The 576,716-nt window shown below is 39.0% G+C and overlaps 1 protein-coding gene, 1 non-coding gene and 1 pseudogene across 7 annotated transcripts; 2 read left to right on the top strand and 1 right to left on the bottom strand.

The window, feature by feature from the left end:
- The first annotated feature begins 156,109 nt into the window (after positions 1 to 156,109).
- LOC117312182 (putative monooxygenase p33MONOX pseudogene) lies at positions 156,110 to 157,083 on the top strand (annotated as a pseudogene).
- A 41,303-nt stretch (positions 157,084 to 198,386) lies between these two features.
- APP (amyloid beta precursor protein) lies at positions 198,387 to 474,996 on the top strand. Of its 6 annotated transcripts, XM_019922563.3 has the most exons (18): positions 198,387 to 198,519; positions 253,972 to 254,139; positions 275,628 to 275,757; positions 309,961 to 310,073; positions 312,146 to 312,339; positions 351,534 to 351,727; positions 369,489 to 369,656; positions 372,206 to 372,262; positions 383,933 to 384,066; positions 389,138 to 389,212; positions 389,919 to 390,077; positions 406,548 to 406,676; positions 407,563 to 407,662; positions 446,806 to 447,027; positions 455,446 to 455,499; positions 462,351 to 462,451; positions 465,209 to 465,355; positions 473,764 to 474,996. In XM_019922563.3, exons 1-18 carry the CDS (start codon positions 198,463 to 198,465, stop codon positions 473,863 to 473,865), a joined length of 2,304 nt encoding a protein of 767 aa, XP_019778122.1. In that variant the 5' UTR covers positions 198,387 to 198,462; the 3' UTR covers positions 473,866 to 474,996. The 6 variants fall into 6 exon arrangements, with proteins under 6 accessions (XP_019778122.1, XP_033711880.1, XP_019778123.1 ...); XM_033855989.2 differs by lacking the exon at positions 372,206 to 372,262; XM_019922564.3 differs by lacking the exon at positions 455,446 to 455,499.
- On the bottom strand, positions 381,484 to 381,625 carry LOC117312253 (small nucleolar RNA SNORA67). Its single transcript, XR_004526512.1, has one exon. It is a non-coding gene; the product is annotated as a small nucleolar RNA SNORA67 (small nucleolar RNA).
- Positions 474,997 to 576,716: the final 101,720 nt, after the last annotated feature.

The following is a 576,716-nucleotide window of genomic DNA, read 5'->3' as shown; positions in this document are numbered from 1 at the left end:
GTTTTCTGATTCTTGTATTAAAACACCTGAAATATGACACTGTTTAATCTTTCAATCAAAGGGAACTAAAACTGGAATTGAGGATTCGGCCTGCTTCTAAGGGAAGGATCAAGACTTAGGGAAAGAGAAAGTCAGGTTGACATTGTTGAGAACTCAGGATACAGCACTGTGTCAAATAAGCATCCTATTCCAGCTCAAAATCTTCCCCTGGCAGCATGGCAGTGGGGATTGTTCATATGAATTCACTGAAAAAAAAAAAATGCACTGGTGGTGAATTAAAATAAGAACTTCTATTTTCTAAGCTCCTGTGCTTCCGTAGGTAGAGAGAAAGAGGTAAAGAGGGAATAAAGAGAGAAAAAAATATTTGATACTTAAAGAGTTAATAGTATTCGTGCAGGTTGCAAGTCTGAATAAAGCTAGGAGATATATAAATAGCATCTCCCCTCATACGCACATTTGAAAGAAGTCAAAAATCTATTTCTTAGGGCTCTCAAATTAATTGCTGCTCAAGAAAAATGATTCCAACATTTCCTTGGAGTCAGTCCCCTCCCCCAAATCCTTCCCATCCTGCTCTAACCACCATCCCACACCTCCCTCAGCCTATACCCTGGCTGCTCCAATCCCTCACTTCCATCTAATCCTCTATCGGCTACATGGGTCCAGCTTCCTCAATAACAAGTTGATTTTACTTTTGATAAGTTGCACAATGACCCTGACATCATCAAATAAAATGGACATATTTCTGTTCTTCTCTTACTTGTCCTTGTTGTGATACTTTCCATCATTGGCCGTCTCAGCATCCCTCCTCCTCAGCATCTGGGATATCTCTCTATTCCAGCTTTAACCCCATTTCTCCTTCTGATCCCTTTCAAACACCTTTTGCACATTTCCTTCTCCTTTGTAATCTATGAAATGTTTAGGTTCCCACAGCTCTATTCTAAGCCCCCTGCTCTAATCGGTCTACGAACCAGCCATTGGTCAGCTGATCCATGTTTATCTGCCGACAGTTGTCTTCTAGCTCGTAACACTCTGCTGGACTTCAATCCTGTATAACTGACTGTCCAAGTTTTGCATCACATGGGCATCTGAACCCTCTCAAGCCTTCTAAGAATGGCCCTACCTTCCACCCAGTGGCCACAGCCATAAACCTCATCGACATCTAAACATTCTCCCTTTACTTGCTCTTCCACATCCAGTTAGTCACCGTCCTACAAATTCTATCTCCTTCATTTGTCTCAAAATCATCTTTTCCCTCAATCTCCACTGCCATTGTTTAAGTCCACACTCTCAGCATTTCACTCCAGGTTTAGTTAAATAGCATACTAATACATCTGCCCACATCAATGGTGCCACTATCTCCCTTCCACCTCTATTCTAGTTACAACTATGAGAATGGTGATTAAAAATGTCAAGTTTTTAAACTTCAGAGTATAATACAAATCTACAGTAATCAAAACAGTTTTGTACTGGCACAAAAACAGACACATAGATCAATGGAACAGAATAGAGAGCCCAGAATTGAACCCACACTTATATGGGTAATTAATCTACAACAAAGGAGTCAAGAATGTACAATGGAGAAAAGTCAGCCTATTCAATAAATGGTGTTAGGAAAACTGGAAGACTACACACAAAAGAATCAAACTGGACTACTTTCTCACACCAAATATGAAAATAAACTCAAAATGGATTAAGGTCTTAAATGTAAGACCTGAAACAATAAAGCTTCTGGAAGAAAATATTATACTCTTTGATATCTGTCTTAGCAATTTTTTTTGGATATGTCTCCTCAGGTAAGGGAAATAAAAGCAAAACTAAACAAATGGGACTACATCAAACTAAGAAGCTTTTACACAGTGAAGGAAACTGTCAACAGAATGAAAGAGCCACCTACTAAATGGGAGAAGATAGTTGCAAAAGATATATCTGATAAGATGTTACTGTCTAAAATATACAAAGAACTCAACATCACAAAAACAAACAACCCGATTAAAAAATGGGCAGAGTAGTGAATATACATTTTTCTAAAGAAGACATACAGATGGCCAATAGGCACATGAAAAAATGCTCAACATCACTAACCATCATGGAAATGCAAATCAAAACCATCCTGCTTTGTGACCACCTAGAGGGGTGGGATGACACAAGAGGGAGGGTATATGGGGATATATGTATACGTATAGCTGATGCACTTTGTTATACAGCAGCAACTAACACAACAATGTAAACCAATTATACTCCAATAAAGATGTTAAAAAAAAAACACAATGAAATATCACCTCATATCTGTCAGAATGGCTAATATCAGAAGATAAGAAACAGCAAATGTTGACAAGGATGTGGAGAAAAGAGAACCACTGGGCACTGTTGGTGGGAATGTAAACTGGTGCAGCTAATATGGAAAACAGTATGGAAATTTCTCAAAAAACTTTAAAAAAACTACCATATGATCCAGCAACTCCACTCCTAGGTATTTATGCCCCCCAAAATGAAAAATCTAATTAGAAAAGATACATGCACCCCTAAGTTCCTTGACGCATCATTTACAATACCAAGATACAGAAGCAATCTAAGTGCCCATCAATAGATGAACGGATAAAGAAGATGTGGTACGTATATATATAAATAATGGAATATTACCCAACCATAGAAAAGAAGGAAATCTTTCCATTTGCAGCAACATGGATGGAACTAGAAGGTATTATGCTAAGTGAAATAAGTCAGACAGAGAAAGATAAATATTATAGGATTTCACTTATATGTGGAATCTAAAATAAAAGAATAAACAAACAAAAACAAAAAACAAAAAAGAAACAAACAAAAAAGAAAACAAAATAAAAGAATAAACAGAAACAGAGTCATCGATACAGAGAACAAACAGATGGTTGCCAGAGGGGTTGCCAGGGACTGGGATTAAGAGAGAAGTAAGTGAGAGAGATTAAAAGGTACAAACTTTCAGTTACAAAATAAATGGGTCACAGGTATGAAATGTATAGTGTGGGGAATATAGTCAGTAATTATGTAATATCTTTGTATGGTGACAGACGGTAACTAGACCTATCAGGGTGATCATTTTGAAATGTATGGAAATATCACATCACAATGTTGTATACCAGGAACCAATATAGTGTTGTAGTTCAATTATGCTTCAAGAACAAACAAACTTGTAGAAAAGGAGATCAGCCCATCAGAGGTGGGGGAGTAGGGGTAGGGGTAGGGGGAATTGGATGAAGGTGGTCAAAAAGTACAAACCTCCAGCTCTAAGATAAATAAGTACTAGGGATGTAATGTACAACATGATAAATATAATTAACACTGCTGTATGTTAAAATATATAAAAGCTGTTACGACAGTAAATCCTAAGAACTCTCATCACAATGAAAGAATTTTCTACTCCCTTAATGTTGTATCTATATGAGATGATGGGTGTTCACTGAAGTTATTGTGATAGTTATTTCATGACATATGTAAGTCAAGTCATTATGCTGTACACTTCAAACTTATACAGTGTTGTATGTCAGTTATATCTCAATAAAACTGGAAGAAAATAAATATTTGAAAAATTAAAAGGGAAAAAATTAAAAAATAAATTAATTAAAAAATAAAAGGGAAAAATGAATTTCAGGATTTTCAGTTAGAGGTTTGAGAATTCTGATCACACACTAACGAGATCTCTACGGGAAACTTCTCTAAATTTCCATTTCCTTACCTCTATAATGAGCCTAATTATACTTTTTTGGAGGTTTGCTAGGAGAATTGAATGAGATACTATGTAAGTAGCTCTTAAACATTGCCTGGCACATAAAAAGTCCCCAATAAGTAAAGAAACTCTATCTTTGTTAATGTTACCTTATCATAACAAAATTCTGATTGTTTTATTTTCTTGGTTATAATCCTAAAATTACATTTCCAGTGCACCCAGAATAAGTTCAGACTCTTCATTTTAGTTTCTATGAACTTCATAATCTGGCTTCTGCCTTCCTTTCGCTTCATCTCCTTAACCGACCTCACATGCCATGTCTTCCCTAGACACATGGGACAACTATAGTTTCCAAAACATACCCTGCTATGTCCTCAGCATATCCACATTACTGTCACTGCTCTTGAATGTGTTTATTCTTTTTATCAGCCAAAAGATTCCTATTCATTCTTTAAAACTCAGATCAAATCTCAAAATCTGCTAGGAAATGTTCTTTTTCCACACAATCTCATTTATCCACATCTACGGGAATCGCATCTTGGGTGTACCTACATCTTTGTGTAACTACATCAAAGCTTTTATCGTCTTCTTCTCTTTGTGCTTCTTAGCTTGACTCTCTCTCCCTGTCCCCCGAATCCAGTACCATAAACTCTGCTGGTACATGGGTCTTGTCTGTGTGTTCACCTCCTCCTATGCCTATCACATAGAAAATGCTCAAAGCAAGTAGAGGAAGGAAGGAAGGGAGGGAGGGAGGAAGGAAGGAAAAGAAGGAAAGAAAGAAGGAAAGAAGGAATGGAGCAAATAGGAAGATAAGAGTAAATAGATGAAAAAAGGAAAACCAGCCATTTCTTACTATGCTAATGTCCCATGGTATTAGCTCTTCAGCCTCTCAAGTCTCATAGGCCCTCATTTTGCCGCAGAGAGAGACGTTATAATCTCTCATATAGAGAGTTCGTGTCTTCATCTCCCTGCAAACAACTGCCCAGGTAGCTTTGCTTTTGTGCTCCCTATTCAATGGAGTCCCTGCCTCCAGCCTTTTTTTTTTTTTCTTTGCGGTACGCGGGCCTCTCACTGTTGTGGCCTCTCCCGTTGCGGAGCATAGGCTCCGGACGCGCAGGCTCAGCAGCCATGGCTCACGGGCCCAGCCGCTCTGCAGCATGTGGGATCTTCCTGGACCGGGGCACGAACCCGTGTCCCCTGAATCGGCAGGCGGACTCTCAACCACTGTGCCACCAGGGAAGCCCCAGCCTTTTTTTTAATCCACTCTGATCCACAGATCTTCATCCTAACAAATGATCCTTTATTAATCTGTAGAGATTTATCCCTTTGACTTTTTACAGTGCACTTTCAATGACAGGAACAAAAGGACAACCTGTGAACAGAGCTAGAGAGAGGAATTTGTGCTTTACTTGTATGACTCCCCAGTAACTCAGTGATTCATTGAACAAATATATTTTGAACACTTGCCCTTTGCCTAATAGCGCATGATGCACAAGAAATACAAAAGCTGATACGCAAAGGTCCTGGTTTGGCAAGCTCACAGATTAGTAGATTCTTTCAACTGACATTGTTTTGAGTGCCTACTATGTGCCAGGCGCTGTACTTGGTGCTGGGGAAGTAGCAGTGAACAAAACATAAAAAGTTCCTGTTCTCACGGCAGTGACACCCTAGAAAGAAAAGCAGACAATAAACATTTGGGCTGCTCTGAGGAGAAAAGAATAAAGAGGAACAAAAACAAGCACTGGGAGATCAATTATCTACTTAAGGTGGACCAATCAAGAAGTGATTGTACATTTCTTAGAGTAGGGTGGTAATGGTGGTAAAAGAAAACAAAACAAAACCAAAAAACTATTGAATTCTGTGGCGTCGACTGAATCTCCTGACAGATTGAACATGAGTTCTTAAAGAGAAACATGAGTCACGCTGACATCAAGTATTTTTGAATAGTACCTGAGAGAAAAGAGCCACCTTTCCTTGATTTGGAAAAGTCAGCAAGAGTATATTTTTTTAGTGAAATAAGAAGCAAGATGATGATCTGAGAGTAAAGAATGAAGAGGAAGTGTAGAGAAGAGAGAACTAGTTGTCTGGGAAAGTATTTAATTGTCTATTCCCTCTGTGGTTTGAAGGTGAGAGGAAGATGAAAGATAAAAATGTTTAACTTTATGTGGTATGTTTGAGATGCCTAGAAAGAATAACGGCATTTATATATAATCACTGGAAGATGTAATCACTAGAAGACATAACGGTGTAAATTTAAATCAGGATATGTTGTGTTGGTGGAACTGTAACAGTGATATAACTTATCACAGTAGGGGTTCAGGACATCATTCTCCTGCATTAGAGTTACAACAGGGGAACATTTTGTATTTTAGAAAAGAATTGCTTTATTCTTTGTGGATTAGGATAAAGGACCACCAATCCTTTAGGAGTATAATCTTTCTTTATGGCAGCAAAAGTTATACATCATGAGTAATGGGGCTTATGTCGCAGAAATAAATGAATATTCACCAATAGCCAAGAAAAGCATGGTTAACTCCTCTCTGCAGGAGCATTGGCTTATTGCATGCCCAGCTTTATTAAACATTTAGCCTCAGTTGTAAAAACTGTGGAAAGAAAAACCTTCAGTTCATATATCAGAAGAATCAGAACGCATCTCAAAGTTTATCATCTGTATTTCAACCAAAGAACATTTGGTGGATTTTGGTAGTGCTTTATGTAGAATGTGTTGAGTTCTTATATTTCAATAAATAGAATTTACCCCCTGCTTACATGGTAAAAAAAAAAGTGTTTTAAGAAGGAAGAAATGATGAACTGCAACAAATGTTACTGGTGATTAAAATAAAATGAAGGCTGAGATTTACCTTTGAGCTTGACAATTTTAAAGTCGTTAATGACAATGACAAAAACAGTTTTTGAGAAGTAAGGGGTAAGAGGGCCTGACAAGAGGAGCTTCCAGAGAGAACAAAAGGAGAGTAACTAGAAATACAGAATATAAATAACTCTTCTAAGGGGTTTTTTCCCAAGAGGAGCAGAGATATGGAGTCATAGCTGCAGGAACATATGGGTTAAGGGAGGGTTGTTAAAATGGAAGATCTTATGGGTCCTTTGAAAGCTAATAGAAATGACACAGTGTGAGTAGAAATGATGACGCAGGAGGAGAGAAGTCGTAGGGAAGTAGAGAGAAAATGGAAACTAATGATGAAATAGAGGAATTGGCTTTAGATAAAATGAGGGAGGACAGATCAACCATGGTTACTGGAGATTAAGGCAAAGAAAAGATGTAAGTATTAGATTTATTAAGGGAACATGGCAAATTCTCTTTTTTTAAGGTTTTTGTTTTTTTGATGTGGATCATTTTTTAAAAGTCTTTATTGAATTTGTTACAATATTGCTTCTGTTTTTTTTTTTTCATGCTTTGGTTTTTTGGCCACGAGGCATGTGGGATGTTAGCTCCCCAACCAGGAAACGAACCCACACCCCCTGCATTGGAAGGCGAAGTCTTAAACACTGGACCAACAGGGAAGTCCCTCAAATTCTCTTTTGATTGTTTTTATTTTTTGTCAAAATACAAAGCAAGGTTGAGACTAAGAAATGGGGAGATGGTGGAGGCTTGAGAGAGAGCAAAAGGGATGAACGAGTTAGTTACCTGGGACAGTTTTTAATTGTCTGTCCTCTCTGTGGAATATTTCCTGCAGAAGTCCCCCATCAAAACCACATGAGTCTATGTCATGGCCACAAATGATGATGGAGAGGTGAGCCCTTGTTCTAAATCTGGTTAATTCCATCTTCTCTTAAGACCTCAACCTCCTGGATAAGCCTAGGAGTTAGGACCTCACACAAGATGGCGAATACTAATTCCTTCCATGGGAATTTCAGACCTGGAAATGAGAGTGTCATTTCCCTCTGGAAAGGCTTGATGTGTGGAAACGCAAATCCTTATTTCATGCCAGGGGAAAGTGAAAAGCACATCTGCAGGGACAGGGGTTGGGGAGAATAAAGTGATGTGAATAAACAGCAAAGTGAGAGGGTCCTGAGAGTGTTGTTAACCCTAACTCCAGGCATTCCTGAATCCTAGACCTTGGATTGCAAGAGAATCCTTAATACTGTCCCATACCCTTTTTTGCTCGACATAGCTTGACTTTGTTTTCTATCACATGCAGCTATAAGGTTCCAAAATAAGCTATAAGGTTCCAAAATAAGCCACGCTCCACCATGGCTGGCCTGGTGAATAAGCAGAACAGGCACTAAGGGTATATAATATGAGGGATTCAGGAAAGTGAACTATCTTCCCCAATTCACCAGCTGTAGTTTATGAAATTCCACGAGGGTGGAAGGGACTCACCATTTACAGAGTAACTTCTAGAAGTCTAACCCTAAGCTAGGTGTCTTAAAAACATTATCTCACTGAGATAGTCAGTCCTTTGGCACTGGAGAAAAGCTTAATTTTCCAGAGCCCATGGAAGAAATATCCCTTCCTAAAATATACACATAGATGTCCAAAATATCAGTGTATATGCCTTTGTCCAGCTTTAGGTGGGAGTAACATTAATTATGATATTTAGAAATGATAAAATTATGATTTAATGAGAAGAAAGCAGTGAGGTAAGAAAATGTGAATTCTTGAGCTGGAGACAAAGACACTGAAAATAAGATTACAGTAGACAGAGGGCTAGGAGTGAAGTGGCAGTCACGAAAAATACAACAGCAGACAGAGGTAAATCAGGCATAAAAGGAAAAGCTATAGGCAGCTGCTGAAAGCAACACATTCAGACAGATAAAAAAAGTGTCTGGGAAGGAGAGAGACTGGTATGTGGAAATGCCTATTAAGGGAATCAATTATTGCTCAGTATGTCAGGTGAGCGTTCTCAACTGGATTATAAGGTTGGAAGGGATTACATAAAAAGTAATGTCCTTAGTTATCAGAAGTTCAAAAAAGGAATGTCTGCCTGGATTCAGATTAAAAGCCAGTGGAGAAAAAGAATGTGATACAGAAAATAAATGTCCATAAAAGCCAACTCTCTATCCCATGGAAAGCTTTTTATTTTCAGCTAGAATAAATAACAGGGTGTTGTACTTACTGAAATCTAGCTACCAAAACAGAGAGATATCTAATGCATATATATTTATATAATACATATACTGGATACATATTGTATATCTCTTTGATTTGGTGGCTAAATTTAAAATATACAAATATAAAAACATAAAGAAATATGTATATATATATATAATGCTATACAAAAATATTATTAAGAAAGGATTATGGGGAGGATTCAAAGTTAAAGGGGCAAGGCTGTCATTTGGGGTGGAGAAAGCCTTAGCAATGAGCTCCCTGCGGTGGAAAAGATCAACAGTAGAATCCTTACACTTACCCCCCTTTTGGAACCGGAAAATCTACCCAATACTTAATTTAAATCTTTATTCTAGAAATTTTCTTCTCCCAGCATTCAGAGCCTGCTGAAGGAGAGTTCTTTACAATCTGGGAAATATTCATACAATTATTTAGGCTCAATTCTCCCTTCTCCCTTTTCTTTTTCCATCTGAGTCTCATTTGAGAGACTTTTCCTCAAGCAATTCTCCAAACGAGGTGTGGGAAAAATATTTCTGAACAACAGGAATTGCAATGGTTTTCAAAATGGCATATCCAAATGTGATTTGAAATGAATAACCCAAAACTTTAAAATTTTTCCCATCATCACAGACACATAGAATGAAAATGAAATGAATCTGGAAAGGAATTTAGGAACCATATGGTACAAAATGCTTATTTTGTTCATAAATAAACTAAGGCCCAGATAGCCAAAAAGAAAGGACCACGGCCATACTGATCAGATCACACAACTGGAAGGAAATCAGAGGTGTTCCACCCTCAGCCCCAATTTCTTCTGAAATATACCTTCTGGGACTTTTGAAGAACTTTCATAAACTCCTGACAGCATTTGAATGTACACATTAATAGCTAATATAAAGGAGATCTCTAAAAAGATGATTAACTAATTCAAAAATCTAAACAGCACATACCCTTTGTGAATGAAATGAAGCAATTCATTAAAAATTGGAAGGGGAGAAAAAAAATCTTAAATAGTAAAAATAATGCTCTATAGTTAAAGTTATCCATGTACCACATAGATGAGCACCATAAAGTTACACCTAAAATCCCATTCATTATACAGTCACCAAAAAAAATAGCAGAACCCTAGAAGGAGTGGTTACTGAGAGAGAATATCCAATTGATGGTCTTTTTCCATCAAAAGCATTGACAGCAGAGCACAGCAGGTCTGCATCCAAGAAGACAGCTGAGAAAATACTAGAGTAGCTGGACAGGTACAGCAGAACTGTGAATTTTCTCTATTAAATTCAGGAACTGTTCTACATAGAAAAGGTTTGTTAAAATATAAGAATGAAAGCATTGATTAAATAGTAAAATGAGGGAGATTTCACTGAAGTCACTAAAGGGGGGCACTCACCCCAGCCTAGATCTAATGCTCCCTAACCCGATATGGGGCAGGACTCAGAGACGGAAGATGTCAGCTGACTGGACTGAGGTCCAGAAACTCAGATGAGGTCTTTTCTAGGGCAGCTAAGGAAGGGTGGAAATATAGGAAACTTGGTATAGGAAGAAAGGTAAGAGACGAACCCTGCAGAAATGTGAGGAATATGGGAATAAGGTTGAGTCAGGCACCAACAGAGAGTCCATCAAGAACACAAATTGGGTGAGTAGCTTAACGGGTCATCAGCAGCACCACCCAGTGGACAAGAGACCCAGTCAGGCTCAGCTGGCCAGCTTGGTTCTGTCTTAACGGACCCTTTGATGAGGCAACCTGAGGTCTTAGCTCAACCCAGTGACCATGAATCATGTGTTTCAACACTAAGCCATTTTAACATAACGCCAAATGAAAGTAAAGAAAATAGGGTGCCTGACCAGAGGGGCAGAACTAATGGGCCTGCGAGAGCCCATTATTTCTTTGGTGTATTAACCTTCAAGGGAGAAAAGAGCTTTAAGGCCAGAGGAAGCAGCAGCTTCTCAGGCATTAAGAAGATTAAGGGAAATAGTACTGGACTGGAACAGAGAGGAAATTATTTGCCTGTCTTGGAGAGGACATTTCTGTTGTTATTGGCCCTATAAACTATCTTCACCCTCAGTTCCAAATCAGGCAGGGCTGATGGGGTTTGTTGAGGCAATATATCAAATTAGTCTGGAGGGAGGCCTGGAGCCAAGGAGTGTCCTAAATTTATCTAAGTGACAGGACACTTATAAGAGCAAATGGAGCTCCTAGCTGCCACTGTGGACATCAAAGCCAAAATGATGCTTATTAGAAGGCCTGTGCCTTTAGTTCCAGGGAAGAAAGGAAGATTCGGAGAGCAGACCAATGTCCACCTAAAGTCTTTATTAGCAGGCTTCAACTTGCGTGAAAATGAAAGAAAATGTCATGAACACAATCAGAAGTTCAGAGATTTCCAGCACCATTAGAACACATGAGGGCTATAATGATGCACACCTACCCCATTCATTGGATTGAGAATGATCAAGATCACATGAATATTATAAAAGCAAGTAAACTGTCTACTAAGCTTTAAGGCAAGAGGCTGTGGAAAGATATTCACCGGCTGAGTGAACACTGAGAGGCCCTGAGGGGCCCTGAGGAGCCCCCTCCAGCCTGGAGAGCTGCCCTTTCGTCACCCTCAGGGGGTAGGAGGCATACATTGTGCTTAGCAAAGCCATAAGAGTCATCTGAGCTTCTCAGTGTAATGCAGTCAGCTTCAATAGACCACAGCCAAACACATCCTACAATTTATGTTCTTGAGGGTTCACAGCAAGTTCATCGTCTTCACACGGACCAGCTAAGCCCTCCCTGTCCCTCACCAATCTCCTCTGCCTCAAGCTGGGTTCCTCAAGAAGCAGACCCTAAGAGTTTAATGTGCAGAACGTTTACATGGGAGAGCCCTAAGTTTCAACACCCGAGCAAAGAAGGAAAAGGAAGCAAGATTCGGCAGAAGTTGAGTCATGATGCTGACCATGACAGCCTCAATCAATGTCATGGGCAGCTCTGAGGCCAGATGCCCCTTCAGAGTTGTCCTGAGATGGGTCAAGATGGCCAGGACTTTAAACCCTCCCTGATCAGTCACTAGATGTGGACCACTCGGGGAAGTGTGCGACCATTGGGCAGGGCAGCTCACTGTAGTTCAGGCAGTCTCTGAAGGGGCTGACAGCTGAAGGCTGGTGCCAACAGCATCCCAACAGGTGGAGCAACAAATCCTTCCTTAAAGGAGGATCTGGACAGCACATCACTGTATCTACCACATGCTCTCCATGTGTTTTCTAAATTTCCACGCAACTCCAGGAAGTGAACGTGCAATTGAAGTTTGAACCTCCCAACAATTTTCAATGCAGAAACCATGGCAGGAAAAGAAAAAATGCCGAGTTTGAAAAATGTTTTGATGCCAAGCACCCTGAAGAATTAAAGTAACAGCCTCTGGTATTGCAATTATGAGACCAAGACTAAAAAGTGGCTTTGCTTTAAAACAATGTCTTCCCTTTGTCCCCTTCTGAGAAATGTTCACAAATTTCATTCAGTCAGTGACTTCCTATAGAGAGTCTGCTATGTGCTCGGCATTGCACTAGATCCAGCTGTAGGAGATGCCAGAGAAATACAGAACATGATCTCTAACTTTGAGGACGTTTTGGTCTAGATGGGAAGGAAAATAAACACACAAGAGCATAGGAAAGCACCTTTTTGCTCAACTACAAGCTCTTGGGAGGTCAAGGTAGCATAGTATAGCATCGTATAGCAAATTTTTACTTAATTACCATATGAACTTGGTCACATTACTGATATGAGGTTGATCGGGACAGCTACATCTATAAGGACCACTTGCTTCTTTTTTTTTTTTAAGTATGGTTGATGTATAATATATAAATTGCAGGTGTACAATAGAGTTTTTCACAAATTTTAAAGGTTATACTCCATTTATAGTTATTGTAAAATATTGGCTATATTCCCCCTGTTGTACAATATATCCTTGTAGCTTATTTTATATCTAATAGTTTGTACCTCTTTCCCTCCTATCCCTATATTGCCCCCTCCCCGCTGGATCTAAATCTACTGTACCTAGCTTACAAGTGTGTTGTGAAAATTAAGTAAGGCAAGGGTTATAAGCATGCTTTGTAAGTTATAAGAAATAATGCGAATATTTGCTGCTCCTTCCATACCTGACTCTTAGTGTGTCAAAGAAGGGAGAGAAAAACTGATGAGCTGGACAAGTTAGCGATTTCAAAGAAGGAGACCTGAACATTGGAGCAAAGGCTGCGAGCGGTTAGTGCTCTGCTGGCCCAAAGTGCCCAGAGCCTCTGTGATCTGTCCCACGTGATGTTACATTTTGTTTATTCTGAATACCTTTAGAAGGGGTGCATCATTCTAAACACGTTCTAGGTTCGAGCCAGGCACATCATTCCCACTGTCTGTAAAGCCCACTGAACAAGCACTGGGAACAGAGCTGTGTCAAAGAGTTTGTTATTGAACTTGCTGCAGCATGGAGTGAAAACCCGAGGAACTGAGGGCTGTTGCGGGGAGAGGTGGGAGGAGCTTCTTACGGGGTGTAGGCCTGTGTGAAAGGAGCCCCAGGAGGACTGAAGGAAGCCAGAACCAGCTGTGGACTGGAGGCTCTTGGGAGGTGGGGTTTTTTCATGACTGATTAGCTTATTAAGTTTTATCTAGGAGGTGGGAGGGTTAAATTGAGGTTTAGAGTTGTCATGGGTATGTAGTAGACAGAAGAGGGGGAGCCTTAGTCATTTTTGTGTTTATAGCATGGTCCTGTCTCGTCCCCAGCATGGTGGCAGTGCAGCCCTGTCTGAACAGTGTATACACTCTGTGAACACGTTTATGATCCTCTGGGAAGGTCACGGCCTTGCTGGCAATGAAGCCACTGTCCGTTTCTCTCGTATCTTCCATCCCACCACATGCACACATTTGCATAAGTCTCTGGGTTTCTTTAGACATCTGGATTTGCTACTCTTATGGGCTAAATTGTGTCCACCTAAAATTTGGATGTTAAAGCCCTGACTCAGTATCTTAGAATGTGACTGTATTTGGAGATGGGGCCTTTAGAGAGGTGATTAAGTTAAATGAGGCCATTAGGGTGGGCCCTAATCCAATCTGACTGCATCCTTATAAGAAGAGGAGAGTAGGACACACAGAGGGACATCAGGGATGTACCTCACAGAGGAAGGACCATGTGAGGACACAGGAAAAAGATAGTTATCTGCAGGCCAAGCAGAGAGGCCTCAGAAGAAACCAAACCTGGCAACACTTTGATCTTGGACTTCCAGCCTCCAGAACTGTGAGAAAATAAATAACGTCTGTGGCTTAAGCCCCCCCAGTCTGTGGTACTTCATTATGGCAGTGCTAGAAAACGAATACAGCTACCCTCCCTTAATTGAGGTAGGACAACTTGTGAGTGAGAGTCCAGGCTGAAAGAAACCTAACTCTGCCAGGGGGGCAGCTTTCAAGGAGATGATATGAAGAGCAGTCTTGAGGATGAGTTAGAATGCGGCGAGCAGAGAAGCAGGCAAGGGTACGCCCTACAGCAGAGAATCTGGAAGTGTGGTCCCTGGACCAGCAGAATCAGCCTCACCTCGGAACTTGTCAGAAATGCAAATTCTCACCGCCCTTCTCACATGTACTAAATCAGAAACTTGGGGGTAGGGCTCGGCCATATTTAACAAGCCCTCCAAGTGATGCGGATGCCGGCTAGGGTGTGAGAACCACAGCCCTACAGTAGGCGAGAAGGCGCCCAAGTGCAATGCTGAGTGGTTCAGGGTAGCTAATAAATACTAGCGTGACTCGGGAAGGTTTAAAGAGAGAAGTGGGAGTTGAGTGGAGCCTTGAAAGAGGTAGAAAGGTGGGTCAGTGTGAGGAGGAGAGGCAGTGGGGATACAGAAATAACGAGCCGAAACTCCTGCCTCTGGCTTAATCCTTAGCTTAGGACTTGAGGTCTAAACATTGCAGTGCTCGAAGGTCAAAATAACCCTAAAATTAAGAAGCTTAGGACCAAGGGCACATTATCCTGGATTTTCTACCAAAACAAAGACTTAATGAAGAACTTGTTCAACATTAATCTGAAGTGGTGAAAAACACTTAAAACAGTCCATCCGGAAAAGTTAAAAGTTCTCAAGCAGAGAAATGAAAGAGATATTGAAAGAGATATTTTAGAGCCAAATTGAAGAGGATGTAAAAGTTGCATTAATCGTCCAGAAGGCATCCTTTGTGTGGAACGCAACCTCAGCTACAGGCGTTTAGTGAAATTAAACCTTTTCACACCTCGCCAAACTTGGGACTTTCCTGTATGAGGGACTGGAGCCCACCTTCTGGAAAAGGGTTGCCGCAATGCTCACCTGCCAATGTTTCACTGGTGGGGGGGTTGGGGGAGGGTAGTGATGCAGAGGCTGAAGAGGAACAAAAACCATGAGCCCAGTGAAGAAAAGACAATCTGCATCATGATACTTTGGACTTAACAAAATTTGCTGTTAGCAAATTGAGTCATTCAAATCTAAGATTGGAAAGTTTTAATTAGTCTTTCATTCATGCTGGGTTGTTTTTGTTCTTTGTTTTTACAGAATTGATTGCATTGCTTTTGCTTTCCCATGCCACGTGAATGCACCTGACCAATTATTTATCGTTTCTACCCCCTTGACAGGGATGAGTCTGTGTCCTGTAAATCATCTTCCCATTCAGTTTATTTCCTTGGAACTTGGACTTCTGTGTTGACAATGTGTGACTAATTTGCATGTTTCTCTCGGCTCCCTTTCTCCATACCTTGCACAGATGTTATCATTTATGCTTTAGCTTTTTCAGATCCCTTTATAGCATAAACTAGTTTCTTCATGTTCATTTAATTGCACCCTGAGAAATTATCTATCCACATACTCAGTGGCAAAAGATAAGAACAGATGGCTCTAAAACTGAAATAGGAATTCTTCTGGAAACTTAAAGGGAAAGATTGTGTTCAGGGACTGGATTGTGTATATTTCACGTTTTTAGTTCCCATAAACAAGTTGACTTCCTCAAATCAGATATAGATTTGACAAAACCACTTATATAGCAATGGCTTCCTTGCCCTTCTTCAACAGTGACATAAAATACCTGAGCATTTTCTTTCCTCGCTGATAAGAAAACTATTCAAAGGCACTGCCATAATATTTATTTAATTAGTTTGCTGAAATCTTTCTATGGAGAAATAAATGCGACTCTACTCTTTCCCTTTTAGACTTGTAAAATGAAGCTGACTTCCAGCGCTACAAAATTTTAGTGTCATTTGAGTCTTCCAAAGATGAAACCTAGAAAATACAAATTTAAAAGGAGCCTCATATAAACTGTACTGTTATTTTAATCAGCACTTCTATTCACTTTCTTTTTTTTATTTGCCAGCTTTTCTTCTGATTGTATCATAATAACTGTCTAGACACTGTTCTCAACTGTGATGGATTTTAAGAGACTGTACAAACGGGACCAGAAAAAAATAAATTAGCAGTACTGTGCATTAAAGTGCCACAGTTTAAAACGTTATGAATAGAAAAATCATTGACTACTTACATGTCAGCTAAGATAGCCTGCTATCTATTCATTTTCTTCAAGGTTATAGCTTTTGATTAGGAAGTTCTTATCCACCTTGCTGTCAAAAGCTATAATACATAATGACTTACAGCAGTATGTTTCTATGTTCCCCATTTAACTTTTTGTTTTACACTAGATGTAAAAGCTTCATGGGAATCTTGATTTGGGGTTAAGTTACAGCTGTGATTATAATGGTCTTGGGGACTGGTCTTAAGAGTTTCTGACTTCTTTGGGGATTTGTAGGACTGCCATAGGTTCAAAGCCACAGTTATTAATGTTTTACTTAAAGCAATACAACAATAACAATGACAACAAACAATATCAGAAACAATTCTCCCAGTCTGATATTTAATCAGTAGGAACTGGTATAACCATAATGAATGACTTCCTAACAGGCTGAAAATCAGCTTATGCCCTAAGCATCCCCTAACCCAAAGCCCTACCACTCCACCTCTGCTGCCTCAGCCCCTTCTCCAGTATCTCCATCTCTTAATGACCTGACACCTAAAGTTTAACATCTGGCCCAGTAGGGAAACTCCGTTCATGGTATGTTCTGACTGGCTACTACTCACTGATAAGCAAATATGCTATAAGTATTTTTAATGTTATTCCTGATTAAACCTTATCACTTATCATCTCAGCGAGCATGTTAGTATCCAGGAAAGCCAGATAAAAATGGGTCTCAGAACAACTCCTAGATGTGTGAAATGAAAAAGAAGGAGGTAGAGGAAATCACGAAATGGGGAATAAAAAAAGATGTATGGGGAGAGGGTTTCTGCTGCGAAGCTTCAAAAGACTGTTATAGTTGCAAATAAATCTCTATTTCAGCATTTTCTTTCAGGTCAACTTATCTTTGACAATTACCTAATTGCTCTATAGGATTTTCTCAGAGGCAGGATGACTTACCGTGTTCTGCAATGTGACAAAAGATATATTCAGCCCCTAAGGTTAGAATTTGGGAATATTTGTAGGTGGGCAGGATTCTGCCTGCAAGCTTACATGTATCCAGTTGATGGTACCCCACCCACACCTCCTTTACTGAGCCAATGCACCTGTCCCCCAGCAGCTGGTGTTCGTTTCTAGTGGTTCACAGGTGCACCCTCTTACAGGTAATTTGTGTCAGCCAAGGAGATCACCCTTGCCTGCAAATGCCTGGGAGGTATGCTTCCACCACCAGCAGAATAGCTTGCTCCTAAGGACTGATTCTATCCTTGCAGGATAATTTCCTGGTGCTATTCATGCTCCAGAGCCCCTCATCAGGTTGAGCTAGATAACCACACCTTTGTTTAGCTTCTTCTCCTGCACCAGCCTGCTTTCCTTGTGTCCTTGAAGACTTCTCCTGAAAGCACTCCCTTAAAGAATCCGTGTGTCAGTTTCCACTTTTAGATAACCCAATGCTTTTTTTTTTTCTTGAAGACAGAATTGAAGACTTTTTTTCCTAAATATAAATGACAAAACATTATCTTTTTACACTTTCATCAAGTCTAATTTTTAGACTTTTGTCAAACAAATTTGAGGGACATTAATAATGTTTAACGTTGATTTTCTACAAATTATACCATTACAAATCTAAAATAGAATGTAGTCCTAGTTTTCTTTTCTGTTGCAATACTTTTTTTCTTTTTGTTGGACTTCCGTATTTGAAACTCATGTTTTCTATTATGTTTTCCCCATTTCTGATTATCCTGCACATACAGAGATATAAAGGAACGTGTCAATACATTGTAGACTACAATTAGCCACCTCAGCTAATAGAGAAGGCATCTGGGTATTTTTGATTTGCCCCCCACCCCATCCACTCTCCACCCTTCTCCATCCTGCTCTGAGCCCCAAGACTTTAACTTCTGGGGACTGTACCAACAGGCTTCCTTGCCCTCCAACTTTCAGTTCAGCCAATGGGAGACATTTGCAAAGAAATTGAAGGATTAGTGAAGAATGAAGCAAGCATTTTTATTCCAGCAGCAACCTCCCTGCCAGGTCATCACAGGCTGGCTCTGACCCTCTATCCAAGGCCCCAGTTCCTTCTGGGCAGCCCTTTCCATCTAGCTATTTTCTCTGTATTCCAGTAACTAATTGCTTCCCACCCCAGACCCCTCAGAACCCCTGCTTTTGCTGGCTCTAGGGTACTGCCCTATCCTTTGTTACTTAACTCTGCCCACATCATTAAGCTCCCTTCAGTGGTCCCTTTGAGAGTGTGATCTTCTGTCTGGACACTGGGTGAAACAATAGGATGTCCTAAGTTGGTTAACATTGGAATAGAAAATATTTCTTGGGAAAAAATGAACCTGATAAAAATACTTAAGTTATTCCTAGGGTATCTGTTTACTTAGGAACTCCTAGACTCATTATTACCCATTGATTTTTTTTTTCTGGTTATAGTCATTCAATCATTCCTTTTTTTCATTTATTCCATAAGCAGTTATTGATCACCAACTAAGACTGATGCTCTGTGAGCTATGGTAATCATGCAAGGCACAGAACTACAGTGTCATGCACTACATCATAAATTTCTCCCTGTGAATGATTTCCAGGTTACCTTTGAACAGTGACTGTAGGCGAATGAAAATGCTAAAGAATGGAAGTAAACATGCTGACCTCTATTTGGTACTAAAATGAGAAAGCCCAGGGATTAAAGGAATGAAAGTGACTTATAAGACAATTGCTCTTACAGTAAGAGATTGAAGTACCACTCTGGAGAGGTCTCAATGGATGAAGAGGTGATCAACCCTTTGTATGGAAAAGCCTGTGCCCTAGAAGAGGCCTGGTAGCTAAGTGGATGGTCTTAAAGCTGTGCTGAAAATTGGGGTGAAAAAATCTGTGAATCCCAAACGCTTTGGAAACAATTTCCCAGGATGTCTTACCTAAGGGGCACATCATTCAACAGTGACTGAAGAGTCAATTTAGTGAAAGTCAGTCAAACAAACTGTTTGATATTCTCAAGACTAAAAAAACCAGTTGTGTGACTAAGTTTTTCATTTTTCAAGGCAGTCACTGTTGAAAGAATCTAAATTTTTCAGATGATTGCATTTAGAATAACACTGAGGTTTAATCTCTGAGTTGTTCTTTCTGCTACAGACATCTTGAAACAGAGGAAATGAGTGCTACAGAGTAAAAAAAAGTCTTCAGGACAAAAGCGTGGTTTAGGGTACCACTTACAAAATATTTCTACATTTTGCTGCATGTTCTATATTGCTGAATCATCACTAAATATGTTTTCCCCCAAAAAATGTATTTCTTTAAATTAAAGGAGCTAGGGAAATGCTGATATAATCAAGAAAAGGTATTGAACTTAACAAAAGTATAGAGTGTTGCCTTCATTCTTAACCCCTACCACTTGGTCCAGTTCCCTGGCACTTCTGATTATGGCATGCAGATTGTTGAATGACTAAAAAAGAGCAGAAGTTATTTGTAGATGGCAATAATTCCATCTGTGTCTAAGAAGACGAAGAGACATTTGACAAAGATATTGACCAGTATAATAAATATTTGAGAGCTGGCCAATCCATGTCAGGTAAATTTACCTGAAATAATATTATGCATAGATTTGTAAGCTCCTATTGAAATATAAAGATTTGCTGATATTTTTGTGAAATACAGTGCTGTTTCTAGCCTATGCTCGTATTCATCACAGCTGCTATATGCAATCTGAAGATATTCAGATGGGGAATGGGGAAGCATTAAATACTCCAGTTGCAAATTTATCTTCAAGAAGAGTAGGACTAACTAATGAACACTTCTTTGGCTAAACAATCAAATGTGGCACACTGTTGGTTGGCTGGTCTCCGTCAAATACAAGGGTTTCCTGGGCTTCCCTGGTGGCGCAGTGGTTGAGAGTCCGCCTGCCGATGCAGGGGACGCGGGTTAGTGCCCCGGTTCAGGAGGATCCCACATGCCGTGGAGTGGCTGGGCCCGTGAGCCATGGCCGCTGAGCCTATGCGTCCGGAGCCTGTGCTCCGCAACGGGAGAGGCCACAACAGTGAGAGGCCCGCGTACCGCAAAGAAAAAAAATACAAGGGTTCCCTCATATGATAAGAAATTTGGGAGTGAAACAAATTGTCAGCACAGGGCTTCTGAGTGCCTTGGGAGACAGACGGTATGCCATTTTTATCTTGATATTCCAAAACCTAGGTCAGTGCTTGGTGTACACTACACACAGTGTATGCAAACACTGGTCATAAATATCTGTGGAGTGAACCAGTGTGCTTTGAGTTTTAGCAAAGGGTAACATTCAGTGCCCCTCTTTAGGGCATGAAAGTGTCAAAACAATAAATGACCTCATTTGGCCAGGTAGGAAACAGGTATGTCCACAATTTGACATGAAGTAATGCTGTGAGAGAGAAACATAATAAGCACAATGTATTTATTTTCCTGGAAAACCAATGTCTTCCATTTATATTCAAGCCAAAACGTTCAGTTCTTTATACATAGTCCTCAATGGTCAGCTCTGATAGGGATGAATTTTGTCCACACTAAGTGGGAGAAATATCACAACTTTGTTTCTTTAAATCAGCTTAGTTCAACTGTGATCCATCCCATTGGAATTCCTACTCATGCTTAGCCCCAGCCTCCAATGCCCACCTCCATGTGTGCATGAACGTGTGCGTGCATGCGCGTGCGCACACACACACACACACACACACACACACACACAGATGAGGCTCTGATGAGGCAAAGATAAGAATAAAACAAAGTTCTAGTCTTTGGAAAGGTCCTTCTAAGATCCTTCAATTTTCACTCTACTTCTGAGTATGTTTAGTATGGTTCTTTTGTGTCTTGTAACCTGCCCCTGGGTCACACTGGGGGTATAGGGATTTGGGTGAGTCTGAGCAAACAGAGCCACTCCTTCCTGAGGACTCCTTACTCTCCCTGGTGCTGTCAGACTGAAGAGCTTGAGTCCACAACACCAGCAGCCTGTGGTCCTTTCTCCCCCTTTCATTCTGACTTAGCTCTTTCCCTGCTTCCAAATCCTCTCCCTTGTTCCTCACCAACTCTGGCACTCCATCACTTCTAAAGGGCTGAGATTTTTATATAAAAGAAAAAAAGAAGCTTTGGGTTTGACTGCTTGTGTTTTCTGCCAGGCTAACATTATCCATGAAGCAAGAAATTTCAAAGCCTGGATTCTGCCTTGAAATAGAGCAAGGAAAAAGCAGAAGTAGAACAAATACGACTGAATGTCTTAAATTGTCTGCTGCAAAACAAAGCCAAAGTGTTTTTGGTGAAATTCAAGAGGGTGGTAGATGGATATTTGTAATACTAACGTTGGCTAAAGGTGAATTTTAAAACTGTATTTTAGGAATTGTTTATTAGTTACTCATTATGATTTTGAAAGAATCACTTTAATTGTACATTTTTACTTATGTCACCTGAAATTCTAGTAGATGATCTAGTGGTAGATTTGTGGTGGGACCACACTCAGTGTGATTTGTGAGGGTGTATCTGTGTGTTTCCTTATAAACTCTTACCTTGCAGTATAATTTTCTCCTAAGAGCTTAGCTGCTTTGAGAAATAAATTTAGAACTCAGGTGAGGTGTCTGTTAAATAAAACCACAGAAAGCCTGGAAAACAATTTTTCTAATATTCTAATTTACCTCCAATTGGCAGGATTTACCATAATTCTATTTCAAACTTGACCCAACCTCTCCATACATATTTTTCATATGTGGCATGTTTTATCAAATATTTTGCCTTAAATACAAAGGAAGTTCCTTTGTGAAAAAAACGTATATTAAATCTTTTTCCTAACTGAGATGTTGGTCTAAAGCAATGTTCAAAATTAATGTAGAATATTTTATTCTTTTTATAAGATCACTAAGACTACTTTTTGTCTAACAAAAAAAGGACCATTTATCGTAGGTAGGAAAGTGGATGGATAGATATATTTTACAGTAGGAAAGAGTAATAAATATTTAAGATTCATAGGCGTATCACTGTGCTATATAGTTCGTGTAGAGTACATTTTCCTAAAATTTTGACCACCTATTTTTTGAGGAAAAAAATGCCCAGGTAATGCAGTCACTAAGCAACCAATTGGATGCCTGTTTTCAAGGACAGTTACACATACACACATACACATATAATATGCTTGCATGTATTCACCAAGTGTTTCCAAAAGGCTTTGAAATGCAAACACGCTCTAGGAATTAGCACTACTCTCAAATACGTCAAGAGTTCTGCAGTTCCCAGTAATAATCTGGATCAAAGGCCATTATGCATCCCCAGCTGGGCTCAACATCTGCTCTGAATATGTATTTACTAGTGAACACTTTAAGAATTTAGAGGCTAATCTGGAAGGACCAGATCAATTCGACCCGTGTTTTAATGTTCCTGTGTTTAATGCAATCTGTATTTGAATTCTTTGCTGACTCTCTGCACTTTTTCTTGAAGTTCCCGTCTAGTATTGAAGAGAAAAGGTGTGGGAGGATCCCTTTTTTATTATTTGTCTCATTTGGTTAACAGATGCAGTCTGATAAAGAGTAAGAAGTCTTCGCAGGTGAGAAGAGTCTCAGATGTGGGCTCTTTCCTTGGCTCTATAAACTTTATTACTGTTTCTGAAATAGACTCCCAACCTGTTATAGACAAATAGATTTCACTGCATGACTTATAGAAATGTTGGTTGTCTCTGGGGCTTGTATTTGGCTGGTATGACTGGTTATTAAAATAGAAATCCTTGGGTACCCTTAGAATTATCCTAAAACTCCCTCCCCCACCACCCTTCCACCACCCTTGGGTCCCACTGACCTCCCCTGTACTCTAGCTCTATGACTGTGTCTGCTCTGATTGATTTGTGGCCATCCATCAAATTGTTAAATATTTTTCACATTATCTAAGGTCTTTTAATTATACTTGTCCTTCTGTGCTTAGCGATAGTAAGCCAAATTGATGGTAGGGTTACCAGAATATTCTTTGTCAAGTGAGCTGTTCTCCATTATGAAATGAATCTTTTAATTCAGGAAGTGCATTACTTTGGAGACCCTACTAATGTTATCATCAGGGCAGACAGGAACTAGAAATTAGATCATGTACCTAGTACTCCCCCACCCCCCAGATTCTCATGATGACCCATGGAGCTGGCACTCTCTGCTCCGTTGTGTAATGTGTATGCCTCCTTCCCATCCCACTCTCATACACCTCACATTCAAATTGGTTTTCTTCATTCAACTTGCCCTACCTAGGACATCCCATGTTCACCTTCACAAATTCCTCCCATCCTTTTTTTTTAATTGTGGTAAAAGTCACATAATATAAAACATACTATTTTAACCATATTTAACTGTACAGGTCAGTGGCATGAAGTACATTCACATTATTGTGCAACTCTCACCACTATCCATCTCCCGAATTTTTCACCTTTCTAAACTGAAACTCTGTCCCCATTAAACACTAACTCCCCTTTCCCCCTCTCCACGGCCCCCTGCCAAGCCCCAGCCCCTGGCATTAACCAATGTACTTTCTGACTTTATGAATTTGACTATTCTAGATACCTCATATAAGTGGAATCTAACAGTATTTGTCTGCACCTACCGTATACTGGAATGCATTTTTAAGGTTAATTTAATATATGTTCTACAAACAGATTGTACCTTTTTTAGTACCCTGTGCTACACAGTAGGTTCTCATTAGTTATCTATTTTATACATAGTAGTGTATATATGTCAATCCCAATCTCCCGATTTATCCCACCCCCTCCCCTTTCCCCCTTTGGTGTCCATACGTTTGTTCTCTATGTCCATGTCTCTCCTCCCCTCCTTTTTATACAGTCCCTTCATCCATATGGCTCTGTGCTCATCCTTAGGACTCTGCTTTTGTCATTCAAAGAAATTGATTAATTAAACACATCTCTGCTGATGTGATGTTTACTGCTATCATGAGAAGAAAAGACTTGTACCTAGTGAACTGGGTTTGGTCAGTGACATTCTGGAGTCAGGGTCCTCACACGTCCTTTATTAGCCAACCCAAAAGACACTCTTAACCAGTGAGTCCTACAGGCCTGGGAGGGATGCTGACTCACAAGAAGCTGGCTGAACCTTTTGGAGGCACCGTTACTCATGCCTCCTTCCCATCTGTGCACTCCTTTCCAGAAGAAGGAGCATTTTCCAAAAATTGTACTGATATAGTCCGAATGAAGCAGAGGTTTTTTTATACCATTACTTAGTGAGTTTAAGAGACTGTTCACATTGCCTGCTTGCATGGGGCAAGCAAGGAAGAATAAATCAGTCTGCTTTAATTTTTCAGAACGGCTGGATTGGGTCCCAGATCATCAAGTTGTTATGGTACCTTCGTTTTGCTTTGGCCCCGGAGACACTGCTGAGTAATATTCTTTAACCCAATTATATTCACACTTCTCTCAAGTCCTGTTGTGTTCAATAAGGATAAACATTATTCAATGGCATATTACTTCTTTAAAAGGTTTCAAACAGCATGACCTTTAGATTCCATTTCTTCTAGCACAATCTATCAGCCACATCTCACTGCCTGATACTTCACACCTCAAGTATCTAAAATCTACTCACTATTTGCTCATTCAAATTCATGTAAGAATCCATCACGCCAAATAAAATTTATCTCAGCTTATGGGTTTTCTCTGAGGGACCCCTAATATTCTGCCTCTGTCCATATTCTAGAAGGGTGGCTGTATAGCATAGTGTTCCTGTTCTGATATTCAAGAAAAATCATCAGAATATACAGGTTTGCTAAAAAGGACCCAAACCACTTGAAGGAGAAACAGTAGCCAAGAGTTTGGGGGTGGAAATGGCAAAGATGTTGCTGGTTTTCAGAAATATCAGGACCATCTGCTATGTCAACATTTCTGCCACAGTCAGAACCAGCTGGTGAGAGTAAAGGCTCCACAGGATCGCAGCCCCTGAGATGAGAGAAGTCGGTCTTCCTGACAGGGGAAAGCTTGTTTTGGAAGGGGTTTGACCGTTAGGGGAGACAGCGAGTGGGGAGCTGCAGGCCCCAACAAGGTCTGTGTTTGCAAACACAACGTAGATCATACGACTGATGAGGGCTGTTTGTCCTGGCCTCGTCGCAAGAATGCCTTAGTCACACACATGGCGTTTATAGAAGTAAGGTGCCATATTACTCACTGGAACACCTTGTCCACACCTTGACTGGAGATGTTATGGGGCATCGATAAATTGGATTCTCTACTCTTCTTGGAGTTGTCCTGGGAGAGCATGAGAAAACAGTAAATGAAGGCTGGCCATTGTGGTGTGGAGGATTATCCTGAGACTATTGTGAGCCGTGGTGTGTTTGTCTACATGAAGAAACAGTGGGTCAGATGACTCACTGGGGGAAGTGAAGAACGCTCTCCCAAGAAAACATTCCCTAAGCTATGTCTGCGCAGGAAACATTCCTGTCACCATTTACTTCCTCCTGGCCCCAAATATCCATCCACTTGTCACCAAAAATTCATGATTTGGGTTTAATCTAAGGGCCTCATGAAGAATGCCATCATCATTTCAAGGTAGACAGAATGTCATGGGATAAAAGGTAAAACAAAGACCTGTATTAGATCAGGTGTATCATTAAGGTCTGATAAACTGGAAAAGATGTGATTCAATTTTACTTTGGTTTCAATTCTGTAGAATGCTAGAATTGGTATGATCTTACTATTTTTAGGTCTAATCTATTACGGTATAACAGTAGTTACCTTTAACTTCTTTCAAACCTGCATAAATATAATAATTAGGAATATGTTGCAGACATTTTGTGTGTGTGTGTGTGTGTGTGTGTGTGTGTGTGTGTGTGTAACTGTTCCTCTGGCTTTCAGTCCAACTATTGACAAGTGCTGTTTTGTTGTACTGTCCTATGGCAATGGTTTTTCAAGAAAATTAAGCAAGTGATAGTCTCCATTTTAGTACGTCTTAGGTAATCTCCTAAAAACTAAAATGACTTTTCCTATATAATGACAGAATGGGCCATCCTCCCAATTTGACTTTATTTATACAGGTAATTCTCAGAATCCTCACAGTAGCCAGTTCCCAAGACAGCTCCCTTCAATAATCCATAAGATCACTTTTATTGCACTGTAGTCCAAATGTGAATCTTGCAGAGATTTTTTTTCATGGCAGTTCATAAACATTCTAGTTCCTTTTTAGCTAGACTTGTCACTAACAAAGCATTTACAGTCAACATTGCAAGGTGGCTATCAAAACTGAATTCCGTTCCTCCATACTAAAGATATTTATGTACTTAGAAAAACAACTACTCAGATTCATTAAGTACAGCTATAAATCTTCCTCCTGAAATGGTGATTCTGCTCTCTTCAAGTCTCTGCAGAAGCACAGTGCTAACTGTGCTGCAGGTTGACTTTAGCCTAGAGGCAGACTGCTACAGAGACCGTATGGTAGTGTAGATAGAGTGTGAAAAGAATCCACCCCCCCAGTCTGCCCTGAGGTGCCAGGCAACCTTGAGCAAGTCATTTGGGCTTTTCTTTGCATTTCAGAGTTTCTTTCTACAACAATGGAAAAATCCTTGCATCTTCTCTCTTTGCAAGAATCATTCTAATATTGCCTTAATTTCTTCCTATTATATACATTTTATTGTTTTCCTATTTAATTTCCCTTATGATATGACCATCCAACATTCCTGGGTAACTGTGTGATTATGTCAGAGAATCAGAGGACATTTATGCTTTGGGCAGGAAGTTGGATTAGAATACTTAGGCAACTGTTAAAGCCTATGAACTTCCTTCATTTCTCATGCTTCATTGAAATGTTACAATATTTTCTTCATGGCCTTCTTTTTTTCAGATCTGCTCCATGGCCCTTCCCCAGTCTTCTTTTATATAATCCACATTTGTTTTTAATACTTCAAACTTCCTAAACAAAAGAAAGGGCTACATATTACTGAGTTCTAGCATATGGGAGATGATTTATTCATTCAGCAAGCATGTAATCAATAACAGAGTTGAAGGACTGTCAGACAAAAATAGGACAAAGTTAGGAGAGTTTCAAAGAGAAAAATTTTTGACTCAGCATAAATTTTTTTCTTCCCATGTCAACTTGCTTAAATGTGAGACATGTAGGATAGAGAGCATTGCTTTGCTAGAAGAAGGCCATGTGCTGAAAAAGAAGGAAATTCTGGGTACTACCACAACCTGCATACAACTATCCTAGCTGCACAGGCTGGGCCAGCAGAATCACTGGCTTGTCCAGTAGGGCTGTCAGAACAGGCCTGATGGAATCAGGCAGCTATACCAGTGGACCCTGTTCAGCTATTGGGAAGGAGGTTCCCTGGCTATGATGTGAAGTCGGATTTCAAGATTTTGGAACATTATCCCATCCTCAACAGCACCCTAACCAGTGGCTAGAGAACCACCACCACCACCATTGCCCTCATTCTCAGTGAAAAAGGACTGTCTAGAAATGGGGATAGTATCTGCCCCAACATACCTGGGTTCTGGCCCTGTCCTAGTTTTAGAAAGAAACTGAGATTCTGGGTAGTATAACCATGCAGACTACTGAGAAAAGAAAAGGGAAAAAAGCAGCCCCTGACATCCAAAAGGTGGCCTTGCACACACAGCTAGGTCATGTTATTTTCCTATTGGACACCAACAATCTCACAGAATACCAACATCAGACAAGGTTACTCTGAGACTAAGATAAAGTAAGACAAAACAAGCCTACTTCATAACCTTGTCTAAGTGCAGATAAAACCGAGGTCACTGCGCCACCCATAAAATACCAAACACCCCTTCTCTTGGCCACCATGAGTGGCTGCTCCTTCTTTACTAGTTTGCTCTGTCTATAGGTAAGATTTCTTTTTTCTTTTTCTTCTTTTGCGGTACGCAGGCTTCTCACTGTTGTGGCCTCTCCCGTTGCGGAGCACAGCCTCCGGACGCGCAGGCTCAGCGGCCGTGGTTCACGGGCCCAGCCGCTACGTGGCATGTGGGATCTTCTTGGACGGGGGCACGAATACGTGTCCCCCGCATCGGCAGTTGGACTCTCAACCACTGCACCACCAGGGAAGCCCTATAGGTAAGATTTCTTGATACCCGATTGTAGAACTGGCCCTGCTCTCTGACAGCATCCAATCTAGAGTGACCCCCCTGCTTTTTTAGACCTTCCCTCATATCACTCAACCATAGCCCAGATCCTCTAAGACAGTGGTCCCCAACCTTTTTGGCACCAGGAACTGGTTTCCTGGAAGACAATTTTTCCACAGACAGGGGACAGGGATGGTTTCGGGATGATTCAAGCTCATTACATTTATTGTGCACTTTATTTCTATTATTATTACACTGTGATATGCAATGAAATAATTATACAACTTACCATAATGTAGAATCAGTGGGAGCCCTGAGTTTGTTTTCCTGCAACTGGATGGTCCCATCTGGAGGTGATGGGAGACAGTGACACCTGAAGTGTGTGACTTATGTCCAGTCTACTCCGTAATCTCATTTTTGTTGCTGTCACTGCAGAAAACCCTGCTTCACAAAGACAGGACATTGGAAATGCAAGCAGGCTTTTCAGTGTTTTTGTGGCAATATCAGAATATTCCACCTTGACTTTAATCCAGAACGTATGGAGATTTGAAGTTGTCTCAAACATATGTTTAAGGCCACCGTCATTCGCGATCTCAAGCAGTTGATCCTCTTCTAGCACGGACAAAGTCGATTCACCTGGCTTATTCACAAATGGGTCACGGATCCATTCCTTCCCAGTTTGGGGGTCTTTTGTGGTTGGGAAGTCATGTTCAGACTCTTTTGAAAGCTGAGATAGGTGATCATGCACCAGCTGGGAGAAAGAAGGCCCTGGCTCAGTCTCTTGCAAAATCTCTGCTAATGTTTGAAACATGTCAAAAATCCCAATGTTCACTCGTCGCCCCCATAATTCCAGTTTGGCTTTGAATGCAGCCACTTTATCTGCCAACTTGAACACAGTTGTCATTCCCCCCTGAAGTGACAGACTGAGTTCGTTGAGCAGGTTGAATATGTCACACAAGTAAGCAAGTTTTGCAACCCATTCTGTGTCACTGAAATGTGCTGCCAGTGGTGACTGTTTTTCTAAAATAAATCTCTGGAGCGGCTCCCATAACTCAGAAACTCTGGCCAGTGACCTACCTTTAGAAGCCATCTCACTTCTGTGTATAAGAGAAGATGTGTGTGCTCTGCATCCATCTCTGCACAGAGCTACACGAACAGACATGAATTACGAGCATGTACTTTAATGATGTTGATAATTTTGATCATATCCTGCAAAACGTTGTTAAGTTCAGGTGACATTTTTTGGCTAGCCAGCATTTCTCTATGGATGACACAGTGCGTAGACTCACATTCAGAAGCGACCTCTTTGACCTGAGTAGTGAAACCAGAAAGCCGTCCAGTCATGGCAGCCACTCCACCCGTGCATATACTGTCACAAAATGACCAATTCAGTTTTCTTGATATGTAATCATTCAAGGACTTGAACACTTCTGCAGCTGTGGTGTTGGTTGGCAACAAAAGTGCCACATAACATATCCTCATGCACATCCTCCTGAAAAATATATCGCACAAAAACAAGCACTGTTGCCTTGTTGCCAACATCAGTAGACTAGTCAACCTGGATTATGTACCGTGGTGACTCATTAATCCTCTCTAACAGTTGTGCCTCAGTATCCTCTGCTATTTCGTCAATTCATCTAGTTATGGTGCTATCCTAAAGAGGAACACGTGCCACCTTTTGAACTGCAGCCTCTGCTAAAAGTTCACGACAAATGTCCTTAGCAGCAGGCAGGATCAACTCTTCACCAATAGTAAAGGGCTTCTTAGCTTCAGCAGGGTGGTTAGCCACTAAGAATGATGCTCTCTGTGCAGATACATTTGATGAAGTGGTGGCCTTCAATAATTGCTTCTGTTCTTCCTGTTCATGTTTTTTTGTTTTTTTTTTTTCTTTTGAAAAACTCCGAAGTCTTGTCTTTTAATGCAGGGTGCTTGGTCTCCATGTGGCAAAGCAGTTTTGAAGCTTCCATGGCTTCCATGGCCTCACCACATATTATACAAAGCAGGCTTGGAGAATGTGAATCACCTGTTGTAATGAACCCATAATTTAAGTAGGACTCTTGGTATTTTCTTTTAAATGCAGCTTTTTTTTTTGTTGGCAGTCTTAGAGTCTTCTGCTGTCTCATCACTGGGTCTTTCCCCCTTTTCAAAGAAGCTCTCCAGCAACGTTCGTTTTTTACTCATTTTGTCTAGGGTTAGCTTGTGGGCTTACCAAAACTGTGACTGAGACAAGTGCATAGTTTGGGAAAGAGGCACGGATGGAAGTGGTAAATAAGATAATGGGTGGCCACGAGTGGACTAAAATAAGTGTCAGATTCTGACTTAAAGCCTGCCACCTGATGCAGCTTAATTATCACGTGCCATTCACTGATAGGGCTTTGATATGAATCTGCAAGCAGTTGATTTATTGTGGTCTCTGTGCAGTCAAACCTCTCTGCTCATGATGATCTGTATTTGCAGCCACTCCCCAGCGCTAGCATCACCGCCCCAGCTCTACCTCAGATCATCAGGCATTAAGTTCTCATAAGGAGCGTGCAACCTAGATCCCTCGCGTGTGCAATTCACAGTAGGGTTCAAGCTCCCATGAGAACCCAATGCCGCCGCTGATCTGACAGGAGGCAGAGCTCAGGTGGTCATGCAATCGATGGGGAGCAGCTGTAAATACAGATGAAGCTTCACTCACTCACCCGCCACTCACCTCCTGCTGTGCAGCTTGGTTCCTAACAGGCCACGGACCGGTACCCGGGGGTTGGGGACCCCTGCTGTAAGAGGGTCTTTCTCATTTCTTACAGAGACACCCCATAGTTTCCTATGCTGTGTGTTCTCCCTCGCTGAAGCAAGTGATAAACCCAATTTGTCCAATTGCAGGTGAGCTCCTCATGGTCTTTGGCTGGAGGGATTGACACTGTAAAGTTGAATTCAAGACAGAAGCCCAGTTCTAAGGAATGGGTCAACATTTAGAGGATGAACATTTATTACAACTGTAACACGTTTGGAGTTACACAGGCAGCTGAGGTTTGCCTCAGGCCTGGACCTTGGAACAGGAAACACTACTTGGGCCTGCCATGGGGAGTTAGGGAAAGAAGAACCAAAGAGGGAAGGAAGCAGCAATTAGTGAGCTGAGCTGTTTTTATAATACTCAAAATGCCATGTAATGTCATAGGCAAGTAACTTTATAATCAGAACTATCAAATCTGTCAACCACCCAGAGATACATTAAAGAAAACCAAAAATAATGATATTACTGTTGCTAGAATCTAGGAAAACCTTAAGAAAGTCTATCTATGAGGCCATTTACACAGTATCCTTTTTATTTAGTTTATGCTCTCTTGCTTTCACTCTCTCTCTTTCATACACACAATACCTTGTTATCAGTGTATCTTTATTTTTTTCTATTTTCAAGCCTTTTATACTTATTCTCAAGACTAGGTGTTCTAACTTGTTTTATTTTCTGCTTGAAGCAGTAGTTCTTGACTTTGGTGGCTATGCATTAAAATCCCCTGGGGAACATCAAAAAGAAAAGTTGTGTCTAGGACATAGCCCAGACCAATTCAGTTAGAATCTCTGGAGTAAAACTCTGATATCAGTTCGATGTTTTGTTTTGTTTTATTGTCTTTCTCTTATGCACAGGTGACTCCAATGTACAGCCAAGATTGAGACCCACTGGCTTAGAGTTTCTGCCTTAGCTTTGCTAAGAGTCTCCTTATTTAACTGGTGAGTTCTTTTCCAAAGAACAGACCATACCCTTCAGCCATATTCCTCTAACACAATTCCTTTTTTTTTTTTTTTTGTGGTACGCGGGCCTCTCACTGCTGTGGCCTCTCCCGTTGCGGAGCACAGGCTCCGGACGCGCAGGCTCAGCGGCCATGGCTCACAGGCCCAGCCGCTCTGTGGCATGTGGGATCTTCCCGGACCGGGGCACAAACCCACGTCCCCTGCATCAGCAGGCGGACTCTCAACCACTGCGCCACCAGGGAAGCCCCTCTAACACAATTCTTGACTTGCCCACCTAGGGGCTTAATTTGAGAGTGCTGGGGTTGGCTCAGTCACCTGTATTGAGCACTGAACTTCCACCAGGTACACAGGGGGAATATTTAAAATAAGAACAGTTCATATCAACCAGTTAGAATAGGTGATGGCAGCTGTGCTGGGGGATTTGTGGGAAGAGTGTCAGAGAGACCTCCAAATGTGTCAAATACCAAATCTTAATTGCTGGATGAAGGTGAGGCACAAGGGATCCTAAGAAGTGGTCTGGGAAGCCAGGGCAGTCAAGTGTCATTTGGAGGACCTGCAACAGTGACCTTCAACCAGCAAAGAAGCATTTTCATGCTTTAACATCTGGTGCAGGCTTTCCTGTGAGTATGACCAGAATATCAGCACTCCACAAGCCTGCAGCTAGAGTAGCACCTGTCACTCTTGTGTAGCAGCTATATATTTGCTATTTGAGAATGCATATCATGTGCTCAATAGATGCTTGACAAATGAATGAATGCATGAACTTTAATGCAGAGAGCCCTTTTATCCTTTCTCACAATCTTTAAAAATATGTTCTCTTTTAGACCATAGCCACCATCTTAGTATCTTTATAACTGTAAAGACCATGAAGAATATCATAATGGCTTCTTTTGAATATTGAGCATACTGTGTGCTTAACATGGTATTTGGTATTATAAGGAAGAGCAGAAAGTATAAGATAAGATTTCTGAGTTCCAGGTGCTTATGGATACCAGGTTAGACCCTTGGTGCCATTTCACCTCATGGTCTTACCAGGCCCTATGGAATCAGCACCCAGAGGGAGCATCTACAATGAGAGCATCTCAGGTCCCATGGCTGGCTACTGGGGAAGGACAATTGGGGGCATGAAGACTTTTCTTTTACCCTATTCCTTATGAATAACTTCTTATTCATAGGCACAAGAGATGAAATTTCCTGATCTATATCAAGCTATATGTTGCTTGATATACATTATCTTAAGAGGCACCTCTTGATCCAATTACTTAATATAGCAGTGGAAGCCAACGTCAGAACATTCAACCATCCTAACTCCAGTCATTAGATAACATTATTTTTCATGCCTCCCTCTTGAAGAAAATTAAACCAAAGCCACCAGTAGGTAAAAAGCAGAAAGAAGAACTGCATTTTATTCCATAGACAGAGCCCATAGTGAGCATACATTTTAGCATTTCAGAAGTCTTAAAGTGATTTATTGATTCAAAAAATGTCCTAATTTTAAAGAACCTAGACAAACAATTTTTCATTATATTTAAAATATATGGTTAATATATTTGATTTGGTTTAAATATTTGATATCCCCACAATGATTCATATGATACACACATTTTAATCAGTCTTGAGAATTAATAATGATTATATTTGTTACTGTAAAATATCCACCCAAAGGTGCTCTCATGGGCATACAGTGCCCAAAACAAGAGTGGTCCTTGGCCAGGACCCTAACTTGAAGGATTACTTTCCTGGTCTTTCTCCAAACGGTGCCTCCATAGATAGAATGACTATCTTGATTTTTGGTCCAATGCACCTTCTCTTTATATTAGAGTGTTTCTTTGCTATAGTGGCATTAAAATTTTTTACAATTAGTTAATATCCAACACAGATCCATGAAGATAAATACTGGTCTATCCTATCAATGACCAAAATAAATTACTCAGTTTTCCATTGCACAGGAAAAGCCCATTTTCATGTTGGTATCAGGAAACACATTGAATGACCATAATTTAATCATATAACTACAGGGTATTATTGTATGAAGCTCTTATCATTCAGGGACTTAATTTGATGGTTGGTATTCTTTATGATAAATGTCTGCATAATATTAGGTTTTGCTCCAGTTATTTGAATACCCAATGGAAGCCTAACATTCTATTAAGGTCAATCTTTTGAAAATAAGCTGTGAGTTTAAGTTTTTTTTAATGTATTCTTTCTTTGGTATCTCTCTATGTTTGATTTCTGTGAACACCTGTGTCTACAGGACACAGCTGGATGAATTTGCAGCTGGAATAATACATAAGCAGAAAAATATGCTGGGAATTCATATGAGGAGATAAAGCTTTCAATGAAAGGCCCAGCTAGCACAGAATAGTTAAGTTGAGAAATCTAACTCACAGAAGAAGAACTGGCTCCATGCAGAAGGAGTAAAGCATTTAAGTAAAAAAGATGGAAAGTAAACTCAAGCCCGTTCCTGGCCAGCCCCACTGTTGAAGGGATCTGAATGGAGGAATCAGGATGGAATGAGGCACTGGGACTTGTCTGCAGTGCTAGCTGTCAACTAGTCATGTGAGACAAGGGGATTTGCAATTGGAGGCAAGGCACAGCAGGCTGAGAGCAAACACCCAGAAACCTAGAGCATGGATTAGAATGAAATGGCAACAATAGGCTCCCCAGCTCAGCAACTGAGCTCTCAGAGTAAGTACTACAGCCCACACCCAACCTGAACCCCAGTTGGGTCACACAAAGAAGGCAGTCACTGATGGAACTGTAAAAAGATGCTCTTGCCTAACATGTAAGGTTCCATTTACCTCCGGGCACTGAAACATCAAAAACGGCAGCCTGAAGATTATTTCCAGAACCTCTTGGCTACTTACTGAGGGAACAGCCAAGAGATCCATATGACAAATAAGTTAGAAAGGAGAATGGAAAAGATGGTAACAGAAAAAATGCAAGGTCTCAGGACTTACCGATTGTTGTGTCCTGTTAGTAAATCAGATCAGTTCTAGGGCATATTTGTACTCCGTCAAGACCAGATTCTCAAATGCAAATTAGCTTTCAATAAAATTGAACCAGACTCAAAATAAATCAGACTTAAGAAGACAAAATTTGTAGTTTAAAAAACTGAATGAAAATAAAAAACTGAATAAAACCAGATGCAATGCCATTGCAGCTTCGATGCATCAACTCATTAATTTATTCATGGAGCAAACATTAGTTGAGCAAATAACATGTGGTAGGCATTGTTCTAAACACCAGCGGACAAGACACAGAGATTTGTAATGGTGTGGGGGGCAAAAGAAATTAACAATAAAAATACAGAGTAATTCCAGATATTGTTTGTCACAGGAGGATAACAAAGTGGTTCATGTGTTAGAGACTGACTGTGGAGGGGAAGTGAGAGGACTTCTTTAAATAGAGTGGTCAGAATAGGCTTTTCCCAGAAGGGGTAGTTTTTGACTGAGACCTGAATGGTGGAAAGGAGCTGGCAGAAGAAAGAGTTCCAAGCATAGAGTGAAGCAGTATCTGCTGCTTAGGGTTCAAGCACGTTTGGACGTGTTTGACGAACTCATTTTCAGGTCCAAGAGATCCCAGTGTCTATGATTTCATCTGCTCATAGACCTTGGTGTTTGGCTAAGAGAGACAGGAACAAGGACCTGGTAAAAAGCAAAGGAAGCACTGAGGAGGACTGAACAGTTTCTGTTACCCAGCGTGGGTCCAGAGACCACCATCTGAGACGAATGAAAACACCTGCTGCAGGTCAAAGATGGAGGAAGGCACTGTTTCCCAAGGGGCTCATGAGACACAAAGGAACACCATCTAGGGGACAAAGCATATTCCAAGTGTAGAGGAGGGGCATACTCTCTATTTTTTGGGGGGGGAAGCACGGTCTATTTCAGGATCATTGTACACAAAAGGGAAAACACCACCACTTTGACACCATGAGGGATGCGGAAAGTGTAGACATCAGCATATTCATTAAGTACCCCCCTATTGAGATGGTAAGAACTGCAACTCTCAAGAACTCTGGAGGAAGGATACTCCCCAAATGAGCTAGAGTGGAGGAGCAGAAGTATACTGTTTACAAACGTGTATATGACACCTGACTCCTAGAAGTATCTGTGGTCCACAAGAGAAACAGGGATTTAAGTTAGTAAAGCATGTATGTTACCACATTCCCAGACATAAAATCCCCTAGAAATTCACCCTCTTCTCTGAATCTTCCCTTCACATTTTTGTACCCCTGAGGATACAGTTTTTCCTGCTGCTCCAAGGGTTGGCCTTGATAACATTGGGTCTGCAGGTAGGGTAGGTGTCCTCATTGTTCTTTGTTGCCTCTTTCAGACAACTCTACTCTCTTTTTCCTAACCCCCGTCTCCAGCATCAATAACATGTAATTATCAGTGTTATGGACTCAAATGTGTCCCTCCAAATTCATATGCTGAATTCCTAACCCCCAGTATCTCAAAATGCAACTGTATTTGGAGACTGGGTCTTTAAAGAGGTAATGAGGGTTAAATGAGGACTTTAGGGTGAGCCCTAATTCAATATGACTGGTGTCCTTATAAGAGGAAATTTGGACACAGACACTCACAGAGTAAAGACCACGTGAAGACAAAGGGAAAAGATAGTCATCTACAAGCCAAGTAAAGAGGTTTCAGTAGAAACCAACTCTGCTGACGGACACCTTGATCTCAGATATCTAGTTTCCAGAACTGTGAGAAGATATGTCAGTTGTTTAAGCCACCCAGCCTATGGTATTTGTTCTGGTGTCCCTAGATGACTAGTACAATCAGATACTCATCTTCCTTGCTTCTGTTTATCTGTAGCCATCTTTGAAATTTTTCATTCTTAATTTCGTCTTGTTCCTCTCTCCTATACAACCTCTGTCTCAGTCTTTGGTGATTTTAGAACTATATGCATGATCCTTCCAACACCTCAGCTTCCCAGTTCCTTGTTCCTCTCTCTGACCCAGTCACCCACTCCCAAGGTCATCATAGATCAGAACTCCTGAGCAGAGAGCTACTCTGCCCTCAAAGAGGCTGAGAATTGTGTGAGCCTGCAAAGCCCTCAGCCAATCACTACTGGCTTCAGGCCAGATTACTGTACAGATATGCTATAAACTGTTACTACTTTCTATGTGACCACGACAGGAAAAAGTGCTAGAAGGCACTGCACTAGATCTTATCACTACTAATAAGAGCACCCCATTCACAGCCTCACCTCAGCAATGACTTTTTTACAAATCACCATCTCCCATTGTTCCGGCCTCCTTTCTCTAGTTATCTAAATCCAGAAATTTTTTACCCCATTAGCGCCTATATGCTATTGAAACTTCCAAAATTAGTATTGGTTGAATAAATGAATAAATAGATGAATTTTTAGTGTCATCCCACCTTCTCTTTAACCTTTCTTTTTCCCGAAAGTCATGAGATTAGGATGGGGCTATTTGTGTTTCACTGAGGAAAGTGTGACTTTCCTAATACACATAGGGCAAAGGAATTAATCTCAAATTAGAATTATAATCTGTGGGACACAGCCTGAGAGCTAGGAAGCCCTCAGAGCAGCCCCACTCCACCTCTTCTCATGCTGCTCATCATGATTATCAAAACGGCATCAGGACTTTGTTTTTAGGGCTCTGAATATTTTTTTAGATGTTGTTCATCACAGCTGTTAACAAAAGCAAGTATTTTGCACTTGTCTTCAAGGACAGTGTGAAGTAACTGCTGTTATTCTGCAGAGGGTTGTCCATGTTTTATTTACAGATTAGATGTGACAGTAAATTTGGAAAAAAATCCACTCAACGTGGATAGGGAAAAGTTCAATAGTCTACAGAAAATGTTGCAATCTGCACAGATGTCTTATTATTACCTATCTACTATCTTCAAAAATGTATAACTTCTTTCTTCTAAAGGTTTATATATGTATCTTCAAACTCTCCTGCTCAAATAATCTCAGTGAGCTATGAAATTATAACTCTTGGCAAGACCATCAGAATTCACAATGACTGCAGCTTCACTGCCAAGATCAATGTTCTGTCTTTCACCAGCCATTGACCAGAAGGCTGTCACCCACATGGTTGCTTAAAGCTCTGTCTCTTTAGTTACCCTCATCTTGCCCCCTCCTCCTCCAAATTACAGAGACTTCTCTGTTCTTGTTTTCCTCATTCTTCCATTCTCATAACTATTTCACTTTTAATTCTCTAGAGTCTAGAAAATATATGCCTTGTGGAGAGAATATGTTCCAAAAATATTAAAAAGCATTACTGTATATCATCATGCAGCCTACTAGGATTCTTAAAAAAAGAATTTAATGTGTATTCATATCTCAGAGAGATATTTATATATAGCTAAAACTACATATGGTTTTATGGCTGTTACTAGCACTTTGTTCTTACTTTATAACACTTATTATGGTATATTACGGTCAACCATTTAGGTGTCTGTTTCCCAACTAAACAATAAGTTCTTCAAGGGCAAGTATAAGGTCTTATTCTTATTCATATCCAAAAGAATCTTGCCAAGGGTCAAGCACTTAGAATAAGTTGAATATTTTTTTCAGTGGAAAAGGCTACATGAAGTTATTTTATTTTGTGTGTGTGTTAATGTAAAAAAAATACTGGCTGTTGAGTTCTACCTTCAGGAAAGTAAATAAATACGTAGACTAAAATTCTATTTTAGGAATTTTTTAAAAAGACCTACAACCAAAAATATTTCATTGCATAAATAGAGAGGCAATCAGAAACATGTGAAACAGTCACTGGCTTTGGGGGGCTTCCCTGGTGGCGAAGTGGTTGAGAGTCTGCCTGCCAATGCAGGGGACACGGGTTCGTGCCCCGGTCCGGGAAGATCCCACATGCCGCGGAGCGGCTGGTCCCGTGAGCCATGGCCGCTGAGCCTGCGTGTCCGGAGCCTGTGCTCCGCAATGGCAGAGGCCACAACAGTGAGAGGCCCCCATACAGCAAAAAAAAAAAAAGTGGATTTGGAAGCTGGGCTTTGACATCATTGGTAAAACTGCATTGTCACCAAGAATAGAACAAGAGATCAAAAGTTGCTAAAAAAGCACAATGTGTAATGCATATTTGAATCACTATGCTTAAGGTCAACACATTTCTAGTTTACTATACATATATATGTGTGCTATGTATATATATACTTCACACACACACACACACACACACACACACACACTTTCCTAATTTCAACTATAGCCTTCAGGTTAGTTCCAAAAATTTATACCCAACTATCCCAAGTCACTTTGAGAAGAAAAATAATTGATTGCACTAGTGAAAAAAACTTACCATTTTTTTGTTGTTGTTGCTGTTTTTAATTGGAGTATAGTTGTTTTACAATGTTGTGTTAGTTTCTACTGTATACTGAAGTAAAATTCCCTGTGCTATACAACATGTTCTCATTAGTTATCCATTTTATATATATTAGTGTATATATGTCAATCCCAATCTTCCAATTCATCCTACCCCTTCTTTCCCCCCTTGGTGTCCATATGTTTGTTCTCTACATCTGTGTCTCTGTTTCTGCCTTGCAAACTGGTTCATCTGTACCATCTTTCTAGATTCCACATATATGCATTAATATATGATATTTTTCTCTTTCTGACTTTCTTCACTCTGTATGACAGTCTCTAGGTCCATCCACATCTCTACTAATGACCCAGTTTTGTTCCTTTTTATGGCTGAGTAATATTCCATAGTATACATGTACCACATCTTTTTTATCCATTCATCTGTAAATGGGCATTTAGGTTGCTTCCATGACCTGGCTATTGTAAATAGTGCTGCAATGAATATTGGGATGCATGTATCTTTCTGAATTATGATTTTCTCTGGGTATATGCCCAGTAGTGGATTGCTAGGTCATCTGGTAATTCTATTTTTAGTATTTTAAGGAACTCCATACTGTTCTCCATAGTGGCTGTATCAATTTACATTCCCACCGACAGTGCAGGAGGGTTCCCTTTTCTCCACAGCCTCTCCAGCATTTATTGTTTGTAGATTTTCTGATGATGCCCATTCTGACCAATGTGAGGTGATACCTCATTGTAGTTTTGATTTGCACTTCTCTAATAATTAATGATGTTGAGCAGCTTTTCATGTGCCTCTTGGCCATCTGTATGTCTTCTTTGGAGAAATGTCTATTTAGGTCTTCTGCCCATTTTTTGATTGTTTTTTTTTTTTTTTTTTTTTGATATTAAGCTGCATGAGCTGTTTGTATATTTTAGAGATTAATCCTTTGTCTGTTGATTCATTTGCAAATATTTTCTCCCATTCTGAGGGTTGTCTTTTCGTCTTGTTTATGGTTTCCTTTGCTGTGCAAAAGCTTTTAAGTTTCATTAGGTCCCATTTGTTTATTTTTGTTTTTATTTCCATTACTCTAGGAGGTGGGTCAAAAAAGATCTTGCTGTGATTTATGTCCAAGAGTGTTCTTCCTATGTTTTCCTCTAAGAGTTTTATAGTGTCCAGTCTTACATTTCGGTCTCTAATCCATTTTGAGTTTAGTTTTGTGTATTGTGTTAGGGAGTGTTCTAATTTCATTCTTTTACATGTAGCTGTCCAGTTTTCCCAGCACCAAAAGAGACTGTCTTTTCTCCATTGTATATCCTTGCTTCCTTTGTCATAGATTAGTTGACCATAGGTGTGTAGGTTTATCTCTGGGCTTTCTATCCTGTTCCATTGATCTATGTTTCTCTTTTTGTGCCAGTACCATACTGTTTTGATGACTGTAGCTTTGTAGTATAGTCTGGAGTCAGGGAGCCTGATTCCTCCAGCTCCATTTTTTTTTCCCCCTCAAGATTGCTTTGGCTATTTGGGGTCTTTTGTGTCTCCATACAAATTTAAAACTTATTTTGTTCTAGTTCTGTGAAAACTGCCATTGGTGATTTGATAGGAAAACTGACCATTTGAATAGCCAACTGAATCTAGTCAATTTGTTAAGAACCAGCTATCAATTATAGGCATACCCTAGAAATACTGCGGGTTCTATTCCAGACCACCTCAATAAAGCGAATATAGCAATAAACCAAGTCGAATGGACTTCTTTGGTTTCCCAGTGCATATAAAAGTTATGCTTACACTATACTGTAGTCTATTAAGTATGCAATAGCATTATGTCTAAAAAAACAATGTACATACCTTAATTTAAAAATATTTTATTGCTATAAAATATTAACCTTTTTCTGAGCTCTAGCGAGTTATCAACTTTTTGCTGGTAAAGAGTCTTGCCTTGATGATGATGGCTGCTGACTGACCAGAGTGGTAGCTGATGAAGGTTGGAGTGGCTGTGGCCATTTCTTAAAATAAGACACCAATGAAATTTGCTGCATCAGTGACTCTTCCTTTCAGGAACAATTTCTCTGTAACATGCAATGCTGTTTGATAACATTTTACCCACAGTAGAACTTCTTTCATAACTGGAATTAATCACTTCAAACTCTGCCACTGCCTATCAACCATGTTTATATAATATTCTAAATCCTCTGTTGTCATTTCAAAAATCTTTACAGGATCTTCACCAGGAATAGATTCCATCTCAAGAAACCACTTTTCTTGTTCAACCATTAGAAGCAACTCCTCATCCATAAAGTTTTACCATGAGATTGCAGCAATTCAATCAAATCTTCAAGCTCCACTTCTAATTCCAGTTCTCTTGCTATTCCACCACATCTGTGGTTAATTCCTCCACTGAAGTCTTGAACCTCTCAAAGTCATCCATGAGGGTGAATCAACTTCAAAACTCCTCAAAATATTGGTATTTTGACCTCTTCCCATGAATCATTAAATGTTCTTAACGGCATCTAGAATGGTAAATCCTTTTCAGAAGGTTTCAAATTGATTTTATCCAGATCCATCAGAAGAATCATTATCTATGGTAGCTATAGCCTTATGAAATGTATTTCCATTTTTTGTATTATTGACATATAATTGAGGTTCAATATTATGTTACTTTCAGAGGTACTACATAGTGATTTGACATATGCATACATTATGAAATGATCATCACAATAATCCTAGTAACCAACAGTCCCCATACATAGTTACTACAATATTATTGACCATATTCCTTATGTTGTATATTACATCCCTGTGGCTTATCTATATTATAACTGAAGATCTGTACCCTTCACTTATTGTACTTCTGCAACTCCCTCCCTCTGGCATTCATCTGTTTGTTTTCTGTATCTATGAATCTGTTTTTATTTTATTTTGTTTGGGTTATTTTGTTTGTTTTTTAGATTCTACATATAAGTGATATCATACAGTATTTGTCTTTCTCTGTCTGACTCATTTCATGTAGCATAATGACCTCAAGAACCATCCCTGTGGTCGCAAATGGTAAGATTTCATTTTTTTGGCTGAATAATACACACACACACATAGAGAGAGAAAAAAATACACACACATATATGTGTGTGTGTGTGTGTGTGTGTGTGTGTGTGTGTGTCACATCTTTATCTATTCATACCATGAGCATGGTACATCTTTCTATTTGTTGGTGTAATTTGAGAAGAATGGGTATTAGCTCTTCTCTAAATGTTTGATAGAATTCACCTGTGAAGCCATCTGGTCCTGGACTTTTGTTTGTTGGAAGATTTTTAAACACAGTTTCAATTTCATTACTTGTGATTGGTCTGTTCATATTTTATATTTCTTCCTGGTTCAGTCTTGAAAGGTTATACCTTTCTAAGAATTTATCCATTTCTTCCAGGTTGTCCATTTTATTGGCATAGAGTTGCTTGTAGTAGTCTCTTATGATGCTTTGTATTTCTGCAGTGTCCATTGTAAGTTCTCCGTTTTCATTTCTAATTTTATTTTGAGTCCTCTCCCTCTTTTTCTTGATGAGTCTGGTTAAAGGTTTATCAATGTTGTTTATCTTCTCAAAGAACCAGCTTTTAGTTTTATTGATCTTTGCTATTGTTTTCTTTGTTTCTAATTCTTTTATTTCTGCTCTGATCTTTATGATTTCTTTCCTTCTAGTAACTTTGGATTTTGTTTGTTCTTCTTTCTCTAGTTCCTTTAGGTGTAATGTTAAATTGTTTATTTGAGATTTTTCTTGTTTCTTGAGGTAGGATTGTATTGCTATAAACTTCCCTCTTAGAACTGCTTTTGCTGCATCCCATTGGTTTTGGATCGTCGTGTTTTCGTTGTGATTTGTCTCTAGGTATTTTTTGATTTCCTCTTTGATTTCTTCAGTGATTTTTTGGTCATTTAGTAACGTATTGTTTAGCCTCCATATGTTTGTGTTTTTTATGCTTTTTTCCCTGTAACTGATTTCTAATCTCATGGCATTTTGGTTGGAAAAGATGCTTGATACGATTTCAATTTTCTTAAATTTACCGAGGCTCGATTTGTGACCCAAGATGTGATCTATCCTGGAGAACGTTCCCTGCACACTTGAGAAGAAAGTGTAATCTGCTGTTTTCAGATGGAATGTCCTATAAATATCAATTAAATCTATCTGGTATATTGTGCCATTTAAAGCTTGTGTTTCCTTATTAATTTTCAGTCTGGATGACCTGTCCATTGGTGTAAGTGACATATTAAAGTCCCCCACTATTATAATGTTACTGTTGATTTCCTCTTTTATAGCTGTTAGCATTCGCCTTATGTATTGAGGTGCTTCTATGTTGGGTGCATATATATTTATAATTGTTATATCTTATTCTTGGATTGACCCCTTGATCATTATGTAGTGTCCTTCCTTGTCTCTTGTAACATTCTTTATTTTAAAGTCTACTTTATCTGATATGAGTATTGCTACTCCAGCTTTTTCTTGATTTCCATTTGCATGGAATGTCTTCTTCCGTCCCCTCACTTTCAGTCTGTATGTGTCCCTAGGTCTGAAGTGGGTTTCTTGTAGGCAGCATATATATCAGTCTGTTTTTTGTATCCATTCAGCAAGCCTGTTTCTTTTGGTTAGAGCATTTAATCCATTCACATTTAGGGTAATTATTGATATGTATGTTCCTATTACCATTTTCTTAATTGATTTGGGTTTGTTTTTGTAGGTCCTTTTCTTCTCTTGTGTTTCCCACTTAGAGAAGTTCCTTTAGCATTTGTTGTGAAGCTGGTTTGGTGGTGCTGAACTCTCTTAGCTTTTGCTTGTCTGTAAAGCTTTTGATTTCTCCATCGTTTCTGAATGAGATCCTTGCCAGGTAGAGTTATCTTGGTTGTAGGTTCTTCCCTTTCATCTCTTTAAATATATCATCCCACTTCCTTCTGGCTTGTAGAGATTCTGCTGAGAAATCAGCTTTTAATCTTATGGGAGTTCCATTTTATGTTATTTGTTGTTTTTCCCTTGTTGTTTTTAATAATTTTTCTTTGTCTTTAATTTCTGTCAATTTGATTACTATGTGTCTGGGCATGTTTTCCTTGGGTTTACCCTGCCTGGGACTCTCTGCACTTCCTGGACTTGGGTGGCTATTTCCTTTCCCATGTTAGGGAAAATTTCAACTATAATCTCTTCAAATATTTTCTCAGGTCGTTTTTCTCTCCCTTCTCCTTCTGCGAGCCCTATAATGTTAATGTTGGTATGTTTAATGTTATCCCAAAGGTCTCTTAGGCTGTCTTCATTTCCTTTCATTCTTTTTTCTTTATTCTGTTCTGCAGCAGTGAATCCCACCATTCTGTCTCCAAGATCACTTATCCGTTCTTCTGTCTCAGTTATTTTGCTAATTGATTCCTTCTAGTGTATTTTTCATTCCAGTTATTGTATTGTTCATCTGTTTGTTTGTTCTTTAATTCTTCAAGGTGTTTGTTCTTTAATTCTTCTAGGACTTTGTTAAACATTCCTTGCATCATCTCGATCTTTGCCTCCATTCTTTTTCCAAGGTCCTGGATCATCCTCACTATCATTATTCTGAATTATTTTTCTGCCAGGTTGCCTATCTCCACTTCATTTAATTGTTTTTCTGGGGTTTTATCTTGTTCCTTCATCTGGTGTATAGTCCTCTGCCTTTTCATTTTATCTGTATTTCTGTGAATGTGGTTTTTGTTCCATAGGCTGCAGGATTGTAGTTCTTGCTTCTTCTGTCTGCCCTCTGGTGGATGAGGCTACCTAAGAGGTTTGTACAAGCTTCCTGATGCGAGGGACTGGTGGTGGGTAGAGCTGGGTGTTGCTCTGGTGGGCAGAGCTCAGTAAAATTTTAATCAGACAGTCTGCTGATGGGAGGGGCTGAGTTCCCTCCCTGTTGGTTGTTTGGCCTGAGTCAACCCAGCACTGGAGGCTACAGGCTCTTTGGTGGGGCTAATGGTATACTCCAGGAGGGCTCATGCCAAGGAGTACTTCCCAGAACTTCTGCTGCCAGTGTCCTTGTCCTCACAGTGAGACAGAGCCACCCCCTGCCTCTGAAGGAGACCCTCCAATACTAGCAGGTACGTCTGGTTCGGTCTCCTATGGGGTCACTGCTCCTTACCCTGCATCCCGATGCACACACTAATTTGTGTGTGCCCTCCAAGAGTGGAGTCTCTGTTTCCCCAAGGCCTGTTGAAGTTTTGCAATCAAATCCCGCTAGCCTTCAAAGTCTGATTCTCTGGGAACTCCTCCTCCCGTTGCCGGACCACCTGGTTGGGAAGCCTGACATGGAGCTCAGAACCTTCACTCCAGTGGGTGGACTTCTGTGATATAATTGTTCTCCAGTTTGTGAGTCACCCACCCAGCAGTTATGGAATTTGATTTTATTGTGATTGCGCAACACTTACCATCTCATTGTGGCTTCTCCTTTGTCTTTGGATGTGGGGTATCTTTTTTGGTGAGTTCCAGTGTCTTCCTGTTGATGATTGTTCAGCAGTTAGTTGTGATTCCAGTGCTCTTGCAAGAGGGAGTGAGTGCACATCCTTCTATTCTGCCATCTTGAACCAGTCTCTCAGTTGCATCATCTTGTAGAATAAATATGAATAAAGCCAGCACTGTAGCCCCCTGAGGTACCCTGGATGTCAACAAGGTTTATTATTGGTGTAAGTTCCTCACTCCATTTTCCACTCAACCACACACTGTTTGCACACCTTATTATATAGCACTTATAACTTTGCATTGTGAGTGATTATGCTCTTTCCTGTTTTACCTGCTTTTCCTTAAATTCATCCAAGTAACTAACTACATCTTATTCATTTTGAATCACTACTGTACCTAGCAGAGTTCACAGTTAAAGAGAAGCAAATGTTCTTAAACTTAATTACTCAATTGATCAATTCTACCCAAAGATCAGTACAGTTGCTTAACAAAAGCCAGCTCTTTCATTTAAAACCAGCTTTCTAAAATATGAAGGCAAAAGTCAAAATTAAGGTAAATAGAAGTGCTAAATAGAAAACAGCCTGAGTGAGTAGTCCCTTGAATGTGTTAAAGGGAGCCTGAAACCCACTGGTGGGTCACAGGCTCCCTCTCACTATTACTTCTATGTCAGCACGGTCCATGTTCCATCAAATATGTTCATTTGTGTGGCACTATATTAAAAGTTTCTCATGCCTTATTCATCTTTGCAACCCCAGTGCCTAGCACAGTGTGTGACATTAGGTAAGTGTCCAACAATATTAAACTATTAAAATGTCAAGTCCTGAATCTTAACTTTCTGAGAAAAATAAAGCTCTTAATGTTAACATGGATGAGATTTACATATTTTGACTCATCTTTAAAGAAATAACTTTCCTTCTCTTCTCCTCTTCTCTTGAGCATTATAAACTCATTCAAGTTTCTATCCAATTCTCATCTGTCCAAAAAGGGCTTCCCTTGACTACTTTTTCTAAAGTAGCTCTTCCTCGGTACCTCTCTTCTACCTTTCCCTCTATTTCTACCTTTTTTGTTGAATTGAGCACTCTGTGAATTCATCTTAGTCACCTGTTTTTGGTCCTCCTTTTTCACTCTGGAACATAAGTTTCCTTATCAATTTCCTGGTTTGCCACTGTATACAGTATCTAGAACAACTTTGCCCAAACTTCTATATTGGAAACACAGGGAGCTTTTAAACAGATAGGTGCCCCAGCTCAATCCAGGACAATTAAACCATACTCTCTGGAGCAAGAGATTCAAGCATCACTCTTTCATCTTGCTTTAAGATTAACAAGAAATTGTAAAAGGCAGCCAAGTCAGAGAACCACTGACCTAGAACATAATGGATGATTACTAAGTACAAATGAATGAATTGACTAGAACTCAGTGCTCATTGTTCAGTATCTGATTTTTACATAGGACACACCCCTTTGCTTTGTTTCAAAGCCACAGCTGGAATCCTAAATAGCTCTCATGGATATAATGGCTTTTAATTTAAGCATCATCTCTTTACCGCAACTGGAAAAGATACTTGTGATGAGTCAGTAGCAAATTCTCTGTTTGTTAAAGCCAGTGCATTATGGAAACAGAATAAGTAAAGGAAATCCTCAAAAATTCTAAGGATAAACAATCCTGTACATGACAAATGGATCAGTGTGATAAAGGAATTGACTAGCACAAACCAAGCCATACGCAGATTTTGAAAAATGGGAGATGTCAGCTATACAGACAAAGCAAATATACAATATCCAAAATCACCATAACATGAAATTATTTTAAAATATTCTTGAAAAGATTTGTCTTATTCTGCCTTCTCTCAATCATTAAACTCTTCATGCAGTTCTCAGAGGAGGAAATAGTCACGATTATATCTTGTACTTAAGTCAGCTTCTTGGACTAGACGGATTTATTTCTGCATTTTGTAAGTGATTCCATCACACTCTGCTTCAGTCAACAGTAGAGAAAACATCAAAAATCCTATCAACTTTGACACTCTAAAAGGCAGTAATAATTCTCTTTTTGGGTATTCCATATTTTTCTTTAGTCCTTCCCATCAGCCATGGAATGACAAGGATCATTTTATCCGATTTCTAATTTAAAATGCTGCAAGTAACAACTAGGAACACTAGTTATTTAATAGAATCAACAATTCTTCAGGGTGGATACAAGCACAGAATTTACCTTTGGGTAAAAATTACTGGCTAAACTATTTCTTTCCAAAGTGAGAGTAATTTATTTGACTCTAGGTAATACTCAAGAAAATAAAAGAGATAGGAAGGAATTCTATATTTTAAAAGAGATACCAACCAGTTGCATTGTATGGATCTTATTTAGAACCCAGTTCAAATAAACTGAAAAATAATTTTTAAATTCTATAAGACAATTGAGGAAATGTGAACACCGACAAGGTATTTGGTGATATTAAAGAAATATCGAGTTTTTTTCAATAATGGTATTATGGATGTAATATATTTAAGAGTCCTTTCCTTATAGAGATACATACTGAAATATTTACAATGAGATGACATGCCTGGGAATTGCTTTCAAACAAATCTAGAAGTGGGAATGTATGGGGGTATTGATGAAACAAAAATGGCCATATATTAATAAATTCTGAAGCTACATAATTAGATATAGGTTTTTTTTTTACTCCTCTCTCTCTCTGTATAGATAGATAGATATGTATAGATATGTACATCTATCTATACTTTATTATAGGAATTTTCAAATATATGTATGTATACCAAATATGTATATATATTTGAAAATTCCCATAATAAAAAAGTTATTTTTATGGGATTTTATGGGAATTTTTATGGAAATTTTAATGGAAATTCATGGGAATTTTCAAATATATATACACATATATTTGAAAATATATGTATATATTTGAATATATATATATTTATCTGAAAATATTTATGTGTATATATGTACATATATGTATATTTGAAAACTCCCATAACGAAAAGGTAAACAACCAAAAACACATTAGACAATAGTAAGGTCAATGATTACAATGATCAGATATTTCTTGGTGTGGTAATGCCAAAACAAATAATAAATAGAAAAATGTGTACAACAAACTTTGATATATTGTACTTCGACCCCACCTTCATATCATTGAATGAAAAATAGATTTCAGTCCAAAACAATTCTATCTAGAACTCTATCCAAACACACTTAATTCTGAAAAGTAAAAAAAAGTGTTACTATATTAGATAGTCTCCCACATGGGCTATAGAGTAAGGCAAGTAGTATAAGGTACTCTATTTAAATTTTATGCTGTTCTGTTTAAATGGATTGCCCTTTACCATTTATTCCTTCAATAAATTTTCTCCATCATATACTGTGTCTCAGGGACTATTCCAAGTGCTCGGAAGGCGATGATGAATTGTATGGTCTCTGTCCTGGAAGAGCTTACTGGCTATGGGATAAATGCTGTTGAACAGATCATCAAACAAATACACAATGAGCTGTGTGATAAAAAATAAAGTAAATAAAATAAAAGATTTTATTTTAAAGCACTATAAAATAAAAATTACAAGCTATTTATTTTATAGAGATTTGTTATATGGAAACATATAACAAGGCCACCTGATCTCCTCTGCGGGGTGGTGATAAGTAGCAAGAGCTCATAAAGGAAGACTTTCTTGAGTCTTGCTCCTGATAGAAATGGGAAGCCTTTGTAGGGTTTTAAGTAGTTATGACATGATCAGATTTTCATTTTTATAAACAACTAAAGTACATCAGTAGAACATAGAAGATAAGTATAGAAGTCCCAGTTTTGCCACTTACTAGCAGTCACCTTCAGTGTCCACATCTTTAAAGTCATAAAACTATAATTCCTCCTCTGAGGATTGCATTGATATTAAAGATCAAATGAGCTAGTCCATAGCAAGTTCTCAGAAATATTACCAATTTTTAACACAAGAGAAAGAAGATGGGAACTTGGGCCAGACTATCAAATGCCAAGGGTTTGATTTGATGATTGAAGAAAAAACACATTTTCTTTCTATTAAGTATGGCTTTTTTGATATCAATACTTGGCTTTTAGAAGTCTTTAAAATTATAGCCAATTCTTCAAAATAAAAATAGTCAATTTTCAAACTGATAATTAATGTAGAACACTCCCTTGTTAAAAGGTTAATAACACTTCTAAAAAATCTATTTTATGTTCCTATGCTGTGCTCATTTCTCATTTATTAGAATATCAGTTCATCTAAAGTGCATTAATAACATCGAAGTATTCAACCACAGCAATATTTTCCTAACTTTATCATTAGGTTCTGTCATATCCATAGTCATGAAAACTATAGCTTGGCCAAGTAAGGAATTAGTCTGCATTTTGACTCCTACTTAAACATCTCATCATGTAACATTCAAACAATTACAGATTTTTGTAAATCCCCAGATTTTTTATTGTATCCTCATTACCATTGTAAAAAAAAAACCCACAAGCCTACTATTCTCTGTTCACCAATTTTGGCTACTGTGAACTTCATGACAAGATAAAGAATTATGTTATTCCTTTGTTTCTTAAAAATTTTTGACAAAGGTTAAAATTTCTCTTCTAATAGCTAGCTATGTTTAGAATTGTTTCCTGAATTTTGTTTTTTCTTGTGTAATAAATTTCAGTGTTGTTCTATTCACAAACATCTAGAAATGAAGAGCAAAGATGAACTGGCTGGTCACTACTGTCTGCTACTTTCACTGATACAGCATCAGGCCCATAGCACAGGTTACTTAGAGAGGAAACAGCACTGCCCAGAAGTAAAGGCAGTTTGCTTCCAGGGCCTGACTTTGTAATTGATAGCTGTGTGTCTTTGGTAAATCTTTCACTGATGATGGCACTCTGATCCTATTATCAGCAAAATGAAAGAGGTTGACTAGATTAGGGGTAACAAATTTGACATCTATGGACCAGGTTTCTTTGCAAGCCAAATCCATTGTCTTTTGTCAGCCTGCAGAATGCAGATAGGCAGGACATTCACTTTCTGGTACATCATAGCCCCACTCCTTCATTTTAATCTTTTTAAAATTAACAGACATCATTTTTGAATAGTCTTATATTTACAGAAAAATTGAGCAGATAGTACAGAGTTATATATCCCCTGCACAGTTTCCCCTATTATTACCATCTTATATTAGTATGATACATTTGTTACAAGGAATGAACCAATGTTGTACTGATACATTATTATTAATAAATCCTTAGTTATTTGAATTTCCTTACTTGTTGCCTCAAGTCTTTTGTAACAGAGAACAAACCTGACTCTATATTGGATCTGTTCCTTTAGCTTTAACCCTTGTGCTCTGTTGCCTGTGTTTAGTCATGCTGCCTCTGCACCTTTTGCAAAAGGATATTGCCTACAGCCTGAAATATACATGATAGCCCATACACAAGGCTCTGACCTTTAAAACCTAAAACTTTTCCATTCATATAGAGATAGAAAGTTGCAGAACAGAGAATAACATTTGTCTTGTTGGAGGTTTATGGAACATTGTGACCTACATGGACAGCTGCAAGAACAAGGATTCCTGCCCCAAGAAGTTTGCAACAGGCAGCCATATCCCCTCCCCTTTTAGTACAAAAAAACCCTGAATTCTAACTCTGGTAAGATGGTTCTTTGGGACACTAGTCCACCATCTTCTCGGTCTTCAGGCTTTCCAAATAAAGTCACTATCTCTTGCCCCAACAACTCATCTCTCAATTTATTGGCCTGTTGTGCTGTAAGCAGTATAAGTTTAGACTCAGTAACACTTTTTCTGTTCTGGGATCCCCTCCATGATACTATATTTCATTTAGTCACCATGTGTCTTGGGGTTAATCTGGATTGTGACATTTTCTCACACTTTTCCTTGTTTTTGATGACCATGACAGTTTTGAGGAGTACTGGTCAGGTATTTTGTAGGATGCTAATCTATTGAAATTTGTCTGATGTTTTTCTCATAAATAGGCTGGAGTTGTAGGTTTTGGGAAGGAAGATCACAGAAGGAAAGCACCATTCTCATCACATCATATCAACAGTACATACTATCAACATGATTTATGACTGCTGATATTGATCTGATCACCTGGCTGAAGTAGTATTTGTTAGGCTTTTCCACTGGAAAGTTACTCCTTTTCTTCCTGTCCACACTGTATACTTTAGAAGGAAGTAACTATGTGCAGCCCACACTTAAGGAGTTGGTAGTTAGACTCCTGCTCCTTGAGGTGGAATATCTCAACAAATTATTTGCCATTTTTTCTGTATGGGAGATTTGTGTCTTTTCCCCTTTTAAAATGCATTCAATCACTTATTTATATCAATATGAACTCATGGATATTTATTTTATACTTTGGGGATTGTCCTAGCATTTGTTATCTGAAGCTTTTTCAGTTGGATCCTTTTCTTTGACACACTCCATCAACGTGGGTTTGGACGTTTTTGTTTTTTTTTTTTAGCTCTTTCTTACTTTTCAATACTATAAGATGCTCAAGATTTATGTTTTACATTTCCTGCCCCAGTCCTAGAATCAACCATTTCTCCAGGAATCCTCGTTCCTTTTATTGGAGAATGGTATTAGAAACCAAGATCTGGGTGGTAGGTATGCTCATTGCTCCCAGGGTGTTGTTTCTTTTGGGTCCTCTCAGCTCACAGAGCCTCCTTTTAGTTTTATACCTGACCTAAGCCACATATTTGGTTACTAGTCTGGGCATTGAAGACATTTGAGTTTTCTTGCCCCAAGATCTAAATTACCTCTAAGTTTCCTTCCAACTGTTATAGCATTGTTAGTATTCCCTCAGTCAATGAAAAGGTTGCCAATTATGGGCCCAAATTGAAATGTAAGAAATGAAAATAGATAAATTTCAGGACAAATTTATTATGGGCTCTACCCAATCAGACACATCCTCCCATGAGTTCATTCTTTGCAATGACTCTGATATATATTGCTTCTTTTATTTACATTTCACCCTAGTCCAGATCTACCTCATCACCATGGACCTTTCCAATGCAAGATTTCTCAAACTTAACACTATCGACATTTTAAGCTGGAACATTCTTTGTTGTGAGGGGCTGTCCTGTGCAATGTAGGATGTGTATGCATGATGTCTACCTCCTAGATACCAGTAGTACCACCTCCCACTTTGGTGTGACAACCAAAATTATTTCCAGACATTACCAAATCTTCCCGAGAAGGCCAAATCGCCCTGGTTTGAGAACCATTGCCTTAAAATGTAAAGTTAAATTTTCAGAACCTGCTGCTAAATCCTTCTGACACCACAGTTCACCTGCCTGCCTGGATAGACATGTTCCTTTGGGAATGGAGCCTGTACTACAATGAGTACTATATTAAATTATTCCCAATTTTCTGCCTTGCCCCTGTGCTCTCAGGGCTCTCATTTTCTTATACTACCTTAGCCAACTACTGAAAGAGCCCTGGCTATGAACAACTCATTTTCTCTACCCTCTTGGTATTTGCTATTTGCTATTATCTCTTCACATGAATGTGTCTATCTCTACTCTTAATCTGCAAACATTTCAAAGTCAATGACTATAATTTGAGTTTCTCTTTATCTCAGACATGTCTAGAAATGGCTACAATGTATAATTGTTGGTTCACTGATCATTTTCCAACTCACTACATTAAGGAATCTCAGTGTATCAAAAGAGTTTTTGAAAAAAATCAATAATAATTGAGAACAAGGGTAAAGCAAGTTTAAGTTATCTTCTTTGCCAAGTTAGCAATATTATTGTAATGGAGCAATAAGCTTTTATTGTTCTGGATCCCTATTCAAAGATTTATAAGGAGCATTTGGGGAATTATTTTTCCCCCAGATTGATTTTTGAGCTCTCTGCAATCCCTTGACTGTGGCAAAGATTTTTGTGTAACTATGGGACTAGGGAAGTGAAAATTTAAATGAAGATTGAAAAGTTCACCTTTTTCTATTGTTTCTTTATATTATGGCCTACTACCTTTCAGTAATGCCCACACAGTTGGCATCTCTTCTGGACTTCCCAGCACTTGCACCTACTTCTAGCAACAGCGTCTCCTGCCTTCCTTGAGGGAAACATTTTTCCCCCACTCAAGACATGATTATGGACAAGCTGAAATCTCAGTGCTCTACTTTTAACCACATAGAGTGGATTCTTGGGTGTGGCCAATCAGTCGTGGTTTTGTAAAGTAAAATCTCTTTCTAACAAATCAGCCCATCAGGGATGTTCAGAACTAATTCCTGGAGAGAAGTCCTTCTCCTTTTTGTTCCTAACAAGGAGAATGTAAATTTAGGACTGCTGTTCACTTCATCTTCCTTTCCATAGTTGGAAGAAGCAGAGATGGTTATAATTGTGCCCCCAGTTCTAGGTCTGTCTCCATCTTCAATGATTCATCTTAACATCTGTGGTAGATTCTATTATTGCTCAAAATGATCTGTGGCCCTCTCTGTAAGAGGACTCTACATCCCTTCCTTGGTCATGTCACTTGCAATATCTCCCTGTGGGAGGTGATACTTCCCTCACCTTTTCCATCAGTCTTGGCCACGTGGCTTGCTTTAACTGACAGAATACAACCAGAAGTAATTTATGATACATCCAGGCAAAAATTTTATGAGCTACCACCAGGTTCTACAATTATTTGTTTTCTTTTCCACAAGACTGAAATCAGGGGTGCTCCTTCAGCCCAGTTCCCAGAATGAGAATGTATGTGGAACAGAGACACAACTAGAATGAACAAGAAACAAACAACTGTTATTGTACAACAAAAACTCCTTCTAATAAATCAGTCTCTCTCTCTCTCTCTCTCTCTCTCTCTCTCTGTCTGTCTCTTCCAGAAGATGGTTCCACCAGGTTTCTATGCTTGTAACTGGAAGCATTCTGACTAATTATCCTATGACTAATATATATTTTTTATTCCATGATTAATACATACAGTTTAGCAACATATTTACAAAGCAGATTATGAAGATTCCCAAAATGTGTGAACAAGTATACATTTAACTAGTCTATCCTAGAAATGGTTATTTTAATGCCAAAGAAGAAATTATCTTAACATTAAATATATGCTCAGAGATGTTAAACAAGTTTTCACAGTAACACTAATTTGTTCTCTCTAACACTCATATTTACATTATAGCTAATGTTTGTTTTAAGTCTCTTATCAAATACAAAAAAATATAATTTCAACTTATTTTACTAATTCTTTCAATGTATTTTCACTGCTTTTTATAGTTTAATAAAATTTAATTAGTTCTTAAAATTGTTAAATTTACTTTGAACATGCAATATTATTTGTTTCATGTTGAAACTGAAACATATTAACATTTTCATATATGTTTAGATATATAGTAAAATTTTGAAATTTCTCTATTTCCATTAGCTAATGTGTTATAGACTACTAGTGCATATTCATATATGGTTCTCCTTTCCTTCTTACAAACACAAGAAGACCATTTTTCTCAACAATCTTGCAGTTAGAGCTGAATGACTAGTTCTAGTTCAATGGGTTTCAACTGAGAGCAATTTTCTCCCTCACTCCCCACCACTCCACCAGGGGACATTTAGTAATGTCTGGAGACATCTATGGTTATCACAGCTGTAGAAGGTGTTACTGGCAACTAGTATAAAGAGCCCAGGATGCTGCAACTATATTACCAAGTACAAAACAGCCTGCCAATAACAAAGGATTATTCAGCCCCAAATGCCAATAGGGCCAAGGTTGAGAAACCCTGTTCTAGACAATGAAACTTAAGTGGAAGTAATTTAGTTCACTTCCAAACTGTGGCCTTCACGAGCCTCTCTTTGCTTTAGGAAGCAACCTTGCAAGCCATGTGTTGAAATGGAAGAAACACAAGAAGCAAATGGACTGGGTTCCTGAGTCATCACATAGAAAGGAGCGACCCTGGAGAGTTGCTTGAGCCTTAACAGTCTTTGTGTAATCATTATATAAATCTCTTTTTGTCTCTAACCTTTATTGTGTGTCTTAGACCAGATTTCAGAGCTAATTTGTTACTGCAGCATAATTCATCCTATCCTTGCTAATACCACTAGTTTCACAAATTTTTACTTATGTGAATATAAATATACTACATTTTAAAAATGCCAGCTCATATCATATGCATAGCATCAAGTAGCTTTCAAATATAACCTATTTTTAGGTAAATATCTTTTATTATTCAGTCATTCATACATGCTGAAGATAGAGATGACATTATTCAAGCACAAACAGGATTTGAAGAATGTATTTTAAAGACCAGTTGACAGTACACTCAATAATCTTCCAAATGTAGAACATAATTGTGGGAGTGTGAGAAGAGGAGATCACTCAGGTTTGAAAATGAAACTGAGAAATTCTGACTTCCAGGGAGTGTAGAATGTTTTTATCCACAGTCATAAGAATATAAAATAAAGTTTGAAAATGAATTTTTTCCTCAGCAGAGTAGATACTGTGCTGCATTTCACAGCTGCCTAGCTACAGCGAGTGATGTATGCTCATAACACAGTGGATGGTGGCTTAGGAAGGTAATCCAATAAAATATACGCTGGAGCCAAGAATTCAATTCAAGGAAAATGCCTCTATTTAATCACCATAATCACTCCCCCTGTGTGCCAGAGAAGGGCTCACTTTCTAATTCAGTCTTACTGTAGATTATTTAAATTAGCCAAGAGCAGTGCTACAAGGCTAAGGCTCCCAAAATTTTAACTTAAAGGCAAGAGTTACCTGTTTTTTCATACTTTCCACATTTTTCCCTTTTCAGTTAAAGGCATAATAATAATTTGTGAATCTTTCAATTCACACTTTAAAGTCCTTAACAACCATCTTATTATGAGACATAAAGTTGTTTGAAAAGGAAGAAACAATGAATAAGAAATGTGAGGCCTACTGTGATGATGCCAGCGTGCAAAATATTGACAAGCTCCAAAATGGCAATACTTGCAGCAACTGTGTATTTAACTTCAGACTTTCCCAACGGAAACATTTTATTCACAAGGAAGCAATGAAAACCAGAACTCATATCTATCTTTTTTAATCAAAAATTAATTCTATATGAGCATATCTCATGGCTACCTGGAGACCATTTTGATGTAAGCAAGGAAAACAATAGCTTTATCTAATAATTATGTTTTTCCTTGATCAATAATTTTGACCTTGTGATGGTGTTTATTATTCTAAGACAGTCTCATGGAAGTGACACTGTATGATGTTCTGGAAGGTGAAACTGGCTGTAGTTCCGGGATTCAAATTCTGATACTAAAGAACTTCTAAAACTCTAGACTGTTATGCAAATATTGCTGAGTCTCAGACAGTCTCCACCACAAAACACTAGGACCTCACTTTCACCTGGAGAGTGGAAGAGGGAAAGTCCACATTTGAGACCACTCGATACTCAACTCTGCTGTAGGAGTAACCAACAAATTAATATATTTTGTTCAGGGTCACGTAGAGAAGTCAGCCTGGTTCACACAGGTATGACTGTTCAAGAAGGTCCAATCCAAAGGGTGGGATGGGCCAATAGGAGCATAAGTGACAAGAATAATTCCTGTTGATGCTCAGAGAGGGAGGGCGATCAAGTAGCTGATAGTACTGGAAGGATGATACAGCATCACCTGGGAAATTCCAGGGCCTCATAGATTGGAATTCCCAGTTGGGGAGGGTCCAAGCACTACAGGAAACTGGAGTGCTAGAGACACAGAGGTGCCAAACCCAACCCCATGACCTGGGCTACCTCAACAGAGGAATGCACAGGCTGTCTAAGGAAAAAGATTACCAGGACTATGTCTGTAAAATTATATCACCTTCTACTTCCGGGTGGAACTAAAACTCCAAATTTACTCTCCATCTTAGTCAGAACTGGTGTCAAGAAAGGATGTTTGTTGGTACTCACTTTGGAGTTAGGGAAAGGCCATAACTGAGAAAATACAAAGAATGAAATTTTTTTCATCTTAACATTTTAAAAAGCTTCTAGGGCTTCCCTGGTGGCGCAGTGGTTGAGAGTCCGCCTGCCGATGCAGGGGACATGGGTTCGTGCCCCGGTCCGGGAAGATCCCACATGCCGCGGAGCAGCTGGGCCCGTGAGCCATGGCCGCTAAGCCTGTACATCTGGAGCCTGTGCTCCGCAACAGGAGAGGCCACAACAGTGAGAGGCCCACGTACCACAAAAAAAAAAAAAAAAAAAAAATGCTTCTATACTTTCTTTGGAAGTACAAATGTAATCTCCTAATCCAAATGCTATTCAGTATATAAGCACTCCAGCACTAAGCATAAATGGAGTCAGTATTCTAATTTCACATTGACAGTATATAAGAAATTAGAAATTCAAGAGTTAAAATTAAGAGAAAATACTCAGCTATTTAGAATTGTCATGTAGTTAGAAACCAAAATAAATGCTGAAATCAGTTTATTCAAAGTATAACATAAACATTGTAAGAAACATTAAATTACATGACCTTTATTTTCTGACTGCATTTAAATTGTATCCACTGGTGCTAGACTGTGAAGATGGGTTATTCACCTTTCTAACTCTTCCAGTTTCATGACTCATAGTAGGTACTAATGTTCTCAAAAGGAATGTGTTCAAACCATGGCTGTGACATCTGCTTTATGATCTCAACTTTGACAGTAGGTTTACTGTACTGAAATTATGGCTATTTTACCCACATGGTCAATCAATAAAGTAACAACATTTTTAACAAGTACAAAACCCCCTGGGGTTTCATGAATTCAGTGCTAACTTGGTCTATAGGGAAAGTCATGGTGATTATAGCTCTAAAATACAATTATCACACTGCAACAATAGACCTTCATACAATTGATTAGAGTTAGGTAATAGCTGCCTCTTTAACCAAGCATAAGCACTCTGGTTTCTCATAGTTACAACCACTTCTTGACTCTGAGGTCTGTGTTGCTATTTGTCACTCAATTTGAGTTGTTAAACTCAGCCTGCCCAATCCCTGTGGGCATCTGAGTTTGTCCCTGCTATTTAGCCTTGACAAAAAAACATCCTGTGTTATCTTGCAAGTGTCCTCTCCTAGCTCTTGATTTCTCTCATATTTCTTGCAAAGCTATGGAAATATGACGAAGTCAGAGGACACTCACATAGCCAGCCAGACCAATGGCCTCAACCCATGCTATCAATGGAAACAACTATTACACTTAAGAGCATTCTTTTCTCATGTCTGACATGCAAACATCATGAGGTCAATACATTACTTTTAAATGCCTCATTAGAGTGATTTCCACTGACCACGTATTTTCTAAATGCCAAATATATGAAGAACCTTAATTTTTAAAGGCAAAAATTAAGGAAGTTTTCTTGGTATCTTGATGTTATAATCATTTATCATAACTTCACAGTCTGGGTAGGTATACAGTTGCCCAAAACAACTCAAAGATGAGGTCCTTATAAAATAAAGAGAGATAACAGGCTATACAGAATATATTATTTTGCTGAAAGTCTTTAGTCAGCCACTAGGTCCATTTTTCTGAATGTCCAGCTTTCTCCTTCGGTGGTTTTGATTAAAATTCTGGGAACAGATGCAACTCTCTGGTAATACAGCAGGCAAAATTTAAAGCAGACCATATTAACCTGTCACTAGCTTTAAATATTCCTTCTCTTGTCTCGTACAAAACGAGCCTCATCTACCATGTATTTTCATGCCTCCGGCTCCTTTCAGGTTATTGATCTTTGTATTATTTCTACAAGCACATGGAAATGTTTTATTATGTGTCTGAATTAAATCTATGATGCATAGAGGCTGCTTTACTCAGCCGAATGTGTCTTTAATACACTTCAAAGTGAATCTTTTTAAAAAAATCGTAATTAAGAACTGTTTCCCATTATAACTTCTAAAATTACTTGATAGCCTTATGTAGTTTTACAACATGCACTAAATATAAATGAAGAGCAAATAAAAATAAATATTACACATCAGGAGTGATCATAAAACCACTGTGTAATTGTTCTGTCCTCTAACTAAGCCCGAGAAAGTAGCACCTAAAATCCTATTTTTAATGTTCTACACTTTCTATTAAAACGTTATGACTGCTCCCAAGATAATGCCATATGCTTAAACCAACATTAGGCAATTTCTCTTTTTCTCCCATTAAAGCAACAAAACAACACAAAAAAATCCAGAAGCTAAGGAAATTTAGCTTTGGCTTTTTAGTATCAACCTTTTTAATTAGGAAGATAAAGCATTTTAATCTTAAAAGCCAATTATTTATTCCTCAGCAGTTTATTTTTCCATAATATGTAATACTAAATGTTCTGAGCACATTATTTAAAATAGTAGATGGGTCTCTTGGCCCCAGGGCATAAATACACACCATGATACTCTAACAATGAAGAAACAGTTTATTCTCTTAATTACTTACAATGGTTTTGTTCTCTAATAACATTTATGGTGTGTTAAGAAAATAAATCAAGAACAATTTAAAAGTAGAAATATATGGAACAATCGCTACAGAGGTCACAAAATACAGCTGAAAGGAAAATGCAAATCTGAGTAGTTGGGGACTCTAACACTAATCTTGTGTGTCCACTTTCATGTAAATCATTTATTCTATTCCCCCTCATTAATTATTATTATTAATAATATTATTGCTATAATACTAATTCTTAAATAATGTAATCATATTAATGTGAGTTAATATTTAATTAATAATCAATCTGTAGGAATATGTAATTTATATACCCATCCAAAATGCTATTGTGCATTCTGATAACAGACAGTATAACAATAGCATCTGGGGGACTAAAATTAAGATAGGAAAACTATCTTAAGAACCAGAGTCAAAATCCACTGTGTATACAAAGATGAACACAAAGTGCAGCAAGGTTTAAAGTTCTCTGGGAATAAATCAGTATACAAAAAAAATGAAATTCTGCCCATGAAGGAGTGACTATTTCTTCCCCTAATTTGCCCAAGTACAAATAGAATGGAATTTTCAATTTTAAAAAAAGGAGGATTTTCAATTTAAAAACAGTCAAAAACCTTGAAAAGGCATTGTATGAAAGAGTCTATCAAAATAGCCAATAAGCATATGAAAAGATGCTAAACATTACTCAATAGGGAAGTTCAAATTAAAGCCCCAAATAAGATACCACTAAACACCTACCTGAATGGCAAAAACTAAAAAGACTAACAATTCTTTTTTTGTTTGTCTTTTCTGTTTGTTTTTTTTTGTTTTTATTGAAGTATAGTTGATTTACAATGTTGTGTTAGTTTCAGGTGTACAGCAAAGTGATTCAGTTATACATATATATCTTTTTTTTTTCAGATGCTTTTCCCTTATAGGTTATTACAAAATATTGAGTATAGTTCCCTGTGCTATATAGTAGGTCATTTTTGGTTATGTATTTTATATATATAGTAGTGTGTATATGTTATTCCCAAACTCCTAATTTATCCCCCCTTTCCCCTTCAGTAACTATAAGTTTTCTATGTTTGTGGGTCTATTTCTTTTTCGTATATAAGTTCATTTGTATCATTTTTCTTTAGATTCCACATATAAGCAATATCATATGATATTTGCCTTTCTTTGTCTGGCTTACTTCACTTAGTATGACAAGCTCTAGGTCCATCCATGTTGTTGCAAATGGCATTACTTCATTCTTTTTTATGGCTGAGTAATAGTCCATTGTATAAATAGACCACATTTTCTTTATCCATTTATCTGTCGATGGACACTTAGGTTGCTTCCATATCTTGGCTATTGTAAATAGTGCTGCTGTGAACATTGAGGTGCATGTATCTTTTCGAATTACAATTTTCTCCAGATATATGCCCAGGAGGGATTACTGGATCATATGGTAGCTCTATTTTTAGTTTTTTAAGGAACCTCCATACTGTTCTCCATAGCGGTTGTACTAATTATATTTCCACCAACAGTGTAGGAGGGTTTCTTTTTCTCCACACCCTCTCCAGCATTTATTGTTTGTAGACTTTTTGATGGTGGCCATTCTGACTGGTATGAGGCAATACCTCATTGTAGTTCTGATTTGTATTTTTCTAATAATTAGCAATGCGAGCATCTTTTCATATGCCGAAAAGGCTAACAATTCTAAGTGTTGGCAAGGACATGGAGCAAGTAAAACTCTCATACATTTTTGGTAAGAGTGTGAATTGCTACAATAAATTTGCTTTGGAATAGTACTTGATAGTATCTATTAAAACTACATATATACCTAACATATACTATCACCAAATAATTCCACTCTTACATATATATCCAAGAGAAATGAATGTATATGTCCACCAAAAAAAACACAAGAATTCTTAGCAACCTTCTTCATAATCACCAAAACCTAACAACCCAAATGTCTACTAACAGTAGAATAATTCCCTAGCAGTTAAAGAGAAAAAGAACATTGCTTAATGCAATGAACATGAATGATTTTCAAGGACATAAACAGTAACACCTATGTAATATGATAGCATGTGATAGAGGATAAAATTCTTCATGTAAAACTTCCTAATAAACAAGAAATTTCCTAAGAAACAAGCTGAACAAATGTAGAAATATTTGACTAAAAATATAAAATTTGTCCTTAACTGAAGCTAAGAAACTATGTTTTCTGTTTTCTCTTTTATGATGGCTAACTTCAGCCCACCTTAAGCAATAATAATATATATTTTTTATAATTCAATACATTTACTTTTCAAATATCAAACATTATGTCTACAAATTTAGAAATAGCAGTGTCTTTTACAAACATGCATTTTTTCTATTCTTTCCAAAATTATGTTATAAACATGTGTACTTTATATGTACTTTATATATATACTATATATGTTCCAAATGAATTCCCTATTGTAATTAAGTATCTGAATTTATATTAGTGAATATTGAGCAATTATTTATATAAAAGAGATATTCTACTAACAGAAAAAAAACCTATAAGTAATTTATGGGTATTATATATTTAAAATGTAATTCCATTTACAAAAATTTGATTTTCATACAAGTATTTATCTTTGCATAGAATGAGACTCATCTCTGTCATTTATTTAAAATGCAGTGGTTATTGTATAAGAAATAACTTTGGTTTTCACCAGCTGGGTAAGTGATCATCACAAACCAAATACGCTTAACTGCTTTTTTGTTCTCTCAAACGTAAAATGAGAAATTCTATTTGTTAAATAGCTGCACAAAAATGGAGAATTGTCTTTTATTGTTGTGCAAAACACAAGATTCTATGAAAACCACTAAGAAGCATTTTCCTGCAATAGCATATTATGAGGTGTGGACTTAAAAAGGCTTTTCTATTACCAATATTGTAACTGGGCAGAAGTCTGCTGCAAATATCCATGTCTGCGGGAATAAAGATTCAGACCTACTAGAGAATGGGCTTGAGGATACAGGGAGGGGGAATGGTAGGCTGGGACAAAGTGAGAGAGTGGTAGTGTATATATAGACATATATACACTACCGAATGTAAAATAGATAGCTAGTGGGAAGCATCCACATAGCACAGGGAGATCAGCTCGGTGCTTTGTGACCAGCTAGAAGGGTGGGATAGGGAGGGTGGGAGGGAGGGAGATGCAAGAGGGAAGAAATACGGGGATATATGTACATGTATAACTGATTCACTTTGTTATAAAGCAGAAACTAACACACCATTGTAAAGCAATTATACGCCAATAAAAATGTTTAAAAAAAAATCCATGTCTGCATTAAGAACCAGATTTTCCTAAGAGTCGACTATTGGAAGAACTTTGGATTATAGCACAAAATACTCATTATTTTGTAAATGAAAATTTTAGTTCCCTTGAATATTTTATCGGTGTTTTAGAAGATGGCCTTTAAAATGGAAAACATAGGCAGTGGGACAAGATGTAGCAAACCAGATACAAGAACATAAAGGAGAACAGCAGAGGCTGAGGGCTAGACCTTTACAGAAGCCAGTAGCCATGTCCTATCATGGAGGCATCTTCCTCAAGATATGTTGGGATTCCAAATGGTCTGGCAAAATGGGGAAGGGTGCCAGAAAGTAGTCTACCTGGATTAGGAGATACTACTTGGTTATGGATGCAAGTTAGGGGAGAATAGCTAACAGTATAACAAACTGTGCTTAAGTTTAAGTCATAACCAAGTTCAAATACTATGTCAACTATTTATTAGCTGTGTGACTAGTAAATAATCTACTCTGACATCCTAAGACTTAGTTTACTTATCCAAAAAGCATGGACAGAAGTGGTATCTACATTGTAGAGTTATGACTGGCATTTAGTGAATAGTCAGTAAATGGTATTATCATTATTATTATTTTATTATTGCTTAGAGAGGTGATGAGGTAAGGTTCAACTAGTGTTTTCTGTTTGTTTTACTAGAAATTATACCTTTTCCTTTTCCTCTTTATGGAAGAAGCTCTAGAAGAGAAGGTGAAGTGATTCTGATGCTCAACCCCAGGTGAGAGCCTCCATCAAAAGGAGAGAAGTTTGTCAAGAGCTAAGCAGAATATCCAGTCACCACCCATGCAGACTAAGATACAGAGCAACTGGAATATGCATTCAGGGGCCAATGGAAAGGACCAGATATGCAGATTTGGGAAACTCAGCAGGGTTTTGAGAAGATGCCATTTCTCTGGACAGGTAGGAGTTAGAGTCTCAGCCCAGATCCACTTGCTTAGACAAACTCCTCTTGCTGATGGGGCCATGGACCTTGTGCTATGTGGAACTGGTTGTACAATATCAAGAGGGACAGACTTTGCTGGAGACCAGTATTCATAGGCTGAATTGTGTTCCCCCCAAAATCCATACATTGAAGTTCTAACCCCAGAACCTCAGGATGTGATTGTATATGGAAATACAGCCTTTATTTAAAGATATAATTAAGTTGAGGGGCTTCCCTGGTGGCGCAGTGGTTAAGAATCCCTCTGCCAATGCAGGGGACACAGGTTCAAGCCCTGGTCTGGGAAGATTCCACATGCCATGGAGCAACCAAGCCCGTGTGCCACAACTACTGAGCCTGCGAGCCACAACTACTGAGCCCATGCACCACAATTACTGAAGCCTGTGTACCTAGAGCCTGTGTTCCACAACAAGAGAAGCCACTACAATGAGAAGCCTGCACACTGCAATGAAGAGTAGACCCCGCTCGCCGCAACTAGAAAAAGCCCGCATGCAGTAATGAAGACACAATGCTGCCAAACATAAATTCATTAATTAATTAAATTAATTAATTGAATTTTTTTAAAGAGATAATTAAGTTGAAAAGAGGTCATTAGGGTGGGCCTTAATCCAATATGACTAATGTTCTTATAAGAGGAATTTGGACACTGACACATACAGAGGGAAGGACATGTAAAGACACAGGCAGAAGACCATCTATAACTCAAGGAGAGAAGCCTGGGGCAGGTTCTTCCCTCATGGCTCTCAGAAGAAATCAAATATGCAGATACCTTGATCAAACATCTAGCCTCTGGAAATGTAAGAAAATAATTTCTATGTTTAAGCCACCCAGCTTGTGACCTTTTCATCTATCTTCATGTAATGTTAACCATGCAAATACACCCACACGAACACGTCCCCACAAGTCAGCCTGTATGATGGAGCGACATTTTATTGAGTAGATTCCAAGTTACAGATTTTCCTCAAAATCAGGAAGGTTTATTGTGCCTGTCCACCAATGTCCATGAGTCCTAGACAGCTGTTCCACTGTGAATGTTTGAGAGTCATCGGTACTTCTGATTCTGACCCTATAACCACCATTGCTACCAAACAGTTGGTGTTACTTCTAACTAATCAGGTGTATATTGAAGGTACTGTTGGATGGGGCCTCGCAACTACTTTTAGCAAGAGAACACCAGTGTTGTTTGTTTCTTTTATTTTACAACTGTAAGATAAAAAAAAATTATGAGTTGGGTAATTAACACATATGGTTCTTAAATGTAAATGTTTAAATTATGATGGCTCTTCCTTCATATAATACACATGTCATTCCAGGCACTGTGCTTGGCATTAGGAGTGCCACTATGTACAGGACAGGTATGATCCCTGCTGTTAAGGAGCTTACATTCAGGTGAAGGAGGTGGGAAAACAAACAAAGTGTCAAATAATTAAATAACTATTAGTGGTGGTAGCTGTGTGAAATAAACTAACAAGAATGAACTAGGGAATAATAGCAGAGAATAGATATTTTACAGGATAGTCTGGAAAGACCTCTCTGAGGAGGTGGCCTTTCTTTCAGACTTGATAATTGAACCACAGTCATGGTAAATTATGTTCCATGATCAGAATCTGAACATTTCAGCTATAAGGTACAGTGTAAAGACAACGAACTACTTCAATTAAACCTAAGTTACACGCCTCATGTCCCTCTAAAAGCATGACAATCATTTGGACATGAAAATGTTGATGTAAAAAGAAGATAAATGAGTAGGTTCTCATGCTTTGTCTTCTAGTTTTATGAAATTCCAAACTCACTGTAAATAGCTTACAGAAATAAGCAGTTCATTGGGTTCAGTCCCTAGCAAGACAGCACACAGCACTTAATCCTCACCAGAGTATTACTGGTACATTCAAGTCTATAAGAGAAATAAATTTCAGCATTACCAGCTCTAGTCACAGTGAATAGAAACAGGGAAAGATGTATTTACCCAATGTGAGAATAACATGAGTACTCAAGCAGTTTAGTTGCTTTGGTAAGCTGTAATAAATTACTATGTACTTTAGCCAATGGAATAGCCAAAGGTACATAATATATACAGTTCTTTAGAAGTTTTCAACAAATTTCAATCTGCTCTAGTTTGGAAATTTTCCTTTATTAAAAAAAAACTGTAGGCTTTATTGTAGAAAGATCATAAAATGCAGGAAAGCAAGGGAAAAAAAAGAAATAAAGTGTACCCCTGTGGTAGATCAAAGGTAATAATGGCCCGAGCTTGTCATTCATCCCTATAGCTATACCCTTTGTCTGTAACTCTACAGCAATCTCCCATCCTGCTCAGACATTTGACTCGCTTTAGGCCAATAAGATTATGATGAGTGTGACACAAACAAAGGCATGGAAGGCACCTGCATGATTGAGCTTACTTCTGCCACTGCCATAAAAAGGACATGCCCCAGCAAGCCCTCTTGTACCAGGAGGAGAATGAGGGATGCAAGGACCAGAGCTGAGTTGTCCCAGTCATCCTAGCAGGACCATCTTAGAAGCCACACAGATGTGGAAGAGAGCTTAGCCAAGCTCAGCAGAGCCCCTACCCAACCTATAGCTGACTGTAAACATGCAATGAGCCCAGTCCAGGGCTGATCGGCTGAACCTGCAGACCTAGAAGCTAAATAAACACTTATTGTTGTATCCCACTGAGATTGTTGTTGTTTATTAAAGAGAATTATTGTGACAATCAATTTCTGATACACACACTACCCTGAAACAGAACAATTTAACATTGCTCTAATTTTACTTTAGCTTTTTGTCCAATTTATGGACTTTCTAAAGGTTAAAGATAGCAAACAACATCAGCATAAAGCATTATGAGTTCTAGTTTTCTAGATTTAATCATCACACTGGGCTAACAGAAATACTAGGAGAGAAAAATCCAACTGTAGTTCTGATATTGAAAGTTCACTACAGTAAATTAGAGTAATTTCTGATTTGCCATCCAGGCAATCAGCGAGGAAAAATTCTAGGGGGAAATAGTAGGCTATCCCATCAGGTCAAGAAAGTAAAATGGGACAGATGTAGGGCATGAAGCTGGAAGTAGGGCTGGGTTGGGGGAAGACGTTCCAAATGGAAAGAATAGTGTGACACTTAGGACTCTTTCCTTGCCAGCAACTCTGGCCAACTTAGGTAAACAAAAGAACTTGTTAGAAAGTTTCTGGGTAGCTCACAAAATCAGAAAGAAAGCCAACCCAGCAAGCTTAAGTAAGGATAGGTAAGGGTAGCCCAAGAGAGCTCAGTAGCAGTAACATGTCTCTTCTGGATGCTTCCTCTAGAACAAGTCAGTTTTAACCCCCTTTAGCCTAAGTTGTTACTCTGTTCAAAGTTAAAGACCTGGCAAAGATTATCCAGATGTGCCAGGGTTACATACACTCCCTTCCCGCACTTACCGAGCAGGGGAAGAAGAGTAGGCCACTGTGGTTGACAGCTCTCCTGGACCCAAGGAGTGAGCGGGACGGATATGTATAAAGTAAGGGGGAAGTGTTTCAGGACAGGCAAAAACAATACATGTCTACTAGAAACATGAACAGCAAGTGAGCAAGAGCTCTAGTTTATATGAGACAGTAAAGGGGAATAAACCACCTACCTTAGACTGCATTCCAGCTGAGATGGGAAATGGTCCACATGCACCAAGGGATAGATGTCTCCAGAAAGGTCTCTCCATCTTAGCGAGGGCTGCTCCTCTCTTACCCTAAAGGAGCTTAGCAGCTGGGAGGTCTGTCTTGCCATGAAAATGTGATTGCTTCCCAGCATGGCTCTCACTGGCCCACAGGATACTGGAAAATAAGCCAGTAAAAATAGCAAAGCATATGCATCAGAGCAAAGGCAATGGGGACCATGTGACTGACTCCAATGGGTGAAATGAATATGACCATAATTCCTAAAGAGAAATTCCCTATGCCCCATTATATTTTTCTACACCAAGTAAACTGAATTATTATACGAAAAATTAAATTTAAGGATTTCAATTGGGAAAATTTTTACATCACAAGGTATGCCAAAGTGAATCTTGTGCCACGCAAAGTTCTGCTGAATTTATCCAGAAATGATCCAACAGGGACAAGTAGTCAGCTAAAGCCCCCACATTTGCAGGGCTCAGGGCAAGAGTACAAACAGAGGCCCCTAGTCCATCTATCTTTAAAAGATTTTTAAAGAGTTAAATCAAGTTAATACACTGTTAAATAAGTCCTACACTTCTGCCTTGACAAATCCTCCTGCTTGACAACCTGGGAGCCCAGGTTCAAATTTAGAATTCTCCAACATTTTGGGGTAATTTCCCAGAACATGAAGTGAGGGAAGAGCCATCCCCCAGCCTCTGGCCTGAGGCCTGCTCCATTCCTTCCTACCCCAGCTCCATGTCACACCTCAAAGGCCTTCATAAACTCACATGTAGAAATCCCAGCTCAACAACTGAAGCTCAACCCCAAGGCCCCATACCCCACAATCAGCCTCCCCTTGGCCACACTTGGGAGCAGGGTATGTGTGCCAGTGCAATTATCTCCTCTTTTGATAACAGACTAGATATAAATTACAGGAAAAAATCTGTAAAAAATAAAAACACATGGAGGCTAAACAGTACACTACTTAATAACCAAGACATCACTAAAGAAATCAAAGAAGAAAAAAAAATACCTAAAAACAAATGACAATGAAAACACGATGACCCAAAACCTTTGGGATGAAGCAAAAGCAGTTCTAAGAGGGAAGTTTATAGCAATACAATCCTACCTTAAGAAACAAGAAACATCTCAAATAAACAACCTAACCTTACATCTAAAGCAAATAGAGAAAGAAGAAAAAAAAAACCCCAAAGTTAGCAGAAGGAAAGAGATCATAAAGATCAGATCAGAAAAAAATGAAAAAGAAATGAAGGAAATGATAGCAAAGATCAATAAAATTAAAAGCTGGTTCTTGGAGAAGATAAACAAAATTGATAAACCATTACCCAGACTCATCAAGAAAAAAAGGGAGAAGACTCAAATCAATAGAATTAGAAATGAAAAAGGAGAAGCAACAACTGACACTTCAGAAATACAAAGGATCATGAGAGATTGCTACAAGCAACTTTATACCAATAAAATGGACAACCTGGAAGAAATGGACAAATTCTTAGAAATGCACAACCTTCCGAGACTGAACCAGGAAGAAATAGAAAATATGAACAGACCAATCACAAGCACTGAAATTGAAACTGTGATTAAAAATCTTCCAACAAACAAAAGCCCAGGACCAGATGGCTTCACAGGCGAATTCTATCAAACATTTAGAAGAGCGAACACCTATCTTTCTCAAAATCTTCCAAAATATAGCAGAGGGGGGAACATTCCAAACTCATTCTATGAGGCCACCATCACCCTGATACCAAAACCAGACAAAGATGTTACAAAGAAAGAAAACTACAGGCCAATATCTCTGATGAACATAGATGCAAAAATCCTCAACCAAGTACTAGCAAACAGAATGCAACAGCACATTAAAAGCATCATACACCATGATCAAGTGGGGTTTATCCTAGGAATGCAAGGATTCTTCAATATATGCAAATCAATCAATGTGATACATCATATTAACAAACTGAAGGATAAAAGCCATATGATCATCTCAATAGATGCAGAAAAAGCTTTCAACAAAATTCAACACCCATTTACAATAAAAACCCTCCAGAAAGTAGGCATAGAGGGAACTTTCCTCAACATAATAAAGGCCATATATGACAAACCCACAGCCAACATTGTTCTCAATGGTGAAAAACTGAAACCATTTCCACTAAGATCAGGAACAAGACAAGGTTGCCCACCCTCACCAGTATTATTCAACATAGTTTTAGAAGTTTTAGCCACAGCAATCAGAGAAGAAAAAGAAATAAGAGGAATCTAAATCGGAAAAGAAGAAGTAAAGCTGTCACTGTTTGCAGATGATATGATATTATACATAGAGAATCCTAAAGATGCTACCAGAAAACTACTAGAGCTAATCAATGAACTTGGTAAAGTAGCAGGATACAAAATTAATGCACAGAAATCTGCATTCCTATACATTAATGATGAAAAATCTGAAAGTGAAATTAAGGAAACACTCCCATTTACCATTGCAACAAAAAGAATAAAATACCTAGGAATAAACTTATGTAAGGAGACAAAAGACCTGTATGCAGAAAATTATAAGACACTAATGAAAGAAATTAAAGATGACACAAATAGATGGAGAGATATACCATGTTCTTGGATTGGAAGAAACAACATTGTGAAGATGACTCTACTACCCAAAGCAATCTACAGATTCAATGTAATCCCTATGAAACTACCACTGGCATTTTTCACAGAACTAGAACAAAAAATTTCACAATTTGTATGGAAACACAAAAGACCCCAAATAGCCAAAGCAATCTTTTTCTTTTTTCTTTTCTTTTCTTTTTTTTTTTTTTTTTTTTTTTTTGCAGTACGCGGGTCTCTCACTGCCGTGGCCTCTCCCGTTGTGGAGCACAGTCTCCGGAAGCACAGGCTCAGTGGCCATGGCTCACGAGCCAAGCCGCTCCATGGCATGTGGGATCTTCCCGGACCAGGACACGAACCTGAGTCCCCTGCATTGACAGGTGGACTCTCAACCACTGCGCCACCAGGGAAGCCCCAAAGCAAATCTTGAGAAAGAAAAACAGAGCTTCAGGAATCAGGCTCCCTGACTTCAGACTATACTACAAAGCTACAGTAATCAAGACAGTATGGTACTGGCACAAAAACAGAAATATAGATCAATGGAACAGGATAGAAAGCACAGAGATAAACCCACGCACATATGGTCACCTTATTTTTGATAAAGGAGGCAAGAATATACAGTGGAGAAAAGACAGCCTCTTCAATAAGCGGTGCTGGGAAAACTGGACAGGTACATGTAAAAGTATGAACTTAGAACAGTCCCTAACACCATACACAAAAATAAACTCAAAATTGATTAAAGACCTAAATGTAAGGCCAGACACTATCAAACTCTTACAGGAAAACATAGGCAGAACACTCTGTGGCATAAATCACAGCAAGATCGTGTTTGACCCACCTCCTAGAGAAATGGAAATTAAAACAAAAATAAACAAATGGGACCTAATGAAACTTAAAAGCTTTTGCACAGCAAAGGAAACCATAAAAAAGACGAAAAGACAACCCTCAGAATGGCAGAAATTATTTGCAAATGAAGCAACTGACAAAGGATTAATCTCTAGAATTTACAAGCAGCTCGTGCAGCTCAATATCAAAAAAACAAACAACCTAATCCAAAAATGGGCAGAAGACCTAAATAGACAGTTCTCCAAAGAAGATATATAGATTGCCAACAAACAGATGAAAGGATGCTCAACATCATTAATCATTAGAGAAATGCAAATCAAAACTACAATGAGATATCATCTCACACTGATCAGAATGGCCATTATCAAAAAATCTACAAACAGTAAATGCTGGAGACGGTGTGGAGAAAAGGGAACCCTCTTGCACTGTTGGTGGGAATGTAAATTGATACAGCCACTATGGAGAATAGTATGGAGGTTCCTTAAAAACTACAAATAGAACTACCATACAACCCAGCAATCCCACTACTGGGCATATACTCTGAGAAAACCATAATTCAAAAGGAGTCATGTCCCACAATGTTCATTGCAGCTCTATATACAATAGCCAGGACATGGAAGCAACCTAAGTGTCCATCGACAGATGAATGGATAAAGAAGATGTGGCACATATATACAATGGAATATTACTCAGCCATAAAAAGAAACGAAATTGAGTTATTTGTAGTGAGGTGGATGGACCTAGAGTCTGTCATACAGAATGAAGTAAGTCAGAAAGAGAAAAAACAAATACCGTATGCTAACACATATATATGTAATCTAAGAGGAAAAAAAAAAGTTCATGAAGAACCTGGGGGCAAGATGGGAATAAAGACACAGACCTACTAGAGAAGGGACCTGAGGATATGGGGAGGGGGAAGGGTAAGCTGGGACAAAGTGAGAGAGTGGCATGGACATATATACACTACCAAATGTAAAATAGATAGCTAGTGGGAAGCAGCCGCATAGCACAGGGAGATCAGCTTGGTGCTTTGTGACCACCTAGAGGGGTGCGATAGGGAGGGTGGGAGGGAGGGATATGCAAGAGGGAAGAGATATGGGAACATTTTTATATGTATAACTGATTCTCTTTGTTATAAAGCAGAAACTAACACACCATTGTAAAGCAATTATACTCCAATAAAGATGTTAAAAAAAAAAAAACTGAATGACTTAAGACAACACAAATTTTATTATCTTACAGTTACAGAGGTCAGAATTTCAAAATTGGGTCTTATGGTGCTAAATCAATTTGTCGGCAGGGCCGCACTCCTTCTGGAAGCTCTAGAGGAGCATCTCTTTCTTGCCTTTTCTGGCTTCTATAGGTGTTGCCTTCCTTGGCTCGTGGTCCTTCCCTCCAACTTCAAAACCAGCAGTGTAGGATCTTCAAATTGCTCCTGCCTCTCTCTTAAAAGGACATTTGTGATTACTTTTAGGGCCCTCCCAAATAATCCAGGATAATCTTTCTATTTCAAGATCCTTAATTTTTTTTTTCTTTAAAAAAATTCTTTTTTTATATTGGACATAGTTGATTTATAATGTTATGTTAGTTTGAGGTGTACAGCAAAGTGATTCAGTCATACATATACATATATCTATTCTTTCCCATTTAGGTTATTACAGAATATGGAGCAGAGTTCCCTGTGCTATACAGTAGGTCTTTGTTGGTTATCTACTTTAAGTATAGTAGTGTGTATATGTTAATCCCGAACTCCCAATTTATCCCTCCCCCTTAACCTTTCCGGTTTGGTAACCATAAGTTTGTTTTCTATGTCTGTGAGTCTTTTTCTGCTTTGTAAATAAGTTTATTTGTCTCATTTTTTTTTAGATTCTGCCTATAAGTGACATCATATGGTAACTGTCTTTCTCTGCCTGACTTACTTCACTTGGTATGATAATCTCCAGGTCCATCCATGTTGCTGCAAAAGGCATCAAGATCCTTGATCACAACTGCAAACTCCCTTTGGCCATGGAATATAACATAGTCAGAGGGTTGGGGGATAAAAATATGGACATTTTGGGAAGGATATTATTCTGCCTACCATACCATCTTAGAGTGGGAAGTCTACATTTTAGCTAAGTTTGTGAAGTTTACTCCTCCTTCAACTTGCTTCAGCCCCACTGGGCTTCCTAATATTCCTACATGCTCCAGGCATGCTCCCATCTTAGGGTCCATGTATGTGCTGTTTCCTCAGATGGAATATTTTTACTACAGATATTGACATGGTTCACTTCCTCACTTTCTTCCAATCTTTATTCAAAGGAGACCTTCTCAATAAGGTCTTCCCTAGAAATACTATCTAAAGTGACAACTCACCCCTTCCCCCAGACATTTCCTATCTCCCTTACTTTTTTCTCCTTGGAATTTATGAAGTCTCATGAAGACAACTTATTTGTTGTGTCACTTTCGGCCTGCCCCACTAGAATGTCGCTCCATGACGGCAGCATCTGAGTCTGCATCCACATCCCTCACGACAGTACTGTCTGGCACATGGTCAGTACTCAGTATGTAATGGCTGAGTTAGTTAACTGAATGTTCTACAGGGGAAGAGGGGAAAGTCCAGCATTGCTGGGGAAGAAGGCAAAAGGATGATGCTTTAGTTAGAGATCCCCTAAGAGAAGAGCCTAGAATAAGGACTTGGTTACAGTTATTTTGGAAGCTGATCTTAGGAAGCAGAAGTGAGGAAAGAAAGAGAGTCAGGCAGTGAAGGAGGAAAACCACTAGAGAGATGGTGCTTTAATGAAGTCTCTGTTATAGGCGTCAAGAGTGGGATTCTGCTACAACTGCTGAGAAAGCACTCATGAAATGCCTCCCAGAACTGATCATCTGCATGATGAGAGAGTGGAACATTTTCCCACTGGCTCTCATCTCCCATTGGACACGAATCCCTCCGCCATCCCTGCACCTCTGGGTTTCCCAATGTGAGCCAGCTGGGGGGCCCGTGCATTGAAGAAGGGTCTGGGGAAGACTACAGAGAGACAGATGCAAGTGCTTGCAGCAAGATCCTGTCAGGAAGAGAAGAGTCTGAGCTTCCACAGTCTGTCCACCACAGCTGTGGTTAAAATCAGAAGACAGCTGAGTAAATGCAACATGGGCACCAAGGGCCTCTGTTTCAGATGAGGACAACAAAGCATGAAGCATGTTCTTTACAACTCACTCTCACTTAATGAAGATTTCTCATTCTTTCCATGTGGCTTAAAAACAATAGTAATTCCTAATATTTATATAACATGTTCATACATATTTAGATGTCCCAATTTCCCCACAAGGCAACTATTACCATTGTTTTTCAAGGTTAAAATAAAAGAAAGGAAAATTAATATGTCTTATGGAGCTACCAATGTGGCAATCAGAGATAAAAAAGATAAAAATAATTAAAACAATTAGAGACCATTTTGCCCAGCAAATTGGCAAAGTTCTTCTTAGCATTATACTGCCCAGTGTCAGTGAGAATACAATGAGATCGCACCCTTGTACACAATGAAGGGAGAAACTGATATATCCCTTCCAGAGGGAAACCTGAAAATATGCACCAAACATTATTTTAAAATAGTCATTCATATGGAATACTACTCAGCCATAAAAAGGAAGGAAATTTTGCCATTTGCAGCAACATGGATGGACTTGGAAGGCATTATGCCAAACGAAATAAGTCAGACAGAGAAAGACAAATACTGCATGATATCACTTATATGTAGAATCTAAAAAAATACAACAAACCAGTGAATATAACAAAAAAGAAGCAGACTTACAGATATAGAGAAGAAACTAGTGGTCACCTGTAGGAAGAGTGAAGTGGGGAGGGGCAATATAGGGTGGGTGATTAAGAAGCACAAACTATTAGGTATAAAATAAGCTATGGGAAAAATAAAATAAGCTGCGGGGATATATTGTACAACACAAGGAATATAGCCAATATTTTTACAATAACTGTAAGTGAAGTACAATCTTTAAAAATTGTGCACCACTATATTGTACACATGTAACATATAATATTGTATATCAACTATACTTCAATTTAAAAAATAAAGTAAAAATAGTCATTCATGACACTTGATCCAGTAATTCCCTCAAAAGTGAGTAGAAAATTTATGAACAAAAATATTCATTGTAGGGCTTCCCTGGTGGTGCAGTGGTTGAGAGTCTGCCTGCAGATGCAGGGGACACGGGTTTGTGCCCTGGTCCAGGAAGATCCCACATGCCACGGAGCGGCTGGGCCCATGAGCCACGGCCGCTGAGCCTGAGTGTCCGGAGCCTGTGCTCCGCAACGGAAGAGGCCACAACAGTGAGAGGCCCGCGTACCGCAAAAAACAAAAATAAAAACAAAAAATATTCATTGTAGTCTCATTTCTAATAACAAATAATTGGAAACAACTGAAATGCTCCAAAACATAGGGTAGTAAAATAAAATGTGGTGTATCCGTATGTTCTTACCCTCTGCATGCCTCAAAATTCATGTTTTTGAAGAACACTCAATGACATATTGTTAGGTGACAAAGTATCATTTAAAACTATCCAGCATATGACAAATTTGGTTTAGGTATAAACATATACACATATACCATATATAAGTACAGCAGTGTATAACCGTATATGCATTAATATGCCTGAAGAGAAAAACACTAGAAGGAAGTAGAACAATATATTAATAATTGATAATTCTGAGTAGTTACCAGTGTAGTTACCTGAGTAGTGGTAGATAATTCAAGGCACTTTTTATTTTGTTTTTATACTGTTCAGTATGTTTTAAATTTTTAGATGTAAATTCAGAAATGATTGTTTCTCTTTAAATAAATAAAAGAATCAGTACTAGCTTTCCCCAAATTTATGACTTAATGGGAAAATCAAAACAGAATTACCATAACTATAAAAATATTAAAATCAGGGGCTTCCCTGGTGGCGCCGTGGTTGAGAGTCCGCCTGCCGATACAGGGGACGAGGGTTCGTTCCCCGGTCCGGGAAGATCCCACATGCCGCAGAGCGGCTGGACCCGTGAGCCATGGTCGCTGAGCCTGCGTGTCTGGAGCCTGAGTTCCGCAACGCGAGAGGCCACAACAGTGAGAGGCCTGCGTATCGCAAAAAAAGAAAAAAAAAATCCTAAAATCAGTATCAGAGATTTATACATAAGTTACTTCTTAATCTCAACGATTCTTTGTTTAAAGGAAGAGAATTGCTAAATGTTCTAAAGATAAATAAGATACCAAATAATCTGTATTCTTTTAATTTGGATCCCTTACATTTTTCACTAATGGCTTTTGCTGTATTTGGGAAAACTAAGAACTAACCTCCCTCTTTTAAAACTAGAATTTTAAGTAAATCAATATCAAAGAGGTAAAGTGATCTACTGAGTCCTTTTGGAGGGAAAAACTATAGATTATATTGATTGTGAAAATTTTTAAGGGCAAATGAAAAGCAAGGCAGCAAACTTTATATTTAGATTCTTGCCCCTAGCTATAATAGAGTTAACCAAGCTACCTCACTTCATCAAGATCACAGGGGAGCCTGTCTGCAAAATACCTCTAAGGTCAGGCAGGGCCACTGATTCAGTCTGAGTTATAGAATAAGAGCCAGCCTTGAATAAAATTGGAAAGCCAACAGATTTTGTCTTCTGCACTATATGTGCCACACACATGAGTGGAAATCTATCCTTCTATGGAATTCCTCCTTCTACTCTATGCCTGCAAAGCTCCTGTCCTGTACCTGAACACACCCTCACTCTTGCCCCAGCTATCAAGGTTGACTCATAATAGATCATGCTGCCTTCCTAGAAGTAGCTTGACTATGCGACTCTCCCACTCCTCTACTTATCTGTCCCCAGTCTCCAACCAATACGGAGAACTACTTTGCACTTAAAAAAAAAAAAAAAATTAACGGCTGATGAGGCAGGAAAATCGGTTATGAGGTTTCCTTCTTTCAGGAGACAGACTCAGATGAAAAAGGCCCTTCCAGCGGTCAGGAATAAGACAAAAGAATGGCTGTGATTGTGAGGACTGCAGATACTCTTGTCTGACAGATGATAGAAATACCCTGGGGTAGGCAAGCCTTCTGAGTCACAGCATCCCAATAGCCACCCATCCTGGTAATGCCAAGCCCTGACTGACAGCAATGTTAGCAAACATTTTTACATCATTTTGTTGGAGTTGGGCAGTAAAAAGGGAAGAAGAGAAGAGAGACAAGAAACGGGGTAAAACCTTAGAATCTGAGTTGATGGAAATGCCCAAGAGACTCCACAGAAACAGAAAGTTGGATATTCAACTCAACAGATCTATAGCTGAGGTGTAACATGCCTTTCCATTACCTGTGGCTTCAGTAAAGTTGGTGACACACAAATGCCTGTGTGCTTAATGGTCCTCACTGGAACAACTAGATGAGGAAAAGGATGAGAATTCTCAAAATGACTAAATGAGCCATTTCCTGAATTTCTTCAGCAAAATAAGTCTCTGAGACAAAAAAAGTTTAGGAAAAGTGTTTAGCCACATTTCTCCCTGGAAGCCTGCTGTGCTGCTTAGTCTCCTGGTCTTCAGCCACCACTGGGAGGGGGCATCTAGCCAATTTCATCTGACTCTCAGAGGTCAAGCTGTCTCAAATGACATGTGAGCTACAGAAGCTAAACTGAAACATAAATAACATCAGTGCTAACATGGCCAAAATAATGAGTCCTCACTGCACCAGGCATTTCCTATGAAAGTTACTGAACAAAAGCTATCAGGTCATGAGTTTCTTTTCTGTCATTTCACTTAAGTTTTCCTGGACTAGAAATTCTACCAAGAGGTATCTGAGCGACAGTCTCTCAGGAAAGATGAACCCAGGGCAAGCCAATTAGTACTTGTTGCCATGGATACCTGTAGATAATCTGAATGTATGACTGGTCATTATGTTGCTTCTTCAGGGTCTTAATGAAGATAACAGAAGACAGTTACTCAACCTGCCTGCTAGCTGGCTGGTTCAAACAAACAGAATCAGCTGGTAGCACACCAATATTTTTAACTCTTTCCTAGCTAGCTGCCTTTCCTCTTTCTCCCTTCTCCCCTCAACCCAAATAAAATGTAGCATTTTCCTGAATCTCTCAATCCAAACGTTACCCCCTTAACTCACCAGTGACTCACTTGCTTACATATGTGTCTCCCTACTTCTCTAAAATACCTTGTTAGATCAAGGACATGAACTTTACATTTGACATTGAGCTTGGCATTTAGGAAATGTTTATAATACCTGTTGAATAAATGAAAAGCCCTTTTGCCCTTCGGGGGTATTGCTCTTCCCTTGGAATTCTTCTTCCATGGCTTTTTAGATGTCTAGCACAATCTCATCCTTAGGTCTTTGATTCAACTGGAACTTTTTATTGACTCTTCTTATTTCTTTCTCTAAAGCAGCCTCTCCCTGATTACTTTCTTAGGCATCACTTTATTGATTTCTTCACAGCAATTGTCACAATCTGTAATTACCTTATTTCTTTCTGTACTTTTTCATTAATGTTTCTTTTATAAATTATCTGAGAGAAGGATCCTTGTTTGTGCTGTTTACAGCTTTCTCCTCAACACCCAAAACACAGAAGCCCTCAAATTGTTGTTGAAAGAACGATTACCATGTCTGAGTTGACAGGGGAGTTCTGTAATGGAGCTTTCTGCCCAGGACACAAACTAAGAAATACCAGCTACCCAAGAAGTAGGTTCTGAGTGTGATTGTTGTCTCTTATGTGCTAGGTTTGCACTTACTTGCTAGGTCTGTGAGGTGTGACACTGGATGTAACAGTATGAATCTTACCTATCTGTGTAGATGTCTAGACACAGAGCACCCTTGCCAATGGCAAGGCCATTGGCAGATGTCCAAATTCATGTTAGAGCTCTTTAGGGCTGCAGAAGGATTCTGAAGGTTTTCCTTTTACACACATATAAATCTTTGTGATCTTTGACTTTATTTTGTTCTGACAAATCCAACTTTTTTCTCCCCACACCCCTTTTCTTTAAGGGAGAGAGGATTTGGTTGTTCAGTCAAAAATGTTTCTAAGTCTTAAGTTAAATTATTTAATCTTGTTCCAAACTTCCCCCAAAACAGTGATATTTTTGGAATGAAATATACTTACATGTGAGCATTACTTACCATCTTAAGTACTTGAATAAATTTCCCTTTAAAGCTCTGTATGTATACACAAAGGCCTTCAAATATCTACTGAAGCATATTAATATTTTTCTTTGCGGAAACTTCAATTTATCTTGTTCTAAATGCTTTGATTATTTGATTTGTTTCCTAATTATGGCAAATCTTCCTTTAATGAGGGAATTAAAATTCTGGATAACGTCATTATGGGAAAACTAGCATTCTTAAAATTTTCTTTAGGACAAAGTTATGGTTTTGGAACATATGTTCATTTCCCTTAAGAGTTTAATGTTTCTTGATAAAGAGAATTTTTTTTCCTTGAAATTATGTTGCTGTCTCAACTTTGTATATAGTGGTTGAATAATCCATGTCAATTTCCTGTCAAAAGCTAATGTGGAAAAAATATTTTGTTATGGCCAAATATTTTATTTCATTTCATGTGCAAATGTCACAAAACTGGTCAGTCAAGAAAAGTAAACTTGTAATTTTTAAATAAACCTTTATCTGCTTGAAAGTAGAAAGTGAATTATTGTGTGTGTGCAGGGGGTGGTAATGAAAAGCTATGTAGTCCAAAATAAAATAAAATTTGATGTAAACTTTTGTCAGTAAACATTCCACATCATGTAGGTATTTTTGATATATTTTTGTTACTCAAGTTCAGTATTTTTAACAAAACCAATTTTTACATCTCAGCCACCCTTCTTTCTCAGCCACCTCATCCTTTCCAATAAAGCAAGGTCCCTTCAGCCTGGCAACCAGGGTCTTCACAATCCATTGCTTGGGTTTTCTTTCACCTCTCTTTCCCAGACTCTATTTTTCAGGCACACTGAGGATGATTCTCCAACCTCAGATCATTGACATAAACATTCAGACTTCTGTGCTTTTCTTTATGATGTTTCCTCTTTATCCTTCCCAGCTATCCAGCCTGCATAACCAATTAATTCCTCTGTGCTTCCATTCAACTTGATATATCTACAGTTATCAAATTAATTGTTCATACATCTGTCTCCCCATCGCCACATCTTCTCAACCTCTCCAGAACAGAAATCACTCCTAATTCATTTTTGTGTTCCTAGTACAGAGCATCATGTGGGCATACTCTGGCCTACGTAAACACATAACAGTTGTCTCAGCTTTGTCAATTTTAAAAATCTGCATGTATATTTTTCTGCTTTGTTCTGATTTTTCCAACTATTGCCAGCAAAGAAGTTATTATATATATATATATATACACATATATATGCATAAAACATATCTATAATTAAAATGCTGTCAGTTAATATTTGCTGATTTAAATAATGGTCAAAGGAAATGATAGAATTTGTACTCCTTCGTATTTTTTGAAGGTCCTTATTGACTGACTGTCATGTAGTATTATCCGGGTGAGTTGTTCAAGTGAATATCCACATCTTCCATATTTTCTTTAAAACAGAGGGGAAATAACGTGCATTATTCTGAGGACTAGGGGGGAAATATCAAGATTGCTTACTCATTAATAATTCTTACTAATTTAAATAACTCATATTATGTAAGTCACTGAACCAGGAGTATACTGGGAAATCAAGTGAAGAAGAGCATATTTGCTGAAAGCCCTGATGAAAACATTAGAAAGAGAATAAATCTACACCAAGAAATGATGTGTCCATTATTAGCAATCTATAATTTATATTAAAACAAAATCACAGATCAGATTAGCTGTCTCTCTCAATCTCCTAACATAAATTACTTTTCCACCTTTGTCTCTCCGGTACAATAGAAAATTGCACGAAATCCAGCTCTTTTTGTTGAAGTCAGATCTATTAATATACATAGGTGTGATTTTTTTAATGGCCATAACTTCATCTTTGATTTCACTGGATTGTAATAACACCATTGAAAACACTGGAGTTCAGGGTTTAGCAGTGGTGTGGTAAGTGAGGTTCTTCGAGGCCATGTAAACAGACTGTCTTTGCAGCCAGTGTAGCTGTCTTTGCAGCCAGTGTAGCTATAATGGAAGGTCAGTCTAACTGGGACTACCATTGCTATGCATTTTCCAGCATTATCATATTTTTAGAGCACATAAAATATGAGAACTCTTATTTGTGTACATAAGAATCTGTACCAAGATTTCATTTTCTAAATGCCTATTAAAATAATAAGTTGCATAACTCTACCAACCTCTGGAAACTCTCCTTCCATGGCATTGGGTACACCCTTAAATTAAAGCCAATTTTTAAAATTCCAACAAAGAATACACTAAAATAATTAAGGGAGAGTTAGAGGAATAATAGGTAGAAAATAAAAAATGAAATGTTAATAAATCATTATTTAAATGCTACAAAGAGACTAGCTATCATTTTTTGTTTTGTCGATATCTAGAAAGAGACAAGAATTCTATAAGGAATGGTTGAAGAAAATCTACCTTCTGTTGTCACAAAGCACACAAAACATTTTCCCATGCAAAGTTTGCACTCCTCATTAAGACATTCCACATCATGTATGAAGTTTTAAATTATTTAAAGATTAGCTAACATATTTCATTTTTTTTCTACTGCAGAATAAGAAAAGCATACTTCTATAATGAGAAATACCTTTTGCACATTCTATAATCAGCAAAGCTGATTTTGATTTTCAGAACATCGCAACATTCGATAATTTGATTTTTCGAACCTTGTTTTCAGACCAGTTTTACAGAAAACAACATTTGAAGAGTGGGAAAGAAATAAGGCATAAAAGAATAAAATAACAATTTTGATTACTGGTGTACAGTAGTTCTTAAGCTCAAAAAAATAGAATATTGCACAAGGAAATATCCACTTTACAAAGGGATCATAATGATATGCAAAATGTTGCCAGTTTAGACTGTGCTCATTAAAGTTGTAAGACTGTAATCTTGTGACCTTTCTCAGAGGTGGCATTCAGCACTTGACGGTTGTCTCATGCTATTTGTATATGCATCTATGTGTAAAGAGATCAAAGTGAAGCCTGAAAGTAAACATCAAAGTGTTAGAATGTACTAATGCCTAATAGGATGTTTTTCCCATTATGGAACCAATAAAAAAATCCTTAACCTAATTTGGGAGTTACTGTGAGCAAAAATTATACACATATGTGCATACATATATACACACACACACACCCCACATAATATATTGGCCTTCTTTTTTACAATAGTTTTATATTCTAAAAATTCTCAAGATAATACTATGATACTACTGCCCTCTCCTCTAGAGACCAGATGATATGGCAGTTCAGACTGTGGTTCTGAAGTCAAAATACTCAGGTTTAAATCTGCCTCTTCCATTCAAAGTGTACGAACTTGAAACAAATGGGACCTAATGAAACTTAAAAGCTTTTGCACAGCAAGGGAAACCATAAACAAGACGAAAAGACAACCCTCAGAATGGGAGAAAATATTTGCAAACGAATCAACGGACAAAGGATTAATCTCCAAAATTTACAAGCAACTCATGCAGCTCAACATTAAAAAAACAAACAACCCAATCCAAAAATGGGCAGAAGACCTAAATAGACATTTCTCCAAAGAAGGCATACAGATGGCCAAGAAGCACATGAAAAGCTGCTCAACATCACTAATTATTAGAGAAATGCAAATCAAAACTACAATGAGGTATCACCTCACACCAGTTAGAATGGGCTTCATCAGAAAATCTACAAACAACAAATGCTGGAGAGGGTGTGGAGAAAAGGGAACCCTCTTGCACTGTTGGTGGGAATGTAAACTGATACCGCCACTATGGAGAACAGTATGGAGGTTCCTTAAAATACTAAAAATAGAATTACCATACGACCCAGCAATCCCACTACTGGGCATATACCCTGAGAAAACCATAAATCAAAAAGAGTCATTAAAATTAAAAAAAAAAAGAGTCATGTACCAAAATGTTCATTGCAGCTCTATTTACAATAGCCCAGACATGGAAGCAACCAAAGTGTCCATCAACAGATGAATAAAGAAGATATGGCACATATATACAATGGAATATTACTCAGCCATAAAACGGAACAAAACTGAGTTATCTGTGGTGAGGTGGATGGACCTAGAGACTGTTATACAGAGTGAAGTAAGTCGGAAAGAGAAAAGCAAATACCGTATGCTAACACATATATATGGAATCTAAAGAAAAAAGAAAAAATGGTCATGAAGAACGTAGAGGCAAGATGGGAATAAAGATGCAGACCTACTAGAGAATGGACTTGAGGATACGGGGAGGGGGAAAGGTAAGCTGGGACAAAGTGAGAGAATGGCATGGACATATATACACTATCAGACATAAAATAGATAGCTAGTGGGAAGCAGCCGTATAGCACAGGGAGATCAGCTCGGTGCTTTGTGACCACCTAGAGTGGTGGGATAGGGAGGGTGGGAGGGAGGGAGATGCAAGAGCGAAGAGATATGGTGACATATGTATATGTATAACTGATTCACTTTGTTATAAAGCAGAAACTAACACACTTTTGTAAAGAAATTATACTCCAATAAAGATGCTAAAAAAACTGTATGAATTGAAAAACTTACTTAACTTCATATTTTGGTTTTCTCATGTTTAAAATGAAAATCTACTTCATACAGTTGTCGAGAAGTAGCACTTAAAATATGAAAAAAGTAGAATATGAATATTACCTGGTACTGTTGTAATAAAAGTAACCCTTTCATTCCTGCTCTAAAATACTGTTAGAAATTAAGAGGTAGACAACATTTTTGTTCATTAATTATGTAGAAAAAACAATGATTGGGTGATTTTCTTTTTCCAGAAACTAATTATAAGTAGCATCACAAGTAATAGGTTTTCTGTGAACAAGTTTTGATTTGTCACTTATTTTCTATGTTCAGTGTTTGCTAATTCACTCATTTATTTAGTCATTTGGAGGGGAAAAAGAAACCTGAAAATAAAAATTTAATTTAATTTTATCCACATAAATATGTTCAATATTAATAAATCTCTACTCTTCACACATCAAATTATTTAAAATATAATTCATCACTTCTAAAATAGCTACATTATAATTATTTTAGACTTTAGAATAAAATATGTTATCATTACTTTATAACTTATTAGATATTTATATATTGGGTAATGTCTTTCTAAGAAATAAGAAGAGTTATAAGGATGGGTCTGCAATACATAGTTAATCAATGATCCACCTTTTTTTTAAGGAATTTTTTCAGACCTATATGGTAGTAAGTTGTCTCAATTCCGTTTGAGGTAGAAAATATTAGTTCTAAATAGACTATGAAAAGTTAAGTATGTGTGTTGTAATCCCTAGAGCACTAAACAAACTATAAACCATATAAAGAAACATAGTAAAAAATACAATAGACAAACTAAAACAAAATATTAAAAACATTAAAAAAAACAAAAGGAGGCAGGAAAAGAAAAACAGAGGAATAAAAAGGAAGAAATAAAATAAATAATAAATAGTAGAGTTAAACCCAAATATATAAACAATCATATTAAATATAAATGATTAAGCAGACCAATGAAGAGACAAAAATTGTCAGAATGGATTTGTTTTAATGACCTAACTATATTGTTTATAAGACACTCATTCAAATGTAATGAACTATGCACTTTAAAAAGTAAAAATATAAACACTAATCACATGTAACACTAGTGTCACATGTAAACATGTAAACACTAATCACAATAAAGCAGGAGTGGTAGACTTAATACCAAAGTAGACTTCAGAGCAAAGAAAATAACCAAGGATAGAGAGGAAACCACATAATAATAAAAGAGTCAGTTTGCCAAAAAGCCAAAACAACCCTAAATCTGTATGTACATAAGAACAGAGCTTCAAAATACAGAAAAACTGACAAAACTAAAAGAAGAAATAGAGAAATCTATAGGTATATTTAGAAACTTCAAAACTCCTCTCATAAGTAGAATGTGGTTGCCAGGGGCTGCGGGGTGGGAGAAATGGGGAGGTATTGGTCAAAGGGTACAAACTTCCAGTTATAAGATGAATAAGTTCTAGAGATCTAAGGTATAGCATGGTAACTACAGTTAACAATACTGTATTATATACTTGAAAACTGCTAAGAGAATAAGTCTTAAATATTCTTATCACCAAAAGGAAAAAATAATAACAGGTAATTATGTGAGGTGATGGAGATGTTAACTAACCCTACTGTGGTAATCATTTCACAATATAAGTGTATCAAATTATCACTTTACACATCTTAAAGTTACACAGTGCTATATGTCAGATATACCTCAATAAAGGTAGGAAAAACAAAAACTCCTCTCCCATCAAGCAATAGAAATAGCAGAAAGTCAAAAAGTCAAAGTAGAAAGTCAAAAGTAGAAAGGTTACAAAAGGACTGTCCAACATCAACCAACTGTAATTAAGTGACATTTGTAAAACATTCCACCCAACAAAATCAGAATACACATTCTTTCAAGTGCACCTGGAACTGATACAAAAATAGACTATATCCTGGGTTAGAAAACAAGCCTGAACAAATTTAAAGCAGTTAAATCATACAAAATATGTTCTCTGAAAATAATGGAATTAAACTAGAAATCAATAACATAACTATAACACGAAAAACTCCACACACTTAGAAATTAAATAACAAACTCCTACATAATCCATAGGCCAAAGAGGAAATCTCAAGGAAAATTATAAAGCAATTTAAAGTGAACAAAAATAAAAATAAAACGTACCAAAATTTGTGGAATGCAGCTAAAACAGTGCTCAGAGGGAAACTTATAGCAATAAATGCTTATATAGGCAGCCCTCGCTTTGGACAGTTTCAGTGTATATGAATTTCTGTTACCACAGTTTAACTAAATAATATCAGCCTCCCAACAACACTGTTCAAATTTTAGTTACTAAAAATTACATTTTTAGTATATATTTACTGTGAATAATTGGATAAAGTACAAGCTTTGTTTCTAGCTCTTTAGTCCACAAATCACTGTGTAAGTAACAGAAAAGCATCATGATCAGTGACCGATTACTTCTTTCAACGTCTATCAATAATTGGCCACTATAAGCTTATTACTTAGTTCATGCACAGACAGCAAAAAGTGTAGTTGTGTTGAATCCTTTATTCCCAGTGATAAACCCATCTGACATTTTCTAAAATGTATAATCAAAAGAGGAAACTGGCCAACAAAGAAGAATGTGCAGCTAAGAAGTGAAATGAAATTTGAATCCAACATAAATGGAGTTATAGAAGAAACAGCTGGCTGCGGAAATGTTGACAGTGTAGCCGTTCAGGAGGTTCTGGAGGAGCCTGAGGAACTCTGTGCAGATGAACTTTTTGACAAACAAGGAAAGTGGTAGCAACCAAAAGGACAAAGAAGTCTCAAAGGAAATGACATTGACAAAACATCACATTAAAGAAACTATGGAAATAGTTCACAACATTAGGAACCCAAAGGATAAACTATTGGAAAATAATCCAAACTTAGAAAGCAATAAGACAAATTGTCAAAGCATAGACAAGATGTTTGCTCCACACAAAGAGAAGTTCAAAATACTTTGATTAAGTTTTGATAAAACATTTCATTTCTCAAAATTTATAACATTTTAAATTGCAGTATATTAAATAAGTATTAGTTTCATTGGTTATTTTCTTTAATTTGCCAAACACTTGTAACCAAGAGGAAGAAAGTAATGTATTTACGAAAATTGTTAACAGTCATGGAAAAAAATTAAAACTTTTCTATGATTATTAAGACTATTTTGTACCATTTCAGCTTACATGGTCATTTTTGCAGCCCAGCACTAGCAGGCAAAGCAAGGACTGCTTGTATTAGAAAATAAGAAAGGTCGCAACTCAGTAATATAAACTTCCAACTTAAAAAATTAGAAAAAGAGGGCTTCCATGGTGGCACGGTGGTTGAGAGTCCGCCTGCCGATGCAGGGGACACGGGTTTGTACACCGGTCCAGGAAGATCCCACATGCCACAGAGTGGCTGGGCCCGTGAGCCATGGCCACTGAGCCTGCGTGTCCGGAGCCTGTGCTCCACAACGGGAGAGGCCACAACAGTAAGAGGCCCGTGTACCGCAAAAAAAAAAAAAAAAAAATTAGAAAAAGAAAAGTGAAACAAATTCAAAACAAGCAGAGGAAGAAAAATAATAAAGTAATTAAGGTGAGAGCAGAAATTGATGAAACACAAAAAAAGAAAAAAATCCAATGAAACCAAAAGTTGATATTTTAAAAAGACCTCTAGCAAGACTGACAAAGAAAGAGAGAGAAATTACTGATACAAGGAATGGGAGAGAACATATCATTACTGACCCTGCAGATATTAAAATTATCCTAAGACTATACTACAAACAACTATGCACATAAATGCAACAACTAAAATGAAATAAACCAATTCCTCAGAAAATAATCCAAGATGAAATAGACAACCTGAATAATCCTGTTATCTGTATCTCATAAAGAACTGAATTTCTAGGTAAAACCCTTTTGAAAATAAAATCTACAAGCCCAGATGGCTTCACTAGTAAATTATGTCAAATACTTCAAGAAGAAATAATACCAACTTAACACGGTCTCTTCCAGAAAACTGGAGAGGATGGGACACCTCTCATTTTAGAGGCCAGTATTACCCTGATAACAAAATCAAACAAAGACAGGGAGAAAAGAAAACCTCAGACCAATACCCCTCATGAAACAGACACAAAGAGATCCTCAATAAAATTTTAGCAAATCAAATCCAGTAATATATAAAACGAAGAATATACCCTGACCAAATGGAGTTTATCCCAGGAAAGAAAGACTGGTTCAAGATTTGAAAATCGATTAATGTAATCTATCATATTAACAGCTTAAAGAAAAAAAATCACATGATTATATCAACTGATGCAAAATAAAGCACTTGACAAAATTCAAAATTCATTCATTATAAAATCCTTCAGCAAACTAGGAATAGAGTGAAATTTCCTCTATCTGATAAAGGGCATTAATTAATGAAAAACCTACCTCCACATTACATTTAATGATGAAAGACTGACTGCTTTCATCCTAATAGGAAGAAGGCAAGGTTGCCCACTCTCACCACTCCTATTCAATATTATACTGGAAGTCCTAACCATAACAATAAGGGGGAAAAATCATATAGATTATAAGGAAAAAAATAAAACTGTCTCTACTAACAGACAACATGATTTTCTACATAGACAATCTCAAGGAATCAACAAAAAACACAAAAAACAACCCCCCCACACAAAAAAACAAAACACTTCCTAGAACTAATAAGTGAATTTAGCAAGGTCACATGGTACAAGGTCAACATACAAAACTCAATCATATATTCCCATCTACTAACAATAAACAATAAGCAATCCAAAACAATATTTAAATACACACATTTACAATAACTGCAAAAAAAATTAAAATCTATGTTCATGGAACTCAAGGCCCAACAAATAAGAGAACCCAACTCTCCCCAAGTGGATCTACAGATAAAACACAACAGCAATCAAAATCCCAGCAAGATTTTTTGGTAGATATAGACAACCTGATTCTAAAATTCATGTGGGCAAAGTCAAAGCAATTTTGAGAAAGAATAAAACTGGAAGTATGAATTTTAGGCCTACTGTAAAGCTATAGTATGGTAATGGTAGAGGGATAGACACATAAACCAATAAAACAGAATTGAATCCAGAAATAGACCTCCACAGAAATGGCCAATTGATTTTTTCTTTTTTTTTTCCCCTAAAAATCCTGTGCTCCACATATTCATTGCTCCCTCTTCATAACCCCTGGTAACCACTGATATTTTTACTGTCTCTATAGTTTTGCCTTTTTCTAGAATGTCATATAATTAGGCTCATAAGGTAGATACATCTTCAGATCACCTCTTTCACTTAGTAATATGCATTTGAGATTCTTTCATGTCTTTTCATGGTTTGATAGCTCATTCCATTTTATCACTGAATAACTTTCCATTTTCTGGATGTACCATAGTTTATGTATCCATTCACCTACTGAAGGACATCTTAGTTGCTTCCAAGTTTTTGGCGATTATGAATAAAGCTGCTATAAACATCTGCATACATGTTTTTGTGTGGACATAAGTTTTCAACTCATCTGGTAAACATCAAAAAGCACAACTGCTAGATCGTACGGTAAGAGTATATTTAGTTTCGTAAGAAACTACCAACTGTCTTTCAAAGTGGGTATATCATTTTGCATTCCCATCAGCAATGAATGAGAGTTCCTATTGCTCTACATCCTTGCCAACATTTAGCGTTTCCAGTGTTTTGGATTTTGGTGTGTAATGGCATCTCACTATTGGTTGAATTTGCAATTTCCTAATGACATATGATGTTGAGTATCTTTTCATAGGCCTATTTGCCATCTGTACATCTTCTTTTTTTATCTTTTTGGGGTACGTGGGCCTCTCACTGTTGTGGCCTCTCCTGCTGTGGAGCACAGGCTCCAGACATGCAGGCTCAGCAGCCATGGCTCACGGGCCCAGCTGCTTCATGGCATGTGGGATCTTCCCGAACTGGGGCACGAACCCGTGTCCCCTGTATCAGCAGGTGGACTCTCAACCACCGCGCCACCAGGGAAGCCCTGTACATCTTCTTTGACAAGTTGTCTGTCCAGGCCTTTTGCCATTTTTAAACCAGATTCTTCACTTTCTTACTGTTGACTTTCAAGAGTTCTTTGTATAGTTTGGATAACAGTCCTTTATCAGATATATCTTTTGCAAATATTCTCTCCCACTCTGTGGGTTTTCTTCTTATTCTCTTGAACAAATTGATTTTTTTTTACACAAGTGTAAAGGTAATTAAATGGGGAAAAGACAGTCTTTTCCAAAACGTTAAGACAATTGAACATACATAAGCAAAAACAGTGAACCACTACTTAAACCTCATACCTCACACAAAAATTAACTCAAAATGAATCACAGATATATATATAAATGTAATACTATAAAACTTTTTAAATAGTTTTTCTTCATTACCTCAATTAAGTGAAGAAATTTTAGATATTACACCAAAAGCATGAATGCAACAAAAATAATCATAAATCAGACTTCATCAAAATTAAAATTTTTCACTCTGTGAAAGACACTATTAAGAGAATGAAAAGATAAGCTATAGACCAGAAGAAGATATTTGCAAATCATGTACCTGACAAAGCTTTGTATCTAAATAGAATATGTAAAGTACTCTCTAAACTCACCAGTAAGCAAACAAATAATCTGATTTTAGAAAAAGTCAAAAGACTTAAATAAATATTTCACTAAGGAGGATATACAGATGGCTAGTAAGCACATGAAAAGATGTTCAATAGTGATCATTAGCCATTAGGGAAATGTAAATTAAAACCACTAGAAGATATTGCCATATACTTGTTAGAATGGCTAAAATAAGCAATACTGACAATACCAAGTGCTGACGAGGACACAGAGCATCAGTAACGCTTGTACATTGTTGATGGGAATGCAAAATGGTAAAGCCACCCTGAAAAACTGCTTGGCAGTTTCTTATAAAGTTATATATACTTACCATATGATCAAGCAATCTCATTCCTGGGAGTTTGCACCAGAGAAATAAAAACTTACATTAACACAAAAATCTGTACATGAGTATTTATAGCAGTTCTATTGGTAATCACCAAAAAACTGGAAACAATCTAAATGTCCTTCAACATGTAAATGAATAAACAAACTGTGATAGATCCTTAGAATGGAATATGACTCAGCAATAAAAAGTATCAATGCACATATATCAAACAACTTTAATGAATCTCAAGTACAGTACGCCTCGTGAAAGAAGTCAGTTCCAAAAGTTTATATACTGTATAATTCTATTTATATGACATTCTTTAAAAATACATAAACTATAGTGCCATAAAACTGATCAATATTTGCTAAGGACTGGGTGGAGGAGGGTAGTGGAACTGTTCTTATTCTGCTTATGGTGTGATAATACAAACCTATCATGTGTTAAAATTTATATACCTGTACTCCAAAAATTGTTTTATTGTATGTTAATGTTACTTTATTTTTTTTTTTTGGCGGTACGCGGGCCTCTCACCATTGTGGCCTCTTCCGTCGTGGAGCACAGGCTCCGGACGCACAGGCTCAGCGGCCATGGCTCATGGGCCTAGCCGCTCCGCGGCATGTGGGATCTTCCCAGACTGGGGCATGAACCCCTGTCCCCTGCATCGGCAGGCGGACTCTCAACCACTGCGCCACCAGGGAAGCCCCTAATGTTACATTTTAAATTTAAAAATTATATTTTAGAAATAGCAATATATCTAGGTGACTCATTCTAAGATGATTTTATCTTGAGATGCTTCTTTGAAAATATTTTTTTGTATTCTTATATATTTCTTTTATCCTGTACTATCCCTTTTGCCTTATTGCTTTTTCATGTTATTAGTACTTGTGGTGTCATTCATTCTTGTGTTCTTTAGAACTCTTTATGCTTTTATTTAAAGGAAAGTAGATATATGGCACCAGAGTAGCATTCTTCAACTTTTTTTTTTTTTTTTTTTTTTTTTTTGTATGCGGGCCTCTCACTGTTGTGGCCTCTCCCGTTGGGGAGCACAGGCTCCGGACGCGCAGGCTCAGCAGCCATGGCTCACGGGCCCAGCCTCTCCGCGGCATGTGGGATCTTCCCAGACCGGGGCACGAACCCGTGTCCCCTGCATCGGCAGGCGGACTCTCAACCACTGCACCACCAGGGAAGCCCGCATTCTTCAACTTTTACGCACTTGGGAATCTGATGAGATGTGTGTCAAAAAGCAGATTTCTTACGCTTCTCCCTCAGAAATCATTTAGAGGGCTAGATTAGTCCCTTGAAAATCACCATGTGATATCAATGTGGGGTGTTCCACTGACCACCCTTTGAAAAGCACTGTTAGGGCACATGAGGCAAAAAAAATGAGAACTTCCTTAGTTTGTTAAGCATCTCTTCATGAAAACACTCAATCATCTTGGAAACTGGTAGAACATAAGATCAATTTGAAGAACTTCAGTCATTGTTACCCAGAAGATACTCTTAGCTTTGCCTATGGGGGTATAAACACCATGACCAGTATTTTAGTAATGCACCCAGCTATTTGCTGGAGGTTTGATGTCTGACATAAACACCTCCCACAACTTTCACAAAAAATGGATCAAGTTTTTTCATAAGAAAAATATAATCACAGGTTGTATTTTCTCCAAGGATGTAAACTCAGATAAATTACAGAAGTGCTTAGCAATATGTCAAAAAACAGAGCTACAACTATTAACAATGTATTTGTTTAAATATTTAAATAATACCCTGAGCCCTATAAAATGGATATAGTTCTTTGTTTATGTACATATTGGCATATATATACATACATACACATGGCATATATACATGCAATATATATGTATATATATACATATATGTATATCTATATCTAAGTGATATTGATAATAATACTAGATTCCAGGTATTAAGTACCTGCTATGTACTAGACAATGAGCTAACAGCTTTGTACTCTTTTTTTTTTTTGCTGCACCTCTCGGCTTGTGGGATCTTAGTTCCCTGACCAGGGATTGAACCCAGCAGTGAAAGCGTCGAGTCCTAACCACTGGACCACCAGGGAATTCCCTGTACCCATTTTACTGTTTCATCTTGAAAGGAACATATTATTGTATTACCACTTTACAGATGATAAAATCCAGGAGCCAAGAGAAGCTAATTGTCCTGTCCAAGGTCACACAGCTAGAAAGTTCTATGATAAACATGTAGAAACCAAATAAATATAACCATATTACGTCATGCATTTAACCTACTAAAATGAATATGCCAGCTATAATAACAATTAATAAACCATTTAGTTACCAATAATTCAGCTTTCTTTTAAACTTGTAAGAATTTTCTTATAATGATTTGGATGGTGCATCTCAACAAAGTTATCCAGTAAAATTTCAGACAATATGTTATTTGAGTTTTCCAGAAAAATTCTCTGAGGCAAGAGAACTTCAAAGCTTATTCCAAAGAAAACAAATAAATAAACACTGCTCAGTGTCATATTAAATTATGTCAATTTTCTTGTTTTGATATTGAACTATAGTTATATAAGTTATCACTCACTGTAGGAAGCTGGGTGAAAGATTCAAGGGATTCTATGTGCTGTTTTTGCAACTTCTTATAAGTCCATAATCATTTCAAAATAAAAAGTTAAAATAACTCTGCAGTAGGGGCTTCCCTGGTGGCGCAGTGGTTGAGAGTCCGCCTGCCGATGCAGGGGACACGGGTTCGTGCCCCGGTCCAGGAAGATCCCACATGCCACAGAGCGGCTAGGCCCGTGAGCCATGGCCACTGAGCCTGCGTGTCCGGAGCCTGTGCTCTGCAATGGGAGAGGCCACAACAGTGAGAGGCCCGCGTAATGCAAAAAATAAAAAATAAAAATAAATAAAATAAAATAACTCTGCAGCATCCAAATATTTGAAGGCTTTCCAAAGCTAATAAGGTATGTAAGTATGGAGAACTTACCCTTACATTAAGCCTGTCTAAATCCCGAACCACAACTTAGAAACAGCTTTGGAAGAGAAAAGGAGTCTCTTATGGGTGTTTGTGTGTGGGGAAGAGTAGAACCAAGACTAATAAGAGTCCTTGGCCTTGGTGCTATTGCATTGTTGGATCTCTTGGGATAACTGCATTTGCAAGTAACAGAGAAGCCAACATAAACTGGCTTAAACTGAAATTCACTGGCTCATGCAGTCCAGAGGACCTTTAGGCTTCTGGTAGCTTTGATAAGGACATACCTCGCTTTATGGCACTTTGCAGATACTGTGTTTTTTTGCAAATTGAGGGTTTATGGCAACCGTGCATTGAACAAGTCTATCAGCACCATTTTGCGAACAGCATTTTCTCACCTCGTGTCTCTGTCACATTTTGGTAATCCTCACTATAATTCCAACTTTTTCATTGTTGTATTTGTTATGGTAATCTGTGGTCAGTAATCTTTGATCACTATTGCAAAAAGATTACAACTCACTGAAGGCTTTATTTTTTAGCAATAAAATATTTTCTTAATTGAGGCATGTTCATTGTTTTTTAGACATAATGTTATTACTCATTTAATAGACTACAGTATAGTGTAAACATAACTTTTATATGCACTGGGGAACCAAAAACTTGTGTGCCTTGCTTTATCATGATATTCGCCTCATTGTGGTGGTCTGAAACTGAACTCACAATATCTCCAAGGTATGCCTGTAGTTCTCTGTCATTCACTGAGATTTACCACCTTGGTGTGCCAGCTTTATCCTGAGAGTGGCTTTCCTCATAGTAGCAAAGTATGTATAGCAGTTCCAGCCCTCACACCAAGACACTACACCATCCAGAAGGAGAGAGAACTTCTGTTCTCCCAAGCTTTGAATAAATGCCAATCAGGGCTTCACTCTGATAGGAACAACTCATATCATGTGAACCAATCTGAACCTATCACCGTGAGCAGGGAGATGGGATTGAACTATGGGCTAAGACAATTAGAGTCTAGTTCTAAAGCTAGAGCTCATGCCAATTATCTGGATTAGTGGCTCCTCTATTGTAAAGGAGGGATGGAATTGATTCTGGAGAAGCAACAATAATGTCCACTACAGACAAAGTCACCTTTAAACAGAGGCTGTACCTGCCTAACAATCATTTAGATAGTATTAACCAGAAAAGTCTGTTCCTTCATTCAAACAACAGATCTTTGTAATCAAGTATGCAGGACGAAAGATATTTTTTGCTTATATGGTCAACCAATCATTTTTAAAAAGTGATTAAAACATTGAATCATTATTTCACTATTTTAACAAGACACCTTGAGAGAGTGGGCATCCAAATATCAGTTAAATTTTATAAGTGTGTATTCAGACTGTGTTTATATAGGTCTATCATTTTTCAAGAATTTTACTGGCAGTTTTAAAAATCAATGAATTAAAGCAACAAGTAACTTACTCTTTTTAACAGGATTAATCAATAATCAAGTACTAATACCATCACGTTTTCTCTGCACAATGTAAATTCAACCAACTGCAAAGTTGAGGAGCGCTGAGGAGTAGGCAAATAGTTTCTTTCTTCTGCAAGTTGACATATAACAGATTTATTACTACTTTCTCCTCCACCCAGAAATCTACTTATAATTTTATCAGATCAACTGGTTGTTTTGGCACTGTAAAGCCACAATATATATTCAAGCTGTTCGACCAGTAAATGAACTACAATATTATGGAAGCATTTTTCATATGCAAATGAAGTGCACCAAACAGAAAACCAACAGCAGTTTCCTCTAAAATCTGAAAATCAACTCTTAAAATTGATCTCTTTAACCATCTAGTCATAGTGCTAAATGACTTAGTAGAAAAACAGTCTCACATTTTTATTGGCTTGAGAGAGGGTAAATGTTTGTTTTTAATACGTTCTATTAACTTTGCATTCAAAGCAACCAATAGAGAGCCACTGATATTAGTATACGTACTACAGAAAGCTCAGATAACTACTATGTATATAGACTATTTTTGATCTAGAATTGTTCTTTTCCACATACTCCCACTTAAATGTTTCACTGTTATTCTCTTCCAGTCACATGGTTATTTTTTAAAAAGGGTTTTATACGTACAAAAAGATCTTTTCATTTCTTTATTCTTTTGATTTATCTTCTTATCCTGACTGACTCATGGTTATTCCCCTCCTATATTTTAATTATACTGTGTCATTCTCTACCTGATTTTCCTTAGCTAATTTAGAGCAAAGGACCATGCAAATCCACTAAGTCACTTTTATTTTTAAAATACAATATAAACCTTATTTCTTTTGTGATTTCTAGATCAGTATATTTTTAAATAATTGAATATTCTTTACAAATTCACAAATAGAAATTTTGCTCCTCTATTTCTCTCAAGATTTAGTCCTCAGGGATAGCTTGAGACTTCCTGGAACAGAAAAAACATTGCAAGCCATTTTATTTATAGAAAAAGGAAGTATGTTAACTGAGCAACTATAAGAAGAACTATTCAAATGTAAGATTTTAGAAATTTCAAAACCCCATATTTATCTTTCTCTCTGATCTAAATGTAGTTCTATTCCAAATTATAGTTTTTTAAATGCAAAGTTAATTTCCTAAATCAACATAACATTCTATAGTAGAAAAGATTAGAAACAGGCCCTCAAGAAGACAATTTTCACAATCAAAGCTATTTCCTTTAGCTATTTGCTCTTCTTTCTCCAAATATCCATGATGCAACTGCAATACAAGTTGTCTTGAAACAAAAATATATTGATTCCCAGTGACCTCTGGCAAACATTAATACCTTTTCTTACTTGTATAACTTAATTTTTAACCAGCAAGAGAAGGAAGGAAGGAAGAAAGGAAGGAAGGAAGGAAGGAAAGAAGGGAGAGAGAGGGAGGAGAGAAGGGGAGGGGAGGGGAGGGGAAGGGAGAGGAGAAGAGAGGAGAGAAGAGAAGAGAAAAGAAAAGAAAAGAAAAGAAAAGAAAAAAGAAAAGAAAAGAAAAAAGAGAAGAAAAGAAAAGCCACTGTTTTGCAAGGATACCTTTGTCTTATACTCCTGGGGAGACATGCCAAGTAATTTAGTAATTATATGACCAAAGGGGTTTTCATGCTTTTTGCTCTACTAAAATAACTAAGTAACCCAAAGGCAAATGGTTTCAGAGAAGGCAAAGCTAATGGTTCTGCTATTATGAGCTCACTTTTGCAGCTGGTCACAGTGAGGAAAGGACGCTGGCCATCCATATTCTGCACAAATGCCATCCAACCTCAATTGCACCTCAGGGGGACACCACCCCCACTCCAGCACTGCAATGACGTCACACTGACTTGTTTTCAGATCCCAAACTCTACTCCAGTCTCTTCTCATAACCTCTTGTGTTGTTTTCCTCCATATGTAGAAAGGAGAAATTTACAGCACCAGTCTCAGGATTGGTATGAAGATTCAGTGAGATAATATACCAAAAATGTAAGACACATAGATTTTTCTTAAAAATAAATTTTCAATCTAACCCTCTTTAAAAGATCTAGAATAAGATTTTTTAAATACATCTTTATTGGAGTAAAATTGCTTCACTTGCTGTATTAGTTTCTGTTGTACAACAAAGTGAGTCAGCCATATGCATACATATATCCTCATATCCCCTCCCTCTTGAGCCTCCCTCCCACCCTCCCTATCCCACCCCTCTTCACATGTCAATCACAAGGTCATTCAAAGATTCTGACTCATTACAACCAACATTATTTGGCTTTTTCCAACAGCAAAGGTACACCACCAGCATCAAAAAAATGGTGCAATAATTTAATATAGAGAAAGCTGGTTCCCTCATATTTTTCCTCAAAAAAACCACAACTGAATATTATAATAACAAACATCCATAAAGTGCTTACTATTTGCCGTACACACATATTAGTCATTCAATCTTTAAAACCCTAGTACTGTATTATTTATTATACCCACTTTAGAGATGAGAAAATTGAGTAACCGAGAACTTAATTTTCCCAAGAGCACCAAGCAAAAGAGTGGTAGAGCTGTGCTCTGAACCAAGTAGCATCTATACTTTTTAACTTTAACTACTATATACTGTCTCCCTATGGATGATATTCTATAATTGGGCCATTCTGTCATTAATGCCTAGCATTTGGTTCCTACTGGATGTGAACCAGTTCTTTCCTAGGAGACGTCTGCGATGCCCCTCTTGATATGGCAAGTTGCAATTTTCTATCCGGAGGGAGAATAGTACATTTACAACACAGTTGTTTAGCTCTAGCCTCTAGCAATTTGGCCTTGAGAAGCAGGACGAAGGGCCTTGAAAACAAACATGTTTGACGATTTAAACTATCTTTATGATTATTAATAAAAATCATCCAGAATGCATTCATTCTCCTCTTGTATTCACAATTAAGTATGAGAATTATTGCAAATTTGCAGAAACTTGAAGCACCTTACACAGAAACTTCTGGAAATGATACACATCTAACATTTCACTGCCATGTAATTAATCAGTATCACCAGGTGATGAGAACTAGTATGATGGATCTTGGGCTCGATTATGATGGGTTTTGAATGGCAATTTATTCCCTGAAATAAAGCTTCCTTCATCACCTACATTTGATAATCTAGGTTTTATGGTGCTTATGGTGTATCCTTCAGTAGCTCAAAAAAAACCCTTTTATGATAGATGCTGTGATGCACCTGCTCCAGAACTGAGACACGTTCTAGCTGCTGCAATTACTGATTGCTCAGAGTTTTCAGCTGAGCCTCTCTCCAGGCATTGCTTGTGTATAAAAAGAGTCACTTCACCCAAATTTCTGCCCCCTCTTCTGGGTCAGCCCACGTCCAATGATGGTTGGTATTGGGATCTAAGGCCCTGGCCCCTTTGCCTCTATTCAGAACACTCTAGAACCTTCTCAGCTCCTCCACATCCCATGGGATCAACTGAGGCCTTTGTTGGAACCACATTCAAGTTCAACTTCACTGTCTGCCCAATCCTACTTCCTTCATTCTCCCAGAGCTACTGATCCCAAGAGCACTCCCCAATAAACCTCCTGCCACAAACCTCTGCTTCAGAATCTGTTTTCTGGGAACGTGACCTGCAAGAGTTACTTAACAAAATTAGTCTGCATATCGTCTGGGGCACATATTTCCTGCCTTCTGCAGACCACACTGGCCTCATCCTTTGCTTTCCCACGATGAACAATATTTGTATTCTGTGATAAACTGGCGGTGTCTCTGGCAAGCACATTTTCTCAGGTCAATATAATTATGAAAATTTCTTCAGTCAAGCACTGTCATTGAAGGACTTTATTATAAACTCAACACAAGAGTCAATCCCATAACATCATCTAAGAAATCCCCAAAATTTCATGTTGAAGAAGATAGTACAGTCTGCAAAATAAACAGCAATAACTTTACTGGACTATTGGCTCACCCTGTGAAATTCAAATCTCTTAAGAGTGGCCAATAATTCAATGGAAAATTATTATTTCAATGATCATAAAAACTCATAAACCACTGATCTCAGGTAAAATAGGGAGAATATTCTGCTAGAATATGTTGATTTCCCTCCAGTCCTTCAGGAGTATACATGCATCTCTTCAGAGCTCTCCATTTTGTTTGCTCAAGATTAAGACATTTTCATTCTAATAAATGGAGAGAGATGACATCAAAGCAAGGTGTGCTCCACAGCCCAGAGCTTTGTTCAATTACCAACCAATACCAGAGTGTCTTCTTTATATACACTGAACTTGTGCAGATTTTTTTCTCAACAGAAACAGACTTTTATAACCAGAAAAAAAAAAAAGTTCTGTTGGACAACAGCTTCAAAACAGGCAGACACACACACACGCACACACACACACACACACACACACACAGACAGACAAGAAATATCATCTCTCTAACAACAAAACCTTTTGTTTTACCAAAACTACTCTAGTCTTAGAGCACCCTAATGGCAACTATGAGACCTTAGATGCACCTATACGTTTGGGGCCTACGTGAACCTAAACAATCTTCCAAAGAATCTAAAATCCGAACCTAAGACTAAGATTAATAAATTATTATTGTATTCACCAGCCAAGCTTCCTAGAATCTGTAACTTTTCACTTGCTGATTATTTTTTTATTGATTTAACATTATATTTAGAGATATCTTTATGTGATCTCTGTATTTCTTTAGAGTTTTATCTCTGGTTCAAAAAAGAGAAGATATTTAAACCCAAATTTGTACTGACTTGCTCTTGTTTTACTTACAGCCAACTGTATTTTCCAAAGATGGCTGTAGCAATATCTCCCATCTTTCTTGCTTTTCTTACAATATGATCATGGCACCTCTCACATGAAGCTGTAGTGTCTTTCTTTGAAACAGTTGTATCCTTGTGACTGCCTTATCCAAGAGTATGAAAGAAGTGACACAATGTGAATTTCAAGGCTAGATCATAAATTGCATGTACTTCAGCCTTGGTCTCTTGGGGTTTGCTCTTGAAACCCAGCTGCCATGCTATAAGGAAGCCCAAGCAACCTGAGCAAGGGCATCCCTTCATCAGGGAAAATTCTTTCTGAAGGCCAAAACTGGGTTAGGATCTCCCTTATATACTTTCATAGTACTGTGTATTTTTCCCATAGATCCATTAAAACAATAGTAATTAATTATTTGAATATTTATTCATTTCAGTCAACTTCTTCCACTAGAATTTAATTTCAGGAAGACTGCAACTGAGTCTGTCTTATTTTAATCTCCCTTATGTCTAGAATGCCTGCAGTGTAACAGACAGTCAACACATGTTGACTGAATTTAAAAAGGAATAAAACTGCCAAGCAATTGGCAATACCTCACACATCTGGTACTTGTGACCTTAAGCATAAGGTACAGTTCTTTCAAAGGATCTGAAAGCTTACAAAGGCACCATGACTATGGAGATATTTATATGTATTGCATCTTTTCCCAGATCACAGTTATCTGGCTTCACACCCCTCGTTTTCGGCAGAAGCGCCTTCCCTTTGCAGCCCTCTCACAAGGCTTGGAGTCCCCACCAGGATGTTTGAGACGTGCCTGTGGAACAGATCCTCTCATTTACCCAGAGATGCCTCCATATTTGTCCTTTCTTGCTCAAAACCACTACAGTAATACAGTCATAGGTGCAAGTTAGTCATAGGCATTGGTGCTACTGACATTTTGAACTGGATAATTATTTGTTTTGGAGGGGAGGTGGGGACTGTCCTGAGTATTGTGGGATGTATAGCAATATCCCTGGCCTCCACTCACCAGACAGCAGTAGCAACACGCCTTCACCCTCCCACCACATCCCCCCAAGTTGTGTTAACTAAAAAATGTCTCTGGACATTGCCAGATGTCCCCGGCAGGAAAAACTTGCCACTAGTTGAGAATCTCTGGTCACAGATAAAACACAGAACAGCTGCCAGGCAGCCATCAAGCCTCTGTCTAAGGAGCACAGTGCTGTCCATGTGGACACCAAGGGTGTCAGTGCCCACACAGTATGGCTCGTGGCCTTCCCAGCTTCCCCTTACAGCCAAGTCCAGGCAGGTCTGGCCTGATGCTACATGGCCTCGTTTTCTTCTATGCTGGGTCCATGTGCCTACTGATCCTCCACCTTCCTCTAAGGCTATACTCTGCAATAAAAGCCTCAAAGCAATGCTTTTGTGCATTCAATATCTTTTGGAGGTTTTAGACAGTTCTTTTATACATATTCTTTTTTATTGTAATCCCTCTTCATAGGGTCTGGGATGAGGCCAATTGGCCCATCCAGAGTACAAGTGACAGACTCATGCTACTCTTAGGATCCCCACTACCCACCAAAGCCTCCTTCAGGACTCAAGATATACCCAAATATATAGGAATCCGAGGGTGAGCATGGCTTTGATTCCTACAGTAAAAGTCCTGAGACCTTTACTGTAATCATGTATGAAACAAGTAGTGCTCATAGCAGGACAGAGCAATAAATAACTATATTGAGCTTCTGTTCACATTTCTATTCCCAAATCTTGCTGGAAACATTGGTTAAAAACCATTAGCTAACATTTCTCATAGGGATACCAGGCAAGTAAGTGTCATGAAATGAGTGTCTCTCCACATTCCTTAAAGTAGCCCAGGCTTCTCCAACAGTCATAATCCAAATGGCATTCCCTCAGAGTCAGTTCCACATTTCAACGCAGTAAAATTGATGTTTCCCAAGCCCCAGGTAGTAGAGATTCAATAGTTCACACGCCTTTCTGCTTTCCTGCTGGTCTGTTTATAGAGTAGGCAGCCTGCTTACAAATTATTGAAACAGAAAAGCCAGATAATGATGTGTTTTGAGAACAGCCTCAGAAACATTGCCTATGCTCACTCCCTCTTTGTGTTTGAGGGATGCCTATATCATCTGGTTGTGAGAGTTCTGGTTTAATGGGGGTGAGGCAGTTAAGGCCCAGCCCTCACATAGCTCTATTTAAAAAATAGGGATTCCTGTGCAGAAGACAGATACTCCCAGGAAACATGTGGTGGCCACTGTCTGATTTTAAAGCTCATGATTGCAAATAGCCTCACCTAGGATTCAAAAGTTAGAATGAGGAGAATCTGTCTTCCTTCTCAGTATTGCTCTGGAGATGAATTTAAGGATGTCTTCCAAAGACTAATTGAATCACCATCCTTTGCTTCAGTTGCTCTGTGGAATGTTTTAAAATTATTTTATGTTGTTTAAAAGTTCAGATAACTCTTTACCTTCTGTGCAGTGATCTGACATTGGAAATCAGTTTTCGGCAACAAGAACATTGAGAGTGAGATTTGAGGTTATTTTCCACCACAGCAAGATAGGTGTATGTGTCGCTCTTATTGCATACATGAAGAGGAAGGCTCTAGAATCTCAAATAGGACATGAATATTCAGGTTATTTATGAGGAAACAGAACTCATCATTTACACAGATGCCAGTGACTCTGACCTGCCTGCCCTGTATAATAGGGAACCTGTTGGTGACACATTTGGGATGCAGAGCATGTGCTCTGGAGGATGATACAGCTGAGCAGAGCAAAGCCCCAAGTAAGGAGAGCACCCTATTCCTTCCCAAAGGGGACAAGTGAATGAGGAGTCACAGGTCACCAGCCAATAGTGTTTAACAATTACCTGTATCATAAACAGTATTGGGCTCATCTACCGCAAGCAAGAAAAAAATGTTCTTTCACCTTAAGCAATTACTTCTATCAGCCAGTTAAAGTCCCAATCCAATGGAAAACGATTTCAGGCAATTGTGTTCTTTGACTCGTAAGAAGAAAAAAAATAGATTATTAAAAATAAAACTTCATGAGAGACCATGACCTTAGCATGATTTTGAAGGGAAAACAAAACAATGAAATATCAAAATTGCATAGCCAATCTGCAAAGCAGATTCCAAGTCAGCTCAACTAAAGCTTTCATTTGGGGTGAAGCTGAGCAGCTTCTCTGTCTTTATTAGACTTTCCACGTGCTTGACAGTAGATATCAGTTTTTGTTTCAAGACTCTCTAGGACAAGAATTGCTGAAATTTTTCCACGTAGACTCTTTCCTGAGAACCAAAGCAGGTAAGCATCATTAGGAATAAAAGGGAAAGAAAATGTAATGCAGAAGCCATGGTATTTGAAATTACTAACCATGCTTGGGGTAGCATTTGGGGTAGATTTCTGAGCTCTTCTGCTTCTATTTATACTGTCAGCTAACTGCAGGAAAGTCAATGTGGTGGAACAAATGAAGTAAAAATGGCAGAGAAAGGAAATTAAATAAGCATATTCTGAGATACTCTCAGGAACAACAGAAGCTGTGCCAAGTAACAAGCATAAACACAATGTTAAGCTAGATGTAGCTAAAACTGTCAAAACTTTTTAATATTTATTTACGTGTCCAATTTTACCATTGCTGTGACCGCTGTCGGAATGTCTTTGTTGTTACATTGGAAATATCTAGCCTGTCAACAGAAAATTGATATGCAAGAGAATAAAATGTGTTCAAATTCTAGTGTTCAGATGTGTCCATTCTAGTTCATATTGTGCAGTCTCAGGAGGACGTTAGTATCTGGACTGTGATTTGGCTACAGCGTAGTAGTGCTCTGTCCAGAGCCTCTTTTGCGAGTGGCCCACCCAACTCCCAGTGGCTGAGGGCTCACAGCTGCATCCCACACTGGGAATTGCCTCTGTCACAGGAACTGCTTTGCCCGAGGTCACATCTCCTGGAGAAGGTGGTCCCACAGCTAATGACGAGCTGCTATGGGGATTGAAGGCCAAGCTCCCTTTCCTCTATTTAGGAGAACCTGAAGGACCATCCCAGCTCTAAAATTCCCCTTGGTATTAGCTGAAGCCTCCCTTGAAAGTGTATTGGAGGTCAGCTTCTTGGTCTTCTCAATCCTATCACCCTGACTTCCTTACCAGTGTATTTCCCAAGAACACTCCCCAACAAACCTTCTAGTGCTGTCTGTAGCTCCTTATCTCAGAATCTTTGCAAGGAACCTAGTTTAAGTGGGTTGATGCCAGGAGTGGTTCCAGGAAGAAGACACTAAATTGGGATTTGGGAGCTGGATCACCTGCCAGCTGGCTGGCAATGAGGTCAGTAGGTAGCGGAAGGTAGTAAATAGGATCTGGCATGCTATAGCGGTGCAATTGTTCAAACTTTCACTTGTACAGTGGATGTGATAGCACTGGAAGGCAAAGCACTAGCCAATGCAGTGTATCTAGTGCTTGAGAGAGAGGAGGAAAAAGGCAACTATAAGAATAGAATTGGGTGGCTGTTGAGGTCCATTGATTCATAAAAAGAAGCAATGACTAACTAAGGGTGATTTGAGCACCGATTCAAAGCAGAAGTGGATGTACCTATGGCTCTGCAGGAGCTGGTTAAAACATACGACCAGAAACTTGGAAAGTACAGCTGTGAATATGGATTCTAAAAGAATGTTGGATCAAGGGATAAAGGAGAGGGATGTGAAGTTGGATTAGGAAAAGTTTATTAATCCTCTTTCAGAATACAGATTTAATGATCTGGCAAGGACCCTGGAAAACAATGCTTCTACACAGCTAGGCTGGCTCCTGGAAACTTAGACAAAGCAATAGCCCACACTCAGTGAAGTAGAAATGCCAGAATCGATATAGCAGTGGGTAGGATAAGGAATCAAAGTACTCAGAAAGGTGGGCACGGTAAAGTAGATATACTACATAAAGCCTATTATTTTCTGCAAGTAGGCACACAGAAGACTCCCTTTGCTGATGCAGTAAGAATGCACTGGTGAGAAAGTTTTCAGCATTACCAGGAAGCTCAGTAGCGGCCATATTCTGAAGAGTAGGGCCAGGATTGGCAACCTAATTTGCAGGACCTGGTGCAAAATGAAAATGTGGAGTCCCTTGCTTAAAAAGAATTTCAAGCCTGCAACAGCTGAGCGTTAAACGAAGTGTGGGACCTTTCCAAGTGTAGGGCTATGTGCAACTGCACAGGACGTTCATGAAGCCGGTCATGAATAGGGTTAATGGGAAAACTTGTTCTTAACAGAACCAGGCTCCCTCATGGCAATGGAGATGACAGAATCCTGAAATAACAGAGACCAAGTGGCAGCACCTAATCCTGGGAAGCAAGTGAGCACAATTATCACAATAAGAAGCAAGGTTGGAATAACAGCCAGGAAGCCTGACTCTCAGAGCACAATGGAAATGTTCCTAAAGGCAAAATGGGTAGCAGATGAGAGTCCTTCTGAACTTACATAATCAAGATGATCAGGAAGCTGAGAGCAGCCATCTCAATAAAAACTGGGTATCTCTTGCTCAATTTCCAGACATGAGCCTGTTCTCAGACCCTACAACCCACTGACTGTAGAAAGACCAGTTACCCTTTGAACAAAGAGTCTGAAACACCATAGTAAGTATATTCAGTAGTAAGTTCCCAAGTCCTTCTTAAGGGGCTAATGCCATTTACTTAAGTAACCGTGAATTGAGGACAAAGGAATGCCCAGACTTTTCAAGAGTTGAAAGATTCTAAATTGGACTGATACCCAGGGATCCAAAGCATCACCACGGTCCCCTTGTTGGGGCACATAAAGACCAGTAATGAATGAAGTCCTAGCCTAGGTCCCTCTCATAGTTTATTCACTCGGTCCGTGAACCCATCCAGTGGTCATTTCTACCAGACTCCAAATATATCACATCAGTGCCTTAATATGTGGTGTAAGCTATCATAGTGAAAGGTCTGAAACTGCTCCCTCCTTGCCCAAGATAGTAAATCAAAACAAAAGCACAGTGGTGGGGAGGCACTGCCACCTTCACAGTTTAAAGAAGGCAGGGATAGGGGCTTCCCTGGTGGCGCAGTGGTTGACAGTCCGCCTGCCGATGCAGGGGACACGGGTTTGTGCCCCAGTCCGGGAAGATCCCACATGCCGCGGAGCGGCTGGGCCCGTGAGCCATGGCCGCTGAGCCTGCGCGTCCGGAGCCTGCGCGTCCGGAGCCTGTGCTCCGCAACGGCAGAGGCCACAACAGTGAGAGGCCTGCGTACTGCAAAAAAAAAAAAAAAAAAAAGAAGACAGGGATGGTGGTCTTCGTGAGTTCTTAATTTAATCCTAGTCAGGTTCCTCAAACACCAAATTAATTATGGTGGAGGATAACAAGCTGCTACTGAATTAAACAAGCATGAGCCCAACGGCAGCTGCTGTGCTAGATTGGATACCTTTGCTATCACAGATTAACACACAGGGTATGCTACGTTTCAGCTGACAATTTTGCATTCTTTTCTCTCCCTAACATGAAGAGGATCAGAAGCATTTTGTATTCATATAGAACAGAAAATGGTATACATCTATGGTAGACATCTAATAATAATATACATCCTCTCACTCTTGTTATAATGTGGTCCGAAGAGGCCTGGACAGTCTTTTTGCACAACATCACATTGGTCCACTATATAAATGACATGATATTAATCAAACCAGATGAACAGGAAGTGGCACATACAGTGGAGCCCTTGGTTAAGACACATGTGACAGAGTATAGAACATAAATCCTATGGCAGTCGCAGGAGGCCACCACATCAATGATGTGTCCAGGAGTCCAGGAGCCGGGGGTTTACCAGAACATCACTTCTGAAGTTAAGGGCAAATTATTGCTCATTGAACCCCTAAGGCAGAGGCATATTGCCTTATAAACGTTTTCAGGTTCTAGAGGCAGCACATTTCCTCAATTGGGAGTACTATTTTGATCTATTTGGAAGCTGACAAGGAAGGCTGGTAGCTTTCAGAGAAGCCAAGAGCACGTCCAGTCTGTGATCATTCAGCCCTGTCTCTTGGGTCATATAACCTGGCAGACCCTATGGTCCCAGAGGCCTGTGTGATGGAAAAGGAACCATGTGGAGTTTATGACTGTTTCAAATAGCAGAATCACAATGCAGGCCCACAGCATTCTAGAGCAAGCCATACAGTCTCCAGTAAAAACTATACACCATTCCGAAAGCAGCTTCTAGCACTGCCCTTTTATTATCTGACTGTGGGACCCCAAGTGATCATGTGACTGGAGCATCAAGACCTGGGTTCTGTCACATCCACTAAGGTAAAAGGTTGGGCAGGGGGAATTCCCTGGTGGTCCAGTGGTTAGGAATCCACGCTTTCACTGCCGAGGGTGTGGGTTCTATCCCTGGTCGGGGAACTAAGATCCTGCAAGTCAAGCAACGCAGCCAAAAAAAAAATTTTTTTTAATAAAAAAAATATTGTTTGAATTATAAAAAAAATAAAGGTTGAGCAGGTCCAGCAGTCCACTGTAAAATGGAATAGATGCACACTCAGCCAGCAAACACAAGTAAGCTGCCTAATCAGGTGACCTAGACTATTATGTAATCCACAATTGTCACTTCATCACCTCTCCCTCAGTTCACACCTTTGGCCACATGGAAGGGTCCTTTATGACCAGCTGACAGAGGAGGAAAAAGGCCAAGCTTGTTTCTCGGATGGGTTAACTCAGTAAGCAGGTGCCAGGCTTAACACTATTTCATGTGATCTCACTCAATCCTCATGAGTTGAAAAAACGCTTCATTAGGTCAGAAAGTTTGTCTGTCTGGTTCACCATTTAATCACCAGGACCCAGTATAGTGTCTATATGATAAGTATTCTTTCAACAAATATTTATTGATCCCATAGTATATGCCTAGGGCTACTGCAATAAACACAACAGAATTTACTGAGTTATCATAGACTCAATAAATATTTGTTGAAGAATGAAAGAATAATAACCTTTTATCATCTGGGGTCCCATCAGGAATCAGAATCCAATTCAAATGGCTAAAAAGTCTTTCTCATGATATGGTCAGAGACCGGAAATAGTGAGAAGACGTTACCACCCCTAGGCCTCAAGACACGAGAGGTGAGCATGGTATGAGAGGGCTAGATTTGGAAATATGAAGCCAGGACCATTGGCAGAACAGTAGCCAAGGGACTCAGCTATTGCATAAAATATGGCCCAGAGCAGGATGAGAGCCAGGAAGAGAAAGCCCACCTCTCTCTTTCTTCACCCTCTGATCTCCACTGGTGCCTCTCTTTGGCAACAAATGGAAGCCAACCAACTGGTATGGAAACCTTGATAATATGGTCTGCAGGCATCTCCTTCCCAAAGAATTGACCGGAGCAGAGAAGATGAAACAATGGATGTGGGAGTCGGGGAAGAGGACAGATGGAGAAAAGAGAATAAGCACTTTGGGAAAGGTATCCTTTTCTCCATTTTAACAGATGAGAAAATTGAAGCTATCCCTGATCACACAGGTAAAATTGCAGAGACACTATTCAAACCCAGGGCAAATGATTCCAGAGTCATCACTTTTAACCAGTACCTTATTTTGACTATAGACATTCTGATTTCTGGAGAACCAGAAATTGCATAGATTGCATAAATTATATTTTATATTCCCACAAGCACCTGCAAATTAGTCTCAGTAAATGTTAGCTGATAAGGTGACAATATCCTGATAACACACCTGGAAATTTGATCATAGAAAGTCTTGTAATGGACAACTCATTTCAAAGGGGAGTATGCACCAGGTCTGAGGATTGCTGACCCTCACAAAGGACAGTATTTGCAATATTGGCCCGACTGATAAGCTGGTGTGAAATAACAATGGAAAGTGTCATACTTCCTATCCCTCCTCTGTGCATCTGGGCTTTATGCTCCTTGGCAGGGGGACATGAAGACTTCCCAGCAGATATGCATCATGGTGGTTTTACGTGAATCCATTTCCAGATCCTCAACTTCCACATGTATCCTTTCTACAATAAATTTGCCCAATAATGTGCCTGCCGGCTGCTAGTTTTCCTTTTCTGCCTCTCATCTCAAAATCACTGTTCTCTGACTTTACAAAAGAAAGGCATACCTCTCACTCATCCTGAGACCTACCATGATATCTTGCCCCGAAGCTTACTAGACAACCTGACACCAAGCAAAAGAACACTGGGAGACCATATTGCTCTTGAAGGTCCGTCTTTAAAGTACAAATTACGAAATACTCATGGCAAGGCTTCCTGCATTAGCTAGCTAGCTAACTAGTTTTTTGAGTATCGAATTATTTATTTAATAATCCTAGAATTTGTATTCTAAAATGAGATGGCTGTCACCAGGTTGCATGTTAACAAATGTATTTGAATGAAAAAAATAAACTCAGACTTTTCTAATGAAAACTAAGTCTGACTTGGCTGAATGATTTGACAATAAGAACTGGCTTTACTAATTAGATGATGTGGCAGCATGTACCATACATAAGCCGGATAAGCTCAATCTACAGGTCTGCAGTTTTGATTAAAATACATTAAAAACCCTTATGCAACATACAGTATGTTAGAAACTACATCCTTTGTAACTAAACTTATGACATGTGGACTTAAAAATATGGGGGGGTACACACCTTTTAAAAATTATTTTAGGAAGTACAAGAGCCAAACAGTTGGAGGATACTATCCTAGATCTTATAGTAGAACAAAATTTAAATCTAGAAGGGATATGGCTATTTGGTACGACTTTATTTATAGAGAAGCAAACAAACACAGAGATATTAAACAACCTGCAACCAATCTGTGACAGAGCTGAGATTAGATCCTGAGTTTCCTGGTCCCTAAAGAATAATTCCACTGGATACCCTTCTCTCCTAGGATTCTGCCCTCTATTCCCACTCACACCGAGCCATGAAGGAGTCCCCCTCGTGCAGAAAGCAGACATTAGTTAAATAAATGAACAATTCTCTTCAGAATAGAAGTGCCAAAGTAGGCAGAATCTGCTTAATTGCTTATCCTTAATGGCCTTTAACTGTGACACCAGTGGGAAGAAGTGGGATGTGCAATCCTTGGAGTCTGAAGTATTAGCATGAGTCACAAAAATATCTTGATGGGCCACAGGTTATTTCACAGTCCCGGGCCAGCCACTGAACTGGAAGATCAATTTCCCCCAGCCTCACACAGTGATCACATCTGTCTTCTGAAATGTGTTCCTTGAGCTCACCCAGCTTCTCTTACTCCACTGCCAGACTTCAGGCTGACACCTGGTTGCTTCTCGGAGTGTCTCTCTTTCAGATTTAATTAGCATGATGCTCTAGGGGAGCCCCTCACAGAGGTACAACAGCCTGTGTCCCTAAGCACGTTTGGTCATGATTTTGCCTCACAGGCGATGAAATTATATCCCCCGTTGATTCAGTCATAACTTCCCTATGACATAGTTCATGTTCTCTGCTTTATTTTCCTGGTTTGGGTTTTCTGTTCTGTTTTCTTGCTATTCCAGAGAATTTCTATTTTTCTGTTCAGCTTAACTGAAGATGTTTACCTGCTTTAAGCTCAGAGGAATGAGGGCATAAAAATTATCTCTGAAGGCAGGCAAGGGAAGGCATTTGGGTTTGTAAGAGTCCACTGGCTTTCATTTGCAATGACTAACAATGCTAACTAGACTAAAATCCGAAAGCTGTATATTAATAGTGAAGGAATCGTCCATATTAATTGGGCATACGATTACAGTGGAACATTTAATAAGCAAAGTATAAGGGCCAAGAGGGCTCACAATAAAAATCATTGGAAGAAGTTCAGAGACCATTGATTTTGAATGGATGGCATGAATTTATGAGCAATCGATACTCTTTTAATTGGAATTCTGCTGTCTTTGGGTACATACAGAGCAAAGTCTATTAAAGCAAATGATAAGCCCTCTTTGTTTTAGAGCTTATGGCAGGGAACTGGAGATGAGATCTTGGATTAGGACATTTATAACACTCATTAGTATCATGGATCTATGAAATAAAATCAAAGAAGCAGCTCTATTTACACCAGAGACCCTGAATCTAAAGAAGTATTCTCTCTCCTTCTGTGTATACAAATACTGTCACCAATCACCCCCATCCTGCTTCCTTACTATCCACTATTTCAGAGAAAGCAAGGCCATGTACTTTAGAGAAGGATTTTTTTTTCTTGCTAGGGAGATTCCATACTAGAAAAACCTATAGACAACAGTGAGAGCTCCAGATTTCCTTCAGACGCCATTACTTATCACTTATCACGTGTGACTTCTCTGAGCTTTGGTTGAATCACCTAAGAAATAAAGATAATACTATTTACTTCCTCGGGTGGTAAGGATTAAATGTTAGAAGCACTGTACAATGTAAGTCAGTATGATGGCCTCTGCTAATGGACCCTTCTGGGTGAAGATTTCACTTGCTAGCCTTGAATGCTCACCCACTTTTCAAAACAAAACGTCCCCAAAATTCTAGGAGACCAGGTAGTTCCATGGACAGTACATCACGATCACATCCACATCACATTTTTCCTTGCCTTTCTACACCTTCAAACTTCATGTGATTCCACAGGCCATTTCCAGAAAAAGCCAAGTGCCCTCTGAGCTTGACCCAAGCCTGCTGAACAACGCCAAACCCTCTTCCAACTTCAGACAATCTGAACAACAGGAGGGATGCGGCCCTCAGAATGAAGGAGGGGAGTGAGGGAAGATGCTACAGGGGCTGGCTATCCTGACTGGCCTGATTCTAAGAAAATCAGTCCTGAGTGGACATTTTAAACATAATCTCTCCCCTTTCAGGACTAACATTCAATGGAGAAATGTGTGAGAGGAAAAGCCTCTTAAAAGGATAAGTTGCAGCAAAATTCCGAAAGCCTTGAGATGTGGGAGAAAAGTGCCAGAAGAAGATACTTGGAGCTTGTTATACCCAAATGCATCATCTGTTCTGCTGGGCAAATTTCATGAGACAAACCATGACGATTCTCCTCCCCTGTTTTTCAAAAACTGCTTCCCTAGCAACCCCTCACTAAGCGGTGCAGTCTGCAGGTGTGCAGATGTGCTCTTTGCTGGCCCCTCCCTCTCCATGAGGCTAATTTATTCAGATGGGTGGTGCAGGTGGAGAGTGAGGAAGTGAGAAAAGTTGGGGGCAGCGCATCTCAGCTGTCCCCCACGATGAGTCCCTGGCACATTTTTCCCTTATGCTCAGCTCTTGTCATGAATACATTTTCCATCTTGTAAATGTTATTGAGGGGGTTAGATTATTTGCTTGGGGGGACATTTGCTTCATTTCTTTGATAATAAGTAGGATAGCAAAACAATGCCAATTCACTATAGAGTATTGACATATTCTACAAATATCGTAGAAGAGCTGGCAACATAATGGGCATATCTTGCACAGTAAGAGTTTTGTATATTTTAATTGTGATAGTGGAAGGGAATTAAAGAGGAAGGTAAAACATAAACAAAAACTACATTAAAAGTGTTATTGAGGGAATTGCCTGGCGGTCCAGTGATCAGGACTCCGCGCTTTGACTGCCAAGGGCCCGGGTTCGATCCCAGGTCAGGGAATTAAGATCCCACAAGCCGCAAGGCGAAGCCAGAAAAAAGAAAGAGTTGTTGAGATGACTCTATGGGATGTGGAGTGCGCATGCGCACACACACAGACACACACAAAACTAAGTTTAGCGAATATTAGATCCCAATATAAATGGGAAAGAATTTGTAAAAGAATAGATACATGTATATGTATAACTGAGTCACTCTGCTGTACACCTGATTAACATTGTTAATCAACTATACTCCAATATCAAATAAAAAGTTAAAAAAAGGGACCCTATCCTGAAAATCTACCATATTAACAGATGAAAAGGTAGTGCTCTGAGCTATTTTAATAAATATTTATGTAATATGGCTATCCCAGGTCAAAAGAGGTTAAGACAACAGAAAGTTTACCTTTAGGCATGGGGGGCGTGAAATACTACAGGCAGATGCTAATTCCATTTTCCTGTACATTTTGCCACAATACAAGAAGATCTACCTCTCCACTGACCTATGTGTTTCTATTTTAAGCTCTAAACTATCTCCACTGCCTTGACCCAGAGGTGATTTGAAAGTCAAACCAGAATATCCCACAGAAATGTATCAGCCGTTGAATTTTTTAAAGAGCTTGCTATTTGTCTCAAATGGTAACTCCTTTCTTAAAAGGACAAATGCTAGATTGATGCTGCTTTCCTGAGAAATTAAAATAAGTTATATCTTTGGTCCAAATCCCATTTCCTCTCCCCATTATGGCTCACTTAGTCAACAGACGTTTATTTACTACTCCAGACCCAGATGGTGACATAGGAGGCTCCTGAATTTCCCTCCTCCCACGGACACACCAAATGTACAGCTACACACACAAAGCAAATCCCTCTGAGAGATTCAGGCACTAGCCAAGTGACTGCTACACATCAGACAACTAAGAAAAGACATCGAGGGACTTCCCTGGTGGCACAGTGGTTAAGAATCCACCTGCCAGTGCAGGGGACACGGGTTCGAGTCCTGGTCCGGGAAGACCCCACATGCTGCGGAGCAACTAAGCCCATGCACCACAACTACTGAGCCTGCGCTCTAGAGCCCGCACGCCACAACTACTGAGCCCACGTGCCGCAGCTACTGAAGCCTGCGTGCCTAGAGCCTGTGATCCGCAATAAGAGAAGCCACCGCAATGAGAAACCCGCGCACCGCAACGAAGGGTAGCCCCCGCTCGCCGCAACTAGAGAAAGCCTGCGCGCAGGAACAAAGACCCAACACAGCCAAAAATAAATGAATAAATAAATTTAAAAAAGAAAAAAGAAAATATATCGAAATAGGTAGGAAAGGCTGAGACACACTCTTGCCATAAATTCACCTGGCACAGCAACATACAATTGGGAGGGAATCCCAAACTCTCAGCTTCTCCTGAGGAGACAAGGGTTTGGACCCCATATCTGGCTCCCTAACTTTTAAGCCTCCCACTGAGGGATGACACCCAAGTCCCCTACTTCTGATAGCCAGTGAGGTTTTGTTCAACCAAGTCCCACAGGACTGTAGCAAACCAAGAAAGAGTTGTTAACAGGACACAGGAGAACTCACCGCAGCGCAGAGAGAACAGACAAAAAGGCCCGCCCCCCGCCCGACCTTTCCCGAGAAGGGTTTGACTGCGTATTTTACAAGCCACTGCCTGAGAGTCTAGCTTCTAATGAGTAGGCATCTGGGTGATGACTGTGATCCTCCCCAGAGACTGAGCGGGCTGGTGGGCACTTCCCCTCTCCCCGTTCCGGTTTGCCCCAACAATAAAACCAAGTGTCCAGTATCTCCCTGGAAGATGCTTGTCCACATACCTAGTGCTCCTAGTTTTATAGCAGCCACCTGAGGGCCTGGCCTCCAAACATCCCAGGTGATAGCCAACAGGACTCGCATGCACAAGTCCCACAGGACTACAGCAAACAAGGAAGCAGTTCTTAAACAGGTGCCGGAGTAACCAAGTACACACACACACACACACACACACACACACACACACACTGCAGCTCGACACCTGGACTCAGTGCACAGGGAGCAGGCAAAAGTGCCCATAGCCCAGTTTCTCCCCGGAAGGAGACTGACTGCTTACTTTCCCAGTTACTGCCTGAGGGTCCAGCCTCTAATCAGCCTGCACCATCAGGGAAACACAAAACACAACCACAATAAGGTATCACCTCACATCTGTTAGGATCTCTGTTATCAAAAAGACAAGAATTAACAAGTATTGGTAAGGACTTGGAGAAAGTGGAACCCTTGAGCACTGTTGGTGGGAATGTAAATTGGTGCAGGCACTGTAGAAAACAGCATGGAGGTTTCTCAACAAATTAAAAAAAGAACTACCATATGATCCAGGAATCCCACTCCTGGGTATACAGGCAGATCTCGTTTCACTGCCCTTCTCTTTATTATGCTTCACAGATACTGTGTTTTTCACAAATTGAAGGTGTGTGGCAACCCTGCATCCAGCAAGTCTATTGGCGCTATTTTTCCAACAGCACTTGCTCATCTCATGTCTCTGTGTCACATTTTGGTAATTCTTTGGATATTTCAAACTTTTTTGTTATTATTTTATTTGTTATACTGATCTGTGATCAGTGATCTTTGCCATTACTCCTATGACTTGCTGAAGGCTCAGATGATGGTTAGCATTTTTTAGTAATAAAGTATTTTTTAATTAAAGTATATACATTTTTTTAGACACAATGCTATTGTACACTTAACAGACTACAGTACAATGTAAACATAACTTTTAAATACACTGGGAAATGAAAAAATTCATATGACTCTCTTTATTGTGATATTCACTTTACTTTGGAGGTCTAGAACCAAACCCACAATATTTTCAAGAAATTTCTGTACATGCAAAGGAAACAAATTCACTATCTCAAAGAGCTGGCTGTTTTCCCATGTTCATTGTGGCATTATTCACAAGAGCTAAGGTATGGAAACAACCTAAGCATCCTTCAACAGATGAATAGATAGAGAAAATGTGACAGATATAGACACAATGGAATACTATTTGGCCTAAAAATGAAGGAAATCCTGCCATTTGTGACAACATGAATGAACCTAGAGGGCATTGTGCTAAGTGAAATAAGCCAGACAGGGAAAGATAAATAATACATGTTGTCATTTGTATTTGTAATCTAAAAAAAAAAAAAAAAAGTTTAACTCATAGAAACAGAGAGTAGAATGGTCGTTGCCAGGGGCTGGGATGTGAGGGAATAAGGAGAGGCTGGTAAAAGGCTATCAAACAGTTATATGGTAAGGTCTGAGTATATACAACATGGTGACTATCATTGATAATTCTGTACTGTATAATTGAAATGAGCTAAGAGAGTAAAACCTAGGTATTTAAGTGTTCTAACACAACAAAAAAGGTAAGAATGAAAGGTGATGGACGTGTTAATTAACTCATTGGTGGGAATCCTTTCACACTCTATATGTGTATGTTGCTTCCCAAATTTAGGAGCTTCCCCCTCCTCCCCACCAGTACACAGAGGGCAAGGAGAGACCAAAGAAAGAGGTAGACCACTCGAAGATTAGTATGCGGCAGTTTTAATAAGCAAGGGATTGAGGACACAGGGAGGGGGAAGGGTAAGCTGGGACGAAGTGAGAGAGTAGCATGGACATATATACACTACCAAATGTAAAACAGATAGCTAGTGGGAAGCAGCCGTATAGCACAGGGAGATCAGCTCAGTGCTTTGTGACCACCTAGAGGAGTGGGATAGGGAGGGTGGGTGGGAGACACAAGAGGGAGGGGATATGGGGCTATATGTATACATATAGTTGATTCACTTTGTTATACAGCAGAAACACACAACATTGTAAAGCAATTCTACTCCAATAAAGATGTTTAAAAAAAATAAGCAACGAGCCTTAACCAAGATGGCGGAGTAGAAGGACATGCTCTCACTCCCTCTTGTGAGAACACCAGAATCACAACTAGCTGCTGGACAGTCATCGACAGGAAGACACTGGAACTCACCAAAAAAGATACCCCACATCCAAAGACAAAGGAGAAGCCACAGTGAGACGGTAAGGGGGGTACAATCACAGCAAAATCAAATCCCATAACTGCTGCGTTCATGACTCATAGACTGGAGAACACTTATACCACAGAAGTCCACCCACTGGAGTGAAGGTTCTGAGACCCATGTCAGGCTTCCCAACCTGGGAAGGAAGAATTCCTAGAGAATCAGACTTTGAAGGAGAGTGGAATTTGATTGCACGACTTTGACAGGACTGGGGGAAACAGAGACTCCACTCTTGGAGGGCACACACAAAGTAGTATGCACATCAGAACCCAGGGGGAAGGAGCAGTGACACCGGGGAGACTGAACCACACCTACCTGATAGTGTTGGAGGGTCTCCTGCAGAGGCTGGGGGTGGCTGTGGCTCACCGTGGGGACAAGAACACAGGCAGCAGAAGTTCTGGGAAGTACTCCTTGGTGTGAGCCCTCCCAGAGTCTGCCATTAGCCCTACCAAAGAGCCCAGGTAGGATCCAGTGTTGGGTTGCCTCAGGCCAAACAACCAACAGGGAGGGAACCCAGCCCCACCCATCAGCAGTCAAGCGGATTAAAGTTTTACTGAGAAAAAAAAAAAAAAAAAGTTTTACTGAGCTCTGCCCACCAGAGCAACACCCAGCTCTACCCAACATCAGTCCCTCCTATTAGGAAACCTGCACAAGCCTCTTAGATACCCTCATCCACCAGAGGGCAGACAGCAGAAACAAGAGAAACTACAATTCTGCAGCCTGTGGAACAAAAACCACACACAGAAAGATAGACAAGATGAAAAGGCAGAGGGCTATGTACCAGATAAATGAACAAGATAAAACCCCAGAAAAACAACTAAATGAGGTAGAGATAGGCAAACTTCCAGAAAAAGAATTCAGAATAATGATAGTGAAGATGATCCAGGACCTCGGAATAACAATGGAGTCAAAGATCGAGAGGATGAAAGAAATGTGTAACATAGACCTAGAAAAATTAAAGAACAAACAAACAGACATGACCAATACAATAACTGAAATGAAAACTACACTAGAAGGAATCAATAGCAGAATAACTGAGGCAGAAGAAGGGATAAGTGACCTGGAAGACAGAATGGTGGAATTCACTGCTGCAAAAAAGAATAAAGAAAAAAGAATGAAAAGAAATGAAGACAGCCTAAGAGACCTCTGGGACAACATTAAACGCAACAACATTCGCATTATAGGGGTCCCAGAAGGAGAAGAGAGAGAGAAAGGACCCAAGAAAATATTTGAAGAGATTATAGTCAAAACTTCCCTAACACAGGAAAGGAAATAGCCACTCAAGTACAGGAAGTGCAGCAAGTCCCAACAGTATAAACCCAAGGAGAAACATGCTGAGACACATAGTAATCAAATTGGCAAAAATTAAAGACAAAGAAAAATTATTGAAAGCAGCAAGGCAAAAATGACAAATAATATACAAGGGAGCTCTCATAAGATTAACAGCTGATTTCTCAGCAGAATCTCTACAAGCCAGAAGGGAGTGGCATGATATACTTAAAGTGATGAAAGGGAAGAACCCACAACCAAGATTACTCTACCCGGCAAGGATCTCATTCAGATTCGATGGAGAATTCGAAGGATGTTTACAGACAAGCAAAAGCTAAGAGAATTCAGCACCACCAAACCAGCTCTACAACAAATGCTAAAGAAACTTCTCTAAGTGGAAAACACAAGAGAAGAAAAGGACCTACAAAAACAAGCCCAAAACAATTAAGAAAATGGTAATAGGGACATACATATCGATAATTACCTTAAACGTGAATGGATTAAATGCTCCAACCAAAAGACACAGGCTTGCTGAATGGATAAAAAAACAAGACCCATCTATATACTGTCTACAATAGACCCACTTCAGACCTAGGGACACATACAGACTGAAAGTGAGGAGATGGAAAAAGATATTCCACGCAAACAGAAATCAAAAGAAAGCTGGGGTAGCAATACTCATATCAGATAAAATAGACTTTAAAATAAAAAATGTTACAAGAGACAAGGAAGGACACTACATAACGATCAAGGGATCAATCCAAGAAGAAGATATAACAATTATAAATATCTATGCACCCAACATAGGAGCACCTCAATACAAAAGGCAACTGCTAACAGCTATAAAAGAGGAAATCGACAGTAACACAATAATAGTGAGGGACTTTAACACCTCACTTACAGTAATGGACAGATCATCCAAAATGAAAATAAATAAGGAAACAGAAGCTTTAAATGACACAATAGACCAGATAGATCCAATAGCTATTTATAGGACATTCCACCCAAAAACAGCAGATTACACTTTCTTCTCAAGTGCACATGGAACATTCTTCAGGATAGGTCACATCTTGGGTCACAAATCAAGCCTCAGTAAATTTAAGAAAATTGAAATCATATCAAGCATCTCTTCTGACCACAACGCTATGAGATTAGAAATGATTTACAGGGAAAAGAACGTAAAAAACACAAACACATGGAGGCTAAACAATACGTTACTAAATAACCAAGAGATCACTGAAGTAATCAAAGAGGAAATCAAAAAATACCTAGAGACAAATGAAAACATGACAATCCAAAACCTATGGGATGCGGCAAAAGCAGTTCTAAGAGGGAAGTTTATAGCTATACAAGCCTACCTCAAGAAACAAGAAAAATCTCAAATAAACAATCTAACCTTACACCTAAAGGAACTAGAGGAAGAAGAACAAACAAAACCTAAAGTTAGCAGAAGGAAAGAAATCATAAAGATCAGAGCAGAAATAAATGAAATAGAAACAAAGAAAACAATAGCAAATATCAGTAAAACTAAAAGCTGGTTCTTTGAGAAGATACACAACATGGATAAACCATTAGTCAGACTCATCAAGAAAAAGAGGGAGAGGACTCAAATCAATAAAATTAGAAATGAAAAAGGAGAAGTTACAACAGACACCACAGAAATACAAAGCATCCTAAGAGACTACTACAAGCAACTCTATGCCAATAAAATGGACAACCTGGAAGAAATGGACAAATTCTTAGAAAGGTATAACCTTCCAAGGCTGAACCAGGAAGAAATAGAAAATATGAACAGACCAATCACAAGTAATGAAATTGAAATTGTGATTAAAAATCTTCCAACAAACAAAAGTCCAGGACCAGATGGCTTCACAGGTGAATTCTATTAAACATTTATAGAATAGCTAACACCCATACTTCTCAGACTCTTCCAGAAAATTGCAGAGGAAGTAACACTCCCAAACTCATTCTATGAGGCCAGCATCACCCTGATACCAAAACCAGACAAAGATACTATAAAAAAAGAAAATTACAGACCAATATCACTGATGACTGGAGATGCAAAATCCTCAAGAAAATACTAGCAAACAGAAGCCAACAACACATTAAAAGGATCATACACCATGATCAAGTGGGGTTTATCCCAGGGATGCAAGGATTCTTCAATATATGCAAATCAATCAATGTGATACACCATATTAACAAATTGAAGAATAAAAACCATATGATCATTTCAATAGATGCAGAAAAAGCTTTTGACAAAATTCAACACCCATTTATGATAAAAACTCTCCAGAAAGTGGGCATAGAGGGAACCTACCTCAACATAATAAAGGCCATATATGACAAGCCCACAGCAAACATCATTCTCAATGGTGAAAAACTGAAAGCATTTCCTTTAAGATCAGGAACAAGACAAGGATGTCCACTCTCACCGCTATTATTCAACAAAGTTTTGGAAGTCCTAGCCTCAGCAATCAGAGAGGAAAAAGAAATAAAAGGGATACAATTTGGAAAAGAAGAAGTAAAACTGTCACTGTTTGCAGATGACATGATACTATACATAGAGAATCCTAAAAATGCCACCAGAAGACTACTAGAGCTAATCAATGAATTTGTAAAGTTGCAGGATACAAAATTAATGCATAGGGAAACTCTAGCATTCCTATACACTAATGATGAAAAATCTGAAAGAGAAATTAAGGAAACACTCCGATTTACCATTGCAACAAAAAGAATAGAACACCTAGGAAAAAATCTACCTAGGGACACAAAAGACCTGTATGCAGAAAACTATAAGACACTGATGAAAGAAATTAAAGATGATACCAAGAGATGGAGAGATATACCATATTCTTAGATTGGAAGAATCAATATTGTAAAAATGACTATACTCCCCAAAGCAATCTACAGATTCAATGCAATCCCTATCAAATTGCCAATGGCATTTTTTATGGAACTAGAACAAAAAATCTTAAAATTTGTATGGAGACACAAAAGACCCCGAATAGCCAAAGCAGTCTTGAGGGAAAACAACGGAGCTGCAGGAATCAGACTCCCTGACTTCAGACTATACTACAAAGCTACAGTAATCAAGACAATATGGCACTGGCACAAAAACAGAAACACAGATCAATGGAACAGGATAGAAAGCCCAGAGGTAAACCCATGCTCCTATGGTCAACTAATCTATGAAAAAGGAGGCAAGGATATACAATGGAGAAAAGACACTCTCTTGAATAAGTGGTGCTGGGAAAACTGGACAGCTACATGTAAAAGAATGAAATTAGAACACTCCCTAACACCATGCACAAAAATAAACTCAAAATGGATTAGAGACCGAAATGTAAGACTGGACACTATAAAACTCTTAGAGGAAAACATAGGAAGAACACTCTTTGACATAAATCACAGAAAGATCTTTTTTGATCCACCTCCTAGAGTAACGGAAATAAAAACAAAAATAAAAAAATGGGACCTAATGAAACTTAAAAGCTTTTGCACAGCAAAGGAAACCATAAACAAGATGAAAAGACAACCCTCGGAATGGGAGAAAATATGTGCAAACGAATCAATGGACAAAGGATTAAACTCCAAAATATATAAACAGCTCATGCAGCTCCATATTAAAGAAAGAAACAACCCAATCCAAAAATGGGCAGAAGACCTAAATAGACATTTCTGCAAAGAAGATATACAAATGGCCAAGAAGCACATGAAAAGCTGCTCAACATCACTAATTATTAGAGAAATGCAAATCAAAACTATAATGAGGTATCACCTCACACCAGTTAGAAGGGGCATCATCAGAAAATCTACAAACAACAAATGCTGGAGAGGGTGTGGAGAAAAGGAAACCCTCTTGCACTGTTGGTGGGAATGTAAATTGATACAGCCACCATGGATAACAGTATGGAGGTTCCTTAAAACACTAAAAATAGAATTACCATATGATTCAGCAATCCCACTACTGGGCATATACCCAGAGAAAACCATAATTCAAAAAGACACATGCACCCCAATGTTCACTGCAGCACTATTTACAATAGCCAGGTCATGGAAGCAACCTAAATGCCCATCGACAGACGAATGGATTAAAAGATGTGGCACATATATACAACGGAATATTACTCAGCCACGAAAAGGAACAAAATTGGGTCATTTGTTGAGACGTGGATGGATCTAGAGACTGTCATACAGAGTGAAGTAAGTCAGAAAGAGAAAAACAAATATCGTATATTAACACACGTATGTGGAACCTAGAAAAATGGTACAGATGAACCGGTTTGCAGGGCAGAAGTTGAGACACAGATGTAGAGAACAAACATATGGACACCAAGGGGGGAAAGCCGCGGGGGGTGGGAATGGTGGTGTGATTAATTGGGCGATTGGGTTTGACATGTATACACTGATGTGTATAAAATTGATGACTAATAAGAACCTGCGGTATAAAAAAATTAAATTTAATTAAATTTAAAAAGAACTGCCCTACTCCCATCATAACCAATTTTCAGATGAAGAATCTGAGATTGAGGACATGTAAACTGCTTAAAGTCAGAGTGCTAATATAATCTGGAGCAAGGATTTAGATGCAAGTCTGTGTGACTTTCAACCACTGAACTCAAGAATACAATTCAGGTGGTGATTATAATTCATGCTTCATTTTCATTTACTATTCAAACATTCCTTAATGCAGCCAGTATGTTGTGTACAGCACTGTGTTGGGGACAGAGTTGTGGAAAAATATGTAACATAAACGTAAATTATTATCTGATAGAAAATTTAGATTTCTGGTTCTAAATAGGGAGATATCTTCCATGAGGTGGCATCTGGGAAGGTTTTAGGGAGAGATTTTGGTGATCATGATGATGACATGATTTAATAGGGAAGCCTGTTTAAATTTAGGGAGTGGGGAAGACCCTGGGGAAGGTTTTAAATATTGCAATGTGTGGGATAATGATGCAAGATGAAGATGTGTCCCTTGCCCTGAAAGATTGTCGTGGAAACAAGAAAGCTGTTTGTAATTATCTAAGGCTAGAATCCATGTTTCATGTATTAAATGTTTTTTTGTGTGTGATTAAAATATACAATGAACTTTAAAAAATAATAATAATAAGCAAGAGAATTTACATACAAGACTTGCCTTAGCCGGATACAAGATGAGTAGATCTTCACACCCACTCGCCAGAACGTTAAAAGTTTATATAGAGGCCTTAATGGGGTTCAGTCACACACACAGTCCAGATGGTCTCAACAACACCTTGCTTTCTCAAGGCTGTGTCCTTGAAAATGATTTCTACTGTGGAAAGAGTGGGTGAATGTACATTCCAAGGACACGGGGAGGAGGTGAGGAACCTCTGATTGTCCTGGTCCGGCTCACAGCTAAATCAGCTGTAATACCCTCTTGATGACCTCTTCCAACAGCATATCAAATTATCACATTGTATACCTTAAATATATTACAATTTTATTTGTCCATTATACCACAACAAAGCTGGAAAAGAAAACATTTATTTACTGAGCTTCTGCTATTGTGCACTGAAAACATACATGAACATTTTAAAACCTGGAACTTGCCCTTAAGGAAGTTTCTGTCTAAACAAAAAAGTTAAGACAGTCAATGAATTGTTATAATTCCAGACTGAAAATAATACACAAAACAAAAATGTAATAATAATGTACTACGATGAGAAAGGAGAGAGACTATTTTGCTGGGGTTAACAGGGGAGATTTTGTGAAAGAAGTGACATTTAAACTGGATTTTGAAGGAAAGATAAAATTTGGACATTTAAATCATGGAGGAACAAAAAGCACTCCAGAAAAGGCACGTACTTGAATAAAGCAGAGAACAATCAAAAATTGTGTTAAATATGAGGATAACAAGCAGTTTGGCTGGAATACAGATTTCATGAAAAAGATAGAAGTTGGGCTTCCCTGGTGGTGCAGTGGCTGACAGTCCGCCAGCCGATGCAGGGGACACGGGTTCGTGCCCCGGTCCGGGAAGATCCCACATGCCGCCGAGCGGCTGGGCCCGTGAGCCATGGCCGCTGAGCCTGCGCGTCCGTAGCCTGTGCTCCGCAACGGGAGAGGCCACAACAGTGAGAGGCCCGCGTACCGCAAAAAAAAAAAAAAAAAAAAGATAGAAGTCAAGTTGGAAGACTGTGGAAGACCTGAAATGCCAGGATACGGACTTTGAGTGGAGACTCTTGAAGATATTTTGAGCAGCAGTGTGGCATAATCAAACGCTTTGGGATGGTTGATCTGGCAGCCATGACCCAGACAGATTTGTCAGGGAGAAAGGAATCAACTGAAATTGTTTAAGCAAGTGGTCCTGAAAGGCTAAAATAAGGCATTGAGAATGGAAATGGAAAGAGGGGAAGAGCTAGGAAAGCAAAATGGACAGGAGTTGGCATCAACTGGAGCAAGAGAAGTTAACCAGGGCTCATGAGTTTAGAGCCCATGCAATTAGAAACACAGTGTCTGTTCGAAAGAAGACAGAGAAGATCTGAGACATGATTCCATCAGGAAGACACTGGCACAAATAAGTGGTACCACTGATAACCACTGCCAGGCTGCAGAGATGGTTGCCTGTGCGGAGAGTGTTATAAGCCCACTGGAAGCAGAAATAGCAATTTTTTATACATGAATATGCACACATAGCCATGGTCGGATGGAAGTGGGTATTGTCATGACAGAGTCACAATGTGTTTTCAGGAAGAAAAGGTGGAGCTCTCCTGCTGGGGACTAGTCAAAACGTGTCAAGGGGGTCACAGAGAAAGGGCTGAATAATGCTGGCACTCTCCACTGCCTGGTGGGAATGGGCATGGACCCACCCTTTGGAAGCATTTGGGTAAAATATCCATCAAAAATTTCATAAAATGAGCCCACATCATTTTGCTTCTAGGAGCATAGCCTAATAATCTAAATATACGGAAGCTTCTTATAGGTATTCATCACTGCATTATTAAAATGAGTCAAGTAAATATTCTGTATCTGGTTGGGGTTATGGTTACTTGAATGTAAACGTTTATCAAAACTCGTCAAATTATTCATTTAGGATTGGTACATTTCACTATAAATTTTATCTCAAAAATTAAATAATATATATAAATCAAATTTATTTCTTAAAAATAAAGAGTCAAATACCAAATTAACCCAAATGGCCCAACACAGGGAAGTATCACCCTTGGAGGATCCATTTGATTATATCCCATGATATTATTAAAGTAAGGATTTAATCATGAATGTTTCTAATAATATAGAAGACATGTGCTAAGACATAAGTTGAAAATAAATACAAAATGCTATAGAGAATATAATCACAAGAATGTTAAAATATGCATAAGGCACAGACTGAAGGTTAACATGTCTAAATATTAACAGTAATTGTCATGATAGGACTATGCATTATTCTTTCTTCCTTTTATTTTTCTGCATTTCTATATGCTATACACTGAAACTTATTACAGCAAAAAAAAAAAAGCTGTTTAATTATTTTAAATATTGAATAAGATGCCGTTCCCAGTCACTCCCCAACACATCTCCACTAAGTTCTTGAGCAAATTAGCAGGCCTGGACAGCGCTATTCCTAATCAAGGATAAGAATTAACCCAAAGGATCTAACATAAATACAATTCAAAAAGGAAATTCCCTCCAAAAAAGAAGATAGCAAATTCATGACAACATTGGAAATAAGGTTGCCAGCAGACTAGAAAAATGAGGGATCTCCAGCAGTGATAGAGCAACAGCAAAAAGCTTGGCAACATAACCCAAAAGAGCTGAGGAACCCCTCTCAGAAGACAAACAACACATCCCCAAATAGTGTCCTTTCCCTGGAAAACTCTAGAATAACACCACTGTCAGAGGCAGTGGAGGCAGGAAGGAGAGTATGATAGTGTTTTAGGTAATTAACTAATGAGTGACACAGATAAGACAGCAACTCCCCACTCACCCATTTACTGTATTTGTCCCCAGGTTAGAGCTATGAGTAGCCCCTCCTAAGAAATCTGAGGTGTGAGACAACCAGGGTGGCTATTGAGCAAAAGAAAGGGAGAGAGTTTCTGTCTACCAGGAGGTATGAGCAGTCTCATTCCCAAAGGTCAAGCCTCCTTCACACTTTCCTCTCCTCCCTTTGGTCTTCTTCTCCTGTAGACTCACCAGAGGTCATCAGAGTTGCGTCAACTGCCAGACAAACAAGGATTCTCATTTGGGCTGAGAAAATACACCCCAAAAGCAATGAAATGTTCAATCTAGAACCTTAACCACAAATAAGAGAAAACAAGAAACACTAAATAGTTAAGGAATTTAACACTGTAAAAGAGATACTCTGGACTCAATAAATACCTATTACAGGAAAAATGTTTTTTACTGAAAAAACGTTATTATAATAAAAAAGTTAAGTGTAAATATTGGAAAGAATAAGAACTATTATTACTATCAAACAATGTGAGTGTCCATCTAGAATACCCAAAAGACTCTGCTAATAAACTTTTAGAACAGAGGGTTTAGTTAGGTGGATACAAGGTCAACATATGAGAATTAATAGTAGCTTTTATACCTCTGAAATAACCAGTTAGAATGCATTTAAAGATTCCATCATAATAGCAAAGAAAAATATTACATATTATAATTGAGTCCAACAAGAGATGTACAACATATTTATGAAGACCGCTGTAAATTTTTACTGAAGAAAGAAAAAGAAGCTCTAAATTAATAGAAGGGCAAACTGGTTCTGGATGGGAAGACTCAATAATGTATAAGATCTCTCCAAATTTATAGATAAATTTGATACAATTCCCAGTCAAAATTCTAAAGGGATGTCTTATGAAATAAATGAAATGAAGTGAAATAGCCAGTAAAGCTTGGATAAAAGGAATAATGAGGAGGGACTTTCACGATCATTCTAAATATGAAAAATAGTGTGGCACTGGTCCAAAATTAGATAAAGAGATCAATATGAAAAGATAAAAGCACATGATATTTCAAATCGGGGAGAAAATAATTCATAAGTGATGTTGGAATAACAGGCTAGCTATGTACAGACATTAAAAACTAAGCTCAATAAAACATTAAAAGCATTAAAAATGATATAAGTATTAGTAAAAATATATAAGAGTTTTATGTCTTAATCTTAAAATGGGGAATGTTTTCATAACCAAAAACAACAAAAGTCAAAGTTAAAAGATTTGGCTATATAAAAATTCAAATAGTTTGAATAATATAAAAATTATAAATAAAGTTCAAAGATGAGATACTGACTGTGGGACAATATCAACATTTGTAATAGGTAAGTATTAATAACCAATGTGAAGGGCCCCTAGGAATCAGTAAAGAAGTGAAAAAAGGCCTTCGAAAAATAGGCAAAGGAATTCACAAAGAAAAATGTGTCTAATGAGTATTTTTTTAAAATATGCTAAGGGATTCCCTGGTGGTGCAATGGTTGGGAGTCCGCCTGCCGATGTGGGGGACGCGGGTTCGTGCCCCGGTCCGGGAGGATCCTGCGTGCCGTGGAGTGGCTGGGCCCGTGGGCCATGGCCGCTGGGCCTGTGCGTCCAGAGCCTGTGCTCTGCGGCAGGAGAGGCCGCAGCGGTGAGAGGCCCGCGTACTGTTAAAAAAAAAAAAAATCTGAAATTCCACTGTAATTTGTAATATGCATTTTTTAGAACAATGAGTTAATATTTTTAACTTATTGGACAAAAGTGAAAAAGCAGAATAATACTGCATTTTGACAAGGGTGTGTGCAGGGAAACAGACTCTCATTAAGAAGACATCGGAATGGACTTGTTGAAAATTTTACTTGTGCCTTTTCTTACACCTACAAAGTCCACTTCTAGGATTATATGTGATAAGCGCACTTGCAGTATCCATGTAGAAGACTGTTCATTGCAGCATTTTAGGGTAAATACGTGGCCAAGAACAGTAGATGGTTAAATAAACAATATTACAACCACAGCATGCAATAAGTCATTTGGTAGTAGAAAAATAGGTACTGGCATGAAAAGGTCACCAAGATACACTAGTAAAGCAGAAAATTCTTAAGTATAAGCATGCACAGGAAAAAGTCAAGAAGTAGACATAGAAAACCATTAAACAGTAGTTACTTTTTAGATAGGGATGGGGTGAAGGATTGGGACTAACTGTCACTTACTATCTATACTTTTTATGTTTGACCTTTTTTTTTTTTTTTTTGCGGTACGCTGGCCTCTCACTGTTGTGGCCTCTCCCGTTGCGGAGCACAGGCTCCGGACGCGCAGGCTCAGCGGCCATGGCTCACAGGCCCAGCCGCTCCACGGCATGTGGGATCTTCCCGGACCGGGACACGAACCCGTGTCCCCTGCACCGGCAGGCGGACTCTCAACCACTGAGCCAGTGTCTTATAAAGACACTGTTAAGAAAATAAAAAGACAAACTGTAGACCGGGATAAAATATTTACAAAGCATATAGCTGATAAAGGATTTGCTTCAAGAATATATAAATAACTCTTACAACTCAATAAGACAAACAATCTAAATTTAAAATTGGGGAATTTTTTTGAAAAGACACTTCATCAAATAAGATAGATAAATGGTAAGTGAACATATACAAAGATGCTCAACATTATTAGTCATTAGGAAAATGCAAGTTAAAACCACACTGATATACCACAAAACACTCACTAGAATTAAAAACAAAAAACCCCGACTTAACTTAAAATATCAAATGCTGGTGAGAATGTAGACCTCCTGGATCACTCATACATTGCTGATGGAAATACAGAATGGTACATCCACACGAAAAAAACAGTTTAGTGGTTTCTTATTAAGTGAAATATACTCTTACCATACAACTCAGCAATCTCACTCCTAAGTATTTACCCAGGAGAAATAACATATGCCCAAACAAAAATATGTATTTGAATGTTCATAGTCACGGTGTTCAATAACCAAAAATTTGCAAACAACCCAAATGTCCATCAACTATTGAGTATAAATAAATTGCTGTATATCCATGCAATGGAATACAAAGTGAAAAAATCCAGACACACAAAAAAACTGCATGTTGTGTGACTCCATTCACACAAAATTCTAGGAAGGGCAAAACTACAATGACAATAAGCCATTTAGTGGTTGCCAGCAGGCAGGCAGAGGGAGAGGCCATTGACTAGAAAGGACCAGGAGGGAACTTTCAGGAGTGAAAGATATGCTCCAGATCATGATTGTGGTTGTTATTGCGCAACTGTCGTAAACTTTATTTTTGTGTAACTACACAAAATACAACTGTATACATTTGTCAAAACTCAGAATTGCAAACTTAAAATTGGCAAATTTTGTTGTATGTATATTTACTTCATTAAAGGTGATTTTTTTAAATGCAAGATAATATATAATTAAGGGAAAGTCATTAGCATACCAAGACAATAACTGCAATGACACTTTAATGTTCTGAGTACTGTCAATGAATTATGTTACATACTAGATGTTAAATGTCAGTAAGGCATTGTCCCCTCTGGGAAATCGTAGTTTATTTCTAGAATGTTAGCTTCATGGGGAGCAGGGATCAGATCCTTGTTTCCTACTATATCTGTTGGACCTAGTATGGTACCTGATACCTAATAGATGCTTAATACGCTTTTTTTTTTTTGATTGGCTGACTGAGTCCCTATACCCACATTTTTGAAATGTGGATATAGGGACTTCCCTGGTGGTCCAGTGGGCAAAACTCCGTGCTCTCAATGCAGGGGGCCCGGGCTCCATCGCTGCGGGGGAACCAGATCCTGCACACATGCCACAACTAAGTGTTCGCACGTCACAACCAAGAAGTTCATCCGCATGCCGCAACTAAAAGAAAGATCCGCCACGCCGCAGCCAAGATCCCTCGTGCTGCAACCAAGACCCAATGCAGCCAAAACAAACAAACAAACGCTGGGAATTATCATTTAAAAAACTAAAACGTGAATATAAAAAATGAAAGGAAGGAAACAATTTAAAGTTGAGGGAGAGCACTAGGAACTAGAACGCTCTAAACCATACCTTTGGATTAGGTTTTCAAGCTGAACCTTGATGGATGAGTATGATGTAGAGGGATTTAGTCACGGAAAGGAGCATGGACATGACCTTTTGCTTTACAGTGGATCTGCTGGAGCAGAGGTTTCATCCTGCGGAGAAGGATACCAGGTTACACCCAGATGGAGGAGGGCTTTTAAAGCTGAATAAAGATGTTCAAATCTTTCAGAAGGTTAACATAAAGCCCACAAAAATGTTTGAACAGGAAAGTAAAAGATGAAAGTAATTTATGAAGTATAATTTCTTGGCAGAATAAAGGCAATTGTAAGGCTATCACAGATTTGCTGTAACAAGCATCCTTAACATCTCAGTGGCTTAATACAAGCAATGTTTCACTTAGATATAATATGATTATATGCTTGCTAAGTGGCCTTCCACGTAGTGATTTAAGATGTGGTTCCTTCCCTGTTTTGGTGCCAACATCCACAACTTCCTTGGGGGTCCCTGATGGACACTTTGCCTTCAGCTCCCCAAGGAGTGAAGCAAGTAAGGAAAATGAGGTGGGACATCTGATGATCAGACATGGAAATGGTACATATCACTCTGACCATGTTCTGTTGGATGGAACCAGTCACATGGCCCCAACCTTAATAATAAAGCATCAGGAAAATGTGGCAATCCTATGTGTCTAGGTATAGAAAAGAGAAGTGGACAACAATTAGCCAGTCTCTGCTGCGGAACTCTAAAAGCTCAGAGAAATCTTGCAATAAAAAGTCTGTTTAACTACGTTTGGCTTCATGCTTTCTAAACTTACTTGATTATGATTTTTAGTTTTTAGAATAATAAAAGGTGATTTTTTAAAAGCAGGAAATTAGAAAGGTCATATTCTCCTTTAAAACACACTTTATAATAAAAGTCTAATCTCATAGATAGGATACTTTATATTATTTGTAAATGATTATTGCCACCTTGAAGAGCCCATAGGAATCCTTCAAACACTAACATATGAGAATTCAATAAGATGGCTGGCTATGAAATTAATACACAAAGATATTGATTGTGCTTTCCTACATGCAAATAATTAGTAAAATCTATAATGGGGGAAACATCACATTTAGGAATTCACAAATATATTAAAAAAATATGCAACACCTATATAAAGAAAGTTTTAAATCACTCCTGAGGAAAAAAGAAAAAAATGAGTAACTATAAAAGTGTACTCTGTTCTTGGTTAAGAAAACTTTGTATTAAAATTAAAAGTCTTTCTTTTCCCTAAATTGAACTATAAATTAATTTCAATCTCAATAGAACAGGCTCTAGAAATAATCCCAAATATACTTTCTGATTTTGAATATGATTAATAAGCTACTTCAAATCATTGGAGACAAGACAAATTATTTAATAAATGAAATTGGGATAACTTTTAAGCTTTAGGAAAATATGTTTACGTGTATACTTCAATCCTTAAGTAATAATAAATCTGTTCACATCAAAGACTTATGTGCTAAAAATAAAACCATATAGTTTACAGGAAAATATGAGTATTTTTTAAATTATCCTAGGGTTGGGAAGACCTATCTAAGCTTACATAAAATTCAGAAAGATAAAAACTATTAAATTTGACTTCACGAAAAATTTAACTATCTGTGATGCAAAAATTTACTATAACTAAATTCAAATGATAAATGACAAACTGGGTTAAAAATAATTGGCAACACAAATGTCAAAGAGCTAATTTCTTTAAACTTAAAATTGTTCTCACAAGGAATAAGGAAGAGACAACCAACCAATAGAAAATACGGCAAAGAACATAAAGAGGTAATAGTAAAGGGGGAAAAAAGTGCAAATGGCCTATAAAATGAGATGATGCTTATTTCACTTCACTTACAATTAAAGAAATTAATATTAAATAGGGATGAGGTGCCATTTTTCACATAGATGAGGAGCCAAAATTTTGTTAATATTTGGCCATGTCCCCTGCATGCCTCCTATTGCAGTAAGAAATAGGACATAGAACTTTATGGCTAAGGGCAGCAGGAATTGCCATTTATGGGAGTAATTACTCCATTGAGTGGCACCGTGGCCCCTGACTCACCCAAATGGTATGCGATGAAGAGAATATGCAGTCCTGGACACCTTCAATCTGAACCAGAGGTTCCCAGCTTCACCTCCAAGAGGCATAAAGAAAGCTTTGGGCAAGCTCTACTGCAGTCATTCTCAAACTTTGGTGAGCATCAGAATCGCATGGGGGGGCTTGTTAAAACTCAGATTGCTGGGTCCTGGTGTGGGAATGCATGATTCAGGAGGTCTAGGGTGGCACCTGAGAACTTGCATTTATAACAAGTTCCTAGGAGGTATTGATGCTCCCCGTCCAGGGACCACACTTTCAGAGGCTCTGGTCTAGTGAATACCTTTTGCCCTGCTTGCTTGCCATTTCAGTGGTAAACCGAAATAAAGGCAACATTAATCAGAGTCCCATTCTTCCTTGCCAGTCTTCAAAGCCAGACCAGCCCTCTGTGGTTTGGCTCAGTTTACCAGTTGGTAAAGACTCAGATAATAAAATATTTTCCCTCAGTATTAGTGAAAAAATAAACTCATGCAGCCCTTTCCAATTTAGCAATATTTCTCAAAATTCATATGCATATATTCTTGGCCCAGAAATTCCATTTCTAGATATTTATCCTGCACATATGCTCCCCCCAAAATGCAAAGATTATATGTATGAATATGTTTATTGCAGCATATTGACAATAGTTAAAAACTGGAAACAACTTAAATGTTATTCAGTTGGGAATTGTTTAAATAAATTAGGGTACATCTCAAGGGAATACTTTGCAGCCATTAGGATGAATGTGGTAGATTGATCATACTGAAATGGAAATATGCCCACAATGTATAATTAAGCGCAAGAGAGAAACCACAGAATGGTACATGGAATGAGATCCATTTTTTGTCAAAATTAAAAAGATATATCTTACATAGAATATATGACATATATATGATATATATGATACATATAATGTAATATAATTACATATAATGTAATATAATTATATTATATGTAATATAATTACATATAATGTAATTATAAATTACAAAAAAATATATGTAATATAATTACATATAATGTAATTATAAATTACAAAAAAATATATGTAATATAATTACATATAATGTAATATATATAAAGATATGATTGATACATATGCACAGAGTATGCACTCATGTGTGTGTATGCAAAGCTTTCTGAAAAGCTTCTAACAGACTTAGCCCAGGGAAAGGGGGCTGGAGCCTCAAAGGCAGTGATACTGCATGGCTAGGGGGAGAGCAGGTATGACACTGAAGGACAATTACTTCAAAAATTTCCTGTTTGAATTATTTTACAACAAGCACATATACCACGTCCTATCTCATTTATTTTTAAAGTACTTTTTAAAAGTCAAATCAAGAGCAACAACTTAATACCACTAGTGTCTTGGCCTTAAGCAAGTTTTATCTATTGATTATAGATGGTTCTCCAGGGCCTCTAATTGGGAACAATTTCTTTGCCTAGTTTTTAATCACCGGGTATAAATGAGATTAATAAAACAATGACATAAGAAAGATAAAAATAAGATAGGAAATAAATAAGGGAGCCACCACAAATAGAGAGGGACCCAGTGGGCCTGTGCTCCTGCCACACTCTGTCCTCTGTTCCATTTTAATTCTCTCTCCAACATCTTGAAGAAAATTTAGCATCATATAATTGAAAATGTAAATGTTTATCTTGTGACCGCAGTTTCTCTGTTGACTCAATGGTTGCTTCGATAACTGTAAACTGAGTTGGTATGACACCTGCCTACTTCACGTGGCTACCATTTCTATGGGTTCTGGAAAAGCAAGGACAGTATATGATGATAATACACATGCCAGGTGATGCTAAAAATACTGGGGATCTAGAATCCCCTCATGGCAAAGGTGTACCTGAAATTAGCAACATTTAGGAGAATAACAGGAAATTACCAACTTGTGAAGAGAAATTAATGAATTCTGCTGCAAGTCTGACATTAAGGACTTTCAGGCAGCTAGGTCAAGCTGGCATTTCGATATGCAAACCTACTGCTCCAAGGTATAAGGCCATCTCTCAGGGGAGAGAGAGCAGGGCTAAAGGTACAATCCAATTTTAAACTTCTCTTTAGAGTCATGAAAGCTTAAGCCACGAGATAAATATTTATATGCTCTGGATTTTTTTAAATAAAAAAAAAATTCCAAAAAGCCATAATGAAACAAAAGCCTATATCACTCCTCAACCTGAAAGAATAAAATAAGACTGAAAATTTCAAAGAATCACGCATTTTCTCATTCTCCCAAAAGCATATGGAAGAGGCCCTGGTACAATCTCTTAGTTACTCCATAAAGAGACACTGATATTATCCGTAATGTTTGTATCCTTTGGTGGAAAATTCTGTAAAACTGGATCACCAACATCCAAACAGACTCAAAAGTTTATGTGTCAAACAATATAAACTAAGAAGTTTCTTTCATCCTGGAACCAGTTGTTCTTTTGCCTTACAGGCCCAAAACATCATGTGTTATATGTCATATGTCATTTGCCATGGACTTAACACTTCAATTATGTAACTGATTGATTTTGGCCACTCATGGATAATCTTTCTTCACTCAAACCACCTTAAGTGTTTTCCTTAGTCACCTTAAGACAGGCTAAAAATCCTCAAACTTTTCTAATTTTTTTTTACATCTACCCAACAGGTTAATTTGATTATAGCACCATCATTTGGGATACAGGACAGGACATCATTGCACACTTGCAATTGTATAAAGGGAAATTGACTGGAATTGGGAAAGCCACAGAAAAGCAGTTGAACTACAAAGGAATCAGAGACTCGACTAATGCCAAAAGACTTTCCAATTAATAATACCAGATAAATCTTGTGATCCTGGCTTTCTCTAAGGGACTCAAAGTGCTTTACAACAATTATTGAATGAGTAACCCAAACATCCTTGCACATCGGCAGGGAGAATATACTATAATAGTCACTTAATGGACTGGAAAAACTGGCACTGCAGAAAGATTAAGTGATATACCAAATATTACAAAATAAGTCAGGATGAGAACAGAAAATAGTCCTCAATGACCCCGATCTGGTCACTGGCTCTAGCTGCATAAGCACCTTTGCTGTCTCTTTTAACTTTCTCCAGGTAATAGTGACTAACAAAGGATTTAATCTTCTCCCCATGGACTGCTCTTTGTTGGTTCTCTTTTGTTCCTCCTTATTTTTACTCCATAATAATGAAAATGATGCTAGTAATATTTGAATAGCATCATATGTCACAAAGTGCCTTCTATAGTCACTATCTCCTCTAATTAAGCAAACCCAATATCTGCATTCTGCATTTCTCTACTCCCTGACTCAAGCTGATTTGAAATAGTCAAAAGACACCATATATGAAACGTAGTGGCAAGAGTGGGATTTCCTTTCAGCCACTATTTTCACAAAGACACCCAGTATGGGAGTGCCCGCCATCTTTTACTCCTTTACTCAGCAAACATTCATTGGGCACCACTCTGTAAGACAAAGCTAAATACGAAGGATATGAAGATAATTAAGATAGAGACTTTAGCTTCAAGATGGCGGAGGAGTGAGGCATGATCACCTTCCTCCCAACAAATACATCAGAAATACATCTACATGTGGAACACCTCCTACAGAACACCTACTGAACGCTGGCAGAAGACCTCAGACTTCCCAAAAGGCAAAAAAGCACACGAACCTGGGTAGGGCAAAAGAGAAAAGAAAAAAACAGAGACAAAAGAATAGGGACGGGACCTGCACCTCGGGGAGGGAGGAAACGTTTCCACACACTAGGAAGCCCCTTCACTGGCGGAGACGGGGGTGGCAGGGGCGAAGCATCGGAGCCATGGAGGAGGGTGCAGCAACAGGAGGGTGCAGAGGGCAAAGCGGAGAGATTCCTGCACAGAGAAGCAGTACCGACCAGCACTCACCAGCCCTCAAGGCTTGTCTGCTCACCCAATGGGACGGGTGGGGGCTGGGAGGAGGCTTGGCATTCGGACGTCAGATACAAGGGAGAGGACTGGGGTTGGCTGCATGAACACAGCCTGAAGGGGGCGAGTGAGCCACAGCTAGCCGGGAGGGAGCCCAGGAAAAAGTCTGGAACTGCCTAAGAGACAAGAGTCCATTGTTTTGGGGTGCGCAAGGAGAGGATATTCAGAGCACTGACTAAACGAGCTCCAGAGACGGGCGCGAGCCGCAGCTATCAGCGCAGACACCAGAGACCAACATGAAAGGCTAAGGCTGCTGCTTCCACCACCAAGAAGCCTGTGTGCAAGCACAGGTCACTATCCACACCTCCCCTCCCAGGAACCTATGCAGCCCACCACTGCCAGGGTCCCGTGATCCAGGGACAACTTCCCCAGGAGAACACACGGCGCACCTCAGGCTGCTGCAATATCACGCCGGCCATCTACCACCACAGGCTCGCCCCACATCCGTACCCCTCCCTCCCCCTGGCCTGAGTGACCCAGAGCCCCCTAATCAGCTGCTCCTTTAACCCTCCTGTCTGGGTGGGAAACAGACACCCTCAGGCGAACTACATGCAGAGGCGGGGCCAAATCCAAAGCTGAGCCCCTGTGAGCTGTGAGAACAAAGAAGAGAAGGGGAAATTTCTCCCAGCAGCCTCAGGAGCAGCGGATTAAATCTCCACAGTCAACCTGATGTACCCTGCATCTGTGGAATACCTGAATAGACAACGAATCATCCCAAATTGAGGAGGTGGACTTTGGGAGCAGCTGTAGACTTGGGGTTTGCTTTCTGCATCTAATTTTTTTCTGTTTTTACTTTTATTTTAATTTACTACTTAGAGTTTATTATCATTGGTAGATTTGTTTATTGATTTGGTTGCTCTCTTCCTTTTTTTTTCTATATATATATATACTTTTTTCCTTTTTCTCATTTTGTGAGTGTGTATGTGTATGCTTCTTTGTGTGATTTTGTCTGTATAGCTTTACTTTTACAATTTACCCTAGGGCTCTGTCAGTCTGTATTTTTGTTTGTTTGTTTTTTACTATAGTTTTTAGCGCTTGTTTTGGTTGCTCTCTTTGTTCTTTTTTTCATTACTTTTTAAGCTTTTTATTTTTAATAACTCTTTTTTTTTTTTTTTTTTTTTTTTTTTTTGCAGTACATGGGCCTCTCACTGTTGTGGCCTCTCCTGTTGCGGAGCATAGGCTCCAGATGCGCACACTCAGCGGCCATGGCTCACGGGCCTAGCCACTCTGTGGCATGTGGGATCTTCCTGGACCGGGGCATGAACCCGTGTCCCCTGCATCGGCAGGAGGACTCTCAACCACTGCGCCACCAGAGAAGCCCCTATTTTTTATTTTAATAACTTTATTTTATATTATTTTCTTTTATTCCTTCTTTCTTTTTTCCCCCTTTTCTTCTGAGCTGTGTGGCTGACAGGGTCTTGGTGCTCTGGCTGGGTGTGAGGCCTGTGCCTCTGAGGTGGGACAGCTGAGATTGGGGCATTAGTCCACCAGAGACGTCCCAGCTCCACATAATAACAAACAGCGAAAGCTCTCCCACTGATCTCCATCTCAAAGCTAAGACCCAGCTCCACTCAACGACCAGCAAGCTATAGTGCTGGACACCTTATGGCACACAACTAGCAAGACAGGAACACAACCCCACCCATTAGCAAAGAGGCTGCCTAAAATTATAATAAGGTCACAAGCACCCCAAAACACACCACAGCATGCAGTTCTGCCCACCAGAAAGATAAGATGCAGCCTCAGCCACCAGAACACAAGCACCAGTCCCGTCCACCAGGAAGCCTACACTACCCACTGAACCAACCTTACCCACAGGGGGCAGACACCAAAAACATCGGGAACAACGAACCTGCAGCCTGTAAAAAGGAGACCCCAAACATAGTAAGTTAAGCAAAATGAGAAGACAGAGAAACACACAGCAGATGAAGGAGCAAGGTAAAAACCCACCAGACCAAACAAATGCAGAGGAAACAGGCAGTCTACCAGAAAAATAATTCAGAGTAATGACGGTAAAGATGACCCAAAATCCTGGAAATAGAATGGAGAAAATACAAGAAACGTTTAACAAGGACCTAGAAGAACTAAAGAGTAAACAAATAATGATGAACAACACAATAAATGAAATTTAAAATTCTCTATAAGGAAGCAATAGCAGAATAACTGATACAGAAAAATGGATAAGTGACTTCAAAGATAAAATGATGGAAATAACTACCACAGAGCAGAATAAAGAAAAAATAATGAAAAGAGTTGAGGATAGTCTCAGAGAACTCTGGGACAACATTAAACACACCAACATTCAAATTATAGGGGTTCCAGAAGAAAAAGAGAAAAAGAAAGGGACTGAGAAAATATTTGAAGATATTATAGTTGAAAACTTCCCTAATATGGGAAAGGAAATAGTCAAGTCCAGGAAGCACAGAGAGTACCATATAGGATAAATCCAAGGAGAAACATGCCAAGACACATATTAATCAAACTATCAAAAAATAAACACAAAGAAAAAATATTAAAAGCATCAAGGGACAAACAACAAATAACATACAAGGGGATTCCCATGAAGTTAACAGCTGATCTTTCAGCACAAACTCTGCAAGCCAGAAAGGACTGGCAGGACATATTGAAAGTGATGGAAGGGAAAAACCTACAACCAAGATTACACTACCCAGCAAGGATCTCATTCAGATTTCACAGAGAAAATAAAACCTTTACCGACAAGCAAAAGCTAAGAGAATTCAGTACCACTAAACCAGCTTTACAACAAACGCTAAAGGAACTTCTCTAGGCAGGAAACACAAGAGAAGGAAAACACCTATAATAACAAACCCAAAACAATTAAGAAAATGGTCATAGGAACATACATATCGATAATTACCTTAAATTACCTTAAATGCTCCTACCAAAAGACATAGACTGGCTGAATGGATACAAAAACAAGACCCGTATATATGCTGTCTACAAGAGACCCACTTCAGACCTAGAGACACATACAGACTGAAAGTGAGGGGATGGAAAAAGATATTCCATACAAATGGAAATCAAAAGAAAGCTGGAGTAGCAATTCTCATATTAGACAAAATAGACGTTAAAAAAAGACTATTACGAGAGACAAAGAAGGACATGACATAACGATCAAGGGATCAATCCAAGAAGATATAACAATTGTAAATATTTATGCACCCAACATAGGAGCACCTCAATACATACAGTAAATACTAACAGCCATAAAACGGGAAATCGACAGTCACACAATCATAGTAGGGGACTTTTAACACCCCACTTTTACCAATGGACAGATCATCCAAATTGAAAATAAATATGGGAACACAAGCTTTAAATGATGCATTAAACAAGATGGACTTAATTGATATTTATAGGACATTCCATCCAAAAACAATTCCATCCAAAAACAGAATATACTTTCTTCTCAAGTGTTCATGGAACACTCTCCAGGATAGATCATATCTTGGGTCACAAATCAAGCCTTGGTAAATTTAAGAAAATTGAAATCGTATCTGGTATGTTTTCCGACCACAACGCTATGAGACTAGATATCAATTACATGAAAAAATCTGTAAAAAATACAAACACGTGGAGACTAAACAATACACTACTTAATAACTAAGAGATCACAGGGGAAATCAAAGAGGAAATAAGAAAATACCTAAAAACCAATGACAATGAAAACACGACGGCCCAAAACCTTTGGGATGCAGCAAAAGAAGTTCTAAGAGGGAAGTTTATAGCAATACAATCCTACCATAAGAAGCAAGAAACATCTCAAATAAACAACTTAACCTTACATCTAAAGCAATTAGAGAAAGAAGAACAAAAAAAAATCCCAAAGTTAGCAGAAGGAAAGAAATCATAAAGATCAGATCACAAATAAATGAAAAAGAAATGAAGGAAACTATAACAAAGATCAATAAAACTAAAAGCTGTTTCTTTGAGAAGATAAATAAAATTAATAAACCATTAGCCAGACTCATCAAGAAAAAAAGGGAGAACACTCAAATCAATAGAATTAGAAATGAAAAAGGAGAAGTAACAACTCACACTGCAGAAATACAAAGGGTCATGAGAGATTACTACAAGCAACTGTATGCCAATAAAATGGACAATCTGGAAGAAATGGAAAAATTCCTAGAAAAGCACAACCTTCCAAGACTGAACCAGGAAGAAATAGAAAATATGAACAGACCAATCACAAGCAGTGAAATTGAAACTGTGATTAAAAATCTTCCAACAAACAAAAGCCCAGGACCAGAGGGCTTTAGAGGAGAATTCTATCAAACATTTAGAGAAGCGCTAACACCCATCCTTCTCAAACTCTTCCAAAATAGAGCAGAGGGAGGAACACTCCCAAACTCATTCTCTGAGGTCACCATCACCCTGATACCAAAAGCAGACAAAGAGGTCACAATGAAAGAAAACTACTGGCCAATATCACTGATGAACATAGATGCAAAAATCCTCAACAAAATACTAGCAAACAGAATCCAACAACACATAAAAAGGATCAGACACCATGATCAAGTGGGGTTTATCCCAGGAATGCAAGGATTCTTCAAGATATGCAAATCAATCAATGTGATACACCACGTTAACAAATTGAAGAATAAAAACCATATGATCATCTCAATAGAGGCACAGAAAGCTTTTGAGAAAATTCAATGCCCATTTATGATAAAAACCCTCCAGAAAGTAGGCATAGAGGGAACGTTCCTCAACATAATAAAGGCCATATATGACAAACCCACAGCCAACATCGTCCTGGTGAAAACTGAAACCATTTCCAGTAAGATCAGGAACAAGACAAGGTTGCCCACCCTCACTACTCTTATTCAACATAGTTTTGGAAGTTTTAGCCACAGCAGTCAGAGAAGAAGAAGAAATAAAAGGAAAACAAATTGGAAAAGAGGAAATAAAGCTCTCAATGTTTGCAGAAGACATGATACTATACATAGAGAATCCTAAAGATCCTACCAGGAAACTACTAGAGCTGATCAATGAATCTGGTAAAGTAGCAGGATGTACAAGTAATGCACAGAAATCTCTTGCATTCCTATACACTAATGATGAAAAATCTGAAAGTGCAATTAAGAAAACACTCCCATTTACCATTGCAACAAAAAGAATAAAATATCTAGGAATAAACCTACCTAAGGCGATAAAAGACCTGTATGCAGAAAATTATAAGACACTGGTGAAAGAAATTAAAGATGATATGAATAGATGGAGAGATATACCATGTTCTTGGATTGGAAGAATCAACATTGTGAAAATGACTCTACTACCTAAAGCAGTCTACAGTTTCATGCAATCCCTATCAAACTACCAGTGGCATTTTTCACAGAACTAGAACAAAAAATTTCACAATTTGTATGGAAACACAAAAGACCCTGAATAGCCAAAACAATCTTGAGAAAGAAAAATGGAGCTGGAGGAATCAGGCTCCCTGACTTCAGACTAAACTACAAAGCTATAGTAATCAAGACAGTATGGTACTGGCACGAAAACAGAAGTATAGAGCAATTGAACAGGACAGAAAGCCCAGAAATAAACCCACACACATATGGTCACCTTATCTTTGATAAAGGAGGCAAGAATATACAATGGAGAATAGACAGCCTCTTCATAAGTGGTGCTGGGAACACTGGACAGCTACATGTAAAAGAATGAAATGAGAACACTCCCTAACACCATACACACAAAAAAACCTCAAAATGGATTAAAGACCTCAATGTTAAAGGCCAAACACTTAAACCTATTAGAGGAAAACATAGACAGAACACTCTATGACATAAATCACAGCAAGATCATTTGAACACACCTCCTAGAGAAATGGAAATGAAAACAAAAATAAACAAATGGGACCTAATGAAACTTAAAAGCTTTTGCACAGCAAAAGAAAACATAAACAAATGAAAAGACAACCCTCAGAATGGGAGAAAATATTTGCAAATGAAGCAACTGACAAAGCATTTATCTCCAAAATTTACAAGAAGCTCCTGCAGCTCAATATCAAAAAAGCAAACAACGCAATCCAAAAATGGGCAGAAGACCTAAGTAGACATTTCTCCAAGGAAGATATACAGATTGCCAACAACACATAAAAGGATGGTCAACGTCACTAATCATTAGAGAAATGCAAATTGAAACTACAATGAGGTATCACTTCACACCAGTCAGAATGGCCATCATCAAAAAATCTACAAACAATAAATGCTGAAGAGGGTGTGGAGGAAAGGAAACCCTCTCGCACTGTTGGTGGGAATGTACATTGATACAGCCTCTATGGAGAACAGTATGGAGGCTCCTTGAAAAACTAAAAATAGAACTACCATAAGACACAGCAATCCCACTACTGGGCATATACCCTGAGAAAACCATAATTCAAAATGAGTCATGCATATACACACACTACCAAATGTAAAATAGATAGCTAGTGGGAAGCAGTCACATAGCACAGGGAGATCAGCTCGGTGCTTTGTGACCACCTAAAGGGATTGGATAGGGAGGGTAGGAGGGAGACACTAGGGGGAGATGATATGGAGATATACGTATATGTATGGCTGATTAACTTTGTTATAAAGCAGAAACTAACACACCATTGTAGAGCAATTATACTCCAAAAGAGATGTTTAAAAAAAAAAAAAGTCATGTACCACAATGTTCATTGCAGCTCTATTTATAATAGCTAGGACATGGAAGCAACCTAAGTGTCCATCAACAGATGAATGGATAAAGAAGATGTGGCGCATATATACAGTGTAATATTACTCAGCCATAAAAGAAACGAAATTATTTGTAGTGAGGTGGATGGACCTAGAGTCTGTCTTACAGAGTGAAGTAAGTCAGAAAGAGAAAAACAAATACCGTATGCTAACATATATATATGGAATCTAAAAAAAAAAAAAAAAAAAAGTGGTTCTGAGTAACATAGGGGCAGGACAGGAAAAAAGATGTAGACGTAGAGAATGGACTTGAGGACACGGGGAGTGGGAAGTATAATCTGGGACAATGTGAGAGAGTGGCATGGACATATATACAATACCAAATGTAAAATAGATAGCTAGTGGGAAGCCGCCACATAGCACAGGGAGATCAACTCGGTGCTTTGCCACTACCTAGAGGTGTGGGATAGGGAGTGTGAGAGGGAGACGCAAAAGGGAGGAGATATGGGGATATATGTGTATGTATAGCTGATTCACTTTGTTACAGAGCAGAAACTAGCACACCATTGTGAAGCAATTATACTCCAATAAAGATGTCAAAAAAAAAAACAGATAGAGCCTTTAAATGAAGGAGTTTATCATCTAAACACGGAAATAATTTACAAATATAATATCACAGGTGCCTGAGTGAAGGAATGAATAAAATGTCCTTGGAAATTCAATGAGGGAGAAATGAGTTCAGCTTGGGGGAATCAGAAAAAGCTGCTCTGCTGAATTGCCTTCAGCAATTTGCCCTTTCCCCCCCACATTCTATCTCCACCTGATCTGTACCCCAGGGAGCTAATATTTGTGGACAGCATCACCATGCTCCCTTGCTTGCCTTCTAGCTTTTGGCAGGGTTGGGCAATGGCTAGTTCCAGCAGGAGATCATAGAGCGTGCAGAGATAGGTGGGGTGTTTATTCCCCAGTTCCCTCTCTGCCCAGTTACAGTTTGGCAGTGACCATATTCTTCTATCAAAAGGCAGCATGCCTGCCCTAAAGTCACAAGTTCACTCAGGGTCACTGTTTCCTTACTTACTTCCTCTGGTCCAGGGGTGGTAGGCTGCCATCCTTACTAGCCCCAGAGAACCTCACCATCTTTGTACTATCTTAACCCTTTGTAAATAATATATCCATGAAGATTTTCAAGTAGGAGAATGACTGAATGAGTTTACAGTGGGGAGTTATTAAATAAGGACGACCCTGGAAGCAGGGGTCCTAATTAGAAGCTGCTGGGATCTTGAATTCATAGTAGAACATAAATTAAGGCAATGGTAGCATAAGATGGAAAAAAAAATAACTGACTTGCAAGATATTTTTGGAAGTTGAATTCCTATGCTCAACTGGACATTGAGGAGGGTGAGGAAATATGAGTGAAGCTGAAGGTAACTTCCAGGCTCTTTAAAAATATATATGTATATGTATGGCTGAGTCACTTTGCTGTGTACCTGAAACTATCACAACATTGTTAATGGGCTACACTCCAATATAAAATAAAAAGTTTTTAAAAAATGAAATAAACATTTGAAAAGTAATATATATATATATATGTTTCTGAAAAAAATTTAAAGCTATATTGGTATGAGTGATATATTTTTAATTAAAGATAATTCAGCAAAAAATGCTGCTGTTTATTAAGTGTTCTGCCCTTACATTTGGCAGGAAATCAATAGTCACCTTCAAGAAGGTTTGCATTACAAACTGTGCCACCTGAGCACAGGTACCCTCAGGTGTACCTCCCACCACGGCCACGTATCCAACTGTCAGGGCCTCTCGTGGAGGAGGTTCAGCCATCCAAAGCCATGTAGAACAGTAGAAAAAGATCACACACCTTTGGAGTCAATCTTGTGCATTGAAGTCAATATATTTTGAAATTATCTACCTGAATTTATATATCATTCAGTCTAAATATACTGGAACATGGTTGAAAACATACCACATTCTAGCATTTATATGAATGGTGGTAAACCTGGTGTTTTTATGCTAAGTGAAATAAGTCAGAGAGAGAAACACAAATACTGTATGATTGTTACTGAGTCCAAGCTCATACTGCTCACTGCAGGACAGGCCAATGAATCGAGAGACAAGGTGGTAGGGCAAGGAATGGCAACGTTATTCACAAAGCCAGTAGACCGAGGAAATGGTGAACTAGTGTCCCAAAGAATCATCTTTTCCATGTTTGGATGGTAATTTCTTTTATAAAGCAAAGAGGGGAAAGTGAGGAGGTAAAGTAAAAGAAAGGGGATAAATTGTTGCAAATATTTCCTGGTTCCCTCCAGACTCTGGAGGGGATTTGTTAATTTCTTCCTTCCTGCAGCCATTCATAGGTGGGCCTGGTCAGGATGTTTCCTATGAGCTTAAACAAAGGTATTTTAGCTTAATGCTCAGACATGGGAGGCAGGGTTCCCAGAGATGGGCCATTATGTATACTTTAAGCTATAGGCAACATCCCTTTAGTGGTTAACTTGTAGCAAAAACAATAGAATATAAAGGTTAAAGTAAAAGAAACAGATCCAGTATGGAGTCAGATTTGTTCTTCCATGAGAGATTCCATGCTCTCACTTATATGTGGAATCTAAAAAGACCAAACTCATAGAAACAGAGATCAGATTTGTGGTTGCAGGTTGGGGTTAGGTGAAGGTGGTCAAAAGGTTCAAACTCCTAGTTATAAGATAAATAAGGTCTGGGGATGTAATGCACAGCATGGTGACTACAGCTAACAGGTAATACCGTATTGTGTATTAGAAAGTCACTAAGAGAGTAAATCTTATGAGTTCTTATGACAAGGAAACAAACTGTACCTTCGTGAGGTGATGGAACTAAACTTACGTGGTGATCATTTCACCATACATACATATAGCACATCATTATGTTTGTATATCTTAAACGTACACAATGTCAATTACATCTCAGTAAAACTGGGGTGGGCGAGAACTGCTATTTTTGCTTTCTCTCTAGGGCTCTGCTGCTTTGGGGGGAAGTCATCAAGAGGACGTGGCTGCCACTTGACCCAAGAGCTGGACTTGGGCAATCAGAGGCTCCTCACTCGCTCCCCTGTCCTTGGAATATACATTCTGCCCACCATTGCTATAGCTGGAACCATTTCAAGGATTACCCTTGAGAGAGTAATGTGTTACTGAGACCATCTGGACTGAATACCTGACTGAACCCCATTAAGGCCTCTATATAAACTCTTAAGATTCTGGCAGGTGGGTGCAGTGATCTTCTTATCTTGCTGGCCACCCAAGCCTCAAATGTAAAACTGCCACCTGCCAATCTCAATTGGTCTGCCTCTTTCTTCGGCCTCTCCTTCTCCTCTGGGTATGGGGGCCAATTTCGGATTTCACCCAGGAAGCTCCCGAGGGTGCAGACCAACAGCTGCCCACTTTAAATTTCCATTAACCTCAAAAGCACAAAGTGCAAACAAAAGTTTCTTTCATTCTATCATCAGACTACTTCCACATGGCTGAAATTTCCAGAGAAATGCTTGTAAAATATATACTTATAAATAGATGTAGACCTGGGTGAGAATGAAATCTCAGAGGCCATAAAAAATACATCCTTCTTTCTGGAATATGAATAATTAGGTATTATAACCATATTACAAATGCATTCCACTTCCACCAAAAGTGGAAGCTGAACCTTAACAAATATTCATACTCAAATAAAAACAGAGGCTCAAATAACCTTAATGTTTCTTCTATTTATGAAATAAGGGGGGAAAACATTTTTAGGTCTTTATAAAGAAATCCTTTCCTTTAAATAAAATCTCACTAAGTCCAAGGAGGCAGTAACTTTTCTGGAGGCACTCTGACACAAAGCAACACATAAAGTGTGAGGGTAAAAAAGAAAAACGTGCAAAAATGTATGTACAAGGATATTGATGACACTATTCGTAATAACTGAAAACCACACGTATTAGTGTTCAACAATAGAGAACTGGTTTGCTACATCTTCTTGGATGACAAGGAGATGTTTTTTTGTTCAGCCTCATGTAGCCAACCCTTATTCCAGCAGCATAAGTAGCACACTGGGTCACCGGTACAGTCTACTCTTTTCTCAAGGCGAACTTCTCCCTGGATTTCTTGGTGCTCTTTCTTGCCTGCAGCCCTTAATCACTGCAAAGGTTTTCCTTAACACTGAATTTTGAAAAGAGAGATTAGTATTTCTTCCAGAAGGCATGGGGCTTCTTATGCAAATTATTCCCCACCACTAGCATCTAATTCTGCATACCAAGAGAAAGGGCAAACTTGCTAAGTGACACAGCCCTTGAAATGTGGCTCAGATTGAAAACGTGTTTACATCTTCTGTTCTCTTTGCGGTACACGGGCCTCTCACTGTTGTGGCCTCTCCCGTTGCGGAGCACAGGCTCCGGACGCGCAGGCTCAGCGGCCATGGCTCACGGGCCCAGCCGCTCCGTGGCATGTGGGATCTTCCGGGACCGGGGCACGAACCCACGTCCCCTGCATCGGCAGGCGGACTCTCAACCACTGCGCCACCAGGGAAGCCCTAAAATGATGATTTAAAAAAAAAAAAAAAAATTCACCTGCAACAATAAGGAGATGAGGAGAGGAGCTTACAGCAATCAAGCTTGGATACCAAAAAGTAGACAGCAAAGCTGTGACTGAGAGACAAAAAAATAGGTCATACACACAGGTTAGGAATTAGAAGGGCATCTTCCTTCTTAACAGAAGCACTGGACACGAGAAGAAAATAAAGCAATACCTTCAAAACCCTGAAGGAAAATGACTTCCAACTGGGAACTCCATATTGAGCCACACTCTTACTAGAGTATGAGAGTAAAATAAAGATTTTTTTCAAGACATGCAAAATTCCCAGAAACATTTACCTCCTATTCAGCTTTACTCAGGAAGCTACCAGAATAGGTGCTCTTCCACATCAGAGAGTTTACTAAGAAAGCAAAAACAGAAACTCAGGGTCCATTTCAGAACCAGCAACATAATTTGCAGGATGAGACCCAGTATAAAATGAAAACACAAGAACCCTTGTTCAAAATTTATTAAGAATTTCAAGATGATGACAACTGAGCACTAAGCCAAATGCAGACCCTTCTAAGTGTAATGGCACAGGACCCAGACCCCATGAAACCAGCCCTGGGTCCAATCCAGGAGAGGGAAGAGAGAATTCCCAGGATGATAGTGAAGGGAGATCCCAGGACAACAGCTATGAAGCTAGTCTAGACAATCACCAGTCCACACTGGAGCTAGAAAATGGAGTGCTTCAAGAAGGGTATCTTCAAGGAAAACAATGAATTACTCAATGTAATTGTAAGGGGTTGAGAGGACATTTCCACTTCTTGGGGGAAGCACATGGAAGAAGCACGTGGAAGAATTAAAAATGGACACAATTAAAGCAACTTTCCAGACAAATCCATGACTGGCAAGTGTCAATATTTTATGACAAGCCTGCTGTGAGAGCAAAGGCACTGTGCTCTGGAGCTGTGAAGACAGATAAACAAGAAACTGACCTCCAATCACTTACATATTCTTGGAAGACACAGGTGTTAAACAAAGCCTGTCTTGGTAGAACAGTGGGACGTTTTTAGGAATCTGAGATGGAGAGAGGCCTTCTGGTAGAATATAGAACAACATATACAAAGGCATGACAGAGCACAAACAATGCTGAACAAGCCTGGATGAACTGAACTCTTGGCTAATGATGGGTGCCAGAATGGGGAAATGTTCTAGATTTTTCCCTCATCATCCCTCACAAATTTCCATTCAAAGGCTGATGTGCTAGAAATATATGTGAGTGAATGGCTCCTACTTGGGATCCTATTAGGACCTGTAAAACAAGCACATTTTGTTTTGTGCATATTGATTCCAGTGTATTGATTTTAATTTATTTGCTGTAATTAAACTTGTGTAATTATTGCAAGGAAATTCAATGAAAACAGGCACAGGCATTTCTGTTCCACCAGCTCTCTACGTTGCTATAGTTCATTGAGATTCTCTTGCGGTTTGAAGGTAGGCATTCGAGGTCAAAGCAGAACGCTCCCCAATAGTAAGGGAGAGAGTAAGAGGCACAATTCACAGCAGAATTATTTTTCCTTTGAAAGTAGCTTTATTACTATTCTTATGATACCAGAACTTTTTGCAAGTTCTAACAGTAAAGAAAATCTCAAAGGAGAAATAAAAATGTAATCCCAATTCCCACTACTTAGAGGTAAGCACTATTCACTTTTACCAGGTATCCTGCTGGATGTCTCCCTATGTACATAAATACAAAGAGAAGAAGACGAGCACTAACATGAATGGTAAAATTGCATGTTACTCTGTGATCCACTTTGTTCATTCCATAATATATCTTAGGTATTTTATATGTCAAAATACTTATTTCTGTATCATCACCTTAATAGCTGCATGGTATACCATCTTATGTATGAAATAATTTATTTTAAAAACTTCTTTTGCTGAGTGTATTTCCAATTTTTCTTTATTATAAAAATAATTGCAGTGACTTAAGTGTACATTATGCTTGTCTAGTTATCTCCTTCAGGTAAATTCCCGTAAGTGGGTTTGTTGGCTCAAAAAGAACAAAATTGCCACCTGTCGTCCAAAGTTGTTTTTTTTCAATCAATTTACACTTGTACTAGCAGCATAAGAATATACAAATGCCAATAAGTATATGAAAAGACATTAGCCATCAGGGAAATGCAAGTCAAATCCACAATGAGATATTATTTCATATTCACTAGCATGGTTATCATCAAAAAGACAGATAATAACAAGTATTGCTGAAGCTATGGAGAACTTGGAGCCCTCAGGCACTACTGGTGGGAATGTAAATTGGTGCAGCCACTTTGGAAAACAGTCTGGCAGTTTCTCAAAAAGAGTTACCTGACGACCCAGCAATTGCGCTCCTAAGTATATGCTCCAAAAAATTGAAACGGGCTTCCCTGGTGGTGCAGTGGTTGAGAATCTGCCTGCTAATGCAGGGGACACGGACTCGAGCCTGGTCTGGGAGGAACCCACATGCCGCGGAGCAAACAGGCCCGTGAGCCACAACTACTGAGCCTGCGCGTCTGGAGCTTGTGCTCCGCCACAAGAGAGGACGCAATAGTGAGAGTCCCGCGCACCGCGATGAAGAGTGGCCCCCGCTTGCCACAACTAGAGAAAGCCCTCACACAGAAAAGAAGACCCAACACAGCAAAAATAAATTAATTAATTAATAAATCCTACCCCCAACATCTTCTTTAAAAAAAAAAAAATTGAAATCAGGGACTCAAATAGATATTTGCACACAAATGTTCATTGCAGCAGTATTCGCAATAGCCAAAAAGTAGAAACGACCCAAGTCTTCATCAACAGTGAATGGATAAACAAAATGTGGTATATCCATACAGTTGAGTATTATTCATCCATAAAAGGAAAGGAAGTTCTAATATATGCTGCAACACAGATGAACCCTGAAAACATCATGCTAAGTGAAATAAGTCAGACACAGAAGGATAAATATTGCATGATTTCACTTACATGTAATATCTAGAATAGGCAAATTCATAGTGACAGAAAGGAGATTAGAGGTTATCAGGGGCTGGAGGCAGAGGGGGAAATAGGGAGTTACTGCTTAATGGTTACATTTCTATTTAGGGTAAAGAACAGTTTGGAAATAGGTACTGATGTTTGTTGCATGGCATTGTGAGTGTAATTAATGCCACTGAATTATGCATTTAAAAGTGGTTAAAATGGCAAATTTTATGTTATACATATTTTACCACAACAAAAAAATGAAAAAAATATAAGTTCTAAAATTTTTTTAAAGGAATTCAGTACGGATACATGCTACAATATGGATAAACTTTGAAAACATTTTACAAGATGAAATAAGTTGGTCACAAAAGACAACATATTGTATGTTTCCAGTCTATATAAAATGTTCAGAATTGGCAAATCTACAGAGACAGAAAAGTAGATCAGTGGTTGCCTAGGGCTGGAGGCCCAGGGTAAGGTGGAGTGAAAGGAGGAGGGACGGGATGGGGGTATGAAAATGTTCTGAAATTAATTGTAGTGATATTCACATACAACTATGTGAATATACTAAAAACCACTGAAATTGGGCTACCTTGGTGGCACAGTGGTTGAGAGTCCACCTGCCGATGCAGGGGACACGGGTTCGTACCCCGGTCCGGGAGGATCCCACATGCCGTGGAGAGGCTGGGCCCATGAGCCATGGCCGCTGGGCCTGCCCGTCCGGAGCCTGTGCTCCGCAACGGGAGAGGCCACAGCAGTGAGAGGCCCGCGTACCGCAAAAAAAAACAAAAAACAAACAACACTGAAATTTACACTATAAATAGGTGAACTGTATGCTATATGAAATATATCTCAAAAAATCTGTTGTGTTTTTTAATTGTGGCTTTCTCTGTGATGGATGAGTTGGACTCTTTTTTCCATATTTATTGGCCATCTGTATTTATTCTATTGTAAATGGCGTGTTCATGTTCTTTGTTCTGGTTGTTTTGTTTTTGTTTTTATAAATGCAAAGATATATTCAGAGTCTACATTGACAAGTATTTTTTTAAGTACCCTATTTTCTGGTGGAAAATACTGCAGGTGGCATGCCTCAAGCCAGAAGAGAAGTCCAGTTCTGAAGCTGCTGACAGTCTAACAGGTTGAATTGATTTTATTTGTAGCAGAGTAAACACAGCATGGAAGGGCAGCACAAAGAGAACACTCCTTGAATTCTTCAGTACCATACTAGGTGCTTTACAAATATGACCTCATGTAATCCATCACACCCATTTATGAAGGAAAGAGGTCAAGTTCCCCAAGGTTACACAGCCAGCTGCTGCAACTGGGATTTGAACCTAGTTCTCTGTCTTCAAAGTGCTAGTCCATTCTAAGTGCCCTCTGTAGAGTACTGATCACATGAGCATGACCAGTAATAGGAAGCTATGATGACGTCCTTTGTACTTTCTGAGTTCCAGACACCTATGACTGCAGTAATGCTGAGAAGCCACTGGCCATAGGAAATTGCAGCTGTCAGAATGTACATTTCCTTCACTGCTCCCAGAGATGCCATGTGGAGAAATTTACCAACACAAACATAAATTCTTCAAGGTCCCTGAATGTCCCTGTGGGGAATTATGAGACTCCCTGGGTTATAAGGATTATACCTGGACATCTCTGCTCAGCCAAAGCTCTGATTCAGGATGTAGCAGTAATAGGTCAGATGTCACACATAGACCAAGAAATGTCAAAGTCACACGAAGAATGACATACAGCCATCAAAAGAGCTAATAAACACCTCACTTGGGAAATTAATTTGTAAATTCCATAGGATTATACATCTTTGTAATTACGGATAGTGTCATACAAAGATAAAATTTCTTCATTGAAAGGGATCTTAGAGTTTCTCTCTTCAGACCTTTTATTTTACAGATGTAGAAACTGAGATCCTGAGATTTTAATTAACTATTTTACTTAGAAAAATCTCTGAGGGGAAGGCAGCATGATTTCTGATGACTCCAAATCCCTAGCTTGGCTGCCCTTCCTCCTAACTCAGGAAAACCTCCAAAGTCATTTTTCTATGGCAAAACCGTATTCTGTGAATTTAATATTTTCTAGCTCTCTCTGCTGCACTGGGAATTGTTCAACTCTAACTCCCTTTAGCTATGAAGACTGGAAGAGAATACAGTTCTCAACACTGCTCATGCTTTCAAGTCACATGTCCTCAGGTTGCTAAAAATCTCCAGTCTGTGAAACACGAAATGAAATGCCAGGATGCTATTTTTGATTGACATAGAGAGCAAGGAAGCAGATTTCTATCCACTGGCAAAATTGTATGCTGATAGTTAGAAACTGCTAGTGATGATATGAATGTTACCACATTGCATGGATGAAGATTCCACTTTTCCTGTTTATTGTGATGAGAGTGCTTTCCTTTGGCCTCTACTTTCTAAGATTCTAAAATTAGACATTTAACTTTATTTTTAAATTAATTGTAAATGTAATTGTATCATAAGTGTGATTCAGCAAAGAGTGAAAAGAACAACAAATGGAGGTCAGGAACCACTTGCTTTATCATCTTCGATTTCATCTATGTTTTCCTTCCCTTGGAATTCATATAACTTATTTTTTTTTAAATACTTCTACAAATAGATATGCTTAGAAAATTTACATGAATTAATTTTTCAAGCAGATATGACAAGGGACAAAACCGAGTTCAATAACCTTAAATATATTTTTAATCCTTATGTATAGTCTAGCACAATAGAATGGATTGCTTTAAAAGATAGAAAGTGTTCATTTAATTTTTTAAAATATATTTCATGTGTATTCTGGTATCAGCCAACCCTGTGCCCCAGTAGCAGGTAATTCAAGATAAGCACACTTAAAATATAAGGAAAATACTTAAAATGTCAAAGTCTGTGGCACATTTACATAGTAATATAGAATTCTGCTTCACTCCTTGGTTAATGAACATAATGGTCAGGCTTAAAAATAAATATTTAATATATATGCATATCTGACATATTCATATAATATATAACATTAAATAATATATGCTTATATTTGATATATATTAAATAATTATTTTAGAATACAGTTGGAATCAATTGGAAAGTCAAAATATAATTTTATATATAAAGAGGTAGATATATACTGAACTAAATATATGTTAAATACCCAAATATATATCAATGTAATATATATATATATATATATATATATATATATATATATAAATAAAAAAACTGACATCTTCTTTCTCTCCATTCAGTTAACCGACTGGTGATTTTTCACAATCATGTAGATAAAAATACAAACAAGAATATGCACTTATATAGCCAAGAAAAATCTATAGTATTGTCTTTTTATCTTAACTCCACTTCTATTGTCTTTTATTTTCTAAGGGATTAGACTACTTCTAGACTTCCGTGTTTCTATGTTAGTTTTTTTCCAAGTAGATTTTGTTTTACTCTTTCAGCTCATGCCATTGTTTGCTGACGTAGTGAAATGTTACTTACTGCACAATAACTGGCCAACTGGAGAACATATTATCTGGAAACTGGGAATGCAAACAGTAAAGAACGTCAGGATCCACTAAAAATAGAAGGTTTTATACTTTCAGTTTAGTCATCTTTGTTTGGGAATTAAAATCTCTTACTTCAGCTCATCGTGAGTTTTTTGGGTTTTTTTTTAAAGCATAGTGGGGGGAACAATTCAATGTGAAAGTTATTTTTTTTTTAACTTTTTTTTTAGCCCATCAAATTTCAGTATACATAGTTAATAACCACTTCAAATTGCTATGCCAGGAGAACCCACTCTTACCTAATTGGCTGCCAAGGCTCATAAAGCACCTCTGTGCCACTGGTAATTCATTGCTCTATTGATATGGTAACTCACAGTGATATTTTCTGGCTGTCATCTTTTACACTCACTGATGCTCACTTCCTTCAATTTTTACATCCAGTAGTTCCAAAATTAAAGGCTATGTCTTGGCCATACGATTTTTAGTAGGTTCTTTACAAGTTCTCCTAAGTGGATTTTCTCTTTGTCTATACCACACACATACGCACACATATGCATGCATGCATGTACACACACACAGACTTTAAATGGTTGAATATATTCTTCTCCGAGTAGAATTTTTTCATTAGATGTAAAACATTTCATTTTCATATGGATCTACAGTGCCTTTTAAAGCTACTCCAAAGCCTCATTATGTGACACATTGGTGATCAAACCACTTTATCTCACAATGCCAGAATCTTTACAAGATCGCAGCTAATGACTTCGTTTCCAGCATGGTGTCATGTGGCTCAGTTCCCAGAACCAAATCATATCTGTCAGTTCTTTTCACAGGAGCACACATCTTCTCTGTTGGTATAGAGTGTCATGCAGTGGCCGGCACTGTGCAACGGCAAACAGCTCATATCAGGACCCTCCGTCTCCTTCCCCCAGATGACTCTGCACGAGGTGAAGAAGAATGTTCACACCTGCCAATTCTGCCAAATTTCAGCCTCTCAGGCCACACACTAGTTCATTTCACATTCTCAAGAGTGTGAAGAGCTGTCTTTTGGCAGCAACCTGACTGTCTTCTACTACTTCGGAGGAAAGTAGAATTCATCTTTCCTAGTAGAATGGAGAAAAGTTTGAGACATGATGGGAAATGGTTCCTGCAGGGAGAAAAGTTTCCTTGGATGTGTCAAATCACTGTTAGCTTCAGTAAACATGGCGACTCAGCTCCAAGTGGGTCAAACTCCTCATTCCTCTCAACACCACTTCCTGGGACATTACAGGACACGAGCAAAGTGTGGAAACTTGATCAATGAGGTTTGTGGAACCCAAGGATGGCCAGGTTAAACGCCACAAAGAAATTAGTTATACAGAAATCAGTCCACTTCAGCTATAGGGCTGCCACATCAACCACAGCTTACAATTGTGTTTGAAAAAATGTACATTTGGATTGTTTTCCAGAAAATGGCTATGACATTATACCCTGACTGCATTTGCCTTTGAAAAAAATTAATACAATATGCTGTAAAACGGTCCAGCTTATAATGACAAGCTATTGAACTTACTGCCTGCATCTACCTCACAGATCTTAAAGCAACTCAAAAGAGCCACCTGAATGATTAAACAGTAATCTGTTTGCAAAATCATTTTGTCCACCAAAAATCACCTCCTAACATCCTGAGACCAATCAGTTCCTCCCTGGGTTTTTAAGCCGGAATTCTACAACTAACATGGAAAAAGGCCACATTTTTTTCTGACAGTGGTGTGAACTTTTTAACTTTTCTAGTTGTTGCTTCATTAAGGATCATATTCTTGAAATTTTCAAAAGAAATGTTATTGCTGTCAAGTCAGCACTCAGCATTCATGTAAATGATGTGATGCTGTGATTCATAATAAGAAATATATTTTTGGGTCCCTCCCTGGTTGGTGCTCGGGGCCTTCTGTGTCGCCACGGGCACAGCGCCGCTCACACCATGGCTTGGGTCACGAATGCGCCACAGCCTCTCGAGAGACGTGGGTCCTTGGAGCCTCTTTAGTGCTGGAGCTTGGGCCGCAGGCGACTCCGCGGAGGTGGAAAAACAGAACCTCTGGAATGGATGGACTCTTCCCGAGCAGCTTTGCTAATTTGCAGCAGCTGGACAATGCTCCTCTTTAACACCTGTCGGCATAATCTTCACATCATTTCACTCTGGTGGCAGGGACTCAGCTCTGAATTCTGTATAGAAAAAGCACCTGGATCCCAGTCTTTCAATGGCTTCGAGACAACCAGAAATGCCTGCCCTTGAGCCTAGGGGGCCTCTAGGCAAGATGTCCCTGCCCATCGGGACGTACCACCGGGCATTCAGCTATGATGATGCCCTGGAGGACCCTACGCCCATGATTCCTCCTCCATCAGACATGGACAGCATCCCCTGGAAGCCAGTGATTCCAGAGTGCAAGTATCAGCACCTTGCCAAGGTGGAGGAAGGAGAGGCCAGTGTCTCGTCCCGTGCCCTGCCATCGGCCACTGACGGTGTGGACAAGGTCCCCGTGGTGAAGGCTAAAGCTACCCATGTCATCATGAGGTCTCTGATCACAAAACAGACCCAGGAGAGTATTCAGCGCTTTGAGCACCAGGCAGGGCTGAGAGATGCTGGCTACACACCCCACAAGGGCCTCACCACCGAGGAGACCAAGTACCCTCGAGTGGCAGAAGCACTCCACAAACGAAAGCTCCAGAGTGGAGAGATAACAAGAGAGGAGAAGCAGCCGGCCTCCAACCAGTCCACCCCAAGCAGTAACTCCCACTCTTCCCCTAAGCAGAAGCCCAGAGGCTGGTTCACTTCTGGTTCTTCCACAGCCTTACCTGGCCCCAATCTTAGCACCATGGATTCTGGAAGCGGGGAAAAAGACAGAAGCTCAGCAGATAAATGGAGCCTCTTTGGACCAAGATCCCTCCAGAAGTCTGATTCCGGAGGCTTTGCCATCCAGGCCTACAAAGGAGCCCAGAAGCCTTCTCCAGTGGAACTGATCTGCATGCAGGCCACCCGAATGGCCGAGGATCCAGCAGTGTTCAAGCCACCCAAAATGGACATCCCAGTGACAGAAGGGAAGAAACAGCTGCCGCGGGCCCACAATCTCAAACCGTAGGACTTGAATGTTCTCACACCCACTGGTTTCTAGAGCTCTTTCTGTTCCAGGGACTCTGGATAGAGGCTGTCTTGAGCCCAGCTCCCCTTTACCTTGGCTCTGACATAGGAAAAGTTTTGTTTTGTCTTTTAAAATTTCTCTCAAACTGAGGCTAGAGCTGGAGACATAATTGAGTTTTGAGAAACATTAGTGCAAAGTTTGTCCTTGTGCAGAAGAAGCCATTTTGTACTGCTTTAGTTTAAAGTTAGACTAAACCTCAGCAGTGATGTATGGAGACCTCATTACCTATTTTTGTATCTTTACTCTACCCAAGAACTTTGGTCATTACTTACTAGGTAAATAATGTTTGTGTTGTTCCAAAACCAAGGCTTCTTGATTCCTTTACCACTCTCCATGTGTGCATGGACAAATCATGGCGTAGTGGCGTTCACTGACTAGTTTAGACAACTTTAGCCCTCTTGGCTATGCTGGCACTGTGTGCTCCAGCCTCGTCAGTTATGGGGACCCAAGATCTGTTTGAGATATGGGTATAGTTAAGAGCCAGCCTTGGCAGGGATCCCCTCTGTTTTCTGCTGAAACCGGAATCTCCTTGCTTTTTGGTAGACCTCATGGATCACTTTGTCCTGCAGCCAGTTCTTACTGTAGTACCTCTTGGGCCAGTGCTGTTGGAGGGATGCTTCTCTTTTGTGTGTCACAGAACAAACACTAGCCTTACATATCCTTTGTTGCACTTTAAAGTGAGATTAATTTAACTCCCTTTTGGTTGAAAACTTCCTAAGGGAGAAAATTCAGTCTACTGGTTTGGTACAGATAAATGGATGTTAAACTTTCTTAAAGGAGGCAGCAACTGCAGTTTGAGTATAGTCTTGCAGTTCATATGAAACTAGTGTCACCTTATTTTGAGTTTCTTGTTCAAGCCAGGGCCTGAAATTTTTTTTTTCCTGGGAGGTGGAAGAATTAAAAAATTTTCTGTATGCAATCATTTTCCCCCCAAATGAGCCTCATACCTTTATAAACACGTACCTCACTGAGGAAAGGAACTAGAGAAACCACCTTTTCATTTCTCCTCACTGTGTACATGTTCAATCATTGTCTTGAACACTGTCTCAAATTCCTGCTGTCCTTTGCTTTGGACAGTATGGTGTCTACACAAGGAGCTGAGCTGATCTTCCCACAGAGATGCCCTGGAGTCTAAAATGATCAGAGCAATTAATTGATTTGTGTCTTCTGTTATGCTTGTTTCTCTTAACTTGTTTTGGCAACAAAAATCCTTACTACTTTCTCAAAAAAATAAATAAATAAATAAATAAATATATTTTTGGTCTTAGTCCCTGTTTCTACCACAGAGCTCCTAAAACTCTCAGAATTTCCTAAGTGTGTTTTGTTATGTTAATGAGGTGACTTGTGCAAAGCACCTAAAGATGGGGCCTGGTTGCCAGGGGAACCAACCATATGATTAGAGCCTAGGAACTTTCAGCCTCACCACCCCAGGAGGGGAGAAGGGCTGGAGATTAAGTTCAGTCATCAATGGCCAATGATTTAATCAACCATGCCTAGGTAATGAAGCCTCCATAAAACCCCGAAAGGACAGGGTTGGGAGAGCTACTGGGTTGGTGAACATGTACAGATTTGGGGAGAGTGGCCCTCAGTGAGGGCATGGAAGCTTCTCACCCTTTCCCCTTTCCTTGCCCTATTCATCTCTTCCATCAGGCTCTTCTTGAGTTATATCCTTATAAAATAAACAGGTAATCTAGTAAGTAAAATGTTTCCCTGAGTTCTGTGCTGCTCTAGTACATTAATCAAACTCAAGGAGGAGGTCACTGGAACCTATATAAGGCAACTGCTAACAGCTGTAAAACAGGAAATCAACAGTAACACAATAATAGAGGGGACTTTAACACCTCACTTACATCAATGGACAGATCAACCAAAATGAAAATAAATGAGGAAACAGAAGCTTTAAATGACACAATAGATCAGCTAGATTTAATTGATATTTATAGGACATTCCATCCAAAAACATCAGATTACACTTTCTTCCCACGTGCGCATGGAACATTCTCCAGGATAGATCACATTTTGGGTCACAAATTGAGCCACAGTAAATTTAAGAAAATTGAAATCATATCAACCACCTTTTCTGACCACAATGCTATAAGATTAGAAATGAATTACAAGGGAAAAAAATGTAAAAAACACAAACACATGGAGGCTAAACACTACGCTACTAAGTAGCCAAGAGATCACTGAAGAAATCAAAGAGGAAATCAAAAAATACCTAGAGACAAATGAAAATGAAAACAAAACAATCCAAAACTTATGGGATGCAGCAAAAGCAGTTCTAAGAGGGAAGTTTATAGCTATACAAGCCTACCTCAAGAAACAAGAAAAATCTCAAATAAACAAGCTAACCTTACACCTAAAGGAAATAGAGAAAGAAGAACAAACAAAACCCAAATTTAGCAGAAGGAAAGAAATCATAAAGATCAGAGCACAAATAAATGAAATAGAAACAAAGAAAACAATAGCAAAGATCAATAAAACTAAAAGCTGGTTCTTTGGGAAGATAAACAAAATTGATAAACCATTAGCCAGACCCATCAAGAAAAACAGGGAGAGGACTCAAATCAATAAAATTAGAAATGAAAAAGGAGAAGTTACAACAGACACTGCAGAAATACAAAGCATCCTAAGAGACTACTACAAGTAACTCTATGCCAATAAAATGGACAACCTCGATGAAATGGACAAATTCTTAGAAAGGTATAACCTTCCAAGACTGAACCAGGAAGAAATAGAAAATATGAACAGACCAATCACAAGTAATGAAATTGAAACTGTGATTAAAAATCTTCCAACAAACAAAAGTCCAGGACCAGATGGCTTCACAGGTGAATTCTATTAAACATTTAGGGAAGAGCTAACACCCATCCTTCTCAAACTCTTCCAAAAAACTGCAGAGGAAGTAACACTCCCAAACTCATTCTATGAGGCCAGCATCATCCTGATACCAAAATCAGACAAAGATACTACAAGAAAAGAAAATTACAGACCAATATCACTGATGAATATAGATTCAAAAATCCTCAACAAAATACTAGCAAACAGAATCCAACAGCACATTAAAAGGATCATACACCATGATCAAGTGGGATTTATCCCAGGGTTCTTCAATATATGCAAATGAATCAATGTGATAAACCATATTAACAAATTAAAGAATAAAAACCATATGATCATCTCAATAGATGCAGAAAAAGCTTTTGACAAAATTCAACACCGATTTATGATAAAAAACTCTCCAGAAAGTGGGCATAGAGGGAACCTACCTCAACATAATAAAGGCCATATATGATGATCCCACAGCAAACATCATTCTCAATGGTGAAAAACTGAAAGCATTTCCTCTAAGATCAAGAACAAGACAAGGATGTCCACTCTCACCGCTATTATTCAACACAGTTTTGGAAGTCCTAGCCTCAGCAATCAGAGAGGAAAAAGAAATAAAAGGGATACAATTTGGAAAAGAAGGAGTAAAACTGTCACTGTTTGCAGATGACATGATACTTTACATAGAGAATCCTAAAGATGCCACCAGAATACTAGAGCTAATCAATGAATTTGGTAAAGTTGCAGGATACAAAATTAATGCACAGAAATCTCGTGCATTCCTATACACTAATGATGAAAAATCTGAAAGAGAAATTAAGGAAATACTCCCATTTACCATTGCAACAAAAAGAATAAAATACCTAGGAATAAACCTACCTAGGGAGACAAAAGACCTGTCTGCAGAAAACTATAAGACACTGATGAAATAAATTAAAGATGATACCAACAGATGGAGAGATAAACCATGTTCTCGGATTGGAAGAATCAATATTATGAAAATGACTATACTCCCCAAAGCAATCTACAGATTCAATGCAATCCCTGTCAAATTACCAATGGCATTCTTTATGGAACTAAAACAAAAAATCTTAAAATTTGTATGGAGACACAAATGACCCCGAATAGCCAAAGCAGTCTTGAGGGAAAAAAACGGAGCTGGAGGAATCAGACTCCCTGACTTCAGACTATACTACAAAGCTACAGTAATCAAGACAATATGGTACTGGCACAAAAACAGAAACACAGATTAATGGAACAAGATAGAAATCCCAGAGATAAACCCACACACCTATGGTCAACTAATCTATGACAAAGGAGGAAAGGATATACAATGGAGAAAAGACAGTCTTCAATAAGTGGTGCTGGGAAAACTGGACAGCTACATGTAAAAGAATGAAATTAGAACACTCCCTAACACCATGCACAAAAATAAACTCAAAATGGAGTAGAGACCTAAATGTAAGTCTGGACACTATAAAACTCTTAGAGGAAAACATAGGAAGAACACTTTTTTTTTTTTTTAATTTATTTTTTGCTGTACGCAGGCCTCTCACTGCTGTGGCCTCTCCTGTTGCGGAGCACAGGCTCCAGACACGCAGCCTCAGCGGCCATGGCTCACGGGTCCAGCCGCTCCGTGGCACGCAGGATCCTCCCGGACCGGAGCACGAACCTGCGGCCCCTGCATCGGCAGGCGGACTCCCAACCACTGCGCCACCAGGGAAGCCCCCAGGAAGAACACTTTTTGACATAAATCACATCAAGATATTTTTTTGATTCACCACCTAGAGTAATGGAAATAAAAACATAAACAAACAAATGGGACCTAATGAAACTGAAAAGCTTTTGCACAGCAAAGGAAACCATAAACAGGACGAAAAGACAACCCTCAGAATGGGAGAAAATATGTGCAAAACGAATCAACGGACAAAGGATGAATCTCCAAAATATATAAACAGCTCATGCAGCTCAATATTAAAAAAAACCAAACAACCCAATCCAAAAATGGGCAGAAGACCTAAATAGACATTTCTCCAAAGAAGATATACAAATGGCCAAGAAGCACATGAAAAGCTGCTCAACATCACTAATTATTAGAGAAATGCAAATCAAAACTACAATGAGGTATCACCTCACACCAGTTAGAATGGGCATCATCAGGAAATCTACAAACAACAAATGCTGGAGAGGGTGTGGAGAAAATGGAACCCCCTTGCACTGTTGGTGGGAATGTAAATTGATACAGCCACTATGGAGAACAGCATGGAGGTTCCTTAAAAATCTAAAAATGGAATTACCATATGATCCAGCAATCCCACTACTGGGCACATACCCAGAGAAAACCATAATTCAAAAAGACACATGCACCCCAATGTTCACTGCAGCACTATTTACAATAGCCAGGTCATGGAAGCAACCTAAATGCCCAATGACAGATGAATGGATAAAGAAGATGTGGTACATATATACAATGGAATATTACTCAGCCATAAAATGGAATGAAATTGGGTCATTTGTTGAGACGTGGATGGATCTAGAGACTGTCATACAGAGTGAAGTAAGTCAGAAAGAGAAAAACAAATATCGTATATTAACGCATATATGTGGAACCTAGAAAAATGGTACAGATGAACGGGTTTGCAGGGCAGAAATTGAGACACAGATGTAGAGAACAAACGTATGGCCACCAAGGGGGGAAAGCTGCGGGGGGCTGGGGGGTATTGTGATGAATTGGGCAATTGGGATTGACATGTATACACTAATATGTATAAAATTGATGACTAATAAGAACCTGCTGTATAAAAAAAAAGTAAATAGTATTCAAATGATATTATATGAAATTACTATAATTTAATACTATAATTATAACATCACATTAGATTATAATTAAAGCACTGGGACAGTGCCTAGCCCATGTTTGTTAAATAATAAAACATATAAATATGCAAAATGTGAACTTCTGTAAATGCACAGACATGAATCTATTTGTTGTACTATGTTATCCAAACAGCTCTATGAAATTTTATTCAGTTAGATTACATTCCAATGCAAGAACTACAAGTACACTCAGAGCCTCAGCACATTTATTAGCTGTGAGACTTGATGAAAAAAATGAAATTTCTCTAGAACATATCAGGATTTGAGAACAACAGGGAACTATGCCATCCATGGACATTGGAACATTTTTGAAGCCCTTTGCTACTGATGTGACTATTGTTTTATCTATAGTAGAAGCTCTACCAAAAATATCCCAGCCCATTTGAGCTGCAGGCTCAAAGTTCTGCCTTCATTCCCACATGGTGGGTTTGACATATCCCCAGGGATATCTGCCGTAAGTAAGGATAAGAAGGTTCTAGCATGTTTGTGAACATGCAAATTCTTAGACCTCCCGTCATGGAAATTTCGTTCCAGTCGGCCGGAGGTTGAGCCGAGGAATCTGCATTTTAACATACATCAATTTCCGACATAGGTGGTCTAATGCCTACTGATTAAGAGTCACTGGACTAGAGGATCCTCCACTCAGTTTGGGATGAGCCCTCAGGTTCATGCGTGTACTCACAGTGTGGCTGTCACAGGCTTTCCAGCTGAGTCTAAAGTGTTTGAGGTTTTCCTGGATTCTCGAATTGCTGGAGCATTGCTTAAATGGAACCAAATCTACGTATGATAAATCCCAAGGATAGGGGCTTCCCTGGTGGCGCAGTGGTTGAGAGTCCGCCTGCCGATGCAGGGGACACGGGTTTGTGCCCCGGTCCGGGAGTACCCCACATGCCGCGGAGCGGCTAGGCCCGTGAGCCATGGCCGCTGAGCCTGCGCGTCCGGAGCCTGTGCTCCGCAACAGGAGAGGCCGCAACAGTGAGAGGCCCGCGTACCGCAAAAAAATAAAAAACCAAGAAAATCCCAAGGATATATCTGCATGAGTCTGGCCTTTACAACAGGAGTGCTGAAGTTCTATTCCAATAAGAATTTGCTTCCTTTTATTTGCTCTGGGCTGTTCTCAAAATGAAGCTGTGAACTGGAAGAATTTGGTCTTTGTATCCTACCTCCTATGCCTTCATCACTTCTAGCTTCAATATCCAAACAACATGTGGGAAACTGGAGCTTCTTGGCTCCTGAGGATCACCAACTGAGGCACCCAACCAAAGCAGCCTAACCCTTCTTCCCCTGCTCTGTATCTTTCCCTGTCTCCTCCATCAAAATGCACTTCATCCATTTCCCATCTGGTCAGGATCCTAGCTAGCATCAGCACCATGACAAAACTTTGATGTGATACAGCAAAATGAACTAACAGACTAATATTTTATTTGGAAGCCCAACTAGGGCTAAGAGAAGGAGATTTTCTCTTGGGTCTCACACATTGCAAAATAAAGTTAATGAATAAAGTTAAAATGATGGTGCCAGGTGATGTGGGCATGCAAAGATGTTCCTTCCTCCACTTTTTTGTTAGAGAGAATAAGAACGTACTCAGTTTATCAGAAATCTACTACCTTTTGTTGACAATTCAACCAGGTCATAGAAAGTCTTAGCCAACTAATAGGGTTTGGAATTCAACATGGCAAAACCTAGACCTTAAGAGGTTTCAATTTTTGGAAGGAAAATTCAGAATAATTTATTAGAATACAAAATATAATAAAAATTAAAAATAGGGGTCATATACCCAAAATCTTGTTTGGTTAAAATGAGGTTCCACCGCACTGTTCAAACCTAAGACCAACTATTGTAGCATTAGAACAGACACAATAGCCAAGCAAAATTCTCAGAGGAAAACAGAGGAAACCAGTTCTCCCATAAAAGCTTTAAAAAGGCAGTAGAGACTTACTGTATTTTAGACCATTTTTTATGATCTCACAGTATCCAACATGATTAACACTTAAATATATAATGAAATAGTAGTACTTTAGGGTAAGATAAAGGGGAGGAGAGGAATATCCCATAATTTACTGATATTTTTGCATTGTTAGAATCATTCAAACTTTGGCTCTGTCCTTGGATTCAGACATATCTAGAGGCCTTTGGCTTCTTAGTAGTAAGCCATTTACCCATAACTTTCAAACTTCATGGTTACACTTAACATTTAAGCCTTAATGGATGCTAATGGGTTACTTTTTTTAAGGTAGTGTGTTATTTTACAGGGGATTTTTATATACAAGGCCTTACAAATTTCAGGGAATGACTCAAAGTTAGAAACAGCATGCACTATAATAAGATAGGAAGAAAGATATCAGGAGGGAGGTAAGTAGTCTTGCAACCTCTAAAATAAACAATCCTATGTTGTCACCTACAGTCTCCAATGTATAGGAAAAAACCTTGCTGATTATAGGGCTTCCCACATGGTCCAATTCCAGCAACAATCTCTAAGGGGAAGAGTAGAAATATGGTTCATATTAAAAAAGATCTATCAGGCAATAAAGCAAAATTCCAGCTCATATGGGCAGAACTCTTAATAACATCTATAACTTTAGGACAATTCATTTTGCTTCGCCTTGGACTGAGCTGCAGGTTTCTGAGGAGATCTTGTTAGCTTTGGAGAGTAGGAGAAGAAACACAGGCAGTCCTCTACAGAAACTCACTTTCAGGATGAAGAAAGGTCCTGGGAAGTCGATGTGTCTGAACTGTATATTTTCGATACATGAGCATATACCTGGGGCTCAAAACTGACACAATGGTAGTAATAAGTGGTCCTAGCTGCCACTGACTTATAGCCAACCACTGCACTCAGTTCTTCACTGTGTGACTGCAGTAGGGTTCTGCATCTCTCTCAGCTTTTGCTTCCACATCTGTACAGTGGATATGGTAATAATCCATATCTCTCAGGCTATGGTGAAGAAGAAATGACACCACAAGTAAAAACACTTGATAAATGCTCAAGCACTACACAGTTCTTCCGTAATCATGATACAAAATCAGATGCTTTTCTCTTCTATGCATATGTTTTCGTAAATGAATAATTGGTCCCACCCAAATAGAGAGAGCTTTAAGAACCACATTCTAACACTCTTTAAGAGAGGCCTATTTACAACCTCATTGTTTGAGCTTCTGATAAACATAATTGGCTGAATCATAAAACATGTTTTAGAGATTTGTGAGAAATTTCAGTGCAGTTGAGTAAGAGGATGGCTGGAGAGCCAGAGCCCCTGGCTGTCTGTCTGCAGAAGAGCAGCTGCTGAGTGGCTAATTCCACAACCTCGGCCCTCTCTCCTGGTGTTCTGAACCATACTGACCTTGTGTGCCCTGGTGGCAGACATCCTGTCGTCACTTCACAGATAACATCTCAGTCGAAGGTCATTTTCTCAGGGAAAAGTGAACCATTGACCCCATTCAGACTAAGTTAGACCCTTCTGTTACATTCTCATAGTATTCTGTATTTTCTTTCTAGCACCTAGCAGAGTGGATGAATAACATTGATAAATAGGATTCTTTGATTAATGCCTGCCTCTTCTGGAGTATAAGCTCATTAGGGTGCAAAGTATGAATGCTGACCTCCTCATTATAGCAACCCAGAACATAGCTCATGGTCTGGTACACAGTGGGAGCTAAATAAATGTTTCATTCTTTAATGAAGAGTGAGGACTTGAAGCCAAATCCTCTGATGCCAAAGCCAGGGTTCACTTTACTAACAAAGAAATGGCTCTAAGTATTACCTGGGGAGCCCAGTAAAATACAGATTCCCAATTATTCCAACCCCATAGAATTAGAAACTCCCAGGGCCAGAGGACTCTTTATTTTCTGGTTGCAGCCAGTCATAGACCAGCTATACGAACCACTGCACTACACCCACATGTGCATCAGCTTAACAAACAGTATACTTACAGAGGATCCAGAATCCTGGTATTTTCAGTTCCTACCCTCTGCTCAATGTTCGAAAGGAACACCGTCCAATCTGCCTCATATTGTGTCAGGGAAGTGGATGAAACTCAAAAGCAGTTCCCATGTCTCCACATAGAACACACACTGTGTAATCCTTCCCATAACTAAATCAAATGCATTTTAAAAAGCAAAACTTTAAAGCATATTGCTAAGTCAAAGAAGCCAGCCTGCAAAGGATACATACCATATAATTCCAACTATGCGACATTTTGGAAAAGGAAAAACTATAAATAGTAAGATGACCTGTGGCTGCCCAAGGCTTGGGGGGAGGGACGGAGTGATGAACAGGTAAAGCACAGGGAATTTTTAGGATGGTGAAATTGTTCTGTTTGAAACTGTAATGGTGGATACATGATATCACACATTTGTCAAAACCGAGAGAACCGTGCAACACAAAAAGGGAGCCCTAATAGAAACTACAGACTTCGGTTAATAATAACATATCAATATTGATTCATTGATTGTAACCAAGGAACCACCTGGAAGCAAGATATTAATAATAGGGGAAATAATGGGGAAAATGGGAAGCTGGGTGAGTGTATGGAACTCTAAGTACTATCTGCTCAGTTACACTATAAATCTAAAACTGTATTTTTTCAAAAGCGTAAAAAATAAAACATACCCCCAAAATGACGGTGGGAGTAGAGTACCACAGCTTCATCACACTCTCATTTACTCAGTGCTTACTGCATGGGGAGCACCAAGCTGAGAATTTTCAAACATCACCTCATTTAACCCCAACAATACTGCTCTGTGGCAGCTAATACCAATATCCTCACACTCCCTTGAGGGTTAGGGAACCGAAAGCAGGTGCTGTTAAGTCCTTGCCCAAAAGAACATAGCCAGCCAGTGTCACTAGGTTTCAAACTCAGGGCCAGGTTGCCCCAAACCGCACACGTTTACCCACTGTGGGAACCTGCTTCGATTTATTTACTTGTAGTTGCTTTGGCCTATGCACAAACAAGTGGTTTACTATGAAGTTTAATCCATAACTGTAAGTCAAAATGATTAGGGTATTATAACACAGGGTCAGATGAAAAGATTCTCACCATGAAGCAATGCCTGCAGATAAGCCTGGGACACACACACACAGAGGAAAACAAACACTGCCCTCCAGGAGTATATGGGATGGTGGAAAAGCACGGCTTATGAGCAACAGCATAATGAAATCAGGTTTCAAATGTTGAAATAATTTTCTAGGTCCAAGATGGAGACACTCCTGCCCAGGGTCCCCTATCAGGGAACTTTAACTTAGATAACCTTTGCATCCCTATAAATGCTCCCGTTGACCAGAAATACAGAATATCTGGTCAGCCAATCCCCAAACGAGGTTGACTATGTGGCCCCAGTCAATCGGATAATTTCTATTTTTCTCTGCCTTGTTCTTTATTCTTTATCCTCGAAAAGCTTCCTGCCTTCAGTCCCATTCTGCAGTTCTCTGAAAGGAGTAGTAAATAAAGTTTATGTCACCTAAATTGTCTTCTTTAATCATTTTTTACCACGAATAAACCAATCACGGTAACATTGATGTATGAACTGAAATGACAACGTTTTGCTTTAAAACCAAACTATTTTTTTAATAACAATGACAATAAAAAGGCCATAAAAAAGAGAGACTAGGAACCACCACATTGAAAGAGACTTAAGGGCCATATCAGCCTCGTGCAATGTGTGAGTCTCATGGATCTTTATTCAGACAAACCGACTATGGAGAAATTAGTAAATTTTGAACACAGATTGAACATTATATGATGCTAAGGAATTAAGTTTTAGGTGTAGTAATTTTATTAGAATTAGGTCTTTTTAAAAAAAATATATCAAAACTATTAAAGATAAACCTCATGGAGATGAAGTATTATATCTGGGATTTGCTTCTAAACAATTTGAGAATGGGTGGAGAGTGGGTACAGGTCAAATGAAATTAGCTGTTGAGTGATAATTGTATAATTGTTGGAGGGAACAGTGGGTACATGGAGTTCATTATACTCCTCTCTCTTTGAAAATGTTTGAAATTTTCCATTATGAACATATTTTTTTAAAGTTTATTATCCAGCATTAGTTCCAGCACTTATCTAACCATGTACATTGCTCTCATTCAATAAATATGAACATTAATTATAAAAATAATAATTGTAACACATGAGGTCCATATACAAGCATTTTCACTCTGATTGTTTTAATAAATCATGCTCTACAGTTTCTGTTAACGTTTTCAGGAAACAGCTCCACATCAATCTTTTTTTTTTTTTTTTTGGCTGCGTTGGGTGTTGGTTGCTGCACGCGGGCTTTCTTTAGTTGCAGCCAGCGGGGGCTACTCTTCATTGCAGTGTGCGGGCTTCTCATTGCGGTGGCTTCTCTTGTTGCAGAGCACGGGCTCTAGGTGCGCAGGCTTCAGTAGCTGTGGAATGCGGGCTCAGTAGTCGTGGCTCACGGGCTCTAGAGAGCAGGCTCAGTAGTTGTGGCACGCAAGCTCAGTAGTTGTGGAACACAGGCTTAGTTGCTCTGCAGCATGTGGCGTCTTCCCAGACCAGGGATCAAAACCACGTTCCCTGCATTGGCAGGCGGATTCTTAACCACTGTGCCACCAGGGAAGCCCACCCACATCAATCTTCACTGTTTCTGTTGTCTCTCTGTCCTGGGTCTCTCACTGTTCATTTCCCTCAGTAGCCTGTGGCCAGAAAAGGGCATCCCTGGCAGAAGGAAGAAGTTGAAGGAGCACTGTTACCTACTGATGTCTTCCCCTCAAGTGGAGGCCAGGATGCACTCTCGGGCTGCTTGTGGCTGCTCTGAATACAGTAACAGGTCTCCTTCATCCCTGGGCATCACACACTGCCACAGACACCCACATCTGGATCCAGGTGACCCAGAGCATCTTAGAATCTGCATCATTCCCCCCCACACCCGGGGTTTGGATTAGTTCTTCACTTAAGATACTTCGGAAGGACCATTCCAAGGACTCTGAGTGAATCATAGAAGATGTATAAAGGAAAATGAAGTTCTACCTCCTTCCCAAATGGGACAGGACAAGCCCTTGGCTAGCCACAGGGAGACATTAGCTGGAAGGCTGATGCCAAACAGGAGGAAATAGTAGTGAAACAGGAGGGAAGGGGGCAGGGCACAACCTTTAAAAGAATGACATAGCCATAGTACATGACGAAAACTAGTGAGAACCAACTAGGTCCAAGATGGCAGAAGACTCAACTTCCAGTAGACCTTGAGCCTCATTATATGCTCATTGTAATACATTAGCATGCTAAATGACACACCCAACAGTGCCATGACAGTTCTGAAGCCAACCATAAAAGGTCAAAAAGTGGGCGGTGGCCCAATTCCTGGAAATCCGCACCCCTTCCCCAAATAGTTGGACTAATCGTCCCACTCATTCGCACATAAAAATTAACCATGCCACATTTCGAAGCCTCTTGCCTCTTGCTTCTTGCCTTTCAAGATGGCCCACACTCTGTGGAATGTGTTTCCCTCTAAATAAATCTGATTCTTACCTATCACTTTGTCTCCAAATTCTTTCGTGACAAAGAAAGGACCTTAAATTCACTGGCAACAGTAGGGATTCCATTTCCCCAGCAACAAAAGTATAAGCCTAAGTCATGAAGTACCTTCATGAAATCTAACTTCAGAGGCTGGCACATTATTTTGCTGCAGAAGTTTCTTTGACAGTACGTGGGATGATCACGGCAGTCTGAATCCCACACCATGGGCGTCCTAGGATTATAAAGCTAGTTTTGTGTTGTGTTACATATAGAGCATACGAATAACTATGCAGCACATTCTGATTGCAGAGGAAGCAAGAGGTGAAAATATTTACCTGCTACCCTCTTCCCCCCAAGGAGTCCCTCACTCCGAGGAAGAAAAATTTCACAGACAAGTTAAGTGAACGTTTCAACTTTGGTTGACTTATTCAGCCAGCTGTTAAGGCATTCTTTTTAAACTCTTGTCATTTACTTGTGCAGTTTTGGCTTTTGGTATTCAAAACATTCCAAAAGGCTGCATTCATTTTCCTTTCCAGAAGTTCTTAAAGGTGTCTGGGGAATTTCACTAAGCCCAGTGAATTAAAATTCTAAAGGTCAGGAAGTGTATCACTGTGTACTTAAACAGTGACCCTGTGTGGTACAAAAGTGAAAGATTGATTATGCAAATTGGCAAGTGCATATTATCTGAGATGCTGTTGCAGAATATTGAACTGAATTCCAGGAGGGACAGAGGAGCTCATCCCAGCCTGTCCATTCACAAACTGATGTTAGGTAAATTATGAAATTCCTTTGAGCCTCTGTTAAGAGAATGGATGCAGATTAGATGAGGGTCACTCAAAATCTCAGATTCAGTGAAATGCTTATTAACCTAACAACCCTTCAATTTACAATGATTTGGGTTTCTCTGGTATGATGAGTTTGAAACATGATAATAACCCCCCAAGAGGCTGCCTCAAACCAAAACTCCAATATGGTATTCCATGCAACAGGAACTTTCTCTGAAAAATGGCCATTTGCACAGAAGACTCCCTTTCTGAGGGTAGGTTCATCCAGGATAGCAAGTTGTAATAAGGAAGAACAAATCTGACACCATATTAGATCTGTTTCTTTTACTTTAATCTTTGTATTTTATCGCTTTTGCTTCAAGTTAAGAATGTTGCCTATAGCCTGAAATACATAGGATCACCGATTCTCAAGGCTCTGACCTTTAAGGGTATAACACTTTTCCATTCATATAGAGATAAAAAGTTGCAGAACAGAGACTAACATTTGTCTTGTTGGAGGTTTACAGGAACATCATGACCTGACCTACCTGGACAGCTGCAAGAACAAAGGATTCTGATACCAAGAAGTTTGCACCAACCAACCAGGCCCCTCCCTCACCTAGCCTTTAAAAATGCTTTGCTGAAACCCTTCAAAGCATTCAGGGGTTTGGGGGCATGAGCCACCCGTTCTCCTTGCATGGGCTGCAATAAACCTTTCTCTGCTCCAAACTCCGACATTTTGGTTTGTTTGATCTCACTGTGTGTCAGGCACATGAACTTCTGTTTGGTAACAAAATCACAGATCAGATGTTGCTTAATGAACTTAGGATCAGAACATATGACATTGTGCTTCTGAAAACCTGTTTCCTGCAAACAAAAATAGCTTGTAAGATTTCAGCCATTACAGGAATATATCCATTTAGATACTCAGCATTAACCATGACAATCACAGCATTCTCTCTTCTGATGAATTCTAGAGAAATGCTTTTAATGCTCATTTTCCACTCCATAGAGCCAGTGATCCTACAATTACAACTTTATCTCACCTCTCTAATAAATGATTACATAACGACTTCTCTTACACTCTCTGCTTTCTCTTCCTTGTAGCAGACACTTGGCCACATCGCCTGGCCCACCAGATTTCAGCACAGCAGTGCAGGACAATACCGTGCAAGTGACCAGCATCCATTTCAAGCCACACTGTGGCATCTCTCAGATTTGGGGCTTTCTCTGATGTCACACAAGGCAGCACAGCCCACAACTCCCCCCCACTAAGCACAGCTTGGAAGTGCATAGAGCAAATGAGCCTCTAGGGGCAGCCCTCAACCAACAGGAGACAGGAATTAATGGAGGCAGCCTCCCTGTCCTTCGCTGGAACATCTCTAAGGTGAATTCTTAAAGGGCTCCGACAGAATTGATCACCAACTGTCCACAGAGGTGGCCAGTCCAATAACTCACCATTTCCCCACTTCACGTCTCACTCTCCCACTCCCTCACCTCCGCCTCCTGGGATTAACTCCCAAGTAAACTATGTGTACCCACATATTTGTCTCATGCTCTGCTTTCAGGGAGACTTTCAGGGAGACTCTAAGTCTGTTTTCATGGTCCCCTTATTTAGGATGATGACCATCAAAATATACTTCTTCCTTTTGTCTAATACACCAGGTTTGTTGAGGGAGATAAATGTCTGCCAGGCTGCTGAGGCCAATACAGTTCTCCCATGACAGAGAATTTTAACACATATTGGCTGAAAGAGTTACAGTGGTTGGTCCACTTTATGGAGTCTCTAAATCATTGTTCCTCATTTTCGTTGTCTTAGAATATATGCTAGCTGACTTGGAATCAGCTGTGCGTTCTGAATAAAGACTTAACACCTCCCCTTATATTAATACTCTTAGACTTATTGCTTAGAGCTGATTTGGGGAAAGAGTAGGTATATTGTCCTTGAAATTAAACTTTCTTTCAAAGCAAGGCAATGACTTTTTGAAGTGAACATTTTTGAAACTTTTTAGAGCTTACAGTAACTAAACATTAAGAGTAAATATATTTGCATTTATTAAATATGAAAACAAATTTACAGTTGCAACCAAAATTCTCTCAACAGTTCTTAAGATAATTTTATTTATTACTTTGCTTTCATTTGGACTTTTCCTTATAATGAATTGTTTTACCTTTAAAGAAATGACTTTTTACAAAATACTAATAATGCCTTGCATTTGCCTGGCACTTTCTTGAATTATTTTATTTGAGGCTCAGAAAAAACTTTGTAAGATAATGATAATACTCAGTTTTACAAATAAGGAAACAGACCACATTGCTAATAAGAAGCAGTGTCAGCATTCAAATCCAGGTCTTCCAGCTCCAAGTTCAATAATAAGCCATTTGTCTCATAAGTATTAACGCTTCCATGAAGAATGCCTAAAAATCACTTCCTAGGGCTTCCCTGGTGGCGCAGTGGCTGACAGTCCGCCTGCCGATGCAGGGGACACGGGTTCGTGCCCCGGTTCGGGAAGATCCCACATGCCGCGGAGCAGCTGGGCCCGTGAGCCATGGCCGCTGAGCCTGTGCATCCGGAGCCTGTGCTCTGCAGCGGGAGAGGCCACAACAGTGAGAGGTCCGCGAACAGCAAAAAAAAAAAAAAAAAAAAAAAAATCACTTCCTAGCATTCCACAGAGTGAAACAGAAGCACATTTCTCAGCAACGGTATTCCAAAAGTAAGACAAAAAGTGAAGTCTCTCCTTCACAGAATGAAGGACAGAAACAAGTAACTACATCAGGTCATCAAGAAGAGACACTGGTCACCTCCTAGGTGTTCAGACTCCAGGAAAGATAGTTTCATTGAGCATGCAACCCTGATAAATCCAGCCACCTGACAAAACACAAGAGTTGTAAAGGGCTCATTCTGGTTTATCAAATCAATGATCCATAAAGTCAAAACTCTCTCCAAAGGAGAACTTGACATGATGGACAGAAACAATTCTGTAGGGGCCGTTAGGGTTTATCACATTAAAGGCATTCTGTTCTGATTGACTAGAACAAATCTTAGAGATAGGCTGATACTCAGGAAAGAAGTGACCACTGATCAAGGACATGAAATGGTAGGGTGTTAACACTGGGACCCTGGACAAATGACCCCTGTGGTTCCACCTGGACACCCCATGACCTGCTTCTGTGTGACGACGCTAACTTTGTTATGTTCTTGTCTTACTAGCAGTTATATTTTGAGGAATTGGGTCCCCATCCCTCACATAAAATGTGTTTGGTACTCTGTGACCTAGAAAATTTAAAAATAAAGACTTAAATGACTTAACACGTCCAAAAAAATATTATTTAAGAGCATTAACATTGATGGTACAGAAAAGTAGGTCCTTTGCAATCACAAAATCCAGAACCATTTCTCAGCAACAAAGAAATGAAAAAGTAACCATTGCAAAGGGTAAAAAAGTATGATTAAGTGAATCTTGACTGAAGGAAGGGAACTAGGTCCTAAAGCTTTGTCTGTGGCAGAAATTGTATTGGTCACTCACCTCCATCAACTTTAAGCTATCAATCAAGGCTTTCTTCTCCAAGGTGCTGCAATTAACTTTGTGAGCAAAGCTTAGTCTTCTTAATCTTTGTCCAGCACTCTTTTTATAAACTAATACCAAAAAAACTCACCAAACTTTCCAGAAATATACTCCATCCTTCTCCTTTAATAATATACTGAGTCACTTAAATATTTTAGAAGTTTAACATTTAATTTTAAAATCTAATGAGTTGTTTTCCCTTTCTCTTCCTTTCCTTCTTGAACAATTTAATCATAAATCCAGTAAGTAGGGCATAGGGTTCAGCAAAGTAGGCAAACAGGCCAGCAGGGATTGGGGTGTGGAGAGCTGAATGGCCCAGCTCAGGATGCCAGAAACTGAAGTGAGTGAGAAGGACATTTGTGTAGAAACACTACCCAGAGTAGAGTGTCATAGCCTAGAAGAGTGAAGAAGCATCTTCATGGAAGGGTGATCTGGCATGGGGTGTCAGAGGCCAAGGAGAGAGAGGAGAGCTTCCATGCAGAGCAGGGAATAGCAGGGTCAATAGAAGCCTGGTTATGTAGTGATCAAATAAGTATACATATTCAGTGTAATTGGAGCCGTTCACTGTCAGAGAAGGAAGATACAAATACTGAAATGGAAAAAATTAGAAAGCACTCAATGAACAAATTTAATTAGACCCAGCTATTATCTGTCCCTCTACCCACTGCTAAGGAGAAGTTGAGGAAAATCATTCAGTAGAATATAGGTCTATTTAGATTCATAGTATTGCAAAATGAGATGTTAGACTTGTTTTGCCCCCTCTGGATTATTTCCATACAGATTTGACTGACTTACATCAAATCAAAAGGAAGAAGGAGAGAATTTTATGGTTGAAGAAAATACAACCTCTTTCCTTTGTACAAGATTTAAACGTATATATATTTTTAAATAATTTGATTCGGTAATTAAATTTCTCTGGTAGCATTTGCCTCATTATACCAGTGATTGATAAGTGGTGAAAATAAAGTTGCAGATTGTCATTCCAGCTTGCCAAGTCTGAGATGGATGTTCCAGAATGGTGTTTCCTCTCCTAAATACTGTTGTTTCGGCCCATGTGTGATTACAGTTCACTATTTTTCCAACTGGTTTTGCTTAAGCAATTACGATTATCCGGCACATGTTCTTCTGTCATAGGAAGCAGTGGCAGGCATGAAAGTGAACTGGAAGAGAGTCGGGAGCAGACTCTGGAACAATCTAACCATGACTTTGGATAAATCACTTAAGCTCAGCATGTCTCAGTTTCCACTCCTATAAAATTAGAATATCAAGCAAAACAATTTCTAATGTTCCTTTCAACTTGTCTTCTTCATTTTCATTCAAGATATTGTCTTAATTAAATTGCAAACAACCACTTAAATTTTTAAAAATTTTCTCACAGTTTTTTGTTGTGGTTTTTCGTGGATTTTTGTTTATCATAGGGCCTCAGACATGTTAACAAATTATCAGTATCTTGTCTTAAATTTGTAGAAACTTTTTACAATATTGCAGAAATTATCCACAATATGCAAACTTGTTATTTCGGTGTTGTCTCAATTTATAGTTTGAATTTTGCACCTGCTAAGAAAATGTATTCTTTTTTTTTTTTTTTTTTTTTTTTTTTTTGCCCGCGCCGTGTGGCATGTGGGATGTGGGATCTTAGTTCCCTGACCAGGGATCAAACCCGTGTCCCCTGCATTGGGAGCGTGGAGTCTTATCCGCTGGACCACCAGGGAAGTCCCAGAAAATGTATTCTTATTAGGAGTGATAAAAGCCTGCCCAATTTCAGCCATCTCTCTGTGTTTGCTTTCTGATATACACACCTGAGGACCAACCCCAGTAATATGAGGCATGTTAAAAATTTAAGCTATTTATAGGATACCAATCAATCAGTAAACATAGTAGAAATATATGTATTGTAGAAGCAGTGAATGAAATCTATAAAATATAGAATTTCTCTAAAACATACCTTTGCTACTTCAAGATACCCCTAAATAAAACCTTATAAAGTTTTTTTTATAAATTAACAATTTACTTAGAAATTCATTTTCTTAGAAATTTACTTAGAAATTCATTTTCTTAGAAATTAACAATCTACGTACTGATTTAGAAAAATGACCTTCGAATCAGGTTATAACTATTTGAATTTTTAATCTTTCTTTATGTATATAATTTATGTCCATTGTTTCATTATGTGAATTATTTACATAATATAAGCTTTTAACATTGTGGTGAAATGAATAGAAGGTTGCTAAGTAATGTAATTTATTCCTCATAAGTTAACTTTCTCAGAGATTGAATGTTAAAAATGAAGAGCTCTTTGTAACATCAGATAAAATATTGCTTTTCTTTTAACTAGGTACTACTCTTATATTGAGAATCCACTTGCTTCCAATGGATTTTTAAAAATCCAACAACCCATAAATCCCAAGAGGCTCTATGAGAATTAAGTTGACACAGGCACAAACACACTAGTAAGATTCCATCAATAAAGGTAACTTATATTAAGAATCTGTTTACACACTAAATTAAGGCACAATAGTGTGCGAGTTCTCATGCAGTATGGTTTTATGAAAAGAAAGTCATTTATGGAAATTCAAAGTACTTGGTTCCCAAAGTCCAAGTTTTATTTACATATTTCTATTCTAAAAATAAGATACAAAATCCTTATAATCATTAAGAGAAAGATAACACTCTTCCATTAACAGATGAAAGAGCCACCATAAATAATTTTCTTTAAAGTACTTGGGAAATTTAGCCCCATCAATCCATCTCCAGAGTTAGTCAAAATATTCATCAAACTATAACAAGTTATTTAGCAAAATAGAACAAACTCCTGTTCTTTAGAAGGTTACATTCTAGCTACATATTCAGAATCCTAACTGCATACTAACTGTTAAGACATTTAATTTACTTAAATAAAATCCTCAAAGTTGTGACAAACCAGATATAATGAAAAGATATCTACAAATACTAGTTGCTGTGATTACTGAAATACTGATGGATTAGGGATAGAATAGGATAAATAAATTAACACACTAAATTCTAATGCATGACACAAGATGGCCCGATCTCTCACAAGTGGGGATTCTTGGGTCCAAAAATCTTGAAGAATTTTACAACTTGGATGCCAATACTCAGCATAAGACTCCCAGAGATATAAGTAGCATTTTCATTTTCTCTGGGAAATACAGTTAAGACACAGAATATTTAATGAGCACTATTCACCATTAAATTATCATAATTGTAGGGTTGGGGCTTTTTAGGGGCACAGGGAGAGAGATCCATTTTTCCCTATGAGAATTTTGGAATGTGAATTAACTGAAGAGTTTAAGGCAATTGGGAAAAGCTTAGACATGGTTAAATATTTGAAAGCCCTAGGAAACCACACAAATGTAGAACGAGGTTATAAACTCCAGAAATCATTTGCAAAAAGCATGGAAGTCAGACCAGGAATGAGTACAATACAGCAAACTTGGCTTGGGAGGTCATTTCTGCCTTTTCATGTCTGTAACCACAGCAACGAGCACAGAACCACAGCAACGAGCACAGAACCCCAGCATAGAAGAGGTGCTCTCTAAATACTGGTTCAATCAATCAATGAATGATCCTCAATCTCAAATCTATCATCTTTTTCTTTTGAAAAATAAGAACAGACCTTCTTGTCCAGTGCCTGGCTCAGCATTCAGCATTTCCCTTTCTGCTCATTTCCCAGTATCATGCTTTTCTGGACTTACATAAACTCCTCTGGCCATACTGGCCACCCAAGCACAACACCATAGGGGAGATGTGTATTCCATCCCTGATCATTTAGGGTCAAAAGGATTGCTTCAATTTCCTTGCCCTTTGGGAAACCAATTTAAAACACTTGTAATCTTCCTCCTCTCCAAACCAACAGTTTTTAGTCAATCTTTAATAAAATGTGTTAAAAGATTCTGTTTTTGAGTGATTCATAATACTAATGAATTAATCAATCCCATTATCACATATCTTTCTGTACATGTCAAACCGGATGTAGCTGACAAGGTTATGGCCATTAAATACAGGTTCATGGACATACACATTTGTTCTCGACAGGAGTCATCTATGGCTAACCTTTGACTTTCTATGCTTCTATTAATTGAATGTCAATAATTGCATACAATTTTCACATTACTCTGTCATTGCATGTCAAAATTTCCAAACATCAATGCATATTTTTATATATTTAAATGGATATCCTTTATTACTTTGTAATTGTCCTTTTTCTGAAAATGGTTTGTATCACTTTATTTTAACATTTTTCAATAGTTATCCTACTTTGGGACTAGTGAGCGTTTTCACATAGTCTTCATTTGAGTTTCCAAGAAGCTGAGCCTGAGATAAGGATCCTTATGTTACTGATTCTTTGAGGGAGTGTTTCAGAAGAAACTTGTAAGGAAGTGAAGGAAGCAGGATAGGACACAGGGGGAAAGCAAAGCAAAGATGTGGTTTCAGCTGAAGTCTAGTCTCAGCCTGATCCCATAGTTTTGGAACAAAAGTGACACCACAAACATTGTCCCACCTTGAGGCAAAGGAGCTGGACGTTCATATTTCCTTATCGGTCAAGTGGGTGTGTGCTGCTCCTGGTTGGGGGTGAAGGCTGTTTCCCTCCAGGCAACGTCCGGGAAGGTGGGTCCCATCTATGGAGGTCAATTCTTTATCAAATGGAGCAGCTGTGGCTTTTAGCAGCTAACACACATAGTAGCTGGGTGTGGCATGCAAACCTCCCAGAGGGTTTTTTCCTGATATTTAATTTGACCCAAAAAAAAAGAACTTCCTATGGCTTGGTGGTTGTTTTATTGTCTTAGTAATACATACATGAACTATGTTTTCAATATGTAGACATTTTACTGAATAAAATTGCAGTGATTTGGTAGCCCACCACTGGACAACTAAAAAATTACAAAGCGGATGAAAACAGAAAGCTTAAATGGTGCTTGTAATAAAACTTTAAATTCCAAATGCAGCCTATCCTAGGAATTCAGTGCTGGAAATTGCATTCCATGAATAATAGCTACTGTGCAAATTTCATTAGATTATGCAAATTTTTATTTCATAAAAGAAAAAAATTTAAATGACTCAAATTTTTATGTCACAAATGGTAGTAATTCCAGAAGCTTCTGTGCCACGTAAGTCAACAGCAGATTTACCAGCACAGGTGGGAGTTTTCCTTTCACCAGGGTAAGGTCTCCCTTCATTAATGGCAATGGACCCACTTTAGCAATGGCCCTTCCCAAGGAGCAATATATGATCTTAGAGCAACTTGGGAACCATAGACTTTAGTTACTTAATTGACACCTGTTCTCTAATAGCACAGTGTGTCTCCATTTCTTCTTTCTATGCCCCTTACATATAATGTCTTGCAGGTTTCATCATGCCTTCTTCCCTGTTCATTTTCCATGTCATAGATTGCTTGTTCCTCTTTCACAGGATTGACTATTAAAGAAGCAAGACTAGACTACCTCTCAGGTGGACCAACTGGATGGAAGAATTGGCAACAGCCCTTCTCCTTCCTTCTTGTGCTTCTGTGCATTTACAGCCTGTGTTTGGGGACAGTTACATATGGGCACCAAGGTTACCCCCTGGTCTCCCTTGCTGCTTTACCAATATGGAGTAAAGTATGAGGGCAAAGGCTCTGGAGGCTGGCACAAACCCAACCTAAAGTGTTGCTGTGGCACTTGGAGTGTCAGGCTCTTTCTCTTCTATTTGCTTGTTGTATGGCTGCCTTGAGCTAGAAGCAGCAAATGAAGGTCAAAGATAACAATGTATAGCTTTCTAAAAGGAAAAGGGGAACCAGTGACCACTGCTAGCAATACATATAAGAATAAAATGTGATGCAGGCCCTGATAGAGCCCCATATATCATCTTGAAGACCTAGGAATAGCCAAATTTCACAGGAGAACACAGCAACCACTTTGTGAAGAAATGAGTACTGTGAATACGATGGGATAGCTACATAGGCTCACAATCCACAATCTGCAGAGGTGCATCAAAAATTTCAAAACAAGTATTAGGAGAGGATTTGAGGTCAGATAATAGTTGTGCCCTTTTCATGAATCATGGAGGGTGGAGTTTGGGAAGGATAAGTGCAGACTTGAATTTGGGGCTTGGGAATTTTCTTCTGTAGGCAGTCAGCACAACCGGGGCACCAAGCCAGGTCTGAAATTCATCTGTTTCCTTTTTGCAGAGTTCTTCAATCTGTTTAATCTGGAATCTTATCTATGACATATCTCCTTTATCTCGTATAGGTCTATCTTTCCAGGACTTGGCTGTATTTGGGACAACATTAGAATGTTCTTTAAGACTTTCTTTTTAGCAATTTATGTGTCACTTTAGAAAGGAGATATTCATGAAATCTGTTTCCCACTCAACATTTCATAACAAATGAGGCACAGAGATGTTAATGGCTGATCTTATGTCACACAGCTATTTATCGGGCAGTTGTAAATTATTGCATAATCATTCATTCCCACTGGCAGGCTACATATTAAGTAATTATATTTTCCCTGTGAAGATTCTTTATCTCAGATGCACTTTATGATCCAGCAATTCTAAACTACTTGTACCATGATATTTCTTATTTCTGTATCTCCTTTCACTGTTCCCTCTTCCTAGAAAGTTCCCCACCTTACCCTGGCCTGTCTCTATATCCATGCTGTACATTTCCACCTTTCAGGAAGCCTTCCCCAGGGACCCCAAAATGGGTTAGGAACATCTCATCAATACCACAGTGTATTATAACAACCTATTTTTGTATATTTCTCTCCAAAGAGCAGTGCGTGTCTTATCTTTGTATCAACTAAGTATAGTATAATGATTGAGTGTAGGTGCTTACTAAATTTGTATGGAATGAATGGATGAGGAGATTAATGAACACAAATATCAATGTATAAATAAGCAGTGTGAACACACGCTTCTATAAGAGGTTATGGACAGTTTTTATAAGAGGAGCTAAGAAATGATGATATTGGGCTTCCCTGGGGGGTGCAGTGGTTGAGAGCCCGCCTGCCGATGCAGGGGACACGGGTTCGTGCCCCGGTCCGGGAAGATCCCACATGCCGCGGAGCGGCTGGGCCCGTGAGCCATGGCCGCTGAGCCTGCGCGTCCGGAGCCTGTGCTCCGCAACGAGAGAGGCCACAACGGTGAGAGGCCCGCGTACCACAAAAAAAAAAAAAGAAAAAAAAAAGAAAAATGATGATGTTTATTTAGGTAATCAAGGAAGATGCAGGTTAAGTGCTATTTTTGCTTTCCTGCATAAGGTAGTCTTCAATTACATTTTCTACAGATAAAAGTAATTACCCTGGGCTTCCCTGGTGGCGCAGTGGTTGGGAATCTGCCTGGCAAGGCAGGGGACATGGGTTCGAGCCCTAGTCCAGGAAGATCCCACATGCCGCGGAGCAACTAAGCCCGTGCGCCACAACTACTGAGCCTGCGCTCTAGAGTCCACGAGCCACAACTACTGAGCCCTCGAGCCACAACTCTTGCAGCCCAGGTGCCTAGAGTCCATACTCTGCAACAAGAGAAGCCACCGCAATGAGAAGCCCGCGCACCGCAACGAAGAATAGCCCCTGCTCACCGCAAATAGAGAAAAGCCCGCACGCAGCAACAAAAACCCAACACAGCCGCAGATAAATAGATTAAAAAAAAAAAAATTAATTACCCTACTGTCAGGTTCCATCTAGATCTTGAAGAGTCTAGAACCCAAAGAGCTCACCAAAGTTGCCTGGTGCCTAAAATGTTACCTGATTTGCAGTAATTTCTCAGTAATTATTAACTAAGTGAATAAAATGCAGAAAATTTAGGACTGTCACAGGAAAGTGTTTCAGGGAGATGATGGTAGAATCACTAACTCTTAACCTTCCCAGTGATGAGTATAAAGAGAAGGCTGAAATCCAGCAATTCTACTCCTAAGTATATACTTAAGAGAAATAAAAACTTGTGTCTGCACACATACAAAAAATATACATTAATGCTCATAGCAGCGGTATTCATAATGGCCAAAAGACAGGAGACAACCCAAATGTCCACCAACCGAGACATCGATAAAATGTAGTATGCATATATACAATGGAATATTGTTTGGCCATACAGTACCGATACATGCTACCACATAGATAAACCCTGAAAACATTATTATAAATGAAAGAAGCTAGCTACATAAGACCACATATTATATGATTCCAGTCATATGAAATGTCCAGAACAGGGAAAACTATAGAGACAGAAAGTAGATTAGTGGCTGTTTAGGGCACGGGGAGGAAGTGTAGGGGATGTGACAGCTAAAGGCTATGGAGTTTCTTTTAGAGGTGATGAATTGACTGTGATGATAGCTACACATATCTGTAAATATTCTAATATCCACTGAATTGTACACTTCACTTATATTTTGGGGTGAATTGTATGATATGTAAATTATACCTCAGTAAAGCTGTTTAAAAATGAAGGCGGTGGCGGCGGTGTGGGGGGGACTTCCCTGTTGGCGCAGTGGTTGAGAGTCCGCCTGCCGATGCAGGGGACATGGGTTCGTGCCCTGGTCCGGGAAGATCCCAAATGCTGTGAAGCAGCTGAGCCCGTGAGCCATGGCTGCTGAGCCTGCGCGCCCAGAGCCTGGGCTCCGCAATGGGAGAGGCCACAGCAGTGAGAGGCCCGCATACCACAAGAAAAAAATAATAATAAAAAAATAAAAATGAAGGCGGGGGGAGACAGACCGAGAGAGAATCCTGAAAACATCTCAGACTAAAGGCTGCCCATAAGAATCCTCCCAGTATGTTAATGAGATCCATTTCATTTCAGGCATTTGCTGAAGATGTTCCATATTAAGGACTTCATTTCTACCCAGCCAATTTCCAAGGCCCCAGTCAGAGCTCATTAACACTTAGCCTGTTTTAGTCCGCTACGGCACGGTGAACTCTTCTTTTTTGCTGCTGTGTATAAGCAGCCGAACCATATAAAAGTCCCTGTCCAAGCCACACCCATAGTTTCAGTACCAAACCAGCATTTATTGCATGCCCATTATGTGCCAAGCGCTTAGCATATGTCATCTCTAAGCCTCACCATAACCCCAGGAAGTAGGTTGTATTATCTCATTTTACAGAGGAAGATATGGGACAGAGCTTAGCTAATTGCCATGGTGTCACTATGTGGGAACTGACAGAGCCAGGTGTAAGGTACATGTGTGATTTACAAGATCTGAGCTCTATTCACCAATTTGTGTCCTCGAAGTCTAGTGTGGTGGAGAGAAATACATAAAACCAGTATAAGAGAGGGAATAAAGAAGGAGAGAATGGACTGTCTGATAAAGACAACACAATCTGGTGTTCCAGTGTCGAACAGTGATGTGAGACTCCTGTTTAGAATCCTGCCCTAATGGCCTGCACGATGACAGAGTTCTCCTGGGTCTGAGACCACTCAGGTCGTCTGCCTGAAGAGGGAGCTTTTAAATTCTTGCTCTCGCTGAGCAAGCAATAGCATACTCCCAGGTCAGTCTCTCTTGCAAAAGACCCCTTTTTCTGTTCATAATTCTAGTTGTCAGCCCTATTCCACCAACACTTGGTGCCGTATTTACTCTAAATACCTTATATTTAATGTGTCCAAAATTAAACTCCTGGACTTCCCCATTAACACCTGTCCTCCCTCTAAAACTTGCTACTCCTACAGTCTTTCCTATCTCTGTGCACGTTAACCCCATTCTTCCCATTGCTTTGGACAAAAGCTTTGGGTCATCCTGGAGTCTTTTCTCTTTCACATCACAAATGCAATCCATGAGAAAATCAGCTTGGCTCAAACTTCAAAATATATTCCAAAACTTCTCTCATATTACCATCTCCCACCCTCATATAAATTTTTGCAATAACTTCCTACCTGACTTTCCTTCCTCTGCCCTTGCCTCGCTATAGACAACTTTCAATACAGAAGCCAGAGTGATCCCTTTAAAACAGGAGACAAATCACGCCCTTACTCTCTGCAAAGCCTCAAATTGGCTCCTGTTGCACTCAAAGTACTTACAGTGGCTTTCAAGGTCCTACATTATCTGGCCCTTTTCACCTCTGTATTACTATGCTAGGGCTGCCATAACAAAGCACCACAGACTGGGTGGCTTAAACAACAGAAATTTATTTTCTCACAGTTCTGGAGGCTAGAAGTCCAAGATCAAAGGGTCCCCAGGGTTGGTTTCTTCCGAGGCCTGTCTCCTTGGTTTCTAGATGGCCACCTTCTCCTCATGTCCTCACATGGTTTTCCATCTGTGTGCGTCCGTGTCCTAACCTCCTCTTTATATAAAGATATCAGTCATATAGGACTAGGACCCACCCTAAAAACTTCATTTTAACTTAATTACCTCTTTAAAGACCCTATCTCCATATACAGTCATATTCAGAGGTACTGGGGCTTAGGACTTCATAATATGAATTTTTAGGGAGTAGGGACACAATTCAGCCTGTAACAACCTCTGTGACCTCACCTCCTACCACTATCCTCCCTCATTCTCTACATTAGGGCCTCAGGAGTCATCCTGCTGCTTTTCCAACAGTCAGGCTTATTCCTGCTTCAGGAGCTATTCTTCATGTTTGAATCCTCTTGCCCCAAAACAGTTGCAAGCCCTCCTCTTCTCTCAACTCCTTTTCATGTGCACATGAATGTCACCTTATCAGTGAGGTTATTCCTATACCAAGCCTCAGACCTCCTAACTACACACAGATTCTCCATCTCCCCTTGATTCTTCTTAATTTGTCTCCATAGCCTGTATCATTATTTACCACACTATATATTTTCTTATTTACCTGCTTGTTTTTCTTTGATCTCCCTCCACTTAATAGGTGCTCATTAAGTATTTGCTGAATGAATCAATAAATAAAATATATTCATTTGCAGAAAGGAATACCTCTAAAGTTCAGCATCATAAGGGATCTGGCAATGATATCCTATAAGCCACTGTTCAGAAAATCAAATGTTTTGATTAGAAAAGAGAAGAGAGGCCTAAGGGAACACTGGGAATAAATGACCTAAAACTTCTGGAGGAGTGTCCTGTGGATGACCCTGAACTCACTCTTTGCATTTAGCATTCCTCCACTTGGCCAAGTTGGGACCAACGGATAGAACTGAAGAGAAGGTAAATTTTAGCTCAATATAACAACAAAAAAAATTCCAGTGAAACGTTTATGCTTCCAGAAGATGGCTCCCAATCATAGAAAATAAGGAAGCAGAAACCTTATTTTACTTAACCAAGTAATTACCAGAAACCAAGTTAATTACCTCAAGAATATTGCAGGCAAGATACCTGAATTCACGAATGGATCAAACAGGTGATTTTTAACTTGGGTTCCAACTCCAAGATTCTAGAAAGATAAATCAACTTTAGATGAGGAAAAACATCACCACTTCACAAAGTATGGCTGGTCTCAGTGCCCGACTGTTTTCATGGCTCGGGTCTGGTGAGATTGCCAGGTCTGGGAAGTATCACAAGATAAAATGAGAATGGGAAATCAGGGAGGCCAAGCTTTGCCAATAAATTGCCACACGACTGTAGGCAAGATACTTCACTTCTCTGGGTCACTGGTAAGTCCTCACTAAATTGAAGGCTTGGGTACATATACACAATGGAATATTACTCAGCCATTACAAAGAATGAAATAGGGCTTCCCTGGTGGCGCAGTGATTGAGAGTCCGCCTGCCGCTGCAGGGGACATGGGTTCGTGCCCTGGTCTGGTAAGATCCCACATGCTGCGGAGCTGCTGGGCCCATGAGCCATGGCCGCTGAGCCTGCGCGTCCAGAGCCTGTGCTCTGCAACGGGAGAGGTCGCAACAGTGAGAGGCCCACGTACCGCAAAAAAAAAAAAAAAAAAAAAAAAGAATAGATATATGTATATGTATAACTGAATCACTTTGCTGTACACCTGAAACTAACACAACTGTGTAAACAGACTATAGTCCAATATTTAAAATAAAAATTTAAAAAATAATTTGCATATAAAAATGAATGAATAAATAAATAAAAGTTTGGCCTAGATGAGTACTATGTCCCTTCTGTTCTAAACACTGTAATTCTAGGTTCTTTTTCAGATCTTAGAAACTGGAAGAGAGTTGCGATGAAAGACGGTCACAGGGTATCATGGGAGGGGGACGAGGCACGCTGGCACGTTTGGATTGAAGGAAAATCATGTTAAATCAAATTCTTTCTTACCAGAGGAATTCAGAAATGAGAGAACAAGTTCCTCTGGGCCAGTCATCCAACATCTCTTCAAGGGTGTGAAAGGTGAGGGTGCTCCAAGCTTGAAAAAATCGGGATGAAACTGCTACTTATACAGAAAACTGCTTCTCACTCCCAAGGGACTAATAAAACACTGGGGTGTGCTGTGCTGTGGTTCCTGGAGACTCAATCATACATGGAACGATTATCACTGAAGACTAATTCCAAACAGAAGTAAGCCTGTGAGTGAATGCGCAGTGCTGTGCTTGCCTGAGCTGCTTCATCTTGACTGAAAAACATCTCTTGTGGATGTTTCCCAGGTGTTGAACTGAGACTAATAAGGCAGCAGTAAAGACTTGAGTTATTCCAGCTCCGTATCTAACATCTTGGTCTACCTTCTGCTAGGCACGCCCTGCATGTGGCTTTGGGGGCTCTTTAGAGATTTCGGTGGAAAAGTACCCAGCATTGTTGACCAAATCTGATTTTGTAAAAAAAATTCCCAGTAGCTTCCAAGTAGTTGGGATTGAAATGGTACAATGGACTTTAAGCAAATCTGTGACCTGTTTTCTTATGTAGGCCCCAAATGAGTACCAAATTTTATATTCTCCAAGATTTAATCCAGGGTAGATGCTCCAACTCTAGAATTACCTGAGACCAAGATCTGTGTTTTCACCCTCGTCCCCGTTTATTTCCATCTTATTTTACTCTTCCTCTGTGAAAGAAAGCAGATCTGCCTGGTTTCCCTTTTTATTTCATCAGTATCTCTTCCCAGGCTTCACAAACTCACCAGAACAATGTGGATTATTTGGACCCTTGGTCCCATGAGGTTTAGATAACAGAACCTGTTTTTACTGAGAGTTGAAAAAACAGAAATGACAACATTCCTTTTCAGACTGGGCTCCCTAAGCCTTTTCCTTATTCTTCTTTTTGGTACAATAATGAGGGCTGACAGGGCCCCTTGACACCATTAATGGTAAATGAATTTTTCAGTAAAGACTAACAGAGAAAAACGATGGAAGTTCAGATTTATTTTTTTGACCCAGAGAGTTCTGTATCTCCTTATGCCTTTGCTTTCCATATATACTTTATGAGAAATTTCAGCAAAAGCTTCTTAAAATTAATCCAGTAGCTGTCTCCTTCAACTCTCCTTCCTGGAACTCTTCACCCATCTGCATAGAGGTCCTAGACACTTCTTAAGGGCCCCTATCCCGAAAGATTAAAGGCAGTGCAGTCAACTCAAGTCTTATCCTGAGCCTTACCTTTGTAAACTTAGCAATACCTCCTCCTTTTCACGTAAGAAAATTTACAGAGAAGCAGTCTCACACGTGAATTGGATTCTGTCCCATTTCTCTCCCAAACTGGGAAGAAGCTGGTCATATACTTGCACATTTGTATTATAAATATTCAAAGACTCTAATCCGGTATCTTCCATATAACACACATTTTAACTCCTACTTTAAACTTTCAGAATGCTTTTTATGGCATCTGTTATGCCCTACTTTAAAACGTCTGTCAGCCTAATATTTCTACCTTTTTTTTTCCTTTATTAATTTATCTTCAAGGTCATGCGTGGAAACACCTTTCAGGGGAAAGAACCCATCTGCTTTGGTGAAAATGTACACTATAAACCTTCATTTCTGCAAGGGTATAAATAAAAAAAAAAAATCTGAGAGTCTATTAGAATGCCTTCAAAGCAGAGTTCCCTAAAGCTTGCTTTGTGCAACACTGGTACCAGGAGTCCACGCAGCAAACAAAACAAAAGCAGGGGAGGGGGGCAGGATTCAGCATTAGGAGATACCCTCTTTAAAATTCAAAATGCAAAGCAGCATTGTAAACGGTTGTAGGCATTCTAAAGAAAAGATATTTGCTTCATTTTATTTAACTGCTTATTTCTCAAACTTATTTGATTACAGACTCTTTTCCTGTATGTATGAACGCAACAAATAGTAACATGCTGCTGTACTAGGGTTCCACGGTACAGTCTGGAAACTGTGCTAGGTGATACTACTTTTCATTTTTCAGAAAGGACTATTCCAATGCATTCCTGTAGTGGAAAATAATCTTGAGATAGAAATATAGCTCACTTCTTTCTCACACTGCATTTACAGGGCTATCTAGGGTTCATCTCACAAACAGTAAACCTCCAAGTGACTGTTTGGTTCTTATAAGTAAACACAAAAACGTATCTTCTTTTTTTAACTTCATCTGAATCATCAACAGCTCATCGGCTGGGGATAAATCATCAATTGTCACAGACAACAGCCACAGTCACACCTCCAGTGTTCATCTCTCACTCGCCTTCCCTTGTTTTTATTTGTCACACTTCAGGTACTTCTTACTGTACGTACTTCTGACCCCTAAATACAAACAAACACACAAAGAATCTAATTTATGATTTCCCTCATTAAAAAAAAAAACCCATCATCAGTGATGTCCAGGTAAGATAGAGCAGGTGTCTCCCTCTTCCATCCCTTTTTGGCTGATTGAACCCCTCTCACTTCCTCATTTGTGACATGGAGGGTCACCCCAACACAACTGAGAAGTATTCCCTGAGATCCTGCGTGTAAAGTCCCCAGCTTGGCACACAGTAATCCTGACGCCTTATCAGTCATAGTGTCCTACCATGATGTCCTCACACATTTTTTATGGTCACAACTGGAACATCTGGCATTCCCTTCCCACTCTTCCCAACTGCAATGTTTTCATCCTCCAAATTACCCTACCACTTCCCCACTGACAGACCTTTCTCTAGAAATGTGAGGATATGTCCGATTGATGAGGACACCTGTAGTGAGCAAGTAGCCTACCGAAGTCCAGTCCATCTGACCGAAGTTCCCCAGCTCCCCAAACATGAACACCTCCCTGCAGCTAACTCCCACTTAACAGCCCCATCAGGAACACTCTTGATGTATTCGCATAACCCTTCCTTAAGACATTTTCCTTCTTGCCCCTTTTTCTTCCCTTTTTATGGTGATATCAAATCCCCTACAAAAAAAATAAAACCTCTTCGTGATGTCCCAGATTAACCCTTTCCAATACTACAGGTCTATGATTCTACTTTTCTTCTGATGAATTCATATATATACACTCAAGTTGTACTTACTGATGTATGGTTTTGACTATTTAAAAAAAATTTTTTAATTGAGGTAATTGACATATTGTATTAGTTTTAAGTGTATAAGAATGATCTGATATACGGATATATTGTGAAATGATCGCCACAATAAGTTAATATCCCTCACCACCATAGTTACAATTTTTTTTTTCTTGTGATGAGAACTTTTAAGATCTACTCTCGCAGCAACTTTCAAATACACAGTACAGTATTGTTAATTACAGTCACCATTCACTATGGCTTTTATTCCCCCGGATATTTTTCTCACATAAACATAAGCTCTTTAAGGGGAGTGAATGTATCAGTTTTTTACTCCATCCACAGTGGAAGTGTAAAAAATTTTGATCGATCCACCAATACCAAACACTTTCATTCCTAGGAGTATATTTATTCCAGTTTAACTGGAATAAATTACACCTAGGACAGAAAATATTAATTGAGGGATAAAGCAAAGTTGGATATAGCAAAGTTGGGGTGTTTACTTAGGGACAAATGACTGTGAAGCTTTTATTTATTTGGTAGTTGGTTTGTGTGTGTGTTTTCTTTTTTGCAATTTATTAATTAATTTATTTATTTTTGCTGTGTTGGGTCTTCGTTTCTGTGCGTGGGTTTTCTCTAGTTGTGGCAAGCGGGGGCCACTCTTCATCGCGGTGCGCGGGCCTCTCACTATCGCGGCCTCTCCTGTTGCAGAGCACAGGCTCTAGACGCGCAGGCTCAGTAATTGTGGCTCACGGGCCCAGTTGCTCCACGGCATGTGGGATCCTCCCAGACCAGGGCTCGAACCCGTGTCCCCTGCATTAGCAGGCAGATTCTCAACCACTGTGCCACCAGGGAAGCCCGGTTTGCGTGTTTGTTTTGTCATTCAGGATATTGTTTATTTAGAAAATGTGTTCAGGAATACTCAAGTTTTATCTGCCTGGAATCTTCCCAATCATTTTTGGTTTAGGTAACACTTCTCTGGCTACAGCCTTAACTCATCAAACACTCTAGAACTTCTCTCTCTTTAAAAAGGAAACCATGAAGGACAATCCCTAGGCATGATGTATGGAGACAAAGAGGTCTAGTTGCCTTGGAGCATAACAGCCCTCAGCCTCAACGTTTGTCACCAGTGTTGAATGACACAGGCCACAGCAATCCTACTGAGAGCTGTGACTTCCAGCGGCTGCTCTGGGCAGTGACTCTTCTTGATCACATGATATGGTCCTCCATCCTGCAGGAGGTGGCCAGCCCCATTTAGTCCTCTCAGCACCTCTGGCAGGCAGCCTTTCCAAGCACTGTGCCACCTGCAGACAGGATGCCTGTCTTTCATGTACCTGGCACAGGCCCTTGGGAGTGGTGAAGGTTTTTCCTAATTCTGAGCATATTGCCTAAGCCTACATTATTGGAATACAAATGAGCAGTCTGATAAAAGAGTAACCTTGAGTCTGCTCTCCTTTCTGTGTCAAAAAAGTAAATCACTCACAAATATGGAACTTTTATTAGCAACACATTACTTGGGGATCCACCTAAGTAACACTGGGTTGACAGTCACTGCGCTCACTGACAGCCCCTGGCAAGATCAATGCAACGTCAAAGTCAGGACTGTCCCGGTCACTCAGGTGAACTGCTCTCTCAAGAAAAGAGAACTGGGCTTCCCTGGTGGCACAGTGGTTGAGAGTCCGCCTGCCGATGCAGGGGACACGGGTTCGTGCCCCAGTCTGGGAAGATCCCACATGCCACAGAGCGGCTGGGCCCATAAGCCATGGCTGCTGAGCCTGTGCATCCGGAGTCTGTGCTCTGCAATGGGAGAGGCCACAACAGTGAGAGGCCCGCATACTGCAAAAAAAAAAAAAAAAAAAAAAAAAAAAGAGAGAACTGACTTCTATTATAAACTAAGCACTGTGCTGGCCACCTTCTCAGTTTGTCACACAACCTGATGAGGGGATGCATTTTTAGAAACTAAGGCTCTGGTAAGTTCCACAACTATATCCAAAACTGAGATGTAGTAGTCAAGGTTTCTCAAAGCCTGAGTCCTTTACACCATCGCATACTGCTGCTCTATTACTAAAGTTCTCTAAAGAAGCAAACCGGTGTAATGCCTGTATGGGCTCCATTAAATCTCCCTGCTACTGGATTGATTTTCTCACTTCTTACCTCTGGGATTGGCATATATGGTCTACTTTCTTCTCCACTCTTGTTATTCCTTGTTATTCCATAAAACATAGGAATATTCTTTTAAATAAGTCCTTGAGGCAACTTTGGAATTACCATTATTCTTCAAACAAGTTATGTAAACCAGCTGCCAATAGTGGTCTCTGGTTAAACATTTAATATTATTGTTCCATAGAGTTACTACTGAAATACTCTTATTTCTAAACTATCTCTTATTTGAATCTGAAGGCTGTCTCTGAAGTAGTTTTGTGTAGTGATTGCAGAGGACTAATTTTTAAGGTGTTGTATTGTTTGAAGATATCTGAACACTTCACAGTTGCATTAGTGAAGTAAAGACCCATGAATGAGGCAGTAACTTAAGAAACAGGGCAAATAAAATGTTGCATCTTCTGTATAGGTGAAGGTATGTTAGCTATGTGCAGTTAAATACAGGTATGTTAAGGGTTAATTATTCATTTAAAATTTTCTTTATGTCTGTTTATTAAAAAGAAAGAAAATCTTATTATGTGAAAAACTGTACCCATTATTGTGAGAAAGAATTTTATCATGAAAAGCTTGAATGCCATGTACAGTTTAGACGTCTGTGGATATTGAAGGCTGTAGTCAAGATAAAGAAATAATATAATTCCCTCCATCTCAGAGAAGGTAAAAAGAGATGAGAGAGAATGCAACTCAAGATCCACTTCTGGTCTGTCCACAGAGAGGAATCGGCATGAATTTCTAGAAGGGAAGACAGGTTGTGAAGCATGTGCAATGCTCAAATATGTCACAGTATCTGCCATCACAGCTAATACTCAGCAAGGCAGCACCTCTCTAGAAGGTACCATGATTTATAACACTATTGGAAGTCCGGAGTGACCAAGCTATCCAAATATTCAACCAGGAGGCAGCTAAAGAAACCACTCTGGTTACCTAGGAAGCAGGCTGGTTTCGAAAGGACGTGAATAAAAGGTGGCAGGAATCCACTCTCAAGAACAGATAGGAGAGTAGCTTAAATGTGAACATAATGTTAGGGGTTCTGACACGGACTGAATTGTGTTCCCCCCAAATTCATATGATGAATCCTAGTTCCCAGTACCTTAGAACGTGACTGTATGAGGGATATAGGGCTTTAAAGGGATACTTAACTTAAAATCAGGTCATTGGAGTGGAACCCTAATCCAATCTGACCAATGTCCTTATAAGAAGAGGTTATTAGGACATATAGAAAGAGACACCAAGCATGTGTGGGCATAGAGGAAAAACCCAGTGGGGACACAGCAAGAGAGTGGCCATAAGTAAGCCACGGAGAGAGGCCTCAGAATCCAACCCTGCAAGCACCTCGATGGACTTCTACCTTCTGGAACTGTGAGAAAAGAAATTTATGTTGCTTAAGCCACCCAGTCCGTGGTATTTTGTTATGGCAGCTCTGGCAAACTAATATAGATTTTAATTGTCATTATAAACTTAGGCTTTGATAACAATATCTAAGGAAAAATGTAAAAGAACATTTTATTTACTTTCAGAACCAGATGATCTTGGTTAAGGTAGATGCTGGGGATCATGATGCAGCATGGGAGGGAGAAAAAGCAGAATTCTTCCTTTTTTTTTTTGGTTGAGCTGCAGTAGCATGCGGGATCTTAGTTCCCTGACCAGGGATCAAACCCGTGCCCCCTGAATTTGAAGCACAGTCTTAACCACTAGACCACAAGGGAAGTCCCCTAAATTTCTACTTTTTTCTGTTGAGCTGAATGATCTTCCAATTGAAAAGGGCAGAAGAACCACTGATCATTGGTAATAAATGTCAAAGATTAGTGACAGGATTATAGAACAAGTCCTAGCTGCTCTAAATGAGCACCTGTTATAGAATGAATTGTGTGCCCCTCCCCCTGCCCCAAATTCATATATTGAAGTCCTAACCCCCAGTACCTCAGAAAATAACTATAATTGGAGATAGGGTCTCTAAAGAGGTAATTAAGTTAAAATGAGGTCTTTAGGGTGGGCCCTAATCCAATATGACTGGTATCCTTAGAAGAGGGAATTAACACACAGATATACACAGAGAGAAGACCATGTGAAGACACAGGGAGAATGTGACCATTTACAAGCAAAGGAGAGAGGCCCCAGAGGAAATCAACCTTATGGACACTTTGATCATGGACTTCTCGCTTCCAGAACTGCAAGAAAATAATTTTCTGTTGTTTAAGCCACCCAGACTGTGATACTTTGTTATGGTAACCCTAGCAGACTAATACAGGGCCCACCTTCTGGCTCAGATTAAGACTGCTTTTGGTGGAAACTGCAAAACTCCTAGTAGAAAACATAGGCGGAACACTCTTTGACATAAATTGTAGCAATATTTTTTTCGGATCTGTCTCCTAAAGCAAAGGAAATAAAAGCAAAAATAAATGATGGGACTTAATTAAATTTAAGGCTTTTGCACAGCAAAGGAAACCACTGACAAAACATAAAGACACACACCCACAGAATGGGAGAAAGTATTTGTGAATGATATGACCAATAAGGGGTTAATATCCAAAATATATAAATAGTTTATACAACTCAACATCAAAAAAACAAATGATCTGATTAAAAAATGGGCAGAAGACCTGAACAGACACATTTCCAAAGAAGACATGCAGATGGCCAAAAGGCACAAGAAAAGATGTTCAACATCGTTGGTTAACAGAGAAATGCAAATTAAAACCACAATGAGATATTACCTCACACCTGGCAGAATGATTGCCATCAAAAAGAATACAAATAACAAGTGTTGGCAAGGATGTGGAGAAAATGGAACCCTTGTACACTGTTGGTGGGAAGTAAACTGGTGCAGCCACTGTGGAGAACAGTACTATGGAGGTTTCACAAAAAAACTGAAAATAGAACTACCATATGATCCAGCAATTCCACACCTGAGTATATATCCAAAAAAACTGAAAACACTAATTCAAAAAGATACACACACCCCAACGTTCATAGAAGCATTATTTACAATTGCCAAGATATGGAAGCCACCTAAGTGTCCATCAACAGATGAATGGATAAAGAAGATGTGGTATATACACACAATGGAATATTACTCAGCCATAAAAAAGAAAGAAATTTTGCCATTTGCAACAACAAGTCAGACAGAGAAAGACAAATACTGCATGATATCACCCATATGTGGAATCTAAAAAGTAAAACAAACCAGTGAATGTAACAAAAAAGAAACAGACTCACGGATAAAGAGAACAAACTAGTGGTTACCAGTGGGGAGACGGAAAGAGGGAGGGGCAAGATAGGGCAGGGGATTAAGAAGAACAAACTACTAGATAAAAATAAATAAGCTACAGGGATATATTGTACAACACAGGGAATATAGCCAATATTTTATAATAACTATAAATGGAGTATAACCACCTTTACAAATTATGAATCACTATACTGTACATCTGAAACATAATATTGCACATCTACTATACCTTAATAACAAAAAGATTGCTTTCGGTGATATCTGCAGGGCACAGATAACACCTTAAACACAAGATTACAGAGATGCAACTCAGCAGCACTCTGCATAAAACAGACGGGAGATTTGGGAGCAAATGTGACCAATCTGAGTCCACCCAATGCAATGCAACACTCACCCACAGGCTGAGGGGGGCAACAGGCTCCTCCACGCTGCAGTGGCCACAGCACACTTGGAGAACTGTGAAAAGACACAAACCGGAACACATTTAGAGGAGTGCAGAAGGAACCAGAAACAGGTGCCATTGTGCCATCTACACACCTGTTGAGGGAAGTGGAGACAGGACGCTGAGGCAGAAGCAGCATGAAAACTGCGGGTTTTATTTACGTGACGATCTGTGGTGTGGAAAAGACTGGCTTGGCTTGGTCACAGAGGTGCAACAAGGACATCTGAGTGGGACGGTAAAGGAAAGGGAAGTGGGCTGTAAGTGGGGTAAGAACTTTCTAGTGACCAGAGCAGCCCAGAGACAGGATGCATTGTTGGAAGAGCTAGTGAATGTCTCCCAAGCTGAGGCATTTGAGGCCGGGCTGGGAATGTGGTGAAGATTCCAGCCGATGGGTGGTCAGTGCCTGTCCCAGCGCTTATAGTTCTAACTAGAGATGTTCTTGTATTTACTGCTCAGAGGTTCCTGAAGATACCTCAGGGCAGGAAAGAGCATAAAGCGCAGAACAGAGACAGTGGCTGAAAAGTAAAAGCCATCAGGATCTCTGAGTGGTGATGAAATGGGAGAAAAAGTAAAGAATGTCCATTCATTCTGACACAGTCAGCAGCTAGTCATCTTCCCCTAGGGAACATCTTTTCCAGGGATGGGTGAGGAGGGGCATGTTTCAACAGTGGGAAGGGAAAATGCCAAATCTAAGGACTCGTATTTTCATAGTTATAACCTCACCTCTATATTTTTGAATTTTGTGCTCAGCGAAAGTCCCTTACTCTTAAAAATTGCTTCCTCCTTCCCAGGCCTGGTTCCATGGGCATGCAATCTGTTGGGTCACACAGGGTCCCGTGCTCAGGAGGGCCCTGTGTTTGGTTGAACATTCTGCTGTTGCCATCTTAAAATTCTTAATTTTGGAACAAAATGTCCCACCTTCTCGTTTTGCACTGGACCCTGCAAATTTTGGAGCTGATCCTGTCCCCTCCACATTTTTGAGTCATACTCCTATTTGCATTCAGATGCCTTCAATTGTTCCTATAAACCTGGGACAGACAGAATTGTAGTGGTGGGTAAACGTGTTTAGAAGCAGCTGGGTTTTGCTGTCACTGGTGCTTTTCTCCCCTCCAGTCCCAACTTTTTGTTACTTACTTGCTGTCAGATTAGGAAGGAGATCCTTAGTGTCAGCTTCCTAACTTATAAATGGAAATAATAACAGTAAGGGCCTCATTGACATTCATGGGAAGTGAATGACATAAAGCACGTAAACAAATGACTCGCGGTAACAAATATTTGTCATTATTTGTTGAGGACATTCAGAGGTCATTAAGGGGAAAAAGTAATCCACGGGTCAGGCTTGGATGCCCGGTAAGTAAAGACAGAAGACAACACCTAGGGGAGCTGGCAGAGAAAAACTGATTTCTTGGAAAAGAAACCAGCATCCTCCTGGCTGAGCCAAGATCCCACATCTGAAGTCCGTGGCTTCCTTCCCTCCCACCAGCCCCACTCTGGACTGTGCCTTGGTGGCTGATGCTCCTTCAGGTCAAGAGCAGATGTATCTGGGCAGTTCTAGCCCATTCTAGACTCACTGGATACTAACCCGGCATTGGATGGCTTGTGTTTAACCTAGGAGAAAGTGGCTTCCCAGAAGGCTGATTTCTGTAATTTAGGACAGACACGAGGAAGAACAAGGACAGAGTTTGAGGTCAGAAGTTCTGAGGTATGGGGGTCTAAAGGGAATCATCTTTCCAGACCCTTCCCCTCCTAACTTTCACTTCACCCACATCTCAGATGATGTTACATCCCTGCCTGATTAAAAACAACAACAACAACAACAAAAACTCAGATGACCGTCCCCTTCTCAAAACAAAAACAAACAAAAAATAAACCAAAAAAAGTTTTTTTTTTTTTTTTTAAAAAAAACCTTCTTTCAAGGAGAAGTAAATAGGTCACTGCTTCTTCTCCAGGTCCGGCGCCTTTCTCCTTCGGTTCGGTCTAAAGATAGAAATTCCAGGTTACTTGTGGTTGCTTTTGACGGGAAAAAAATGAGGCTTTTTCTCCCTTTACAAGCAAAGAAATCCTATTTCCTTTAAGCTTGTCTTGTTCACATTCTCTTCCAGAAACGCCTCCCCCACCTCTTCAAACCGATACAAAAAGCGAAATGCGGATATAAACGCACCCCAGCAGCAGCCCTTTATACGATACCCCCGAGAGGCCTGCGGGGTCGGATGAGTCAAGCTCACGGGTAACGGCGCGGAGCGCTCTCGACTTTTCTGCATCCCAGACGTCCTAGGACTCACCTTTCCCTGGTCCTCCGCCGTCCCTCTCCTGGCCCCAGACTCTCCCTCCTACTGCTCGTGGGGTTCAGGCGGCAGGCGGCCGGGGAGGCGCTCGGGGAACCCGGGGAGCCGGGGTCGCCGCACCTGTGGGCGCCGGGGGCGGAGGCCCCTCCCGGCCGAGCGGGCGCAGCTCCCCGGCGGCTCCGCTAGGGGTCTCTCTCGGGTGCCGAGCGGGCTGGGCCGGATCAGCTGACTCGCCGGGCTCCGAGCCCCGCCGCCGCGCTGCTGCTCCGTCAGTTTCCTCGGCAGCGGTAGGAGAGAGCACCCTGAGCAGCGCGAGCGCGGGGCCACAGGAGACGGCGGCGGCGGCGGCGGCGGCGACACCGGCAGAGCAAGGGCTCGGCGGATCCCACTCGCACAGCAGCGCACTCGGTGCCTCGGGCAGGGTCGCGATGCTGCCCGGTTTGGCACTGGTCCTGCTGGCCGCCTGGACTGCTCGGGCGCTGGAGGTGGGTGCCGCGCCTCGGAATGGGGTGGGGGGGGAGGAGGGGACCCGCTCCCTCTGAGTCTTTAATCCAGAGAAGCCGGGGGGCAGTCGAGGGGACCCCTCTCCTCTCCGCGCCCAACACCCCCGCTTGCGGGCGCCCTGCGCATCCCCGCCTCCGGCCCAGCCCTGCCCTGGGGACGCGCGCTCCGGCCAGCGGAGAGGGAGCGGGCGAGGCGTTGGGCCCCTGGGTCCGCGCCAGTCGGGGGCGAGAAGAGGAGGAGGCTGTCCTGAGTTCGGACCCTGACTCAGTCCCTGACTCGGGGGCCGGGGGGAGGCGAGACACGTCCAGATGAGAGATAGGGGGAGGGAGCACGTGGGGAAAACCGAAAACGCAGCGTCCCTGGATCCTGTCCCCGGCACTTAATCGCTGCCCTTCCCTTTCTCTCGGGCCCTGGCGAGGAGGAGTCGGGACAGCTCGGGAAGCTGGGCACCCTCCACCCCCCGCTTCCCTTTGCCTTTTCCGCCCCGTTTCACCGTCTCTTCGCATCCCCACCACCCCTTCCCTGCCCGACCTTCTTCCTCCTCCCTTCCTCTTCGCGGCTGCTCGGGGCTGCCGCCCGAGTGCGACCCCAACATGCAGGGTCGCACAACACCCTCCACAGGCAAACTTTGTACATTTCTGCGTCTCCCTTTTGTGTTAAGTTGAGAGAGATGGGAGGGGTCGGACACCCGCAGCCACCTCTCACCTTCTCCAAGCCAGGACATTGTGGGCGTTCGCTCGCACCCTCCGATTCTCCCGGTGAGGGCGAAGGTCCCTGGGAACAAAAGCCGCGACACCCCGCCCTCGCCAGCCCGGGGCGCGGTGGGCTGAGCCGCGCTGGTCTGTGCGCCACCGAGGCTGCCGCCTGACTCCCTTCTCCGTGCTGCGCGTCTGTCCCGGAGGGGGCTCTGGCGATGCCTCGGGGCCCCTCTACTTCCCCCCCCCACCACTTCCCATCACCTCCGCGGCTTGCTGATTCTGTGCTCGGTTGTGAAGTCCTTGAGGAGAAATACGGGGAGAGTGGGGTGTGCGTCTGGAAAGGGCAGTGGCTGGTGGTGGGGAGGCACGAGCACTCCCCTCCTGTGCATCAAAGGAGGCGTTTGTCTGATGAAGGCGCGGCCTCTTCCCTGGCAGCGCTGGGCACTCTGGTTTACCTCCTCTGGGGACGCGGCCTGCTGTGGAGGGTCCTTAGGGTCTTTTTTTTAGGGTGCAGATGAAAGGGTTGAATTGAGTGAAGATTAAGACGGAGAAGATGGCGCCTCTGCAGTGCAGCAAAGAAAATCTGTGGAGGCTGCAGCCTGGTGAAATCCACCCACCGCTAGGTGTATAGCAAGTCTTCCCCATTGATCCAACTCTCGAACATTCAGCTAACGCCTGTGCAAAATGACTATTTTCCTTTTTATCTGAAGATGCTTGGAAGTTGTTTGCTTGGCAGCTGGGGCAGAAAAGGTTGTATTTCGCATCCTTTGGGCTCCCATTCTGTATTTTACCATTGGTAACCTCCCTTCCCCGGATGTTTGTTTGTTTGTTTGTTTGTTTCCCCTCTTCCCCTACCTCATGATGATTTTCCAAGAAAGCAATTTCTGGACAAATGTTTTCCTGTAATTCCACTGAGACTATACTGAGTGTCACACCGTTACAGCTTTTTAGTCCCTAATTTACAAGGTCATTGAACTTTTTCCTCTTCTGTCTTTTTCCTACAAGTGGCTCAGGAATCACCTTAGGGCTAGTTAAGGCAGATTGTTTTAAGAGTTGAAGAATTTGGTTTTCTATTTAAAAAATGCATTTAATTAAGGGAGCTGGGATTTTTCCAATACTTAAATTTACTCCAATGATTATTTCAGTTTTCCTGATTGTCTTATTACACATTAAAAGACACATATTAAGTAATTAACAGCATATCCTTTATAGTTGAAGCTTTTGCCAAAAAGTAAATATTTAACTGTTTTGAGCAATATTTTTTTCTGTGTAAAAGGATGCAGCGTGTAGGCAAATATGATTCACATTTCTTTTTTAGCCTGTTTGACTGCATTTTTTTGCTCTTCCTCCCATCCTTTTGGACATTTTCACTGGTTACTGTCACCTCCTTCAAAGGGTGGAGGTGAGATTCACAGTTTGCCTTTTGCAAAGCGTTAATGGAAAAGTAGGCAATTCACTCTGATGAGGTTTGAGGGGGATTTATGCAGCTAAATCTCTGTCCACTGAAAAGATGTAATTATGAGTTGACTGTCTTTTGTAGGGCTGAGAAAATAGGTCTGCTGCAGATGGCTCAAAAAAAGAAATGAATAAGGGCAATGACAATGGGGCCTCAGCTTCTGGGGGAAGCATCATTACCTGAATTGATGATTTTCCCTAGTACAGTGACCGAGTATGAGTTAAAAAAACCCTGGCATTTATTTATTTAAACTTGATTCCTCTTAAGTTTTGTTTTCCTATATTGTGGGATTTAACCTAATCACAAGTACCTGCTTTCATAGTGGTGCTGATTCACAGATAATATATACCTACTCACACTGGCCAGAACTAACCTAATGGTAGATGCCTGAGCACAGAATAGTGAAGCTCAGATTTGATGGTGAGGTATAAGGAATCACTGTTTCTGCCTGATCTGTGGAAAACCATGACACGGGCAGGGCACCCAAGCGGCTCTCTTGTCACCCTAACCAGCAGAGGCATGTGATGGGTACTTGGGAGACCATTAGTACTGCAGAGAAGTACTCCAGAGAGAATAATGATCCCTGGTTCTGGTTGGGGAAATGAAGAGGAACATATAACTAAATAAATCACAAGGTTAAATTAGAAATGGCCGATTGAAAAAAAAAAAAGAAATAATGTGGCCCATTGAATATTGGTTTGAAGAAAAACGGAGAGGTCAGAAACAGACTCACAGATGTAGAGAATGGACTATGGTTGCCAAGGGAGAAGGGGGGGTGGGGAGGTTGGATTGGGAGTTTGGGATTAGCAGACGCAAACTGTAATATTATATATAGAATGGATAAACTACAAGGCCCTACTGTGTAGCATAGGGAACTATATTCAGTATCCTGTAATGAATCATAATGGAACAGGAAAAAAAGAGAAAAACATAGAGGTTATCCTTGTGGAAAAGGCTTTCTCCCTGTTGCTAGAGGACCTCTATTTTGTGTTACTTTTCATGGCATACTAGAGATTTCTATACAGATATTTGTATGAAGATGAAGGTTGTCAGTCATTCTAGAAATAAACAGAGCTATTATGTGCCTTTCGTGTGGCCACTAAACTGCCATTGAGTGTGGTAAAATTCAGGAGAAATGTACCTTCTCTTTCTGCACGTTTGATCTAGGTGGGGATATGTATTACCTTAAGAGACTTACGAAGCATCTTCGATTAATATACTTCTCTAATTTCTGCCTAGTTATATCAGTTACAAATGCAAAGATAAGCCTTATACATGTACTTTAAAAATAAAGCTCCAGGAAGTAAGGTTTAGATTGACTTGCATACGCCTTATTTCCCCTCACCCTCCTTCTCCTGTTCCCAGGAAGTTTGCAGAGTAAATAAGACGGGCACGTGATTATGAAAGAAAACAGAAAGTGTTAAGTACCAAGAAGAAAGTACAGATTAAGTGGCATACTGAGTAAAATATTAACAGTATAAACATCTATATATAAGGAATAAAGGAACAGTGGGATGAGATAATCGTGGAGAATTTCTTGGTGGTTCCTTTCCAGCCAGATTTGTATCTCAGGTTGGGAGAAGGGAGATTAAGTCTTTGCTTTTACATATTTGTTTACATACTTCTCTCCATCTTTCCCCTCCTAGACACACTCGCACACACACACACCCCTACACCCCTACACCCCTGAGGGTATGGGTGGAGCCAGTGTGGGATTTGATTTTCTTAGTTTCTTGTCTATTCATTTGGGACCTTTTTAATTGATTCTCCTTTTGGACCAAGCTCTCTCCTGTAGCCCTGAAGCTAGCCTGGTGAACAAAACCATCATTTGCTTCAGGAAGCTTCCAGTCTAGTGGGGACCATACACAGACCATACACAAATCATTATAAGTGTGTGCTCATGAACTGTGACAGATGCTGAGACAGAAAGCAAAGGTGCACGGTACACTCTGGAGAGGAGTAGGGAATTCCAAATAAGGAGGTGAAGGACCGAAGGTGAGGGGCTGAAAGCAGGGTCTCAGAGCTCTGAGGCGGCATCTTCATTAGCACCTTGACTGAGGGAATGAGTACATGATGAAAAAAGTGATTCACTGGGCAGCAATGAGGAGGCTGGGGAAAATAAAATGTTTAGCTTGTTGTAGTTTTTTCTGGTAGTTTTCTACCTCTTCATCTTCTACTTGACTATGAAATGGTTTCCTTTTTACAGTAGGACCTCACATACATATGTATGGAGTGAGAATTGACACTAGCACCATCTTCTGCAAATCCTTGGGGATGCTGTCACCCTGTGTGTCACAGCCCGTATCCAGATACACCCTCGTGAGTGGCTGGAGGAAGATGGAGGGTGGCAGGCAGAGGACGCCAAAGTGAAGGAATGAGCAGACCCCCTGAATGAGTAACAAGTTTAAGCCAGAAAATGTCTATTTCTTAGTTTTCCTTGTAGTTGTTAGTAAAAGGAAAGCAAATAGCACCTGAACCCTCAAACTGAATTTGGAAATGAAAACCAGAGGAAGGGGAAGATGTTATGTAACTGTTTTTTCAGTTTAATGTGGATAGTTTAAGAAATAACTGTTTCAGTGAGGACACTAGTGTTTTTCTTTGCAAAAAAGAAAATCTGGTGAATTTTTCTCTTCAGATTAATGGTTAATAGATATGCTTTCCTGGCACCTTTTTAGAAGTAGAAATGTACCAAAAACTAGATTCGAATGGACTGCTCTAGGAATAAAGTAAGTCATTGGAAAAAAAAGAAAAGAAAAAGCCTGGACGTGTTCATGAACTAATAGATATATGAAAAAGGGATGCTGAATAGATTAGTTAGCTGACTATTCAGAGTGGGATACAGAAGACTCAGTTTCACATATGAAATCTTAGCTGAGATGGGGAGCTCAGAGGCCATTTTACTTATTTCGTGTGGCTACATCTGGAAGAAACATAAAATACAGATTTAGCTTGAGCATTGCTAGGATTGTAGTATTTTATGAAAGAAGGTAGTGGTTGAAATGGGGAAAATGAAAGGCTTTTGAAAGCCAGCTCTATGGAAAATAGTGGAACTGTTCCTACATTTATAGCCTTGATTTCGACCAACGTGATGTCAGGCCAGCAACCAAGTCATGGAGTTTCTCACGTGTTCTGGGAAGGCAGCATTTCCCATTGATCAAAATATTGACTGTGGGTAGCTCATGCCTCAGTTTCTTCCCTTGTAAAATGGGGATAGTAATGTTTATGGTTGTTGGAGATTGAGTAAATATATGTATGTAAAATTCTTGGAACAGTAAGTGAGTAAATATATGTGTAACATGACGGCACCTTATAAGCACTACCTGTTAGTTACAATTACTGTTTATGATGATGATGTAAAATAGATACATTTAATCTCATAATTGTTGAAAGTGAAAAAAAAAAAAAAACTACATGATGTTTCATGACTTATTGACTAATGCACTTACCGACCGGTTAAGACTGTTACAGGAATTTGGCAGCTTGTTTCTGAGAAGAATGAATTAATCTGATTTCAATTGTAAAAAAGACATGGCAGATAAAATTTTTATCACAAATAAAAATTTTAAAGTATATATTATAAAATTTCATTTATGAAATATTCATATGTATTTTATATTTCAGTTGGCTTTTTTGAAAAGCATTAAAACAATTCATGCTAATAGAAAAACTTGAACACTATACAGAAATATGTAAAACGCATAAGCAGTTGCTACACAAGTGAGTAAGACCTACTTTAGATGTGTTGACCCTGGCAGCTTGCTAGACATGTCTGAAATTGAGCAAGTTTATATTCTGGCTCGATTATTAACTCAGCTATTAGTTGATTATCAGCTGTGTGCAAAGAGCTGTGAATAAGCTTGGTTTAGCTCTCAACAAAACCTTTTCTAGAAAAGTGAATAAACAGGTTTGGCCAATCTAGGCAGAAATGGAAGATTTCAAATGCCAGCAAAAGAATTTTGATGCTACCTAGAATAGAAGCTTGAAATAATCTTCATCAGAGGACCAGGAAACCAAAAAGCTGACTGCTTGAGAAGATAACGCTTCTGTAAGAAATCAGTTTTCAAAATAAAATGAATTATTTTACTAGCTAGATGATGATAAATTCTGTGGTGGTCTACTCTAAAACTTTATAGTGATCTACTGCTTAATTAAAAGCATAGTTTTTTAAGTCAGCATATTTTGCTCATTATAAAATAAAAGGTTTCTAATCTCAGTTTCAAAATTAGGCTGAAGATATTTGAGAATACCCCAAACTGGTGATACTGTGGTTAAGGTATTATTAACACATTGAAGAATCAATAAGCAAAATCCCAAGGAATCTATATATATATTTTTTTAATCACACCAGTTCCTGTATTTCTTTATCACTGTCCTGCTCAATCAAGAAAAAGTGAGTTCAAGTCAGAGGATGCAACTATTGTAGCCATGTTTGAAGTAAACATGCTGCTCAGAATGGATACAGTGAGGAATGCAGGTACCACAACCACTTATGTAGGGTGAATGAGCAGGGGCAAGTAATAAGCAAGATGAACATTTCAGAAAACGGAAAAGAACAATAACCCTGTTTTGTACATGAACAAATTCTAGAATTCTTAAGGTCTTATTAGTGATGGACCCCAGTATTTGTATCTTCTAATTTCCAGATGGTCTCTCTCTTTATTTTTTCTTCCCAAGTTGCGATGATTTTTAGTTGAGAAGTTTGAGCAAGAAAAAAAAAAATTAGTGATTTATTTTGTTGATATGCAATAGTTCTTTGCTTGAGTCTCTTTCATAGAGAATCTAATAATTTGTCCTATGCTCTCATTTTGCTTCCACAGAAACCCACATTCTATCTTACTAAAGAATGTTTAAGGCATCCTAGGTGATTGGGACTGATAAATTACTTTTCAGCCTTAAAGGATGCTTATGAGAATAAGAGATCTGCTCTATCAAAAAGAGTCATTTGTATTAAGTGAAGAAATGCGTTGTTACTCTTGTTGCTTTGTTAAATTTCAAAGCTTTAATGACTGATATATTTTGACCCGGTGGAGACATTTTACAGGAATAAAGACGAGAGGTTTAATCCTACACTTGAGATACATTTGTCTACTTTAGACCTGACGTCTTACCCCCAAGTGACCACAAACTCATTTGTTGTTTCTCCTGTCTGCACATGCTGGATTACAATAAAACTAACAAGGCAACATAGTTTTTATTTTTAGTCAAAAATGAAGAAAATAGTATTGTCTATTAAGGCTTGGTTAGTCCAAAAAAAGGACTTTTTATGTTTGCTCTAACTAATGGATGGCTTTTCAAAAGCATAATTATTGTTTTTATAAATAACACAACTCAGTTATTTTGTAATGGAATTAATAGGCACACATGATAAAGATAGATAAGTGCTGTTTTGTAACCATATTTATTGATTTTTTCATCTTTCGAAGAAAAGAGGCCTTATCTACTTTGAAGATTGAGCCTTTAAAACTGATGCAAACTTTTTGAAATCTTTGCTTAACTCTTCAGAGGCTAACATAAAAACATCATATGATGTGCTTGTGCTTTTCTGTATTTTCCAAGTTGCCTAGAGAACTCTTGAACTGCTGCTATGACAAATCAACATGTAAAAATTTAAGTGGGAAGGGTGAAGTTATTCCTGCCTCAGAAGCATAGGAAAGTCAAGTAAGCAGAGGCAGAAAGCCCCAGGAGGGCAAAGAGTAGGTGTGGCCAGACTTCAGTCCGTTCAAAATTTGCAAATCTGAATGGTCCCTGTGTATAAAGGAGTTCCAGAGGCACACTGCCCCCTCTCTTTGCCCAAAGATAGAAGGTCCACACAGAGTTCCTGAATCCTGGAGATTTCTCCAAATGAAGAAGCTTCCTGGGACTTCCCTGGTGGCGCAGTGGTTAGGAATCTGCCTGCCAATGCAGGAGACATGGGTTCGAGCCCTGGTCCGGGAATATCCCACATGCTGTGTAGCAACTAAGCCCATGTGCCACAACTACTGAAGCCCGCATGCCTAGAGCCCGTGCTCCACAGCAAGAGAAGCCACCACAATGAGAAGCCGGCGCACCGAAACGAAGAGTAGTCCCCGCTCCCTGCAACTAGAGGAAAGCCTGCGCGTAGTAACAAAGACCCAGTGCTGCCAAAAATAAATTTAAAAAAAAAAAAAAAGAATCCTCCTGCCAATGCAGGGGACACAAGTTCGAACCCTGGTCTGGGAAGATCCCACATGCCGCGGAGCAACTAAGCCTGTGCACCACAACTACTGAGGCTGTGCTCTAGAGTCCACAAGCCCCAACTACTGAGCCTGCATGCCACAGCTACTGAAGCCTGCGTGCCTAGAGCCTGTGCTCTGCAACAAGAGAAGCCTGCTCCGCGCTGAGAAGCCTGCTCACCTCGACGAAGGTAGCCCCCGCTCGCCACAACTAGAGAAAGCCCATGCGGAACAAGGAAGACCCAATGCAGCCAAAAATAAATAAATAAATTTAGTTTAAAAAAGTTTATTTTATATTTGAGTATATTTGATTTACAGTATTGTGTTAGTTTCAGGTATACAGCAAAGTGATTCAGTTATACATACATTTATTCTTTTTTAGATTCTTTTCCCATATAGGTTATTACAGAGTATTAAATAGAGATCCCTGTGCTGTACAGTAGGTCCTTGTTGATTATTTTATGTTATTAGTGTGTTTATGTTAATCCCAACCTTCTCATTTATCCCTCCCCCAACCCCAAAATTGGGATTTTTAATATCACCATTTAAGAGAAGGGCAAAATGAGGTTTGGCATAGGGGGAAATCATCTATGTAGTGATTGACGTATGTCTTAATTGTGATAAGATCTCATTAATTGGGAAACTACCATTATATCATTATAGTGATAAGTAATACTATTGTTGTTTATTATTGTTTTCATAGTAATGTGTTACCATTATTATCACTATTTTTTGTTAGTACCTATAAGAATTACCACTATTATAAATATTGCTATGATAGTAATAAGCATTACTATTAGTAATATAATAAGCATTACTATTATAGTAATTAGTATTACTATAAATATTACTGTAAGTATTACTATTATCACTATTAGTAGTGCTTAAAATGACTATATTATTACTTACAATAAGTATTGCTATTTTTCTTGTAATAAGTGTTACTGTTATTATCACTTGCTTTTTTATTATTTAGAATAATAAATACTATTATTATTTGAAAAAAAATGGTGGAGCAGAGAAGGGACTATTGACTGTGATCACAAACTGTTTCCTATAATTTGTTTCATAACTCACTACAGTGCCTTACATCTAGTATTTACGAAATATTTGACAAATGCTTTAAAATCAGAACTCTAGGGGCTTCCCTGGTGGCGCAGTGGTTGAGAGTCCGCCTGCCGATGTAGGGGACGCGGGTTCGTGCCCCGGTCCGGGAGGATCCCACATGCCGCGGAGCGGCTGGGCCCGTGAGCCATGGCCGCTGAGCCTGCGCGTCCGGAGCGTGCGCTCCGCAACGGGAGAGGCCATGACAGTGAGAGGCCCGTGTACCGCGAAAAAAAAAAAAAAAAAATGTAAAATCAGGACTCTAGGAATTTTATACTGTAATGATAATTATGTTTGATTTTTGACAGTTGAATTAACTTCTCTTATGTTTATGAAAATTGTGAATGACACCTAACTATAAGTGTACAGAAAAAAATTAAGCCTTTTAAATAAGATTTATTTTTTTCATCCTTTTCTAAAACATTTTATTGTGAAAAAGGTTATATAAATGCTGTCAACAACTTCATTTGCAACTCTTTATTTCAGACATTCAGTTGACCTAGCAGAAAAATGCCTTGTTCGTGAAATATTTCATCAATCCTCTGATTGATTGGGACATTTTCAATAGAGAATGCCTAGAAATAATTTTCTTTGAATAGGATAGTAGAATTTAGAAAGCAAACATTGTGTATTGGAATGAAATTGAGTGGCCATCAAAATGAAAATTTCATTATCATTGTCTCTTCAGTTTTCTGCTTTTTTGCCATTTTACAGCTAATATTTACTTTTTACTTTAATGTGAACCAGGATCAAAATTGGCCTTTTAAGAAAAAAATTGAAATTCTGTTACTTCTATTCTCTAAAGGAATTGTACTTCTCAAGTTCAAGGTCTTGAAGCCAATGCCACTATATACTATTAACTTGACAGGCATTGAAAATCTAATTGAGGTCATTATGATTAGCCTTGTGTCTTGTCAGTGTTTTCTCAGGCTTGTTTTTAACGTTTTGTGTCAAGTGTTAAATCCTCTTACACCACAGAATCCAGAAAATTTCAATCCAATAAAAGTAAACTAAATTTGAAAATGCTGTAGTTGTTTTGTGCGGGGCAGGTTCTTGGCTAACTGATAGGACAATGGAACAGGAAGGCAACTTATGTACTTCTGTTGATTTGAGGAATTGTGAAAGGCTCCAGTTTCAAGAATACATTTGTGACAAAACTGCAATTTTGTGATCACTGCATACTTGTTTAGTGAATTATGAGAGGAGGGAATTCTCTGAGCGTGACCATGTGACTGAATGGCTCAAACAGTAGAAGCAAAGGCTGCTGGGTAGAGAGCTATCTTAAGATAGTGCAAGTACCGGGAACTTGGGACTGAGTAATTAATCAACGTGGCCATCTGAGACATCCAGGACAAAGATGATGAACAGGAGGATATACTTAAATAAACAAGATAGGAAGCAGACCCACCCAGTTCCCAAGCAATTCCTTTCCTTGTCTGTATTTGCCATTTAAATATTTCACTTCACTTTCATGAGCCTGGACTCAAAGGTTAAATTTGTGTCTTTGTGAGTTTTCTGGGTGGTGCTGTAAGGACACAGATGGGAAGTATTGAGTTTGTTGGGAATATTTCTTGTGTGTGTTCTTAGTTGCATTATTGACTTCATAAATAGCCAGTAAAGAGAAAAACATTTTAGTTTAAGTATTGGGGTTTTTTTCCTGGAAAAAAAAAATTGGTTAAAATATCATTCTCAGCGTTTATTGCCACTGTTAAATTACTTATGCTTTTAAAAAAAATCTGACACGTAACCTCATTGTTGGTTTGCTCATTCATCTCAGAAATGTAACATGTGAAAGTCAAACCCAAGCCCGTCGATTGATTCTTCTGTTAGCAGATGAGGGGAAAGTTTAATGCAGGATGTTTAATTGGATACTTGGATTATGTGTTCACCTGTTTTGTCTCTATTCCAAATTTTCTCAGGGCGGTAGTGGTTGGCGCCTGTGTTACTGACACTCCCTTGGATTTTCGATTTTCATTATTCCTAATTTTTTTTATCTCACTGCATTTTTCTCCTACTTTTTGAATTTTTAAAAACATCATTCATTTTTTCGGACATGTGCTGGATGCCTTCTGTATTTCAGGGTGACAGGAGCCCTACAATCTTCGTGGGGCTATGTATAAACAGAGAAGTGATTCAGTCTGTTCCTTGAAGGATTCACAGCCTGACAGGGGAAGAAAGAGATGCAGAAATAATTAAGTACAGTGTGCCAAAGGTCACAATGGAAGAAGGTACAAAGTCTTCATAGAAAAGACTGGCAGCATTTGAACTGGGTTTCAAGGATGAGTGGAGGTTAATTGGATCATGGTAGGGCTTTCCAGACGGAAGGAGCAGCAAGTGTGTAGAGGTTAAAAAGAGGAAGCCATGTGAATATGGGTGAGGGAGATGGTGTGAGGACAGTAGGAGATTAAGAGCTTTGGATGCCTTGATGAGTTTGAACTTCATTTTCTCAGCAATGGGGTCCTTTTAGATGTTCCTAAAATGGGAGTAGCCATTGATGACTGTGGTTCAGTTAGGTTTAGGAGGCTTTGCAGAAGTCCTTGTCAGTGTCTGCTTCATCTTGCTAGCCGGATGGTAGCACCTAGCTGCAAGGGAGGCTGGTACATGTGGTCTATTAGCTGGGAGTATTACCATCAGGAATACATTCCAGGTTCTCTTACTGATAAAGCAGAGGTAAGGTATTGGGTGACAACTGGCATTCTAGGATGTAGAGGAAATACAATACAAAGGAATATAGACAAAAGGGGTAGATTAATAAACAAACCGAAGGAAAGGTTCTCTCTGAGCAATTAGATTAGGTTTTGGGGATTTGCCCACTTCTCCTTAGTTGGCTTTGGATTTCAGAGTTAGGGACTGTTGGCTTTGGATTTCAGAGTTAGGGACTGTTGCTTGCTTTAAATAATTCGTAGTTGATTTTGCAGGCAATTATCAATAGATGGATTCCTTTGTTTAAGATTTCCTAATTGAAAAAGTTGGCAGTCCAAGAAAATGTTCTGAGAAGAATATTTATTCTCGACTTACCTGAATCTTATATTTTATTGGCTTTGTTCATAGCCTGTTGTATTTCTAAGTAAACAAGCTCTCTAGAAACGATCTCTGCTTCCTTGATGATTTAAAATACATTAAATTTAAAAAAATAATAAAATAAAACACATTAAATTAATTGATACACATAGTAAAAATTAGTGGAAAAGTTTTTAGTTAGATATCAATAAAATGTGCTCCATCCATGCAAGTTTATTTTAGTTGTTCCTATTAAATTCGAATGTGAGTTTTAAAAAAAGAAGATTGTGGTCATCTTTGTGAAGGAAACTCAGTTATTACTTTAAATATATATTCAATTCAAGGAAACGGAAAACAGTTGTGCCTGTGTGAAGGCGCATCCATTTAGGATTATGCTTCAATACTGTCATACAATCCTATGGTTGATAATTAAGATTTAGCCTTAGAGTAAATGAAGTGATATTGATTCTTTTTAGGACCGGTGTTATTTGCTATTGATTCACTGTTGGTGAGCAGAACAAGAGAACAAAAGCAAGGCTTTAAAACAGCCATTTATAAGTATTGTGTGGAAATGATAAGCTCCAAGTCCCAGTAGTGAAGAGCCAGGGAATGGCAATGTTCCACTCAGATGCTCTCCTGATGTCATTTCATCTTAGAATTCCTCTGGCCCTCACTTAACGCCTAGGCCCAACTCCCAAACAATGCAGTTCAATACAAGTATAATAGGACCACAAGTATAATTTAAAATTTTCTAGTAGCCACGTAAAAGAGAAAAGAAACTGGCAAAACTAGTATGTTTTAGTGCACCCAATAAATGTAAAATATCATTTCAATTTATGGTCAGTATAAAAATTAGTAATGAAACATATTACATTTTTTTTAGTCAGTATAAAAATTATTAATGAAATATATTACATTTTTTTTTATGTCCTCAAAATTTTACCCATAGAGCATATTTTAATTCAGACCAGCCACAGTTCATGTAGTCAATAGCTACATGTGGCTGGTGGCTACCATACTGGACAGTGCAGCTATAGAAGGGCCATCTCAACTCACTACTGTCTAGGAAAAGAATCAGTTTTTGGAGCAGGTAGTATCCGTAAGACCTCCTGTCTATGCCGCTTCATCTTACAGATGAAGAAATTTGGATCTGGAGATGGCTGAGTTGCCCAATATCACTTGACTGTTAAGGGTCAAAGCCCTATCCTTGTCCTCTGGCTTCTAATCTTTCTTCATCACCCTGATTCTTCCTTCTTTTCTATGTTGCAGAGTCCACTTAAATATGTACTAACGTTAGGTGGTTGCTATCAGTTAAACATTGAGTTTTAAGAAAGTCTGGCTCACCTGAGATAGGCATGGCCTGATCCAGACAAAACTCTCTTTTGAGGCAGGGTAAGTAAAATTACCAGGGATATCTAGAATCTCTTAGGGGAATAGTAATGTGAGATGATGCTGGGTCCAGTGATCAATTTTGTCTTTTTTTGATGTGAGCACTGTTGGAGTAGGAGTTGGGTGGACCCTTTGGGACTCATAGTAGGTAACTCTGAACACTGGTTGAAATGTCAACTGCCCAGTGAAAGGAAAAGAGATCAACAAGGCATTATGTACTGTGCACAATGTGTTGTGTGTATGAGGTCTCTTCCTGGAAACACTGGGTTAAGCTTTCTTTTTCTTTTTTCTTCCATTTTTTGGAAGGCTGCCCACGTGTGTGCCCATAGTTCTTACCCAATTATACTTAAAGTATGATATTTTTTGACAACTTAAGCCCAGTGCACTCCTAGCATGTAAAGTAGTTATTTTCCAAATGCAAGCAAATGTGGAAAACTTACCACACAGCATTGTGGGTTGGCAAAGGCAGGAGGTTGATGTACTCCTGGGATCATTGCTGTAAAGTATTTGTTTTATGGTATGAGAAAGCACGGAGTAAACTTTTAAAGTTGGAAGTTGTTTTAAAATATTTATCAGCCTGGATGTTGTAGATTTTATAAGTGCTTTGAAGAGAGTTTAAATTTATTCAGTGACTTAGGTTTAGTGATTTTAGATTTAGTGTTAAACTTGACAATTATTCTATTTGAATCTTAGGACTTCTCAACTGCGGCTAGACTTTACCCATAAGGTGCAATTGATCTTTAAGTTAAGCATGCACTGCGTTTTCTTCATATTCTGGGGTGAAAACAATTGCGTTTTTGCAAATGCTGATATATGAGACAATGCTTAGAGTATTCAGGGCTTGCAGGAATGAGTTAAAAGTACAGGGATATCTGTATCTCCTTTGGCAGTTGACTATTATTAAACTTAAAAAAAATGTCTTTAAGCCTAAAAAAATTCACGGTTTTTAGCCATTTTCCATATATTTTTCATAGTACATATAACCAAGAGGAACAGAAGTTAGAGCTTTAAACTCTTTGGGGGTGTCATAGTTTTTAAAACTATGTATAAGAGTTTTTGAGTTAGAAAAGTATTACGACTTCATTGTAGGTAACTTAGAGAAAATATAAAAACATGCATGACCCTACCACCCACAAATGTGTTTTATTTCATTTTTTAAAGCATTTTTGAGATCATGCTGTAGATTCCATTTTATCCAATCCTGCATTTGATTCCTTAACATTAAATCTCATGCCATTCTCAGTTGTTCGTAAGTATAATGTCTAATGGATGTATGAATCTGTGTAGGGCAACAGGAGCTCTGTAATAGTGGACATGTGCTTTTTGTATTTGGCATTTCCAACCCGAGGTTAGGATAAAAGTAGTGACATAGGGAGGGACCCTGTGCCAAATACTTGTTAATATTTTAAGTAGTTATTGAATGATCTAAATTGCTGCTCTCAAGGAGTGTTCAACACAGTGGTCTGTCAGCTATAATATAGTACTCAGAGAAAAATAGATGAACAGAAACTAGAGATTAACGAAGATGAAGAAATAAAGAAAACCTGACCTAGTAATTCAGACAAACAGTTCTCTTATTCAATAGTTCCATGATCACTTTTGTAGGAAGAAGTTTGGCTGTAAGAAGTTATTACACCTGACAGACAAATATAGCCAGGGATCGAATGTAGACATCAGTGAAATTGTGATTTCAGTTTCTAGAGCCACTCACTGGGAGCGTTAATCAGGTAACGTGATTACACAGATGTAAATAAAGCATCCTCCTTCCATTTCCCTGCTGTTTAAGTTTCTCCTGATTTTATGTGGTTAAAAAATAAGTCAGAAACATTTACTCCATGAAGTTCCCCAAAGTAAGAACCTTTAGCCACAAAAAATAAGTAGATTTGTCTTTAAATTGAACAATGTGTGATGAAGTGTCACTTCCGTAGAACCCTGTGTAGGGTTGTGCAACCCATTCAGCCAGACTCATATTAATCTTTGATTATTAACTGCTATTCACATGGACATTTAACCAGTTATATCTTACCATATTTCATATCATAGGTTTTTGGAGCAAGGACTATGTTGTTTACTTTTACTTATTTTAAATAAATAGAACACAGTAAATATACAGTGAATAAATGCCACCCCTAGAAGCCCAAACCTCTTTTCTTTGTCATGTCTCCACAATTAACTGCTCTCTCTTAAAATGTATATAATCTCTCAGACCGAATCTCTTCTTTAGGGATGTCACTTCTTTTTGTAAACCTCTTCTTACCCTCCCTGCCCTACAACCCATGTAAAAATGTTAACATCAAATAAAATTTGTAGCTTTTTCTCTGTTGATCTGTCTTTTGTCAGTTTAATTTGAATTGAACCGGGAACCAAACCTAAGAGGGTAGAGGAAAGAAACTGTTTTTCCTCTCCTACAAGGATTCAAGCTAGAGGGAATGGTAAATGCGAAGGCCGTGAGGAGTCTGAAGAAGTATGTGAGCTGTTACGTGAATTATGTGTACATAATTTATCAATGATGGTTCACACTGATGAATCATTTATGGAAACTAATGTTCAGCGTCTTCTATATTGAATTTACTCAGTCTTGGAGAAGAATGTATGTTTCAATCAAGAGGGATTTATGGAAGACATTCTGTGTTCTAAACATTCAACAAAGCTCTTAGGAGTGTGTAATAATTCATCTTTGCCTCTATTTAAAAAGTTAAAATGGGAAGAAATACTGTTTTACAGTTATTTCGGGTTTTTTGTTTTAGTTTTTGTTTCTAACATGCATTAGAAATTTGGCAATCATGTCATGTTGGTGTGATTTATTAGTTCTGGAATAAATAGCTCTATTTCTGGCATATGTAAGTATAGATGCTTCCTTGGCTTTTGCAATAATAAACAGGTATCTAGCTCTTTCTATGATCTGGGCAGTGTTGGAAGTGCTTCTCATGTATTCAGCAGCTGCCTGTGAGGGAGCTACTGTTAAGTCATCCCCATTCCATGTATCAAGCCCATGAAGTATCAGCAGGGAAGGAGCTGGAAAGTGGACCAGGTTCAAGCTCTCTGTCTTCACTGTCTGTATTCTTAACCACTTATCTCTTCTGCCTCTGGCAAAATGGAGTAGTGGATGGAGTTCAGCAGGTATTTCCTCTTGAACTAGGCATTTAGCTCCTTGCGGAAGCAGACCAGGGTGACAGTGGCTGCTTGTTTAGCAATAAGACTAATCTGTTCCACCTTCAGTTCCTGGCGGCTCCCCCTTCCCTCCAGCCTCACCTGCGCGAAATTCCAAGCACCAAAGTCTCTACATGGTGCCCTCTCACCTTCTACAATGCCCTCTGCCCTTCCCATTCCATCCCAATCCCTTTCCTTCCCTTTCTCTCAACCCCAAATAAGATTGTTCAGAGTGTAGACGTTGGCGTCATTCAGACCTTGGATTTGAGTCACAACTCCTTCAATTAATTATAGAGTTATAACGAGCAGGAAAATGACTTAACTTCCCTAAACCTAAATTTCCACATCTACAAAGTATCTATAAATAAGTCGGTCAGGAGGAAAAGTCACTTTAGAATCAGGTACAAAGCATAGAGCCTGAACAGTAGCAGGCCCTGAGTGAATAATGGCCCTGGTTTTCATTTTAAGTCTCTTTGTAACGTCGCCTCTGATCCTTCACAACTATCCTCGATGTTCAAGTCAGCTCCATTTTACCCCCGTGAAAATGCAAAGGCTGGGGAAGCGGCCCAGTGGCCCGTGATACTGCACTGTTTAGCTTCACATTTCAGTGCTATCAAATAGCTGGAAGGCTGTGGTATCTCACCATTTCACTGATAACATTTTCAACATCTGAAAACAGGAATGACCTATTTTTTTTTAACGTCTTTATTGGAGTATAATTGCTTTACAGTGGTGTTAGTTTCTGCTGTATAACAAAGTGAATCAGTTATATGTATATCTGTATCCCCATATTCCCTCCCTCTTGTGTCTCCCTCCCACCCTCCCTGTTCCACCCCTCTAGGTGGTCACAAAGCACCGAGCTGATCTCCCTGTGCTATGCGGCTGCTTCCCACTAGCTATCTGTTTTTTTTTTTTTTTTTTTTTTTTTTTTTTTGTGGTACGCGGGCCTCTCACTGTTGGTGGCCTCTCCCGTTGCGGAGCACAGGCTCCGGACGCGCAGGCTCAGCGGCCATAGCTCACCGGCCCAACCGCTCCGCGGCATGTGGGATCTTCCCGGACCGGGGCACGAACCCGTGTCCCCTGCATCGGCAGGCGTACCCCCAACCACTGCGCCACCAGGGAAGCCCCACTAGCTATCTGTTTTACATTTGGTAGTGTGTATATGTCCATGCCACTCTCTCACTTCGTCCCAGCTTACCCTTCCCCCTCCACGTGTCCTCAAGTCTGTTCTCTACAAGGAATGACCTATTTTAAATCCTGCGTAAACTTTGGTTAAGTTGTTCGAGTCCGAGATGTCTGTGAACCCCGAAGAAAAACCACTAGGAGAGGAATGTCAAGCATGTGCATCGCATCCGGGATGCCGCTGTCTTCCCCGCCCACTTTCCTGCCTCTCCCAGTCCTGCCCCTTGTTGGCATGTTCAGCAGTGACCCTACACAAGTGACAGTCTTGGCTGTTGGGACCAGCTGGAAGCAGCCACAAAATTCCTGGCTGCTCTCTTTCAAAGATCTCTGCTAACCCCTTTGAAAATAAAGAGATTGTCATGTATCAAAGGGGACTGGGAAGGAAATAATTGAGACATCTTTCTGATGGGACTTGTGGCTTCTAGCACCTGCAGAAGCTTTCTGAAATGGTGGTGCTCTTGCTTTAGGTAGAATCAACTTAAATCTCTGGGGACCTGCTCACATGTTGCTCATACTATGTATGAGGAATGTTCATTTCTCTTCACATTTGATCGGTGTACTTCTGTTCTCATGTCATGAAACATTCGATTCAGGAAAAAAATCACCATGTACCTTTGATGGTTCCAGGTGACTCTTAAATTTCATTAACTCACAAAGTATGAATTGAATGCAGCAGTCTGTTTTTGTTTTGGGGGAGTTTTATTTCAGAGTTTATTTCAGGGGGTTAATCTGGATTGGGGAGGGATTGAATTTTTCAAGACAATCCCAAGAGACTGCAGGGGTGTTTGATGTTTTGATTCTAGAAGGATATACATTCCCTCTTCTCCATTTCTTCCTTCTGACCTAGCAAGTGTAAGGCCCTATCAGGTGTTAGTCTGTGCGATCCTGTTACACTCATATCCTGTAGCTGCATCCAAGTGCTTTGAGGCTGACTTAACACAGATTAATTTAACAGTTGCTGTGTGAATGTGGATGCTCTCTGCTGCTTATTTCTAATAAGTTGATCAAGCCATATAAAAAATATTTTTCCTCTTAAAGAAGTCTCATCTACCTATTAAGCTGTAGAGCAATAAAGAAAAACTGAAACACTTAGGACTGAAATTAGTGTATTATATTTAAAGCTCTTCTCCTCAGACTGATTATGACATGCTCCTCTATTGAATTTCTAGTCAGGTGCTTATTCATAAAAATAAGACCGATATAAATGGTAGTGTTCAAATGTTACAGCAGTCTGTTTTTGCAGTTTGACCTTTCACAGTAGCTAAATAAATACATTTTGCACTGAGAAAAGAATTATTTAACATTCACGAGCTAGCGGTATGTCAAGTGAATTCAGAATCTGAATGCAACAGATGAGACCCCAGGTAAAAACATGAAAACATACTGATGTCAAAGAGGAAACCAAGCTACACTGTGTTGGAGAAGCAGTTCTAGAGGGAGAGATATTTATAAGCATAATAGATACTTAGGAAAACTAACACAATTATTATAAAAGTCATCTGGGAAAATCATTAAGTAAGAATAGACAAAAAAAACTCAGGAAATATGTCAATATAGAAGTTAAAATTGCATAGCATATGCAAAGACAAGCCTAAAGGACAAAATGGAAGTCTAGAAATAAACTTGTCTGTAGATTGGAAATGAATGCAAGAAAAAAGTGGTTTTCTTCATCAGAGGGGGAAAAGATAGATTATTCAATAAATGGTGTTGTTGATATCTGTCCATAGAGATTATTTACAGTTTCTGTAACAAAAGACAAATTTCTTTATTCTGTAAAGTGTTCTTATAAATCAATTAAAATTATTACATATGATCCAGACAAAACTATAATTCGAAAAGATACATGCACACCTATGTTCATAGCATCACTATTGACAATAGCCAAGACATGGAAACAACCTAAATGTCCATTGACAGATAAATGGATAAAGAAGATGTGGTGTATATATATATATATATATATATATATATATATATATATATCACAATGGAATATTACTCAGCCATAAAAAAGAATGAAATCATGCCATTTGCAGCTACATGGATGGACCTAGAGATTATTGTACTAAGTGAAGTAAGTCAGAAAGAGAAAGACAAATACCATAAGATATCACTTATATGTGGAATCTCAAATATGACACAAATGAACTTATCTACAAAACAGAGACAGACTTGTGGACATAGAGAACAGACTTGTGGTCACCAAGGGAGGGAGGGAGTGGGGAAGGGAAGGATTGGGAGTTTGGAATTAGCAGATGCAGACTATTATATATAGAATGGATAAAAAAGTAGGACCTAGAGTTTGGAATTAGCAGATGCAGACTATTATATATAGAATGAATAAGCAAGTAGGGCCTACTGTATAGTACAGTGAGGTATATCCAATATCCCATAATAAAACATAATGAAAAGAATATTAAAAAATACTACATATGAAAATCATAAGAGAAAAATGAGAAAAGCACTTTAAAGAACTTTTATTATGAAAACATTAAAACATGCAAAAGAGAATAGTGTGATGAATCCCCAGGTAGCTGTCACCCAGCCTCAAATTATAACTTATTGCCAACTTTATTATCTGTTATCTTGTTTTACCTGTAAATACCTCCCTACCTCATTCTCCTCTTCCTCGCTGGGTTATTTTGAAATAAATTCAGTCATATAATTTTATCCATACATACTTCTTTATGAACCTCTGAAAGAATTGAAAAGAAATCGACCCGAAAAAAGAGAGAAGCAAAGAATTTTAACAAGTAGTATTATTCAGGAAAAAAAAATAGATATATCCAATAAACCTATAAAGATATGCTCAACCTCATTAGTAATCAAAGAAATGCAAATTAAAACAGTAAGATAAGGGTTTTTTTTAACCTTCTGATTGGCAGAAACTAAACAGTCTTGCCAGAGTCAGCAACTATGTGAAGAAACACATTTTCTCCTACTGTCAATGCTACAAGAGCATTATCAAGAGCAATCATTCACAACTGTATGTGCATACCCCTTGATTTAGCAATTCTAGGAATTAGAACTATAGTATATAAGTGCCCACAGATGAGGATGTTGTTTGAGCATTATTTGTGTCACTTAAACAAACCTGTTTTTTCACTGTGTTGCACAAACCGGAATGTTATGCCATCGTAAATGAAAAATAATGTTAAGTGAAAAGAGAAATTTTCAGAAAGCAGGCATAATAAATTACATTAAGGAAAGTTTTACATATAAAACAAAATTTCTGTGCATAAAATGTATCTGAAAGATTCAAGTAAATCTAACAAAATTTGCCTCTAGATGGTGAGACGGTGGAATGGAGGAGACAGTAGTACATATTTATTTATCATTGTTACCTTATGTAATATTTGGATCTTTTTAACCATAAGCAGACACTTTAGAGGTGTCCCACCAAGATGTCTCACCACATCTTGGATGTATAACTCCTTGGTTCTGTCATTCCTGGTAGGTGATCAACTGGCTTCTAACAGTTGTCCCCAGAGACTTCCTTCCACAGACAAGCCATGCCATTCCATTTAAAACATCTCTAATTCTAGGAAGACATGTATTTTGATGTGATATCTAGAATCCTCCCAACTGTTCTTCTAAGGAACATTACTTTTATGAAGTTGAAAATAGCAAGTTTTATTGTATTATAAAACTAGGTCATTTCAGTGAATTTCATCTGTTTATTTTCACGGGTAACTGATTCTTATATCAAAACTTGCTTTTGAAAGTATTGGAAATAGAAATTATTACTTAAGGCTCATTTGCCCTACATTGAACATCAAGAAGTAACTTCTTCACTGCAAAGTTTCTAGTGTGGATGCTTATAATATCCCTTCTCAGATTGATACTAATAATAGTGATGGAATTCTTATCAATTTAATGGAAATATTCTCTCCCCACTGAACTTAATTCTGAGATTTGTTATATTTTCTGCATTTTAACCCAGAAAGTTATTGAAAAGACTTGACCATGATACATTTGTCTTTATCTTATTTTATACTTTCTTAACAAATGGGAATTATAACTGACTTTTTAATTTAAGGTTGAATATAGACCCTCTTAAGGTAATAACAAATGTTTTAATGACTGTGGGTATGGAGCAGTCTAATAGAATGTACATTGTTTTAAGATAGAAAATATTTGTGCAATATTATGCTGAATTAAAACTGTAAATTGAGGTTGTATCAGGGATAATGTAAACCAAATATGAAACATGGAGAACTTCTTTCCAATTTACCAAGATGTTTGTAGTATAAAGACTCACTCACTAACTTTATATTCTTTACAGCTTTGTAAGAAAGGCAGGGCAAGTACTATCTCAAAATAAAATATGAACAAAATTAGGTTCAGTGAAACTGCATAATTTGCCCCAAATTGTGGTAGACAATTGGGTTGAGGTTGGAACCCAGGCTCTTGAGCCTTCATGTAGAAGTAACCTAACCAGGGCACCTCTCTATGACTCCTATGGTAAAGTCTGAAAGAACAATAACCAATAACTTTTGATTTTCAAAACTTCATTATTTTTGAAGGCATCTCTGTTACTTATCCTTTTCTTTGGTTTATATATTAAACATTGAAGCATTTCTTTTTCCATCTTAAGGTTGATTTTTCCACTCATTTTATGGATCGAAACTATTATCAAAATCCATTCCCATTCCACACTGGTTATAAAAGTTGGAGGTGATAGCAAGTAAAGTAATACTGAATTTTTCTAAACCTGTCTTTGACATTGAATAAAGATTTTAAAATTTCTTATAACATCAGTGATTAAAAAAAATCATCCTCTTTTAATAAAAATCTAGTATCGACTGTTTCACTTCAAGTTTTGCCTATTCCTGAAATACAGGTAGGATTTATTTTTGCTAATTTTCTTAAGTGATGTTGAGTGACATTATCTTAATTTTGAAACATCTAATAGGGAAACATTTAATAGGATTGAAATGGTTCTGTGGAAAAATGGGCATGAAGCTTGGTGAAAAAAGCACATGATATTCCCATCTTAGAAAAGTGTTAGTTACTGCAGTAAATCTGCAGCGATATTGTTGGCAAAGTTCATCAGGACGAGGCATCAGGCTAGGGATGTCTGGTGGAGCAATTTGAGTTTTCCTAGTTTCTCATCGTTCTTAGCTTGGTTGCCAAGGTATTTCACCTGTCCTGGATGGGTCTCTAGCTTTAAAACCCAATGGATATTTACCAAGCCACTTGTACCCACAAACATGTTACAGTGAAACTCCAGCATAATCACCTTAATGGTTACAAAAACTTCTTTTGCAATACCCCATCCTTGGGAACTAACATCTGGATTCTGGGTACCATTTCTTTTCCTTCATCTTGCAGCCTTGTCCATAGTTTACATAGTATGACTAGGCAACTCACGTGGGCTCCATACAGCCATGTAGATGTGACCTAATGGGGCATACACAATTGGTTATCTCTGAGGTGTCGGCCATCTGTGCAGGTCAAGGGCCTTCCACAGGCCTTTCTGAATTCTTGAATGCTTTTTATTTGTGAATCTCTGTGATGTCTTAACTGTTATTTCTTTTGAAAACTCACCTTACACCTCTCTGTTTCTTTATCTGTAAAGTGGGAATAATTAGAAAAGTACCTAACTTCTAGCATTGTTGTGAGGATTAAAAGAAATAATATAGCCCGTAGGACATAGTATATGCTCAGTAAACATTTATTATTATTACTACTCTGTAAGCCAGCATTGATGATTGGCTTATAACATCTTCTATTTGCCAGACATTTTCAGTGGCTCTGCCAGTGTACACACCCATGTGTATAAGTGACAGCGTGTAACCTTCTTAACCCTCTGCCTTCAGCATCAGATCTTATCCCCAGAGTAAAAGAACTCAGTCATCGACAACCCTGTCTTGCAGTTCTATTTTTCAATAGAAAATTAAAAGCACTTTATCTTTCCTTTGGTTTTGTTGCTTTCTTTTCTCTTGTAATGTGACCATGCCTAAAATGCAGGCAAAAATCAGGAAACCGTAAAACACAGTCAGGCTATTCATGTTAAATGTAAAACATTTAAGTCAAGGTAATTTGTGGCTTGTAAAAACTTCTAAGGCTCATGTAATGGACAAGTGATATGTAATTTTCTGAAAATTTTAATTAGACTCTTTGTGTTGGTATTTCCAAGTTCAGATTTACATGACATCATTAGCATCCCTATTTTTGCTTCTTAAGCAATTTGCATGCTCATTTAATTCCTACTCTGTTCCTGTGAGGTAGGTTCTGTTTTATCCCCAAATTTACAGATGAAGAACCCAATTCATAGCCTTTTGTCCACGATCACAGTTAGGTGTTAGAATTTAAGCCTATGCAGTCTGATTTCAAATTCCCTATTTTTTCTTCTCTAGAAAGTCTATAAATGAGTTGTTTTCTTAGACTTGTGATAAAGCTAGAAAGAAACTTGAGAATCTGTAGCGCAACCACACCCCATAATGTTTGCAATATTTGTTGCCATTTTTTCAATAGATAAGTTGAGTTTAAGGGAAAGCCTGTGAATTGACACCAGCACCAAAACCTGGTGAGAAGGTCATGAAGGCTACTACTTTTCTTAAATCAGAATTTTTAAAGGTGTTAATTCATGTATCTTCTGCCTAATAGGTTTCCTATGTTGATTAATTTATACTAGCCTCATTTTTACACAGGTGCAGTAGACTTTGAAATTGTTGAAATGTGAATTTCACCTTGAATTGTTGAAATCTTGAATTTTTATTGTGACTCCAGCCGTTTTTTCAACAAGTTTGATTTAGAGGTGGGAGTTAGTGGGAATTACATCACTGGTAAACCCTTAGATGGAATTTTTGGCCAATAGTTCTTTAGGATTCTGCCCCTCCTCCCCTACTCCTGACACTGGGCTTTGTGTGAAGAAATTTACAAAAGGAAATTGATTTAAGATACCCAGGCTGTGGTTTTCCTTTGTTGGCTCCGTATCACCTCTTAACTTGGTCCCAGTGCCTGTGATCCGCGCGTTGCTGTGTCAAGTGGAAGTTGGGTTAGTTCTGATGCTCTGTTGACTCACCCTGCCAAGAAGGGAAGCTCTGACGCGGGTCAGTTGTGGTCACTGCAGCAACGGTTTGTTGATTGCAGGGAGCATTCCACAGCTGCTGATGTAACTGAAGATGATTGGAGATCAGCTCTCTCTCAGATTCAAACGGTCCAATCAGAAGATTTGGCACTCTATCAGCTGTTTGAGTTCTGTGAAGGAAGCATTCTTTTAAGTCTGTGTTTAGGTTTGTATTTAAGAACTCTGTTCTCAGATATTACTATCTGTTTGCAAATTACAATATTATAAAAATGTGTAACATCCAAAGTAGGGATAGGGTTTACAAATACTTGACACCTGTTTAATTTGTTAGTGTGTGAAATGGAATTCTCTAACCAGGGTGAAAATTCTCTTTCTAAAACACTCCTGCTCAGCTTGAAAATTCTGATTAATATGGGCTTCCCTGGTGGCGTAGTGGTTTGAGAGTCTGCCTGCCGATGCAGGGGACATGGGTTCGTGCCCCTGTCCGGGAAGATCCCACATGCCGCGGAGCTGCTGGGCCCGTGAGCCCTGGCCGCTGAGCCTGTGCGTCCGGAGCCTGTGCTCCGGCACGTGAGAGGTCACAACAGTGAGAGGCCCGCGTACCGCAAAAAAAAAAAAAAAAAAAAAAAAAAATTCTGATTAATAAAATGCTTCTCATAAATTGTATATTGAGTTTTTTAGAAATTGCAGCTGCTTTTAAAATCTGGTAATTTGCAGGAAATGATCATGGAATATCCCATAGTTCTCAAAGTGTCGTCTGGGGGTGGGCTGGGCAATCTATTTAACAATCCCTCTAGTGGATTCCAATGGAAGCTAAAGTTTGAGAACCACTAATATAATTTTACATATAGAGTTACAATCTGTTGACCTTGAGCTTCTAGAAAAACAACGTTTTGTATCTTTGGCAAGGTGAAGGATGATTTTTCCCATAATCATTTGATAATGAGTAACCTTTGAAATTAAGGTATCTCCATGTGATAAAATACATTCTTTTCAAGGTCAAGGAGGGGTGCATCTTTGGCTTTTCTGTGTTTTTCTTTCCAATTATTTGTTATTTGGTTTTGTGCATTGACACACCTTCTTTCCTTACTTCTCATCTCCTACTTAACATTGCATCCTGGCGTTTCTTGTAGCCGCTGCAGTTCAAGGTATTGATCAGCCTTTTCTACCATATTAAAATGTACAGACTCCATCTAAAATCATGATTCAGAGTAATCCAATATGTACAAAAGTGTAAGGATGTCACAGTCTTTTCCTCCAGTCTACATAAAATTGCAAACACCTTATTGCTTGCCAAAAAAGTAGGCACTAATGCTGTAGAAAGCCTTCCTTTTCCTTTCGTTGGACCAAATAGCAAAGCAAATAAATGTCAGTTTGCTTTTCAATTCAGTTAGACTTCCATTTTGTGTTTGCGATTGATAACTATTAACAGATACTGTGTTGTTGTATCCATTGGAAACTATCCACTGACAGATTATTTGTGAAATTGAGAGAATGATGTTTTATAAATTCTTTTAATCTGTTGGTTTAATCCTGTATTTTGATCCTAGAACATGTATGATATTTGTGCATACTTTACATAATTTGCCATTTTCCCAAAGGGTTTAAAACAACTTTTACTGTGGAAAATTTCAGACTTGTATCTCATCTAGCTTCAACAACTGGCTACATTTCACTGTTCTGCTCAGCACAGTCCCCAACACACACGTGTTTTTTGTTTGTTTTCTGTGGTATTTTAAAGCAAGTCCCAAGCATCATATTGTTTTACTTGTAAACACTTCTACCCATAGATTCCTAAAAGTATTTGATATAATTCAAACAATACAGACAAGATAAAGGCCACCAGAAAATAGTACATGGTTTACTCTTAGTTTAGACAGTCACTGTAAAATACATTAGAGCCCTTATAAGTTTCTTAAAATATTCATTAAAACCACAAAAAAATACCTATCAGACAACTCTCACTTCAGGGGATGACAGTTCCCTAGGAAGCCCTTTGTTTATAGAACAAATGTGTATTTTGTTTCATCAGTAAAGTCCTAGAGACAGCCAGTGACTCATATCCACTAAATGAATAAACAGAAATAGGATCCCCCCTGTGTTTTTAATTTATCCCTGGGATGGGTGACTAGAATATTTTTATGTTATTGCTAAGTGTTTTTTTTTTTAACTTTGACTTATATTATTTAACTTTTAGAAATATATACTTCTTTTTTTTTTTTTTTTTCCTTTTTTTAGTTCTATCTGGAGTTTCCAAATGAGAGATTGTAGCTCCTAAAGTTTGTCTGGTTTTGGTGTCTTGGTTTCTGCTCTCAGCCTCCGAAGGTTTCTGTAAATTCCCAGCAAGGAAGGGGTCCTGCTGGGAGTGTTCTCCTGGTTTGATGAACGAGCCTTCCTCATCCCAGCCCATCCCTGGCAACTTGTTTTGTGACAGTGAACATTCTTAGAGTGTGATCTCTACTTTTTTAAAAAGATATAATTAACATATAACATGCTAATTTCAGGTGTACAACATAATGATTGGATACTTGTATATATTGGGGGAAAAAATCACCACAATAAGTTTAGTTAACATCCATAATCATACATAGTTACAAAATTCTACTTCTAATTGTAGTATTTTTAGTCCAAGTATAAGGCATGGGTTTTCACTTGGGTTTGAAAAAAAAGGCAACATAACCAATTATTTCAAACAAAAATATAGATTGGGTAGGACCTAAATTTATAAAATAGGTTAAAAAAAAACCCATTTGCTTTCATTGACAACTTAAAAGACCTTTCTTTTATTTGGCCTCCTCTCAAATACTGACGCACCTTTAAGGAGCCCCAGGGTTCCTGAGAACACAGTTTGAAAACCAATGGTCTAAGGGGGCTAGTTTGTGGTTTCTCAGGGAAGGGTCTTTCTAATCTTTTACAGATCTAGCAGCAGAAGACAGATTTGCCTTGGAGTCGGGGCCAAGACTTGACCCTAGCTTAGAAACCAGCTTTATTTTTTAAGAAAACAACCAGCCTGTGTTCTGATTACAGTGTCTGCCTTGTAGGTTACTCAAAGCTTAGATACAAGGAAGTGATTGGCACAAATTTCTACAATAGCGTTCCTGAAAAAATAGATCACGTAGATCGAGGTAAATAAACTGTCCTTTAAAGATCCACATTTTGAAAATCATTTGTGAATCAAATTGCTGTAGATGCCAAAGATGAATTGAAGGTCAACTTCTGTCTTAAATTCAAATTTCAGGTTTTCTAAGGGGATAAAACATTGCAGTAACTTACTAAGAACCTAAACAAGCTTGTACACATTCAAAAATAACATTCCCTAGAGTCTTGACAGCTCCATGATGGAGTAGAATCATCAAATCATCTATTTATTTACTTCTTTAAAGATTTATCATGATTGTCTGGTGATTGCATCTATATGTAGTGGGGTGTGTGTGGTGTGGTAGGGGGCGTCCTGCAGGGTGAGAGGGTATGGAATGTGGTGTATGTGTGGGTGTGGAGGAGGGATGTGGGAGGGTTGTGTGCGGTGGGTGTAGTGTGTGTGTGTGATATGTGAGGGCGGTGTGTGTAGGTGTGTATGTGTTTGTGTGTGATGGGTGGGGTGGTGGTGTGCAGAGTGGGTGGTGTGTGGTATGCGGGGGGTGTGGGTGTGTATGTGTGTTCTCATCCAGAGAGGCAATGGGGTGCAGTATGCGAGGATTACAAATGTGTGTATGTGGCAAAACTATTTCTAACAGACAATTCCACATATGCAGGACACCCCTAGTTTGGTGAAATTGGGGAGATGGAGGTCTAAGGTGAGGAAGAGGGAAAGGCAGGTAGAACTCTTACACTTCCAATGTCTTCCAGGTAAGGCTTTCATTTAACCTCTGTTGAAGGACTCCCCATGTGGCAAATGAAAAGATTTATGTAAGAATGAGTTTGAGATAATAGCCAAGGGTATCCACTTCTCTAACTAGTTTGCATTTTTCCTGATATATGAATAGGGAAATTTAAAAATTGAGATTCTTGTGGTGGTTAAAATGAAAGAGGTCTATATGAAGTAATTGGATTGAGTTTGCATTTAGATTAAGCCGAAAACTCTTCTGGAATTTGCATGGTTTTTCATGGTCCTAGGATTACTAGTTAGGAAGTTGTATAACATTAAATGATTTATATCGATATGTACTTGAATGTCCTAAGTTATGGAAGTTGTGTATCTAATGTGGCTGTTTGCAATCCCTGTAAGCTTTCCGATAGATGGGGGAGGTCTTGAGTTCCTGAGTGACAATCTCTGGTGCTACTGTAGAGGTAGTCATCCATATTTGCCAGATTCAACTTGTTGATAAGCTAAGAATTTAAGAAGGTAATTCTAATCCTGGCTTTATCTTTGGCTTCCTATCTATCTGATTATGCACAGAGCACAATTATAATAAGGGATAATATCTCTTGCTGCCTTTTCACTAGCAATAGTGTGAGTGCAAAGCTCTACAAATAGTGGGAGATGGATACTCGTATATACAGAGAGTTGTGGGGAAATGTTAAAATGGAGGACGATTTTGAAGGAGAATCTTATTGAAAGTGGAGTGGTGAAAATTTTATTTTTAGTCCTTTGTAGATCCCTTAGATATTTGGAAACATTTAGGTAATAAGAAATATCAGATACTTTTACTCCAGGAAAATGGTCAGCAGTGTTGTTGTTTTTTTTAATGCCTTTATTGGAGTATAATTGCTTTACAATGTTGTGCTAGTTTCTGCCGTATAACAAAGTGAATCAGCTATATGCATACGTATATCTCCATATCCCCTCCCTCTTGCGTCTCCCTCCCACTCTCCCTATCCCACCCCTCTAGGTGGTCACAAAGCACCGAGCTGATCTCCCTGTGCTATGCAGCTGCTTCCCACTAGCTATCAATTTTATGTTTGGTAGTGTATATATGTCCATGCCACTCTCTGACTTCGTCCCAGCTTACCCTTCCCCTTTCCCATGTCCTCAAGTCCATTCTCTATGTCTGCGTCTTTATTCCTGTCCTGCCCCTAGGTTCATCAGAACCATTTTTTTTTTTTTTAGATTCCATATATGTGTGTTAGCATACAGTATTTGTTTTTCTCTTTCTGACTTACTTCACTCTGTATGACAGACTCTAGGTCCATCCACCTCACTACAAATAACTCAATTTCGTTTCTTTTTATGGCTGAGTAATATTCCATTGTATATATGTGCCACATCTTTATCCATTCATCTGTCGATGGACACTTAGGTTGTCAGCAATGTTTTGGGGAGAAATCTTTGTAAATCTTGTGTTAAAAACATAATAGTCTCATTCTGAATTTTGATTTATTCACAACAGATTTTACACAGTAATCATGGAAAATTATTATCAATGTTCTGGAGTGAGGGGGAGGGAACTGAAGGGAAGAAATGTGGGACTCTGTATTTTTCTCTAGAATCACACTTAGAAAATTGCTGTGAAAAGTGAATTTTTTTAAAAGAAAAACTTTCACACTTAGTGTTAACTAATAAGGGCTGAAAATTTCCATAGGAAGAATTTCAAGAGTGAGTTTTTTTTTTTTTTTAATTCTGCTTTAGAAAATGGCCTTCTTGCCCATTTAAAATATGTTGCTTGATTACCTGTTAATTAAATTTATTATGTGCTCTTTTTTTTTTTTTTTTTTTTTTTGTTTTACGCGGGCCTCTAACTGTTGTGGCCTCTCCCGTTGCGGAGCAGAGGCTCCGGACGCGCAGGCTCAGCGGCCATGGCTCACGGGACCAGCCGCTCCGCGGCATGTGGGATCTTCCCGGACCGGGGCACGAACCCGCGTCCCCTGCATCGGCAGGCGGACTTTCAACCATTGCGCCACCAGGGAAGCCCCTATGTGCTCTTTTCATTGATTTGCAGCCCAGGCTGTCTTTTCATGGATATTAATAGTAGTGATGGTTTCATATTTGTTATTCTCAGTAATTTTCTTTAAGAGAGTATGTTGGGATGATGCTTCTAAGAATGTGTAAAATATGAACTAGAAAGAGAAGCAATTATATAAATAATCATAGACAGGCAAACATTGCTTTTCCTCTAAATGCTGTACTGCTTTAACACCTTTGGAAAATTCGACAAAGGAATTCCACCATCAGAGAAGTCAGTATAAAATATTGAATGTCATTTTTTTAGATGTGTGAAATCAAAGTTGTTAACGAGGTTAAGTTCTAGATCAGAGCCAGGAAGAGAGATTTATTATCTAGTCGTCCAAAAACAGATCTCTATTTTGATGGAGGAAAATTTTCTTATATTGGTTCTGATTGGTTGGATAATGAAAGGGGGGCGTTTTCCTTTATTATCATTGTTAATCAGTTAACAGCCTAAAAGATGTAGAACAAGATTGTGCACCTAATCCAGTCTAGTCTCCCTAGTAATTATAATGAATAATTAAGACATTCAAACTTAGTTTGGATCTAGCATCACACAAACATTAGGCTGGTCCTAAAATCAAGATGTTGGCCAGTGTATTAATAAAAATTGCATATATGATATTGATAGGTTTCTTCTGATTACTCAGGAATTATCAGATTTTGTATCTTCTCTTTGACATTGTTTCAGCAATGAAGTATACATAGTGAACTTCTAGTATAGAATACATGAACTAGGAAGACCACTTATCCATTCACTCACTTCTTATGTGAAATCAAGCCAATTCTTCATTCATTTTGACCTTTGGGGTCTTTTTACTAAGACGTTAACGTAGGCACTCAAGGAGGATTCTGTTGTGAGTCAGCACAAAGTATGTTCCTTAGAAATGGTTTTAAAACTCAAAAGACTCTATAATTATTTTTTTAAAAACTAAGTTGAAGTGACCAAATATTTGTGTGTTCTTTGGGCATGGCAGTGCTGTGTCAGCAGATTCAGGACTTGTGGAGATAAAATATACTCCGTGGATGCTAAACAAATATCCAGGTAATAAGGCAGATAATAATATACTGCATAATGGAAATGCAAAGTCCTGGAGTAGTTGAGGAGTAGGAGAGATTTTTTTGTTTGTTTTTAAAGAAGATGTGGGGGGTAGGAGTTTATTAATTAATTAATTTATTTTTTCTGTGTTGGGTTTTCGTTTCTGTGAGAGGGCTTTCTCCAGTTGCGGGGAGCGGGGGCCACTCTTCATCGCGGTGCGCGGGCCTCTCACTATCGCGGCCTCTCTTGTTGCGGAGCACAGGCTCCAGATGCGCAGGCTCAGTAGTTGTGGCTCACGGGCCTAGCTGCTCCGCGGAATGTGGGATCTTCCCAGACCAGGGCTCGAACCCGTGTCCCCTGCATTAGCAGGCAGATTCTCAACCACTGCACCACCAGGGAAGCCCGGAGAGATTTTATTTTAATGTGGGGGAGAGCTAAATTTATTAAAGAGGAGTGACTTTTACATCTTGGATTTTATAAGTCTAATTCATTGCACTTGGGGCCCTGTTCTTTTTGTAGATTTTGGTTAGAAAGAGCTGTAGTTTGCCAGATTATCTAATTGGTATGAGGTGCAGGTTTAACTGTAAGGCTGAGCTAAAATCAGAATTCAGGAATACGGCATATGTATTATCAATTTAATTTTTTCCCCTTATACTGCGTTATGATTGGTGAGCCTTAAATGCCATATATGAGGCATAACTTCTTACCACAGCAGAGCATTTTTATCTTGAGTTTGTTTGTTTGTTTTTAATTGGCCCTATTTGCAAGATTAATCCTCTATCTAGGGGCAAAACTAGAACCATCGGTTGTCATCTAAAGATTAGATGGGCAGCTTGGGGTTTTTTTTGTAGCTGTTTAATGTGGTGAGGAGTTTGTCCTAGTATTTTTCCTTGTTTTAGAAAATAAGATGTGAGCAGAAAAAACGAATTAATTATCACCATCTCTTGTGAAGTAGACACCCATCTGTATAAATTGGGTGTCAAATTTGAGCTTCATGGCTTATCATTCTGAAAGTTTGAGATTCCAGACTTGGATGTCTTTCAACCATATTGTGTTATGTATAACATTTATATTATATAACATTTTTCACTTATGAGAGCAATTAGTTGGATTTCTCAGATGAATTAGGTATTAGTTCAAGTCAGTTGTCAATAAATTAAACTTTATAATTCAGAGGAGCTTGTTATGATTGGGTGTTTTTCCTGAGTAGCTCATTTTGGCTCGAAAATGTTGTGCATCAATGCTGAGGTTTTACTTTATGCAGTAGACGTTTTCTTAATTATTTCAGCATTACACAGTTGATGTTTCCGCAAGAGTCTGATAATCTTTGTCTTGACTTAGTAAAAGGAGCCAACAAATATTTTGACTGACTGGCTGAGTATATTGTTCTAGGCTCAGTTGTTTTTGTTGTTGTTTTTTAATTTATTTATTTTATTTATTTATTATTTTTGGCTGCTTTGGGTCTTCATTGCTGCGCCTGGGCTTTCTCTCGTTGCGGCGAGCGGGGGCCACTCTTCGTTACGGGCTTCTCACTGCAGTGGCTTCTCCTGTTGCGGAGCACGGGCTCTAGGCGCGCATCCTTCAGTAGTTGTGGCTCGCCGGCTGTAGAGCGCAGTCTCAGTAGTTGTGGCGCACAGGCTTAGGTGGTGCACCGTGGCATGTAGGATCTTCCCGGACCAGGGCTTGAACCCGTGTCCCCTGCCTCGGCAGGCGGATTCTTAACCACTGCGCCACCAGGGAAGCCCTAGGCGCAATTGTTTTCAAAGAAAAAAAAGATTATAGAACCACTGTGAACTGTCAAATTTAGTGCTAGACAACCTTGGTGCTCCTTGGATAAAAAAATGAGTATTTTATTTTATGGGCCTTTTCACTACTTTAGTGATATCTATTTATATTACCCAAGAATGGGTATACTCAAAGGAAAATAATAGAATTTATTCTTAGTAGTGAACTCCCATCAAAAGATGGTGTTGGCTGTTTAAGTAAAAATGTTTTTCCTGCTTTGTTCTTTTCTGTGGCAGTGAGGGAGGAAGAAAGGGAAGAATTACTGCTAAAACTACAGATTGCTGAGTAGAAGTAAAGTCTTTGTTTGGGTGTCAGGCTCACATATTTGTGCTGTCCAGACCTGACACATTTAGAAATAGGAATTTGCCTTTGGCCATAATCGTTGTCAAAGAGTTGAGCCATTGCTAAGTATTTTTACTGTTACAGACTGTCTTATGGAATATTCTGACTATCCAAAGCAAGTTTTCTTGAGGATTTTATGAGTTTTGTAAACATGGAGAGGTACTTGCTGCTCAGAGCCTGTGCCTAAAATTCAAAGACTATTGTTAGTTGGTGTGCTTTTCAGCTAGAAGCCACTATTGTCAGGGACAAGCATGTCTCCTTATGAAGAGAGTCCTTGTTCTTTTCTGCAGAGATTTGGTCGTCCTTTGAAAAGTTATGCATTGCTACCTCCAGAGAAACACTGAGAAACTTGGCGATCTTCAAACAGAAATTTAAAACAAGAAAAGTTTTCTTTTGTGGATGGTTTAAAACTTTTGCCTAAATCTAATCTGTGACTAACTATAAGGGCCTAATTATACCATTTATTTTAAAAAATAACAATACAAATTCTGCCTTAAACATTACATACAAAATGCTCTGTGTCTAGTTTTGTTTGTGAATGTAACCTTCGTATGAATTATAGTCTATGCATTTCTGATTGTAAGCATAACTAGTCTGCCTTTTGTGTGATGTTGAAAGCTTTCTAGCTTCTTTTTTAAATTTTTTTTTAACATCTTTATTGGAGTATAATTGCTTTACAGTGTTGTGTTAGTTTCTGCTGTATAACAAAGTGAATCAGCTATACGTATACATATATCCCCATATTCCCTCCTTCTTGCATCTCCCTCCCACCCTTCCTATCCCACTCCTTTATAGCTTCTTTACAGTGAAAATTAGCACAACTTTTTCATGTAATATTTGCAGAAAACATTATTTAAGAAATAGTGAGTTTCGGTGTATTATATTAGTTACCTTTTGCTTACATGGTGCTTTTTATTTATCACCATAGATAAGCTCCACAATATCAGAAAACACATGTTAAAAAATCTGTAAAAAATAAGGTCTTCCTTATTTAGCAGCTGGGCTGACCTCTCTCTCACTTGTATGAAAATGGGAAGTCAGAAGTAATTTGTATTCTCTATTGTGACCTCAGTAGTGACTCGCATGCTGGATATTGTGGAAACACAAGCACTGATTTTTCCTCCTCTTGGGTATGTGCTGCAGTTCAGAGTTATGATAGCCATGTCTTCTGCCTTTTCTCTTTTCAGTCTTTATTCACCCATTGTTTTTATTTAGCATCACTTTATTGAATTTTACAGATGTGATTTTGGAATCCCAGGATGTGATTTAAGCACATGCACCTGTCATCAACCTTCTCACATTTATTTCACAAAATGAAAATCTAACTTTTAACAGACCCCCTTAATTCAGCTTATCTGTATAGTTTAAAAGGCAAAAGACCTAGAATTTTATTGGGACCTTATAAAGTTCTTAACTTTTCACTTTTTTGCATGTTCCTGAATGCTCATGACTTGCTTTTGAAGTATTTGGGGCATTGGGGAACACAGCTTCTTTCCTATCATCTCTTTTCTTGCTCTGTATTGTACATGTCATATCATTACTTTGACTAAAGCCAAATCGGATGCTTTATTATAATGAGTTCTGCAGGCACTTGGTGACACTCACCGCTCTGTTCCCTCCAAGATTTCTTTTTGGTTTTGTTTATTTTGTTTTACTTAAAGTGACCTGCTTAAATTTTGCTTGATCATCCATTTCAAATCTCTTGCAATGTTTTTCAAACTCTGTTCCAAATATGTTAAATTTGTAATGGAAGGGTTTCAAGGCCAAATATGTTTGGGAAAACTTGATGTAAAAAAAGTCAAACTGGCTTCATTATTACAGGATTTTCTCAAAGCCTCCAATATCCATCTTGAAGGATCCATTTCCCATATGTGTTTGACGATGGAATTTCCCCTCCAGCAGGAAATAACCGTTAAAGTCTTTTGGAAACTCTTTTTGAGAACATTGAGAAATTAATTGAGGCGTGCATTAATTCTTTGAAAAACATGTCTTGAACTCCACCAGGCCATTTGGAGTATACATTATTCGTGGTATATATGTATGTGTATATATATATATATATATATATATATACACACACACACACACACACACACACGTATTTTTAATAATTTATTGGTACGAGCTTGCAACAAAAAAAAGTCTTAATGTAAAAGAAGCTTTCTATTAAAAATGAATTTTTATACTGTGGCTAAATAAACAGACCAAAAAATTCTTAACATCTTGAAATTTGCTACAGCTCCTTCACCCTGTTAAGAATTGCTGTGATTCACTGATAGTACACTGAGTGGACTTCATGAACCTGTATTAGAGATTTTGAAAAGAGCTAAAATAGCCATTAACCTGCATGAATTAAAATATCTTAGATGGTTTAAAAATGCTATTTAACACTTGGTGAGTCAGATCTGCCACACTGAACTTGCAGGTTATGGCTGGGAATGACACATGGGCTGCAGTGTCACTCTTAGAGACCACTTGGCAGGCAGACATCTTGCAGATAAATGAGGAAAGATTGTCTATTTCAGGTAGCATAAGACATTCTTTACCAGTGTGTCATCTCTGGTTATACAGTCAGCATTTTCTTGAAAGCAGAAAATCCGCTCTTAGAATTCCTGAATAAACAGTAAACATCTTTGTGGAGTAACTCTCAGGAGGTTTCAAGGACTCTACATGCATTAGTTCAGTCTCACCAGATGTCTCTGGAAGCTTCTCATCCTGGAATTCCTTCTTTTCTTTCTTCCTGCTAGACACAAGTGGAGTCATTATGGTTCGCTCCTAAAACAAATTGCTTACCATCCACTTTATGTATATTATTGAATTTTAATCCTCATAATAACCTGTGAGGTGGGGTGTTAACATATCCATTTTAGAGATAAAGGAAATCAAGAGTCAGAGTTAAGAAGTTCCCCCCAAACAGCAGATACGTGCTAGACACAGCATCTTTTCCTTTTGATACCAAGGTTTATAATGGTACCTTCAGGTGTGGGTTTCCTCAACTGGTCCCTCCTACAGGTACCCTGAACCTGTAAGTCCCTTGAGGTCTCTAGAGTTCTTTTAGTGATGGATTAAACTAGTTCATAGTTGCAGGTACAAGACATAAAGAAGTTTCTGGAAACAAGAAAATTTTAGTCATGACTTGTCATAGGGTTTTTGATGTATGTAACCTGTTAGCACACACTTTTTATTCCAGTAGAGTTAATAAATTATTTAAAGGGATTCCAGTGGTTTAGCCCTCTTTTCCTTTGTCCAGCTCATTCATTATGAAATGATTGGATAAGATTAGAAAGTCTTCACTCAATGAGAGAAGATCTGGCTGGATTCCTTGGTCTTGGACCCCTAGTTATGAGTGTGTGACCTTACTTTCATGTGAATTTTGCTCAGAAGCAGTTATCACCCCTTGTGTGTGTGTGTGTGTGTGTGAGAGATATCACAGCTGTGTGCCTCTCTTGGTTTATTTGAACAAATTCGCTTAAAAAGTCTTTCTCACATAAACAGTCTACAGTTAGATTCCTCCATGGAACTTAAATCTTTCCAACACAATGTAATGCCTCTCTTCCTCAAGGGCAGGATATAGATTGTATTGCAAGCTCTTTCTCTTATTTTTCCTTAGACATGTCAGAAAGACATTCCTGTGGTTCGGGAATGGACTAGCAATGCAAGATTCCAGACCATTCTGTCCCCAGGTTACATAAGCACAGTGTTCCGTGATGGAACAGCAACCCTGCACAGCTCCATTACACATCGGCTAGTTTTGAAAATTAAAATAATTTCTTATCACTCAAGGCAAGGAAATGTAGATGAATGGATGTACCAGACTGACTATAAGAACTCCTGGTGTGATCTGGGGGGGGCACAGCAGTAGTGGCGGAATAGGTTGCTTGTTAATCAGGAAAGCGGTGACTAGCACGACTGCTTCCTCCCTTCTTCCACCCCATGGGGATGAACTCAAATCTTCTAGCCTGATGCCTGTTGCTGTTAGCTGGGAAGGCATTGCAAACTCATACCCTGCCCATGTGCTCTCATCCTGAAATTGACACTTCTCAGCATCTTCTCCACCTCCACTTCCATCTTCTGTCCTCACCACTGGGGCTCTACTTCTTATGCTTAAACTCATGCTGTGGTCTTGACTAGGCCCATCTCCCTTTTCCCTACACCCCAGGGCCAATTCTCCATTATGCATAGTAGACACAGTGCCTTGGGTGAAAATGTTTCAATGTTAATTTCTTTTAAAATCAGAATAGAAATAGCTATAATAATGAATATATACTAATGAATCCAGCCTGAATTACACTCATCTTTATACCATCACAGCCCCAAAGTGTAACTTTTAATGATTTTTGTTAGAGATGAAGGGGGCCCAGTAAAGGTATCAGGAGTCACATATCCCCCTCGTACTTGTATGTGGCAGTTGCTCCCTGTGGCTTTGGATATTTCTTACAAATTCAAGGTTGTTCACACCCAACACTGTCCTACCTTTCACATCTCCTCTCCCCACACTCATCCTATGTAGGTTTTCTGCTCCCTTCTTTGGTTCTGCCTATTCTACGCAAACTCCATTCTCCTCCTTCTCCAAATCAAACCAGTCAATGCTTTATCATATCAGCGACTTTTATGAGCAAGTGGGGCCTCCTCGTTTTCATCTCCACCATTGTATGTCCATTGAAATCAGGGGTGTTTGGGTCACCCCTCCATCCCCAGCCTTGAACGTGTTTGGTTCCAGGGAAATGTTTATCTTAATATATGGCATCAAGTCAGAACTTTCCTCAAACTTAACCTAGGAACCCAACAACTCTGGGACCTTGTCTATTTGAAGTGGGAAGGGCAAGTGTTTGATAATCAAAAGCATATGCTATTTGGCCTAGCTGTTCAACAAATAGTTTCTGTCTCTTCCCTGTAGTATTTTCAGGTGTATTTTTTTTCACACGAACCTTCCCTTTAGGTGTTGAGTTACACTGAAATCTCTGAGAATCAGTTCAGTGCCGCTGAGGGCTTTAGCTGCAGGACTTTTTAAAATGGTTGATTGGATGCTTTATTAAAGGAGTCTGGCTGCTCACACAATTCGTGAAATTCTTGGAGTTTAGTGAGGTAATCTGATGTTTTTAATTTTTAATTTATCTTATTTTATTATTATTTTTATTTTTGGTTGCGTTGGGTGTTCGTTGCTGCTCCTGGGCTTTTCTCTGGTTGCGGCGAGCAGGGGCTACTCTTCGTTGCGGTGCACGGGCTTCTCATTGCGGTGGCTTCTCTTGTTGTGGAGCACGGGCTCTAGGCGCACGGGCTTCAGTAGTTGTGGCTCGCAGGCTCTAGAGCGCAGGCTCAGTAGTTGTGGCACATGGGCTTAGTTGCTCCGCGGCATGTGGGATCTTCCCGGATCAGGGCTCGAACCCGTGTCCCCTGCATTGGCAGGCGGATTCTTAATCACTGAACCACCAGGGAAGCCCTCTGATTTTTTTTTTTTTTTTAAACCTGCCTGAATTCCAAACTGATGCTTTTCTCAGGAATGTGTTCTCAAAGAGTCAGGAAATTAACTCTGAAGCTTTGGAGCCACCTTGCTTTTTGTGCCCTCTTGTTTTTTGTTCTTGTTTTTCTAAGAGGAGCCTGAGGGTCTCCAACAAGTTGAGCTGTAGCTGGCATTTGGGAGTTGGTAAAGGCAGGGGGGTGTGGGTGCTGCAGTTTTCCCTTCTCCACAAGAGGAAATCACTCTCCTGGTGCCACAAAAAAAGAAAATCTCACAAGTATCTAAGTGGAATTATTGTTCCACGCCTTCGTCAATAATTACATTTTCTACATTCGACTCTATTATTGTTTTTATTTTCATGCCAGGCATTCCTTAATGCTTTCCATAAATATTTATTGAGTGCCTGTATGTGGGAGAGAGAGAGACAGCGGGGGGGGGGGGGGGAGGGCAAGTAGTAAAGAGCAAGGCAGATCTCACGTAGACAGTGAAGTAATCCTCATCTTGTTTGAATTTATGTAAAAAAAAAAAAAGAAAAAAAAGGACTAGGCTGCTTGTTGTTCCACCTACTTGAAGCGTTTAGACATTATCTTTACTCTAACAGAGAAAACTCAGGTGAATACTTACAGGTAGTACCATCAACTGCATCCTCATAGGAGCAGCACCTCACAATATTATCATTGCTTGCTTTCCGATTGCCTCCAGTGTAGATCATATCTGGGCCCCCAAACAGCCCTCTGGGTTCTGTCCTCACTTAGAGATAAAGAAATTAAGACTCAGATGTTGTGTCACTGCAACTGATGTTAGAAGTAAGACTCCAATGTTTCTGGCTCCTGGCCTTCTATTGTTTCTGCAGCATTTTTTTTATGTAGCTGAGAAAATAGAAATCAAGTCTTCACCTCTACCTTTCTTCTGAATTATTTTCTCCTCGTGTTGTAGTTCCTAATAGTCTTTATTCTGATAGAAAAGGCAATTTGAATAAATCTTATTGTGAGTCTTAGGGCTTTAGAAATGGAAAGCTTCTTTGAGAAGTGCCTTGGTGCCTTACTTAAGAAGGATAATCTATCCGTGCTTATCAAGCAAACAGCCTGAAACTTGAACCTTGAGCGTTCTTTAATGTTATAACCCGGGAGGAAGAGAAATAATCTTGGTTTACCCTACAAGTGATAAGTTAACAGAAAACACTTGGAACAATGAGCAGGAATGCTGTTTGAAAGTTATCGTAGATTTTTCACATAAACTTAACCTTCTCTCTGATTTCTATTGTGTTTGCAAAGCAGTTTTCTCCTATACCAAAAAGTCCCAGTAGCAAAAACACGGAAAAGGTAGATAAGTAAATATTACGCAACTTTGAAAGGACATAAAGGATAGAATGTAAATATCCTTTCTGCTTATCAGAAATAAGATAATGTTCTCTTCCTGAAATCATTCAATCAGTATTCTAAAAACGAAAGTTAAAGGTCTAAGACCAGGAATTCTTTGATGCACCTTACAGATATTTGAACTCTTAGCCCATATAATGCATTTATTTATACCGTCTTGTTCCAGCAGGGTGTAGGTGGCTTCCTCCTCTCTAAACATAAATTGTGAAAGTGTGTGCATATGTGCGTATGTTTGAAGACGTGAGAAGAGAAGTAAATGGTAAATATCTGAATCCCTCTGTCTCAGTTAGCTTTCACGAATAAATTGTTTTATTTCCTCTTCATTGTCTTCCTGCTCACCTGATCGCCTCCAGTGTGACTTGCTTTAAGGACTTTTCAGGGTACCGATGAACTTATTTGCATAGCAGAAATAGAGACACAGATGTAGAAAACAAACGTATGGATACCAAGGGGGGAATTGGGGGTTGAATTGGGAGATTGGAATTGACATATATACACTACTATGTATAAAATAGAAAACTAATGAGAACCTGCTGTATAGCACAGGGAACTCTACTCAATGCTCTGCGGTGACCTAAATGGGAAGGAAATCTAAAAAAGAGGGGATATATAACTGATTCAGTTTGCTGTACAGCAGAAACTAACACAGCGTTGTAAAGCAACTATACTCCAATAAAAATCTAAATAAATAAATTTTTAAAAATTGAAAAGAAGACTTTTCAGAAACCTTTTCATGAAAGCTGTTGATTATCATTCTTCCACTTAGGATCTTCCTCACGCTGTTAATTGAAAACCATGTACTGATGTCAAGGACTTGTTGGTACCATCTTATAAAACACAAGACCTTGTTTGTGTTGGGCCCATGCTAAAACCTACAAGTACCTTAAATTTGGCATATAACAGCATGCTAGCCATCTCTCAACTGCTCCGCCCCAGGCTAGTAGGAAATCTGTCGGAAATGACTTCCTAGAGGGTTTAACGGGGCTCTGAGGTTCATGTGAGCACCCCTCATCCCCCGAGAGCTGCTCTTGAGATTTTAATATACATTGAAGGACAGCATTATATCTTAATTTACCTGGATAATGAGCATCTTTGTAGGGGTCTTCAACCTTAGGAGTAATTTCATGGCATTTTAGTATTAGAAATTATAAAGATATTAAGGGATATGGATAGTCCGGAATGTACTGGGTCCAGATATGGTTACTGCCTGCCTCATTGAAGCCTAAGACCAGGAATTCCATTAGCCACCTCTCCTCATTTTAGTCTCTCCACCTATGTCGGTTTCACAGTGGCCTGAAGCCTGAAACATAGTTGAGGCCGTAAAGGAAAATAGGGGTGAATTTTTGGGCTGACAGAGTAAAGAAGTATGCTGTTTTTTCCCCTTGTCCAAGTAGTATGGGTAACTCTAAGTTAAGGATGTATGAGTTTGGCCCTACCGTACATGTTCTAATTAAATGATGATCTGGCTCCATTTATAAATCCACTTCTTCTGGAAGCTTGTTTTCCATTTATTTTCCTCCTGCCACTTGTTCAAACACTGTTGTCTTCTCCTCTCCATCCCATGATCCCTTGGGGCTCTATTTCTTCTATGCTATATACATCACGAATGGGTCAATATTGTAGTGAGTAAGTGAAAGAAATAAAGAGAAGATAAAAAGAACTAAAAAACTTTAATATTTGCACTTATTTGTACCTTAAGCATAAGCTTTATGCTTTAGAAAATCCATTGTAGTGCTATAGATAAAGTGCTGTTGATAAAGTAAAGGTCCATTTGAGAGCTGTGGCATTAGATTGTGAAGAATATGATACTGCATAAAAGATAAAGGCTAGGTGCACCTGCCAGGTGATGAGTGAGGTACTGCAATTATGTCAACATCCAATATCTCATATTAAGAAGTGGGGGAGGGGGCACTTCCCTGGTGGTCCAGTGGTTAAAACTCCGTGCTCCCAATGAAAGGGGCCCAGATTTGATCCCTGGTCAGGGAACTAGATCCCATATGCATGCGGCAACTAAGAGTTGCATGCCACAACTAAGGAGCCCATGAGCCACAACTAAGAGTCCATATGCCTCAACTAAAAGATTCTGCATACTGCAACTAAGACCCGGAGCAGCCAAATAAATAAATATTACAAAAAAAAAGAAGTAAGGAGAATCACCCCAGGAATAGTCCTAACAATTTAGCTTGCAAATTATGTGGTGATAGTATATTCCAAGGCAATAAAATAAATTATATCTAGAGCTCATAACTATTCCACTTACTTGGCTGTGTCTAAGCACTAAGCTCAGGTGACATTGAGACTTTAACTTTGGGACTTGTTTGGTGCCACCTGGGTGAAATCTGGTATGATCTCAATGTGAGGTATCAAATGACAGAAGTACTCGACCCCACATTCCAGAACTACATGTGTCCCCATTTCTCACCACACCCTCTTCTCTGCACACACATCTACCTCTCATAGAGAGCTGGGCCCGGACTATGTGTGGCAAGAACCCACTGCTTGTGTTCCATGGATTTCAACAAGCGCATACTGGTTGGTGGAGTGTGATCTTAGTGGCTTGAGTATTTGGTGATGAAATTTGCATGTCCTTTGCTGGAGGAAGTGTAATTAGAATAAGATGTATTCACACAGCCACATGTAAAATGTGAACAGGAGCGTGGTCTATTTAGTAGCATTGCACTGTTTTTATTAAAGTATTTCCTTTTAAAAACATATTGAGTGACAGATATACAGAACAAACTAGTGGTTCCCATTGGGGGAGAGCAAAGGGGGGAGGGGCAATCTAGGGGGTAGGGGACTAAGAGATACAAACTATTATGTATAAAATAATCTACAAGGACATATTGTACAACATGGGGAATATAGCCAGTATTTTACAATAACTATAAATGGAGTATAACCTTTAAAAATTGTGAATCGCTGTATTGTACACCTGCAATTTATATAATATTGTATAATACAGCAACTATACTTCAATTTAAAAAAACAGAGTGAAAACAAAATACATTTAATTTTTTAAAACCGACGTACTTAAGCGAATTGTTTATCACTTACAGAGGTATAGAGAAAAAGAAAGAAAAATTAAGAAGCCCACAAAATCAATCAAATTTAAAGAGAGCAGTCGATTGCCGTCTTCTTAAAAGCTTCAGTGCATGTGTTTGGAGCACCATCTTATTTCCCCCCAACTCAGACCTTCGTTTCCAGTTCTAGGAAGTAAAACCAAGAGAGTATGGCTCACCATGCCCTAGCTGAGCCATTTTCTTATCTGATCCCTACCTCATTGAATACATGAAATAGCAAATATTTGTTAGATTTCTGAATATCAATGTGCTGGTTTGTGCTAGTTGAACTAATTGAAGTCCGTACTTTCCAATAAAAAAGGCTGAGAGGAAGTGATAAATGTGCAATGAGATTAATGAAAGACAAATGGGTAATATGTTGACATAAATGTAATTTATTGTTGTGTTGTAAATTTTGTGCTGCCTTATGTCTGACAGTCCAGAAGAAATATAATGCAAGCCCCATATATCATTAAAATGTTTCTAAGAGCCTCATTTTAAAATGTAAAAAGAAAATTAGTTGTAATAATATATTTTATTTAACCCAATTATCATTTCAGCTTATAAAATTATTAATGAGGTATTTTATAATGTATCTTTCACACTAAGTCATCAAAATCTCAACTGGAGATTTTTCATTGGAAAAATTTGATAGAGTGTATAAAATTTACGGTCAGAAAGTAGATTTGCTTACCCAAGTTGTTATCAACGTGCTTTAAAGTTTTTCATTAATAGGATTGAGTAATCGTTTTTTTAATTTAAATTTACATTAATTACAGTGAACTCAAGCGAACAATTCAGTTCCTCAGTTGAACTAGCTAGTGCTAACCCTCGTTGGACAGTACAAGTTCAGGGTGCACGGCAGTATAGTCAGCCCTGGGTATCCAGGTTTGGCCTCCAAGGAATGCGTGCTGTGTACCACTTCGTTTTGCTTAAGGTACTTGAGCATCTGGGGATTTTGGTAGGGAGGCACGGAGGGCGGGGGCTGGGAGGGAGGACCTGGAGCAAATCCCCTCCGGGTACTGAGGGACTGTATAACCTTTTTTTTGAGAACCAAGTAATAAGACCCATAGCCTAACAATAGAAAAAGTAGAAAAGCAGATTTTCTGGGAGACCAGTGCCTCAATAAGCTGGGTGGGGATGACATCCAGGTTCTGAGAGGAGAACCCAGCTGTGAGGGTTTCACACAAAATATGATTTGAGCACAAGATCCTACTGCTTAAAAACGTTTGGAAACTGTTAACCTCATCTACGTCCCAACCCAGTTGAGCAGGTGACCCCTTCTGAAACCCTGATGGCTGGTTATCCATCCATTTAAGTGCCTCCTTGATGAGGCTTTTCCTTCCCAACAACTGTTCGTCACTGGTTTCCTGTTTATAGCTTCTTCCTTGTGAATTTCCTTCTAATGTCTTCTTCCCCCCTTATTCTTTCCTATGTTCCTTAGAGTCTTCCGATAAAATTGTGTTTGCCTCCAAGGTAACGTTTCTTTAATTTTTTAACGTTTATCTAAAAATGTGAGTACATCATTCTAGATGTGATTTAACACAGCAAGATTTCCCATGATATTTAGGGCCCTGTATTTGTAAAGCATGAGACTGCATTAGCTTTTTTTTTTTCTTTTCTTTTCTTTTCATCTCTTAAAACCTTTGGAACTTTTTCTTATGAAACAGCTACACAGCTATGCCTTTCCTGTCCTGTACTACTTCAAAGAATTATTTCAAGCAAAATATAGGATCTTGTGTACACTTTAAAAATTCAACTTGAATTTTTACCTTCTGAAATAATCTTGAGCCCTGATTCTATCACTTAGTACTTTACTTATTCCTGGCAAATACGTGCCTGTATTAGTTTCTCTTGCTATAAATAATGCTGCAAAGCCACAACCCACCCCAAAATTTAGTGGCTTAAAATAATAATCATTTTTATAGCTTACAGGCCTATGGGTCAGCTGATCTTGGCTAAGCTTGGCCAAATTTGATAGAAAACAGTAAAACTTAAGAAACTGAATATGTATAAATTGTCTCATATCTAAAGTGGAGAGGAGTAATGGAATTTGATTTTTCTGTGTTGCATTATGTGCTGAATAATAGCTTATCTGCCCTAGCTGTCAGAACTAATGGAAATCATACTGGAAAATAGTTCAGTTGTTACCATCAAACTTCTTTACAGAGAATGACATTCAAACCAGCATCCCTGAGGACCCCAATTTCCACATCCTTCAGCTTGTTAGCAATATGACTTAAGTGCAGTAACTCTACAGTGAGATTTTTAGCAAAGCACCGTCATTTGAAATTTGCTCTAATTGCTCTCTCCCTGTAAACTCTGTGTGTGTATGTGTTTATTACTATTAACACCACCACTACATATTACACAGGTGGCCGTATATAGTAGGTATATATACAGGGATATGCATATATAGGTATATGTTCATTGTTGAGAAATTAGAGATCAAATAAGGTAAGCCTTGAAGAACATGCGTTCACAATTTGGAATGTTGGAGATTCTGGACCCCTACTTTGGTAATTCAATTTGCTGTTTCTGATTTAAGGAAAGAACTAATTTAGGAGAAAGTTTTTTGTTTTCATTTCTGGGGAGGTTTCTTAAAGAGGAAGCTACCAAATGTAACTAGATGTTAACATCTAGGGATTTAAATTTAAGACGTGCAGATTAAACACTTTTTAAACTGGATTTGCTTCCCCTTTACTTGGTCTAAAACTAATTTTTTAAGAACCAGTAACAAAGAACTGCAAAATACTACTGTCATCAGGGGAAAAAGTTATTTGAAAATAATATTCAAGAATTGAAAATAAAAAAGCTTGAGAAGGAGTAGCAGGAATGCCACCTGGCTTAGTATGAAAAAAAGTAAGCATGGGTTTTGGAGTAAACAGCCTTGATTAGACTCTTCAGCAGGTTTTGAGCCTCTCTGATTCTCTAAGTAGATGTGGAAGTGAATTATCTAGGTTCTTCTGAGTCAAAGGAGATAATGAAGGGAAAGGCCTAAGTAGATGCTTCAGTCTTTGCCCTTAACTCTTTTCCGATCTCCATGTTCACATGATCAAGCCTGATGAGATATAACAATATTGAGAGAGTCAAAATAATATAAAGATCATGATACTGTATGTTTTTGTATGTGAAACATGCCAGTAAAACTACAAGACAGAATTAAAGAGATAAACATCAAAATGATGTTGAAAAGAATTTGACTGTTACCAATGTCAGAGCACAGTAAACACAATTATACATGGTCTAGTATATATATGATGTATATGTGTATATGCATGCAGTTAGAATATAGAACATTTACTGTTTAGGACTAAATGGACATTGATTGGATCGAAAATGATAGGCAAAGAGTTTGTCATACATGAGGCTCTGTTTTTTTTTAATTCCAGTATTATATCTGTTCTAGGCAGTGGGCATCACTCTTTCTTGGGCCTACCTAAATTCATGCTTTCGACATTGGTAATTAATTCCACGATTGTTGAATAACAAAGGTTTCTATTGGGAGAACTGATTTTCTACTGTGCACCAGCAGCAAGAATTTATTTACAGGCCTCTGTTATGAATTGGAAGAAATTTGGGGTCAACTTTAGAATATCTATCCTTTAAGCAGAAAAATAGCTTCATACTGTCAAATGGCAAAACTAAAACAATTTAATAATGAGTTTGTTGTCCTTTATTCAAAGGAAGACAATCCATGGATTGGGGGAATACAGTGCCTCATAAGCAGTAGATCACTGTTCTAATGGGATTTGGGACAAGAGCGCGTTTATAGAGCTTTAGAAGGGTCAACACTGAAACGGCATGATTGTCTAGGAGGTCGGGAAGGGAATTTCCTTATAAGGCTAGCAGGTCCTATTTTTAGGGTAAATCAAGCTAGCTTAAGCTGAGTTGGAGGATTGTGATTGGTTTGTTAGGATTTCTTGACAGGTGTTTACCTTGTGTGCAGGCTGGTATAGGTTTAGATTTGTGATGTGGACCACACCACTGGGATGGCCTTCATTTTGGGGGTCCCAGTATAAGAATTAGCTTTATCAATATTAACAGAGGCCATGGATCCATCAAGGAGCTCTAACTTGTCATTTGAAGCCAGGTCAACAGTGTCCCCAAAAGAATGTCAAATTTCAAGGAGTGAAATATGTGGATTAATTCTCTGAAAGGAATGTTTACTCTCTTCACTCACTTTTTTTTTTTCTTCAATTTATTTATTTACTTTTGGCTGTGTTGGATCTTCGTTGCGGTGCACGGGCTTCTCATTGCGGTGGCTTCTCTTTGTTGCGGAGCACAGGCTCTAGGCACGCGGGCGTTAGTAGTTGTGGCATGCGGGCTCAGTAGTTGTGGCTCATGGGCTCTATAGCACAGGCTCAGTAGTTGTAGCACATCGGCCTAGTTGCTCCACAGCATGTGGGATCTTCCCGGACCAGGGCTCGAACCTGTGACCCCTGCATTGACAGGTGGATTCTTAACCACTGCGCCACCAGGAAATTCCCATCTTTTGTCATGCACTTTTGTGGCACATCATTTTTAGCCTGAAACTCAAGCTCTGAAATAACTGTGCAGCACCTAATGGATGTGAGGAACATGGCCGCCTCTCCACACAGGGAAATTGAAGCTGTGTACAGTTTCGGTAATCACATTTCAGTTTTCTGTATGCTTTGATTAGCTCCTGCATTCTTTCTCACCACAAATACGTGCACACACGCACAGGGGCAAAACCTTGGAAAATTACAATTTTCCATTTTAATTTGAGAGTTAGCCTGGTCGCATCAACAAAACCTTGATGATGTAGGTCCAACACCCAGCTCTGCCTCTTCATAACTCTGTGGCCTTGGACAAATCCTTCAGAGCCTTTTCCTTCTGCTTAGAGTTGGGATGGATGATTTTACAGATCCTTTCAGTTCTGTGATTCTGATTTTAATTTCAGTTCTCCTCTGTTAGAGATAAAATGGGCAATTTCAGATGTTCTGGTTCTGCTTAAGTTTTGTTTTGTTTTGTTTTTTGGCATTCAAAGGAAAGCCCTACAGATAGTCTTTTCCTTTTGAGAATGAAAATTTGTTTATGTTAAGGATTAAGTGAGGTACTTTATTTGGCCTTGAAAGGGGTTCATACTCAAATCTTCTTGATTGTGATTCTACAGAATAATTACATTGAAAATGGAATATTGGAATGTTTTCAAAGCATTTTCGTGGGGTATAATTATATTATGCCCAGGCTAAGGGGAAATTATTTATGTGAGGAAACCAGAGCTGGAATAGAAATAGCATTGCTGTGTGCTTTTTAAAAGATACTCACTATACGAGAATCTGACCCTGAGGAAACTGTGAACTGATTAAATAGTACCAAATAAGTGACTATATGAGGCCAGCTATTCAGACTAGGGAGAAGTTTGTTTAAACGCAGAAACAAGATGGTTTTCATTAGCCACAAACCTTAAAGTTACATAAATCCACGGATGCACTGAGCTATGGATCCGTGCCTTCTCCTTGCCAAGCAAGACTTTTCAGCCAGTGAAACAGAGAGTTCCTTGTTCCCTTTCCCTTTTAGTTGGGACTGTGTGGGGAGGAATGTTGCCAAGCCAGCTCTATAAGGAATTTTGATCTCCTTGATGATAATAAAGAGAAACTTTTTGGGGAAAGGGAACACCCAGTTTGAAAGACAGCAGGAGAACTTGTTTGAGAAGCTGCTTTTGCGCTTGTAAATTGCATTGATTCTAGGTGTAGGTTCGGGGTCACCTCTGCAGATTGGCCCAGATTAGGTATATATGTATATTTGTTTATTTTAATTTCCCCTTAAGCTTTTGGAAAGCCGTTTTCTAGCTAACTTGCTTTTGGAAAGTCCATTTTCACTTGAGTAGCTTGTCTATATAGTATGAGCCTAAAATATTCTTCTGGCCGCAAATGGTTGTTTTTAAAAGATTGACAGCATTTTTAGGTGTAGTGTTTGAGTCTCTGTAGTTCAGAGCATTCTGTAAATAGCCTGTTGTTTTTGAGGCAGTGTGTGCTTGTGCCATTGTTTCAGCCAGTTATTCTGCCCGTTGTCACTGAGCACTGTTTTCCCATGGGAAAGCATCTCTGGTCTTATGATGTCAGTGCAAAGTCATTCAGGTTACAAGAATTATCTTCATCTTCAGTCTCTCAGAAATGCAGGGACCATGAATGGCCATTTATAGCAGGGTGCCAATCTTTTAGGTGTTGTCTTGGATTTCTGCCAAGTAACCTTAAGTTACCTTAGATAATGTTAAGATGAAAACAACATTAAAATGTAATAGTTACTTAAGTGGTTATATTTCCCATCCACTAAAGCTTTTGTATTTCTTTTTATTAAGAGAAATGTTTTTCTTAAAGTTAGGAATCATTATCTTTAGGATAACTTTGACAGGGTATGCATTTTCACTGGCTATAAATAACTTACTCTAGGACTGAAAGATTTAAGTTTTAAGAGCATCCATTTTAACATGTCCTGAATAGGACCTTGTGTATGATGTATTAGGCCACTTTTTGAGGCTTCATTCAGAAAAAAGGGATTTGAGTAAACCTGTTGGGCCCTTGGAAGGCTAAGTATTATCTTCCATGTGACCACCTTGGCTGGTGATGGTTTCCTTCTGGATGAATGCCAGGGAGTGGGCTGCTCCTAGCAGCTCGGCTTTGTTTCTTAAATGGGTTATTTGATTCCAGTAAGGATCCTGGGTTGTTTGTCTTGTTTTAATTAACTGAGCCAGGGATATGTTTCTTAAAACCTGAAATTCTTTGCAGGTGGGCTTCATTAAGAATAGAAAAGCTTCTGGTTCAATCTGTTATCTCCCAGCGCCTTACTCTGATCTGGTGTTGGCTCGGGAAAGAATTTTTGCCCAAGAAACATGTCTTTGTGATTGAAGTATTTATTTGTGAAGGGCCTCTTGTAATGTCAAATGTAACAGATATATACGTACAGCCAGTTTTATAATTTCTAGCATAATAAGTTACCCTAAGTATTGAGGAATCAAAGTTTGAACTATTACACAGCTCCATTCTAAGAAAACGGGTCATGTTAATGATCATACTTATTTTTTTAAGTTAATATTAAATCTCGTCTGGTAGAAAATCCAAAAGGAACTGAAGCATCTGTTTTCTTGTCTTAGCCCCCATTGTCAAAAGGAAGAGATCATAAGGCAATTAAAGATGTTTTCCAGTAATTTGATAGGGCCATAATCAATTCATTTGAAGGGAATGGGAGAAAGATTACCACCATTTGGTAGTTGGAACATACAAACATGCAAACAGATGGCATCAAAATAACTGTAAAGTCAAGAAGACAGAAGGATAACAAAGTGAAGAATGGAAGAAATAGAAAGATGTTAAGAAGTCAAGCTAGGAAACAATCGAAAAACAGTTGATGTGTTTGTCAGGTAGGGTGACCAGTTGTCTCAGCTTGCTGGGGAGTCTACCAGTTTTAGCACTAAAAGTCTCACATCCTGGAAACCCCTCAGATCCAAGCAAACTGATCGGTTATCTTATTGTCAGGATAAGGACTTGCCTGACTTACTGCTTTGTCCCCAAAACTATTGGGCCAACCCAATACATCAGTGCCTAGCATGTGTTACATACTCAAACTTACTGAATGAAGAAATGTTAGCTGCTGTAGTTTATTCCTGTTGCTGTTGTTATATTGGAGTTGCCTCTCAGCAGCTAGGAGGTGAAAGCGTTCAAACACCAAGACTTCTTAAAGTAGGTAAAAGAGAAGCAATGGCCTAATCTTTAGGAATGTCTTATGCTGTGGAATTGAAGGATTTTGAGTTAGTAATGGGATAATCAGGAAAATAAAGAGAGCCAGGGTAGTTGATTGCGACAGAAGCCAAGAGAAAAGACTTCCAAGGAAGAATTCATGTATGGCAAAGAAAATGAAAAGTGACAGGTATTGAAGAAAAAGGCTTTCCTTTCTCAGGAGGTTGTATGTAACCTTTGAGAAAATTGTTCAGATGGTAGGAATGTAAACCAAACTGCAAGGGTCCTGAGAAGCAGGTACGAAGGTGGTATCAGTGAGTGTTTAAATCACCACCTGCTAGAATTTGTTGGAAGTGATGGGAAGATGACGGTTCCTCTAGAGCAGAGGCAGGCAAACTATGGCCCACTGGCCACATCTGGCCTACCGCCTGTTTTGTAAAGAAAATTTTATTGTAAAGTAGCCACACTCATTTCACATATTGTCTGAGACTGCTTTTGCATAGCAGCAACAGAGTTGATTAGTTACAAGAGACTGCAGGGTTCACAAAACCTAAAATATTTACTCTCTGGCCTTTTACATAGAAAATGTGCTGACACCCTCCTCTAGGGGATAACAGAATGGAATGAGGTAATTTTTGTCTATTTGCTTTCTTTCAGTAGAGGAGATCAGAGCCTATTTGTGGATGTATTATGGAACTGGAGAAAAGGAGGAACTTATTGGGTATCTACTGCTGTGTAATAGGTTACCTCAAACCCAATGGTTTAAAACAACAAACATTTACTATCTCAGTTTCTGTGGGTTGGGAATTTGGGAGTGTCTCTCTTGAGGTTTCAGTCATGTCAGCCAGGGCTGCCATCAGATGAAGGCTGATGAGGCTGTAGGATGTTTCCCAGCTCACTTACATTGCTGTTGACAGGAGACCTTGGTTCCTCATCACGTGGGCCTCTCCACAGGACTGCTTGAGTGTCTGTACAACATGGCAACTGACCTCCTCCACAGCAAGTGATCCCAGAGAGCAAGGAAGAAACCCTAGTGCCCTTAATGACCATGCCTTGGAAAACACATATTTTTGCCCTATTTTATTTGTTGCTACAGACAAACCTTGATACATTATGGGATGGCCGTGACGAGAGCATGAATCCAGGGAGTAGGGACCATTAGGGGTCATCTTGGAAGCTGGCTACCATGGGGGAGAGAAATTGGTACTTCATTGTTCCTTGAGGGGAGGATATGGAATGAAGGGCCTTTGCATAGACAAGGAGATAGTAACTATGGAACACACTGTGGAGAGTCAGAGGTACAGAGAAATGTTAAGATGGTGGAGGTAGAATTTATTCAGCAAAATAAATACCAACAGTGGTAAAGGGTCATTAGTCTCTCTGTTCAGTTAGGGGTAAGGCCCCAAGATTCTAAGACTGGAAATCTTTGGGACAGGAATGAATTTGAGCAGAATAAAGTGCAATGGGGAATGCAATGGTGATTTCATTATTAGATTTTAAATTCCTTGATAATGGAATTTAAAACATGGGCAAAGCCCATATTTTATAAACAAGTACATTAATAAATTTTATATATTTATCTATATATTATAAATGTATTTTATGTCCTTCATTGCATCTGAGATAGGGCCTTATCTATAGGTATCTGATCATTATTTGACTTTTTCTCAATGTTATTATCTTACTACTTACTTCAGTAAAATGGACAACATTTATATTCTGATTTTGAGGATCAAAGCATTGAATTTTCTCTTATTCCCTCAGGAAAACTGTGAAACTTCCGTTTATGGAACATTCTGCTTAGGCTGCTTCTTTGCATCTCTTGGAGAATGAGCCTCTCAGTTTCTGGCTTGGAAATTGCAGGTGGTGGGCAAGGCCGCAAACTGGGGAGTTGAGGGGTCCTAGCTATTCTGCTGACGATCCGATACTGTGGCCTCAGCTGCTGTTGGTTACATCTGGCAGCAGAGAGGTAGAATTTTACTAAACATGCCATATAAAGTAGAACTAGAAATGCAGAAAATGTTACCTGAAACATGGTTTTAGAGATTGTGCCAGGAGCTTTTGCACTCAGGTCTATGATAGGTCTCAGCTAGGTTCAGTACAAGATTATCTTTTTTAAAGGACAAAAATCCTCTTATGGATTTATGGACAAAATATATATGATGATGACTAGAACGGACAGATGTTTGATCTATTTTTACATTTCTGTGGGGGGAAGTGTCAGGAAGCTATTTCTTTAACTGAAATCTCTTGGTGTAATTTTAGTGTTGTTTTTTTTTCCCTCCTGTGAACAATTTTTAGAAATGATACAAGTTATTATAGAATCACCCAGTTCTCTGCTGCATGAATGGCTTCTGTTGGAAGTTAACTCTTCTTAGCATGGATCTCACACATTTCCTCCGAAGCTGGATTTAACAAGGGAGGGATTACTTTGCCACCGTGTCTTTTGATACCTTGGTTTCTCATAACACTTGCACTCCTGTGGATTTATTTTTCATCTTTTGCTGATTTTTTTTTCTTTTTGAGCTATTAAGTGAGGTAGTATGGATATTTCAGAATTTCCATTTTCCCTTTTAAAAATATTTATATGGGGAATTCCCTGGTGGTCCAGTGGTTAGGACTCAGCTCTTTCACTGCCTAGGGCCCGGGTTCAGTCCCTGGTCGGGGAACTAAGATCTCGCAAGCTGTGCCGTGTGGCCAAAAAAATGTATATATTTATATGAATGTAATACTGGTGGGCAGAAGGGTTTGGAAATACAAAACGGCACCCATTTCAAAGTTATTTTGGCAAAATGGTGTGTGGCCTGCAGTGGTCATAGCTAAGACCTGTTGAGAGCTTGCTACACAGTAGGTGCTCTGCTGGGCCCTGGGTGAGACTTGTCACCTCTTTGCAGCATAGCTGAGGAGATGAGACACCAGCAACCTTACTGTACTCTTCAGAGCTGACAGAGTGATAACCAGAGAATGTTCTGGAGAAAACCGATGGAATGGCCAACATATTCATTCATGTTTGTGCTTGGTAAATTCTACAGTAATTTTTTAGTCTGAAAAGTTATGAAGTTGTCACTTGCTAATTAGTAAAGCGCCACTGATACCATGCCCTCAGCTCTGGGAGGTGACATACAGCCTTACCCACAGAGCTGGTCACCATGCAGGGACTTGGCATTGTTCTTTGTGTGAGTCACTTGGAGGTTATTATGAGAATATGGTTTCCTCCAGAGTGATTCTATTTATCTCAGAAAAACATCTGATTTTATTGTCAGGACCTTGCAGTAAGCAAAATGGATAAACTTGTCAATGAAATCTGCCATGGGGGAAATGTATAAGCTTTTCAATGAATAAATTCTTCTCAATACTGCTAATTTCTTCATTTCAATGTTAAAAAACTAACACTGTATTATATGTGGTTGGAGATGTCTGTAGCATACATAATGCTTAACCCAAAGGAATTCATAATTGAGAATTAGGAGGAATAGAACCATTTTTGGCATTGCTCCAGGCCACGTTTCTCTTTACAGCCCTTCCCCCCAGCCTCCACCCCAGAGCTATGGATTTTTGTAACTAACCAAAACTTATTTTTTCAGGTGCCCACTGATGGCAATGCTGGCCTGCTTGCAGAACCGCAAGTCGCCATGTTCTGTGGCAAACTGAACATGCACATGAACGTGCAGAATGGCAAGTGGGAGTCAGATCCATCGGGGACCAAAACCTGCATTGGCACCAAGGAGGGCATCCTACAGTACTGCCAAGAAGTAAGTCTCCGCTGGTGGCCAGCGGTTCATGTTGGGTCACCTGCACGTTTTTTTAATTTAATTTCTTTTATGTTTGTATTTTATCTCTTGCAGTGAATGTCTTGGTTCCTAATGATTCACCATACCATTAATGTATTTACTTGCTTTACCCTACAGTATGCATAAATATTTTAAAAATTATGTCATATAATAACCATCAATAAACCAACTGAAATATAATCTTGTATGTCAGATATACTTTAATTTTTTTTAAAAAAAGAGAAAAAACCCAACTGAGTAAAGTTTAAGATACCTTGGCTCTTCCTTTTATCTTTAGAGTATATCCCACTGTGGCTAATGCAAAGTATTGTGTTTAACAGTGACTAGGAATTGGGACATTGGGGTTGGCATATACACACTACTGTATAGGGTAACTAATAAGGACCTACTGTATAGCACAGGGAACTCTACTCAGTACTCCGTAATGACCTGTATGGGAAAATAATCTAAAAAAGAGTGGATATATGTATATGTATAACTGATTCACCCTGCTGTACAGCAGAAAGTAACAGAACATTGTAAATCAACTATACTCCAATAAAATATTAAAAAAATAAAATTAAAGTGACTAGAATTAATTTTCTCTATGTTACCAATTTGATATATTTTAGTTCATTTATTTGTTTATATTTAATTTTAGTTTTTCTCTCCTTATTTTTACGACTTGAAAACCTAAAACATTTACATTGTTAAAATATTGAAATAAGAAGTTGCACTCCGAAATCTCACTTGCCATCCATCCTCTGTTAAAAAATATTTTCATCGTTCTTGATTTATCCTTCTTGAAAAAGAGAGAATTTATATTTTTCCTTCTTCTGCTTATACAAAAGGTAGCTTACAATAAGCACTGTTCTGTATTTTGCTTTTTTAATATAACTTTTAGATCCTGGAAATCACCCCCTTGCCATTTGTAGAGATCTTCAGCCTTTCTGTAATTTCTCCTAGTTTTCTTGCTATTATTGTATAGGGTTTTTTTAAAAATTAATTCAGTTTAAAATAACTGGAGTCCAAGGCATTTTGTCCCACATTTCTAGACAGTTATATATTCCTACAATATGTGGCTTTTTGTGTTTTAAGAACATTTAAAGGAATTAAGTCTTACACCTCTTGGCAAAGCAAAATTTCTTACCCTACATAAACAATGGATAACCTGGCAACATTTCCTTTGTTGTAATCTTTTATGTACAAGAAAATTTTCTTCAGCCCTGTTGGATCCAAAATGAGTTTTTAATGAAATATATATCTGTGTGTGTGTGTGTGTGTGTGTGTATATATATATATATATATATTTTTTTTTTTAACATATACATATATGCCCACATGTATTTTTTTTTATTGGTAGCACTATAAGAAAAGACAATCTAAATTCTAACTCGGGTGTTTTGAGAAGCAAAGAAGCATTTGCATTATCACATTATATTGCATATCAAGTAACTTTTGTCTTGAAGGAGTATGAACTATGATGTGAAAAGATAATTCTTCATGTTTAAGTAGAAATCACTAATATTGGCATCCTCTATATTATTTTAAAAAACATTTATTATATAGGGACTGATAATAAATTCACTTTTGCCTGGATATGACATTTCTAAAATATACATTTTTGGAAATAATATTCACATTGTATTGAAGAGTTCCTCTAGTACAGTTTTGTAGATGAGTTATGAGTTGGTAAATTGGAACTCTGTGCATGCATGCTTTTAGGTTTTTGATACCATTTTACTTATCTAGATACACATGCAGATTATGCATTCTGAATGTTAAATAAATTTTTTTAAAGGCTACAACTCAAATTTCCTTAATGACGTTGACCACATAATTTTCTGTTGAATGGCTATTTTGATGTATATATCGTAGTTAGCATCTAAGTTTTTCTTCAGTGTCAGTCATGAATAATCAGATGTTTTTACATTTGTATGATGACTCTATAAAAATTACTCTTCATGAACCTGAGAACAACCCTATTCCCACTCCACTTAGAGATCCCACTAATGCCTGGGTAACTTCGCTTCCCGTTTTAGTCTGTTGTTTGTCCCAGGGATAAGCCACAGAGTGGTTCTTCGTAGTCCCAGCCTTTGCCAGATTGTTGGTGACCGTGGGGTGGAGGTAGGGGGAGGAAAGTGAGCCCTTTGGTTGTTTCTCCTTTGTCTTGAAATTCTGGTTATATCTGCCTATCTCAGTTTACCACCCACTGAGGTCTTGTACAATGATACACAACAGGCCAGAGTCTTAAGATGGATTAGACAAACATTAGGCTAGAGAAGTTAAGAAAGGGCCAGACCATCAGGCCTTGTGGACCCTTTTAATGAATTTGATCTCTATTCTGTAACACCAGGATGTGTCATGGAAGGTGTTTATTATTTTAAAAGAAAGAGAATGACTGTACATTAGCATTTCCAAAAGTCACCCTCTAATAAGAATGTACTGTATAGCACAGGGAACTCTACTCAGTACTCTGTAATGACCTATATGGGAATAGAATCTAAAGATTGATTCTATAGGATCAATCTATAGATTGATCCTATAGAATCACATATTTGATGTATATGTATGTATCCAAAGATACATGTACATATATCCACTCTAAAGAGTGGATATATGTATATGTATAACTGATTAGCTATGCTGTACAGCAGAAACTAACACACCATTGTAAATCAACTATATTCCAATAAGAATTAATTTTAAATTAAAAATAAATAAACTTATCAATCACCATTTTATTGTGAATCATCATGAAGGGCTGAGTCAGAAGGCTGGTCAATATGAGCACTCTGACCCTGAAAAAAATAAACAAAAACAAAAGCCACCCTCTTGCTTTGTCACTCTGACCTCATATCTAGTTTCTCAGTTCCCTGGGACCCAACTGGAGCCTCTACTCCAGAGCTGTCCAGGGCAGTAGCCACTAGCGGCGCATGGCTGTCGAGTGCCTGCAGTGTGGCTATAATGTGTGCTATAAGTATAAGATATCAACAAATACCATATTTCAAAGATTTACCTGAAGAAAGAGTATAAAATAATCACATCAGTAATTTCATATTGATTGCATATTGGAATGATAATACTTTGTATATACTGTTGTAAACATCATCTATATGTTACTAAATTGTGAATATGTATGTTATTAAAATGAATTTCAACTGTGTCTTTTTACTTTTCAGTGTAGCTACTGTGGAATTTAACATTACACTGGCATTATGTTTCCATTATATTATATTTCCACTGAACACTGTTGCTGTCCTGCCCCGCCCCATTCCACCAGTGACTCTAGGCTGTAAGGGTCTTAGATCCCATGATCTAGCAAGTGGGAGAGGGAAGCGGAAGTGAAGAGTCCCTCCAGGCCTTCACCCAGAATTTTACTGGTGCTTGGGAGTTAGAGAGGCTTATTTGGGGCCTTTTAAATACGTCTTTCATTAGAAATATTTTAGTGCAAGATGATTATATGAATACTTTTCTAGAGTCCAGTGGTTCTCTCTTCCTCCTTCAGACTTATATCTCTGGGTGCTAAGGATGCAATGATGAGTAAGATACAGGACATGTTCTTAGAGGGAGATCGCAGGGCTGAGAAAGGCTTATAAAATAATTTTAGCAACTTAAAAACTGATGATGATGATGTTGGCACATGGCGATAATGTTGATAATGCTAGTACCAACTAAATTTTATTGAGCATTAACAAGGTACTGAGCTACCTTGCCAAGTGTTTGCTCTCATTTTACCGTCATGATGCCTCTGGGAAAGAATCCTGGGAAAGAAACTTGGTGATTTGCAACATTTAAGGGGAACAAAGAAACCTAGGATCAGAACTAGGTGGTATTATGTGCTGGAAGTCGAGCCAGGTTAATATCTAAATGAGGGAAATGATGAGAGTGCAAGGGTGATGCAGACCAGAAGTGACTGAAGTATAATTTTTGACAAGGCAACTCATGACTGCCTTGCAAAATGAATGCGTATCAAAACTTATACTCAATTCATTAATTGATGAGGTAACCTGTAAGATGTTAACCAGTTTGACTTGAAGAGATTTAAATCCTTTTTCAACAAACTTCATTCACATGGCTGTGAACAGGAATTACCTGATCTGCATTGCATAAGACAGAAAACATTTGCATTGCTATCAGGTATCTACAGTATCTACTCCTACAGGGTTGTAAAGTAGCCTATAGAGAGTCAACCAGAAGAACATACCCTGTTTAATCAGGTCATCTTTTCCCCTACCACCCCAGGCTCTGGAAGACAACACCTGCATTTCACTGCTAGAACACCCAGTACATAATCTCTTTTGCCCCTTTCTGAATAATGGACATTTTTAATAATAAAACAGTCTCCTAATTTGGCAAATAAAAGTTCATTATTGATCTTTAAGATAGCAATTTCAAGGGAATAGCATGGGAAGAGCCAAATTACAGTAGGTTCCAGGAAGAATAACATGTATGGGTGTTGATGCCATCTGTGGTCTCTCTGAGGAAAGTCCAAGAGGCAAAGAGCCTGTGGGCAATTCATGGAAAAGGGAAAGGCTTTGTTTTTTGTTGGGCTTTGTTTTTAAAGAGAAGAAACTTTAGCTGAGGGAAGCTTACACTAAACTGTAGGAAGGGTAGATCCATCATAAGAAAACTAGTGACTGGCTGAGTCTTAGAAAAGAGAATAAAAGATGGGGAAATAGGGTGGGTTAATTAGGCAGTTTATGTCGTCAGGTGATTGAAATCTACTCGTACATGGAGAATATTTTCTCCCATTGATGGAGAGGATCTTGGGGTAGGTATAGCTTACAGAATTTTAAAAAAGGCAACCAGTAACTCGGTCCTCAGATATCGAAACTGAGACTCAGTGCTGCCTGGAATTTCTCTGTTGGGGTCTCTTGTTTTCCGCTTATCCTTTCTCCTTTATGTTCACCTCATTTTCTCCTGCAAAGATGGCTTCCTTTAGGAGGCCAGGGAAGATGGCAACTCTGGGAGTTTGTTGTTCCAGTTTGGATTTCCAACCGCATTCTGCCAGTGTGCATTCTAATTCCCAGATAGGGTTCTCGTTGGTCCTGCTTTCAGTCACCCATCTATCTTTGGACTAGTCACGATATCCACAAGGACTCAGTATGTACTGGGACTGGCCCACCTTGGTCATGAGGGTGTATGGCTTGTTTGGCATCCCAACCAGAGCCAACTGGTGTGGGGAGAGGAGCTCTTGCCAGAAAAAAGGTTGAAGAGTGGCATGGGGGCAAAATAGAATAATGACCAAAGCCCAACACAATGGGCTTAGAAACACACAGTGCCTTTTAAAAGTTTTATAGGTTGGAGAGTAGGTAGCTGAGGGAATTCACATCATGACTTTAACCAGCTTTGGGGAAGGTATTGGGGGGTGAGTGCTGGAGAGGTGTTCACTCAGAACGTTTAAACAGTGTTCAACTTTTTCTATTGAATGGTGCATCCTAAACTATCTAGAACATTGCTTATTGATATTTTAGGGTCTTTCTGCCACTTTCCACTTTGTAGGTAGTCTAAAATTTTTCTTTTTTTTTTTTTTTTTTTTTTTTTAACATCTTTATTGGGGTATAATTGCTTTACAATGGTGTGTTAGTTTCTGCTTTATAACAAAGTGAATCAGTCATACATAAACATATGTTCCCATATGTCTTCCCTGTTGCGTCTCCCTCCCTCCCACCCTCCCCATCCCACCCCTCCAGGCTGTCACAAAGCACCGAGCCAATATCCCTGTGCCATGCGGCTGCTTCCCACTAGCTATCCACCTTACTGCGTTTTAAAATTTTTCTTTTATAATTAGAAATAATAGTTTCATTTGTAGGATTGAATTTTTGTGTGTGTTATTGGAAAATGTTTATTTTCCTTTATTTTCTTTTAGCTCCATATTTTAATTTTAGACAGTTAATTGACTCCCTGCTAAGAAAGCCAAAGAAAATAATGTTTGTAATTTTTCCAACTCCCCTTCTCACAGATTTTGTAAGCTATATTATTTTTATATTTTTGAAGTTTAATATTATGGTCTGTTCTATGGTCATAATTCTCACAGTCGTAGGTTCTGTCTTTAACTGGATTCAGTGTTTACAGCAAATCCTTTCACCAAAGCATCTCTATTCCCATAATGTTTATTTTGATTCCTCTACTTTTTTGGGTGCCTGTCATCTTACTTAGTTATTTCCAGAAGTTGTTCTTATTGAACAATAGTTTAGTTATGTATAGAATTCCAGGTTGACAAGTATGTTTGTTCAGCACCATGAAGATGCTTATCCACTATATTCTGTCATCATTGTGCAAATTCCCTTTTTTTTAAATGTACAAAACCCATTACTGTCACCATTTACAGTGCTATTCATTTACTGATTACTTTCTCTCAGTAGTGATGAATCATTTTTTTCTTTATGTTCTCAGTCCCTCTTGTGACCAAAACACAGATGTTTTAGAGACAGCTGGCTGAGTCAGAGAGGCAGCTGTGAGCAGTCTGTGGTCCTAGGACAGAATGAAACCAACTGAACTCATGATCGTGACCTCTTTTTGACCTTTTGCTAACCAATTTAACTCACTTGTATAGCTGCACATCATATCTGTTGGTGCTTAGCTTAATATGATGTGTCAAATATTTTTTTTTGATAGTGAATTATCTAGTCCATATCTTTCATAGTTTCATGTTCCTCTCAGTTTGTATTCCCTGCTGTTGGTTGTTTTGTTGTTATTATTAATGTTGGCATTTTTGCCTCCTGATTTCTTTGGTCCTATTGTTGGTCAAGGGCAAGATTAGGGAGAAAAAAGTAAAAATCGAGTCTTTTACCTTTGCTCTTATAAAGCCCTTATAAAGTTTGATTGGGAAGATAGTTTGAAACTTAGGTTTGTGTAATCAGCGTTTTATCTCATAGCATACACATTCTTGGTACCCATAAATTCCCTCCTGTTCCCCAATCATAATAATTATGTTTTTGCCCAGTCATCATTCAAATACTTGCATATTTGAAATATAAAAATTTTCTTTACATTTTTTTATTAGCACAGTCAGCACTATTCTTTCATTTTTTTTTTCATCAAATGTGTATTGAGGACTGCTATAGACTTATGTTTGTGTCTTTCCCAAAATTCATATGGTGAAGCTTTAAGGTCCAATGGGATGGTATTTGGAGATGGAGCCTTTGGTAGGTAATCAAGTTTAGATGAGGTCATGACGATGGGAGCTTTGTGATGGGATTAGTGCCCTTATAAGAAAAGACACCAGAGAGCTTGCACAGTTTGCTTTCTCTGACTGTTCACACAAAAAGATAATGTGAGAACCTAGAGAGAAGGTGGCAATCTGCAAGCCAGGAAGAGAACCTTCACCAGAACCCAACCATGCTGGTACCCTTATCTTAGACTTCCAGCCTCCAGAACTGTGAGAAAATAAATTCCTGTTATTTAAGCCACCTGGTCTACGGTAATTTGTTATGGCAGCCTGAGCTAAGACTAGGACTTACTTTCGCTCCTTTGGGCAAAAGGATTTTAGGCCTAAAGTGTCACTGAGAATTACTGTTTCTAGAGATCATGCTTTACAAAGCATTTTATGCAACACTCGGCTCTGACTCAGAGCATGTGGTTTGTCATTTAGTAACTGCTTGTGGACGGCCTGTTGTTGGCACAGAGATTGGAACTGAATAGGGCAGATGTTCTGCCCTACTCTCTACACTGAAAGAACCTCTCCTGAAATGGCCTTGTGGTCTCCTCCTGCAGAGACTGTTTCTTTCCATTGATAGAATCCTAAAGAAACTTTTAAGCAAGAGTTAGGGGTTGCTGGCCCTCAGTCCAAATTTGCCCTCAGTTTATTTTTACCCATTTGAGATGTAGGTGCCATGATAATGCTCAATAGTAGAGTGATAAACATATAGCAGGGCCTTAAATATTCAGTTAAATGTACTAAATGGTCACTAAGTACACTTCCTGAAAACAGGAAGCAACCCTAGATGGTTCTTTATGTGACCCTGTGTTAATATGTTCTACTGTTGACTGTTGAATTATGTTTTCTAGCAGTTACAACCTCCCCTTCAATCTTGGTTGGACATGAGACTTGTTTTAACCAGTAGAATAGAGTGGTAGTGGTGCTGGTTTAGTTCTGGGTCTAAGCCTTAATTCGGCCTAGAAGTGTCTCCTTTTGCACTCTGGGAAGGCAGCCATGTGGAGACGCCCAAGTAGAAGAGAATGGAGGCCCTCATTCAATAACCCTACCTGAGCTCCCAGGCAGCTGCCAGCACCAGCCACGTATGCAAGGCCAGGATGGACTTTGCAGGCTTCCTTGCAGTACTCTAGCTGACGACACCATGTGAAGGATCACTCAGTCAACTCACAGAATTGTGAGGAATTCTAAATTATTATGTGGTGGCTAACCTCCAAGATGGCTCCCAACAGTGCTTCCCTCCCTCCTCGTATTCGCATCCACACGTAGTCCTTAGTCTCCTCCCGCAGTGTGCAGGAGGATATTACAGAAATGACGTGTACGACATTTGAGGCTGGATCATAAAGAGCACGTGGCTTCTACCTTACATACTTTTGCTATGGTGGAAGCCAGCCGCCATGTCATGAGGACACTCAAGCAGCACTGTAGGGATGTGCATGTGCTGAGGACCTCGGTGCTTCTGCCAGCAGCCAGCACTCGCTTGCCAGGCAATGAATGAACCACTTGGAAGTGGATCCTATAACCTAGTCAAGCCTTCATTTGACCTCAGCCCCAGTTGACATCTTGACTGCACCCTTGTAAGAGACGGGATCACTCAGCTCAGTCTCTTCCAGACTCCTCAGGCCCAGAAACTGTGTGAGATAAGAAATGCTTACTGTTTGAAGCTATTAAGTTTTGGGATAGTTTGTGTGCAGTAATAGATGACAACAGATGTTCCCTTGACGATTATTGTCCTCTGTGGTCCTTTGGTAGAAAAAAGTTCCTTTCCTTCATTCTATACTAGATATAGAAAGTGCTGCCATCGCAGAAACAATTTGAAAATAGCTATGTAAATTATTCATCATTTAACAGCCTAAGGTGGCCACTTGCCTTAATGAACTGTTACATTACCCAGGTATTGGCCTAAGGAACCTAGAAGTCTTATAAGTAGATCAAAACTAGGATAATATTCCCCTTGAAACATACATTATAAAGCCTAGGAAGAAAAATTAGAATTTTTAGATTTTGTTGTCCTCTTTCTTTTGAATGAAATGAGGTTTCATTTCAAAAGAAAGAAAAACAACACTGTTTTATTTAAACCAAAGGCTTTAGGTTGAGAGAAGAAAATATTGGAAGTATACTTCAGTTCTTCATCTGAAGAGTTTTATTCTGTCCCAAATTTATTTCAGGCAAATTGAGCAGATATTTCCTGATTCAAGATGAGATTTCGTGTCAGGTGTTGCTGAGTGGCCAGACAACATTGTTGGCTCATAGGAGCTTCTAAACACACAATTAGATAAATTGAGAAAAGAATTTAGGAAATTGAAAATGTAGAATGGGGCTGTAAAGTAGAGGATCTTGATTGTAAATCTGGGTTTTGAGATCTAATTCTTGAGATGAGTAAGGGCTATGGGATTGTTTTTAGCAGGAGTGTTTTCTGGTCAAGACACTTTTGGAAAAATTAGCCTATATCTAAGGGTGATTTGGATTGGGGAGAGAAGGGAATTCCAATCTCAAGATGCTAGTGTGAAAGGGATAGGAAAGATCATCATGCCCATCCTTGTTGTATAGATGAGCACATATGAGATACCCCAAGATGCTGTTATAAGGGAGCCCTTAGGGCAAGCGCAGTGAAGGCAAAGCATGGGCTTCCCTACCAAACCTTCATTCAGATGCAGCCTTTGCTCTTTGACACCTGAGCAGTCCAGGAAAGCTGTTTAACCAGTCTTAGACCACGTCCTCCTTTTATGAGGAGCACACAGGAGTGTATTGTAAAAGTTAAATATGGTCAATTCAACGAGAAATTGTGTAAGTCCCAGTACTGTTCTTCCTCCTCTTTTAAGGAGAGAACTTAAAACCCAGGCTCTTCAACCCTCTGCATCCCTAACATGCAGAACACATCCTGGGAGGCAGGGGCTTAGAGCAGGTGTCCACGGCTCTGCTAACTTACACTGGGAGCAGGTCTCTGGAAGGAGCTTTGAACAGGTTAAGCCTCAAGTGCTGGCAGAGATTTCCAGCTGGGAAACTTAGGTGAATGTGGCTTTGCTTCTAGTCTTTCTATTAGATTATGGGTAAACTCTCTTTTTCCTAAGTGTTTTCTTTTCCACAATTAACAGTATGTGTTTTCTGTTTCTTTAACCTTCTTGCTCTAAATGAACAGCTGTTTTGTCTATAAGTTAACAGGATCCCCGAACAAAGCATACCAGTGCCTGGACCAAACAAAAGCTGATGAGTTAAACAAAGCCATTTCCTTTGCCCAGCTGTCTACTCTAAAATATATAACATGACAGGGACTCCCAGACGAGACTTGTTTGTCAACCTTGCTGCCTTCATTCTATAGTGATGTGAAGTTAAAATTAATTTTAAAAATAACAACACGAGATCCTTTTGGTCTAATCAACTTTGAGGGCATATCATAGACACACTGCCATGGTAGAAGCTGTGGAACATTCTTGGCCATTATTATTTTGCTCTGTGTGCCGTCTACCTTTTTGAGCTTAAAATTGACCTATAGATGACAGGCACCTATGCTTTGTGGTTTTGGTATTTGAAAGATGCAAAAATTCATATTAAATGAAAAATTTTAAGTAGAGGTATCCAGCTATCTATATACGAGTACAGATATATTTTCTGCATTACTGGTCTGTATGCTTATAAGGATTGCTTGCATAAACCATAGGATTCAGAGGTAAAAGAGATGAAACCAGTTTGGATATTTTTTCCCACACAGTTTTCATTTAATGAGATTAATGTTTGATTTAACATTTGTCCTTGTTACTGTCTAGCTCTTTCCGAAATGCATACTCAGTTATTACATATTTGCAGTAACACTACGGACTTCTATATTTGCCGCCTTATTTATTTATTTAAAATGTTTTTTTCTATAATACATTTTTCTTTTTAGCTTTATTGAGGTACAAATAAATAATCTTGTATAGATTGGACATTTTTTTAAAGTTTGTTTTTTTATATATCTTTTTTTATTTTTATTTTATATTGGAGTATACTTGATTAACAATAGATTTGACATTTTAAAAATTAGAAAATTAGACATAAATTGACAGAGAGAGAATGAGGATCTTGGCTGTACGTGGACACATCTGTTTGTGTTTTCACATTCGTGTCCTGTCCTATTTATTTTGGTGTCCGTACCTTCCTCATTTGTCTTTACATTCAGCACGTTGGTATGACTGACTTACACGTCATACAAGGTTCTTGCACAATATTTTCCAATTCTAAGTATGAATGTATGCATATGACAATATATTTGCATACAATGTCAGAAACAGACTTGGGCCACGTTATTGGGAAATAGGCTGGTGCCCTGAAACATTTTCTGTGCCTTGCTCTTAGATAAGGTCATCATTGTGAAAACACAGCACTGCACGTACTTTCCATTATTGCACTGGTGTTTCATCAGCTGCATCTTGCTTCCCAGCACCTCATTAAATTGTAATCAGAGGGCTCCCCTGGTGGCGCAGTGGTTAAGAATCCGCCTGCCAACGCAGGGGACATGGCTTCAAGCCCTCGTCCGGGAATGCCGCGGAGCAACTAAGCCCGTGTGCCACATCTACTGAGCCTGTGCTCTACAGCCCGTGAGCCACAACTACTGAGCCCTCATGCCACAACTGCTGAAACCCACACACCTAGAGCCCATGCTTTGCAACAAGAGAAGCCACTGCAATGAGAAGCCCACTCACCACAACGAAGAGTGGCCCCCCCTCACCGCAACTAGCGAAAGCCTGCACGCAGCAACGAAGACCCAATGCAGCCAAAAATAAATAAATTAAATAAAATAAATTAAAAAAACATTGTAATCAGAGAACAACTTCAGTTTCCAGTTCTCCTTCTCAATTAAATTAGATATTGTCTCCAATATCTCATTATTACAAGAATTTATGTTGAGAAACAATTTAAGATATTATTTTTCTTTGTGTTCCAGAAAATTTTAAAGGAGAGACTATGTTATTTTAATCCAGAAACAAAAATATATTGTTTAGCACATGCTTTGTTTTGGCTTAGACTCTGAAGTGGAAGTAGTTTAGAACTTAGAATTAATACACTCTTTGAGTGCTCAGAGATATCATCTACTTTTCTTTAAAGTTTATGATAAATTTTCTTTTTTTAATTTATTTTATTGAAGTATAGTTGATTTACAATGCTGTGTCAATTTCTGCTGTACAGCAAAGTGATGTGTGGAATCTAAATTATGACACAAATGAGCTTATCTACAAAACAGAAACAGACTCAGACATAGAGAACAGACTTGTGGTGCCAAGGGGAAGGGGGGTGGAGGAAGGAAGGATTGGGAGTTTGGAATTAGCAGATGCAAATTATTATATATAGAATGGATAAACAACAAGGTCCTACTGTATAGCACAGGGAACTATATATTTAATTTCCTGTGATAACCCGTAACGGAGATGTCACCTACTTTCATTGTTGTGTTCTAACTTCATCAATTTCATCTTCTATGAAATGGAGCCATTATCAACATTTATGGTTTACATTTATGTAAATGTACATAAATGTACATAAATGGTCATATGTTACATAAATGGTCATATGTTTATGACCATTTATGGTTTACATGACCTACTACACATAAAACATTTGCAATGATTCAGACACATAATAAACCTTCAATTACATATATTTTTTATACTCCTCTTGGATATGTTCTTTGGAAAAGAAATTGATATGTAAAACTTTCACAGGATGAAAGTATCCTATGATTAGGCTACCTCTATACCATTTTACTATAGAGTTTGATTTTTTGTTTCATGTATTGTTCATACATGCTACCTAGGTGCCATCATACATTTACAATTAAGATCTTGATTTGTTTATATTTTTGTTTTTTCACTTGTAAATTTAAAAGCGTGACTTTGTTTCCACTGGACTCGTTTTTTAAGTTTTAGTTCTTTTTAATTCAAAATTTTAAGCATATGTAAAGGTAGAAAGAATAGTATAATGAATGCCCCCTGTGCTTATCACTCCAATAATTATAAAATCTAGTCACTCTTGTTCTTTGAGAAGTCTGGAATCCCAGTTCTCTATCTTACCTCCTTCAGAGTCCACATTATTTTTTGCAAGCTCCTTGTGCAGATAGATGTGTTGCTTATCCCTTTTGCACAGCTGTAAATTGATTAAGATGAACTAAAGGAACACACGTTATTTATTGACTTCTAACTCACATGTTTAAAACACCAGTTTAATAACACTACATAATTTCTAGCATATTTTTTCAAAAAGAAATATACTGGAGAATTTGATTAAAAATTGATTTTAAATGTTGAAAGACTAGAAAGAACAGTAAGTAAATTTTTTCAGAATTAGGAGCAATTCCCATGACCCTGACCATTAACTGTTTACAGCTTTTTATTAGCCACATTTGATTTTGTGTTTTTGAAATATCCTTGGTCATTTGGAACCTAGTTGTGTGTAAATATGACTTTTGGCATGAATTAATCCCTTGTCCAAGGTGGCCTGTTGCAAAAGGATACTCCGAGGGTTCCCCTGTTTGTCCTTTTTTTTTTTTTTTTTGCGGTACGCGGGCCTCTCACCGTTGTGGCCTCTCCCATTGCGGAGCACAGGCTCCGGACGCGCAGGCTGAGCGGCCATGACTCACGGGCCCAGGCGCTCTCGGCATGTGGGATCTTCCCGGACCGGGGCACGAACCCGTGTCCCCTGCATCGGCAGGCGGACTCTCAACCACTGCACCACCAGAGAAGCCCACATTTTTTTTTTTTTTTACTTTTCTGTTTGTCCTTAATGTTGCAAATAAAGGAAAGTTTTTGTAGGACTCTAACAATATATGTCTTAAATATTTTTATATTTCTGTATATATACCTATATGTTCTTGGCTTTCTTAAATATCATCCATGTATTTTCTTGGTTTGTGTATTTAACAACTTAAATGTCATCTTGTCTGAGATTAATATATTTTCAATTTGGATAGACAGAGAGAGAGAGAGAGAGAGAGAGAGAGAGAGAGGGAGGGAGGGAGGGAGGGAGGGAGAGAAAGGGAGACTCTAGATTTTTAAAATTTAGAATGAAAATGTTCTGATGGTGACCAAGTTTTAAGGTAGTTTTCTGTAGTGAGGAAAACCAATTAAGTTACCAACTACAACCTTCTAATATGGATCTAAGATTGTTTCTACTCTACCTCTCTTTGTTATTAGTATTTGAAATTTCTTCAGTTCACTTAAAATTTTTTTTTAAAATATATGTACAGATAGATTTGCTTTCAAAGATAAAACATGTTTGTATGGCCAAAATAACTGCTTGTTACAGATGCCTGGGCCAGTCAGATGGGCCTCCTTAGCCTAAGTGAGAGCTTGGCTTTTAATCTTCCTAAGTATCTTCCTCAGCTGTGTATTTATTAACATTTATTAACAATCTATTGCTTTTTATATAAGATGCTATCACTGGTAAAAGTTGCTACATCATACTTGGAAGAATAATATTAGAAGGCACTGAGTGCTTATTTTTCTCAAAAGCTTATAATCCAACTATAATATCATACTATTCAGATAATCTTTTTTAAGAGATACATTGATAATACCCAATGGGAGCTTAATATATACTAAATTTCCCTATGTCTAATGGACTGAACTTAGCAAGAAATAATCATTACCTATTTATCATGCACTTACTGTGCGATCACAGTGTTGACCACCATTGAGGGAACACAAAAATGAATCATATTGTCCCTGCCTTCAAGGAGTGTATGTTCTAATGGGGCAGGAAGGCACATCAGTGTAATAGGAGGTGGAAAGTGGTCGGTGATCAAATACAAGCGATCGGATAAAATGCTTTGGATTCAGAGGCTGAAGTGATCAGGGAAGGGAACATTAGTGAACCAACTTTTGAGCTGGGCTTTTTTCTTGGGTGTTGTTCATTCGGAAGGGAAATAAAGCTACCAAAATAGCTTATGTTTAGAAGGGGGCTTATTGAAGGAGATGCGGCACGCCTCGCTGGCGTTAGAGGTGCTCAGGTGGTCCCTGTCTTGTTCGCTGTCTATCGCTGTCTTGGGTACACAGCTGTCGCATCTTAGCTTCTCTCTCTGTACCTCTTATTTCCCTGCTTCTTCCAGAGGCCTAGTTCCCATTCCCCTGCGGGTTTTGACAGGCACCATCTCAGGCTATGACTTACCCTGCCTGCCAGCCGTGTATCTTCCCTCATCTAACCAGAGCCTGGATGTGTTAGTTCACAACTCTCGAAGAAGGAGAATGCTGTCCTCAGTGTGCAGCTACGGGGCCGGAGCTGCAGAGTTAAAATATGGTCACTAATGAGTGCTCTTCCAGAGGACGGGGGGCTAGAGCACTGCAGAGAGGGGCAGGCATGTTGGCAGCCTCCTGATCACCTGAAACCAACGTTAATGAAGGTGGAGCAACACAGGAGGAGGAAATTGTGTTTCCTGCCCTTGGAAAGTGTATTTTCACTGGGGAGGTGGTGCACGTGTATACCTAACCCCAATGTGAGGAGCACTGCAATAAATACAATAAAGCATTCCTGAAGTGGGAGAGAGGGATTGACATCTATTACACTGTGAGTGGAGGAGGTTTGTCCACCTGGGAGACCCTACGGGGCCTGGGCATCTGAACTGTGATGTTAGGGTCTTAAGAAGAGTGTGTTTGGGGCACAGGGTGTGTATTTCTTCAGCGGCTGCCTGTGTAATTCAGGAGGGTTTGTAGGAACTGAGGATGGTTTGCCTTTCAAGTAACTGGCACAAGCTGGATTTGTTTCTGCTTTAAGTGTTTCTTAATACAGCTGTTGTCATCTAAATTTTTTAATAATAAAAAATAGTCACTCATAATTGGGATGCACATAGGATACATTTTAGAAAAGGAAAGGAGCTGTATAAAAGTCGGGTTTTGCTAATGCCTGCTGTTTTAGCAAATCATCAGCAATGCTTGTTGTGTTAGCAATGCATGCAGTTGCATGTGTTGGAATACATACAAATTAAATAGGTTAGGGATCTCAGATATCTTTATTGCCTATGTTAAGATGTGAGATGCACAAAGAAAATGTAAAACATTGAGCTATGCTTATACTTAATTATGGTGAAAAGTCAGGGACTCAACTAACCATGAGCACATTTGCATGCCTAATTACTTTAATTTTTATTCTTGCCGAAGACTATGCTACTTTTTCAACATACGATGCTTATTTGTCTCATAACACAAAAACGCTTATTTGTCTCTGGTGATATACTGGAGCTGCTTAATAAAAAATAAGAGCTAGTACTCGGAATTTTTGTCAGAAACTTTAGTATGTTTTTTGTTGTGTTTTTGTGTTCTGGTGTTTGCTTTCTGACTTGGAGGTTTCTTGTGCCTGTGGTAGTCACTGTGATTAACTGGGACTAGATGTGCTTCAGAGGAAGTTTTGTCACTTTAATGTTTGGTGTTCCTCCGCTGTTTAAAATATACCTCCTGAATTGAGAACAGCAAATTTTTATACTCTTTGGCAAAGTTGAATAAATAACTCCTTGTCTCAGGATAAAAGTGGCTGGGGGGCTTCCCTGGTGGCGCAGTGGTTGAGAGTCCGCCTGCCGATGCAGGGGACGCGGGTTCGTGCCCCGGTCCGGGAAGATCCCACATGCCACGCAGCGGCTCGGCCCGTGAGCCATGGCCGCTGGGTCTGTGGGTCCGGAGCCTGTGCTCCGCAGCGGGAGAGGCCACAGCAGTGAGAGGCCTGTGTACCGCAAAAAAAAAAAAAAGTGGCTGGAAGCATGGAAGTTGCCACTTCCGTTTCCATTGTTAAGGCAGTAGGCAAACTACGTGTGGGAGTCACGTGGTTCAGATTTTATAATCTCCTCCAACTGCCTATTAACAATTATCATTGTCCACGTTCTGGAGAGAGGAGTTGCAGCACAGTAAATAACACATACGTATGTCCTAGATTTCCGGGTGGGAACTGGAAGGGAATTTTGTGTTTGGCTGATCACCTCGTGAAGCTCTCTGGTGACCTTCAGGGGAGAAGCCCTGTCTTCACTGATCTTAACTGGTCTGTATGCAGTTCTATCTGCTAGAAAATTATCCACCGAATAAGTTACTGCTCTGTTGTACCAGGTATTATTGGTGCAATACCTTAGGACACTGAAGATGGAGCACATCATGAGCAAGAGACCTTTTTTTTTTTTTAACTTATCAATTTGTACCCTACAGATAGCTTTTTGGTTTTAACTTAAAAAGAAGAAAATATGACTTGACTGTGCCTGTAGGAGTTTTTTAATAGAAAACTGAAAACTCCTGAGAAAATCCTCAGCAGGGTGATATTTCTGTGAAGTGGCAGCTAGAACCCCTTTAGAAAAATATAGTAACGCACACTTTACTGAACATAATGTTGTGTCCCTCATGGCAAACTCTCTAGTGTCATAAAGTTTATAACTCATGAGTGCTGTACTTTGTGATATAATAAACAAGGAGAGGTGGTGGGAGAATTATATTGCCGCACAAAAAGCCACTCTTCACCTTTCATCATATAGGAAAAAACCCTGGGGATATTAAATTTTAGTGGCATTTCAAGTTGCGCATTATCTACAACTGAAATGCATGCATTGAAGAGTTAAAATATTTAAGAACAAAATAAAATAAAGGGAAAGAGCTGTTTCCATTTAGAGCCAAGTTACTGGCAAGTGTTTTGGAAGAATAACTTTCTCAGTACTCGCCCAGGATCTGATTTAGATATCCTTTTTTGTGTGTTTTCATAGCATGTACCTCCCCATTGAATTTGCCTTGTACTACACTGATCAGCGTTTTATTTTTTTAGAGCAGTTTTAGGTTTGTGGCAAAATGGAGAGGAGGGTGCAAAGATTTCCTGTGTACCCCCTTCCCCGACTCATACATAGCTTCTCCCCCTTTCTCAACATCCCCCAGCAGAACAGTAGTACATTTATTTCAATTGATGAACCTACATTGTCACGTGATTATCACCCAAAGTCCATAGTTGACCTTAAGGTCCACTCTTGGTGGTGTACATTCTATGGGTTTGGACAAATGTATAATGACATGTATTCACCATTACAGTATCATATAGAATCATTTCACTGCCCCCCAAATCCTCTATGTGCTTCCTGTTCATCCCTCCTTCCCCCTAACCCCTGGTAACCATTGGTCTTTTTTACTGTCGCCATAGTTTTGCCTTTTCCAGAATGTCATGTAGTTAGAATCATACATGTATTTTCACGCTGGCTTCTTTCACTTAGTAATGTTCAACTAAGATTCCTCCATGTCTTTTCATAGTTTGATAGCTTCTTTCTTTTTAGTGCTAGGTGATCCATTGGATGTACCACAGCTTTTATTCATTCTCAGTGTCTGATTTTTTAATTGACCTCGGGGTTGGGACAAGGGTGAGGCAATCCGGAAGCAAGATAAATAATATTTTAATGCACTATTTTTAAAAAATATAACCATTTTGTCTTTTATTTATTTATTTATTGTTGGCTGTTTCACATGGCTTGCGGGATTTCCAGTTCCCTGCCCAGGGATTGAACCTGGGCCACGGCAGTGAAAGCCCAGAATCCTAACCATTAGGCCACCAGGGAACTCCTTTAATGCACTAAAAATTAATGCCCCAAACTCCACAACAAACAAAATATCGACATTTCAAATAAAGACAGGATCATGGCATGCTCTCTTTGAATGTGACTGACAATCATAAGAAAAATTCCTTCTATCCATAACCCACACTGTGGACAGTATCTTCTTTTTTTTTACATCCTTATTGGAGTGTAATTGCTTTACAATGGTGTGTTAGCTTCTGCTTTATAACAAAGTGAATCAGTTATACATATACATATGTTCCCATACATATGTTCCCATATCTCTTCCCTCTTACGTCTACCTCCCTCCCACCCTCCCTGTCCCACCCCTCCAGGTGGTCACAAAGCACCGAGCTGATCTCCCTGTGCTATGCGGCTGCTTCCCACTAGCTATCTATTTTACATTTGGTAGTGTATATATGTCCTTGTCACTCTCTCGCTTTGTCACAGCTTACCCTTCCCCCTCCCCATATCCTCAAGTCCATTCTCTAGTAGGTCCATTCTCTAGTAGGTCCTGTCTTACCCCTAGGTTCTTCATGACATTTTTTTTTCTTAAATTCCATGTGTATGTGTTAGCATACAGTATTTGTCTTTCTCTTTCTGACTTATTTCACTCTGTATGACAGACTCTAGATCTATCCACCTCATTACAAGTAGCTCAATTCCGTTTCTTTTTATGGCTGAGTAATATTCCATTGTATATATGGGCCACATCTTCTTTATCCATTCATCCGACGATGGACACTTAGGTTGTTTCCATCTCCAGGCTATTGTAAATAGAGCTGCAATGAACATTTTGGTACATGACTCTTTTTGAATTATGGTTTTCTCAGGGTATGTGCCCAGTAGTGGGATTGCTGGGTCATATGGTAGTTCTATTTGTAGTTTTTTAAGGAACCTCCATACTGTTCGACAGTATCTTCTTGTTCTGAAACCTGGTATTTCCCCAAAGGCACTGCTTCCCCTGTAGCCTCCTCAGGTAGTTCTTCCCTTGCAACCCTCATAGCATTGTGCCTAGAGGTAGGGATGTCTTCCTTCTCACTCATTTTCACTTCCAAACCATTTTTTCCTTCGCCCTAAAATGTCCCCCACCCAAACTGTGAAATACATGGTCTTGGACTAATTTACCCCTCTCCTCCACCTGTTGGAGGCATCTGGAGAGCTCTTTCTACTGCAGTGGCAGTCTTTGAAGGTTTTAGGTCCTGACCTTCTGTCATTCAGTCAAGTGCATCTTTTGTAATTCTTAGGTGATTTTTAATTTATTTATTTTATTTGTATTTATTTTTGGCTGTGTTTGGTCCTTATTGCTGCGTGCGGGCTTTCTCTAGTCGCAGTGAGAGGGGGCTACTCTTCGTTGCGGCACATGGGCTTCTCATTGCGGTGGCTTCTCTTGCTGCAGAGCATGGGCTCTAGGCGCATGGGCTTCAGTAGTTGTGGCTCATGGGCTCTAGCGTGCAGGCTCAGTTAGTTGTGGCACACAGGCTTAGTTGCTCCGCGGCATGTGGGATCTTCCCGGACCAGGGCTCGAACCCGTGTCCCCTGCATTGGCAGGAGGATTCTTAACCACTGCGCCACCAGGGAAGCCCCGTTCTTAGGTGATTTTAATATCAACCTTGATGATCCAAGATTCCAGCTTCTGTTTTTTTTATTTTCATTCCTCCTGTGATCTTGCCTTTATCATTCTTTTTCAGCCATGCCCTCTGATACTCATGTTATATTCCTTGCAATTACCAATAACTGTAACTCCCCCAGAATCTTAATTTCAGCTCTCTGACTCTCCAAGTACTGCTTCTAACCACCCCATTTTCTTTGGTATCTTTAGGACAAAATTCTGTAGCGCACACCAGGACTCATTGATACTACAGCCTTTTAAACGTGTATCTCAACCTTCATATTTCCACTTTAGATTTCATGGCCCATTATTATAACCATTCCCTTGGTTCTACCCTCAGTTCTCGTATGCTTTTCTCTCTTCATTGTATTTAACTGGCAAAACAGCAACCCTGGTGAAATGCAAGATTTATGCAAGGGAAAGCTCATTTTAGAAATAAATTTTTATGTTTATATTTTTCCTTCAAATCTCTACTATTATTAATAAATAGAAGGGATTTGATATTTTCACAAATATATTTTAGTTCATCAAGTTTCCATTTCTTTTCAAGTGCTCAGTAAACACCATGATTTGTTGAGAACAGTAATCAGAGCAAAGGGCTGTAATTTTCAAGGGAAGAGATTCATCAATGCAATTCTTTATCTAAATGACAGTCATGATAACTGTTTGATAAATTATTCTTATGTAAATTACTTTGAATAAAGATAAAGATTTTTATGTAGGAAGCTTGCTGTGTGTCATATCCTGTATGTGAAATATTTGCCTAATTGATTAAGACATGGGAGGGTTGAATTTAAGTCATGGTAATATTCCCAGGTGTATCTACTATAACATTTATTTAGGGCATTACAGAGTATCATTTTCACACCAGTTTATTTTGCATTGAAATGACCCCATGCTTTTAAGAGGGCCCCCTCCTCCCTTTCTATTTTATCTCCCCTAGAAAATATGTTAAGCTGGAATGGGTGCAGTAAAATAAAGTAAAAGTTATATTGCTTAATGTTTTGAATGGAATGATAGGTTCTTGATCTTTTTCTTTACCCTGAATTCCCCAAGCTAGATCACAATTAGAGCAGGCTTGAAAACCTTAGAATAACAGTGGCGGTTCAACGGGTGCTTGTGTGCCAGCCCTGCCTCAGGTAACGATTCACCCTTTTTGTATGCTCTCCCAGGTCTACTCTGAACTGCAGATCACCAATGTGGTGGAAGCCAACCAACCAGTGACCATCCAGAACTGGTGCAAGAGAGGCCGGAAGCAGTGCAAGACCCATGCCCACATTGTGATTCCCTACCGCTGCTTAGGTGAGCTGACTGACCTGGGAGCTGGCGTTGATTGGCTACGGGCTTTGGGGATGAAAAGGAAGGATGCTCTAATTATTAGATCAGATATGCAGGCTCTTCCTTCAGCATATTGCCACTCTGCATTGGACTATATTTTGGACGCAGTATGTCTGAGCTTCCTGCCTCAGAATGAATTTACCGAGTGTGTTTATTATCATTAAAAATTTGTGGACCTATGCCATAACTGCTGAGTGAAAATGCCTAGTCATGGGGCCCAAGAATCTTTTTTTTTTTTTTTTTCGCGATACGCAGGCTTCTCACCGCTATGGCCTCTCCCGTTGCGGAGCACAGGCTCCGGACGCACAGGCTCAGCGGCCATGACTCACGGGCCCAGCCGCTCCACGGCCCGTGGGATCCTCCCGGACCGGGGCACGAACCCGCGTCCCCTGCATCGGCAGGCAGACTCCCAACCACTGTGCCACCAGGGAAGCCCCCAAGAATCTTAATTTTACCAAATTCTGTAGATGATTCTCATGCACACTAATTAACTGTACTTAGTAGAATTAAGACCTTGTGTGTTTCTTCAATAGACTTCATAGAAAAGAGAGCCTAACGTGCATTTTGCTAATTTCTTAAAAATCTCTTTCTACAACAACCCACTACACCTCCTGTTTGAAGATAATTGGGGAATTAGAGTTTGTTGGTTTGTTTGTTTTTCCTGCTTACCTCAAACTAGAGGGAACAGTTTGATCACCAAGGTTTAAATGTGTGTTCCTTTCTGACCTCAAATTTTACTTTACTTTGTTATTTTAAAAACTGAGTTGTTTTTTGTGGTATCATAGTTTTTCCTCTGGAAATACTCTCATACTCTATATTTAATCTGACTTGGTTCTGTCTCTTCCTAGTTGATTTTTTTATGTAACCAGGCCTTGGGAAAATCAGCAGTCTTTGATCTGATAGCTGGCATCTAGATGTTTTCCCGAAGTTTATTCATCGGTAGGATAGTTGTAAATAAGGACATAGTGATTTATCTGTGGAGGATGTGGATATTCATTCCAATGACATCTTGTAAAGACTGAAAGGGATCTGTCTTTAAAAAAGAGTCCCAGCAGCAAATTTAGAGGTTCAGGATGACAGATTCTGGAGATCTGTGTAATACTTGGGTCAAACATGAATGTCATAAGAACATACTGATTACTGTTCATGCCTGAACACAATTTGAGACATTAATAGAAAACTGGGCTAATGCCCAATGAATGAATATTTCATCTGGTTGATTTATGATAAAGAAAATGTAGAAAACCAGATTCTTAAACATTTGGCAATTGAAGAGATTCCTTGTTCCTCCTTATCTGTTGTTCCTCGATACTTTACAAGGATTTTAAGCCATTTCTGTCTGACTGGTCAAGAAGTGAAGTTTTAATAAGATGAAAATAAGTAATGTTTAAATACTAGGTACAGAACTCCAATGTCAAGAAATATTGAGGTCAGCTGTCTTCAGGAACTGTATATTTCAGTCTAATTTAGTTGTTAAACCTAAAAACCATTTCATTCAGTATAAGTTAGGAAGTAGATCGGGATCCAGTTAACTAGGTGGGCCAATCTTTTGGTTCTTACTTACCCATTCTATGAAATGTTTCAAATAACATTTTCTTCATGATATAAGCTCACTGGGAATAGGTACTAGGTCTCTGGATGCGTGTTATTGCTGATGACAGCTGATATAACACTCACAACTGTAGCTGTGTTTCAGAAGTAAACTCATAACATTTTGCTTAGATCTCTCTGCTTCATAATTCTATTCTGAATTCTCAGAATTAACTAAGGTGTAATCCACATTAAGATCGTGCTTCACGACCATAGTGCCACTATTGTGGCAAATTTCTTTTGACCCCAGATGGATTGTATCCCCTCTGCCAGCCACTCTCCTCGCCCCTACTCCATACACTTCCCTGTCTCTGGAAAGCTCTCTTCCTACGGCAGGAGTATTGAAAATCCAAGGGAAAAACCGCTGTGAGAAGGAACAAAAGATACTTAGAATATGTTCAGATCTAAATATGAAGTCAGGAGATTTTGTGATAATGCTATGATTACTATCAGATAAATGTTTTTATCATGATCAGCTGAGTTATGTACCATTTGGGAAAACTCCATCCTAAGTAATTTGGTTTTTGATAATTAATCTTACCCAGAAAACACTTATTTGATAGTAATGTTAATGACCTGTCCTCACCGTATTTTGTTAACCACTGTGGAAAGAGGGCCACTTCAAAATGCGTCATTCCACTATATTTACAGAGCTATATTCCACAAATATTTACAGAGCTGTAATGTGCAGGGTGAAGATGGGCAAGAGGAAATGGAAAAGCTGATAAAATAATTCTTTCCCTGAAAGCCTGTGTACAAGTATGGGAAGGAGTTGATTCCTGCTGAGGCTTTGGCATCAGCATGTATCAGATTTCTTTTTCATCTTTTGAACAGATTGCATAATTGCAGAAGACGTCACTTGTGATGTGTTTAGCCAATTTCCCCAGGTCTGGAATAGTAGCTGGTATTAAATTAACACATCGACACTACCGCTTCTTGACTACAAGTGGGACTAGATAATCATAAGTATTTCCACTAGGTACCTGGCCTGTATGAATCCCTGGTATTTTTCCACTGAACCAAAAATTAGACCCTAACATGACAAGTATCAATAGAACGTACAATGCTTTCTACTTTGTTACTGAGCTTAGATTAGAATTGAGGAATGTGGGTACTACTTGATTCCTAGGTGATACCAAATTTTCCAAAAGTCTTTTTTTCCTGCTTTTTTTTTTTTTATCAAATGAAAGATTCTTTAAATTCTATAGTGCTTTACAATTTTCAGAAGTTTCACACACATGATTTCATATAATCCCATAATAACCCCGTTTTTTCCCCTGCCCCTCCCCCCTTCCCTCTCCCTACGGGTAACCACTAGTTGTTCTCTTTATCTGCTTCTTTTTTGTTTCATTCATTGGTTTGTTGTATTTTTTAGATTCCACATATAAGTGATATCATACAGTATTTGTCTTTCGCTGTCTGACTGACTTCATTTAGCATAATGCCCTCAAAGTCCATCCATGTTGCTGCAAATGGCAAAATTTCATTCTTCAACTAATAATATTATAAAAGATGGTGTATAATATAACCACAATGAATACCACAGTGTGTTGTTTTCAGGAAAAGGAGTGGGAAAACATAAGTGTGTAATTTATATATTATTTTAATTCCATTAATACTGCACAGTCCCAAGTTTATATATTGTTTTTCCTATTTTCTTTCTTTCCCTTTCCCTTTTGTTCCTTCCTTCTTTCCTCCCTTCCCTCTTTTTTCCTCCCTAGATTTTAACATCTATTACACATAGCACTGTCAAGCTCTTTATACTTGTATAGGGCACCCACTGAAATACTTCCTCTGTGAGGCAGGCAATGTTGGTTTTATTAGTCTCACTTCACAGGCACAAATAATGAGGGTCAGCGAGATTGAATTTCTTGCAGTAACTCACACAGCTATTTAGTGGTAGAATAAGGACCAAAGCCCAAGGTCTTTCAATTCTCAATCCAGTGTTCCTTACAGTATGAGAAGAGAATTGTACTAGAGCCAATAACCACCTGATTTACAAAATCAAATCATGGAGGAAAGGCTATGAATTGGAGGCACTAAGTAACACTTTAAAAATAATCTCACTGTAAATGTGTCTCATAAAGGACACAGCCATGTCACTGGAACCTCCATGGTTCCAGGATAAATTTCCCTGCGTGATCAGGTTTCCACTTTGTGGTAGTAATAGGCAACATTCTTATATATTACTTGCTGCTTGAACAAAAAATTACTGTTTAGCGTTACCATAAGTACCCTCTAAAATTTCTGGCTGTATCTAAATAAATACTTTAGACAAAAGAGATTATTTTACTAAAGTTCATTCTTAGAAAGGTGCTACCTAGAAAACAAGATTGTCTTAAACATTAAGCATATTAAAATTCAAAGCAAAGCTTGAAGAGAGAAAAATGCCTGTTATGTTCAGCACGCAGCCTTCCTGACCTTTTTATCAGATGCAGGATCCGGTGCCACACTGGGTTATTTTTCTCTAAGCCATGTATTTGCCTTGGGCATCCCTGCTCTAAGGTGTCTTGCATTCCTTGTCTAGATGGAGAAAGCATATTAGGTTGCTGTTGCCCCTTTCCTCCCATGGAGTGGATGATTTCCCTTGAGAGTGAGCTGGCTTTCTCATTTCACCCTTTGCTTTTAGTTACGCCTCTGGCACCAGACGGTAAGATCTGTCTTAATCATTTGAACATTTTATTAATTATCTCATATGGGATTCAAGCACATCATTATTACTCAAGAATATTTTCTTTGCAAAGCATTCAACCCCTTTCCATTTGAATTACTACTTTTCATGGTGTTATAGACCCGCTATTGAAACTGATGCTCTTCTGCATTTGCCACTGTCCAGTAAAGGCAACGTACATTGCATAAGGAGAGTTACTGTTGATTTATGGGGGCAAAGTGGGGTTAATAGTTTAATCCAAAGGAATTAGAAATTAAGGAATTACTACTGTGAATCTCATTTTATTTCATTTTATACTCAAGGCTTTCCAAACTTACAAGTAGTAATGACAAGGAAGCTATTCAGATATGGTCAGATGAGAAATGAAAGTTATTCAGTTCCTTTTAATTTTGAATTTTATTGTTTTAATAAAATTTTAAGGCAAGCAAACATTGTTTTCTAGGTGACTACTTTTGTGTCAATTATCTACAGCTATCTTAATCTTCTTTAGTGTGAAAAGCATGTATTTGGATACTTTGACAGATATTGTACCAGCGTAGTTTTTTGGATTTATCCGAAACAATTCTCTTGAGACACAGTAAACAGCAGAACAACATTCAAGATTGCTACATAAGACTCCATCTAACTTTAAGAATGGGGATAGGGATGGGAGAACATTCTTATTGTGGACTCTAAGGATTTTTTTAAATGCCCAGATGCCCCAGCGCGATAATCCAGTAGGATAGCTAGTCAATGCCTCTGGCTCCTCCAGTCCTATGACCTCTGAACTCTGTAGATCTGATCCCTTATGAAGTCCTGGAAGATGTATGCGCTGGGGCTGTATAAATATACAGTGGGAATGATGCTTGATGAGCCTGGCCTCTGCACATGAGACGGATACAAACCCTTGAATATTCTATATTTTTAAGGATTGTCTACACTGTGCTCTCATAAGGAATGATCAGAATCCTGGAGCATTTCTTCATCAGGGAAGGCTAATCACCCACCTCGTAGAGACATCAGACTTCTTTTTATGTGATCTTCCACTTTGAATATTAGTCATACTCCAAAACCAGTTTATAGAGTCTGATTCTCAACTGTGTAAAACAAAATATACATGGAAAAGAAATCTCACCAGTGTTTATCTCCAAACAGTGGGATTACAGGTGATTTTTATTTTATTTAAGGCCTTTTCTATTAATTTTTATAATAAACAAATAGTTTTATGTTCAGAAGAAGCTGGGCCATGAAATCAGTACGTAAAATTTTGTATCTACCTTCAGTTTAGTGATGGTTAAAAAAGAGTCAAAAGGCTTGAAAGGACACACAGAATGATTCTTAATTTGTTTTATCTATTGGTAGATATGCTTTAGGAGTTTTATATAGTAGGAATAACTTCTTATGGGAAAATATATTTTAGAAACACCATGCTGCCGAAATAAAAGGATAATGTCTCCCTTCTTACCTTTAACCAAGTTTAAGCAGCATTAATCATCAAAAATTCTTCAGAAAAAATCCTTTTTTAAAATATTTATTTATTTTATTATTTTAATTTTGGCTGTGTTGGGTCTTAGTTGCGGCACATGGGATCTTTCATTGCGGCACAAGGGCTTCTCTCTAGTTGTGGGGCACAGGCTCCAGAGCACGTGGGCTCTGTAGTTTGCGGCACGTGGGCTCTCTAGTTGAGGCGCATGCACTCTGTAATTGTGGCGCGCCGGTTCCAGAGCGGGCTTTGTTGCCCCGCGGCATGTGGGATCTTAGTTACCTGACCAGGGATCGAACCCGAGTCCCCTGCATTGAAAGGTGGATTCTTCACCACTGGACCACCAGGGAAGTCCAGAAAAGATCCTTGGTCTTGCGTAATGTTTTTGTTTTGTGTGTGTTTGTTTGTTTTCTCAAAAAATTGCATATGGAAGCTACATTTGTTTCAGGGTGGATTGTTGAATAGGAAGACTACATTTATCCTATAGATTCCTTCTGGGTGGTGAAGGACTTAGAAGGTGAAGGCCCTCCCATTTGGTTAAGCAGAAAACCCCATAAAAATGTTTTCCTTCCATTTAGGCCATCTGCCAAGATCAGTGATCCATGTTGGTCCCAGTTATGCTGGCTCCAGCTTGATTTGTTTTCTGAAAGTTTGTGAAGGGGAATGAGTTGAAAGATTGATTTTTTTAAATCAAACTTAGAAAAGAGAAATTTAGTGTTTTTTGTTGCCTCCAATGCCAATTTAGCTTCCTCTTCTGGTTTTAATTGTTGTATCTGCTATTTTGTCCTGATTCTGGGACTTTTAATAACTTATGTTTTGTAGGGATAAGAACTATGATAGCATGAATAATTTACTTAGTGAAATGTTTGATTTTGTCTTTTTTAACTGGAGGTATATTTAGGAGTTATTACGTAATATGAGTCATTAAGAAAAAAACAACAGCTTTCGAAAATTTGCCGTTATACTTTATGGGTGTGCTCCATTGTCAGTGTTGTCCTAAAATACACAGTTATCTGCAGGGTCCTAGATGATAGGCAAGAAAAAGAAATCTCAGTTTATTTGACATGATATTGTTCCAACACTTCTCAGTAATGCATTGAAAAGTATATATACTGAGGTTAATAGGCATCTCGTTTGTAATATGTGCTGCAGGTTGCAGTTGTGTGCTTGAAATTCACTGATTACAGAAGTAACACATGTTCATTGTATGAAGTTTAGAAAATGTGACCACTACCAAAAAGTAATAACCAAAAAACCATTTGGCTTCCTTTCAGTCTATTTTTTGTCATATATGTTTTGTTTTTATTATTTTTAATAGTTATGTAATTCTGTTCCCCATTTTGTCGCCAGCTTTTTTTTTCACCTAACATTTTTATACTTTATTCATGAAATTTAATTTTCTTTGAAAACACTCTTTTTAATCTAGCATTACACCAGGCACTACAGTGTGTCTATTCCTTATTTTTGGCAGTTAGGTTGCTTGTTTTGTTGTGATTGTTGTAAATGATGCTGTGACAAACATCGTGGTAGATATATTTGCTTTCATTTGATTTTTACAAACAGTTATTACCTGCAGGTGTTGCACATCTTATAGTTGCTTTTATAAAAGATATGTACTATTTAATTGTATGTATTAAAATATGGAGGAAAATTTTTAACTGATATGTGATCCTGAGTATACAGATACCTCTATATTTAGCTCTGATATTTTTCTTGATAATGAGTTAAAAACCATTCATAATTTCTATTATTTGTTAATAATAAAGAGACTATTTAAAATATTTTTTCTCTTAATTTCCAACTTGGGAAACAGTCAATTGACTATTCACAAAGAAATAAACCCTACAAAAGTGACTAGTAAGAGTTGTAATTTATATATTCATTATGTAAGGTTTTATTGACCACCTGCATGTGGTTGACCCTGAAGATAGGTGAGATGTGGTCCCTCTTCCTGGGTTTATAATGTAGGAGTAGGGGTTTCTGGCTAAGGACTTTGAGGAAGCCTTGGCAAGAAGTAGCATTGTGCCAGGATTTCAAGGATGGGGGCAAGAATGGAGATATATTTTAGGTATTTAGACAATGATGAACAAAGTCCTGAAGGTAGGACCTTAAAGGCTATGCATCATTTTCAGGAAGAGGGAGTAGTAGGTTATGATAGGGTATTAGTTTTTTAAAAGCATTAGTGTTTTCCTTCATTTATAGTAAATACTACTATGTTATCATTTTAAATATAAATTTATATCTAACTACTTATTTTCAGGCTGGCATCGACTATATACCTCTTTCCTTTTATGTATATGCACATGATACTTAACTTGTCTTTCGGCAACTGAGGTTAGAATTTTTGAGAGTAGAAAACATTTTTTTTAAGCTAATAATTCAATCATAATAAAAAAGATGAGTAGAGACTCAGGAATCACCTGCTGCTCTGGTTGCCATTTTTATATGAAATACCAGCACTATTTGAGTTGTATATATGTACTGTGACTCTCTCCAGGAGATACTGGGATATGAATTTTTTTTAAATTGAGATCATTATGGATTCTCCATACAAGTAAATTATGACCCCCATTATTTACTGTTTGCTTTTATAAACAGCAGTTAAATTCATGAAAAGTATATTCTGTGTTTAATTTTATTTTTTATATTGCTTTTAGATTGTTTCCATATATATAAAGAGACAGACAGACAGATGCTGACATCCCAGAAATTAAAAAAAATCACATGTAACTTAAATTTCACATGGTCACATTTTCACCTACTTTATTAAAAAAGGGCAAAAATGGCTTTAGATTTAGTAACACATCAGCTAGAGTGGATGTATGTTATTTTGAGTTTTTAATTTCTCTGTGTATCTGGAATCGGTACTGTCACATCAGATCTGATGGTCTTGAAACATTTACTTTTCTGTGCCAACCAGTAAACAGCTGCTTCCTGGTTGCATCTGCATAATGTAACCATGGTAATCATTAGCTTGCTGTTTTAACATAAATTTAATATGAAGGGCCATAGTGTTTCCAGCTAACCTCAAGCTGTGTCTTTTGTCATGAACTTTTCTTTTTTCCTGATGTGATTGAGTAGAAGTGATTATGGTAGGGAATCAAGAAAGAAATGGACTTCCATAAAAGTTCTCTTTTCACTCTGGGAACTTCTTTTTTAGGTGGTATGTTGCTTGCCATCACTTCCTACCTGCAACAGAGAAAGGAAACTGATTTTCCCTTTTGTGTTTACAGCTCAATTCTCATCGTGTTATTTCCCAAAACAAATAACATATTTGAGATATTTTCTTGATTTTGCTTACTGTTTTGGCCAGTAAATAACTTTCCAAAGAACTATAGTAGAAAATATAATTTGTCTGACAGTTGTATAAGATTTGGGGGGAATTAGGGTACCATGTTTTATACCACATGAATAATTGTAACCAGAAAGAGAATATAAAATGTAAGAAAATCTCTAGAGTGGTACAGACAGCTATCATTATGGTTCCTAGGACGGGAAAGTGGCTTAAACCCAACATGACAATTGGAATTCAGTAAATTAACTCAGACTCTTACCACAAAATCCTAGTTTTCATTATATTTTAATTAGCAAACTATATTTTAAAAATTATGTAAATAATATGTAAAATATATTAGAGATAGACTTAATGCCATCACAAATTACAGGAAATTTTTGATATATTTCTTCTTTAGGAAAAAGTACTGAGAAATGCTTTTTTGTGGACTTAAAAAATTTTAGTTTTGATCTTGTTTAATTAGGTACAGCATATCTTTATAATATCTCCAAACAGTACCCATTAAAGTATAACTGTATTTACTATGAAGGGAAGAGTTCATTATATCAAGAATACTACAGTGAAATTTGGGGAAATAATTTCTCTGAGGTATTTTAATGCATTTCAGAAAAGTAATTTGATGTTTGTATGTAATGAAAGAATTGACCAAAGAGCATTGAGGCAAAACGTATACACAAAAGAAAACATCATGAATGTAAGAAATGACATAAAGATGACAGCCAAGATGAAGCCCGAGTAAAGATGTATTTCAATGTTCAAATTTTAGTACTCGACACTGCGAGTGCTTAGTGTTGGTTTTACTCAGCAGTCTAGAGATAAATTCTGTTAGTTTTCTTTTTTATCACAGTAGTCACTGAGTGGCTTCATTAAACTTTCTTTCTCTTCCACATCCCTTGATAAATTTCAGCTCTTGCTGGTGATGTGATGTGTCCCAGGAATCTTTTTTTTTTTTTCTTCTGTCAATGAGTCTCAGACTTCAGCTTTGAAACCTGGTGGTGAAGGGAAGTCCCAAGGCAACAGCTGTACTGCAGTCTGGAGAGAAGCCAGTCCAGACTGGAGGAGAATGCAAAGGCTCCCAGGAGGGAGGTCTCCAGACTAAAAAGTACCATAGCATTGATGCAGTACCTGATGGGCCTGCCTGTACTTAGTGTGGTTATAGAGTTCTGTTTCAGAGTTCGGGAAAGATGCCGTACTGATGGGTGCAAGAGAAAATGAAGTAAGTGTAAAAATGGGGCAGGTATTAACTTTAGAAAAAGAAAAACCAAAAGTTAAAAAATAACAAACAGCTGTAAGAGAAAAAGAAAGAATATGCCATTGCCAGGGTCTGAACAATACTGAGGCGTCACGATACAGATGCTATTTACATGATAAAACCATACTGGAAGGAAGGTGAGAAGGGAAGGGGTAGACACACCTTCACATTAGGAAGACTGAAAGTGGAAAAAGCAAAGAAAATAGCTGTTTAAGTACAGAGTTTAAAAATATGGGGGTGTATAGCAGAGAGACAGCTAAATGAGATGGTAATAAATGATTTTTATTACCCCTTTTTGCTACAGAGAAATTTATCAAGTAGGTCTATGGCAGGAAGAAGTTGAGTTTAGGCTTCCAGGGATTTTTTTTTTTTAATCTAGAAATTTTCTTTTAAAATTAGAATTTGCAAGTGAAAGTAGTGTTAGAGGTGTCTTTATTTAGCTAACTTTGAGCTGGATAAAGTTAAACAGTGATTTCATAGAGGGGAGCTTGTTGTGTATTGTGTATTTCCTTAGAAGATGTTTGCTTCTCCATGGGCATAATTTATGACTATGCATATGATAATTTTATGCATATAAAATTATCCTTATACCTATTTTACAGAATTCAGGGCAGAATTTTACTGTTTTAGATGTTGTAGACGTTTGTAGTTGTGATTGTTTTTACTCTGGAAACATGCTGATCTTCTCTGCTGATTTAGTGACAGGTGTTTGTTCAAGGACCCAAACTCAACATGATCAAAACTCGACTCCTCTCCCCTGTAAGTTCTCTCCTAACCACAAATCTGTTAAATCTCTACTCATTTTTACACTTGCTTCAAATTTGCTTTATGACCGGATGGTATGAACTTTTTCTGTGAGTAAGATAAGGGATTGCTGTAAGAATAGGAGATAAGGCTGGAGCATTACAGTAGAAGTTTCTGGAAAGAGGATGAGGCATAGTATGGATCCTAAGGCATAAGTAGAGAAAATGAAGAGATATGAATTAGAAAACATTTTCCGGGGACAACAGTTTGTGTCGGTAATATTGGTACATAATGTTGGAAAATTAGAACAGAACTAAGATGGTTGATTAAGTTTGGAATAGCACAGAAATCACATTTTTATTTGCAAAGACATTAAATTCATTTGATTGTTTCTTTTAGGTGGTGTCTAGAAAAAATATCTGAACAGTCAATGCGGTTTTAAGCCTTTAATTATGTCAGTTCTTTTAACAGATGGTATATTGGATTAGAGAAAAAACTCCTTATACTTTGGAGTAATACTTCCATAAACTGTAGTAACCTGGCCACACAGCACCTCAACATGTTTTGAATTTAAATAGCAGATCCATAATAGGGTAGTAAATTGGGAGAAAGTTTTACAGTTAGTGGATTTGAGGGCCTAATGAGGGAAAAGATTAATCATAGAGCTATACTAAGAATAAACAATAAGCCCTTCCTGCAATGCTTGTAAATTTGGAAATAATTGTTTTTTATCAGTAATGTAAGCTCTATGAAAATTGGGACTTTTGTTTCATTCACTGAAATATATTCCCAGAGCTTTAAGCATGTCATGGCACATAGTAGGTACCTAATAAGTGCATATTGAATGAATGAATTGAGGAGTTAGATGAATGTTTTAAAAGGAAGGAAATCTTAAGGAAGAAACAGCGTAAACACTGGGAAGGCAAAGGGCGTAAAGCAGTAATTTCACATGCCTAAAAGAATCTCCAAGATTACAGAAATAAATGTCATTTACTTATGCCAGTATTTATCAGTAGGGGAAGGGCAGGTTTTATTTAACAACCAAGAAGTAACGTAGGAATCTCAGATTAGGTAGAAACTAAGATTTTTTTGGACCCGGATAAAAGAACGTTAAATTCTTATCTCTGGGAAATCTGTATGTGTCTAGTTTAAAGCCAGTGTAAAAATTAATAAGAGAAACCTCATTTAAAGTGGAGTCAGGCATCCCTGAAGTGGGAGCTCTTATGTACACACCATCGCAGCTTTACATTTCTGAGCAGCAAGGTCTCTACTACCCCAGCAGGAGGAAGGAAGATTTCCTCCTTGCCCAATAGCAAGCCCAGCCAATGGGAAACTGTGCAACTCAGCCAATGATAAGCCATCACCACCCTGAACTCTCCCTTTCCCTTCAATGGACTTTTGCTTAGATCAGCCCCGCCCAACTTCCTCCTCTATCTCTATAAAGTAACCTTCTTCTCCTTCATTTGCTGGGCTTGCCTGTGATATTTGCTATAGCTTGATTGTCCCGAATTGCAATTCCTGTGCTATTCCTGAATAAACTCACTTTGCTGGTAAAATAACTGGCTGTTTTATTTTAAAGGTTGACACCAGTATTACCAGAGGCATCTGTATTCAGACATAAAACATACCATTAGATTAGTTTATGGCAGTTTCATTATCTTTAGCTTTTAAGTCTAATACTAAAGGGTTATTTTAACAGAAACCCACTTCTAAGTATCATTTATAATGGTAATGGAATCTACAAACTTATTTCAGATTTTTGCGTTGTATCTTAAGAGTTAGGATAATATATGTGTCTACTAACCATTAATTCCTATCATATTGAAATGCCTTTGTTAGATGATGAGGTGAATGTGGTGCTTAGTAGGTACTTGATATGTAGATGTTAATTACTCCCCTTCTAGAGGTTTAAATTTTCTCATGACATTAAAATTTGGGCCATCCTATTGATTTATTAATTTAGGGGTACATGTATTTTCAAAAATGTTACCCAGCTGGAGCTCCCCTAAATCTTCCCCTTTTAGTCTTAACTACTTTGAGAGATTTTTTTTTTTTTTTCTGCTGTCACTGAAGATCTCCTTCTTTATTGTATATCTTCATCAGCTCCAGGTTGCTGGTTTCCTATGAGTTGGTCATGTGACTCTTTCTTCTTGCTTTATTGAAAACAGAATTAATTGTCAGTCAGTCAGGGACTTATGATATTCTGCATTATCTAAGCATATTTAATATAGTAGGCTCATTTTCAATATGCCAAGAAGTTATCCTGTTTTGCCATTTAAATAATTTTAGCTTCTTTTTCTATTTTTGTTCTCATTTTAAATTTTTAGCCAAAATTCTCAATTGAGTCATGGGTACCAGTGCATATATTTTCTTCAGTAGTTTCTTTAACTTCACTGTATCTGAGATTGACTTCATAATGACCTTTGGTCAGTACACCCTTTATTTTATTTTATGTATCAGCAATTTTTAGCCTTCTCTTATTTTCCTGTTCATCAAAGACCCCTGGGTCCTCAGGTCAATCACTTAACCCCAAATCTTTAATTTCCACGCTTGCTCTACCCATTCACAGCTGTGCTTCTTGATACGATAGTCAGCCATTCCTATCTTATCTTTGCAACATCCACCTCCCTCCAGTTCGCCATTATGAGGTATCCATCCCTTCAACTCCAGTGAATGAGCTCTTTCCCCATTTTTTTGTCCTTCCTGACGTCTCAGTGGTATCTAACCCTGCTGATTCACTGCCTTCTCCCCACACTATTATTATGCTCTTGCCTTTGTTATTCTCTCTGCTGACTCCCAGTCTTCCTCTGGCTCATTTTTCTGCAGCCTTCTCAATGTTGGTGTTTATATGAGTCCTCCTGGGTTGTTTATTTTCTCACAATACACATACTAGGAAACCTCATCAGTGCATTGGTTTCCCAAAGGCCTGGCTTGATGAATCCTGAGTTATTAAATCCAGGCCAGGCCTCCAAGTACTTACTCGTCAACAGACTTCCTATGACTCCCAGAGTCTTGATAATTAGCCTTGTCCCTGCAGGAAAAGAGCAGGCAGCGTACTGCTAAGAGTGCAGAGTATTGGTTGGCTCTTAGCCTTCCTGGACATTTCATCTAAGGTGTATGCCAGATTTCCTTATCAATAACTGGTGAATTTAGGAGTCTCAGATTAAACACAGAGCACATGAGCATGGGATATGCCTATTCTATTTTTCTCTGTTGGTTTATTGTATCATTTGGGATAAAAATCTGTTTTAGGCAAAAGGTAGGATTGTTTTCAACTTTTATCAATATCTCCTGGACCCTTGATTTTATGCAAAGGAATTAATTGCATTTGAATGAGCTTAATGCATCAGACTATTGATGCAAAAATACACCCCATGCTGGGCTATCACCATCATCAAGGGCTTTTGTTGTTGCTTTGTTTTATTTTGCTTTTTCTGTGGGTTAATGACAACTAGTATGCAAGAATAAAATGAATCAAACTTAAGTCCCTAGGAAATATTCGTGCATTCATTTTTCACATTTTTTAAAGAAATGAAGATATACAATTAAGCATAATCGCCTCTTAAAATTTGACTCTAAAAAACATTTTTAGCTATTTTAACTTACATATAAATTTCTTACAAAATACATATATTTTATATAGATGTGATCTCAGTGTTGGATTTACCATATTATGCTGTGAGGATATCTTCCATTCGTACTAAGATTTGTAACTGGAAGAAGAGAATTAAATCATTTGGAAGCAAAACATGGAAAACTGCCCCAGCGTAGGAATATTAATTAAACAGCTGCCTAAATGATTAAAGAACAATAAGATAGTCTTATCAAGTGCTCAGATTTCCAAGAAAACACACATACCACCTATTACTTATTGTTATAGTTGATGAATGTTTATATGCACTTGAGAACTGTTATCAAAGATGTCTTTTGTACTTACTTGGTGTGCAGTTGGCTTTTTCAATACCTCAGCCCTGTCTTCCCAAAGAGATGGCCTTCTATATATGGCCTTTGAAATATGCATTTTCTAAGATTTATATAAGTAGCCAACTTCTTCCCTCTTATAGAAATTTAAAAGCTAAGGCTTTGAGATATCCAGATTAGGGACTTCCCTGGTGATGCAGTGGTTGAGAGTCCGCCAGCCAATGCAGGGGACACGGGTTTGTGCCCCGGTCCGGGAAGATCCCACATGCCGCAGAGCTGCTGGGCCCGTGAGCCATGGCCACTGAGCCTGCGCGTCCCGAGCCTGTGCTCTGCAACGGGAGAGGCCACAACAGCTAGAGGCCTGTGTACCGCAAAAAAGAAAAAGAAAAAGAAAAAGAAACATCTAGAATTATCATGTAATGGCATGAGTGGGAAGGGTGTCAGGCCAAGAGGGGGAACTGACCTTATGCTTCTTTTGACTGGGAGAAAGGCGGACATGCCTGCCTTATGTAATGGTGACCTTGAGTAAACCCTACTTTAAGCCATTAAATGGGTTACCTTGAGCTTACATAATGTAGATCCTGTGACCTGTTAGCCTAATTGCGTTGTTAGAAAGTCTGCTTTGGGCCAGAAAATAGCAAATCACTTACACTTTTCTTAGATGATTCTGATAACCAAATATTCTTACCAAAAATCAAAAGTTTTTCCTCAGCATTTTCCCAAAACCAGAACATTTCTAGGTTAAAACAACTGAAGACTCTAAGTATGATTTTCCTTTGGTCTACATTTTAGTCATCTTTACAATTTAGAGTAAAAGACAGAAACGGTATTATTTGGAGTGAGAGATTCCTTGGAATTACCCCTGTATTTGAAAGCCTTAATCAGTATAATTTCCTCATTTATAAATGTTAAATCTGAAATGAGAGATTTGCTGTCTTCCAACATGTTTTGTGTGCCTTCTCTCTGCACCAGGGCCTTACTTTGAAAAAGTAGCTCAGATTTAGTTTGATTTAAAGGCTGAGCTTCTGCATGCCTGGAATTCTTGCTCTTCAGAGTATTTGCTCCCTGGAAAAGTCAGCTGAAGACAGAGTTGTCATGTGACTTTGGACTGTTTACCCGGAAGACGTTTGGGTAATGGAATGGGCTTTGGCAGAGTTCTGCTGCTTTCTTGTTGAGGAGAGCCAGGAGAGGGGGGCAGGGCTGCACAGGGCTGGCTGTGTTCAGATGGGAAGAACCAGTCTGAAAATGTTTGAAGCCTGAATGTACCTTCATTTGATCATTTTCTTTATTGCTTAAGAGAATTTTAAACAGCCACATCCATAGTGGGCTGTAGCGTGTAGTGACACAGATTTAAATGATCTTGCATCTAAACAAATGCATTCACTCTCTGCCTGCTGTGTAAAATCGGAATGACACCTGTACTCTGTTGGAAAGGAACAGACGTTTTCATTATAAACCTCAGTCAAGCAGAAAAGTAGCAAAGTGAGCAGAAATTTTCATTTACATCCATGACTGAAGTTGCAGTGATAAAAAGAAAATTGCTAGGTTCAAGAATAGCCTTGTTCTCATTCTGTTACACGACACGGGGGATTTGGTCAATACAGAAATAGTTTTTAATACTTATGTTGTTGAGGATGGCTCTGATCAATAGTTTCAAATTGTGTGTATCTTTTAACTGACCTTAGATTTTTCTAGGGTTTTTGTAGTATCTTTAAACAGACTTCAGTATCCACTTATTATCAAGTCCGTTATTTATTTGTTAAAATGTGGGCTTTATGTTGCATTACCACAGAGATTCACAGTAATTTCTTTGCTTATAGTTGTGAGTTTCAGCAAGTGTAGACAGATAACTCAGTTGGGCCAAACTTAGAAGACATCATAAGACAGTGGATTAGAGAGTAGGATCAGAATCTTCCAGGGGAAATTCTCCAAATAGTTCATGATATACCTTTTGGAATATATATATATAAGCTTTAATGTAGTAATTTCCTGCCCCAAACCCTCTTCCTTGGAAGTCTAGAAATTCAGTTATTTCAGTTCTCTCAGGAGCAATAAGCCCTGGCAAACTGATTGACAGTAATGAAGCTAAGCCTTGTTTACAAATCTGAGTGGCAGTTCCTAAGTCCACCGTGGAGTGATAACAGAGGGAGAGATTCTAATTTAGCTGGATCCATCCCCACTGAAAAGTTCACATGATATTTGAAACATGACTCAGTAGAACTGGGTAATTTCTAAAACATGTTTTTATTGAAGCGCTTGATGAATCATGTATACTTATATTTTCTTATTCTGTTAGATATTGTGTCCCTCTACCCTTGATAGTGTTTCCGGTACAATGACAGAATTCTAATCCTTTTTTCTATGTTTTAACAAAGCCTTGGGAATTTAGAACAGTGTACTCATACTCGTAAAAGGTTGTACTAATTCCAAATGCCACATCCTAGATATTTCCTGGCTAGCTCTTTTGTTAAATGCCGTGCCTTTTTCTGCGTCATTCTCTCCTTATCTACTTCCTCTTGCCCTAAATAATTTTGCATCTTTTAAGATGTAATTTTTTGGGGGGGAAGTTGTGAATTAGAACATTCCTGAAATATAGAGCAACATTTACTCCTCTGAGTGTTAGGAGACAACTCCATTGTCTCCTAAAGCTAGACATTTCAAGTCTAGTCTCTACACAAGAGAATCCAGAAGGGACACTTAATAAGCTCTCAAGGAGCACAGTGTGGCAATTGGGTGTTAGGGGTCTCCCACTTAGGAGAGAGGTGGGCTGGAACAATCGAGTCTGGGCATCTTGAACACGTGGAGTGGTAGCTGGTTGTAAGCACGGATGATGAATGAATGTGTTAAAGGTCCTAGGCCAGACCAGCAGGGAAATGAAATGAAGGTAGCGAAACTCCTCTGCTAACCTTAGCAAGTGATAAAGAGTCTGGAATGTGAGGTCATGAGTAGTAGCTGTAGAGGTGAAAAGGAGAGGGGAGAACTAGAAGGATATATATATTTTTTTCACTCAGAGAATGGTTTACTGGAGTTCAGAATTTCAGAACATTTTTACATCTGATATGATCTGAGCTCCATCTGCCGAAATATGGATAGTTTGAGTGGAGTAGAGGTACAGCCCGTGGGGATAGGGACACAAATCGGTGATAAATATTCCTGGAGAAAATAGAAGCATAGCTTAGTGGGATAGGGGACCTGGGTTTTACAACCAAGTAGAATTTCTTCAGCCCCCATTTGGGGCTCCCTCAAAATGTTGAACGTTGTGGTATGATGCACAGTCTGAGAAATGCCCCCAAACCTTCACCAGAAAGCAGTAGAAAGGGAGCAGAGCAGATGTCAGTGGAGGGTAGGAACCTGGATGAAGATGAAGTGGTAGAGAGTAATAACTACTCTGAGGGGTGTGTTCCCTCCCCTACCCGGCTGGCCCAGGTCAACAAAGTGGATAAGACCACCCAGTGTGACAGGAGCTGGTGGTACCAACAGTGCACAGCTCTAGAAACCTCCTGGGCAGATGCCCTCCATGGGTGGAGCGTCCTCTCCTTACTGCAAAATAAAGAGATCATGGGAAAAAACAAAAGAAGAAGTAATCACAAATGATGAGATTGACGAAGTGTATAATGAGAACTTCAAAAGGTGTGCAGAGATTAAGAAGACTGTGAAAGCAGGAAGCTGGAAGACCTGAGTAGCTTCTCAAACGTTAAGACAGTCTCTTAGTTGAGGAAAAACGCTGGCTTGAGCATTGTGCTTCCTGAGGATTCAGAAGGCTCTTGAGTTGGAAGAGGAAGTAGTTAGAATGTACGAGGTAGACTGTCTCCTTGAAGAAGTTAGCCCACAGGGCCCTCTGACATCTTCCAAAGGAAGGTTTTATCTCAAGGCTGGTACGATAATCAGGGTGCCACCTGAGAGCTCTCTCCCTCCCCAACCCCTCACAGCAGGCTCTGAAAGGAACATACCATGGCTGAGCAGGAGGGACTGGAGTTCAAGAGAGCCTCTCATAAATCAATGGAATGTAACTGTGAGAGATCAAAAACCAAGGTACCTTGCAAAGTAACAGAGATTCAAGGAAGATGCTATAAAGTTTAGGAAATATGCAGCAGATATAGAGGAAACAAATTGCTGAGCTCCAGCTACAAGGAAGAGCTAAATATTTCATGGTTATGATGGGTTAGAATGTGTGATCTCCCTCTTGATTGGAACTGCTAAAGTTATTTTACCAATAAACAAGTTAAGAAAATGTATTATTGTAAAGCCTTTGGAATTATAAGTTGTAAAACAGCAAATAAATTGAATTGTATGTGAAAAAAAAAAGTTGAATGTTGGTTTTATTCCCTTATATTGCTTCCATATAAGATAGATTTTGACCCAGTGAGGAATTGCTTATTGTTCTTTGGGTACGTACGGTTCCAAGAGTTGATGGTCAGTTCGTACTTGATTCTAATATGATTGCTAAAAGCAATGCTCTCCATGTGAGTGTCCAGCGAGGGAATGGAAATGTTGACTGAAAGGTCAACACTGAGAGTAGAGGAGGCTGTTGAATCCTTAGGCATGACTAAGGAGTGAGAAAGTACTAGCAGAGGGTTGAGGACAGAGTCTTACTTTATAATCAGAGTTAACGCAAAGCGGAGTCAATGAGAGGGAAAGGATGACTAGCTTAAGATAGAGAACGGGAGGGCAAATGTTCCTAGAGAAGACAGAATTTAAGGAAGAAGGTGATATGGTAGAGAGCAGACAGCTGATTTGAGGGCTGAGAAGAGACTAATGCATTTGTTGCTGCTAACCTTGAAAGAAGACTTGCCCAAGATTGTTGGTGATGGGTTGGAAAGAGCAAGTCCGGGGCTTGAAAGTGACAGTCCACAACTCTGTTGAGAAGTTTATCTGTGAAAGCACCTCTTCCTGTTTTTGATTATAGTCTGCCTCACACATGGGTTTCTGAGTAAGGTATGTGGACAAAACATCTCTGTATAATTTAAGGTTTGGGTAATAGCTGGTGGTTCTTTTGCCTCACCATGCATCAGCCTGATTGGTATTTTGTTGGCAATTATGTGGCTCTTTAAAAGCCCCCATACATAACCCCAATTAATTGCATCTTTAAAACCCATCAGGCTATGAATTTTTTTAATGTCAGAAAGCAAGAAAATGTTAGGAGAAAGCAGCCAGTGAGGATACTTGCGTTTTCAAGAGATGAAAAAGAGAATTTAGCAGGATATCTCTATAATATCAGCTTTTCATCTCATCTCTCAAAATATAGAAGGCTGAACTAGGCTAAAAATGAGTAGGTGTAAAGGAAACCTTATTTAAATTTCCACATTTGAATTAATCGCATGTTCATGAGTACAAATTATAATATGAGAAGTGCAAAAAGAGAAATGAGGGAAAAAGGGCATTTTGCTGGTAAATAGGGTAAACAGTAGTAACAAATTGAATATCCCTTTCAGTGATTAAATATATGGTGTTGTGATGGCATATAGAACTGGGTATATAGTCTTCTCAGTGTATTCAGTCTTACGTTTATTTCTGTTTAGACACGTATCCTTAGATTCAGTTTCCCTCCTAACCTCAACCTGTCCACGTTCAACTCATCAATCACTCTTTGAAAGATATTCGTGATCTTTAAAATTTGAAGCTAAGCTAGTACTGACCACTAGCCACACGAGGCTATTGAGCACTTGGAATGTTCTAGTCCAAAGTGGTGTGTGCTATAAGTGGAATATACACATCAGCTATCAGAGAGTTAGTCTGAGGGATAAAAAAAAAAGAATGTAGACTGTCTTAGTAATAATTTTTACATTGATTGCATGTTGAAACGATAAAATCTAGGGTATACTGGGTTAAAGAAAGTATATTATAAAATTAATTTTACCCATTTATTTTTACTTTTGTAATGTGGCTACTAGAAATTTAAAACCTCATATATGGCCCACATTACATTTCCATTGGACAGGGCTGCTCAAAGCTCTTCTGGTGCAGGATTATGTCTCAGTTCTTTTGTATCCTTCATGGAACTGAGTACAGACGGGTATTCAGAACTACTCAGTGGTAATAGAGATGATCCATTAAAGTTCAACCAAATCATGTTGGGTTTTAATTTTTATTATTGTTCCTCATCCTGTTTGAACATCTTTGGCCGGGAGGCTTTGTTCGCCTCACCTTTTCACGTACGGAAATCATTCCATCCCCTGAGTCACTGTGTAGTTAGTTTCCTCCCCTCTGCCTCAAATCTAGAACACTTTCTACCCTGTTTTGTGATAACTTCTGGGATTAAAGAAACAAAAGACAAAACAGGAGAGACTTGGCTCTTAGGGATGTGTGAAAATGTGCTCAATTCTTAAGATGGTGCCAATGTCACCAATCTATGGGACAGAACACAGGCTTATGGAAGGAAGGTGTAGAAGGTTTGATTATTTTTTTCAAAATAGGGACAGACCAAGCCAGTCACAAAAAAGGCAAATACAGTATGATTCCACTCATATGAGGTACCTAGAATAGTCAAATTCATAAAGACAGAAAGTATTGTAGAATGGTGGTTGCCAGGGGATTGGGGGAGAGGGAAATGGGGACTTGTTTAATGGGTACAGAGTTTCAGTTTTGCAGGATGAAAAGAGTTCTGGAGATTGGTTTCACAACAGTGTGAGTGTACTTAACGCTGCTGAACTGTACACTTAAAAATGGTTAAGATGGTAAATTGTATGTTATGTGTATTTTACCACTATTAAAAAGAGAAAGAAAAGCCATTCTAAAAAGTGTTTCATAATGCAATAACCTGTAACTTAAAAAAAAAAAAAACACTTAATGAGTTATAATGGATTATCTTAAGGACACCCTTGCTACCTGAAGGAACAGCTGAGTCCAGTCACTTGGGAGCTTGTTAGAAAAGCAGAATCAGTCCCACCCTAGACTTTTCCAATCAGAAACTGCATTTTAACAAGATCCCCAGGTGATTCGGGTACACGTTAAAGCTTGAGAAATGCTGTTCCAAACATCATTTCTCAAAGTGTGGTCCATGAACCACCTGAATCTGAATCCCTCTGAGGAGGTGTGTTTTCACACCCATCCCAGATCAGGTCCAGGTCTTGGGGCCAGAAGGGGATGGAGCTACTACTGTCTGGTCAAGCATCCCAAGGTGACTCTGAAGCACGTTAAAGTTTGAGAACCCCCGACCTGGAAAGATTTAACAACCATTATTTTCATAATTCCATCTTTTAACTGATGTTGGGATAATTACAAATATAAGTAATAAAAAGACCCATTATTAATAAAAATCAAGAATATGAGTAATAAAGCAATAAAAAAGAGGCAACAGAAAAAACACATGTAACTTAACTAATCTTGGGTGGTTTGGTGAGGAAGGCATGATTCAGAATTTGTGGAATATTGTCATCTGCAGCAACATGGATGGACCTAGAGATTATCATACTAAGTGAAGTAAATCAGACAGAGAAAGACAAATATCATATGATATCACTTATATGTGGAATCCAAAAAAAAGACACAAATGAACTTATTTCCAAAACAGAAAGAGACTCACAGACACAGAAAACAAACTTATAGGTACCAAAGGGGAAAGGAGGGGGGGAGGGATAAATTAGGAGGCTGGGATTAACATATACACATGACTTTGTATAACATAGATAACCAACAAGGACCTAGTGTATAGCTCAGGGAACTATACTCAATATTATGTAATAACCTATAAGGGAAAAGTCTGAAAAAGAATATATATATCTGAATTGCTGTGCTGTTCACCTGAGACTTATACAGTATTGTAAATCAACTATACTTCAATAAAATTTAAAAACAAAACCAGAAAAAGAATTTGTGGAATATTGTAACACTTTGCTGAAATAGTGAGCATTCCAATAGATTTAGGGCCCAAAGTTGAACCTGGTTCTGTTATTAACTAGAGAGAAACCAGATCAGGCCTAAGTTTCCTAATCTGTAAAGAGGAATTGAATTCCGTGATCAGTGACTTTTACATTTCTAAGACAAGGTTAAACTTGAAAAGCAAAGAATTTCCTTTATTATTGATATATGTGTGAATATTCTGAAATTTTTAAAAGAATTTAAACGCCACACATTACACAAATTATTGAAAAAGAGATTTGCTAAGAAAATCTAAAACTAAGCTTTGTCTAGTTATTTTAGATGACATAGATGAAAAACCCAAGTTAGTAAAGATCTTTTAACACAAGTTCTTTTCAGTTGACAGTAATTTTATGGACAGTTTTTGAAGGCCACAATGTTGATATAGATGTAAATAGGTATGTCCTTATTAAAATTTGTTGCGGAAGCTACAAATATTTTTAAGTAGCATTACTTTAAGTTTTAGATTGACAAAAAAATTGACAGGATAGCCCAGAGAGTTCCCATACACCACCTTGCCCAGTTTCCCCTAATATTAACATCTTACATTAATATGGTACATTAGTTACAGTTAATGAACCAATTTTGATACATTATTATTAATAAAGTCTGTCCTTTATTCATACCTTATTTATGTCCTTAGTTTTTACCTAAAGTCCTTTCTCTGTTCCAAGATCCCATCCAGAACACCGCATGACATTTACTCGCCAGGTCTTCTCAGCCCCTTCTTGGCCATGACAGTTTCTCATAGCTTCCTTTTTGATGACCTTGGCAGTTTTGAGGAGTACTGGTCAGGTATTTTGTTAGATGTCCCTCTGTTGCAATTTTCTCATGCTTAGGCTGGGATTATGGGTTTTTTGGAAGAAAGACTACAGAGGTAAAGTGCCCTTTTCATCATATCACATCAAGGGCATCTATTATCAACATGATACGTAACTGTTGTTGACTTTGATCGCATGGCTGGGGTAGTGGTTGTCAGGTTTCTTCACTATAAAGATGCTCTTTTCTCCCCATTGTGTATTGAACTCTTCAAAAGGAAATCACTAGGCACGCCCACAATTAAGACCATTATGCCTCACCTCCTCAAGGGCATAGATGATTTGGAATTCTGCACAGGCCGAATTTGCCTCTTTCCACCCATTTATTTATTCAGTTATTTTGACTCATAAATAAATATTTTATATTTTGTGTTATAATCTAACACTACTTTATTAATTATATATATATTATTACTCAAATTGTTCCAGTTTTGGTCTTTGGGAGCTCATTCGTTTAAGCTCCTGTGCTTTTTTTTTTTTTTTTTTTTTTTTTTTTTTGCGGTACGCGGGCCTCTCAACGTTGTGGCCTCTCCCGCTGCGGAGCAAAGGCTGCGGACACCCACGCTCAGCGGCCATGGCTCACGGGCCCAGCCGCTCCACGGCACGTGGATCCTCCCGGACCGGGGCACGAACCCATGTTCCCTGCATCGGCAGGCGGACTCTCAACCACTGCGCCACCAGGGAAGCCCTCCTGTGCTTATTTGAAATACCCTCTTTTATTTTTTTCTCCACAAGATGCTCCAACTCATCTTCTATATTTTATGCCCCAATCCTAGAATCCATTATTCCTCTAAGGAGCTCTGGTTCCTTTTATTGGAGAATAATATTAAAAACTAAGATCTGGGCGTCAGGTGTGCTCATTGCTACTGGAACATCTTTGCTTTTAAGTCCTCTCAACTGACAGAGTGAGGCGTTATATTTGTGTATAGTCCTCCTTGTATGAATATTTCTATAGCTAACCATTTGTATCTATATTAAGCTAAATATCAGTTCATCCTTATGTCTCCAGCTCTAATCTGTTATTACACGGATCCTTCTTCCTCCTCCCCTTGCTCATCTGTAAATTCTCACTCCAACAGTGGGAAACCTGGTCCCACCATCCACCTTCTATTTACACAATTGTTCAATTGTGCACTTGCTGAACAGTATCAGAGTTGTTAGCTCATACCTTTGTAAGGCTTTTAAAAAGCTGCAAAATTGCTAACAAACGTTTATTTTATTCTTGTCTTTTTAACATATGTCCTTTGCACTGTTTTCATCATCTTAAGACCAGTGTTATTCAGAGCCTGGGTAAAAGACTATTTCTATCTAGTACAAGCTGCCATTTGTGTATGTACGTGAGACTGGGCTCCATTCACTTGAAAAAATTAGAGAGAGGGTTTAGGGGAAACGTTTAGTTTTCACTTCTTTTGCCTTTTTCTTATCTTGATTCATGTAATTTCTGCCATCTGGCAAACAGTTCTGATCTGAAGACTGCCATCTGTCAGTTCTCACTGCTATTTGGTGATAGTTACTGTGAAATGTTGGTGATAGCAACAGTCACGGTTTTTGTTGTTGTTGTTTTGTTTGTTTGTTTGTTTTTGTGGTACGCGGGCCTCTCACTGTTGTGGCCTCTCCCGTTGCGGAGCACAGGCTCCGGACACGCAGGCCCAGGGACCATGGCTCACGGGCCTAGCCGCTACGCGGCATGTGGGATCTTCCTGGACCGGGGCACGAACCTGTGTCCCCTGCATTAGCAGGCAGACTCTCAACCACTGCGCCACCAGGGAAGCCCTGTTGTTTTTTTAATTGAAGTATAGTTGATTTACAATGTTAGTTTCAGGTGTACAGCACAATGATTCAGTTATACATATGTGTGTGTGTGTGTGTGTATGTGTATATATATATATATATGTATTCTTTTTCAGATCTTTTCCCTTATAGGGTATTACAAAATATTGAGTACAGTTCCCTGTGCTATACAGTAGGTCCTTGTTGGTTATCTATTTCATATGTAGTAGTGTGTATATGTTAATACCAACCTCCTAATTTATCCCCCCCACCTTTCCCCTTTGGTAACCATAAGTTTGTTTTCTATGTCTGTGGGTATATTTCTGTTTTGCAAATAAGTTCATTTGTATATATATTTTTTTAGATTCCACATATAAGTGATATCATATGGTGTTCGTCTTTCTCTGTCTGGCTTATTTCACTTAGTCTGATAATCTCTAGGTCCATCCATGTTGCTGCAAATGGCATTATTTCCTTCTTTTTTATGGTTGAGTAATATTCCATTATATATATATATATATATATATATATATATATATATATACACACACATACCACATCTTCTTTATCCATTCATTTGTTGATGGACATTTAGGTTGCTTCCATGTCTTGGCTATTGTAAATAGTGCTGCTACGAACTTTGGGGTGCATGTATCTTTTCAAATGGGTAATTCACCCTTGTCCCATGTCCTCTTTGAGAACCCAGTAACTACCCGTTCTCTGAAGCAAAGACCATAACAGTTGTATCACATGAAAAGTTTGTTGAAAAGTATTTTGGGTGCTTCTGTAACAATTCTTTCCATCTCTTGAACACAAATACCTTCCAGAAAAATGTCCCAGCCTATTTGTTAACATGTGAAAGTTACAAAATATCAATATGTAATGAGCAAATTCAATAAAAATGTTAGCAGAGGAAGAGTCTGACATGGTAAAATTAAAAATCACCTGAGTGAATGCTTGTTGACAGTTCCCACTTTGATGTGCATGGATGCAGTAGTGTAGGTTACTAGGTACATGAATCTGGAATGTTCTACTCGTCTGCACATGCCCTGGGAAAGATTAGGAGAGTCTTGCCCAATCGTTTTCTGCCGTCTTCAGTATAAAGCATCTTCTAGCTCCTGGAATGGAACCAGTTAGATCCTTGACACTTTTTCTCTTATGCCCCTCAGTTAATCCTTTAGATTCTATCTTCACACTGTATCCAGACTCTTACCACTGCCCACCATCTCTACTGCCATCATCCTGGTCCAAGCCATTGTCATCTCCCAACTGGATCACTGCCACAGCTCACTACCTGGTCTTCCTCCTTCTAATCTTGCCCGCTTGGGCAAGAATAAGTCACTTAGAAAACCACGCCAGAGTCTTCCAGTGCCCCTCAGGGTGCTGGCCAGAGTGTGGGCAATGTTTAAGGCCCCGTGCAGTCTGCTCCCACTCAGTGACCTCCTGCCTGTCATTCATCTGTGACGACACTGGTCCCCTTGCTATTCTGTAAACCCACCAGGCAGGCTTCTGCCTCAGGTCCTTTGCACTTGTCCCTCCCTCTGAGATTTGGTTGGTTTGTTACCTCACTTCCTCAGGTCTTCACTCACATGTCCTATTTTTAGTGAGGCTTTCCCTGAACACTGTTTAAAACTTTACCCCCTCCTCCACCAAAGCCTCTATCCCTTCATGTGCCTTATCTCCGTAATGTTCATTACCATCTGACATTCTCTTTTACTTTTTTGCTTTATCTTTCCCGCCAGAATCCCATTTAGTTTCATCTCTTTAGTCGACTGCTGTATTCCCAGCACTAAGGAAAAATAGAAGGTATGCAGTGGAGAGTTAGTGAATGAAGGACAGTGAGCAACGGAGGGGATTCAGGAAACACCTCCACAGCCAGGGCTCGCGAGTCCTGTGCGAAAGGCGAAAGCACTGATCACTCGGATTCCCTACTTCTCCTGTCCTAGGGATTCCACCCCACCCTAAGGACCACTGTTTTTTCCTCTCACGTCATAAGCAATACTCAAATGTAATACCATTTATCTATAGAACTATAACTTGGTGGAGATGGTGTAATGAAAATAAAACCCTATTGCCTTCAGTAGCTGTTACTGTTCTAAGTAACTATAATTAGTATTAATATGAGAAGACTTAGTGGTCGATGACATACTGGGGAAAAGGTATTAGTAATAATACTAATAAAATAATTTATTGAGCACCTTTGTTGTGGGCACTGAGTTGAGTGCTTTATGAATATTAACTCATACTCCCAACTCCACCATTTACCACATGTGTGAGCTGGGCTGATTATGTAACATCTTAGTCTCACCTTCTTCTCTTATAAAGTGAGATCATTATAGCTGCTTTGGTGTGTGGTTCTGAGTGTGATGTGAGATGATGTCCAGGAAGCATTTAGGCCAGTGCTGGGCACAGGGTCCAGAATTACTGGAATTATTGAATCTTACCTTCGAGAGCCAGGTCTGGGCCACATCTCATCTCTCATAGAAGAGTATAGCACAAGGAAGGAAACCGAGGCTTTGCCATTTTTCAGGAATTCCATTGCTAGAATGTTCTTCCGCCCCCTTTCCCTTAACTCTTGAGAGACAAGGAAGAGAGGTTATACCTTGGGCCAAAATACAAAGACTTCATATGTTTCTAGCCAACACCATTTTAGTCTTTGTGAATTCATAGAAACACAGTTTATTCATCTGAGCTTTCTGTGTCTTGAAGAACATATGTGTGGTTCTGGAATCTTTTTTAATCAATCTGTTCAATCCCACTCTGACTCTCAAAAACTTAGCAGCCTCACTTTTGAGAAATTCTGTTCTTTCCTCTGATGTCCTTTCCCCCCTTTTCTCCCTCCCTGTGCCATGGATTCACAGTCTCTTTGGTTTTAGTTGTAATACTTTCGCTCTATTCTATTTTCTTCCTGGAATCATCTGTCTCTTGAAAAGGAACATAAAGAAATTGAAAAATACATTCCTATCTTCAAATTTCATAGTACTTGCCTATTTAATATTCATTTCCAATTCTTCTTTTCGAACAGAATTCCAGATTTTTTTAATTCACGGTGACAGTGTGCTCAGCCAGAAATACTTTTTGCAGATACCCTTGCAGCTTAGTGTGCCAGATAACATAGCTATGGCATATAGGATGTGGATACTGGGGAGGGTGTTCCTCCCATGTAAGACAGCAAAGCTTTAATAGGGAAAAAAAACCATACCCAAAAACCTTCATCCCTTGGCCTTTTCTTCCTGTTCCTGTCTGAAACTTGGATATGAAGTCTTAAGATTCTGTGACCATAAGACATCATGACAAATGCCAACATGCTCAGGACAGCAGTGCAGAAAGATAGGAATAACCTAGTCCCTGAGGGCAGCATTGAACATCTGCAGTAGCTTCAGCCTCAATACCAGACTTCTTATTGCAGAGAAATAATCCCATCGTGTTTTTTTGTTTTGTTTTGTTTTGTTTGCAATACGCAGGCCTCTCACTGTTGTGGCCTCTCCCATTGCGGAGCACAGACTCCAGACGTGCAGGCTCAGCGGCCATGGCTCATGGGCACAGCCGCTCTGCGGCATGTGGGATCTTCCCGGACCGGGGCACGAACCCGTGTCCCCTGCATCAGCAAGTGGACTCTCAACCGCTGCGCCACCAGGGAAGCCCTCCCATCGTGTTTTTAAGCCACTGTTTGTCATGCATTCTCTTCTGTGTTTATCCTGTGCTCTATTCTGTGCAGTAGAATGCATTTTCAGCTGTTTCACATGACTTGCTAGCTAATTTAAATCCAGTTTTATTGTCAAACTGACCACATTGTAGATCACAACACTGAAGTATTTTGTAGTACAAAAGTGAATCTACTTTTATAAAAGCCAAAGGGAATTAGCCAAATAACCCATTTCGAGCAGACTTTAAATGGCAGCAAGTTGAGTTACCACACTTGGATGGAGAGGCCAGAGATTCAGATTTTCAGGCCAGTTCCACCGCCAGCTGGCTCTGTGGGCAGGCCACTTGACCTGGATTATTTCCCTCCCATCTGCAAAATGAGGTAATTTAAGTAAGCCAATCCTCTCAAAGACCACCAAAGAGCCAGTGGATTGATGCCTGCAGAGTCTCAGCTGAATTTGGCATTATTGTTTACCTTGCCAAGACTTTTTAGCTAAGAAGCCAAGCACAGATTTTGTTCCTTAGCTGTGAAAATTCCCTTTCAATTGCAGTGTGTGTAATATAAATTGTGAATTTTTGAAACAAGAAACCAGGTTGTATGATTATCAGTAAATATGCACAGTGTACACTGAATTGAACCACTAGGATTGAATGGTGCCAAATTCCTGAAGTTCAGCATTAGCTGAAACATTATGATACTTAATTATCTTATTATGATACTTAATTTATTTTGGTCTCTTTCACTTGAATTCTGTTAATTTTTTTTTTTTTTACCTGAGGATCAAACCAAAAAGACAGAAGGTTTGTTTTAAAAAAAATTAAAGTGTGCATGGTTCTTTATGGAAACTCCAGGTATATATACTATCAGATTTTTTTAAATTAAACAACTATTTTTTAGAGCCATTTTAGGTTCACAGCAAAATTGAGTGGAAAGACAGAGAGTTCCCACATAATCCTCTGTCATATCATAGGTTTTTAAGAATAATGCTTTTAGAATTAAAAAGAGAGGAAACGTAAACCATGTTAAACTAAACCCGTTTCTGAAAAAGGACTTGTTATATTTTTACTACTTCTCTTTAATTCCTTATTAAAAAAATTTTAACAGATTTTTTTGGTTTAATTACTTTAAAATTTCTGATGTGTAACATTCTAGTATGTGTCATCAGTTTTGAAAGTAATATAAGCAAGGTTGTAAAATCCAGTCTTTGCTGAATTTTATTTTGATGTTCGAGTACAATGATTTTTCTATTTTGCCATTAGTCCCGAGGGCCTATTAAATAACCAGTATTAGTCCTTTAAAAAAACAATCTCATTTGAGGGACATACATTTCTTGGCTTCTGTGCAATATTAGAAACCTAAGAGCATCTTTACACTACGAAATGAAGTGTCATTTTCCAAATTAAAAAAAAAATCAAATATCCTTTTATAAATTAATGCTGTACGTGTCCTTTTGATGAACATTAGATTTTACCAGGGTAACTATCTTTCAGTGACTTTGACTTTGCACTAAAATCTACTCCTTAGCAGATTGGCCTAAGGTCAAGTAAAACAAGACACTGTTGTCTGGCAGCTATTACCCAGTTTATGCCACAAGAACTATTTCAGGACAAAGTTGGGAGTATCTGATATCTTCTCCTGATTGTCTCATAAACTGATTTAATAGCTTTGGGCCAGACATTGAATCTTTCCCGATAACTACTTGTAAAATAGAAAAACATTGCTTAGTATTTCGGACATTTGTAGATATGGCAGTATGGCTTGACAGACCAGAGCTAATAAATCAGACAAGCATCTTCAGGCCACTGGTCGCTTCTGGCCTCCTGTGGCCTTGAAAATTGGGATGCCTCAGATATAAAGTATTCTTGCTATGGTTGATTGCCTGCCCTGAGAAACCATGAAGAGTCCACTTGGAGAAAGGTATATTGGTTTTGGATGAGGATTTTTTTTCCATTCTCCCAACTCATCTGGTTTTAGTTTGTTTGTTTGTTTGTTTGTTTGTCTTATTCTTTTGTTTTACAGTATTCTATGTAAAAGCAAAAGAAAAATGTGACATCACTTGCATTATGTCATTCTTTCCTTATAGTTTATATCTTAATGTTTATCTCTGGGGCTAGGTTATAATCTCCTGAAGGTAGGCGGCCTTAGACATGTTTCTGGGAAATGAGATTTATATTATAAGAGATCCATCACACAGCTGTTGTGGAGCTGAGATGCAGTGATGCATATGGAGAACTAGCCACTCCATGGACTCAAGGGTTCCTTTCTCACCAAGTACCAACTGCACACAGCCCTTGGGAGCAACGTCTCATTAATTCTTGCATTCTCTGTGACTCATAATACGATGCTGTGGGCACCATCGATTGTTTCAAAGATTTGAGGAATGACAAGATCACGCTGTTTATCCCCTGTGATTTGCTTAGATTTTGATCTAAATATTATTTATTAAACTAAATATGTAAATATCATGAGACGTGCATGTTTCAGCTAGAAACAGACTAAAATTTAAGCACCTTTATAGAAAGAGGTTTTTTTCTGTTTTTTTTTTTTTTTTTTGCTGTACGCGGGCCTCTCACTGTTGTGGCCTCTCCCGTTGTGGAGCACAGGCTCCGGACGCGCAGGCCCAGCGGCCATGGCCCACGGGCCCAACCGCTCCGCGGCATGTGGGATCCTCCCGGACCGGGGCACGAACCCGTGTCCCCTGCATCGGCAGGCGGACTCTCAACCACTGCGCCACCAGGGAAGCCCAGAAAGAGAGTTTTAAAGAACACTTTTAGGGAATTCCCCAGTGGTCCAGTGGTTAGGGCTCTGCAGTTTCACTGCCAAGGGCCCGGGTTCAATCCCTGGTCGGGACTAAGATCCCACAAGCCCCTTTTATATAATGGGAGTGAAAAGTTTTTTTCTTCCCCTTCTTAGGACATTTATCTCTTTATGTAGCATTTCAGAAAATTTCATGTAACGGACTAAGAAAGTAAAAAAATTGTTCTTGTCTTTCTGATATGTGGACAACTTGTATTCCTTGCTCATTTGTAGTCATTGCTTTAAATCTCTTCTCGCATGTCTTGCTTGAAGGATTGCAGTACCTTACTCAGTGGTCTCCCTGCTTTCATGGTCTCAAAACGCTAGTCCATCCTTCACTTGATTAAAGAGTTTACCTGAAAATCAAACTTGAGCACATCATTCTTGTTTAAAATATCCTTTGGCCTATGTTGCGTCCAAAATGGCATCTAAAACCTTAGACTCTAAAACTGGAGTCCACCATATTTCTCCAGTCTTATTTATTTCTGGACATTTTTTCCCACTTACCATGTGTTCCAGCCACAGTGAACTTCTGTGTCTTCTACAGATATGCTTTGTCCCTTATTCTTTCTTTGCACAGAAAGTTTCCTTTTGCCATCCTTCCAACCATCCATCCATCCAATATGGTCATGTTTGCCAACACTGGACCATGGATTGGGAATAGGACGTTAAACAAGATAGATACTGTCCTTACATCTTGCAACTTCCCATTCGTTTCCTACATGTCACACTCCTGCTCATCCATTTAGACTCATCTCTAATGTTATTTCTATTTTGAGGTCTTTCCCAGCACACCCAAGCAGATATGTTCACTATGTTGGCCCATCACTTTATCTCTATTACAGCGTTTAATTTCTTCATTCATCAAGACATGTATTGCCTACTGTGTTCAGAATCTATGCTGAAAGCTGGGGATACTGTAGTGAACAAAGCAAATAAAAATTAAGCCCACAGCGCTTTCCTGGTGGCGCAGTGGTTGAGAGTCCGCCTGCCGATGCAGGGGACACGGGTTCGTGCCCCGGTTTGGGAAGATCCCACATGCCGCAGAGCGGCTGGGCCCGTGAGCCATGGCTGCTGAGCCTGCGCGTCCGGAGCCTGCGCTCCGCAATGGGAGAGGCCACAACAGTGAGAGGCCCGCGTACTGCAAAAAAAAAAAAAAAAAAAAAAAAAAATTAAGCCCACAGCTTATACATTATGTTGTAATTATCCAACTTTCACCCTTATGAGAATGTGAATTCTTATAGGACTTTATGTATCAATAATATCTTTATATCTGAAGTACCAGCAATGCTAAAAATAGTTTGCATGATATACAATTTTAAAATATATATATAGCAAAAGTCTAAGGAGTTTTCATAATTTAATTGAATTAAACTCTCTGTGTATGTGTATATATGTGTATTGTATATAAACATATAATACACATATGTGTATTTGCTTCAGATATATATATATATGTATATATATATATATATACATATATATATATATTTTTTTTTTTTTTTTTTTTTGGCGGTATGCGGGCCTCTCACTGTTGTGTCCTCTCCCGTTGCGGAGCACAGGCTCCAGACGCGCAGGCTCAGTGGCCATGGCTCACGGGCCCAGCCGCTCCGCAGCATGTGGGATCCTCCCGGACCGGGACACGAACCTGTGTCCCCTGCATCGGCAGGCGGACCCTCGACCACTGCGCCACCAGGGAAGCTCTAGATATTTTTTTAAGAAGTAAAATTTTATGGATCTAGTTGAATTTCTGTTTTCCTCTGTGATTCCATACACTTGAAAAGTAACCATTACTTTAAATTTCTTGATAATCAAAAAATAAAATAAAAACACTAAGCATATATTAAAATAATAATAATACACATATGTGTATATATAGATTTTGTTTGTTTAGGAAGTAGAAAAATGCTAAATTTTCTATTAGCTTACAAAGAGATTAAAATGTCCAAGAAAGAGGAGTGGACAATCATTTATTTTGATTCTTCCCAGTGATTGCCTAGGCAGTGTCAATCTGTCATTTTTTAATCCTTGTCGCAATTGAATGGCAATTTTTTGTATGATTAATTTGCAGTCAGAGATTCATACTAGTTAAGTTAAAGTTTCACGTAAGACATGTAGGAAGTATTTTAACCATCAAGGTAATGTGGCAAGGAACTTGGCTGTTTAAGGAAGCAAGACTCAACATTCTAAAGGTACTGGTCTCTCCTGGATTGATTACTTCACCATTCTAAAAACTGTATAACCTCTCTGAAGTTCTTTCAGCCCATCTTTCCTTGTCACTGTCACTGGGATAAGACCCTTGGGATGCAGACGGGATGACATGAAGCTGTTTTCCTTTCTTGCAGTTGGTGAGTTTGTAAGTGATGCCCTCCTCGTTCCCGACAAGTGCAAATTCTTACACCAGGAGAGGATGGATGTTTGTGAAACCCACCTTCACTGGCACACCGTTGCCAAAGAGGTACCCACCCATTCATTCTTTCTACTTTTAAAGTGAAGACTTCCTAGGAACTATGGACAGTGACATTTTAGAGGGTATTTGAAGGCAACAGCTGTGTTGATAAATATGTTTTTAAAATTATTATTGTTAAAAATAAAAGACTTCATGAATATTTTAAGAGGATATCTTGAGGCAACAGCTGTGTTGATAAATAAGTTATTATTATTTAAAAAACCATCCGTGAGTATTTTATATTTAGTTAGATTTGTTATGTCTATGCCATGTTTTATAATTTAGAAACTACAATTTTATACTCCCTATAAACCTTCAAACATACTTTTAAAATTTCTTTTCAATTTATCTCTTGTTTTCTTTTGTCATATACCAAGTTTTCAGGATTTAACCTTTTTCTCTATTATCTGTTCGGGAATACAGTGGAAGAACAATAGCTTGTCCTGTACCAACCTGGAAGCTACAGTTAGAAAGCTCAGTTTCTAAGTTGTGCCACCCAATTTTGTGTTCACCATATGCCGTGCCACCACCTTCATTGATCCATAGTAGATGAGTCTATGTCACCAATTGTAAGCTTTGCTAACCCCTGCTTTTGGCAAAGCTGATAAGAGACATAAAAAAATTAGCATAAAATGTCATCTTTTTTGAGGGGCGGCCGTGCCACGTGGCTGGTGGGATTTTAGTTCCCCCACCAGGAATCAAACCCGGGCCCTCAGCAGTGGAAGCGCAGAGTCCTAACCACTGGACCACCAGGGGATTCCCCAAATGTCACTTTTTGATATTACTACCTTCAAAACTGCTTTGTCCCTTTGATATATTATGAGGTTTTTCTAGTAAATTTGTATAGTTTTTTTGTAATGCGATCAGTCTCCTAGAATTAGCCTACTTTATCTAGCTCAGTGGTTCTCAAATGGGGTCAGTTTTACTCCACATCCCTTCCCAGAAACATGAGCCAAGAGACATTATTGACTTAAGGGGTGGTACCACTGGCATTGGTGGCCAGAGACCAGAGCTTCTGCTAAACATTCTTCAGTGAACAGGACAGCTTTTCCTCTCCCCTTGCCCTGAAGAATGATCTGGTCCAAAATGTCAATGATACTGAGGTTGAAAAACCCTGATCTACCTTCATTTAAACATTGCATCATAGCCTTAACGCTATTAGGCAGAAAACACCACTTAAGATTCAGCATTAATTTTGCCTTTTTTAAAATAATATGTTTTAATTTGCTGGCAAGTGACCTTGTCTTTATATAAAAATGTTTAAGAGCAGATATTAAGAAAACAAACTAAGTAATTTAAAGCCCAGTACCCATCTGATAACGTCATTTTTCATTTCTTCTTGAGTTTAAAAATTTTTTTTTGTTGTTGCTAAGAAACGAAATGACTCTAATTCCTATGAGGTCAAAATACACTCATAAAATTTCATTGTTTACCTATGTGTGTTGAATTATCATCTGTCACCGCTGGATGCTTTCAAAGCTTTATGTTAATTTAAATGTGTGGGAATTTAGCAAATCCCAGGAAAGCAAAAGGATATTGAAGGAGAAATCTCTATTGACTTTAAGTTCTGATTCATAGCAGAGGATAATTTCTTCTCTTCCCAGGATTGTTATTTTGGAAGTGAGCCAAGACAGTTAGAATTTCTAGAATGCGATAGGCCTGAGTGAGAGAGGCTTCCATACATATGGGAGGTAGAAGTGGGTTGGGGGGATATACGTGAAACTACCCCTACTTCCTGATATGCTAATGAAGCCAGAAAGCACTGATTCTCTGATAACTATTCACAATGCAACCTCTTCTACATCTTAGTTCCCAATTAGTTTCTATTCTATTTTTTAATTAATTTCTATAGTATAACAACATATCCTTATTAAATAAGTAACAAAGTTAAAAATTAAGGGTACTAAAAAAGCCTGTGCTAAAGAAACTCTGTTGTAAATCCCCTCGAAAAGCAAATGATTCTTTCCATTGTGAAATTGGTTCTTGATACACTGGGCCTGTGTGTTGTTATGATTGAGATTTTCCTACAATGAAGCACATCTATTCCAGTACTCTCACCGTTTTCTCCTTACCTTTTGTAGACCTGTAGTGAGAAGAGTACCAACTTGCATGACTATGGCATGCTGCTGCCCTGTGGAATTGACAAGTTCAGAGGGGTGGAGTTTGTTTGTTGCCCACTGGCCGACGAAAGTGACAATATTGACTCAGCAGACGCAGAGGAGGATGACTCGGATGTCTGGTGGGGTGGAGCAGATACAGACTATGCAGATGGGAGGTAAGGTGGCCTTTATGTTTGGTCTTTTGTAGGTGCCAGAACATCTAGCACATAGTTTTATTTCTTCTATAAATCTGTCTATCTTTCTGTTTCTCATTTAAATAATCTCTGCCCACTCCTATCAGATTTTGTTTTTATGGGAAAAAAATCTAACCATGAGGTTCTGTTCTGGTTATGGCCTACCATTTAATTTTAGTATAATTGATCAGGCATCACTGAGTTAATTTTAACTATTTTATTTCACTCTCAAGAGTTGGGATCAAAATTCCACTGATGTTATAATAGGTCACTGGTAGTACTACAGAGAATTGAGATCTGGGTGAACGACATGGCATTTTGTTTTGGTCTGTAATTTAGAAATTTGCAGGGGGGATTTAGGAATCATTTCATCACTCATTAGCTAAAACTGAATTTTTGTTAAGAAAGGTTTGGTTTTGTTTCTGTTATTGTGGGTTTTTGTTTTTCTTGGGTTTTTGTGTTTTGTCATCTTTTCCTATATAAATGAAGTCAGAGACAAACTTAAACATTTGCTAAAGTTCTTTAACTGGGAGGGACCTTCAAGATGGCGGAGGAGTAAGACGTGGAGATCACCTTCCGCCCCACAAATACATCAGAAATACATCTACATGTGGAACAACTCCTGGAGAACACCTACTGAATGCTGGCAGAAGACCTCAGACCTCCCAAAAGACAAGAAACTCCCCACATACCTGGGTAGGGCAAAAGAAAAAATTAAAAACAGAGACAAAAGAATAGGGACAGGACCTGCAGCTCAGGGAGGGAGCTGTGAAGAAGGAAACGTTTCCACACACTAGGAAGCCCCTTCATTGGCGGAGACGGGGGGTGGGTGGGGGAGAAGCTTCGGAGCCACGGAGGAGAGCACAAAAACAGGGGTGCAGGGGCAAAGCAGAGAGATTCCTGCACAGAGGATTGGTGCCAACCAGCACTCACCAGCCAGAGACGCTTGTCTGCCCAGGCGCCTGGGCAGGTGGGAGCTGGGAGCTGAGGCTCGGGCTTCGGAGGTCAGATCCCAGGGAGAGGACTGGGGTTGGCTGCGTGAACACAGCCTGAAGGGGGATAGTGTGCCACAGCTAGCCGGGAGGGAGCCCAGGAAAAAGTCTGGAAATACCTAAGAGGCAAGAGACCATTGTTTCAGGGTGTGCGAGGAGAGGGGACTCAGAGCACCGCCTAAACGAGCTCCACAGACGGGTGCGAGCCACAGCTATCAGCGCGAGCCACAGCTATCAGCGCGGACCACAGAGACGGGCATGAGATGCTAAGGCTGCTGCTACAGCCACCAAGAAGCCTGTGTGCAAGCACAGGTCACTCTCCACACCTCCCCTCCCGGGAGCCTGTGCAGCCCGCCACTGCCAGAGTCCCATGATCCAGGGACAACTTCCCTGGAAGAACACATGGCACGCCTTGGACTGGTGCAACGTCATGTCAGCCTCTGCCACTGCAGGCTCACCCCGCATTCTGTACCCCTCCTTCCCCCTGGCCTGAGTGAGCCAGACCCACTAATCAGCTGCTCCTGTAACCCCACCCTGTCTGGGCAGAGAACAGACGCCCTCAGGTGACCTACACTCAGAGGCAGGGCCAAATCCAAAGCTGAGCCCCGGGAGCTGTGAGAACAAAGAAGAGAAAGGGAAATCTCTCCCAGCAGCCTCAGGAGCAGCAGATTAAATCTCCACAATCAACTTGATTACCCTGCATCTATGGAATACCTGAATAGACAACAAATCATCCCAAAACGGAGGCAGTGGACTTTGGGAGCAACTATAAATGGGATCTACTTTCTGCATCTAATTTGTTTCTGGTTTTATGTTTATCTTAGTTTAGTATTTAGAGCTTATTATCATTGGTAGATTTGTCTATTGATTTGGTTGCCCTCTTCCTTTTGATTTTTTATATATATATATATATATATATATATATATGTTTTTTCTTTTTCTCTTTTTGCAAGCGTGTATGTGTATGCTTTTTTGTATGATTTTGTCTGTACAGCTTTGCTTTTACCATTTGTCCTAGGATTCTGTCTGTCCATTTTCTTTTCTTTTTTTTTTTTAAGTATAGTTTTTAGCCCTTGTTATCATTGGTGGATTTGTTTCTTAGTTTGGTTGCTCTCTTCTTTCTTACCTGTTTTTTTAATCTTTAATATATATATTTTTTATTTTAAGAACTTTATTTACTTTATTTTACTTTTTTCTTTCTTTCTTTATTCTTTTCTCTCCCTTTTCTTCTGAGCCGTGTGACTGACAGGGTCTTGGTGCTCTGGCTGGGTGTCAGGCCTGAGCCTCTAAGGTGGGAGAGGCAAGTTCATGACCTTGGTCCACCAGAGACCTCCCGGCTGCACATAATCGGCTGCACATAATATCAAACAGTGAAACCTCTCTCAGAGATCTCCATCTCAATGCTAAGACCCAGCTCCACTCAATGACCAGCAAGCTACAGTGCTCAACATCATATGGCAAACAACTAGCAAGACAGAACACAACCCCACCCAAAGAGAGGCTGCGTAAAATCATAATAAGGTCACAGACACCCCAAAACATACCACCGGAAGCCATTCTGCCTGCCAGAACGACACTATCCAGCCTCATCCACCAGAACACAGGCACCAGTCCCCTCCACCAGAAAAACAACACAACCCAATGAATCAGCCTTACACACTGAGGACAGACACCAAAAACAACGTGAACTACGAACCTGTAGCCTGCAAAAAGGAGACCCCGAACACAGTAAGTTAAGCGAAATGAGAAGACTGAGAAATACACAGCAGATGAAGGAGCAAGGTAAAAACCTATAAGACCAAAAAATGAAGAGGAAATAGGCAGCCTACCTGAAAAAGAATTCAGAGTAATGGTAGTAAATATGATCCAAAATATTGGAAATAGAATGGAGAAAATACAAGAAACATTTAACAAGGACCTAGAAGAACTAAAGAGTAAACAAACAATCATGAACAGCACAATAAATGAAATTAAAAATTCTCTAGAAGCAATCAGTAGCAGGATAACTGAGACAGAAAACGGATAGGTGACCTGGAGATAAAACAGTGGAAATAACTACTGCAGAGCAGAATAAAGAAAAAAGAATGAAAAGAGTTGAGGACAGTCTCAGAGACCTCTGGGACAACATTAAATGCACCAACATTCAAATTATAGGTGTCCCAGAAGAAGAAGAGAAAAAGAAAGGGACTGAGAAAATACTTGAAGAGATTATAGTAGAAAACTTCTCTAATATGATCAAGTGCAGGAAGTGCAAAGAGTACCACACAGGATAAATCCCAGGAGAAACACACCAAGACACATATTAATCAAACTATCAAAAATTAAATACAAAGAAAAAATATTAAAAGCAGCAAGGGAAAGGCAACAAATAACATACAAGATAATCCCCATAAGGTTAGCAGCTGATCTTTCAGCAGAAGAACTAGAAATAGAATTACCATACAACCCAGGAATCCCACTACTGGGCATATACCCTGAGAAAACCATAATTCAGAAAGTCATGTACCACAGCATTCATTGCAGCTCTATTTACAATAGCCAGGACATGGAAGCAACCTAAGTGTCCATCGACAGATGAATCGATAAAGAAGATGTGGCACATATATACAATGGAATATTACTCAGCCATAAAAAGAAACGAAATTGAGTTATTTGTAGTGAGGTGGATGGACCTAGAGTCTGTCATACAGAGTGAAGTAAGTCAGAAAGAGAAAAACAAATACCATATGCCCACACAAATATATATGGAATCTAAAAAAAAAAAAAAAAATGGTTCTGAAGAACCTAGGGACAGGACAGGAATAAAGACGCAGATGTAGAGAATTCACTTGAGGACACGGGGAGGGGGAAAGTTAATCTGGGATGAAGTGAGAGAGTGGCATGGACATATATACACAACCAAATATAAAATAGATATCTAGTGGGAAGCAGCCACATAGCACAGGTGCTTTGTGTCCACCTAGAGGGATGGGATACAAGGGTTGGGAGGTAGATACAAGAGGGAGGAGATATGGGGATATATGTATGTATATAGCTGATTCACTTTGTTATAAAGCAGAAACTATCACACCATTGTAAAGCAATTATATTCCATTGAAGATGTTAAAAAAAAGTTCTTTGTCTGGTTTTGTGATTTTTAAGAAATATATTTTCATCTTTTTTTCTTTGGAATCTTAATCCCGTAACTTATAGACTCTTTTTTTAATTAAAGGCAAACATTTATAGTCAGATCATAAAATTATAAAATCAGCAACTTTTGGTTAGAAAGGCCATCTGGTTCAGCCATCAGTTTCATCCTATCTCATCCCCCAAAGGTGATGATGACATATCACTTCACTTTTTCCTTCAGTATTTTCTCAGATGTTCCCTAGTGTTACAGATTTCCAAATAAAACATTAAATATGAACTTAAGACTTATAATAATTAATATAAAGTTTTCTGATTTTTATATAGTCAGGCACAGATTTTTTAATAACATTTTGTAGAATTTTAAAAATAATTTTACAGAAGTACAATCTATTTTACAAATATATAAGAATCTATGTACACTGAGGTACCCTAGTTTTCATTTCTTATGTTAATAATGCAGGCTTCTCTGGTGGCTCTTGCCCAATTTTATCATGACTCTCTTGTTTGTTAAGCTCTTTTGTGTTTCCTCTTTACGCGGTTTAGAAAAATTGAGTTTAATGTATCAAGCATAAAGCTAAACAAATTCTAAAGATCGGGAGAAAGAAATAAGGCATAAGTTAACTGAATGCTTACAATATTTCTTTATGTTTCTAAGAGATGAAAGTTAAATAGTATAAATTCTTCTTCTCCCGTGGCAGGAAACATCAGTGAGAGTAGGACTGGCCAGTGGGAAATCTTCTGAGCATTGCTTTCTGGTCCATGGCTGGTCCCCTCACCTGTGTTCCATGTGCCAGGTGTAGAAATGTCCATTGGTTTGAGTTTAATTGCCACTTTGTCTTAAAGTTGGAGTTGCTTACTTCTTATTATTTTTATAGCTTTTTCATATTATTCCTCAGTCATATCTGGATTTGAAAGTTTAAGGGTGACTTCTTGAAATGATTCTTGTCTTGTCACCGGGCCTCTTACTATATGATGCCAGTGCAATCAGTATTAAAAAGGAAATTTGAGGTTGTTCAGCCATTTTCTTTATTCCGGTCTGTTGGATACTTGATCACTTGTTACTGAATTGACTCTGTACTTAGTAAACAACCCAAATAATGGTGAGTAAACCAAGAAAGCTCCATGACTGCTGTTAAAATCATATGGAGCTAGCTGTGTACTTGTAACCCTGTATCAAGGTTAGTGACCCGCCATTCATGATGATTTATATACGAGGGACTTTTATAATTAAAAATGGGTATTTGTGCTTTACCCGAGAGTGAGAGACTTTTGTCAGGCCCTCCTCCACAATTAACATATTTTTTGTGTCTTTTAAAACCTACTTTTTATTGGGAATAGATTTCAATGTGTTTTGATCTTTTCCTCCTACACTTCTTCCAACTTACTGACCTAATTGAAAGCATTACTAACATCATATCTTATGAAATAGTTCCCAGTGGCCCTTTCTTTTCCTACACCCCGTCTCACCATTCCTGGTAAGAGACCCACAGGGCTTCCCATTCTGGCCTCAAGTCCCTCATTTATTTATTACCATCAGTCAGTAACTGTACCTTCTTTTATACCCATCTCTCTGGTTATGTGACTACTATATGCCTTCTTTGTTACAATCACCAAACTGTAGGGCACTATTATACTGTTCTTTAACACTTTTTTTTTCTTTTAATTTATTGCATTACCTATTATTCGGGCAACTACACAATTTATTATTCAAACCAAATTTGACACTAGGACCACAGTCTTAACTAAAGGACTTAGACAAAACCAGGTCATATGGTCACCTTGCCTATTTCTGTTTTCAGTTATATCACTGTTCAAATTGACATTCAGTTGAAATGTAGCTGGCTTTTCCTAGTCACCTTCATTTATGTGCCATTTCTGCTGTCTGCAACACAGTCATCCCTTGAACTCTGTCATCACTAAGAAATGCTGCACCTATAGGGTTTCCAGATTCGACAGTACTCTCTAAATATGATCTTCTGATCTTAGACCTACAACACTAGTTATGTCCTACTGATTTCACCCTTCCCTCATAATAATCACCTCCCCAATTCAGGCTTTTAGTCCATTATCCTCTTTCTTTTTTTGGTGCTTTCTGACCAGGATGGACCCAATGGATAACCGTTTTTACATATTCATTTGAATATCCTGGACTTATTGACACCCTTCACATTTTCTAAAGATATTTTCATCAGTCCTCCATATTTGGGAAAAATTAATTTCTCCCTTTAACTGCTTCTTAGTTTTCTAAGGTTGATGTATCATGTCATATAACCCCACCAGTTAATTCCATTTCTTATTCATGCTGTAACATCAGCTGGGATCTTAATGTTACTAGATACACCGAATTATCACTATTTGATGACCTATCACCTTCCATATAGCAATTGATCCAAGCCAACTCCATTCTCCTTGGTTCTTAGCATCACTCTCCTTCATGCTCCTCAAATGACCCCTTCACAGTCATCGGTCATCCATTGTGAATTTCTGCATCGTGGTACCTGCGATTGGGTAGGTGCTTGATACATGTTTGTTGAATAAACTAATGAATTTTCTCCTCTACCTCAACATCTCTTTCTACCTTCCTCCATCTCTTGGTTCCCCATCGTCCCTTTTATGATTATGTTACATCTACATACTTGATCACCTCCACTTCCTGTCTTGGATTTTTAAAAATTTATTCAAGATTATTTTTTAGAGTAATTTTAGGTTTACAGCAAAATTGAACAGAAGGTACAGAGATTTCCTGTATACCCCCTGCCCCAACACGTGCATAGCTTCCCCCATTGTCAATTTCGCCACCAGAGTGGTACATGTGTTAACAATCAGTGAACCTGCATTGACCCATCATTATCACCCAAAGTCCATAGCTCACTTTAGGGTTCACTTCTGATATTGGACAAATGGGTTTGGACAAATGTGTGATGACATGCATCTATCATTCTAAGTGTCATACAGAGTATTTTCACTAAAAATCCTCTGTGTTCCACCTATTCATTTCTCCCAACCTCCCAAACCCTGGCAACCACTGATTTTTTTTATTGTCTTCATAGTTTAACCTTTTCTGGAATATCATATAGTTGAAATTGTACAGTATGTAGCCCTTTCTTGTTGTGTTCTTCCACTTGCTAATAAGCATTTAAGGTTCCCCCGTGTCTTTTCATGGCTTGATAGCTCATTTCTTTTTAGTGAGGAGTAATATTCCATTGTCTGGGTCTACACAGTTTATTTATCCATTCACCTACTGAAGGACACCTTTGTTGCTTCCAAGTTTTGGCAATTATGAATAAACACCTGTGTGCAGGTTTTTGTGTGACTCTAAGTTTTCAACTCCTTTGGGTAAATATTAAGGAGCTCAGTTGCTGGATCACATGGTAAGAGTCTGTTTAGTTTTATAAGAAACCAACAAACTGTCTAACAAGTGGCTGTACCATTCTGCCTTCCCACCAGCAATGAATGAGAGCTTCTGTTGCTCCATACCCTTGCCAGCATTTGGTGTCATCCGTGTGCTGGATTTTGGCCATTCTAATAGGTGTGTAGTGGTATCTCATTGTTTTAATTTGCATTTCCCTGGTGATATATGATGTGAAGTATCTTTTCATATGTTTATTTGCCATCCACATATCCATTCTTTTATTTTCAATCTCCTTTGTCATTTGCTCCTTCACCTCTACCTGCAACCATGCTGTTTTCCTGAACTGCCACTTCCTGAGTTCAGACCATCATTTACCCCCTAGTAGACTAACTTCGCTGATTACTCCTTACTACATCAATGCCTTATTTTCTTCTGTTACCCTTGTACTTTCCTGTGTTCTTATAGGACCTTGACTTCTATTCCCATCCCTTGGAATTCATTCTTCTTGCCCCACAAGCCTTTGTTTACTCTTTTCCCAGGAATACTCCACGCCTTCGTAATGTTTCTATTCTGCATTTTCAATCCTATTGACACTTGCTGGGAAACAGTGATGGTTCCTGCTGTCTATAGAAAAGTGTAAATTCCCCAGAAGGGCATTTAGTGCTCTTATTACTTGGCTCCAGCCTGCATTTTAGCCTTACACTAAAATTTGGGGGTTTCATTTGCCTTAAATGAAACCCCAAACCCTTGGCCATTTCTTTCTCTGAGCTTTTGTTTTCACTTCTCTGCCCCTTTTGAAAATGGATTTCTTTTTTGTCAAATGGTGTTAATGTACCACAAAGACATTTGTCAATTCTAAGTTGCTACATCTTATCAGGACGTGTAAAATCCTATGTATTCTTTTTTAATAGGCAGTGTATTAGAGTTACTGCTAGATAGCTTTGACTTTTTTTTTTTTTTTTGGCTGCGTTGGATCTTCGTTGCTGCATGCGGGCTTTCTCTAGTTGCGGCGAGCGGGGGCTACTCGTAATTGCGGTGTGTGAGCTTCTCATTGCAGTGGCTTCTCTTGTTGCGGAGCACGGGCTCTAGGCACTTGGGCTCAGTAGTTGTGGCTCGCGGGCTGTAGAGTGCAGGCTCAGTAGTTGTGGTTCACGGGCTTAGTTGCTCCGCTGCATGTGGGATCTTCCCGGACCAGGGCTTGAACCCGTGTCCACTGTGCCACCAGGGAAGCCCAAATCCTATGTATTTTTTAATGCTCCCCCCAAAAGATACCTCCTTTACAAGTCTTCACTGACTTTTCCTTGAAATACTCTTTCTTCTCCTACCCTTGCTCTTCCTTTGTATTCTTTTATTTATACTGCGATTTCTCTTCCAATTAATTGTCATCATTTCTCCTTTTATCTGCTAGGATTCAAGCTGCAAATTATGTACAGATATATTTTGCACATTGGTCTTTAAGAAATATTGGCCAAATTGAATTGCTTATTTTTTAAAAATTTCTCATAGCTTTTGGTAATGATTTTGTGGTCCATAAATGGATGTTACAGAATCTCTTGTGTTTTAGCTCAGATCTATCCCATAGAAATATAATATGAGCCACATAATGTACTTCTTACACTTTCTAATAGCCACTGTCAAAATAGTAAAAAGAAACTTGTGAATTAATTTTAATAACATTTTATTTAATCCAATATATTCAAAATATTATTTCAACATGTAACCAATATGAAATAGTTATCTACGAGATACTTCACAATCTTTTTCGTTTGTTTCTTTTATACAAGGTCCTCAAAGTTAGCACATATTTTACACCTACAGACCATCTCATTGTCATTTGTCACATTTCATGTGCTCAGTAGTCACACGTAGCTAGTGGTATTGGTCATTTGGTCATTGTAGCTCTAGATACTTAAAATTTCTAATCACTCTTTATTTTCCATTCAGACGAAAGGTTTATACACCCAGTAATACATTCTAAGGTTGAACTAGGAATTTTTATTTTTTTTTGTAACTTGATTTTTTAAGATTCAAAGACATACAGAGGGCCAACAGGCACATGAAAAGATACTCAACATTGATAATTATCAGAGAAATGCAAATCAAAACTACAATAACGTATCACCTCACACCAGTCAGAATGGCCATCATTAAAAAGTCTACAAATAATAAATGCTGGAGAGAGTGTGGATAAAAGGAAACCCTCCTACACTGTTGGTTGGAATGTAAACTGGTGCAGCCACTCTGGAAAACAGTATGGAGGTTCCTTTAAAAACTAAAAGTAAAACTACCATACGATCCAGCAGTCCCACTCCTGGGTATATATCCAGAGAAAACTTTAATTTGAAAAGATACATGCACCCCCAGTATTCACTGAAGCACTATTTACGATAGCCAAGACATTTGAGCAACCTAAATGTCCCTCAACAGATGAATGGATAAAGAAGATGTGGTGTGTGTGTGTATGTGTGTGTGTGTATATATATATATCCACATATATATATGTGGATATATATATACATAAATATATACACACAATAGAATTTTACTCAGTTATAAAAAAGAATGAAATAATGCCATTTGCAGCAACATGGGTGGACCCAGAGATTATCATACTTAGTGGAGTAAGTTAGATAGAGAATGACGGATATCATATGATATCACTTACATGTGGAATCTAAATTATGTTACAAATAAACTTATTTACAAAACAAACAGACTCGCAGACATAGAAAACAAACTTATGGTTACCAAAGGGGAAAGGGAAGAGAGGGATAATTTGGGATTAGCAAATACAAACAACTGTGTATAAAATATCAATAGATAAACAACAAGGTCCTACTGTATAGCACAGGGAATGATATTCAATATCTTGTAATAATAGAAAAGAATATGAAAAAGAATATACATATGTATAGCAATCACTTTGCTGTACACTAGAAACTAACACATTGTAAATCAACTATATTTCAGTTTTCAAAATAAAATTAAAAAAAAAAGAAAGATAAATTAGAACTGGAAAAAAAAAGTAAAAGAATTGTTTTGAACTTAATGTAGTTAGGATATCAGGTCACTTGCATCACTTCATTTTGGAACGTGTTTTTCTGTTAGCCCTGCAGGCATGTATGCCTTCTTTCTCATCTGGCAAAGCAGAGCGAGAGAGGTATTGCATCACTGACCCACACACAAGCTGGGCTCCTGCCGCTGGTGGCTGCCTGGTTCCAGGAACAAGCCTGCCTTGTGACACTGGAAATGTACAATCAGAGTAAGAATTTATTTAACACATCCTGCTTGAGAGGTCCTTAGGGGACACTATATGACACGTCTTGAAGAGGGGAAAAGAAAGGGGAACTCTGCTCCTCCAAAATGAAATTTGATCCACAGCTTAATGCACTTTGTTGATTGGTAGGTAATGAGATTGCTTTTTGAAGGAGATGAGTGTTTTCCCATTGGTAATGAGGCATTTAGAGAAACATTCTTTGTAGGATGAGCTCTGTTTTATGACCTCTTTGAAAAAGAGGTAAGTCTTTTAAAAGATTGAGTAGAAACAAATCAGTCACTGTTCCCAAAATTTATTTGTAAATAACTCAGTATTTATTTCTCCGGTATTGTAGTGATTAAGTTCTCAGGCCACCTCAAAATACCTAGTTAAGTGATCAGTAATGCAACTTACTTATGCTAATAGTATACAGATTCCAGCCACCTTGGGTAAGAATTTTTCCATGGGAAAATTCATTGGAAAACTAATGTGTAAAGACTAATCACATATCCAGTCTAACCTTGGGAGTGAGGGCCTGGAGGGTGAGTTCTCCCCCACCTGGAACTGCAAAATCTGACTGAAACCACATAATCCACAGAGGATGATGAATTTGTAGCGAAATGACTTAAAGGAAGACCCTCTAATTCTTTTATAACAACACTGCCTCTAGGGAGTATGTCCTTACATTTTTTTCAAAACAGAATCTCTAAGGATACAGTTTTGTGTTTTTAGAGTTGCAGGCATTAGTGAGAAAGTGCTCACAGGTAACCTGATATATCTTCCTGGATAATTAGATGATATATTTTTCTTTTTCCTTTTAATTAAAATAAAAGTCATTAAGATAGATCCAGACGAGTGATTGCTTGTGACCACATCTCACCATGCGCTTCTTTAAAGGCTGTATTTTGTAGCTCAGGAGAGTTTTCTTTAGTTGATGAAGGTTTCCTCAGTAGTGTGTGCGCATGTGTGTGTACATGCATGTGTGTACACATGGGAACATGTAATACCTTGTGATGCTCACTGAGCCCAGTCAGCTGAATCAGTTCTGGCGTTTGCCTTGCCCTGCACTGTACTTGAAAAGCCAGTCCACTATCACTGACTCTCTGGGTACAGTGGGCCCTTTTTATTATTATAGTTTTTTTTATATTTTTAAATTACTTTATAGATGATTTACAAAAACAAGAATAAAGGGATGGTAAGAAATAACTTCATTTAGAAATTTTAATAAGAATTAATATAGTGAATATCTTAATTTAAATTAAAATTTAAATACAGTTAAGCCAGGGACTTCCCTGGCAGTCCAGTGGTTAAGACTTCACCTTCCAATGCAGGCGGTGCGGGTTCAATCCCTGGTCAGGGAGCTAAGATCCCACATGCCCCGCGGCCAAAAAACCAAAACATAAAACAGAAGCAATATTGTAACAAATTCAATAAAGACTTTAAAAATGGTCCACATCAAAATAAATAAATAAATACAGTTAAGCCAGATTTTTATTTCATCTTTTCCTGGTTTTGAAGGTAAGGATTTCTGAAACGGGCAATATCCTTTGAATAAAACTAGCAGCTAATCATCTGCCATGCATGAACCCGAACTGTAACCACCTTACAAATACTGATTCCAGGTTCAAATACACCTCTGTTCAGTTCTAGCCTCGTACTTCTTGGTCGTTTTCTTGCACTTGCATTTTCCCTTGATAATTGTAAAAATAAAAATCAATACTTCAAAAACTTTAAGAGCTCGTAATTTTGTTGAAGAGAAAACAACTATCTTCTGTCCATAATTGCAAAATATTTTCAAGTTTGGATTTATAAACACCCATGAGAATCATTAATCCAGTCCTTTTTTTATTCATTTTACATTTGTTCTTTACTTCTCATTGCTTTTTAGATACTCCTGCATTTGGTATTTGTCTCCTTATAAAGTATATCAAAAATATTCTGTTTCACAAACATCATAAAATTTGTTGCACATACATTACAAAGGAGGAAAGAATACTGTCACACATGTTTTTAGCAATTTTAGCAATAGTTTCTGCTTTTGTTGCAAAATACTGAATGATGTCATCCAATGACTAACTGGATGAGAATACCATATTTTCTTTTTGTTCTTAAAAATGCATTGCTCACTTTGCAGTTCTTGAGCTTGAGAAAATTCATCTAGGACATCATCATCTGAAGACTCATGGTCTGAGGTTTTGCTTATGTGATCAATTTTAGTCATCTTCTGATTTGTTTAATAATTGTGAAATATCTCCTGTCCATTTTCTCCTATTTGCCAATGCAGAAAATGAAAATTTTTGATTTTCACTTGTATTCAGGGAATGTCTCTAGATTTATTTTATTCCTTCTTGAAAGATGATGCAGTATTTGGGGAATACAGTAATAAAACTGTGACAATTCCCCTCTTGCATCATCCTTCTAGGCAATTCCTTCATTCTTTTATTTTCATGTTATCTGGTCTTCCTTAACACAGTGGGAAATAATTAGTAGGTAATGATGAAATAATTCTTGGGATGATAAAAATAAGAAAATTGCAGAAAAAGAAGTCTTAAGCATCAAAAAAAATTCCAGTTGAGTGATATGGTAATTACAAGATAGAATGAGTTTTATTCCATTTGAAAAAAATATTTTAAGAAAAAATACTTTAAGAAAGTGTAAAAATTAGAATTATTGACCCTTAGAAGTAGATACAACTGCTCAAAATGAAACTTAAAATGTAAAATTGTGTCCAGTGGACCCTGGTGGTATTCCAAGGGTCATCAGGAGTTTACATTTATTATGAGACCTGTGTGACTTTATTAAACACTTGACCTAATTTTCTACAAGCTAGGTACTCAACAAATACTTGAGTTGAATTGAATTGACATTCAGGCTAAACGCATACACAGACATAATTGGTATCTCAAGGTTAAGGTAATGGGGCTTTAAAACAAAAGCTACCAAGGAATATCATTGCAGACATGCAAGAATTAAGTGAAATTGCATCAGGAGTCTCTAAAGCTAGAAATATTGGGGAAAAAAATACTAGGGCCTTTAGGAACATTTATTAGAACCGCTTAGCACCCTTACTGTAGTTACTAATAGAATCTCTTTCCATTGCTTCAAAAAGTAAAATAAAATAGAATAAAATGAAATGAAATTGGAGTTGTAAGATTCATCTTTATTTGAACTTTTGGATAAAAGTCCATTCTTAAAGTGGCTTTCTTATTTGAACGAGCAAGCATTTTTTGTTCCTTAGTGTCAAATTGGAGCTCTTTATTGAAAACATCAGTAGGCAAAAATTTCAGGAAGTACAAATTATAGTCATGAGACCATCTCACCTCCCTTAGCTGTTGGCAAGCATTGTGTGATTTTAAAAATGAGTAAACAAACATTGGTTTACAGCAATGGTTGTCAACTGGGGGCGATTTTGATGCCCAAGGAACCTTTGGAAATACCTGCGGACATTTTTAATTGTCTCAATTAGGGGGGTGGATGTTCCTGGCATTTGGTGGGTAGAGACCAGGGATACTGCTCAGCATCCGAAATACACAGGACAGCCCCACAGCAAAGAAATGTTCGTAGAGCTGAGGTTGAGAAACTGGTTTAGAGGTTTCTTTAGTACGGGAAAGCTAGGGATATTATTCTTTTAAAAAACAAAAAAACACAACTCCCATTCCAAGCTTTTGCCTCACCCTGATCTCCTATGGACAGAAAAGCAAACACCCCAGGAGTCTGCCTCTTGAATGCAGCTTTTGTGCACATGGACATGTTTGAGGTCAAAATAAACCTTTCAGACATAACTGCATCCAGAGCTTAAAATGTGCTCAAATACAGTGGATGATTAAGTCTTCTTATTTGCACTCAGTTACTTCATTAATTCTAATCATTATGTCAATTCTTTTTTTCCTTTTATTAGTGTCACTACTGTCCATTTTGACTACACTAATATCAGCATACTTTCTGGGACAAAATGATCATGTTTTGAAATATTTGATGTATTTAGAGTCCTGAAAAACTAACTCCATTTAAAATATTTTCCCTTACATCTAATTAGAAAAATGTTTAAAGTATGATAATTTTTTAAAAGGAGTTGGGTCAAGGAAAATCACCTATAATTTGACTTTATTGTAAGTTTTATGTTTCTATTTGTTCTTGTTTTTATTTAGTTCTGTTTGAAATAGAAACTTTTCATTTTTAAAATAATATTTTTAAATATTTTAAAATACATTTATAATTTTCATATTTACACCCTTTAATTATATATATTCCTTCAGAATTTATTCATCCATATCTTTATTGTCAGACATTTTTTGCTTCCTTTTTTTACGTTATAGAAGCCAAGCTTTTGAATTCCTTAATGAGTCTAGATTTTCCTCTCATATTATATAATATTATAATTGCTTTAAAGTACTTTTCCAAAAATAGGACAACTGGGTTAAAAGATATGAATGTTTTGAGAGGACTTAAAGCTTATCTAAATGTTTATGCCCATTTACAGTGAGATATGGACAGCAGGTGGATTTATTTTGTCGTTGCATACTTACCAGTACTGGATTTTTACTGTTAATAATAACATGTTCCTTCCACATACTGTCAAGTTTTCAGGCTTTTCTAGACTATGAGTGTCATGACGGCATGGACTAAATTTTATTGCCTTCTTATATCCTTGTCTGTGGGCAAGTAATAATAATCGTAATAGATATTATGTAATCTTGCTATGTGCAAACCAGTGTTCTGAACACCTAGCATATATTAACCTGTCTAATGTTCACTGCTTTTTAATATCTATTAGTTTCTTGTAGAATGATTTAATGAATGTTATTTGGGCTTTTCCAAAACTAGGAATAGATTTGTGCTGATTTATCTATTCTTGAGGATTTACATTTTTTTTTTCTTCTGCCAAATAAATATTACAGGTATTTCAGGTGTAAAATTCAACAGAAGCCTTCTGTTGATTCTCATTCCATTAATTCCACATTAAAGAAATATCATTAATGATCTGCACTTTTGCCATTCAACTAAATTTCTTGCATTCTACCTTGAGCACATATAAATTATAATTTTAAGAATGATTAATTTATTCACTTTTGATTTAAAAAGTTTCAGACTAATAAATAATTTTGATTGAATAATTCATACTGGAGAGAAGTTAAAAATGTTTGATGTTTACTGATAGTATGGTGTACGTTGGTTCCATGTTTAATCTGCGCTAGTTTCGAGCCTTCCATGGGGGAAGCGGGGGCTGGGAGTATGTATAGTCTCAAGCTTTAGATTAGTTTAATATTTACGATGGGAAATGTGAAAAATATATATATATATACGTTGTGTCACATGCCTAGAAAAAGGCCAGAACCTGCAGAGGGCTAACTTAGGGTACCTAAAATAAGCGAGCTATTTCTCTTCAAGTTCTTGCCTTTTACTTATTTGTTTACTGGGGGCGTGGAGGGAGGGGGAGGGGGAGATTAATGGAGGGACAGAGAATTTATAGACTCTACTTCTAGGTTAGTAGAGGTCTCTTCAATCTGATTCCCTTTAAAAGGAGAAGCATCTTATTTCTCTGTAAAATGTTCCACAGAGATATGTCTATTTTATAAAGAATGGGATTGTTATGAACGGAGAGAAATATACATTAAAATTAACATCTCCCTTTGGTCAATAGCTAGGCCATTTTAATGTTGTTATTGATGTTTTCAGTTGGTTTGGTCACATTATTAGAATCAAATAAGGTAGAGATGGAGCTGATAATATAGCTTGTGAGCCCATCATGTTAAAACTGACTATGGAGGGGGAAATGATAGTCCAGTAACCCCAACCCAAGGTAACATGTCAAAGTATAAAACATAATGATGGTAAGCTTACTTTGAATTGAGGACAGTTGTGTTCATGGCTGCATTTGAAGCTGTTAATGGAGTTCTAATGTAAATAACAGGAATATGATTTCATGGTGTCTTGATCTATCTTTCCTGTAAGAATATGTGGCACGTGAAATACGTTGACCTAGACACAACCACTGGGAGTGTTTTATTGTACCCGCTACATGAGCACGATTATGAGATTTTTTAAAAATCCATTTATTAAGCCCTCTAGGGACCTGGGACTCACTCACCTTTGCTCCAGAAGCAGAGAGAATTGCTAATAACACTGGGTACAGACCATTTCCAGTCATTTCCCAGAAACTTGAGCAGAGACCGACACAAGCTGATGCTCGAACATAAGGGATAAAATATTGATCATGGTCACTATTTCAGTCAGCATAAAAAGCTCTTATTAAGGCTTGATTTGTGGGTGGCACAGTGCTAGATATAGTTGAAAGTCAATTTAACTATGGTCTGTGTGCTCCAAGAACTTTTTCTCAGAAAATAATCACCAGAGGGTAGCGTGGAGAGTGCATTTCACAAACACGTTATTTGTGGTTTGTGAGAAGTTGTCATTGAATCATGGAGTAAGTTATGCCCATGTTGTCTTCCAGTTACCTTGGGATGTGGAAACATTCATAGCCTTACCTGATCTCAGGCTGTTGTGAGAATGTGTCTGTTAGTGGATCAGTACTTTGTCTTTAAAATTGGTTCTGAGAAAGAGAGGGAGAGAGAGGCTTAATTTGGCTTTATATCTTATTTGGATGTCTAGAGTTAAAATTCTTTGAATATATAATCTTTCAGCTGCTTTACTGCCTTGCATTTTGAGAAGGTGGTAGTAAGTGCTGACAGGGGGAAAAAACTAACAACTTTGGAAGAGGGTCACAAAGTGAATCATGCAAATGATACATTACAGCCTTAAATCTTTGCCAGTGGATGAGTCAAGAAAGACTAGATTTGATGAAACAGTCTGTGGCTTTGAGAAATGACTGTCACAGTGATGGGTTGGCAGCATCTAGCACTGTTTGAGGCTGTAACTGTATCACTGAGTCTTGTACTGAAATATGGAAACTAATTTGAAAATGATGAATAGGAGAGAGGCAGAAGCTTGCATTTTCTCTTGAGGAAACTGGCTGCCAGCTCTGAGGTCTTACTAAAAATGCTGAATTTCTGTATTGAATAATCTTGGACCGCATGTATGTCAAAAACAAAAGCCTTTAATAACCTTAACTAGATTATAGATGTTTGGCCAAACCAGTGGGGTTTGTTTTGGTTTCTAAGCAGGTGATGGCTGGAAGAGGAGATACCTTTGAAGTTCAGGGTTGGGTTGCTGCCATCCCAGCTACATCTGGCAGTGATCACTGTGCTTACTGGGACCTAATGGCGCAAGCTGCCCCAGTAACCAGATGTCACTGAATGAGAAGTGCTGGGGAATGATTCATTTGTAAAAGTTATTTGAATAGTTGGATTATTCGGTGCTGAGAATTTTATGCCTTTGAGGCATGGACGGTTTCTTTTTATCCTCCCAATGTATTTATTTTAATTTTTAAAATTTTTAAGATTTTTATACAAGTTTTAAAGGTTACTTTCCATTTACCGTTATTACAAAATATTGGCTATATTCCTTGTATTGTATAATACATCCTTGCACCTACCTTACACTCAATAGTTGGTGCCTCTCACTCCCTAAGCCTTATATTTCCCCTCCCCGCTTCCCTCTCTCCACTGGTAACCAGTAGTCTGTTCTCTATATCTGTGAGTCTACTTCCTTTTTCCTGTTGTATTTTGTAGATTCTCATGTCATACAGTATTTGTTTTTATCTGTCTGACTTATTTCACTTAGCATAATGCCCTCCAAGTCCATCCATATTGCTGCAGATGGCAATTTTTTTTCTTTTTATGGCTAAGTAGTATCCCATTGTTTGTGTGTGTGTGTGTGTGTGTGTGTGTGTGTATACACATATATATCACATCTTCTTTATCCTTTCACTGTTGATGGACACTTAGGTTGCTCCCATATCTTGGCAAGTATAAATAACGCTACTATGAACATTGGGGTACGTGTATCTTTTTGAATTGGTAATCAAAACACTATGGTACTGGCACAGAAATAGACACATAGATCGATGGAAAAGGAAAGCGAGCCCAGAAATAAACCCACATACTTACGGTCAAGTAATCTACAACAAAGGAGGCAAGAATACACCATGGAAAAAAGATAGTCTTTTTAATAAATGGTGCTGGGAAAACTGGATAGCTACATGTCAAAGAATTAGAACATTCTCTACCACCATTTACAAAAATAAACTCAAAATGGATTATAGACCTAAATGTAAGACCGGATACTATAAAACTCCTAGAGGTAAACATAGGTGGAACACTCTTTGACATAAATCACAGCAATATTTTTTTGGATCCATCTCCTAAAGCAAAAAATTAAAGCAAAAATAAACAAATGGGACCTAATTAAACTTAAAGGAAAGGAAACCGTAGACAAAGCAAAAAGACAACCTACTGAATGGGGGAAAATATTTGCAGATTGTATGACAAATAAGGAATTAATATCCAACTTATATAAACAGCTCATACAACTCAGAAAACCAAACAACCTGATTAAAAAATGGGCAGAAGAACTGAATAGACATTTTTCCAAAGAGGAAATGCAGATGGCCAGCAGGCACATGAAAAGATGCTCAACATCACTAATCATCAGGGAAATGCAAATCAAAACCACAATGAGATATCATCTCACACCTGTCAGAATGGCCATTATCAAAAAGAACACAAAGAGCAAATGTTGGTGAAGATGTGGAGAAAAGGGCACCCTCTTGCACTGTTGATGAGAATGTAAATTGACGCAGCCACTGTGGAAAACAGTATGGAGGTTTCTCAAAAAACTAAAAATAGAACTACCATATGACCTAGCAGTTCCACTTCTGGGTATATATCCTCCCAATGTCTTTTAATTAAACTATCCAGATTTCCTGGATTACAAAACAGTAGAAGAGAAAGAAAATACCAATCCTTATGATTATGACAGATTTCTGGCAGTAGTAACCCCCAAACACTAATTCTTTGCTAAAACCAACATTTGGATTTTATTATCTTCAGTGTAGAACCCCTAGTTTAGATGGGATTCACCATTGTTCATGTCTAGGGGGCCCTTAAAGTTATGTATTTTTTTGTGTGTTTTCTTTTGGCCTCAAGATCCACATAACAGCATATTATGCCTAGAAATGTTTCCTTCACTTGAGCCATGTGGCTCATCAAATCCCTGGTAACTAACAATTGCATGTTGGAACTTTATCTTGAACTTAGTTACATGTAAGTCGGCTTCTGGGAGCCCTAAAATAGAAGTACATGAGGTTTCCCCCACTCCATCTAAACTAGTACCAAGACCCCATTCACAAAGAACTTAGCGAAACTTTCATAACCCTGTGTTTATTTTGGAAGGAAGTCAATCATATGGAAAATAATTTCCAGATACAGTTGGCCCTCCATATTCACGATTCTGCATCTAATGCTTCAACCAACCGTGAATCAGAAATATTCACACAAAAAAGTTGTTTTCAGGAAGTTCCCAAAAAACAAAACGAATTTGCTGTGCACCAGCAACTATTTACATAGCACTTACTTAGTACTTATAACTGTTTACATGGTATTAGGTATTAAAAGTAATCTGCAGATGACTTAAAGTATAACAGAATTAGAAATGAAGAAGGAGAAGTAACAACTGACACTGCAGAAATACAAAGGATCATGAGACATTACTACAAGCAACTATATGCCAATAAAATGGACAACCTGGAAGAAATGGACACATTCTTAGAAAAGCACAACCTTCTAAGACTGATCCAGGAAGAAATAGAAAATATAAACAGACCAATCACAAGGACTGAAATTGAAACTGTGATTAAAAATCACAATGCAAATCAAGCCCAGGACCAGATGGCTTCACAGGCGAATTCTATCAAACATTTAGAGAAGAGCTAATACCCAACCTTCTCAAACTCTTCCAGAATATAGCAGAGGGAGGAACACTCCCAAACTCATTCTATGAGGCCACTATCACCCTGATACCAAAACCAGACAAAGATGTCACAAAGAAAGAAAACTACAGGCCAATATCACTGATGAACATAGATGCAAAAATCCTCAACAAAATACTAGCAAACAGAATCTAACAGCACATTAAAAGGATCATACACCATGATCAAGTGGGGTTTATCCCAGGAATGCAAGGATTCTTCAATATATGCAAATCAATCAATAAGATACACCATATTACCAAATGGAAGAATAAAAACCATACGATCGTCTCAATAGATGCAGAAAAAGCTTTTGACAAAATTCAACACATATTTATGAGAAAAACCCTCCAGAAAGTAGGCATAGAGGGAACTTTTCTCAGAATAATAAAGGCTATATATGACAAACCCACAGCCAACATTGTTCTCAATGGTGAAAAACTGAAACCATTTCCACTAAGATCAGGAACAAGACAAGGTTGCCCACTCTCAGCACTATTATTCAACATAGTTTTGGAAGTTTTAGACTCAGCAATCAGAAAAGAAAAAGAAATGAAAGGAATCCAGGGGCTTCCCTGGTGATGCAGTGGTTGAGAGTCTGCCTGCCGATGCAGGGGACATGGGTTCGTGCCCTGGTCTGGGAAGATTCCACATGCTGTGGAGCGGCTAGGCCTGTGAGCCATGGCTGCTGATCCTGCGTGTCCGGAGCCTGTGCTCTGCAATGGGAGAGGCCAAGGCAGTGAGAGGCCCGCGTACCACCAAAGGAAAAAAAAAAAAAAAAAAAAAGGAATCAAAATCAAAAAAGAAAAAGTAAAACTGTCACTATTTGCAGATGACATGATACTATACATAGAGAATCCTAAAGATGCTACTAGAGCTAATCAATGAATTTGGTAGAGTAGCAGGATGCACAAGTAAGGCACAGAAATCTCTTGCATTCCTATACCCTAATGATGAAAAATCTGAAAGAGAAATTAAGGAAATACTCCCATTTACCACTGCAACAAAAAGAATAAAATACCTAGGAATAAACCTACCTAAGAAGATGAAAGACTTGTATGCAGAAAACTACAAGACACTGATGAAAGAAATTAAAGATGATACAAACAGATGGAGAGATATACCATGTTCGTGGATTGGAAGAATCAACATTGCGAAAATGACTCTACTACCCAAAGCAATCTACAGATTCAATGCAATCCTTATCAAACTACCAATGGCATTTTTCATAGAACTAGAACAACAAATTTCACAATTTGTATGGAAACACAAAAGACCCCAAATAGCCAAAAGAATCTCGAGAAAGAAAAACGGAGCTGGAGGAATCAGGCTCCCTGACTTCAGTCTATACTACAAAGCTACAGTAATCAGGACAGTATGGTACTGGTACAAAAACAGAAATATAGATCAATGGAACAGGATAGAAAGCCCAGAGATAAACCCACACACATATGGCCACCTCATCTTTGATAAAGGAGGCAAGAGTATACAATGGAGAAAAGACAGCCTCTTCAATAAGTGGTGCTGGGAAAACTGGACAGCTAGCTACATGTAAAAGAATGAAAGTAGAACACATCCTCACACCATACACAAAAATAAACTCAAAATGTATTAAAGACCTAAATGTAAGGCCAGACACTATCAAACTATTAGAGGAAAACATAGGCAGAACACTCTGTGACATAAATCACAGCAAGATCATTTTTGACCCACCTCCTACAGAAATGGAAATAAAAACAAAAGTAAACAAATGGGACCTAATGAAACTTAAAAGCTTTTGCGCAGCAAAGGAAACCATAAAGAAGACCAAAAGACAACCCTCAGAATGGGAGAAAATATTTGCAAATGAAGCAACTGACAAAGGATTAATCTCCAAAATTTATAAGCAGCTCATGCAGCTTAATAACAAAAGAACAAACAACCCAATCCAAAAATGGGCAGAAGACCTAAATAGACATTTCTCCAAAGAAGATATACAGAGTGCCAACAAACACATGAAAGAATGCTCAACATCACTAATCATTAGAGAAATGCAAATCAAAACTACAATGAGATATCATCTCACACCAGTCAGAATGGCCATCATCAAAAAATCTAGAGACAATAAATGCTGGAGAGGGTGTGGAGAAAAGGGAACCCTCTTACACTGTTGGTGGGAATGTAAATTGATACAGCCACTGTGGAGAACAGTATGGAGGTTCCTTAAAAAGCTACAAATAGAACTACCATATGACCCAGCAATCCTAGTACTGGGCATATACCCTGAGAAAACCATAATTCAAAAAGAGTCATGTACCAAAATGTTCATTGCAGCTCTATTTACAATAGCCCAGAGATGGAAACAACCTAAGTGTCCATCATCGGATGAATGGATAAAGAAGATGTGGCACATATATACAATGGAATATTACTCAGCCATAAAAAGAGACGAAATTGAGCTATTTGTAATGAGGTGGATAGACCTAGAGTCTGTCATACAGAGTGAAGTAAGTCAGAAAGAGAGAGACAAATACCGTATGCTAACACATATATATGGAATTTAAAAAAAAAATGTCATGAAAAACCTAGGGGTGAAACAGGAATAAAGACACAGACTTAGTAGAGAATGGACTTGAGGCTATGGGGAGGGGGAAGGGTAAACTGTGACAAAGCGATAAAGAGGCATGGACATATATACACTACCAAACGTAAGGCAGTTAGCTAGTGGGAAGCAGCCGCATAGCACAGGGAGATCAGCTCGGTGCTTTGTGACCGCCTGGAGGGGTGGGATAGGGAGGGTGGGAGGGAGGGAGACGCAAGCGGGAAGAGATATGGGAATATATGTGTATATATAACTGATTCATTTTGTTGTGAAGCTGAAACTAACATACCATTTTAAAGCAATTATACTCCAATAAAGATGTTAAAAAAAATAAATAAATAAAAATAAAAGTAATCTGCAGATGACTTAAAGTATAATGGAGGATGTACGTAAGTTATATGCAAATACAGTAGAACCATGAACAACTTGGGGGGGGCGGGTAGAGGCTAGGGGCACAGACCCTATGTGCAGTGGAAAATCCCAATATAACTTTACAGTCCATTCCAACCAACGTGGAATCGTGTAGTATGCATTTAGTAAAAGAAACCCGGTTATTCGTGGACCCATGCAGTTCAAACCCCTGTTGTTCAAGGGCCAACCAGACAACATCATTTTATATAAGGGACTTGATCATCCACAGATTTTGGTATCCTGGTTGGGGGGCACCCTGGACCTGAACCCCTGCAGATATTGAGAGCTGACTGTACTCAAAACTATTTCCTTTGATTAGAGGTAAACAAAATCTATCCCAAGTAAGAACTAACTTCAGCTTCCTTTTTCACCTTCCATATTTACAAAGTAACATTTTCGGTGTTTTCTGTATGTAAATGGAAGAGGGTGGCATTATTCCATTTAGTTGAAGCCAGTGTTCACCTGAAGTATATGTGTGTGTGTGTGTTCAATGTTCATGATTTATTGATGCTTCATTTGTTTTGAAATGATCCTAAAGGAATAGTATCCTTTCCTTCCTTCAGAAATAGCCTCACTTAGACACAGGCGTAGAGAACAAATGTATGGATACCAAGGGGGGAAGGCGGGGTGGGATGAACTGGGAGATTGGAATCGACATATATACACTACTATGTATAAAATAGATAACTAATGAGAACCTACTGTATAGTACAGGGAACTCTACTCAGTGCTCTGTGGTGACCTAAATGGGAAGGAAATCTAAAAAGAGGGGATATATGTGTATGTATGGCTGATTCACTTTGCTGTACAGCAGTGTAAAGCAACTGTACTCCAATAAAAATAAAAATAGCCTCACTTATCTGAAAATGAAATTGTCTCCTCAGTTAACCTGTAGCAAATTTCCTGTGTGGAGTGAGACATTAGAAGAACAGTCTTCACTAGTTAAAACTTTAGAATGTACAATATTTGAAAGCAATGAATTTATTACTACCAGATAAATATAGTAGCTCAAACTAATGATTTCGTATTCACATTATGAGTAGTAATATTTTCGTCTACCATTTGTATTATTTTGTATATGTATGTGTTCTATATTATATATATTTATTTGTACAAATAAATTATTATTTGTTTGTAATTGACCCAAATAGTGTGAGTACATTATACATATCCTTAGTGTTGATAACATTATTTACTTAAAAAACACACACGTCACATAAAGATAAGCATATTTTTGTCTCTTTTAAAACTGTATCACTGATCATATTTAAGCACCTTTAAATGGGTATCATTTTACTTGCATCAGATGTTATGGTTATTTTTAATCAGTAAGATTCTGGTAGGAAATAAAAACATTATACGTGTAATACTTTATTGACTCCAGCTGGTTTCCCAGTTTCTTAATTGTATACATAATCTAGTATCATAGAATTTTATAGCATCTTCATAAACTTTTTGAAGGTAGCTAAAGTGCAAATTATGAATGTTTATATGTTTTAAAATAATCCTAGCAGTAGTGGTTTCTTTAGCTCTACGTTTTATTAGTCTCTATTCATTTGTCATCAAATTAAAAAATAAGGACACACAGACCATCGATCTGGTTATACTATCTTTACACGTTTGAAGATACAACAGATGGATATTCATTGTTGTAATTTATGTCCTCTTTTACCAAACACGTTGCGCCGTATAAATAGTTGTAAAGAGAACTGAACACTGAGCACATAATGGGCTATAAATGCTTGTGTATTGACTAAATTGTTTTAGTAAAGTATAGTGTATAATTCTGGAAAAGATTTGCCAGTGGATATCCCAAAATAGAGCATTATATTAGAAGTTACTTGAAAAACTATTTATAGGAGAGCACCATTTTATTGAGAGCAATAGTAACTCAAATTATATAAATGAGTTGCTATTGTATCTCCTTGTAGCATATAATGAAGTTTTCTTTTGCATTTGAGACCATTGTTTACTGTTAGTTGAACTTGTCTTCCAATGTGTTCTGCTTAGCAACCTGTTGCCAGGCCTATGTGAAGAGCTCTTACTGTGGTTGTAGAGGTTGCAGTGGAAATTTACTATCTTGTTATGTCAGCTGTTCCAATACGAATAGTCATGAGATTACTGTGTTAGATACTAAAAATGCTAACACATGTTAGCTACCAACCTGGAAAGGAGATAATCATCATGAAGGAAAGGGCAGTATTGCATTTATGGTCATTTAATGATGGTAGAACTAATCCACATTTAAAAAAAGAGAAAAAAAAAACATTTTGTGTGGAGACCGAAATCTAAAGTAATAGATGCACCCAAGTAGTTTAGGAAAGAAAGGACTTGTTAGTGAATAAGATGATCTTTGCTTCAGAAGTGTCTTTGAAGGTTTAAAGTGTGCTTTGAACCTAATAAAAGTTTCTTGGGCCTGTTTCTTTACATCTAACATGGGAAAAATTAGAATAACCTGTATCATAGTACTTGCTTTCAGAACTGAGTTAAAGAATAGATATCGATGCATGTTGAACTGCAAAATGTACAGTTAACTTGTTTGTAATGCATGGCTTGGAATTGTAAGGGCAGGCCAGTGTGGGGCTGGTGTTTCCTTAATCAATTCACACTCACACTGTCAAAGAGAAAAGCTCTCCTTAGGGTGTAATGACTAATCTACTACCTCTGGTTTGATAATCATGGCTATTATAACATGTCCCTTTTTAATTAGGTCTTTAGAAAGTAATGTAGGCCTTGTAATTATTATAATCAAAAATAATAGATAATGACTTAGGTACTTTCTGTCCTAGATGAGATTGAGAACATCGTTAAAGTAAATTTTGGTAGTAAACAACTAATGATATTTTATGACTTGAAATATGCAGGAGTCCTTTTTATTTTAGGGAAGCAAAAACTATCAGTAAATATGATCTCCTAGGATTGGAAAATGACTAAAAATTAATGTAGATTAATTTAGGCTCTTTTGTACACTTTAAATAAAAATTCAATAGATGTTCAAATAGCAGTAAATCATTTTGCTTTCAACTTCTGTATATTTGAAGACCTTCAATTTTATATTTAAATTATGTTTCAGAAACAGTTTCAGAAGAATTATGGTATCTCAAACTTTACTGGTAAATAAGGGAAAATATATATCAAAATTTTAATCTTTTTCTTCCTTCAACATGCTGTTCATTTTTTTCCATTTAAGTGTTTGTACCTCCTTTGAGTATTAGGTGGTTCACCTCAAGTAGTTCTCAGGAGAATTTTATAGTTAAAAATTATTAGAGGGCTTCCCTGGTGGCGCAATGGTTGAGAGTCCACCTGCCGATGCGGGGGACGCGGGTTCGTGCCCCGGTCCGGGAAGATCCCACATGCCGCGGAGCGGCTGGGCCCGTGAGCCTTGGCCGCTGGGCCTGCGCGTCCGGAGCCTGTGCTCCGCAACGGGAGAGGCCACAGCGGTGAGAGGCCCGCGTACCGCAAAAAAAAAAAAAAAAGAAAAATTAGAAAATTGGGACCAAGGAGTCATATACATGTTGAAGTGGTAATGAAGCACTTTGGTTTTATGAATTGTTTATACAGTAGTCACAGGCAGCAACATTGCATTTGAAGTAATTTAATGATGGTAGAACCAATCACAGAGGAGCAGGATACCAAGACCCACACTTTCATAGCATCTGTATGTACCTAATCCACTTAGCGTCCAACCTCAAATACAAGGCATTATCGGTGCTGAAACACACTGAGCAATTCTTATGCCCAGGCCGTTCTTAACAAGATAGGCTTTCCCACTTCCTTCCATTTGGCAATGTTCTTCCCCAACATGCACGTTGGTAAATTGACTCTGTAGGTCCAATTTCTGTCTTGAATACTGTATCTAGAACATCTGTGATCTTTGACCATGACTCCTAAATAGGACACTATGTTTTTGTTCTGTCGTTGGTATTAGTTGACAAAGTAGTACTTTTCCTCCCTCTTCATCTTCCTAATCAAGGTACCAGTACAAACAGGCCCAGATGGCCTCTGGATTCAGGAATCTAAATATTCATAGGATAGAAATTTCCATATAAAGCTCCTTGGCATAAATAAGCTCTTAAAACCAATTATCTTTGCTATTTCTCAGAAGCCCATTTGGGGCTCATCAAGGCTTTCATAATAGTGAAAAGTGAAAGCCAGGCTATACTTGGCTCTACCTTTTGTCTCTGCCGTATAATTTAAAATACTTATGGCAATAAATAAGTGCTAAGGACGTAATGTAATGGACACTGCTGTCTGTTATACAGGAAAGGTGTTAAGGGAGTACACCCTGAGAGTTCTCATCACAAAGAAAAAAAATGTTTTCTATTTGATTTTGTATCTATATGAGAGGATCAGTGTGAATTGAATTTACTGTGGTCATCACTTCAAAAATAAAATGAATGCTTATTTCAAGCCCTCAGAACAAAGAGGCAAGGGAGCCTTGTGGCTTGTTTTCCCTTAGGGATAAATGGCACTTTGTATCACCTGATGATTGGTGTTAGATGTACAGGCAGACCTCAGAGACATTGTGGGTTTGGTTTCAGACCACCACAGTATCACAATAAAGCAAGTATCACCATAAAAGGAAGCACACAAATTTTTTGGTTCCCTGGTGCATATAAAAGTTATGTTTACACTGTGCTGTAGTCTCTTAAGTGTGCAATCGCACGCTAACCATCATCTGAGTCTTCCACAAGCCATAATCTTTTTGCAAGAGTAACATCAGAGATCACTGATCACCGGTCACCATCACAAATATAATAATAATGAAAAGATTTTAAAAATTGTGAGAATTACCAAAATGTGACACAGAGACGTGAATTGAGCCACTGCCATGGAAAAATGGCACCGAGAGACTCGCTGCCACAAACCTTCAATTTGTGAAAAAATGCATTATCTACGAAGCACAATGAAATGAAGTATGCCTGTTTCTCTTTCTTCCTGGGAATCCTCCCCCCCTCCACCCTGCCCCAGGAATCTGGGGCAGGATGAGGGATCCAGGCAGTTTCTGCTTGTGCTGGAGAGAGGAGGAGAGTTGCTTGTTATTGTTTCCCAAGTAGAACCGCTTATTTTTTCACAGGAGAGATGGTGGGGGGAGCCACAGAATCGGGGAGCTTCTCTCCTTTCTAAGGAGCAGGTACTTAACAAGGTGTCCCCAAAAGAAAGGTTAGGCTGGTGTCTTGCTTTGTGGCTTTTCTAAAGGGCTTTGTGGCCATTTTGTGCAGAAACCATCTATAGCTTTATATCAGTGCCCATGTATGTAGATCCAGTGGAAAAGGATGCTAGGCACGTCGCCTTTGCTGAAAGGGCACCTGTTCAGGGCATGTTCTCTTACTACTTTCTTTATTTATTTTTATTTCTTTTATTGAGGTATAGTTAATTTACATTGTTGTGTTAGTTTCAGGTGTGTAGTGAAGTGATTCAGTTAGACATACACATGTATATATTCTTCTTAAGATTCCTTTCCATTATACGTTATTACAAAATACTGAGTAGAATTCCCTGTGCTACAGTAGGTCCTTGTTGTTTCTCTGTTTTATATATAGTACTGTGTATATATTAATCCCAAACTCCTCATTTATCTCTCCCCGCCCCCATCCCCTTTGGTAATCAGAAGTTTGTTTTCCATGTCCGTGAGTCTATTTCTGTTTTTCTTACTACTCTCTAAAAACATTAACAGTCCTCCAACTACCGACTCCAGTGTATCTTACCTAGCTTTCCTGTGTTCATTTTCTCCATAATGGTTGTCACCTGGCATGTGCTGAGATAACATTTTTGCTTTGGTTTCTTATATTTCTACCTCTCCCCCCAGTAGAATATAAGTACCAGGAGGACAGGGAAGTTTTTGTTTTATTCCCAGCAATAACTTCAGTGTCTGGAACAGACCCTGTGGAACTTAGCACCCACTCAAATATGTTAGATGGCTAAAGATCATATATTTCCAACTCTTCACCCAAAATGTACACAGATCACCTACACGTACCAGCAACCTTAATCTTTGGGTATGAGGAATTTGCTCATTCAAAGTTTTCTGGCATAGCATCTGAATAACCAAGATTTTGTTTCATGTATCAATATTTTAAAATGACTCTGAAAGTTTTTTATCACCTTAGGTGCTTCTCTTTAATCCTACTTGGTTCATGAAGCTGTCAGGAAAAGAACCTGCTTTTGATTATATATGGCTTTTCTTGCCTCCAAGATAGCCTTTTAAGAAGCAATTTAGCTTCTTACTATAATTATATTCCAAACTTAATATTTCTTAAGTCTTGCCAGAATAACATTTTCTCCCTTGCCACATATTTTTATGGTTTAAAGGTAAGACAGCAAGTGTACTAAGTACTTTAGACTATATCTTGAAAATCTAAGAACATTTTTCTACAGAGCCCAAATGATACCATCTCACCCACAAAATTAACAATACTTTTAAAATATCATCAGGTAGTCATATTTTCCCTGAACCTGAGGAATGACCTCCCCTGCTTGTTTTTCCACACCATATGCCATGCAGGACCAGGCCTAGCATCTTACATCCTTAAATCTTAGGATTCAGAGCAGCCCTTTTTATATTCATGACATCGATGTACTAAAGAAACTGTACCCGTCTTCCTAGAAACTGCCCATCCTTTGACTTGTCTTAGGTCCTAGAGGTATTATTTAAATTGTTTCTCTATTCCTGGAATATTTTTCTTCTGATGAGTATGTACTGAGAAAATGAAGAAAAGATCAATTATTTTTCAAATGTTCTAAACAAATGCTGCAAGTTACACCAGACCTTGCTTTAATGCTTCTCTTATCTCTTTGCTGTTCTTGTTTTTTAAACATGAACTAAATTAAGCAGGGTAACATTTAAAAGCTGGTATGAAGAAAAGTTGATTTTATGCTAAACTATCATTTTTATAACCTTTCTTCCATTTTCTTTCCTGTCTAGCATCTTACAGTGAATACCATTAGTTTTATTCTTGGAATTGGCAAGCACCTGAGTAGTTAATACACCCATGAATTTAACACTGGATTCTATAGTCTTCTATTCATATCAGTGTGCCAAGTGATAATAGAATTCTGAAAATATTATCTGTAGCATAAGCGTTTTTTTTAACTTTAAAGATTAAGTACTTTTGTATTCCCTCTCTTAAGATCTTTCCTAGGACTGCCTAACATCTGACTCTTTTATGTTTTCTAATAAAGAAAGTCAACCATTTCATGTAATTGTCATAGATTATTTCAGTTCTGAGTGTTTTGGAGGACTATCCCCTTGAGATTTAGTCATGACATCATTCATTGATTTATACACTTGAGCCACGTGCCATGCCAAGGCACTGTGCCTGTGGCCTTGGCTTTATTTCTCTCTTATGTGATACTTGCTGTGGGTCAGGTGCTCTTCTAAGTACATTGCAAGTTTTAACAAGGATAAGGAGGCACAGAGAGGTTAAGTAATTTGCTCCTGGTCACAGAGCTGAGATTCAGATCCAGGCAGTCTGGCCCCAGAGTTCATACTTTGAACCACTCTGCCGTGCCGAAGAGCCTCGCCTCCTTGGAGCCTGCATTCTGCCCTCTCTGAAGAAGGCGAGAGGCAGGGATCACGTTGCTTCTGCTGTCGAATTTTAGAACTTGGACACCCTAGAGCCCGTGAGGCCTCTCTCTTTGTTTTCTTGTATCTCCTTTGTCCTCAGATCAGGACACAGCACAGCCTCCCACTCTTCCCATCTCCAGCCCAGCCCAGCCCACCCTCTAGGCCAGGGGTCAGCAATATTTCTGTAAAGAGCTAGATAATAAATATTTGAGGCTCTGCAGGCCACATATGGTCTCTGTCACATATTTTTCTTTCTGTGTGTGTTTTTTTTCCTTTTCATCTTATAACACTTTAAAAATGTGAAAATCACCCTTAGCTCACAAGATGTCCAGGAACAAGTCACGGGCCGTAGTTTGCCACCCCCTGCTCCACGCCACTGCTCATTTGTCCTTCTTTGAGCACTCTGTGTTCTTGTCAGCTGATCTGTTTCAGGCACTCAGGTTTTCCTCTCTCCTCTACCACAGGACCTTTGCACATGTTCTACCCACTCTGCCTTTCGACAGCTGTCTTTAGCCTCTGGACTTCATTAATTTGGGGCTTTTTTTAGGTCACATTTCAGGGCCCTTCCTCGTGGATGCCTTGTTATACACCCCCAGATCTGTTCAGATCTCATTTGTTTGGGTCTCCTAGCCCTCCATAATTGGTATCACAGTAACAATTTTACGTTTATACAGGTGATGATATCATTGTCCTTTTGGCTGTTAGCCCAGGTGAATTACCCTTGCGCCCCAGTGTATCTCTGGCTCCCAGCATGTGTCCCTAACCAGGCTCCCAGCTCTGCTCTCATCTCCCTAGAGCCCACTCTCCACCCAGCAACCAGAGTCATCTTTAAAACAAATCGGATTTAGTCATTCCCATTGCATATAAATAAACATGCTATTTCTGACCATAACCAGCATGGCCTTGCTGGGTCATGCCCCACCTGTCTGTCTCTACCACCCTAACGTACGCTTCTTCCCCCTGCCTCACTCCCCGCAAGCTCACTGGCTCTTTGTTGTATTTTTTTTTCGTGATCGTGCTAAGCTTGCCCTTGCGTTCAGGGCCTTTGCACATTCTCTTACTCGTATCTTAGCCATCCGCCCACCTTGACTTTCAGCATTCCAAGTCTCGGTGCCCACGACCCTTTCTCAGTGGCCTTCCGCTGATCATCCTATCTGAAATGCTCCCCCTATACCGCCCCCCCACACACACACACACATCTGTTATAGCCACTGGTTAACACATTAGCCTTTCTTTTCTCAATCAACTTCTTTGCATTATTTTTTTGTTATTTATTTGCTCATATTGTGCCTGCCCCACTAAAATATGTTCCGAGAAAGCAGAGGCTTTGTCGTGTTCACTCATCTACCCCCGGTGCCTGGAATAGCACCTGGCACTTGGTAAAAGCACAGTCAGCGCTGTTGATTGAATCGCTGGTCTGTGGCTTTGAGAGGCACTTAATGGAATGGTCGGATGGATGGGCGAATTAGTGCGTTACCCTTTTTTTTTTTTTGCTGATTATCAATCGGTGCACATCTCTCTCAACTCAAATACTCAACTGTTCACTGACTAAAGAAAAAATATCTGAATACCTGGTCTCCGCAGTTGAGCATGCATCGCTGTTAAAACCCAAAGCCTGTGTAAAATTCCGTTGTAGTCAGGCTTAGGTACTTGTTATTCCTGCTCGTGCATTATTAGGATATCTCGTCTTCATCCTCACACCCACTTTTCACGTCCTACCAGATCCAACACCTCTAGCTCACGAGAATCACTTTCCCCTTGGAATTTCTAAAGCATTTAGTATGCAGTACGTCTATTACTCAGTAATTAGTGTAGATTATCTCTCCTGGAATAGGGATTCATTAAATGTGTAAGAATGATGATACATCCTAGTTTAGACTAAGGTTGTGACCTATCTAGCTCACCCCTAATGCCTGAATCATGAATTTTTGGTGTCTCAATTTGGTCCTTATCTTCCTAAAGCAGGAGTCTGTGACCTGAGGTCCAGAGTAAGCTAGTGAACGGCCTGCAAGGAATGCCTTTAGCTGCAAGTAACAGAAACCCAGTCATTGGTTGTAGGAGTGCTGGGCTGGTGCAGTGATACAAAGATGCCACCTTTTTGTATCTTTCCACCCCACCATCCTAAATCAGCTTCTGCATCCTGATGTTTATCACCTAACAATTGACAGCTGGCTGTTGCCCCTCCAGGCAGAGACCAAGTAGAAGAGCAGGGGCTAAAGAAACAAAAGCGCTCTGACCATCAGTAGGAATCTTCTCATCTGGAAAGTAAGAACCCTCCTAAAAGCCCCACCTAAAAGTCCAAGCAGGTGTCCTCTGGCATCTGATTATCCAGAAATATCTCGGTCACATGGCCTTTCCCTGTCCCCAAGGGCATGGACTGTTTGGTTTCTTACTTTCTCTGGTCAAAAAAGGGATGGAGAAAGGAGTTAAGAGTGGCTTTGGGGTAGCTTTCAAACAGTTTCTGCTGCAGGGCATTTTTCAGGAGAGATGAGTCAGATTCTCAGAGATCCTTTCATTGACAAATTAATAATACCCACTACCTAAGGAATGCCATCAAAACAACTATACCGAAATTCAGTAGACTGCTAAAGTGGGGGTCAGTTTTAGATATTACCTATAGGTAACAGAGATTCGGACAGTACATTCAAGGTAGATAACTTTTTTTTTAGTAATCATCAACATATGATGGATTGAATCCTATGAGCATCAAATTCATTTACGAAATATCTAAACTGATGAATTAATTTAGGGAATTAGTCACTTAACTAAGTCAGTGAGGCCACGACTGAAGGAGCCATAGATTTGTAAGTATCATAATCTTCTCTTTTTGCGTGTGTTCAGCTCCTTATAATTTGTGCCCATAGGGGGTTGGGGGCTTGGAGTGGAGGTATATTTTTTCAGATTTGGAGGCCCTGAAGATAACAATTTTATTAATTAACAAGCTCTTATTCTAGGCCAGTCGTGAGAGTATTTAAGAAGAGTGAGGCATTACAGTAGCAGTGGCCTCTCCTTTTTAACCCTTTTTGCTGAACTGTAATGTACATAAAGAGAAGTGCACGTCACACAGGTGTACAGCTCGATGAATTTTCAAAACTGAACACAACCAGATGGCTGACACCCAGATCAAAACACAGCCTTGCCAGCCCCCAGAAGCCTGTCTCCTGTTTCCTCCTAGTTACTAAACTTCCCCTTGCCTACGTGTAACAACTCCTCTGAGTTCTATTAGTGGTGAGGAGTAAGTGTTTTCATAGTTTATATAAATGGAATCAGGCGGTGTGTCGTGTGTCTTATATGTTTGGCTTCTAATGGTGCCTTTAGGTGGGAGAGAGAGTGGCTTTTTCTTACTTAGCTGTCCCCCGTCTTGAAACATTTACTCAGAACCAGGAAGAATATGCTTCCTACTTTCTCACATTTTCTGGCAGCTTCCAATTTTCCTAATTTAACAGCAATAATTTCAGAGACTGCTTTCTCCTGGGACAAACTGACTTATCCAGCCTTTGTACCTTCCAGGCTAAACTGGCAGCACTAAGACCTGGGGAGGAATGGGTGGGAAAGAACTGTCTGTTTCCTTTTTTCAAAATTTTGCTTTATTTTCTTTCTCTATTTCCAGCCCTGGGAGACTCTTTCTTCCCCATTCTAGATCAACACGGAAGTGTCTGAGTGTCTTCCTGTTGAGACTTGCCCTTCTGGCCCCCAGGTGGTCCTTACATTTTGGGAGCTGACAGCTGTTCTGTTTTCACTCTCCCCTCATCACTGCAGTAGTTCAGGTCTCGTGATTGTCCAATTCACATAAACCATGGGAATCAGCTTTCTCTCTGCCATTTCCTCTCCTTTGTCCTACAAAGCGGAAAAAAACATCAGTCTTAACAGAGACGATGAAAGAATAAATATAGCTTTTTTAGAGAATGCAAATGGTGAATTGTTTTGCATACTTAAACAGAAAGGACTTAAAATATGAATAAAAACCTTTGACTATCTAAAGGGATTATCAGGGAGGCACTGGCAAGTGGAATCAAGGTCAGCCTTGACTTAGAAATACAAGAAGAGCTACCGCTGCGATGCAGTCTATCCTTCACCAAACTGAAGTCTTGTGTGCTGACACATGAAGCTTTAGCATCAGTGATTTATTTCCTCAAAATAATGTCCCTTTGACCCTTTAACCTTCTTATTTAATTCAGATACTCCTGAGATGATGAGCATTTTCAGATAGTTCCCTCATGCTTTAGAAGTATTTTTTTTTTTTTTTTTGCGGTACACAGGCCTCTCACGCGCAGGCTCAGCGGCCATGGCTCACGGGCCCAGCCGCTCAGCGGCATGTGGGATCTTCCCAGACTGGGGCACGAACCTGCGTCCCCTGCATTGGCAGGCGGACTCTCAACCACTGCGCCACCAGGGAAGCCCTAGAAGTATTTTTTATTATTGGAATTTAAAAGCTGTAAAAGCTGTCTGCTTTAAATTGACAGATGCTAAAATGTATGAGTGAATGAATATTCCACCGTGTTCTCAAGGGACTATTTTATTGTGACTTCTTTGTTTATAAGGAAACGCTCAGCCTCACGTTTCCATAAACTAGCCCTTCCTCGCATTTTCTTCCACTGTGATCACCTCTCTAAAACGGGCTCACCTTGGTCACATCACAGAACAAAGCTGTCCAGCAGTTGAAAAAAAAGTGGAAAATATTTTTCCCCTTTCTGTGTTTCCAGTTATTTATGAAAACTGCAGCTGGAAGTTGTAATATTGGCATGTTGCGCCTTCTTTGGGAAGATGCCACATCTTTAAAACATAACTGTGTGCTACTGTTTTAATGGTGTCCAAATAGATCATTGAATTCGTGGACATCTAAATTTAATTCCAGAAATCAAAGCTATGGTAATAAGAACTGGACGCGAGTTCTCTTAGGCCAAGTAATTTAATTCCTCGGCCAGCTGAAATATTACGTGTCTCTGTTCCTTGTTATGATGCCAGTAAATTGCTCAGGCAGATGCAGTGATGGATGGTGGGCATCTATTTCACCCTTTTTCATGGCTCCACGCGTACTAGAATGCAGATCACTTTAAACACAGCTGTTTTTATACGCATGTTTTCTGTTTGGAGTTTTAAATGTAACATTCAAGTCATAACAGAGATGTCTGGGGCCCAGGGTCATGTTTTCACCATCCCACCTGGAAGCACAGTGCTGTCTTAACCCTGGGTCACATACCTGGACCCTGTCACTCCATCCGTGCTTCAGGACAGCATGCACATGTCATGATTTAAGGAGAAGACTCATTGGATTTGATTTTTCTCCCTAGTTTTACCTGAATTGTCTACTTAATTTGGATAACTAAAGAATATTGGTGCCTATGATTTGATTGAACACAGAAGAGAGCTCAAACACAGGAAATTGGCTGATGGCATGCATTAGGTCATCTTTATTTTATTCACTAGCAGTACAACATCAAGATTCTGTAGAAAAATAAAGAGGCAGTATCCTGGGTAAAATTGGCATCTAAGCAACTGTTGAGTTTAGGATTCTTTTGAAATGTTGTCTTAAGTGGTAGACTTCTGTGCAGGAATTCAGGCAATCAAGAAATCAATGAGCGTACCCCACTTATCTCTAAGCAGATGAAGGCTTATACCATCTGATTATCAGTGCGAATGTTTCTCTTCCTCTTCTCACCTATTTTTCACGGTCTCTTGGAAGTGTTAAAATAACTGGTTAGGGTTTTCTCTGTATTAACACTTCATTTGTTCAATTAATAATAATTTATCTATAAATAAGTTATTATTGATTTTACTCTGCCAGATAGGTTTCTCCTTATTCTCTTATTTAACCACATATTTCAACTGCTTTTGATGTGTCCATTTATTATCTTAAGTCATATTTAGTCAGAATTTAAAAGGCCTTCCACTTGGGAGATGGGGGGTTATACACAATTTTTTAGAACTTATAAAAGTCCTTTAAATTCTGAGTTAATCAGGGAATTCTTTCCTTTTTTTAATAAATCTTTATTGGAGTATAATTGCTTCACAATACTGTGTTAGTTTCTGTTGTACAACAAAGTGAATCAGCCATATGCATACATATATCCCCATATCCCCTCCCTCGTGAGCCTCCCTCCCACCCTCCCTATCCCACCTCTCTAGGTCATCGCAGAGGGAATTCTTTCTAGTGCTATATTCATCTTTTTACATATCTTTCTCTTTTTCACCCTCAGTACTTGTGGCTCTCCTGTCAGACTTTCAGTCTTTGAAAGCCTTTTGCCATCTTCCTTTCTGTCCCTGTACACCATGGAATCCTACCATTTTCTTTCCCTAACACGTTTGAAATCGGATTTTCTGTACAATGCCGAACTCAACACTAGCATCCCAAGGCTCCAGGTTGTGGCTGACACAAACTCTCCAGATTCCTGTCATGTCTCCCAAACAATGAGCTTCTCCTTGTGGGCAAGAATCAACTCTGGGGTAAAATTCAAATGTCAACATGGCAGTTCTCAATCCTATTCCCCTAGTGCTTCTGTTAAAGAGAACCGTGGCAGATGCTCTGGGGAGTTGAAGTCCTCCACACATCTAGATCTTTTTCCTGTATTGATTTTGTGATCTGATCAAGGATGAAATATCTATTTCTCCTCTCCAGCCAGATGGCACATCAGATACTGTCACTGTTTAACACTTAGATTCCTATCTTCATTTATCATCTTCCAGATGCTCTTGACCATGTCTGTACTGGCAGGTATATGACTGCCACAAGAATATCTTACTTGGACCTTCTGATTTTGTTCTAGACATACTCTTCTTTGGCCATCCAAATTTGCTGATTTATTACTTACCACTGATTAAGTATATACATGTTTAATGCCATAAATATTATTTCTGATCCCCTTCCCAATGATACTGTGACTTACTGCCTGTCTGTTACCATTATTCTCAGTGTTGCATATTTCAGTGGTTCTCAGAATATTGTCCCCCAACCATCAGTGTCAGCATCACCTGGGAAATTGTTAGAAAGGCAAATTCTCAGGCTCTGTCCCACCACTGATTCAGAAATCTAGGGGTGGTGCCTGGTGATCTGTGTTTTACTAAGCCTTTCAGGTGCATCCTTTTGATGCTCACTGAAATTTGGGAGCCAAAGAGATATCTGATATTCTAGAAAGCTTACACAACTAGCAAAAGGGAGCATAGGTGTAGTTTCAGTAGGCATCCCTGACCATTGAGCTTACAGGCTTATTTAAGCCAGTTTCTTCTTCCCCTTTCATTTCCAGTTTAAACTTTCAATAGTAATTTTGAACAAATTTCCACCTCCCCTTATTGAATATCTACTCTGCAGGTGCTGTGGGGTATTCACATACAGGAGGAGAAGTAATCCCGGTAACACAGTAAACTTTGTTTTGGTCTCCCCCCACCCCAGCCTTTTTAATAGATTTATTTTTTAGAGCAGTCTTAGGGTTAGAAACAATTTGAACAGGAAGTACAGAGAGCTCTCCCCACTGCATTATTAACATTTTGCATTAGCACTGTATGCTTGGAACCAATATTGATACATTATTATTAAAGTAAATTTACATTAGAGCTCACTTTTTGTATTGTACAGTTCTTAGGGTTTCGACAAATGCATGTTGTTGTACATACACTGTATCAGTGGATATCCACTGATGCAGTATCTTACAGAGCAGTTTCACTGCCCTAAAAATCCCCTGTGCTCTGCCTATTCATCCCGTCCTTCCTACCCCAAACTCCTAGCAACCACTGGTCTTTTTATGGTCTCCATAACTTTGCCTTTTCCAAAATGTCATACAGTTGGAATCCGGGTATGCTCTTTTTTGCAACTGCAGAAACTAAGAAGAGCTGTGCTCAGGGGTAAAAAGTTGCAGATATACTGAGCTGGAATTCATTTCTGACCTGCTGGCTTCAAACCTTGTGTGTGTTTTTATTCAATGTCAGATTTCCTCTCAGATGTCCAGAATTCCTCGTCATTGATTTTTTGTTTTCCTCTCCTGAAATTTGTTTAAATGACTATCGTTGTTATTTCTCCTTCCTGATCCAGTGAAGACAAAGTCGTGGAAGTAGCAGAGGAGGAAGAAGTGGCTGATGTTGAGGAAGAGGAAGCCGAGGATGAAGAGGATGGTGATGAGGTAGAGGAAGAAGCGGAGGAGCCCTATGAAGAGGCCACGGAGAGGACCACCAGCGTCGCCACCACCACGACCACCACCACGGAGTCTGTGGAAGAGGTGGTCCGAGGTAATCCACTGTTCACTTGAATTTTCTTTCTTGGGGAAAAGGAAAGCATCACACCAGAGTTTGAAATTTCTATCCACCCTACCACCTTTTCGTCCCCCAACCAAAAATAAAAATTCATAAGAACAAGTTGTCTTATGCTTGTTGAACTCTTTTTGGTTGAACAAGCAGTCTAACAGTTCATTTCAAATAACATGAAATGCTGATTTTACAGTCTGTTCTGTGCCTTATGTATGCTACTTGGTACACTGTTCTGTAAAACTCCACCTAACTGTGGACCACGTCATTTGACAAAGGCTGAGTTAGGCAACCTCCTTGGTATTCTCCTGACAGTGGGTGTTTATTACACCCACTTTCACATCTAGACTGTGAGGTCCTTGATGTCAAAGACTGGACTTTACTTAATATGATGCAGAGTGCCTGCCTTATAGAAACTTTTCAATAAATCTTGGTTGAGTGAGTAGTTGCAATTAGATTTCGTTAAAGCAAAAGAAGGCTATTTGGTGAGTATCACATTATTTTTTGCTGTGAAATTTAACTTGGATGCCTTGTGTTGCCTTTACAGTATTTTATTGGGGGAAGTGACAGTGAGAGGTAGATGTAGTGTTACTATCTTAGACTTTCTTTTTCTGTTTCATTAATGCTCCTATTGGAAATGTTGTAAACAGAATGAACTAAAAGACTTCCTTTTTGTCTCCATGAAATAAAAGCAAGGATTCAGTTTACATTAAACAACCAAAGCTAGTGAACTGTTGAGTTGCCTTTCTTAAAGCGTATGCATTTGTTTTGCAAATAGTAAAAGATGGTCCTAGGATTAGATTGAATGAATGTGGACAGAGTTATTGTTTTAATGTATTGCAAATACTTTTAAAGTCTATCCACAAACGCTACAACATTGTAGGTCTTTTTCTCACTTTTATTAAAGTAAAATGATTTCTGCTCTGTTGTTAAATTGGAGTTTAAAAGGGGCTACTTTTTTGCCTCAAGTAGACTCCTGGTGATCATTGTAGTATCTTCTTCCCTTCACTGCATTTTTTATAACTTTATTGAGGTATAATTTACATATAAAATTCATTCACTTTAAGTGTATAGGTGTATAATTCAATGGCATTAATAAATTTACCAAATTGTGAAACCGTCCCCATAATCCAATCTTAGAACATTTTCATCATCCCAGTACGAGCCCTCACACCCATTCACAGTTGATTCTTGTTCTCACTGCCAGCCCCCAGCAACCATTAATCTACTTTATGTCTCTACAGATTTGCCTTTTCTAGGCATTTCATATAAGTGAGGTCATACGTAGCCATTTGTGTCTGGCTTCTTTCACTTAACATAGTAGTTTCGAAGTTCTGCATTTCTTTAACTTGTAGCTTTTTTTTTTTTTTTAATAAATTTATTTATTTATTTTTGGCTGCGTTGGGTCTTCGCTGCTGTGCGCGGGCTTTCTTTAGTTGCAGTGAGTGGGGGCCACTCTTCGTTGCATTGTGCGGCCTTCACTAGTTGTGGCACGTGGGCCCAGCAGTTGTGGCTCACGCGCTCTAGAGCGCAGGCTCAGCAGTTGTGGCTGCTGCTTAGCTGCTTTGTGGCACGTGGGATCTTCTCGGACCAGGGCTTGAACCCATGTCCCCCGCCTTGGCAGGCGGATTCCCAGCCACTGTGCCACCAGGGAAGCCCTAACTTGCAGCTTTTAAAACTGAGATTATTCTGAGTTGAACACTCAGGGTTAGCTTAAAATCCACTGAAGGTATCACATATTCTTTTAAAATATACATATAGTACCAGATAGATGGTTTAACTTTATCATTCCCTACGTAATGACAACTTCTTATTCAACTTAGCATGTGGAGTAGATACACATTTAAGCGAATGCACATTTTGTTGGAGGCACTGTTTTTCAGGGTGTTTTTCGTGTACCTCTTAGGACCATTTGTGGCAGATCTGGCTACATGAACTTGTTAGCTTCTATTTTCCTAGCAGGGAAGGACATATTTTACAGGGCTGCTTCTTCTTGAAACCGAAAAGTTGTGTGACTACAAATTACAGCACTCGTATTCTGCTGTGGGACTCAAGTTCTTGTGCTCTCCATCAAGATAGCTGTTTGCATAATAATCGTTGTCCAATTATTCAACATTCATTTTTGGAGTACCTCTTTGGAATGAGCCATTTTGCTGGGCTCAGTGGATCAATCGTGTGATGAGAATACACAGGATAGCTGACCCTTATGGATGTTAAAGTCTAGTAGGAAACATAAGTCAAAGAAATACAAAGTGTGCTGTGAAAACACTATGAGCCCAGAGCCTACTTCAAAGAATTGGAGATTGATCAGGGAAGGGTCTATGAAAAAGATGGCATTTGAAGGGGAACTGGAAGGGCTGGTGGCAGAGCTACTACTGATGGATTTTCTTGTAGCCTACTTTAGAGTCAGTAGGAATAACAAAGCCAATATGGTGCCTTGGGAAGGTACGTGGCATGCTTGGGAGACAAGGTTAGTCCAGTTTAAACTAGAGCAGGTAAAACTTCCATAAGAGGGTTACAGGAAATTAGGTTGGGCCTACAATATGGAGACCTTTAATGACAGGCTGGCAAGTATGGGTATTAACTGAGGGTGATCAGTTCAAGACCTGCTATGTGGTAAGGATTTTTTTAGTAGAAACAACGAAGAGATTTTGTTTTTATGTTACCACTATTGAGGGGATGGGTGAACAGGGAGTGACATAATTTATTCAGTATGTGAGAGAATGCCACATAAACTTATGCTTATATTCTAAACCAAGACAGAACTCTCTTGAGATAATATGGTCTTGTTACATTCTGAATAAGTCCAGTTCTTTTTGCTTCAGTTTTTCTCTACATGTAGCATTATTAGGTATTAAGATAGAACATAGAGGGACATATATGTTTTGGTATTTTTATAGAAAGACAAAGGCAATTAAAAGAGAATTTAGAAAAAAATCTCCAGGCTAAAGATTAAAAAAATAAAAGAAACTAGACTTAAAAGATAAGTTAATAATGCTGATGTCAAGAACAGCATTAAAAGTGACCTACGAAAGCAAATACCTGGTCATTTAGAGGTACCAACTGTTATTGCTAGAGGTAGAAGAGCCTTTAATGGGAATCCATGCATCCATCTAAGACTCCTGAAATGGACAAAAGCTATGATTGAAGCAAGTCTTTCTGGGAAAGGAGACCTAAGAGGAGAAACATGTTGTGGTATATTGCATCCATGTCAGAGAGTTTTCTGTGTTCCCAGCTAATTCTGATAAAGGAGTAGAAGAAGTTTTTTTTTGTTTTTGGGGGGTTTTTTTGCGTTACGCGGGCCTCTCACTGTTGTGGCCTCTCCCGTTGCGGAGCACAGGCTCCGGACGCGCAGGCTCAGCGGCCATGGCTCACGGGCCTAGCCGCTCCGCGGCATGTGGGATCTTCCCGGACCGGGGCACAAACCCGCGTCCCCTGCATCGGCAGGTGGACTCTCAACCACTGTGCCACCAGGGAAGCCCAGAAGAAGTTTTTGATGGTAGCATTAAAGCGACCAGTCATCTAGAGCCTTTTCCCTCCACACCATGGGTGTAGGAGGTGAGTTACAGCTCTTGCCTGATGAAGAACAATGTCAATGCCAATAGGTGATTGCTAACTTTGTAAAACTCTAATTACGAGTAGCCTGCTCCTGTGCTGAGAATAAAAGTTGGAAATGACTTGCAAAGCAGAGAGATTGAAAAGAGGCTTACCCTCTAGTGTCCAGTGTTAATGTTTCAGTGCCCGAGAGAAAATGTGATTTACAACCATACTTAATAATGAACATTCTTCATTACCAACATACTGCCACTGATACGAGTCTTCCATGTACTTCATAAAAAAACTCAATAGTTTTGTAATCCATTAAAATTTGAAAGAAATAGGCAGAGGGAAGGAAAATACAGGACATTTCAGCATTCCATATTGTGTTAGAATCATTGATACCAAAGTAGAAGATGTCAGTTCTGACTATGTTACTGATTCCAGAGGAGAAAGATTGGATCTGTTGTTTTGACCTAGTGGAATAAGCCAATACCAATTTGAGTACAATAAGAGTATATTTAGACACTTGCTCCTAATTTTCTGTGTTTTGAGAAGGGATTGCACTTCCTAAACCTAAGACATCAAGGTAATCTGTGACTCAATTGTGAATTTTAAACTCCGATTAAACATGAGTGTTGTAATAAATGACATAGTCTGTGAGTTAAGCTAGCCAGTTTTGTGCATCCAGAGTAACACTGTTTTTTTTCCGTGTGTTCATTGATTCAGCAAATACATATTCATTACATCTCTGCTGATGGTTCAGCGCTTTGCTGCTGTGGAAGGTGTGGTGAGGAATTGGCTGTTACTGTATTGTGGCAGATCAGCCTGGAATTTCTTGTGTTTTCACCACTCCCCTTGCCCTTTAGGGAAGTGATTCTGTCTGTTAATCCTTGATTAATTTGTGCTGACTCGTAGAAATTTTACTTGCCCATTTAAAGCCAAGGCAATGGGCTTCCCTGGTGGTGCAATGGTTGGGAGTCCACCTGCCGATGCAGGGGACATGGGTTCGTGCCCTGGTCCGGGGAAGATCCCACATGCTGCGGAGCGGCTAGGCCCGTGAGCCATGGCCACTGAGCCTGCGCGTGCTCCGCAACGGGAGGGGCCACAACGGTAAGAGGCCCACGTACCAAAATAAATAAATAAATAAAACCAAGGTAACTAAAGCTGAGAGAAATTTTTAAAAAATTGTCCATGGTCACAAAGCTGGTAATTGGTGAAGCCACGATTTGAACCCAGATGGACCAGAGTATTTCTTCCACCCTAATGCCAATTTTTTGTTTTTCCTTTTATATTTAAATACATATTAGTTCAGTTTCACCTGTGTTCCCTTGTAAATGTGTATTCCTTTGCTATAGCATATATTTATCTTACTATTGTTTCACTCTGAGCATTTCCTACATTTTAGAATTCTTATATAAATAATACTGATATTATTATTATTTCAAGCTATGGCCGTGGCCCATGTATCGGCAAACTGTGGCCATGGGCTGAAAATGGGCTGTCACCTATTTTCTAATCAAAAGGTTTTATTGGACACAACCAATCCCATTTGTTTACATATTATCTATGGCTGCTTTCATGCTACAGAGGTGAAGTTGAATAGTTGCAAAAGACACCATGTGGCCTGCACAGCTGAAAATATTTACTTTTCAAGCCTTTATAGGAAACCTCTGATACTGATCATTAGAAACATACTAAGAAGTTTTTATATTTCAGATTTTACCATACCAGGTAAATTTCATTAAGGTAGTTTTCATATGGTTAGAGACAGACTAGTAAAGTGTTTAAAAAGAGAATTTTTAATAGATTTTTGGCTTTGGGCCAGTTACATAACCTTGGTAAGTCTGTCTTTTCATGTGTTTTATAGATGTTGATATGATGTTGCATGTTTTTTATATGAATTACTTTAGATGATTCCTGTTAAGTATTTACCATATAATGCCTGGCACATTCTAAGTGTTCAGCTTGTTTTGCAAGGGCAGGCTGCTCAGGGTCGAATCCTGGCTTTACAACCTACTAACTTAGTATATTTGTATCAGTGAAATAACCTTTATGCCTCATTGCTTCCCTCTTGAAAATGGGATTTAATAATACCTACCTAATTTTAACCATTTTGTGAGCAATATATGAAGTAATCCACAGGCACTGTTCCTGGTGGACAGTAAGTGCTCAATTAACCTAAGCTACTATAGTTGCCCTGGTTATACACATCATTTTGATCCTCCAGAGAACTAATATTTACTACTAATTAGGAATGCCAAAGGTAAGCCAACAGACTGTCTTTTGTAATTATAAAAAGCATAAATGTGATGTATCCATTTCTATTGGTATCATAGAGCTGATATTTATGGACGTATGTTAAGGAAAAAAACAGCTTAAACTTGGTTTCTTGATTGAAATATCTTTTGTGAATATATTGTATATTTAAGCATCTGCAGTTAAATTTTATATCTGGCTGAAAATTGAACCAAGATAGTATTAAATGCCACTGCATTTCAAGATGGAGTTTCATTTCTTGAGGGTATTTTAAACCTCTTGGAAGTTCATCTATTAAATGGACAGAGACACCGGTAGAGGTCGCAATTTAAGCATACCATATGATGATGAAGTTGAAAAGTTTGATCTAAATGTTGCTTGCCTTGGGCGGGGTGACTGACCTCACAGAATTAAACTATTGTTCTTCTCCCTCTGGTTACCATTAATCTCTAAGAAGCATCATGTGATTTGCCGCTGTACATTCCACCCACGTGGACCAGGCACTCCTAGGTACTGGGCATTGCACCGGTTCCTGAGGGCACAGGGATATGAAGAGGGTGGTTCACTCAGGTTGCTTCCAGACATAGCTGTACACTCAGTCTTGGGGAGAAATCAGTCTCTCTGACCTGGTTGGGGAAGAACTTTGGCACACAGGGAAAGGAAAGTGCTCACCCAGGGACAGAAGTTTCCACTAAGCATTGCCAAGAAGTTGTCGTTTGAATGATTTTTAAAGGAGAATAGGGATTTGCCAGTTAATTGAGCACCAAATAGAACGAATCCAAGAAGTACCATAAATAAATCAGAACAGCTTACATTGATCTCAAGGGTAGAGCAAACAGAGCTTAGCGTAATTCTCACGTCTCCGGTGTGACCCATCTGTAATGAATGTGCCTCTTGCAAGGTATACCATAATTCACAAATACGATCCTTGCTTATCATTCATATTTAGCTTTTCACAAAGTTTGGAGAAAACTGTGAGCTTGACTTGCTGCAGACATGGAAGTGTACTCACATACTTTTGTTGGGCGCCTCATAGGAGCGCACTGGCCCAAAATGAAAATTAAGCTCCATTTTGGGTTTGTGAACAGGGCAAAGGGATAATGGCTGCTCCCTGTGGAGGAAGTCTTTACCTCTCTGTGTTATGACCACAGGCGAGTAAGATCCACTCCTGTTCCTGGACCAGAATGTAGCATCCTTTCTAATGACTTTGAGAGAACTAGTATCAACACTGGGTACAGATGTGACAGGTGGCAGCCTTATTATTTTGTGCCCCATGGCACCACAGCCATTGATTTTGAGGTGTTTGATATATGCTTTGTTAGAAGCAGAGTGAAGCGTGGCATTAACAAGCTTCTTTCCATGTCATTTAATGGTCCCAATTTAGAAAGCCCACTCAAATCGTTTGCTTAAAATGTAGGAGTGAGAAACAGAGCCATAGAAAAAACTGTGTGTGGTGTGTATATATATATATATAATTTTCTATTTTTAGTAACAAATTTATTGAAATATAGGTTGCATACCATGGAGTAGAGAAGTCAGTGGTTTAGTATAGTCACAAAGATCTGCATTGCCACCTAGAAAATTATATTTTTGAACTTAATTTTGTTTGAAATTTTACATGGCTAGTAGTGCTTAGTTAGTTTTACCTTCTACACTTTTATTTGTGTCAAGCCTTCTTCAATTCAATGTTAGAAAAGGAAATAATCAGCTAAAGGTATTTTAATACAATTATGTCTAAATTTCTTAAAAATAAAAATAAAATTTCTGGTCCAATTCAATTAAAGTCCAGAAACCAGGTTTTTAAAAATTCTAGTCTTTTTTATGCTTTTCCCAAAATCAGTTGCTGTTCAAAAAAATATGCAAATGTTGACAATTGTATGTATTTCCACAGCACAGAGTTTGCAATTAAGAAAAACATCAGGGGCTTCCCTGGTGGCACAGCGGTTGAGAGTCCGCCTGCCGATGCAGGGGACATGGGTTTGTGCCCCAGTCCGGGAAGATCCCACATGCTGCAGAGTGGCTGGACCGGTGAGCCATGGCCGCTGAGCGCCTGCGGGTCCGGAGCCTGTGCTCCGCAGCGGGAGAGGCCACAACAGTGAGAGGCCCGCGTACCAAAAAAAAAAAAAAGAAAAGAAAAGCATCAAACCTAGTAAAAGAAATCCAGCAAATGGGAGAACAGTTCATCTAAACATACATGTCATTTTCAGCTAATTTTTAGCTAATCCATATGTCCGATTGAGTAGGGACTCTGATTCCTTGGGCAGGTAACAGTGTGTGTTTTAATGGAAATATTTAGTTGCCTTGTAGAAAAATGCTTTCTGGAGTTTTTAAGCAAGGTGGATTTCAACCTAAACACCTTCTTCTCTCAACCTTGGATCATTTTGCCCCCCTAAAAACTTATCACCTCTTCCAACATCTGACCTTTTGGGTTCTGTTAGTGGAAGAGTAAGAAGTCAGGAGGAAGCAAGACTGAATGAATCTCATACAAAAATGATGTTCAGTGTTATATGTATACAATGGAATATTAGTCAGCCACAAAAAAGAATGAAATAATGCCATTTACAGCAACATGGATGGACCTAGAGATTGTCATAGTAAGTGAAGTAAACCAGACAAAGACAAATATCATACGATATCACCTATATGTGGAATCTAAAAAAAAAAGATAGAAATGAACTTATATACAAAACAGAAACAGACTCACAGACATAGAAAACAAACTTACTGCTACCAAAGGCAAAAGGGGGGGTGGGGATAAATTAGGAGTTTGAGATTAACATATACACACTACATACATAAAATGGATAACCAATAAAGACATACTGTATAGCACAGGGAACTCTACTCAATATTTTACAATAACTATAAGGGAAAAGAATCTGAAAAAAGTAGATATATATATATATATATATGTACGTATAACTGAGTCACTTTGCTGTACACCTGAGACTAACACAGCGTTGTGAATCAACTACACTTGAATAAAATCACATTTTTTAAAACGATGTTCAGGAAAACCCCTTGGCCTTCAAGACAGCAGTGCAAATTTTCAAAACTAGAAGACTCTTGAAACAGTAAAAGGAGTTTAGAATAGTTCACTTTGTTAAAAGTGCACTATATTGAGTTAATAGTGGTAAGACAGTTCCAGTGTTAACTGTGAGGGTGGGGTTGTCTCTGTCCCTTAAATTTACTTATGTTCTTGTTGGGTATAATTTCAGAGAACAGAATATGGACAGGAGTTTCATGCTGCTTGCATGTGACTTTAAGTTCCTGATGTTTCGTGATAGAAGAAATGAACAACCTTGTTGGCTAATTCTTATGACTCTATCTCTTCTGGAGTTTCATAGCATTTGTTACCCAGGATTTCTGACTTGCTGGTGACTTCTGCACAGTAGCTTTGGTCAAGTGATTGGGCGAAATTACTAAAACGCAGCATGAATCCTGGTGTTTACTTGGACTATGGCAGGGTTCCTTGACCTCAGCATTATTGATGTTTTAAGCCGGACAATTCTTTGTTGTGGAGACAGTCCTGTCCATTGTAGGATGTTTTGCAGGATCCCTGGCTCTACCCACTAGATGTCTGTAGCACCCCCCAGGTGTGATGACCAAAAACGTCTTTAGTCATTGATGCATGTCCCTTGGGAGGGGATGGGGGCAGGATCTCTCTGGTTGCAAACCACTGGGCTATGACATTGAGGTCGACAGTGATATCTGGCTTTAAATACACAAGCAGAGAAATACCCCTACAATACTGTGTCTCATGTTACTGTCAGTTGTAACACCTCATTCCATGCTTTGCACATTGTAGGTAGCAGTGAACATTTTTTTTATTTGAGAAGAAAAAGTAAAGTAAAACGTATGCTAAAAAAGTTGATAAGTACTCATTTAGTAAGATAAAAACAGATATTTGATGTGTCATGTACAATCTCATAGTTTATATTTACAGACAAATCAACATACAATTATTATTTTTAAAATATTACGTATGCATATTTGCCATGTAGGCAAATGAGAGGTAGAGGAAAACTGCCTTCCGGGTTTCGTTTTTTATTTTTCCACAAGAAATTCACTCTCACCTGGTCCCCTGTCATAAAATAGCAAATGGTGGTTACCATCCGTAGAGCAAACAGGGTTACTGCTGTTTTCAGCTGGAAGCCACCCATTCTTTCCTGCTGGGTACCATGACAGGGATGAGTTTAACATGGTGAGACGGACATGCTTGGTGAACCCCAGAAAAGGACCATCTTTCCAATCCTTGACTCTCATATCTAGAAACATCGTTTTCTTGCAGTAACAGAAATGCCATGTAATTCTTTCTTACAGAGAAGTGGTGCAAAGGAAGCAAATTCCAAGCTCAGTGATCTATCCTCGATCTTATGTCAGCTTTCTTAATTATTTTTCCCCAATAAAAATAAAAATTTGATATTTCTAATGTTCTGACAAGTTACAAGAACAATATCACTTAAATTTGTGTTTCTGAGAAGTCTGAGTTTTCATAGACTTAAATATGAGTAAGAAAAATATTGTGTTGGTGTTAAATTTAAGGCAGAAGTATCAAAGCTGCTTTGATTTTGCATGAGACAGCACTTCAGAGTAAAAGAAATATTTATAGATAATCTCTTAAAATTAAGATTTTGGTATATGTATACATTTGAATCTCTCAGCTCTATTAAAATATGTTATACCCCTCATTTCCCAAATATGTGTACCTTCTTTTAATAAGCTAAAACCTATGCAACTTTTTACTAATCCTTTCCCGCTGGTCTTTTTTAGAAAGTGATTGAATCTTATATATATATAGATACTTTTGACATTTTAACTGCCTGTAAAAGATGGGATTGATCATGGTGTTTCTCAAACATTAATGCCCATACAAGGGACCTGAAGTGCTTCCTAAACACAGATTCTAAGACAGTAGGTCTGGGGTAGGTCCTGAGTCCCAGGTGATGCCGGTCCTACTGGTCCACTGGCTGGCTACACTTTGAGGAATGGTCTCTAGTATCATTACATGCCCCCATACTGTGCAGATTTAGATTGAGACAGAGTAAGAAACTGAAAAGGAAAATTATCCTTATCTATGGTGGTGAAACCATCATTATCTGTGGTGTCATTGCTCTTACTGTAGTATCAAACGTCACCAAGTATGAAAGAATCCTGATAGGTCTACTTACTGAGTAATGTTGTAAAAATTCAACTCTCATGACTGAGCAAATTAGAAAACCCTTACAATTTCCCAAACTATATAATTGTTCCTAGTTTCACCTGTGCCCCTATTTCCTCTCATAGATATGGTGTAGCTGACTCCTGCTAGCCTGTAAAAGCTGATTATTCAAGTACTGAGGAATTTTGTGAGCCACTACCATTGGTAGCTTGAAATACCAATTGTATGTATTTCCACAGCACAGAGTGTACCATGGACGTCAACAAACAGTATAAATTAGAGAGTTTTATTTTTGTGGTTTTCCAGACACAGTCAGATTTCCCAGCATACCTCACCTCTCAATCAAGAAGAAAAACCTCTTCCTCTTATTTCCAGCAAAGGATGTGATATCTTGTCTTATCAGAGTTTAGAGCTTCTTGTAATATTGTGTTGTGCTTCAGACTAACCACACAGCTTGATGACAAATAAGTTTATTCCCGTAACAAACAGGAAACAAAGGTATTAGGAAAAATAGCAGTGCCCTTTTGTGAATGCTGGTGACCAGCATCACCAACACGAGAGTATGGTTAGTCTAAACACTTTACAAGTACTTTTTCAGGTGGCCTTTTTATAAGTAATCTTTCATCATTGAGAGAAGTGAGAATCGGGCCAGGTGTAACTCGAATGACACATGTACTGGATAGCCTTAGAGAATCAACACAATTCAGTAAAAAGGCAAGCCAGCTGCAGATATCTTCTAGAGACTTCCGTGACAAATTAGCACCGGTCATTTCATTCTGAGTCAGTGATTTCATTACCATGCACAGCTGTTCCCATCATTTGTTTATATATTTCAACCCATATTTGGGGCTTAAGTGAGATTTGTCATAAGACTTTAGTTCAAATTTGCTTGCCTAATTTTACATGCCTCTATTTAGTAAAATAGGATTAGTAGGTAATAAATATCTGATCGCAATTGTTCAATTAGGGGAATTTTCTATTGGACATGTTCTTTTATTACTGTTTGCTATTATTTGCAAGCACATTATAAATACTCTTACCCATTAAAAGTACATGCATCTATTTTTGCAAAAAATACATTCTTAAAAAATAACTGGTTTTCTAGCATGTTGGAATGATTTAATCAGGCTGAAAAGTGAAGTTATAAAACAGCATTGAGATCAGCCATTTTCATTATTAACAGATTGAATGATTAGGCAGGTAAATCAACATTTATTTGAAATATTAAAGATAAGCATATTTAGTAGGTTTCTGTACTCTGTCATTGTTTCATTTTATTTTATTGTTAGTATTAAACAAGTGACTTGTCACAAGACCAAATTTTATTTGTCTTCATACATTTGCCGTTTCTACTCTAGTTTAAAACTGCCAGCTAAGTCATTTTTATTTTAAATGAACCTTAATTGTGTACATAGTCTTGTATCATAGGAGGAATCATGCTACTTTTTTTGTTTTTTTAAACAATATCAGAATATATAATTCCTAGGTTTCTATAAGTAACTCTCTAGTTTGATTGGTTTGATTATTCAAGTGGTTACTTTCTCAAAATTTGTAAATTTAAACTTTATGCATTCCATATAATATACGGTTTTATTTCACATACATTCCTATAGTCTTAGAATAATTGAAATTTAGTTATTTAAATGAAATAATAATAAAAAGCTTTACAGTATGAGATTATTCTTTAGTTAGTGCTTTATTTAAAGCTAATTACTTGCTACACTGTTAGCTCTGCTTTTTAAGAAGGCATTATAATAACTGTACTCTTGAAAATGGGGATTTTCTCCTTATCCTAGTTGCCACTTTCACAGCTGTCTTTATGTTGAAATTTTTTTTTTAAGTGTAAAATTAGCTTTCTAAATTTGGTGGTCCATAAAAAATTTTGCTCCAATTTGACATCTATTCAGTTAATTTTTTGTGGTTAAGCATTACATTTGGAACAGTGAATTGCATAATCATTTTATATAATGTAGGAAATATTATATACTTTAATAAAATATTAATATTTTAATAAAATATTAAATATTGTATCAATATTGATATTTTTAAAAATATTAAATCTTGTATTTGTATGGTATTGATGTTTAGATAATGGAATTTAGTGTTGAAACCAGCACAGATCTCAGTCAGGACCTACCTTAAAAGATATAAAATGCTTAATGCTCTTTTTTTTAAGCACATGAACACTTTCATACTGTTGTGTGTACACTAGCATTTCAGTTTATTAAATGGTCTTTGTCTTGAAAGGTGAATAGAGCTGTTATAAAAGAAGAGATAAGCCTTCCTTGCCAGAAGAATTCAGCTAGGTGAATATTAGGAAACCTATTTGTGATCTTAAAAGTCTAAGAATTAAATATGAATAAACAAAGATCATAGTTCCTTAGATGTTTAAGTCTTGCCTGTGTTTCTATCTAACTTGAAACATTCGCTTTGAGAAGTATCCCTACTTCAATTCTGGGCAAATTTTCTCCTTCATTATTGTATGTAACATTTACTTTGAATAGAAACAAAGGTGGTTTGGAATTCAAAAAATAAAGTTAGCAAATAATTTTTAAATGTTCATCTTTTCATTTATTATTTTAGATTTTGAGAAGAGAATGAAGATGAGAAAAGGAAGCTGCAGTTTTAATTTTCAGATGAATTCTGTTTGAAGTTACAATTATATAAGGTCTAATTTTACATGCTCTACATTTAGTGGATGATTTTGTAAATAATTTTCCACTGGCTGATTATAGTAATGAATATGAAACACGTTTTTCACTGAATTTTTTCAGTATTTCCGAAAGATTAGGAAGGAAAAAGTTTCTCTATTCAGAAAAATAATAATCTAAACATAAGCATTTAAAATGTCTTGAAAAAATAATAAACTGTCTCGAGATTTCTTTTTCTCTGAATCTAGTCATGGAGCTTTCAAATTATATATTTCAGGCTTAATTCTTTAAAATTGTTTTACTTTGTTAGGATCTTGATTGGATAGATTTCCTGGTAATTTCTCAGTGCTAGAAAGGAATTTAAAGGAATGTTTCTCAAACTGAAATTTGTAGCCCTTCAGGGAAATTACTCTGAAACGATAAATGATTCAGGGAAAGAGACAAGATAGAATTCCAAGGCAAACTGAACTACCAACCTTCCTCTTATATGTTTCTTAATGTGAGATTTTTTTCTTTTACATTTTTTGCAGATAATTGTAGGTTTACATGCAGTGAAGGAATTAATAGAAAGATATCTTGAATAGTCTTCACCCAGTTTTCCCCATTTATAGCATAATATCACAGCTATGAACTTGACATTGACCACTTAACACTTCTTCAGCCCAAGTATGTGCTCTTTCTTCTCACTGTCTTGGGAGAGTCATTGGCCATCTCCTTTATACTTACTAATACCGTGTGTAAAGGCATTAACATAATACTTCCCCAGTGCTGACCCCATGACTACCCCTCAACCTCTCCCAGACAAATGAAAGGTTCTCTTTTCAATTACATGGACAATGTTTTTTGTAAAGAGAAGGGTTAGAGAAAAGGTCAGAGAGATCAAACACTGGTGTGCTCTACAGTAGAGTAGAAATACAGTTACGAGTGAGAGATGAAAAGTAATCCATCCCACTCAAGAATTCCCTCTGAGGGCTTCCCTGGTGGCGCAGTGGTTGAGAGTCCGCCTGCCGATGCAGGGGACACGGGTTCGTGCCCCAGTCCGGGAGGATCCCACATGCTGCGGAGTGGCTGGGCCCGTGAGCCATGGACGGCTGAGCCAAAAGAAAAGAAAAAAAAAAAAAAAAAAGAATTCCCTTTGAAATCAGCTTTACTCCTCTAGGACGGCTGATTAGCAATGCTGATAACTGGAGGGATCACAATGAGATACCCTTTATCACTTGTCCACATCTGGAGCACACTCCTCCGCTTCAGCAGATCAGAGGTTCCAAAGTGACAGGTACATTCCTGTTCCTCTAGGCTCACATATGTCTGTTGCTCCATATATTATGACATTTGATATGCTGTTATACCAACTCCTGACCACGTTATCTCGAATATCCTCTTGTATGTGAGTACCATGGGATTGATTCTTACTCCCCACTATGTCCACACACACCAGAGTCATGAAAGTATTTGGGCCCATTTAAAGTCAGGAGTGCCAGCAGCCATGGTAATGTCAGGGAGAACCAACAAAACACTCCAAATGGAGATTATTTGCCTTTAGGGATTGATGAGTCAAGGGTCTTATAACTGGAAACTCCAACAAGAATTGTAAGCTCCTCAGGTAGTTTATTTTATTTGCTTAGTTGATATATAAATGAATTTTGAGTCCTGAATCCTTTTTCTTCTTCACTGGGGCTCTACCAATTAGCTGTAACAGAGGGTTTCATAGCCATTTAGAATGAGGCAGAAGAAAAACAAAAATGAATAAAATAAAAATGAATGTTTCACCCGTAGTATAGGAAAATGACAATATATTGTAATATCACCTGGGTTCTAGACCAGGAAGTTTTGCTTTCGTGAAAAGTAAGATATCGTATTAGGTCACATACAAGGGAAAATATCTGTCATGGATTAACTCCTTTGAGATCCCATTACTTAACTTGCACCCACCCGAAATTCTACCAGTTTTATTTAGTACATTGGATGTAGCATAATGACGTTTTCTGCCCCTGCACAGCTGTGATGTATAAATGGACCTGTGGCAGGCAAGTATCAGAAGATACGTGTTTGGTGCTATAAGAGGTATAAAACGTGAGCAGCAGCATGAATTGTTGAGACACAGTGAGGTTTGTTGCCCACGCTCCTGTGACTTAGGGTCGTGTTTCTGTGCCTCTCTTTGTAGCAGAAGCCACTTGCAACTTCAGTCTGACTTCAACCACAGTGTAGACACGGTTGCCTGGCAGTCTTTTTGGAATCGGTGCAAGGATGAGTATCATTACGTGTTAGAAACAGGAAAACACATCACGTGAACATGTACAGATTGGTGAGGGAGGTATAGAAAAGGAGGGTAAAGCCAACCTGTTCATGTTTCTTACAACTGAGAGAGAGAGAAAGAGAGAGAAGATACCATCCAGGAGTGTAGACAGCTGAGAGCTGTGGTTTGCAGGGACTCCTCATGTGGGCACGCATGGCTGCTAGCTCTGCAGCCCGGAAGCTGCTTTGTCAGTAACTCAGAGGTGATCAGACCCCCCTACACACACAGCAAAACTAACTTAATCCTTTGTAAGTTAGAATGCTAGTCGTTTAATTTGGGGAATAAATCAAATTACCAGCTGGATGTGATACTGTGTCAACCGTTTGGCAGATTTTTATCATACAGGAAAATTCCATAAAGAAAACTAGCTAGAAACACATCATGGCTTGGCAAGCATGGACTTTGAAAGTAACTATCAAATGGGATGACCAGAATGATGGGTGATGTTGAGCTTGATGCTCTGGGAGCCAGTTGTTTCCATCCTAAAACCATCCAAAGAGAGCCAGAGTCATCTTAGACATCTATTACACAGGACACTTCTGCAGAGAGCTTGGCACTCGCCTTCTGGGCTCAGTGCTGACTCTCCCTCCCTACTCTGTTGACATCATCATGATGGCAGCAGCTTCTGGTTTTGCCATCACCTCTTGACCTTGAGTGAAAAGAACAATGAGTGGTATGTGTAGAGAAAAGCAAAACAGTAGTTCCTTTTACATAAACATTGTGGATCTTTGTCTTTGAGTGATTGATTGATGAGACTTCCTAGAGCAGTCTGTTGAATATTCCTAATAGGAAGCTCTGAATTATGCATGGATTTTTGTCTTTTAGAAGAAGCATGCTTTTCCCTGGCATGTTAGTAAAACTAAGAATAAGCAAGACATCTGAGTGTGCTGAGGTATCAGAAGGATCTCTGTAAGCCTAGCTAAGGTGGGACGCAAACCGAGTAGGAAAATCGTTTTGACTTCTGACAAAAATGGAATATACATGGGAGGTAGAGTTCTAATTCTAATTGCAATAACTTTACAAATGGAATCCTACAGGTTGCTACACTTTCAGTCAATCAGGGATTATGAACCTGATTTGGGTGAGGGTGGCAAGGCATGTTGACAGGTAAGCTGTGTTATAATGTAAAACAATGTATGGTATGTCTTAACAAATTGGAGTTGTTTGACTATGTTTTGTTATTTGAAACATTTTTGGCCAAGGGACAGACAAATATTCAAAGAAGAATTTGTCTTTAATTAGAGTTAATGTAATGAACTTGAAGTCACTTTCACAGGTTTTATGTATGTTTTCAAATATAGTCAGTGGACAGGCTGGGTCTCTCTGAAAACTGGATCACATTCAGAATATGTATTATTAGTTTATACTTTAAGTCAAGGCAGTCATTTATTCAAGGAAAACAATCAGGTGTTTGCGACAGGTTAAACTTTTTGCATCATAACCAGACATAATCCTTTTACCTTTAAAGTTGCCTTCAAATTATTTAAAAGAGAAGTTTATTTTTTATAGGGAAGAAATATTTTGATGTGCGCACATCTTCAGGCATTTAATATTATCTGAAAGCACCGAAAAGGTCTGTTCACCTCTAGCTGGAATCCTTTTATTACTACTGAGAGCTACACTCATTAAACCAGACGAGCATGCACTGCTTTGTTTCAGAAGTAATTCCAAAGTCCTGGTAGATAATTAAATTCCTTAGTAAATGTCTGTCAGATGCTGCAGGATAAACCCAGCCCAATTACCACTGGGAGGACTAACGCGTTAAGAATAGTAAACGTGTACATGAACAGCCAGCCGTACCTTTTCATGCTAAATGTGGTTCCCCACATCTCCTCTGATTAGAGGTGTGCTCTGAACAAGCCGAGACGGGGCCATGCCGAGCAATGATCTCCCGCTGGTACTTTGATGTGACTGAAGGGAAGTGCGCCCCGTTCTTTTACGGCGGATGTGGCGGCAACCGAAACAACTTTGACACAGAGGAGTACTGCATGGCCGTGTGTGGCAGCGTCAGTAAGTGGACCTTCCTCCAGCCTGGCCACCTTTTCATCTTTCTCGCCACTGACTCTGCTCTTTGTAACAGACTGGTTTTCCGATGGTTTTCCTGGTTCTCGGGAATGGGTCTGTTGCTACCACTAACCACGTTTCTGTCAATGTCTCTAATTGCCGGGCATCTCCTCCAGGACGTTCGATCATGAGCACACATCTCCGTCTTTCTCTAATAAAGCATGGCCGTGGATGTGTTCTTGTACTAGCTATGGTGCATCCGTCTTGCAGTCTCGAGGGACTTTTGAGTGCTTCTCTTTAAGCCAAGCTGGAGTTGCTGTTTTGTCTTCTCAGCTATTTCTGCAAATGTATACTTACGTGTTTGTCCGTGTACCTCTGTGTTCGGGCCTCTGCATGTGCACTCCACGTGTAAAGAAGGGTTACCACCGGAAGCCTGGCTGATGACGCTTCCGTGCCACTGGCAAGGCGTACTGCCGTGAAGAGTATCATTTCATAACACGTGACGTTTATGGTGGTGGCGAGGGAATGGGCTTGAGTTGAGCACATGCACTTCAGATGCCAGAGGATAGAAATGCCCCAGTGGCACCTGAGCTCACACAGGGACGTTTGCGATGGCGAGTTTTCGTGTCTTATCTTGGAATGGACAGAAGAAAACTCCTCACTTAGCGTTAGTGACTAAGGCTCAGGGAATATAATTTTCCAAGCCTTTTTCTCTTCCACTTTAAGTTTTTCATAACTCAGGGGGAATAAATAAATAAAGTCATGATGACTTAAATGCAAGTTGAAACTATTTCCACAGAGATAGTTCTCCAGAGGTAACACACCAAACATTTGGGACCTCTGTTCTTAACAGCTTTTCACATTAAATTCCCTGTCTATCTATCTATCTATCTATCTATCTATCTATCTATCTATCTATCTGTCTGTCTATCTATCTGCCTACCTGTCTATCTATCTACCTGCCTACCTATGTATCTATCTATCTATTCCACTAGAAGGAAGTGGGATCTACTCAAGGAATAGTTACTCAACTTGATAAATTAAAGGTTAAACTCAATAATTACATGCTTCTCTTTTGAGAGACTCCTGCCTTTTTCCAGTTGTTCTGGTGAGAGCGACAGCCACCATTTCCTGCCTAGGATTCCCAGGGATTATATAAATTGTTTTCCATGTGATCATAAGATTAAGCTAAACAACAAAGGGTCTGCAATATCAACACCTTCTACTGTGAAGCCCAGTATCTAAGTGGAATCTACTGGAAAAGTTCCTGTTGGTCTCTTGGGTGAGAGATGACTCCACTTCTACCCTGTGTGAGAACAGGTTTAGGAACTGGTAACCCCAAGGGCTTCTTTTCTGGCTCTGATGGGAAGATTGTGGCTTCCAGCTCAAAAGACTCCTTTCTTGAGTTTCAAACAAAAACGTTAATTAGGTTGGGTAACTTGGAGGACAATGGCGGATTCTGTTGCCCGGAGCCTCTTGAACAAAGGGCTTTTGTTATAATGATTCTCGGTGGTTTCGCTGCTGTGGGAGATTTCCTGGCAGATTTCCAACTTTTTTCTCCCTTTCCCTGGGGTGGATTTATGTTTTGAAATATAAATATGTATGTGTGGGTATATATACAAATATATACATATATATATAATAAGAAAGAGGGTTTTAAAAGTTATTAGCAGTGATGAATTTGCATCAAGAATTAGAAATTATCAGAAATTCCCTGGCGGTCCCGTGGTTAGGCCGCAGCGCTTCCACTGCAGGGGGCGCAGGTCCAATCCCTAGTCAAGAGAACTAAGATCCTGCATGCCCCGCAGTGCCGCCAAAAAAAAAAAACATTAAAAATTATCCTCCACCCCCCCCCCCCAAAAATCTCACTATTACCCTCACTGCACACCCCCTCCATTTGATTAGTTTGATTTGACTCAGACTGGGAGCAAGAGCCATGGGCACCACAGATCAGATGGAGCCTCTAGAGGTGCTCTGGATGGCACACCCTTTGCCAAGAAATTTGCCAAAGATAGATGCTCCCAACAAAGGTGTAATGGACAAACAGTCAGTACTTAGTTTCAGGGGAGGTGGGTTATAGAATAATGTATCCAGAGAGCAAACACGGGAGGCTGAAGACCAGTTAGAAGAGGGGACAGATGTAAGTGGAGAGTAAAAGCTTCAATCAGTAACCAGAGCCGACGGCCAGGGCTGCCCTTGGAATGGGTGAAAAGAATAGAGATACCATGAAGACGGGACGGATGGGAATTGGTGATCCTGGCACTAAGGAGGGAGATGGGAGCAAAAAATCCTTCCACGGGGTACTGGGATGTACTATCAGAGACAGAATATCCACAATCCAAGATGTGTTTGTGGAAAAATATCTTTTGTTTGTGTGTTTACCGTGGTTCCATGCTGGGGCCCAAGCTCAGGATATTTGTTTAGTTTTTGTTTTTAATTCAATGTTTTCGTTTTTGTTATTTCCTTTGGTCAGTAGAATCGTATGAGTGAGTTTCATCCATCATTCCCATGTTTCCATTTTTGTTTTTAGTTATGTTCTCTTATTTTCTCCATAGTGTCCCAAAGTTTACTCAAGACCACCCAGGAACCTCTTCCCCAAGATCCTGTTAAACGTACGTTGTCATTCACTCAAGGGAGGGGAGGAGGGAGGAGAACGTTGCATGGCTGGACTGTAGCTCCAGCCTCCTCACCTTTGCATGGTTTTGTGTTTCTTGAACACCTGTCTTTTAACCAAATGTTTATTTCCATTGCCTTGCTTGTAATTACGTCTAATTTTGCCAGATAGCTTCCATTGTTGGGCTAAGAGCTTTGACTAAGCTTCTTCTATTTCTGATCAGTTTCCTTTTTATTTCATGTGGTTCTATAAAATATTGTATATACAATGTTATTTTGTGTTTCATTTGGCATCAATATTTTATTTCCTAAAGCTCACAAGATGGCACGATTTAGCAAAAGCCTGTGTGTCTAAGTGACTTGTTTCCCAGAAAAATATTTAATGTGCATGCATGATACTAACTTTATGGACCAGTAACATACGCGAAGGCTTCAGTTGGGTGTGTTTCAAGACAGCTGTTATGCTTTAGGAAATAAACGGTCGCTTTTAGAAATCAAGGCCTCTCTGTCCCCTCCCTGAACGCACACTAGTGGGACAGAAGTGCCCATCTTCTGATTTCATCATTAAGATGTAGGGAAAGAGCTTCCTGTAAAGAAATATTATATTAACCTACCTTATAACGTCTGTGCATTGTGATTTCAGTTGACCTATCAGTCTAGCTTTGTTTAAAAATGTGTTGTCAAACACACAAATACTCATTTTGAAATGTGGATTATATCCCAGAATAGATTCCTCCAGCATTAGGTTAGGGATGATATATACTACGGATGCTTATGGTTGCTGGGGGAAGAGACACAATTTCAGTTGTAGCTTAGGTATAGTGAAAATTAGCACTTATCTATATCATCCTGGGGAAAGAAAACCTAGTCTCACAATTGATGAAGCTAGCGATCTTTTCTTAAAAGAGATAAACTATAGTTGAAAGTATGGCAAGTGGGCAGACATAGAAGAACTAAGGAGAACTCTAGATTTTATACTGTGGGCTTGATAGTACATTGAGCTGCATGGCGTGTTACATTTTTACAAGGCATTTTTCATAGATCATTTCTTTTTCTCAAGAATATTTTGTGGTCATTTTCCTCATTTCCTTTGTGCATACAAGAAAATGAGGCTTCAAGAGCTTGGCGCCTTGTCCCCAGCCAACAAATGTGGCAGGACCAGGTTTGAGGCTTAAATGACATGTGTGGCTATGCCCTGCACTCCAAATGGCCAACTATTTGGTTCTGCTATTGTTTTCCCGGTTAGAAAAATTACATTTGAGCTTCAGAAGCACATTTTAAGAATACAGAAAATCATGGGAAGTGGATGACGGGTATTAAAAACATTTTTTCCTAAATGCCATGAATACAGCGTGTATCAGTAAATTAAATCTTTCCCACCCTTTTACAAAAGTCATTATTTTTACTTTGTTTCATTTTATATCATTTGTAAGCATATGAAAGAATTGTCTTTTTCTATTTCTATTAATTACTGGGAATGAACATCATCATTCGATAAATTTATTTTCGTGAGGTACTGTACTTGTGTACAGTACAGACATTGACAATCTCTTGTAATTTTCTCTTTCCCGGTAATTTTCTCCATCTACTTGTAGTGTGTGTGGGATCATGACACCTTTCCATTATAGGAGGGTGAGGGTGATTTTTGGCAGCTGTATTTTCTTGTCTTCCTGCAAAGACTGTTCAATCACAGAAAGTGAAGGGTTTTGCAATGCTAGTACAAACAGACTAGAGAAGGCATATAATTTCTAGTTATTTATAGCCTGTGCAGCTATGCTCTCTTATTTATAGCAAAGCTGTACATTTGAATTGAAAAAGTCATAGTCATCAGGAGGTCAAATGCAGATAGCAGACTGGCGTTGGAGAAAATGAGCCAGACTGAGAAAGGTGAGCAAGCCCGTTTGATTAGACAGCTGGAGCTTGCCTTTGGCTGCTTCACAACCTAGGGCTAATCGGAGGACATCTTTTTTCACAAAGGTGGGTGGTCTTCTAGGTTTCTCAGTCTGAGTTGCTTCTGGTCACATAATAAATGTGAAATGAGCTAGACAAAGCTCTTCAGTTAAACTGATAATAAGATTGCTTGTGTGGAGAAAATGTGTGATGGTTTACATTATAAATACAATAATTTTCCTGTCAAGACTTATTATAATTAGGCATTTCTAGATTTTAAATCTTTGTCATAAAAACCGATTTTGAGCATCGCAATTTTAAGGGACACTTGATATTTTTGGTTTTGTTATCATAGGTAAGAATCTAAACTACAGGTAGAGAGGGTAGAGACAGGAGGCTAAGAGCTTTCATTTTACTCATAAATTTATGGATTTGAATCCTTTAAAAAAATCCCTTTCCCATTTGGAATTAAAAATCTTATGAAACTTGAGTTGCTTCTGACATGAATTTTGTGTCTGCCCATTTGGGTTAGGATGATACAAAGGTTTCACATTCACTTGGCCCAGTGCAGTGTTTGTGAACAATAAAATTAGTACAGCAATATTTATTGATAAGTTTATGTTTCAAACATAAACATCATGAGAGTATGATCTTTTTTTCCCCTGGTGTTCTTCCCATCAGATTGCATCTCCAAAGGTAAACAGATGCTTTTCATCTCAAAGAGCATCTTGCCAATTTCAAGTCAGCCAACTGCACCAAGGGGTCTGGCCAAAGAGAATGACCGATGACTTTGACCCCTTTACCTGCAGTGAGTTGTGGCACTGTGAATGACGTACTGTGTGTCCTTTGAATGGAATGTGCCACCTTAGTCCCAGAGTTGCAGTGTCCTGTCATAATACCAAGACCATCTAGTCTTTGGGCAGACTTGAACCATTGTTCTTAACTATACTTGTTCTTCTGATTGTGAAAGAGCAAATGTTAGTTCCCGTTAACACATTCTCTGATACTAATAGAACTCTGATATTTTTATGAAACTGCCAAGCATTATTAAAAACAATTAAAAGACGCGGTGGTGCATTAAATTACATGTCACATCAGTGCCAATACAATCTATTGTATTGACAAGTAGGAGAAGCCACATCTTTTGTATCCAGAAATTGTCAGGATAAAAAGAATGTTTTTTTTTTTCCACCAAGCTACCATAGTGAAAAGCCCTAAGATTGAAAAGAATTGATTTGCTCAGCAAACCAGCATCTAACAAAAAAGAAAAAAAAAGTTCATTTACTAAGAACAGTAAAAACTGCTCATTATGTATATGCTCTGTTCTTTAGCTACAATATTTCCAAAGAAGAGTAATTAGATAGTTTAATAAAAGAGTCGACAAAAAATTTCTGTAAAAGACCAAAGGGTCAGTTTTTTAGTTCCACAGGCCCAATGGTCTCTGTTATAAGTACTCAACGCGTCAGTTGTAGTGTGAAAGCAGCCTCAGACAATAGGTAAATGAATAGACACAGCTGTGTTCCAATAAAACATTATTTACCAAAAGCGACCAGCAGGCCAACCCCTGGTTTAATAAAGCTGTTACTTTTGAGCCTGGGACATGCCGGTACTAAGCTAGGTATTTCAAGGGACACCAGCAAACTAAACCAGATACCCTACTTTCAATAACTTGACAGTTTTATCAATGTGATGAGACTCAAGTATGTGCTGGAATTAAATAACGATATAAACTAAAATGCACAAGTGGAGGGAAACATGGCTGTGGAAGCCTGGAGTAGAATGAAATTGGTTTTATCCTTAAGACCTCCATAGAGATTAACAGTTCCATGTGACTTTTATGGTTACAGTTTCTATGAAAGTGGACAATACTGAAGAGTGTGACTTTTTGAACTCATCTGTTGAGCATCAAGTGACGATGGCAGGTCATCCCTTTATGATCCACCATTAATGAAATAGAGCATAGCTCTGACAAATGGACAAAAAACAATAACTGAAGGTTAAGACATCCTAGATGCCAGTGATTGTTGCTATGGCCTCACATATGGTTTTTAGATTCAGACTTGAAGTTGCTCTTATATTGTGGTGCATTGTGCTAAATAGGATATAGACATTAATAAAAATAACACCAGCATTGATTCGTTCATGCTCATTTCACATATTTGACAAAATCCCCACATCAGTACATGTCCATAAGACATAAAAAAGAAATGTAGCTTGACTAGAGTAAATGCAGCATAGATTACATTCTTATTAACTTATGTCCACACGATGCACTGATAGTCTGCCAACTATGACTGCACTGACTATAAAATAAGTGTGTTACAAGGGCATGTCAGGGGAAAGTGCCTTTGTTCATTTTTTTGTAGAGTCTGGTACCACATGTAAGGATCGCAGACTATTTTCACCTTATAAATGTCTCATCTAACTGGGACTTGATAAATACTTGAGTTTAGAATGCATTAGGGATCTTAGTTATTTTGCAATTAGAGAAATGGAGAGATTTTTTTCTCTTTTTTAAAGTTGGGGTGTCAGTCTATAAGCTCTGCCGTGTGGAGAGATGAAATTTTTGCATCAGATCTTCCTTTACAGGTTTGTATTTCCTGTATATAAATTATCCTCATTGTCACCCATCATATAAATCACAGCCATTTCATGTGACAGCATTGCTAGCTCTGTATAAAATAGGATTTTCAATGATGAGGCAATGACTGTATGGGTCTTAATTTACTTTTATCTTCTGTTGTCAATGCTATAGAGATAAATTGCCTTTTTGCTGATGAAAGGAGACCAACCAAATTTTCTTGTTAGACTCTAACATTAGTATATTGACTACATGCCATTTATGGCCTCTGTTTAGAGAGGTAGTCATAGTTGTTACTGTTTGAAGATGCGGTTATTTCTCCTTTTGCATCCTGAGCCCGTTATGACCTTAAAATTATATGTCACCCTAGAGACTGAGGAGACAAACGGATATCAAAATGATAGCGGCAATTTTTCACCATGTCCCTACTTTTGACGCCCCGTTCTTGCTGTCTTTAATATGAACAGGAGAGGGGCACTATGCAGTGATTACAGAATCAGAACTAAAATGAGCATTTGGTGCATTTGCAGTTAAATTTGATGGTGTCCCTGATACGAAGGTTCTCCATCCGTGCCAAAAAAAGTGCTCTCTACCACATTCTAAGACCATAACCGTCTCTACCTTATTTGATGTAACACCCCTTACAATTATTAAATTTTCTGGGGGAAACACAGGAATGAAAAGGTTTCATTGGCACCATGTCGCCAATGATGGTGGTATATTTTGTGGCAGGAACATTGAGTGCAGCTCGAGGGTTTGCTAACAAATTGAAAGCAAATCTGCTCCCCTCTCCCACCATCCTCACCCCACAAAAGATAGAGCTCTGCCTGACACTAAGAGAGGAGATTATAGTGTGAAGTGGAAGTGTTGTGACAGGCATTGATGCATCATTATCAGAACTGAAATGAACCTTCACCAACATGTGAAAACAATGTCTCCCTTAGTATCTGGTTACCCTATGGTTTAGGAAACAGCATTTTGGGGTGAGAAAAAAAAGTAAATCTGTGCTCTTTCTCTTGTCACTTTGTGTGGGTATTGGGGGGTACCTTCCATGAGAACCCCTTACCAACTTCCTGCTACTTTTCCAAGCCACCCTCATCTTCATCTTTTACTCTTAAAAGATCATCTTCTGCTTTGTCCCTTAACAGACAGAACGATCCTTTTAAAACACATCACATCACATTTTTCTCTCCTCAAAACAATCCCCATGGGTTCATGACAGCCTTTACCATGGCTTCAAGGCCCTTCGTGATCTGTCCCTATTTCCTTTCTGCCTGTCTCACTACTCTCTCCCTTGCTTCCTCTGCTCTGGTCACACAGACCTTGCTCATCTTGGAATTTTCCCGTTTCCAGGCATACTCACTTCCAAAGGCCTTTGTGCTAGTTTCTTCATTTGCCTGTTCTTCCAGCAGGTAACTGGGAAGTAAGGCTTCAGTTCAGCTCTTTGTCTAAACGTCACCTTCTCAATTAGACTGAGCCTGGCCACCTACTTACTGCTGCAGTGTCCCCCCTCCTTCCCCGGAACTCTTTTCTTAACCTTGATCTTTCTTTCTTTTTCTCCATAACACAAGTCACATTCTAACAATATGATTTATTGTTGTCTTCGTGTGTGTGTGTTGTGTGTGTGTGTGTGTGTGTTGTGTGTGTGTGTGTCCTGTTCGTTTCTCTCACTAGAATATAATTCCACCAGGACAAGGGTCTTTGTTTCACTCATTGGTTTCTGCCATATGCCTCACAGGTACCAGGGGCTGTAATACCTGTTGATTTGGTGAAAGGAGGAATAAAGAAATGAACAAGCACACTCGAGGCATCAGAGTCTACATCCAAGCTGCTATGCAGCTCCTCAGATACCTCTGACCTCCCAGGATTGCAAAAAAGACAAAAGAGATGAGGCTTATATCAAAAGCATTAGTCATCCAGTCCACATTGAGGCAGTAACGTGCTATGAATTGGAACTGCGTTTCTGTTGCATGTTTTCATTTGGTATTACATTAGACACCCATTCTCAGTATTAAAAGGTCTATGTCTTAACTATATTCCATAAGGCTGTTATGAGACTAGACTAAGAAAATCAATATGAAGGTCATTTAAAAGTCAAAAGCCCATGCACCCTGATGGTGAGACTGCTGCTAATTATTTGCCAGCTGAAGAGGTCAAAACATAGAGCTTAAGATGTTTAAGTTTGGTTTTCTGCGGAAGAGTGAATAGACCCAGTGAGCCTGCTTGCAGGAGGTACAAAGGAGCATGTTTGAGCTGAGGCCAGAGGCCAAAAGATCATTTGGATTCAAGCTCAGTGGGTTCTCTCTCCTGACCTGCTTCATAACCCTACTTCTGCTGCTGAAACGTTGATTGGTGGTCATTTACCAGATAGCATTCAGGGCAGGAAACTGTTTGTTAGAAAATAGGCTGGCAGTTATCATAACAAAGCATATCTTTTGCCTGTACAGGTTGGTCATCAACAAACCAAACCCTTTCCAGTACCCCAGACATGTTGATTAGCCCCTTACTGCTCTAAGTATTAACTTTATAGCCTCTTCATGGCTTAGTCATCCTAAATTCAGACTGACTTGTGTGTGTCTGGGGATGTGAGTATGTTAAGTGACAGTATTTCCTTACTACACAATAAATGTATATAACAGGGTAATGTTTTCTCCTCCCCACCTGTTAAATGAGAACACATGTAAAGTGCCTAGCGCAGTAGACGCTAATGAAGGGAGGGTATTATTATTTGGCCAACCTGGAAATCTGAGCCTGTATCACAGTTTCTAAGGAACCTCAAAGGTCTCTGAACAGGATAACTGCTTTGTGCTTTTTGTTTAAAAAACACAACAAAAATAAACCCTCCTAAAAGTCGATTTGTTTCTGCTTTCTAAGCGGTTTAAGTGACTCATGATATAGAGCTTCCTGTTCCTTTGTGCCCTGGAACATTCCTGACATGCCTTGAGCTTCTCCTTTCCCAAAAGGATGCATCTTGAAAGAGTAAGGGCGTTAAGGCACAGGTTTTCCTGCCCCTACCCACCCATCCTTGTTATCATGTCTCTGGTCTACCATGGTCATGATCACAAAATGGCAGCCAGTCCTGCTATGACCATGTCTTTAGGATGTAGGAAAATTAGGGGAGATAGAAGCTGAGCTCTCTGTACAAACTTAAAACGTTTTCCCCTTTCTCCTCACCAGCTGCAAGGTAGTGATAATATACTAAATTCATTTTAAAGTATTAAGAAATACCATCATTCTTCTCTCTTTGGCTGGTCAGTGATCTAATTTGCTGATTGGTATGAATACAGGAAATTTTCAATTACTTAAACCAATTGAGATGGAGGGCTAGTATGAATGACTACAAAGTTTGAATTAAAAATTAAAAGAGGGCTTCCCTGGTGGCGCAGTGGTTGAGAGTCAGCCTGCCTATGCAGGGGACACGGGTTCGTGCCCCGGTCCGGGAAGATCCCACATGCCGCAGAGCGGCTGGGCCCGTGAGCCATGGCCACTGAGCCTGCCTGTCCGGAGCCTGTGCTCCGCAACGGGAGAGGCCACAGGGGTGAGAGGCCCGCGCACCGCAAAAAAAAAAAAAATTAAAAGAGAGATAGCTTCTCTTAAAGTCCTCAACTAAAGAAAGTATCAGGAGCCACTAACAAGGATTTACTGAGAAATATTTCTCAATTAAATGGAATAAATCTGTAATACAAGATTTGTATTTATTTCCTTGTTCCTAAAATGTAAGTTTTAATACTTAAAATATTCTTCATCCTGTTAAATATACCTCGCTTGCTCGGTTCTTTCTTATTGTTTTATTCTTAATATTGCAAAGCTACATTTCAACTTAGACTAATGAGATTACAGTGACTAGGATTTTAGTGTTTCTCTCCATAAAACAGTAGATTTGCAAATCACAAGAGTCGGAGAAAACCATAAAGTTGGAGAATCTTTCTACTTATATAGTAACTTTTACAATTTCAGTTTTCCAAAGAGGGTGCCATGCTATGGTTACAGCAACTTACAGCAGATAGTTACCTTGATCTGTAAATATGACCCCAAACATTTATACATTTTCATCTGTTCAAAATGTGAAATATAGTTTGCCTAATTATATCATTCTGCCAGATTGTCCTATGCCAAAAGAACTTTAACTTGTTCTCATTTGCTACCAGAAAAGATGAGAAAATGTTTAAAATCATGGGGAAAAATGCTAAATACCACTTCCATTTCAAGTGTGGACATGGTTAAGTTAAAAATACATGCATATTGAGTTGCTTAAGCTGATGCAGAAAAACATTTACCTTTGTTTTTTTTTGTTTTTTTTTGCCTCAAAAAGTGACATTTATTCAAAGAAAAAAAAAAAATGACAAGATGTCCATCCCTTGACTCCCTTCCCTCCCCCCTCCTGCTGCTCCTCAGCGCCCGCCAAGGACTGAGCCCTGGCTGGGGCTAGGTAGCAGAACAACCCATCTCAGATGAGGTCAGCAACATTGAGGGGCATCTCCTCAATGGAGGTGTTGTAGAAGGTCTCAATGTCTCGAAGAGTCCTCTTGTTTTCTTCTGTCACCATGTTAACAGCCACACCCTTACGGCCAAAACGGCCACCTCGACCGATTCTGTGGATGTAGTTTTCCCTGTTGGTGGGGAGGTCATAGTTGATGACTAAGGAAACCTGCTGCACATCGATGCCTCTGGCCTATGTCCAGAAAAAAGGCAGCTTCAGTGTGTGAATGAGAGGACACCCTAAGTCTATCCAGAAAGAGACTTAAGCATACATGTAGGCAGCCAAAGGAAGGCAAGGAAACAAACATCCCCTCTCCCCAGAAACCAGAGGCGTGCCAGATTTTATTCCAAGTTGCTACTTTCCTGAAGAGGGGCACTAGCAGGCCCCTTGGAAGAGGGAATCTCCTTGGATTACCTTTGTTTTTTAACAACAAAAAAAATTTAATTGAAAATTATTTTTCAGTCTTAAAAATTAGGATACATTTTCAATAATTTCAGCCTTTTATGCAGGTCATACCAAATTTTTTAGAAAAGTACCTATTACTTTTCCTATCCATGGTACTTCATGATACTGTGTGTAATTCATTTTCAGTGGATGTGAAATAAAAGTAGCTCATTTTTCCTATGGTTAGGATAAGTGCTGAGATTTGGATTAGGATGCAATAATGAGCAAAGGAGGGAAGGGCGCTAACATGAATGAAGTGCCATGTGTGCCACCCTTTCTGCAGGGTGACTGCCACATGGTATAGCTTCTCATTTTCCCAGCACTCCTAGTATGTTGGCCTGTTGTCACCACTTGATAGATGAATAAACTGGAACATAGAGTGCTTAAATTCCTTGCTCTGGGTCACAACTAACCTAAGATCAAGATGTTATTGAAATCAAGGTGTGCCTGACTACACAGTTCATATTCTTTGCTTCTTTCTTTCTTTGTGCTGCTGAAATACACCTTCCCCTTGTCTATTACACAGAAGGGGGGGGGGCAGATGTCTTTCAATAGGTATGCCCTGTGCCAATCCCAGACCAGTTGACTCAGAATCCCCTGGTATTTTGAAAACAATTCCAGGAATGCCCTGAAGTGAAGTATCCTTCCACTTCAGAGCAACGTCTGCATTGACAACTAAACTGCTTTTATTTTGTAAAGAAAGAATTATTAAACAGTGATTGAAGTAGAAGGGAAGAAATCCGAATGAATAGTTCTCTTTAAATTTATTATTTAATTATATAACAAGAAAGCTTTCTCGTTTTGGTTCAAATCTTGGAGCCTTCAGATTGGGAATTTTCAGATGTTTTCTTGAAACATGCGTAAAAGACACCTATCTTATGGTTTAGTTTCAAAATGACCTAGCAATTAATTCTTCTCATTTAAGTTCTTTTGGGGTTATTGTATCTCAGATATCTTAGATGAGATTAGGGAAGAAGAATACTTAGAACACTGGAGATAGTTGAGTAATCTTTTGAATAAAACACATAAATTGATTTGACCTGAGAACATAGTGAAAACAAACACCTAATTTCATTTTTCTGGTTGAACATGCTTTTTTTTTTTTTTGGCTGCATTGGGTCTTTGTTGCTGCTGCGCACTGGCTTTCTCTAGTTGTGGCGAGCGGGGGCTGCTCTTTGTTGCGATGTGCAGGCTTCTCATTGCGGTGGCTTCTCTTGTTGTGGAGCATGGGCTCTAGGGCGTGCAGGCTCAGTAGTTGTGGCGCATGGACTTAGTTGCTCTGCAGCATGTGGGATCTTCCCGGACCAGGGATCAAACTCATGTCCCCTGCGTTGGAAGGCAGATTCTTAATCACTGCGCCACCAGTGAAGTCCCCAGGCTTTCTTGTTTAAATCAAAATCTTGTTTTCTTTTCATGTTGTTTTTTTTTTTTTAATAAGCTCATAAATGTTCTGAATTCTCACTAGTCATTGCTGATCTTTTGTAAAACTGCTGGTATAAGCATTATAAATCACTTGGCTCATGAGTTTCAGACATTTTTGCTTTATAGTACACTCTTCAGTTTTATGGGTATTTATTTTTCCACATAATATAGCAGTATATGCTGCAATTCAGTAATACTGCTCAGCAGTATTAGTGGAATTCAAAATAGAAATCACTTTCCTTTTGACAACTAGTATAATGAATTGGTTGACTATTGCCAAATTTGTGAAGGCAGAAAGATCTTTTTGTAATTTCAAAAATGAACTTGACATTTATAAGTTTTTTGGTACTCTTTCAAATACTGCTCACCAGCTATCTAAAATATATAGTGTAGGATTTATCTTTACTCTGAGGTGCATTTATTCTGCATAGGCTAATTTCGAGATTTCTTTGGGTTTTTCAGGAATCTTAAGGTGTGATATTGATACCACCATTTACTTTCAAGGTTACAAACATTAATCTAGCAAGGCATAGGTATTTGGTGCAACATGTGTGTATTAAACACCAACTGTTTTCACTCTATGCATGCTTGTTTTGCAAAGAATTTTAAATATAATACTGTAATCGCAAAATGGACTGTTTTCAAGATTTTCCTTCACCCTATCCTTGAAAGGGGGGAAAGACATCCTTACTGTGCTGCAAAATGTCTCGTGGTCTCTTAAACAGCATTAACATCTTGTATGTGCTTCTTTACTAAGTTCTTTGTTCTGGAATAAACGGAAAATAGGGCTTTCTTTGAAATGACTGGATAGTCTGTCACTCTCCTCAAGCCTTCTTTCCTTCTACTTTATAGTTCCTACAACAGCAGCCAGCACCCCTGACGCCGTTGACAAGTATCTCGAGACACCTGGAGATGAGAATGAACATGCCCATTTCCAGAAAGCCAAAGAGAGGCTGGAGGCCAAGCACCGCGAGAGGATGTCCCAGGTACATGTGAATTTCCATCCTTCAGTCGTACAATACTGGGGAAATCTGGATTTGCCTCTGCCTCAGAGTCTCCCCAGGGGCTCTATGGTTGATGAATGCCTAGGGGTGGGTAAGGCTCTAATTTTATCCAGATCTTAAAGACATAACATTTTAATTGTAAATGTTTTCAACAAGGGCACCGATTTGGGGCTTTTTGCATTCTCCCTGAACTTGCCACCTAGGAAAGACCCAGGTATAGTAAGTATAGTAAGATTTTATAAGCACAAATTAAGTTGTGTGTACACCTTTCTTGATGGTTTTGTCCCTCTGTTTAGCGTAGTCCTGTAATGGTGTTGTAAATTAAAATCACTTAAAATGTTCGTTAGCAAAGATGAATAGTTTTGTATGGAATACCAAATTATGAAAACTTTGAACCTAACATTTCTTACCGAGTTAATTCATAGGACTCCCCCAGGAGCTTAAAACCAAAGTGAACCATAATGATCATTTCATCTAGTCCCATAAATGACAGATAATGCAGTAAACTTTCAAGCGTTTAGCTTCCCACTCTAGAACAAAGCAATATAAGTAACACAGAGAGGCATTCGGAACCCAAGCCTTTCTTGCTCCTAGTACAGTGCTCTTTTCACTACATTGTGCTACAAATCCTGTTTTTTTTAATCATGTTCTTTATGAAACAAAAAATTGTTTCCAAAACAACTAATTTACATGTAATAATACCAACTACAATTTAAGTTATGCCTGCTACCAGGTGCTAGCTGTTGTATTAGAGGTAGATAATACTGAGGATTTTAGTCCTTTGTCAGATTCTTTTTTTTTTTTTTTTAACGTGGACCATTTCTAAAGTCTTTATTGAATTTGTTACAATATTGCTTCTGTTTTATGTTTGTTTTTTTGGCCCTGAGGCATGTGGGACCTTAGCTCCCCAACCAGGGATCAAACCCTCACCCACTGCATTGGAAGGCGAAGTCTATAACCATTAGACTGCCAGGGAAGTTCCCTTTCTCAGATTCTTTATTCATTCGTTCAGTCATTCAACAAATACGTATCCATCACTTACTTGCCAATCACCGTTTCAACTCATAGTCTATACCCTGAAGAGTGAACATGAAGAAATAATAGGAAAAGTCAGATTCAAGGAAACATAACTGAGTGAATGAAGAAAGAAAAATAGGGTTTTTCTTTAGGAAAGATACACACAATATGTAATCACTGTTGAGAAGGAATAGGACGGCTATCAGCTGCCATACTTATTGCCACTGAAAAGACATCTTTTAAACTTAAATCCTGTCTCACTACTTGTTTCTGAAGCTCTCAGAACCTTGTTATTGCCCACAAAATCCATTTGTGGGAAAATGAAGGCCCCAAAAAGAAAAAGAGCAAAATAAACACTGAACGCTCAGCTTGGCATTTCCAGTGCCTGCCCCCTCACCCAACCTCCTGCACCCCAAATCCAGTCATCTTACTTCCTCTCCCACCTCAACTGCTACCGTCATCATATGGGCAGCCTTAAACCACTCTGCTCAACGTATGCTAAACCCATCACGGCCTCTCTCTGCTCTCAGCATTGATCTCTGGAAAGGTGTCCCACTCTTCTTCACACTGGCACATCTCAGCCGTTCCTTACACTCACGTAGTCCTCAGAGTGAGATAAGCAGTCACTGCTCTTTTGCATTTAACTAAATATTTGCTCACCAGTTTTATTCCTCCAGCTGGATTGTAAACGTTTAATCCCTATACATTTATATAAGTACCTTCCTAACCTTGCATTTCTATCTTGAACCCACTTAGTCATTATTTTTTAAAAAAATACAGATTCTGAATTTTTTCCATTATTTATTGGTCATTTTGAGCCTGTTAATAGCACTGATTTTAACTACTCTTTCAGATATTATAGATCTGTCCTAGAATAGTACCTTTATTTTAGCACACCTATTTAAGCCATGACTTAGTTCATATATGTTTTAATGGACTTTCTTCACCTTTTAGTTACTACCTATATCTGAGATAATTTAAAGAATGTTATCCTGGAGCAGAGAATGTTGTCTCTTAGATTCCAGGGATCATAGACGTATGAGATGCTTGAGATCAACATTTATCATCATAACCGATGGTACTGAATTCTGGAGACTGTTTGAACTTGCCTGCCTCTTAAATCTCTCTGTATTACTTGTCATTTTCTCTGCATGAAACAGCAAAGTCTTTGAATATCCATAAATCCGGATGATACTGATACTTTCATGCATGCAGTGGAAAATTGCTTTATAAGACTATATGGGGCCACTGTGAAGTCTAGATCCTGAGAATTTTTAATTTAAAAATTTCATCTTTTAAAATGATTTTTATTACAGTTTTTTTTATTATTTGTTTTCTTACGATACAGAGAATTTGGGGCTTTTGTTGTTGCCGGGGCTCATGATAACTCTGAACTTACAGATTTCTGTTGTTCTATGTTATGAATAGTATCTAGCAAATATAAGAAGGTGCACGATCATTTATTCCATATGATTTTAACAGTTTTACTATATCCTTAAAGTAAGGTTCTTCAAAATGGAAGTTGACCTTTCTCTACATTTATTATTTTTATGATAGAAGCATCAACATCTTAGGAACGTCTTTTTCTCCTGTCACCAAATATAAATAAACTTAGCTCATCTGTTGGATTTGCCATTTTATAATGGCTAATTGGGCCACAGGGGACAAAAGCATGGTCTTTAGAGCCACAGAGATCTTGGTTTATATCCTTCCTTCTCCATCTTTTTCCTGCATAACTTTGAGCAGGTAACTTAACCTGATCCATAAAAATGGGGATGGCCGGCCTTCCCTGGTGGCGCAGTGGTTGAGAGTCCGCCTGCCGATGCGGGGAACACGGGTTCGTGCCCCGGTTCCGGGAGGATCCCACGTGCCGTGGAGCGGCTGGGCCCGTGAGCCATGGCCGCTGAGCCTGCGCGTCCGGAGCCTGTGCTCCGCAACGGGAGAGGCCACAACAGTGAGAGGCCTGCACACCGCAAAAAAAAAAAAAAAAAATGGGGATGGCCAAGGCTAATCTCATGTGAGAAATCAATTAAACGAGAGCGATTTTGGAAAGCTCTTAATACTGGATCTGGTATTTAGCAGGTCAGGAGTGATGCACTCTATTATCAGTGGACCTCAGTGGAAGCCATTGTTCAAAGGGAGATGTTGAGCCCACAGTGTGTGTTTATCTTTCAGTAAGTAGGCCTAGCGTGATGGTGTAGGTGAATTGTTTTATTTGGAAGGATGGAGGATATTATTAAATTGCTCTGAAAATCAAAATTTTATTTCATTTCTATAGGAGTGCTTATTTTCAATGCATTAGCTAAATAAATCTCCTTAATTATTCCATGGATTCCCCTGCTCAAAGATGAAAGATCTGAATATACAAAGGAAGATGGTAAAGATTTAAATGTAATGCAGGAAATCAGTTTTTCACATTCCAATAAGACATCTGACTTCTGTCTCAAACTAATTTTGAGATTCCTTACCTGAAGAATTTGTGGTAGAATACCGCCACTATGAACATTTTGGAAGCAGGAAATTCAAATATTTTTATTTCAAGGCTTATCTCATCTGTAAAGCAAAAGTAGGCTTCAGTAGCCCCCATCTCACAGGTGCTCTTCATTAACTCTTGGACCCACCGAAGCATCTGGGGCAATATGTTTCTTTTCCTTCTATATCCTGTTCTTGTTCATAGCAGCTGCACATTTTCCCCAATTTTGCTGTGAATGTGTTAGATTATTTCTTATATGCTCTTCACTTGTAACAGAGAATTCATTCCATTCTTTTTTCTCCATAATTTCATGCACACAACATGGGGAAGCTTGTCTTGTACTTTATACAATGGATTGATGCTAACTGACAATGAAGTATCTAATTAAAAACTGACACGATGATGTGATGTGATATTCTCACAGAACTTCTCTGTCAGTAGTTACTTACGCCAAGCTTCAAGGATGTCTGAAAAAAATCAGTTCCTTAGGAATAAATACCTGTAAATAACAGGCTCTTATAATACAGAAATCAGGGTTTCTTGCGCTTTGTATGTCCACAAAGTATGCAAGTAAACAGCTGTCAACAGACCATTATTTTGTTTACTGGATCTTTCTGTTCTTTATATTACCTTGCTCAGGTATGAGCTATACTTAAAAAAAAAAACACTACTTGATAGTGAGTAGTACACTTGAAAAGGAAAAGGAAGCTGTAAATGGTAAGAATCAAATATCGTTTCCTTTCAGCGGCACCCACAGCTGCAGACTTTTCCTTTTTGCATTCAGATCAGTGAGTGAACTTCTCTCAGAGAAATCCTGAGTGAACACCATGGATGAGAAGAGGAAGTCTTATTTTCCTATAAAACAGATCAGCCTGGTTACCAAATTAGTGTTACTTACCAAGAATACTTTTTGCTACATTCAGAACATTACAATGTGTACTGTCTTGGAATTTTTGGAGGAATTTAGAGTATTCTTTGCTGTTGGTGAGGCAAGTTGGCAAGCAAAATGTTCTCATTGCCCCTCAGTTCTGTGGATCTTAGGATTTCTGACAGCTGAAATCTTCATTTCCTTCCTCTATTATATACTTCTTGGTACTGTGCTCATGGCATGTGTACACATGCATACAGTGTTACATATGTTTTTCCCCCCCTTCGTACTGTTTGAATTTTTATAACTTGCTTTCACAAAAGACTAAAACCAACGTGTTCAATTTAATGTTGGAAGACCTTGTACAGGTAATATATGCCTTTTAGGAATCGTTGACATTGGTGCACATCAAATAAAATGACTTTCAGCTATTTCTGAAAGTAATAGAAAAGAAAAAACACCAACTTTGTTTCAAAGAGCCATATAAAGGTGAACATTTATGTTTACTCTACTGCTGTGATAGAGTATATACATCTTAGTGAGAGGTCAAATATTATTGAGCTGGGAATGGAACGTGATCCTATTTGTCATGTTTAAAATGTCAAATGTAGAAAAAAAAACCACAGTGATCTAGCTCATTAAATCTATATTTGAAGAAAGAACTGATGGTTTTAAATGATTTCCTCCTTTTGTAGGTCATGAGAGAGTGGGAAGAGGCAGAGCGTCAAGCAAAGAACTTGCCTAAAGCTGATAAGAAAGCAGTGATCCAGGTAAACCCTGAGTCCATCCTCCACCAAGCATCACACCCTTGTTGATGTAGTGCCTGCACCTTTTCAAGCAACTGCTGGAACCTCATGCCTGATCGTTCATATTTCCCTCAACTTGGACTACTGCTCATCATTGTCTAATAATTCAGTTGCTTAAACCCTGCCTTACTTTTGCTCCCAATTAGCTCATTATAATTCATTTCTTTAAAACTCACATTGTTACTTAAAGTCTAATTTTTATCAGTAATATATCTTTCTGGTTGCCATAATCTTCTGCTACTTCTTCCCCGTGGCAAATTTACATGATAATTTGAATTTTTGACTGGATCCCCTCTGAGAATTACCTTCAGTAAACCATGAGGTTATCATGATCATTTTCTTAAAGTTCTTTGAGTAAGAGAGGACGTTCATAAATATGCATGTAATTGAGAGTTTCAAGAGTATATACATTTATTCTACCTTACAATTAGTCAAGTCAGTTTTCAGTGACCATATAAAATAATGATTTACATTGAGAAATTAGGTCTGGGGATGAAAAGCAGGGAAATGGAGGGGAATCCATAAAACATGCTGAATTAGTCAAAATGTTGGAATGACTGAAGTCTTTGAACACAACAAAGTATGATATCCCTTTTAAAAGACTTGAATTTGCTGCTCCGTCCTATTTGTCTGGTTCCCGATTGTCATGTGCCTCTGTTTGTGACGGCAGCATTTCCAGGAAAAGGTGGAGTCTCTGGAGCAGGAAGCAGCCAATGAGAGACAGCAGTTGGTGGAGACGCACATGGCCAGAGTGGAAGCCATGCTCAATGACCGCCGCCGCCTGGCCCTGGAGAATTACATCACCGCTCTGCAGGCTGTGCCGCCACGGGTAGGCTTCCCTTCACAGCTCAGGGCACAGCAGCCAGTAGGCATGGGGACACTGGGGACTGAAGGCCATAAGAAAGATATCGGGAGAAGTTTCTAAGAGCACCATTATTCACAGGTTCAACCTCAGTCTGTTTTATCTTGAAGGTTAAAGGGTCACAGAGCAGCTGCCTCCATAGTACCATCTCTGCACAGTAGACACACCTTTCCACCGAGGAGTCAGACAGGCTTCCCGGGGACTCACAGTGCAAGACCTGATTTGAGTTGATATCCCTGGATGGTGACAGTTCATGATATAGTTGAAGTCAGGGAACCACAAGAGCTGGAAGGAATTTAGATGTAACCTAGCCCAGCCCCCTTATCATGTGATGTAACTGAGATCAAGAAAAGCTGAGATTTGGCTGGGTTATAAGGATTTTTAGTGGAAAAATAGGACCTAGAACTGAAATTTCCTGCTGAGAACAGCAGCCATATTCTCTGGGGATAGGAGCCCTATTTGGTCATGACGTCCACAGCAAAGGGGTTTATTTGTGGTATTCAGGGATAAATGCCCAGAAAGGCTTACTAAGCACTGCAAGCATAGGCTTCATGGGAGAGCTTACTTTGGATGTAAGGAACATTCTGAGCATGAGTGTGTGTACATCATGTCCGCTTGTTCTCTCCATTACTGAGTGAGGAATATTGAAATCTCCAACTATAATTGTGGATTGGACTCTTTCTCATGTGATACCCTCAGGTTTTGCTTTGTGTATTTTGAGGATCTGTTCTTAGGTGCATAAACATTCAGTGTTGCTATGTCCTCTCTACCCCCTTATCATTATGAAATGTCCTTCTTTATTCCTAGTAATATGTTTTGTTCTAAAATTACTGTGTCTGATATTAATTAAGATACTCTAGCTTTCTTTTAATGTATCATAGTGTATCATTTTTCCATCCTTGTGTGGCCTCTCCCGTTGTGGAGCACAGGCTCTGGACGCGCAGGCTCAGCGGCCATGGGTCACAGGCCCAGCCGCTCTGTGGCATGTGGGATCTTTCCGGACCGGGGCACGAACCTGTGTCCCCTGCATTGGCAGGCGGACTCTCAACCACTGCACCACCAGGGAAGCCCCATCCTTGTGTTTTTGTTTAACCTATTTGTTTATATTTGAAGTACATTTCTTCTAAGCAACATATACTTGGGTCTTGCCCTTTAATTAAGAGGACCATTTAATGAAGTTATTGATATGATTATGCCTAAATCCATCATCATGCAATTTGTTTTCTAGTTGTCCCATCTGTTCCTCGTTCCCCCTTTATTTTTTGCTACCTTTTGGATTAATTGAATATATTTTATGATTCTATTTTGTGTCCTTTGTTGGCTTTTACCTTTAACTCTTTATTATTTTAGTGTTTGCTTTAGAGTTTGTAGAAAACATCTTTAACTTTTCACAATGGTATTATACCAGTACAAATGATGTTATACCACTTCCCTTATATTACAAGAACCTTACAATAAGTTACTTCCATTTCACGTTTCCTACTCTTTGGGCTGTTGTTGTCATACTTTTTCCATACTACATTATTGTTATTTCTTAAACAGTCAATTATCTTTTAAAGAGTTAAATAATAAGAAAAATATTTAGTTACCCATATATTTACCATTTCTGGTGTTCTTTGTTCCTTGTGTAGGTCCATCTGGAATCATTTTTCTTCTACCCAGAGGACTTCCTTTAAAATTTATTTTAATGCATTTAGATTCGTAAAGAATTCTTTGTGCTTGGGTATGCCTGAAAATATCCTTATTTCACCTTTCCTTTAAAAGACATTTTTACTGGGATAGAATTCTGAGTTGAAATTTTTCTTCAATTGCCTTGATGTTGATGCTCCATTGTCTTCTTGTTTGCATTGTTTGCAACAAAAATACTTATATCATCCTTTTCTTTATGTCTCTGTAAATAATATATCTTTTTTTTTTAATCTGGTTGCTTTTAGGGTTTTTTCCTTTATCACTAGTTTTGAGCAATTTGATTATGATGTGTCCTGGTATATTTCAACCTGCCATTAATCCCCTCTGGCTGTTTTTCATATCATACATTATAGTTTTCATGTCTAGAATTTTAATCTGGATTTTTGTATGTTTGTTTCATATTTTCCATATCTTTACTTAATTTTTGAACCTTTGGAATTTTGTTATTGGCTTTCCGGCATTGTGAAGTTCACCTTGTTGAGTGCTGGGTATTTTTGGATACCTATTACTATTCCTGAGCTTTGTTCTGTAATGCAGTAAATTACTTGGAAACAGAGTAGTTATCAACCTGTGGCTAGTGATTCCTCAATCCTGAAGCAAGATCCTTCTGAGTAATCTACCATGAATGTTGAGTTTTTCCATCTAGATCATGGAAACAAGTACTATTTCTGACCCTGTGTGAACACCAGACACTGTTACCGCTAATCCTTTTGGGTGATTTTTTTTTCCCATGGCCTCATGTTTCTTTCATGTGTGTGCATTGATCATTAGTCAGCTGTATTCTCATAGGGTATCATCTCCAGTTTCTCTCTCTGAGCAACTCCTTCCTCTCCAGTATTTTTTCCTGTGACTGCCAGCCACCTCCGTCTCTTCAGACTCTCACCCCATATCTTCAGCTCTCTGGAATCTCCCAGGCTCTGACTGGGTTCCCACGCCTGTAGCCACAGCCTGGAAACTCAAGGCAGTAAGCTTGGGCAATTGTAGAGTTCATAATATGTTTCTTATTTCTCAGTGGTCTCTGTCCCTCACCTGGCATCTGATATCTTACAGAAATATAGTCCTATATAGTTTGTCCATTTTTTGGTGGTTACTGGCAGCAGGGTAAATCTAGTTTCCACTACTTATCTTGGCTGGAAGTGGCAGTCTGTGTGTACACTATGTAACTAAACCAAAAAAACACCCACTTGCACTGATTCTCCTCGTCATTTTGATTTTTCTTTCTATACTAAGGTTCAGAGCAGAAAGCTCTGAGGAACCGTAAGAGAGCTCTGGTACTCTTCCAGATGGCGAAATGGTATTGACCCTGTTTTACCAGTGATGTCACTGAGATTGAGTGGCTAGTTCAGGGTGACACCACTAGTAATGGACAGGGTGGAGCTGTGAGTCACAGGTGACCACCGCAGGGCCTTCTACCAGACCAGGCTTCCTCTCGGAACAGAAACCTTTTGAAAAAGAATATTCACATTAGCATTTTCATTTTCTCTTCAGAAAAACATCTGTCCTGGCACTGTTCAGTAAAATTATGTTTATGTATCTGGAGAATGAGTTCCTTGGTTACTGTCTTTTTTTACAGGACTTTATTTTGGGGTGCGGGGCCATCAGCATCATTTGCCAGAGCAAGGCAGGGCGGTGGGTGTTGAGACCAGAATCTGAACAGCTGACATTTAGTGAAGCGTTCCAGCTAAAAGTTCTATTTCTGAAGTAAGATCTTTGCTAAATGGTCATTGATAGAGCTAAAAGTAAGATGAGGACTGAATGGAGTCTTCAACAAATGCATATTTCATATCTTTCAGTTCAGTCCCATCAGCCATCACAGGAAAGACAGTGACAAGAATAATGTTTGCCAAAGCTTCTTGTGTTATCAAAGGGGATAATTTCAGATTTGGTCATAATCATGCTTGCCCAGAGTCAGGTGATCACGCCGTGTAGAATTAGACAACATGTTTATTTGAAATAAAAATTTTAAATTGGATTAAGAACTATTTAACTGTCAAAAAATCAGATATTTGTTGATTGATCCAAGGATTCACGTTGAATTCTTACCTAGAAATGCATAAAACTCTCCCATCTAATAAAAACTGGGACTGGGTAGGTACAGGCATGCAATCTTGGGATTACCTGCCATTTTTGTTAAGTTATTGTCTTTGTGGGTTTTATTTGAATTTTAATGTATAGCTTGACATGGCACTTAGCTCCACACTTTGGAAAATGCGAGAAAATTCTAAATCCCTTCTTGAGGGCTTTTATATATTGCTGTTGAAAGACATAAATCAGAAGCTTGCCAGTAACTCTCTGAGAAAGGTCATGTCTTGTATTGGAGCCGTAAATAAGTATTTCTGAAACCTCCCTCATACTTACACAGTGCCTGGGAAATACAAAATATTTACTCAATGTTAGCTGAATATAAGAAAATGAATTAGTCAGGTGTTTTTTTCTGTAGATTCTGTAGCTGATAATCACGTCAGAATAACTATCCCCTTAACCCTGACCACTTTTGCCAAATAGTCCCCAACTTCACAAACAGGAATCTGGAGCAACGCGGATTGTTTATACAGTCTCTTTGAAGCTTAGGTTTAATCCATGCTTTCATTTTTTTTTTAAACCCAAGCTTGGAAGTATGACGTGATGATGTTTTTGTGCAGCTGGAATTCCTTGGTCTACCACGAATTTCATTTGTGAGTCCCCGTGTCTGTGTGTGCTTTATGTTCCAAATTTCCTTTTTGATGAATTACAGTCCTACTGGCTGATACACTGAATGGCCAACCTAGAAGTGCATTGTTTGAATCATATTTAGAATTTTTATATACATATATACTTCACATATTACAGTTGTTAAAACAGTCTCTCCATGTCCGTCCATCCTCTTCCCCCCTCTCTCAACCCCCAGGAATAAAAAAATTAGAATGCAGTTGTGTCTTTGCACTAGGATAAACTCTTAATCTGTAGAGGGCTAGTAACTCTTCTAAGGACCAGCTCTTCAAAATTTTCACTTCTCTAAAAGTTTCCTTGGAAAAATAAAGGAGTTACACTTTTTTTTCCAGAAAAGTTAAAGTCTTCTCCAAAGTGGCATCGCACATGGTTAAACTTCTATCACCCTTGGAGGCCTTTAAGCTACTAAACATAAGTACTGCTTTAAACTAAATTATCATCACAAAACACAGGACTTTGGCTTCTTACTTTCACAGAGCTCAAATTGATGCAACTCATGAAATAATGAGATAAATACTATCTGAGCCTTCCCTCCTGTAACTGGCAGGGTCTACTTCATAGATGGAGAAAAGATTATGCTATTGCCTGACTGTTCAACATTCTCTGTAATCTGAAGAGAAACTATACTTAAGTGGGATCCCATATGGATAAACTAAAGGCTGCATAGGAATTTCTGTTTAAAATAAACTTTCCATTGTAGGCTTAGGTCTGGAAAAATTTAGGAGCTGGAGTAAGAACTGAAATGTTTTAAAGATAAGAGACAAAAAGCCAAAGCTTTCTATGTAATTCTGGGATTTTTAGTGTCTTTACAGATACTCAGTCTAAATCTCCATTAGACAACATCCTAATTACTATCCTGACTTCAACAACTTTTAAGAATTTTCTGTGTGGAAGAAAGAATTAAGAAACATTTTCATGTATGTCTGTGTGTCTGTGTGCCAGTAGTGTTGTTGTGGTTTTTATCCAGTGTCTCAGGAGATATCTTATACTAAATTTGGATACTAAATACTGCATTGCAGCCATCTTATCCGTACTAAAATTAATTTCATGTTTGTATCTGATGCTTCACACTCAGACTCTCAACATTTAATTGAGCAAAAAAATTGGGAGGCAGTTTCTTTAGCACCTGCACTCTTTCCTTTCTCATTTCTTTTCTTTTTTTTCTAATTGAAGCATAGTTGACTTACAATATTATATTAGGTTCAGGTGTAAAACATAGTGATTATATATTTTTATAGATTGCATACCATACAGAGTTATTATATAATATTATTGACTGTATTCCCCATGCTGTACATTACATCCCTGGGACGTGTTTGTTTTACAACTAGAGGTTTCTACCTCTTAATCCCCTTCACCAATTTCACCCATTATTCCCCTCTTCTCCTGCTGGTGACCATCAGTTTGTTCTCTGTATCTGTGAGTCTGTTTTTGTTTCTTTATATTTGTTCATTTGTTTTATTTTTTGGATTCCCCATATACGTGAAAACATAGTATTTGTCTTTGTCTGATTTATTTCACTAATTATAATACTCTCCAGATTCATCCATGCTGTTGCAAGTGTATATACCACACTTTTTTTTTTTTTTTTTTTTTTTTTTTTTTTTTGTGGTACGAGGGCCTCTCACTGCTGTGGCCTCTCCCATTGCGGAGCACAGGCTCCGGACATGCAGGCTCAGCGGCCATGGCTCACGGGCCCAGCCGCTCCGCAGCATGTGGGATCCTCCCGAACTGGGGCACAAATACGTGTCCCCTGCATCGGCAGGCAGACTCCCAACCACTGCGCCACCAGAGAAGCCCTATACTACATCTTCTTTACACATTCATCTGGCAGTTGGCACTTAGGTTGCTTTTATATCTTGGCTATTGTAAATAAACCTACTATGAACATTGGGGTGCATACATCTTTCTGAATTAGTGTCTTCATTCTCTTTGGGTAAATACCAAGGAATGGAATTGCTAGATTGTATGGTAGTTCTATTTTTAATTTTTTGAGGAATCTCCATGCTGCTTTCCATAATGGCTCTACCAGTTTACACTCCCACCAACAGTATATTAGATTACTTCAGCCAAATGTTAAATTTTCTTGAGATTCCTGAAAATGTCTTCATACAATTCTTTAGTAGAATGATTTGTGAGATTTACTATGAAGGAGCACGGTTTTTTCCCTAAATTGAGATTTTGCTCACTGCTGTTAGGTGTATTTTAGCAGCAGGGCAATACGTGTTCAATAAAAAGTAGCAATCGTTGGAGAAAATAAAAGGCAGCAATTAGTTGGTATGCCGTGGCAGGCAAACTAGTGACAGCATGAGGAGGTACCAACTAAATCAGTCTTTAGCCAATATGAATGTTGGTGTAACTATATGTTTTATAACGTAAACAGAAACTGAGGTGCTAAACTTGACTGCTTTTGTTTTTATATAATTTCTAACTGCCCTTCTCCCTGCAGTTCTTCATTTTCTGCTAATCACTTCTGGTCGCAAAAGAAATAGGAAGCGTTGATAGAATATATGCAGATAATATATATCTCCAAGGTAAATATACCGCATCTACACCTCAATATAATGGATGGTAAATAAATTAAAAGTTATTTGCTGACATCTTAATATGTGAAGGCACTGAGGGAGATGAGCACTAAGAAGTTTCAAACATCCTACCCTCAAGTTTTTTGTTGTTTTTTTAAATTTATTTATTTTTGGCTGCCTTGGGTCTTCATTGCTGCGCGTGGGCTTTCTCTAGTTGCAGTGAGTGGGGGCTACTCTTCGTTGCGGTGCGCAGGCTCCTCAATGCAGTGGCTTCTCTTGTTGCAGAGCACGGGCTCTAGGCACATGGGCTCCAGTAGTTGTGACACGCGGGCTCAATAGTTGTGGCACATGGGCTTAGTTGCTCCGCGGCATGTGGGATCATCCCAGACAAGGGCTTGAAGCCGTGTCCCCTGCATTGGCAGGCGTATTCTTAACGACTGCGCCACCAGGGAAGTCCCCAAGTTTTGAATATAATCAAAATTTTGTAAAGCTGATCAGAATGTACTTAAAAGATTACTGGCTTGAAAATCATCTTTGAGGAATATAATTATCCTGTACCTTATATATTTATTATTCATTCATTCATCATTCATTTATTTTTAGTTGAGGTTTGTAAAATTTGGTGAGCACAAGGGGACTTGTTAACTTGAGAGCTTTTAAGGACAGACCCCATATCAAATGGTGGGTGGAAAGACAAATGGGAGAATTCTCATTTATTAAACAAAGTCCTATAAACTGTGCTGTGTGGTTTGCATGCTATTCCGGAAAAGCCTCTCAGTATTACCTCTTACCTTGCTTTGAATCTTTACCTAGCTGAATAGACAGATCTTACTAAAGACCAGCAGGAAGTGTGTAATGAGAGACACTAGTGTTTTCTGTTTTTAATTGAATTAAGTTAAATAGAAAATTAAGATGTATGTAGGCAAGGCATCCACTTGAAAGCTGTCCTGTGCCTCTGAGACCCTATTCCTCACCCAGATTCCCTCCATAGCAGAGCCCCACTTAGTCACTGTCTTCAAAGTCGAAATAGCTCTTCATCCGATGCTGTCAAACGTACAGCACTGGGATGTCATATTTCGTTCTAGCAAAGGTTGCACATACATATTTATATGTCAATACCTATTTTCATTCATTCTTGAAAATGAAAGCCCATTATGAAAACATAAATATTTAGTTGTTTTAGACAAATGCATAGCACATTATTTAATAATCCAGTGGTTACTTAACTGTCTGGCGTTACAGATATCTGCCCTACAGAACAGGTAGCAACAAGGGATCTTCTCCCTAGAAACGTGTGTGTGTGCACACAAAATTACACATAGGTTTCCTTTTATTGTTTCTAGGAGGTCAAGGCACTGTGGTTAGGTAGAGTATGAGAAGAGAGTGAAATTGAAAGAAATATAAATGTGCATATCTTAGAACATGGTGTAGCCACTTGGGGGATTTGTGAAGCAAAAATGCCGAAATCTAAGTATGAATATACAAAATTGAAGCATACTGTAATTCTCTCTTAAGAAGTCAAGAGTATGGCATGGTTGGCATTTGTCAGATGATCAGACCATTTGACAAATCTTTCTGAAGGTCTGTGGTATCTTAAAACATCTTTTGTTTACGATTTCTTCCTCAACTCTGCGGGCTTTGCCATCTGGGTTGCGTTAATAATCCTGTTCATCACTGAGGGCTTCAGCATGTTTCACTGCGTGACTAAACGAGAGTTGAAGACATACAAATCCAAACACTTTCTGGCGCTTCTTTGCTCGCAGGTCAGCAGATCCAAGCTCTGTATCCAATGGATGCTAAGCTGGTCCAAAAGCATAAATCATGGGGTTTGGGCCAGATCCTAAATTTCAGTTTTGTATGCTGTCTTCATTGATGTATAGCTGGGGTCTGTGTAACTGAAGAAAGAACCGGTCCCTCTGCTCTTAGTACTTTGACACCAAATATGTGTGGGGTTTTCCCTCCCATAAAATAATTCTGACACTAACTACCTGTAGTTAGCATAGATCGCCACGGGTTAAGGGTTCAGTCCCACAAGGCTGCCCCCTCCCTCACTTCAGAAGCCAGTCGCAAAATCCTAGATTTTCACCTTGTATTTCTGATGCACCAGCTATAAATCAACGGTCCCCATGACCTGCTCCTCAGGTTTGATAATTCACTAGAACAACTCACAGAATAAGTACCTTATTTACTGTTAGCAATGTATTGTAAAGGATAGAACTCAGGAAGAGTTAGATGGAAAAGACTGTAGGGCACAGTATGGGGGAAGGGGTGTGCAGCTTGCATGCCCTCTCCAGGCATGGTACCCTCCTGGCATCCCAATGTGTTCTCCAGCTGGGAAGCTCTCTGAATTCCATTGCTTAGGGGTTTTCTTGGGGAGGTTCCATTAAGTAGCCATGAATGATTAAATCATTGGCTATTGGTGATTAAACTCAGTCTCCAGCCCCTCTCCCTTCCCTGGAGATCAGAAAACGGGGCTGAAAGCTCCAACCCTCTAATCATTTGGTTGGTTCTCTTGTGTCTGGAACCAAGGACTAAGACCAAATATTGGTTCCTCTAGCAACCAGTTCCCATCCTCCAAGAGTCACCTCGTTAGCATACAAAAAGATACTCTTATCTCTCTAAGGGTCTAATAAGCTCTTGTGTCTGGAACCAAGGACTAAGACCAAATACTATGACAAAACATGCTCCTGCCACCAAATTTTATAACTGTTTTAGGAGCTCTGTGTCAGGAACTGGGGTTCAGAGACCAAACATGTATTTCTTTTTTTTTTTCTGGTACACGGGCCTCTCACTGTTGTAGTTTCTCCTGTTGCGGAGCACAGGCTCCGGACACGCAGGCTCAGCGGCCATGGCTCACGGGCCCAGCCACTCCGCGGCATGTGGGATCTTCCCGGACCGGGGCACGAACCCGTGTCCCCTGCATCGGCAGGCGGACTCTCAACCACTGCGCCACCAGGGGAGCCCGAAACATGTATTTCTTATGTCACGGTAACCAAAATAAATTATTGCTGAGAACTAGCAAAATATCCCAGAAACAAACTAAAACCTACCAGATTTGACAAACTGTCCAGAGGTCCCTAATTTGTGAGTGACAGGATTAAAACCACCCTTATTTTCCATATTTTATAGTACAGTATAACCTATTTTTAATTACCAAGTTTGCCATCTTATAACTTGGAACAAGTGACTTAATTAGAAGGATTCTTTCTTCTCTATTTGCAAATTGGGGTTAATCATTCTACTTTTTTGTAATTAGCATTGTCTAGCTTTTTGTTAGCCATAATTAGAAAAACAAAAGGATTAATCGAAGGTTGAGATGAGACTGTGAAGTAGAAAGATATCTTCCTCCCTGAGAAGAGAACGACTGTTAGGACAGACTGTAGGGGCTTTGGTGCCTTGTTCCTATTAGGAAGTCGTCTGCCTCCTTGTGGAGGAGGGATGGGATGGGAGATGGCTTTGCCTGTGTACTGTTGTGCTGTGTTACAGAGCCAAATAGTAATCTGGATATGCTGGGAAGGGATATATCTAATGCCTCCATATTACCAAAGCTGGAGGAACACTGAATGGAGCCGGGCATGAGAATCTACTCCCATTTCCTCTGTTGCTTCTTCAACACTTCTGTGTTCAACCTGACATAGAATTGTCATTTGCCTTCTTACAGTCATGTTAAACTATTACAAAAATCACTTATGTGCTCTTCTGAAGAAAGGAATATGCAGTGGACTTTAGCTCAACTCCTAGTTTTAAACCTTTGTGATCAAAGGTTCCCGTGGAAGCTTCCCCAAATGGGTTTTTTTTTTCAGATTTTTCTTGCAACCGTGAGAGTGCATGTGAAATGCCGAGGAAGGTCTACCGTGGCAAAATAAACTCATCCAAGAGACCATCTCAAGCGGAAAGAGGTTAAACTCTCTTAAGGGAGTTTTTTAAACCTGCACACAGAGATTTTGTACATTGTACATCTATGTGCTCAAGATATCTCAAAATCCAAGATGTAGAACTGTGAAAATAATGGCCCTGAACCTACTTATGAAAACAGGAGAGAATTGCATTTTCTTGGTAGGTGATTAACTTCCCCAGTCACAGGATTGGAAACAACTAGGGTTCAATTTAATGCTTCAGGAGAGGGTTTTCTGAATACGTCCCTTGTGAACTAGAAAGCTTAGGGTGCTTCCCCATAAAGTGACTCATTTACTTCCTTCTTGACAAGATTATGCTTAGGGCTTTTAAAGGCTCTTGACAGATCATTCCCTCCCATCAGGAGATGGTTTCAGGCACAAGTGTCTGTTATGATAAGATGCCAGATTTCTACATCAAGCGTAACGCTGCAGAGAGGCAGAGTGGAGCTGAACAATTGTGTCTTAATGTACCACAGTTCCAAGTGAACTGTGGAATAGAAAGCTACCCACTCAGACGTGATTGGCATTGAGTCAGTCAAATGTGTCTGATTGATCCAAAGTCCATGGACACCAAGTTTATGAAATTGCATAAAAGAACCAAGTGAAAAAGGCAATACATCTGAGAAGTGGGAACATTAATTTCTTAAAGTTACCTTTTAGAGGGAAAGGCTGTGAAATTTCTTTCAAAATTCCATGCATCAGCCTGACATCAAAACCCAAGCCACAAGAAGACAAACTATAACATCTTTTGAAATTAAGGATATGAATCTTGTGGACACTGGGGTTTGAACATTCTCTAGAGCCTATGAAATATTTTCTGGGAAGAGTTCCCCATTAAAACAGCTCCCTAAAGGACCCCAACAGACTGGGTGGATAGATCAGTATGTACCAAAAAATTGGGAATGCATCTCTTCTTGGTTGAGAGATGGTTATTTTCAACTCAGATGCCGTGAAGGATGTATTTTGCCCCTGGAACTACTTGTGCAAGTTATATTTAGCTCTAGGTTATTCATTAATTTAATTAACATTTTTTTGACAACCAAATTATGCCAGGAACTGAGCCAGGAGCTAGTGATATGTTACACTCTTGTTACAAGAGAGGGAAATGGTTAATGTTCCAAAATGTAAATCTTCTATTTTCAGGTTCAGTATAATCTATTTTAGTAGGGCCTACTCTTAATCCTTTACGAAATTTCTTTTTGAAATGATTTTTTTTAATGCAGTGTGATTGTGAAGTGAATTTAATGGGTACTGAAAAGTGCTACATCTGATGCAAATAGATACTTTGTAATTATGGGCTAAACACTCAGAAACAATAATGACAATAAAAAAAGGATTGGATATAATTAGTCCCCCTGGGGCAGATCTTTTCCTTTTATTATCTCTGTTCTTTGCTATAATTTTTAATAATAAGATTAGCCATTCAATGGCAATATAACCAGATTTCAGTATTAATGCATAGAATATTGTGGAATGAGGGGAATTTGGCAGAAAAAAATGTTATTACTAGTTACAGAAGATGTTAAAGACTTGAGAAAGGTTGAAATTATATGCATAGAGGTTAAAATGTTTCCTAATCTCTGCTTACTGCCAATATCCTTACAATGAGCCACTGAATTCTTAAGCTTGTTTTTCTAATCGCCTGAATAATCCTGTCTTAAATGTAAGGATCATGACAGTAGAATAGCAGTTACTTTAAGAGAATATATTTCTATAGATACCAGGTATTTTTTCCTATCATTTCTATATGAATGTTCTGAGTTTTTAATTAAAATTTTAAGAAATTCATCTTTGTCCTAACATAATGAAATAAAATTCCCGAAACAATGGAGGTTCCCTGTTATTCTGTGATATGTGAAATAGCTCTAGAAATAGTTTTAAGCCTTGGAAATTCTGCGTTCTGCCTAAAAATTGTAAAGGCAGTTATTTCTGTATTTGAATGAAACACTCATGAATCACATACCAAAGGCAGAACTCTTTTTTTTTTTTAACTAAAGCAAATGAATATACAGAAGTACAAAGGAATGTTATCTATTTTTCTTTCTTAACTAAAATAGCATTTATGAGGTATCGTCTGCCATTTCATTTGACATGATTTGTCTGTCTACTCCAACATAAAAACTAATCTGATTTATTTTTCATTTCTAAGCATGATCATTAGAAATATGTTTACGTGAATAAGTCAACCAAACAGAACCTTGTAATTCATTTAATGAGGGACGTCAGAGTGTCTTTCTGAGTGTCTTCCTGAATTCTGGTGTCCTGAGGTGTAGGCAGTGGGAAGAAAAGGCTGGTAGATGCACGCGCAGTGTGTATCTGAACTCACATAAACAGTGATGAGGTCATGGCTTACACTGGGCTCTTAGGGCTTATTATCCTCACAGGAGCTTTGTTCCCCAGCAGAGAGAGGCCTGGGCCATCACGAGAGCCCGGTGTGCTACTGTTTCATTGTCAAGCTCTAGGGATTTGAGGGGGAAAGTTAGGAATATATTTCTGAATATACTTCTGAAACATATAAAGAAATGTCGGTATTAAAGGAGATAAGCAATTTTCAGCATTCGAACACATTCACCATTTAATTATCCATCTTAGTAGAAGATAAGGATGGATTTAGAACTAGAATCCATGAATGTCACAAAAGCCTAACTTTTTATTAATACCTATAATCTTTTTCCGGTAATCCTAAACAGATTGAAAGAGGACCTTCCTATCTTGCTATTTCTCCTCCCTACATCCGAGGCATTAGCTAAAGCACAGCGGAATGCCAAAAACCAAGGACAGTATTTCCAAGATTGAACAAATCTGGATGCTTTTCAGCACAATTAAAAGAGCGGATATTAGCGTGTCCCAAAATAATATTATCTGAGCTTATAAAAGCTAGAAATCCAGGCAAGGACTCCTAGAACAGGCTCTCATTTCTAACTATTCAGCGATTTCTTTCAGTTTCCAGTTCTATAGGTTACTTTGTGGAACATGTCTTTGGTGTGGTCCATTTTAGAGTTTCCTTGAAAGGCAGGGTCACATAGTGATCAGGAGAACGGGCTCGGAGCCAATGTTGGGCTACCTGTTCTTGCTGTACCCCTGACTAGCTCTGTAACTAAATGGAACCAGCTTCGTAGTCCTAAACCTCCTTTGTGCCTTGTTTGCTGCATCAATGTAGTGGGGCAAGCAGCTGCACCTCTGTCACAGGGTTGATAGGAAGATTTAATGAGTTACTATGAATAAAGCACTTGAAACATAATCTTATTCATATAAGCAGTGAATAAGTGCTGAACTGTTATTGCTTAGAAGAAAGGGAAAGGGGGAGGGGATGGAGGTAGGGACTGAGTAGAAGAAATCAGCGTGTACTGAGTAGCAGCTGTGGATGCAGCGTTGTGTGAGTAACTAACAACATTTTTAACTCCCACATACACCGTATGAAAGATCATTATCTGAATGGTACAGATGAAGCTTAGATATTTTGTGACTCGTGTTTATTTTAAAATTAATGTTAACATTAATAATAGCAAGTGGGAATCGATACTGTTTGTGATGATAGTGGAAAAAAGCACTGGGGAGACCCAAGTGTCAGTTGGCAGAATTCAGCTTAGAGCAGCAATGCCAAGGCCAGTTTGGAGCAGTTATATCCTAGTGCCCATGCTTGGAGGTGACAGTCCTCTGAGGACAACATGCCTTGTAGAAACATTTATAGGTGACTGACTACAAAAAAAAAAAAGAAAAAGAAGAAAAGAAAGTTATGATGAAAAACAATCTTTATGTTCAATTGAAGTATTTTTTTTCTTATTTGAGCTCTTAAAGAAAAAAAAATCCATTTTCTTTAAAACAACAAAGCCTTTTCAAGAGGAAAGAAATGAAATAGAGCACCTGAGAAAGCACATTCAGCCAGTCGGCTGGGACACCTTTGATGAATGCAATTAGTTGCAGTCTCCAATTTTGGAAGCATAATTGCAGTAGAACTAGAGGGACTTCTTTAGGACTTGGTGTTGAATAAGGAACAAGCATGTATATAATATCCTGATTGCACAGTCCTGCGTATAAAATATCCATTGCATTCAACAATACTCGGCCTTTGATTTCTGACCCCAAACTCACCTTTTTTAAATATATATATTTAAAACCTATTGTCTTTTAAATACGTATATTATCGAAGAAGTTTGTCGGTTTTTATCTCTTTTACTACTTTTCAGATTTAAAGGGCCATTCCCTGATTTGTAGGGTCAACCAGATTTCAGAGTACCAGTGAAAATTGTAATGATGTGTTGCCCAAAACTGTTTCAAGCTGTGATATCTGCCTTTTTTGAAGATTATGGAGAAGCATATTAGGATAAAAGGGTAAAAGAAATAAATAAGGCAGATGAACTCAGGTTTACTTTCTTTTCATTGTATTTCTTTGTTTTTCTTAAGTATAGGAATGTGGCCTATGGAAGGTATAGTACAGAGCACCCTTTCTGAGTCAGGCACTGTATATTTTGTGATTCCTGATAAAGAAAGACAAAATCTAGCCCTTAAGAATCTCACAGTTGAAGAGAGCAGTCAGAAATGCAATAATGAGGGTTTGCATAGCATTTCATGGGAGCACAGAGAAAGGGTACCACCTCCACCTGGCATGTCAGGGAGGTGGCCCTAAGCTAAGCAACAGGAGAAGGGGAGGCACAGTCCATAAGGTATTGGAAAACACATACACCATCTCTGAATAAATTCTGTACCTTCCAACTGGCTTTCAAGGTGCCCATGACTGACAGGTTAATAATAACTAGATAGACCCAAATGGCCAAAATTCTATTTCTGATATGAACTTGCGTAGGTAATTTTTCTTTGTTTGTTTTAATGAAGAAGAAACATGTATCTTTGGAAATCATTTTAAAAAATCATAGTAGAATGCATGTAGCAAGAGAATTGTTAAAGATAGAGAAAGCAGACCTTGTCCCTTTTTTTTATGAGGATGAATGCTTTCAAGTAAGACTGGAATAAAAATGAAATGGAATCAATTAGAAAAAAAATAGAAGCACTTAAGAAATAACTTAATTGTTGCTGAAAGAATTAGAATCTGATGGTGTGGAAAGGATTTAATTAAACTCCAAAGTAAAATAATACATTGGCCTTTCTCCCAGAAAAATATGATGTCTCTTAGAACTTATCAGCTATTTCTTGGCCTGCAAGTTAGTAGTGGTTATCTATTATTTTTCTCATTTTGATTATTACATGCTACTGATGGTGGGATTATTTGTGCAACAGTTACTGCTGAGACAACCATTAAGACTGTGCAGATAGAATTGTAGTCTCATATGCCCCTGTATATTTGGGTGGGAAAATGGAAAGTACCTAACTTAAATCTGACAGATCCAAAATCAACTGTCCTTCAATAGCAGAAGACACTATTTTAAAAGAAAATGTTAACAAGGATAGCCATCATGATATGTGTCAAATGCTAAATGCTGTTACAGAAATGAAAAGTGACCAATCAAATAAGAATTACCTAGTAAGAAGGGAATGGAGAATTGCAAAAACGTGACTCACAGTGCTTTCACATCATGGAATGAACTAGCGGGACCTCTGACCCAAAGCCATTGGAAGAAGCAATATTTTGGACAAACCTGAACTTTTTTTTTCCCCTACAGCCTCGTCATGTGTTCAACATGCTAAAGAAGTATGTCCGTGCCGAACAGAAAGATAGACAGCATACCTTAAAGCATTTTGAACATGTTCGCATGGTGGATCCAAAGAAAGCTGCCCAGATCCGGTCTCAGGTAAGCACAGAATGTGGTAATCATGCAACTTGGACAATTCAGTGTTCTTGCCCTTTGAGTTGGATCTTTAGGTATTCCCAGAATAGCCATGGGTGTTGGACCTCTATAGAAAGAGTTCTTTAATACCTGGTAAATTCTAAAGGCTTGTCCTAGGGCAACATGTGGTTTGGCACTTTCTGAGTTATGAAAATAACAAAGAATATAAAAATCTTGAGTGTCTACTGCTACTGATTCTTAAGGAACCATCAAACTCTGATGACTAAAATGAAAACAAAATTGTATAAACCAAAACCGCTAAAATTTGGTTCAACTAAATTATAGAAGACAATCATAAACTCCATTTCTACTGTAATGCTTGGAGATAATGTGAGACTAAATGAAGCTTGGTAGTGATAAGTTTTATACTCTGCCATTTTCAAAACTTGACAACTGGGATCTACCTCTGGAAATCTAAAATTTTACATTTCCTTAAACAGAAAAATTTTTTGAAATATCTGTCATGAAATATCTATGTTTCATGTGAAATATCCATATGATCCCACCTATTGGAAACTTTGCAAAGACATATATATATATGGAGCATCAGAGCTTATTTAGGAATCTCAATATTAGGAATCAGAATTGGGCAGAAATGGTCTTTTCAATTGGCTTTATATCTTATGGTTACAAGCATATAATATAATGGAAAGTTTAAAGCAGCTCCAAAGTTAGAGAACAAAAAATGAGGGAATAAGAAAAATAAAGATGCCCTCTCATGTTCAAAGTTCCAGCAGCATTTTGTCAGTTTTATTTGGGAAGCTTGTATCTGTCTGCGGTGCTTGGTAAGGAAAATAACTCCTCCTTACTCCAGAGATGGTTTACCTGGAGCTATCATCCTTTGCTGCAGGTTATGACACACCTCCGCGTGATTTACGAGCGCATGAACCAGTCTCTCTCCCTGCTCTACAATGTTCCTGCTGTGGCTGAGGAAATTCAGGATGAAGTTGGTGAGTGAGCTGTTTTTTCTAGTTCTGTGCATATAAACATATTTTCCTCCTGTAGGAGAAAATCAGGGAACTGAGTTCATCTGCATCAGGAATCATCAGTGTTTTAATATGTAGAAGGAAAAAGAGCAGATTCCCTTGTACAGTGAAGCTATTAGGGAGTGAAAGTTGCTCTCATCTTAGCAATTGCATCAGGTCTTAACTGCATACTGACAAAAGCCGAGGGGGATGTAATTTGACTTTGGTCTATTTGTGTGATAATGAGCCACTTGTTGTTGGATTATACTTGTCAACAGTTTTCTAATTTAGTCAATCTTATAAATATCACCTTATGATGCTTTGGTACTTTACAGTTTAATAGAAACAACCCTTCATCTCTTAATTCTTTATTATCATAATCTTATGAGTGCCATGATATCCTCATTTTTCAGATGAAGGAGCCCAAACTTACAATTTAAGAAACTTGCCTATGTCATGCATATCCCAAGGAGCACAGCAAAACCACAAAACTCTGACCTTTGACTTTGAGGTTATTGTTATATTCAGTAACACATCTTTCTTTGATGCATGCCCCGCCCCCTGCATAGCCATGAGTGTTCTCTGGACCACATTGTTGTTTAACCTTAATTAACTATATGCCCGCTATCTTTCATTAAACTTTTAAAATAATCATACACTCATAAGAAGTTGGAAAAATAATACAGAGTAGTCCAAGGTAGACATCACCCACCTTCCTCAGCAGTAACATCTTATGTAACATCATGCATTATCAAAACCAGGAAACCGACCTTGTGTGCCCACTGTCTCCTATGGCCCTAGTTTTCGTAATGACATCTTTAATATTTCGTATGAGTAAGTTCTCCCTTTTCTGTTTTCTTGGAAAGGGAGTAAAGTATCGCATAACATAATTCTCCACAAACCCCCAAAATGCCCATATTTGTTTAACGTTGCCTCACAGAAGTACTTAGATGCAATTACCCTAGTGCATCTTTCAACATAAAGCAGATGTATGAATCCGGGCGATATGGTGCATAAACCATCTGTAAATAAGCAATATGTGTGTGGTGGATCCCTCTCCATAATGAGTCCTGTTCTTTCTTAATTGGGTTGGAAGTAGATGCTTAATTTGGTTTAAAACAGATGCAGGTTATCTGAAAACAGAACACCCAGGATGTTGTAGATGGTGTACCGGTTGCAGGAATTCCTGCTCTGAAGTGCCCAAAACACGGCTTGGCTCGATTTTTACATTTCATAACAGTGCTGTTCTACTCTTCTTTTTTCTAACTTAGTAATACCTTGCAAGTGTTGTTTGTATTACTACCAAGTAGTTGGCACTTATCAGGTAATAATGGTCTGTTCAGTGTTGTGTATTAACACACAGGATCCTTTCTTTAAGAAACGAATATTCTTGTTATATATTAGGATAGACACGTGTAAGGAACCTTTAAAATACTGTGTATTAAATAAGTATAAGAAAGGCCTCCAATAAGTTGTAGAAGGGACAAAATCAAAGAAAAATCACGTTCTTAATGAACTGAAGCTCAAATCTTCTAGATGAATGTATTTTGGCCTTATAGCCATCTTATCAAGCTTATTTTCATAAGGAACTTCAACTGAGGTGTTGCCAGTCATACCAAACTATAGAGGAATAAGCCATTGCAAAGGACTAGAATATTTCACTCTCAGCCAGTAATTATGGTTGACTCTTTCTAATTAAATTACCAGACGTTTTCATTCAGCAAAATACTACTGAAAGCAGTGACCACTAATAAGTCGCAGTTCCACAGAACAGATGGTGATTCAGCTGTCTTGAGTGTTGCAAAATGCCCCAAGAGTAGAACCACACACTAAACTTCAAATCTCAGTGGCAGGGAGAATATTCCGATAACTAGAATCATAGAATTTTTTCTTTAAAAAAAAACTGTTAAGTAAGCTTAAGAGCATGTCATTTTTAAAAATAGTTTTGTCATTCTGAGTATACCGAACACCGAATCCTAAAAGATAATCATTTAAAAAATCTTTCTTGCCTCCATTTTTATTTATTTTTTATTATTTTTATTTATTTATTTATTTATTTTTGCGGTACGTGGGCCTCTTACTGCTGTGGCCTCTCCCACGGAGCACAGGCTCCGGACGCGCAGGCTCAGCGGCCACGGCTCACGGGCCCAGCCACTCTGCAGCATGTGGGATCTTCCCGGACCGGGGCACGAACCCGTGTCCCCTGCATCGGCAGGTGGACTCTCAACCACTGCGCCACCAGGGAAGCCCAAAAATAACTTACTTTTAAAGTAGGACCATAGATGAAACAAGATGGGCTGTGAGTGCCAATTGTTTAAGCTGAGTGCTGTTTAAGCTGAGCGGGAGTTCTTTGTAGTATTCTCTTTACTTTTATATGCGCTTGAAATTTTCCATAATAGAAGTTGGTTTTTAGCTTACTTTCCAAATAGAATCTGCACAGATTTCTTCCAGTGTATGTCCTGTACATTTAATTTCTAATTAAATGCTTTGTCATTAGTCTGATTTGCATGCATCTGCCTTTTCTGTGTGTAATCAGATTTTAGATTTGGAGTCAGTTCAGTGTAAGTAAGAAGCATACTAAAATTCAGAGCTGCTGGGAAAAGGAGAAGATCCAAAAGAACCTACAAATGCATGTTGTTTATATAAAAGTTTGTGCTTATAAATGCAGGCAGTTAGAATATGTTTAATACAGTAAACCATCTGGAGAGAAATACAATAGTTTTGTTAAATAAGGGTAATAGTTGCTCTGGAGATGAAGGGTTTTCACCAGTCCTGAGGAACTGCTAGTATCTTTCGTGACATAGGTTTATCTGCTTCAGGTAGTTTATGCTCCCACGAGGGTGGAATTCTCTATTATGGGTGAAACTGAGGAAGAAGCTAGTCACACCAGAAAGAAAAGGGCGAAAGTGGGAACTGGCATCAAATTTGTGAGAACAGTAAAGTGTGACTGACTAAAGCCTAGAATTCGTCAGGGCCATGAGTTCCAGCCCTGACCGTTTTCACCCACTGTGCTTTCCTGAGAAAGCCATCTGTTTATGCTGCTCTACTGTTAACTCCAGTAAATCCCATATCCATAACAACAACCTGTCTGCTGAGTCCCAGTGACATATTCCAGACTCAGAACACAGGCATACCTCGTTTTATTGCGCTTTGCAGATATTGCATTTTTCACAGATGGAAGGTTTGTAGCAACCCTGTGTTGAGTGAGTCTGTCAGCACCGTTTTCCAACAGCATTTTCTCACTTCAGTCTCATTTTGGTAATTATTCTGATATTTCAACCTATTTCATTATTATTACATTTGTGATGGTGCTCTGTGATGAGTGATCTTTGATGTTACTATTGCAAAAAGATAGTGACTCGCTGAAGGCTCAGATGATGGTTAGCATTTTTTAGCAATAAAATATTTTTTAATTAAGGTATGTTCATCGTCTTTTTAGACATAATGCTATTGCACAGTTAATAGACTACAGTATAGGGTAAACATAACTTTTATGTGCACTGGGAAACCAAAAAATTCATGTGACTTGCTTTGTTGAGATATAAAGTTGAGATACTTTATCACAGTGGTCTGGAACCGAGCCTGCAGTGTCTCCGAGGTATGCCTATATTTCACCTGTTTCTCAAACTCCAAACTATGTGTGTAAGGAAGAAATCATTGTGTCCCTCTTGCAATTGACCCATTTTACAATCTCAGTTATGGGTTATCCCAGTTGTCCTATACATATCCATGATGCCTTCCTCTCCTCCACCCATGATTGCTTATCAATCTGAAATCCTATGTATTCTACCTCCGATATTCATGTGGAATCCCTGCTCTGTAAATCCACATCGTTAGCTCAGATCCTTATCCTCTCACATGAGTTTCACTGGACTCTCAACTAGTCATCCTGCCTCTTGGTCCCCTCCTACCCAAATTCTTCCTCTTCAGGGCTGAGTTCCCTGCTAAAATGAAAATACAACCTGCACATGGTTCTTCCTTGCTTGAAAAGCAGCATACTTCAATACTCAACTAAAATGTCCACACTCCCATAAGCCCTTGACTAATTTGCATAGGGAGCCAGAGGGAAGAGCTGGTGTTTGAGTGACAGTTATATAGCGAACTGATGAGAATCTCTTACTGATGATGTTGCTGGCCTGAGTTCTTTATGAAAGTTCACGCATGTTGAGGTTCAGGGCCACCACATATAGATGTGACAGGTGGTTTAGGGAAAAAGCATAGACTGACATTCATTCCACATCCCACTAACGAAGCCAAGCCCTCTGGGATGGGGCCACATCCACGTGAAGTGGAGCTTTCTTATAATTCACACAAATGCAACATATGCGCTAGTGACAACACTGGTGAATTCAGTGACAGCACCTCCAACTAACTTGCCCTTAACAGATAGTAAAGTGATGAAAGTGGAATTGGAGCCAAGGTCTGCATGAGTCCGAAACTCATACTCTCTCTGCTACCCACTTTCCTACTCTCAATTCAGTAGAATTTTCTTCTACTAAACCTCAGTGTCTAAAGCACCATGTATCCACCTCTAATACCATACTCTACTTTGTATTTAATTGTTTATTGACACGTCCACCAGCCCCCAGTCCTGTGCGATCTTCCAAGACATGTCTTGGTCATGTCTGTATCCTTGGGATCCAGCAGAGGACCTGGTACTCTGTAGTATTAGTCATCATAGCCTAGGTTGAAGCAAATCCCTAGGCTGCAAAGTAGATGATCCTTAACTTAGGTGGATCAGGTGATCTCCTCCATAACCCTAAAGACCCACCCTGAGCTCCTTCCTTAGCACCTAGCATAGCTAGTGCTACACAAAACAAACCTTTTTCCTCGGCCGCAGCATTCTCTAAAGCTATGATTGCTCAAGCCAACAAAATGGGTGCGTTGGCAAAGGTATCAAAATAAAGAATAAAGCTGAGTTCTCAGGACTGTAATTAATAACATTTTACAATATTGTACTATATCTTATCCATGACCCTCTGCTGTTTGGCTTTCTGCCCAATTCATATACTTTGACACTTGATTTATTAAATATGTTGTCTGGTTTGACTCTTCCATCAACCAGAGTCTGAGGCTATCTATTTGCTTTGCTTCACCAATAAGTATGAATTATCAAAACTACTCTATTAGTTTTATAAAAGCTTGCTGTGTATTCTTTTATAATAATTTTTCAGTTCAGTTTGAATTACTATTATGTGCAAGTTCCCAGGCACATCATTTATTACTTAATGTTTTCCTTTTTTAAAAATTGTATTTGCATACAAATTATGAAGCTTTCTGTAAAGAAAGACGTAAGGCATTTGTACAGGGGGAAAGAATCCCTTCCTCATTTAAAATAGCTGTTTAGGACAATTTTTTTTTTTTATTCAGCAAATGATATAATCATTAATTTAAGGAAAATATGCCTCTTTTCAATGTCCATATTCTGTCTTAATCATCTTTTAACCCTTCAAAAAAGCAGAATTCCTTCATCTCTACTATTGTTCATCTCGGCTTTGCTTTGTCAGTTTGCTGTTTCAAAATGAGTGGATTTTTTTATCCTTTGTAATCTTCCTTAAATCTGTGCCAAAAGGATTCTATTCTTCTATCAGCACTCACCAGAGTACTTCATTTTACAGCTTCCTCAAGGCTAAAAACATTGTAGCTCTCAACTCAGGGCTGGCTGTTTCACAGAATGCTGTAATGATCAATTTATGAGAAAGATAGGAGGAAGGAAAGGGGGAAGGAAGGCCTAATTGTTTCATACCCTGTTTTTTTTTTTTTCTTTTAGCCTTCAAAATTAGTAAAAACATGAATTATTGTAAACCAGATGTTGGAAGGATCTCTGGCGGAACAAATCCATAGTGAATGGGGTGGGATTGAAATATGTGGCAGGAGATCAAGAAACTCAAGTTAATGAAAGAAGGCTTATAATTTTTTATTACAATTTGACTGTGGCCTCCTGATAAACTTTTCTGCTCTTTGGGAAAAATACAGCATGTTGATTTCAAGGACAGTGTTTCCATTCTCTGTTCCTAGTAAACCTATTGATTTTTGGATTTAATGAATCCAAAGTAGTCTAGACTTAAAATAGAATATCTATGGCACTTCCAGACCAACAAAATGGAACATTCATTACTACTGAGAATTTTAAGTATCCTTGTGTATAATTGTTAGTCAGGGGAGGGCATCAGGAAGAAAAAAAAAATCATAAAAGTAAATAAAGTGAGAGAACTATTAACTTATTCCACTCTTATTTTCCATAGGAAATGGCTTTTAAATATAAGTAGATTTTACATTTTAGAACTGATTTAAGTATTTGGCAACAAGAACATTTATTTGTATCATAAATTGTCAAAGACATTTTCTTCCTTTAGTTTTACAGTAGTCTCAGAGGTCCTTATTAGTATTTTTTCCAGTATTATTACCTGAATTACAGGTTTGACCAGTGTTTATTTGCCTACCCTCTAAATGTATATCTTTGTCTCCCTCTTAAGCAAGACATTTACTCTTCCAAAATAGTACAACTCATTTTATAAATGAGAAAATGAAACTGCGTTGTCAAGTGACCTACATGTAAGCATATTAATCTTCAAAACGGAAAAGTATACTATGACAACAGCAACCCAGTTTTCTGATGCTTTGCCTGCCATGTTGAAATGTCTCTAAACAGCAAAACATAGATGTGTCAATGCCAATGAGTTCATACCTCAAACCCAACTGGTCTGTAAATAGTCTTAGGAGGTTACAGCCCTTAAGCATTTAACTCACCCATAGTGTCTAGTTTAGTGCTTTGCAGACATTTAGTTCTTTATACCTTTTTTGGATATGATATGTAAGCTGTCCTTTTCTTAGGAGTTTAATGACTGAATCTATAAATATAGTGTATGTCATTCAGATGATCTGTGGAAGTCAGTGATAGGGTCCTTTTGACGTATGTAGGGACTTCCCTGGTGGCCCAGTGGCTAAGACTCCATGCTCCCAATGCAGGGGGCCTTGGGTCAATCCCTGGTCAGGGAACTAGATCCCACATGCTTCAATGGGAAGATTCCTGCATGCCGCAAATAAAGATCCTCGCGTGCCACAACAAACATCCCACACGCGGCAACGAAGATCTCACGTGCCACAACTAAGACCCGATGCAGACAAATAAATAAATTAATTAATTAAAAAAATATTTTTAAATGCTGACTAATATTTAAAAAAAAAAAGTTGATGTATGTAACTTGACATATGTAAATTATTGACATGGAAATTATTCAGGGAAACAACATCAGTTTCCCTGGGTAATTTTTATAATATTCCCTTCTGACAAACAGATGTGTTTTTTTCTGTATTTTCTGATCCATAATTTTAAAGGAAAAGTCAATCGTTTAGCATTATTAAAAAAGTATACACTTTCTAGGAAGAATGAATGTCAAAAAGTTTAATTTAAAACAAATAAGCATAATCTCTGCCATTCTGGCAGGTAGATTGTAGACATTAATATGTATAATTCGGAGTGGTATATTGATCTTATTTCTTGCGATCCCAGTGTACCCTGGCAGTCATTAGATGACTTACATATAAACCACATTGTTTATTTCATACCATTGCAGTGGCTCTATGGATTATGTTTTCAGTCTTAATAAGTAGGCGGTATCTATTAAAATCTTTTGCATATTTTTTAATAGGGCTCTGCGTTTTTATTATTGAGTTGTAAAAGATCTTTATATATTCTGGATACTAAACTCTCATTAAATATATGATTTGAAAATATTTTCTCCCTTTTTGTAGGTTTTCTTTTCACTTTCTTGACATCCTTTGAACACACAAAATTGTAAAACTTTGATGAAGTCCAGTTTATCAATTTGTTTTCGCTGTTGCTTATGCTTTAGTATTATATCTAAGAACAATTGCTCAATCCAAGGTCAAATATATGTATACCTGTGTTTGTTTCCAAGAGTCTTATAGTTTAGCTCTTATAGTTAAATCTTTGATTCATTTTGAGTTAATTTTTATATGTAATGTGAGATAAGGATCCTCCTTCATTATTTTTTTTATTTTTTATTTTTTTGGTACACGGGCCTCTCACTGCTGTGGCCTCTCCCGTTGCGGAGCACAGGCTCCGGACGCACAGGCTCAGTGGCCATGGCTCACGGGCCCAGCTGTTCCGCAGCATGTGGGATCTTCCCGGACTGGGGCACGAACCCATGTGCCCTGCATCGGCAGGCGGACTCAACCACTGTGCCACCAGGGAAGCCCCCTTCATTCTTTTACATGTGGATATCCAGTGTCCCATCACCATTTGTTGAAAAAAACTATTCTTTCTACTTTAAATGGTATCGGAACCCTTGTCAAAAATCAGTTGACCAGGGATATATGGGTTTATTTCTTGACTCTCAATTCTATTCCTTCTATATATACATTCTTATTACAATACCACACTATTTTGATTATTGTAGCTCTGTAGTAAGTTTTGAAATAGGCAATGTGAGTCTTCCTCCTTTGTTCTTTTTCAAGATTGTTTTGACTATTTGAGGTCCCTTGCTTTTCCATATGAATTTTAAAGTCTTTTTTTCCTCATTTCTGCTAAAAAGGTAGTCAGAATTTTAATAGGGATTACCTTGAATCTGTAGATCAATTCAGGGAGTATTTCTATTGTAATTTTTTTTAATGAACTTTTAAAACACTATCACTACTTGAAGAGATATCCGCTATGAGGTGATTCTGCTTTGACCCCATTCAGGAGGGTAAATGTTTAGAAGTCGCAGGAAAATTGACTTAGCACACTGTCACCCTTTACTCAAAATTTTGGTGAGATTCAAGGAAATTTCTTTGTGAACTCTTCCTTAAATCATGACAACTGTGACACATTGGTGGGTTTTGTCTATTTTCATGCCATTCTCTGATATGTTTGTGTGCGTGTGTGTGTGTCTGTGTGTGTGTGCACCTTGACCAAATGGGTGAAGGCTGAGGCAGTGCCTCTCACACTGAGCTCTTCTGGTGCCTGTGATGATCGAGTGCAGTTCCAGAGTTTTTCCTTAACTCAACAGCTCTTTCACATGGCCCTGTAATTTGAATCAAAATCCAAAAACAAATCCTAACTAAAATGATTGGGGGGTGAAGTCAGACCACAATGGGAACTCCTAGACTACTTCTGGCAGGGAACCCTGCCACAGATGTATCCTGATTTTTTTTGGTAGATTCTGGGGAGCAACCAGTGATTTTACACTGGGGAACAAGGGCTGGTTATTTTGTTTTTCACAACCAGCTGCCTTCAAGGTTCATATTTTTAAAGAGAAGAAAAAAATTGTAGTGATATTTGCCACCCTGAAAATAGAGATGCATTCAAATTGAGATTAATTTTGAAATCTGTTTCCACAAAGTCTAACTGGGAGAGAGATGAATGTATTTGCATGTGAGAAAGACTTTGGAAGGAATGTTAATTTGCCTCTTGCTCTTCAACTCAGAAACAAATTTTGCAGTGTACTCCCTGAGTAAGCTCTGTTACTCTTTGTTAACTATTCTCCTGCCATCTATACCATGGCCTGCTTTAGAAAATCAGTCATAGACACTGGGGTATAATGTCTCATCAAAAACAGGAGATCAATCTATTAACCCATTCCAGATTATGAGGCATGTGTCCAAAGGAGTGTTTACATCATATGAATCAAAACACTATTCAGAAACAATCTTTTGGACTTGGAGTGAAAAACAGGTGGTCAAAAGGCCAAAGTTAGGGTGTTACTTAATTTCAACTACTGTTGCTAGATCCATTGACCTGAGACAGTGAATTTAAAATAGCCTATTTAATGTGTCTAATTTTTTACAAATATATTTATTTACATGTGCTCATAAAAGCATGAATTAAATCTTACTATTTCTGTGGAACAGCAAATGGTGACTACTTGTATTGTCTTATGCATGTCTCAGTATCTTTGCTTTTGGTCTGGGTGGTAGTTAGAAAAGTCTGCCCATCCCATGAGAGCAGATAGAGGAACTGTGTGTTCAGCTTCCTCTTTAACATTAAACTTGATAAAGCTTCCCCTAAGGCCAGTAGAGACCAGAGGCATTGTCATCTGAGAGCAGGAGAAAGGGCCAGCTGCAAGTTTCATGCCTTTCAGAAGCAAGAGCCTGAGCCAGCCTGGTCTTGGCAAATGATGCATTTCTTCTCTTTCAGAGGCTAGCATAGTGAAGGGAAGTTCTGGGCCTGCTTCTGAAGCTTTGCCAAGTTATGAAGGAACTTCCTGGGACCTGAACAGTGGAGAGCTGGGAATGCAAAAGGGAACATATCATATTAATATGATTATACTTATTAACGTCTTATACTGTTTTTATTTAGGTAACTCTAGAAGCAAAGCAAATTTCACATTCTAGGTTTTAGGCAGAGGACAGGAGATGTGGAGAGAGAAATTGGCATTTGAAATTCTAAATTAGTCACTCTTTTGCAAAAACCTGCCTTCGTTTTGTTGATGATTACTGAGGCTTGAAATAATTAAAATGAGTTTACTCTCCAATGATACTCAACATATTTGATAGAAAGGAAAGTTGCCAAAATGCCCTTTTTGATGTGGCATACACAATAAGGAGAGTATCATGTGTGGAGCTGGACTTGAAAGCATAATCATTCATAATGTAACCTTCCTCTATTACACTAAAACTTTTTCTTTAGTCATGACTGTGACCAGATAACATAAGCTTCTTGCTGTTTATAAGTTTTCCATGATACCAAAAAGCAGTTTTCTAAACTTTTTGTATATGAAACGTTGTTAATAGTTATAGTTTTCTACTCAAACAGCTTTAGTCAATTAAAAAAAAATTAACTTTATCATTGCCACTGATATATCACTAGGTAAGTGCCTTAATTCTCAGTCACCACTCTAATAATATCAAGGGAATATTACAGGGTTTCAAAAGTATATAGGTAGGGCTTCCCTGATGGCACGGTGATTAAGAATCCACTAGCACAATAGCTAGTGCTTACCACTAGCTATCTATTTTACATTTGGTAGTGTGTATATATCCATGCTACTCTCTCACTTCATCCCAACTTGCCCTTCCCCCTTCCTGTGTCATCAAGTCCATTCTCTATTTCTGTGTCTTTATTCCTGTCCTGCCCCTACATTCATAAAAATCATTTTTTTTTAATTTTTAGATCCCATATATATGTGTTAGCATACGGTATTTGTTTTTCTCTTTCTCACTTACTTCACTCTGTATGACAGACTCTAGGTCCATCCAACTCACTACAAATAACTCAATTTTGCTTCTGTTTATGGCTGAGTAATGTTCCTTTGTATATATGCACCACATCTTCTTTATCCATTCATCTGTCAGTGGACACGTAGGTTGCTTCCATGTCCTGGCTATTGTAAATAGTGATGCAATGAATATTGTGGTACATGACTCTTTTTGAATTATGGTTTTCTCTGGTTATATGCCCAGTAGTGGGATTGCTGGGTCATATGCGAGTTCTATTTTTACATTTTTAAGGAAACTCCATACTGTTCTCCACAGTAGCTCTATCAATTTACATTCCCACCAACAGTGCAAGAGGGTTTCCTTTTCTCCACATCGTCTCCAGCATTTATTGTTTGTAGATTTTTGGATGATGGCCATTCTGACCTGTGTGAGGTGATACCTCATTGTAGTTTTGATTTGCATTTCTCTAATGATTAGTGATGTTGAGCATCTTTTCATGTGTTTCTTGGCAATCTGTATATCTGCTTTGGAGAAATGTCTATTTAGGTCTTCCACCCATTCTTGGATTGGGTTGTTTGTTTTTTTGATATTGAGCTGCATGAGCTGCTTGTAAATTTTGGAGATTAATCCTCTGTCAGTTGCTTCATTTGCAACTATTTTCTTCCATTCTGAGGGTTGTCTTTTCATGTTATTTATCATTTACTTTGCTGTGCAAAACTTTTTAAGTTTCATTAGGTCCCATTTGTTTATTTTTGTTTTTATTTCCATTTCTGTAGGAGGTGGGTCAAAAATGCTCTTGCTGTGATTTATGTCACAGAGTGTTCTGCCTATGTTTTCCTCTAATAGTTTGATAGTGTCTGGCCTTACATTTAGGTCTTTAATACATTTTGAGTTTATTTTTGTGTATGGTGTGAGGATGTGTTCTACTTTCATTCTTTTACATGTAGCTAGCTGTCCAGTTTTCCCAGCACCACTTATTGAAGAGGCTGTCTTTTCTCCATTGTATACTCTTGCCTCCTTTATCAAAGATAAGGTGACCATATGTGTGTGGGTTTATCTCTGGGCTTTCTATCCTGTTCCATTGATCTATATTTCTGTTTTTGTACCAGTACCATACTGTCCTGATTACTGTAGCTTTGTAGTATAGACTGAAGTCAGGGAGCCTGATTCCTCCAGCTCCGTTTTTCTTTCTCGAGATTCTTTTGGCTATTTGGGGTCTTTTGTGTTTCCATACAAATTGTGAGATTTTTTGTTCTAGTTCTATGAAAAATGCCATTGGTAGTTTGATAAGGATTGCATTGAATCTGTAGATTGCTTTGGGTAGTAGAGTCATTTTCGCAATGTTGATTCTTCCAATCCACGAACATGGTATATCTCTCCATCTGTTTGTATCATCTTTAATTTCTTTCATCAGTGTCTTGTAGTTTTCTGCATACAAGTCTTTCATCTTCTTAGGTAGGTTTATTCCTAGGTATTTTATTCTTTTTGTTGCAGTGGTAAATGGGAGTATTTCCTTAATTTCTCTTTCAGATTTTTCATCATTAGGGTATAGGAATGCAAGAGATTTCTGTGCCTTACTTGTGCATCCTGCTACTCTACCAAATTCATTGATTAGCTCTAGTAGCATCTTTAGGATTCTCTATGTATAGTATCATGTCATCTGCAAATAGTGACAGTTTTACTTTTTCTTTTTTGATTTTGATTCCTTTTTTTTTTTTTTTTTTTTTTACTTTGGTGGTACGCGGGCCTCTCACTGCCTTGGCCTCTCCCATTGCAGAGCACAGGCTCCGGACACGCAGGATCAGCAGCCATGGCTCACAGGCCTAGCCGCTCCACAGCATGTGGAATCTTCCCAGACCAGGGCACGAACCCATGTCCCCTGCATCAGCAGGCAGACTCTCAACCACTGCATCACCAGGGAAGCCCCTGGATTCCTTTCATTTCTTTTTCTTTTCTGATTGCTGAGTCTAAAACTTCCAAAACTATGTTGAATAATAGTGCTGAGAGTGGGCAACCTTGTCTTGTTCCTGATCTTAGTGGAAATGGTTTCAGTTTTTCACCATTGAGAACAATGTTGGCTGTGGGTTTGTCATATATAGCCTTTATTATTCTGAGAAAAGTTCCCTCTATGCCTACTTTCTGGAGGGTTTTTATCATAAATATGTGTTGAATTTTGTCAAAAGCTTTTTCTGCATCTATTGAGATGATCGTATGGTTTTTATTCTTCCATTTGGTAATATGGTGTATCTTATTGATTGATTTGCATATATTGAAGAATCCTTGCATTCCTGGGATAAACCCCACTTGATCATGGTGTATGATCCTTTTAATGTGCTGTTAGATTCTGTTTGCTAGTATTTTGTTGAGGATTTTTGCATCTATGTTCATCAGTGATATTGGCCTGTAGTTTTCTTTCTTTGTGACATCTTTGTCTGGTTTTGGTATCAGGGTGATAGTGGCCTCATAGAATGAGTTTGGGAGTGTTCCTCCCTCTGCTATATTCTGGAAGAGTTTGAGAAGGTTGGGTATTAGCTCTTCTCTAAATGTTTGATAGAATTCGCCTGTGAAGCCATCTGGTCCTGGGCTTGATTTGCATTGTGATTTTTAATCACAGTTTCAATTTCAGTCCTTGTGATTGGTCTGTTTATATTTTCTATTTCTTCCTGGATCAGTCTTAGAAGGTTGTGCTTTTCTAAGAATTTGTCCATTTCTTCCAGGTTTTCCATTTTATTGGCATATAGTTGCTTGTAGTAATGTCTCATGATCCTTTGTATTTCTGCAGTGTCAGTTGTTACTTCTCCTTCTTCATTTCTAATTCTGTTGATTTGAGTCTTCTTTTTTTTCTTGAAGAGGCTGGCTAATGGTTTATCAATCTTGTTTATCTTCTCAGAGAACCAGCTTTTAGTTTTATTCATCTTTGCTATTGTTTCCTTCATTTCTTCTTCATTTATTTCTGATCTGATCTTTATGATTTCTTTCCTTCTGCTAACTTTGGGGGTTTTTTGTTCTTCTTTCTCTATTTGCTTTAGGTGTAAGGTTAGGTTGTTTATTTGAGATGTTTCTTGTTTCTTGCAGTAGGATTGTATTGCTGTAAACTTCCCTCTTAGAATTGCTTTTGCTGCATCCCATAGGTTTTGGGTCATCGTGTTTTCATTGTCATTTGTGTCTAGGTATTTTTTGATTTCCTCTTTGATTTCTTCAGTGATCTCTTGGTTATTTAGTAACATATTGTTTTTAACCTCCATGTGTTTGTATTTTTTACAGTTTTTTTTTTCTATAATTGATATCTATTCTCATAGTGTTGTGGTCAGAAAAGATACTTGATACGATTTCAATTTTCTTAAATTTACCAAGGCTTGATTTGTGACCCAAGATATGGTCTATCCTGGAGAATATTCCATGAGCACTTGAGAAGAAAGTGTATTCTGTTGTTTTTGGATGGAATGTCCTATAAATATCAGTTAAGTCCATCTTGTTTAATGTATTATTTAAAGCTGTGTTTCCTTATTTATTTTCATTTTGAATGATCTGTCCATTGTTGATAGTGGGTTGTTAAAGTCCCCTACTATGATTGTGTTACTGTCGATTTCCCCTTTTATGGCTGTTAGCATTTGCCTTATGTATTGAGGTGCTCCTATGTTGGGTGCATAAATGTTTACAATTGTTATATCTTCTTCTTGAATTGATCCTTTGATCATTATTTAGTGTACTTCTTTGTGTCTTGTAAAAGTCTTTATTTTAAAGTCTGTTTTGTCTGATATGAGAATTGCTACTCCAGCTTTCTTTTGATTTCCATTTGCATGGAATATCTTTTTCCCTCCCCTCACTTTCAGTCTGTATGTGTCCCTCGGTCTGAAGTGGGTCTCCTGTAGACAGCATATGTACGGGTCTTGTGTTTGTGTCCATTCAGCCAGTCTGTGTCTTTTGGTTGGAGCATTTAATCCATTTTTATTTAAGGTAGTTATCGATATGTATGTTCCTGTTACCATTTTCTTAATTGTTTTGGGTTTGTTATTGTAGGTCTTTTCCTTCTCTTGTGTATCCTGCCTAGAGAAGTTCCTTTAGCATTTGTTGTAAAGCTGGTTTGGTGGTGCTGACTTCTCTTAACTTTTGCTTATCTGTAAAGGTCTCAATTTCTCCATCGGATCTGAGTGAGTTCCTTGCTGGGTAGAGTAATCTTGGTTGTAGGTTTTTCCTTTCATCACTTTAAATATGTCCTGTCACTCCCTTTTGGCTTGCAGAGTTTCTACTGAAAAATCAGCTGTTAACCTTTTGGGGATTCCTTTGTCTGTTATTTTGTTGCTTTTCCCTTGCTGCTTTTAATATATTGTCTTTGTATTTAATTTTTGATAGTTTGATTAATATGTGTCTCGGAGTGTTTCTCTTTGGGTTTATCCTGTATGGTACTCTCTGTGCTTCCTGTACTTGATTGACTATTTCTTTTCCCATGTTATGGAAGTTTTCTACTATAATCTCTTCAAATATTTTCTCAGACCCTTTCTTTTTCTCCTCTTCTTCTGGGACCCCTGTAATTCGAATGTTGGTGCATTAATGTTGTCCCAGAGGTCTCTGAGACTGTCCTCAATTCTTTTCATTGTTTTTTCTTTATTCTGCTCCCTGGCAGTTATTTCTACCATTTTATCTTCCAGGTCACTTATCCGTTCTTCTGCTTCAGTTATTCTGTTATTGATTCCTTCTAGAGTATTTCTAATTTCTGTAATTGTGTTGTTCATCACTGTTTGTTTGCTCTTTAGTTCTTCTAGATCCTTGTAAAATGTTTCTTGTATTTTCTCTATTCTGTATCTGAGATTTTGGATCATCTTTACTATCATTACTCTGAATTCTTTTTCAGGTAGGTTGCCTATTTCATCTTCATTTATTTGGTCTTATAGGTTTTTACCTTGCTCCTTCGTATGTAACTTTTTTTTTCATTTCTTTTTTAATTTTCCATTTCTTCTTTTTTTTTTTTTTTTTAATGGGTGGTGCTTTATTCGTGCCAAACTAGTTGTTTGGCCTGAGATGTCCAGCACTGGAGTTTGCAGGCAGTTATATAGAGCTGGGTCTTGGTACTGAGATGATGATGTCCGGGAGGCCTCACTCCGGTTGATATTCCCTGGGGTCTGAGTTTCTCTGTTAGTCCATCGGTTTGGACTTGGAGTTCCCATCACAGGGGCTTGGGCCCGACCTCTGGCTTGGGAACCAAGATCCCTCAAGCTTCATGGCATGGTTAAAAAAAAAAAGAAAAAAGTAAGAAAGAAAAAAAATGAGCCGTACAAAGAATAAAAAACAAAATAAAATTAGAAAGATAAAAAATATATTAGAAAAAATAAAACTATAATTGAAACAACTGCAACAAGCTAAAATAAAACTACAGCAGAAAAAAAAGGGTTGGGGGGGGGCAACATGCCAAAAGGAGTGATCACTAATAATGTATACAGAATAAAATAAAATTAGAAAAATAAAAGATTTATTAGGAAAAATAAAAATATTAAAAAATCAACAACAATGAATCAACAAGGTAAAAGAGAACCCCAATCTAAAAGAGGAAAAGAAAGAAAGAAAAGAAAAAAAAAATAAAAAAAATAAAAGAGGAAAAGAGAAAAGAAAAAAAAAAAGAAGAGCCTTGGCTATGGAGGCGGAGTTTAGGCAGGGGTGGAACTTAGGCAGGGGCGGGGTTTAGGGTGGGGCAGGACCTAGGTGGGTGGGGGGTGACGTTTCAGCGTGGGGCGGGGCCTCTGCTTAGGACCTGCATAGAAAGGGAGGGGCAGCATGTCCAAAGGAGGGCCTCTGGAGTGTGGAGTTCTGGAGTTTGGAGGTAAGGCCCTGGGTGAGGGTGTGTGGGTGGGGTTTAGGCCCAATGCGGTTGGAGGGAGTCTCAGAGGGGGTCTCCGAGTGTAGAGGTGGGGCCCCGGGTTGGGGTGTAGGGGCAGGACTTGGGCTCTGCACTGCGGGAGGGAGGGTCCGAGGGCAGAGGAGTAGGCCCGGGAGCCCAGCCGGCTCCCCAGTGCTCAAGTGGACAGGGAAAGCGCTGGCCCCGTTCCCTTCTGTTCCTCTGCGCCCCTCCCTCACCGTCCCTGCTGGACCCCTAACCATGGGTGGGTCCCACTGGATGTAGGACGTCCTCCCCTCCACCAGCCACCCCTCAGGAGTGCTGGTCCCGGAGGTCCGGCCTTTACTTTTGCTCCCGCTTCCCTCCCTCCCACTTTTTCAGGACCCGCATGGCTGGAGGGGGCCTTGGTGGGCAGAGGATCCGGCCCGGGATCTCAGCAGGTTCCCCAGGGCCCATGTGGGCAGGGGAAACCTGACCATGCTCCCTTTTGATCCTCTGCCCTCCCAATGGTCCCCCAGTTTCCACCTCGGACGTGGGATCCCTTCCCTTCTCCCAACTGCCCCTCAGGGACACCAGTCCCGTCCCGCCTCCACTTCTCCTCCCCCTTCACTCGCCCCACTTCCTACCCGGGCCCTGGGGGTTCCTCCTGTCCCCTTAGGTGTCCGTGGTACCGCACCGGTGCTTGGTAGGTGCTCTCTTTTCTTCTCTTTTTTGTTTAAGACTCATTTGATTCTCAAAATAACCCTGAACAGCAAAGCAAATAGTGGGAAAAAAATCTGAAAAAGAATATATATATATATATATATATATGAATCACTGTGCTGTACACCTGAAACTAACGTAACATTGTAAATCAACTACGCTTCAATTTTTTTAAATAATAATAAAATAACCCTGGACAGGCAAAGCAAATAGTTGTTCACCTTATTCTCCTTCATGAGCCTAACCTTCCAAGAAGGCTGATCTTACGTCCACAGCCCTGGATATATTTACATATTCTGCTCCATCTGCCTGCAATACCCCTGCCCAGTTTTGGCCTATTGAGATCTTTTTGAGCTTCCAAATCCCAAACTCTCGTGTCACCTCTCCCTTTAATTCTTTAATTAACACAAAGCATCTGTACTCTGATCATTATAATGATCATTATATGTTACATGTGTGTGCTGTTGTTTTGATGTGTACATGTCAACTAATTATCCTGTACTAATTATAATCTCTTTGAGGGTGTGAATCAAATTTCTTGTGCATTCGTTTCTCCTGAAACAAATTACTAGGTACAAGCCAGTATTACAAATACGTGTCTTCAAGGAATTCTTCAGTTAGAAGATTTGTGATTCTTGGATCACCAGCATCAGCGTCCCCTTGGGACTTGCTAGAAATTCACATTCTCTGGTCCCACCCCAGACTTTCTGAATCAGCAATGCTGGGTTGAGGAATTCGCAGTCTAGCTTTTAACAAGCTGTCCAGGTGACTGTGATGCATGCAGAACTTTGAGAATTACTGATTTAGAGTGTATTCAACTTACAAAAAGTTAGTAAACAGGTGAGGATCTATTCTAGCCCACCAATAAGCCATTTAGATTTACCCATACTGTTATGTCCTAAATCCACATGATAAAAAACCATATACCACAAGAAGTATTTAAGGTGAAAACCTAAATGAAGTTAATATATTTAATTCATAAATATAACAGCTCCATTTATAGAAAAAGATACATAATTGCTGAATAGTCTTAGATGAAAAGATACACTTCTCATGATTAAATACTAAAAATCAAAACATAATTTTTTTAAATTATCAAATTGGTAATTTTTTAAACCTGTCATACCCTGTCATAACGGGGGCAAGTGAAAAGGAACTTCATAAGCTATTGATCATTAGATGGGTATAATCTTTTTATGGAACTGGTTGCCTCTCCCTAATAAATTAAAACGTACAGTCTTCTCTAATTTGACACCATATCCCTCCGGATATCCTGTGGAGAAGAGAGGGACATTTCTACTGTCACTTGAAACCCCTCAGGACTATTTATATTTTTTGATAAGCATCACTGCCTTTAAAATAACTATAAAGAAAGGACAAATGACATGCAGCAGACTTGGCTCCCGTTTCAGTTTATATTTATAAACTGACTCCTCTTCAGTTTATATTTCTCTCAGTTTGGTGTTCCGTGCCCCTAAAATTGTAGGGAAGTTGCAATACGTGATGTTGGCTGGAAATGTAGCATTTCAAGAAACTTAGGTGGAAATGCTTTTAAGTCCCGAGTCTAAATGATCAGTGAAAGTGTTAGACCATCTCTGTTTTTTTTCTTCCAAGGTTTTATAGTCTACTGTAACCCTAGAGATCTCAATTTCTATGCTATTCTGTAAAAAAAAGAACGGAAATACTTCCTAAAGCACTATTGCTTCCCTCCTCCTGTTTTTTAGGGTGTTGTCATCTGTCAAAACAAGTTCTTGGCAATTTTTTTTGATACTGAGAATGAACACTTGAAGCAAACCAACCAAATTTAAGTGTTTTGAGGATAATAATAATAATTACAGGAATAGCCTCTCGGTTTTCTGCTAAGAATTAATCAGAACAGTTTCCAGATTGCTGTTGGCAATGGCAGTTACCATGAGGAAAACAGAAAACAGAAGCTGTTTCAAGAAAAGTAGGAATAGATGAGGTCTGGGGGAAGTACATTTTTAATCTAGTACTCAGGCCTTGCCGGAATGGATTTCAAGTTTATAGGCTAAGTCTCTGCTTTATTTCTCTTGCCTTCCTTTTGGCAGAAAACCAATTTTCAACACTTCAGTTCCTTCTTTCCATCTTGATGGAGAAGTTTTCTTATACCTGAACTACCTCTTTTGGGTATAAGAGAGGAATTAAGTTGAGACTGTCTGCAGAGTTACTGAAACAAAGTTATACACAAAAAAAGGCCTAATTTCCTGTCCAGTAAGTCAAATATTGTATGAATGTATGAGAGAGACCTTGCTTGCTTTCTAGATCTCTTTGATGTAAAATAAAGAGATGGGTCCACACCAACAGAGCAGGCTAGTGTGATGAGTGTATTGACTCAACAGCTCATAGCTTAGGCTTCCTTCACTGCCCTGTGTGATTTCTGCACCTTTGTACATCTGCCATGGACAGAGGAAAGTATCTGGCATTTGCTGGTTTGGTTGCTGTAAGTCCTTGGGTGTGAAAAGCACCTGAGAACTCATCCAGTGCACTCCCTGTGGAAGTTGTTATTCTGGAAGCCATGTGCTCTTGGGGCCAAGTGATGCCCAATAATGTTGGGGCATTCTTGTTAAAAATGCAGATCTCTGGGCTCCACCTCTGATTTACAAAGATCTTCATTTTCCTTACCCTACCCAGGTGATTCTTAAATATTCAAAAGTTTTAAAACTCATGTTTATATGAAGTACCAAAAATACAAGGATTCTTACAGGCTTAGATTATGTTTCTGTTGGTCTTAAACATCGAAGAATAGCAGTTGCTGTCATTGAAAATTAGCCATGTGGATTTCTAGTGGTGCTTATTTCCAAAGCAGTGACTATCTAAAATATTAAAGTGAAGAGCATTATTAACCTTGAAGTTCAAATTCATTGAGAATTTGTTTAGTTGTGACAGAGTTGGTGGCTGTTTTCTTTATCCACGTTAAGACTTCTTATTAGCTATGAAAAGGGATTGGCATAAACAGCTTATTAACTTTGATTAACTATGTCTAAAAGAAATGAACAAGAATAGGGCAGGCTTCAGTCAGCAAATGCTGTCTCTCTTAATGTTTTCCCCATTTGCTTTTTTTTTTTTTTTTTTTTTTTTTTTTTTTTTTTTTTTTGCAGTATGCGGGCCTCTCACTGCTGTGGCCTCTCCCGTTGCGGGGCACAGGCTCCGGACGCGCAGGCTCAGTGGCCATGGCTCACGGGCCCAGCCGCTCCGCGGCATGTGGGATCTTCCCGGACCGGGGCAGGAACCCGCGTCCCCTGCATCGGCAGGCGGACTCTCAACCATTGCGCCACCAGGGAAGCCCCCCATTTGCTCTTTTATTGCTTTCAGAAATTGTGAATTTACTATTCTACCTACCAGAATCTTTTCTTCCCTCTTTAGATTCTTCACTTTCTATTATTGATACTGACATTTTACTCAAAGAAACTACTGATTTAGGCTCTCTTCAAATCGAAAGTGATATTATTTTAATAAAGGATAAAAGGGAAAATTGACAAAATACACCTGGAGTTGTCAGCATTGTAAATGACAAACGGTAAAAGCTTAATCTTGGAGGATTGTCAGAGAGCCTAACATTAGCTCAGGAAGTGTGTGTCTCCATAGCGAATTGACAAAAAAAAATTACCAAGACAAGGCACGCTGGGTACCAACTTCAGGTGCCAGACCTAAGAGCATCTCATTCTGTTAAGCAGCAGTGTATGTATTTCTTTGATAATACAGGAATGCAAATTATATTCCTTTGCTACTTAAAGTATCTCCTGTGGAGACTTGGCATAAAAATCATACACCATCTATTTTTTTCCCCCAAAGCAAGTAGACCACGTAACTGGAAATGTCCCAGATGTGTGAGGAAATCGTCCTTTGGAATTTTCCCTCTGCCTGTAGTGAAGGCAGGTAGCAGAGCAGCTAGCACTTGAGCACTTTCTTGGCAAATGGCCAGAAAAAGTACAGAAAATGAAAAGCCCCAAAGGTCAAGTATACTTTCCAACCTTGGACTGTGTCACATTTGGAAGAAATCACTTCCTTGTCACTTTTATGAAAGGGGCAGGACATAAAATTCACTGCTCATCCCTGGTGACCCACTGGTAATTCACACTCCTTTTCTCATCTTCAGCCATTACCTTTCCAAAAAAAGAAGAAGAAGAAAGCAGCAAAATCTCTTTGAAAAAGCTGTTCTGACTGATCTTCCTTTGATCTGGGTATGACTAGGGGGGCATTCTAGTCAACTCAGGCTGCCATAATAAAATACCACAGATTGGGTGGCTTAAGCAACAGAATTTTTTTTTTTCTCACAGTTCTGGAAACTGGAAGTCCAAGATCAAAGTCTCAGCAAGTTTGGTTTCTCCTGACGCCTCTCTCCTTAGCTTGCAGATAACTGCTTTCTTGCTGGGTCCTCACGTGGCGTTTTCTCTGTACACAAGTGAGAGAGATCTTCCAGGCCTGTTGAAATAGGGCTCCACCCTATGACCTCATTTTACCTTAATTACCTCCTTAAAGCTCCTGTCTCCAAATACAGTCACATTAGGGCTTAAGGCTTTAACATATGAATTTGGGGGAGGGGGGGATACAATCCAGTCCATAATAGTTGGCTACACCATGTTTTTGGATAGATCCAGTGTACCCCATCTTCAGTATTCCGCAACCATCATCTATTTAGTGCATGTGGGTTCTTTCATCCTCAGAAAGTCAAGGGAGGCCATGAAAGACATTTTTCCTGCTTTTCTACCCTAAGTCACTGAAACCAGTTTTCATGTCAGCAGCCTTCTACTCTCTCTTTGTGAACTTCAAGTACAGACCTCTTTGATATATAAAAAGCATACACTTGACATGGATTGATTTGATGGATTTTTAAATGTTGTTCTTTTACTAATTTCTCCATATTCTTCTCTTCATCTCTAAGTGACGAAAGCCAAGCATTCCCAGTGTTGAGGCATAAGGACAGACCAGATAGGATAACAAAGTAGAGCGGGATAAATCCACAACCAGGTATTGGTAGCCATCTTTTCTCATGTCTTGAGCCAAAAGTCACAAATAACCTAGTTGTAGTAAACATTCATTCTGTAAAATATTCTATTCCAATCATCCATATTTCATACAAGAATAAAAGTAAAACTTTAGGCCCCTGGAGAAGTTTCATTAAGATCCAGCTTGTTGAATGGACTCTAAGTTAAAATTGATATGCTGAATGTTACAGATGACTCCAGCTATTTGAGCATCACTCCATTTAGCTGCTGAATGGAGATATGACCTACGTCACACTCGCATATGCAGACTCAGTTCTGGCATGAGAGAGGGTTATGCTTTCATCACCCTAGAGTTAATAAAACCTGAAACCTGCCAGGCATTTGCCATGCGTTGTGCTGCCAAGGACAATTCAGCTTCCAGCTTCTTAGAAAGAACATAACATATAACCTCTGTGTTTACAAGGGTTTTGAAACTGAGGCCCTTCCACTGCCTTGCTGAGCTTGTGTTGACACTGGTACCCAGAATTCCCGTGCAGCCAGTGAGGGTCCAGAAAAGGAAGTGGATGGTTTCCCTGTAGAAGGGAATAGAGATGCTGAGAGCTGAAACAGAGAAACCTTTTGGTCTCCATTGAAGCACTTTCTGGTGTTCAGAGGGAAAACATCTCTGCACTGATGGCGCCAAATTAGACTATTAGATTATAGAGCTCTTCACTCCTCTCCAATCCACTTATTCCAGCTTTGAATAAAGGGCCCACTAAAAATCTACATTCTACTCTTGCATATTTATTTATAGTCAGAAATGGCTATCTCATTAGCAGATGGTTAATATATTCACTTATACGGGTAGTGTAATAGTTTCCTAGGACTGCCAGAACAAATGACCATAAACTGGATGGCCTAAAACAATAGAAATTTATGCTTTCACCATTCTGGAGGTTAAAAGTCTAAAATGAAGGTGTCCACAGGGTCATGCTCCCTCTGAAGAGCCTAGGGGAGTATCTGTTTCATTCCATTTTCTTGCCTCTGCTGTGGCTGACAATCACTGACGTTTCTTTGGCTTGTAGGTACATCACTCCAACCTCTGCCTGTGTGTCGTTTTCAATACGACCAAGAGCCCACCTGCCTCCTGTAGGGTCCATCTGGGACTGAGGGCCTTATTCTAGTATGATCTCATCTTTACTTGATTACATCTGCAGAGATCCCATTTCCAAATAAGGTCATATTCAGAGGACTGGCAGTTAGGACATCGGTATATTTTGGAGGGGGAACACAATTCAACCCATACCAAGCAGGGTTTTTTTGATTTTTTATATATTTTTTGGCCACACCGCACGGGCATGGGGGATCTTAGTTCCCCAACCAGCGATGGAACCCACGCCCCCTGCAGTGGAAGCGCAGAGTCTTAACCACCGGACTGCCAGGGAAGTCCCAGGCAGTTTTATTTTTAATTTCCTTTGACTTCTACAAATCCAAAAAATTGTCCAAGTTTCTTTCCAAAACACTATCAAATTTAAGTCAAAGGACTGCATGTTTTTTTATGACCTCTTCACTTAAAAAAAAATAATTTCCATATTTAACTGGTTCGAATTGTGAAAGGCTTTAAATCCTTTGCATTTGCTTGAGGCTGATTAATGAGTAAATTTGTAAACCATGACTGTTTTAATTAGCCAAGGTTAATAAATGTTTACTACACTTGGAAGATGAAAAGACATGGATAAATGCACCATAAGGTGAATCATTTTTTAATTTGTTGTTGAAGCTTATAGTATGTTCGAATAAAGACTGCTTATATCACAAACACACACACAAAAGGTTGTTGAAGCCCTGTGGTAATTAGTGTAGAGGGCTCTAAATTTTGAGGTTAGTTATTTACATATTATTGAAGATGATCATGTTTTGATACTGTATATTCAGAGAAAGCTAGTTATATTTTTAATCTGATTGTGTAAAAGGGGAAAGAATAGAAATCTGAGACCAAACTGATAACTCTTTATATAGTATATCATAATTTAAGATGAAGTCTGTTTTTTGTTTTTTTATTTCTGAGTTGAGACTTTTTCAGAGCAGGGTGGAGGAGGACTCTGCTGAGATGAAAATAACATTTTTAAGCAACTTTTTTGAAGAAGGGAAATTACTAGAATTCCATGTAAGTTTTCAACAGGAAAAGCATGAGGGGCTTGGACGAGGTCTAGTGCTGAGATTGGAAAGTGCGGAGATTAGAAACAGTTTAGAAGGAAAGACTAGGGCAAGATCCCTGTTACAAGGCAGCAAGGAGTATATCGTGGAAACAGTTGTCTCAGGCAGCAAAATGGGTTATCCATTCTTGGTGAAGAAGTGGTCATCTGGGGTAATTTTCCACCATGTTCAGTGGAACACACCTCTGGCACCAGGGTTCGTGGCTTACAGGGAACTTGAAGCAGAGCTGGCTGGCCTCAATAACAGCACCCCCATTTCATTTCATCATTGTCTGAAGGGAGAGTATATTCAAAGGTAAATTAGCAAAAGGGTTGGGTATACTTTATTTTTTATCTCCTACACAGTTTTTTCACGTGTTCTTTGCAGAATAAAAAAAATAAGGTTGTTTTTTTTTTTTCATCATCTCATGGGTGCTCATACTGAAATGATTGGATTTAAGAGGGAGTGAGGGGAAGACCTGTGACGCTTTCTGGATGCAAAATACTTTGCTCCATGTCGTTCTTAACAGTAACCACCAATCTGATGTTATTGTTAAGCACAGCAGTTCAACACTGTAAAGAATTTTTAGTGAGGATGCAACACTTCACTGTGGATGGAACTGTTCATTATCTAGCAGAATTCAACGTATGATAAATCCCTCTGGGAGAATCTAATGTGGGCTTTTTTACTAAAATACCTGGGAAAATGGGAAAACTCCCATTTTCATGCCAGTGCTTCCCAGTGGGCCTGTTTCAGTCTTTCCATAAGCTCTTCAGACCCATATTTCCAGGGGCTCCAGACCTCTCTACCGTGATGTGTTGGAATATCACAAACTCAACGTGTCCAAATAGAACCTGTCTTTCTCCCCCCATATTTGCCCTTTTGATGGACAAAACTGAGGTCAAGAATAAAAATATTACCAGCCACCCAATAGCACCTCCACCCTATCCCAGTCACAACCTCCCTGGTGCACCTCCCACCACTTCCAAAGTAACACTGTTGTTCTTTGTATCACTTCCTTAAACATCTTTCAGTTTTTATCACTAGTGTACATCCTTGCCCACTATCTTCTTCCCCTTTTTTTAATGTTGACATGTCTCTTTAGGATTTTATAATCCTCAGGTTTCCCCTCTATCCTTTTCTTTTCTTTATAATTTACTTATTACTGAACTGCGGGCCACTCAACCCATGGAATAACCATAGTCTGGATTTTGCTAATGGCCTACTCTTCGTGCAGGTCAGTATATTCCTTCGCCCTGTGTGTATCCCACAAATGTAAAGCCCCTAGCTTCTGTCTAAGCTGCTTCCCTTTTCACCTCCCTTGTGTCCCAGGAACCAGAAGAGTCCCAGCTCTTGGGCAGCCCATCCTCTGTGCCTTGATCCATGCACTTGTAAATACTAGAACAGTAGCCTGTCTTCCTTAGCGAAGCTGTAATATCACTATCTCCCCCACCCCAAAGTCCCAGTTTGTTTCTTTCTCGCTCTGTCTATACCCCTTACCATAGCATTTGTATAGGAATTACTTTTATGCCCATCTGAGGCCGTGAGCTTTGAGTAAAAAGAAACTGCCTTAGTTATTTCCAGGCAGTTATTTCCTGCCCTGGCCTGGAAGATGTAGGATTGCTGAACAGGTGAATAAATGAGTGAATAAATGAATGAGCTCATTAATTAATAATAAAATGATTCTAATTTTCTTGACTCCAGATTAATTTTCTTAAAGTGAGTCCTTTCAGCCTCTCCACATCTGCTCTATTAACGCTTCCCCAAAGACAGACACTTTCCATCCATCCCCAAGCTTCAGATGCCAAGCACTTTCCATCGCCAGGCTTGGTTCCCCCTATATTGTTAAGGGATCCCGTGAGTCCACTACTGCAGAAGAGAAAGGACCATTGCTGTTCTAAAAACGTTCACTGCAGAACCATTTTGTGTTAAAGAAAACAAACATAGGCCAGTGTGCAGAAGAGCATAGAGGGCTGATGTGGTTCTTTTCAACCTGCATAAATAAACCTTTCAGGTGCACTGCCATGCATACAAACATGATACGCTGTCTACAGGAACAGGAGCATCCTCGCTTGTGATTCGCGCTGACCTTATCCACCCCTGCCTGCACCCCTTGTACTTACCAGCATAAATCTTAGGCTCCTTGAGTGAAATCACCTATGTATGGATGTTGAAAATGTTACTTTCTACCATGAGCTAGCCAGCCTTGGTAACCGATACCTTACATCCTTCACAATACGGGCATACCTAAGAGATAACTGCAAACTCGGTTCCCGACCACCAGAATAAGGCGAATATCTCAATAAAGCTAGTCATGTGAATTGTTTGGTTTCCCAAGTGCATGTCAAAGTTATGTTCAAACTGTGCTGTACTCTTTTGTATGCAACAGCACTGTGTCTAAAAAGCAACGTACGTACTTCAGCTAGAAAATACCTTATTGCTTAAAATGCTAACCATCATCTGAGCCTTTATCGATCTGTAATCTTCTTGCATTGGTAACATCAAAAATCACTGATCGGGCTTCCCTGGTGGCACAGTGGTTGAGGGTCCGCCTGCCGATGCAGGGGACGCAGGTTCGTGCCCTGGTCCGGGAAGATCCCACATGCCGCGGAGCGGCTGAGCCCGTGAGTCATGGCCGCTGAGCCTGTGCATCCGGAGCCTGTGCTCCGCGACGGGAGAGGCCGCAGCAGTGAGAGGCCTGCGTACCACAAAAAAAAACAAAAAAAAAAAAACACTGATCATAGATCACCATCCAAATATGATAATAATGAAAAAGTTTGAAATATTGCAACAATTACCAAAATGTGATCCAGAGACCAAAAGTGAGCAAATGCTGTTGGGAAAATGGCACCAATAGACTTGCTTGACACAGGGTTGCCAGAAACCTTCAGTCCGTAAAAAAATGCAAAGCACAGTAAAGCGAAGTATTGCCTTTATTGTATGCCTGTATAGAGTTCTGTCGATTAGGCATTTATCAGATATGAATCAATTAGTGTGCACTGTTTTCATAGCATAGCAGAGAATGATTACTAGCTGTTGAAAGGGGCACTGTTGCCCATAGGGTGTCTCTTACCCAGGTAAGAAAGATTTCTCTCGCAAGTTTGGGAGAAGGTGCCAATCAGACAGGACCACTGCTTACAGTGCGCAGGTTGGACAGGACACAGTGGTAGGGGCATCACTCAGACTCCCTCCCTTGTCACGTGCAGCTGGGGGTACAGGGTGGAGCTGAAATGCAGTCTGCACAGAGCTTGACAAGCCATGTGCCCTATATGTGACTCGCATCCTGTGGGCTGGTGAGGGCCTGGCCTTTATCAGAAGTAAAGGTGATGTTTTAATCTCCAGCTGCTCTCTCTTAGTTGGTTTAGAGCTGAGGTGGAGCAAAAGGGGGGATATTGTGCTCAGATTGTATACAGCTGCCAGAATGACTTTGCATTTATAAAAATGTATGCAAGAGCAGTTAAACAGTCATTTGAGTCCTTTTTTAAAATAATCTTCCACATTATCCTTTCTTGTGCTCACTAAAAGCATGAGCGATTTTTAAAAACTGAAATGTGATACTGACCCAGATAGAGCAAACCTCAGGTTTTATTTCATGTTTCCAATTTACTGTATAGCGGAGAACTTACAAGTACAAAGAAACAAACAATAAACTGTACGAACTATGCAGAACAACCTACCAGAGAACAAAGAAATACATACTCTGGAATGGCACTGGAGAAATACGGATTCTTGTGATTGCGTCTCTCTGTGTCCTCAAATCTGATAACTCCAGTTCCAGGGGCCTTCTTCAGTAATCTTACAAAATTCTGTCTCCTTGACCACAGTCGTAACAACTAGATAATAAAATGATGAGGGGACGAGATGAAATAATTGATTCTGTAAAGGATAAAACTATGTTAAAAATTATTTTTGGTGGGATGGCAAGTGAATTTTTGTTTCTTTTGTTTTCTTTGCACTGAATGTATATCACTCATAATTAGCACCAAACTACATTTTTATATAAGGAGGAATCACAGTGAAGTGATGCTGCAGGGGTTAGGCTCTTAAAGACAGTTTTGAAGAGAAAATTCTACATAATCATAATTACTTTGAAACTCCTTGAGCTTAGCCATAAAAGTATACATCTCTCAACTACCCCAAGACAGCCAGTTTTTCCTCTAACATGTGAAGAGACAACTGTCTTGCTAGATTGAAGGCCATAAGAAATCATTGACTTTTGTTTAAGGGATATAAGACATAAAAATCACATTTATTTTAATTTAGTTTGCAGAGGACATTTAGTCTGCATCTGCTTACATTCATGGACATATATGCATTTTCACTATATGTCTTAACCAGAGGAAAACATCCATACACATACAGGCTAAAGCTGGCGCTACAGATCGGCCCTTTACACTGAAATTCTTCACTATGTGTTGTTTCTTCAAAACTAGGGCACATTTATATATGTGAATTATGCCCTCAACACAGCATACTTTGAGATTCTTTCTGTAATATGTAAACTTGGTTTTTAGCTTAAACTTTTAGAAGAGTTTTCCCCTCAGGATTGCTTAGGCTCCTGACTACCCAGGCGGGACCAAGACTCCTACTGTGGTTGGAAATAAGATCAGGTCATTGGCTCAAGTTCCACAAGTAAACATGAAGTAGGAACTCTACTCTGTTTTTAGAAACCAGGGAGCCTGACTGACTTTTATCTTGGTTTCTGATGGCCATTGGTAGGTCTAAGTTGTTTGATCTGCGTTGTTTGAAAGTCAAAACGAAATTTGTCTGGAAAAGGAACTTCTTCTGTATGCTCCATTTTAAGCGAGACAAGCGATGCTTCAGGAGAATGTCACTTGCAACAAGGAGTGTTCTCACAAGTAACGTGTAGCCATGTTTGTATCACCTTCAGGGAGAGTTTGTTGCCATAAGTGGACAAAGCATGCTCCATTTAAAATCTCTGTCCAAGAAACTACTAAAGAAAAATAAACCCAGATTCAGACGTGGAGTCTGAATTTTGAGACCGTGAGAGATTTTCAGGGTTGATAGTGTAGCTAAAAATAAGAGGACTGACCCAGTTTTCTGGGAGGTCAAAATAAAAACTAGATTTGTGGAACAGTTCTGCTTTGTGATACTATATCTCATTTTTTCCTCATGTTGGAAAATATGGCAGCCTTGTAAATTTAAATCGCTCAAAATCCAAAGCAGTCTAAATATCTTAAATTTGACTCAGTCGGTGAAACCTAATGACAGTTCATGTGGCCATCATATTTATACCAGTTCATGTGGCCATCATATTTATACCAGTCTACCAGAGAAAGGGAAATCTAAAGAAGTGGGAGATGGGTGAGAGGAGAAACTGCTGCTGAGGGTGGACCATCAAAACAGGAGTGACAGGTAAGCCTCACTTAGAGAAGGGAGCAGTGCATGGCTGTGTAGCTGGGAACACCTGGCCTTTCAGCTCTGCCCCACCATCAAGAAACTCTGTGACCTTGGACGCCGGCTCTTTGATTACCTTGGTTTCTTCACATGTAAAAAAGATATCATTACATTCATCACTTTCCAAATCGATCAGAAATAATGTATGCAAAACAGGATGCTTGTGATGATAGATGTGGATGTATTTTTATAATATTTGTTACTAATCGAAGTGAAATAGCCACGTCCTCCATAAAATGTTTTTTTTTCCAATGGAATAGTGAGAAGGTTGCACTAGGAATCGGGATACTTGTGTTCAGATCCCAGTTCAGTTACCGATAACTTTACATATATTTCTCAAGGTTGGTGTCACAGTTTGCTCAACTGTCATTGGGGGTAGTAATCCCATTATGAAGGTTGATGTGGGTATCAAATGAGCTAACAGCTATGTAAAGGCCACAGGCATGGAAGGCGTCATTGGTGCCACTGATCTCATGCTATCAAGATGTCATAGCATGACACAATTCCATCACAGTATTGCTGTTGCACCAGTCACACGCTGATCGAAACATCCCAGCCGTGTGCAGTAATCACTTGAAGACCACATAGGTTCTCCCCCAAATCAGCATTTCAAACAACTTCTGCTCCATTGAACTATAAGTCAGTCCATGCTTAAGACGTAAATTCAGTCTTTATAGGGGAGAGCACAGCAGTGAAGTATGTCCTCTGGTGCCCTCTACTTTTTAAAGTACATTCTTTTGCTCAGGGTCTGAATAACAATGACCTGTTTGTTTCCTGAACACTTTCCTGCTCTGGCTCCTATGTAATTTCCTGCCTGACAAATAGTCTGGCAAAACAAAGGAAATTCATAACTAGTCTTTCCTTTCCTGTGGCTTCCTGGTTCAGAAAAATGTTATCGTGAATGACAACTTCAAGGCCATAGGGTGGGTTGGGTTTATGAACATGCCTTTGAGGTGTTTTGCAGCAAGGTTTCTTCTGGCAATATTGTTTCTTGGCCATCCTCACCTTTCACACCTTGTGTTTGTTTTGAGGCTTGTCTTGTAGGAAGGGGATAACAGGCCATTTTGTACTGATGCCTTTGTAGACCTCGTGGCAGTGGTCAGACTGTAATGTGCTTAAGACTCGCCTGGGATCAGATGTATTATGCTAAGTGAAATAAGTCAGATAGAGAAAGACAAATACTGTATGATATCACTTATATGTGGAATCTAAAACATACAGCAAACGAATGAATATAACAAAAAAGAAGCAGACTCACAGATACAGAGAACAAACTAGTGGTTACCTGTGGGGAGAGGGAAGTGGGGAGGGGCAATATAGGGGTAGGGGATTAAGAGGTAATCTGTATAAAATAAGCTGCAAGGATATATTGTACAACACTGGGCATATAGCCAATATTTTATAATAACTATAAATGGAGTATAACCTTTAAAAATTGTGAATCACTATATTGTACACCTGTAACTTATATAATATTGTACATCAACTGTACTTCAGTTTTTTAAAAATTGCCTGGGGATCATGTTAAACGTGCAGATTGTTTCCCTAGCTCTGGGTGGAACCCGAGATTATGCATTTCGACAAGCTCTCGGGATGCCCACACAGCAAGATTATAGATAACAGGATTCAAAGTGAAGAAACTACAAAGACCATCCATCCAACTTCCTAATTTTATGGATGAGGAACCAAGGCTTAGGGAGTTTCAGAGGCCATGGTGATGTTAAGTATAGTGAACAGCGTGGCAGTTATATGCTAAGCCATGTATCAGACATGCACAGACTGTGATTGGAAAATTAAATCTGATCTCATCGTCCTGGTGTGGGCAAAATGCCTAGAATGGATGACAGCAGATTTATAGTAGAGCTTCTTGATGGGGAAAAAATTACATCCCTTTTATAAATACGTCCAGTGCAGCTGTGGCAGTTGCAGGGGTGGCATGGTGGAGGGATGCACTGTATAGAGGTGTAATCCTCAGTCCTTTTAAATGCATAAGTAATCATTTGTTAAAATATAAGGATTGATCATGTGAGACTCTTCTGTTAGACAAGGTTGATAGAAAATTTCCATTTGGGGAAGAGGCTGCAGATAAATGTGTATTTTTCCACTAGGAACCAGAAGAATCAGAAGATTGGGGAAAAATGAAGATAGCGATGCAGGGTCAGTTCTATACAGTAGAAAAACCAGCAAGCCTGAGCATGTTCACTGATCTCCAGATCAGACCTTGAATAGCCGTATTTCACAAGGGAAAAGACTGAGCTTGGACCTCCTCTATGTGAAGGACATTTCCCACCCACCCCAAATGTGTTTAAAGGATGGAAAAGGTAGTTCAGTAATTACAACTGAAGCTTGTAGAAGAACTGATTTAATGTTTATAAATTTCATTTTCTTGAAACCTAAAATATGGCAGTTAAACTTTTAGAAGGAGTTTGCCTAGTGGATTAATAATTAAAAGAAGAGCATTAGGTGAATTATCTAGGATTCATCTGTTTCCCATTCATAGTCCTTTATGAGGCCATTTCTCTCAAAATGAATTATCATGGAAGTCTATTGCTTCTACAAAAACAAAATATGTTAGTCATTTGAAGTTGAAATCACCACTGGGGGATCTCTTTTGATGTTGCTTTCTTTTTTTAAAAAAAATTTATTTATTTATTTGGGGGGGGCCACGTTGGGTCTTCCTTGCCGTGTGCAGGCTTTCTCTAGTCGGGGCGATGCACGGGTTTCTCACTGCAGTGGCTTCTCTTGTTGCGGAGCACAGGCTGTAGGTGCGCAGGCTTCAGTAGTTGTGGCTCACATGCTCTAGAGCGCAGCCTCAGTAGTTGTGGGGCACGGGCTTAGTTGCTCCGCGGCATGTGGGATCTTCCCGGACCAGGGCTCGAACCTGTGTCCCCTGCATTGGCAGGCGGATTTTTAACCCCTGTGCCACCAGGGAAGCCCTGATGTTGCTTTCTTTAAAATATTTTAAATATTTTCAATGATAGCTAAGTGGTGAGGTGTTTCATTTTCTTTCTCTTATTTACTATAAGTATGCTTGATATACATCTTCGAAACATTTTTAAGAGGGCAACATACAGTGGGGTTCATTTCATGTTTAATATTTGAAATTAAACATCTTTTTATTGTTTACACTGTAGTTTAAATATTACCACCATTGAATTCAGTTAAGTATTTCCACTTTTAACTGCAAGGCTCATATGCTTGGATATTACAGAAGATATTTAACTACAGAGGTAACTGCTGCAATTTTGGGCAGTATCAGTTAGCCTTTAAGAAAATAAAGAGTCTTGGGGGGAATGTGCCTTTTAGTTTAATACAGCAGTTGGCAAATGTAGATGCTTAAAAGCTTTGACATCCCAATATATGCCATCAAAGCATTGTAATAAAATATTAAATTAATTCAGATAAAAATCCATCGGGGCCACCGACATAGTAGAAGTGTGGTTTCTGTGTAGTTAATCTGGCCACAAAATTCAAAGATTAAGTCCCACTCAGAATGAACAATGAAATGATATTTGGCTTTGAATTTTTTTTTTATCATAAGAGAAATTGCCTGGTGCCAATTGTGTTAACAGTTGGTAAAATCCTGAGCCCTTAATAATGTCAAGAAGTAGGTTGCCATCTTAGACATTTTATGCTCAGAAAATTGAATCCTACTCCAGCTAACAGTAATCCATCATTTCCACCCTCTTTTCTTCCCTTAAACCCAACACTGACCTCATCGTTCCAAGTGAGATGACCAAAGGTGGTTGTTTCTAAATCTCCTATGTTAAAGAGAGATAGGAAAGTGGATTTCTGCTTTGGTACCAAAAGTTTTTTTAAAGCTTAAGTGCTTCTCAGTCTGCCAAAAATGTAATGTTTGTTGAATGTTTTGTTCTTTCATTTTCTGAAAATGAATATAATAAACCAGGAAAATTAACCACCATGGGGCTCTACATTTTAGCAGCCATTTGGAGGAAATTTCCTGCCAACAGTGTAAAAGAGAAAAGGGGGCACACCATGATTTGCTGCAATCTAAAATGTCGTGCCTATTTTATGAAGCACAGATGTAAGATTTTCCAGTGTGACAGTTCCCTACACTATCTTTTTTACTGCCATGGCTGAGATGGGTACAGGACTCCCCCCAGCTCCCATGCCTGGGAAATGCCTATTTGAGGGGACAAAAGCAGTAACCATTCCATAGGGCTCATGGTGTTTAAGTCAGCTTACAAGGTAAATGTGGAAGACATTATGGAAGTCATGCTTATAATGCCTGGTTTCTCCATCTACTCTGTAAATGAACAGTCCAGTGATGAGAATTAGAGTGACCCTGGATAGGTAGGGGTTAAATTAGGGAGGTTGGTGTTATGTAGCCCAGGACTTGGGTTTCAGCACTGATGCTTACTGGCCATGGAATCTTGAAGAATCCATTCACCTCTCCCGGCCTCAGATTCATGTTCTGTAAAGGTAATGATGCCTGCCTCATAAAGTTATTGGGAGGAGAGCTGTAGAAGAGGGGGCATTGGAGCTGGGGGCCCTGAAGAGTTCATTATAGTTTATATAAGCAGAGATGGGCTTCCCAGGTAGCAGGAACAGAGAGCAAAGGTGTGCTGAGGGGAATGCATGGTCCCATCTGAGAGTATTCCAGACCGTTCAGATGTGGTATTATGATTCTGACACCAATTCCAATGTGTGGAGTTCTCCCCACACCAACAAGTGATTCTCCAGCGTTAGCTGAGTGTCCTACAGTTCAACCCAATCCTGATACTACTACCTGGAAGGTAGCATCAGAGTCCACAGGTCAAGCAAGGGCTTAGTCCCACAAGACTGCCCACCCCACTCCCCTCCACAGCCAGTCTCGAGTCCTGGCTGTCACCTGGCCTTCTGATGGCCATCTGTGAATCAGAGACTCCAGCCACCTCCTCCTTAGGTTCTATTAACTTCCTAGAATGGCTCACAGAACACAGATAAATGTTTTACTTACTGGATTTTTAATAAACTAGCAGGTTTATTTAAAAAGGATTTAACTCAGGAACAAGAGAAGGTTAGGGCAGAGTATGTGGGAAGGAGCTCAGAGCTCTCCTGCCCCCTCCCAGCCCAGCACGCTCCCACATCTCCACATCGCGTGTTCACCAATGCTGAAGCTCTCCTAACCCTATTCTTTTTTTTACATAGCATATTTTTTAAATGTTTGCTTTCTAATTGTTGTGAGTATATAATACAGCTGAGTTTTTATATTGACCATGTATTCCGCAGCCTTGCTAAATTCACTTAATTTTTTCTTCCCTTTTTTTATTGAGGTATACTTGTTTATAATATTATATAAGTTTCAGGTGTACACCATAGTGATTCACAATTTTGAAAGCTTATACTCCATTTATAGTTATTATAAAATGTTGGCTATATTCCCTGTGCTGTACAATATATCCTTGTAGCTTATTTATTCTAAACATAGTAGTTTGTACCTCTTAAACCCCTATCCATATCTTGTCCCTCCCCCTCCCCACTGGTAACCAGTTTGTTCTCTTTATCTGTGAGTCTGTTTCTTTTTTGTTATATTCACTAGTTTGTTGTATTTTTCAGATTCCTCATATAAGTGATATTATACAGTATTTGTCTTTTCTCTGTCTGACTTATTTCTCTAAGCATAATACTCTATAGGTCCATCCATGTTGTTGCCAATGGCAAAATTTCATTCTTTTTTATGGCTGAGTAATACTCCATTGTGTGTATATGTACCACATCTTCTTTATCGATTCACCTGTGGTGGACACTTAGGTTGCTTCCATATTTTGGCTATTGTAAATAATGTGAACCCTATTCTTTGGGGTTTTTACAGAGGCTTCATTACATAGGCATGTTTGATTAAATCATTGGCCATTGGGGGTGAGGCTGAAAGTTCTAACCTAAGCATGTTGTTAGTTCCCCTGGTGACAAGCCCCCATCCTTAGGTGACCTAGGAACTTTTCAGAAGTCACCTCATTAATGTAAAAAGACACCTTTATAGGTCACATCACCTAAGAAGTTCCAAGGGTTTTAGTACCTCTGTGCCTATAAAGACCAAATAAATATTTCTTATTGTAAATCACAATATCACAGGTGTATACAGCAAAGAGCTGTGAGCCTCATGGCTAAAAAGATGTGGTGGGCCCAGATCCCAGAGGGCCTTTAACATTTGTCAGAGGAGTTTGGGATTAAGTTATTAGAAACCAAGAAGCCATTGAAATAGGGTGGAGCCATTCCTTAATATCAGGAAAAGATCTGGGAAACAGAGGGATAAAAATTAGAGGAGGGAGAGCACTGAGGAGAGAATTATCACAATTATCCAGGCAAAAAGTAATGATGGCTCAAGGGAGGTGGGTAATGGAAAAGAGGAGTAAGAAATGAATAAGAGAGAATCCAAAAATGGAATTAAAAAGGAGCCGTCAGTAATTCAAGTATGGGACACAAAAATATAGAGTCACAGATGGTGCTGAAGGTTTCACGCCTGTGGCTGGGAGAATAGTTCTGCCATGATTAGAAAATGGGAAGGCAGGAGGAGAGCCTTGAGCTCAGTTTTTTTGTTTGTTTGTTTGTTTTTGCGGTACGCGGGCCTCTCACTGTTGTGGCCTCTCCCGTTGCGGGAGCACAGGCTCCGGACGCGCAGGCTCAGCGGCCATGGCTCACGGGCCCAGCCGCTCCGCGGCACGTGGGATCCTCCCACACCAGGGAACGAACCCGTGTCTCCTGCATCGGCAGGCGGACTCTCAACCACTGCGCCACCAGGGAGGCCCCTCAGTTTTGTACATACTAAGTTCATGGAAGATCTAAGTTAATAGTTCCAGCAAACTGTTAGAAATATGTACACTAGAGTGGGAGGGAGAAGTCAGAGCCGGGGAAATACATTTCAGATTCAACCAAAAGTAGGGAGTCCTTAGCATTTCAAGAGTGGATGGGATTTCCAAATGAAGAACTGAAGAAAGAGATGGAAAGAGATACAAGAAGAAAATGACAGAGGCGAAGAGATTAGAAAAAATGAGCAGAGATTTACTCAGAGAAATCACAGGAAATAAGCTCAGTACTGAGTATACAAGGCAAAGAGAAAAAAATTCCAGATGGAGGAAGAGGTTAAGTGATGGTAAATGCCACAAAGACACCAAGAACAACATGGCACCAGGTAGGGCCAGGAGCTGATCCCGCAGGCAAAGGTTATTCATTCCCTCACAAGATGAACATGTAAGCACCAATAATTATTCCAGAAGATCCTCTCTTTACATTTTAACTACTTAACAGTCACAAGCATAAGATTTATATAAAAGACCCATTTAATTTATTAAAGTAGACATTGGCTAAGTTATTAGCCATTACCTATGACTCTGTAAGACATGAAAAAATTGGAAGAAATGTAATGCGGGCCTTTTATCTGTATGGGAAAGGTCATTGCAAGCATCAAATATTGAATTTTAGAATGGTACCCCAGCAAATAGATATATATTATAACTCAAATTAGACTTCAAGAGGACCGATTTGCTTGAGATTTTATCATTTAAAATATCTTGCAATAAAACTGACTTCATAGAAGGACATTAATCTCATACTTTAATGCTAGTCTGTCAGACTGTTTTAATAGATATATTTGAACAGAATTTTAATTTTTCAGATAAATTTTTTGTGAATTTAGAAGAGAATGTGAAGGATAATAGTAAGATGTTACAAATCAAATTTAAATCCTGATTTTACTTTTTTCATTTTCTACATCAATAACACTAACCAGTGATTGGTTTGAAATATATAATACAGTAAACTCTTGACAGAGGTATGATTAGAAAGTTCTGATTAATGTTATTGTTGATAGCACACATGCTATTTATAAGTCTCTAATGTTAAAAATACGTCACACAGAAAAACCTGGTGAATCTTTGGCAACATAATAAGAGAATCACAGACCTTGTGATACTCAGTTTTTAAAACTGCAGTTGCACTTAGTACAGAGTTATGTTCCCAGCTCTTTTTTCCAGTAAAAATGCATTTCAATAATGAAATGTGTAATTTGGGAATTTTCACTGGTCTACAAGAACTTCAGATAGGTTGATTATGTTCCATAAAGTTGATTTTGTTTAGTCAGTTTTAAAAAGGGGTAACTGATAGTATTTTTTGAAACGAGATGCAAACAAGACGCAGCAGAGAAAGACAGGATATTTGGTTTGAGAGCCCATGAGAAATGTTGGCAGGCGGGGCTGTTTATACCACAGAAGAGAAGGCTGGAGCAGAGCTTCACGTCTGCAAAGCCAAAACTGGCCTTCTTTGTTGCCTCAGAACATATATCGTGCAGCACCTGGGAGCCTTTGAGAAAGATAGATTTTTTTTCAAGGCAAAACAATGAGAACTATTGAAGAATGGAACAGGCAGGCGTCCCATCACGCTTTTCTTGTCCTTAACACATGTTCATGGAAAGACTAGGGACTCGCTAGATATGTCCTTCAGCTTGAAAGAAACTGTACCTTGCATACTGCCACCACTCCACTGCAAACACCCCGCCAAAGCATGCTCTCATTCCTCTGTGATCACAGCAGACTAGGACAGAATGGCCGTTGACCTCTCAAGGTTTTTCACCACTGGGGGGAGTGGTGCAGCGGGTCAGAGCATCAGCCTTGGCCTAAGCCACTCTACGTGGGCTCAAATCCCACCTTGGGCATTGCTAGCTATGATTTTGTATAAGTGGCTTACCTACCGTGTGCCTCAGTTTTCACATCTGTAGGATGGAGACGATAATGGTACCCACCTTGTGGCTGTAAATAAGATCATGCATGTCAAGTAGTTACACTCGTGCCTGGCAGACAGCAGTTGGTAGCCGCTGCTGCTCCTTCTGTTGTGATGGTTGCTGTTACTCACCAAAGACATGGCTCTGTTTTGTTTAGATGAGCTGCTTCAGAAAGAGCAGAACTACTCGGACGATGTCTTGGCCAACATGATCAGCGAACCAAGGATCAGTTATGGCAATGATGCTCTCATGCCATCTTTGACTGAAACCAAAACCACTGTGGAGCTTCTTCCCGTGAATGGAGAGTTCAGCCTGGATGATCTCCAGCCCTGGCATCCTTTTGGGGTCGACTCCGTGCCCGCCAACACAGAAAACGAAGGTAAGAAGCCCAGGAGGGAACAAGTGTTCAGTCTGGTTGTATAATCTCTCTCGTGTTCTTAAGAGGTGACTTTTGATATGAATTTTTAAAAGTGCTTTCTCACTGAGAGGTATTTTGTTGCTTCTGGAATGAAAGCACAATATTCAATTAGTGTTTATGAGACAGTGACCTAGAATGCACACCTCTGAAGAAAACAGACATGTGATAAAACTGTGGAAATCACAGTTCACTCAGTGGAGAGAGAAAATTTTTTTTTCTTTTGTGGCCACACTGCGAGGCTTGCGGGATCTTAGTTCCCCGACCAGGGGTTGAACCTGCACCCTCGGCAGTGAAAGCACAGAATCCTAACCACTGGACCACCAGGGAATTCCCAGAGAGAGAAATTTTGATGGGGCCTGCATAATTGGAGGTTTGAAAGCCACCAAAATAGTCTTCATTGGTTATTTATTCTAGTGCATTACATTTCAGATCACATTAAATGTTAAAGGCAAAGATAAAGAACTACTTATGTCATGAAAAGTAATTTGCTTAAGAGTTATACAATTCTGTGTTTGGAAAGTTAAATATAAGGCAGCTGTCAAAATTAAGAAGCACATTGACCTAAACATTTCTTCTATGATAATTCAGAAAAGCAAGATTTTCTCTGTCAACAAACTTGCACAATGCATTATGTACTTTTCATTCACAGGGATTTCTTAGCAGAAATTTTCAAATAATATCTAATTAGGAGAGAGAATTTTTTAGTCTTATTCCATATCATTTTACATGTTCAGAAGTATAAAATTTTGAACATAGGAACACGTTGATTTCGAGATACTAATACCTTGTTTTTCAAGAACACACAGGATTTTTTTTTAATAAATTTATTTTATTTTTATTTATTTTTGGCTGCGTTGGGTCTTTGTTGCTGCACGCAGGCTGTCTCCAGTTGCAGCGAGTTAGGGCCACTCTTCATTGTGGTGCGCCGGCCTCTCATTGCAGTGGCTTCTCTTGTTGCAGAGCATGGGCTCTAGGCATGCAGGCTTCAGTATTTGCAGCACGCGGGCTCAGTAGTTGTGGCTCGCGGGCTCTAGAGCGCAGGCTCAGTAGTTGTGGCGCATGGGCTTAGTTGCTCCGCGGCATGTGGGATCTTCCCAGACCAGGGCTCGAACCCGTGTCCCCTGCATTGGCAGGTGGATTCTTAACCACTGTGCCACCAGGGAAGCCCGAGAACACATAGGATTTTATCTGTGGTTTTTCTTTGTTAAAGAAGCAACTTTTGACAGTAATATTTTGACAGTAATAAATATGGATATATGTAGTATGGATACCTCAAAATACAATCACTTACTCCTCAGACTAAATATAAATCCAATATTAGACCATAAGTGCACTGGAGAAGCTTTTTTTAATTTTTTTTTTTTTTTTTTTTTGCGGTACGCGGGCCTCTCACTGTTGTGGCCTCTCCCGTTGCGGAGCACAGGCTCCGGACGCGCAGGCTCAGCGGCCATGGCTTATGGGTCCAGCCGCTCCGTGGCATGTGGGATCCTCCCGGACCGGGTCACAAAACTGCGTCCCCTGCATCGGCAGGCGGACCCTCAACCACTGTGCCACCAGGGAAGCCCGAGAAGCTTTTTTTTAAAGAACCATTGCAGAAAATCTTGATATGGACTGTTTCCATAACATGAGTAATCACCCCAAATGTGTTTCATTAATTTGGAAAAAGGTACCTTCTAGTAATACTATCAGACCATAAACAGCAGTGTTATTTATAATATAAAAATAATTAAGACTACCATTTATAAAAATAGTTCTAACATAGAGGAAAAGAATTTAAGGATACTTAGTTATCAAAGATCTGGGTGACTTCCCTATTAAATTGTATTATTACTAGAATGCTAGTTTTGTCATTTTTTAATATAAATACATTTTGGTCATTTAAAATCCTCATCAGTCAGTCTCTAATGAGATTTTTTTGTGAAAAATTTTGTAAACTGAATTTTGTAAACATTTTGTAAACTGAACACACACAAGTTTTTTTCTTTTCCTTTAGGATACTGTGTTGTTTAATTGATGGAGAAATAAGTAACATGTATGGAGTCTTGACAAACTTTGTTTGGTAGAAAATTGCAGTCCTTAATGCCCTTTTTATACCAAATAATGTTAAATGTGTAGTTTGTCACTTATGTCCAGGTTTTAGCTTTTTATGGAAAAATTTAAATACATAGATTATTCTCTATTTTTATTAAAAATTGCCTCTGCCATTGAGAACTTACTCATCTCCAATGTGATTCTAAAATTATAATTTATAAAGAATTAAATATCAATTTCTTATAATTTAAGACCTTTTCACGTCTTTTAAATATATATTTTCTATAAATGAAAAGTTCCCATTTAATATTTTCCATTATTTATTGATTTTGGAAAAGTAGGATAAAACATACTTTAGCGTTTACCTTAATCATTTTTATGAACACACACACAAATAATAGAGGATAAATTTGTACAAATTGTAATTTATACTACAAATTGTACTACAAATTTGTACTGCGAATTGTAATTTATTTCTGGTAAAATTTATGGAAAGGGATTTAGAAAACTCACAACGTAAGCTAAGTTAGCAGCAGAGTAAAATTAATTTACAGACATTAATGTGGATGTTTGTTGTCATATTTGGTATTTCCTTTAGAAATGTGAACTGTGCAAAGTTTAATGAAGATAAAAGACACTCCAGCCCCTGTTTTATGTTAACTCTTCAAATTTAGTGAATACGGTGAAATGCAATGAGCCTGGTACCACAGACCACAATAGAGAATAGCAAAACGTTATAAACATTCCAGAAGGTGCTTCACTTCCTGAATTTCAGAATTTCCCTTTCTCCATCAGATCTTGAGAGCTCAACTGCTTTATATATGAATATCAGCCTACATGTTTCCTTGGTGTCTTTAATGAGTTAAATTTAGCTTTGCATTTATCATATTAATAGTATAAGTAATACCGCAGTTAAATAAATCTGCTCTTATACGCCCTAAGCATTTTATCTTGACTCTATGTGTACTCATAGGCATATATATGATCTCCACTAAAAATTATACGCCTTCTATCAATATTTAAACATGCTTCTTATGTTAAAATTTTTAAATAGTAGCCAAACTGATCCATTTTGTTTAGGAAAAAAATGGGATAATGCTAACTGTTCCTTTTACGTAGAAATATAAAAAGGAACTATTTCATTTCACTAAAGCCACTTCCTGAAATCCCACCCCTGATGCCATTGTCAGCACTCTCAACTGTTTTCCTGTTCTTCTGCCCCTTAAGAATTCCCTCAAATCAAACAAGAAACAAGGCAGTGATGGTACAAGTTAGAAAGCAAGCTGTGATTTTTTTTTTTCTCCTTCTCTTGCCAAATAATCCAAAAAAAACTGGATTTATCCTGGGTTTCCCCAAAGTGATCAGTTTACCCAAGGTGATCAGTTTTTGGAAGGTCAAGAACAAAAATGGTTTGGAGATACCCCAGAACAGCAATGGACTGAACACACACACCAGGGCCCTTGAGTATTGCCAAGGTAGGTGCCCAGTTGGACAAAGTCCATGACTGAGTGCCTCTGGATCCCTGACCAAGATACAGCTATTACATTGCCTAGGCCTCATCAAAAGAGCTAATATTTAGGGCTTCCCTGGTGGCGCAGTGGTTGAGAGTCCGCCTGCCGATGCAGGGGACACAGGCTCGTGCCCCGGTCCGGGAAGATCCCATATGCCGCGGAGCGGCTGGGCTCGTGATCCATGGCCGCTGAGCCTGCGTGTCCAGAGCCTGTGCTCTGCAACGGGAGAGGCCACAACAGTGAGAGGCCCACGTAATGCCAAAAAAAAAAAAAAGAGCTAATATTCTTGTTAAATAAGGGTGTTATTGACAAACAGCAAAATCTTACATAAGAGTATTGGAGGCAATAATATGTAAGATCTCAGAGCTTGAGTTCTGGTTTTCACCATCATCAGACCACCACTCCTTTTATAACATTTTGAAAAGTCTCTCTAACAATGAATCTTAAACTGAACTGACAGAGTTTGGTAGGGGAGTCAATACCATGGATGTAATTTATAGTAAGTGTTTCAACGAGTGTTCAGGCTTGACTACCAGTGGAAACAATGGCAGTCAGGTGTTTGCCCCCTTATGGATGTGACAAATACAGATGCAGACTGATACAGGGGCCCTGAATTAGTTTTTCTTTCTTCATTTTATCCAATGGTGAGCTCCAGGAAGATCTACAGTAAGAACTGTGCAGAAATGCATTGTGTTTATATATAAAGCTGAATTAGGTTTTGGACTCACATAATCGTAAATACATAAATGTCCAACAGGAATTTAGGAAGCTGTGTAGGGTGCAGGACAATTTTTATTTGTGTGGGATTGCCCTGTGCATGCCATCTAGCATCCCCTGTCCCCAGCCACTAAAAGCCAGTAATGTCCACCCTCCTTCTCCCATCATATCAACATCCCACACTACAGAATTATGTGCATCAGAGTTTAAATTCCAGCGCTGCTACGTGATTTGGGCAAGTCACAGAGCCTCTCGGGCTGCTTCCTAGTCTGTAAAATAAAGTTGGTAATAATTGCTAACTCAGAGACAGGGTGTGAGCATTAAATGAGATGGTATGGAAAACTCTTAGCAAAGTGCCTAGAATGTAGTAAATGTTCAGTGGTAGTTTTTTGTTGGTTGGTTGGTTTTATTTTGTTTGTTTTTAAATAGAACCAGGATCATATTAGAGAGGTTTTACCAGCTTGTCTCAGAGAGTCACCCTAACACCCAAACAGTATATCCTTAAAATTAATGAATATAACAAGCCGTATAACAGTCCTAAAATCTTACCCTTTCTCCCCATCTTCCTCTTCTCCCTCTCCCCAGAGCCTTTTCCTTGTTAATCTTACAGACATGTGCTTGCACACAAAGCTATTGAAAATACCTAAAATTCTCAAAGGATTTCCTTTCATTGTTCATGCAACCCTTATCATCATCAGAGCTTCGAACGCTTACCAAAAATTTGTTTTTCTCAAGAACAATCAGTCAAGTCCACAGAGGGGGTCAGACCCTCAAGCATTCTGTTAATTTATATTGAAAAAATAAGCATATCACAAACACAGTTTTCCAATATTTTAGGCTCTTTGACCAGCTGCGATTTGCCTTCAGGGATTGTTATTCTGTGGTTGAGCCACAAAACTGAAATGGCTAAACTGAAGTGAAGCTGTTGTTCATAAAACAGTTGTTCTCATGGGTTGTGAAATCATCTGGCTGAAAGCTTTTGTGCTGATAGCATTTGTGTTTGCTCTGCATTTTCATGACTGCCTGACCAGAACAGCCTGAAGTTGAGGAAGAATGCAGTGGCCACCAGAAAGTTTTTGTGGCCAGCAGTCAGCTTGTCTGTGTATATAATACATACACAAAACACTATAATATTCTTCATGAGGCACACTATGTCTTGTAACATCGTATTGTGTAACTGCATTGTGAATTTGCCCTCTCGTACATTTTCGCTTAGCCATAAAGCAGCAATGAACAAAGCACTTTAAATGAGGAAATTGAGATTAAATAATGTCTTTCATCAAACCTGCAAGCCAGGGCTTTTCAGGCCCCTCTTATCTACGAGTAAAACTGATTTCCTGCTGATTCCTCCATCACCTTAGGCCTGATGGGGAGGGGAGGCTGTGCTGGGCAGCATTTAGCTTAGAACTGGTCTATTACAAGGAATGCCAGAGCTAAGAAACTCAAAAGTCCTAGCACTTCCATCATTTTGTTTCTCTCTTTTTATAGGGGACTATTTGATTCAGAGCTGCTGATGGCAGTAGAATAACATATTTCTGCCTATTTTAACTCTTTAAGACAATCTGTTTCTAATGTTTAACTTACTAAACAGCCAAAGTAACATGTTTTGAACACTATATTGAATTTACTTGCTGGTTCAACTAGTAATGGTCCATTTGAAAAATTAGAAAGTATTTATTTTGGATTGGGGAGTAATGCACTCCTTTTTCTTGTCAATGTATATTCTTTTTTGCAGTGATGAAATTATCTTTTAATTATTGATGTCGATCACTGAACACGAGTTACTTATTTTTTGAATATTTACTCATATTAAATCAGCCTCACACTGTTAAAGCAGACTGCAGTTTAAGTCACTAAAATTATTATTGTTTATCTTCCTGAAAAATATAGTTTTATTACTGTTTTCAAATAATACACGAACCTTGAAACAGAAAGGCAGAGAAATTTCTAGGAATGATCTCCTCACCCAGAATAAACTAATGACAGCTTTTTGTGGTAATATCTTTCAGACCTTTATCTATGCGCATGTGATGTGTTTCCATATTCCCTTGAGTAATTATGGAATAGGGCTTTATCATTTGTAAGGGTCTTTGGCATGTGTGTGCACATTTGAGCCCTGGAAAAACCGAGCTTCCTTGTGACAAAGCAGAAGCTCAGAAAGAAGGAGGTTTGCCCAAGAGCGCAGAGAAAACAAGTGGTGGCATTAAAATGGACCCTGAGACTAGCCTGACTACCACATCTTCAGTCCAAATTTAAACCACAAACTCAACTGCTTTCCCCTGAGTGGAATACAGTTTCTAATGATTTAACCATTGACGAAGGTAATCACTTTAAGTTACTTTTTTGCTCTGTGAGTTTGCTTTGGTACATTCTTACCTTCAACTGAAGCACCATTTGGGGCTCTTGTCATCAGGAAGCTCTCAAAAAGTACAACAATCCTTCAGTTAACACCATTTTATAAGGAGTAATAAAAAGTCCCTCACCATACATTGTTGCGGATGGGAAAAAGGATGAAATACAGAGAAACAGTATTGTTCAAATGTATTTGTGAGTTGCAGAAGGAAGTATGTCTTAATCTGATACACGAATAGAGTGTTACTCATCCTCACAATAGTTGTCATAGAATATTTCATAAATAGGATATTTAATAAATGGAGTTTTATAGTATTTGAGAGTTTTTGAAATGGAGTTTTAAAATTTTTGGTTCCTCATTTCAATTAGAAGATAAGTATTATTTCTGTTTTACTTGTGAAGAAACAGCCTCGGATGGGATCATTTGCCCCAAGTCGCCTGCATTGTAAATGTTGGGTTTAGATGCCTCCGCCCTCCTTTTCTCCTCTATGGTGCTGCCAGGCTGCATGATAAAGGACCAAACCACCTTTTTCTTTGGATACATCCAAATGTCTTGGTATTCTCAGCAACATTTTTTTTTCCTATTTTGTAGACTTGGCTTGCTGCCACTTTCTTCTCCCTTACTGTTCCCTGCTAACGTGTGGCATTCAAAATCGACTTGGGCTTATAATCCCATTTTTGAATGCCCGGGCTGCGTGCATCAGTAAGCTGTATGGTCTTACTGAAATTTTTGATCCAAATGCCATCCCGTCGAGCACACCTTCTCTTCCCATGGACACCTCTGCTCACTTTTCCTTACCTTCTTACTTTTATATTTCCTAGACCTTACCCAAGAGGCTTTATCCTCCCTCATGGCTTCACTGGCCCCTTGTCCATTATTTATCCTAAAAGCTTTGTTTCTTTCCCTTGCCTGTTTCTTCAAAGACCAGGGTAAGTTCAAGTTAATATTTTCTGAGAGTCAGAAGCACTTTGGAAATACCAGCTAATGGTCAACAACAGTGGGCACTATTGTGCTGACTGCAATGTTTTCTTTGGGTCAGACCCAGAATACTCGCAAAGGAAAAATTGTGAAAGTCGACAAATATGAAAGGAAGTATTTGCACTTCACACATTTCAACTCTATGTCATCTATTAAATAGAAACCAGTCTTTAAAAATACAGAGAGAGGGGGAGGAAACTCTGGTTTACCTCTTCTACCCTCAAACTGGGAACAAATTGGATTCGCTAAATGGCGGGTTATGTGGTGAAACGTTCCTCTCCTGATAAATTCCTATTTGCATTTCTCCTGGCGATTTAATGGAGTCCTTTTGTAGTTAATTAACTGTAAAATAAAATAAGATTAAAAAAAGATAAGATTGGATAGTTGTAAAAGGAGATATCTTTAAGATTTTCCACTGCGCTGGGCATAATGTATTTTATTTCTAATCAAAAGCCAAGAAACTATTTCTAAATTCGCTGAGAGGAAAACCCACACTCCCAGCCCCTCTTCTTTGATGTTGCCGCGTATCTTATCCTGGTGAGCACATTTATTAGAAAACTAAGGAGTAGGATTGGCACATCAAGAGCGATAAGCCTTTTGAAGTGGTACCCCTCCCATCCTTGATGCTCAGGATTAATTCACTGTGGTTCTTTTCTAGCTGCTTTTTTTTTTTTTTTTTTAATAACTTGTGTATTGCACATGCTTTTCCTTGCGCTGTGTTCAGGAGCCACGACTTACCATCTCGATTTGTCTTGTTTGCTTTCCGTGTATCTTGCTTCCTGTGCCCAGTCGAGCCTGTTGACGCCCGCCCTGCCGCCGACCGAGGACTGACCACTCGACCAGGTATATCCCGGTGACCCTCCGCCCCTCCGCATCTCGCGCTTGCACAGACGCAGCCCCTTTCTTGGGGGTCAGCCTCTCTGAATTGCAGATATGGAGAAGCAGGGTTTGAAATGACCATGGAAACCAAACTTTTTAAAACTCCCCTTTGCTTTTCCTTACACTTCATTTCCCAAGTTCCTAATTAGGCGATCAATTTTTTGCTTTCTGAGCATTCCTTTTGAAACAATAAAAAGGAGCCCTTCCAACGTTTGTTTTTTCCTTTTGATTTTCTGGTGGAGAGGGTTCTGTAGAGCCTATTGGTCCTCAAGAATGGAAACCTACACAGATGCAGACTCTAGCTGGTGACGACCTGGTTACTGCTGGAATATCTCATTCTTTCTTTCTTGTTTGGTATCCGGATGGTCCATTTCTAACTGAACTGGGCTCAAACTTGAGTCAGTTCCTCAAGTAGACATGAGTTCCTAAAAATATCAGAATTGGAATATCTTTAGAGCCCAGAAGTGTTTCCATTTTATCTTTTGTGGGTTATATATACTTATTCTTGATGAGTGTCTAAAATGCAGCTGAGGTATGTGCCTAATTTTCTATACAAGTTCTTTATTTTTTTATAGTACTTAAAATTCCCATTAACACTGATATGGACACTTCTTTGTTTTTTTTTTTTTTACATCTTTATTGGCATATAATTGCTTTATAATGGTGTGTTAGTTTCTGCTTCGTAACAAAGTGAATCAGTTATACATATACATATATTCCCATATCTCTTCCCTCTTGCGTCTCCCTCCCTCCCACCCTCCAGTCGGTCACAAAGCACCGAGCTGATCTCCCTGTGGACACTTCTTTTTTTGGTAGTTTCCCAAGCATTAAGAAGAAACACACTTTCACCTTCCTATATCTTAAATTTAGCTTTAAGAATAATGTCACACCCAACAAAAGCACATACATGCCTGGTTTTGACCCCGTGCACTACCTCGCCCAACTGATAAGTACCCATTGCTTTCAATGAATCAAAAAGAGAAGTTACTGAATTGACAAATCTGTATATACTCTGGGGAGATTTTACTCCCAACAGTGCAAACCTACCCATAAATGTTTTCTTCTGTATCTTCGTAATGTCCCCATGCGGTACTAGGAACAGGGCATTAACCTCATATGGAGATGTTAACACAAGGAGTTTGACCTTTGCTCCCAGGTTGAGATGCAGTCAGCAGCCGGGCCAGGAGCAGCCCCTGCCCCTCTCTGCCAGTACAGGCTCAGGTTCCATCTGCTTCCCACCACAATCACTGACGAGAAATTCAGTGTCTGCCTTGTGGCACCTTCATGCCTCTGCGCTATAATTAACAGGGCAGCGGGGGCCGTGGAGTGACACATCTTGACAGCCAATCTCCTTGATTTTATGAATCTCTTTCTGTAGGGCTTTTCAGAGAAATTTAAATTATAGTAAGTCAGACCCAGTTTCAGCTCTTCTAACGTCTTCCTTATTGCCAGTGTCACACAAATAAATTTCAAAGAACCAGCAGTTGACACATCCCCAGCCTGCTCAGCCCACTGGTAGGGCCCAAGGCTGAGTGAGGGTCCGTTCCATTCTAACTGCAGCTGATACTAGCTTAGGTTGGTCCTTTGCCTTGGGCCTTTTTTATGGCACTTCCTACTTTATTTTTAAAGGAAGAGATGCTTTTCATCTACAAGCATGAAATGTGAATTAGAAGCGCTCATTCAACCAATTTTATTAAGTTGGTACATTGAGCACACTGGGCAATTATGTTCCTATTGAAATACCCAGGAAGAGGTAACACCACTGAAGTAGATTTTTTTCCTTTTTTAAAAAATCTAAAATGAAAAGGACTTTTCTATACATTCTTAAACAAAAACAATTTGTTTTAAGGGAAGAGCTTGAGAATACTTAGAGGTAACATACAGATGGGAAGAAACTCCTTCTAAAGTCTTTGTTGTAACAATAGCAATAGCTCATTTTGATATATCACAAAGACTCTCCAACTGCTTTGGAGGGTCAAAAGAAATTAAGTAATAAGGCCCCTGTTCTCAGGAGCTTGAATAGAAAGGCCACATTTTGTGTATTTAGAAAGATGAGATGGAATTAGAAAGGCACGGATATACAAAGTAACATAAAGTGTAAACCACCTTGTGATGTTTGTTTGTGATTTGAGCAGATGGGACATTAACCAAGGGGCACGTTAATCAGGGCACTTGCTGGAGATGAGCTTTAAGATAGGTTTTGAAAGGTTTTGGGCACATCCATTGTCAAAGAAGAGTGGAATGTTCTATACAGATAGATGAGAGAATGGCCTGGGCCAAACTTCCTTTCTTACACTATTGTAAGGCTTGGGTTCCCCAATAGAAGAGGGCCATAGTGGGGAAAGAATGCTCAGATAGGAAGTGAGGGAGATTCTAGCTAAGGTATGTTTATGAACAGTCCTATTTGCTGCGTATGTCTTAAGAAATACTATGGTCTATATTTTTGTGCTTGTAGTGAGTCTTTTGAGCATTTGGACCAGTTTCCCCCTGTGTTTTCTAGCATTACTTTCGGTTCTTCATCATCACACTTTATGAGACCACGTGTTTGAGTCTAACGTGCTCAATTATATCATTAGATTTTCCAAACTTAGAAACCCTTTCCAGGATTGTCACATCATGTTATTCAATTGATGTCATTGTTTTTTAAATAATCACTGCTGTCACTCTGAAACAAGTAAAGAAAGGGCTTTTGTATAATCACAACTGAGGAAAATGACTTCTCCTTGACTTCCATATCTGAAATAACAGGGTACAGTAACTTCTAGAATGTAGTGTCAAGGAAGGAACACCTTTAATATCAGTGGTGATTTCTAGGGATGGTGACCATTACAGCTACTCCCCTGGGCTTATTTCCAGAGAGAAATAGACTCTGAAGGACAAGTAACACCATTTGACCAGAATAAAGGAGACAAATACAGGCATACCTCGTTTTATTGCTCTTCACAGATGTTGCATTTTTTACAAACTGAAGGTTTGTGGCAACCCTGAAGTGAGCAAGTCTATTGGCGCCATTTTCCCAAAAGCATTTGCTCACTTCATGTCTCTGTGTCACATTTTGGTAATTTCGCATTATTTCAAACTTCTTTGTTGTTATTATATTATGGTGATCTGTGATAGTGATCTTTGATGTTACTGTTGCAAGATTACAACTAGCTGAAGGCTTAGATGATGGTTAGCATTTTTTAGCAACAAAGTATTTTTAATTAAGATACACACATTGTTTTTCAGAGTAGACTACAGTATAGTGCAAACATAGCTTTTATATGCACTGGGAACCCCCCCAAAATAGTGTGACTCACGTTATTGCAATATTCACTTTATTGCAATGGTCTGAAACTAAACCTGCAGTATCTCTGAGCTACGTCTGTACATTAGCAGACTCTTCACAGGGTGGAAAACTTACCCTTTCCACTATAATTTTAACCATGCTTCTCCAGTCCTAATAAAGGAAACCAGATCCTTTGAGAAAGGTTTCCTGAAGGACATGCTTTCCTTCTTCAAATGAACATGCTTCCCTTCTTACTGAGAGCCTGGTGTCAGAGCTTAGAGAATGAGAGTCTGGTGTCAGAGCTTAGAGTGGAATCAGGACAACTCGGAAAATGCATGTGGTAAAACTGTAAGTGAAGGTCCCTGCGATTTATTTAAAACTTCTCATCACATATCACTATATGCAGTTTCAGCTTATTATCAGTGACATTTTCCTGGTGCAAGCTTATTAATTTTTTCCCCTTTTTAATGACATTTGCTTAATATATAGAAAGGCTTTTCAGTGAATGACTATACATGCTGTACAAAAATGAACTAGGGAGAGCTCTTTCCGCTGAGTCCTGCAAACTATTGTGCTATAATTAATTATCTGTTGTTCTGACTTGCTACATGAATTTGAAATTTTTTTGACTATTAAAAGTAATCTTCGTGTCCTTTCAGAAAGAGTGTGGGTTTTTCTAGAAGGAAAGACTATTCAAGAGAGTGTTCTTAAGATCTCAGAAATATAATTTTAACTATTGCACTGTTAGATCCCGATGACAGAAAGAGGGTAAGGTATAAAGAAATCACTTTGGTTCTAAAGGGACCTCAGATTTAAAAGGGTTTGTAGAAAGATAAAAGTATACAACTAATGAGAAATAAAAGAGCATTAGTGTCACAGCCCAATAAACATTTGTATCAGGAAGATTAGAGGTCAGAATAAGATGAAACTTATTAGAAAATGCTAATCATTTTAAAGCAAGAACATAAATAAGAATAGAGAGCCCTACAGCTCTTGGGATGGGGTTAGGAATCGGGACAGTCAGTGAGTGGACCAGTTAAAAGATGAGAGAGAATGGGAAACTGTCCCGCTTTGATTGTGCTTCTGTCTTTCATGTGTATATTAAACAGGATGGTCTTTTGTTAAAGGAAAGGCAAGTCCAAGACAGGTGAAGATGAGAAAACAAGGCACTAGCCCTTTGTAATAGTTATCTATTACTATGCAATAAATAACCCCATAACTTAGCAACTTAAAAACAAACCTTTACCTTCTTATAATGAATTTCAAGGATTTCAAACATGGTTTAGCTGGGTGCTTCAGGCTCAGGGTCTCTCAGGAGGTTGCAGTCAAGACATCTGCCACAGCTGCAATCATCTGAGGGCTTGAAGTTTGGCTAGGGCTGGTGGGTCTTCTTCCAAGATGGCGCACTCACATGGCTGTTGGCAGGAGACCTCAGTACCTCACCATGTGAACTTTTGAGTGTCCTCACAACATGGGCGCTGGCTTTCCCCAGACTAAGTGATCCAAGAGAGAGAACACAAAGGAAGCTGCCTTGTATGACCCAGTCTCAGAAGTCATACCCCATCACTTTTGCCATATTCTAACAGTAGAAGCAAGTCACTATATCAGGTCTACACCTGAGGAAAAGGGAATTAAATCCCACCTCTTTTTTTTTTTTTTTTTTTTTTTTGTGGTACACGGGCCTCTCACTGCTGTGGCCTCTCCCATTGCAGAGCACAGGCTCCGGATGTGCAGGCTCAGCGGCCATGGCTCACGGGCCCAGCCGCTCCGCAGCATGTGGGATCTTCCCAGACCGGGGCACAAACCCGTGTCCCCTGCATCGGTAGGCGGACTCAACCACTGTGCCACCGGGGAAGCCCAATCCCACCTCTTGCTGGGAGGAGCATCCACAAATTTGTGGGTATATTTTTAAACTACCACACTTCTCTACTCAAGTCCAAGTTCTTATAAATCATGGGCTGGGAGAACTTGAGGGCAAGATCTTAGAACCCCTCTCCCTGATCTTTGTGGACTTAGAAGATAGGGATAAGAAAATGTAGTTGTGACAAGCCGAAGGGAGAGAAGACAGCATCACAATCTACATGCCAGGTGGAGACTGACATTGATCTTGGGTCCATTTTCAAATAGGTTATTAAATGGAAGCTTTCTGAATAGTTGACCAAGAATCAGTGATATGTCACAACCAGCGTGGGTTCCCTGGATCTTGTAAAATTATCCTCTTTTCTCTTTGTGTAGACTGTGCTGTTAGACTGGCACGTCATACGCTGTGGACATTGCTTTTCAATTTCAGCAAGATGTGTAACAAGGTTCACAGCACCTTGTAGACAAGATGTAAGAGTTGATAGACCAAAAGCAGGAAATCAGGTCCCATGGGAGCTGAAGGAACTTGGTAACATGTAGCCCAAGTAAGAGAAGAATCAGCAGGAACATGATGCCTCTCCTTGGGTATCTGATCTGTTCAAGGCTACAGTGCAGAAGGGGGATTTAGGCTTGCTCTATGTTGAACAGAGTGGAAGTTATAAGGAAACTGATTTTGGCTTAATGTAAGAAAGGCCATTCTAGTAGACAAAGCTGTCCAAAAATAGAGGCAAACTGATAGTTCTTCTCTGTTTAAGTAGAGCTGAGAGTTTACCCCTGGGTGGGAACACCAGAGAAGAGATGATTTTAGAAGCCATTCTCATCCTAAAATTCTGACTTTTGATATTTAAATGCTGCAACGTGGAAACGATATTTATACTTTGTAATTTCACCTTTTGTTTTAAAAATTACTTTGCGTTTTGATTTTAAGCTTCAAATTACTATCTGAAAAATTAAATTCATTATAACAATTAGTGTAAGAATCATATAGCAATATATAGAGAAAGAAGAGTTAGCATGTTAGAAATTGTTAGTCCCACAGAAGCATTTTTCAGACATTATGTACTGCAGTTCTTTATTCAGCAGATGAACCATTTACATTATGTATCTATAACTAAATCACTTAACTAAATAAATGATATGATTTTTACAGTGCTTCACTGCATAGATGCATGAACATAATTTATTTGTAATTGGAACAAAGTCCTAAAGTAGCAGTTTTGTTCTGCCAGGTAGTTAATGCTCATTTTTAAAGCCTTTTATTATTTTTTCTGAAGGAATGAGAGCACGTGGAAAAAGACATATAATAGGCTAAACAATAAGCACCTAAAGCAAGCGAGTATATTCTAGGAGCAAATCCTTTCCAGCCTCCCAACTAGCATTTAACTTCTGTCTTTTTCCCCATTAAAAAAAAAAAAAAAAATTATAGCATGTGTTTAAAGGCAATAGAAGCCTGAAGTGCAAATTTCTTTAATCTTTAATTTATTTTTGTTTAAAATAGGTAGTGGTTAAGGATTTAAATATAGGGTGTCATTTTCTGGAAGAAAGTCATTAATCCATTTTCCTCTAACTTCAGGCCTAGAAAGAAGTTTCTGGTAGGCTTTGTGTTGTAATGTTATTGTTTATAGATAAAACAAATGGACTGGCCTGCGTATTTTGATTATGGTATAATGCTTATGGTATCATGCAGGTTCGGGGTTGACAAATATCAAGACGGAAGAGATTTCGGAAGTGAAGATGGATGCAGAGTTCCGACATGATTCAGGATATGAAGTTCATCATCAAAAATTGGTACGTGACATAATCTACCTCTTCAGGCCACTCTGTCTTGTCAAATGACTTTCGTTCCTCTTGGGTCAGAAATCCAGTTAAGGAAAAGATTAAAATGAAAATAAAACACTTGCCTATAGGATCATCATGAAAACGTGAAGAAAAGAAAAAGAGGCTCTTTGTATAGTAGTTCTTTAGGTCTAGAAAGCAGCTGAGCCCACGTTGGGCTTAAAGTGGAATTACTTTGTATTCTAGCAGCCATTTTAATAAACTTCCTGTCTGTTTTCTAGGAAATCAGGTGTATAATAGGCTTGTGTGAAGGATGGAAATCTCAGATAAAACACGTGTAAACACTGCTTGGGTTCACAGAACAGCTTCACGGCCGCTGGCTTAATTTCACATTTGTAAACTCTTCCCCTGGGCTTCGTCGCCTCTCTCTCACCCCTCCTTTCTGTCCCCTCCCCACATTTTAAATTTTTCCTCGGGAGTGGGATGGTTGGGACTCCCTGGAGGTAGGTAGAGGGGTAGGTGAGCCAGACTGCATTATGTTCCCAGCAGTGTGTTCAGCAGAAGGCTTGGGCAAGAAAGACTGTGGCTTCCTTTTCAGACAAAATTACCCTTTTTCCCCCCAAATGTTAGAATTGGAGTAAATCAAAAGGCACCCATCTCCCTTTAGGTTACATAAAAACCTTTACCGAAAGCTTCAGATAAATCAATCCTGCATTATGCTAGGGGACCTCCCATCTTAAGAGTAAATAAGCCCAGTAAGTGGCTTAAACTAATAAAGAAGACAATTTTGTTGCACATTCAGTATTGAACAAAAGTGGTAATCAAATTCTGAAATCAGTAATAATACTTGAGAAGGACTCTCTCAGGCACTTACTTTGTTTTTGTTTGTGTGTGTGTATACATGTGTTTTTCCCTTTCAAGGAGAAACTGTCTTTCCACTATTCATAAATAAAATTTGCAAATCCAAGTATTAAACTCCAACAGAAACCCCTATAAAGTATAGTGTATGCCTCTTTTCACTCTAAACAATTGAGGCAAGTTCAAAATTGACTTGAGATTCAGATTTGCATTTTAACTCCCATAATCTTTTTGATAAAAGCACAGTGAACTTTTTGAAGTGCGGTTTTCGTTGGCAAGTTAATCCAGTGTCAGTTATTATAGAATCAGGGGCACTCTTGATCTGGCTGCTGCTGAAGAGGTTAATAACAACTTGTGGAATCTGTTGAGGATTTGGGAGCTGGTGGGGCAGAGAGCTAAAGATTAATGTGTGGATTTGCGTTTTCTGGTGCCTGTGTCATAAAAGCCCATCTCCGCAATTACACTAACTCCTGTAATATGACCGTGACTAATGGCAGAAGCAGCAATTGAGAGGATCAGCTCCCTCTACTGAACTAGTTGATGAAATAATGTACTATAATTAGTGCAATGAATGTTACAGAATTACAGTATTTTCTTAAAGACATAGGAAGATGTCCAGACTTGCATTCATTTCTGATTACCTCATACTTTTATCGTTAGCTAATTAATGATTTGCTTTTTATAAATATGTTGAGTGAGCATATTTGTTTAGAAAGGGGCATAATTATGAACAGTTTCTAATTTTGTTGCAGATATACCATAAGTAAAACTCTTAGAAATTCGCTTTATTTGCTGTACTTCATGTTGCCTTTTCAGACTGCTAGGATGTTAGTTCTAGCCATGACAGTCAGTCATTTTACTGTCTTGAGATTATACTAAAAGAATTATTTAGGGAGCTGTTTTTATTAATTTACATAGCAAATGTGGTATATGTTCAGTAGTAGTTGGGCCAGATGATCTGTCGTAAGATCATCTCCTTACATAAAAAATGATAAAAGTTGCAGTGTGTTTTTATAATTCCATTCAAGTAAAGTTGAAAAAATAATGACTTGCATTTATAAACAGTATGAAGGAATGTAGTGTAATAAATTTATCACTGAATAAATTTCTTCTTTACAGTATTCTCTAAATTCTTTTCATGTTTAACACAAATAAACATCAAGAATAAAAAACATTTTTAGTTGAGTTGCCAGGGACAACATAGTAAGAAAGCATGTGTTAATGTGTGGCTATTAAAATTCCTATCTTGTTGCCTACTACTTCTTCTCTTTGAAATAAGTGCCTTTTAAGCATTATGCTTCTCAAGGTTAATTAGTGTCTTGCTGAATTATTGTGGCTGAAAGTAGGTAACAAGATGCCTTTTTTCTTCTGTTTAATGCCTTTGTTTCAGAATGCTTGTTCCTATGTATTTAAAATGTCCCTCTAAGGAAATGAGGGCATCTATAGTTTGGAAAAGCACCTAAGGCATAGTGGTCATGCGTCAGGTCTCCCAATTTAAACCTGCTGTGACTGGGAAAATACTGACCTCCTTTCATAATCACGATCCGTGCCTTTCCAGTGTTTGATAGATCCGAGAGCTGCCGTCCCCCTCTTACAGAATGTTCCATCTGTCAAAGGGTTTCAGGTCCCTGCAGGCTTCTGTTTTGCCTTTCTAGAGACATGTGGGGGATGGAGCGAAGTGGACTTCCTAAAACTGGGGAAGCCACATGTTGTACATCATTCTCTAGACTACAGATGTCATTCTTAGTAAGTAGAATGTGGGTTTTTTTTTCAAGTACGCACCAAATAATTGAGTGACCAACAACTCAAACTTATGGCATAAAATATATACCGAATATACTGAAACTTTTCACATACCTCATCCAGATATCTCCCACAATTACAATCCTTTCTCTTGCATTTGTTTTCCAGGTGTTCTTTGCAGAAGATGTGGGTTCAAACAAAGGTGCAATCATTGGACTCATGGTGGGCGGTGTTGTCATAGCAACAGTGATTGTCATCACCCTGGTGATGCTAAAGAAGAAACAGTACACGTCCATCCATCATGGTGTGGTGGAGGTAGGTAAACGTGGCTGCATGTTTGCAGGTGGGAGTTAAAGACTATGAAGAAAATCTTGCTGGGTGTTAGACGAAGAATCATCCAAGTATCTCTTTGAACAAACAATCCATATTGCTGCTCAAGTTGCAGCTATTTTCTTGCTTCTGGTTTTTATTCATTCCAACTTATAACTACTGTGATCGAGACATTGGGGATATATGCTGCTATCTCAACTTCTTATAATTTGTATTGAAATATCAAAATAATACTAATGGTAATGCCTGGCTTATGGATATTGTGATTACAGATATTGTGATTACAGACATTTAAAAGAAAAAATAACAGCAGAAGTCACAAATGAAAAAAAGGAAGTGGAAGCCTGCTTTTAAAAAAAAAAAAATTTTAAGCACGCTTATTCCTGGATTTTTTTATCTTAAATAATTTCATTTCTAACTCAAGCCAGGTAATAGTAAATAATTTTCAGTAAAGAGTCTTACCTTTAAAGTCTCACAGAAAATCACATTATACCAAAAGGCTGAGTGAAATATACAAGGTTGTTCAAGACCTTTAACCTGTCACCCTGCACATCCACCTGAAATATCTTAGTTTCAAGGTGTTAGTGCAGTGGCACTGGAGGTGGAGAGAAGACCCACGAAGTGACAATTACATCTACTTGAGACTGTCCAAACACCCCAACCTGTGAGAAACAAGAGTATGTACAGCACAGAGGTAGCAAATTACACCAACAAAATAGAGTAAGCTGCGGGATTCAAATATGATGCCTTAAACCCATGATACAAAATATTTTAAAATAAAATTAAATGTGCAAATAAGTTCTTCATATGCATTTAAAATGCAGGGTTTAGGGGAGGAACCTCACAGTATATGTATTTTTTAGGAAACTGTTAGGGAAAGTGAATTAATACATCTTGAGAAGTTTAGAATTTTTAGAGCTGAAAAGATCTCAATAATCAATTAATTGATCTTCTCATTTTCTAGATGAGAAAACAGACCCAGACAGAAGACATGTCCTTTCAATGTCAAATTCCATAGAGCCAAGTTCACAGTACAGATTTCCCCACATGCTGTCCATTGCTTTTTCCATCAGAGCAAAGTTCAGATATTTCCAGTGAGTTAAACTTCTCACTAACCCCAAGGAAATGTGCTCCAAACCATTCTTGATTATAGGAGGGCAGGAACAGTTTAAATAAATTAAGTTTGTGGCAAAGCCAGAAACCTCATTTAGTTCAGCACTTGGAACATCCAGACTCCTTGTTTACAGGAGCTGCTGATGGAAATTGGTTTTGAGTCTTGTTTTCCATGTCCATCCTGGTGTAGATGTGCTAAAGGACAGTGAAATGAATGAATTCAGGAAATAGGTGGCAAGATGTATAAGAACTGAATGATTGACAGATAGGAGGGTGAGCACATAAATAGACGATGACGACGTCATGAAGTGTGGGGCGCTGCTCTTCATAGTAGTATTTCTGAGCTTCTGTCCTTTGAAACAGTATAAGATGTATTATTAGTAGCATTATTAGCATCAGTAATCTCATTTCTACTCAAAACAATTTTTTTTCATTTTAATTGCATGTTTGAGCAAAAAAAAAACAACCTGTTTTCATACTTGAATAATTCAAAAGCCCATTTAAATTTTTTTAATATAATCATACATTTTAATGGCCTTGAACTGATGAATCTACCCAAGCGGTGGCTTCCTTTTTATCAAAGTGCCCGTCTTTGGTGCCAAAGGACAAAGAGCGTATACTGGTTTGCTCAGGCTGCCATAGCAAAGCCACAGCGTGGCTTAAACAACAGAAATGTATTTCCTCACAATTCCTGAGGCCTCTCTCCTGGGCTCATAGGTGGCCTCCCTGTGCCTTTACATCACCTTCCCCTGTGCAGGTCTGTATCCTAATCTCCTCTTCTTGTAAGGACAAGGATTCGTGTGCATAAGGATTAGTGTGCATAAGGTCCACACTAATGACCTCACTTAACCTTAATTCCACCTTTAAAGACCCTCCAAATACAGTTATATTGTGAGGTATTAAGGATCAGGTTTTTAGCATCAGAATTTGGGGAGGACACAGTTCCGCCCATAACAGAGGCCAGTGATGCTGGGCGGTAAAACAAGGCATCTCAGGGGCTCTTTGCCGTGATTGCCATGATTCTGCATGAGACTTACCGGGTACTGATTTCAAAGGACACATTCCCCAGGTCCCACCCCAGACCTAGGAAAACAGAATTTCTAAATAAGAGGCTGGAAATCTGAGTGTAGAAAATGTTCACAGCTGAATCAGACATGCGGTCAGTTTTGAGAATCACTGATGTATATATAGTATTACCACTCCTGCCTCTTTGTTGTCTAAGCAAACCTTAGGGAGTAGAAAATGGTATCTCCTTGTCTCCAAGCTCACTAGTCTCTCACTGGTTGCCTTTTAAGCCTTCTTACAGCTGCCTAGGTTAAAAGTTTCTTTTGGTTAGTTAGCAAGAAAAGTCTCCTTGGTTTTGGAATATTAGAGCAGTTGATGCTTTAACATGAGTTCTGAAAAAAAAATAATTAATTTTTAAACCAGAAGGCATCCTTGTAGGGAAGGCAGTCGATCAGCCCTTCTCTTGGTATTTATTTTGTTAGCTACTTGAGAGCAACTAGGAACCTCTAGAGTGACTGCCCCACCTCCTTTTGTGTTTCTTTTGTAACGATGTTGTCGAGAGCCGGGAAACCATCCCTTTTTCCCTGGAAAGGCCTTCCTTTCTCTCCATTCCTTAGGTAACCCTTTCTCAAACTCCGTGTTGGGCCAGTGTTCAACACGGAGCTTGAGGAACTTCAGGCTAACTTCATCTAAAGTGCTCGTCGTCATCCCTGCCCTTAGGAAGGTGATAGTCTAGCTGTGGTGGTTTTGCACTTGGACACAGAGAGCTGCAACCCAGCCTAGACACCTAGGGTGCCTCACGTGGTCTGGGTGATGCAGGGTGCTGGGGGGTTTCAACATGATTGCTCTCAGAATCTACGCCGAACGAAGTGATCCTCCCACACACATTTCTCTGCCTGTCTTAGCAGGTTGTCACCCTCAAGGACGTGGAAATAAGTTTATTGCCAGCTCTGGTTAACCTATTTCGTTAATGAGTAACCTTATTTCACTAAGAACAAAAATGAGTAAATGGGTATTCCCAGATGGATGGGTCTAAGTCTGTCAGAACAGAATACAGTCACACTTCACGCCATCCGTGCATGAAGGAGAAATCACGACAAAAGCCTTGGTGTCCAGGAAATCGCTCCTTCTTAGAGGAAAAGATTCCTGCAGAAGATCACAGAGGTGTGGAAGTGAAAGCAAGCCCAGTACTTTTATTAATAGAATCGTTGCCCGGTGGAAATGAGCAGTTGCTAGTTTTTGTTTGGAAAAACTAAGCAATAAATATTGATTTAGTGACTTGCTTAGTCATAGGGCCAGAGATTCAGTCTGTAAGTCATTAGCCACCGTTTCCCAAGGAGATGACAGTGCTTCATTTGTGCTTCAAGCAGTGACAAGATAGCCTTCCGTTGTTCTGTTTCCCAAACGTGTGCACCATCTCTGGTGGCTGAGTATCCCAGCGCCTGCTGAATTACCCACCATTGTCCTGCTGTAATCAGGTTCTGCAAAGCCCATTGACCCCAGGTTCTGTTTAGTAGCAGACAGGCCTTTTCTACACTGATGTCAGTTGACACTGAATATTTTAAAATATATATTGGAGTAGTATGTCCACTACTTCTCGTCTTTAATAAGAAGGGGGGGGGGCACAGATTCTCTTTATTGAAGGACATGAAAAAATTTTCCTTTCACAGATCTGATAACTAGAACACCAGAAGTCTCCCATCCCCGCCCCCAGTCATCTCATGAATGATCTAAAGAAGAGAGTTGCTTATTTAGCTTTTTATGGAGATATGGCATATGACTCTTTCTAATGAATGTGCTATCAGATTGGTGACATTATAAAAATAGGTCCTTATGGGTCCTTTATTCCTGGCAAAAAGTCAATCTTTAGTGGAGGCACCTAGCCACCGCTATAGCAGTCAGACAGATTGGTCAGGTTAAATTGGAAGCAATGGTAAGAAAAAGTGAAGGTGGACTCAAAATCTTCAGGTGGCTGGAAGTGAACTGCAGGAGGAGAAATTGGAAGGTCAGAGGAAGTCCTCAGCATAGCGGGAGAGTTCCAGGGCATGCCTGAAGAATTACTTGATGTAGGCACTAAATATCACTGAACTACTTATAAAGAGATGGAAATATAATTAAGAAAATGAACATGTATACTGTAGAGTAGAAAACCAATACTGCAAGGTTACTAGAAGGGATAAACCATTAGCTTGAAAACGTCATTGCTGTTCTCTTTGCTTGTGCTTTTCCTTCCCATGTTCCTGGTGTTTCTGATGTTCTTACACTCTCCGGTTATTTTGCATGTTTAGTTTATCTTATCCGCCATTCTTTGTCCACCTAGATGACCTGAAATGAAAAGTCTTAGGGTCCGGGATTCTGTTGTTGGGCCATGCATAAAGGGACACCCATCAACACACATCCTGCTGATTACTATACATAATAAAATTAAAGTACAGTGTCCACTGGCCCTCCTCCAAGCTTAAAGTACCTACACGAGAAACGGGATGGCAGGGGTATCTAGAAATTAAGGAGAGACCCAAATAGATTGTATGTCTACAGTCTAATGGTTGAGCTATAAATTCTTCTGGATATAGTGAAGGAATAAACAGCTCCAAAGAGTCAAGTTCAGGGAGAAAGGGGTAGGAAGAGGGCATTAGCCAAACAGTAGTCAAAAGCCCTACTCAAGGTCGTATTAGGACCAGATGAATCAGGCTCTTTGGGCTCAGTTCTCAGTGTGTGTCAGCAGCAGTGACCGTGGAAGTCCAAGGTGGGGTGCAGCGCAGGGGCCCGGGGTCTCTAACAAAGATGAAGACTTCAGATCAGTCACTACTCCCATCAAGTCCAGAAAGTCCAGAGAGGGGACGCTCAGAGGTGCTGTGCCGGGTGGGTTTTCATCTCAGCAAGTGACACATGTTCCTGCCCCGGGGAGCAGATGGGGATCCTGTCCCCCACTCCATTGTTCTGTGGGTTCTTCCAGAATAAGCACCACTGGCTACATCTTCCCCCAGCTCCGTTTGCAGGGAAATAGTGAGTGACAGATAGCTGAGGCTTGTTGGGATGAAAGGCTCCCCCTTACCTGCTGCCCTTCCTTCAGTGGTAGGTTTATCCATGGACATGAGTACTGTGGTTCACTTTTAGCTCTTGAGGGGTTGGGAATAAAAAGATGCAATCCACACTCCTTGGGTGCCATGTTGTAAAGGCAGTCCCTTCTCCTGTAACTCCTGAGCCCTCTGAGGCCTGAGGGCCAAGCCGCCTGACTGCAGGACTGGCCGAACAGCTGCGCTCCCAGCGGCAAAGGGTCCTGAGGATTAGCAAGTAGAAAAGAGGCCAAGAAAAGACAGGAAAGTTAGCTGCCTGACTTGCATACAGCCTCTGAGCCTCGCATTTACTGGCAGGGCTCTCTTAAAGAGTTGGGCTTTGGCCTTTGAAGAGAAGATCAACTATTAAGTTGCCAGGTGTTCCCCTGTCCTTGATGAACGCAGCCAGTATGAGGGTTGACGTTGGCTCCAGGGGGAGATACAAGTTTAATACTCCAACAATCAAGCAGCGCTATGTTTTCTTCTACACTCAGAAACATAGCAGCTTTGTGCTTGATCTCCTTGGCAAGATTGTTTTTTAATCTCCACATTCTTTGAAATCTCAGTTAAGAGGTGGCACAGCGCAAAAAGAAGCCCAAATTCAAATGGCATAGGGCTGCAGACAGGCTGTTTCCTGCAAGCAGATTTGGAGAATGAATGAAATCTCTTGTTATTGGTGCTGACCTTTTTTTTTTTTTGCGGTACGCGGGCCTCTCACTGTTGTGGCCTCTCCCATTGCGGAGCACAGGCTCCGGACGCGCAGGCCCAGCGGCCATGGCTCACGGGCCCAGCCGCTCCGCAGCATGTGGGATCTTCCCAGACCGGGGCACGAACCCATGTCCCCCGCATCGGCAGGTGGACTCTCAACCACTGTGCCACCAGGGAAGCCCACCAGGAAGCTGACCTTTAATGATGGCGTTTTAACTTACAAGTTAGTGGCTAATGACACAATTGCCAATTAAAGCAAGGTGACCTCATTTGTTGACAACAGAGCAGATCAAAGGAGGAGAAAGGGATGAGAAAACACCAGTGATTATTCCCCCAGGGCCAGCGATGGTGAGCATCCATTTGAGCCATGTCCTCTGAGGGGAATTTTACGTCTTTTTATTCCAGCTGCCTTGAGATTAGCCAAGATGATCATTCCAACTCATGACCATACTGAAAGGTGTCAATTGGTCCATGAGGTGGAGTCATACAAAGTAACCTTGGGGGAACCAGATTACTCCAGCTTTATTGAGATATATTGACATATAACACTATTAGTTTTAAGTTTGCAGCATGATAATTTGATATATGTATATATTGTGAAATGATTACCCAAATAAGTTTAGTTAACAACTATCACTTCACATAATTACAATTTTTTTCTTGTTATGAGAACTTTGAAGATCTGTTCTCTTAACGACTGTCAAATATACAATGCAGTATTGTTGACTATAGTTACCATGCTCTACATAACACCCCCAGAACTTATAACTGGAAGTTTGTGTCTTTCGACCATCTTCACCCATTTCAACAACTCTGCAACCACCAGTCTGCTCACTGTATCTATGATTTGGGTTTTTTTAGATTCCACATATAAGTGAAGTCCTATAGTATTTGTCTTTTTCTCTGACTTATTTTGCTTAGCATAATGCCCTCAAGGTTCATCCATCTTGTCGCAAACTTCAGAATTCCCTTCTTTATTATGGCTGAATAATATTCCGTCATGTGTGTATCACATTTTCTTGATCCATTCATCCATTAATGGGCACTTAGTTTGTGTCCATGTCTTGGCTATTGTAAATAATACTGCACTGAACATTGGGGTGCAGGTATCTTTGCAAGATAGTGATATCATTTCCTTTGGATACATACTCAGAAGTGGAATTGCTGGGTCGTATGGTAGTTCTATGTTTGGTTTACTGAGGAGACTCCATAGTGACTGCACCATGCTTTCGGTCTAAATTATTCATTAGCCGGTGTGGTTTAGTCATGGTGTATCAGTCGCCCTCCATCCCCTAGACCTAGTGCCCTAGCACCAACACACCCACTCTCTGATGTTTGTCCTTCGTCGGGTTCAGGGGGAAAAGCTGCTTCAGGAGCTAGATGTCACTTTGCAGCACTGGACAGTGGAGAACAGGCCTGCGGCATTCTGGAAATGATGAAGGGACCCCGATCTCATCATGTACAGAATAGAAAACATCCCTTTGAAAGAAAAAACAACTTCTGGACAGCACATCTTACCCTTTCCTGTGGAAGGCATGCTTCTTCACTCTGATTAAATTTGTGTTGATTTTCTCCATCTTCCACTGGTTTTACAGAAGTTTTAAAGCAATTATAACAAAACTAAGCTTTCATTTATTCAGCAAAGAGTTAAGTATTTGCTTCCTCTCGTCTGTGGACTATTTGAGGTACAGCAAATATAGTAGAAACCTAAACATCTCCCCACACACCCCAACACACACCTGGCCCAGCCTGCAGAGAGTAAATAAGTGTAGCTCTGGCCTAACAGTGACACTGAGGGGAGGAACACAAGTTTACAACTGCTGGCCTGATCTTGGAGGGGAACCACCATATCACAGAGGGAATCTCTTTAAACCTTCGGATGACATACTTTTAGAATCTTAGTGTTACGTTAAAAAATAATAATCTGGAACAGCATGTTCTTTCTGTGTCTTTTAATATCTTTTGATATACCTATATCATTATTTTAATTAAAAGAGTCTTTCTTTAACATCTTAAATTTAGTGAACACGGAGACAAACTAAAACGAGCTCGGGGAGATATTCAGCAGTCTTCCTTTCTACTTTGCTGAATCTCTCTCCGTAATACTGTTGGCTTTTTTTTCTAGCTTAACACCACACTTTTCAAGTAAGGGAGTCTTTCCTGGAAGCCTTTTGTCTTTTTTCGAGCCAACAGGGGAAGAAAAAAATATTTATTGCCCTAGATGTATCCAGTTACTATTCAGTTGGGGAAGCAACCAATGAGCGCTTCGCAAGCAAAGCCAGCAGGTCAAGGTTTTAAGCGCCACCTAGTGATAGATGGAGCATCTGCGTAACTGGTGGGCACAGGCGTTCTGCTCCATGTCAAAATGGTGAAGAAAGAGGGAAAACTGTGGATGTTCTCAAATCTTGGCAAGAAAAGAGTACAGTGCACCTTATCTTTTTACTGCTTCTCCGTGTGCACTCTTAAAAGATTGCTTTTCTTAACGCATTTGTCCTCGTTCTTGCTTTGCAGGTTGACGCTGCTGTGACCCCAGAGGAGCGCCACCTCTCCAAGATGCAGCAGAATGGCTACGAAAACCCAACTTACAAGTTCTTTGAGCAGATGCAGAACTAGACCACCACCGCAGCAGCCTCTGAAGTTGGACAGCAAAACCATTGCTTCACAACCCATCGGTGTTCATTTAGAGAATAATGTGGAAAGAAACAAACCCTTCTGTTTTATTATTTACTCATTATCGCCTTTCGACAGCTGTGCTGTAACACAAGTAGATGCCTGAACTTGAATTAATATACAAATCAGTAATGTATTCTCTCTCTTCATATTTCGGTCTCTCCACTACATTATTAATGGGTTTTGTGTACTGTAAAGAATTTAGCTGTATCGAACTAGTGCATGAATAGATTCCCTCCTGATTATTTATCACATAGCCCCTTAGCCAGTTGTATATTATTCTTGTGGTTTGTGACCCAGTTAAGTCCTACTTTGAAATATGCTTTAAGAATCGATGGGGGATGCTTCATGTGAACGTGGGAGTTTAGCTGCTTCTCTTGCCTAAGTATTCTTTTCCTGATCACTATGCATTTTAAAGTTAAACATTTTTATGTATTCCAAATGCGTTAGAGGATTTTTTTTCCACAATGGCATTTTACTGTACAGATTGCTGCTTCTGCTATATTTGTTCTATAGGAATTATGAGGATACACGTTTATTTCTTTGTGCCTGTTTTATGTGCACACATTAGGCATTGAGAATTGAAACTTTTTTTTGTCCACGTATCTTCGGATCTTTGATAAATAAAAGAATCCCTGTTCATTGTAAGCACTTTTACAGGTGGGGGAGGGTGGGATGGGATTGCTCTGCTGGTCTCCAATTACCAAGAATTCTCCCCAAAAATTTTCTGCAGGATGATTGTACAGAATCATTGCTTATGACCATGATAGCTTTCTACACTGTATTACATAAATAAATTAAATAAAATGATGCTGGGCAAGAGTTTTCTTTGAAGAATGACTATGGATGTTAAATATTCAAAGTAATTTTGGGTGGGGAAGAAGAGGTAGATTCCGTTTCTTTCACGCAGTCTGGAACACTTTATTTATGATACCAAAAAAAAAAACAAAAAATGGAAGTGGAAGGGACAAAATCAGGGAATGTGGAAGGCAAGCCTAGACAAACCCTTTGAGATTTGTCTTCAATTTGTATAAAACGGTGTTTTCATGTAAATAAATACATTATTGGAGGAGCGCCATTGTGCTGGTGTGAATGATTCCATGGTAACAACCTTCTGATCCTTGAGTCATCGGAAGACTGCTAAGAACATTCTAATGCTGGGCATCCACACCTGTGGTGTCTTAGCTGTAAGTCTGAGCAGGAAATCGGGGCCAACAGGCAACTCCCAGTGCTAGTAAAATACTTCATAGACCTAATTCAGTTTTTACTTGGTCCAAACTATTTTGCTGCCATATCTTCGTCCTCAAGTTTGTCCCTGTCTTAGTCCATTCAGGCTACTATAATAAAATTATAAGCTATTGGGTAGCTACTGGGTTTCTCACAGTTCTGGAGGCTGGATGTCTGAGATCCGGGTACGAGCATGGTCAGGTGAGGGCCCTCTTCCAGGTCACAGACTTCTGTGTCCTCACGTGGAAGGGACTAGGGCCTCTCTGGAGCCTCCTTTACAAGGGCACTAATCCCATTCATGAGAACTCCACCATCATGACCTAATCACCTCCCAAAGGCCCGACCTCCTAATGCCATCACATTGGGCATTAGGACTTCAATGTGAAGTTTGGGGGAACACAAACATACTGACAGATTGTAACAGCCCTTAATAAGATATGAAGAGAAAAGTTCTAGGGAAATAAAAGAAGACCAGCTGATAGCTATCAATAAAGCAGGATTTCTTAACCGTGGCACTTTTGATATTTTGTAGGGAGTAATTCCTTGTTTTGAACATTGTAAGATGCTCAGCAGCGTTCCTGGTCTCCACCCACTTCATGCCAGTAGCACTCCCCAGTTATGATCATCAAAAATGTCTCCAGACATTGCCAGATGTCCCTTATGGGGGGAAGATCATCCCCATTTGAGAACCTCTGCTCTATATCTATTTTAAAACAATGTCATGTGTACTGTACATGATTTTCTTTTTTTTTTTGCGATACACGGGCCTCTCATTGTTGTGGCCTCTCCCGTTGCAGAGCACAGGCTCCAGACGCACAGGCTCAGCGGCCATGGCTCACAGGCCCAGCCGCTCCGCGGCATGTGGGATCTTCCCGGACCGGGGCACGAACCCGCGTCCCCTGCATCGGCAGGCGGACTCTCAACCACTGTGCCACGAGGGAAGCCTTGTGCATGATTTTTAATTGGAGAAGTCTGGTCAACTTCTATTCCAAAGGTCTAAGAACACGTTGACCCTGGTGTTTTTGCTGTGCTGTGCTTGATAACAGGAACATGAGAACCAGCCAGCACCTTTTAGCCTTAAGTAGCAACCTTTCAAACACTAAGCACAGAAAATTAATCAGAATTGTTTCATCATGTCACTATGCAGTATGAACAGACTCAATTAAAACTCATCTGACTGTGTCTTATTTTGAGGAGAACAAAATACTCAGCTCCCTCTTGCTGTTCAGGGCAATTAGCCATGACTGCTATATGAAGATGCTTAAGTTGACAGTTTACATGTATAAGCAACAGTTCCATTTTGCCTGACCCAAAGAGAGGTAGCTAATGGGGGGAAATTAGTCCTAATATAACAGTAATGAAATAACAGTAATGAAATGAAACCAAACCTTCTCAAACATACGATGTTACTCCCAAGCCAGCCTTTAATGCCAGTAGTTGCAACCTTTAGCTTTGATCATTTTGGAGCTAATGAAAAGAAATTAAGTATATATATACATATATATGTATATATATACACACAATTATGTATACATATACTGTATATAATTATGGAGGAAAAGAATAATGCCTTATAATCTTATTCTCAAATTAAGGTAAAATGAAAGAATTCTCCAGATGGTCTGGAGATTAATCAATAGATAATTTACACAAAACTAAAGTGTTACAAAATAAAATTGTAGTAGTAGTTGCCCAGGCCAAATTTCAAGGATTTTGAGGGAGTTTGGCCTGGCAAGCCTGATGGATGAAGAACAGAATCTCAATGTAGGTTTTTTCTTTTTTTTTTTTCTTTCTTTTTTATTTATTTATTTTCTGTATAATAACGGGGTCTTCGTTGAGGCGTGTGGGATCTTTTCATTGGGGCATGCAGGCTTCTCTCTAGTTGTGGCGTGCGGGTTTAGTTTCTCTCGTTGAGGCGCACGGGTTCAGTAGTTGTGGCGTGCGGGCTTAGTTGCCCCACGGCATGTGGGATCTTAGTTCCCCAACCAGGGATCAAACCCGAGTCCCCTGCATTGGAGACAGATTCTTTACCACTGGACCACCAAGGAAATCCCTCAATATAATTTTAATTCATATGTATTTATTATGAGTGAAGTTGGAAATTCTTTCATATGTTCAATGGCCATTTAATAACTCTGAATTTTCTGTTTATCTCTTTTGTTTTGGGCTTAAAGTCTACTTGGCTATCAGGATTGCAACCCCTGCTGTCTTACTGTTTCCATTTGCCCAGTAAACCTTTGTCCAAGCTTTTATTTTTAGCTTTTTCAATTGCTGCGCTTTAAGTGTGTGTCTTGTATACAGCACAGGGTTGGGTTTTTGCTATGTGAGCCAGTTTGAAAATCTTTTAAGACACAAGTTAGGCCCATTCAGTTTTATGATATGCCTGCTATGTTTGCTCTCAATTCTTTCATATCTCCTATAGTTACTGAGTGTATTATATTTACTCCTATGAGGGAAGGACTCTTAGCCTGTCAGCAGAGGGGAGTTATAGGAAGCTTTGTATTTTTATTCTAGTAGTTACTGTTACATTTATATTTTTTCCAATGCTCTTAATCCCTTTTTTCTTAACCTTTTGCTACCTGTCTTTTCTAAATGACATTCTTTGCCTCCCACTTATCTATACAACAATCAGTGGTCTTACTCTCCTTTCCCCCTTTTCTCTCTCTCCTCCCATTTTTTTGGTTGTGTTTGTTCTACTTTATCTGTACGTAAGTGTTGACAGGTTTTTTTTCAGCCCATGACCTCCGCCCCCCATTTTAGTCTTAGCCCTGCAGTTGAGTATGTGGATCTCTCCATCAGTCTTTTATTCCTAGACATCTTTAGGTAGGAGGGAGCTCACCCTCCGGTCAGTTCCTCAGCAGGAGCACATGGGAACAGTGTCCTGGAGTTCTAGCAGGTTCAAAACCGATTTTCTAGGACCTTGAAATTTGAAGTGCAGCTTGTTTATCCTTAAGTTTCTTGAGAAGGCTGCACCACTGTTTCCTTGCTTTGTATGTTATTTTTAGAAATCTGAGACCAAATTAAGATCATGCATTTTGCATGATCACTCCCTCCCCTACAGTGACTACACAAGTCAGGAAAGATCATAAAAATCACTGCTTTGGTTGCTGGTGGACCCCAAGGCTCTGTCTTCGGGTTTCTTTCCTATACACTCTCTCTGAGTAATCTCAGCCACCTGGAAAGTATTGGTAATACCTCACGTGCAAAGCAATAGCTTAAACCTAGACCCCTTCCCTGAGTCCCAGGCCCAGATTCCTATTTTTTGTTTTGATAACATGCATTGTGATCATAAACGCAAGGCATGTGAATTGCAGAAAATACAGAATATAGGAAGAAGAAGGATTCACTCATAATCCCACCATCCAGAGGAAAGTATTGTTAATACCTTTGCATATATGCTTTTAGTAATTTTAAATTTTGGTTGTGTTGGGTCTTCGTTTCTGTGCAAGGGCTTTCTCTAGTTGCAGCGAGTGGGGGCCACTCTTCATCGCGGTGCGCGGGCCTCTCACTATCGCAGCCTCTCTTGTTGCGGAGCACAAGCTCCAGACTCAGCAGCCATGGCTCACGGGCCTAGTTGCTCTGCGACATGTGGGATCCTCCCAGACCAAGGCTCGAACCTGTGTCCCCTGCATTGGCAGGCAGATTCTCAACCACTGCGCCACCAGGGAAGCCCCGGTATTTTTTTTTTTTATTGAAGTATAGTTGGTTTATAATGTTGTGTTAATTTCTGCTGTATAGCAAAGTGACTCAGTTATACCCAAGTATACATTTTTTTAAATATTCTTTTCCATTATGGTTTATCCCAGGAGATTGGATATAGTTCCCTGTGCTATACAGTAGGACCTTGTTGTTTATCCATTCTAAATGTAATAGCTTGTATCTACTAACCCTAAACTCCCAGTCCATTCCTTCCCTCTCTCCCTCCCCAGTAGAAGGGTATTTTTAATTCTTATCTCTTTAGTTTAACACCAAATTGCTTTCCAAAAAAAAAGGAATTCCCACTCCCATCAGTAGAGTATGTGAGTGCCCTCTCAAAATACCACAAGACTAAGGGACTTGGGTAATGTCATGTATCGCCAAGTTGAAATGAAAAAAGAGAGACTAATTTTGGCCACATCATACATACCATTTCCCTATTAGGCTGGTCACTCAGGGATAACTCTCCTGTAGAGAATTCTTGAAAGGTCCCTGAGGCCATTCTCTTATTCTCTGTCCCCTAACTCACAAGCATAAGGGCCCTATATTAGTAAGATTTTCTGCATGTAGGAAAAATTGGAGCAGAAATCACTTATTAAATCCCTTGCTTTGATTATATATATTTACCTTGTAGAATACATTTGCAGATCAAATCAGAATATGACGCTCCACTGTGGTTATTTAAGCAACAGAAGCTGTTCTCCACCTCTTCGTGCAACCAGCACATAGCGTCTCATATCTATCATCACTCAGGTTTTAATTTCCAAAGTAAATCACTTATTGTCAATAAGTTTTCTTAGATAACGAAGTATTCTTGGATAACGTGTTTTACACACCTCAGAGCATACTACAGTTCTTAACCACCATGAACTGAGTTTTTCTGAAACTGAACTTTGTTTCTCCAAACTAGGAATCTTTCAAAGTGATCTCTAACTTCCCTCTTTTCATTTGTGAGATGGCCACAGCTGCTTCATTTGGCTCATTCATTCATGTAAAACAGTTATTGAGTGCCTACTGTATGCACTCAGACAATGCCAGAGATGGGGGATGCAATGCTTTAAAAAAAAAGTAGTCCCACTCTTAAGTCTGCAACCATTAGCACCCCAAACGATGGCTTGTACGCTAACAATTTTTACTTTGCCACAGATCAGTAATTTGGGTAAGGCCCAGTGGGAAGGCTCTGGTCTCCTCCACACAGCATCAACTGGGCAGCTCAACTGAAGGCTGGAGCATCCATTTCCAAGATGACTCATTCACATGGCTGGTGAGTTCGTGCTGATTCTCAGCTTGGAGTTGGGCTGGGAGCCTCAGTTCCCCTCCACAGGTGCCTCTTTATACGGCCTGGGCTTCCTCATAGCATGGCGGCAGGGTTTCCAGGGTGAATGACCCAAATAGGAGGGCAGAAACTGTATTGCCTTTTATGCCCTCGTCTCTCAGAAGTTCCATGACATTGCGTCTGTCATTCCCAATTCATCAAGGCTGTCCTCTGGTCTCTCCATTTGAACATTTAACAGACGTCTCACCCTTTTTGCATTCAATGTCAAACTCCAGATATCTTGCTCCTCATTTAGCATTTCCCTTCTCAACAAATGACAACTCCATTCTCCCAGTTGCTCAGGTCAAAAGCCACTGGTTAACGATTCATCTTATGTCCTTGTCTCCTTTAGGTCTTTGATCAAATATTATTGTTTGGATGATGTCGTACCTGACCATGCCAGTTAAAACTACACTCCCTCCCTGCCCCCAGCATTTCCTACACCCCTTCCCACCACCATTTTTCTTCTTGGTACTGACTCATATGTTTTACTCTTTTATTTGCTATTGCCCTTGTTTCATTCCGATAGAAACTCCACAAAGGCGGGATTTTTTTGTCCGTCTTGTTCACTGATGAATCCTTAGTGCCTAGAACAGGGTCTCACATGTGATGATTGTTCAATGAGTATTTATTTTAAAAAGGCATGAATTTAGACCTACTAGAGAATGGACTTGAGGATATGGGGAGGGGGAAGGGTAAGCTGTGACAAAGCGAGAGAGTGGCATGGACATATATACGCTACCAAATGTAAAATAGATAGCTAGTGGGAAGCAGCCGCATAGCACAGGGAGATCAGCTTGGTGCTTTGTGACCACCTAGAGGGCTGGGATAGGGAGGGCGGGAGGGAGAGAGACGCAAGAGGGAAGAGATATGGGAACATATGTATATGTATAACTGATTCACTTTGTTATAAAGCAGAAACTAACACACCATTGTAAACCAATTATACTCCAATAAAGATGTAAAAAAAAATGTATGAATTTGAGTTGACACACTTCGGCAACTAGCACAGAGGAAGGAGCAAGGAGGAGGAGTAATGAGAGGAAGGGGGAAAACTTAAATATTATATAAAAACTAGAGAGAAACAGCAGAGCTGTATATCTTGTTTTGCTCTCTCAAGATACGCTCGGAGACTAAATAGTTTTAAATATTATTCATAGTACGTTGGCTGGGTCTAAATAAAATGTCTCTGTTTGTGTCCATTTCCTATGGTAGTTTCTTCCATGTCAGAAATGGGCTGGGAGGGCCTGGCAGAGAAGATAGGCTTCTCATCAGCTTGTGTGTCAAAAAACAAGCTCCTAAATTGCTTCCTTCGTTTTTATTCATTTTTCCAAACCAGAGGGTTTTATCTCCGGCCAGCAATCTTTTCACATCAAGTGATAGAGCTCCAACAATAAGAAAAGGAAAGCAATTGTTTGATGAAAATTACACCTATTATTGAAGAATTTTACTTCAGCTTAGAAGTTATGATAAAAGCTTTGGTGAATTGCACCATGAAATATAGATATTTAATAGGAGAGATGAAAACAACAAACTCAGAGAAACAGAAACACCTTGGGAGGATCCAACCAAAGGCAATATTCAGTATAGAACCTTTTTTTTTTTTTCTGCTAAAATACTAACTTTGATGGACGATATAAGACAAAAAAATTAGATAAGATTTGGTACAGTATAAGACACCAGCAGGGTACAGTGCCAAATTAAGAACAGAAAAAAGATCTTTAGAAGATAGCAGGTTCTAACATGTATATGTGTAAGTGTTTCAATAGAATCTTTAATAAGCTTTAGGAATTGAGGAAGCAAAACTGTGTACAAGGAAATGGGCCAGAAAAGATGAGTTACTGGAGATCACACCTAGCCAATTTCAATGGAGATTTATAAGCACATGTCTGGTCTCTCTTGGCTCATTTCAAACTTAGGTCATAAAAGGTCTGCATATATGGAAGGAGAATCTTCTTCAAGCCAAAAGATAATCCAGAAAACAGTGGACTCTCAGCAGAGACATCAGCACCATACTCTGTGAGCATCCCTTGACCGAGGCCAACGTGCATGCAGGGCCTGGCCCTGGGACTCTTCTACGAGTCTCTAAAATTGTTTCCAGCTAAAGATTTTGCATCTTTACCTCCAAGAGAAGAGGAGTGCATTCCACTTGATTTTATGGCTGTCTTTAAAAAATAAATGAAGAACAATAGAATTTTATATATGGCTATTGTGGTTATTTTGTTTTGTTTTGTTAAATAAAACATCTGTGTTCTGTTACTTTTCTGTTCAGGTTTTCTGGGTTTTTTGGTTTTGGGTTTTTTTTTTTTTTTTTTTTTTTTGCTTTTGCTTGGTTTTCTGATGTTAGAATTTTGTCTACTGTCTATTACAGGGTAAAGAAAAAATTCCCTCTAGCTCTCTTTTGAGTGAGTGAGAGAATTCTCACTGTTTCTCCTAGGAAAACACAGGCTGCTAGGAAAAGATCACCCGCCAGAGGCATTACTCTACACAACTGCAAATGTTGGACTGCCAAGGCCAATTTCATGTTAAATCACAGCAAAATGGCATTAAATACATTATTTATTGTTTTCAAATTATGTCAGAAAAAGACCAACTTCAAGTTGCTAATAAGTTAAAAAGTCATCTCTCAATAGGCCACACAGATAGGGACTGAGATAACTATCCTATATTATCTTCATGCTGTGAAATTCCCTACCCCAATCCCAATATGATTTTGTTGAGCCAAAAGAATGAGATTTTGTTCCTAGTTTTCACTATGATGTACAGCAGAGCATACGATTGTTGAAAGGGCCAAAGAGGCCAGCTTGGGACTAAAAATCACTAATGATGCTTTACTAGAAGAAATTTTTAAAAAATTATCTGGTTCTAACCGTTTTATTGTCTAAAAGGCAAAAACTCAAGAAAAAGTAAGGAAAGAAACTACATATCGTGGTGGGATTCTCCCCCACTTTTTTAAAGGAAGAACTTTGTTGTCTCACGTCGACTGAAAAAAATTGCACAACATGAGAGTTGTAAGTTAAGTTTTATTTGGGGCAAAATGAGGGCTAGAGCCCAGGAGACAGCATTTCTTTTCTTCTTTTTTTTTTTTTTTTTTTTGCGGTACGCGGGCCTCTCACCGCTGTAGCCCCTCCCGCCACGGAGCACAGACTCCGGACGCGCAGGCCCAGCGGCCCACGGGCCCAGCCGCTCCGCGGCACACGGGATCCTCCCGGACCGGGGCATCCGCAGGCAGACTCCCAACCGCTGCGCCACCAGGGAAGCCCCAAGGAGACAGCATTTCTGATAGCTCTGAGAAACTGCTCTACAGAGGTAGGGGGAAAGGTCAGTATATATGTGATTTTGGTGAATGGGGAGTACATGCAATCAAGTACATATTTTTTGCAAAAGTTTCTGCTACTCCAGTAAAGGTCACTGCTAGTCAAGAGGAGTGGACATCACCATGAAGGACGTTAGTGCTTTTCTAGATATGGGGAGATGCAAGAATTGGGCTCATAAAATCTTCCCCTGAAAATATCTAACTATCTGAAGACCTCTTCTGCCAGTTTTTCCCAGAGCACAGAGTGCCTCATTTCTGCTCTCCACCCCGAACTCCTTTCAGGGGGTGTTGAAGGCCAGGAGCGGCAGCGGCTCAGAACTTAATCCTTGTACAGGTAGATGGCAAGTACCAATGGCAAGAGCCAATTTGTAGGTGACACTCAGTTAAAGCTGCAGCTGCACCATGGGTCTCAGCTGCTGTGGGTCCCTGCCCTGCTGGGAGGTGCTTACCTTCTTGGTCTGGCCTTTCAGATGTCAAGACTGGAGTCTGTCATACAGAGTGGAGTAAGTCAGAAAGAGAAAAAACAAATACCGTATGCTAACACATATATATGGAATCTAAGAAAAAAAAAAAAGGTCATGAAGAACCTAGGGGCAAGATGGGAATAAAGACACAGACCTACTAGAGAATGGACTTGAGGATATGGGGAGGGGGAAGGGTAAGCTGTGACAAAGCGAGAGAGTGGCATGGACATATATACACTACCAAATGTAAAATAGGTAGTGGGAAGCAGCCGCATAGCACAGGGAGATCAGCTCGGTGCTTTGTGACCACCTAGAGGGGTGGGATAGGAAGGGTGGGAGGGAGAGAGACGCAAGAGGGAAGAGATATGGGAACATATGTATATGTATAACTGATTCACTTTGTTATAAAGCAGAAACTAACACACCATTGTAAAGCAATTATACGCCAATAAAGATGTTAAAAAAAAAAAAAAGACTGGAAGGGCTTGGTTCTCAGCAGTTATCTAGAAAGTCAGAGGCAAAGCCACAATGGCAGATGGCCTAAAGCCTGTGCTTTCCTAGAAGAAATAATTCTCTCATTCACTCAAAAGAGAGCTAGAGGGAGTTTTTTCTTTACCCTGTAATAAACAGTAGACAAAACTCTAACATCAGAAAACTTTGAGGAAAAGAAAAAAAAACCCCACAGAACAAAAAAGTAACAGAACACAGATGTTTTATTAAAAAAAAAAAAAAAAAGCACAATAGCCATATATAAAAGAACCCAGAATTAAAGTCCAAAACAGTTCATTCCATTATGATGCAAACTGCTCTGACACCAGTAGTCTCATTATATCTACATTTTATTAAACTAATTTCAATGCTATCACTGAGTCATCTGACCATTCATTTTTTATTGCATATGCTAATGGATTTTGTGGGTGGTGGATGAGTCGCATTTTAATGTCCAGCGGCAAAAGATGAAAATATTTCGATGACAGTAATGGATGGAAAAGCATCCTGCTGCTAGCTTCAGACACAGAATTACATGATTTTTTGTTTTAATGTATGTTGCCTTTGCTGGTTTAATCACTTTGACAATAACAGACCTCAGTTGCACAGAGACTTTTCCCAAACAATCCAATGTCTCTTGAATAATATTTTTCTCTGTACCATCCCCTAAATCTTTCCTAAAATTCCCTAAAAATTACAGAGAAGTCTGGCAAATATATATGGTTCACTGCACATAATTCTATTTAACTTTCAAATATGAGTGGATTCACTTGAAGGAAAGAAAATAACACTGATCAAAATAATTCTTGGTTAAAAGTGGCAAAAGTTTGAGGGGAATAGAATGAAAATTCTGGGCTTACAGACCAGCCAAGGCTGGAGAATATTTTCTCTGGCTGCCCAGTAGGTAAGTCTCCCCACCTTAGTGTGATAAAATATTGGATCTTACCCACAACCAGTATAATGTTTCCTGTAGTGGAAAGAAAGGAAAGCTTGGCAGGCACAATGGCCTGGGTAGATCTTGTCTTTTCTCTCCCTGTGGCGGAGTGGAGTCTTCAGAAAGCAACGCAAATGCTGCAGACCTTCCAGAAGTTAATGAAGTAATTATCCGTTCTCAACTACCTGCGCGGAGCCCTTTCAGATTAAATTCCGCTGGGCCAGAGGCTCAGACTGCCCCTACCATACAGAACCCAGCTATTTCTAATCATTTCACTGGCTGTGAGGGTCCAATGGGTATTTAAACAACCCGGACAACAGACCACAAAGGGTTTCTCTCCTCTTTTTTTGGAGTGAGGAGGGAGCAGTATGGTAAGGTAAGTAGAGAGAGCTTAGAGACACCATATGTGACTCTTGTAAATAAATCTTTTCCACCCTGAATAGCAAACTGATCCATGAACTTTTCACCTTCAGCTTTTTCCTTCATTTCTTCAGTCAATAAAATCAAGGCATTTTCTGCCAACAAACCTCTGTAAGCAAGAAAATTCAACACAAAACTTCTAATGGATTTTTCTTGTACTCCCCAGGGAAGAACATCCCAGGAAGGATTTGTCTATTGTTGTGAAGAACACGAAACCACTCCTGTGTGTTTGACACTGATTTGGGAGACAGCAGGGCTGGATGGCACTGACCCCAAACCAAGAGCTCCCTGTAAGATGCCACACCCATTTTACACACGCGCACACGCACACGCACACGCGCACACACACACACAGCAAAACAAAGCTGGAGACATACACGGACAAGAACCCATGAGCTAGAAATGAGACCCTTCATATGAATCTTCTCGGACTTTTTTATAAAGAAATATTTATATTTCTCTTTGCCTTCCGTTTGAAATAGTCACCATTATCTAAGCATTGTGAAAATCACTATAACAAACCAGAGGCTAGAGTTTGGAACCACCTTGAAATAAATGTCCAAGCTGAACATATTATCTCCATTATATAATATATGTTATAATGTATAATGTAATGTATACATATATATATGTATATATAATGTACATGTAATGTATATATAATATACATATATACTCTCCATTATATATATATGGGTTTTTTAAATAAAGGAATGGTATTAACTAAAAAGGAGCTACACCTCTTATTAAGTAGAGCATATGCATGGGCATGTGATAGATTTAGGTGATTAATATAAGCCCCCATGAGAAGATTTTGAGAGTTCTTAATACAGAAACAACAAGCCAAGATTCTGAGCTCCAGGCTAAAACAGTGGCATTCAGCATCACAGAGGCCCATGCTAATGAGAAGGTAGAATCCAGCTGAAATAAGCACAGGGTTAGAGAATGAGCCTATTTCCCAGGACTGCCTATTATATGTGGATCCCTCTCCAAAATTTGGTTTTACCTTTTCTGAGGTGGCAAAGTGGAAATCTAATGCAATGAGAAAGAAAAGAGCAACAATGGCACCATCAGCTAGGACACGTTATTTTAAATTTGAAACGGCACTATATTCCTGATTTTTATTTGTGCTATGAGTACATGTAAGATGTTAGCATTAGGGGAAGCTGGATGAAGGGTATACGGAGTGTTCTTTCTTATTTTTGCAGCTTTCTGTAAGCCTAAAATTATTTCAAGGTAAAAGATTTTTTAAAAACCAGTATTATATGGTACAAGGTTTTTTAAAAGAAGTTAGTAGGGGTGTATCAAAGTCCAGAGTCTTTATGAGCTGGTCTCTCTTTTGGATGATTATCATAATAAACCTTGTGGACACTATTTATAAAAAGTTAAATACTCTTATGGAGACGCAATAGCTATTGCCAATGAAAACCTCAAAGTGTCCCAGTTTGAATCAATTTAAACTGAAATGACACAAAACATAAAGAAAGAAGCAGTTGATGGGGAACAACGAAATTTACCATATAACCCACAGACTGAGAAAGAAAAGTTAGATTCACTGTTAGCATGTATTTTATTACCAGCTTGTAAGAGTAAATTATTTTGGCAAAAATGGAAGGAAATAGACATCTTTGGTTCCCTGTACTTTACACAACTAAAAAAAAGTTGCTTTCCATCTGGTTCTATTGATACAAGAATGAAATCACTAGCCACTGCAGTCGAGCTTCAACACAACCTGAAAGGAGTTCAGGGTGGAGCTCAGGAATGAAGCACTCTGTACTCTGGGAAAACTGGCAGAACAGCCCTTCAGAGTGTTAGATATTTCAAGAGAAAATTTTATGAACCCCAATTCTTGCATCTTCCCATACTTAGAAATGCACTAGAACCGTTAACTAAGATGTCTGTTCCTCACGACTCGCAGCAGTCTTCTAGAGGTGTGCTTGGTTGCATTACCCCCTTCGCTAAAATCATATATACGGACCTGCCCCCCTTATCTCTTTGGAACAGTTTCTCAGCACCGAGAGGCTGTCTCCTGGGCTATAGCCCTCAGTAAGACAATGAATAAACTTGACTCACAGCTTTTACGTTGTGCGTTTTTTTTTAAGTCCACACTTTTTACATGATCTTTGTAATATGCTTCTTACCAGTTTGCTTACTTTTAACTACCCCTTCATTTCCCCTCAACTCACTAATTTTGAACTTTCATTAATGTCTACAGTATAGCAATAACATTAAACAATTTGCATGGAGTACTTTAACATAAACTTTTTAATTTTCTATACTACTAATCTTTTATCATCTCTACTATTATATCTTTTATCATTTGATTTTTAAAATAAAAAAATCAATAAATTGTATTTGTTAAGAAAACAAATACATTTTATTCTAAATACTCTTATACAGACATACCATATACCTTGGCATTCTCAATTATTCCCTAATTATTAAAATTTATAACTCACCCTAAATGCATGTTCTGTTGCCCAAAAATGTGGCACCAAAACTCATCTGGGGACCAGAAAAGAAGTGGAGTCAGAGGTTGGAGAGAAAAGCAAAAATTTTCTTTTATAGCATTTCCAAATCCTTGAACAGCAGAGGGATCATTACATTTTTGTTGACATGTTTGCAGGTAATATACAAATAAATGGATGAATGAGTGAAATTTCAAAACGTTTGCCACGTGAATGGAAAATGTTGCCTGCCATATCAGTAACAAAGAATGTCACAGCCATCAAACCAGTACAGCCGTCCCTACAGTGATCCCTGAAGGAACTCAGGGTGAGAAAGAAGTGGGTACTGGCCATAGATAGCTAAGGTGCATATCAAAGGAATGATTTCAGTGAGCCCAGACTCTTGCATCTTCCCATAGGTAGAAAAGCAGTACATTCCTTAACTGATATACATGGTTTTCTTTAATGAACAGTAATATTTTGATGTTTTGATTACCTGGTCATTGTTGCAAAAACTCCTATCTATCCTGGCTCCTCCCTGACCTCTTTGGAACTGTCCCTCAGAGCTATCTGAGAAGCTGTCTCCCGGGCTTGAAGTCCTCAGAAAGTCTGCCAAATAAAACATAATTCTCAACTTTTAGGTTGTGCATTTTTTTTTCAGTCGACAGCCACAAGGAGGCACTCTGAGGGCGATGGGAAAGGGAAGGGCTGACTGAACTGCTTAGCCTTGTCCAAACTTGCAGAAAAGTGACAAATGAGCAAGTAATTGTAAAGGAAAAAAATACAGATTTTTCTTAGACAACATGAGCCAATGAATGAATGAAAAGCGGAGAAACTGCCAATTAGCCAAATATTTGCAAAATGAGAGTTTCCAGCTATTTGAATATTCTGCTTAATCGACCTTAATCAGATTTGGATCACCCATTTAAAAAAAAAAAGAGGCAATCAACAACATTTGATTCTTATTGAATAAAATTTGGTCTTTGTTTAGTTAGTTAATAGAAAGAACACTGAGATCTTACAATGTTTTTGTGTGATTTGTTCCTTTATTTAACACATTTATTGAGGACCTACTGAGTTCCAGGTACTGGGGAGAGAGCAGTGAACAAAACTGACAAAACGCCTGCCCTTGTGGACTTTACATTCCAGTGTTAGAATGGTAAATATCAGTTATCACACAGATGCTCAGAGAGGTGGCTCTAAATTTCTTTTAGTTCATGGGCTACTTGAGAATGTGTTGGAAACTGTAGGCCTTCTCTCTTTAAAAAATAAATAAATAAATAAAAAGAAAGAAACATGTATGAACATATATATACGATTCAGTTTATTTCAATATCAACTGTGACTACTGTTGCCACGACCTCTGAGATTTCAGAGATTTTGCTCTGTTTTTTGAACCTATAATTCATTGATTTATTAGAACAAGAGACAGACAGCTAAAAATTGGGCTATGTTTGCTAATTCCAGGTTATTTCAAAGAACCACTGAGCTGTCTTCTGGAATGCTAATGTTTAACATATGACTTATAAAGACAGAAACCCACTGGCCTTTGTTTTCTTTGAGTCATATTGTTGAATCATTCGGTATATTCCATTGACTGTCCATGCCTTGGCATATTAAACTGGGTTAAGTTCCATTCTAATAAACCAAGTCATGCTTTTTAGCAGAAAACAATTACGAATTGCCCTGAGAGAACGCTGGCTTCAGCCAGAAGAAGAAAAAGCATCATTAAGTTATTTAGCTTTCGGGAGAGCCACATTTAGAAGGCCTATCTTGGGGTTACTAGATATGTCATTTTTAGCATAAGAAATTAGGGCAGGCAACATTCAGATGAAAGGATAATTAACAAACATACTTGGTTGCTGAGTTGTTTTGTCACGAAAGCAGGCACTCAGATTTCCTTAACCCAGGCAGAAGAAATTTATTTACCACTAAATCAAATTTATTCACCACTAAAAAGTCATTTACATTTTAGAAAAGCTGGTGATCCAGAAAGACCATGTAACTTAGTTCTGAGTCAGGTTCCCTTGAGAATACAGGTCAATCCCAGGTGCCAAGGGGAGGTGGAGGGAGGAGGTGAAGATCATCAAAGACTAAGCTATTGGATTTTAGACTAGTCCACATCCCCTTTTACTACACTAATTGCAAGCAAGTATTTTGTCATGCTCAAAAAACAAAGCCATTGCAAAAAAGCTAACCATCTCAATCTCCATTTCTCAGTGGGGTCACTAACATAAAAGCTACTGCTACTTAGGTCAAGTTTGTTTGTTTGTTTGTTTGTTTTGCGGTACACGGGCCTCTCACTGTTGTGGCCTCTCCCGTTGCGGAGCACAGGCTCCGGACGCGCAGGCTCAGCTGCCATGGATCACGGGCCCAGCCGCTCTGCGGCATGTGGGATCCTCCCAGACCGGGGCACGAACCCGTGTCCCCTACATCGGCAGGCGGACTCTCAACCACTGCACCACCAGGGAAGCCCATACAGACTTTTTAAACGAATAATATTTTCATACTTGGAGAAGAACAACAACAGAGCTTTTAAAATATTTGATTTCCTTCCTTGTCATCCTAGCTGAAAGCTTTCTTCATTCTCCATAGAGGTTGGTTTTAAAGGATATAAGCAAGTATAAATCACCTGCCTGACTAAACTTAACCTTCACACACTTAGTGGACTATAGGTGATGGGCATTTCTGATTTACATTCTACATTTCCTCTGAGGGGTTAGTGAGTAATGAGCCAGTGGGAGAGAGGCAGAAAGCCCAATTGCATCCCTGCTGGGTGACCTTGATTAAGCCCTATTTTTTGGTTGCAGGTTCTGTATCTCTCAAGTAAGTAAGCTAAACTCCCAGGACTTTTCTGAGAAAGAGGCAGAGAGGTGACTGGGGCAGAAGCACAGAATGTCTGCTGAGGCCATTAGAGGCAGGAAGTTGAAGATCGGGAGTCACCCGCTCACAAGCTAGTGCCAGGCAGAACTACGGGGACTCAGAAACATTCTGTTGGGCTTCCCTGGTGGCGCAGTGGTTGAGAGTCCGCCTGCCGATGCAGGGGACACGTGTTCGTGCCCCGGTCCGGGAAGATCCCACATGCCGCGGAGTGGCTGGGCCCGTGAGCCATGGCCTCTGAGCCTGCGCGTCCGAAGCCTGTGCTCCGCAACGGGAGAGGCCACAACAGTGAGAGGCCCCCGTGTACCGCAAAAAAACAAACAAATAAAATCCCGTCTTTTCCAACATGGGATGTGGTAAGTAAAAGACTGTTGAAAAAGGAGAAAGTTCTGTAGTCAAGGTCTATGTAAATTCCAGTTATGGCTTATCATTGTGAAAGTGAAATATAAATTATAAACCTAGCAAGTGTAACATTGTTTTTCAAAATAAAGTTATCCATCTTGATTTGAAACAGGAAAAAAATGAATTTTTATGGCTGTATTGGTTTAAAAGACCGTTTTTACAACAGCACTGCAGACATTTCGGGCCAGATGATTCTGCGTTGGAGGTACCGTCCTAGGCATTGCAGCATGTTTAGCAGCATTCCTGGTCTCCACTCACTAGATGCTAATAGCACCCCTTCCCCAGTCCAGAAAATCAAAATGTCTCCATACGTTGAAAAATGTGCCCTGAAGGGCAAAATCACACCCGGTTGAAACCACTGTTGTTTTTGGCTTTTTTTTTTTTTTTTTAAGATAAGGAGCCACTTATAAGCACCTTTAGTTTTTTCATGAAACCCTCAGGTCCAAATTTTTGATGCTTTGACTTAGCTCATGGAGAAAATCTAAAACTTCTCATTTGAGGGCCTAAAAGTCTGTGAATATGTTAATTGCACCAGGCCTGAAGGTTTGGAGAGGGAGGGCAGAGATTATGTATTTCCTATTTGTGCTACTTACCAGTTCCTGGCATGGTGTTAGCATTATAGTATGCTCTGGTAAGTACTTTAATGGATGGATGGATGGATGAATGGATGGATGGATGGACGAATGGATAGATGAATGAAAAAGTGAAATAAGAAAGAAATCAACGTAGGGAGGTACGGATTTATTTTCTTTGGTTGTCTTTACCTACACTACACCAGGGTACGCAAAGAGCATCTTAGTGATGAAGGAAGGTTAAAGTGTTTGACTCTAAAAGAAAATCCCGGTGAGCTTCTGAAGTTGTAATTTAAAGGGCCAGGAACACACTGTGTTACTTCGGGTCTCTCATCCATTCTGCAATAAATAATGCTGCCAGGTTAAGAATTAAATCAGGGACTTCCCTGGTGGCACAGCGGTTAAGAATCCGCCTGCCAATGCAGGGGACACGGGTTCGATCCCTGGTCCAGGAAGATCCCACATGCCGCAGAGCAACTAAGCCTGTGCACCACAACTACTGAGCCTGTGCCCTAGAGCCCGCGAGCCACTACTACTGAAGCCCGTGTGCCTAGAGCCTGTGCTCTGCAACAAGAGAAGCGACCACAATGAGAAGCCCACGCACCGCAGCAAAGAGTAGTCCCCGCTCGCCACAGCTAGAGAAAGCCTGAGCACAGCTACGGAGACCCAACACAGCCAAAAATAAAAATAAATAAATAAATTAAAAAAAAAAGAAGAAGAATTAAATCAGCCATGGCCCTCGTCAGGGAAAGTAATGCACATTTAGGGTACATAAATACACCAAGGTGTTAGAGTCTCTTCCACCATTTGTATTACTCTGTTTCTTCCCTCCACCTTTCGGGGAAAAACTGCTTAAAGTGGGTCAGCAGATAGTATGATGAAGATGCAAGCTTCTCAGGGCACGCTCTCAGTTCAAACTACATCTGAGGTTCCAGGCCTGCCTGAGGTCTATAAATGCAAATTCCTTTTCCACAGCAGTAATTTAATATGCCATCTTCTATTGTGGTTGGCCAAGTTTGTCTAAATTACCCCTTCTGTGACTCTGAAACTTGACCTTGTGGATTTGTTTTTGGAAAATTCTTTTTGTAGTCTGAAATCAGTCAGTTTCCAATTTGAAGATCTCATCTTTAGGCTATATAAATAAACAAAGTTCTGACATGATACCCCCAGTCTCAGTGGGCTCTGACTTTTCTAAAAGAACAAAACTGGGGCCTGTAGAAGGCTGGGGATGGACAGTTCCTAATGTTTCAATTTTGTGGGAGGTATTTTTATTGCTATAGAAGTGAGCAGAATATCCCCACTGGCCCCTTCATTAATGAGTCTGGCTAACACCCCATCTCTGCTGTGAGGAAAATGACGTGTTCATAAGGCATTTATGGCAGGACTAGTCGCATAGGGATCTTCTACTTCCTAGAAATCACTCTCTTCCTAACTCCAGGGAGAGATTATTCCTGACTTTTAAATGGCACTCTCTGCTCAGCAGGCCAAGCAAAGAAGAGGAGTTAATCACCCCTTTTAGGGATCAAACTTGAGCACCAAGACTGAGATGGCAAAAAAAGGAAGAAGGCTTTTAGAGCATTGGGAATGTTAAAAACAAACAAAAAAATTAAACATCTAACAGTTGTCAACGAGAAAGAATTTTTCCTCTACCCTTCTAGGTTTTTCTGGCTGGTCTAAGAATTAAATTAACATGATACAGATTAACAGGAGAAAAACAAAAGTTTAGTAACATGTATACATGGGAGAGACCCAGGAAAACTGAGTATCTTGCCAGAATGACTGAACCCTCACCTTAAATACCATTGTATGCTAAAGACAAAAGAGCACGTTGGAGTAGTGGTTTGGGACTTGAAGGGGAAGGAAAGCAATTCACATGGAGAGGAAAAAGTAAATGTTTGGTAAACAAATGTTCGCTGGGCCATGCAAAGACAACTGACACAGAGAGGAATTTTAACAAACAAATTTGCTAGGTTCCTCCCTGTCTACACACCTAGTTCATATTATGGTTATCTAACAGGTTTTCTATCCACATTCTTTTAGGCAGTTAGGGGGAAGGTCAAAGGTTCTTCCTGAGTCTGTTGGGCCTTAAAAATAATCAGCCTCAGAGGGAGGGGGTATATGTATATGTATAGCTGATTCACCTTGTTATAAAGCAGAAACTAACGCACAACTGTAAAGCAATTATACTCCAATAAATATGTTAAAAAAAAATCAGCCTCTGGGAATTCCCTGGTGGTCCAGTGGTTAGGACTTGGCACTTTCACTGCCAAGAGCCCTGGTCGATCCTTGGTTGAGCAACTAAGATCCCACAAGCCATACGGCCAAAAACACAAAAACAAAACAGAGAAAAAAAAAAAATCAGCCTCAATTAATCTTCGCACCAAAGAGACACATTTCGGGGTGGCAAATTTTGCTCCCCTTCATAATGTTGCCTCCCACCACGTGCAGAAGCCCAGCGTCTCATCACCCACCTATGTCTCCCACTCTTTTTGTGCATAGTGCCCTAAAGCTCAAAAATGAATAAGACCAGAAGGAGATCAGCCCTTGATCCTCAAAGATTTAAAATTCAGAAGTACAGTGGCAGAGAAATAAGAAATATGCACAAATAACAACAAGACAAGGCAGAATGTGATGGCATGAATGCCCAAACGGCTCTAAGATCCAATAGAATGAGAAAACATATTCATTTTGTGGGGGATGAAGAATGACTTCATGACATGTGAACGGATCTTGAAGAATGGATTGAATTTGGACAGGAAGAGATGAATGTATGTGGAGGAGAGGGAGAACTGGATTTCATGTGATGCAGAAAGTGAGCAAAGTACAAATGTGGAAAAGTGCTCAGAAGGGAGAAAGAGAACAGGAAGAAGTCATTTCATACTTGGAGGCTGCATCATTCAGGGTACATTCAGTAAAGATAAATCACATCAGCTATTTTAACAGAGAGAAGTTAATATAAAGAATAGCTAACTGGGCTTCCCTGGTGGCGCAGTGGTTGAGAGTCCGCTTGCCGATGCAGGGGACACGGGTTTGTGCCCCGGTCCAGGAAGATCCCACATGCCGCTGAGAGGCTGGGCCCGTGAGCCATGGCCGCTGAGCCTGCGCGTCCGGAGCCTGTGCTCCGCAACGGGAGGGGCCACAGCAGTGAGAGGCCCGCGTACTGCAAAAAAAAAAAAAAAAAAAAAAAAAAGCTAACTAACATAAAATTCTGAACCAGATAAGTGAAAAAGTAGTATTAGTCATATTCAGTACGAACCATATTGAAGCCTGAGGCAAAAGGAAAGGAAAACTTGTGCACCCCAATATACATGCTTCTATGTATTTTTTAAATGGTGAATTTTTCCAGAACATTAAAGTAGCTTGAAAAAATAATGAAAAATTGAAAAGTTGGTGTATTAAAATTCACAATATTATTTTTAATTTAAATGCTGTTTTTACACTCAGACCTAATTTATTACAATTTCATATCAGCTTAGGCTAATTCAAAATTATCCTTTGGACAGGAGAAATGGTCAAACATGGTAATTCTCTCAATAAAAATTGAAATAAGCGGACTTCCCTGGTGGCGCAGTGGTTAAGAATCCACCTGCCAATGCAGGGGACACAGCTTTGAGCCCTGGTCCGGGAAGATCCCACATGCCACGGAACAACTAAGCCCATGCACCACAACTACTGAGCCTGCGCTCTAGAGCCCGCGATCCACAACTACGGAAGCCCACATGCTTAGAGCAGGTTCTCTGTAACAAAAGAAGCCACCACGATGAGATGCCCGCACACCACTACAAAGAGTAGCCCCTGCTAGCCGCAACTGGAGAAAGCCCGCGTGCAGCAATGAAGCCCCAACCCAGCCAAAAATAAATAAATAAAATAAATAATTTTTTTAATTGAAATAAGCAAAAAGGTATATTTTAAAGATACTATTGATGAGTTTGTGTCTATTAAAGCCAGTGGAGCACATTTTTTCCTTTAGCCTCAGGCTCTAAGATGCCTCGGCATGACATTGATCTCTAAAATGTTGATACTTTGTTCATCATGGTTTGTACATTTAATTTTGATTTTTGAAAAGTATTGCTTTCAAATATAGTTTACCTGGATTCCTGAGAATTTTGATGCCCCCTTGAATTCTATGCCTGAGGCAGCTGACTCACTGACCTCACCCTGGTCTCTGCCCTGTGAAAATGTAGAAGAGAACTCTAATTGCCATATGATCCTGTAATCCCACTCCTTGGCATATATCCAGACAAAACTATAATTCAAAAAGATACATGCACCCCTGTGTTCATAGCAGTACTATTTACAATAGCCAAGACATGGAAGCAACCTAAATGTCCATTGACGGATGAATGGATAAAGAAGATGTGGTACATAGATACAATGGAATACTAGTCAGCCATAAAAAAGAATGAAATAGTGCCATTTGCAGCAAAATGGATGGACCTAGAGATTATCATACTAAGTCAAACAAGTCAGACAGAGAAAGACAAATACCATATGATATCATTCATATGTGGAATCTAAAATATGACACAAATGAACTTATTTATGAAACAGAAACAGATTCACAGACTTAAAGAAGAGACTTGTGGTTGCCAAGGAGGAGACGGAGTGAGGGAGGGATGGATTGGAGGTTTGGGAATAGCAGATTCAAACTATTGTATATAGTTTGAATTGTATTAGAATGGATAAACCTGTATAGAATGGATAAACTCATGTGGTATCTCTATTGTATATAGAATGGATAAACAACAAGGTCCTACTGTATAGCACAGAGAACTATATTCAATATCCTATAATAAACCATAATGGAAAAGAGTATGAAATACATATATGTGTATAACTGAATCACTTTGCTGTACAACAGAAATTAAACACAGCATTGTAAATCAACTATATTTCAATAAAAAATAAATTAAAAGAAAAAGAGAACTCTAGGGTATCACAGCTAGGTGACTAAGTGTTGCTGGCTCCTAGGAGCAGACAGCCTGAGGGAAGCACCCAGAAAACAAACAGGGAGAATCAGTCCCTTCTTCCTCCTCCAGCCCTGCAGTCTCCCTCTCCCATCCCCTAGAGGAAGAGTCTAACAGGGAGCCTGCAGGCAAAGCAGAGTCCTGGTCCAGCATCACAAAGCCAACTACAGAAGAGTGAGTTGGGAGCTAAAAGAAATAGCCAAATAACTGGCACATGATGATTTCCCTTGAGTTGGATCTTGAAGGATAAGTAAGATAAGATAATAATCATTTTTCGAGCACCATGCTAAGCTCTTTACAATGTCACATAATACACAAAAGTGTCCTAAATCCAAACCTAGTTCAATGTCATCCCAAAGCCTCTGCTCTAAGTCACTATGCCATAGATGAAGAAGGAGAGGACATTTCAGGCAAAGGAAAACAGAACAGAGCAAGGCAAAGGGTTGAAAAATAACATGACGTATGATGGAAACAAATGGTCCAGTTATAGAACATCTCTTATGTGCCAGACACCTTACAGAATGTTTTATTTAAAATATTTTATTTGGGGAACTTCCCTGGGGGTCCAGTGGTAAAGAATCCGCCTTCCAATGCAGGGGACGCAGCTTCCATCCCTGGTCGGGGAACTAAGATCCCACACGCTGCGGGGCAACTAAGCCCGCACGCCACAACTACTGAGCCCACGTGCCTCAATGAGAGAGCCCGCATGCCACAAACTACAGAGCCCAGGCACCACAACTAGAGAGAGAAAACCCACACGCCACAACTAGAGAGAAGCCCGCAGCCGCAATGAGGACCCGACGCAGCCAAAAAAAAGAAAAAGAAAATTGTATTTTTTGCTTGTATGTGCTCCTTTTAGTCCCATTTTACAGATGGGAAACAAAATTATAGAACATTAGTTAAATTTACCCAGGGTCACTCAGCTCATAGATGAAGCAACCAGAATACAACTTCAACTCCAGAGCCCTTGCTCTTACTCACTAGCCATACTGCCCTGACAGAACATAAAATGATCATGAGGCCAAAGATGTGATAGAGTCAGGTCATGGAGGTCATCCAAAGGTGCAGGACTCAATTCTCTGTAGTAGGGGCCCTGCTAAAGGGTTTTAAATGGCATTAGTTTTGTATTTTGTATGGATCACAATGGTCTGAGCCCAGTTTGGAGGATGGATTTTAAATATACAAACAGGAATTGGAGAAACCAATTAAGAAACTATTGCAATAATTCAATGAGTAGAGCTCTGATGGAGTTGAGAATAGGCAACATATTTAAGAGACTAGAGATATTTGTAACACTAATGGTTGGATGTGGATGATAATGAACAGGAAAGATTAACAGACTACCAGGGTTTGGGGGGATGGCCAGTAGGTTAGCATGTCATCCACTGATAGAAATATTATTCTGGTGAAGTAGATTAGTTACTTTCAACATTTGAGTTTTCTGGAGCTTTGAGCATATGTAGAAGTATAAGGTAAGCCAAATCTGTATTTTCTTGGTTACTGAATGCCAGCGAAGGAATTTTAATTTTACTGGAAACCAAAATCTCAAAAAAAAGTTTTTAATAAAATGCTATGACCATAATTGCACAGACAGAACCGCAGATTTGCTCTTCCTTTGGTAGAAACTCATGTGGTATCTCAGGTCTCTAAAATCTCTAATGTTTAATTAATCTTTAATGTTCCTTAAAAGAAATGTATCTTCAGACCAGTTTTAAATATGTTCCAACACACATATCTCCTAAACTAATGAGCATCAAGCTACTAAGATCCTCACTAGAGCTGCAAAGGGTCTGATATTTTACCCCACTTTCCAGCCAAGTTATCCTGCCACAATTTCACAGATGCCAGCAATAGACCCAAGAGTCCTGGGTCAGAGACAAAGGACTACGACACAGAGCAATGGCAGTAGCCAAACTATCAGCATTTGCATCAGTTCCTGGAGACCCAGTTCCCACAGGACAATGTGAAGAGAGCCAGGTGGTACCTATATAAGCCACAGAGTGTGTTAAAGAAGAACCCCAAACAAAGGAAACCCATATATTTTACAACGAGCATTAAGCAAACCTTCCTTAAAGGAGATACTATCTTTAGCTTCCAAGACAAATATTCTTGAAAAGATAGCCTGGAACAAAGGCAGCTCTGCTCACAAGACATGTAGAAATGTGAGAGATCTATGAAGATTTGTCTCCCAACAATTCAATGTTTTCATAATTTTCAGGTGACTTTATAGAACTCTTGGCTTTGGCTTGGCAAGTGCACAACACAAAGGTTTTAAAAGCATGCAACATAAGGAGAAAGAATTAATGTGGCTAAACAAATAGAATGTGCAATAATAGCTAAAATAAGCCAACTAGCTAGATCAAACTCACTGGGAAATAGAGGGGCAATCACAAATAGAGATTCCAACAACCAGTTTTGCAGTGCTTTGGGAAGTGAGAAACAGGGGGCCAAGAACAGGCCGAAAAACAGATGCTACTTATGTCTAGGAGAAAGAACAAAAGAATTTAGAGGGCGGTTCATCTGCTTGTTGGGGCTGACATTTGCAGTTCTGTCTGCAGCAGAAGAATATACCAGAAATTGGAGACCAGTGATTCATATCCTGGTTGCAAAGATACTGCACTAAGGAGTTGGGGATTAGAATGGGTTTTAATGAGAGATAATAATCCAAATTTGTATTCACATTTGACTGTCTGAAAGGATTTTTACATATATCATCTTATATGCTTTCAATCAGCCAGAGATCAGCATAATAAGAGAAAACAAGAGGCTCCCAGGGAGCTGAGAGAGACAGGAAGTTCCTCTTTCTCCTCTGCTTAGAAAGCCACAAACTTGTGCTGGGAATGATGTTGCCAGGCAACCACCAACTTCTATAAGCTTTGAGACTAGATGTTCTTACTCTCCAGTAGAATGAAATATCAGATTGAAGGCACAGGAGAGAGAAGAATGATTTGCTTGTTGATGGTGGTGAACTTGCCTGCATCCTGAGGGTCATTGCTCACTGGGTCAGCTTCAAGGAAAGTCACGGGTCCAAGACAGGACTTACACATATCAAATTTTAGAGGGTTTTTTTTTAAGCTTATCTAAACAGCTGAAAAAATTATTTTGCCTTTCAGAAATTATCACCCAATCAAACATAATTGCAGCATGCCTCTGGAGAAACTTGTGTGGCAACGTTGAAGTGATACAAGATTAAAGAGTTCAGCTTCCTTTCATGCTGCCCAAGTTTTTTTTTTTATTACAGTAGAGAAGAACAGGGAGAGAGAGAAAACAAAACGTCAAAGCCCCCTTGTCCATGGATTATTTAAGAAAATAAGAAGAGTGAATATTAAAGCAACGCAGATCTCCATCCACAAATACTAAATTTAGCCCAGTTACATGTTTGGGTTTTTTTTCCCAGTAATATTCAGCATCCTGTATGCAGGTAAGGAAAAAGGGAATGATTTTCTAGGGCTGTAGCTTTATGAAATTGGCTGTACTGGATGGAGAGGGGAATAAGTCATTTGAGTGTAGATTCAAAAAAGTGATTACAATGATGAATTCAAACATATAAGCTGGTAAGGAGGAAAGTAAAACCAAGAAGTGATAAAAAGAGAGTCAGTGAATTAAAATATCCAAATGTTATATAGGAAAATTGGTCACAGTGTTTTGCATTTCTTTCTATCAAGAGGTGGAATTTATTTTCTAACTCCTTAAATCTGAGGTAGCATTATGACTTGCTTTGATCCAGAGAGTGTGGCAGACGTGATGAACAAGTGAGTTCCAAGCCTAGACCTCAAGAGCTTTGAATGCTTCTTGTTTTGCTTTTGGAACTCTTCAAATTACACATGAACAAGCCCAAGCTAGCCCATTGCTGGAGGAGAGACCACATGGAGAGAGACTTCAGTTATCCCAGTAGCCCCAGTCTTCCCAGTTGAGACCATAATAAATCAGCCAGCGTAGTCATCACAACTGCTGACCACAGATGCATGAGAAAGTATAGGCAAGAGGTCATCTGGGCCTGGCCAAGAACTGAAGAATTTCCCAGCTGAACCCAGCCCAGGCTGTCAGCATAGAGAATCATGAGCTGGGTAACAGGCTCTTGTTCAAATCCACTAAGTTTTGGGATAGTTGGTTATGTAGAAAAACTAACTTTTACATCCTAATGAGAGAAAATAATTGTTTCCATGGGGTATTTTAAGCAAGTGAGCTAGAAATATAAGCAGTTATAGTTGGAGAATAGGATGTTCAAACTTGTAATGTTCACAGCAATGTTTCTGTTGAAGACAAGGTTCAAATCATGACCATTCCTAGCCATGTGGCTAAGAAAGAGTGGATGAAAACGTACTAGGAAGGGTGAGGTAAAGACACTGAGAAGTTGGAGTAATTAAAGGCATGTTGACATCATGAAGTATGATGACAGAAATAACATTAGAGAAGAAGTTTTGGTGTCAAGTGTAGAAAAATTAACAAACAACCAAAGTGAGAGCAAAGTGTGGGTAAATGGCAAAAAAGCCAGATGCCACAGGCCGAAAAGGAGCTAGGATTTTAATAAATGAGCTGAGGAATAAAGGACTGAGTTAGGCATTGGAAAGCAAGAAGCAAGTGACTTGGCACTCTAACCTGAATTGTGAGGTGTGAATAAATAAATATCCTGTACTTGAGAGGGATGCAAATAAAGCAATATCATTAGAGGACACAGTTCATGCTCGGGAGAGGAAATGAAGGATATGTAGATGAGAATGAGGTAAGAGAGGTGCAAAGGAGAAAGAGATAAAGGCAAAAAGAGTTTGAGAATAAACAGTGGTTGTCACCACCTAAGATGGAGTTCCCATGGACTTAATAAATAGGTTCAGGGAGTTGTATCTGATGGTGAGGAGATGGTGTAGTAAACAAAGCAGAATAGAGTAAGATTTGGGGAGATAATATATGACTAACCAGATAGAGTTTAACAGAGGTGTGGGGTTTGGTGGAGTTAGTCCTTGGAGTCTGAAGCAGCATGGTGAGCACATGGGCCTAGCAGGGAGGTCCTGTAAGTGTAAGTAAGTCCATGGTTTGGTGCTGAAGGAGTTGAGATGGTTTATACTGTGAGAGAAGAAGACAGCTGTTCCAGCAGGCCTCAGCAGGAAGGTGGCCTGTGCGGAGTGTTTTGGGTAAAGCTTCCCTGTTTGAGAAGAAGATACAAACTGGTTATGAGGATCCAGCTCAGCTGCAGGAAGAACTAGCCCCACAGGAGGGGATGACAAAGGTTCCCCCTTTGTCATTTGAGGAGATGACAAGTGTGTGGTCCAAACAGGGCTATGTCACATGGCCCCATAGCCAGACAAGTGATCCCAGAGGGTGGGGGTATGGGCTGTGGATGCAAGGCCATGTGGACCATATTGCGTAGTGAAAATGTGAGGCCTACGGCCCAGTGGAGTATAGATGGGGCCAACAGAGGATGAGATCTGTCTGCTGTGTTTCAGAGATGGGGGTCCATGAGCCAACTGAAGACAGAGTATAGGATTTTCAGGACTTCAGTACCAACTACTCTGATAGAAGCTTAATGTGAAAAATACAGGTTTGAAGAATTAAAGGATAAAATATATCACATAAATGAGATTTTTATCCAGAGAGAGATTAAGTGAGCCATGAGACCTCTTCTAGGATTGTAATCTATAAGGGGCACTGAAACATGATTCAGGAAATGAAAACCTTGAACTGACGTGAACTGAAATGGAGAAAGGGGTTGCTAAATAGTATACATCTCAGAGGATGCTGCATGTGATGAGGAAGAATAATTTGAGGAGCTGCTGTTGATGGGGTGAGGGATGAGACAAGGCCCAGATACCACCTTCTCAGGTGGGAGAATTCTGTAATCTTCAGTTTGTTTAGTGATGTGAGTTACACAAGTTTGGGGCCAAAGTTGAGATATTTGGAGCAAGAGCAAAGAAACTGAGCACAGGGAGATTGGGACTGACATATATACACTAATATGTATAAAATGGATAACTAATAAGAACCTGCTGTATAAAAAAATAAATAAAATAAAATTCAAGAAAAAAAAAAGAAACTGAGCACAGACTTCCATACGTCCTCCCCCACCACCACCTATTTTCTTCACAGCTCTTGGACTCTCCTCTTTACCCATGTTGGAAAATATTTAGAGAATTTTTGTTTACAAAGGTGCCTGATTTATTATTCTGCCTGTAGTACACATATCTGCATCTGGTTCTGACTTGTGGTAGCTTGCTTTCATAGACAAATGGCATTTTTAAGTCCATTATGGGTTACTCCAACACAGAGCCGGGTAAACTCTGAAGAGTTTCTCTCTTTCCTGGCCCTTTACAGTCTGAAACAGAGATCATCAATGCACTTCATTCATAGGAGATACAAAATGACTCTTTTGATGAAACATGCATAACAGGTTGGGGAAGCAAACATCACAGAGGCAAAGGGCACTTTTTACATTATGTCTGCCTCAACCAAGAACAGATTCTGACAGTGAACAATCCAGTGTTCTCCAAAACTGTTCTCCAAAACTAGCTCAGGGAGCAAGTAAATAATCCCTGATCCATGTATGTAGGGATTCAGCTGGTTGATCTAAATTAGTCATTATTATAACTAATCTCATCAGAGCGATCCTAAGCTGAACTGAAGAAAGGAGATATAAGTAGAGCACTAAAAAAATAATTCTCTAGGGGAAACAAGACTGATTAACCAATTCGTTTAGGGCAGGTTTCATTGCCTGTCATCATCTATATCTAAATAAAGATGTTTACACTCCAGAGCAAGAATTTTGAAATAATGAGCATATTTCTTAATAGCACATAATAATCAGTTTATGCAAATAGATAAATGCAACAAACAAAGGTTTATTTAGTAATACCAAATGACCACCACCATTACCAGCCACAGAGAGCCAGGAGTCTCAGTTGCCTGCCTCAGCATCTAAACAGCAGATGACAAAACACATGTTGAGAAATAAAACATGTAAGCAAAAGCTAATAAACAAATTCAGTAAAGTTGCAGGATACAAAATCAATACATAAAAATCTGCTGCATTTCCATACTCAAGTAGACAAACTAGAAAAATAAAGAAAGAGAAATAAAGAAAATAACCCCACTTACAACTGCATCAAAAAGAATAAAATACCTAGGAATAAGTTTAATCAAGGAAGTAAAAAATATGTATAATGAAAACTACAGATATTAATGAAATAAACTGAAGAAGACACAAATAAATAGATACTCTGTGCTCATGAATTGGAAGAATCAATATTCTTAAAATGTCCATATATGCACACCCATGTTCATTGCGTGTTTATAATAGCAAAGACATGGAAATAACCTAAGTATGCATTGACCGATGAATGAATAAAAAATTGTGGTTAAATATATATAATTATATTATTACATATAATGTGATATATATATATATTATTATATGTATTTTATATATAATGGAATATTATTCGGCCATAAAAAAGAATGAAATCTGTCATTTGCGATGTGGATGGATATCAAGGGAAATGTGCTAAGTGAAATAAGTCACACAGAGAAAGACTTACAAACTGTATGATTTCTTTTATATGTGGAACCTTAAAAAAAAAAAGCTTATAGATAGAGAATAGATTGGTGGTTGCCAGAGGCGGAGGATGTGGGGAGGTGGATGGAGAAAAATAAACATATGGGAAGATTCAGCTGTAATTTTTCCCGTAGTATGGACATTTGTAGATATGGACATATATCTATAGATCTTCTATCAGGGTTTGTCTTAATTAGCTTAAAACAACTCAGTGCTATGTGTGCTAGATTCTGGGGATATAAATATGGATCAAATAAAGATAATCCTTGCCCACAAAGAGCACAGAGAATAGTAGAGGAGAGATATGTGAACAAATAATTGCAATAGCGAAGGTTAATTACTAGGTGCAGGGGAGATCTGGAGGAGTTAGGGCAGTTTCCCAGAGGAGAAGACACTTGACATTGGTTTATATGGATGGACTGAATCGGTGACAAGTACAGAATCTCCAAGCAAGTCCTTTGTGAAGAGCTGAAGTGGGGAGCTCAAATTACAGCTCTTGATAAATGTGGCACATATGACATAGCCAGAGACTCCAGGAAAAACTAATCATCTCGGCACTCAGAGGATAGAAGAGGAGTGATGCCTTGAGCCAAGCCAGACCTTGACGGTCAGGTAAAAACATCAAAATTAACACCTGATCGTCCTCTCAGACATTTACTTCTGTTTGGCCTGCTATCCAAAGAATATACCTGTTTACTTATTGTCTGTTTCCTCCATGAGAGCACAAGGCCTATGAAGGTAGAGATCACTGAGGTATCCCCCGGAAGTAGACCAGCATGTAGCATTTAAGAGGTTCTCAAAAACTATTTTTTGAATGAATGAGTAGAAGCACAAATGAATGAAACATTAAGCAAGACTTTGAGTGTCTTTATCTGTAAGATACCCACAAACAAGTTTAGTGAAGACACTGAGATGACTCATGTAAGGCTAGCTCTACTACATAGAAATCACTCAACGTTAACTATTATTTTCAAGAGTACTATATTCAGCAACACCCTCATCTATAACATGCCAGGCACTGAGTTAAGTACTTTCCAGTCATTATACCTTATTCTATTCCTAAGACTTTCAAGAACGCTGGGAAGAGTAAGTAGGTAGTATTGTTTTCATTTTAGAGGTCAGAAATTGGGATTTAGAGAGGTTTGCAAATTTGCTTGAGGTCACTGAGAGAATTGAAGAACCAAGATGGTGACCCCGTGTCCAATGCCCACTGTCTTATCTGCCATACTGTGTCACCTTCCAGGGTCTACCTTACCTTTAAAAGCAACTATCAAGTTGTGTGATGGCTAGTTCTGCATTAAGTACATAATATTTCCCCACTCAACTGTGAGCTCCCAAAGGGAAGGCGGTGTGTAGTCTGTTCATCATCGTGGCAATTTTCAAAGTGGGTTTCCAGCTGAATTCTGCAAGTCCAAGAGGCTGTCTTGGTGAGCCCGAGGGACACCCACAGGGAAGGAGAGAAGTGGAGTGCTCTGAGCCCCTTTCTCCCACCTCAGTTATTTGGTTTTACTCTTAGGTTTCTATACCATTTCCACTGAAGAAAGGATTCTGCTAAAAAAAAAAAAAAAAGTCGAGTTCTAGAATCTGTCACTGCCCGAGCACTCAATGATGTTAATTAAATAAAGACTAGTTAGAAGTAGAAGCAGAAGACAGCCTCTAAATGTGAGGAGTATGGAAGGAACCAGTGATCTTCACACACTGGTCGTTTTGGTGTTACTTATTTGAATCAGTCTAAGATTGGAGTGTCATCTTTCCACATAAAAGGCAGCAGAGTACAGTCAGTGTGGACGCAAGAGAGAAATTAGGACTTGTATCTCAACCACAGATGTGAGGCCACCTGTTATACTGGACGACAAAAGCAGGACATGAAAACTGATAAAAATAAAACCCCAAAAATGCACAATTAAGCTTGCTTATATAATTGAGAGACAGTAGACTTCTTTTAGGGAGTGCAAATTTAGTGTCACCCTAAGATTTCAGACTAGAAACATGCCCAAGTATAATAGAGCAATGAGAAGACACACTTTCTCCATAGCAACGATCTGAAAACTCAGCTATATTTTCATTACCAAAGACCATTTGACAGAGAAATCTTGAGAAGCAGTTTTTCTCCAGAGATTTATCAGGGGGCAGAAAGGGAACATGGAAGAGAACTTGAAGAAGAACCAGTGCCAGAAGACGAAGTTACCAAGGTGTAGGAGGTGCTAAATGGGAGAGAGGCAGGGAATAATCCACAAAAATTATTTCAAAAATTCAAAAACATTGATGCCATGTAGAATGGTTGATTAACCAAATGCTGACTCACTCACCCACAAATCCAAATCACTCTGTACCAAAGCAGGGAAGCTGAAAAGCAAATTACTCACTCTTGACAAGGAGGCAACAGCCTGACCTTCAAAAAGGGACAGTGACATCAGACTAATCTGTTCCCTAGATAGGCCCAACATTGACTCCTACAGATGGGCCCTTGCCAAGGCAGATCTGAGCCACAAAGCTACTTGGGGCTCTGTGCAGAGATGCATTAACTTTCAAGAAGCACCTCCAAAAAAAAAGAAAAAGAAAAAGAAGCACCTCCAGCACAAGAAAGGACACCAAAATGCCCAGATGATAAATTTTGAGGCCAGTCTTAGCCACTCAGTCAGAGCTGGGGTTAAAATTCATTCATTCATTCATTCAACAATTATTTAAGAAGCACTTATTGAACAGCTAGGCACTGAGATAGATATTACAGGTGCAAAGATGAATAACATTGTCTAGGTGCTCAAGGACCCCATTTGGGAAGGCAATGGTTAGTACTATGATGGAGGGTTGAACAGAATGGGCAATAGGTCCCTGCAGTCAGAGAGACCTGGGTTCGACTTCTAGGTCTGACACTTCCCAACTGGATGCACATTGTTTAATCTCCCCTTGCTTCCATTTGAAAAGAGATTATTCCTCCTTTGCAGGATTGTTTTCCGGACTTTTGTGCTAGCATAGAGAAGATTCTCAGCACTGACCTGAAAGCACTGTGATTGCTTTAAAAAAAAAAAAAGTGAGACTTTATTCAAATTTACTATTATGTACAGTGCGTTGAGAACACAGGAAATGGTCATGTAAATTGTTTCTCTCTCTACCCTTGGAGATTCTGTTCTTAGTCTGCAGTTAGCAGCTGCCAAGATACACGTAGTGAAAAGGGATTAAACTACCTCCATGGATTTGAACAGCAAATACACAGTGGCCATCACGAGCGAGAATGCCACAGCATAAAACAAAACGCAAACGCCCCAGCCAGGGTAACGCTAGAATAATTGGCCACCACTCACCGCATGCATTCTTTCTAACAAGTCTCCGATGTGTGTTAACGTGTCTTTTGCCACACTGTCCAATTGTAACTTAAATCTGGGGCTTCAGGAGCCTACAGTTGAAATCTGCTTACATTAAGGCTGTTTACTTCCTTTGTCATATCAAAGTGTGAAAGAAACTTCCCGGAGGGAAAGTCTCAAAAAATACCCTTATTGCAAATCACTCTAGTAGAAGGTAGGTGAGGGTCTCAATAACCAACCGTAATGAACAGCCGCCTCTGGACATACTGTCAAAAGTGTCATCTTATGACACTTACCCCTGTTCACTCTAAATGCATTATTCTCAGTCTCCGAGGGTGACAGGATTGAATTTCAAGGGCTCCCTGAACGGTAACTTGGGCAGGGAATAAGTAATGAGATCCCAAGGCACTGGCTCTCTCAGGAGGTGCCACCCCCACTGGGAAGAGACAGAAGGGACCCCTGGACTGAGGGGCGGAGAAGCGGGCTCCAGGAGAGAAAAGTATGTGCCTTGGGCCACTCCCCACTTTGCCTTTTGCCTCAGTTGGGCTACTGACAAAATGGAGCCACTTCCAACCGCCTTCTCCCCTCTTCCCAGGGAATTCTGGGTCTGCTGCTTGTTTGGTTCCAACAGGCTAACTTAAACCAGAAAGGATGAGTTGTTGGTAGCAAATCTGGGTCTCATTAGAGGATGGAATGTAGACAGGGAAGTGGAGCTCATGTACTTTCTCTCCATATCTCAGGGAGGCTAGCCTCTGCCTCTCTCTCCATCCCGTCCTCCCTCTCCAGGCCTCCTTTCTTTGCAGCCACCTCTCCTACCCCAGCCCCCCACCCTGGCCACACACACAAGCCAAGGAAGGTTAATCATAAAGTTCGGGAAGCTTAAGCTGCAGGATCTCTCACTTGCAGGGCCTCTTCCAAATAGATATTCTATTTCACACTCCATTTTGGCTTAGTTGGTTTGTTTGTCCAGAAGAGGACCCTACGCTGTATGTGCTTCAGAAATCGGGATCTGTTCCTGCCCTCGAAGCATGTGTTGCTATAGCTGACAGCTTTTGTGCTCCCTATACCTTCCATTTATGTCACATAGCCCGAATTTAAGTCATCCCCGTACCTGGAGCCTCAAAGAAGCTGGCTATACAGCGCTTTTTGGTTTTCCAATGAATGGATTTTATTTTTTTAGAGCAGTTGTAGCTTTACAGAGGAATTGGGCAGGGAATACAGAGAGTTCCCGGGTCTCCTACCTGCCTACCCACACACACAGGTGCTCCCATTACTAACAGCTTGCGCTATTGTGGTACATTTGTTACAACTGATGAGCCAATATTTATACGTTATTATTATTATTATTTTAAAATTTATTTATTTATTTTATATTTATTTTTGGCAGTGTTGGGTCTTCGTTTCTGTGCGAGGGCTTTCTCCAGCTGCAGCGAGCAGGGGCCACTCTTCATCGCGGTGCACGGGCCTCTCACTGTCGTGGCCTCTCCGGTTGCGGAGCACAGGCTCCAGACGTGCAGGCTCAGTAGTTGTGGTTCACGGGCCTAGCCACTCTGCGGCATGTGGGATCTTCCCGGACCGGGGCACGAACCCATGTCCCCTGCATTGGCAGGCAGATTCTTAACCACTGCGCCACCAGGGAAGCCCTATACGTTATTATTAACCAAAGTTCATAGATTAAGACACTCTTTGTGTTGGATAAACAGAGTGTTTGAATCTCAATTCTAAGTTCCTAGATGAGCAAATCTAATGGGCTTCATGGAGTAGGTGTTCACCCCCCCAGGGGGTGAGGCCATGGGGGTCTGTTGCCCACTCAGCAGGGCTAAGAACATACTCTGTGAAGTGGGACTGTGGCCACGGCTGTGTACGTGATAGGTAGCGTGGTTGCTGGGCAGGTATTTGTACAGAAGATCTACCGCAGAAAGATAAATGAAACTATATATAAGAAAACAACCAGAGATCTTCGTAAAAATGGTATTACATATATAGAAGATGTCATTACCGCATCATATTTTCTTGCAATACATTTGAAAGAACTTCTTTCCACTGTTCATTTCCATCCAAATGGGTCAACTATTTCTAAGAATTAATCATATTTCCACTTGAAATATACCCGTTCTTCAAATTTTTAGTTTTGCTAGGTAAAAATCAAAGATTGACCAACTAAAGGAAAAGACTACACAATTCCATGCTCAGATTTAGGGGAGGATGGAGGAGATAGATAATAAGGCGAAAACTGGGCATAGTGTGAGATTTGAGTTGTCTCTCACTCCACCCAGCGCCAGAATGACTCAGTAAAATATATTTACTAAGCAGGACAGTTCTGGACAAAGCCTCCTATCTTTTTGATCAGAAGAGGACACATAACTGACCTTTGCTCCTTGTGGTAGGCTAAAGAATGGTCCCCTAAACATGTCCATGTCCTATTCCCCGTAACCTACAGATGTGTTAGCTTAACGTGCAAAGGGGAATTAAGATTATAGATGAAATTAAGGTTGCTTATCTGCTGCCCTTAAAATAAAGCTATCCTGGATTACTTGGGTGGGCCGAATGTAATCACAAAAGTGTTAAAGTGGAAGAAGGAGACAGAAAAAGTCAGTGTCAGTGATGAGACATGAGAAAGACTTGACCAGCCTTTGCCGGCTTTGAAGACAGAAGTGGGACATGGGCCAAGGAATGTGAAGAGTCTTCAGAAGCTGGAGAAGGCAAGAGCCTTCCAGAAAGAATCCAGCCATGCCAACACTCTGATTTAGACCCCACGAGTCCCATATCAGACTTCTCACCTCCAGAACTGTAAGATAATAATTTTTTTAATCCACCAAATTTGTGGTATTTTTTTACAGCAGCAAAAGGAAACTAACACACTTGCCAACATTCTGCTGTTCTTACCATTGGTTTACTCTTGGGAATTGAGGCAATCAGGTCCCTGAGGGCAGGGATCCTCTGTCAGTTCCACGGTTTCCAGTGCATTGCTCTGCACGTACCAAGTCTTAAGGAAATAAGGACTGAGTCCTAACTTCCATCTAAATGCAGATCAAATTGAAAGGGGAATGTGGGAAGCACTATCTAATTCCATTACTTACCAATTTTTTCTGCTTCCCAAAATGTTTTAATTGGAATTTCTGAACGCTGATATAAAGGGAAAAGATTGATACTGAAAAGTCTTCTTTCAAGAGACTGCTCACCCATTCTGCCAATGTATTGGAATTTAGGAGACTGAATTATATGTGACAGCTGGTATGGTGAAAATTATTAGTCCTAGACAGCTCCAAAAACATGCAGGTCCCTAGTGACAGAAATTCAGCTCAGGAAAGAGTTCTGTCTGCTGTGACATCTTTGAACTCAAGGAAAATAATAGCACAGATGAACAATATTGTAAAGAATTTTAAAAATTATAAAATGAAATGCAGCCAAAAGAAACTAATGTAATGCATAACTCTGAGAGCCAAATCATTCTAACTGTAAGGAAAGAAATATTTGGTTGATTTTGAAAGACCTTAACACTCAGAATACTATTCATCATGTAAGTGGCACAAATGCAAAAGGCTGAGGCATAGCAAATTTCCTAAAATAAGCTATACAAACTCTGAAGAGTTTCAGGCACCATGGAGGATGGGGGTCATCAGGAACATGCTTTGTAACCTCAGTGCACATAAAAAGGCAATCTGAGAGTTGGATATTCTGATTCAGAAGATGTTATTCTCCCGAGGTGCAGTGTATTGAAAATGGCTACAATTTTGACTAATTTTAAGAATTTTGTGAAATTTTAAGAGTGGTTTTCACTGGTCTTTCCAGTTTCCAAGGCAGACTTATCCAATTTGAAAAGAAAAGAAAGTGCTATTGGTGCCAGACAGAGTGGACAAATCTGTTTTCCACTACCCACAATTTCAGGATATAAGAAATCTGTGGGATTTTTAAGTTTCCCAGAGAGATCCCAGCTTTGACCAAAGCTTGAATGCGCAAAAGTTATAATTTGTTATTTAGTATACAAAGTTCATTCCTTGCACGCTAAGTGTGGACTCTTCTGCTGAGCTCATCTAAATACCTATTTCTCGATAGCCTTCTGTGGTTGGTGGAATTGAGTCTCCCCCACAAAAGATAGGTTGAAGTCCTAACCTCTGGTACAAGTGGATGCAAATTATCTTTGGAAATAGAGTACATCTTTGCAGATGTAATCAAGTTGAGAGAAGGTCATACTGCTTTAGGATGGGCCCTAATTTCAATAACTTTTGTCCTTATAAGAAAGCCATGTGAAGACACAGGAACACAGAGACACACAGGGAGAAAACCGTGAGATGATGGAGGCAGAGAATGAAGTGATCAAGTTGCACCCCAAGGAACACCAAGGATTGTTGGCCACCACCAGAAGTTGGGAGACAGGCAAGGGACGGATTGTCCTTCAGAGCCTCCAAAAAGAACCAACCTTGCTGACATCTTGATTTTGGACTTCCAGCCTCCATAACTGTAAGAGAATACATTTCTGTTGCTTCAAGACACCCCATTTGTAGTAATTTGTTCTGGCAGCCCTAGGAAACTAATATACCTTCTACCAGGGATGGCTTCATAATTAGATCTCTGGGGGGGCAGGGGGTTTGTTTTTGTTTGTTTTGTTTTGGCTTTAAGCTGGTTTTCACTTCCAGAAAAGTCCTCAGAAGGAATTGTTATTACTCTCATGAAAAGCAGAGCTCTCTTACCTGATTGCTGGCGAACCAGTAAGATCATAGATGCACACTCCCTGTTCTTATGTTAATGTACACAGGGTGCGGTCGCAAGGGCCCAAGGAAAAAAGTGTGGGCCAACCACTCTAACTGATTTTTACCACACTTCGGCCTCAAATCAGCAGTGAACAATACATTATGCAGAGATATTTCTCACCACTATAGATTTGTGAAATTATTATACACTCATGGTGTACTCTCTATCAAGGCATATCATCAATATTCACAAAAAAGGGTTAAGACGGTTATCAGGTCTCAAATTGGATGAGTATCTAAGAGTTTAAAACAAAACAAGGTTCACTCGTTTAACAATTTTTATTAACCACCACTCTGGAAATTACTAGAACTTGGTTTGCATATTTATCTTGGGGGATTCTGGTTTTACCAATCTGTCTGTTCCAAGATTATTTGAATATGCAACCTGAAGCTCGTACGGAGGACATAAAAAAGAGGAAAATATGAGTCTTTGCAAGTTCTTTAGACACCATATCTGCAAAATTGGGAGGCGGGACGGTTTCCACCCAATAACAAGGGTGTCAGGGGTCAGCCCTGCCTCGGAGAACAGCAGGGAAGTCCAAAGTCTCTCTGAACAGGTATCTCAAAAGGACACTTCCTCAAAAGGCTTCTTCTGTCATAACTGGTGTCAAAGACTCAGCAAAGATTCCTCCGTGGACCCAGATTTGCTCAACATTGAGCCTGGAAATGGTCCCCATGCAGAGTGCAGAGGCATCCTAAGTTGGCCCTGACCTCTGCTCTTAGCGACACTTGCTGATTTCCAATGCTGTGTGACATGTCCCTACATCTCTCATCTTTAAAAAAAAAAAGTGCAATTTTCTATTGGCTCAGTCTCTCCCTCACTTAGAAAACCTCTCTCTCCTTTCAAAGAGATTGTTCTTGAAAGAGAAGCCCATAGTTCCCCATCTCTTGTTTATTCCTCAATCCATGGCAATCTGGCTCTCTAAAAACTCTCATTTGATCATTCCACAAAAGCTCCCACCCAGCACTGACACCCAGCATCTTTAGATACCAAACCAAAAGGGCAGTTTTAGTTGGGATCTCTTCTTTGATATACTGAGGCATTTCATCACTCTCCCCTGGACGATTTCTCCTCTCATGGTTTCTGAGTCACCACTTCTCTCCATCTGAATCTGACCTTCATTCATAATCTCCTTGCAAAGTCCCTCTTTGTATCTCTCTTTGATATTTGTGTCTTGTGCAATTTCGTCCTGGCTCCCCTCTCTTTCTATAAACAATTCCTGGATGTTTTCTAAACCCATGGCTTTAATCAAATCTAATTCAACTAACTTCATCTCTCCTATTAGCTCCAGACTCATATGTCCCTGGCTGTCGGCAGGGCATGTCCACAGGAATATCCAACAGGCAACCAGAAAATCACCACATCCAAATTTAACATTATCTCCACTTTCCCCCGCATCCTTTTCCTGTGATTCCTGTCTCAGGAACTGTTCCATATAATAGGGATAAAGCAGCTAATGAAATAGTCAAAGCTCCTAACATTACAGACTTTTGTTCTAGTTGGGGGAGATGAATAATAAACTATTAAGCATGGAAAACATCAGGGTGGGGGGAAGTGCTGGAGGAAAAATATGGAGCAGGGTGAACGGATCAAGAGGGGCAGGTTTGTCTGATATGGGTGCTGAAGGAAGTCCTTGCCAATAAGATGGTATTTGAGCAGAGAGCTGAAGCGAGTGAGAGATGCCGCCAGGTGAGGATCTGGCAGAAGACAATTCCAGGCAGATGGAAAAGCCAGTGCAGAGCTGGTGAAGGCAGCATGTGTCAGGATGGCTTGACTTGAAGGACTAAGGAGCTCTGAGTGATTGGACTGAGAAAGCAAGGGGAAGAATGACAGCGTGAAATGTCAGGGATGGAGCACAAAGGCACATATGCAGAACCTCACAGGCTAAAGCAAGGACTTTAGATTTTATTTTTATTGATACTAGAAGCCATTGTAGATACGATCTGACTTATGTTTTAAAATTATTATTCCTCCTGCCACATGGAGAAGAGAATGCAAGGGGTTTATTCATTCAGGAAATAGAAACCACCCTAGGTATTTCAGGATGATCCTAATTGGAGAAAAAAAAAAAAAAAGGAGTCGTTTTTCCTTCCCCTTACTTCTCAGCCTCTTTCTAGTGCCCCTCATTGTCAGAACTAGTGGGAAGCCAGGGTCAAAGAAGTGCAGTTTGTGCAAAGCAGGATCCAGAGAGCTGTTTGTATCACTTAGGGATGAAATAAGATGCACATTAAAGAGAAATCTATGAACAGTGGCTTCAATAAGTAAGGATTGATTTTTTTCAGTAGAAAGAAACGGGGTGCTGATGGGATGGCTGTGAACATTGGTTCAGTTATTTAATGGTGTCCGGGCATGTGTCTTGGAGATTCTCTGGGATGTTACAGTTCCAGGCATGGCATTCAGAGCATCTAGAAGGAAGGAACAGTACCAGCTCCCAGAGACCCTTGATCGTAATTCTTCTGACCTCTTATTGACCTGAATAGTCAAATGGCCACTTCCAGCTGCAAAGAAGACTAGGGAAGTGAGTGCTTGTCTTCCTGTTTCTCTAGTGGATATTGGCAGGGGAGAAAGCTGTGGGACATCCGTGTTGAAACAGACAGTAGTGACCACCATATGATCTAAGGGGGTCAAGCTTTTGAATCGGAGGAAGAGTAGGGAATGCTATGAAGACTCAATGAACAAGCTTACTCAAAGATGCTTCTTAAATGAAAGAAGCTTCTACTTGGCTCTGTCCAGTGTGGTAGACTCTATCTAGCAGCTACATGCAGCTGGTGAGCGCTTGAATGTAGCTAGTCTGAATTCAGGTGTGCTATACATGTAAAGTACACAGAAGATCCCAAATTTCTAATACAAAAAAAAAAAGTTTTTAATCTCATCAATAATTTCCTATGTTGATTACATGTTGAAATGATATTTTGGATATATAGTAAAAAATTCAACCTATTCCTTTTTACTGTGTTTAATATAGCTGCTAAAGAGTCTTAAGTTACATATGTGCTTGCACTATATTTCTGTTGGATTGTGTTGCTCTAGAGTATTGAATGACCCTTTCTTTCTCTAAAGAGAGTCCTTAATTTCCTGCCTCTAAGTTAACTTTTCCTCTCCTGAGGATGCTGGTTGTTGTGGTTTTCTAAATCTGGGAAGAACTTACCAGAAGTGCTTCTTCCCTGATCTTTGTTGGTCTGATAGCTCAAAAGGTATCTTCTAGTGACAGGTTGAAAAAACAACCCAAATCCTCCTCACAAGGCACTAGCCATGACTATTGTATATATTTCAAGCTGAAGTAGAAAAGTACAATTATAAAAGTGATTAATTCGGGCTTCCCCGGTGGCATAGTGGTTGAGACTCCGCCTGCCGATGAAGGGGACACGGGTTCGTGCCCCGGTCCGGGAAGATCCCACATGCCGCGGATTGGCTGCGCCCACGAGCCATGGCCGCTGAGCCTGCGCGTCCAGAGCCTGTGCTCCGCAACGGGAGAAGCCACAACAGTGAGAGGCCCGCGTACCGCAAAAAAAAAAAAAAAAAAAAAAAGGGGTTAATTCAAGGAAAAGATTTAAATGAGGAATCAAATTATTCATCATCAGTAATACCCCAAGCTATCTGATGAGATGATTTGAATAACTGGTGAAAGGGAAATCCCAATTTAACGTAATCCCTAACTTTTTTTTCCCCACTGGATGCAAGGAATCATGAAATTCTAATTCGCTACAAGCCTGTCCATGGCTTTGCACTAAAAAATTTCTTCAGTGACTTTGGTGGGAAGAGGGATGAGATGGACGATGAAATCTATGCCCAACTTGTGGTAGGCAGAATAACTACCCCCCTCCCACCAAAGATGTCAACGTTCTAATTCCCAGAACCTGTTAATATGTTACCTTATATGGCAGAGGAACTTTCCAGGTATGATTACCTTAATGGCTTTGAGGTGAAGAGATTATCCTGGATTATTTGGGTAAACCCAATCTAATCTGTCATAGGTCCTTACAGCAGAGAATCTTTCCCAGCTGGAATCAGAGGGAGATGTGACTACAGAAAAAAAGGACCAAGTGATGCAAAGCACTTCTGGCTTTGAAGATGGAGGAAGGGGCCATAAACCAAGGAATGTGTGCAGCCTCTTGAATCTGGAAAAGTTAAAGGAAATAGATTCTTTCTGAGAGCCTCCAGAAAGGAACACAGCACTCTTGACACCTTGATTTTGGCCCAGTGTGACTCTTCTAACCTCCAGAACTATAAAATAATAAATTTATGTTGTTTTAAGACACTGAGTGTGTGGTGATTTGTTCCAGCAGCAATAGGAAACTAATATAAAACCCAAAGAGATAAACATTAAAACAATAAAATGAAAACATTAAATTTTGAGAATATTGTTGCTTTCTGTCAAACTTCTATCCTCGCAAAATTCTCACCAGCTTCCCTGTCAGCTATTAGAGACTAAAAGTAATAGGGCAACCAGTTTATGAGACGTTATTCTAATGTGATATTCTCCTTTATTCATTATCCCTTCTCCCCACATACACACAAAAATGCACAAACATTTCCCAAAGGATTAAAAACAAATTTCCCTCTCCTGCTACTTACTCTTTTCAAATAATACATAGCACTATAGGTTTAGGGGAAGAAGTATCTTTTCATTTCCATGTTTATATCTTGTTTTTGCTAGCTGATAGATAGGTTTCTTTTGCCTTACCCTTTATCTTAGTTTCTTACTTACATTGCAGAAGTCATTTTATCCATCCCTCTCAACTGTGGGGATACTTAGACTACCAGGCCTTACTCAACACTGTTTGTCTGTATCAGGAAATAGGTTCGTGCAAGAGAATTTTTCTGTCAGCAATAGAAAAAATAAATTCTATCCACTTTGTATTTAGACCAGATGAAACTGAACAAAATCATATATGATGAAATACTATCCACTTCATGAGCACGAGTTTATTTGAAAATTTAGCACTGGGTTGACAATAAAAATCGCAGAGAACTAAACTAATATAATCTGAGGGAAGAAATGGAGATATCCATCTGTTACCAAAGTTTCCTTCAAGAGTCCTCTTTCAGATCTGCAGAAAACTAGGGAGCCTTTAGGGTATCTCTTACTCATAACTGAAAGGCCTTCAGTCTTCCAGTCATTAAATGGGTCCAGATCAAATAACTCCAAGCCCATGCATAAATGTGGGTGCTACAGCACACCCAGAATCCTGCTCATCTGCTCCTCCAACATTGGCTGGCTCTCTGAATCTACCTTCTGATGCTGCTTTAGGTCTCTTTGATCTGCCCTGTTCCTGAGCCCCAGAAGGTGACCTACTAACATGAGGCTCTAGGGCATGAAGGATTAGGATTGTTAAAAACAAGATAACAGGCACAAAACAGAGTCATTTATGCTAAGCTCCGCATCACGAACAAGACTTAATTACAATTTCAGCTCTCTCGAAATGGAATCTTAAGCCAGTTCATCCGGAATCTCCTGATCTGCACTACTGAGGTCACCTGCCTGATAGACCCTGCCATCCTCTAAAGGAAGGTGACCTTGCAATAACCCACCCGCTTTTTTGTCTAGTCTAACTTCCTTGACCTCTCCCCCTTCTGCCAATAAGTCTCTCATTTTGTACAGCTCGTCAGAGCTCCTTTCTATCTGCTACATTGGATGCTGTCCAATTCAAATTGACTTTTGCTCAAACTCTTACAACTTTTCTTATGCTTCAGTTTATCTTTTCTCAAAAGAGAATAATTTGCAGCAGGTAGAATCAGCAGCCCTGATGCTAAAGTTGATCTACCTTTCCCCGCCCCAGGGCATCTCTCGATGACTTTTTCTCCTCTAACCTCCCATTCTTCCATCATGTCATTTCAGTCGGTTCCCTCCCCGTCTTCCCTAAGTTCCAGGGATCTGACATCTACTCCTTCTGGAAGCCCACCTAGCAGCTGCCATCCTGGGTCACTCTCTCCATCCCCAGGGAGGACACCATTTTAGTTGCTCTGTTACTTCCTCTCTAAGCCCAGACTTGGTTCAGGCCTTTTCGTTTTATAACCAAAGGGCCCACTAAGTAGTTTTTCTAAACCAAAGCATATGATTTTCCATGAGGTGAATTCTGCTATCCCCACAGAATAAAAATGTGGCTAGTCAGTTGAGGTTTTCTTTAATAATAATATTTTTCTTCCCACTGAAATATAGGATGTATTTCTTCATCTATTTTTGCTGTGTAAGCCCACAAATAGTTGCATTAACATAGGATGTTGGTTTTAACAAAATGCTCTCGCAGCATGTTGGAAAGTGGTACTGCCCATCCAGCGGGGGTACAAAAGTGCTTTAAAGAGGGGGAAAGCACTGGGTTAGATCCTGATTGCATGTTATGCCCTGGGGTGATGCCAAAAAGGGCAACTCAGAATGAAATTTTCCTCTATTCCAGCATCACATAAATGGAAATGGCTATTTCTGAGTATATCCAGATTTTCTTAATTTCCCTTTACAGCGTAGGTCTATTTTCTCAAAGTGTATGTAGTCTAGAGACCACTATATTAAAATAACCTCTGTTTGTTAAAAATGTGGGTTCCTGCCCAAGGTCTCCCTGTCCAAATGAATCAGAGTTTTCAGGAGTAGGACCCGGGAATGTGCATTTTTAAAAATGGCAATGCGGGAATTCCCTGGCCGTCTAGCGTTCAGGGCTCCGGGCTTCCCTGCATGGGGCAAGGGTTCCATCCCTGGTTGGGGAACTGAGATCTTGCATGCTGTGTGGCACGGCCAAAGAAAATTAAAAGAAAATAAAAACGGCAATGCAACTTTTATGGCCAGCTAAGCTTAAGAGCCATATCCAGAGTAAAGTAGCTTCAATACATGGATTAAGCCATTGAGCATTGCAGGAAACATATCTTATCCTTTGTAGTCATCGTTTCCCAGAATAAAAAATAAGGGTCAAAATAAGGAGTAACTTTACAAGAGAGAAAACTGACAAATACTTCTCAGCCAGGTGATCAAATTCAACAACTACAGTGATAAGTTGTGTCGATAGTAGGTACCTTGATGTGATATGATGAAAATGGTACTTTACCTCTGTGGTCTTCCCCTCAAAGCCCATAACCCCCGTCAAATCATGAGAAAAACAGCAGATAAATTTCAACTGAGGGATATTCTACAAAATCCTAACTAGACCCCTCAAAACTGTCAAGGTCATCAAAAACAAGGGAAATTTGAGAACTGTCACAGCCCAGAGGAGCCTCAGGAGACATGATGACTGAAAGTAATGTGGTTTCCTGGATGGAATCCTGGAACAGAAGAAAGACATTAGGGAAAAATGAAAGAAATCTAAAGAAAGTATGGACTTTAGTTAATAATAATATATTAACATTGGTTCACCAATTGTGACAAATGTACTATATTAAGGTAAAATGCTAATAACAGGGGAAGCTGGGTGGAGGATAGACAAAAACTCTCTTTACTACCTTCAGAGCTTTTCTGTAAATCCAACCTCTACTACAATTAAAAATTCATTTAAAAGCTTTTTAAAAATGGGAGTCGAGACAGATAAGATTGATCTACACTATTGTTCTTTGCACTGACTACCTAGTCCATCAATCAAAGCTCTATTCCACACGGGTTAATATCACTAAGATAAAAAAGTTGATCAAATAACTGACATCATGGTATATGTAACCAATAGGTTTAATTCTTCTATGTTGTTTACACACAGGGCTCCCATGCTGTACAAGTCCAGAGGGTTCTAGTCATACAAAATGAGAGTGAAAGGAAATCATTTCTATAGAACTGTAGGGAGGAAAGACTTTCCCTACCTTCCTAGGTCCAAAAGCTGAGCCTATGAAATAAACTGACAATGGTACTTTAACAAGAGAAAATGTTTATAAATTTATTAACTTAGTACTACATGTATGGAGGCATCACAGAAAAAAAAAATACCCCAAAAAAGAGTGATATATGAGAGCTTATATATTGTCTTAATAGGTGGAGGGGTGATGTAGACATTTAAAGGAAAGTAAATGATTTTTAGGAAAGATGAATGAGCCCTTAGAAAAACAGGTGGGAGACCTGATAATTTTTGATAAAGTTTGTCTGAGTGTGGTTTCCACTTCTCCTCTCCTCTCCTGTGATCAGAGCAGATCTTCCCTGGTTGAAGAAATTCCCAGAGAGGAGATTTATAACTGCCTTCCTTTTGAAGCATCTGTCTTTAGGCAGATAAGGGGAAATCAGAGAAAGTGTCTCGCTGCATTTGCTGTTTCTCAAGTGCCTATAGCTCAAAGTAATCAATATACCAAAGTGGCATATTTTGGGGCAACAGGTCCTGAACTCCTTCAGAATACAATATGAGTATCACTGGAATTGTTCTAACTTCTGGCCTATTTACATACCATGAGTAGAAATTATCAACTCATTTGAGCTTCTAGTGGGTAAAATGTACAAGTAGGATATAAGCAGGGAGCCTTTGGTGTGTCATGTTTATTTCTCAAGTAAGTCTACCAAGAATAAAAAAAAAAGCCATCCCCCAATGTATCTGCTCCGGCCACCACTAATCTTATGAATGAATACTCTATTCACCTTCTCAACTGGCAGGACATTGCTTCTCTCCATCAGTAGTTATCTGCTGCGCTCATTTCTCCTCACTCCTTTTTAGATAACTTAGTCTCCTCCAGCTGAGAACCCACTTCTCACCACTCAGGTCAAAATGTGAAGGGAAGAGTGAAAAGGGAGAAAAGTCCTAAGGGTCTTTCCCCAACCGCTTGTCCATGTGTGTTACCCTAGAGCAAGTGCTTATTGGCTTGCTTGCAAGAATCTGTTGTTAAATCTACAGCAATTTTGTAAATTGGTTGTTAAAGTATTAATAGCTTTAAATCATCATGATCGGAGTATTTTATACTCAAAAATTGGCAAACACTACAAATCGGGGCTTTTTTCCCCCTCCAGTACCCACCACGCCTTATTTCATATATGAATCTACAGACCTCAGAGCCCTGGTCTCCTCCCCATTTCCTGTAAAAGTTCCTCTGACATGTAGAAGATGGGTTTGGGTTTTTCTTTTTCCTTTTTTGTTTTTATCCTTAAACACCTAGCTCCATTGTCTTGGTCAAATTGTTTTGGTCTCAAGAAACTGAGTCTCAGTCATGATAACTCAAAAAAAGAGATAAGAGTTGTGATAGTAACTGAAAAGACACAGAAGAATCTCAGATAAACCAAGGCAGAAAGTACACAGTCTGATGTTAGGGTACATGAACCCAACAGGTCCCCACCACTGGGAGTCACCCAATTAGCTGCTTTATGGTACAATCAGCCACAGGCTGGGGAATCTCAGTAAATTCAGCTGCCTCTCTGCTTACAGGTCCAAGGTTCACACAGGCTAACACAGTGAAACATGGCCAGCACATCTTCCTATAAGACGTAGGACTTGTCAGGCTTCCCTGGTGGTGCAGTGGTTGAGAGTCCGCCTGCCGATGCAGGGGACACGGGTTCGTGGCCCGGTCCGGGAAGATCCCGCATGCCGCGGAGCGCCTGGGCCCGTGAGCCATGGCCGCTGAGCCTACGCGTCCAGAGCCTGTGCTCCGCAACGGGAGAAGCCACAACAGTGAGAGGCCCGCGTACCGAAAAAAAAAAGAAGAGTTAGGATTTGTTCTTCCCTATAGGATCTGGCTGGAAATCGATGCCTTATTTTTTTATTGTTTTGCAGTACATGGGCCTCTCACTGTTGTGGCCTCTCCCATTGCGGAGCACAGGCTCCGGACGCACAGGCTCAGCGGCCATGGCTCACAGGCCCAGCCGCTCTGCGGCATGTGGGATCTTCCCAGACCGGGACACGAACCCGTGTCGCCTGCATCGGCAGGCGGACTCTCAACCACTGCGCCACCAGGGAAGCTCTCGATGCCCTATTTTTATTTAACTGTTTGCAATGAAATTCACAAGATGCGTCCAAAAAGCTGAGTTCTTACCTGAGTTGACAGTAGAACTTGAGTTCTATGTAAGAGGCAGGAGAGAAACTATCAAAGTATACAATCCTCCTTAACAGATCAGGAATGGTTAGAAATTGGAGGAATTTCATTTCAACGATGATATAGCCCCTCATATGTGACAGGAAATCTGGTTAGACAGTCATGATAAAGGATTTATCAAGCAACAATCTTTCCAGGAACTCATCTTTTAATAAGAAACTCATGATCTAATTGGAAATAAAGGATGGTAACAGCAGAGTTTGTAGCATGTTGTAGATCAAGTCTTGGGGGTTTCAAAAAAGTCAGACTGAGTTCAGAGGTTACCCTGCAGGTGGATCATGTCTTCCAAGTTCTTGTTGCCTCCTGACTTCTCATTTTCTGTTTGGTCCAGAGGAGACACCTCCTGCTTAGGTGGAGAGTGGAAGCATCATTACTTTCAAAGACAGCAAGTACAGGGTGGAAAGAAGTGTGGTCCCTAATTTCACTTTTAAGAAAGATACGTTTCCGGGCTTCCCTGGTGGCGCAGTGGTTGAGAGTCCGTCTGCCGATGCAGGGGACACAGGTTCGTGCCTCGGTCCAGGAGGATCCCGCATGCCGCGGAGCGGCTGGGCCCATGAGCCATGGCTGCTGAGCCTGCACGTCTGGAGCCTGTGCTCCGCAACGGGAGAAGCCACAACAGTGAGAGGCCCACGTGCTGCAAAATAAAAAGAAAAAAAAAAGAAAGATACATTTCTGGCTCCCTAAATGGAGAGTTTAAAAACCTCCCATACAGCAATCACTACAAATGATGGCTGGATTTTCTAGCACTATTCATATCGAATTCCCCTTCTGAGTAAGACTAATAGGATTCCTTAATCTGGTTGTGAAACCTAACATTGTTACTCTAGGGAAATTCACTGCAAATTAAACCATCGGATTGCAGCTGGACTTTTGGAACGAAGGACATCCGTCCCAGCGAGCAGAAATAAGACTGTTGATCTGGGTGAGAGTTCAACGCCACTGACCTCCCCTTCCTTACATTGCAAGTGTGCCTGCAATTTAGGAGAAACAGGAAGTTAACCCTGAGAAGGGAATCATGAGGTATTGTAACAAATGAATTCTTGACTGGAGACTTCTCAAACGCAAGGGCTTTCTATACACATACGGATATTTTCCTGTTTTTCTTTTCATTCTTCAGTTTTAAGAGTAAAGGAAATTTTGAAGAGCATGGCTGTGAAAATTATGGATTTCCAGTCAATCTTTTCAGTGTCTAACACTCCAAAAATAACGTTCTAAGCAATTTTCATTGATGAAAACAGCTAATGTGGAAATAAACTTCCACCCTCTAAGCTATGGGGTTATAAGACATTGCGGCCCTCCCTCTAAGACCTGCTGAGTTCTTTTTGTGTTTGGGCTATGAACATAAGCAACCAGCTGTTCCTAATCCCTAAATTATAGAGTTTGGGGAAAACAAGAAATAAAGAGGACAAGAAGGCGAAACAAGAGCTTTGTCAGCCACTCCATGTATATATTTTGTTGCTATTAAGTCATTCACAAACATTTATTGAGCCCCACTATTTGCCAGACACTGTAGTTTGGCACCGGGGATATATTGGTGCACAAAAAAGATATGTTCCCTGCCAACAGTCCTAAAGAAGTAAAAGCTAGAGAATTCCCTGTCAGTCCAGTGATTAGGACTCCACACTTTCACTGCTGAGGGCCCGAGTTCAATCCCTGGTCACATAACTAAGATCCCACGAGCTGTGCGGCGTGCTCAAAAAAAAAAAAAAAAAAAGGTAATAGCTAACATTTACATGGTGCTTATAGTTTCAGCCTTGTTCTAAGCATTTTCTTATATTAAACTCATTTAATTTAATTTATGAAATAGGTACTGCTATCATCTCCAATTTAGAGATGAGGAAACTGAGAAGCAATTATACTCCAATAAAGATGTTTAAAAAAAAAAGAGAGATGAGGAAACTGAGGCTCAGTTTTAAATGATAATCACATAAATTGACTAGTGAATATATAATTTCAAAGCAATCTAAGGTCTCTGATGGAAAGTTATACCAGTGGCTCACTTCAAGCAGTGGATCCTGGGATCATACATCATTCCTTGAACAGTTCTATGGTAAAGGGCAGATCCAAAAGATGTGTTATTAGGCAAGTGACTTTAGTCCTCAAAAAAAGAGCTGTCAGTTAAATATAGAGGAATTGTCTCTCTAGAATATCCATCTAGACTTAGAATGTTAAAACTCCATTCTGTATCTCTTTCTGCCATTGCCCTGTGAGGAAATGTCATAAGTCTTGGTCTTCCTGTTTTGGGGAAAAACGTCTCCCACAAGATTGATGTCTGAATAAAGTTTCAGCCATTTTCAGCTACTATTGTAAAAAATGTTCTCTGTAGGAAAATGAATTTCATATCATCAGAGATGCAAACTAATACACTGACTTTTATCCTGGAGCAATAGTGGATGGGTGTGTCTAAACCTGGTAACCCAATGGCATGCATTGGAATCATGCTAAGTGGATCAAAAGTTCTAATCTGGTCGAGGGGAGACAGTTTTTTCATTAGAGCTATGCTGTAGCTTTGTCTCATCAGCACTGTGTTCTCATCACCCAAGCTTTCTGAACCAGCTCAAATGCTGTTAGTTTCAGTGACAGAGTCTACCTCTCCCAGGAAATGTGCATAGCATTAGGTTAACAATTTGCATCAAACAATTAGCATTAAATTAGGACACAATCATTTGGAAATTTATGTATTCACTAAAATGATAATAGAAAACTACACAGAAATGCTACCATTAAAATGATAATATAAAGACTACACAGAAATACAATTTGTGATTTGAATTCATTGGGAAAACATAGGATATAAAACTGCGTGAATTATATTCATAATTAAATGAATTATCAAAGCACCAAAGACTAGAAAGTCACAAAAAATAAAAAGAGGTCAAGATTGTATCAGAATGAAGAAATTATGATACTTCTTATACCTTTCTAGCTTTCTATAATGGGCCATGTCTTTTTAAATTGAAAGGAAGAAAATGTAATGTTTCATGTGCTGGCCTTGGTTTACTACTAACTGCTCTTGTCAAAGTTCAGAAATGGGAGCCATACCATGACTAGAGGTATAAATCCACAGAGTTACTATGTCCTCCTTCATCAAAATAGAATTCTTGAAAAGAAGAAAACAAAATCTATCTGCATAGCTCCAGAGCACAGAAAAATCACATGGTGACTTTACTTAATAGGACATACACAACCATTTTTTAGTAGGATTCTGGAATAATGCATATTTGTCTCCAGTCTTAAATACTTGTGATGCTCTGTTGTTTAAAAAAAGATCTTGGAAATTTTCTGGCAGTCCAGTGGTTGGGACTCCGTGCTCCCACTGCAGGGGGCCAGGTTCCATCCCTGGCTGGGGAACTAAGATCCTGCAAGCCACTGCTCAGTGCAGCCAAAAAAAAAAACAAAAAACAAAAAAGATCTTGTGCACATGTCTCTGTCCTCCCAGCTCCCAGGCAGCTTCTCCTTGCCAAGCCTGTGATTCAAGGCTATCTGTGTTAGAGCGTGGATACAGGCTCTGCCCCACTGGCTCATCCCTGGTCCATATCTCACCTGCCTGGGAAGGAGCTGAAGGGACCAGCAATTGAGTCTCTGTCACACCCATATTTATTTACTTGAAGCAGATAGTTAATATTCTTTCAGTGGTTCTCAAAGTGTGGTTCCCCAGACCAACAGTGTCAGCATCACCTGGTATCTGGTTAGAAATGCACATGTTTCAGGCCCCACCCCAGACCTACTGAATCAGAATTTCTGGGTGAAGCCCAGTAATCTGTTTAAACAAGACCTCCAGGTGATTGTGACACTCACTACTGAGAACCACTGTCCTGTTCCATAAGCCTAATTATAATATATTTCTACTTAGATACCAACACAAGCAGCAAGAATATATTACTTTAAATTCTAATTTGCTATTGTAATCACAATTATCTTAACATCTTATTTTTGAAATAATTATAGAAGTGTAGAAGAAATACAAAACAAAAAAATGGTACAGAGATATTTTTATACCCTCCACCTAGCTTCCCCTAATGCTAACATCTCACATAATGAAGGAACATGAATCAAAACTGGGAGATTAATTTTGGTACAAGACTCTTAGCTAAACTACATTTTCCACTTGGATTTCACCAGTTTTCCCACCAACGTTTCTTTACTGTTCCAGGATCCAATCTAGGACTTCACATTGCATTTAATTGTCACGACTCCTTGGTCTCTTCTCATCTGTGACAGTTCCTTGGTCTTCCTTTGCTTTCCATGACCTTGACATTTTTGACAAGTACTAATCAGATAGTTGCAGAGTATCCCTCAGTTTGAGTTTGTCTGATATTTTCTCATGATGAGATTGAAGTTATATGTTTTGAGGAAGTAAAACACAGTGGTGATGCGCCTTTTTATTGCATCACATCAGCTGGTATAGTATGTTGATAATATATCTTATTAAAGGTGATCCACTTGGTTAAGCTGGTATCTGCCAGGTCTCTCTACCATAAAGTTACTATTTTCCCCATTTTTATTAATAATTGAGGCTATGCAAATATTCAGCATCTCTTTAAACGTCCATCTACTGACCTTAGCATTTAGTGGATAATCACATTTTTTTTTTTTTTTGTGGTACGCGGGCCTCTCACTGCCGTGGCCTCTCCCGTTGAGGAGCACAGGCTCCGGATGCGCAGGCTCAGCGGCCATGGCTCACGGACCCAGCCGCTCCACGGCATGTGGGATCTTCCCGGACTGGGGCACAAACCCGTATCCCCTGCATTGGCAGGCGGACTCTCAACCACTGCACCACCAGGGAAGCCCGGATAATCACATATTTTTAAAACTATATCTCAGGCTTCTCTGGTGGTGCAGTGGCTAAGAATCCGCCTGCCAATGCAGGGGACATGGGTTCGAGCCCTGGTCTGGGAAGATCCCACATGCCGCAGAGCAACTAAGCACGTGCATCACAACTACTGAGCCTGCGCTCTACAGCCTGCGAGCCACAACTACTGAAGCCCACGTGCCTACAGCCCGTGCTCCGCAACAAGAGAAGCCACGACAATGAGAAGCCCACGCAATGGCAATGTAGAGTAGCCCCCACTCGCTGCAACTAGAGAAAGCCCGCGCACAGCAACGAAGACCCAACGCAGCCAAAAATAAATAAAATAAAATAAAATAAATATATATATGTATGTGTGTGTGTGTGTATATATATATATATATATATATATATATATATATATATATATATATAAAATCCACATCACCATAGTTTAGGTGGCTCTGGCTAAGATTGGCTAAGCAGGGCACGCAGGTCTCGTCTGTGACTGTGATGTTTGAGGCATAGTTTCTTGGGACGGAGACAGAAGACCTGAGGAGACAGAGGGCAACAGGATCACACACTCTTTGCCAGTCCCAGGGATATGCCTGATCCCATATAGAACACTCCTGAAGGGAATGATTTCCATCAAGGATTTTAAGAGCAGCTTATAGTACTGCTCTGGGTCTCAGATGATAAAATGGAGCCCTGAAGTGGGAAGAGAGGCATACTGATTTCTGCATGGAACGCCAGAAGAAGAGTGACAACTGACAAGAAAACCTAAGGAACTTTCTAGTAGGAGAATCATGTTCTTCCTTGGGGCAGGGGTGAACTACAGCCTCTGGGGAAGCCACCTTCAGTGAGGATGCCAGAGCTAAAGAAAAGAGTGGTCTTTTTCCAGAGCAGGGGGAGATTTTATGAGGAGGCAATGAGACTTGTGAGGTGGTGAGTTGCCAGGGGAGTGAGTAAGCCAGAAAGCTGAGGTGAATAATGTGACAGCACTCCATTTGTACCAAAAGACTCTGGCAGAGGCAGAAAAGAAGGGTCTCGGCATATAATTATGCAATCATACACTCAATTCATCACATGACCAACCAAAACTCTATTTTTTTTTTTTAGGGGTTGCAAATATTTATTTCACAGTTGACACCTTTCTTTTCACTTTGTATAAAGCATTTCTTACCTTGCTGAAATGAGTTTTTTTTTTTTAACATCTTTATTGGAGTATAATTCCTTTACAATGGTGTGTTAGTTTCTGCTTTATAACAAAGTGAATCAGCTATACATATACATATGTTCCCATATCTCCTCCCTCTTGCATCTCCCTCAAAACCTCCCTATCCCACCCCTCTCAGTGGACACAAAGCACTGAGCTAATCTCCCTGTGCTATGTGGCTGCTTCCCACTGACTATTTTACATTTGGTAGGGTATATATGTCCATGAGACTCTCTCACTTTGTCTCAGCTTACCCTTCCCCCTCCCTGTGTCCTCAAGTCCATTCTCTACATCTGCCTCTTTATTGCTGTCCTGCCCCTAGGTTCTTCAGAACCTTTTTTTTTCTTCTTTAGATTCCATATGTATGCGTTAGCATATGGTATTTGTTTCTCTTTCTCACTTACTTCACTCAATATGACAGTCTCTAGGTCCATCCAACTCACTACAAATAACTCAGTTTCATTTCTTTTTATGGCTCAGTAATATTCCATTGTATATATGTGCCACATCTTCATTATCCATTCAGCCGTTGATGGACACTTAGGTTGCTGCCATGTCCTGGGTATTGTAAACAGAGCTGCAATGAAAATTGTGGTACATGACCCTTTTTGTATTATGGTTTTCTCAGGGTATATGACCAGTAGTGGGATTGCTGGGTCATATGCGAGTTCTATTTGTAGTTTTTTAAGGAACCTCCATACTGTCCTCCATAGTGGCTGTATCAATTTACATTCCCACCAACAGTGCAAGAGGGTTCCCTTTTCTCCACACCCTCTTCAGCATTTATTGTTTGTAGATATTTTGATGATGGCCATTCTGACTGGTGTGAGGTGACACCTCATTGTAGTTTTGATTTGCATTTCTCTAATTATTCGTGATGTTGAGCGTTCTTTCATGTGTTTGTTGGCAATCTGTATATCTTCTTTGGAGGAATGTCTATTTAGCTCTTCTGCCATTTTGGACTGGGTTGTTTGTTTTTTTGATATTGAGCTGCATGAGCTGCTTGTAAATTTTGGAGATTAATCCTTTGTCAGTTGCTTCATTTGCAAATATTTTCTTCCATTCTAAGAGTTGCCTTTCGTCTTGTTTATGGTTTCCTTTGCTGTGCAAAAGTTTTAAGTTTCATTAGGTCCCATTTGTTTATTTTTGTTTTTATTTCCATTTCTCTAAGAGGTGGGTCAAAAAGGATCTTGCTGTGATTTATGTCATAGAGTGTTCTGCTTATGTTTTCCTCTAAGAGTTTTATAGTGTCTGGCCTGACATTTAGGACTTTACTCCATTTTGAGTTTATTTTTGTGTATGGTGTTAGGGAGTGTTCTAATTTCATTCTTTTACATGTAGCTGTCCAGTTCTCCCAGCACCACTTATTGAAGAGGCTGTCTTTTCTCCATTGTATATTCTTGCCTCCTTTATCAAAAATAAGGTGACCATATATGTGTGGGTTTATCTCTGAGCTTTCTTTCCTGTTCCATTGATCTATTCTTCTGTTTTTGTGCCAGTACCATACTGTCTTGATTACTGTAGCTTTGTAGTATAGTCTGAAATCAGGGAGCCTGATTCCTCCAGCACTGCTTTTCTTTCTCAAGATTGCTTTGGCTATTCGGGGTCTTTTGTGTTTCCATACAAATTGTGAAATTTTTTGTTCTAGTTCTATGAAAATGACATTGGTAGTTTGGTAGGGATTGCATTGAATCGGTAGATTGCTTTGGGTAGTATAGTCATTTTCACAATATTGATTCTACTTGTCCAAAACATGGTATACCTCTCCATCTGTTGGTATCATCTTTAATTTCTTTCATCAGTGTCTTATAGTTTTCTGCATACAGGTCTTTTGTCTTCTTAGGTAGGTTTATTCCTAAGTATTTTATTCTTTTTGTTGCAATGGTAAATGGGAGTGTTTCCTTAATTTCACTTTCAGATTTTTCATCATTAGTGTATAAGAATGCGAGAGATTTCCTGCATTAATTTTATATCCTGCAACTTTACAAAATTCATTGATTAGCTCTAGTAGTTTTCTGGTAGCATGTTTAGGATTCTCTATGTATAATATCATGTCATCTGCAAACAGTGACAGTTTTACTTCTTCTTTTCCAATTTGTATTCCTTTTATTTATTTTTCTTCTCTGATTGCTGTGGCTAGGACTTCCAAAACTGTGTTGAATAATAGTGGTGAGAGTGGACATCCTTGTCTTGTTCCTGATCTTAGAGAAAACGGTTTCAGTTTTTCACCATTGAGAACAATGATGTCTGTGGGTTTGTCATATATGGCCTTTATTATGTTGAGGTAAGTTCCCTCTATGCCCACCTTCTGGAGAGTTTTTGTCATAAATGGGTGTTAATTTTGTCAAAACCTTTTTCTGCACTTATTGAGATGATCATATGGTTTTTATTATTCAGTGTGTTAATATGGTATATCACATTGATTGATTTGCAAATATTGAAGAATCCTTGCATTTCTGGGATAAACCCCACTTGATCATGGTGTATGATCCTTTTAACGTGCTGTTGGATTCTACTTGCTAGTATTTTGTTGAGGATTTTAGCATCTATGTTCATCAGTGATATTGGTCTGTAGTTTTCTATTTTTGAGATATCTTTGTCTGGTTTTGGTATCAGGTTGATGGTGGCCTCATAGAATGAGTTTGGGACTGTTCCTCCCTCTGCTATATTTTTGAAGAGTTTGAGAAGGATGGGTGTTAGCTTTTCTCTAAATGTTTGATAGAATTCGCCTGTGAAGCCATCTGGTCCTGGGCTTTTGTTTGTTGGAAAATTTTTAATCACGGTTTCAATTTCAGTCCTTGTGATTGGTCTGTTTATATTTTCTATTTCTTCCTGGTTCAGTCTCGGAGGTTGTGCTTTTCTAAGAATTTGTCCATTTCTTCCAGGTTGTCCATTTTATTGGCATATAGTTGCTTGTAGTAATCTTTCATGATCCTTTGTATTTCTGCAGTGTCAGTTGTTACTTCTCCTTTTTCATTTCTAATTTTATTGATTTGAGTCTTCTCCATTTTTTTGTTGAGTCTGGCTAGTGGTTTATCAATTTTGCTCTCTTCTCAAAGAACCAGCTTTTAGTTTTATTTATCTTAGCTATTGTTTCCTTCATTTCTTTTTCATTTATTTCTGATCTGATCTTTATGATTTCTTTCCTTCTGCTAACTTTGGGGGTTTTTTGTTCTTCTTTCTCTAATTACTTTAGGTGTAAGGTTAGTTTGTTTATTTGAGATGTTTCTTGTTTCTTGAGGTAGGATTTTATTTTTTTAAACTTCCCTCTTAAAACTGCTTTTGCTGCATTCCATAGGTTTTGGGTCATCGTGGTTTCATTGTCATTTTTTTCTAGGTCTTTTTTGCTTTCCTCTTTGATTTCTTCAGTGATCTCTTGGTTATTTAGTAGTTTATTGTTTAGCCTCCATGTGTTTGTACTTTTTACAGATTTTTTTCCTGTAATTGGTATCTAGTCTCACAGCACTGTGGTTGGAAAAGATACTTGATATGATTTCAAAATTCTTAAATTTACCAAGGCTTGATTTGTGATCCAAGATATGATTTATCCTGGAGAATGTTCCATGAACGCTTGAGAAGAAAGTGTATTCTGCTGTTTTTGGATGGAATGTCCTATAAATATCAATTAAATCCATCTTGTTTAAAGCTTGTGTTTCCTTATTTATTTTCCTTTTGGATGATCGCTCTATTGGTGAAAGTGGGGTGTTAAAGTCCCCTACTATGATTGTGTTACTGTCGATTTCCCCTTTTATGGCTGTTAGCATTTGCCTTATGTATTGAGGTGCTCCTATGTTGGGTGCATAAATATTTATAATTGTTATATCCCTTTATCATTATGTAGTGTCCTTCTTTGTCTCTTCTAATAGTCTTTATTTTAAAGTCTATTTTGTCTGATATGAGAATTGCTAATCCAGCTTTCTTCTGATTTCCATTTACATGGAATACCTTTTTCCATCCCCTCACTTTCAATCTGTATGTGTCCCAGGTCTGAAGTGGGTCTCTTTTAGATGGCATATGTACAGGTCTTGTTTTTGTGTCCATTCAGGCAGTCTATGTCTTTTGGTTGGAGCATTTAGTCCATTTACATTTAAGGTAGTTATCGATATGTGTGTTCCTATTACGATTTTCTTAATTGTTTTGGCTTTGTTATTGTAGGTCTTTTCCTTCTCTTGTGTTTCCTTCACTCTAGATTAGTTCTGTAGCATCCGATAAAGTTTATTGCTTCTGAACATTTTCTAATGCTTTTCTTTTCAAGTGGCACTAGAATGATTTTAGGAGTTGAGACCATATTATCCAACAAGGCCATGAGGGAATATCCAATTAGATGTCATTTTAGTATCTAGTAGGAGTTGGGACCTTACAAGATAAGGAAATTAGGAAGAGGGTGAGGAATTCCCTCAAGTTCAAAGTGTTTTGGATCTAGCTGGGAAAACATTTAAGTATAGTATGCACCAAAGAAATGTAAAATTCAATTAAGTATAGTACTGTCCTGGGTCTGAGCTGCAATCTTTTATTCGTAGATGGAAGGAAAAGATAAGGATATCAGGCAATGTCAGGTGTCATCCTTCACTTTATGTCAACTTGACTGGATCAGGGATGCTCAGAGAACTGACTAAACATTGTTTCTGGGTTTGTGTATGAAGGTGTTTCCAGATGAGCTAAGCATTTGAATCTGTAAAGTATATTGCCCTTCTTGGTATGGGTGGCCATCTTCCAATCCACTAGCATCTGAATAGACAAAAGACAGAGGAAGGGAGAATTTACCCCTTTTCGGCAGGAGTGCTTGAGCTCAGACATCAGTCTTCTCTGCCTTGAACTGAGACTTAACAGCATTGGCTCTCCTGGTACTCAGGCCTTTGGATGTAAATTGAACTATAGCATCAGCTCTTCTCATTCTCTGGTTTGCATCTGGTGAATTCTGAGACTTACCCTTCATAATTGCATAAGCCAATTCCTCATAAATAAATAAATAAATAAATAAATATATATATATATAAAAAATACATGTTTATAGATATAGATATATAAGTATATGCTATTGGTTCTTTTCCTGTGGAGAACCCTAATACACCAGGGAAATGATAACTATCTTCTCTAACTTTGGAACCATGATACAGTGACTGTACTTGGCTTAGCAGTTGGGATGGGGAAGAATCAATCCAGTTGTCATCCTAGGCAACATTTCCACTTGTTATGCCACCTCAACCAGCTGTTTTCTGGAAAACTTTAGAATCAGGTCTAGAGATGTCTCAGAGAATCAAGCATATAGTATTAATGTTCTTTGTATTGTGCTTAAGAAAAATACATATAATATTTGGTACTTAAAACCCATCATGCTTAAGAGAACTTGGCCTATTACAAAAACAATTCAGCCTATGATATCAACTTAAAACATATCATTGATTAATTGATCTTAACTCATGATTTTAGTAGAAAGGAATGAGAAAAATTCTTACTGAACTTATGACATTGAAGTTATACAAAGATTTAGGATACACCATATTAATAAACTTTATTTTTTATTGAAGGATAGTTGATGTACAATAATATAATATGTTACAGGTGTACAATGTAGTAATTCACAATTTTTTAAAGTTTTACTCCATTTATAGTTATAAATTATTGGCTATATTTCCTATGTTGTACAATATATTCTTGTAGCTTTATTTATTTTTTATTTACTTTTATTTTTGGCTGCATTGGGTCTTCACTGCTGCACGCAGTTTTCCTCTAGTTGCAGTGAGCGGGGGCTACTCTTCGTTGTGGTGTGCGGGCTTCTCATTGTGGTGGCTTCTCTTGTTGCAGAGCACAGGCTGTAGGCGTGCGGGCTTCAGTAGTCAGAGCACATGAGTTCAGTAGCTGTGGCTCTCGGGCTCAGGCTCAGTAGTTGTGGTGCACAGGCTTAGCTGCTCCGCAGCATGTGGGATCTTCCCAGACCAGGGCTCAAACCAGTGTCCCCTGCATTGGCAGGCAGATTCTTAACCACTGCACCACCGAAGAAGACCCCCCTTGTAGCTTATTTTATACTTAATAGTTTGTACCTCTTAATCCCCTACCCCTATGTTGCCCCTCCCCCCTTCCCTCTCCCCACTGGTAACCACTAGCTTGTTCTTCACATCTGTGAGTCTGCTACTTTTTTGTTACATTCACTAGTTTGTTGTATTTTTTAGATTCCACATGTGAGTGATAACATACAGTATTTGTCTTTCTCTGTCTGATTAATTTCACTTAACATAATGCCCTCCAAGTCCATTATGAGAGTTATAAGAATTTAAGTACGTTTGAGGTTTATTTGATAATTGAAGTATCTTAAAAGGTAATCAAATATGTAAACTGTGGTTTAATCTAATGAAAGAAGTTTAAGTTTGTAAATGAAACCAAGGATCAAACCCCTATATTAGTTTCTATGGCTTCTGTAACAAATGACCACACATTATATGGCATAAAACAACAGAAATTTATTGTTTCCCAGTTCTGAGGGCTAGAAGCCTGAGATTAAAATATCAGCAGGGCCACATTCCTTCCAAAGTTTCTAGGAAATAATCCTTCCTGCCTCTTTAAGCTTCTGGTGGCTCCTGGCTTTCCCCGGCTTGTGGCAGCATCCCTCCAGTCTCTGCCTCTGTCTTCATATGACCCTATTCTCCGTGTATTTTCTGTCTCTAATAAGGCCACTTTCATTGTATTTAGGGCTAGCCCTAATCCAGTATGACCTCATCTTGATCCTTACCTAAATATCAACTGCAAAAATCCTATTTCCCAAATAAAGTCACATTCTGAGGTTCTGAGTGGACATGAATTTGGAGGGGACACTATCCTACCCACTAAACATTTTAAGAGTGATTGTTAGAGTTTGCTAGACTTATAAGTAGAATAATGAGATTTGTAATCTAAAGACTACTAAGAGCAAGGGTTTTGAGTATGTTTCTTTAACTAACTGATTATTAATTTGAAAACCAAGGTCACCTCTGAATAATTTATTCTGCACTCAGTTTTCTCTCAAGGTCACCCAGCAACTCACAGTCACACAAAAGAATACTTTTTATTAAAAAGGCTCTGGCAAGGTGGCTTTCCTCATTCTCATTCTGCTCTAATATTTCTCTTTGAAGACAGCAGCATTTCTGCCTGTTATTCACTTAAACTGACTAAACCTGGGCAAAATGAACACTTTTCATGATAAAGCAGTTTAAGAATAGGATTCGTATCAAAGGCCAGAAGAATATCCCAAACACCAGGATGAAACAGCTCTGGAGAACAAAGCTGCAAAGCTACAGTCTCAGGTGAAGCCCAAAATAACCTTTAGCTGATTGAAAGAAAGTAGACCACAACAAAAACATAATTTGTCAGTGTTTGTATTTTTAGAGTCTTCAGGAAGCAGAATTATAAGACAGAAAGGATTTTCAGATAAAAACATCTTAGCTAACACTAGCAAATCTTGCAAAAGTCAAACGATCCCGAGTACAGATGAACTCCTTCCAGATTTCTTGGATAATGGCTTCTACTCCACTGCCAGCTGCTGAGGGCTCAAGGCAAGGGGCTGCAGGTCTGGAGCCTGCCCACTGAGAACATTCAGGACTTTCATTACTTCCTAGAGACAACCTACAGCAAGAGTTTAGAAGAAATGTGTGATATGTCTGTCTCCAGGCGCTGATCTGCAACAGGGCCAGGGAGATAATGAGGAAGCTCCTATCAGACAGATAAGACATCACACAGAAGCTCCACTCAATTCAGCTTTACAAATGGTAAGAGAAGCAAAGGCACCAAGAGCAACAATTCCTAGAGGCTGATTTCCCCAAAGAAGTTTACATAAAGCAGTATTTGATCATAGGAAGTAGGCTTCTTTTTTAACATTCATTGTATGTGGCTTTTTAAATGTACATATTTTTCAGACAATTATGGTACTTTTCTAGTAATATCCTCATCTTTAAGGAGACTGGATAACAAATTCTTTGATTTACAGGTGTAGTTCCAAGTTCTCTCTTTAGAAACATTACTGTTATGTGTTGAACAATCCCAAAACCAAGTAATGAGCACTCTTCAGACTGCTACCCTCCTCCAAAGAGCTGAAAGAACTTTATATTAGTTGCCGAAATAGAGTTCAGATTGGAGGTGGGGAAAAGAAGAAAATACAGAAAGTAAAAACTTTGATATAATAATGAGAAAGAATTTTCTAGGCATAGAAGAAAATTAGATATAAGATGTAATAAATTGATAGGCAAATAGCAGACTGAAAAGAAGTTTTCAAATAATAAAACAAAGAAAAATACAAACAGTTAAGAGTCTTAGTTCATCAAGAGCTTAAAAATCAATGAGAAAATATTGATGGGCCATTACAATTTGGCAAAGGATTGAACAGGCTTTCCTAAAAGAAAAAAATATGACAAAAAAAATGTGAATATATATTCAACATTATTAATTGTCAAAGACATCCACAACAGAAATCACTGGGCACAGATTTAATGTGTGAATGTAGCACTTATTAAACAGTATTATACAGCTTTGCATCTGCCAATCATTTAATTCTTGCAACAATTCAATATTAGTAGTACTATTATTATCCTCATTTTACAGTTGAAGAAACTGAGACACAGAAATGTTAGTAATTTAACCAAGGTCATGTGGCTAGTAATTGGCTTAGCCAGACTCCACGCCCAATAGTTGGGTTCCCTGCCCAGGCTCTTACCACCAGGCTTGACTGTCTTTCTGAATACTTACAATGAACCGAATGTTTGTGTCCCCCTGAAATTAATATGTTGAAATCCTAACCCCCAATATGATGATATTAGGAGAAGGGGTATTTGGGAGGTATTTAGATCGTGAGGGTGAGCCCTCACGAATGAGGTTAGTGCTCTTATAAAAGGGACCCCAGAGAGCTTTCTTGCCTTCTTTCTGACATATGAGGACACAGTGAGAAGTCAGGCAGTCTGCAACCCTGAAGAGGGTTCTTACCAGAGCCTGACCATGCTGGCATCCTGAACTTGGGTTTCCAGCCTCCAGAACTGTGAGAAATAAATTTCTGTTGTTTATAAGCCACCCAGTCTATGATAGTCTGTTACAGCAGCCTGAATGGACTAATATAGTACTGCTGGGTGCAGTGAGACTCCCTCTCACATATTGTTGGTGGGCAGGAAAATTGGCGCAGTTGTTGTGGTAATAGGTACAATTGGTAAAATGAAGCAGTGGCTTTGTGTAAAAGTTCCAAAATATCTTTGTATGGAATAAGATTTTTAAAAAGGAATAAAAACCTTGATGACAATGAATAGCATAAATGTGGAATGGATCCCACTGACAACTACAGCGCCAGGAGTGAATACAGAGAAAGGGGTCTCTACCTAGTGCTAGGTTGCTGGCAAAGCTGGAACTGCAGAAGCAAAAAAGGGGAGGATTAAACACGTGTAACCGAGGGAGTCACATTTGGTGGCCTCATCTTCTCAGTAACACTGGAAGCAAAGTCACTGGCAGAAAGCTTTGAGAAGAGGGAGAGAAAGGATGCCTGGCACAATCACTGCATGGATTGTGGTAAGGAATCAGAAGAGATGAATTAAAATTTTTCTGAGGCGCAGAAGGATGGACTTTAAGCAAGACAATGGGAATTTTCAACGGACTTGGATTTGGTAATGAATTATGTCAGCCTTGGTGTCACTCTGGACTAAGAAGCTCAATTGAAGATAGGGGCAGGAATCCAAGGTTTGGAGTGGATGAGAAGACAAGGGGAAAAGGACATAAGGATTACTGAGAACACGGGCATCGTGCTGGACCATTACAACATGATTCAGGGTAAATGACAGCAAAAAATACCCAGGAGAACAGTACACAAACCCTGAAGTTTCACATTTGTGAATTGCTTCCATGGGAGGTCTTCAAGCACCTCACTGAAAATGTCAGGGAACAAATCAATATTCTTACAAAACGCCAAGCATTTAAGAGAAAATGGAAGAAAATTTCTTACACTCTCTCATTGACTTTATCAGAATCTGTGGAACTGACTTTCACTTACTTGACAGAGAAAGAACGTTACCTGATTCCTCCAATACTAATTGCACATATGGCCACCAACACAATTAAGATATAGGACGTTTTCATAGAGAACAAACTTGTGGTTGCCCAGAGGGAGGGGGTGGGGGAGGGGTGGATTGGGAGTTTGGGATTAGCCGATTCAAACTACTATATATAGAATGGATAAACAACATGTCCTACTGTATAGCACAGGGAACTATATTCAATATACTGTGATAAACCATAATGGAAAAGAATATGAAAAAGAATATATATATATGTATAACTGAATCACTTTGCTGTACAGTAGAAATTAACATAACATTGTAAATCAACTATACTTCAATAAAATAAATTTTTTAAAAAAGATACTGGACATTTCCATCACGCTGAACAGTTTTCTTGTGTCCCTTTACAATCAATTTTCTGTCCCTTCCCTCTGGTCTGATCTGCTTCCCACTATTGTAGATTAATCTTGTCTATTCTAGAAATTCATATAAATGAACCATATAGTAAGTACGCTCTTGGTCTGGCTTCTTTGGCTCAGCCTAGTGTTTTAAAAATTCATCCAAATTATGTGTATCAATAATTCAGTCCTTTTTATTACTAATAAGTATTTCATTGTGAATTTCACAATTTGTTGATCTATTTACTTGTTGATGGATACCTGGGCCTTTTCCACTTTGGGGCTATTAATGAAGGTCCATGTACCGCAAAAAAAAAAAAAAAAGGGGGCAAAGGACTTGAATAGATATTTCTCTAAAAAGGATATACAAATGATCAACAAGCACATGAAAAGTTGCTCAACATCACTAATCATTAAGGAAATGCAAATAAATCAAAATCACAATGAGATACCACCTCACTCCCATTAGGGTAGCTACTATCAAAAAAACAGAAAATAACAAGTATTGATGAGGATGTGAAGAAATTGAAACTCTTGTGCAGTGTTGGTGGGAATGTAAAATGGTACAGCCAATATGGAAAACAGCATGGTGTCTCATCAAAAAATTAAAAATATTTTTACCGTATGATCCTAGCAGTTCCATTACTGGGTATATAGCCAGAAGAATTGAAATCAGGGTTTTGAAGAGATATTTGTACTCCATGTTCTTAGTAACATCATCACAATAGCAAAAAAGTAAAAGCAACCGAACCAACAGATGAATAAAGAATATGTTATATAAATACAATGGAATATTATTCAGCCTTAAAAATGAAAAGAACATGGATGAAATTTGGGGACTTTATGCTAAGTGAAATAAGCCCTTCACAAAAAGACAAATACTGTGTGATTCCATTTATAAGGGGTACCTAGAATAGTCAAATTCATAGAGACAGAAAGTAGAATGGTGGTTGCCAGGGTCTGGGGGAGGGGGGAATGAGGAGTTGTTATTTAATGGATATGGAGTTTCAGTTTTGCAAAGTGAATAGACTTCTGGAAACTGGTTGCACAACAATGTGAATGTACTCGACACTCCAGAACTTTATTCACCTAACGATGATTAATATGGTAAATTGTAAGATATGTGTATTTTACCATAATTAAAGAAAAGAAAAATTTTAAATATAGCATGGTACGACTTTGAAAACAATTTGGCACTTTCATATTAAGATAGACATACGCTTTACATAAGACCTGGCAATTCCACTGCTACACTTTACCAAAGAGAAATGAAAACATGTCCTTAAGATGACTTGTACAGGAATGTTCACAGCAGGTGGACTCTCAACCACTGCGCCACCAGGGAAGCCCCTTTGCCCATTTTTAATTGGGTTATATTTGTTGTTGTTGTTGAATTGTAGTTCTTTATATATTCTGGATATTAATCCCTTATCAGATACATGATTTGAAAGTATTTTCTTCCATACTATAGGTTGCTTTTTTCACACTGTTGATTGTGTCCTTTGATATAAATAAGTTTTTTATTTTGATTTAGTTCAATTTGTCCATTTTTACTTTTTTGCCTATGCTTTTAGTGTCATATACAAGAAATCATTGCCGGGCTTCCCTGGTGGTGCAGTGGTTGAGAGTCCGCCTGCCGATGCAGGGGACACAGGTTCGTGCCCCGGTCTGGGAAGATCCCACATGCCGCAGAGCGGCTGGGCCCGTGAGCCATGGCCGCTGAGCCTGCGCATCCCGTCCGGAGCCTGTGCTCCACAACAGGAGAGGCCACAACAGTGAGAGGCCCGCGTACGGAAAAAAAAAAAAAAAGAAATCATTGCCAAATCCAAAGTCGTCAAACTTTTCCCTGTTTTCTTCTAAATGTTTTATAGTTTTAGTTCTTATGCTTATGCTTTGATCCATTTTTAGTTAATTTTGTATATGGTGTGAGGTAATGTCCCAACTTTATTCATTTGCATGTGGATATCCAGTTTTCCCAGCAACATTGATTGAAGACTGCCTTTCCCTATTGAACAGTCTTGGCACCCTTGCTGAAAAACCATTTGACTATCTATGTGAAGGTTTATTTCTGAATTTTCCATTCAATTCCACTGTTCTATATGCCTGTGTTTATGCCAGTACCACATTGTTTTGATTACTGTAGATTTGTGTACCACGCTATTTTATATTTCCACCAATAATGTATAAAAGTTGCAGGTGCTCCATATTCTCATCAAAATTTGGTATTGTCACTCTTTTTCATTTTAGCCATTACAGTGGAGATACAGTAGTATTTCAACATGGCTTTAATTTCCATTTATCTTGTGACTAATGAGACTGAGCATCTTCTCGTGTGTGTATTAGTCATTCTTATATTTTTAGTGGAATGTTTGTTCAAATCTTTTGTCCATTTTTCACTGAGTCGTATGAGTTTTTTGCATATTCTGGATACAAGTTCTCCGTCAGAAAAATGTATTGCAATTTCCACCCCACCTCTGACTGTGGCTTGCCTTTTTCATTTCTTATAACACAGTTGTTCAAAGAACAGACACTTTTAATTTTTATTAAGTTCACTGTATCATTTTTTTTTTTTTTTGGTTAGCAATTTTTGTATCCTAGTAAATCTTTACCTCCACTTCAAGATTGTTTTAGAAGTTTTTTTAAAAATTTATTTATTTATTTATTTTTGGCTGTGCTGGGTCTTCGTTCCTGTGTGAGGGCTTTCTCTAGTTGCAGCGAGCGGGGGCCACTCTTCATCACGGTGTGCGGGCCGCTCACTGTCGACGGCCTCTCTTGTTGCAGAGCACAGGCTCCAGACGCGCAGGCTCAGTAGTTGTGGCTCACGGGCCCAGTTGCTCTGCAGCATGTGGGATCCTCCCAGACCAGGGCTCGAACCCGTGTCCCCTGCATTGGCAGGCAGATTCTCAACCACTGCACCGCCAGGGAAGCCCTGTTTTAGAAGTTTTATTTTCCTTTCAAAGTGCTTTTAGTTTTAACTTTTATATTCAGTTAATCAATTATTTAGAATTAATTTTCATGTGTGATGTGTTGTAAGGGTTGAGGATCAGTTTTGTTCACACAGATACCCAATTGTTTCAGAACAATTTGTCAGAAAGACTCTCCTTTCCTCAAATATTATTTTAGCACCTTTGTCAAAAATTAATTGACTGGACTTCCCTGGTGGCACAGTGGTTAAGAATCCACCTGCCAATGCAGGGGACATGGGTTCGCGTCCTGGTCCAGGAACATGCCGTGGAGCAACTAAGCCTGTGCGCCACAACTACTGAGCCTGCACTCTAGAGCCCACAAACCACAACTGTTGAGCCCACGCACCACAACTACTGAAGCCTGCACGCCTAGAGCCTGTGCTCTGCAACAAGAGAAGCCACTGCAATGAGAAGTCTGCACAGCGCAATGAAGAGTAGCCCCCTCTCGTCGCAACTAGAGAAAGCCCGCACGCAGCAACAAAGACCCAATGCAGCCAAAAATAAATAAATTAAATAATTTTTTTAATTAAAAAAAATTAATTGACCACATAAGTTAGTGGTCTATTTTTGGACTTTCTATTTTACTTAATTGATCCTTACTCCAACACTATATTGTTGTGAATATTTTATTTTATGTCAGGAAATTGGGTAATGTAAATTTTCCAACTTTGTTCAAAATGGTCCTGGCTATTCCAGGTATTTTGTAATGATGTTTCACATAAATTCACAATTCACATAAATTATAGAATCAATTCATCAATTTCTACAAAAAAGCCTAAGGAATTTTGATTAAGGATGCATTGAATCTACAGATAAATTTGGGAAGAATTGTTATCGTAACAATATTGAATCTTCCTATCCAATGACATGGTGTATCTCTCCATTTACTTCAGTCTTCTTCCAGCAGTACTTTGTAGTCTTCGGTACACAGACAAATCTTGCACAAAGTTTTTTTCAACTTATCCTTTAGGATAATAATGTTCTGGGTGCTGTTATAAATGGTATTCTTCATTTTAACTTCATTTTCCAATTATTTTCCACTAGTCTTTAAAAATACAATTGATTTTTGTTCATTGACTTCTTTCCTACAAATCTGCAAAATTTGCATAGGTATCAGGTGCAATAAGTCAACAAAAAGAAAATTATAAAACAACTAGAAAGATTGGAAAAGAATGTATATTTCTAATCCATTAATTATTTTTAAATCTTTCTTTCTGAAAAAGTCTGATAGTCTATAAACTATGATATAAAGTAAACTGCAATTTGAAGTCCATGAGTTTATTTTCAAAAAATTTAAAGGTGATACTAGAAGTATAATGGCTGTCTACTGGAGCAGGATTTATAGAATCCAGGGTTTGAAGGAATCTTAAATTACTTAGTCCAACCAATCTTCTACATCTTCTCAGCCAAAAACTTTTACTACCTGGGATTAAACCCCTTCAAAGATAGGAATTTCCTTTTTGCTCCACCCACTTCATCTTTTGTTGGTATTATAAGAATGTTCTTAATTTGAGCACAAAGCTGTCTTTCTGAAGGTTCTATTCATTTCTTTGAAAATTTATGATATGACATAAGGGTGGGCATTCAGCTGGTACATACTGGTGTAATGTACTAGTTGTTAAAATATTCAAGTACCAGTTATTTAAAAACCACACTACCTTGAGTCCACACTACTACCACTGGACACTTCTGGACCACTTCATAATATGGGAACTAAATGACCCAGCAGAGGGCCCTGGGGTCCTGCTCCAGAAATATGACCTATACCCCTTCTGCTGTACTTGGTATTTTTAACATCCTTGCTTATACCTCTACCACATAGAATCTTGTTACTTGGCTTCTAAAAAGCTCGAAAGCCTTGCTAGTCAAAGAATGATGCATCACCTTGCAGTTTTTGAGATATGCAAAATAGCAGGCACCACCCCAGCCCTACTAAATCATAATCTACATTTTAATGAGACCTCCAGATGATTCATATGCATATTTTGTTCGATTTGCGCTAGCTTAGATCTTGCTTCTAGGTTGGGGCTTGTAACCTAGTGGAAACAAAGCCATGGCAGTAGTGAGGGCTCAAAGCAGTGGTTATTTAGCAACCACTACATAAATATTTTAACAATTAGTACATTATACCAATATGTACCAGCTGAATGCCAACCCTTGGGTTGTATGATAGATTTTCAGAGAAATGAATAGAATCTTCAGACAGACAGCTTTGAACTGGTAGATTAATAATGTAGAGAGAGGGGAGTTCATCAAAGGATCTAAATCCTTGACAAGGCAAAGTGTTCTAAGTGCATTGGGCCAAACTGGGCTTTGAAAGGAAGAAGAAATAGGTAGGAAGAGGAAGCCAATGCAGAAGCAGGAGTTTCAAAGATTTGGTAATGAGAAGGTAAGGACATTTCTCTCAGCTGGATTTTGTCATTTCAGTGAAACGTGAGGGAGTTTGTCAGCTGAAATGGGTGGGCAGGAGAATATGGAGGTTTAATCAAAGAGGAGAGGCTGTTGAATTAGTCATTTCAGTGAGTAGACAGCCTTATTAGAAAAATGTTGGTAGATTCCTGGACAGCGTTAAGTGTGTTTGAATGTTGTAAACATGAATTTAAAAAGAAATCAGTCAGCCCATTTGGGGCTGACTTTGCTCAAGTGCTAACCCAAGGATGACAGATGACAGATGGTAGATTGCAGCCAGTGTTAGGATTTTGTTAGCCAGATAAGTCAGAAAGCTGAAAAAGCAAGGAGTCGAGGACATTGCAAGGATTTTCCATAATGTCATTCAAGATAGACAAGGAGGGAAGTGAATGCAGAAATGGGCTGGGAGGTAAGTGAGAAAGTTGCTGTCATGTCAATGGATGGAGATCTTAATGAGACTGAGAATGCTGGAATGCTAGAATAAGTAAGCTTGAAATACAGGTATTTGTAGTGTGAGGGTGAAAGGCTAGAAATGATTTTGGAGGTGGTAATGTACCAGAAAACTGGGTTTACTTCTTGGTGGGTGTCGAGCCAAAAGACACAACCAAGCCAAAGATCAGGGGAGGGAAGGATTTATTACTTTCATCAAGTAAGGAGAACACTGGGGATCTTTCCCAAAGCAGTGTCTCTCCGAAAGCGAAATTGGTAAAATTTTAAGCCAAGGGTACATGCATATTCATGACAGGTCTTCAAATGGAGAATTCAGCATAGAATTAGGGCAAAGGTCAACAGAGTCCAAGCTTTAGTTGACTGAAGTCACGAGGGTCAGAAAAGGTCAACATCATCATTCCTTAGGTTCCAGTTGATCTGATGGTAGAGCACTTCAGGCTAATCTTTACCACCGAACTGGGAGTCTTTACAACTGATTTATTATCTTTGTTGTTGTTACTTTTCTTGCCTGATAACAGTTTGCTTCTGCATTCTCCCTTAAGATCATTAATTACTGAGACCTGTTCGAGGACAAGCATTGTAGCTAGGCTTAGATCACAAGATGGCTTAGGACCAAAATGGTTTCTCTTATTTCAAGAAAGCCATGCCTGGTTCTCTTTCTCTGGGGACCCCTACCCTATCTGCTTACAGTAATTTGTGTTGGCAAGGTTAAGTATGAACATGACACTGAGTGGTTCAAGTGGAGTAGAAGTCAAGGAACTGAGAGACCATGGTGTTGGCTGGGACACTTACAGATATTTTATTTAATGTTTTATTATGGAAAACTTTCAACATATACAAAAGCAGAGAGAAGGGTATAATAAACCTCCATGTATACATCACCCACCCTCAACAATTATCAACTCATGGCCAATCTTCTTTTATCATTGGAAGCAAATCCAAACACCACATCTTGATATCTGTAAATATATCAGAATGCATCTGTAAAAAATAAGGACTCTTTTTAAAAACATATCCACTCTACATCATCACATTTAAAACAACTAACAATAAGTACATAATATCATCAAATACCAGATCAGTCACATTGATGGTTGAAGTTGCTTGTCATTATGACAGGAATTGATTTGGAGATAAAAGTTGACAGCCAGGAACTGATTCCCAAGGTAGGAAGAGGAAGGGCAGAGATGTTACCAGGTGACAACCATAAAGAGGGGGGAAATTTTCAAGTCAGGTAGCCTCAGCCTCAAAAGTGCAGGTGAAATCCCCCGGCTTCCAAGAAAGTTGGAGAAATGGCTTGGAAATGGCAGTGAGAAGCAAAAAGGAAAGCTTTGAGTCTATAGTCTCACCTTGAGAAGCAAGGAGTATTAGAGCGAAACTAGTCTCCACTTGAGAGATTTGAAGGGTGAAGACATTTCATTCCAGGGAGGAGCCAGGTTTCAGGTGAATTCAGGAAGTGAAAAAACGTTTATCAAAGAGATGGAATGTATGAGGATCTGCTGATTGCAGACCCGGAGAGCATAGTGAATAATATGGACGTGGGTGAGGATGAGGGTACATAGAATCAAGTTAGATTTATGGGGAGATGTTCTGGACAGTGTAGGTCATGATTAGGGTGATGATACATCCCATTTTCCCAAGACTGTTCCCACTTATATCTGTCATCCTGAGATGCAGTTTACTATATGTCCAGGTTCAGATAATAAATTATGTGATCTCCCTAGATGGAAAGGTTGACTGAAGTCTGTTCTCCAGGCAATGACTGAGTGAGCAAGGAAGCCCAGCATGGTGAGATTTGCTCTTGAGATAACTTCTTACTTTTCAATCTTTCTTCTTTTTTTTTTGCAGTACGCGGACCTCTCACTGTTGTGGCCTCTCCCACTGAGGAGCACAGGCTCCGGACGCGCAGGCCCAGCGGCCATGGCTCACAGGCCCAGCCACTCCGCGGCATGTGGGATATTCCCGGACCGGGGCACGAACCTGTGTCCCCTGCATCAGCAGGCGGACTCTCAACCACCGCGCCAGTAGGGAAGCCCTCTTTCTTCTTTTTTTAATGAATGTATTTCAGAATACAAATTTACTTCTAAATGTAGATATTTGAATTCCACAAGTTTTGATATACCATATTTTAATCATTATTCAGTTCTAAATATTTTTTAATCTTCTCTTGGGAATTCTTTTGGAGGAAGTTTTTAGGATTGCAGCTTTTTAATGCAATTTTTAGGATTAGGTATTTTAAAAAGTGATTTTATTGTTGATTTCTCACGTTACTGAGTTACAATGAGAGCACACCATATCATATTAACTGACATCTGCTGAAAATTCTCAGGGATCCAGTGAGTGGTTAATTTTTGAAATGTCCTGTATAATTTTTGTTGGAGGCAGAGTTCTAGATATCTATTAGATAAAGCTAGTTTATTTTGTATATCTTTTTTTTCTTATATATAAATTTATTTATTTTTGGCTGCATTGGGTCTTCGCTGCTGCATGCAGGTTTTCTCTAGTTGCAGTGAGCGGGGCCTACTCTTCGTTGTGGTACGTGGGCTTCTCCTTGCGGTGGCTTCTCTTGTTGCAGAGCATGGGCTCTAGGCACTCGGCTTCAGTCGTTGTGGCATGCGGGCTCAGTAGTTGTGACACACAGGCTTAGTTGCTCTGCAGCTTGTGGGATCTTCCCAGACCAGCTCTCGAACCCATGTCCCCTGCATTGGCAGGCGGATTCTTAACCACTGCACCTCCAGGGAAGTCCTGTATATCTTCTGATCCTTACTAATTTTTGATCTAATTTATTGGCTTCTGATAGATAGACATTAAAATCTACCACTATGGATGTGGTTTTGTCCACGTCTCCAGGTAATTCTATCAGACTTCCCTTCATAGAAGTCTGGGTTTTGTTATAGGTATAATCAAACTCATAAATATTATATTTGCTCAATGGATTTTTCCTTCAGTTATTAGCAATTGATCCTTATTAATCCCTATTATTGCATGGGATTTGATTTTGATTTGGGATTTGAATAGGGATTTGATTAATCCCTATTATTGCATGGGATTTGATTTTGCATGGTATTAATATTGTTACACTTTTCTTTTTTTTAAATTTTATTGAAGGATAGTTGATTTACAATGTTGTGCTAATTTCTGAGGTACAGCAAAATGATTTAGTTATACATATATATATTCTTTTTTATATTCTTTTCCATTATGGTTTATCACAGGATATTGAATATAGTTCCCTGTGCTCCACAGTAGGACCTTATTGTTTATCCATCCTCTATATAATAGTTTGCATCTGCCAATCCCAAACTCCCAATCTACTGCTCCCTACCAACCACAAGTCTGTTCTCTATGTCTGTGAGTCTGTTTCTGTTTCATAGGTAAGTTCATTTGTTATACTTCTTTCTTTAGGTTTCTATTTGAATGGTATATCTTTTCTCCATCCCTTTTTTTTAATAGTATATAACTTTTTTCTTTGAAATAATTACATATTCACAGAAATTTGCAACAACACACAAAAAATATACAGGGAGGTCCCATACACTCCAATCAGCCTCCCCTGGTATTCACATCTTGCATAACTATACATCCCTTTGTTTGAAATTTCTGAAGTATGCTTTTTGTAAGCAAAATACAGCTAGATTTTGTTTCTTTATCCAATCTGATCACGTCAGCCATTTTAAAAGGTAAGTTTAATCTGCTTACCTTTGGAGTTATTTAAATAGCTGCAATTGTTTCTACTTTCTTATTTTCTTTCTTTCTTTGCCTTGTTTTTCTGCTCACCACGCTTTTTATTTGCTTCTTTACTTCCTCTTTCCTGCCCTTTCATTTTCTTGTTGCTTAGAGATATAATTTTATTTTTTTTATTTTTTTTTTTTAATTTTTTTTTAATTTTATTTTTATAGTCAGTAATACTCTCACCAAAATATTATATCTGTTTCCATACTTACAGTTATTTCTTGTCTTCCAATGACTTTTCTCTGGGTTCAATGTTCTTCATGCTGAAGTACATTTTTTTTATAGTTTTTTTGTTTTTTTAGTTGAGAGGATGTGTGTAGTAAATTCTTTTTTTTTTTAATTTAATTAATTTATTTATTTTTGGCTGCATTGGGTCTTCGTTGTTGCACGTGGGCTTTCTCTAGCTGCAGTGAACTGGGTCTACTCCTTGTTGAGGTGCGCAGGCTTCTCATTGTGGTGGCCTCTCCTGTTACAGAGCATGGGCTCTAGGCACGTGGGCTTCAGTAGTTGTGGCACACAGGCTCAGTAGTTGTGGTGCACGGGCTTAGTTGCTCCACGGCATGTGGGATCTTCCCAGACCAGGGCTCAAACCCGTGTCCCCTGCATTGGTAGGCAGATTCTTAACCACTGCGCCACCAAGGAAGCCCTGTAATAAATTCTTAATCTTAGTATATCCATTATTCTCTTAGTATAAAAGTCTAGGCTGATAATTATTTGCCTTTAGGACATTTAAGATACTATTCCCTGGTCTCTATGCATCTATCTTTGCTGGTAATAATAATAAATCATGAACATGTGATAATCTTTCTCCCCAGTGATTTTTAAATTTGCTTAGAGGGTTTTACTATAATATATCTTGTTTCAATCTATTTTTTATTCATCATCCTTGGTATTTAGAATACCCTTTTCATTTAAAAGCTTAGGTTTACTTTCAATTCTGGGAAAGCCTTAGCTAATCTCTTTAAATATAATTTCTCCACCATCCCCTCATTTTCTTTCTCTGTACCTTCCAATAAGGATATGGGGGTGCTTTTCACGTTAATCGCTATTTCTGGGTGAATATTTCCACTAAGTAAGATTTTTTCTTCCATTACGTTCAGTAGTTCATCCTATTTCTTAAGGTATATTTATGACTACATTTTTCATTTCTAATCTTTTTATTTAGTTATATTTCATATCCATCTATTCTTGGTTCACTTATGCTTATTTTGTTTCATAATATTTTACTTCTTTTTCATTCTGAGGAATATGTTTCCCTTTATTTTCTCTTTAAGTATCTTAAAATATTTATTTTAAAGTCTTCTTTTCAGAAAGTTCTATTATTTTTAATTTATTCTAACCACTTTTACCTCATGATTTTGCCAGTTGCCTTTCTTGGCATTATATTTCTAGATGAATTCTGAATATTTTGTTTGTAGGCTTTTTAGATGTTGCTTTTGTTTCTGTTTTCACTCTCTCAGTGGGCTCACCTCACACTGTCCAGTGGTTTGGCCACTGCTGGGCCCCAGGGCAGAACCAGTTCATCACAAGGAGGTGCCACTGGAGAGAAGACAGTTCAGTCACTGAGCAGCAGGGCGGCTTGTTTTAAGCAGCTCCTACTCATGAGTGTGTGTATATCCTCTCTCTCTGGGTCTGCAGTGGCACAGAAACCCTAGTGTCAAGTAACAGTCAGCAGCAGAAATTCTGAATTATATTTCAGAGGCAGGGGATCCACATCAGCCCTTGCTTCAGCAATGGACTAACTCTGCCCTCTGTCTTCTATGGATCAATTTACCTTATCAGAGTCAAACTGCCCATTCTCTCTGCCAGGTTCCAGAGCCACAGTCCTGGGTCTTCAGCTCTCCCACCTCTTGCTGGTCCTTAGTCTACATCAATTTTTTTTTTTTTTTGAGTACAATAACTATGTCTTTTTACTTTTCCATTTTTTACTTTATCTACTAGTGCTGTATGTTGGAACAGAAGGAATGTACCAAAGAGTGAAGTTAAGGCCCTCCTGAATGGAGATTCTGTATTAATTCCAGGTCAAGGGACTAAAAGGAAAAATATAGTTTTAATGGTTGGAATATTTTATTTTAGTTTTTCAAAAGAGTTGCAAAGCATAGTAACTATGCTCTGATACATAAGAGTTTGTAACAATGCTTTTCAGGGCTATTAGGTGGCATTTTAAAATACTCTATACACAAACAACCCACTAAGCATTTTATTAAGTGTCTCATGATTTTTTTCTTTGTGAAGACTGGGTCTTTTTCCAAATTTGTGTCCAGGCTCATAGTCTTTTCACTTTCTTGAGAATTGCAACAACCAATAAGGAAAATTAAAACCTCAAAGGGAGAATATTTTGCCAAACTAGTAATGGCAGGTACAGAAAGCAGCAGAAAAATAGAATATCAGAAGTCAAAGAGTGACTTTATCTTTCCTAGTTCCATTCCCTGTTGGAAGGATGATTTTATTCCTTGGGGGTTGCTAGAATGGAGGGGAATCTAATTTCCATATAGCAATTGGTTATAGGGAGAAAAAAAATCTATGCCACAGGGAATAAACTTTTTCTAAAAACCTATTTTTAGTTTCAGCTTCATGCTGTTTTTAATTCCCTCTGAGTATGATGCCTCTGACATTTTCTTCAACGAAATTCATGCCAAAGTGGAAGCTCTTCTTAAAGTATGCATTTCTTACATTGAATTTAATGAAATGTTAATGTTCTAAATTTTAAAACATTAATACAATAGAAAATGTATCATTGTGCATAACTCAAAGTGCATAACTTGTGCATAACTCAAAGTCTTATATTTGAGGACTTGTCAGGCTGGAGTTCATCATATTGATTTCTAGCTTGTTGGCGTATGGTGATGGTGTGTGAGTTTAGTCTAAGTATATTAGACAAGTTACTATTTAAATAACAGGAGACATGGAATGGTGAATAAAATCATTGCATGGCTATTGGTTGCGATTATGAAAAGGTTGGAATTATCTTAAACTCTTTCCATTTTCCTGTAGTGGATTTTAAGAGCTTTATTTCTTTTATAAACAATAAGCTGTATATTTCTATATGTTGTCAATTAAAAAGCACTTTGGTACTTTTTTGAAAGGGAGTTTTGTGGATGTTGTGTACATGCATGTGTGTCTAAATATGCAAACAAACACATACATACACAACACATTTGTTGGCTGAGAGAGCCTTGTAAATGAACATCTTATGCCCCCTTCTCTTAGGAAAAGCTTTACAGATTTTTTTAACATCCCTGTTTTTGGCTATCAAATTGCTAATTGGGCAAAGAATGCTATAAAGTTGCTAGCTTATCATACAGAGAAACATAAGCCCCTCATATTGAAAGCCAAAATATAGCAGCACTTTGGGAAGGAAGTTGTTGTGAGAGAGAAAGCACCAGCTGGGGAGTCAGGTAGATCTCACTGGACCCTGTCTCTGCCACTGACTCACAGTATAAACTTGACTTTGAAATTCTTTCCATGCATTTCCTTACCTGTAAAGTGAAGATGATCTCTGGCCTGAACACTTGTGCGATGTCAACGCTTTTTGATCAGTGACACATCCAGAAACTAGGACAGGGATACTAGTAGAATAAGAAAATCAAAGATGTATGAATATGAAAATAATGTTCCAAAGCAAGTGGCATGCAATGTAAATGAGATATCTGAAGACACATGGGCTGTTATCTTTCTAAGAAAAGCAATCCCATCTGATGTAGCTTAGCTTTAGCTGGTGGATACTGGTCATGAAATTTTGTTTCCTGAACTCTTCCATTGTTTCCCACTTCTCAAGACCCGCTGGATGTAATGTACTAAAACTCCTACAGATTATTAGTTCCCTATTCAAATGCTCTCTGACTTGGCATCAGGAAAGGAGCACTTATGCCAATGTTTGCTGGAAGATTAAGAAACATAGACAGCACATCAACAGATTTTACAGTGTTAGGAGCCCTTTAACAACTACAGCAGGGCATCCTTTTAGGGGCTATAAAAATGAACTTCAAATTAAAATGGGCATCCAGAGAGCAACTCCTAGTGCAGTTACTGCAAAAGTTTTCATTAAAAATCTCTGCAAACACATTGGTAAAAACTCATAATACACTGAAAACCGAGACTGACATACAGCCAGTGGCCTGAATCTCAAAGATATACCACAAATTGTAAGACGAAATAGGAAAATTAATCAGTAGTCTGCCCTCTACCCTAGCGCTGAGGGCACTTGTGGTACCTTCCTGAGCTACCTCCCAAAACTATCATACTCATCCCTTAACCAGTATTCCAGGGAAGAATGGGGTATAAATCCAGTCCTGCTGAGAGTTAAGTTCTGTCCCAGGTCTTAAAATTTGCTTTTGTCCCTCATATTTATGTCCAATCCATTCCCCATTCAAAGTCTGAGTAATAGCTAAAATGATGATGATAATAATCATTAAACAGCCCAAGAACCAGGTACTGTTATCATCAATTTTACAAATGAGGAAATCAAGCCCTGGTCAATCTGCCTCCAAATTTGATAAGAGAATGAAATGAGCTTTCTATCTTGTTTAAGTTCCTGTTCATCGGGGTGTTCCTGTTCCTTAAACCAAAATTAGAAGAAATAGCAATATAATACCTCATTTTTTCTAAGGCTGATTTTATGAGGTCTGTGTTCCTCTTTTCTTTCTTTCAAAATTATTAAAAAAAAAAAAAGCCAGCAGTTAACCTAAGCAGTTTTTGCAACTCTACGGTCATGCTGAACTTTCACTTTTTAAATGCTATTTCCAGAGGTAACCTTTCTGTCTTTTCTCTATATCCTTGCTTTTGTATCCTTTTACACCTGATCTTTTAAATGCTACTGACTTATTTATACCCTGCTGCATTTGGAAATGGATGGGAGGTGACTGCTTAGAGATCTTACACAATTTCGTACTCAAGAAACCCCAAATATGCCTTGCCTGAGAGCCTTGGCTGGGTCTGAGCTGCACCATCCCAAATATATGTGTTTTCTTACAGCTCTTCAAAAAAGCAGGTTCTGCCAGCTTGCTTGGTAATGAGGTCACCTTCTCAAGCTAGATATTTAATTTTTTAAAGAAACAATTTTTGTAACAGTTTTGGATTTACAGAAGAATTACAAAGAAAGTAAAAAGTATTCAGAGATACACATGCCCCATGCCCAGTTTCCTCTATTATTAACATATTATATTTGTCACAACTATTGAACCAATAACAATACAATTTTATTAATTGAAGTTCAGCTTTTCATTCATTGCATTCATGCATTTTGCCTATTGATTTCCTGTTTTCAATTTCAATGATTCCCACTCAAAATTTTATTTTATTTTTTCTGCTTGCTTTAGCCTTAAAATTGCTCTCCTTTCTCTTGTTTTCTAAGGTGGGAGCTTATATAATAGCTTTTAGATCTTTATTCTTTTCTAATATATGCACTTAATGTTATAAATTTCACTCTAAGCACTGCTTTCACTGCGTCCCAAGAATTTTGATACATTGTATTTTCATTTTCATTTAGTTCAAAACATTTTTAGTATCTCTTGAGGCTTCATCCTTGACCCATGAGTTATTTAGGATTGTGTTGCTTCATTTCCAAACACTTGGGGGTTTTCCAGCCATCTTTCTGTTCTTTATTTCTGCTTTACTGCCTTTGTGATTGAGAACATACTTGGTATGATATATATATTTTTTAATTTGTTCAGGTGTGCTCCATGTCTATATGTTCCACATAAGCTTGAGAAAAATGTGTATTCTGCTATTTTGGATGAAGACTTCTATAACTGTCACATTAGATCCAATTGATTGATGGAGCTGTTCAATCAACTATATTCTTATATATATCCTTACTGTTTTTCTGCCTGCTTAAACAATCAATTACTCAGAGAGGAGTGTTGAAGTCTCCAGTTATAATTGTGGATTTGTCTATGTCTCCTTGCAGTTCTATTTGTTCTTGCCACATGTATTTTGACACTCTATTGCTAGGTGCATAAATGTTGAAGATGATTTGTTTTCTTGGAGAATTGATCCATTTATTTTTATGTAACACCCTTCTTTATCCCTGATAATTTTTCTTACTCTGAAGAGTCTGTTCATCTGAAATTAATATAGCTACTCCGTCTTTTTTTAAATTAATGGTATCATGGAGTACCTTTCTCCACCCTTTTACTTTTTTTTTTTTTTTTTTTTCTTTGTGGTACGCGGGCCTCTCACTGTTGTGGCCTCTCCCATTGCGGAGCACAGGCTCCAGACGCGTAGGCTCAGCGACCATGGCTCACGGGCCCAGCTGCTCCGCGGCATGTGGGATCTTCCCGGACCGGGGAACGAACCCGTTTCCCCTGCACTGGCAGGCGGACTCTCAACCACTACGCCACCAGGGAAGCCCTTCACCCTCTTACTTTTAATTTGAGTCTTTATGTGTAAAGTGGGTTTCTTATAGACAACATATAATTGAGTCTCGTTTTTTAATCTACTTTGACAATCTTTGTCTTTTAATTCATATATTTAGACCATTTCCATTTAAAGTCACTATTTAAATACTTGGATTAATATCTACCGTGTTTGTAAATGTTTTCTATTTTTTTTCCCTATCTTTCTGCCTTCTTTGGTTTTAACCGGGTATTTTATATGACTTCCTTTTATCTCCTTTCTTAGATAGCAATTAAACTTCTAATTTTTTAGTGATTGCTCTAGAGTTTGCAACATACATTTGTAACTAATCTGTCAACCTTTAAATTACATTATATACCACTTAACATACAGAACAGATACTTTATAACAGAGTATTCCCAATTCCTCCTTCTCATCCCTTATGATATTTCTGTCATTCATTTCACTTATATGTATAATCGCTCACAACATTGTTACTTAAATAATTTCTTTTAGCTCAATGAGAATAAGAAAAATAAAAATTTTATTTTACTTTATTCTTTCTCCAACAATCTTCCTTGCTTTATGTAGATCTGAGTTTCTGACTTATATCATTTTCCATCTCCTTGAAGAACTTCTTTAAACATTTTTTATAGGACATGTCTGCTGGCAATGAATCCACTCAATTTGTGTTCATCTCAGAAAGACTATTTCTCCTTTATTTTTAAAGATAATTTTGTGGGATATAGAATTCTAGGTTGGTGGGTTTTTTTTTTTTTCTTTCAATGCTTAAGTATTTCACTCCACTCTCTTCTTGCTTGCATGTTTTCTGATGAGACGTTCATTGTAATTCTTGTTTTTGTTTCCCTACCTGTAAGGATTTTTTTTCTACTCTGAAACTTAAGATTTTCTCTCTGTCTTTGATTTTCTTCTGTTTGAATATGATATGCCTATGTATAAATTTTTTGGTATTTATCTAGCTGGTGTTCTCTGAGCTTTCTTGATCTATAGTTTTGTGCCTGGCATTAATTTGGGGAAATTCTCAGCTATAAATACTTCAAATATTTCTCCTGCTTTATCTTCATTCATCTCCTGTTATTCTAATTATGGGTAAGTTATATCTTTTGAAATTGTTCCACCTTTGCTGGATGTTCTGTTGCATTTTATTCATTCTTTTTTTCTCTTTGTATTTCAGTTTGGGAAGTTTTTATTGACAAATCTTCAAGCTCACTGATTCTTTCCTCAGCCATGTCCAGCCTACTGATGAGCACATCAAAAGCACTGTGCGTTTCTGTTACAGTGCTTTTGATTTCTAACATTTCCTATTGATTCATTCTTAAAGTTTCCATCTCTCTGCCTATATTTCCCATCTGTTATTGTATTAGATCCTTTAACATATTAGCCATGGTTATTTTAAATTCCCTCTCTGATAATTCCAAAAGTTGTATCATAACTGAGTCTAGTTTTGATGTTTGCTTTCTCTTTCAGTCTTTGTGGTTTTCTTTCTTTTCTTTCCTCTTTTCCTTTTTTTTTTTTTTTTTTTTTTGCCTTTAGCATATCTGGAAATTTTTCTGTTGAAAGCCAGACATGATATATCAGGTAATATGAGCTGAGGGTATAGGGTTTTGGAGTGAGTTTGTATGTTAATCTGACTAGGAATTGTGCTGTGTGTAACTGTCCATGCCAAAGACTTCAGATTCCTCTAGTGTCCTTGTTTTCGTCTCTCCTGTTGACTTTGTGTTTCCTTAAGAACTCCTCAGAGAGAGTCTGTAGCTTGCAGCTTATGTATTTTCTAAGAAAGGAATCAAAAGGAAATTCTAGGAATGAAAATCATTGTGACAGCAATCCACTGCTATTATAGTGGAGCACTGTTGGTGTGGTGGTAAGGTGTGAGGGATGATAAATTTTCTATACTCAGAATAAATCCCAGTACTTCTGTGGAGCCTATGTCCCTGGGCTATGACTTTCTGATCTTGTTTTCCTTCTTAAGTGAGAAGGGTAGAGGGGGGCTGGAGTGGGAGAAATGCCCTATCTCGGTTGAGATAAAGTCTTGTCCACTAAAGAGTCTCTTTTGTTATGGAGAATGTTCTGGGCATGTTTCCTAGCAGTTACTCTTTCTCTCTACCAGAACCAGGAAGGGATCTTTCTTGGCTATTCATCATGAGAACCTGATGAAATTCTTGGAAAAATCCAAGAAAAGATGGAGTTCCCCTTAGACTGGACCCCAGGAGTTTTTAACTCTCAAGTTCACCCAAATGAAGTCTCCAGCAGTTCATCAAAATTACCAGTTAAGTGTGTTCCTACCACTTTATAGCTCTACTAACTTCTATTTGAGTGGAGCTGAGCAGATATTGGCTCTCTGAATTCACTTGTTTTGCCAGGTTTCAGATGGCACTTCATCCTGTAATTTCAACTCTCTGATGGGTCCAAGAAAAGTCATAGATTTTCAATTTGTTCAGCTTTTTCTTATTGTGAGGACAGGAGTGGTAAATTCCAACTGCTCTACATTTTGGAGCTGGAATCAGAAGTCTTCATCTTCCAGATATTTAATTGTAATGCTTACATTTTTCTAAACTCAAGAAAGTGCTGTGAATGTGACATAACAGTTCCACAGTAATGATTTATTACAAGTGTGGGTAGAAATATTTTCAACTTGCCCTCATACCATATCCAAAAATAAGCATAAACACATCATATCAGAATGTACAGTTTCAGGCCAAGAATCTTATGCTACCAGTGATCTCTGTGTGATTGTCATATTTAGACTTGCCATCGCCATCCCAAGGCTGTAGTTTTTCCCTTCCTCTCTCTTCTTTCTTCTGGACTCACTGTTAATTACCACTTACTGAGAAGGTTTTTAATATATATGCCAACGGCTCTTACAGTCATGAAATACTTTTATGTGCTTTGTTAAGCTTTTTCCTACTGTGATATAAAACATTATTGTTATATCCCTTGTTCCATTTTCTGTGAACTTGGAAACTTAAAACTCCTTGTCTCATTGTAAAACAGACCCTGGAATTTTAGAGTTGAAAGAATTCAGAACTGATACTAAGGTGCAAAATTTACCAAAAACTCAGAGATTGGGGTAAATAATATTTTAATGCAATATCTTTTTAAATGTATGCAAAAAAAATCCATGATGAACAAAATATAGGTTTTAAATTACATCAGGATCAGTATATTATCTTGTCTAAACATTGCAAATCCTTCACACCTGGGCCCAACATGGAACCAACTCTTTACTTGCTCAAAGCACATATGAGACAGAGCACACTCCTTAATAAGACTTTTTAATCAGGACTCAAAGGTTACAGAAAGTAATTTCAGTGTAATAGACAAGCAGTTTTATTTTTGCTATCAATGGATACTGCTGCTCTCAGAGCTCTTCAGACAAGAGTCATCCTGACCGGGTACCTTGTCCTAAACTGCATGGGGGTAGAGGGTACTTTACCCTCCAATGAGAGTACCCTTGAGCTTGTCTCCTGACATTACTGTCCTATCCTACCAGCAGAAGATCTACACAACAGAACCAGGGTCCATCCACCTTCTTCTAAGCTAATCTAAGGACTGTATGATTAGTCCTAATTTCCTTTTTTAGAATACATTTCTTCCTGGGATGATTGGTGGTAGGAATATCCCCTTTGTTCAACAAAAGACTTGCCTACAGGGCTTTGAATTTGTTATTGGGCCTCAGTAGGAAACTACATCAGAACACATTAGTAAAATACCAGAACCTTTCTCCAAATAGGGATGATTCTGTTTTAATAGCTCCACAAGCAGGAAATCAACAGCACAGTCGGGGCTGAATTCCATCTGAGTGGTCTAGTTCCCTCTTTGTGTGAGATGAAGATCGGGCTTCACATAATTTCCAACAACATCAAGTCTCAGCTCCCAATCCCTTATGAACAACTTCTCAAACAACAGGAACAACAATAAGAACAGCAACAACACACACACACACACACACACACACACACACATACACACCATCTCCATAAAAGAGAGTGGCAGATCAAAGGCATAGGGCAGTTTAAATTCATACAGAGAAATATGATACACTCTACAAATGCCACCCTGCCTTCACTCCTCTCTTTCTCTCTCTCTTTTTCTTTCGATTATTATTACATAGACCTCTCTACCTCTTTAGGATCTCCTCTTCAGGTTTAAGGAATCTGCTTAATATATGCATCGCCAAATAATCTCTTCTGGTGGTTTCCCCAAAACAAGAGGCCTCGGGATATATTCAGGTCTTCACTTCCTGCAAGGTTTTCACCAGGATGATTAAGGTTTTGAAAATGCTGGAACCAAATTTCAGTTTGGGCATCAAGTTACAATAATGTTGTCCTCGTATTTTAGCAGAACGGCCCCAGTCACTAATAAAGACTTCAAGATTTCACTTGTTCTAAAAACAAGGACAAATCTATAAGACGTTTAAAAGGTTAAACGCATTTAGTTTACAGGATATTCCTTTGTTCCTTGATTATAGCCTTATTACTTCTTGTTTTCTGTTAATAAATCATTTCTTTTATTAAATTATAATGGCATCATATGTTGCTTTTTTAAACTTCTGATTTGGCAAAATAAAAAGTTTGAAGCTATGTGTCATCCATTTAGGGTTGTTGGTTTGTTGCTGTTGGTTTTTCCTATGAGCTGAATCGGGTCCCTCCCAAATTCATATGTTGAAGTCCTAACCTCTAGTACTTCAGCATAGGGTCTTTAAAGAGGTAATTAAGTTAAAATGAGGTCATTAAGGTGGACTCTAATGCAATATGGCTGGTGTCCTTATAAAGGAGATTGGGGCACAGACACACACAGAGAGAAGACCACATGCGGACACACGGAGAAGAAGGCCAGAGAGAGAGGCCTCTGAAAGAACCAACACCATTAACACCTTGATCTTGGACTGTTAGCGTCCAGAACTGTAAGAAAATAAATTTCTGTTTTTTAAGCCATCCAGTCTGTGGTACCTTGTTACGGCAGCCCTAGGAAAATAGTATATTCTTGCTTGTATTGTCTATGTAATTTTACCCTTCCATGAAATCCCCAAATCTTAGGAATCTCATCTCAATTTATTTGCCTTACAAAGGGATGACAAATGCTTCTTTTGTATCTCTTAGCATAGAATAGACATTTAATCAATATTTGTTGAAACCTTGGGATACAGAAAAAATTCCCAGAAAGATCACTGGGGAAATTCTAGATGAAGAAAATGCTTCAACACACACCTACCAGACAAACCGGCAACTGTCTTGCTGTTAATTCTAAACCCAAACTTGAAAAACAAGATGTATTTTGGCAGAATTTGCTTCACAAAGACCATTTTCCTTTCTAGATTTTATTCTGTGAACGAGAATCAACATTTCCTCCCTCTTTTTTCTGTGCTCTGTTTTACCCTGGTCATTATTAGTGTTCCACTCCAAGGGGTTTCTCTCTCTGCCTCCTCTGTGGGATGAAGGTATTTCTCAGATGCTTTCTAGGAACCAGCTGTGTCTTCCTAGCCACCTAGTCCAGGAATCCCATTCAAGGCCCATTTGTAACCAAGTCCTGGTCAAGGCCACGGAAACCCAGGTCCTCTCTGTATCTTTAAAACCCATTTCATGGTTTCAGTGCCTGTTTCTGAAACACGAGAGCATCAAGAGACTGATCTTCCCCATTTTTCCATCTTGGGCCTGATACCTTCCCCATAAAACCCGGCCTGAGGCCCCTCTCTGGGCACCATGACTCTCACTGATGGAGTACTTCAGCATCTAAAGCTGTGGATGGCCATGTGAAAGTCAGGCTGCACAATTCTGACTTTCTCCAGCAGAATTCCAAATAAATATCCTCCATGCTCATCACTATTACCGGCTCATAGGTCTAAAACAGAAACAGCAATTCTTAGTTGATGTGCTTAGTTACAGCTTTAACACTGATGACATCACACGGTCTTGCCTTGAAATTCCTTAGACTTCACAAAAACTTTTTCTTCACTGGGAGCACTCAGTATCTTGATGTGGAAAATTGAATTTTAAACAGCTTTGGCTTCCTACTTTTAGGCAGAGGAAAAACAAAACCAAAAAACCAAGAGGAGTTGTTCTTTGAAACAAGGTAAAAGCAGCTTATTAGTATCTTAATTAGAAAAATCACCTTTCACATCAAGTGTGACAACAGGAAATGGTCCGAAATGAGATTCTCCTTGAAAATTGTGGTCCCATAGAGTCAAGGTTTCATAACAGAAAACATTTGCGTAACCTCAGCTTGAGCGCTTCTCACTTGTATCACGGTATGCTCTGTGGAGAGTGCTAATGAATTCGTCTGTTTGCATCCCTGCACAGCTGAGTAATATCTGAAAACAGATCAATTTTCCCATTTCAGAGAAACATCCAGTATATACTTGTGGATGAAGTGTTTTAGTTACTTAAGTTCCTTTACCTTGCCATTTAAACTAACACTACAAGATAGAGGAAGCCCTAAACAGCTGCTGAAACTCAAGGACTTATTATTTACTTTGGAGCCTAACGTGCCCAAGTGGATGTTTTAATTTCAACTTCTGTTAATTTTCAGATACTCTGAGCCATTACCACTCCTTTTAATAAACAACATTGTCCTTGCTTTGGACTTCCTCTGTTATCTGTCCTGACTTCCTGTGCTGAGGGAGGCAGCACACCTGCCCATTGCCAGAAATTTAGCCTCAAAGGGTCCATTTACTACATTCTAAAGAGCCTAGAAGCCAGGCTAAGGCTGTAATCGGCTCCCTCAAGGCATCATGGCAGTTCAGATCACCGGGAGATTTACCTGCTGTGTCTTTGCAAAGAGCAGCAATTTCAGCAGCTTCCCAACTCGTTATAGACTTGTTTGTTTACTTTTTTACTGACTCTTATAAGATCAGATAAATGCATTCACGTAGCCACTGGTTCCCAAGAATTGAATTCTGATGTTTTGCCTTGTTCCCCATTCACATTTTAGCAACATCCCCCAAAATACGTTTCCTCCTGATTCAGCCATATTATTAGATTTGTATTTCCTCTCTCTACTGCTTTATGCCAGATGTTTGATATACCTTTGCCATAGTGACATCAACTGGAAAAAGTTGGAACTGGAACCTCTAAGCACCACAGAAACCCCCAAATTCATCACTTTCTACACTACTAGCCTTTACATTTTTTAAAAAGTAGATTTCTAAATAAATTCATCATACAAATTAACAGCCAATTAATACTTAATACTTTTGGATACATTTATTGGAGTACTCATTCATTTCCTAGGAAAATAAATCTTTTGAAATCAGATTATATGTAAGGCAACAACAATGCAAGATAGTTACAAATATGCATAATTCTTGGGTGCTCTGCCTCCTGGGAATTTACAGTACAACTAGACAAAACCCACTTACAATAAAATTGGACAAAACCCATAAAATATAGGGTGTGTCAATTGCCATAAAAGAATGCTCTAAGAGTTTAGAAGAAGAGAATCAGCATCTTAGTTGGAATTTGAAGAATAAGAGTTTTTTTTTTAATAATGCAAATAAGAAATACTATATTATATTTTATTTTTTTATTTTATAAGGACTTTGAAGCTTTGTTCTGGGACTAAGCTTGTTTTTAAAAATTTGTTAGGTGGGACCAAAGCAGCTTTTAGTCCCTAGTCTTCTGAGTACCCTAGTAAATGCCTCATGAATTGCAAAGTTTTCTTCTTTGGCTGGTGGAAACAACTCTTCCAGCCCTGGGGGAGCTCTGAGCATTGGTCCCTGTGCTCCTGACAGGTGGCTCTTACCTCAGCCTTGGGTAGTGTCCTCACTTATCTGTACAGATCAGCACTCAGCAGAAGACTCCCAGGGAACCCCTTACGCGTCTCCCAAGCTCTGGCTCTACGTAGCCCTCTTCCCTCCGGGACCCCGTTCTGCAAACCCTACCTGTCTTGGCCTCCCAGTGGCATCTCCCCAGTTCCGTCGCCCCCATGCTGCATGCTGGAATCTCATTCCAGGCCGTATGCTGGGGCAATCACAGGGCTTACCTCATTTGTTTCCCCCTCTTATGATCGCCGTCCGGTGCTGCTTGATGTCCAAGGTCTGGAAAATGTTGTCTCATATTTTTTTTATGGCTTTACATTTGTTTAAGGAAGGAGGGTAAATCCAGTCCCCATGTCTTAGCCCGTTCAGGCTACCATAACACTACCACAGACTGGGGGGCTTATAAACAACAGATATTTATTCTCACAGTTCTGGAGGCTCGAAATCCAAGATCAGGGTGCCAGTGTGGCCGAGGGAGGACCCTCTTCTGAGCTGCAGACTTCTTACAGTACCTCATGTGGTGGAAGGGGCAGGAGCTCTCTCAGGCCTCTTATATTATAAGGGGATGAATTTCATTCATGAGGGCTCTGTCCTCATGACCGACTCACCTCCCTAAGGCCCCACCTCCTAACACTGTCACATTAGGCGTTAGAATTTCAACATGTGAATTTTGGTGGGACACAATCATTCAGACCATAGCACCCTGTTATTCCCCCTTGACCGTAAATGGAAGTATCACTACAGTCATATGGTTTTATTATAGAAAATTTGGAATATACAGTTAAAAAAAGCCCCAAATCATAATTCTAGTACCTAGAGATAGATAACAAACATTTATATTTTAGTGAATTACCTTCTAATTCTTTAAAAGTCATATACAATATACTCAAATGTATGCACACACAAACACAATGTCAGCCCAGAGGCTTTTTACTCCTCAGATTTAGTCATGTTTCTCAGTTAATTGCTTCCAAATCTACTATTCAGTTCATTTGTATGTGAAGCAGAGATTGTGCAGGTGCAGGAAGGCGATAGAGGAGGATATATATACATATAGACAGAGAGATCTAGATTGACATCTCTATCTCTATCACCTTTCTATCTATTATAGCAATGCCAACATCTTAAAATTCCATATTTGGTATTAATTTTGCTAAAAGATTCTGCAACACAGGTCTTACAGACACATTTGTCAGCTCTCCTCTTTTCTCTTAGTTTCTGGGTCAAAAACAATGACAAGAAAATCTTACTTTCTTGTACAGAACAACTTAGGCCTCCCCAAACCTTACCTTTAAATTCAGTTCTGGGCTTTCCTTCATGTATCCAAAGTCATGAATATTCTGAAGAGAATAAAAATGTCTGTTAAGGAACAGCATCCACATTTCTTATAAGTTAGCTGTGGTGTAAATGCCACATAAATACATGCAATTTACATGTATAGATACAGATGTATGTACACCTCAAAGTGAAATTTTGAATACTATGTCATAACCTGTTTTTCCCTTAATAAAACGTTGCTTATATGCTCTGTTGCTTAATATGCAATATCATTTTTAATAGATTGAATTTTTATGGGTTTCCATAATAAACTCAAACGATACCCTCTTGTGAGAAATTTGGGTTATTCCTAACTTTTTACAATTATAAAAACACTGTGATTAATATTTGAAATTAAACAACATATTTTGAAATAATTCAAGGGTGCAAAACAGGAGATCATAAGAGAATTTAAAATATATTTGAAGTATAATGAAAATACAACATTCTAAAATTTGTGTGATGCAGCTAAAGCTGTGTTTAGAAGAAATGCACAGCTTTAAATTTTTACAGTAAAAAAAATTTTTTTAACATCTTTATTGGAGTAAAATTGCTTTACAATGGTGTGTTTCTGCTTTATAACAAAGTGGATCAGTTATACATATACATATGTTCCCATATCTCTTCCCTCTTGCATCTCCCTCCCCCCCCACCCTCCCTATGCCACCTCTCTAGGTGGTCACAAACCACCGAGCTGATTTCCCTGTGCTACGCAGCTGCTTCCCACTAGCTATCTATTTTATGCTTGGTAGTGTATATATGTCCATGACACTCTCTCACTTTGTCACAGCTTACCTTTCCGCCCTCCCCATATCATCAAAGCCATTCTCTCGTAGGTCTGTGTCTTTATTCCCGTCTTACCCCTAGGTTCTTCATGACCTTTTTTTTTTTTTCTTAGATTCCATATATATGTGTTAGCATACGGTATTTGTTTTTCTCTTTCTGACTCACTTCACTCTGTATGACAGACTCTAGGTCCATCCACCTCACTACAAATAACTCAGTTTCATTTCTTTTTATGTCTGAGTAATATTCTATTGTTTATATGTGCCACATCTTCTTTATCCATTCATCTGTCGATGGACATTTAGGTTGCTTCCATGTCCTGGCTATTGTAAATAGAGCTGCAATGAACGTTTTGGTACATGACTCTTTTTGAATTATGGTTTTCTCAGGGTATATGCCCAGTAGTGCGATTGCTGGGTCATATGGTAATTCTATTTTTAGTTTTTTAAGGAAACTCCATATACGGTAAAAAATTTTAAATGTGTAAAATCAATAACATAAGTTTTCCCCTTAAGAAGCCAGAAAATTATGATTATATTAAACTCAAACAAGAAGGAAAGCAATAAAGATAAGAGCATAAATCAATAAAGTAGAAAAAAAAGAGTAGAAAAATTAACCAAGACAAAAATCGAGTCTTTGAAAAGATTAACAAATTGATAGACTCCTAGCAAGAGCAATCAAGAGGGGCTTCCCTGGTGGCACAGTGGTTGAGAGTCCGCCTGCCAATGCAGCAGACATGGGTTCGTGCCCCGGTCCAGGAAGATCCCACATGCTGTGGAGCAGCTGGGCCTGTGAGCCATGGCCGCTGGGCCTGCGCATCCAGAGCCTGTGCTCTGCAATGGGAGAGGCCACAACAGTGAGAGGCCCGCGTACGGTGAAAAAAAAAAAAAAAAGACCAATCAAGAAAGACAAGAAAATAGCAAGTTATCAATATCAAGAATGAAAGCAAGGTATTGCTATAGATTCTGTAGACATTCAAAGGATAATAGCAACTTTATGTCAGTAAATGACAGCGTAGGTGAAATGGACAAATTTCTTGGGAAAAAAAAATCAACGTATCCAAACTGACCTAAAATGATATTTAAAAATCTTAATTTTCCTGTATGTATTTAGGAAAATTGAATTTGTTATTAAAAAAAGTCTTCTCACAAAGAAAACTCCAGACCAAGATGGTTTCAGTGGTGAATTCTACCAAATATTTAAGGAAGAAATAATACCAATATTATCCAGAAATTTTATGGGGTCAGTATTAGCCCAATATCAAAGCCTGATAAGAAAAGAACAGTACAGGCCAATATCCCTAAGAAAACAGAAAAAAAAATACCCAAACAAACCCTCAGCAGAATACTAGTAAACAAAATACAGCAATATGTTAAAGCAATAATACATCAGGACCAAGCAGGGCTAATTCTAAGAAAGCCAGGTCGGTTTAACATTTTAAAATTAGTCAATATAACTCACCATATTAAAAGAGGCTCTTCCAGAAATCCTCATGAGTACTCTGGGCTTGACAATGGGTTAGTAGTAGTGTAGCTGGAGGTGAGGAGATGGATTAATGACAGATATTAGTGATAGAATATTTACTGATAGATTGGATGTAAGGATGAGGAAAATGGAGGAATCAAGGAAAATTTTAAGTCCTTTCTCTTGAGCAGTTGGGTGGGTGGGGAGCTATTTACTGAGAAGAGAAATCTAGGAAGAACAAAAGTGGGTTAGAAACTTAAAAGTACTTAAAAGTACCACCTTCTACATATTTACTGTCTTATTATGTATCTTTATAAACAGTTGTCTTGGATATTGTTATATTATTATGGATATATTATTCTTGGATTCTGGGTGAAGTCAAGGCTAGATATTAAGATTTGCAATCAATCACATGTATGATTTGAAAAGTTATAGTCACCTAATGTGAAGTTGGAGGAAGAAAGGGGGCCCAGTACTGAGCCCAGAAAGTAGGTGCCATTGAGGTGGGAAGATCAGGTTTGTGTAATGTCAAGGAAAGTGTGTGTGTTCAAGAAGGAAGGGATACTTGATTCAGGACAAAAAAGGATGATAAGATTTTTGACAGGCAGAGAAATGGGAGGAAAAGGAAGAATAAAGAGAAGAAACATTTCAATCAGAGACAACAGGGTGAAATATAGTCCCTATTCATACTTCACCACAATGAGACACCAAGCTGACATTCTAGCTATCAACTTTTGGGAAATGGAGAAAATACAGAAAGATTTACTTCAGGAAACCAGTATACTGTGTCTGGAGTAGAGATGGCCGAAGCACAATTCCCTCAGATTTCTAGGACGCTATTTAGTAAGCTGAGATAATCACTGACTTTCAGAAAGAGTACATCCAGCTTCCAGGATGTGTCTAATTTACTCTCAGTAGGTCCCACAGGCTGATTCAAGAACACCTGAGATGATCCTGTTTCAAAGATATTGCCAATGACTTGAAAATCAAATAGCCACAGGAAACTCTGGTATCTTCACAGACGAAGTGAAAATGTAGAAGACCACCTTACTTTGATTTACCTTTGCAAAAATACATAGCATTGTTTCTCAACAGGGATGAAATAAGCTAATTTTCTTCACAAGAAATAAATATGAGGAAGATTTTTTTCTCCCCCAGCAGCACAAAAGTTTATCAAATACATATCATGGAATGTTTCAGCTGTAAATCCACCCAGGTGAATGATTTCACCTCTGCAAGATTTTGACTTCCTGTTTGCTAAATTCTTTCGAAGCTTACTGCTCTTCAATGGTTCATTTCTCTGCTTCAGTACTGAGAATTTGACAAGAACTTGTCATGAGAATTCTGCCTGACAGCTGCTATTTTTCAGCTTATAGAACAAGAAAGGTTAGTACGACTTTTGAATCCTTGAATAATATCTTAACTGGAGGGTAATTCTGCCATTTCTGGAATTCTGCACCAAAAATCTTCACTTAAAAAGTAAAATGCAATGGACAGATCATCCAAAAAGAAAATAACTAAGGAAACACAAGCTTTAAATGATACGTTAAAGAAGATGGACTTAATTGAAATTTATAGGGTATTCCATCCAGAAACAACAGAATACACTTTCTTCCCAAGTGTTCATGGAACATTCTCCAGGATAGATCATATCTTGAGTCACAAATCAAGCCTTAATAAATTTAAGAAAATTGAAATCGTATCAGGTATCTTTTCCAACCACAATGCTATGAGACTAGATATCAATTACAGGAAAAAATCTGTTAAAAATACAAACACGTGGAGGATAAACAATACACTACTTAATAACCAAGAGATCACTGAAGAAATCAAAGAGGAAATCAAAAAATACCTAGAAACAAATGACAATGAAAACACGACGACCTAAAACCTATGGGATGCAGCAAAAGCAGTTCTAAGAGGGAAGTTTATAGAAATACAATCCTACCTTAAGAAACAAGAAACATCTCAAATAAACAAACTAACACACCTAAAGCAATTAGAGAAAGAAGAACAAAAAAACCCCAAAGTTAGCGGAAGGAAAGAAATCATAAAGATCAGATCAGAAATAAATGGAGAAAAATGAAGGAAACAATAGGAAAGATGAATAAAACTAAAAGCTGGTTCTTTCAGAAGATAAACAAAATTGATAAACCATTAGCCAGCCTCTTCAAGAAAAAAAAGAAGACTCAAATCAACAGAATTAGAAATTAAGAAATATGTCAGAAATGAACTGACACTGCAGAAATACAAAGGATCATGAGAGATTACTACAAGCAACTATATGCCAATAAAATGGACAACCTGGAAGAAATAGACAAATTCTTAGAAAAGCACAACCTTCCAAAACTGAACCAGGAAGAAATAGAAAATATAAACAGACCAATCTCAAGGACTGAAATTGAAACTGATTAAAAATCTTCCAACAAACAAAAGCCCAGGACCAGATGGCTTCACAGGCGAATTCTATCAAGCATTTAGAGAAAAGCTAACAACCATCCTTCTCAAACTCTTCCAAAATATAGCAGAGGGAGGAACACTCCCAAACTCATTCTCCGAGGTCACCATCACCCTGATACCAAAACAAGACAAAGATGTCACAAAGAAAGAAAACTACAGGCCAATAACACTGATGAACGTAGATGCAAAAATCCTCAACAAAATACTAGCAAACAGAATCCAACAGCACATTAAAAGGATCATACACCATGATCAAGTGGGGTTTATCCCAGGAATGCAAGGATTCTTCAGTATATGCAAATCAATCAATAAGATACACCATATTGCCAAACTGAAGAATAAAATCCATATAATCGACTCAATAGATGCAGAAAAAGCTTTTGACAAAATTAAACACACATTTATGATAAAAACCCTCCAGAAAGTAGGCATAGAGGGAACTTTTCTCAGCATAATAAAGGCTATATATGACAAACCCACAGCCAACATTGTTCTCAATGGTGAAAACTGAAACCATTTCCACTAAGATCAGGAACAAGACAAGGTTGCCCACTCTCACCACTATTATTCAACATTGTTTTGGAAGTTTTAGACACAGCAATCAGAGAAGAAAAAGAAATAAAAGGAATCCAAATCGGAAGAGAAGAAGTAAAGCTGTCACTGCTTGCAGATGACATGATGCTATACATAGAGAATCCTAAACATGCTACCAGAAAACTATAAGAGCTAATCAATGAATTTGGTAAAGTAGCAGGATACAAAATTAATGCACAGAAATCTCTTGCATCCCTATACACCAGTGATGAAAAATATGAAAGTGAAGTTAAGGAAACACTCCCATTTACCACTGCAACAAAAAGAATAAAATACCTAGAAATAAACCTATCTAAGGAGACAAAAGACCTGTATGCAGAAAATTATAGGACACTGATGAAAGAAATTAAAGATGATAAAAACAGATGGAGAGATATACCATGTTCTTGGATTGGAAGAATCAACATTGTGAAAATGACTATATTTCCATAGCAATCTACAGATTCCATGCAATCCCTATGAAACTACCACTGGCATTTTTTACAGAACGAGAACAAAAAATTTCACAATTTGTATGGAAACACAAAAGACCCTGAATAGCCAAAGCAATCTTGAGAAAGAAAAGCAGAGCTGGAGGAATCAGGCTCCCTGACTTCAGACTATACTACAAAGCTACAGTAATCAAGACAGTATGGTACTGACACAAAAACAGAAATATAGATCAATGAAACAGGAAAGAAAGCTCAGAGATAAACCCACACACATATGGTCACCTTATCTTTGATAAAGGAGGCAAGAATACACAATGGAGAAAAGACAGCATCTTTGATAAGTGGTGCTGGGAAAACTGGACAGGTACACGTAAAAGTATGAAATTAGAACACTCCATAATACTATACACAAAAATACACTCAAAATGAAGTAAAGTCCTAAATGTCAGGCCAGACACTATAAAACTTTTAGAGGAAAACATAGGCAGAACACTCTATGATGTAAATCACAGAAAGATTCTAGAGAAATGGAAATAAAAACAAAGATAAACAAATGGGACCTAATGAAACTTCAAAGCTTTTGCACAACAAAGGAAACCATAAACAAGACCAAAAGACAACCCTCAGAATGGGAGAAAATATTTGCCAATGAAGCAATGGACAAAGTATTAAACTCCAAAATATACAAGCAGCTCATGCAGCTCAATATCAAAAAAACAACCCAATCCAAACATGGGCAGAAGACCCAAATAGACATTTCTCCAAAGAAGATACACAGATTGCCAACAAACACATGAAAGTATGCTCAACATCACTAATCATTAAAGAAATACAAATCCAAACTACAATGAGGTATCACCTCACACTGGACAGAATGGCCATCACAAAAAAATCTACAAACAATAAATGCTGGAGACAGTGTGGAGAAAAGGGAACCCTCTTGCACTGCTGGTGGGAATGTAAATTGATACAGCCACTATGGAGAACAGTATGGAGGTTCCTTAAAAAATTAAAAATAGAACTACCATATGACCCAGCCATTCCACTACTGGGCATATACCCTGAGAAAATCATAATTCAAAAAGAGTCATGTACCAAAATGTTCATTGCAGCTCTATTTACAATAGCCAGGACATGGAATCAACCTACGTGTCCATCGACAATTAATGGATAAAGAAGATGTGGCACATATATACAATGGAATATTACTCAGCCATAAAAAGAAACGAAATTGAGTTATTTGTAGTGAGGTGGATGGACCTAGAGTCTGCCATACAGAGTGAAGTAAGTCAGAAGGAGAAAAACAAATACTGTATTCTAACACATATATATGGAATCTAGAAAAAAAATGGTTATGACGAGCCTAGGGGCAGGATGGGAATAAAGAAGCAGACCTACCAGAGAATGGACTTGAGGACACAGGGATGGGGAAGGGTAAGCTGAGACAAAGTGGGAGAGTGACATGGACATATATACACTACCAAATGTAAAATTGACATCTAGTGGGAAGCAGCCACATTGCACAGGGAGATCAGCTTGGTGCTTTGTGACCACCTAGAAGTGTGGGATGGGGAGGGTGGGAGGGAGGGAGACGCAAGAGGGAAGAGATATGGGGATATGTGTATATGTATAGCTGAGTCACTTTGTTATAAAGCAGAAACTAACACACCATTGTAAAGCAATTATACTCCAATAAAGATGTTAAAAAAAAAAGAATTGAAGCCAGTGAAAACAGAGAAATCTAAACACATTCATTGTTAATTTCATTCTGGATATTTTCTATTCTTTACAGCCTTGTTACACTGAGTGTCATCCCAGACTAGTAGCATTAGCATCCTCTGGGAGCTTGTCAGAAATGTAGAATCTCAGGTGCCACCACAGACCTAATGAATTGGAATCTATATTTTAACAGGATCACCAGGTGGCTCATTCACGAATTAAAAGCTGAGAACAAATGAACAGAGCATTGCACACTGTTGAGTTCGATGCTTTCAAAAAATGAAGAAGTGTTCATAATACATTAGTTCTATTGAAAAGAGCATTTCATTTGTATTGACAAGTCCTGTAGTCAAGAAGTAACTTAAATGTATCCATGTATTACACACTAACTGGTTCTAGATTCCTTAAATAAAATAATTTACTAATATTCAGTGCCCTAAACTGATAGATTTATTAAAAGCTTATTTATTTTTGGTATTAGATTTTATCGATTTTGAAAATATCTGCAAAGTTGCATTTGATTAGTTTTTATTTTGTCTTAATAATATGTATTAAGTGCTTTCCTTGACGAACAATAAAAAGTATCAATGGATGTGTAATATTAAGGATCACAGGGTGTTTAGTCTTATATTCAGAAAATTACATTTTATCATTTTTTTCACATTTCAGCATTTCATGTGGGCATTTTTCTGTTTATACTAATTTCTTTCAAACATCTTTAAATTTTTTTTTTAAATTTTCAGCATTTTCAGGATTTCAATGAATTCTAAAGTAGGTATAATTTAGTTTGTTATTTCTAATAACTTGGAGTCAAAATTTAGTATGTGACACAGCTGATTTCTGTCATTTCTGGGGTCATTTTAAATCAAATTTTATGATTAAGGTATATCAATCTAGAGTAGTAACATGGTACATTTAGTAATGCCTTCTGAGAATGCTCACTTCCTTTCTTCTACTTTGAAAAGTTCTTCCCTAGCATGTTAAAATTTTTTGCAAACTATTGAGTCATTCATTTATCTAAACTGCTCTTTGTTAGAAACAAAAAAAGTATCAATATTTCATAAAATGTCTACATCATATAAAGTTTACAGCAAAGTGCATTAAATGTGATAGCTTCAACAGAAAAATAAATAAAATCAAAATGCCACAGATAATCTTATGCCCTTCACTTTTTCAAACCTAAACCATTGGTATTAGTTGCTGTGTGTTCATAATGAGATTTGGAGTCAATCAGTGCAACAACCTAAATTCCATTTAGGAGAAAATACTTGAATGCAAAATAGTTTCTACAATGTTAGTTCTCAGACTGATTTTAAAAGGCATATAAAAATCAAATATATTATGGAAAAGAATTAAGCATTGAAGTGGTGAAAAACTGTTTTCCCTGTGTCTCCTATTTACTGAAATATGAGCATGCACTTTACTACCATGGTATGTTTCTTAAAAAAGAAAAAAAAATCCACACAAATTTTATTGTTTTCATGTCAGAAAGAGAAAATATTTCAATATATATTTTTAGAATCAAAAAATTGACATAATTACCCTATCAAGTGGATAAAAATATGTGATCAATAAGATATTTCTAATATTTTTTTATAAGGAATGTGGTGTGAGACCAATTTTTCTTTTTCTTTTTTAAATATTTATTTTATTTATTTACTTATTTATTTGGTTGTGCAGGGTCTTAGTTGCGGCAGCCAGGCTCCTTAGTTGCAGCATGCATGTGGGATCTAGTTCCCTGTCTGGGGATCAAACCCAGGCCCCCTGCATTGGGAGCATGGAGCCTTAACCACTGTGCCACCAGGGAAGTCCCTCTGATATTTTCAGGAGTTGTTCTACGTGTGGATGTATTTCTGGTGTATCTGGGGAGGAAGGTGATCTCCGCGTCTTACTCTTCCGCCGTCTTCCCCTCGTCCTCCCCCTCTGATATTTTTAATCAATTTCTTTTTTTTATCTATTTCCCTATGCAATATTGATGCTGACAATAATGTGTTTCAGCAGATCCAAATTTCAATTATATCCTGAAAAAACATAGGAAAAAAAGGAGTTCTCAAATATAATACTTATTCTTTGTCTATAAAATAAGTGATATAAGATGCCATTCACGATGAATGCAAATCAAAACCACAATGAGGTATCACCTCACACCTATCAGAATGGCAGTTATCTAAAAGACAACAGATAACTGGTGTCGGTGAGGATGTGAAAAAAAGGGAACCCTCGTACACTGTTAGCGGGAATGTAAATTGCTGCAGCCACTGTGGAAAACAGTACAGATGTTCCTTAAAAAATTAAAAATAAGACTACCATACAACGCAGAAATTCTACTTCTGGGTATTTTTCTGAAGAAAACAAAAGCACTAATTCTAAAAGATATCTGCACTCCATGTTCATTGCAGCATTATTTACAATAGTCAAGATGAAGAAGATACACAGTGGAATATTATTCAGCCATAACAAAGAATAAAATCTTGTCATTTGCAACATCGTGGATGGACCTAGAAGGTATTGTGCTAAGTGATCAGAATTAGCCATTATTCATTTAGTCATTCATTCAGCCATTCAACAATATTTTACCATTTTTACAGCATTTTGTCATTTTACAATATTGTATCTTATCATTAAATGAGATAAGCACTAATTTCAACAATAGAAAACAGTATTCTTTGGAGGATAATTTTCTTTTCCAGACCTTTGTGCTTGTTTAGTGTTACATAATTGTAAGATGCAATGCTTTCACCTACATGATTCCATTTAATCCACTCCATACACCTGCACTGTAGACAAATGTATCAATTATCCTAGCTTAGACAGGAGGATATGCAAGAGCAGAGAGGCTAAACGACTTGCCCTCAGTTTCATATCTAGTCAGCGGCAAACCTGGGACTATAACCTAGTTCTTCTGGCTCCTTCCTTGACATGCTGCCTTGTATATTCTGTACAGTTAGGTACTCTGTATTTGTTTAATCACTTAATGAATTTCAGACCAACAGGGTAGATATTCACAGCTAAAGAATTTTCTTTAAAATAAAATATCCTCTCCATTTTATAATCTAAGAGCTGAAGACAAGAATCCTACTATGGGGTTCTTAATGCATACCTTTTTCCTTTAATCACTAAGCCAAGCGAACATTCTGGTTCAACTACACAGTAATGTTGATGGATGTACTAATGCAATGTGTACCATATCCTTTTATCCATAAAGTAAAACCAACCACTTTTCCTTTAGTATGGAGAATATAAGAACAATTTTTTTGCATAGATTTCTAAGCAAGTGAATTGAAGAGTTGTTCTATTCCATTCATATATAGTTACTGTGACACCTAAAGATAGCATAGGTGTTAATTGGGTGTTAGTTGTGTCATGAAGTACAGACCCCAAGATCAATTACCTTGTTAGCAGATATCAGAAAATGCTTTCCTCAGATTACAGAGACATTTTCATACACTAGTGACATTGCCATAATCATTCAGTTAAAAGTGATGCTCATCACCTAATGACAAAATATTCTAAAAATCAGTGTGGTCTGCTGATGAGTATCAGTCAGTGAGCTCTTGTTATCTGTCCACAGGAAGATAAGGACAGACATTGAAACTACAGCAATTTGACAGAGTAATCTATGTCTGTTGAACTTGATAAATTTTAAAAAGTGGGTATTTTTGTCTTTCTCATTTCATCTTTCTAGTAATTCAGTTTTTAACTTTACTGAGGTGCAATTTACATAGCCTCATGCTCTCAGTTTTACAAGTACATTTAATTTTGGCAAATTTGTCCACCCATGTAATTGTAGCATAACGTAGAAGAGGCTCATCACCCCTCAAAATTTTATTGTGCCCAATGCAGAAAATCATCCCCCAGCCCCAGCCCTAGGTGACCAGGGATCTGCCTTCTGTTCTTACACTTAAATGTGCCTTTTCTAGGGTTCTTGGTGAAGCAGTAGCTCATTATTTTTTATTGCTGAGTGGTATTTCCATTGCACGAGTATTCCACAGTTTGCTTGTTCAGTCACCTGCTGATGAACATTTGTATTGTTTACAGTTTGGGACCATTATGAATAAAGCTGCTATAAACGTTAGTGTACAAGTCTTTCAGTAGATATGTTTTATTTCTCTTGGGTAAAAGCCTTGGATTGGAATTGCTGGGTTGTGACAAAAATGTGTTTAACTTTACCAACGTAGCGTGCTATTATTTTACATTTTCACCAGCGACATGAATGATTTCCATTTGTTCCATGTCATCACCAGCACTTGGTGTTGTGAGGCATTTAACTTTTAGCAGTTATAAGGAATATTTGGTGGTACTGAATTGTGATTTTGTGTTTCCTGATGACTGATAATGCTGAGCAGTTTTCCATAGACTTATTGACTATTTGTACATCTTTTGTGAAATGTCTGTTCAAATACTTTGACCGTATATTACTGGATGGTCTTATTAAGAGATCCATATATATCTTTGAAATAAGAACTTTGTAAGATAAGTGTATTGCAAGTATTTTTCCCCAACCTGTTTTGCCTTTTACTTTTGAAGTGTCTTTCAAAGAACAGAGCTTTCAAAAGATTTGAAGTCTATTTTACTGATTTTTTTCTTTATGATTCTGCTTTATTAAGAAGTCTTTGACTATGCCAAGGTCATGAAAATTTTGTTGTTTTATAAGTTTGAGAGGTTTTAAACTTTTAAATTGAGGTATAGTTGATTGACGATATTATATTAGTTTCAAGAAGTTTGAGACTTTTTATGTTTAGGTTGATGATCCATTTTTAGCCATCCAATTTTTATGTGTGATATGAGGTAAGGACTGAGGTTCACTTTTCTCCATAAATATATCCAGTTTTCATAACATTTGTTGAAAAGACTATCCTTTCCCTATTCAGGTACCTTGCACCGTTGTCAAAACCCAATTAGCTATATATGTGTGAGTCTATCTCTGGACTATTCTGTTCACTAGTCCGTATCTATCCTTATCTCAATACATCTTGCTGTATAAGAATAGCAAAGCTTTATATAGACAGTGCAAGTTCTCTAATTTTTTTTTTTCAAATTATTTTGGCTATTCTGGGTCATTTGCATTTACATACAGATTTTATAATCAGCTTGTTTACAAAAAACACTGCCAGAACTTCGAGTTGATTATGGATTTAGAGACAATCAACATTTACAAAACTGAGTCTTCCAATTGACCATTATGGTATGTATCTTTTTTTCCCCACATTTCTTAGCAATTTCTGTGGTTTTCATTGGACCACTCTTACAC

Source organism: Tursiops truncatus, chromosome 4, assembly GCF_011762595.2.
Source record: "Tursiops truncatus isolate mTurTru1 chromosome 4, mTurTru1.mat.Y, whole genome shotgun sequence".
In the NCBI taxonomy this organism is placed as follows: domain Eukaryota; kingdom Metazoa; phylum Chordata; class Mammalia; order Artiodactyla; family Delphinidae; genus Tursiops; species Tursiops truncatus.
Note: the sequence above shows the minus strand (reverse complement) of the source record. Positions and strands in the feature narration are given on the sequence as shown.

Bases quoted from the DNA above. Each gene is read 5' to 3' on its own strand.
- APP (XM_019922563.3), top strand. From the start codon at position 198,463: ATGCTGCCCGGTTTGGCACTGGTCCTGCTGGCCGCCTGGACTGCTCGG. The intron at 312,340-351,533 runs GTAAGGTGGCCT...TTCCTGATCCAG, and splicing joins ACAGACTATGCAGATGGGAG to TGAAGACAAAGTCGTGGAAG. The intron at 455,500-462,350 runs GTATATCCCGGT...GGTATCATGCAG, and splicing joins AGGACTGACCACTCGACCAG to GTTCGGGGTTGACAAATATC.